At 37.8% G+C, this 529,576-nt stretch overlaps 5 protein-coding genes, 1 long non-coding RNA gene and 5 pseudogenes across 12 annotated transcripts; 7 read left to right on the top strand and 4 right to left on the bottom strand.

Annotated features, from left to right (window-relative positions):
• The first annotated feature begins 16,769 nt into the window (after positions 1–16,769).
• On the top strand, positions 16,770–17,249 carry LOC110221610 (large ribosomal subunit protein eL21 pseudogene; annotated as a pseudogene).
• Positions 17,250–54,811: 37,562 nt separating this feature from the next.
• LOC110221614 (large ribosomal subunit protein eL31 pseudogene) lies at positions 54,812–55,207 on the bottom strand (annotated as a pseudogene).
• CD274 (CD274 molecule) lies at positions 55,118–83,940 on the top strand. The gene is given in 8 exon segments (XM_078152507.1): positions 55,118–55,204; positions 59,931–59,999; positions 61,957–62,234; positions 62,236–62,293; positions 73,295–73,576; positions 76,149–76,256; positions 77,749–77,827; positions 79,475–83,940. Coding segments are annotated over 7 exon segments (861 nt in total). The 5' UTR covers positions 55,118–55,204; positions 59,931–59,944; the 3' UTR covers positions 79,476–83,940.
• A 23,754-nt stretch (positions 83,941–107,694) lies between these two features.
• On the top strand, positions 107,695–108,288 carry LOC110221611 (myosin light polypeptide 6 pseudogene; annotated as a pseudogene).
• A 7,045-nt stretch (positions 108,289–115,333) lies between these two features.
• On the top strand, positions 115,334–172,164 carry PDCD1LG2 (programmed cell death 1 ligand 2). Of its 2 annotated transcripts, XM_021006310.2 has the most exons (6): positions 115,340–115,569; positions 140,783–140,851; positions 147,656–148,003; positions 152,126–152,398; positions 159,860–159,988; positions 171,342–172,164. In XM_021006310.2, the coding sequence occupies exons 2-6, from the start codon at positions 140,797–140,799 to the stop codon at positions 171,404–171,406; spliced, it is 870 nt and encodes a 289-aa protein (XP_020861969.1). In that variant the 5' UTR covers positions 115,340–115,569; positions 140,783–140,796; the 3' UTR covers positions 171,407–172,164. The 2 variants fall into 2 exon arrangements, with proteins under 2 accessions (XP_020861970.1, XP_020861969.1); XM_021006311.2 differs by lacking the exon at positions 159,860–159,988 and having other exon boundaries at positions 115,334–115,569.
• LOC110221636 (metaxin-2 pseudogene) lies at positions 120,689–124,382 on the top strand (annotated as a pseudogene).
• A 2,341-nt stretch (positions 172,165–174,505) lies between the features above and the next one.
• Positions 174,506–219,645, bottom strand: LOC110221615 (uncharacterized). Its single transcript, XR_002328182.2, has 3 exons — positions 219,154–219,645; positions 208,012–208,115; positions 174,506–174,788 (listed from the first exon to the last, which is right to left on the bottom strand). It is a non-coding gene; the product is annotated as an uncharacterized LOC110221615 (long non-coding RNA).
• A 256-nt stretch (positions 219,646–219,901) lies between these two features.
• Positions 219,902–367,983, top strand: RIC1 (RIC1 partner of RAB6A GEF complex). Of its 5 annotated transcripts, none has more exons than XM_021006304.2 (26): positions 219,902–220,139; positions 246,147–246,254; positions 270,666–270,745; positions 294,575–294,682; positions 302,763–302,905; positions 303,639–303,772; positions 321,780–321,871; positions 324,102–324,190; positions 326,074–326,218; positions 328,329–328,377; positions 329,514–329,666; positions 334,564–334,767; positions 339,880–339,918; positions 340,051–340,161; positions 341,334–341,423; positions 343,880–344,040; positions 345,246–345,384; positions 354,915–355,031; positions 355,868–356,596; positions 360,226–360,384; positions 360,498–360,634; positions 362,667–362,953; positions 364,280–364,474; positions 365,208–365,385; positions 365,540–365,728; positions 367,480–367,983. In XM_021006304.2, exons 1-26 carry the CDS (start codon positions 219,996–219,998, stop codon positions 367,763–367,765), a joined length of 4,266 nt encoding a protein of 1,421 aa, XP_020861963.1. In that variant the 5' UTR covers positions 219,902–219,995; the 3' UTR covers positions 367,766–367,983. The 5 variants fall into 5 exon arrangements, with proteins under 5 accessions (XP_020861963.1, XP_020861964.1, XP_020861966.1 ...); XM_021006305.2 differs by having other exon boundaries at positions 303,636–303,772; positions 321,783–321,871; XM_021006307.2 differs by having other exon boundaries at positions 303,636–303,772; positions 329,631–329,666.
• Positions 367,984–373,272: 5,289 nt separating this feature from the next.
• ERMP1 (endoplasmic reticulum metallopeptidase 1) lies at positions 373,273–424,031 on the bottom strand. 2 transcript variants are annotated; one of them, XM_021006308.2, is made up of 15 exons: positions 423,616–424,029; positions 421,595–421,896; positions 411,604–411,731; positions 410,208–410,313; positions 396,605–396,751; positions 393,574–393,666; positions 391,174–391,386; positions 390,013–390,233; positions 385,981–386,155; positions 383,698–383,888; positions 380,592–380,744; positions 379,140–379,342; positions 378,308–378,423; positions 377,495–377,658; positions 373,273–376,678 (listed from the first exon to the last, which is right to left on the bottom strand). In XM_021006308.2, exons 1-15 carry the CDS (start codon positions 423,933–423,935, stop codon positions 376,514–376,516), a joined length of 2,697 nt encoding a protein of 898 aa, XP_020861967.1. In that variant the 5' UTR covers positions 423,936–424,029; the 3' UTR covers positions 373,273–376,513. The 2 variants fall into 2 exon arrangements, with proteins under 2 accessions (XP_020861967.1, XP_020861968.1); XM_021006309.2 differs by lacking the exon at positions 377,495–377,658 and having other exon boundaries at positions 376,566–376,678; positions 423,616–424,031.
• A 43,617-nt stretch (positions 424,032–467,648) lies between these two features.
• LOC110221635 (ceramide glucosyltransferase pseudogene) lies at positions 467,649–469,536 on the bottom strand (annotated as a pseudogene).
• A 27,926-nt stretch (positions 469,537–497,462) lies between these two features.
• Positions 497,463–523,502, top strand: MLANA (melan-A). Its single transcript, XM_021006363.2, has 4 exons — positions 497,463–497,539; positions 509,997–510,093; positions 513,610–513,726; positions 523,288–523,502. Exons 1-4 carry the CDS (start codon positions 497,463–497,465, stop codon positions 523,354–523,356), a joined length of 360 nt encoding a protein of 119 aa, XP_020862022.1. The 3' UTR covers positions 523,357–523,502.
• The last annotated feature ends 6,074 nt before the right edge of the window (positions 523,503–529,576 follow it).

The raw sequence follows: 529,576 nt of genomic DNA, 5'->3' as shown, positions 1-529,576 counted from the left end.
TAAATGTTGGAGAAGATGTGGGAAAATTGGAACACTAACGCATTATTGGTGAAGTTGTGAACTGATCCAACCATTCTGGAGAGCAATTTGAAACTATGCCAAAAGGGTTATAAAACTGTACCTACCCTTTGACCCAGCAATACAATGCTAGGTCTATATTCCAAAGAGATCATAAAAATGGGAAAACAACCCACATGTATAAAAACATTTATAGCAGCTCTTTTTATGGTGACAAAGAATTGGAAATTGAAGGGATGCCCATCTATTGGGGAATGGCTGAACAAGTTGTGGTAGATGAATGTAATGGAATACTACTGTGCTATAAGAATGATGAGCAGGATGACTTCAGAAAAACCTGGAAAGACTTAAATGAACTGATATTGAGTAACATGAGCTGAACTAGAAGAACATTGTACACATTAACAGCCACACTGTGCAATGACTGACCTTGACAGACTTGGCTCTTCTCAGCAATACAAGGATTTAAGACAACTCCAAAAGACTCACAATGGAAAATGCTATCCACATCTAGAGAAAGAACTTTGGAGTCTGAATGCAGATGGAAGCATACCACTTGCTCTCCTTTTCTTTTGTTGTTTTGTTTCTTCTTTCTCGTGGTTCCTCCCATTAGTTCTAATTCTCCTTTACATTATGACTAATGTGAAATATGTTTAATATGAATATATAAGTAGAGCCTATATCAGATTTCATGCTGTCTTGGGGAGGGAGGAGGAGGAGGTGAGGGAGAAAATTCAAAACTCTAAATCTTATGGAAGTGAATGTTAAAAACTAAAATTAATTAATTATAAAAAGATTTAACCAACTGTCGCTCAACAATCATTGATACAAGATCTATATACTAAGCGCTGGCACTACAAGTACAAAGGATGAAACAATCTTTCTTCTCAAGGAGCTTACATTCTAAAGGACAAGACAACAAGCACATGCAGAAGTATAAGTAAATACAAGTATAAATATGTTGTTTGGCCTCCATTTTTGAAGAGGACCAATAATATCATGGAGTGACATCTTGAATCACATGTGAATTGGATTTAAGTGAGGCAGAGTTGTACAAAGTCGCCAGCCTCACTCTCTCTTCCAGAGTCACCAAAGTCCAACGTTAAGACAAAAGTCGAGACAACTGACAATGACTCAGAATGCAGTGGATGTCCTTGGTGTCTTTGATCCCTGATTAAGCTCTAAGCACTCCACAGTGCCTTCTTTGGTCACCTTTATGGCCATTGGAATAAATTGTTCTCATCTGCCCATTCAAAGTGGGAAAGTCTTCATGTGCTTGGGGTATATGTCCCCTAACTCGCAGAAGGGTTTGAGGCTTGTAGATTACCCTCAATCTGTTTTAGTCCATCTGAGATGGTATGCTAAGACCATCTGCTGAGATGGGGTGTTGCCACTTCAGCCACTATAGCTTTTGGAACCTCAGGTGAGAGTTAAGTGCTAGGTGAACACTAAAGGTGAATGAGCAGTCCTGAAAAGGGGTTGGCAAGCCCTCACACAAGTGGGATTAGTCCTCTTTAAACAACCCATGTACCCATAATATATTAATAAGTGTGTACGGAATAAACATTAAGAGAATAAATACAGGTAGTTAAAGTAGGAGGGTGCTAGCAGTTGGAAAGATGAGGAAAGCCTTCATATAAAAGGTTATTTTGAAGGAATACCTAGTATTTGAAGGAAGAAAGGGGCACTATGAGGGAGTGCATTCTGAGTAAGGGAGGGTTGGGGATTGGAGCTTGGAGGTTGGGGGACAGCCAATATAAAAGCAAGGAGATAAGAGATGTAGTGTCCTATGTCAGTAAGAAAGAGAAAGGGGCAGCTAGGTGGCTCAGTGGATAGAGCACCCACCCTGGAGTCAGGAGGACCTGAGTTCAAGTTCGCCTCAGACACATGACACTTGCTAGCTGTGTGACCCTGGGCAAGTCACTTAACCCTGACTGCCTCACCAAAAAAAAAAAAGCAAGAAAAAAAAAGAGAGAAGTCCATTTTGGCTGGATCATAGAGTGCAGAAGGGGGAGTATTATACAATGAAGCTAAAAAATTAGGTTGGGGACAGGTTGTGAAAGGTTTTAAAAGCTTAATGGCTAAATGGAGAAGTTTGCATTTCTAGAGGCAATAGAGAGCACTAGAGTTGATTGAGTAGCGAATTGATGTGGTCAGATTTCTGCTTAAGGAAAATTACTTTGGCAGCAATGTGGAGGACAGATTTGGAGGAGGGGGAAAATATTCGAGGCGGGGAGACTAAGTAGAAGGCCAGTGTAATAATCTAGGCAAAAGTGCTATAGATATGTGAATAGATATGAGAAATGAGATTGGGGCTGTAGAGTTATTATAAACTTAAATACAAAATAAGAAAAGGAAAAAAAGCATTGTCGTGTGCACAGCAGAACATAAGAGACGATTCAAAATACACAGCAATAAATTTCCACTTCAAGAAAGCCTACATAATAAATACTACACATTGTGTTCTGAGCTGTAAATCTCTTTGCTTCCTTGTGTTTTCTTTTGTTCTCTGCTGTGCACTCTTTAACTTTGTTCTTTTTCCCCCATTCGTCATACCCTTCCCCCAAGAAAGCTACAATTAAGCTCAGACACACACACACACATACATAGATACACACAAACATATACATATATATAAAACATACATACACTTACACATACATATACTTAGATATCTATAATCATACTCATATATAGACATATACATTCATATGCATCTATGTAAGACCATACTATACTTGTCTGTCCTCTGTTTCTCTGAGAGTGGATAACATCTTTCCTTCATAGGTCCAAGTCTTTCCATGTTTTTCTAAGCCCACCAACTCATTGTTTCCTATACTACAGCAATATTCCAAACTTATACTATCTACTTATTTTAAATAATCTAAAACAATATTGATTAATATGACTGACATATAGTGTAGTTCCCCTATTTTTCTCTTTTGATTAAATCTATTTTAGTTTTAACTTTGTCTGAGATCATAAGATTACTACCCCTACTTTTTTTCCTCTAATAAATTCTACTCCCTATCTTTATTTTATTTGTGTGTATTGCTTATTTCTTATCCCTCCCGACTCATGTACTTTACTTCTGCCCACTACCTTGCCCCCCTATTATTTAACTTAGCCCTCCACCAAAGATCCCTCCCATATCCTCTCCTTCCTCCCTACCTACTTAGCCTTTTATTTCTTTCTGAATTTAGAAGACTTTTATGCTCTTCTAGACATATATGTATCATTCTCTTTTTAACCCATTCCTGATGAAAGTAGGGTTCTAGAACTACCAGCCCTCCTCCCCTATCTGATACTTCTACATCATTTCTTCTTGTTGCACCTCATTTGTATAAGATAATTACTCTTTTTACCTTTTCCTAGGCAGTTTACTTTTTAGTATCACATCATACTCAGCTCTACCCCAATCTTTTTTTGGACTACCCAATGGCTAATAACAATCTTAGACATACAATTTACATTTCCTCATATAAGAAGTAAATTGTCTGTCCTTATTGAGTCCCTTGTAATTAGTCTTTGATGTTTACCTTATATTTCTCTTGGATCTTTTATGTCAAATTTTCTGTTGATTTCAGGTCTTTTGCAACAAAATCCTGAAAGTCTGGTAATTTGTTGAATGTCATTTTTTTTTCATTCAGAATTATGCTTAACTTTGCTGGATATGATCTTTTTGGGCCACAACCCACTTCTTTTGCTCTTTTTCTATGTATCAAAGAGCTGTGGTCTTTTAGTCTTGTGTGATTCTAATTGTGACTTTGCATATTTGCATTTTTTTTTTCTTATTGCTCATAATATTTTCTCCTTGAGCTGGGGGTTTTGGAATCTAGCTATGATATTCCTGTAGGTTGTTGGTTGTCCTCATAGGTTTCCTTTCAGGTGGTGATCAGTGGATTTTTTCTATTTCTACTTTCCCCTCTGTTGGGGATCTGTAAGGATGTAGAGGGCCACAGGCTGTTCATGAGTCTCACTGATGGGCAGAGGCCCCTCTCAGGTGACTGATCTATGAGCAAAGGTCGCCTGGTTTGGTGCTCCATTCTATGGATCTTTAACAATCTTTAATTCCCCTAGTTATTGTATGGTCATTAGCAGTTTATCTGTGATTGGAGTCAGATAAGTGCACAGGATGTACATGCACTGTCCTTAGTACAGCATGAGCTCTACGTCATTGTAACTTGAGAAGAAGTTCCTGTTACTTTACTACTTAAGTGAATGCTTTGTTTCAATGTAATGGAGTTGCTTCCATCTTGTCTCCCGCCTCATCAGTGAGCATTCGAGATAGAACGTTAAGCTGGCCTTATCCCTTCAGAGTTAGTATAGGATCCTTGCTCTGTGAGCTGAGTTAGCAGTGCACAACAAACTGGCGCCCAACGTGGGGCCCCCTTTGGTAGTCTGAAGATTGAAGGGCAGGTAGCAGAGGAAACTGAGAAAACAACCCACGATCCACAACGTGGGACCCCCTTTAGCCTGAAAAGTGAAGGGCCGGTCCAGAGCAAAGGCAGAGAAATCACCCTACGGTCAGGACACCGAGGTCTTTGGAAAGCCAGACAGCCCCCTTGTGAGAGGTCTCCGAATTGTATCTCATGGCAGAAGACTACAGAGAGGTAAGATAAAGTCTTGTCATGAGGCAAAATCTAGGTAAACTCTCAGATAAGGAACAGAATGTTAGAGTAATATATAAAGTGATTGAGAACAGAAGTGCTCAGTAACTCCTAAGAAAATAAGAGAGTTTCTAGATATTATTGATATAAAATCTCCATGGCACCCCAGGGAAGGGAATTTAGCTTTAGAACAATGGAAAATAGTGGGAGAACAATTGACAGAATTTTATAACACCAAAGACCCGAAATCAGTTCCACTGGGTACTTTTACTATCTGTAATCTTATAAAAATGGGCTTGCAAGCTGAAATACAGGGTGAGAAGAAAATTCCCTGCCTGTACTCAAACAACTTCCTCGTTGTGCTCACCTAATAATAGTAGAGCCGGATCTCCTGAGAGAGAGAACAGATCCAAGATTTATAGGTTATATCCTGATTTAGCTGAATTAAGAATAGAGCAGACAGAGGAATGGTCAGAACCCCCTCCCCCATGGGAGGATATTAGCTGCACAAAGAATGAGGAAGTTTTAGGAGCTGTGAAAACAAAGGAAGCTCCCGCCATGTGCCATGAGGAATTTCAAAAATCCCCAAGGGGAAGTAGAAAAGAAACGTGTAGTCACAGCACCATATTATAGACATTGTGGAGCGTTACAAAGTGAAAAAGTTTCCTTTTATAAAAACCAAAACCTTAAGAAAGATTTTGCCTGGTTTTAGAATACCATGAAAAGAAAAGATAAAATAAAATAAAAATAGTATTATTTCATTTGTGTAGGGAATTTCTGACAAGTTTCTCTCTTTTGGATTCGCCCTGTCATTTTGTTCTATGTTTGTCTGTGTCTGTGTGAATGATGGTCTGTGCTGAAGTGCTGTTAGTGACTTTCTCCCTTTCCCCCTCCCTAATACCAGCCACATTCCCAGGAGCGGGTGGATGGGGGAGAGAATGGGAGAACAAGTACTTCACTATTTAGGTTAATAATTTGATAAAAGGCAAGAAAGTTTAAGCATACAGGAATAAGAAAAGTATGGATAGAAAGAATAATATAATCTGTTTGCATGAATAGCAGAATAGATGATTTGAGAGTAAAAGATTTGGAAACTTTTGGAGAAAAAATTCTCTTTCTTTTTTGCATTCTAAAGCTCTGGCCAAAGCTTTGGGTGTAAGATTGAAAGATTATGTTGAAAAATATTCTCTTCCTTTCTCTCGAATTCCAACCCTGGCCAGGTTGGGGTGGGGGAGAAAGAAGGAGAAGAGGAGGAGTTTTCCTCTTCAAATCAAAAAAAAAGTTTTTAAGTATTGGAACACAATCTAAAGATAATTTAGTTCATTCACATTAGTAATATGCATGTTTCAAGTTTTAAAAATCTAGTCTCATTACAAATTGGTACACTTTTATGTGTTATATCAAGCAATTTTTAATAATTTAGATGTTATTAAAATGAACTAAAAGAAACTGAAAGGTAGTGAGATAACTGTGTAAATCCAGCTAAATTATTTTATCAAGTCCAGTTAATCTTGTTCTATGATGTTTTATAACTATCATTTAGAAGATCAGGTATTTCTATCTTTACCTATGATTAAAAGAACAGCTTAGAGCTAAAACAATTTAACTATCACTCATGAAAATTACCAAATTGTTAACTTAAGTTATTTGAAGTTACTGTTTTAAACCTATGACCTAGAATTCTTAATTACTTCTGAGTGAAAAGGAGGGACACAAGGCAATTCCCTTAACTTTGTAAGCTTGCCAAAAGCTCCTACCAACTGTGTCAAGGTCGTCTGCTCTGAGAGAAGAATTTGTTTATGTTATTGAGTTCCTAAACAATTCATTTAGCTTACTGAGAAATTGCAACTTTATATAAATATTTCTAATAATTGGCTTTTTCACCAAGACAAGTATAAATGTGGGAAAGAAAGGATGTTAAGTAAAATTTCTTATATATGTGAGTCCTAGTAAATCTTTATTGATTATTACACTTCTATGAAAATAATTAACTGTATCTGGCTTTAAGCCATAATCAGTGAAACTTACTGCTTGAGGTAAAAGACTCTTAGAACTATAATTAACTTTGTTTTGAGCTTGAATTTGGTTATGGTTGTCTCATTAAATCAGTATTTCCCATTTTCCCTATTATGATCCTTTAAGGAGGAATGTTTCTTACCATGTGCCAAAATTTTGTTCATAACACTGTTAAACTTGTTCAGAAATATTCCCAGACAAATAATTTATTGTATGGATGATAAACTTTGCAGTTGTCCTACTACTACCATTCCCAAGTTTTAATAAGCCTTTCAGTCTCATAGATCTATAATTACCTCTGAAAGGGTACAGAGGGTGTCACCCTTTGCTTACTTTGGGTGTATTGTTCTGCAGTCTGCAGGTATACCACCAAAATGTTACAAATTAATCAAGATTCCTTGATAATTTTTAATAAGTTTCATATGACTTTTTACGGATATTAATTACTTTTAGCTTGCCTAATAAACCACCACTAATCGATTACTTTAAGGTGAATTTAAACTACTAGGATAACAAACTCAATTCATTTCCCCTTAATTTGTGGGCGCGATATTTTACATTTACTGAGAGCTGTTATTTTCTCCCTCCCATTGTTTGTTCTTTTTCTATCCATAAAACTGACAAAATACAAAATGAAATCCAATGAACTTGTTTGGGTTCCTTAAAATTCACCTGTTTTTATTATTGCAAAGAAGTCAGGAAAATTAACGATGCTTTATGACTTCCTAGCCTTTGATAGTTATTGATTTAAAAGATTGCTTTTTTACTATTCCATTACAAAAAGCTAAAAATGATACATTACATGGATGACATTTTATGTGTTCATCCCAATCCTGAAGTGTTGGAAGAAATCTTGTTAAAAATACAAAATTTGTTGCAAAATCATGGGCTTCAAATAGCCCCAGAAAAAATTCAAAAACATCCTCCATATCAATATTTAGGTCACCAGATACTTCAAGAAAAAATGGTTCTACATCCTCCAAAAATAGACCTACAAAAGTTGAAAACACTTAATGATTTTCAGAAACTTATAGGAGATATACAGTGGCTTCGGTCACAGATAGGCATTCCAAATTATGAATTGATACCTTTATATGATTGCCTTAGAGGTGATCCTCAATTAGATTCACCCCGAATACTGACCCCTGAGGCGAAGCAAACATTGTTGTATATTCAGGAACAAGTAGTTGGAGCACACACAAACAGGATTGATAGGCATGAAAGTGTGGAGGCTTCTATATTTAACACCCCAAATTCTCCAACAGCAGTGATACATCAGAAACAAAGGCTTTTAGAATGGGTATATTTACCATCTCAGTCAAAAAACACTTTAAGTAATTATATGGTCCTATAGGGGACTTAATACATAAAATTGACAACAGATGTTTAACATTATGTGGCACACATCCGAAGTCATATACCTTCCATTTTCTCAACAAATTTGAAAAGGCAATACAAAAATGCCTAACTGGCAAGTAATGTAATTTGAACTTGTTTGGAAAACCCTTAAATATCACACAATCTTTGAGAATTGGCCTTGGATACAACCCACACTTACAGCAGGTGAACCCGTACACGGGATTAATGTCTTTACTGATGCCACAAAGATGAATAAGGCCTCTATCTGGTGCCCTAAAAGAAAGGAGTTACATGTGATTGAAACACCCTTTATATCCACACAACAGAATGAATTATATGCTGTCTATTGTGCATTTCAAAAATATGAGGAGCCAATGAATATTATCACAGATAGTAAATATGTTGAAGGAATTCTAAAACATCTAGAGACTGCTGTAATAAAAAATACTGGTAACAATATATGTCAGCTGCTTAATGATATACAACTTATGATACAGAATAGGACAGAAAAATTTTATGTTTTGCATGTTCGTTCCCACACTCTTGCCCCAGGACCAATTTTTGAAGGTAATGATATTGTTGATAAGTTTTTAACAGTGAATGTGGAAATAGCAAGGAATAGTCATAATAAATTACATTTATCTGCTAGGTCTTTAAGAACTTTATATGGCATAACAAAATCACAAGCACGTGAAATTGCTGTGCTATTTGTGCCTTTTCAGCCCCTTTCCATGTTGATGTCCATAACCCCAAGGGACTTACACCTAACACCTTATGGCAAATGGATGTTACTCATTGTTCTCCTTTTGGAAGACAAAAATATGTTCATGTTTCTATTGATACTTATTCAGGCTTTATTTTTGCTATTGCTCAAGGGTGAGGCTGTTCGCAATGTTGTTAATCATTTGCTTCATTGCTTTTCCTTCGCTGGCCCACCTCAGTGCTTAAAGACTGATAATGGTCCTGCATATATTTCGCAGGGTTTTAAAAAGTTTTGTACTGAGTTCTCTATTAGTCACACTACTGGCCTTCCCTATCATCCTCGTGGTCAGGCCATAGTTGAACTTGAAAATGTACCTTGAAAATGTTGCTCCAAAAACAAAAAGGGGGAACTAAGGGATCCCCTTGGCATCAATTGAACACTGCACTCTACACTATAAATTATTTAAAAGTCGATAGTTGTAACCTCTGTCCTGCAATGAAATATCTGGCAGGAAATGACAACAGTACTAGTGACATCACTAAATCAAACAGATTCCTTTCTCCTAAACATAATATGAAAGTCATGTGGAGAGACGTTGATGGTGTCTGGCAGGGCCCAGGGCAAGTGCTAACCTGGGGGCAAGGGTTTGTTCTTATTTTTACAGGTGATGGAGAACTTTGGGTCAGAACAAAGGATGTAACATATTATCCATTCAGAAGGAACGAGGCAAGCAGAAAAAGAAAACACAGGCTGGCCAGGATTTAAAGGAGCCGAAAGAATAAGAAGGCACTACAAGAACTTTTAACCAAGCTGTGCCTCTTGTTGTTATCATCAGCAGGAATACAGAATACAGCAGCAGCAGAGACAGGAAATACAACACGATGGGCCTTCGTGACAAAACCACCATGTCCCAGACTAGTTACATGGGGAGAGACAATACCTGAGGTCATTCTGCAAGGAAATGCCTCCACAGGTTTTGGCAAGGAATTTCATTTCATATCACCTAAGAACCGTCTCATCACATTGTAAAAATGAACATTACTGGTGTGGCTTTGGTGCCACCTATTTGTTTTACAAAAGGCAATGACACCAGAAACTCCACGTGTTTACAATTATTTACTGTTACCACCCGTTTTGATGGGTATGTGTTTAATAACACGGCACCCCCTCCTTATACTGTTGTCTTTTTTCAATTTTATAAGGTTACTTACACGGGCATCTTGGGGTCACAGTGTGTTAATGACACACCTATCAGACGTCCAAGTAATTCAAAGCCATGCTATCATGTGACACCGATTAGCAAGAGCTTAGGGTATCCTCCTTGGTTATCTTGTCATACTTCAGAACGTCATTGTGTTGTGTTACAAAAGAATTTTACATTACAATCCTGGCACAATTATACTAGGGAGAAAAACAATCATACTTGGGCTTTTGGCGGGTTTCCATTTCCTCAGTGGGTTTCCCTTCATGACAGAGGGGTTGAAAATCAGTTGTGGAAGGCGTGGGCAGCCTTAGGTCCCATAAACATCACGAATTTGCAAGGGACCATCCATGATAATATGACAATGCGAGCTTGTTTGACTGGTAATCATGCATTTATGTGGGGAAGAGCACAGAATGTTAATATAATGGCCGTGGATTCAGGGGAATATAATGTCACTTGTATTAATTGCAGGGTGTCTGAATGTATAGGAACCAAGATTAGAGACCAAATTATTTTTGTTATTACACAACAAAAGTTTGCCTTGGTGCCTGTGAAAAGCAAAGATTGGTATGAGTCATGTTCTGATCATATTTTTGGAATAATAGACCAAAGTAATCAATTAGCAGTTGCTAGGAAAAAGAGATGTATTTCATGTGTAGCATTAGGAATTGTTTCACTTATAGCTATCATAACTGCTTCTGTATCTTTATCTCAATCTATATCTATCGCAAGAAATGAAATGGTTCAAGCTGATTTTATGAATCAATTAGCTCACAATGTTTCAAAGGGTTTTCAAACACAAAAGAGGATAGATAATGAATTTTACCATATACTTGAGGGAATGAAGGAAACCATTATCGAAATAGGTGATGAATTGGATATTTTAGAATATAGAACACATTTGAAATGTGATTATAGGTATGAATTCATTTGCCTTACCAATGTTAAATACAATAAATCCCAATGGGATTGGCAAAGAATACATAGACATTTAAATGGGCTGTTTGGGAATTCTACTATTGCAGTGGATATTGATGACTTATATGAAATTGCTAAAGATATTGCAAGGGCAGCTGATAAAGATTTCATGCCAGATAAAACTGCCCAATATATGCTTGATTAGATAGATAAACTCCATAATCCCTTTAATGACCTTGGACATTGGGTTATATCTCTATTGTCTTCCTTATTGCCATTATATTTGATTTTGCTGGCCATGCTCTGTTTTGGATGGTGTTTGCTCAGGTGCATAGCTAATCAGATAAAGAACTTTGGGACTGAGCTTCATATGCTCCGTCTCCGGCAAAAACAAAAAGGGGGAATTGTTGGGGATCTGTAAGGATGTAGAGGGCCACAGGCTGTTCATGAGGTCTCACTGATGGGCGGAGGCCCCTCTCAGGTGACTGATCTATGAGCAAAGGTCGCCTGGTTTGGTGCTCCATTCTATGGATCTTTAACAATCTTTAATTCCCCTAGTTATTGTATGGTCATTAGCAGTTTATCTGTGATTGGAGTCAGATAAGTGCACAGGATGTACATGCACTGTCCTTAGTACAGCATGAGCTCTACGTCATTGTAACTTGAGAAGAAGTTCCTGTTACTTTACTACTTAAGTGAATGCTTTGTTTCAATGTAATGGAGTTGCTTCCATCTTGTCTCCCGCCTCATCAATGAGCATTTGAGATAGAAGGTTAAGCTGGCCTTATCCCTTCAGAGTTAGTATAGGATCCTCGCTCTTGTAGTGAGCTGAGTTAGCAGTGCACAACACCCCTCTTGTTCTAACACTTTAGGACAATTTTCTTAAATTATTTCTTGTATTATTGTATCAAGATCCTTTTTTTTTTGGTTGTAGCTTTCAGATAATCTGATTTTTCTTTTTTTCTTTTTTCTTTTTTTTTTTTTCGCTAGGCAATGGGGTTAAGCGATTTGCCCAGGGTCACACAGCTAGTGTTATGTGTCTGAGGCCAGGTTTGAACTCAGGTCCTCCTGAATCCAGGGCCAGTGATCTATCCACTGCACCACCTAGCTGCCCCTTAGTCTGATTATTCTCATGTTTTCCTTCTTGATTATTCTACAGATCAGTTGTTTTTGTCTTGAGATGTTTCATTTTCTTTTCTATTTTTTCATTCTTTATATTTGTCTTGTTATTTCTTGGTCTGTTTTAATTTCACTGGCTTCCCCTTGCCCAATTCTAATTTTCAAGGAGTTGCTTTCTTCCTTAAGATTCTGGATCTCCTTTTTTTCAGTTGGTCAACTTTCTTTTCATAATCATCTTGTTTTTCTTGGATTGTTCTTTTTTTAAACATTTTTTCCTCAATCTCTCTCATTTGCCTTTTAAAATCTTTTATAGTTCTTCTATGAATTATTTTTGGGCAGATGACCATTTGACACTACTCTTTGGAGTAGGAGAGGATTTTTTTGCTTCAAGATGAACCCAGGTATTCTCTATTCCCATTGTAACTTTCTATGATTGGGTTCTTTCTCCTTTGCCTGCTTATTTATTTATTTTAATTTATAGTAGCTTGTTATTGTAATCACCTCTAGTCCTGGGGTATGACGGATAGTGCCTCTTGCCTCATATCCTCCTTCAGTTCTCCCCTCTGACCTGGAACTGAAACCAAGAACTCCACCCTCCTATAAGTGCCCACAGCTAGTAGTGTCTTGCACTGCTGCTTCTGTGATCACCTAGTGTGTGCTGGTTCCTTCTCCCCCTACGTGGCATCTCAGTGGTTCCATCAGTATTTCCCTGCTCAGACACCTGACTCCCCACACTATCCAGAAGGCAAACATTCCTGTGCCTAGGGCCAAGGCTATCTCCCAACCCAGCTAGCCCCAGGGCTCACTGCTTGATGTTTTATCTGAACTAGCCTGAAGGTGTTTACACTTCTGTAATGGAAAGGATTACATACTGTGCAGATTCAATTTAGTTTCAGATCTCAAGATGTAATGACACTGTACTCAGGATAAACTTAACGGATAATCACATTTATTTGCAATGATTAATAATGATTAAGAACCACACAAGCAATAAAGGTAAGAATAACGTTCAATGCAATAAGTAATAATCAACATAAAGGAAAGCAGGAATAAGAAAAGAAAGGATACACACTCACTGACCAGGTGAGCTCAAATACCTAATAGACCAGAGAGACTGGAGAACAGCCCAAAAGGTCTGTTCAGGGAGGCAATGTGGAGCATCCGACCCTGGGATACAATGAAAGCCATGCACGCGATCTGCTTCCAGCAAAGAATCAGTGTCCCTATCTTTGCAATCAAAGTCTCCAAAATCTTCCTTTCCAATGACCATTTTTATATCCATGTAAACCAGGGAAAAACAACCTTGATATTTTGTTTTGTGTATGTCTCCTTGGTGAATACTCAGATCCAGGGTACATACAGATTCTAACAATGGTTGGAGCTTGATCAGAGCTCCAACTACCTATTTATTGTGTAATTGTTCAAGGAGTGATCAATTCCTTGGACAATGACATGCTTTTCTGAAGAAAAATGTTCCTTGAGATAGACTGTTTTCCCAGGTAACATTGTTTAGTTGTTACTTAATGTTCCAGTCTCCTTGATCCTGGCCACACTTTGATGACTCCATTTTATCTGTATGTCAGGTCATGAGGCAGTTACACTGTTAGGTCATAAGACAGTTACACAGGGGGCTGGGGAGGATCTATCCTCCTCAGTTTTCCTTACAACTTCACAGGGACTAAACCTCAGATCTTCTCTGGTTGTCCTGAGAAGACTACTGTTCTTTTCCAACTCTTTATTTTTACTGCTCTACACTTATCCTGAGACACTATTTTGTCTTGTTTGTGGAGGAAATCTGGACAGCTTGGAATTATCTGACTTACTCCACCATTTTCTAGAATCCTCTTGATTGGGATGAATTTACCCACAAAATGGAAACAGCAGGATGGATTAAAAATCTGAATTCAACAATATATCACTTTCAGGAAACAATAAAAATGAGAGAAACACACAGAGACAAAATGAAGGGCTGGGATAAAATTTATTATGTAAAAAAAAATCAAGATCTCAGACAAAGTTAAAGCTAAAATAGATTTAATTAAAAAAGAAAAATAGGGAAGCTACACTATGTGTCACCAATATTATTCAATATTGTTTTAGACCATTTAAAATAACTAGACAGTATAAACTACCTGAGAGAATCCCTGCCAAAACAGATACAGGAACTACATGAACATAAATATAAAACACTCTTTATATGAATATAGATTTAAATAACTGGGAAAATATTCATTGTTCATGGGTAGGCAAAGTCAATATAATTAAAAAAAACCAATTTTACCTATTTATTCAATGCCATCCAATTAAATTACTAAAAATTTATTTTCCTGAGTTAGAAAAAATAATAACAAAATTCAGTTGGAAGAACAAAAGGTCAAGAATTTCGAAGAAACTAAGGGGAAAAAATGTAAAGGATGAAGATTCAGCAGTACCAGACCTTAAACAATATTATAATTCTCTCTCTTTCTCTCTCTTTCTCTTTCTCTTTCTCTCTCTCTCTGTTTATAGATATGTTTTTATATGTATACATATGTGCTTTTAGTTGTTGCCTTCTCTAGGCCAGGGGAAGAGAAAGAGGGAGAAAAAGAATATAAAATAAAAAGTGCACAGCAGAGAACAAAAGAAAACCTAGAAGGAAGCACAGAAAAGCTGGGTAACTTTGAAAACAATATGTAGGACTTATTACACAGGTTTTTGTGAAATGGAAATTTATTTTTTATGCTAAATCCTCTCTTACATTCTGCTATATGCATGGAAATTATTTTGAATTTAAACTTAAAATGAATAAAGATAAAACAAAATGAAAGCATTGAGGGATAGATTTTCAAGATATCTCAAAGAGAACAAGATTCCATATGACTATAAAAAATAATGAGTAGGGCACAGTCAAGATGGAGGGAAAGATCTCATGGAGGAACTCAAAAAGGAGCTTAAAAATCATATGAGAGACGTAGAAGAAAAATTGGGAAAAGAAATGAGAGTGATACAAGAGACTTATGAAAACAGTCTGGAAAATTGCTTATAAAGTAGAATTTGCCAAATAACAAAGGAGATACAAAAATCCACTGAAGAACACAACTCCTTAAAGAATACAACTGGCCAAAAGGAAAAGAAAGTACAAAAGCTAATTGAGGAAAACAATACCTTAAAAGTTAGAGTTGGGCAAGTAGAAGCTAATGACTCTATGAGATATTATGAATCAATCAAACAAATTCAAAAGAATGAAAAAATGGAAGAAAATGTAAAATACCTCAAGGGAAAAACAATTGACCTGGAAAATACATGCAGGAGAGATAATATTAGAATCATTAGACTACCTGAAAGCCGTAATCAAAAGGAGGACCTGGACAGCATCTTTCAAGAAATTGTCAAGGAAAACTGCCCTAATGTCCTGGAACCAGAGGGCAAAATAAGCACTGAAAGAATCTACCATTGACTTCAGGAAAAAGATCCTAAAATAAAAAAACCAGAGAACATTATAGCCAAGTTTCAGAAGTATCAGGTCAAGGAAAAAATACTACAAGTGGCCAGAAAGAAACAATTCAAATATTAGATAGTCACATTCAGGATCACACAGGACCCGGCAGCTGCAGCATTAAAAGATCATAGGTTGGGGCAGCTAGGTGGTGCAGTGGATAGAGCACCGGCCCTGGATTCAGGAGGACCTGAGTTCAAATCCGGCCTCAGACACATAACACTTACTAGGCGTGTGACCCTGGGCAAGTCACTTAACCCTATTGCCTAGCCAAAAAAAAAAAAACAGATCATAGGTCATGGAACATGATATTCCAGAAGGCAAAGGAGCTAGGATTACAACCAAGAATCACTTACCCAGCAAAATTAAGCAGAAGAGGAAAGTGGTCATTCAATGAAATAGAAGGATTTCAAGCCTTCATAAAGAGAAGAACAAAACTAAGCCAAAAATTTGACCTCCAATATCAAGACCCAAAAGAAGCATAAACAAGTAAAAAGGGGAAAGACAACAGGGATTCAATAGAGCTAAACCATTTACACACCTACATGGAAAATGATACTTATAACTCTTAAAAAACGTATCAGTAACAGTACAGATAGATGGTATGGGTATAAGGTGAATTTGAGGGAAAGACATAAAAAAATTAAGGGATGGATGAGAAAGAGGAGTACAAAGGGTTCAGAAGAAAGGGAGAGGTAGAATGAGGCAAATTATCTCAAGAAAGACCTTTTACAGTGGAGGGGAAAATGGGAGGGTAGGCAATGGGCATTGCTTGAACCTTACTCTCATCAGTATTGGCTCAAAGAGGGAATAATATACACAATCAGTTGAATATAGAAATCTATCTTACCTGACAGGGAAGTAGGAATGGAGGAGACTAAGTAAAGACAGTGGGGGAGTTGGGAACTGACATAAAGGAGGGCAGATCAGAGGAAGTGGTAGACAGAAGCAAAACTCTGGTGGAGTGGAAAAAGGTGAAAGGAGAGGGTACAAACAGGAGGAAGAATAAGATGGAGGGAAATATACAGGTAGTAGTTATAATGGTGAATATGAATGGGATGAACTCTACCATAAAACCAGAGTAGATCAAAAACCAGAATCCTACAATATGTTGCTTACAAGAAAAGCACTTGAAGCAGAGAGACACACACAGAGTAAAGATAAGGGGCTGGAGAAGAATTTATTATGCTTCAGCTGAAGTAAAAAAAGCAGGAGTAACAAAGCTGATTTTAGACAAAGTAAAAGCAAAAATAGATCTAGTTAAAAGATGTAAGGAAGGAAACCGTATCTTGCTTAAAGGTACCATAGCTTTCCGCCGGCTCCGCCATATTCCAGTGAGTCGTCAAAATGACGAACACAAAAGGAAAAAGGAGAGGGACTCAATACATGTTTTCTAGGCCCTCTGGAAAACATGGTGTTGTCCCTCTGGCTATGTATATGCGAATATACAAGAAAGGTGATATTGTAGATATCAAGGGTAAGGGCACAGTTCAGCATGAAATGCCCCACAAATGTTACCATGGCAAGACTGGACGGGTCTATAACGTTATTCAGCATGCTGTAGGCATTGTTGTAAACAAACAGGTTAAGGGCAAGATTCTAGCCAAGAGAATTAATGTGCATATTGAGCATATTAAGCACTCTAAGAGCAGAGATAGCTTCCTGAAGCGGGTAGAACGATCAGAAGAAGGAAGCCAGAGAAAAAGGCACTTGGGTTCAACTGAAGCACCAGCCTGCTCCACCCAGAGAAGCACACTTTGTGAAAACCAGTGGCAAGGAACCTGAGCTGTTGGAATCAATCCCCTACAAATTCATGGCATAAATGGCTGTAAAATAAAAGCAATAAAAAATTATTGGGTTAAAAAAATAAAATAAAAGGTACCATAGACAATGAAGCAAATCAGGTTAGAAGAGCAAGGAATAGCCCACTTGTCAGATCTATGGGGAGATGAAGGATTCATGACCAAACAAGAAACAGAAAACATTAAGAAATATAGAATAAATAATTTTGATCACATTAAATTGAAAAGCTTTTGTACAAACAAGACCAATGCAAAATTGAATGAGATTAGAAGGAAAGCAGAAAGCTGGGAAACAATTTTTACAGCCAGTGTCTCTGATAAAGGCCTCATTTCTCAAATATATATAGAACGGAGTCAAATTTATGAGAATACAAGCTGTTCCCCAATTGATAAATCATCAAAGGATATGAATAAGCAGTTTTCAGATGATGAAATCAAAGCTATCTATAGGCATACAAAGAAGTGCTCTAAGTCACTTTTGATTAGAGAAGTGCAAATTAAAACAACTCTAAGGTACCACCTCACACCAATCAGACAGGTTAATATGACAAAAGGGAAAATGATAAATGTTGGAGAGGATGTGGGAAAATTGGGACACTAATGCATTGTAGGTGGAGATGTGAACTGATACAACCACTGTTGAGAGCAATTTGGAACTATGCCCAAAGGGCAAACAAACTGTGCATACCCTTTGATCCAACAATACCACTACTGGGTCTGTATCCTAAAGAGATCATAAAAAAGGGAAAAGGACCTACATGTGCAATATATTTATAGCAGCTCTTTTCATGGTGGCAAAATGCTGGAAATTCAGGGGATGCACTCAATGTGGGGAATGGATGAACAAGCTGTGGTATATAAATGTAATGGAATACTATTGTGCAATAAGAGATCGTGAACAGGCACATTTCAGAAAAACTTGGAAAAATTGGTACAAACTGATGCAAAGTGAAATGATCAGAACTAGGAAAACATCATACACAGTATCAGCAACTCAGCTCTTTTCAGCAACTCAAGGAGCCAGGACAAGTACAAAGGATTCATGAAGGAAAATGCTATCCAAATCCAGATAAAGAACTGATGGACTCAGAATGCAGATTGAAGCATATTTTTTCACTTACATTATTTTTCCTCATAGTTTTATTCCCTTTTTTATGTTTCTTCTTCCACAATTGTCATGAACATGATAGCACATGTATAAACTATATCAAACTGCCTGCCATTTTCAGAAGAGGGGAGAGGAAGGAGGGAAGGAGAAAAGTTTGGAACTCAAAATCATATAAAAATGAATGCTAAAAATTGTCTTCATATGTGATTGGGAAAAAGATACTATTTAAATTTAAAAAAAAAAGAAAAATGCAGATTGAATGCAAGCCCACCAAGAATTTCTGGAAGAGTTAAAGAGTTTTAAAAAGAGCAAAAATTATTTTAAAAATCAAATAAGAATGGTAGAGGAAAAATGGGGAAAAAATGAGATTAATGCAATAAAATTATGAAAAGGGAATTAACAGTTTAGTAAAAGAGGTACAAAACTTCACTGAAGAAAATAACTTCCTAAAAATTAGAATTAGTAAAGTAGAAGCTAATGACTCTATCAGATATCAAGAAACAATAAAACAGGGGGCAGTTAGGTGTTGCTGTGGATAGAGCACCGATCCTGAAGCCAGGAGGACCTGAGTTCAAATATGGCTTCAGACCACTTGACACTTAGTAGCTGTGTGACCCTGGGCAAGTCACTTAACCCCAATTGCCTAAAGAAAAAAAAAAGAAACAATAAAACAAAGTCAAAAGACTGGAAAAAGAAAGAGAAGAAAATGTGAGATATCTCATCAGAAAAAGCAACTGACCAGGAAAATGGATTGAGGAAAGATAATTTAAGAATTATTAGACTATCTGAAAATTATGATAAAAAAGGGCCTAGACATCATATTTCAAGAAATTATTAAGGAAAATTGCCCAGATATCATTGAACCAGAAGGCAAAGTAGAAATCAAAAGAATTCACTATTCACCTCCTGAAAGAAACTGCAAAATAAAAACTCCCAGGAATATTATAGCCAGATTCCAGAGCTCCCATGGCAAGGAAAAAATACTGCACATAACCAGAAAAACAATATTTCAGATAACCATGGAGCCACAGTCAGGATCACACAAAATTTAGTAGCTACTATGTTAAAGAAGCAGAGGGCTTAGGATATTATATTATGGAAAGCATAGGAGCTAGGATTACAACCAAGAAAAATTTACTCCACAAAAGTCAATTTAATCGTACAGAGGAAATAATGGATATTTGATGAAATGGAGAACTTTTAAGCATCCCTGATCAAAAGACCAGAGCAGGATAGAAAATTTGACATTAAAGACTCAAGAGAAATATTAAAAGGTAAACATGAAATGATAAAGAACTCAATAAAGTTAAACTGTTTACATTCCTATATAGGAAGATGATATCTGTAACTCCTAAGAACTTTGTAATTATTAAGGAAGTTAGAGGGAATCTACATAGAAAAAAGGCATGAGTATGAACCTATTATATTGGGAAGATTCTTTTTTAAATGAAAGGGTGAGAAAAAAAGATGCATCAGGAGAAAGGGAAAGGGAGAAAAAGAATGGGGAAAATTATCTTACATAAAAGAGGCATGCAAGGAAAGTTTTTACAATGGAAGGGATAATGGGGTGGGGAAGTGGGCAGTGCTTGAGCCTTACTCTCATCTGAACTGGTTAAAAGAGGGAACAATTTACACATACAATTGGGTTTAAAATTCATCTTACCCAACAGGGAATGGTCCAAGAGAGGGTAGTGGTGATAAGATGAAGGATAGATTAAGGGAGACAGTAATCAAAAGCTAAACAGATTTTTGAGGAAGAGACAGGGTAAAAAAGAAGAATAAATAAAAAGAGAATAGGATGCAGGGAAATACAGTTAGCATTCATAACTGTGAATGAAAATGGGATGAACTCACCCATAAAATGGAAGTGGATAACAGAATAAATTAGAAACCAGAATCCAAAATAACTCCTTATAATTGCTTTAATTTCATCTTTGTTAATGGTTTATTCACCCTTTTCATTTTTAATGCTAGTGATTTGATTTTCTTCTCTTTTTAAAAATCAAATTGATCAATAGTTTATCCTTTTTATTGGAATTATGCTCAAAAGGTTATTAAACTGCCCATACCCTTTGACACAAAAATATCACTACTAGGTCTGTACCTCCCATAAGATGAAATAAAAAGAAAAATGATTCAGCTGTACAAAAATATTTATAGTAGCTCTTTTTGTGGTAGCAAAGAATTATAAATTGATATCTATCAATTGGCAAATGGCTGAACAAGTTGTGGTATATGATTGTGACTGAGTACTATTATGCTCTAAGAAATGATGAAGTGGATGGTTTCAGAAAAACCTGGGAAAACCTATATGAGTTGATGCAAAATGAAGTAAGCAGAATTAGAAGAACATTAAACATAGTCACAACAATACTGTAATGGCAAACAACTGTGAAAGACTTAACTACTCTGATCAAGACAATAATCCAAAACAATTCCAAAGTACTCATTATTTAAAAAAAAATGCTATCCACTCCAGAGAGATAACCGATGAACTCTAGGGAAGATTGTAGAATATTTTCTTTCACTTTATATTTCTTGCTTTTTTTTTATAATATGTCTAATATGGAAATATGTCTTACATGACCTCTTCTGTATAATGGTTCATATTTCTTGCTTTTTCAATGAGTGGGGGAAGAGTGGAAGGAAGGGAGACAATTCAGAACTGAATAAAGTCAAAACAAATAATTTTTTAAAAATAAAAAATTTTAAAAGAATCCTTGGACTAGAAAAGAACTTGAGTTTCAGTGAATAATTATATTTCTAAGGATGACTAAGCTGGCAAGCTCTGAACATCATCTGAAAAAATGTTAATACTACCTTTATTCTCTACCTTACGTGTATATTATGGAAATAACCAAGATCACGAATATAAAGTGATTTAAACATATGAGTGAAAAAGGAGCTATGTAATAATTCTGAGTTTTTTTGTCTTTATTAGGAATAAAAATTAGTAATACTAAACTATTTTAATTATTGAAATGAATATTTCAGAATAAGTTATACTGGCTTACCTGAGGGGGAAAAATCATGGGTAGAATTATTTCCAAGGTGACTGAAGGGACATTACTCATCTACCAGGGTACTTTTGCAGTTCTATAAAATCTTCAAGAGAATATTTTGCATATGAGTTGATACCCTTGATCAAAGAACAAGAAAGGCACATGCAAGCTTTCACAGAAAATCTCCTGTATCTTCACGGGTTGAGAGTTAAGCTTTGCAACGTGGATTCCTGATTTTTTTAAATTGACTTGGTTGAACAGAAGGTAGCCTTAAAGGTTCTTCTACAAAAGCAATGTACTTTCTGAGCATAAGCTACAATCATGCAGGATTTCTTGATAGGTCCACCACAGAAATAACTTTGTTCAACCAGTCCTCTGATTATTAGTATCAAACATAACATAAAACAGAGAGACATAAGCTCATTAAGGAGAGTTCAAATGGAAGCAGGAACAGGGGAATGTCTATTTCTTCTCTAGGTCATAAGAAGTTGGATTAGTTTCCTAATATTGAGCTCACATCTCTATAGCTCTTTGAAGTTTACAAAGCACTTTCCTCACCACAGTGGTAGTCCAAGGACGATCATTTACCTTTCTTCCAAATGTCAAAACTGAGGCTCAGAGAGTTGATTTACTCACAGTCATAAAGCTAGGAAATATCCAAGCTGGGAATCAGACTCAGGTCTTTTGACTCCAAGCCAATCATTCTTTCTATGATTTCCTCTATGCCAACGATCTTATATGAATAAACTGAACCGGGCTTGGTTACATAGCAAACAAAAACTCATTTCAGCTCACTACAATGTTTTCTCTACAAGGAACCTGAATTAGGAACCTCAGAAACATCCCCTAGATGGCAGCATTAGCTGTTTAGAAAGACAAATATTCTGCCTATGAGTTTATAACATTCAGAGCTGGAAGGGATTTTAGAGGTCATCTACTCCAACCTCATAATTTTACAGACAAGGAGCGTAGGGCCCAGAAGGGTTTCTCTCAAGCAAACTAGGCTTCTAAAACTTTAAAAATCAGGCACACACTTTCTAACATTTGCATGTTTTAACATGCAGTTAAAAAACGTGCTAGGTTTGGTAAAAGTTACTCAGGAAACAGAGAGGGAGGAGATATACTGTAAAAGTTGGGGAAATTTCCACTTCCTCCCAAACAGAATCAACAGACACCCCCAACTTCCCACTGTTCTTGATTCTCCCATAATTAGGGTATAGTGATAGTGGAAGATTTAAGATGCTCTGGAACATAAAAAGCTAAGGTCAGAAGTCAAAGAACTCAATTCAATCCAACAAATATTTATTACGGCATGCACTGTGCTAGATGGTGTATCTGGAGATACAAAGACAAAAAATTGAAATATTCCCTGCCCTCAAGCAGCTCACATGGTGAGAAGTGGGGAATAACATGGATGCAGATAATTACAAAATACATGTAATGCAGATACAAAGTAATTTCCACAGTAAAGGCAGTAGCAAATGAGAGGATGACAGTAATTTCTTTTTTTGTTCGTTTTGTTTTTTGTTTTTGGTCTAGGCAATGGGGTTAAGTGACTTGCCCAGGGTCACACAGCTAGTCAGTGTCAAGTGTCTGAGGTCACATTTGAACTCAGGTCCTCCTGCCTCCAAGGTCGGAGCTCCATCCACTGCGCCACTAGCTGCCCCCATAAATTTGTTTGTTTATTTTTTAATTTTTTGTTTTAAGGCAATTGGGGTTAAGTGACTTGCCCAGGGTCACATAGCTAGCAAGTATCAAGTGTTTTGGTCTGAGGCCAGATTTGAACTCAGGTCCTCCTGACTTTAGGGCTGGTGCTCTGTCCACTGTGCCACCTAGTTGCCCCTGACAGTAATTTCTTGAAAGAAATGACACTTTAGCTGAGCTTCCAGAGGAAGCTAGGGCTTCTAAGAGACTGAGCTGAGGAGAGAGAGTCATCCTGGGAGCAGCCTGTGCAAAATATATTAAGAGAGGGAAAATGTAGGATCCAAGGAACTGCAAGTAGGCCAGTCTGAATGGCCCTTAAAGTACAAAGCAGGGATAATATGAAATAAGTTCAAGAAGATAGTTTATGAATGTCTTTAAATGCCCAAAGCTGGACATTGAAATTTATTCCATAAAGTTTCTTGGGCAAAGGAGGAGCTCACTTATATTTGTGCTTTGAGAATATCAATTTGTCAGCTCTATGGAAGATGAACTGGAAAGGGGAAAAAAAAGCAATAATCAAAGGTGTTAAGTGGTGTTGGTAGACTGATAACAGACCAGAAACTTTGGTTAAATTTATAACCAAAGAGGATGGAAACAGAGATGGCCACAGGAGAAAGAAACAAATACAACAGCGAGATGAAAGAAACAACAAATAAACACGGGCTGAAAAAGAGTAATGATGACCAAACCAGCTATATTTAGACCACAGTTGGTGCTCATTATCTAAAATGTGACAGAATAGTGTAGTTGCAGTGGTATCAAATTCAAATAGAAACAGGATGCCTGTCACCTTCAAATTGACTTAGAAAACCACAAATTAACATCATCTATGGCATACTGTATTTTTATTTATTCTGTTAAATATTTCCCAATTACATTTTAATCTGATGCAGTGGCACTGGGAGTTTCAAGCTGTGAGTGTGATATCTCTGGAGTAGGGTATAAAATGTTGATCTCCTGGTCAGGAAGACCTGGGTTCAACTGAGTAACACCAGACAAATCAGTTAACTTTTTTCAGTTTTATGCAACTCAGAGATGATTATGATACGCACTAGAGGAGAGAATTCCCATGCTGAAGAAATCATGGGTGCTTAATATATTGATGTATCTAAAATTTATTTTAAAAAATGAAAAAAGGAAGCAGTATTAGCAAAAAGAAGACTCCCTGTCCTTAAGGAGCTTACAATGTAATGGGGGGAAGACAAGACACAAGAACGAGCTGACGAGGGTGGGGTGGAAAGGAAGATGAACCACCTGGTTGGTGTACGCCATGGTCAGGAAGTCAGGAAGAGTGCTAGGAGGGGAATGAAGGCCATTTGGGTCCCTCCACAGAACAGAAGCCTCAGGAGAAACTCAGGGCTGGTTAGATATTGGAAGCACCAAAATGGCATATTCACAAAGACCAAAGAATCTAGGTGCTTCTCTACCCTTCTCCTTGCACTATCCCCATGACTTACACTGCCTGTCTTTTATGAGACTTAGGTAGAATACTTATAGCATCCAGTCTAAGCAGAAGAATATACGCAAGGTAGATAATGTAAGAATAGATGAAACTTTTAAAAACTGATGTCCTTTGTGGGTTTGGTGTTTTTTTTTTACATCACAGTCATTTCCCAACATATCTGACCCATTCCATTGAATCCTCCATTGTAACAAAGAATTACAGTAAAAGAAAACTGTCTGACAAGTCAACTGTGTTGGATAATAAATTTGACCCTCTGCACCTACAGTCTCTTAACACTATACTGAGAGGATGGATTTGGGTTCCCTGGAAGCAATATTATTTAATCTAAGCTAAGCTGCCTTTTAGGCAGTTACATGGCACAGTAGATGGAGTGCTAGGCCTGGACTAAGGAAGATGAGTCTTTCTGAGTACAAATCTGACTTACTAGCTATGTGACCCTGGGCAAGTCACTTCACCCTGTTTGCCTCAGTTTTCTCATCTGTAAAATGAGCTAGAGAAGGAAATAGCAAACTACTCCAGTGTCTTTGCCAAGAAAACCTCAAATGGAATTGGATGACTGAAATGACTGAACAACAAAATGTTATATACCTCTATTCAAAAGCAGCTTCTGAATGTCCTGTCTCATCTGGCAAGGCCAAGGTAGAACTCATGTGAACAGATCTCACTTGTTCATAAAAGGATCGTAGATTCAGAGCAAGAAGAGACCTTAAATTATCTGATCTAGTTCTCTCCAGTTTCCTCCTTTTAAAGATGAGGAAATTGAGGTGCATAGGTTTGAAGTGAGTTGTCTCAGGTCAGAGAGTTGGTAAGTTGAACCTGATATTTGAACCCATTTCTTCTGACTCTATGGCAAGTGTCATCCTTGGCATACATGAGAGGATAGGTGGAGGTGAAATGATTCTCAGCAATTAGAGGCATAATTCAAAAAAGCGAGAGATCAACCATTGTCCTGAGAAATAGGAGAGGGAAGAATCTGATCAGAAGTCAGCAACCATCACTCAATAAGGGCTTAGGTTAAATTAGGGTCCAGATGGAATAGAACAGGTAGCCATAAGGAGATAAGTAGAGCAGAGGATAAAAAGGCAGTGATTGCTGAGCTCAACAGCTTCAAGGACAGCAAGCTTTCGTCATTTATGTGCAAAAGACAAGCATATTTGTGATAAGGAATGTAAGACTATTCAGATTTCTCCATTCCACTCTATCAACTATATCTATTACAGGTAGTTCTGGTATCATATCCTGCTACCCATTGCCAGGTACCCTTTCTCTAGGGATGAGGGTATTAAGTTGAACCAGTAAAATTCAAATAAGTATCTCTACATTAAATCTAGGGAACACTGCTTAGATCCCTTTTCGTACTCTGTGTGCTGGAACAGCATAGGAATAAACTACTGATTGCAACACAACAATCTAAAAAATAGACACACCATTTTGATTATGGACAGACTGTCTCAGGGACATTGGCAGTCAGGCCACACATGAAAGGCACAGAAGGGAGCCATATGGGAACCACAGACCACTGCAGCCAAGTAGCTGCATGGTCAGGCTGGAAGCCTTATCATGTTCTCCAATACTCTCTGATGAATTACATAAAGAATAGTAATAGCAGCAGCAGCAGTAGTAGATTCAAAGTTTGCAAGGTGATTTACGTATATTATCTCATTTGCTCTCTACAATAATCCTGTGAGGTAAGTGCTATTATTATCCTCATTCTACAGATGAAGAAACTGAGGCAGACAGAGGTTAAGTAACTTGCCCAGGGTCACACAATTACTGTCTGAAGCGGGATTTGAACTCAAGTCTTCCTAATTCTAATTCCATAGTAATGAAGTGCCACTACCAGTCTGAACATCTGCATACCAGTGCTGATCTCTAAAAATGACCCAAATTAAGTAACCCATATCCAGGTCTGAGGTGGTAGAGTTCATCTTCAGTGCACAATCCTCACTGAATTCCTCTCCCCACCCAGTCATTACTAGCAGGTAGATACCAAAGGCAATTCCAAAGAGGGATAACATAAAACTTTTAAGGAATTTCCACAGCAATACAATGTGTGGTTTCACAAGGTTGAAGTTTAAAGATGAAATAAGAACAGTTTCTCAAATTTGAAGAAGACAGCCTTTATATGGATGCCTAAGGCTGTGTGTGTGTGTGACTATAACGTTACTTTAGAATTCATTGGTTCACTCTACAACCAGTAAGTGCTGCTTCATGCAAAGCAATGGAGGAAATTCAGTTCCATTTTCCTCCAAAAATATCTATCATTCGCCAGCAGGAGGAGCTCCCAGATACATCAAATGCCAAAATGAACAATCTTTTATTTTTTAAGTGAATAATAGTTTGTGACAGATCCTTTTGGTTGCTAATCATAAAAAAGGGAGCAGGGATACAAAGATTAATAGATACGGTCTCCAAGAGGTGGTAGTGGCAAAGCAAAGAGTAGGCTTGAAATAAGATCTTCATTTGAATCTTGGTGTTAACATTTTATAGTCATGTGACTATGGGCAAGTTACTGAACCTCTTAGAACCTTGGCTTTCTCTTCTGCAAAATGGGGATAACAATCTTTTTCTTTTCTATTTTTCATTCCTTTTTTAAACTTAAATACACAAGAAAAGAAAAAAATTATAAACTTAAATATTAAAACTTAAATGCAAAATAAGAAAAAATGTCATTTGTACAGCAGAACATAAGAGATAATTCAAAATATATAGCAATAAATTTTCATTTCAAGAAAGCCTGTGCAATAAATGCTACATATTATGTTGAGAGCTATCCATCTTTTCTTTGTTTCCTTGTGAGTTTTTTTGTTCTCTGATGTGCACTTTCGACTTACATATACACATATACATATATACACATACATACATATATAAACATATATTTTCCCTAACAAATTCTACACCTGATCTTTGTTTTATGCTTGTGTGTATCTTTTATTTCCTATCTCTCTCGATTCCTCTACTTTACTTCTACCCACTACCTTGTCCTCCTATTACTTAACCTACCCCCTGCAAGGATCCTTCCCTTATCCTCCCATTCCCATAAATCTAAACACTCTTCTATATCTCCCACCTTTAACCCATTCTCTCACCCTCCTCCCTAAAGATTCCCCCCTTATCCTCCCAAGGATCCCTCCCTTATCCTCCCATTCTCTTTAATCTAAACATCCTTCTATACCCCCCCCCTTAACCTATTCACTCACCCTCCCCTCTAATGTTGTATTTCTTTCTCAATTTAGAAGACTTTTATACTCTTCTAGATAAATATATGTATTATGCCCTCTTAAACCCATTCTCGATGAAAGTACATTACCAGAACTAACAGCCCTCCTCCCCCATCTAATTCCTCTGTATGAGTTCTTCCTCTCACACCTCATTTGTATAAGATAATTACTTGTTTTAGCTGTTCCTAAATACTTTTATCTTTTAAGTCATAGCATACTCAGGTTTACTCCAATCTTTCTTAAGAACTACCAAATTACCAATCACAATCTTAGACGTACATTTTACATTTCACATACATAAAAGGTAAACAGTCTGTCCTTATTGAGTTCCTTGTAATTGGTCTTTGGTATGTACCTTATATTTCTCTTGGCTCTTGTATATCAAATCTTCTATTAAGTTCAGGTTTCTTTTTAACAAAGTCCTGAAAGTCTGACAATTCATTAAATATCCATTTTTTTACATTTAGGATTATGCTTAGCTTTGCTAAGCCAGAACTCCAGTTCTTTTGCTTGTCAATATATAGTGTTCCAAGACCTGTAGAGTTTTAGTGTCACCACAACTAGGTCTTGTGTGATTCTAATTGTGGCACCTCCACATTTAAATTGTTGGGTTTTTTTTCTTGATGCTCGTAATATTTTATCTTTGAGGTGGGGGTTTCAGAAGTTGACTATAATATTTCTTTGGGTTTTCCTTATAGGATCTCTTTCAGGTGGTGATCAGTGGATTTTTTCTATTTCTACTTTCCCCTCTTGTTCTAATGCTTCAGGACAATTTAATTATTTCTTTTTTGATCATAGGTTTCAAGTAGTCCAACTATTCTTATGTTCTCTTGTCTTGATCTGTTCTCCAGATCAGTTTTTTTTATGAGATGTTTCATGTTATCTTCTATTTTTTATTCTTTACATTTTTTTTATTATTTCTTGATCTCTTATAACTTTGCTGGCTTCCCCTTGCCCAACGCTGATTTTCAAGAAATCATTTTCTTCCTTAAGATTCTGAATCTCCTTTTCTAATTAGTTGACTTTCTTTTCATAATCTTCTTGTTTTTCTTGGATTGTTTTTTTTTCTTAGTTTTTTTTTTAGTTTTTCTTCAATCTCTCTCATTTGATTTTTAATGTCTTTTTAAAGTTCTTCTATGAATTCTTTTTGGGCAGGTGACCATTTGACATTATCTTTGGGGTAGAAGAGGGTTTCTTTGCTTTAGTATCCTCCTCTGAAGATGAACCCCAGTCTTCTCTATTCCCATAGTAGCTCCCTACGGTTGAATTCTTTCTCCTTTGCCTGTGTATTTTTTTTTAATCTGTAGTAGCTTAGTTTTTATAATCACCTTTAGTTGTGGGATATGGGGTACGGTGCCTCTTGCCTCAGATCCTCCTTCAGTTCTCACCTCTAGCCTGGAACTGGAACCTAGACGAAGACTTCCAACCTCCTGTAAGTGCCCACAGCCAGTGTCATTTCTGCCCCACTGCTTGGCTTTTTGGAATGGCTTCCTAAATACTTTCCCTGTCTTAAATCTCTCACCACGTTGGTCTACTCTGAACCCTGCTACCAAAGTGATTGTCTTTTTATATTATTATTTTTAACATTTTTATCATTTATTTTTAACATTTTTAACATTTTAACATATTATTATTTTTAACATTTTTAAAACCTTTTAGTTCCAAATTCTCTCCCTCCCTCCAACCTCTAACCCACCCACTGAGAAGGCAAGCAATATATCAATTATATATATAAAATCATGTAAAACATATTTCCACATTAGCCATATTGCAAAAATAAAAATAATAATTAAAAAGTAAGAAAAATTGTACTTCAATTTGTACTCAGAGTTTATCAATTCTCTCCCTGGAGGAGGATAGCATTTTTTTTTAATCATGAGTCTTTTGGAATTGTTTTAGATCATTGTCTTGATCAAAGTAGCTATGTTTTTTGCAGTTGTTCATCCTTATAATATTGCTGTGACTATGTTCCATGTTCTCCTGGATTTGCTCATTCATATAGGTCTTCCCAGATTTTTTTTCCTTGAAATCAGCCTGCTTGTCATTTCTTATAGCACAATAATACTCCATTATAATTATATGCCACAATTTGTTTAGCCATTCCTAAATTGATGAGCATCCCCTCAATTCTTTGCCACCACAAAAAGAGCTGCTACAAATATTTTTGTACATATAGGTCCTTTCCCTTTTTCTTTGATCTCTTTAGGGTACAGACCTAGTACTGTATTGCAGTATTACTGGGTCAAAGGGTTTACACAGTTTTATAGTGCTTTGGGCATAGTTCCAAATTGTTCTCCAGAATGGTTAGACTAGTTCACAACTCCACCAACAATGCATTAGATTGCATGTGCTCACTTACTTTTAAAGACCTATGGAGTAGATGAGTACATTTATGAATTAATGGATTTTAAGTAATTCTGTATTCACTAAAATTGTAAAGTATTTAATTTATGTTGAATATTAATAAAACATTATCTTTTGAAGATAAAAAGAAAAGTTCTTACATAAACAAAATCAATATAGTTAGAATTAGAGGGGAAATAGTTAACAGGAAAAAATCTTTGCAGTAAATTTCTCTTACAGAGGTCTGATATCTAAAACTCATGTGTAATTGACACAAATATATGATAGGAACTATTCTCCAATACATATTGGTCAAAGGATATGAACAGGCAATTCACAAAAGAAGAAAAGGCAAGCTATCAACAACCATATAAAATGCTACAAATCATTAATAAATGAGAAACACATAATGAACAATTCTAAGGCTATCTTGAAGGCATAATGGTGATAGTTGACTGAAGCAATGAGGGTGAATGTCTTTGATAGGATGTATTTGAATCCAGAAGAGAAGACTGGACCCAGTAGGAAGGGATGATTAACGATGTTTCAGATGCCAAAGACATCTTGGGAAGGTGATAGGGACAGGGTAGGGGTAGTAATAAAGACTGGAAAAAAGACTATTGAATTTTGTGCTAAGGAAATCTTTAACTTGTGAAAGGGCAGTTTCAAGAGAATAGTCATAGGGATAAACAGCCAGATTACAAGCATTTGTGGAGAAACAGATGCTGGCAAAGAGGAGATGTCAGGTCTGTGCAACTCTTTTAAAAATGTAATTTTTTATTATAATCTTAACAATCATCAACATATATGGACATTTCATTATACAAAGAACAATAAAAAGGGACTGCCTATGAAACTATGGATTTCTTTTATGTAATGTTTGTTTTAAAAGAAAGTATATATGAGACTCAACATGGCAGTAATAAAAAAAATAAAAACAATTCTAAGATTCCACCTTACACCCATTAGAGTGGCAATGACGACAAACTGAAAAACAAAAATTGTTAAAGGGCCTAATTGGTATACTAAGGCACTGTCAGTGGAGTTTGGAAGTGATCCAACCATTCTAGAAAGCATTTTGAAACTATATCAATAAAGTTACCAAACTGTGAATAATACCATTTGATCCAGTAATGCCACTCCTAGGCAAATATTCCAAAGAAATCAACCCTATGTGCAAAAGTACTTATATACAAAATATATAAAAATATTTATGGTAGCATTTTTTTTTTGCTGCAAAAAGCTAGAAACATATCAATTAGAGAATGGCTGAAGAAATTATGGAGCATATGATGGAATATTATTGCACCATAAGAAATTATGAAAGTGGTGTATTTCAGAGATACAAGGGAGGACTTGTATGGACTGCTGTAGAGAGAAATGATCGGAACCAGAACAATGACAAACCTGTATGTTGTGGGAAAAATACCCAGACCATACAAAACAGAAGTATGTAGTTTCATATATAATGCCTACTTTCTGTTTTTTTTAATATAAAAAATTTTCAGATCTGTTAGTGTTTTAAGTTCATAATAGGACAAAATTTTAAAAATCATGTATCATGGCTGGTCAATTTGTCATTTTCCACCAACAATGAAATTCTTTCTTAGAATGTACTTTTCAGAAATAATTGTCCTCTGACCATTTTAATAATAGCTTTTGTTTGTGACTCACAAGTCTGATATTTTAATGACAACATTTAATGCAAAGCTGCCTACTAGTCAGCAAGTGCCAGAAGAACATAAACACAAACACAAGCAGTATCCACTTCTTTATGTAAAAAGCTAATTATGGAATGCACAAAAAGAACATTGCTCCATCTAACTAGAATTTAACAACTAAACAGAGGACAATTTTGCTTTTCTAAGTAAAACGAACATAAAGAGGCTAAAAAGAAAAGTTTCCTCTAGCAGATGTGAAAGTTCTTCAATCATCCTTGATAGAAGTATAAGGCAGCCAGCTATTGATTGGCTGAAGCATCAGACATACCTGTGATGGCCTTTAAATAATGAGCTGGCCAAGTCTCAAATCTGTTGAGATAGGAGGAGCTCTGTGAGATGACAGTCATCCCTCCAGGTAGGGAGAGTACCGGCTATGGAGGAAAAAATCAAACTCCTAAGGGTGAACTGTGTGCCTTTTCCCTTATGTCTCTTCTAGAGTACAGTGGGGAATGGGAAAGGGGACTTCTTTCTCTTAATCCTTTCTGTCAGCAATGGTGGTTTTCAATGGCACACTCATCCAGTAGGATCATCCATAACTCATACAATAGGAAACAGACCTAGAGCACCCAGCTATAGTCAAGCTGAGCTACAAAGAAGGCTGAGGGAATATCGCCCAACATATACCCTGCTCTCGGAAGCACAGTGTAAGAACACCTTAGGAAGAGAAAAGACACAGAGGCCCTAGAGTGCTGGAGTGTGAGTTGTTAGGCCTTGTGTTCCCTTCATATGCGCCTCTCCACCAGTGTACTTCCTTTGTGTGCCCGCCCTTTCCAATAATATTGTGTATATTTGTGGGAGAATGCTCCTCGGGTTTATTAGGAGTGTAACATTTTGTTCATTACAGTTCTTCCTGTGCCATTTCAGTAAGTGCTTTTCTTTTAAATTAATTTTGTCAGCTGGCTGTTGTTAAAGGTGATAGCACCAGTAGGTGCTCACTAGCTTTAGTTTTAGAGTGTGATCCCACAGAGTACCTTGAACCTGGAGTAGTTGCTCCTTGGGGGACTGGCCTAGGAGTTTATTAAACACATATTCTATGTCAGATAGTAGAATTCTTCAGAAGAAGTGGTATACAGACATAAACTTGTTGGCTTGAGCTGTCATCAGAAGTTTGGAAGCATACAACCAGTGAAAAAAAATGGTCATTAGTTATTCAGTGTCTTCACTGATAGACTTCAGATACTATACATCCAAATACAATGAACTGTAAAAAAAGCTTGAAATGTATATCCCAAGGAATACAAGGGGGGGAAGATAGTGGAGAAGGAGACAGTGGGTCTGCTGGTCTTATCTTTTTTTTGTTTGTTTGTTTTTGGCAATTGGGGTTAAGTGACTTGCCCAGGGTCACACATCTAGTAAGTGTCAAGTGTTTGGTCTGAGGCTGGATTTGAACTGAGGTCCTCAGGTTTATTAGGAGCGTAACATTTTGTTCATTACAGTTCTTCGTACACCATTTCAGTAATGGCATCCAGGGCGCTGTACCACCTACTGACCCCTGCTGGTCTCATCTTAAGCATGTATGTTTTAAGAGATGTAACGGTCGGGGAAAATTTCAAAGTAATAATATGTTCTCCTATTCCCCTTATATATCCCCTCTCCCAAAGCCTCTTGGTATGGGAACTCTGTGTCCCAAAGCCTTCTATTTCAGCACTCTACCCACTTCTGCTCTCCACCAAGTGCCTATTAGTCTTTCCTTTTCCCTTCTCTGGCTAACATCCAAAGTCCCATTCACTGGGTGCATGGACTTAGCTTCTTATTATTTCCTTTATTCAGAAAGTAATCTGACTAAACTATTCCAAGTTAAGATTTGAATGAAGATAACTATTTTCCTCACAGCATTTACATTTAGGAAGAGACCACTGGTCTGTGCAAATGGAATTAGGATCTAACTATGGTATGATTATTGCTGATTTCAAACAGGTAAAAAAGTGAAATGAAATAAAGAATTTCACTTATTAGGGGGAAGTTTTCTGAATCAAAGAAGAGCACCTTCTCATAAATCATACAATGTAGGTAGTCACCTACTCTACAGCTATGTATAAAGCCAGTTTTAGAAAAGATCTAAATTGGGGGGTGGTGAAGAACTCATAGTATTTCAGGTATCATTATTTGCTATTCTAATATTCTATCCTCCTTTGTTAAGAATTAAAATATAAAAATGAAGGTATGGTTTAGATGAACTTTCAGGGTTCATCTGAAAGTACTACTGATGTCAAACAAAATCCCTCTATACAGCAGTGAACTGTCTTCATAAGTTGCTATGATTTAAAAATATTTACTTTTTTTACTTTACTTACTTCTCTCATGATTAACTGTCTGCATTTAGCTAGCTTGTTATCCCAAAATATCAACTCCCTCTGAGATGTTGTCTATACCCCATGTTTTTTGATGGGTATTATAGAGGTCCCAAGTGAGTATACACACACACATACACATACACACAAATATAATATATTACATATACGTATATGTGTGTCTATGTATGCTACTTTTACCATGAGACATATTTATATATACTACTTTTGTCAGGGGACACTGTTCCTGGCCATTCACTTTCCATTCAACATTTAAAGTACTTACTATATGCACAATACAGTGCTAGGCAGAGGGAATACAGAGGTGAAGACAGGATTCCCCTCTACAACATCCCTGGTCATTCAGCCTCCACTTGAAGATATCTCAAGAGAGGGAAACCATGACCTCCCTAGGCAGCCCATTTCACTTTTGGGATATAATAATATAACAACAGGATATGGGCAGCACTATACTTCCTTATTCCAGCCAACCTCTGTGAACTCTTAAAACTTTAGTTGCATTGAGGATAATGAAACTCCTGCTTCTTTTAGTGATTCAGTTCTAATGAATGCTTTGGGGATGATGAGGTCACCTTCTTCAATGTCCAGTAAGCAGGAAATACCAACCGTTCTATTACTGGTATCTTCTTCTCCGGACTTTCCATAGGACAAGCAACTCTCTGGTGAGAGGTAGGAGGCAAGAGCCTATCCTTCTTTTGACCTTGGGAGAAACTGCCCCTGAAGGCACATTATATATAAAGCATATGCCCTTCAAGAGCGATCATGGATTTTGTTCTACTTCTGTGTTTGTTCTATCTTGATCTTAGGTGAATGAGTATCAATTCTGAGATGTACATGTCCAAGGTTGGAGGCTACCTCCTGAGTTTGAGAGGTTTGGCAGTCCTGGGTCCTTCAATCAGAGCTAACAGGTGTCAAGGGAAGGAATCCTTGGTAACTTCTCCAGTGCTTTCGGAGAAGAGGATGAACCCAAACATTGACCTGACACCTCAATGAGAGGAACAGTGCAGAACCTAGGTGAAATACAAAATGCCTACTTATCATTCTTACAAAATGACATACATACAAGTTTAAATATAAACCTCTCAGAAGAGTATGCCAGAAGTATTATTACCACTTTTAAAAGTCTTTCTGTTAAGACTTACCTAAAAACCACTGCTCCGTCCAGAGGATTAGGGAACTACCATTCACTCCTTTCTCCACCAAGAGAATTAGCAGTTAATTTTGATGAACTGATTTTTCCATCTTTATTTTTTTATTCTTTAATATGAGATAGCTCACTGAGTAGGGAAGGGTCTATTAGAAATAAAACAGTGCAACAAATACACTAAAGTTCTGATGACCAGAATTGATAAGAAATTGACCTAGCAACGTTAGTGTCATTCTCAGTCCTTAAATTTTATTCACACAACATATCCAATTAGTTGCCAAATCTTAACTCTATCTCTACAATTTCTTTCACAAAAGCTCCTTCTTTCCACTTCTTTCCATTGCCACTACCCTGGTTCATGTCATCATCTTTCACCTAGACTGTAATAATAGCTTCTTAATTAGTCCCCCTGTCCCAAGCCTTTCCTCACTCCAATTCATCCTTTGCACAGCTGCCCAAGTGATTTTCCTAAAATATAAATCAGAACATGTCACCCCATTACTCAAAAAAATTTCAATAGCTCCCTATTATGTCTAGGATCAAACATAAACTCCTCTGTTATTTGAACCTCTTCACAACCTGGTCCCCTCCTTTTTCTCCAGGTTCTTTACATATTACCCTCCAGGCTAGCCATACCAACTTACTTGCTGTTCTTCACACGTAACACTCCATCTCTTGTCTCAACACTTTGCCCTGGCAGTCACCCATGCTTAGAGTGCTATCCCTACTCACATGTACCTCATGGTACTTTGAACCCCACTCAGTCCAAGTGCCACTTTCCTCAGGAGGCCTTTCCTGGTTCCCTTAGCTGCTAGTGTCTTCATACCTGAGATTAGCTTGTATCTGCTTTGTATGTGTTCTGTATATATTCACATATATAAATGTTCTCTTCCCTGACAGAGTGTAAGCTCCTTGAGGGCAGGGACTATTACATTTATGTCTCTGTATTCTCAGCACCTAGCACAGTTCCTGGCACATTATAAGTTCTTACTAAAATTCTTATTGATTATTGGAGAAATGACAAAATGACATGAATAGATGATTTTGGAGGAAAATGTAAATGTTGATAACTACATTGAAATATTATGATTCCCTAATAATCAGAGAAATACAAATCAAAATAACTATAAGATATTGCCTTGGACAAGACCTGAGAAAGAAAATTCCCACTGTAGAAACTCTTTCCATCAATATGGATTAGATAGATAGATAGATAGATAGATAGATAGATAGATAGATAGATAGATAGACACCTAGATATGTAGGCAGATAGTTGGGCAGATAGAAAGATAGATGAGACAGACAGACAGAGAGAGAGAGAGAGTGAGAGAGAGAGAGAGAGAGAGAGAGAGAGACCTAGATAGGCATATAGGTAGGTAGATAGATGATAGATAGATAGATAGGTAGATAGATAGATAGATAGATAGATAGATAGATAGATAGATAGATGGATAGATAGATAGATAGATGATAGATAAATAGACAGATATCTGATAGATGATAGGTAATTTATTAAGCATTTACTATGTCCCAAGCACTGTGCTAAATTCTGGAGATAACAAATACAAGCAAAAAAGATAGTCTTGCCCTGCAAAAACTTGCATTTTATTGGCAGAAGTCAACACATAAAAGGCAGCTAGAAAGGGGGAAAGGGTACCCAGGAAGGTTAGACTGCTGTGGAGAAGGTGACAAAGGTCAGAGAGTGAGAACTGGGAACCTCATAAAATAGCAGGCCCCATCTGCTTTGCAAATTATTAGAGAGTCACCTGGGAAGTACTAAGAGGTTAGTTGACTTGTATAGAGCAACACAGCCAGTACGCAGCAGAAGGTGGCACTTGAACCCAGGTCTTACTGATATGGAGGCAGGATCTCTATCTGAATTAGTAAAAAGAGGAAAGTATGTAAAAGTCAGAGGGGACAGGGCTTTAGGGATAGATACATTCTATTACATTGTTGATGGTATAAACTTTTGGGAAAGCAAGCATCTGTTGATATGGGAAAACAACCATCTCTTATTGTGCAATAGAGATAAGGACTGGTCCAGCAACATCATTTAGGAAAGTCCCAGATGAAGAAGCTTCCTAATCAACACCTTAGAGAGATGCCTAGGATGCTAAAAGTGCCCAGGTGACTGCCAGTTTGTGCCAGAGTTGGGGCTTGAACACAAAATCTTCTTGGCTCTGAGGTACTTTAATGCAACAATACCACTTTGAGTATTATGTCATAAAGATATAATGAAAAGGTAAATGACCTAGCTATAAGCAAATATTCATAGTTACTTCATTTTTAATGGCAAAAAACTCCTGGAAAGTGTATAGTCCCAGAAATTGGAGAAGGGCTAAGTAAATGCTGGTAAATTAATATGTTGCAGGTAGGGGATGAAGAGAAGTGGGGTGGCACTCTCTGTGGTCCAATGGATAGAGTACCAGGCCTGAAGTCAGGAAGACTCATCTCCCTGAGTTCAAATCTGGCCCTGGATACTTACTAGGTATGAGACCCAGGACAAGTCAGTTAACCCTGTTTACTTCAATTTCCTCATCTGTAAAAATGAGCCAGAGAAGGAAAAAAATGGCAAACCACTCTAGTGTCTTTGCCAAGAAATCCCCAAATGGGATCATGAAGAATTGGACATTACTGAAATGATTGTACAACAATGTAAGGGCATGATGTGGTCAACGCCTGGTCCTATCTAATTCATATGGCTATCCCTTAAATGCTCAGTCCCACCTGCTATGTTCACTACCTAGCACCAGAGACTGCTCTGGGGTATCTGCCAAACTTGCTATGCTTCTCTCAGGCTCTGAGAGTGACTGACTGCCACTCACTTCCTTTGGCTAGATCCCTCTGTGGGTGTCAGTATTTTCAAATGAGTTTCGAGGTTGGGTCTTTGGCATGCAATTAAATCTCATGGCTCAGACTCCACTACAACTTAAGATAAAGCTTTCACTTGGTCAAATACCTGCTGTATTTCCCTTAAGGTGATTTACAAAGGCATTCTGGCACACAAACTTTAATCAAATTGGTAGTAATAAAACCAAGTAGATTGACAGCACCTAGTGAACACTTTCCCAGCCTGCTCCACCCAGTTCCCACATCAATGCCCTTGATTAAGGGGGATAAAAGGCGGAAGAAGGATAACAGAGCCTTTAAATTTATAGATGGATTTAAAATGAAGCATGGGTAAAATATATTAGCTTTCATTTTTGTATTTTTTCTTTTGGTCTAGGCAATGGGGTTAAGTGACTTGCCCAGGATCACACAGCTAGTAAGTGTTATGTGTCTGAGGTCATATTTGAACTCAGGTCCTCCTGAATCCAGGGCTGGAGCTCTATCCACTGTGCCATCTAGCTGTCCCTCTTTTTCGTATTTTTTAACTAGATTACCAGATCATATTTCATTTAACTATGTTATAATATTATCCTTTTTACTCTTTATGATCAAATATGAATGGTTCAGGTTTGAGGGCTTGCATTAGACATTTACCTCATAAAAAAGAGAAAAAAGGGAAGCTAGGTAGTGTAGTGGATAGAGTACTGAGCCTGGAATCAAGACTACCTGAATTCAAATCTGGCCTCAGACACTTACTAGCTGTGTGACCCTGGGGTAAGTCACTTAACCCCAACTGCCTCAAAAAAGAAAAAGAAAGAAATTTACCTCATGTTGGAGGTAACTGTTGGTTAATTGGTATTTATTGTAAATAGTGTGTTTATAGTGATTTTTTAAAAAAAATTATTATTCAGTGGAGGTTAGGAGTAGAGATAATGAGGGGAGCAAGTAACATGGTCATTGGGATATCTGGTCAACTAACTTAGGCCTGAACAGTAAGAAAATGGTAACAAATGGTACCAAAAGCTCTAAAAACTATTCTTGACTTCAAGGGACTAAAGGTGAAGCTTTTCTCTCTCCTCATGGCCCAGAAGTTATGATCAAAGTAGGAACGTGCTAGGGCTAGCTCACACTAGCTCTCAAGAGCTGATTGTTAAGTTTTCAGTAAAAGCATTTACTCTTCAGAAATCAGCAAACACTACAGGGCTTGATTTATTATTTTGTTGGTTGTCCTGATTTGAGAAAGTGATGGAGAAAATATTAATAATCCAGATTAAATTTAAAAGTATGTCCAAGATATACATTTTTTCATAGAGCCAACTGTTTGCCAGTACTTCACTAATTATATGTGAGAAATGAGGCAAACATTGTCAGACATGGCAAATGTTTTGATTCATTTTGCTTGAATCACTTTGTTATAAGTAAGAGTTCTCTTAGGGGCTGGAGTGGAGTCAATGGGAAGCAACAAAGATATTTTTTAAAGCATCAGTAAAAAAACACATTTTACCTCCTCCTCTCTTGACCTCAGTTTCCTCATCTGCAGAACTGGTTCTCAATGATCTCTTCATTCTCCTCTCTCACTGTGAATCCTAGGATCAATGACTGATCACTTTTTGCCTCTCTTTACCTCTTCTCCATCCCACCACACCACAGTTCTCACCCTCTAAGAATACTATAACATAGGCCCAACCCTGCCCCTCTTTTCTTGAGAGTGTAGCAGGGGTAGCCCCCACCCTACCGCCGATGCAACATCCTTAGAGTTCCTTTTCCTGGTTCTTGCTGATACTATAGAAGCTTTAGGAGGCTTGCTTCTGGCCAAGTCTGGCTCATCATTGAGGGGTTTATACTTCAAGATGACAAGGAATTCTAATGGACATGCTCAGGCTTCAGGTGATCTAATGAATTCAAGAGTTCAAGCTCCAATGGGTCAGAACTGGCTGGCAACAGAGTCTGATCACTGAGAAGAAATTTGGCCTGGGCCTGGGCATTTTTCCAGCAGAATTGTAAGGACAGTGCTGAGCTGAGGTAAAATTTAAATGCCTAATTAATGGTACTGCAAATTTTCTTATGTTCTGAAGTTAAGTATCAGCCTCTTAACAGATTGTAACCATAGTTATAAGTTGTTGTTGAATCCTGCTTCATTCATTTTATTAATGCATACTTAATGCTTAGCACTCCTTTTGTGTATAGGAATAAATTACCTGTAACACACCAGATTCATCATTCTTTTTTCAGAGATCTAGACACATGACATAACCTAGGCCTTAAATGACAACGTGAAGGGGCATAATGAGCCAATGAACAAAACGACAGGGAGCCTAACCTCTCTCATTAGAGATGGGCTCCTATCGGACAGAACCTGGTCCAAACTGCATGCCTAGGCATAGGACAACGTAAGGACGAGTGCACCAGCTCTTGCAGATTCTAGAAGAGAAACCTTAAATACCACAAATCCTTCCTTCACCTCATCTAGTTCTTCTATTTCTTGAAGATGGCAAAATAATTTTAAAGTGTTTTATCATTTGGATGTATGAGAGAGATCAGAGATGTTCAAGCAGGAGATGGGTGAACATTTGTCAAATATGTTATAGTATGGATTCATTTAGATATAGGTTGCGCTAGATGGTCACTGGGACTCTCCAAAGCTCAAATTCAGTGACTGGGCACTGTGGGAAAACAGGTAGGAGATGTGAGTAATAGCAGCAGCTCTGAGATGACTAATATTCAGATTACTCAGTGGCAAGAACTATAAACCATTTCCATTCCTAGAACTAGCTCAGTAAGGAGGCAAATCTCATCTACTCTCCCCCATTGGCAAAGAAAAGAGAGAAGAAGATCAGTAAGAGTTCAGAGCCATGAATCTGGAGACACAAGAAGAAATCATCAGAGGAGACTTTAGGAGGGACCTTAGAAATTGCCTGTTCTAATTTTTTTTTCATTTTACAGATGAGGAAATGGAGGCTCAGAAAGTCCAGGACTCCCCAGGCTGAGACTGTTAACAACCTAGGTCCTCTGATTCCAAATCTGTCACCAGTTTCCATATCTCAAGATCCTGAGGCCTGGACTAAGTAGGCCATGAGACAAAGAGATATCACTACGATATATCTCTTTATATAGGAGCTAAATAAAAATACAAGAACTATTTTTAAAAATTCTCACTCAATGAAAATATTTTGTGGTTTTTCAAATATTTTTCTTTGTACTAAATTAAGTTACAACTTTTCCATGACCTTCATGGAAACTTGCAGAAATTCTTTTGATGAGTTCAAAGTTGTGTGGGAGTTGGTGAGAAGGAACAAAAAGAAAACATAACTCATTAGGTATGTATTTTCCTAGGCTTTTATTTTCCCTTTGGGGTCTTACAAACCCTTAGGTGAGACTTCCTCTTTAATTAGTAACAGAAGGGGAAAGAATTCTTTAAAGATAATATTTTAAATTAAAATATTTCAAATTAAGTATATTTTATCTACTGAATACTACATTGGTTTTTTTTTATCTTTTTTTTTCTCCCTTCCTCCCTCCCCACCCACCCTCATTGAAAAGGCAAGCAACTCAATATAGGTTGTACATGTGCAGTTATGCAAAACACTTCCTTAGTAGACATGTTGTGAAAAACTAACTCTATTTCCCTTAATCCTATCCTGCCCTCCCATTTATTCTATTCTTTCTTTTGACCCTGTCCCTCCTCAGAAGTATTTGCTTCTGATTACCCTCTTTCTCAATCTGCCCTCCTCTCTATCACCCCCCTGCTCTCTTGTCCCCTTCTCCCGCTATTTTCCTGTAGGGTAAGACAGATTTCCATACCCAATTGAATGTGTATGTTATTCTCTCCTTAAGCCAAATCCTATGAGAATAAGATTCCCTCATTCCCTCTCACCTTCCCCTGCTTCCCCTCCACTGTGAGAGACTTTTCCTTTCTGTGTTTTTTTTGTGAGATAATTTACCCCATTCTACCTGTCCTTTTCTTCTCCGAGTATCATCCTCTCTCATCCCTTAATTTTATTCTCCAGATATGACCCCTTCATCTTCAACTCACCCTGTGCCCTCTATCTATCTATCTATCTATATATACTACATACAATTTTTTTCCTTCAACTACACTAATACTGACAAAGTTCTCATGAGTTACAAATATCATCTTTCCATGCAGGAATGTAAACAGTTCAATCTTAATAAGTCTCTTATGATTTCTCTTTCCTGTTTACCTCTTCATGTTCCACTGGAGTCCTGTATTTGAAAGTCAAATTTTCTGTTTAGCTCTGGTCTTTTCATCAGGAATGCTTGAAAGTCCTCTATTTCACTGAATGACCATTTTTTCCCCTGAAGGATTATACTCAGTTTTGCTGGGTAGGTGATTCTTGGTTGTAATCCTATCTCCTTTGCCCTCCGGAATATTATATTCCATGCCCTGCGGTCCTTTAATGTAGAAGCTGCTAAATCTTGTGTTATCCTGATTGTGTTTCCACAGTACTTGAATTGTTTCCTTCTGGCAGCTTGCAAGATTTTCTCCTTGACCTCGGAACTCTGGAATTTGGCTACAATATTCCTAGGAGTTTTCCTTTGGGGATCTCTTTCAGGAGGAGATCTGTGGATTCTTTCAATTTCTATTTTGCCCTCTGGTTCTAAATATCAGGGCAGTTTTCCTTGATAATTTCTTGAAAGATGATGTCTAGGCTCTTTTTTTGATCATGGCTTTCAGATAGTCCAATAATTTTTAAATTCTCTCTCCTGGATCTATTTTCCAGGTCAGTTGTTTTTCCAATGAGATATTTCACATTGTTTTCTAATTTTTCATTCTTTTGGATTTGTTTTACAGTGTCTTGATTTCTCATAAAGTCACTGTCTTCCAATTGCTCTATTCTAATTTTTAAGGAAGTATTTTCTTCAGTAATCTTTTGGACTTCCTTTTCCATTTGGCCAATTTTTCTTTTTAGGGCATTTTTCTCCTCATTGGCTTTTTGGACCTCTTTTGCCATTTGGGTTAGGCTGTTTTTTAAGGTGTTATTTTCTTCAGTATTTTTTTGGGTCTCCTTTAGCAAGCTGTTGACTTGTTTTTCATGATTTTCTTGCATCACTCTCATTTCTCTTCCCAGTTTTTCCTCTACTTCCCTTACTTGCTTCTCAAAATCCCTTTTGAGCTCTTCCAAGGCCTGGGACTGATTCATATTTTTCTTGGAGGCTTTGGATGTAGGAGCTTTGATTTTGTTGTCTTCTTCTGGTTGTATATTTTGATCTTCTTTTTCACCAAAGTAAGATAATATAGTCTGACTCTTTTTGCGCTGCTTGCTCATGATCCCAGCTAATTACTTGAGTTTTAAACTCTTTGTTAAGGTAAGAGTCTGCTTCCAATGTGGAGAATGTATTGTCCCAAGCTTCAGGGGTTTGTGTAGCTGTTTTCAGAGATACTTGTAGGGACCTATAAATGTTCAGTTCTTCCAAGGTGGTATGATAAGGGGCAAGGTGTTTACTCCTTTCCTGGCCTGTGACCACAAGTAATCCTTTCTGTTCTGTAACTGTGAGGAGGGGTTCCTCTCCACAGCCACTACAAGCTCCACCAGGCCAGCGCTCCTCCTCACCCCAGTACTGCTACCCAGAACTGTGACCCAGGTCCACACACGGGCCAAGCAAGAGATTCCTGCCTCAGCACTGGCAAACAGATCCCTGCAGTCCCTCTCTGATCAGCCACTGGATTCCCCCTCAGTCTGTGGGCCAGAAGCTCGGGAAGGAGCTGCCCCCTACCAGGGCCAGGCTCTTGGGGAATGGAGCTGAGTGAGACCCCACCTTCCTCTCTGACCACTGACAGAAACAGACTTTTCCCACTGACCTTCTAAGTTGTCTTTGGCATTCGTGGATTGAGGAGTCTGGAAACCTCCACAGCTGCCCGCGATTCAGTCCTCTGAGGCCTGCTCCAGGTTTGCCGCGGCCTGTGCACCCATGCTGCGCTGCCCTGCACTCCCAGCCCGGCGTGATACACCTTTCTTATCAATCATCCAGGTTGTTTTGGGCTGGAAATTTGTTTCACTCTGTCTTTTTGTGGGTTCTGCTGCTTCAGAATTTGTTTAGAGCCATTTTTTAAGAGTATTTGGAAGGGTTTGGGGGACAGCTCAAGCAAGTCACTGCTTTCACTCCGCCATCTTGGCTCCACCCCTGAATACTACATTGTTGATCAAAATGGTGACTATCACCTTGGCCCAGGTGTCACGTTTTTCTATGCACTGACTAGTTTCATATGTAAGCTTACTAATTTCTCTTGATTTATAATACAAATGCAATTTTTACTGGATCTTAGAGCTAGAAGGAACCCAAGGGATGATCTGGGCCAATGCACAGAATCACAGGATTTCAGAGCTAGAAGAGACCTCAGACACCATTTATTACAGACCGTTCCTCAAAACTATTTCATTTTCAGACATTTTCAGACATTTCAGACATTTCCTCTGGAAATCCTTCAATTTCTCACTCTCCTTCCTAGAAGGTAGATCTCAGAACTGAACACCATATTCCAAATATGGTCTGACTGGAGCAGAGTACAGTGAGTCAAGCACTTCCTTACTTTTCAGTACTCTGCCTCTTAAAGCAGCATATCTGCCATTGCTCACTGTTGACTTATATTGAGCTAATAATCCATTAAAACCCCCAGATATCTTTTAGACAAACTGCTGTCTAGCCGAGCCCCAACCATCTTGTACTTGTGAAATTGATATTTGAATCCAAGTATAAAGTTTTATATCGACTCATTAAATTTCAATTTATCTAATTTAACCCAATGTCCTAGACTGCTGCTAACTTTAAATCCTAACTGTCTTCCATTAGTAGCTATTCCTCTCAGCTCTGTGCCATCTGTTGTTGTTTGTTCTTTGTTCTCGAAAAGGGCCATGACATCAAAAAGGTGATGCCATGACTTGCGAGTGAATTGGATTTAAGCGAGGGAGGGCTGTGCAAAATCACCAGCCTCACTTTCTCCTCTGGAGCCATTTGAGTCAAGTGACAATATATATAGATTTGTACTACTGGAGATGGCCCCAGATGCATTGGGAGACCTTGGCCTTTTTAAGCTAAGGTCTTTAACTGGTCTCAGTTTGAGTGAAGCAACACCCATTCAGTGACTAAGGCCAGATAAAAAATGAAACAAAGAATGGCCTCTTTTACCTAGTTAAAAAAAAATCTGGGAAGGGAAGAACCTTAGAGTTTCTGGACAAAACAGAAACAATTGCTATTTAAACTACGAGTTTAAATATCTAAACATCTATGAGTTTACCCAACTCATATATTTAGAGTGAGAAGCAATTTCTGACATCATCTAGTACAACCTTCTCTTTGTACAGATGAGAAAATAGAGGTCCAAGGAAGTTCAATGATCTGCCCAAGGTCACATAAGTCGTGATCATCAGAAAGACGTTTTGAACCCGGGTGCTCTGACTCCTGAGACAGGGCTTTCCACACTGTACCACACTGCATCTTCAATAAAAAATACCTGGAAAACAGGACAGGCCCAAGCCCAAATCCATTGAATACTCCACTAGAGCCCTTATTATAAGAATTCTAAATATTAGAGGAAAACAGAGTGACATACTGACCACAGCTGTGAAGAGTATTAAGAATCCCAAAATTTCAGATGTAGAAGAGACCTGAGATGGTATTTCTTTCAAACCACACCAAAATAAGAAGTCACTCACTAATATCCCCAACAAGTAGTCATCCAACTTTTATTTCAAGGTTTCCAGTAAAGAGAAACCTACTACCTCCTCTAATCGTTAAGAATGTTTCCTATTCTATTGTTCTTCAGTCATTTCCAGTCATGGTTTTCTTGGCAACAATACTGGAGTGGTTTGCCATTTCCTTCTCCAGCTCATTTTACAGATGAGGAAACTGAGGTGAACAGTGTTAAGTGACTTGCCCAAAATCACACAGCTAGTAAGTGTCTGAGGCCAGATTTGAATCCAGGAAGATGAGTCTTCCTGACTCCAGGCCTAGCACTCTATCCACTGAGTGACTTAACTGCCTTGACACATTGATTACAACCATGTTAATTATATTAATAACACCAACAGTATGAAAAACATACACAAAAGAAAAATAGGTCAGAAAGGTACATGGGTGCAAATAGTGCTTAGGGGGAGGCTTCTACCACTAAGCTGGTAGATACTCATACCCCCAGTTCCAATTAGCTCACTAGTTTTATACAAACCCCTTATGGTATGACCAAGTCCCTCAACTAATCAAAACAGATTGTCTGTACAACATTGTTCCAGTGTATCCAATGGTTTTTAAAAACACCTAAATTGATTGGAGTTTTTTTCTTTTAATTTTTGTTTTTTACATTTAGAACAACACCTATGATTGATTCAACAGGTTTGAATTAAAATGTATTCTCATTAGGTTAAGGCAGCATTGTAGCAAATGTAAAGTAGTCCATCTTGTCACTTTAAGGATAATGGGGTAATTGTCTTGCCTGATCTCAACCCTTACACATAAAAAAATGAGACCTATTCTTTCCAAATATATTTGTCACCATCATGGAAGAGGGCCAATGCAAAGTACAAATGAAAGAGTGATTTTGATCCCCTGTAAAGGATGGAGTGGTCCAGAAGCATCTGTTTACAGATGACAGTGCTGACTGTACCAAGCCCCTGAACACTCACCCAGGCTCCTCAGTGAAATCCATAACCACACATTTTAAAACTGAAATTGTACAAAACTTGCCTGTGGATTTCTGTTCCATCCCTTTTTTTAAAGGTGTCTTTGTTGAAGCATTTGTTTTTGTTGACGGCTGTTAAATTGGAAAAAGATTTGTTTGATTTAAAAAATCATTAAAGGTCCGGGCTTGATTGATTTAGGAAGACATCACCTGGAATATACTACATCAAATGAAATCATTTAAAGCAGTTGCTGCATCTAACAATGTATACAACATTCTGCCTTGTATTCCTCAATGCCTCTGTCATGAGGAGGGAGGCATGCTCGGCTGTTCTTGGGGCTCATTAGTTTTTCAGGTAGAATTCAGTGTCCCATGATCTTTTCCTTTTAATTGTTTTAATCACTAAATATCTTATTCCTTTCATTCAGTTCATTTGACTCTGTATCAGTTCATATAAATCATTCCATGTTTGCCTGAGTTCCTTATACTCATAATTTCTTAATGAGAAAAAATGTCACATTATATTCAGAAACCATTTTTATAAGTCATTAAGCACTCACTTCCTCCCCCATTTCTTTGCTACTGTGAATCATTTGTGATGTTATTAGGCTTTTGTCTATGTCTTTGATTTCCTTGGTGGGAAACCTCAGTAGTGAGGTTGCTGAGTCAAAGGATATGAATAATTCAGTCTCTTTTCCTGCATTTTTCCAAATTGATATCCAGAATGCTTGAACCACTTCTCAGTTCTACCTAGAGTGCAGTAGGAGGCCTTCCTTGTCACAGTCCCTCTAACAATGACTATTCTCATCCTTTGTCCTCTTTCCCAACTTGTAGGAAATGAGAAAAAAACAGTTGCATTCTTTCACGATTAACAAATTAATGTATCTTTTGAAAACTATTAATATTCTATTAATATTAATATTCTTTCACCAATTATCTGTTGGGGAATGTCAATTCCCTATTTGACAGGATATCGGAGACCAAAAACCCACTGGTATATAGGAAATTCCACATTGTTCTTCTATTTGATGCCAGGGAAGCTGATCTGACTTCATAACAAACTAGCTCTTCCCATTCCTAAGGGAAAGATAATGAGGAGAAGCTGCTAGACGTGAGCACATGTCAAATCATTACGAGCTATGGATATTTAACAACTGACTTTTTTGTTTATTGAAGCTCTTTTTGTGTTGGCAAAGAATTAGAAACTGAAAATACTCATCAATTGGGAATAGCTGAACATGTTATGATATGTGAATGTGATGGAATACTACTGTACTGTAAAAAAAAAATGATGAAAGGAATGGCTTCAGAAAAACCTGGGAAGACTTATATGACCTAATACAAAGTGAAGTGAATGGAAGAACAATTTATACAGTAACAGCAATATTGTCAACATAAGCAACTTTGAAAAACCTAGTAACTCGGATTGACACAATGATCAACCACAATTCCAAAGGATTCATGATAAAACATGACAGAGAGTTGATGGACACAGAATGCAAACTGAAGCACATTTTCTTCTTTTTCTTTCTTTTGCTGTGGCTAAGATGGGAATCTATTTTTCATGATTATATGTATTTGGGTTTTGTTTTTCTTGCCTTCTCAATGAGTGTGGAAGAGAAGAAGAGAATTAGAAGTGAAAATAAAGTAAAACTGAATTTAAAAAAAAAAGACAAAACTGGTTCTCTGAAAAAATATACACATGGCACATTTTTAAAGTTTAATCTATATTATTAACATTCTGTCCATTACCTTCTTAAATCTAGACAATCCAAACAATAAATCAAGCCTTGATTTTTAGTATTTGCCAATTTCTAAAGAGTAATTTACTTACACTGAAATTTTAACAATTGTCTGAGAGGTAGAGATAAGGGAGTAACTAGAAAGTCCTGCCTAAGGGGAAGGACAAAGGAAATGGTTGAGAAATAATGACCCAGTACACATGAAGGTGAGGGCTGGAAAGAGAAAGTAACTAGCCCTCTCTTCACTAATTCTATGCCACCACTTAGTTGGTGCTAGACCTATACATCTTTTTTTTTTTCAGGGATATTGGTATATCTTTCTCTTACTCTACATTTATCTTATTTCATTTGTGCAAAAGCTTTAAAATTTTCCACAGCCAAAATTGTCTATTGTCCTTTTAAAATTTTCTTTATCCATTTAGCTATGAATTCTTTCCTAAGTGAAACTGAGAGCTAAATATGTTGGGTTCATTAGGGTAGGATAATTCCAGTACAGAAGCCGGAACTGTAACAATAAAGATCGATATGAGCTGCTTGGGAGCTCTAAATGGTTAAATGACTTGCCTAGAATTACTTGGCCAGTATCATCAGAGAAAAGATTCCAACCCAGATCTTCTAAACTCTTTATCTCCTGCACCAGAGGTTTCTAACATGATGTGATCGGCCTCTTGATAGCACATAGCACTCCTGAGACTAGCCCAAACTAGATTAAAATGCAATTGGTAAATATTTAACAAAATAAATAAAAACACGATAAAATACAGGTAATATTTATGCATTATAAATATAGATCGATATGCAGTTGGCAGGGAGTCTTATATTGTTTAATGACTTGCGGTTCTACTTGAGTTTGACACCACTGTCCTACACCCCCAACAAAGCTGTCTCTCATCAGATGTGATCTCATTAATCCAATTCCCAACCTCCCGAAATGTCCTGTCATTTAGTCCATACATCATCTTATCCACAAGAACTGTACTGGAGACCCAAAGCAGCTCAGCCTATTTGTCTTTTTTTTTTTTAAATATTCTAGACAGAATGAAGTCTGTGGTGGCCTAGTGATATGAACTCCTTGAGGACAGTTAGATGACCATGATCATCTCTTCATTTATATTGGGTTTCAATTCCTTATGAATCATTTTTATTTTCTCCTTTCTGGTTCAAAGATCATTGGCCTCAGAGGAGAACAAAAGCAAAAATAAGAGGTGGGTCATTCATTCATTCATTAATATATTTATTAATTTAGCATTCAATCAACAAATATTTATTAAGTATCTATTGTGTGTCAGGCACTGTACTTTGTGTTGTAGATAGAAAAACAAATGTGAAAGTCTCTATCCTTAAGGAGCTTATATTCTTTCAGAGCCAAGGTGCACATATATAAGTATATAGCAAATAAATAGGAATAGAGACTAAACTTGTGATTTCTTTCTTTCTTTCTTCCTTTCTTCCTGTCTCCTTCTCTTTTCCTTCCCCTCCCTCCCTCTCCCTCTTTCTCCACCTCTCTCTTTCCTTCTTCCTTTATGTTTCCCTCCTTTCTTCCTCTCCCTTTCCCATCCCTCCCTTCCCCTTCTGTCTCCTTCCCTCTTTCTCTTTGTCTCCCCATCCCCTTCTCTCTCCCTCCCTCCCTCCCTCTCCTCCTCCTTCTCTTCCTCCTTCTCCTCTTCTTCTTCTCTCTCTCACATTACTACATGAAATAAATAAACAGATAAACAAATAATTACAAGGTGATTTTTAGTGAGGGGTTTAGTGGTTGGGGGAATAGAAAGGTAACCTTTGCACTGAGTTTTGAAAGAAACAAGGGATTCTGAGAGGCAGAAATGAGGAAGGACTGCATTTGAGGTATGGGAGATAACCTATGCAAAGATGCAGAGATGGGAGGTAGAGTGTTGTGTGAGCATCAGCCAGAAAGTAGTTTACTCTTCCAACTTCACTGCCTACTGTCCGACCTCCATCTTTACCATTTCATTAAATCTGTTCACTCCAAGGTCTCCAGTGTATTCTTAAAAGGTGAAACTCAAAAAAGAAACTCTTTTAGTTACAAAACAACTTTGGTTTCAACAGAGTAGCAGAATTATTTGGGGAACTTACAAAAGCAATGATTTAAAAATACATTTCCCATTGCTAGCACATGACATTCTAAATAAAAACCAGAAAACATGGGTTTTCTGCAAACCACTATAGTACCTTTGCCAAGAAAACCCCAAATGGGGTCATGAAGAACTGGACATGACTAAAATGACTCAACAATAACAACAACAACAAATATATGTGTGCATATATACATACATGTATATCTCTATACGTAAAATCACATTACACTACATATGCACAATATACTATATGCAGTGTGTATATGATAGAACCCTAAAAAAGTTGCCCCCATCCCCAATATTCTAACTTCCTTATGGGCCTCACAGAACAGGCATGCCCTGGCACACAATCTGGCTTTAACCACATCACAGGCCCCCAGACTCAATACAGCCACTGCCTCTAGCTAGCCTCTGCCCCCAGATCCAATTCTCATGTTTAAACAGGTGTGTCCATGTACTAAGCCACAACCACATCGTCCGTTTAGCCCAAGACAGGACCACAATACCTAACTATCCATCTTGACCAGACAGGACCACAATAGAATCAGAAAGCAGCATGACTAGGATGTTTGACCACTGAACCATAGAAAGGGTTTCCCCTAAGATAACACCTGCACAGTAATAGTAAAGAACTGAGCTAGAGTAAATCTATGATGTAGAGACGCTTATTATAATATCATTTATCCTATATAAATGCCCCCACTTTGGTTTTTCTGTGTGCATTGTGGGTAACCACATGTGCAGTTCTACTGAGGCTGGGACCCCTCCCCAATTACCTAATCTCTTAACAAACCCCTCTCCTATTACCTAAATCCCTTGACAAACTCCTCCTGTCTTTTTAATATACATAATTTCTGTTGTGTAATCAACATCATTACACTGTAAAATTGCCTGTCTTATCTTACCAAGTTGCTGGTCCCCCCTTGAAGCCCAGCCTGCTGGAGAGCGTATCTCTCACTAAAGGCCTTCACTTGGATTGGAGGTAGTTTAAATCTCAATTCTTTAAGACAGTCCTGCCACAACAAATCAGGGAACCACAACATTTATGTATATATAATATGTGTGTGTTTATATATATACATATATACCACATATATTTTATATAGTATATACATATATATATTAGTTTATATACATGGGTTTTATTTTCTTTATAGTTCATTTGGCATGCTAATAACTGAGATCTTTTCTTGAATCATTCTGTAAGGTTGCAAATCTGTTTATTAGGGGAGAAAATGTCCAGTGCCTAAAATTTGTCATTTTTCATTAGGATATGGATGGCTGATGGAGAAATAGTGTAGACTTAGTGGACAGAGAGCTGGCCTTGGGGCCAGCCCCTGCCTCTGCCATACTGGCTGAGTTAATCTCTTAGCATTCTCAGCAACTCTAAAACTATACATTTCAGGGAAGGCACCATTATGTTTTGGTGGAGGCACTTTTCTCCACCAATGAAATCACAGGCCTAAGCCTAAACAAAAAGAAAGAACTATATAGGTCTGAATTAGGATCAAAGATTTAGAGCTAGAATGGACTTCAGAGGTCATTCTTCTGGTCTAACTCTGATTTACAGGTTAGGAAACGGGCCTCGATGGAGCAAGGTCACAAAAACCACATGAAGCAAGAGTCAGAAACTGAACCTGGGATGGCTTTCCACTATATCACACTGCTGATTTACATTAACCATCAATAGAAGGGAAGGAAAGTAGATGTAGGTTAGGTTGCTTTTTTTTTTCCATGGAAGAGGTATGTCATATTTGAGCCATGGTGAAAATCCCTTCATTTATTCCATAGCAGTTAAATGGTCCAAGAGGAGATAGCTCATCTTTATATTGTAATTATGTGTGTATGCATGCCTGTATTCATATATGTGCACATATGCATATGGGTATATATGTATTGTGTATACACACATTCAGGAGTACGCACATACATACATACATACACATATCATCTAGGTGGCACAGTGGATAGAGTGCCAGACCTGGAATCAGGGAGGCGCATCTTCCTAAATTCAGGTCTGGCCTCAGACACTTACTAGTTATGTGACCCTGGGTTAGTCACTTAACCATGTTTACTTCAGTTCCTCATCTGTAAAATGAGCTGGACAAAAAAAATGGCAAACCATTCCAGTAATTTGCCAAGAAAACCCCAAATGGGGTTACCAAGAGTCAGACACAACTGAAATGATTGAACAACAACAAATATGGGCAACAAATACAATATACACAATACATATATACATACACATATATAGGTATAATCACATTAATGTATATATACAAATATGTATGTATGTATGTATGTACATAAACACACACACACACACACACATATAAAACTGATTTAATTACTGGTATAATGCCAATAACACTATTTTTGGAGTAAGAGACCTGGATTTGAATGTTAAGTTTGTTACTTTGCCCCATGACCTTAGGCAAGTCAGTTAACTCTGGGCTTCAGTTTTCTCTTAGGTAAAATTAGAGGAATTGATTTGGTAATTTCTAAGGACTCTTTCAATTGTAAACCCAATGAGCCAACCTGATATGCAAATTAACTTCCTATAAAAACAGCTTCGGTGCGGTTAGACCAGCCTCTTTTCTGAACCTGGGTGGTCTACTTCATAAAACAGCAGCCTCTCCGCCGCCTTGGAACTTTAGCTCTGTCCTCCTTAGTTCCAAGGAATGGCCGAAGTTGTTGCTGACACTGGTCCTCGATTTCCAGAAAAAGGAAAGTGAAAATGGGATTAATTGGACGCCTTTTCAGGGAATTACAAGAAACCGAAAGGATTTCTTCGCAGAACTAGATCACTTTATCGTGACGCTGAAAAGGTGATAAACTCCCCAGTGGGAGGGAACTAGGACCTTTGCCGAGAAGCGATTTGGCTACGTGAAGGAAGGAGGAGGGAGAAACTTGGCTGAAAGTTTAAATTCCATCCGTGCCAGCCGGTGAGCATCTATAAGTCTGTCTGCGTACAGTTTTGTCTGTGAGCCAAAGGCAGCAGAGTGTACTTCTCTCCCAAAAAAGAGGACCAGAATTGGCGTCAGAAGATCTTTGTTCAAATCCCATCTCTGCCACTATTTAACTGAACCTGGGTAAGTAAGTAAGCAAGCTTCTCTGGGTCTCAATTCTCATTAATAAAATGAAAGATTTGTACTGTCTGACCCCAGAGGGTCCCTTTCAACCCTACCTCTACGAATCTAGTGGAGAATGGTCCTTATTAGAGGCATAGTTTGGAATATGAGGAGTTGGGAGCAAGAGCCAGTGAAATGAACTTTAAGGCTGGTGAGCTCTTGGGGTTCCAGAGGACAAAGGGACTTACTTAGTCTCTTTCCCAGGCTATGATTAAGTTTGCTAATTAAGCAACCTGGAGTCTTTTTGTCACACCTGCTTGCCTAAAAACAAATAAAAATAAAAAAATAAAAATAAATTATTAAGCAATAATATTCTTAATATTAAGCATTAAGCAATATTTTTTAGCAATGCTGATAGGCGATGTCAAAGGGGAACCCAACATTGAATCAGAGCTGGAAGGAACCTGGGAGAGCAATTCACCTAACACCCAAGTCCTTCTCTTTCTACTATACCACGCTGCCTTTTTTTTTTTTTAGTTTTGAGGATGGGAAAGGGAAACAGAAGTCAGTGTTTATTTAAAAAAATTTTTTTTGCCAATTTTTAACAGTAACTAACCTTTCTACGGGCAGCTAGATGGCACGGTGGATAGTGTGCCAGGCCTAGAGTCAGGAAGACTCATCTTCCTGAGTTCGAATCTGGCCTCAGACACTTACTAGCTGTATGACTCTGGGAAAGTCACTTAACCCTGTTTGCCTCAGTTTCCTCATCTGAAAAGTGAGCTAGAGAAGGAAATGGCAAACCACTCCGGTATCTTTGCCAGAAAACCCCAAAGGGGGTTACGCAGAGTTGGACGTGACTGAAAAATGACTAAACAACAACGAGCACCTTTCTATAGCACTTAAGGCACTTTTCTCACGACTAGCTTGGGAAGTAGACAGTATACAGATTGTTATTCCCATTTTACAGATTAAAAAACCCGAAGTGAAGTGACTTATTCAAAGTCACATGGCTAGATGGGAACAAATTGAAATCTAGGTCTTTCTTGCCTCCAAGTCCAGTACTCTTTTATAACCTCCTAAATGGTCTCTTTGCTTTTACTCCGTCCCCTCAGTCTAGTCCTTCCTCCACACAGTCACCAAAATATTCTTTTTTTTTTGAGATTTTATAACTTTATTTAAATGAAGTTCAGTTTAGTTTTCATCCACATTGACTGTCTGTAAACTTTTCAAAGTGGTGACAGGTACGTAAGTAACCAATGTATACAGCTTGTTTGGTGAATCTTCATCCTCATTGCGTTTCCTAGACAAATGCACTCAGAGACGGTATGGGACATTCCTTATTCCTTTGGCCTAAACAGCTTTGTTGAGTCTGGTGTCAATGCGTACATCTGGAGTTCCCATTTCTTTCATGGCAAATTTTCAGATTTCCTTTAGAGCCCGAGGAGCTCACTTTTTGAAGACTACCCCATGAATCCTCTTGTGAATGTTGATGGTATACTCTCTGGTCACCACCTCATTGATGGCAGAACGTCCCTTCTTTTTCTCTCCACCTTTCTTTGTGGGAGCCATGCTGTCCGGGACCAGGTAGGAAAGGAAGGGCCCAAAATATTCTTAAGGTACCATTCTGACTATGCCACATCCACAGAGGGGGAAAAAACCCTTTAGTGGTTCACTAATGTCTTTGAGATAAAATACAGAGATACTTATTCCACAAACTGGCTTATGGGACTCTCCACAATCTGGTTTCTCCAGCTTTCAGCCTTGTTTCATGTTATTCCCATTCACACACTCTACGTTCAAATCCTAGCTAAAATCCCACCTTCTTCAAGAAACTTTTCTCTATCCCCCTCAATACTAGTGCCTTCCCCCTATTGAATGTTTCCAATATATCCTGTATATCTCTTGTCTGTACCTCATCTCCCTCATTAGGCTGAGCTCCTTGGAAGCGAGGACTGGATTTTGCCTTTCTTTGCATCCTAGAGTTTACCAAAGTGCCTGGCACATAGTAGGCACTTAATAAATGCTCACTGATTGATTGATCCAGATAAAATAGAATGCTAGTTGTTCCCTATATTTAACGTTCCATCTCCCACCCTTGCACATTCACAGCTCTTCTCCATGGCTGGCATGTATTTTTTCCTCATCTCTATCTTTAAGAATCTTCATTTTTGGAGCAGCTAGATGGCGCAGTGGATGGAGCACCAGCCCTGGAGTCAGGAGGACCTAAGTTCAACTGTGGCCTCAGACACATAACACTCACTAGCTGTGTGATCCTGGGCAAGTCATGTAATCCCAATTGCCCTCACCAAAAAAAAAAATCTTCATTTCCCTTCAAGATTTATCTTGTGTACCATATCCTCCATGAAGTATACATTGACGCCTGAATTGTTAGACCCTCTCCCCCTTCAAATTACCTTATATTTATTTGTGAAAATTCTGTATTTCCCCAGGAAACATAAGCTCCTTGAAGATGGATATTATTTTGTTTTTTTCTTTATATCATAGACATTGACCCAGAATAGAAGTTTATTAAATATTTATTGAATTGAATAATTGAATTTATTGTATCCCTACTGTGTGTGGAGCACTATGCCCTGGTAAGAGATAACAAAATTTAGATAAGATATGGTTCCTGCCCTCAAAGAGGTTACAGTCTAATAGTCTTTCTCTTAAGGGTTACATAAGTTTGAGTTTACTGAATAATTATACAAATAAAAGATGCATTTGAGAAGAGTTGAAAAAAAGCACCTCCTTCCCTTCTTTGCAGAGATGGGGTAAAATGGGTATGGAATAATAATAGCTAACATTTACATACCGTATTAAGGTTTGCAATGTCCTTTACCTATTTTATCCCATTTTATCCTCACAACAATCCTGGGAAGTAGGTGCTATTGTTATCTTCATTTTACAGATGAGAAAATGGCAGCCAATAGAGGTTAAGTGACTTGCCTAGGGCCATACAGCTAGTAAGAGGCCATGTATAAACACGGGTCTTCCTGAATCCAGCACCCTATCTACTGTGCTAACTAGCTGCCTCTACTATCGTATATTAGATTACATATAGTATCAGATGTGATAAATGTCTTGGTGGCTTAAATTTTTTTTCTTTTTTCTTTTTTTCCTTCCGGCTTGCTGAGTAGAGGATGAGGAAGGGATATATTTGAAAATTAAGGTGATGTAAGAAATATGATATGATATGATGAACATTAAATGACATGATAAACAGTGTCAAAGAGATTATGACATAATTTCTCAGATTTCATGACATTATGAGTGAGAAGGTCTAAAGGGAGAGAAGCAGATTTCACTCAGTGCAAGAATGAATTTCCTTACATTTGTATCGTCCAGTGGTCTGCCTAGAAAGGTAATGGGTTCCCCATTTATGGAGATCTCAGGCAGAGGCTGAGTGGCCATTTGTCAGTGCTGTAGTGGAGGAGTTCTTCACCTTTTTTGTGGTCATGTCCCCTTTGTAGGTGTTTATGAAGCTTAAGGACTTCTTCTTAGAATAATATTTTAAAATGCATAAAATAAAATACATAGGATTACAAAGGAAACCAATTCTATTGAGATGTAGTTATCAAACTATTTTTTTAAGTTTGGACCCCCAAGTCAAGAACCTCCACAACAGAGGAAATCCTTTTTTTTTTCATCTTTGTAGCCTCAGCACCTAGAACTGTACCCTGCACATAGCAGGGATTTAATAACATTTTTTTAATTGAAAGTGCCTGGCCATGAACAGTGTCTTAGTTTAACAGCACCTATAGATAAAAACCACAGGGTAGGAATGCCAGTCAGTGACCCAGGCTTAAGACCTCTAAGGTCTTAAAGACATATCTCAAGGGATAGGGTAGGTAAGAGAAGAAAGCATCCCAATGGGAGCTGATGTTTGGGGAGTGCCAACCTAACTAAATGCAAAGACAGTCAATCACAAGAAGCTTGACCACCAAGTGATATATTTTTTTTAAATCCACAGTGACTAATGAAGACAGTTTACTACAGAATAAAGAAGGCTCTTTTTAAAAATCATCAGTGGAGGGTATCCTCTCAGGTGAATTCTTAAAATATTAAAGTATAAATTCTTCACTTTTATGCTTTAAATTCTTAGCAAGGAAGAGCTCATTAGGATAGCAAATAGTAATAAATGAAGCACACTGGGTTCTTTCCAAAGATGTGATTTAAGGGACTGGGAAAGTGCTCGTCCTTGACCCCAAAACACTTTCCCACAATGATTGAAATTATTCACTTCATTTTTTCTGCTGCTTGAAATTCAATTAGTAATCAGCAAGAATCATGCCTCAGTTAAACCTGATTTCACACACTAGAAACTGATTTGCACTAATAAATGGCTGATCTTGGGAGAAAGGTTAGGGAGTAGGTCTGATAAAGGTCTCATTTCCAAAATGTATATAAAAAAATTTATTTAAATTTATAAGAATTAGAGATATCTCCCAATTGATAGTTAAAGGACAGAAACATACACTTTTCTTTTTTTTCTTTTAAAAAAAATTTTTTTAGCATATTATTGTCTTCATTTAACAGATGGAGAAACGGAGGCTCATATATGTTAAGTGGTTTATCCATGCAAACAACAACTATCAAAGCTAATATTTAAACTCAAGTCTCATGACACCTACTTTTTCAGGTGTGAGGTAGTGGATAGAGCATTGGATATGACCCCAGGGGATACCTTCCTTTTGATTTTTACTTCAGACATCTATCAGCTGTGTGATTCTGGGCAAGTCATTGTATCCAAACCTTAGTTTCCTCACCCATAAAACAGGAGTAATAATAGCACCTCCCTTAAAAGCGTGTTGTAGTGATCAAGTAAGATAATGCATTTAAAGCCCCATGCAAACCCCTAGGGTACTAGATAAATGTGAGTTAATGTTATTACTATACCAAACTCTCTCCTATCTCTGATAATGTTAAGTTTTATGAGAATTTAATTCAATAGGCATCTCAAATCTCTCATTGTAGTTGCTGCTTTTTAGTTGTTGCTGACTCTTGGTGACCCCATTTAGGGTTTCTTGGCAAAGACACTGGAGTGTTTTGCCATAGAAACATACACTTTTCAAAGGAAGAAATAAAAGCTATCAACAGCTATATGAAAAAATTCTCAAAATAACTAACAATTATAGAAATGCAAATGAAAGCAACTCTGGGGTTCCATCTCAAACACATCAGTTTGGTAAAACTGTCAAAAAAGGAAAATGACAAATGTTTGTTACAGGGGTTTTTTCTTATTATTTTTTTCAATGGGAGGTTTGGGAGGTGGTGAAAATCGATTTTTGTTAATTGAGAAAATAATAGCTAGAACTGATATAATGATTTAAGTTTTGAAAAGTGGTTTACGTATGTCATCTCATTTGGTCCTCATAACAATCTTGTGAGGTAGACACTATTGTCACCTCCATTTTTCACATGAGGAAACTAAGACTGAGAGAGGTTAAGTGACTTTCACAGGACCATACAGCTAAATAAGTATCTAGAGCAGGATTTGAAATCAGGTCTTCTCAATTCCAAGGCCAGCGTGCTATGCACTGGGCCACCTAGCTGCCTTTAAATAATGTAGATAGATAGATAGATAGATAGATAGATAGATAGATAGATAGATAGATAGATAGATAGATAGATAGATGGATAGACAGATAGATAGGTAGAGAGACACATAAAAAATGCACACAAACAAAGGAAGGGAAAAGGAAAATAAATTATGCCTAACCTTTTATGCTTTCGAAACATATACACTTATAAATAAATTAATCCCGGGCTGGTGAACTCATTGCTTCTTTTCCTTGACCTCCTTAGGATGACCAAGTTTTTCCACAGTGTAATGTATCTGCATGCTAGGTGGCACAATGGATAGAGCACTGGCTTGGAATCAGAAAGACATCTTCATGACAACCTTAGACGCTTACTAGCTTTGTGACCCTGGGCAAGTCACTTAACCCTGTTTGCCTCAGTTTCCTCATCTGTAAAATGAGCTGGAGAAGGAAATGGCAAACCACTCCAGTATCCTTGCCAAGAAAATCTCAAATGGGGTCATGAGGAGTTGGACACAACTGAACTCAACAACAACAAATATATCAATGAAGAGAATAACTAATCAACAACAGACCTTTGTACCTTTCCAAATTTCTGATGAAGGCATTATCCTATTGATATGTCTGTTTCAGTTAGAAAAACCAACCAACCATCAACATTGCTTAAGCACCTAGGCCCTGGAAATACAAATATAAACTAATCCTCCACCTAGTTATGGAATTCTAGTCAGATGAAGCAATGTTTTTTTTGTGTGTCCCATAAATAGGTTGTTGAAAGAAGATGGAGATTTGGCTTGTGTTTGTGTTCATGTTCTCCTGGCACCTGCTGATTAATGGTAAGTAGCTAAATCTTTGCATTAAATACTGGCCTTAAGAAATCGTACTTGGGAACTATATACAAGAGTCATTATTAAAATTCTCAAGATTTTTTTTCCTGAAAAGTACCTTCTAAGAAAAAAATTCAGCGTTGGTGAAAAATCATAGATTGACCTTCAAGGATCATAGAATTTTGAGTAGGAAGAGAACCCTGAGATCATTTAGTCACACACTGTTCGGATTCAAGTGCTCTGATAAAAGAATAAAGACAGGTAGTTGTTATTCTCAGCAAAAATGAAGGGATTTGATTATTTCAAAGGTCATTTCTTCCTTTGAAAAAATATACTATGACTGAGTTAGCTTAATGACAGACTGAATGGGAGTTTGAGATGAGAGCTATTGGAATCTAACATGCAGATTGGTGACATGCATAGAATCAGAGAACACTCTCCTCATTTGGCCCAAGAACAGGATGAAGGTGGGTTAGGGTTAGGGTTAGGGTGAAGCAAACAAGCTTGTGAAGTAAACAACCAGGTAGGCCATGTAATGCAATGGAGATTGCCTTGGATTTGGCATCAAAAGACTTGGGTTTACATTGACCTAGAAGGAATCCCAAATACCAGCTAGTCTGACTCCCTTATTATTCAGAGGAGAAAACTGAGGCCCAAAGAGTCTTGCCCCAATGCCATTGCAATATGTACTCTCCTCCTGACTCTGCTACTTGACATGGTAGCAATAATGCTGGATTTGGAGTCAAAGGGCAGGGAGTTTCAATCTCACTTCTATCACCTTCTACCTGCGTGGCCTTGGGAAAGTAATTTATCCAATCCCGGTCTTAGTTTCCTCATCTATGAAAAAGAGGGAGTTAAATGAGAGTATCTCATAGTCCCTACCAGCTCTAAATCTATGATCTTATCAGCACCAAGTCATCTTTTAATAAATTACAGCATTTCATATTTGCACAGTGCTTGATAATCTTTTTGGGGGGGGGTGTTTTATGATTTTAACACTTGTACAGCAGAGGGTCTTGGAATGTAATAAAATAGGCTGAATGTAATATACATTTTAAAGAATTAGACTTTCAGAAATCATTTGGAGAGAATCATTTCCATTTCTTATCCTTACTGATGGTATGATGCTATATAAGTCACTTTATCTAAGCTTCAGTCTCACCTGTAAATCAGGAGTAATAGCATTTGCATCAAATTTTTTTACAGAATTGTCAAAATATCCCCTATTTCAATCTTTTTCATATAGTTTGAAGGGTAATTAAAATTTCACATGATCTCCCTTCATACACTCTCTTTTCCAGGCAGACTGGCCCGGTAGCTGTTCTGTACATGTGACATTCCTTGCCTTCCTCCCAGCTTTCACCCACATGAAAGGTCGCCAATGTATGGAATGTTCTCCCTCTTTGCTTCTGCCTTACGGAATCCCTGGTTTCCTTCAAATTGCAGGCTCATCTCTTATTTAAGACCTTTCCAGTTATTAGAACTCTCTTCTTCTTAAAATTATTCTTCACTGGGGTAGCTAGGTGGTGCAGTGGATAGAGCACCAGCCCTGAAGTCAGGAGGACCTGAGTTCAAATCCAGCCTCAGACCAAACACTCGACACTAGCTGTGTCACCCTGGGCAAGTCACTTAACCCCAGCTACCTAAAAAAAAATTACTTTTCACTTACTTGTATTTTGTATATTGTATTTTTACTGTCTTCCTACCCCTTACCAAAGAATGTAAGCTCCTTGAAGGTATGGGTGGTTTTATTTTTGTCTTTGTATTTTGTCTTTGCACATAATAGGCACTTGAATGGTTGTTGAATTAAAGCATATAGAAGTGTCAGTTGTGAAATGTCAGTTATGATTAATTGCTCTATAGCATGTTATAAATACAATTAAACATTTGCTGTATACTTTGAAGAGAATGTTTGACTTCTAAAGTCTGTGGTTTGAATTTTCCTCTCTGCCTCTCCTCCCTCCAGCCTTTTCCGTTTCTGTTCCCAAAGAGAAATATAAAGCATGTTATGGCAGCAATGTGACTATGGAATGCAGTTTTCCAGTGGGAGAAAAATTAGACCTGGGAGCCCTGACTGTTTATTGGGACAAGAAAGGAAAGTTTCTTGTGAAATTTGTTCAAGGTGAAGAAGACCTCAAAATACAGAATAGCAATCCAAGATTAAGACATTTGACTGACCAACTATTCAAGGGAAAATCTCTGCTTCACATCACCAACGTGAAAGTAGAAGATGTTGGGGCTTACCCGCTGCCTTATTGGCTATGGGGGAGCTGATTACAAGTGGATTACTTTGACCGTCAATGGTGAGAATGCTCCATAGCTAAAAAAAAAAGGGGGGGGGAGGAATTTGATTTTTCACCAAAAAACAAACATGAAAACCACACAATAATACAGTTAACTTCTACATTGAAATGCAATTGGGAAATGCAGCTGGTAACTTTCAAGACAGCAGTTTCAGTAGAGTTATGGTGGGAAAGGAAACTAGGTTGCAAAGAACTGAGAAGTGAGTTATTGATGAAGTAGAGGCAGTGAGCATAGGTTGCTCTTTCTAGAAGTTTAGCAGTAAAGAGGAGGGGAGAGTTAAGATTATCTCTGGGTGGAAGCTGGTGCAAAGCAAAGGTTTTTTGGGATGGACCATGGAGTTATGCAGGTAAACATTTAACAACTAGCTCTCTGGAAATGCAAGATACATTTCAAAGTTTAATCTTCATTATTAACATTTTTTCCATTGCTTTCTTGTCTAGACAATCAAGAAACTAATAAATCAAGCCCTGATTTGTAGCATTTCACAACTTGAGCTGGCTCCAGGATATCCCTGGACAAAGGAGACTTGATAATGCTTATAAGCAGAGGGAAAGTAGCTAGAGAAAATGGAGAAGGTATATCAGAGAAGAGGGATAACTAATGAAATAAGACCTATAAAGAAGCAGAAGGGGATAGGATCAAGAAGCAACTTGAAGTATAAGGGGAACTAGAGTCAAGAAGCTCCAGTTCAAATATTAGCTCTGACAGTTACTAGCTGTGTGACTCTGGGCAAATCAGATTTCAGTTTTGTTTTGTCTGTAAAAATGAGATGATCTTTAAAGTCCTTTTTAGCTCTAGATTCTGTGATCTTATGACTTTATAGTGAAACTAATCAGCATAATTTGGTGACTTTCTCCAGCAGCCCTCAGTGACTGGAGGGACAATAAGAGCAGAAAAGGTGGGTGGTGGGAGGATTACCTAGAACTGAGGATTAGTAGAATGTGAACATCAAAAGGTTGTGTAGTTGAGGCTTTGTAAAGTGCTTAGCAAGGTGCTTGGCACATAATAATGATAATAATAAATAAATAAGGGGGCAGCTAGGTGGCACAGGGGATAGAGCTCTGGCCTTGGAGTCAGGAGCACCTGAGTTCAAATCCAGCCTCAGACCCTCAACACTTACTAGATGTGTGACCCTAGGCAAGTCTCTTAACCTAGATTGCCTCATCAAAAAAGCAAAAAATAATAATAAAGCTTAAAAAATGCTTATTTCCTTCTTTTCTTCCTTCTTTCTTTCTTTCACCAGAAAGTGAGAGTGGAGTACAAGAAGTACACTGATTCCTCCCTTTTGACTTGTGGGATGAAGAGAATGAGGGGGCAGCAACCATTAGAGAGGGTTTCTAGGAAGGTCATGGCTTTAGAGCAGGGGTTCTTTACATTTTTTGTGTCATGGGCCTCATTGGGTCTAGTGAAGCTAGATTTTGAACTCAGGTTTCCTGATTTGCTCCTCATGGGCAGGGACTATTTCATTTTTGTCTTGCATCTCCAGCACCTAGCAAAGTGCCTTGTACATAATAGTACAAATTGTCATTGATTGATGGACTTGAAATTGACTGCTTTTTCCACAATTCAATGCTTCCAATGTCAGTAATAGAGATCTAACTACTTCTGAAGCAGCCTTTTCCATTGTTGAACAACTTCAAATACTGGAAAGATATTTAGTTGAGCTAAAATATGCTTCCTGTTCCTAGTCTTACTTTTGAGAAACAATTACTCTCCTATATGTTAAGCCTTTCAAACATTTGAACACAGCTGTCTTCTCTTTTTTTCCCATTCATCAAGTTATATACACCAACTTCCTTCTATTACTGATTTGAAAATATATAATGCAAGAGGTGGCACAGTGGACAGAGTGCCAGGCCTAGAATCAGGAAGACTCATCTTTCTGAGTTCAAATCTGGCCTCAGACATTCACTAGCTCTGTGACCCTAGGCAAGTCACTTAACCTTGTTTGCCTCAATTTTCTCATCTGTAAAATGAGCTGGAGAAGGAAATGGCAAACCACTCTAGTATCTTTACCAAGAAAACCTTAAACGGGGTCATGAAGAGTCAGACACCACTAAAAAATGACCGAACAACAAAAAACAATTCAAGAATAGGGAAATTTTGAAATAAAAATATAATTGCCTAAAAGAATAGGATTCCCCAAAGGCCCAGTTCCTAAAACAAAAAGATCCTAGGGTTAGCGGAAGTGAATTTTCTTCATATCATTATGAGTCAGGTCATTGACCTCATGTTCATGAATTGACACAGCTGACTGGTGCATTCGCTTGACCTGTGAAGAGGCAGTTTTAACATTGCTTATAAGGAGTTTCTTTATGGCCATGCTATTCCTTGAAGAAATTTTGGAGCTGGTGGATAACAGATATGCTAAAATTGCATTTCATTCTGTTGTTTTAAAAGTTTTAATTGAACAAGTGTAGGGCTTTATATTTAGCCATGTAAAATTCATCTCATTAGCATCAGCCTCACTCTTATGTGTGCCCAACACGGTTGCAGGTGCCCCAGAACTTCAGCTGTGAGAATAGTTAGGTCCCCTTAAGGTATTTACTATGTGCATGTGAATATTTGGAGACAATGCAATTAAAATGTGGGAAGAAGGGGAGATGACAGAGGGAGAGTCCCAGGGCCACTTTAGGAAAGGTCCTAATTGCCTGACAGGAGAAAAAACTGGTATTTATCCAATACATAGACAAATTACTCGCTCTGCATACATAGCTACTTTTTGATTGGTTCCTCATAAGTTAGATAGCCCTGTTCCTCTTTCCTCTTGATATGTCATCCTGTTGCTTTCTGAACAACAGTTATAGTGTGGCATAGGGCTCAGTTCCTAGCACTGCCACCTATTACCTCTGTGACGTAAGTCTCAGGTCCCACATCTGAAAGGGACAATCTTGAACTATAGGACCTCTACAATCCTTCCAGTTCTAAATCTGTGATCGTATGATCTTAACCCTATGGGAGGAAGAAAAACAAGGTTAACATTTCCATAGTGACTTTGTGACCTTCTGCCATTATCATTCTCTTTTCACGGGTGGAGGAAGGTATTTCTTCATTACAGTCTTACTTAAAAATGTTCCTAATCTATGTGCCCTTTTTGTGATAGAATTATTAGACTAGCAGATTCGGGGAATATTGTAAATGCAATTTACCTAGATTTTAATAAAGCATTTAATAAAGGCTCTCCTGTTTCTGTGGACAAGATGGAGAGATGTAGGCTAGGCAATGGTACTAATGGATTGGAAACTGATTGAATAGTCAGAACAGAGCAGTCTCTAATGGCTTGATGTTGTCTTGAAAAGAAGTCTCTAGTGATGCTGAACATTTGCTTCAGTGATTGGATAAAGGCAACAATGGCCTGATCATCAAGTTGACATATGGCATAAAGTTAGGAGGAACGACTGACACGCTGGATGACTGAATGAAGGATCCAAGAATATCTCAGTATATTGAAAGTTGGGCTGAATCTAATAATATATAATTTAATCAGGATATATGTAAAGTCTTCTATTTGAGTTCAAAAAAATCAACTTTACAAGAACAAGATAGGTGGGGTCAACAATCATACATCTCAAAAAGAACTGGGAGTTTTAGCGGTCTGCTAAGTCAACATGAGATGACAGCCTAAAATGACAGTTAAGAAAGCTAGTGTGATATTGGCCTGCTTTAGGAAAGGCATGATATAATACTTTCTAGGACTAGGGTGGTAATATTACTGTTGTATTCTCCTCTTGTAAGAACACCTCTAAAATACTGTGGTCTGAACCATGGAGTCACATTTTATTAAGGAGACTGATAAATTGGAGAGTGTCCAGGAAATGGGGATTGTGACGGCAAAAGGAGTCCAAGTAATGTCATTTGAGGGATTGAAGGAATTGAGGATGTTTGGGCTGGAGAAAACTTACAGTGGGACAGAGCTTTCTTCAAATATTGAAAGGATTGGTTTTTTGTTTTGTTTCATTTTGGCCTTTCTTTGTATCCTCAGCACTTAGTACATTACCTGGCATACAACAAGTACTTAATAAATGTGTATTAACCGACTGAAGAAAGATTAGGCTTGTTTAGCTAGGCTCCAGAGGATAGGACTGGGAGTACTGGGGAGAAGTTTCAGAAAGGCAGGTTTTGGCCCATCATAAAGAAAAAACAGGGGGAGAGACTGAACCTGTGATTTCTTTGGTATAGGAAACTTCCAGATAAGGAAACTCTTTCTTCCCATGCAGGTTAAAACATTCTTGACAACTTAGCATCTTAGCAAGCTGCCCAGAGTGCTAAGAGATTAAGGGACTTGCTTGGAATAACACAGCATTGTCAGAGGTTGGACTTCTTAAATCCATGTTTTCCTGGCTCTTCATGGTCCTCCTGCCTCCAGGACCGGTGCTCTATCTACTGCGCTACCCAGCTGCCCCTGCCAATATCCCCTTTGAGTAATTACTACCAACCTACGAATGCATGTGTATGCATACTGGCATGTGTGGTCCACAATCCAGCTCTCTACCCACTATGCTATTCAATGCCTCTCAGTTGCAATGCACATATAAAAGAGGTGGCCTCAGGAAAGGGCAGGTAGGTGATGCAGTGGATAGAATGCCAAGCCTGAAGTCAGGAAGAGACTCAAGTTCAAATCTAGCCTCAGCCACTTACTAGCTGTGTGACCCTGGGCAAGTCACTTAAACCTATTTGTCTCTGTTTCCTCATCTGTAAAATGAACAGCAGAAGGAAGTAACCAACCACTCCAGTATCTTTGCCAAGAAAACCCCAAATGGGATCATAAGGAGTAGGACATGACTGAAATAAATGAACAACAACAAAGCCCCAGCAGAAGCAAAAGAGCTTCCTTTGGTGGACGTCTTCAAGAAAAGGCTGGATGACTACCTGTTAGCTAGAGCACAGAGAAGATTCTCATTCAGGTAGGGGTTGGACTAGATGCTTTCTGAGGTCCTGTTTAATTTGGCCAGTCTATGATTCAGGGATGCCTGGGATGCCTCAGAGTTATTTCAAGGGACCCACGAATCCATATGCCCATCAAGAATTGTCATTTTAGGGGCAGCTAGATGGCTCAGTGCATAGAGCCCCGGCGTTGAAATCAGGAGGACCTGAGTTCAATTCTGGTCTCAGACCAAACACTTGACACTTACTAGCTGTGTGACCCTGGGCAAGTCACTTAACCCCAATTGCCTAAAAAAAAAAGAATTGTCATTTTGATCCTTACTCAGCTTTAACAAAATAAAATACCTTCATCTGATTGCCTATGCAACTTTTTGAAATTCAAAAAAGGCTCTCTTCTACTTGAAAAGTTTGGAAGCAAGTGTGGCCCAAGTAAAACCTGAGATAGCATAGTGGGGCTGTTGCTTTCCCATGGACTGATAATTAAGTTTATTTTGGCAGTGATGAAAACAGTATAATGAGGACAGGGAAAGATGAGGAACACAAGTGTGGAAGATGGATAATTTTTCAAAGTGAGGATTTCATAGAATTATAGACTTTATTGCAAAGTCTCTTGTAAATGATCTCATCCAACCCTTTTCCAAAACATTAACAACAACAATACTTGTTTATTGATTGATGAATCCTGCCTACTACAACAATAAACAAATAATCATCAGTTTCTACTTGAAGATGTCCACCCAAGTGGAAAGTCTTCTCCCTCCAAGGCTACCCATTTCCATATTGGAGGCCATTTCTAATTATTAAGAAGTTTTTCCTTATGTTGAAGGAAAATCTACCTCTTTGCAGATTCCACCTATTAGTGTTATCTGTGCCTCTGGAGCCAAGCTGAGCAAATCTAATCTTTTCCACTTGACAATCCTTCACATATTTGAAGACGTTTCTCATGTCCCTCCTCATTCTTTTCTTCTCCAGACTAAATATCCTCGGTTCCTTCTACCAGTCCTCCTTTGGTGTGGTTGCAGATCCTCTCACTGTCCTTGTCATCCTTCTTAGACCATGCCCCAGCTTGTTAGTTTTTTTTTTTTAGGTGGGACTTTTCATTGGTATAGGGAAATTCTAGTGAGGAAACTCCCTCTACCAAAGCAGATTAGTATCTCTTCTGCAACTTGTAGTAGAGAATTGCCTAGGGTGCTCAGAGGTTAAACAAGAACAATAGCAACAATAAAGAATCACACAGTTTTCAGTCTTCCTATAAACTTTATAGGAAGACCTGGTCAGGAGCTTCTCAAGGATAGACACAGATAGGTTATGATCTGCCCTGTTAGAGGGAAGTGGCACATAGTAGGTGCTTAATAAATGCTTGTTGATTAAGCTTGACTTGAAGAACACATAGAGATCACATTTCAGCTTCCAGTTTTCCAATATCCCTTTTTTATTTTTTTGGTGAGGCAATTGGGGTTAAGTGACTTGCCCAGGGTCACACTGCTATTGAGTGTTATGAGTCACACTGCTAGTGAGTGTTATGGGTCTGAGGCCAGATTTGAACTCAGATCCTCCTGACTCCAAGGCCGGCGCTCTATCCACTGCGCCACCCAGCTGCCCCTGCCAATATCCCCTTTGAATAATTACTACCAACCTACGAATGCATGTGTGTGCATACTGGTGTGTGTGGTCCACGATCTATGCATTCCAGTATGTATCTACATATATGATGGTTTCCTTCAGTAGAATATAAACTCCTTGAGAGCTGGGGCTTTTATTTTTCATTTTTGTCTTTGAAATCTAGTGTCTAATACAGTTCCTGCCACAAATTAGTGGGTATTTCAAAGCTTACTGAATAAACAAATGAATAAAATTAAATTCATCATTTAAGTAATTAATATTGCTATGTTACTTGTTCCTGAAGATTTTTTCTTTTTACATGAAGCACTGTCTAGTCACATTGCTTCCAGCCCATATCTATTTGTGTAGAAGGCTTTTGTTTGTTTGCTTGTTTTTTAAGCCAAGAGCAGTGCAGGATAAATCTGAAAAGATAGGGTAGTGCCATATTGTTATGGGATTATGCCAGGTTACGGAATTAGAACTTTACTCAGTATGAAATAATATTAGTTAATAATAGCTGACATTTATATAGCATTTACTGTGTGCCAGGCACTGTGCTAAGTGCTTTACAATTTCTATCTCATTTGATCCCCACAACAACCCTGGGGGGAGGTGCTATTATTCTTCCCCATTTTACAGATGGGAGGCATCAAAAGGTTTTGAGCAGAGGAGAGGTAGGATTAGGTGACCATGCATCTAATGTGCTAACCTGGAAGGCTCTGCATGCTTGGACGCTTTATGATTCAGTTTTACTACTCTAGGAAGTGGAGTTATAACTACCTTTCCTTATGCAAATGATTTTACAGTAATACAGTCAACCTTCTCTTCCCATCACTGCAAATACCTAGTGACACGCCTTTACTCATAAAGGGAAGTTTTACTTACCACGGGATTTTAAGAGTAGATATCTCGAAAGTGATAATGAAATTGGCCTAGTTCTGTATTAACTCAGTTATGGTAATTTCTTTGTTTGCTGAGTACAGGTTCCCTTTGCCTGCTTCCTACCTCAAATCCGTGACACTGAGGGGAGTAGAAAGTGATGGAATTAGGAGAGCTGAGTTCAAATATTAGCCAATACTCACTAGTTGTTTGGCCATGGGCAACTCACTTAACCACTCTGAGTTTCCTCATTTGTAAAATGAGGATAGTAATATCTAAACTGCCTACACCACAGGGTTGTGATGAGGTAAGTGCCTTATAAACCCTGATGTGACATAGAAAAGCAAGTTGTTTATAGTTAAACTGTGGACATAATTATGCCTAATAACTGGACTCCTTGCAAGTTGTCAAAGAAAATAAAATCGTGACCCAATGGAAGAATATTTTAAGATGCCATGTGAGATGTATATGCCTTCCAAGAGTTAATTACTGCTTTATTATTCTGAAGAAGGTAGATTATCCTGAATAACCTAATAAAGTGAATTATCACTTGGCTCTCAAAGAAGTATTCCTTCCCCAAAGAATTAGGCTTAATAAAAGAATGAAGCTTATTTTTATTGTATTTAGAGCTAGTTGTGACTTTGTTCAGTGCCCCTATTTTACAGCAGAGAAATTTGAACTCCAGGGACATGAAGTGACTGGCCTGAGGTCACCCAAGTTGCTTGTAAAATACCACAACTGAGACTGGGCAACTTGGATGGTGATGCAAGACTCTTTTCCGTGTAGGTGCATGCAAATTTAAAGGCCAGCCTCATGCAACATACACCCATAGGATGGTACCATCGAAAGACCACTGGATTTGAAGTCAGAAGACATGGATTGAAATCCTGACTGCTACTTACTTTCAGTATGAACTCTCTGAAGTGGTTTAGACCTAAGGAGTTCTAAGGCCCTTTTCAAGCTCCAAACCCCATGATTCTCTAAGATTTTACCCAAGATTTGTGTAACTCTAGAATGTATCCACAGTTGCTTATTGATCAGAGACCTTGGAGTAGTTTTTCTTTACATTCATAAATCAATATTATTAATACAGTACTATGACAGTAGGCCTTTACATAATAATATTTACATATCTGTGAATCACAGGAATGTGAGATTTTAGGGACCTTAATGTCCATCTAATCCAACTCATATATGTGTAAAATGACCATTCAATTTTGTTTTGTTGTTGTTTCCACTTATATTTTTGTGTCTATTGTTTCATATTTGTGTATATTATGTATATTATTTTCCTGGTTCTGCTTTTTATATCTTGCATCAGTTCATTCAAGCTTCCCATGCTTTCCTGTTTTCATCATATTCGTAGTTTCCTACAACATAGTAATATTCTATTACATTCATGTTCTTGTTTAGCTATTCCACCACTCTGTAGTTATCTACTTTGATTCCAATTCTTCAGAACTACAGAAAGTGCTTTTGTTGTATATAGATAGGGTCTTTCTTTTTTGTCACAAACCTCCTTGGAGTATATGCCTAACAATGGAATTTCTGGGTCAACAGAGATGGATATTTTTTGTTTTCCTGAATTGTGGGACCAATTCATAGCTCAATCAACAGGGCATTAGTGTGCCAGTCTTTCTATCGCCCCTCTAAATTGCTTACTCCTATCTTTTGCCCATTTTCTAGGTATGAGATAAAACCTCAGAATTGTTTTAATTTGCACTCTTATTATAAGTGATTTCAAATGTTCTTTCATATGTTTATTAATAATTTATCATTCTTTTTTATAATTTTTATTTCTATCCTTTGACCTTTGTTCTTACATATTTCTATTAGTTGCTTATATTTCTTCCTGGACATCTCTATGCTATGTCTTATTGATGAGATCACAAGTTGGGTCTTTATCTCCACCTTCTTCCACTGAAACCTTCGATTCCATGTGCAGAAACATTTCAGGCTCTGATGAGAAAATTTTTATATTTTCTTGGTTGGATCCAGGCCTTCCCCTCACTTCCCAGACATTTCTACTCTATGCTATCTCCACTGGGACTTTACTCTATGATATCTGAATGGAATGAGGATTTAGAATTCCCTGTTGGTTGGCTTTTTGTGGTTAGATTACTTACGTGAGGAAGGAAATAAATATTGGAGATGGAGAAACCTGCGCTAAAGTCCTACTCCAGTGCCCCATTTTGGCATGAAAGTGACCCTGGGCTTCCTCTTTTGGCCTATGCCGATGGAATGTAAATTCTGTTGGGCCCTACCAACTTGAGAAGACTTTAAATAAAAACCCAGTGACAGAATGTTTGATGGAATGTCTGCTACATGAGGATAGGCCTCACTAAATAAGGAAAAGTTCATCACCAGAAGGGTTTGCTACTCGGTGATTTTTTCTTTTAATTTGGTAGTCTTCTTACTTAGGCCTCCATCTGTGCTGGTAGAGAGAAAACTCACATATGAAGTCAGGGATGCTAGAAGTCTAAGAACATAAGCAAAAAAACAAATCTCAAGATACTTAATAGAATGTAGTCATTCCAGCTGACATAGTAAAGTTCCCAGAATCTCAGAATTGGAAAGGATTCAGTGGCCATCTATCCCAACTCATAGTCTTATTTTGTGTCTTCAAGTAGAGGCTGGATGATGACCCCTTATCCTCTATGGTATTATGTGAATTCTTTTCAGGTATGGATTCTACTAGGTAGATTCTTAAGTTTCTTCAAACTCTCAAATTCTCTAATTCTGTCCCTACAACATATTAGATGTGTGGTCATCCACCCTTCCCTTGAAGGCTTCCAATGAGAGGGAACCCACTGTCTCTTGAAGGAAAGCTAGCCAAAGGAGGCAGCTAAGTGATGCCATGGGAAGAGCAGTGGACTTGAGTCAGGAAAACCTGATTCACATTCTACCTCAGACATTTACTCTGGGCAAATTGCTTGACGTTTGTCATCTTCAGTTTCCTTATCTGTAAAATGGGGATAATAATAGCACCTACCTCACAGGGTTATTGTGAAGACTAGATAAGATGATATATGTGTAGTGCTTTGCAAAAGCTCTAAAGTGTTATAAAATGCTAATTGTTATTATTCCACTTTTGACTAGCTCTACTTATCAGGAAGTTTTTCAAGTCTAAATTTGGAATCTGCCTATCCAACCTGAGGTCTCAGGGTCTAAAAATTATAAAACTACCTTCCTTTAGGATTATAGTCAACTTAATGATTTTTAAAATAAAACTATACACTAGTCAACACTCTGATGGATTTGTGATCTCATCAATAAGAGTATTCTCTTCAGTGACACAGAATAAAGTCCATAGACATTTGCACATCCCATATAATGCTAGCTTATGTCTTTCCAGAAAGTCACATTCAGGGGAAGGTGGGGCAGTATCCTACATTGTGAGGATGCCAGTGGACCACAGAGACTGACCATTTAGTTTGTCCCTCATTCTTGTTTTATGACTCTGGGCAAGTTAATCAATCAATAAATAGGATAATAAAGCACCTACTTATCTACCAGGCACTGTGATAGACATTACAAATACAAAGACAAAAATAAAAGAGTGACTGCCTTCAAAGAGCTTATATTCTATCAAATGAAAATACTGATTTTTTTTTTTTACTTTGTTCATTCCTTAGCCCCATACAGCAAAATAAACCATAGGGTCAATGTGGATCCAGTCACCTCCGAATACAAAATCACATGTCAGTCAGAAGGTTATCCTAAAGCAAAGGTCATCTGGAAAAATGGGGAGCAGGATCTAAGCAGCAAAGCTACTGTGACATATTCAGTTGGACAGGAAAAATTGTTCAACATAACAAGCACTCTCAGAGTCAATACAACAGCAAATGAAGTTTTCCAATGCTTCTTTCAGGAAAAGGATACTGGGAAAAATACTTCAGCTCAGATTGTCATCCAAGGTATGCTTCAGAATGTGTCCCACTGTCTTCCAACATGAGAGAACGCTTATGTCCAATGCCCTTTTCACTATCCTGTACTGCTTATTTTATGGGTTACTTCCCCTTCCTTTTCCCCAGAGAGTGATAAGTAAGTCTATAGTGAGTTAATGTGTGCAGAAATGCTTTGAAAAGTCATGACTTCTATATGTATGCCAGGCAATTTTATTTCCAGAAGTGGATGACATGGAAGCGTCACCCATTTCTACTGTTTGCCCTGGTAAGTGTTTAAAAAATATGACATAGTAGGAAGAGCACTGAATTTGGAGTCACAGAACCTGTATTAGAATCTTAGCTGTGGTCCTGTGCAACCTTATATAAGTTATTTTGTCTCCCTGGACCTCAGTTTCCTCATCTGTAAAATAAGAGTTTGGACTGGATGCTTCTAAGCTAGCAGTTTTAGCATGGTACTACGTTGCCTCAAGCTATGACTTAGGAAGCATGAATTGTTCAGTATAGGGGATTCAGGACTGAGTTCTTCTGTCACGGTAAGGCCAGAACTGGCAATCTTCAAAAGTTTTTATTCCTTCCTTTTGGCATGTGTGGTAGTTTGGGGATTTAGTATCAAGTTTATACAAATTTTATGTTGTGAACGTTTCAGACAGTTTCTGTGACTCTTCTGATCTTGTTTTCCTATGCTGACACAACCCAAGTGTTCTGATATTTCACTCCCTTGCCAAGATTGGTGAAGCCTTGACATTTTCCTGAATGGCAATGCTCATTTTCTGTGGGGAACATTATCCGGTGAACTGATGTGTTGATACTGAGTTTTAGTGCTCATCCCCTACAAAAAGTGCAGTCTCTTATCAATAAAGAGGCTGCTGGAAAGTGGAGCTTTTCCAAGCCAGAAGTAGGAGCTGAAGGATGGGGAGAAGTGGTAGCAGCACCTTTCTTGCATTGGATAACCTTTGATTCTTGTCCAAGATTAAGCTCTTCCCCCAACCCAGCATCCACCTCTCATCATCCTTCCGTCCTTCTTTCCAAATACACTTCCCATTAATCCCTTTGCTGATATAGGCTTTCAAAATTTCATACCTTTGATTCATTTCTGGGTAACTCCTGCCAGGTCCATTGCCCCACTTGCCCATGGGGCAAATTTATCTCCTGGTTGGTGAATACTCCAGGGACAAACGTGACATTTCATACACCATAGTTCTGGGGGTGGTAGCCCCAAGGGCAACTACATCACAGAAGTAGGGTGGTTGGCTAATGTTCCAGTCTGTTTCTCTTGCCCAACAAACAATTTTATCTGTGCAACATATTCCATCACTCAACTATTACTCCCATCTTCATAACTGATATAGCATTCCAGAAGGAAGTGAAGGGTTGCCAGGTACTGATAATGTGAGGGAAGCAAAGGAGGCTACACATTGAATATCACCTTTTGTTGCAATGGGCAGGGCAAAGGACTCAACAGTAGACAACTCATTATACGTCATGGAAATCAATTAGTTAATCAATCAGCAAGCATTTATTAAGCATCTACTAAATGCCAGAGACTATGCTAGGTGCTGAGATACAGAAAAAAAAAAAAACAGTCCATGCCTCAAGAAGGCTGCAGTCTAGCAATGGGAAATAACATGTGCCTATGGAACATCTTTAGCAGGTACTATCATAGTTTTCTGGTGCCTACATTAAGGAAATATTAACACCATTCTTCACAAAAATCTTAGCAACTACTGTAAAATAAAATATAATTCCCTTAGCCAGGCACTTGATCTCCATGTATGACTCCAACCTAAGTTTCAGTCTTTATTTTTTGTTACTTCCCTTCATGCACTTTGTAGCTCCCCTTTGCTCTTATCACACTCTATCTTCTATCAAGCTTATTGGTAGACATGTCTCTCACTTATTAAATTGCTAATTCCATAAGGGCAGAGACTGTCTCATTGTCTATTTTTGTATCCCCAGAGCTTTATATGTGGTAGGCATTTAATCATTGTCTCTAGAGTTGAATAAAAGACACACAGCCCATCTTAAGGGAATTTTACAATCAAGAACACTTTCCCTGACTAGAAAATACTGAGATGACTTTTGAATGATAATTATTTTCATGATCCCATCTCAAATAACTGTAGCATTGTGTTAATATCTAGTTGCTACACTTTAGGAAAGACAGTGATACTTGGAATATCCAGAGGAGGGTGACTAGGATGGTGAAGGGCTTTGAGTTCATACCATATGAGGATCTGTAGAAACAACTAGGGATATTTAGCTAGAAGAAGAGATTTAATCAAGAGGGAAGGGGGTGAAGGACTATTACATTCAAGAGGTATCAGAATTGTTTTTGCTTAGTCCCAGAGTGGAAGGAAAACTTTCTGACAATTAGAGACGTCCAAAAGCACTTCCCAGAGGTAGTGGTTCACACTCACTGGAGGCTTCAGGCAAAGATTAGATGGCCACGTGGGAAGTGTGTCATAGAGAAGATTCTAGTTCTGGTGCAGGTTGGCCTTAAAGGCCTCTGAAATTCTTTCCAAATCTGAGATGCTGTGATAACTCTGATCTTATGTTTTTGGTTTTTTATATTGATTTTCAGAGAAAACGGAATCATCTAACATAGACCTGAGAACTTACTTTGGGACCCTAGGAGCTGTCATTTTCTTTGGATTGACTCTGATGTTTCTCTGCTGTAGAAAAAAAGATGGTATTACATTTTCAATTCACCTTATCTTCCCCCCTTTTTTAGCCTGTGTCTCTGTGGGGCTCATTTTCTTTGGACCCTCGTTCCTCCTTCTCACTCTGATTTTACCAAGTTTTGCTCACTGATGGAAGTAAACAGCAGAGAGAGGACTCAAACCTAGGTCATCTGTCTGCACATCTGGTGTTCTGTGCTAGAACTGGGTAAGACTCAAGTTTGATATTGAACAAAAGGCAGGCTTGTAGCGGTGTGTGTCTAGAGAATCTAAGAAGGCGACCGTGAAAGACAGATTTTGCCAGCCTCTCAGTTTTGCCCAGGGCTAACCTTGATCATGTAAAATTTATTTGCTAGAGCATAATATTGCACAGATATTCAAAGGAGAAGTAAAATGCTGATCGATTTCTGTTTTGATTTCTAAATTTTGCTTCTAAGATGCATCCTCATGTTGAGTTTTTGGGTGATGTAGAGCCATATTAAAATAACTTCACCATTCAAATAAAACTGTGATATTTTGATTCCAAGAGATTATGTTTTTATTCTGAGGAGGGCAATAGATAGTTTTAAATTTTGTTTTCCTCAGTGTTCAGTTTTATTCTTCCTAATTTCCACAACTTAAACTCAGTAAATGAGTACAGGTAGACAATTTTCCTTGCTCAGAGGATGAGCTGTAGACCAGATTTTTCTCCAATACTCTGAAAATTGAGATTCTGTGAGATACTCTATATGATAGTGTGTACAAAATGATCTGAACACGAACATAGGGAAGTAGAAAATGAGAGGAAAATTTTGGTGGTTTTGTGAGAAATTCCCCTACCTTCCCCTTTGGCCCTAGGCAATATGGCAGAAGAGAAGGAAGAGGAAGATCAAATATTTCCAAACTGGGTCTCATCAGGTTTCCTAGCAAATTACTACACAAAGGAAAAATCTGAATAAAGACCTAGAAGATGTTGTAATTAGCTAGACTTACAAATAGATTTTTGCTAAGAAATATCCATAATTAGAGCCAGTCCTTGTGAAGTTTTTAATTTGTAAAGTACTATTGGGAAGGATATTAGTGGGTCATCCAGTATTCCAGAACATAATACTGGTTGGGAAATAGAGTTATGTACTTAAAGATGCCCCTTAAGAAAATCATAGAGGGCAGCTTAGTGGCACAGTGGATAGAGCACCGGCCCTGGAATCAGGAGAACTTGAGTTCAAATCTGGTCTCAGACACATACCACTTACTTGTTGTGTGACCTTGGGCAAGTCACTTAACCCCATTGCCTAACTCAAAAAAAATTCTTGGCATTTACTCAAAATGACAAATATAGATAGCACCCAAGCAGCCTGTGAAAATTTAGAAAGAAGAGTCCTCAGGAACACAGCCTCTTCCCCTCTCCTATCTCCTTGCCAAATTTTTCTTGGGGACACACAATTTAAACCCAACCTACTGCATAGGATTTATAGCTGTACCACATCAGAGGAGAAAATAATCAAAATGTTTATTTTTTTTAAGTGAGAATGATAGACATAGAGAAAAAGTGTCTTTCCAGACAACAACAACAACAATTTCCCAGACAGCGAACTCCAATATGGTAAGTATAACTGAATTATCAGTGGATTGGGGGAGAGCTGGCCAAAAAAAAAATGCAAAACCCAGATGATTAATAATGATTCATAATTATGACGATAATGATAATGATGATGATGCCAACAACAATAGCAACAGTAAAAATGGACACTTTTGTCAACCAATTATTTTCCCTTCTGCATTTGGTTGGGAGTAGTTAGTGAGTAAAAATTAGAAGGATTTCTCAATTTCAGTAAACCATAGGAGAATACATACATCATTCAAACCTAGTGACCCTTAAAGAACTACCTCTTTCCACCTCTCACACAGTATGAGAAGGAAAAAATGATTCTTTAGATAGTGGTGAATCGAAGGAGGGGTACTGGAGTAGAGGAGGGAGATGGGTTTCTCACTACTGAACCTTAGTTGTTCTGGAGCAGGGTGGGGAACTTGCAGCCTCGAGGCCACATGTGGCCCTCTAGGTTTTCAAGTGAGGCCCTTGATTGAATCTAAACTTCCAAAAGGATTTGTTTTGTGAAGTTTGGATTCAGTCAAAGGGATGCACTTGAGAACTTAGAGGGCCACATGTGGCCTCGAGGTTGCAGGTTCTCCATCCCTGTCCTAGTGGCTGTTCTGTTCTAACAGTCTGCAGCTGAAATCTCCTTGCCTCAATTTCAGCGTCTCAGGGAACCAAGTTTGAGTTATGGATAGAAGGATATTTCTTTCCCCTCTGGAATTTATCCATTTGTAAAGAGAGGGAAAACTACTCATTTGAATAAGAAAAAAAGGATGGCCGTAGGTAAAGAACTAACATGGCTATCTCCCTCCTCTGTGCCTTGGCACACATCAAAAAGCTTTTCCTCTCATCTCTGTCTCTGCCTCTTAGAACACCTAGAAGGGTGTGCTTTTCAAGGCTCATCTCAAATGTTCCTTCTTTCAAGAGGTCTTTCCTGATTACCTAAATTGTTAGTGCATCCCTCAAAAAAAGAATGACTATTTATTGTGTATATATCATATCTTTACCGATTTCCAGATATGTCTTAGCCCTAAGGTAGAACGTAAGCTATCTGAGGGCAAGAGTTATCTCTTTTGTGTTTGCAACATCCATGCCTAGCACTGTGCCTAGAATATAGTGGGCCCTTAATAAATGTTTGGGGATTAATTAACTGACAGTTTGATTTATTTAGAAATGCTGTTCCAAAAACTAATCTTCCAGTCCAAACAAGTCTAGATTAATTGGTTATCTTGGGCCAAACATCCATTCTTTTTTTTTGTGGGCATATACAGTAAGTACTAACAACTTCATTATGCCATTGACACCTGCAAAAGAATATGGGCGGAAATCTTATTGTATTTAAGCCAACATGTTGGATGATGTTGGGAGCTGGAACTAAACGCATGAGCCCAACATTTCAATCCTGCCTCTTGGAAGCTTTGTGAAATGCGGCAAGACAGGGCACTTCTATGAGTCTCAGTTTCCTCATCTGTGAACATGAAGATATTATTTGTTCTAACTTGTGGGAGGAAATATACTTTGTAAACCTTAAAGTGCTATGGAAATGTGAAGTACTATTCTAATGGGGTTTTTAAAGAGGCTAAAAACATTTTTAAGATTAAGAAAGAAATTAATAGATACTCCTATTTCCAATCCTTTTTGTTTGTTCCACTACAGATACAAATACTGAGAAGGCATGAACCCAACATCTTCAGCTTCTGATTTAAGCTTCTGGAGTTCTCAGCCCACCCCCTTTGGAATTCCCTCAGTGCTTAGCAGTTTCATAGAAAAGTGCTCCAAACACCTCAGGCTCCTGGGAAGGAAACAAGGGGAGAGAATGGTGTGATGATGGGGAAACAAGAGAGAAGGAAGACATAGAAAATGAAAAGGAAAGAACCCCCATCTGCTTCAGAGGATAATTGAATAGTTTTTGAGGCAGTACTCAAGAAACATTTCCAGCCTGCTTTGAGGAAACATAGGCTGATACAAGGTGAAAGAGTGAATGGTATCTTTGTTATTGTTATTATTGTTTTTTGGTATTGTTGTTGTTGTGAGGTCTTTTCTATTTTTAAAATTTTTTAATTAATTTATTTTAATTTATTAACAATCACTTCCATAAGCTTTTGAGTTTTAAATTTTTCTCCCCCTCCCTCCCCAAGATGGCATGTAATCTAATATAGGCTCTACATATATATTCCTATTAAACATATTTTCACATTAGTCATGTTGTAAGGAAGAATTAGAACCAATAGAAGGAACCACAAGAAAGAGGAAATAAAACAAAACAGAAAAAAAAATAGCAAATAGCATGCTTCAATCTGCATTCAAACTCTATAGTTCTTTCTTGGGATGTGGATAGCATTTTCCATCATGAGACTTTTGGAGATGTCTTAGATCCTTGTATTGCTGAGAAGGGCTAAGTCTATTAAAGATAGCCAACACATAACATGGCTGTTGCTGTGTACAACATTCTCCTGACTCTGCTCACTTCATTCACCATCAGTGCATATGAGTCTTTCCAGGTTTTTCTGAGGTCTGCCAGCTTATCATTTCTTACAGCACAATGGTATTCCATCACATTCATATACCACAACTTGTTCAGCCATTCCCCAATTGGCAGGCATCCCCTCAATTTCCAATTCTTTGCCACCACAAAAAGAGATGCTGTAAATGTGAATGGTATCTTTGAGTGATGATACTTATAACCATTCATTTCTACAAATCTGTTGTTGCTCCTGAGAGCCTCTGACTTTGAAGTTGTTCCTTGCTCTGTATTACTCCTTCTGTTACCTGCTTAGCCAACCAACACCTATAAGCCAAAGCTCAAGCTCATTTATATAAGATTCTCCTTACTGATGAAGAATGATCATCAAGTAATCATTCTTCATCAACGAGGAGAATTTTAGGCAAATGGACTTGGGCCCTGGGTCACACACTTGATGAAGAATGTTTCTGTGTCAAGTTGAAGGCTTAATTTGTGCTTTGCCTTTAACTCTGGGAAACCTGGTTACATGGTCCTATTTAAGTAAAAAATGTTACTGTGTATTTAAATTTTTGTCATGTGTGAGTGTGGTCTTCAATACTTTCATTCCAAGAATGATTGGGTGGGGTGGTTGGCTTTTTCCCCCTTGTTTAAACTTGCTATTTAAATGGAAGGTTTGCATCCAAAAAGGAAGTGTTGTTATTTGAGGATGTTGGTAAAAATGGGAAGGATGTGGGGAAATTTGTAGGTTTAGTATATGATTTTATAACATTTTAGACTCATTAGCTTCACTCTTCCTCTTAGAATCTCAAACTCTCTTTAAAGCTCAGCTCAAGAGCCACCTACTACATAAAGCCTTTGTTGATTCTCCTCAGCTGCTAGAGCTTCCTCCTCTGCCTCCTGACAACTTCTTTATATTTATTTTGAATATATTTTTATATACGTATATATATGTACAGAGGGAGATACGTGGTAAAGTGGATAGAATACTGGCCCTGGAGTCAGGAAGACCTGAGCTGAAATCCAGCCTCAGACTTTAACTAGCTATGTGGCCACGGGCAAGTTATTTAACCTCTGTCTGCCTCATTCTCCCCAACTGTAAAATGAGGATAATCATGACATTTATCCCCAAAGTTGTAATGAGACTCAAATGATACAATATTTGTAAAGCACTTTGCAAATCTGAGAGCACCATATAAATGCTAGCTATGGTTATTTTTTGTGTTGAAGAATAAGGATGAGGATGATTATGATGATAATGATAATGATGGTATGTTTCCTCCCTCAATAGAATGTAAACCCTTTGAGGGCAGAGACTTTTTTCATGTATCCCCAGTGTCTAACACAGCATCTTACACATGGGGGTATTTTATGAACCAAACTGAATGGAATTGAAACCAAGCCTATTGTGAGATCTTTCCCTTTCAAATGCCTTAGCTTTGAGCTAATTAATCCCTCTTTAAACCTGCTCTCTGTTACCCAAGCATAGAGGCTTCAACTTCTGACTCTGCATAATCTTGTTATGTTTCTGAGGACCACTGCCCTCTGCCAGGTAAAATTAGACCTTCATGCATATTGTAGTGAATTCTTATAGACAACCTCTGGGAATATGTTGCTCAAAAGGGAAGAGAAAAAATCTAGCCTGCTGAGAATTGAATTTATTGGATAATGAACATTCAGTTTATCAAAAACCAGCTATGTGTAGGGCATGGAATTATGTACTCTGGATATAGAGATGGATATGACAGAAGCTGCCCTCTCAAAGAAGCTTACTTAGTTGGAATGTTGTTGTTGTTCTGCCATTTTTCAGTCGTGTCCAACTCTTCATGGCCCCATTTGGAGTTTTCTTGGCAAAGATGCTGGAGTGGTTTGCCATTTCCTTCTCCAACTTACTGTACAGATGAGGAAACTGAGGCAAACAGGGTTAAGTGGCTTGCCCAGGGTCACATAGCCAGGACATATATGAGGCCAAATTTGAACTCAGGAAGATGAGTCTTCCTGACTCCAGTCCTGGCACTCTATCCACTGTGCCATCTGGCTGCCTGGTTGGAAAGACGAGTACCCAAAAAAACTGTTACAAAGGAGAGTGAGATAAGCAATTGAGCTTCAATCCCACATTACCAACCGTCTTTTGGGCATTTTAAACTAGATATACCTTAGGCATCTCAAACTCAGTATATCCAAAAAAGAACTCATTATCTACATTCCATCCTTGGGAACTTCCTTATTACTGTGTAAACTCTTATACAACCAAGTCATCCAGGTTCACAACTTGTTGTCATCCTTGACTTCTCACTCACGCTCGTCCCATATGTCTAGTCTGTTAACAAATCTTGTTTCTGCACTGACAACATCTCTCAAATGTGTGTCCTTTATTTGCACAACCATTACCTCGCTCAAGCCTTTATTACCTCTCACTTGGATTATTACAGTAGCTTCCTAAAAGGTCCTCCTGCTTCATGTCTTTCCCTATTCCAATTCATCCTCCACTTGGTTGCCAAAGTGGCAAGTATAGGTCTTCTCATGTTACTCTCTTACTCTATAAACTCCAATGGTTCCCTATTACTTCCAGGATCAAATATAAAGTTCTCTTGGATATTTAAAGCTCTTCATGACATGCTCTCTTCCTAACATTTTAGTCTTCTCATACTTTACTCCCCTTCATGCACTCTATAATCTAGATATGCTAGATATACTTGCTAGTCTTCATTTATAACGCTCTCTTTTCCCACTCTGTGCCTTTGCATTGGCCATCCCTCATGCCTGGAGTGATCTCCCAACTTACGTTCCCCTCTTAGTTTCTTTGGCTTTCTTTGAAACTCAGCTCAAATGTCACATTTTACAGGAGGTCTTTCCCATCAATCCCCCTGCCACTAGTTGCTAATTCCTTTCTTTCTGAGATTCCCTTCCATCTCTTCTGTGTATTTCATATATGTATATATATGTATGTATGCATGTATGTATATGCACATCTATATGTATAGCCCTAGTTACCTATATGATGTCTCCCTCATTAGAATTAGAATTCTTTAGTACCATTTTTTTTTGCTTTTCTTTGCATCCTTAAATCTTAGAACAATACCTGGCATATAGTAAGTGCTTCATACATCTTTGCCAGCTGCAAGATATGGGCAACCTGTATGAGAAGTGTAAGCAAGGATAGAAAATATCCCTCTCTCTCACTCCAGGTAAAATAGATAATCCCTTTTATAATGAATTTATCACCTCAATTTGCCATACTGCTCCTCCAAATTTAGAACTTATCCAATGAAGCAGCTCTTACTGTACGAATTCTGTCATCTTTTTGCCTTCCCTATCCCTACCCCTTGTATTTCTGTCTCTAACGAGTAGTTTGCAAAAGGTGTCATGGATTTTTTTCTGAATAAAGTGGGTCTATGAACCACTTTTCAAGTATCTGTTTCATTCCAGTATCTGATGACCTGACCTTCTCTGGATTTACCTCTTTTGCTCATCCACTCCCATGCACTGAAAACACTTTTTGATCAGGAAGGCTATTTAAGCACATCAATGAGGTTTTAGAAGCACTTTAATGATTATGTTTATTACATATAAGATGCCTAACAAACCATGGTACATTCTGTGTTTTTTTAAACAATGTTATAAAAGTGATATTTATTAAAGATTATTTTATTCTTTGGCATGTATCAAAGTGTTTATTTTCTGGTTTCCAACACTCTCAGAATACCACTTCAGTAACACAATAAGTGACATGATAAACCATACTAGAAAAGTTTATTCAAAGCTTTTGTTCTCTTGTTTGGACAAGAGTCAGTTTTTTTTAGAATTGCAGCAGAAATAAACTTATAAGAAGCTCAATAAAGATTTATTTTAACCATAAGGGGCTTTTTTTGGGGACTGGGTCTCCCAGTCTTACACAGGCTAAAAGAGCAGAGGCAGCTCATCAGCCTGACCCCACTTCTGATCAACATCAAAGCTTTGACATATTCCATTTCCAACCCAAGACAATTTGCCTTAGGTAGCCTAGTGGCCCACTGCTCTTAGGGGGGCTAAACATATTGGTGCCAGACTTAGGGAGGATACCTGATTGACTTTAGCTCTACTGCAGCTTAGAACTCCTGAACTCAAGCAATCCATCAGTATCAGCCTCCCCATTAGCAAGAACTATATATAAGCATGTTACACCACGTCTAGCTGCAAGGGATTTTTTTTAAAGGAGTAAACTATACAGACCATAAGGGACTTTCCAGCAGAGAATACTGTGGACACATAATTTACATATGAAAATGCAATCCAATATCTATATGGTTGTATATGTATATGATCTTCATATCCTCATAAAGGAGGATCCTAGGACTAAGATAATAGCATGGAGAACTGAAAAAGAATTTTGAAAACATTTGGTCCACCTCTTCCATTTTTTACAGAAGAACTACCTGAGGATGAGAGAGAGAAAGTGAGTTGATTACACATGTGGAATAAAACACACCTGGGATTTGAAACCAGGTCCTTTGAAAATCCAGAACACATACTGCTACAGCATACTGTCTCTCAAGTTGAACATCAGTGTCTTACATGACTATAATGTAATAAAACTTTAAAAAAAACCCTCCAGAACTAAATGCACTAGAACTTACACATCCCAGTGAATTTTGTTCAATGTAGCTACCTTGAAAGGCTATGCAACAATTCCAGTGCTCATTGGCCATTGTTCAAAATAATTTTGGAACTCCAGTGAATTGCCTTCAGAGCTAATTATTAAACTACACAAGGAACTAACCCTCATTAATTTGTAGTCATACTTAGTTTTTTTGTTTTTGTTTTTTTTTAATCCAAGTCATTGTTATGGAGCAAGAATCATCCACTTTATGTACCAGGTGTTACTTCAAATGGCTTTTGATCATTTCTCAGAATCAAGTTTACCTTCAAAGAATGAAAAATTGCCCCATATTGAGGACTGAAGATCATAGAATCTGCAGGAAATTCTAAAAGAACAGTCTCAGAATTTTAGGTGCAAAGGGCACTGGCATGTAAATTTAGAACAGAATTCACCTGAGTGGCATGCAGCAACACTAGTTAGAATGATTTTTTTATATAGTCAAGCACAACATAGGAGAGTATGGACAGATGGACAGCAATTAGCTAGGGATGGGTGAAATGTTTGGGGGTCACCCAGAGGGTGATGGGATATGCTTTGTGGTAAAAGGGCCAGGGCCACTGGTGACCTGGTTTCCATAGGATTTTGAGACAAAGAGTCTGCTCTAGAAGCTGTCATGTTGCTGGTGACAGAGTCAGGGAACATGGACCAGTAGCAAAAAGGAGGATCTCTAAAAATTAGCCAGGAATGCCTACTGAGGATGAGGAAGGTGGACTCTTAACCGCCTCATCAGAAAGCTTGCTGGAGAGGTTTAGGAGTCAGTTCTAACTAGAACTAGGTGAACCTAAACCTCAGATGTACCATAGATGTGCAACAGGGACAGGCCTAGGAGATTGGGTCCACAGACTCCTCAACTTCTGTGAACCTGGACAGGTCACTTGACCCCATTGCCTAGCCAACGACAAAAAAAAAAATCTTAACAAAGTAGGGAGGGATAGAAAATTACATAATTAAGAGACAAGAAAAGTAGCTAAAATGACTAAAATAGTGACATCATCTAATAGATAAGCTTTTGACATCTTTAGGAGGTCTTGCTCATTTCTTATTTTTACATATTTTCCTTGAGTACCAAAAAAATGTAGAATGACATCTTATTTAAGAATATATTATTTACAGCAGGCAGCCAGGTGGTGAAGTGGATAGAGCACTGGCCCTCGAGTCAGGAGGACCTGAGTTCAAATCCAGCTTCAGATACTTGACAATTACTAGCTGTGTGAACCTGGGCAAGTCACTTAACCCCATTGCTTAGCCTCCCCCCCCAAAAAAAAGAATATATTATTTAATAAAATGACTCCCAGAAGTGGCACTTGTTACAGGCTGAGGATACTCTGGGACTGGAGGAAAAGGAAAAAGAGCTGTGTACTTGAGGCTGTAAGACACACAGTTGCTACTTTCTGACCAGCCTCACTGAAGGGCCTCAAGAAATAGCTGTGCCAATGGTGTTCATTATTGGTCAGTAGACACTAAACTTGGTATGGTCAAAAAAGAAGTAGGAATAGAGAAGTTGGTATTTCTAGGAAGGGCATTTGTGTGAAGTAATTCAAAAAAGAGTGAACTTGTATTGAGGTCAGGATATGAAGAGAGTAATGAAATGAGGAAAAGCTTTGTGAGTAGTAAGGAAGGAAGAGAAAGCTAGTTCTTACTGCCTCTCCAATCCTAACCCCACTACAAAGAGTATGGCAAAAAGAAAGGTATTCACATCAGATCTTGTTTCACTTATCTGAACTGGGCATTTTGAGTTCTGTTTGGGGAAGAGATTGTTCAGTGGGGATGGAGAAGCAGAGTGGAATTCATGGCATTGGATATTGGACTCAGTCACGTCATAAACCCTGAGATACACAAACATATCCTCTTCACAGTTTCTTAACTCGCTGGGCAGCTATCAAATATCAGTCCATTCTTACACAGCCTACATATATATCATTTTACTGATTTATATGTTAAAACCACAGTGTCAGGTGGGAAGTTCCCCAGTATTACTTTCAAGGAAATGCCCTCAGGCTTCTACCCAAATGGAGTGATCTTTTTGACACTTTCCTAGCCTCTTCATTTCATTTAGCATCATCTCTCTAGTAAGTATTTTCCTTATAGGAATATCTCAGGGTTATAGTGTACCTATAATAATTATAATAACTCACGTACATGGTACTTTAAGGTTTATAAAACCCTTTCCTTGCAACTGCCCTATGAGCTAGGTAGTACAAAAATTATTTCAATTTTTAGATGAGGAAAATGAAGCTCAGAAAAGTTATACCCACATTCTAAGGATTTGTTTTTGGTGTACAGGGGTAGGGAACTTGCAGCCTCGAGGCCACATGTGGCCCTCTAGTTCCTCAAGTGTGACCCCACTTTGACTGAATCCAAACTTCACAGAATATCTGTTTGGACTCAGTCAGAGGGCTGCACTTGAGGACCTAGAGGGTCATCTGTGGCCTTGAGGCCACAAGTTCCCCACCCTTGGTACAGGACCTTCTTTCACTAATGCAGAGAAAAACCTATTTATATATTAGTAAATAAGTCTTAGAGAGAATAAGCTATTTACCTAGAATTGTGCAGTTTGTAAGCAACAGAGCTGAGAATTGAACCCAGGTATTCCTGACTTAGGATCTGGGGATCTTTCCATTACACCATGTTTTGTTTTGTTTTTTAACTTTTAAACAATATTCATTTTACCTATAATTCAATAATCACAAAATGCTAATAACTAAATAAAACGAGCATTTTCTATGTGTAGTAGGTTATAGCATATTATCAATTATTCAATCATAAACATTGATTAAGGACCTACTCTGTGCCAGGCATTGTCATGTACACTGACATGTATGATGGCTTGCATGCAAGAAGTTGCTTACGAGATTTTATAAGAGAAATATATGATGAGGAAAAAGAAGTAGATCAGTTTGGTGTAGCAGTAGTGGGGTAGGGTGGTGAGCCTGGTGGCTCAGCCACTCTTGTTCAACACCACCCTACTACTGACTCATTGCTTAGATAGGTTTCCCACTATAAACTTCTCTGTTCTGGGAAGTCATAACTAAAGGAATCTATAATTCTCTGTCTTTTTGCTCTGAGTCCCCAGCCAGAGATACTCCTTTGGCAAAATGTCTCAGTATATAATCTACCTCTCCTCTTTTCCTGGGATCTCCCTTTCTTTTGCACTCTCCCAACCATAATCACAATAAGTACATTTTCTGTCACTTTTCAGCTGTGTCCGCAGTTGTGTCTTCATGACTCCATTTAGGGTTTTCTTGCAAAGGTACTAGGGCGGTTAGCCATTTCCTTCTCCAGCTGAGGCAAACAGGGTTAAGTGACTTGCCTAGGGTTACTAACTGTCTGAGACCAGATTTGAACTCAGGAAGATGAGTCTTCCTGACTCCAGACCCAGCCCTCTCTCCACTGTACCACTGTCAGTAGCCGATTCCAAATTCCCCTTCCAATTCTATCAGAGAAACATTTGCACACTGCAGAAGGAAACCTAAGTTTTTTTTATCCATTTTTATAATCAATTTAACCATCTGTTAACATATTACTACCTCATAATCTCTCTTTCATATCCTTAAACTTCTGTACATCAACTAGGGGAGGCAAAAATCAACTAATCAAAGGCCAATTATCCAAACCTACAACCACTCACAGACACCCCACACACCCACACCCACATTTACATACACAAGATTGAAGGATATAACAAGTGGACTGCCTGAGCACTATACTGGTAGCAACTAGATGTTTAAAAGACAAAGAGGAATGTTCTGGTATCATCCATCATATATGGAAGATTTATTGGAAGACATGGAAACAGTGAGAAGGTATACATGGGTTGTAGTCTGCTGAGATAGAAGGAATACCTGTACCAGTGAAAACATGGCTCCATCCAAATATGGAAGTATGCCTATTTTAGGCATAGTGGAAGATAATAGAAATATAGGATACAATTCCAGTATTCTAAGAGTTTACGATCCAGTTAGAAAGACAAGGCATACAGATGTAAAAGCAGCTAGATGGCTCAGTAGCTAGAGTGCTGGACCTGGGGTCAGGAAGACCTGAATTCAAATACAGCCTCAGACATTAGCTCTGGGACTCTGGGCAAGCTACTTACTCTCAGTTTGTATCAGTTTCCTCATCTGTAAAATGGGAGTAATAACAGCATCCTAGTTCCCAGCGTTGTTGTGAACATAAAATAATATTTGTAAAGTGCTTTACAAACCTTAAAACTAATGATGATACTAGCTATTATTATTATTATATGAACAGATAAGCAATATGACAGTCAAATAGTAGCACAACATAAACATATAAGAGATATCACAAGTACATGGTTAATTGGCAAGTGAATATGTGTTAAATGTTCTGTGTTCAGAGAAGATGCAGATCCCTGTGATCAGATCTCAAGTGGTCTGGGAAGACTTCCTGCAGTAGGTGAGACTTACGTTAGGCCTTGAAGGATGGGCACAATTAATATTTCTCCTTTATCTATAAAGGGCAAATTTAACAAATAATAAATAATAAAATTCCAAATGAAATTACTGGTCTGCTTGGGACTTTCATAGATTTTTGAGGAAATGATAGTTCTCATCCTCTTTCTTAGGCCACAAACAAAGCCCAAATCTAAAGTCCAAAGATACAAAAAAGCATAGTCACAGAATGTTGAACTAGAAGGGCCCAACACTCTTATTTAAAAAAAGAGGAAATGCAACTAGAGAGGCTAGGAACTTGCCCAAAGTCGCAAAGCTAGTAAGTGACAGAGCCTCCTCCCATCCTAGCTTCATCCTTACCATTTGGTCTTGTCTTATTCTCAGGTGTCTGTGAGTCTGCTGCTTCTATCTACTATCAGTGAACCTAGGGATGTAGCTGGGCTCCATAAATTCACAAAGCATTTCTCCAAAACAGGGAGGAGTGGGGCAGTTAGGTGGCACAGTGGATAGAACTCTGGCCTTGGAGTCAGGAGGACCTGAATTCAAATCTAGGGCTTAGCACAGCACCTAGCACATATTATGCTTAATAAAAGCTTTATCCTCTATTGTAGGCACTTACATGGTTATTAATGACTATCTATTTATCTCTCCTACCTGTCCCTCCTTTAATATATATTATTGCCAACTGATTGATTGATTGATCAATTGTAGATCATAACTTTAGAGCTTGGAAGCAGCCTCAGGCATCACTTGGTCTAACCCCTCATTTTTCAAGAGGTTGAGTGACTTGCCTAAAGTTATATAGGTAGTAAGTAGCAGAGAAGAGATTTGAACCGCAGATCCCTGGCTCCAAATCCAACATGCTTTCCATTACGCCATACTGTCTCTCTCTTTTTTTTTTTAAATCAGGGACTAGCGTCACTCCCTTCAATACCATACATTTAATACAGGGGTGTGGTGGTAAGCATTTAACAACCAGACCTCTTCTTCCCAACAAAACAATACAAATACAAAACACTTTTAAGGTCAATCTGTCTTATTAATATTTTCTCCATCACTTCCTCAAATCTAGACAATCAACAATGCAATAAATCAATTCCCATTTTGCTGCATTTGCCAATTTCCAAGTTGCAAATGCTCACATTGAAAATTTAACAACTGACTCTTATGAGCTGATGAGAGCCAGTTCCAGCCCACTACTGTATACGAAGTTGATTTTTTTAAACAAAGTGTAGAATTTTACATCTATCCCCATCATTCATCAATATTAATTATAATAGCTAATATTTATATAGCTATGTGCCAGGCACTGTGCTAAGTATTTTACAATTATTCTCTAATTCAATCCTCACAGCAAGTCTTTTTGGTAGGAGTTATTATTATTCCTGTTTTGTAGATGAGGAAACTGAGGCAAACAGAGATTAAGTGACTTGCTCAGGGTCACACAGCTAGTGAGTATCTGAGGCTGGAGTTGAAGTCAGATCTTCTTGACACCAGGCAGGGCACTCTATCTACTGGGCCATCCAGCTGCCTCAATAAGCATTTTAAAAATGCCTTTTAAGTGCCAAACACTGTGCTAGGCATGGCATTGAGCTTCATCATGTCCAATTTGGCCCATTATTTTAGTCTGTTAAGATTTGAAGCAGCTACAAGGCATAATGAATTTCATGAATTTCAGAAGGAATTTGTAGTCAGAAAGACTCAGATTCATATCCTTCCTCACATACTTTGTAGCTGTATGACCCTGGGAAAATAGCTTAACCTCTCTGTGCCTTAAGTTTCCTAATTTGTAAAGTGAGAAGGTTGGACTCCGTGGTCTCCAAGGTCCCTTCTGGCTCAAAATCCATGATGTCAAGACTTTTCAAAACTTCAGATATTGTCTTCTAGAGGGTCAGCCCTTGCACTAAGCTTTCTGGCATCTGCAAATTTTATAAACATGCCACCTTACCTTTACTCAAGATATCAATATAAATGTTGAACCAAATAGGGAAAAGAGAAGATCCTTCCACAACTGATCCTATCAATCAGTACTTTATTTGTCTATTTAACAGGTCTGAATCAACCAAATTGGATTAACATGTAACCCACATCTACCATCTTTTCCATAAGGATTTTGGGAGTCTTTTTTTTTAATTTTTAGGCAATTGGGGTTAAGTGACTTGCCCAGGGTCACACAGCTAGTAAGTGTCAAGTGTTTAGTCTGAGGCTGAATTTGAACTCAGGTACTCCTGACCTCAGGGCCGGTGCTCTATCCAGTGCGCCACCTAGCTGCCCCGGGAAAGATTCTTACAGAAGTTGTATGGCACAGTGGGAGAAACAATGGATTTGGAGGCAGAGGATCTGAATGTGAATGCTGGTTATGCTACAAGCAATAACCTGTACAAAATCAAGCAAGCCATTTAACCTTGCTAGCCCTCAGCTTCTTTGACTATAAAATAATACAGTCAGACTAGACAATCTCTAAGGGCCCTATCAGCTCAAAAATCCCATGACACTTGTCTTATTTAAATCTAGAGAGCCTATCCATGTCATCTTTCCTCTCTACAAGTATCAAGAAAAAGGAAATTAGGTCACTCAAGCATGACTTGCCCTCTCAAATACTCACAAACCATTCCTGTAATATTGTTTTCTAGAATTTTACCAGGAGTTGAAACCGAGCTCATGAATCTGAAAGGCTGCATTGCATAGTTGATACAGAGCTGCCATTGAAGACAGGAAGACCTAGGCTCAAGGCGTGCACATCCTGGCTACGTTACCCTGGACAAGTCACTTAACCTCTCAGTGCTCTAGGGCTAGGCAACTTTCTAAAATTATATAAATGGCCGAGAAATTGACAACCAGCACTGGTAGAGGCAGCTTCCTCACCCAGAGGTTCTCTTTAACAATGAAATTACAGGTCTGGTTTCTGTCCTGACATAATTGTCATGATCAATATATTTTTTTAAAAAGATATTAGGCCAGGCTAGAATGACTTGCCTGCTCAATGCTCACAAACTTTCCCTTTAATAATATTTTCCAGACTTCTTCCAGGAATTGAAATCAAACTCATTAACTCGCAGTCTGAAGAAACCACATTCTTTCCTCTTTTGAAAACCATTGGTAGCCTTTGCCCTTCTCCAGTCTTGACGCACGTCTTCTGTTCTCTTAGATACTTCAAAGATCACTGACAGGGCACCCAGCCAGTTCTTTCTATACCTTGGATGAAGTTCTTTTTCTTGGCCAGCTGGCCTGAGGGCATTAGTTGCTTTAAAACAAAATAAAACAACAAAAACCAAAAACCAAAACCAAACACCTACTATGTCCTGCATTACTCACATTTATCTGTACTGATTATTCAGGTTTAGAAAACCCCGGTGGATATTATGGCATTTTTCTGCCTGAAATTTTAAAAAATACCTGAATCTGAACAGGACTCTTTTTTAACATTTGTTTTTAAGACTTTGAGTTCCAAATTCTTTCCCTTTCTCCCTCCCCATACTCCCTCATTGAGAAGGCAAGCAATTCCATATAGGTTATATATATGAAGTCATGCAAAAATATATCCATAATAGTCATGTTGTGAAAGAAAACACAGACAATAAAAACTCAAGAAAAATAAAGTGAAAAAAAAGTTGCTTCAATCTGTGTTCAGACACCATCAGTTCTTTCTCTGGGGATGGATGGCATTTTTCATCCTAAGTTCTTCAGAGTTGTCATGGATCACTGTATTGCAGAGGATAGGTAAGTCATTCACAACTGACCATCTTACAATATTGCTGTTACTTTGTACCCAATACATTTCACTTTACATCAACCCATGTAAGTCTTTCTAGGTTTTACTCAGAGCATCCTGCTCATCATTTCTTATAGCACAATAGTACTCCCTCATATTTACATACCACAACTTATTCAGCCATTCCCCAATTGATATGCATCCCCTCAATTTCCAATTCTTTACCCCCAGAAAAGATCTCCTATAAATACTTTTGTACATATAGGTCCTTTTCCTTTTTTGGTTTTTTTATCTCTTTTAGGATACAGACCTAGCAGGGGCATTGCTATGTCAAGGGGTATGCATAGTTTCATAGCCCTTCGGGCATAGTTCCAAATTGCTCTATAGAATGGTTTAATCAATTCAAGACTCCAACAATGGTACATTAATGTCTCATTTTTCCCACATCTCCTCCCACATTTGTCATTTACCTCTTCTGTCCTATTATCTAATCTAATAGGTAAGGGTAGTATGTCAGAATTGTTTCAACTCCAATCAATAGTGAGTTAGAATATTTTTTCATAAGGCTACAGGTAGCTTTAATTACTTCTTCTGAAAACTGATTATATCTTTTGATCATTTATCAACTGGGGAATGGCTCTTATTTTTATAAATTTGACACAGTTCTCTATATGTTAGACAAATGAGGTATTTATCAGAAAAACTTGCTTCAAAAAATTTTTTTTCCACAGTTACTATTGCTACCTGTATTTCACTCCATCCTATGTCCTCTACCCCCATTTATTCTATTCTCTCTCTCTCTCTCCTTTCACCCTGTCCCTCCTCAAAAGTGTTTTGTTTCTGATTACCCTTTCCCCTAATCTGCCTTCCTTCTATCACCAGCCCCCCTTCTCTTATCCCCTTCCCCTTCTATTTTCCTGTAGGGTAAGACAGATTTCTATACCCCATTGCCTGTGTATCTTATTTCCCAATTACATGTAAAAACAATTTTTAACATCTTCATTGTTAAAACTTTGAGTTCCAAATTCTTTCCCTTCCTCCCTCCCCATCCACCCTCATTGAGAAGGCAAGCAATTTGATATATGTTATACATGTGCAGTCATGTAAACACTTCCATAATAGTCATGTTGTGAAAGACAAACTATATTTCCCTCTATCCTATCCTGCCCCCCATTTATTCTATTCTCTCCTTTCACCCTGTCCTTCCTCAAAAGTGTTTGCTTCTGATTACCCCCCACCCCAATCTGCCCCCCTTGTATCACCCTTTCTCTTATTGCCTTCCCCCCTAATTTTCTGTAGGGTAAGATAGATTTCCATATTCAATTGAGTGTGTATGTTATTTTCTTCTTAAGCCAAATTCGATGACAGTAAGGTTCACTCATTCCCTCTCACTTCCCTCCTCTTCTCCTCCATTGTAAAAGCTTTTTCTTGCCTCTTTTATGTGAGATAATTTACCCCATTCTACCTCTCCCTTTCTCCTTCTCCCAGTGCATTCCTTTCTCATCCCTTAATTTTATTTTTGAGATATCATTCCTTCATATTCAACTCACCCTGTGCCCTCTGTCTATATATATTCCCTCCAACTACCCTAATAATGAGAAAGGTCTCATGAGTTACAAATATCATCTTTCCATGTAGGAATATAAACAGTTCAACCTTAATAAGTCCCTTATGACTTATCTTTCCTGTTTACCTTTTCATGCTTCTCTTGAGTCTTATTGAAATCTGAAAGTCAATTTTTCTATTTAGCTCCGGTATTTTCTCAAGAATACTTGAAATTTCTCTATCTCATTGAAAATCCATTTTTACCCCTCATAGATTACACTCAGTTTTGCCGGGTAGGTGATTCTTGGTTGTAATCCTAGCTCCTTTGACCTCCAGAATATCATATTCCAAGCCCTCTGATCCCATAATATAGAAGCTGCTAAATCTTGTGTTATGCTGATTGTGGTTCTACAATACTTGAATTGCAATATTTTCTCTTTGACCTGGGAATGCTGAAATTTGTTTATAATATTCCTGGGAGTTTTCCTTTTGGGATCTCTTTCAGGAGGTGATCAGATTTGATTTCTATTTTACCCTCTGGTTTGAGAATATCAGGGCAATTTTCCTTGATAATTTCTTCTTTTTTTGTGGGTTCTTCTTTATTAATTTATTTTTAGTTTTCAACAATCACTTCCATAAGCTTCTGAATTTTAAATATTTCTCTCCCTCCCTCTCTGCCTCCCTCTCCAAGATGGCGTGCAATCTGATGTAGGCTCTACATATACATTCCTATTAAACATATTTTTCACATTAGTCATGTTGTAAGGAAGAATTAGAACCAATAGGAGGGAACCATAAGAAAGAGGAACAAAAAAAAAACCAGAAAAAAAAAAGGAGCAAATAGTATACTTCAATCTGCAATCAAACTCCGTAGTTCTTTCTCTGAATGTGGAGAGCATCATCATGAGACTTTTGGAGATGTCTTAGATCCTGGCCTTGCTAAGAAGAGCTAAGCTTCTCAAAGTTAGTCATCGCACAATGTGGTTATTACCATGTACGATGTTCCCCTCTTGATAATTTCTTGAAAGATGATGTCTAGGTTCTTTTCTTGATCATGGCTTTCAGGTAGCCCAATAATTTTAAAATTATCTCCCCTAGTTCTATTTTCCAGGTCAATTGTTTTTCCAGTGAGATACTTCACATTGTCTTCTATTTATTCATTCATCTGGCCTTGTCACCAAAGTAAGTTTCTATAGTTTGAGGTTTTTCCCCCCATTATTTGCTCATTTTCCCAGCCAGTTACTTGACTTTTTTTAACTCTGCTTCCAGTGTGGAGGGTGTACCAAGCTTCAGTGGTTTTGTGCAGCTATTTTCAGAGATACTTCTAGGGACCTGTAAGGTTTCAGTTCTTCCGAGGTGGTATGATTTAAGAAGAGGTGTTTACTCCTCTCCTGGCCTGTTCTCTGGTCTGTGAGGGACCACAAGCATTCTTTTCTGCCCTGAAACTGTGAGGAGGGTCCCCTATGCCAGTGCTCCTCCTTGCCACAGGACTGCCACCCAGATCCAAGTACAGGCAAAGCAACAGAGTCCTGCCTCAGTGCTAGCAAACAGACCCCTGTAATCTCCTTCTGATCAGCCATGCGATCCCCGTGCCATCTATGGATTAAGAACTCTGAAAGCAGCCACTGCCACTGCCACTACCCCAGGGCTATGCTGGGGCCAGGGCTGGACTATGTTCCTCTCTCACCCAGGTCTGACATACCTTTTCTACTGACCTTCTAATTTGTCTTTAGTGTTTGTGGGTTGAGAAGTCTGGAAACTGCCATAGCTGCCCGTGATTCAGACCCCTGAGGCCTGCTCCAGGTTTGGGGGGGGGGCGCCAGTTAGTGCTGGTGCAGCCTGCACTGGACTACTCCCTCTCTCAACCTAGTGCAACAGACCTTTCCTCTTGATCTTCCAAGTTGTCTTGGGCTAGAAATTTGCTTTACTCTGTCTTTTTGTGGGTTATACTGCTCTAGAATTTGTTTAGAGTCATTTTTACAGATATTTGGAGGGGTCTGAGGGAGAGCTCAAGTGAGTCCCTGCCTTTACTCTGCCATCTTGGCTCTGCTCCTTGAGTAGGACTCTTAAGGTCCATGTGAAATACTTAATAATAAATGATAATATCTAGATAGTGATTTAAGGTTTGCAAAGCACTTTGGATATAGTCTTGCATTTGCTTCTCACAACAACCCATTTTTTATCCCTATTTGACAGATGAGGAAACTGAGGTTAATTAACTTGCCCAAAAGTGGGGGCTAGTAAGCGTGTGATGCTGGGTTTGAACTCAGGTCTTCTTGATTCTAGGCCCTGCGCTCTATCCACTGTGCCATCCAGTTTTCTTGTGTCCTTGATAAAGTCTTTTATCCCTTTTCATGTTCAAGCTATTGTTGGTAATATCAATCTATAAATTAATCAGCAAACATTTGTAAAGCACCTACCACATGGCAGGCACTAGCTAATTTCTAGGAATCCAAAGACAAAAATGAAATAGTTCCTGCTCTCAAGAAGCTTACATTCTATCAGGGGAAATGCCATGTACGTGTACCAGGAGATATAAAATATATTCAAAATAAATATAGGATAATTCTGGGTGGAGAAGGTCGTAGGAACTGTGGAGAAAGCGGAAGATCAAGAAGGGTCTCATGCAGACGACTTGAGCTGAGCTTTGAAGGGGGCAAAGAATTCTACAAGAAAAAAGTGAGGGGAAAAAGAATCCCAGGCATGGGAAGAGGAGATGGAATGTCATATGTGTGGGAGAGCAATTTGGCCAACTAAACTAAATGGTAAAGTTGCTTCTGTTTGTCCTTCATTTTCGAAGAAGACGATAATATCAGGGAGGTGATGCAGTGACATGCTAGTGAATTGGACACAAGTGAGGGAGGGCTGTGCAAAGTCACCAGTCTCACTTTCTCCCCTGGGGCCATCTGGGTCCAGTGGCCAGATCTTGATCAGGAAGACTGGAGATGGCCCAGGATACAGTGGGAGACCTTGGCCTTTCCAAGCTAAAGTCTCTAACCGGCCTCGGTTTGACTGAGGCAGGGCCCATTCAGTGATTAAGACTTCATCAGAAATGAGGCAGAGAAAATGAGGCCTCTTTAAAATAAAACGTATAAAATACACAAGAAAGAGTAACGTGCAATAAAACTGGAAAGATAGATTGGAGACAGATAGAGGAGGGCTTTAAAGGCCAAAGAGGGGAATTTGCACTTGATGCAAGAAACAACAGTGAGAAACAGGAGTCTCTTGAACAGAGTGACAAAGTCAGACTTGATCACTCTGAGGAGTATATACCGAGGCCCGCTTACCTCCAACATGGGCCCTTTCTGTTATCGTTTGTAATATACAAATGGCTTTCCTCTGATAAACATCTGTGCAGTGATGGGGGTTGAATAAGAATGCTCTTTCCTATAGTCCTGTATCTATCACAAACTTTTCAGTGAGAAGGATAGGATTACTTGCTATCTATCAATGAGTATTTACATTCAGAACAATCTTAGACTCAAATTCAGCTTGGGCAAAGCTTGCAATATGATTTTTCATTTCCCCTGTCCTCGCATAAACCAGTATGGGAGGGGATTGTTTCGATTCACTACAGGTTACCTTAAAATTTCTAGATTTAGGAGGCTTTATTTGGACTTTCTCAGACCAGCGGAGATAACAACCCTTCCAAGAAATGTGTTTGTCTTGAGAGCATGGAAAGGAAGTCAGTGATTTCATAGAAAACTGCTGAGGGCACAGAAAGATGACAATTCAAATAGAAGGTGTTTGGTACTTTTTACATTTCTCTAGGGAATAGAGGGGGTAATAATGACCTGCCATGGGTGACTTTTTTTTAAAATTTCTTTACCTCAGTACATCTATGAGCTCATCAAAGTGGGCATTTCCTCCTACCATGCAGATTGCAACACACTTACTTTTTTTTTTTTAATTTACAAGGCTCTTAATGGCCTTTCCCTTGTGGGTCAATAACATTTACTTCTTTTTTTTTTTTAAAGGATCCCCACCCTTGTTCTAAGATTCAATGGGTATTTTGGATTCTGGTAAAAAAATCGCTTTACTCTGGTATTCCAATCACTGTGAACCATGGCTTAAAAGTACATGATACACATTTCAGCATGCCTAGATGAGAATATTGGACACATAATATGTACGTGGGACAGATCAGATGATTTATATTGGTGCTTTCCATTCTTTACATCTCAGTCATTTCCTAATGTGTGTATGCCCTCTCCCAGAATTTATTACGACAGAATCCACTGTTCTAATAAAAGCAGTTTAGCAAAGTCACTGAAGCAATGGTCACATCTGCCAGCCATAGGCTACAGTTAGCTTCTACTGCTCCCTTCCCCCAGAAGGCAAGTATTCTTTATTACTGGCTGGTTCTTTGCTTTTATTCTAGGTTCAACTGCCCTTTAGTGTTGCCTCCACTGACATTATTGTACGCCTCACAAACACTATTCTCCTGGGTCTGCTTTTTTTCCCCTGCAGCTGATCATAGAAGTCTCTTCACATTTCTCTGAATTCCTCATATTCTTATAGCACAATTATATTATATTACATTTATATGCTATGGCGTGATCAGTCATTCCCCCATTAGTAGGAGCCCATTTTGTTCCTAGTCTTTTGCTTTTGCAAGAAATACTGCTATGAATAACCAATTGCTTTTTAACTCATCTTTTATACTCATAGTCACAGCCTCCTGAAGCAGTATTTAAGTTTACACTTTGCCTATTGTACATAGAATGCTGAGGGGAAACAGCTGGTTGACTTATTCTTAGATACAGATTTGCCAGAACCAGAGTGGAGGGCATTATTTATTTCCCTCTTTCTGTTACTGAGAACACAACTCTCCCAGTCATAGTCATTCAGTCTTGAAATCTCCCCCATCACCCTCCCTCACTTTCTAGTTCCCCTTTATGTGTTGTCTACCCATAATAAGTGCTTAGCTTCCCTCCCTCCCAGCCTTCTTCTTCTTCTTCTTCTTCTTCTTCTCCTCCTCCTCCTCCTCCTTTCTTTCTGTCTCTCTCTATGTGTATGTGTGTGTATCTTTTTCTCTTTCTCATTCTCATTTTCTGATGTCTAGTCCCTAGAAGCACAAAAATAAAAAATAAAACAAGCTTATGGGAGGAAATGCATAAAAGTTGCATAGCATGGGCAGGTTGTCAGAAGGAGCAACCAAAATGATAATAGATCAATTTGATTATGCAGTTGTTTAATCTACATTCTTTTAGCATGGTAATAACTGAGTATCTAGACCTGAATGTAAGCTCATCTGCAAACTTGGAGGTCCCCAGTTTCATACTGGGATGGAAGTCCAAACTTTTTTTTTTGCCAAAAAATAACCCCTACAAACATCTATTCAAGTTTATAAGGAAGGGCATGGTGCTGGTTGTTAGTACATGGGCTATACCTATTTATTACTAAATCACAGTTAGATATATCCCTTTGGGTTTACAAAGCACTTTTCCCACAATAGCCATGTACAGAAGTATGATTATCATTTTATGGGTTTACATGCTTCTTGGACACACAGACAGGCTAAACAATCTGCCTGTGATGACACATTTGTTAAGTAATAGAGTCAGAACCAAATCAATTCCAACTGACAACCATTTATTGATGTTAGGCAATGAGGATGCAAAGATAAGACTAAAGAGTTTCTGACCTCAAGAGCATGCAGACTACTGGGGGACATAATATGAATTATTATGTCAGAAAAAGAGAAGGTACTAATGGCTTCAAGGAAAGGTTTTGCACAGGAGATGCTGCTTGAGCTAAGCCCTGAAGAAAGCTAAGGATTTCAAAAGTTTGAGATGAGTAGGAAGTGCATTCTAGGTATAGAAGAAAGTCTGTACAAAAGCACAGTGGTGAAAGAAGGAATGCTAAGATCAGGGAACAGCTGGTAGGTCAGTTTGACTAGGGTGGAGAGAATGAGGAGGGAAATAATATGAAATAAGTCTGAAAGGTCTGAGGGAGTACAAATTTGTATCTTATCCTCATGGTCAATAAGAAGCCACTGAAAATATTTGAGTAAGTGAGTGACATGGGTTGACCTGTGACTTGGGAAATTATTTTGGCAACTCAATGGAAAATAAATTGGAGAAGGGCAAGACCAGAAGGAGGAAAATGAATTGGGAAGCCATGACATTAATTAGAAAACAAGTGATGGGGACCTGTGCTAGGATAATGAAGAGAAGAATAAGGATGCAAGAGATGTGGCAAAGGTAGAATCAACAAGATTTGGCCAACTGATTGGTTACGGGTGGTGAGGGAGAGGGAAGAATCTATGTCTCTGAGGTTGCTGAGTGGTGGTGCCCTCAACAGAAATACAGAAGTTTGGAGGAAGAATAGGTTTTAGAGGGAAGGTAATGAGTTGTGACAGGGAAGCTACTACATTAGGAGGCAGACCATCACTGTTTTGGACAGCTTTAACTGTTGAGCACAAGCGTTCTTTCTGAGGCAGAGTTAAGTTACTTGCCGAGGGTCACACAGCTAATAAGTGTCTGAGGACAGATTGAAACTTAGGTTTTCCTGACTCCAGGTCCAGAGCTTTATCCACTGAGACCAAGCTGCCTCCATATATGTGGAAGTATGTGTATGTACACATACATACATGGTACAAATATAGGACCTAAACAACATATACATACATATTATGTGCATATGTATAACTTATACAAACATATATGTTAAATATAGGTAGGTAAATAGACAGTTATATCTACATACATATACATATCTAAATATGTGTATAGGTATATTTGAAGGAGTATAACAGGAGTGAGAAGGCTCAGTACACCTCTGGACCCTCTGTGGGCCAGATTCTCTGAGCCCCTTGCTAAATAAAGGACATTTGTGACCAGTAGCTCCAGTTTTCTCTCTGTGTGGCCCCCTGAATCGTGTATTGAAGATGACCGGAAACAGAATTAGGAAGCTCTTGCCCACTCAGTAAGCTATACAACGGAAAGGGAGAGATGGCTTCTGGCCTCTTTATTAGGATGCAGTGAATGCCATCTTTCCCTTGGACTTCTAAAGGCAGGGTGGGCAGGTCAGTGAGTGAGGGAATTTCTCTCCCCTCCCCACCCCAACAGTTATGGAAGGTATGTGCACTGTGGCTGTGAGAGCTGCCTAGATGAGCCTGGAATTAGACCTCAAATCCTTGGTAGCTTCTTCTGTTTTGTTTTCTTACTGAGCCTAGGACACCGAACAGTGATCCTGAGAAAAGGATATTTTCTTCCCAATCAGTAACATCCTGAGTTTGAGAGGTTGGGAGTTCTTGAGATGGGAGCCGGTTGCCTCAGGAGGGAATTTCTGCAACAGCTTTTTGGAGGAGGAGGTCACCTTTGCCAGAAGGATTCTGCAGCTAACAGGACAAAAAAGGCATAGCTGTCTGGCCAAGTGATCTAGGCTTTGTGAGTTGTTCAGACAGTACTCATCCAAAGTACATATCCAGCGCATGTGAAATAATATGTTAAGCAGTCCTACAAAGTTGTCTTTACCCTTTGGAAAAGCACAGTGGACTATGGCTTTATGTTTTAAGTATTTACTAATGCACATTTATGTATTTTAATTGTGACTTTTGTGGTAAAGGCAGCTAGGTAGCACAGTGGATAGAGCTTTGGACCTGGAGTCAGAAAGGCATGAGTTCAAATCCAGCCTCAGACACTAGCTGTGTGACTCTGAGTGAGTCACTTCACATCTGCCTGCCTCAGTTTCCACATCTGTAAAATGGGGACTATAATAGCATCTATATCCTAGGGTTGTTGTGAGGATAAAATGGGATAATATTTGTCAAGATCTCTGCAAACCTTGAAGCACTATATAAACACTTGCTAAGAGTGATTTATCCAAGGCCACATAGTCAAGATGAGTAGGCCTAGTGCCTAGGTCTTCCTGGTGTCAAGGACAGCTCTCTATCAGCTATGCAACACTGCCTATCAAATTCATGACCTTGAGTTCAATTAGTAATAAAATTCTTGAAAAATAATGTTATTTTATTTTTTAGGCAATTGGGGTTAAGTGACTTGCTCAGGGTCACACAGCTAGTAAGTGTCAAGTGTTTGGTCTGAGGCTGAAAACAATGAATCCCCCCCATCCCCACCCCCTTGGAGATGCCAGGGATCGAACCCGGGGCCTCACACACTTGAAAAACAATGTTAACAGAAAGTTTATAAGCATTTGATAGTGCAAAGTGTGAGTGACCTAATTTCTTTTATCTTGATATGTGTGTGTGTGTGTGTGTGTGTGCGTGTGTGTGCGTGTAGATCAGGAGGATGATATGGATATATTGTCTACTATTAAAGAGAAATTATTATTCCTGCTTTTCGATAGCTGGAGCTGAGTCAAAAGTAAAATCAGAGAATCATATATTTAGAGCTAGAAGGGAATTCAGAGGCCAGCTAATCAAACCAAGCAACTCCCACCCCCCTTGATTACAAATGAGAAAACTGAGCCCAAGGAGCTTGAAATATTTTTAGTTAGTTATCCTGCAAGTTGAGTAACTTCCCTAGAAAACCAGTTGTTTTCTCTTGTCAAGTCTCTTAGAGCAAGCAGGGTTCTTACCCTAGAGTCCATGAACTTTTTTGGGGGGAGGGGTAAACATTAATAACTGTATTTCTCTATAATTGATCTCCTTGGTAATCCAATGTATTTTATTTATGCATTTAAAAACATTATCCTGATAAAGAGTCTGTAAGTTTCACCAGATTAACAAAAGGGTCCATGACATGAGGTTAAGAGTCCCGGTTTTAGGGATAAGGGCCACAGACCTGATTAAACATCTACCACTATGTGGACAAAATCTATTGAGCAAAACTGTTGGTAAGGCAAAAAGCCAGACAAACATAACTCAAAGTCTGTTTATTTTAACTGGGAAAAACATGAGATGTTCCTGGATCATCCAAATGAGTCACTCTTTTTTGCCCAAATATAATCAAATCTATAACTGTTAGCTGTTACATATAACTGATATAACTGTTAGCTAATAGCACTTATCAAAGGGAGAAAAAGACAGTGATGGGTGGGGGTGGGGGTGAAGTCAAAGATGGCAGAACAGAAGAACTGTCCCACTCATCAATCTCCATAGGATTGTCAGCTTCTTCGTGTGATTTAGGAGGATTTTGTATCGGTTCTGGAGATTTGCCATTCCTTGGGTGTAGATTGTAGACTCAGTGACGGCTAAAGTATCTTTGCCTAACATTATCCAGCCACAAAGAGATAGATTCACTGGTTCTTGAACTTTCCAAACCACCTGTGGCTGCTCTTGAATTTCAAAACCTTCACATTGTCATCCCCTTCTGTATCTTTCTGTGTGTGTGTATGTGTGATGCCTACCATAATGAGTAATTTGACTGTAAGGGCACCAAGCAAACTATATGATGAAAAATAGGTACAATTTTACTATTGACTGTTAAATCAAAGGTGTATGATGTAAGCATTTATTCCCATAGCAAGGGACAGGTTGGCTTACTATGTAACCTCAGACAATTTTATTTCATTTGTCTGGTTCTTAGCTTTCTCAACTATAAAAATAACAGGCTTAGATAGGATAACTTTTGAAGTCCCTCATTTTTTGAACTCTTCTGTTCTTCTTGAGAAGTACTGATGCTTTACAGAATGACTGAAAGTGGTAAGAAAACTATATGCGAGTTTCCTTATTGGCATAAGAAATAAGGAACCATATATAAGAAACAATATATAGGTAAACCATGGACCCAAACCACAATTGTGTTTTTACATACTTGGGTTCAATATTGCGAGTATCTTATAAATCATCCTCTTTGGTTTGTGCCTCTGTCTGGGGATTTCTCATGAGAGCATCAGGGGATTTAACTCATGTATAGGTCTCTAAGGAAAATTATGACAGGGCCCTCAACATTCATGAAAGCACTTAGGCTAACAATACACATAACTTAGGACGGGTTTTATTTAACCAGACAAAAAATACAAAACAAAGACAACTTATACCACAGACCATAAACAGTCAAGATAATGTTCCTTCCAGTACGTTTTCACCATCCCTAGTGACCTCTATAGTCCTCTGGACCAATAACACTTCCCTAAGGGATGCGGTGCTCCTATGAGAGGCAAATCCTCAGGGTCACTAGAGAGTTGACCCTTCTCACTATAGTGATCCCCATTTTCCCAAGAACATATACAAGGAAGGTAATAGAATAGGCACTAGGCTCTGTGCTAAGCACTCATAGATACTATCTCTTTTGATCCTCACAACAATCCTGAGAGGTAAGTACTGTTAAGAACCCCATTTTACAGTTGAGAAAACTGAAACAAAATAAAGTGACTTGCTCAAGGTCACATGGATAGTGTCTGAGGACTGTACCACTTAGCCACCTATGTAGTCACCCAGCCTTGTAGAATCAACCTGGTTGCCCATACACCCAAAGGGGAAATCAGTTGGAGCTGATAAACATTGATCCCTCCCCCCCAAACATATACGGTACTACCTCACAGTACTAATGGTTTGCTTCTTTGCATTATGGTTCTATCCACTGCTGCCCTTTGGTTCTGGCTCCTACTTGGTTCTGGAAGCTCCTCCACTTGGTCCGGGAACTTAGTATTATCAAGGGATTTTTCTTCCTTTTTCTAGGAGCTTTGGTCTAGGATGGACTTAGTCTTTAGGAACACTGGCCCTCAAATCCCTCTACTTTTCTAGGAACCTGTCTGTTCTTGTTGTGCCAAGTCCTCGCATTCTGGGATCTTGACAGCTACTCATGGCTCTGTTGCTACCTTGGCTGCTGCCATCTCACAAACCACATGGTTCCCTCTTACTTTGAGGCCAAGGGGCCTTGCAAATCAGGTTTCTCTTCCAGAGAAGTGATCTTTGCCCAAAATCCCTTTTCTATGGGCATTTCTCTTTATTAGTTCGTATTTGTTCTCTGTGTTTGCTCACCTTTTAAAAAGCCAAATCCAAGGGTGAGGCTCAGATGTCTAGATAGTCATGATTCAATGATTCTTAAGTGGGCATTAATGAGGATGCTTCTACCTAGAGAAACATTTTTAAGGCTTTATCAATTAATGGCAAGGAAGACCCAGGACAAATACCTGGGAGCACATTCCATAATGTGTTAATTGTTTTATTGGCATTTTCTTTTCCCCCTGCAAGCCTGTACCCTGCTCAAAAGGATTCTGATCATCAGAGAATTCACTTGATATTAACGTATCATTTAAGTTAAAGAGAATCTGAACTCTGTCCTATATGATAATAATAAAAGCTAGAACTAGAATTTATACAGAACTTTTAGCTGCAAAGCACTTTACAAATATTCTCATTATATCTTCACAACAACCCTGAAAGGTAGTTATTATTATTACCCTTGTTTTTCAGATGAGGAAACTGAGGCTGAAAGTGATTAAATGACTTATCTAGGACCACACAGCTAGTGTCAGATAGAATTTGAACTTACATCTTTCCTGAAACTAAGTCCAGAATTCTATCCACTGCCCCTGCCCCTAGCTGCCTGTGTTTTGAGTAGGGGGTTAGAATCTGATTTCTTTTTATTTATTTCTTTTTTTTATTTTTGGTAAATAGTATTTTTTTCCCAATTACATGTAAAGATAGTTTTCAACATTCATTTTTATAAGACTTTGAGTTTCAAATTTTTTCTTCTTCCCAACCCACTTCCCCAAGATGGCAATCAATCTAACATAGGTTATACATGTGCAATTATGTAAACATATTTCCACATTAGACATGTTTTGAAAGAAGAAACAAAAAAAAAGGGAAAAGGCACAAAAAAAGAGAGAAAATAGTATGCTTCGATCTGCATTCAGATTCCATAGTTCTTTCTTTGGAAGTGGATAGTATTTTCCATCATGAGTCTTTTGGAGTTGTTGACCATTGTATTGCTGGGAAGAACTAAGTCAATCATAGTTGATTATTGCACAGTGTTACTGTGTTGCAATATTCTCCTGGTTCTGCTCACTTCACTCAGCATCAGTTCATGTAAGTCTTTCCAGGTTTTTCTGAAATCCACCTGCTCATCATTCTTGTAGCACAATAGTATTCCATTACATTCATATACCACAACTTGTTCAGCCATTCCCCAATTGATGGGCATCCCCTCAATTTCCAATTCTTTGTCACTAGAATATGATTTCTAACATCTAATTGCTAGTGTTTTATGGTATTCATTGATTTCCTTACAACAAACCTGTGAGGTAGGTAGTGCCAATATTACTATGTCCCTTTTACAGATGTGGAAACTGAGGTTCAGTAGAACAAAGAATTTTTACAAAGTCTTTCATGGTATACTTTCGGGAAAGATGGAGAAATGTAGGCTAGATGATAGTGCAGTTAGGTGAATTTAAAACTGATTGAATGACTAGACCCAAAGAGTAGCCACTAATGAGTTTCTATCACCTTGGAGGCAGAGCTAGTGATCTGTCCTTGGCCCTGTACTAGTCAGCCTTTTAAATCTAAGACTTGCATGAAGGAATAGATGGCTTAATTAATGAATTTGCAAATGACATGAATCTGGAAGGAATAACTAGCATGTTTGATGACAGAGACAAGATCCAAGAAGATGTAAGCAGGTTCAGAACGGTAGGCCAAATTGAATAACAAAATTTAACCGACATAAATGTAAAGTTTCCACTTGGTTTTAAAGAATCAATTTTACAAGTATAGGATGTGAGAGATGGATAGACAACAGGTGATGCGAAAAAGATGTGAGAGTCTTAGTGAACTGCAAGTTCAATATTCTCCAAAAGGCCTCTCTTCTGTTTTCTTTGTCTTATACCACTCAGACTTCTTCCCCTACTATCTCCTCCTTCACTTCTTACTCACATAAAGAGGTGATCCATTTTCCTTACTAAGGCCGATCCTTCTATATGCAAACTTGATTTCAATTCCTCCCATTTTCTCTGGCCATTTGCCCCCCACCATCTTCCCTTTTTTCCCTCTAATCTTCAATGTCTCTGTATCTACTAGCTCTTTTCCTGCTGCCTACAAACATGCCTATTTCTCCCTCATCCTTAAAAAATCATCACTTAATCAGACCATTCCCTCCAGCTACAACACCATATGTCTCTCTACCCTCTCAGATGAACTCCTTAAGAAAGTCATGTGTGGATACAGCAGCAGCAGTACGAGTGAGCTGCATGGCTAAGATGTGTGACTTCATGTAGGATCAGACAGCAGAGTACAAGGAGGCCTTCCAGCTGTTTTACCAAAGAGGGGATGGAAAGATCTTATACAGTCAGTGTGACAACATGATGTGAGCCCTGGGCCAGAACCCTACGATGCTGAGGTACTCAAGGTCTTAGGGAATCCCAAGAGTGATGAGATGAATGTGAAGGTACTGGACTTTGAACACTTTCTGCCAATGCTGAAGAGCATAACAAAGAGTAAGGACCAGGGCACATATGAAGACTATGTAGAAGGGCTTCAGGTGTTTGATAAGGGAGAGAATGACATAGTCATGGAGGCTAAAATACAACACATCCTCATCACCCTGAGTGAGAAGATGACAGAGGAAGGTGTGGAAGTGTTGGTGGCAGGGCATGAGCCCAGCAATGGTTGTATCAACTATGAAGAGCTAGGCCAGATGGTACTGAATGGCTGAGAACAACTCCTCTTTCCACAAAGAACCATCCTCTTGCCCCTGAAGCAACTAATTACATTTTCAAGGTTACCTACATCCTTACTTCCAACTCTCACCACATGTCCTCTTTGGCCTACTTCCTCTCCGCTTTCATCAAACAAACTTGCTATCTGCTCCTAAAAGAAAGAAAGCCATGTGCATTTAGGGTTTCCATTTCCTTCTCCTCCCTGTCTCTTTTAAATGCTCGGTGATCTGGCATCCGACCTCATTATTCAACAGAAAATGTTCTCTCCAAAGTTACCAGTGATCTCTTTACCAAATCTGATGTCCTTTTTCTCAGTCTTCATCCTTCCTAACCTCTCTGAATCATCATGAAAACCCAGTAAGGAAAGAGTAGTCATGGGAAAGTGATGATCATTTTTATATAGATGATTTCCAAATATATACACATACACATAACATACATATGTATACAGTATAATATACACATGAATACAACATATATACACATCTACCTAATACTTATATACATATATACACACAAATACATATGTATTTTTCCAAACCTAGTCTCTCTGCCAAGTTTTAGTCCTATATCACAAATTGCCTTTTGCACATCTTGAATTAGATGTCTCTAAAGGCAGCTTAAGCTCAACATGTGACTGAAACAAAATTCATTATCTTTCTCCCCCAACTCCCATCTTCAAGTATTTAAAGGGCTGCCAAATGGAGAAGGGTAGACATGTACTGCTTGGTCCCAGAGGCAACAACTAGGTGCACTGGGTAGAAGCTACCGAAGGCAGATTAAGACAGTATAAGAGGAAAAGCAACTAGAAGTTTTGAAATCATTAAAGCTATTTAAAAGTAGGGCTATCTCCAGAGACTGGGTTCCAACCTCACTGGAAGTTTTTAAGCAAATGTTGGCTAACCACTTATCAGAGCTATTGTAGAAGGGATGCTTGGTCATGTACATGTATTAGACTAAATGGCTCCTAACATCCATTCCAACTATTAGATTCCTATGATCTTATATTTCAGACTTGCTCAAGGTCACAGAGCTAGTAAGTGTTGAGTTAGGACTTGAACCCAGGGCCTCCTGATGCCAATTTCTGTATTCATTCCTCTAAACCATACTCTATGACATAGGACAGGTCATTCAATCTGGGTACTTCAGTTTACTCATCTGCAAAATGGGGATAATAATATCAGATCATCTTGCAGGAGAACTGGGGAGGGAAAGCTAATAAGCGGAGTAAGCTCTTGGAGAAATTTCAAAATTGGCAAAGTTGGATAGCATGGCTTTGGTGCATGTTTTCACATCTCTCTTTGTCCTTTTGGCATTTTTTCCCCTATCCATCCCCAGCCCTCCAACTCCTCCAATTTCTTCCAGCCCATTTCCTGTTACCTTAAGAAATGTTATCAGCTAGCATTGAAACTGTTAGCTGATGGCTACCTTAATGAGTTATCCCTAATTAGGCTGTTTGCATTTTAATAGGGAACTCTTAAAGACAAAAAGAAACCTTCTAAGGCCCAAAGAAATCATTCCCTCAAAAGGTGGGATTTTAATCCTGTGTTAGGTGAAGGGAAGTGCAAATTAAGAAACAGATTAAGAGAGATACTTCTACCTTCTCTTTCTATCTTGGCATTTTCCTGTCCTTGTGCAACATTTTTTTTCCTGGCTTAACATCAAGAGAAATTGCTACTGGACCTATACCCTTCCCCTGTAAGGAGAAAACCCCAACATGGTCCAAAATCAGGAATAGCAACCCTGAGGGTGCTCCATGGGACATGGAATGGCCGAGAGGGCAATTTAGCCTTGCCACTCTGGAAAAGGAGGACCTGACAAGGACACATCCCGGGGCAATAGTTAGTGGGGTGGTCTGGGAATCAGGAAGACCTGTTGGTAAGGCTGTGTGCTGTGGAAGAAAGATGGATAGAATCAGAGAACCTGGGTTTAGATCTTTGCTCTGACACTTATTTTCTGGATGTCCTTGAACAAGTCACCTCCTCTGTGGGACTGTTTCCTCATCTATCAACCTCTATGGTTCTTTCCAGCTCTAAATCTAACCTAACCATGATTCTGTGATGATGAATTCATACCTTACCTCTGACACTTCCTGGTTGTGTAACAATGAGTAAATCACTTAACCCCTATCAAGTTGTGCTTTCATATCTGGTACAAAGGCACACTAAATGCTTGATGGTGGATATGATTAATTCCTTTAATAAAACACATTTAGTACACCCAACTCTCCCAGGCAAAAGCAGGAAACTCCCTATGGTTTCAGGACCTCCTCACAAGAGTCTTTGAGCTGTCTTTATATATCCCTCTCCCAAAGGGTCCACAGCTGGGTTTCAGGTCAATCCTCCTGGGGGCAGAATTAACTCAAGCTACTCCAGATCTGCTCTACAACATCCTGACTCACAAAAGCCCAAGGTGATGGTGTGGGAGTTTAGGGGTTCTACTCAATCCAACCCAGTTCCACTAACTCCTTGGCCCACAACATCTCTGAGGCCCAGTAAGTGTCCTCATCTGTAAAACAGAAATAACACGTGTCATATCTATCTCACAAGACTGTTGCGAGGTTCAAATGCACTGAGCAAATTGCAAACTTCAGAGTTTGCCTGGCACATAGTAGGAGCTTAACAGATGCTTGTTGAATGAATAAGACCAGATATTATTGTGCTTTACTATCTTCTCCCACATGCTTCTCCAACCCTGGGGTCAATCCAATACCTGTACAAACATCAGGAATGTGAGTTTAAACTGGGGGATACCAGGTCATGGAATCACTGAATTTAGAACTAAAAAGGACCTTGGAGATCATTTAATCTGATCCATTTTCCCTTATCACTCCCTCCCCCACTACCTCTCTCTCTCTCTCTTTCTATCTGTGTGTGTGTGTGTGTGTGTGTGTATATGGAAATTAAATATATACACATACATACATACATATACATACATATATATACATATATATATATGTATATATATATATATACATATATATACATATATATATATATGTATATATATATACATATATATATATATACATATATATATATATATATATATATATATATATATATATATATATATATATATATATATATATATGTATGGAAATTAAGACTCAAAGATCATTTTGTTTGCACCACAGTTACACCGGCCAAGCAAGAATTTGAATCCCTACACCAAATCCACTTGTGTTTTCCCAGTATCATGGTTCTTTTCTCCACCTTCTTCAATTTGAAATTGTTCTAGGCAGTCTGTCCCTTTCTAGGTCCCGCCTGCTCCAGAGCAGAAGTGTCAAGCGGACTTCATGCAAGCCCTCAACACTCTTCAGTGTGGCAGGAACCAGACTGAAACATAACTGAGAAATGTTTAACAAAATAAATAAAAATGCAGTTAAATATAGCCAATATTACATTTTAAAACTAAGTCAAAATGCAAGCTGCAGGGATCCTTATGTATGTATGGTTTAGGCACCTATCCCGTTTCTATTTGAGTTTGATGTTAAGTAGTCTAGAGAACTCCTGGAAATACAGACTAATTCTGAGGATCCAGCAAATGCTGGGCTCTCTGCCCTTTTCCCTTCCCTCTCCAGTTTGAATAACTTAGAAAAAATTAAGTTTGTTGGCTCAAAGGTCTATGAATAATGATGAGTGGGACTCACAATTGGGAGAAACCAAATAAGCTGGGAAAAGGAGAAAGGTCAACTACAGAAAAAGAGTGGTAAAAAACAATGGGAGAAGAGAACTCTGGAGGGGTTGATTCCCCTCCCCTCCCCAATATGGAACTTGAGGAGAGGATAGAATGATTGGAGTATGCTAAAAGACTGGCCCCAGCCTGGTTTGAGAAATTGATTGGCCGGCTATGCTATGAAACTATTGTTAACTGGCAGGAAGGTTAGGCAAGGGTGTCCGTGTGTGTGTGTGTGTGTGTGTGTGTGTGTGTGTGTGTGTGTGTGGCCATCAAATGAGAGAAATGTTACCCCAAAGGAGCAACAGGGTATTGCCAAGTCTAAGAAAGGACTTACTGAGGAAGAAATTTCCACCAAAAGCAGACCTAATTTTCCAGACTACAAGGGAATCAGAGGATTTACTTACATCCTTGGACTATAATGGTCCTTCTTTTTTGTTCTCCTTATTCTATAACATTCTTAATGTGTACTTAAGAGTAGAGTCAGTCTCAGTGTGCCAGGAAAGATTGGGGTATATAGGGTATTTAGGACACCTCTGGTGTGAGGGCTTGCTGAGCCCTTTTCAGGGCTGTTCATCCACCTTTGGTATCCACCTGTCACCTAACCCTCATTTGTAGCTCCAAGAAGCTATAGCATGCTCAGCAGCCATACACTGGTAAAAAACCATTTTAGTAAATGTACTAAACTAGGTGGAGGGTAACTGAAAGTCCTCAAACCCATCAATGAGTTAGGAGAATGTCTATCCCAAGCATGTAAAGACTTGTCTCAGCAGAATGGTCAGATGAGAACAATGTGTTCCAATGGCCACGAAGGCGGCTGAAGCACACTGGAACTGTGAGAGCTTGGTCAGACTTGAAGCTGCCAAGGTCATCCACTGCATCCCGGGCCATCACCAGTTGTCTTGACTTTTGTCCTGCCACTGGACTTCTTTGACTCTAGAAGAGAGAGTGAGGCTGATGATTTTGCACAACTCTGCCTCACCTAAATACAATTTATGCACATGTCAAGAAGTCACCCCATGGTGTAATTGGTCCTCTTCAAAAACTGAGGACAAATAAGAACACTAGGATAGTATAGTACTGTACAGTATAGGGGTACCATCCAGACAGTGACTCAGGGTTTCTGGGTGGGAGCTATGAGACAAAAGAGGAAGAAAATCCCTCCAAAATGTACCGAGCCATGACATCATTTCATAAAACTAGAGACGGAAGGGACTTTAGAAATTATCTAGTCAAATCCCCCACTTCACAGATGAGGAAACTATGAAGAGAGAAATGAAGTGACTTGGCCATTGTCACTGAGGTGATAAATATATCAGGGATTCAAACACAAGTCCTCTTTCTGTGTTTCTCTGTCTCTGTCTATCTCTGTCTCTCTGTCTCTCTCTCTGACTCTCTCTGTCTCTCTCTCTCTCTCTTACTCTCTGTCTAGGGCTTTTTCTGCCTTCAATGAATACACTGCTTCTCAGGAAGGGAAGAATTGAGGTAAAGCTGGGAACAGGATGTAAGGAAACAGGATTGAGAGAAGAGAAAAGGAATAGGTAGAAGTTGGAGGAGGAGTTTACAAAGAGGAAAGTGAAGAGCAGGGAGGGGAGATAGTGAGTCTTAGAGAGTAATAAGTAAGATGAAAGGCACCATCACTGATGAAGCATACTTGCTTATTTGGGGTCTTACCTCTATATTCTACCCCATCAAGGAGGCAAAGAGCATATAAACTACAATATGAGAAACAATCTGGTGTACTGAAAAGGGTGCTGGGGCAGCTAGGGGGTGCAGTGGATAGAGCACCGGCCCTGAAGTCAGGAGGACCTGAGTTCAAATCCGGCCTCAGACCAAACATTTGACCCTTACTAGCTGTGTGACCCTGGGCAAGTCACTTAACCCCAATTGCCTTAAAAAAAGAAAGAGAAAAGGGTGCTGCATATGAAGTCAGAGGATCTAAATTCACTACCTATTAACTGTGTGACTTGTACCTGCTGCAAGAAGCCTTTTTCAATCACCGTTCATATTAGTGCCTTCCCTCTGCTGATTATCTTTGTGTCATCTGCATTTGACTGTAAGCTCCTGGAGGTCAAGGACTGTGATAATTATAAACTTTCCATTATTTGATGTCTTAATTATAGTCTGATGTCATTATAATTACAAGGTTCCAATATGGAGTTACTTAGGCTAAGTGGTCCTAATGCCCATAAAGGCAAAACAGTTTGTACTTTTCCACTGTTAACTGTTCGAAAGATTTGAAGTTTTTGATGAGACTAATTCTTGACCTGCTGCAGGGGCCTTGAGTCATTCTCTTTCTGCTGCCTTGGTTAATGTTAGATCCTCCCACCAGTTTGCAGTCTTGATAAAGAAATTCCTTCTACCAGAGCTTCACCCAAAACTAGTATCAATAAGGAACCCCAAGAAATTTTCCGCCACATTTGGGTCTGATTAAGGAATGCCCTCTCCTACATCTGACACTGATTGCCTACTGTTAACCAAGTCCATTCTTAAGGTATATAATCTTACCACCTAAACCCCAACTCTGAGTGTGTTCCTTCCCCAACACATATTCCTTCCTTCTGGCTGGGGAGTTTCTTGCATGTGGGGACAAACCTCTGTTTATGTTGCCATAGGATTTATATGCTTTTTTCCTATTTACTGTGTCACATAAAAACGAAGCTCATGAGTGTATCATTTTCCTGAGTACCAATTTTGTAGATGTCTCAAACCCAGGTATTTGCTTTAGCCATGATGGTAAATAAAGCAAGGACCATCTTTTACCTTTCTTTGTGTCCTCACCACTTAGCACAGTGCCTGGCACGCAGTAGGCACTTGATAAAAGCTTATTAACGACTAACTGTAGGTAAGTTACTTCTGAGCTTCAATTTCCTCATTTGCTGGGAGGTATCACAGCAAAATGAAAAGAGTATTCTGGATTTGGAGGCAGTAAGCCTGGGTTCAAATCCCAGTGCTGCCACTTACTACCTGTGTGACCTTGGGAAAATCACTCAGCCTTTCTGAGTCTCAGTTTCCTCAACTGTAAAATGAGAGGGTTGGGTCTAGATAACATCTGTGGTTCCTCCCAGCTTGAAATCTACGATTCTATTGTGTTGAGAGGAGGAGGATCGCCTCCAAAGGTCCATTCAACTTTAAATCTCATCATCCACAGCTGTACCTTGCTTCACCACTGACTGCAGTCAGACATAGCCATCAAGGGAAAAGCAGAGACCTCACGCCAACTCCCTACAAGTGGACAAGCTCCCAAAGGTCCTTCTTAATCAAATTCCCCCAGTTGTTAGTTCTTGATCCTTCTCTAAAATTTCTTTATATACTCTGTATCCCTGCAGTTGAATGCACGCTCCTTAAGGGGCAGGAACTGTTTCTTTTTCTCTTTTTTTTCTTCTTTCCTTCCTTCCTTTTTTTTTTTTTGGTCTTTGCACTCTCAGCACAGTTGCTTTCAGTATGAAAGTGAAATAAAAAGAGGTTGGGTCTGGTGGTAAAGGGGCAGTTCTGAGTTTTAATTTTTTTTTTTTTAGTACATTCTTGTCTCAAGCCTAGTAGGAGTAGGAACACCCACTTGCATGCTATGTGAGAGACCTTAACCTTCATACTTATAAAGGTTTTTGTACCCTTTCCCTCCCTTCCTTCTTCAGCTACAAGTTTTTTAAGAAACTGGATGGTAGCCAGAGAAGAATCTGATGCAGAGGACGGGGTGGTTCTTTTCTTTTCAGAGGAGGCTTGCTGGACTCTGACGTGAGTATTATGTTGTTTGTGGTACTTGGCCTTTGAAACGGTGCAAATGACAAGCAGTTGAGATGATGGAAAAGAGGGGTCTCTGGAGGCTCATCCTGGCAAGATCTTGACAGCTAAAATAATTTCCAGTCATTTGGGATGATTTAAGTGGGGTCCGGGTGATGGCACTGGAAGTAAATGAGATTGTTGCTACCTGCCTCTAGATCTTGTGATTTTCCCTTCCTGTCCCTAAGATTATTGTTTTCATCAGGAGGTTACAACTGAAACAATTCAACAACAAAAAATATACGCTGGAAATGTTCTGTCCAGGAAATCTGAACCACTTTCTAGAGTTCCTGTCAGACAGCTTTCTGAAGTCTAGCAATCACAGATGTGTTTTCCTCCCAGCGGTATCTGCTTTTAATTACGTTCTCTTTGACATGCAGTATCGCTACTCTGGACTAACTCCTCTTTTAAACAAAAATATTGACATCTTTTGGTTTTGCACTGCCTTTGTTTTCCAATTCATCCCTCCTCCCCCTCCCTCCCAGAGACTCTCTACAGCAAAGAAGAACGCTTCAGTAAAACTAACCAACGCCAGCTAAGTCCAACAGTATATGCAGAGTTCCACACTGGTAGTCCCCCACTTCTACAGAGAAAGTAGTGAGGTATAATGCACATTTCTTCCTCAGAGCCAACTTTGAGGCATTCAGTTTCTTTTTGGTGTTGCTTTTCTTTTCATTTGCATTGTTATTGTCATTGTGTGTATTGTTTATCTGGTTCTGGGACTAGCTTCTCTTTTCCTTTTTATAGAGTATTTGAGCAGTTAAGTGTTAGATGAAAGTATTATTTTATGAGAGTGTTCACAAGGCTATCAGATGACAACAGCATTACTGAAGGGAGAAATGAGCCTTTTCCTTCTAGTTTAATTGGGCAAAGAGAGGTTAGCAGGATTAAAAGAAAGCTGAAAAAAAGTAATAAACCATCATTTACTGAGCATCCGCTCTGTGTCCAGATACTGTGATGGGAACAGAAATGAATTAGGCAAGACTATCTCTATTCTGGGACAATATGCAATCTGCTTAGGGAATATAAAAGATGCCTCACCCCCTCCCACCCCACTTTATTTTGAAGATAATTACAGAGCAACATACTTCAGTGAGTAGTGTGGTATAGTGGATAGAGAGAGATGGCCTTGGAGTCAGAATGACTCCTTTGATCCTTACTGGCTGTATGACCCTGGGCAAGTCACTTAACCTCTTAGTGCTCCTAAGGTACCACTCTAAGGCTGTAGGTCACAGAGGTAGTGTTCTGCATCAGCAGAAGCAGCTCCTCACCAGGAATTCCCTACAGGAGTAAAATCACAAGTCTAGTTTGAAAAATAAAGAAGGAAAGAAAGGAAAGAAGGTAAGAAGGAAGAAAAGAGAGAGAAAGAGAGAGAAAGGAAAGAAAGAAAGAAAGAAAGAAAGAAAGAAAGAAAGAAAGAAAGAAAGAAAGAAAGAAAGAAAGAAAGAAAGAAAGAAAGGAAGGAAGGAAGGAAGGAAGGGGAGAGAGGAGAAAGAGAAAAAGAGGCAGAGAGAGAAAAAGAAAAAGAGAGGAAGGAAGGAATGAAGAAAAAGGAAGGAAGGAAAGAAGAAAGAAGGAAGGAAGGAAGGAAGGAAGGAAGGAAGGAAGGAAGGAAGGAAGGAAGGAAGGAAGGAAGGAAGGAAGGAAGAAAAAAAAAGAAAGACTTTAAAAAGTTTGTGACATTGCTGGTCTGGCCACTACACCTTAGGTCATAGTTTCAGCAGTTGCCACAGCCAAAACATTTCGTAACTTGGTAGACAACTGGTTGGTAATAAGCCTCTCCAATCTTAGACTGATACTCAAACTAGAAACAATGTTATGGATGGGCCCAGAGACCCAAAGTCTTTCCAGCTTGTTAGAACCTGCCAGAAATTGCCTTCCACCGACAGAAGCTTTGAGCACACAGTCACTTCCACTTCATGCTGACTTTTCTAAATACAAAATAATAGGATACAAGTGAATAGGAGGCAACATAATGTATGAAAAGAGCAATGGATTTAAAATCAGAAGACCTGAATTTAAATCTCACTTTACCACTTTGGGGCAAGTCATTTCTCTCTGAGGGCTCAGTTTCTTTGTTTTTAACATAAAAAATGACATTTATTTATTTTAAAGGAAGGAAAAATATTGGAAGTTGGATTAAATGGCTTCTAAGTATCCTTCATGCTCTAAAGCCTGTTATCCCATTAGCATTAAATGAAGAGTCAGAAGGCCTGGGTTCCAATCCTGAATGTGACATTTGCTACTAGTAGCTATATGATGTACTAAACTAGTCATTTACTTTCTCTGAAATTCAATTTCACCATTTGTAAAACGAGCACAGTATATCATGTTGTTGTTGTTCACTTGTGTTTGACTCTTTGTGACCCCATTTGGAGTTTTCTTGACAAAGATACTGGAGTAGTTTTCCTATTTCCTCCTGCAGTGCATTTTACAGATGAGGAAACTAAGGCAAACAGGGTTAAGTGACTTGCCCAGGGTCACACAGCTAGTAAGTGTCTGAGGCTAGATTTGAACTCAGGAAGATGAGTCTTCCTGACTCCAGGCCCAGCGCTCTGTCCACTAGCTGCCCTGTATATCAGATTAGTTGCCTCCAAGCTCTAAATCCCATGAATATATAAATGTTGAAGTAATACAGAATAAAAGGGAGCTCAACCAGAGCTCAGCCAGGTCAATCTAGAAACACTTCCTGGAGGAGAGGAATCTTGAGGAACTGATGGGCAAAGATTGTAAAAGAGCATCTGAGGGCCAAAGACAGGAATTAGAAAGTCATGTGTTGGGGAAAGCAGTGGTTTTTCTAATGTATTTTGATGAACTGATAGTTTCACACTAAAAATAAAATGTTTTGTGTAGAGCATCCAGGGTCTATGTCAATTTTAGGAGAGAAGGGCATTTAGAATACTGCAAGAATACCTTAATGATAGTGATCTAGGCACCTTCTTTAGGGACACAGAATGGGGCATTGGATGCCATGTCTTACATTGGACTTCCATTGAAAAGACAGCAGAATATGTGGGAAAGAGTGCTAGATTTAGAGTCAGCAGACTGGGGTTCCAATTCTCCCTTGACTATTTGTGTGACGGTGGGTAAAAGTCACTTATCTTTCACAAACCTCAATTTCCTTCTCTGTAAAATGGAGATAATACTTTCACTGCCTTTTCCCCAGAATAAATCAAGAAAAGCACTTGGCCAAACTTAAAACTCTATGTAAAGGTGAATTATTATTAGTAGCATTGTTATTATTATTATTTCTATTCTCATCATCACAAGACCTGATGTGGGAGTTCAAATGCCTCCTAACTGGGTTGGCTCCATGCTTCTAGTCTCTTCTTGCCTCAAACCATTTTTTATCTCACCAGACTCATCTTTCTGAAACATCACTTTCATCCAGGAGGTAGGGTTGGTATAGTGGAATATGTCGTGGATCTGGGCCTTGGTTCCCTCATCGATAAAATTAGGTGGTTGAACTAGATCAGGGGTGGGTAACCTGCAGCCTTGAGGCTTCAAATCCAAATTTCACAGAACAAATCCTGGATTCAGTCAAAGGGCCATACTTGAGGACCTAGAGGGCTACATGTGGCCTTGAGGCTGCAGGTGCCCCACCCCTGGTCAAGGAATTCACTCACCATCCCTGTGGTTACCCAGACAGGGGTCTCTAAGGTCATTATTCTCATATATGCATTGTCTTCCCTTTTATATTATAATATAAATGCCTTGCGAGCAAGGAGTTGTCTTATTATTCTCAGTGATTATATCCCTAAAGGCAAAGTGCTTACCACATAGTAAGTACCTAATGAATGCTTTTTTCATTTAGTTATCATTCATCCATGATAACATTTTTTTATTTTGATTTATCAACAATCACTTCCATATGCTTTTGAGTTTAAAATTTTTCTCCCCCTTCCTCCCCACCACCCTCCCCAAGACGGCACACAATCTCATATAGGCTATACATTTACATTCCTATTAAACATATTTTCACATTAGTTAAGTTGTAAGTAAAAATTAAAACCAATAGGAGGAACCATTTGAAAGCATGATAACATTTTAAATGGAAATAAATGTAAAGTTCTGTACTGGGGTTAAAAAATCAACTGCAGAAATGATGAGCAGGTAAATTTCAGAAAAACCTGGAAAGATTTACATGAACTGATAATGAATGAAGTGAGCAGAACCAAGGGAACATTGTACACAGTAACAGCAACGTTGTTGAATGATCAGCTGTGATAGATTTACCTCTTCTCAGCAATACAATTGTCAAGACAATTCCAAATGACTCGTGATGGAAAATGCTATTCACATCCAGAGAAAGAACTATGGCTGTAGATTAAAGCATACTATTTTCACTTTTTTTTTTTTGGTGGAGAGGGGGGCTATGGCTTTCCCCTTCTGTTCTGTTTCTTCATTCACAATGTGACTAATGTGGAAATATGTTTACAAGACTGCACATGTGTAACCTATATCAGGTTGCTTTCCATCTTGGTAAGGGAGGAATGGGAGGGAGGGAATAAAAAAACTTGAAACTCAAAATCTTGTAAAAAAAATGAATGTTGAAAACTATCTTTATATGCATTTGGAAAAAAATAAAATACCATCCACCAAAATAAATAAATAAATAAAAAATCAACTGCACAACTACAGGATATATGTGTGTGCACACATGTATGTGATTTGGTAACAGTTCATTTAAAAGAAAAGACCTAGAGGAGAGGGGTGGACTTGGCAGAGAAGAAGTAAAGAAAGGGTAGAGGCAGTAGTGATTTAGGGCAGCTAGGTGGCACAGTGGATAGAGTGCTGGGCCTGGAGTCAGGAAGACTCATCTTCTGAATTGAAGTCCTGCCTCAAATACTTAACTCACCATGTGACCCTAGGCAAGTCACTTAATCCTGTTTGCCTCAGTTTCCTCATGTATAAAATGAACTGGAGAGGAAATGGCAAACCGCTCCAGTATCTTCACCAAGAAAACCCCAAATAGGGTCACGGAGAGTCAGACACAACTAAGTGACCAACTGACAACAACAAAAGCAGTGGCTTACTCGACCCAAATGGCCAGCCTGTGCCTGATGGCTAAAACATTGGCCTCCATTGGCCTGATAAAGCCGCACTGTATCAACAGCTGAGACGAGAGTCAATGAATATTTCTAATAATGTTTCTTCTCTTGTTGTTCAGACCTTTTTGTATTTGTGTAATCCACCCATCAAAATAATTTACGGAGCAAAGATGCCAAACACATTCCTCCATCTGGTAAAGTATCTTTTATTCATGTGGGAAATCGAGTAGTATCAGAACTTGATCTAATAGTTCAATTCATAAAAGCCAAAGGCCATCCTCATCCCATTAGTAGTGGGACAGATAAAGCCAAAAAGCAGAAATGAAAGCTGGATGGAATCAGTCAATAATATGCTATTGACAACAGAGTGGTTTTTACAGTGATGTAATGAAGCTAATAAAAGGGAGAACATTCACTACAGATATGGGTTGTCTTATCTTTGGAATTGGAAACACATTTTGGCCTATCAAAAACAATGGGAAGACAAACAGAAGATGAAAGCCATTGATGAGGTCTTGCAAGCAAGAGACCATTGCTCTTTCTCAGAACCCTTATTTCGTCTTATTCTTATTTTTTCTCCTTGGAAATCTTTACTTCTTCAATAAATACCCAAATGAATTTGATGCCCTAGTATTTAGTCATCATCTCACAATCCTTACCACTCAGTTGACCAATGATGAGTTTTCTGAAAAAGTGAAAAACCACAGCAACTGCCATGCTTTCTATAGGAGAACTGAACAGAACTATTTTGAAGATTGTGGGAAAGAGCATACCTCTCAGGTTGGCGTAGAGATTTGTTCAATTAGACACTTCAAGAAAAAATCTAACTACTGAATACTTTTGAGTTTATGATTGTAACAGTATCAGAATTTTAAAATGGAGTACAAGTTTTAGAAGCATCCAGTTGGTAACAGCTAGATGGCTCAGGGGATAAGAGTGCCAGGCCTAAAGTCAAGATCAGTCTTCTTGAGTTCAAATCTGGCCTCAGACACTTACTAGATGCGTGACCTTGGGCAAGTCAATTAACCCTGTTTTCCTCAGTTTCTTCATCTGTAAAAAGAGCTGGAAAAGGAAATGGCAAAACACTTCAGTATCTTTTGCCAAGAAAACCCCAAATGAAGTCATGAAGAATAGGAGAAGACAAAAGATGGCTGAACAACAACAAAAATGAGCATGCCAGATCAGTAGATTTGAAGGCCTTTAAGTTCCTTTCCATCTCTAGATCCATGATCCAAGGATCCTCCCTATTAATAAGATTTAGAACTGAAAGCATCTTTTAATCTGATAAGAGTTCAACCATGTCATTTTATACATCAGGAAGTTGAGGCCCTGGGACTTGTGGGTGACTTGTCCAATGTCAGAGGCAATAAGTATCAGAATGGAGATTTAAAGATGACTCAAGTTTCCTTGGACACAAGAGGAAGAGGTTGGACTTCTACAGTTCCTTACAGCTCTGGCATCCTCCAAGATGAAGTGCTGTAATAAAATTCAAAATGGCTACCTCTCAATTACTCAGGGCCAGAGTATACAAACTATGAGTTGTGATTTCTCACCCCACCTCTTGTTTCATTTGGAAGAGGGATTAGACTTCTTCTTTTTGGGGAAAGAAATGGGACCAATACATGGAAGTTACAGGGAGACAAGTTTTAGTTCAACACTGGGGGAAAACTTCCAAATAATTCAATGCAATAATTCTAATGCAGAATGACTCCGTTAGAAAGTAGTGAGTTCTTCATCAGTGGAGGTCTCTGAACAAAGATTGTATGATTACTTGAGGATGTGGTACAGGTTTCATTTTTGAGGAGGAGTGTGGAGAGGAGGTTGGGCTAGAAGATTTCTGAGATTCTAAGATTCTGTATTCTCCTTATATTTGTCCCACAGGCCAGACAATCTTAAACTGAAAACCAAAGCTAGTCAATTAGAGATCTTGATTGAGCTAATTTGTAGGCCAAAGTACTCACGAATATTCCTGGATATCAACTGACCCGAATGTTTACTGGCAAACAGATAGGTGCTTCCCTACTTTCTTACAATTATTTGTACTTAAAATTCTTTGAAATCTTCAAAGAAGGTTGTTTTCTTTCTTCAAAGACAGTAGGACAGGGGTAAATTTGGAAACTCATGGCCTTTTGCATGAGGAAACAGACTCTCAGAATCTCAGAGTTGGAATTAACCATAGAGATGAGCTACTCCAGATCACATCTCAGCAGGAATCCCTACAAGAACATACCTGACAAGTAGCTGTCCAACCTCCTTTTCCACTCTTGGAAAGCTTGAATTGTTACAAAATGTTTCCCTATATGAAGCATAAATCTGCCATTTCGCAAGTTCCTCTACCAATGGATCCTACCTCTGATCTCTAGAGTGAAAAAAGAACATATAAAACCGTTCTTCCACATGACATCCCTTCCAAAACTTAGAGACAATGTATAAGCTTCATTTAATACAATTCACTCATTTAGCAGATGAGGAAACTGAGATCAAGAGGAGGGAAGTCACTTGTCCAAAGTTACACAGTAAGGTAGTGGTAGAGTGGGACTAAAATCTGGGTCTTTTAAACCCCAGTCCATTGCTGCCTTCAGTGTGAAGAATTCTGGGAGGAGGAGGCTGTTGTTTGTCCTTCATTCTCAAATATGAACAATGACATCAAGAGGGTGATGTCTTGACTTGCAAGTGAATTAGATTTAAATGAGGCAAGGCTGTGCAAAGTCATCAGCCTCACTGAGTCTGGGAGGAAAAAAGGATGATGACAATGATACTAAATGATCAGGTATGTAACCCATGAGCTTTTTCAGGTAGAAGTAAGTGGAACAGAGAGAGCCATTGAGGGACTAAAAGATGTCTCTAGGAGTTGAACACTAGTAGCAATTACACATGATGGTATATTTCTTCTTTCCTATCCTTTCATCATCACCTATCAAAATCTTACTCTTCTTTTTTGGGGTTCTCCATCACTGGTGGTCTTCAAGAAAAAACCAGATGACCATTTATCAGGGTTTTGTAGGGGCAGCTCCTATTTTTGGTATGGGTTAGAGCCAGTGGTGTGTTTGTAAATGTTTAACAACTAGTTCTCTGAAGAGGAAAAATAAAAGTGCCATGACACACTTTTAATTTTAATCTTCATTGTTAATATTCTCTCCATCATTTTCTTAAGTCTGGACAATCAACAAAACAATATATAAAGCCCTGATCTGTAATGCTTGTTGAGGTCTAAGGTGTAACTGCTTACAATGAAAATTTAATAATCAGTTCTTGTGCTTCTCAGTTCCCATCCAGTTCTGAGACTCCAAAATTCTACCTATTTCATGATGTCTTCTTTACTGTCCTCAAACTAGATATGATCTTCTTCCACCAAACCCCATATCACCACCTTTGTTTGGCACTCTGTAGGTGTTTAATGAATGCATGTTAATTAATAGATTTGTCACGCTTTAGAACTTGTAAATAAATACATTATATTTATTGTATATCCACTTATATATGTACATGTTGTATGTGTCCCTCCCTCTCCCCATAGAATGTAAACTCCTTAAGGGTAGGAACTATTTAATTTTTATTTTTGTTTCCAGCACCCAGCACAATGCCTGGCAGAAAATAAATGTTTAACAAATGCTTATGATGGATGACCATATCCTGCCAAAATTGAAGTTATATGTCTGTCTGATTCAGTCTAATGCAGAATAAACTCATGGAATTTGTCTCTATGTCCCTGGAAAGGCCTACCACAGGGTCTAGCCTGCAATATTTATTGCATTAAATGGATTTGAAGTTAAAAACTGTATCTTACCAGAGAAATCAGGAAACCTAAATTTCTGTAGACAGGTTTGTGAGCAAAAAAAGAAAACAAAACCCCAAAACAAAAGAGGAAAACTTTTCCAGGTAAAAGTTTACAAGAGTCAGAAACCACAGGCTCCACAATGATTCACATATCAAAAACTACAGAATTTCACTTCTTTCTCTTGGCTTTCTAATTTCCCTTTCTTTGTACTGTTGTGTCTGTGAGCAAATGATATGATAGAATCAGTGTCCTCAAGTGCCCGTTTCTTGCCATCTATATCATCTGTTCCCATGCAATCTGGTAAATCTTCAGACGCACAGTCTACATGAAGGCCGATGCATGAAATAAACGCTGGGGTGAAGGTACAGAGGCGCTCATGATAACCAATAACCCTGTGACATAAGCAGTGCGAATGTTATCTCCATTTTACAGATGGGGAAACTGAGGCTCAGAAAGGTGAAGAGACTTGCACAGGGTTCACTCAGTAAGCGTTAGGGACAGGATTTGAATTCAAGTCTCTTTATTCTGAATTTAGAGCTCTTGCTGAGAGAAAATAGTAAATGCTTTCTATAAGATAGCTACTGTCTTAAGTACTAACAACCACAAAGGAGCTCACACAATGGGAAAGACAAGATGTAAATACCTAGGTATATACAAGATATGTAGAGTGGATGGAAGGAAATGCACTTGGGATATCCATTGGGGTCACATTCTAAGACTGTTGTTTTTTCAATTAATTAATTAATTTATTAATAATTCTGATTAATTAATTATGTGATTTGATTGTTATTACAATCTGAGATTATTGTGTTTGGGGGGAAAGAAAATTAGAATATGTTCCCCTGGGCTCCCCAAATTTTTGAAATTTGTCATATTTATCTTTTCAAGCCTGAATTTAAGAATATAAGGAAAGTAATCAAGATCAACATTCTGTCTCTGACAACGGCAGCCATATATATATATATATATATATATGCATATGTGCATATATGTATCTATGTATAAATAGACGTGTGCATATAACATACATGCATATACACATGCACATAAATGCATGCATGCACGCATACATATTCACACAGAGCATTCAGAGGCAGCCAGGTGGCATAATGGATAGCACACCAGACTGGGAGTCAGGAAGATCCGAGTTCAAATTCTACCGCAGCCATTACTAGCTACTATGGAGAAGATATATACTTTCTCACAGCTTTGATTGCCCCATCCATAAAATGAGGATAATGATTATACCTCTGCTTATGGGGTTGTTGAGAGGACTAAATAAAAAAATATGTAAATCACTTTGCAAACTCTAAAGGACCATCTAAATGTTAGCTAGTATTATTCAGACCTACACATTATCTAGCCTGTTGTTCAGTTGTATCTGACTCTTTGTGACTCCATTTGGGGTTTTCTTGGCAGAGACACTAGAGTAGTTTGCCATTTCCTTCTCCAGTTCACTCTACAGATGAGGAAACTGAGGCAAATAGGATTCAGTGACTTGCTCAGGACTATACAGGACCAGATTTGGACTCAGGAAAATGAGTCTTCCTGGCTCCAGGCTCTGTGCTCAGTCTACTGTATCACCTAACTGCCCAGTGGCACAGCAGATGAAGCCTAGCCTAGGGGCTTCAAATTCAAATAGAAATTGATCCTTCCTGTCCATCTTCATAATCACTTAGCAAACCACAAATTAATATTATCTATGTTTTATGGTATTTTTATTTATTTTGTTCAACATTTCCCAATTGCATTTTAATCTGGTCCTCACAGCACTTGGGAGGCTGACTAATCTTACACCACTGATTTAGCCCAACTTCATTATTTTAGAGAAAATTGATATAATGTGTTGACATCCCACAAAATAGTTCCTTTGAGCCTCATAAGTATACTCTGAACCCTCAGAAGTTTAACCAGAATTGTTGTCTTTCCTCTGCACTTCATGCTACCTCTACCTAAAAATTTACAATGGCAGGGAGGGCTCTCACTACCACCTAAAATAGTTCCTTTCACTTACAAAGATCTCTAATTGTTAGAGGGTTTTAAAAAATACCGAACCCAAATAGTGCTTCTATTATACCTATGGGTTGAGTCAGTGCTACTTTAGATCATCCAGGAAGGTTGTTAAATCCCAAGCCAGCTTGCCTAGAATGGTCACTAAACACTGTAGACCAGAAAGAAAGAAAAATGGGGAGAATGTCTTCAACTCAGACTAAGGATTTGTAGGGAGACCACCCCACTTGGGTCAAATCCTAGGAAGGTACTGAATTCAAGCTCTGACACTTAAAGCCGGTATGATCTTAAGCAAGTCACTTCCCCTGTTCAAGCCTCAGTTTCCTCATGTGTAAAATGAAGGCATAGGGTTAGATTATCTCTAAGGGCCAATCCAGCTCACATCTATGTCTATGTCAAGTCTCTTATTTAATAATGACAATAACTAGAATTTATACAGGACTTTTAAGGTTTGCAAAGTACTTTACAAATTTTATCTCATTTAACTTCACAATTACCCTAGGAGGTAGATGTTATTATTATCCTTATTTTTATAGATGAAGAAACTGAGGTGAACAGAGGTTATGTGCCCAGGCTCATATAGTTAGCAAGGGTCTGAGATTAGTAACAAACATTTATTAAGCTATTACTGTGTGTAGAACACTAAGCTATGGGCTGGGGGAGAGATGGAAAGTTTAGACCAGAAGGCACACATCCTCTGTTCTCATGAAGCCTATAGTCTAGTAGGGCACTAAGACATGAACCTGGATAACAGTGGTAGACAATATTATCACATATTACAGTCTATGGTACAAAACAAAGCATTGTGGGGGGTTCTACTGATGTAGATTGCTCAGAAGTAGGAAGGAGGTAAATCCCATATGTATTTGCCTTCTGGTTCTGAAGTCAGTGAAGTCTTGGCATTGATAATGAGGGCATGGGATTGGAGGATGGACGCTAGGGTGCTCAAGAATCCAGGCTCAGCAAAAATTAGGAAGAGCCAAGTAGCAGTAGCAAACAATTCAGATGGAAAGCCCCTGCATGACCAGCTGAAAAGAGGAAGAAAGGAAGTTGCAGACGAGCTACCAGACTTGTGTCTGCATCCAGGGTAGCTGTAGTATTGCAGCTTTAGTTTGCAAAGGGAAGGCTGCCAAGCCCTGGAAAAATAAGACAGGCATGGTGTGCTGTAGACCCTGTTTTGAGTATGCCAGTATGCCTGCCTGCCTGCTTGCCTGCCTGCTTACTGAGCACTCGACTCTAGCCATCTCTCTGCTTTACAAGGCTGGCCCCAGGCAAAAACTGTGAAGTGCATTACAGGAGAGTTGTTCTCTAGTTCCCTTTGTCCCTCCCTTTTTTTAAATTTCCTTTCCCACCTCCTCCACCCAAAGTTCTTTGATATAAAATGAGGAGGTTGGACTAGAAGCAAGGGTTTTTTTAACTTGAGTTCCATGAACTCTTTTTCTTTTTTGGAGGCAATTCAGGCTGTGACTTGCCCAGACTCACATGGCTAGTAAGTGTCTGAACCAGATTTGAACTCAGGTCCTCCTGACTCCAAGGTTGGCAGTCTATTCACTGTGCCATCTAGTTGCCCTGGTTCCATGAACCTATTTTGATCACTATATTTCAATGTACTTGGTTTCCTTTGTAGTCCTATGTATTTTATTTTATGCATTTAAAAACTTTATTCTGAGAAGGTTCACCAGACTGGCAAATGGGTCCAGAACACTGGTTAAGAACCAGCTCTAAATCTTTTCATCCTGTGACTCAACCTCCCTTCAGGTTCCCAGTACCCTCTTGTTCTTTCCTTCTCCAAGATTAGTTATGAGACTCAAATGTGATAAAATATAGGTTAAAATCTTCTGCAAACCCTAAAGTGCCATATAAATGTCAGCTCTTATTATAAAATTATAAAACATTATAATATAAATAAATTATAATTATATTAAAATCTGCTCTTTGGAAAGGATCTGATTGATTGATTCAAATTCAGCTGAAAAGGGCTTTTTGATGTCCAAGGTCAGTTGTATTTTAATGGGACAAAATTCCCATGGCTTTTGAGCCAAAGCAATGAAACTATAAGTTGAATAATTGATGGCATCAGTAAACAGGATGAGGCAGTTGTTTACAACAGGCTAGGACACCTTCCATGGACCCTGAAATCACCAAATGCAGAAGTTGGCCCTGATCTTTATTTTTGTTTTTCCTAAATTTATTCAAAATAATTATATTTTTAAAACTAAGAGAGTCAGGGAAAGGAGAAGAAAGTATAATAATTCTTGTAAAGAGAAGGAATAACTAATTTCCCTTTTCATTGTTGGAAGAGACCTTAGAGGTGATCTAGCTCAATCCCCTCACATGACCAACAAAGGAAACTGAGGCTTAGAAGGCTTAAGTGACTTGCCCTAGGTCAAGTAAATTGTTAGTAGCAGAGCTGGAATTCCATCTGAAGTTTTCCAAATTTTGACTCTTGTTTCAGGGCCTTCTCTCAAAATCATGATTAGCATTTGCCCCACAAAACAAACCCCAGAGCAAGCAGCATGACAGGCACTTTCCATTTCCCCTCCTTTATTTTCTTAGTTACAATGTCAGTTTCAAGTTGTCTCCCTCCCTCTCCCAGCCCCTCATTAAAGAAGGTCAACATTTGATAAAGGTATATACATGGAACCACGCAATACATAATTCCATATATTAGTCCTTTCTATGGGGGTGGATAGCATCTTCCTTCACAAGTCCTTCATAGCTCATATGAACGATCATATCACTCAGAATAGTTGAGTCACTCAGTTACTCTTTGAGCAATATTGCTGTTACTGTATACAATGTTCCCTTGATTCTGATGTTTCGTTGTACAGTATTTCATGCACATCTTTCCATGTTTTTCTAAAACCAACTTGCTTGTCATTTTTCATAGCACAGTAGTATTCCATCACAATCATACACTACAACTTATTCAGTCATTTCCCAATTGATAGACATCCTCTCAATTCCAATTATTTGCCACCACAAAGAGAATAGCTATAAATATTTTAGAACATATAGGCTCTTTTCCTTTTTCCTGATCATCGTGAGAAGATTTAATAGTGGTATTGCTAGGTCAAAGGGTATACACAGTTCTATAACTCTGGGAATAATTCTAGCTTGCTCTCCAAAATGGTTGGATCATTTCACAATTCCACCAATAGTGTATTAGTGTCTCAATTTTTTCCATATCCACCCCAGAATTTGTCATTTGCTTCTATCTATTCAGCCAATCTGATAGGTGTGAGGTGGTACTTCAGAGTTGTTTTAATTTATATTTCTCTAATCAATAAAGATTTATAGCATTTTTCATATGACTATATATAACTTTGACTTTTTCTTCCAAAAACTGCCTATTCATATCCTTTGAGCATTTATCACTTGGGGAATGGCTCATATTCTTATAAATTTGACTCAATTCCCTATATACTTGAGATATGAGGCCTTTGTCCAAAACACTGGCTATAAAATTTTCCCTTAATTTTCTGCTTTCCTTCTAATCTTGTCTACGTTGGTTTTATATATTACATAAAGACTTTTTAATTTAATATAATAAAAATTATCCATTTTACATCCCACAATGTTTTCTGTCTCTTGTTTATTTATAAATTCTTCTCTTATAAATCTGATAGGTAGTATGTTCCATGCTCTTCTAATTTACTTATAATATCTTCCTTTATGTCTAGGTCATGTATCCATTTTGACATTATCTTGGTAAATGGTGTAAGATATTGGTCTATACCTAGTTTCTGCTACATTGCTTTTCAGTTTTCCCAGCAATTTTTACCAAATAGTGAGTTCTTATCTCAAAAGTTTAGATCTTTGCATTAATCAAATATGAGATTATTATAGTCATTTACTACTGTGTATTTTATAGCTACTCTATTTCACTGATCCACCATTCCATTTCTTAGCCAGCACCAGATAGTTTTGATAATTAATACCTTATAATACAGTTTAAGATTTGGTACTGCTAGAACTCCTTCCTTTAAATTTTTTTATTAATTCCTTTGATATTCTTAAACTTTTGTCCTTCTAAGTGAGTGTTGTTATTATTTTTCTAGTTCAAAATAATTTTTGGGATGGCACTGGATAAGTAGATTAGTTTGGGTAGAATTATCATTTTTATTACATTGGATCAGCCTACCCATGAACAATTAATATTTCTCTAATTATTTGAATCTGACTTTATTTGTATAAAAAGCGTTTTGTAATTATGTTCATATAATTCCTGGGTTTGTCTTGGTAGGTATACTCTCAGGTATTTTATATTGTCTATGAATATTTGAAATGAAATTATCTCTTACTATCTCTTCTTGCAAGGCTTTGTTGGTGATATATAGAAATACTGATGATTTACATGGGTTTATTTTATATCCTCCTGCTTTGCTTAAATTATGAATTGCTGGAGAGCAGCTAGGTGCTACAGTGGATAGAGCACCGGCCCTGGATTCAGGAGGAACTGAATTCAAATCCAGCCTCAGACACATAACACTTACTAGCTGTGTGATGCTGGGCAAGTCACTTACCTCCCATTGCCTCCCCCCCAAAAATTGTTTCAACTAATTTTTAATTGAATCTTTATGCTTTTCCAAGTATACTATCTTATGGTCTGCAAAAAGAGATAGCTTTATTTCCTCATTGCCCATTCTGACTCCTTCAGTTTCTTTTTCCTTCTCTTATTGCTATTGCTAGCATTTCTAGTACAATACTGAATAACATGCAATAATACTATTGGGCATTCATCCTTCACTCCTGATCTTATCAGGAAAGCTCCTATCTTATCCCCTTACAGGTAATGCTTGCTGATGGTTTTAGCCAGATTATTTCTTATCATTTTATGGAAAAATCCATTTATACCTATGCTTTCTAGTGTTTTAACAGGAATGAGCATTGTATTTTATTAAACACTTTTTCTGCATCTATTGCTATAATCATATAATTTTTGTTACTTCTATTATGGATATAATCAATTATGTTGATAATTTTTGTTATGTAAACCATCCTGGCATTCCTGGTATAAATCTCATTTGGCCACAAGGTATAATCTTTGTGATATGTTGCTGTAGTCTCTTAGCTGGTATTTTATGTAGGATTTTTGCATCAACATTTATTAGTGAAATTGGTTTATAATTTTCTTTCTCTGTTTTTGCTCTTTCTGGTTTAAGTATCAGCACCATATTTGTTTCATAAAAGGAGTTCAGTAGGACTCCTTCTTTGCCTATTATTCCAAATAATTTATTTAAGCTTGAGATTAGCTGATTGTTAAATTTTGTTGATCTTTTAAATTAGTTGATCTTTAAAGTTGAGTAAAAATCCTTTTTAAATCCATCTGGTCCTAATGCTTTTCTCATAGGAAACTGATTGATAGCCTGTCTAATTTCTTTTTCTAAAATAGATTTATTTAGATATTTTATTTCCTCTTCTGTTAATATGGGCAGTTTATATTTTTGTAAGTATTTTTCCATTTCACTTAGATTGTTAAATTTATTGGCATATAATTGGGCAAACTAATTCTTAATTGCTTTAATCTTCATTAGTAGTGTATTCGCCTTTTTCATTTTTAATACTAGTGATTTGGTTTTCTTCTCTCTTTTTAAAAAAATCATATCAACCAATGATTAGTCTATCTTATTGGGTTTTTTTAAAATAAGACCAGCTCCTGGTTTTACTTATTAATTTGATGGTTTTCTTACATTAAATTTCATTAATCTCACCTTTCATTTTCAGGATTTCCAATTTGGTGTTTAATCGAGGACTTTTAATTTGTCATTTCCCTTTTTTTAAAATTGCATACCTAAGTCGTTGATTTGCTTTTTCTCTGTCTTATTTATGTAAATATTTAAAGATACAAATTTTCCTTTTTGCTTCATCCCATAAGTTTTGGTATGGTGTTTCATTATTATCATTCTCTTTAATAAAATTATTTGTTGTTTCTATGATTTGTTCTTTGATCCACTCAGTCTTTTGATTAATTAATTGATTAGTTTTCAATTAATTTTAACTCTGTTTCCATGGTCTTTTATTAACTGTAATTTTTATTGCATTATGATCTGGAAAAGGTGCGTTTAATATTTCTGCTTTTCTACATTTAAACTATAAAGTTTTTATGGTCTAATATATGGTCAATTTTTGTAAAGGTGCCATGTACTGTTGAGAAAAAGGTATATTCCTTTCTGTTCCACTGAATTTTCTCCAGATGTCTATCATCTGTAGCTTATCTAAGATTCTGTTCATCTCCTTGATTTCTTCTTCTTCATTTGTTGTTGTTGTTAGATTTATCTAGTTCTGAGAGGGGAAAGTTGAAATCCCCCACTATTACAGTTTTCCTATCTATTTCTACCTTTAATTCATTTATCTTTTCCTTTATAAATTTGGATGCTATAGCATTTGGTGCATATATGCTTAGTATTAATATTGCTTCATTATATATGGTATCCTTTAATGTGTTTAATCTGAGATCATGATTGCTACCCTTGCTTTTTTTTTTTATATCAGCTGAGGCATAATAAATTCTGCTCCAGTCCTTTATGTGTGTCTCTCATTTTTAATGTGTTTCTTGTAAACACCATGTTGTTGGGTTCTGGTTTTTGATCTATTCAGCTATCTGTTTCCATTTTGTGGGTGAGTTCACCCCATTTACATTCAAAGTTATGATTACTAGTTATGTATTTCCCTCATCTCCCATTCTCTCTTCTCTCTCTCCTCTCTCTCTCCCCCTTTCTCCTTTGACCACTGCCTCCCTAATCTGTACACCCTTCTTAACTCTTTTATCCTATCCCCATGCCCTCTTATTTCTCTGTAAGTTAAGGAGACTTTTATACCCAATTACACACACACACACATATATATATAATTCCTTCTTTAACCCAGTTCCAAGGAGAATAAGGTCCCCATGCTGCCCATGGCAGGCTCTCCCCTTTTTAAGTCAAATTTACTTAGGTGGGGAATGGGGGAAGAAATCTTTTATCTTGCAAACAAATGCCCCAGTGTTGGAAACAATCCAGGGTACTATCCTACCTGAGGGAGAAAAAGTCCCTAGGATGCTATAAGCAAAAAGAGACAAAGACTTCTGCAGTAGAGGCTATCCCTGGAGGGATCAAGCAGGGTTTAGGGCTGGACAAAAAGGGTCTATTGAGGGATTCAAGAGACACCATAGGGTAGCTTCCAGTGTTAACTAATTATTGCTAAGTAGGGGCTAAGCTCAGTTGACTGTTTGAAGTTGCACAAGTGTTGTTGGCATCCATTAAATTTTAGTGGGCAAAATCCCAATCGTCCCACACTAGTTAAGGCTTGACTGTCCACTCCAACACAAGGTTGTTTTCCACAGGCCTGGCCTGCCTAGAATTCAGGGTTGAGATTTTCATCATCAGCCATCTAACATGGGCTACGTAAATGTACCAACTATGGTAAATTGTACATGGTATAGGACTCATGAAGATTCACAAAAAGCTTCCCCCATAGTGCTCTGTGGGCATGATGGCTTGATAACAGCTAAGGAGAAAGTGGCTTTCTTCCAGAAAAAGTTTTTGGGAAAATTGTTGTTGAACAAGGTTTTGGTTGTAAGTTTTAGCTGATATGTGAAATAGGTTATTTCTAGCTGTCTTCCCATTTGTCAGAAACATTTATTCATTCCTTCATTCCTGTATGTATGTATGGTATCTATTGTTTGCTCCTAGTTATTTAAATTCATATTTTCTTCTAGGACACTAACCAAGTCATAGCCAAGGTGAATGATTAAGATTACCATGATTCTTACAAGTGGTCACAGTAGCTTTGGCTTCTCTGTTCATTTTTTTTAACCTCCTCTCAGTCACACAATTAGGATCACAGAACCTTAGTTTTAGAACAGGAAAGGAACATAGAAGCCATCAAGTCCAACACCCTCATTTTACAGAGGAGGAAACTGATGTCCAGAGAGTTTAAGTGATTTGCCGAGGGTCACACAGCTAGGAAGTATCTCAGTCAAGATTTTTAAACTCAAATCTTTTTTATTCTGTCCAATGTGCTACTTACTATGTCACCTAGCTAAGAGGTAAAGAAAATAATTACAGTGACAATAACTCACATTTGTATAGTGCTTTAAGGTTTATAAAGACTGAAAGAGCTTTCCTCATACCAATCCTGTAAGGGAAGTATTACACGTCCCCATTTTATTATATCATACATGAGAAAACTGAGGTTCAGAAAGAAGTCATTTGCCCAGGATCACAGAGCTTGGAAGTGTCAGATCCCTAAGATCTCCTAAAAGAACACCTTACTTTGTCTATTATTTGTTGATTATTTAAAAAATGATAACAATAATTTGACTGAAACTGAAGCTTAAATACTTTGGCCACATAATGAGAAGATAGGACTCACTGGAAAAGACCTTGATGAAGGGAAAGATTGAAGGCAAAAGGAGAAAAGAACAGCAGAAGCTGAGATGGAAAGATAGCATCATGGAAATAATGCACATGAACTTGGACAGACTCTGAAAGACAGTGGAGGACAGAAGGGTTTGGCGTGCTATGGTTCACGGGGTCACAAGGAGTCTGACAAGTCTGTGCAACTGAACAGCAACAACAACAAAAAAGCAAAACAGCATTAAAAGCTCTCCTTGAGCAACTTGGAACTCTGCCCAAAGGGCTATATAAATGTGCATGCCCTTTGGCCCAGCAATAGCACTTCTAGGGCTGTATCCCAAAGAGATCATAAAAACAGAAAAAGGACCCACACGTACAAAAATATTCATAGCAGCTCTTTTTGTGGTGGCAAAGAATTGGAAATTGAGGGGATGCCCATCAACTGGGGAATGGCTAAACAAACTGGGGTATATGAATGTAATGAAATACTACCGTGCTATAAGAAATGATGAGCAGGCAGACTTCAGAAAAACCTGGAAAAACTTATATGAATGGATGCTGAGTGAAATGAACAGAACCAGGAGAACATTATACACTGTGTGATGATTGACTTTGATAGACTTGGCTCTTCTCAGCAATGCAAGGATCTAAGACAACTCCAAAAAACTCATGATGGAAAATGCTATCCACATGTGGAGAAAGAACTATGGAGTCTGAATGCAGATCAAAGCATACTATTTGCTCTCCTTTTCTTTTGTTGTTTTGTTTTATTGCTTCATTCTCATGGTTCCTCCCATCAGTTCTAATTCTTCTTTACATCATGACTAATGTGAAAATATGCTTAATATGAATGTATAAGTAGAACCTGTATCAGATCGCACACCATATTGCAGAGGAGGGAGGAGAGGGAGGGGAAAATTTAAAACTCAAAATCTAATAGAAGTGAGTGTTGAAAACTAAGAATAAATTTTTTACCCCCTCCCCAAAAAAAACTCTACTCCCAATGACATGCCTCTCACACATGTGCTGAGATCATACAAGATTCTTTGGTGCATATTAACACCAGAGATAACTTTGTTCAATGATTCTCTGAGCATCACATCAACTAAACCAGGGGAAAAGCACACTTGTCAAAAGTGCCCATCACCAAGGTTATAGAGGATATCATAAAGTTCAAATGGAATCAAGAAATCCCCATTATACACAGAGGTCCTCCAAATGCTCCTGTTTGCCAATGATATTGTTCTGATTACACTGAGCTCCAGAACCCTATAGGCTTCCTCAACAAAACACTGATTTTGCAAGGTGGAAGAGAACTTAGTAACTAACCATTTGATCAATCCCAGGAATGAAAGGAACCCCGCCATTACATATCTGATAAACAGTCATCCAGCATCTCCTCAAAGACCCCTGAGGAAGAGGAACTCCTCCCCGCCTCCAAGCAGTCTGTTCCACTTTTGGATAGCTCTAATTGTTAGAAATTTTCTTCTGAACAGAAAGCCCAAATTGCTTCTTTGTAACTTCCTCTTACCACTTGAGGTCTTGCCCAAGTAGAACAATCTCTCCTCCAAATGACAACCCTTTGAATATGGATACCTAAATGTCTCCCTCGAGCTTTCTTTTCTCTGGGCTAAACATGCCAACTTCTTTCAACCATTCTGTATGACATAGACTCAAGGCCCTTTTCCATCCTGGTTATATTCCTCAGAACATTCTCCAGTTTATCAGTGACTTTCTTAAACTATGGTGCCCAGGATTAAATATGAAAGTCTGCCAAGGGCAGAATACAATGGGACTATCACTTCCCCATTCCTAAGAGATAATATGTCTCTTTATACAGACCAAAATCATGTTAATTCCTTTGACTGTCACATTGTACTACTCACTCATACTGAGCTTGTAAAACCTACAGATCTTTTTCAGAATAACTCTCTAACCATGCCTCCCCAATCTTGTACTTGTGAAGTTGATTTGTTTTGTACCCAAGGGCAAAATTTTACTTTTATCCCTATTGCATTTCATTTTATTAGACTCAGACCACTGTTTTGACCTGTTACGAACTATTTGGATCCTAGCTCTGTCCCCGAAAATATCAGCTTGGTCATTCATGCCAGAAAATTTGAGAGTATAAAGACTTCATTCTGCCAAGACCGTGACAGGCAGTTGAGTTTATTTCTTGGTAACCTGTCCTGTTAGTTTTGTTTTGACAGAACCTTGTTTGTGTGTTTCTGTTCCATTAGCAGAAAAGTTTATTTCACACCATTAAACAATTTTGTAGTACTGTATATCATACCTTCCTACATCATTCATTACTCAGAACAGTTTTTTCCCATGAATAGAAGGTGTAAAGAAAGTATGCTGACTCATCGTTGTCAGTTTCACTTCAATTGGGGGCAGAGGCATCTCTAAAGAAAAGAGAAGTAATAGAACTCTCCATATTTATTTATAAATTATATATGTGTACTACTATACTAACATATTATGTACATTACCAAACACACACAAAAAGAACTTTCAAAAAGATGAGATAAAGATGAAATAAATGATATTTTAAAATAATTGTATTTTTATTAACAATATAAAAACTTTTATGTTCACTAAAATTTATAACACTTTTCAGTGAGGACAATTTGAATATTCTGTCTCATTTTTGAAAACTGCTTAATATTGTATGATACAAAGATTCAATGGTCTGATTTTTTTTTTTTTGCAATTGGGGTTAAGTGACTTGCCCACAGTTACACAGTTGGTAAGGGTCAAGTGTTTGGTCTGACGCCGGATTGGAACTCAGGTCCTCCTGACTTCAGGGCTCGTGCTCTATCCACTGCACCACCTAGCTCCCCTCAATGATCTGATTCTAAGCTCCATTTATTTCAGTACTTGGTTTCAATGGCTACTTTAGGCAAAAAAGATGCATAGATTCAAATGGATAAAGTATAACATTGTCTGCCCTTATTAAATTGAAATATTCCATTTTTCAACTCCATCCACAATTGTGCTAAGGTTTTCCTTGAAATTTGGCTAGTGTATTTCTATCTTCCTTGATGTTGGGGTGAGAACATGGAGAACAGTCCAGGCAGTCATCCAGAAGCTTGATTGAGGAACTGATGGCTTGGGACACAGTGGGCGTATGTTGCTGCCCCAGATGGGGTGGGGAGGCTCCAAGGACAGGTTCCTCATAAGGGGCCAGGCAGGAATGACTCCCTCCCCTCTTATATGTACCTGGGAAGGAGCATGTAAGAAGACTGTCCAACAGCCCATACTGGCACAGGCAGGTAGAAAGGGAACCCCAAAGGCAAGCAAGGACTGACTAGGTGTGCTATTCTCCTCAGTTGTCATATTTTTTATTTACCCATTGGTGTGTATGACCCCACTTTGGAGAAAACAGCAACAGCTTGAGGGTCACCGGATTTCAGTTTGGAGGCCTGCGTGCAGCCCTCATTTCTGATACTTTACTAGCTGTGTGACCACAAGCAAGTCACTCCATGTTTCAAGTTTTTAAAAATGTTTTATCGATGCACTTTTCCTTCTTCTTTTTTCTTTAACATCTCTGTCACTAGGCACTATCATCTCTGACCAACAAATAGAAGTCCTCCCTCATAACAAACAAGTATAGTCAAGGAAAATAAACTAAAACATTGGCCATATCTGAAAACCTTCTGTGGCCTCATCTGTAAAATGGAACATTTTACAATCAGGGATATTGTCCAAAAAGTGACTTATCTTAAAACTACAGAAATGTGAGTTATTTTTTTTAGCATGACTATTACTCACAACCTCTGCTTAAGTGAAATAGTCTCCAGGCTTTCTTTTCCAATGCTTCCTCCTTCCAATCTCTCAAATTTGAAAAGAAAAAACACTGTTATTAGCTCCTTCACACTAAGATTTAAATGCCTACTATTATCTGTCTTGGATAAGTGGGAAAAGTCACACAGCTACTAAGTATCTGAGGCCAGATTTGAACTCAGGAAAGATGAATCCTCTTGACTCCAGGCCTGACACTCTATGCACTATGCCACCTAGTCAGGAAAACCTGAGTTCAAATCTAGACTGAGACACTTCAAGCTGTGTGACCCCAGGCAAATCACTAACTTCTGTCTGCCTCAGTTCTCTCTCTCTCTCTCTCTCTCTCTCTCTCTCTCTCTCTCTCTCTTTAATAATAAGACTAATTTCCTATTTATTTATTTAGTTAATTTATTTTGATTTATCAACAATCACTTCCATATGTTTTTGAGTTTAAAATTTTTCTCCCCCTTCCTCCCCACCACCCTCCCCAAGACGGCGCACAATCTGACATAGGCTATACATTTACATTCCTATTAAACGTGTTTTCACATTAGTGATGTTGTAAGTAAAAATTAAAACCAATAGGAGGAATCATCAGAAAGAGGAAACAAAACTCAACAGAAGAGAAAAAAATAGCAATTCAACTTTCATAGTTCTTTCTTTGGATATGGATAGTATTTTCCATCACGAGGCCTCTGGAGATGTCTTAGATCCTTGTATTGCTGAGAAGGGTTAAGATTATCAATCTCAGTTTTCTCTTTTGTAAAATGGGGTTGATAATAGCAGTTACCTCCTAGGGTTGTAGTGATGACCAAATAACATTTATTTATAAAGTACTTTGCTAATCTTAAAAGGATTGTATAGGGGAAGGTGGTATAGAGGAAAGTTACTGGCTTTAGAATCAAGAGGACCTAGGTTCAAGGCCTAACTCTGGCGTTTTAGGTCATGTGTGACATTGGGCAAGTCATTTCTTTTCTTGGGTCCTCTGTTTTCTCATCTGTCAAACGAGAGGTAATTTATAAAGTGTTTAATCTACTTAATAAATGAATTTGAATGACTCAGATAGGAAAGATGCCATGCTGTGGAGATAGGGGAATGGGAGGAAATAGGAAAAGTGTAACCGTCAGGGTATGGTACGGGGAAATTACATTATGTCTGCTTCATATTTGTTAATCTGTGTCCGCTTGCCTTGCCCACTGTCCAAACTTACACAAGAAAGGCAACAGCTGGAGAGCCCGAGGAATCCTGACGGTCAGGAATACCTGAGTTTATATTTTGCTTCTGTCAGATTGGCTTATTTGCTGCGTTACCGGGGTCAAATCGTTTTAACTTCCAGGTTCTCCAAATTGCCAAGCATTGATAGATGGAGTTCCCCATGACTCTATGATGTGCATGTTCCTTGTCTCCCACCCAACTTAGACATTTTAAGGGCAGGGACTGATTTATTTTAGTCTATTTCAAGCACCCAACATAACACCTTATGACATTGTGTGTTTGATCTCATCAGTATAAGGAATTACCCACAATAATGCAATTGTCAGAATTGGCAACCTCTCTGTAATTTAGCAATTCTCTAAAAGCACTTAGAGGTTACTGAGTCAGCATATTCATATTTGTGTGATTTGCCCAAGGTCAGACAACCAGTATGTGTCAGGCAGAATTTCCACTTCCAAGGTTGACCCTCAATTCACTAAACTATACTGCCTTTGGCTTTGTACAGAGTGGGTGCTTAATGCTTCCTAAATGGAGGGCAGCTAGGTGGCACAGTGGATAGAACACTGGGCCTGGATTCAGGAGGACCCGAGTTCAAATCTGGCCTCAGACACATAACACTTACTAGCTGTGTGACTCTGGGCAAGTCACTGAACTCCAATTGCCTCACCAAAAAACAAAAATGCTTCCTAAATGGAATTGAATTACTCTAGTTCAGCAAAGTATTCTGGGAAATAGGAGCCTCTCATTTGGATTGGAAAGGAAAACCTTCAGTATCACCCTCCACTCTTCCCACAGTGAATCAATAATAAATCTCTCATCTGCCCCCTCTTTACCTTCCCCAAGTGATTTGTTTAAGAGTCATTCCTCTGCTTCTGCGACTGGGAAAATCATTGACTCACAAGGTATAATGATTCACAGTCAGAGCGAGCAGCACAAAAAAACGACAGCGATTGATGGTGATTTTTCTGTGCTTGTCTCTCTTTCAGACCCAAGAAGCAAAATGTTCTTCCTTCTCTCATTTCTGATTGTGGGAATGAAGCTCCGCCTGATAACAGGTAACAATAACAACACCAACACCATCTCTGTGAAGCAGGTAGCACAAGTGTTATTGTCCAGGTTAGCTAGAGCACATGGTCAGGAGTCCCAAACCACTGGTGAGCCCAGGATCTTTGCATGATGAAGGTGAGCACAAGGATAGTGGAACACTTCCACTATCCAGGCCATCAAGGAACATATGAATGAATCAGGGACTCTTCCACTCAACAAAGGTCCTGAAAGCCTCCATAGAGAGTTGCTCTCTCTCCCCCTCCTTCTACAAAGAGCCTCATATTTAGGATTAGATACTGCAGTTCAAGCTAAATTTTTCCAAAGGGATTTTTTTTTATTTGCAAATGTTAATTTATCTCACTGACATGTGCATTTGAATTAAAAACATTTTGTTTTAATACCATGATAGAGTTATTAGCAAGGCAGCTGGATGATATAGTAGATAGAGTGCTGGTCCTGCAATCAGAAAGACCTAAATTAAAATCTAGCCTCAGACACTTGCTAGCTCTAAGTCACTTGACACTGCCTGACTCAGTTTCTCCATCTGTAAAATGGGGATAATAATACCACCTACCTCCAGGATTGTTGTGATGCTCAAATGTGGAAATGTACATAAATCACTTCATAAACCTTAAAGTAATGTTAGCTTTTGTTATTATTATTAATATTCTCCCCCCTAATCTTTTTTCAAAAAAGTTCATAGAATGTTAGAGTTGCAAAGTACTTCGGAGAGCTAGTCCAACCACCTGATTTTACAAATGAGAAAACTGAGGCCCAGAAAAGGGAAGTGAGTTGCCGATGGGTTTGCTGTCTCTTCTCTCTCTCCAAGAGAAGGTGGGATTTCCAGGCAGTGTACTGAGTTAGGTGACCTGAGCACTCCTGAAATCATGTTGAGGTTGGGATGCCCAGTCTGAATCACCTTGCTTAGTATGAAGGTCTCAACCCTTCACTCTACAACCATTGCCCTCTTCTTTCTTCAAAGTCAATTTGATTGTGTATTGATTTAGCTGACATGCTTCTCAGGGGCCCAGGGCAAGTTAAGAAATTATTGCCACATTGCTACTAAAGGATGACATCAGTATGAGCATTGGGCAATGAACAGATAATAATAACAACAATAATATCCAGCTAACATTATGTAAAATGCTATTAATACGGCATTTTTCAAATATCTCATTTTATCTTCACAACAACCCTGGTGCTATTATTATTATCATCCCCATTTTAGAGATGAGAAAACTGAGGCAGGCAGAGGTTAAGTTACTTACCTTCAGTTGCAAAGTAGGTGTCAGAGGCTGGATTCAAATTCAGGTCTTTTTGACTCCAGGTTCAGCACTCTATTTACTGTGCCATCTAGCTGTCCCTATATGCAGGAATATGTTTCATCTGCCATGTAGACATTCCCAAGTCCCAGAACTCCTGAACCCTAGGCTACATGGAGTTCATCAGAATTTTCACCAATCTTGGAGCCCTTGGCTGAAGTGACCCAAGGAATTATTGTCCGTCACTATAGGATTTTTATTCAATAAGCTGCATAATTCAGTGATTTGTTTGTAGTTTCCTGAAATTGTTATAACTGCTAACTCAGAGCTATGCCACACTGCAAAAATGCAAAACTTCACACTTCTCAGAAAGCCTTTAGTGGCATTCCTCAAGCCCCTGGCTCTGCTAACAGAAGAATACATAGGGATAAGTTTTCTTTGCACAAAATCAAAGGCAAGGTCTGATGTGAGAGGAAAATCCACATTAAATCTGAGTAAAGAGATTCTGGATTTTTTCTATTCCAATCTGTAACAGACAGTGCAACACGGCTGTATCCATCAATGGGCATTTAGTAGGAATATTTGAATAAAGCTTCCTTTCATAACTACTTGGCACTCAGAAGTGATATCAAAATAGCTAGCTTCTCTTCAAACAAAGCATAAGACAGTCAGTCAACAACTGTTTATTAAGTGTCTATTATGTTATGGTGACCATGTTAAGTGCTGGGGATTCAAAGAAAGGCAGATGTATGTACATTCATATATACATTCGTGTGTGTGTATATGAGAAAGAGAGAGAGCACACACATAGCATAGCACAGCAGAATTCTTGGCACAAAGCAGGTACTTAATAAATATTTGCTGATTCATTAATAGATATGCACAATAGAATCTCAGTACTTCCATTTCTCTAACACTGAGTAGTTTACAAAATACTTTTCACATATCATTCCTATGAGATTGATGGTGCAAATATTATTATTTCCATAATACAGATGAAGTTGAAGTGATTAATCTATGCTCACACAGGCAGTAAGTATCAGTAGTGGCATTTGAACCTGGAGTATTTCTTACTGGAATTTCTGATGCCCTTTCACATACACGCGTACGTATACACACACAGAGACACACAGACACACACACACATATAATTGAGTATGCTGTTCATACCAATAGGGGCAGCTAGGGGCCACATGGACAGAGAGCACTGGGCTTGGAATCAGGAAGAGTCATTTTCATGAGTTCAAACCCAATGCCTTCAGACACTTACTAGCTATGTGACCCTTCATTTGTAAAGTGAGCTAGAGAAGGCAATGGCAAACCACTCCAGTATCTTTGTCAAGAAAACCCCAAATGGGGTCATGGAGAGTTGGATGCAACTGAAAAAAACTGAACAACAACATTCATACCAATGCATATTAACAGCTTTGTGACATTTGCATTTGAATATGTTTGTATATTTATACATAATGGTATGATCCTAATCTCTAAAATAAAGATTATAGTTGCACACTTACCTTACAACACAGAGTTGTTGTGAGAAAAGTGGTTTCTAGGCTACAAAGCACTACAGAAATGGGAGTTATAATTATGTTTTTGGTTAATAACTTCATGTATTTCATTTCTACCAAGGCTTCTATCAACCAGGTTAACTGTTTGTATGAGGCTCTTTGCTTTAATGCATAACCAGGAGTAAATTTAACTGTATTTGGAGTTCCCCAGTGTATTTTTAGTTCACATAAGGGAGCTAAGTTCATAAATCACTTTTATTTGCAAGCAGCTTTTACCACTTCAATAATTCAATTCAAAAAACATCAAAGAAGAACCAAAAATGTTCCAATACTGTGCTAGATTCTTTTATTACAAAGATATAAATATTGGCAGCCATTGCCCTCAACAAGGTTACATTTTGGTGGGATATAAGGGTACACATTTAAATAAATACAGAGCAATTTGGGAAGGAAGAGAGCACTAACAAATGCAGAGAATTAGAAAGGTTTTATTGAGGAGGTAAAACTGAGCTGAGCCTACAGGAAGAAGATTCCGAGAGTCAGGTCTCAGGAAGTAGTGTATTCCAGGTATAATGGACAGTTTGTGAAAATGGATTGCAGGGAAAGATGGCATGTCAAGTTTGAGTTTGATAGTCCAGTTTGATTATTACATACTGGGGGAAGGGGAAGAGTGAAGGGGCATAATGTGAAATAAGGCTGGAAAGGTAGGACAGCCAGATTTTGATGAACTTTTTATGCCAGACTGAGAAGTTTGCATTTTATCTTAAAGGCAATAGTGAGCCAATGAAAGTTTTGGAGAAGTGGAATTTGATAACTGAACCCTAATCACTCCAACAAATCTTTAGCCTTCATTCATTTAGCCAATCACTCTGCATTCAATCAAAAACCCTTAATGAACACTTACTAAGTACATCCTCCCAATCAACCAGTCTAGTAATCAATGTAGGTGTCATTATGGACTCCTCACTCTCTTTCACATTCACTTTGGGAAATGTGGTGGTATCTTGGGAAGATGATTTTGGCAGTTGTGTGGAAGAAGGTTGGGAAAAGGATGAGTTTGGAAGCAGAGAGATCAATTGAAAGGTTATTGCCATAGTCCAAGAAAGAGATGAAAACTTGAATTAATTGGTGGTCCTGTGAATAGAGAAAAGGCAACAATGGTGAGAAATGTTATGTTTAACAGGAATTTGCAATGAATTAGATAGGTGAAGTAAAAGAGAGAGGAAAATCAAAGATAAGACTGAAGTTATAAAATGAGGTAAGTGGGAGGATTGTAGTGCCTTAAACAGAAATAGGGAAGTTCAGAGAAGGTTCAGGTTTATGGGAGAAGATAATGAGAAGAGTTTTGGATATACTGAGTTTTAGATGATGATGAGACATCCAGATATTCACCAGGCAGGACTGGAGAGATAAGGACTGAGTATATTAGGATTTGGGAGTCATCTGCATTGAAATAATAATTGCATCTAGCTGACTGATATCTACTTTCTAAGATATTTATTAATATGCCATTATATCTGTGAAAAATAATTCATTTATACCCTTATTCTATTTCAGTCAGTTATCAATCAATTTGACATGATTCTATAGAAATAGTGATTATAAATTCTATATATCAGGTCCCCAAGCTGTGAGCTACAGATTATAAGATCACTTGTGTAATTATAGGAAGCTAGCTAGAGGGGCTCCATCCTTGTTTTAGCTTGTCATGGTGACCAAGCCCAGTGTGATGGAGGTGACTCAATTACATGGAAAGTCCTCCAACTTATTTTTGGACTTATGCACCATTCTCTTTTGTCCAAATTGAGCAAGTGACCATCTTACGACCATTTAGTCAGTGGAGATGCCCCATGCTTCACCTAATCTGTGGAACCCCCTCCCCTGCTGATATGTTATTTTTATCCCTCAAGAGCAAAGTCTACCAGCCAATGAGATTCTGTATTTTACCACACCTTTTTTTTTTTTTTTGCATATTGGGGTATCAAACTCTATAAATACAAAGTCCTGGAAGAAGGGGGCATCTCAGATCATGTGAAAGATCTGAGGTCCACTTCATTAGAGGGGACCATGGACAACTTAATAAAGTGCCATTGACTAAAAACAAAAAAAGAAATAATAACTGAATCCATGGACAGGATGACATCACTAGTGGAAGGAACAAGTATAGAATAACAGGAGAAGAAAACCTAGGACAGAGCTTCAGGAAACACACATACTTGAAAAGGGGAGGGCTTTAGTTTAAAAACTTTTTTCTAGACTTGCAACTCAATATCTGGTAAAGTCAGTCAATCGGCTAGCATTTATTAGGCACTTACTATTTTCCAGGAACTGTGCTAAGCAATGGGGATACAAAAAAAAAAGGCAAAAGACAGTCCCTGCTTATAGTCTAATGGGGGAGACCAACATCCAAACAATTATGTACAAACTATACGTGTGTGTGTACACACACACACACACACACACACGTTATACAGGGGGAAAGCACTAGAATTAAGGGGTGGTCAGGAAGGGCTAATTGCAGACTGTGGGAATTTATCCAAGACTCAAAAGAATCCAGAAAAGCTAGGAGGTAGAGATGAAGAGGGAGAGAGTTCCAGGCGTGGGGGACAGCCAGCACAAATGCGCAGTCTGGAAATGAAGTGACACTGGATCACAGCTTACCTGCTGGGGTGTAAGGTGTAAGAAGACTGCAGAGGCAGGAACGGGGCAGGTTATAGAGATCTTTATAAACTAAACAGAGGATTTCATATTTGATCCAGAAGGCAATAATAAGCCACTGGAAATAATTGAATGGGGTATGGGTGTGGGTGGGGACTATGACATAGTCATACTTGCACTTTTGAAAGATCAATTTGACAACTTAGTGGAAGATGGACTGGAGTGAGGGGAAACTTGAGGCAGGGAAAACTAACAACAGGTTATTAAAATAATCCAGGTGCAAGTGGATGGAGGCCTGCACTAGGGTTAGCACTGCCCTGGTAGCAGCATCACAGAAAAAGAGAAGACAGTGTATATGGGAGATGTTAAGAAGATAGAAATGAGAGGACTTGGCCACTCATTGGATATGGAGGGTGACAGAGAGTGAAGTATCCTGAGAAACACTAACATTACTAACCTGGGTGACTGGGAAGGTGGTGCACCTCGCCCCAACCAGATGTTCACAGAGGGTTTTTTGATTGAATGAATAAATGATTGGGGTAATGGATGAAGACTAAAGACTGCTGAAATGATTAGCATTCAGTTATTAGAGCTTCATGGAAAGCCTCCCAACAAGGACCATGGGTCCACACATCTACAGCTGTGAGGGAAATAGGAAGTCATCTAGTCCAAACACTCATTTTATAGATGAGGAAACTTAGAGCAAAGGAGGTTAAATAATTTGCCCGAAGTCCCACAGGTAGGAAGTATAAGAGGTAAGATTTTAACCAGATCCTCTTATTTAAAAAGCAGTGTTTTTTCCACAATTCTATAGGAGGTTTAATTTGACATGAGACATAATTAGGAAAGAGCCCCACTACAGGATCTTAAAAAGGAGGTAGCTTGATAAATAGTGTTTGATGAAGATGATTTTTGATTGACTGTACTGAAAAGGAAGTGGAAACAAGGATAGTTGTGTTAGCCCAGGTGTAGAATGTTTAGGGACATAAGAAAGGGCACTGATAGTGTATCCAAGAAATAATGCAAAAGGAAGAGTTGCTGATACATGGAATGAGAGGAGGCAAAAGAAAGAGGAGCCTCAGATGAAGTTATGAGGCCACAGATTACACATTTAAAGACTGTAACACTCAGAAGCATCCTTAGAGACCATCTAGCCCAAACCTTTCATTTTACAGAAACATCTGAGGTAGGGGAAGAGACAATCATTAATGTTATACCAATAGTGACAGAGTCTCTTGATTTCTATTCAAGTGATCTGTTCACTGTACCAGGCAATCCATGGGGATGATATAGGGCTAGCCTTTTTTGTCCCAACTAAGACAAAATTGGGGTCTGTGGGCAGGTAATGCCATGGTAATTTTGTTTTGTTTTCCCCCCATAGGTTTATTTACAGTGACTGTTCCCAAGGAACTGTATATAGCAGACTTTGGAAGCAATGTGACAATGGAGTGTAACTTTGACGCTGGTAGACAAGTGGAAATTGACGCATTAAGAGTCACTTGGGCAAAGGATGAAAGGAAAATTGTGAATTTTTCTAGTAAAAAGGAAGACCTGGAAATTCTCAGTGAGCACAGTGGAAGAAGAATGACGTTGTTAGAGGACCAGCTGTCCCTCAGGAAAGCCTTGCTTCACATTAGGGATGTCCAAATAATGGATGCTGGCCAGTACCACTGCCTGATTCTCTATAGGGATGCCGCTGACTACAAGTACGTCACTCTGCAAGTAAAAGGTTGGTTATCTTGTAAGGGTGCGTGAACATATATGAAGGTGGGTGACAACGTGTAAGGATAAAAGGGTGAATAAAGGTATCTTCCAGAATGTGTGAGATCCATTGAATCTTGGACACAAAGGATTCCAGTTCTGGGCTTGATCAGACTTGGTTCCATTCCTGAGGAGACCTGACCCCAAACAGAGGGAGGCAGACATTTTCTTTGTATTTTCTGGTTCGTCCTCCTAGAAGAGGTAATCTTTTTCTCCACAAAGGCTATAGTTACAGGGAACACTTTCCAATGTTAAGCAGGCAGCATCCAAACCAATGACTATACCTCTGGAGCTCATGAGGCAGCTACCAAATCTGAAAGCAGTAATCTCTTGGAATCATTGTTTGATGACCTGTGTTCAAGGAAAGAAACACAAAGCAAAAGAGGCATCCAAGAATTTGAGGTCTCATCTCAGGCTCACCTAAGCAAGCATCTCTTCTCATGACCATGCATGCGGCTGCCATAGCTACTGCTGGGGTGAGAGATGAGAAAAAGACTCTTCCCCATCTCCTCCATGAGGCCTTTCCTGGTCCTCCCAATTATTTAGTGCCCTCATCCCCAAATGACACTGAATTTACCTTACATATATATATATTTTGTATTGATTTATCTGTGTTTATTTTGCTCCCCCCAGGAGACCCTAAACTTCTTAATGGAAAAAACTCTTTTGTCTTTGTACCTCCAGTGCCTAACACAATGACAGGCACTTACTAGGTCTTTGGTAAATGTTTCTGATTCACTTAAGCTGTCCAACAGTGAAAGAGGCTACCCCCAAAGAACATGGTCTCCCATTCTTTCAGAACACCACATTAGTAAAAGCTGAGTGGTCACTTACTATGACTGATATAGAAAAGATTACTCCCTGAGTATGAGGCTAGATCCAGTGACTCCTAACATCCCACCTCTTAAGATTCTATAATATATGATTCCATGAAAATTGCTCATCTTTTCTTAAGAAACTTGCCCTCAACCTAACTTCCACATTCTGTGGGAGGTAGGTGAGTAACACTTCCATCTCACTTCTCAAACAAGGAGTAAATGTCATTTTTGATATGGCTGTATATACTTAGATGTGTACATGCTGTTCCCCTGGATAGAAGGTAAACTTGAGGGCAGAGGTTGCTTCATTTTTGTTTTTGTAACCCTCTGCACTTAATATAACACCCAGCACATAGTAGGTCCTTAATGTTAGATGACTGTTTCCAAAATTCTGATGATTTTTTCTACCAAACTTCACTCTTTTATGTTCTTTCCTTTCAGCCTCCAATTCAAATCTCTAATCCACCCACTAGTCATTTTCTGACTAGGTTTGTTGTTTCCTCATTTCTGTCATGTCCAACAACACTTCATGATCTCAATTGGGGTTTTCTTGGCAAAGATATTGGAATGGTTTGCCATTTCCTTCTCCAGCTCCTTTTACAGATGAGGAAACCAAGGCCAACCAGGTTAAGTGCCTTGCCCAGGGTCACAAAGCTACTAAGTGTCTGAGGCTGCATTTGAACTCAGGTCTTACAGAGTCTAGGCCCAGTGCTCTATCCACTGCTCAATCTAGCTGACAAGTTTATTCTATTCAGTTAAAAAAGCAAACAAGCCTTTATGGCAACCTTGTAGGTCCCAGCTTTTCTACTTTTATCCTCTTTCCTGAAAATGGATACCAAAGTCACCATTTCATATGGTGCTATGTACACAGTGAAAACTCTCTGTAGATGAGGATGAGGATGATGATGATGATGACAATGTTTGCCTAATGTTCCATTCATGTTTCTCATTAGTCGGTAGTATTTCTCTATATATCAGGATCAATGATTTTCACCCTTAACTAGTGAGTGGTCTGAGAATTATATAAACTAAGCTGCCTTTCAGTCCTACCCAGGTAAGTAAAACTATCACCACTCTTGTTTATTGCTTCCATTCCCAGCTTTCTAGTTTCCCCAATTATCCCTATGCCTGAATAGGCTTTTACAAAAAGTATTAATTATTCATTGATTCATTCAACAAACATGGCATATCTACTGTGTGTAGAACACTGCTGTGGGTTCTAGAAGCAATCAGGGTTAGGGAAGGTTGGGCCCCAAGCTTTTGTGAAATTTACACAATAGTAAGTTACAATATTAATTTACATATAGTAATAGTAGGGAGAAAAGACACAAACACCGACAACCATAACACATGCTACTACATAATTTAGTGTGTTAGCAAGTTGCAAACCTCATAAAATTCTACTTCCTTCCAAAAAGCCTTCTCTGTCTGCTTGGAAGTCTGGTAATGATTTTCTCCACTTCTCACCCAGTGCCAACAAGCAACTCATATTTTCCACAGCTTACTGATGTCCGCAAATTAAGTCAATATTTACTGAATTAATTTTAGTTTGGTCCCTTGCTATATCATTTTCTCTGTGTTGTACAATTTATCTTTGTACAAAATAGCTAACATTTATCTAGTGTTTTAAGATTTGCACAGCACTTTGTAAATATTCTCTAATTTTATCCTCACAATAACCATGGGAGGTAACTGCTTTTATTATCCCCATTTACAACTGAGGAAACTGAGGTAGGCAGAGGTTAAGTGACTTGCCCAGGGTCATATAGCTAGTAAGTGTCTGAGGCAAGATTTGTACTCAGGTTTTCCTGACTCCACGTCCAGCATTCTAATCACGGAGCAGCTAACATTACCAACGCCTGTTTTAGGTCTTCAGTGTCTAACTTTTTTGGGGTAACAATACACAGAGAACAATTAAGTGTGTGAACGCTAAGTAAATACCATCAGCTCATGATTATTTGAGGGTATCTAGTCCCTGTTTCTCACTTCTCCAGCAGAAGAAATGAAAGAATCCTTGCCCTCATAGAGCTTACATTTTCTTGCTAGCTACTCCCACACAAAGCTTTAGTTGAAACAGTTAAAAAGGTATTCTCAGAGTTTTAATTAATTTTTCAATTCAATTAACACTATCAACCTCTCATAGAGTTTGTTTTAAGAAAAACAAATGAAATTAGGCTGTGTCCATGTTTTTATTTCTCTCAAGCTGGCTTAACATGTATTGCATGGGAGTTACAGTCCAAAACTGGGCCCCCCTAATGGGGTCAATTCAGAACTGGCTCAATTTGGGGCTTGGGTATACAAGGTTATATGCCCTTCGAAAAGTAGGTGTTCTCAAGGGGTGCCCATCAACTCTGATTGGTCAACACACTGGGAGGTGGGCTATATTAAAATGAAGGTCTTGAGTATGGATTTAAGTCACCTAATCCTGGTACAATACCTTTTCAACAGAAACTGGTATCTCCAGCCCATCATTCTACCTCCAGACAAAGGAAATACCTGTTCTATCAGACCACACTCCTCTCCCTGCCCTGCTCCCCGCCCCTTCTCTCCCACCCCATACCAGACCACTCCCAGTCTTGACCTATCTAGGCAGAAGAATCTGTCTCCACCCAAACCTGGGCAGCTTCCAATGCAATCTCATTATCAGTAATGTCCTGAAGAACTTTCCAGAAGGGGGCTGGCTGGGACTGAAGCTCTGATAATCATTTTTCACAACACTTGTTAGTCATCTGCTGAAATACAAATATGAAAAGTGACATAGTTCCTGCTCTCAAGGAGCTTATGGTCTATGGGGAGAAAGGGAGGTCTATCACCTGTAATTTAGTATTAATAGGTAGTATATGATAAGGGCAAAGGAAAGATGTAGCTAAAGTGCTCTAGGAACGTTAATGTAATTATATTTCCTCTCTTGGACATGATATCATTTGAGACCTATGATGATGATCACAGTTTCCTTTATTTTTAATAGCAAGAGAGAAGACTTCTTGCCTCCTAGTAGATCATAAGTTCCTTGAGGGCAGGAACTGGCTCATTTCTCTTATTTATATTTCATATATATATTTCTGCCTAGCAGAGCCCTGTACACAGTAGGTGATTAATAAGTATTTACTGAATTGAAAGATCAATTAAACCCTTAGATTATCTTTTTAACTGTTTCAACTAAAGCTTTTCCTGGGGGCAACTAGCAAGAAAATGTAAGCTCTATGAGGATAAGGAAGCAAGGAATAAAAGAAGTAGAGAAGGAAAACTTACGCCATTTTCATTTTTCCTAGCTTCCTACAAGACAATAAATACTCAAGTCATCAGGGTCCCAGGAAGCAATGAAATAGAGCTTACCTGTCAGTCTAAAGGCTATCCTCTGGCAGTGGTATCCTGGCTAAACATCAGTGAATCTGTGAATACCACCCACTCGAAGACCCCTGAGGGTCTCTATAACATCACCAGTGTCCTGCGGCTAAAGGAAAACACCCATAGGAACGTCAGCTGTGAGTTCTGGAATGAAGCTATCCAAGAAAGGACGTCTGCTATCATGAACCCTATTTTAGGTAACCATTGACTCCCCTTTCAAACACTGGTGGCTGCCAGTGAAAGGAGGGTGGCTTATCAAATGCCTTTTTTGGCAACAACATGTAATTGAGGCAAGTTCAGTAACTCATTTCCAGAGACTGCAATATCATCTTGCCTTTTCCCTGAGAAACCTAGACCCTTACTGGTGATAACCCACATTTTGATGTCTCTTAGGAGTTCCAAAGCTTTGTTCTCACAACAACCCCGTGAATATTTTTATTCCCTTTTTACAGATGAGGAAACTGAAGCAAAGTAACTGACTCATAATTGCACAACAAGTAAAGGTCAAAGTTGGCGTATTCAAACTCAAGCTTCCTGAATCTGAAACCAGAGCTCTTTCCACAATACCTCTCAGACTCTTAAAAAAGGGCTTCACAGTTGGGTTGGCTGGTTTTCTTTACAAGAGCCCTTGGCTCCAGGCAAAATGGCTTATTGTCCTTCAAATACTTCATGACTTTTCCACATCCTCTCCTCTCTGCCTAAATCTTACATGCCCTTCAAGAACCAGCTGGTATGGCTCTTTCATAAAAGTTTTCCAGATGACTCAGTCTTCCCTCCTCTACTGACCAAGTTGGCACTTGCTGTCTTGCCTCTTCCTCAGGATGTCTTGCTGCTGGTTGGCATCTTCCTGCCTATAATCTCAGCTCGGTTATTTACCAACTCTATAATTTTGGGCCAATAACTTAATCTTCTGGGCTTCAGTTTCCTGATCTGTAAATTCAGGGTGTAGGTCAGATGATCTCTAAGGTCCTTTCCAGTTTTAAATGCTTTGTTCTAAAGAGACTTCTTTGGTACTCTTCCAGCTGTGTGACTATAGGAGTCAGTCTTTGTAAGCCTCTGTTTTCTCATCTGTAAATGGGAATAGTTAGATGGTGTGGCGGATAGAGTGCTGGGACTGGAATCAGGAGGATCAGAGTCCAAACCCAGCCTCAGACACATACTACCTGTGTGACCCTAGGCAAGTCACTTATCCTTTGCCTCAATTTCTCCAACTGTAAAACGGGGACCTGGAGAAGGAAATGGTAAACCATTCCAGTATATCTGTAAAGAAAAGCTCACTGGGGTCACACACAGTTGGACCCTATTAAAAATGACTTAACAACAACAAAAATGGGAATAGTAATGCGTACAGAAAGCTTTAGAAAGCAGAGTAATAACAATTACAATCATTACCCTTATTTCTACCCATTGGGCTTACTCCAGGTTCCTGTAGCTGTGCAAAAACCTAATCTCTCTTCCAGATGACATCCCTCAAAGATCTGAAGACAGTAGCTTTGTCACTCCTTAGGTCTTCTCTTCTCCAGGATAAACTTTTCTAATTCCTTCAACCATTCTTATATAACATGGCAATAGGAATGGGTATGGCTCTTTCCCAGAAAAGCCCAGGGCTCTTCTCCCTCTTCATACTGTCAAGGTTGCATCAGTGACTTTGATAGTGTGTTCAGTATTTCCCTCTTTGGCTATTATAAATTTTTTACCTGGTCACTTTCTCCCAAGGTTTCCAACATTTCCATGTCACCAACCAGCTCTTCCTTGTTGGTGAGAATTAGATCTAGAATAGTAACATCTCATCACTTCCTCTATTTTCTGAGTAATGAAACTATTAGCAGGTGAAGCATTTGTTAGATTTTCTGCTTTTCAGCAGATATACAAATCATTCCTATTCTATCTTGTTTCTGTGCTAGTTTGAAATTCTTTTTTTTTGTAACTTTCACTTTTTTGTTATTCTTAATTTGGCAAACACTTCAACAAACATTTCCATCTACAAAGGATAGAAAAGTGGGGTTTTATATGAAACTGTGAATCTGTTATATACTGATTAGTTTTTAAAAGTATATAATAAATGCAACACATTAATTGCAAAGCTGTCTTTGTTGATTATGTCTTCCACTGAACCTCCTTATGTTCTCTTTTGTGCATTTTAATAAGTGCTATACTAGCACTTTTTTCTTTCCTTTCTTCTTTTTTTTTGGCATCTTTATTACTAATCTCTCTCTTCCCCCAAATTCTCCCTCCACCATCCCCAACCCTGGACAAAAAAAAAGGGTTTTTAAAATTTTACCTTCTAACAAATAAGCATAGTCAATCAAAACAAATCCACAAACATTGGCTATGTCCAAAAATGTAAATCTCATTCTGTATCTCTAAATCATCACCCCTCTGTTGGGAGGTAGGAAACACGTTTTATCACTGGTCTTCTGAAATCTTGGCTGGTCATTGTACTGATCAGAATTCTTAAGTTTTTCAGAGTTGTTTTTCTTTATAATATAATGGTCAATGTATAAACCGATCTCCTAAGTCTATTCATTTTGCTTAGCATCAGTTCATATAAGTTTTCCTGGGCTTCTATGACTTCATCCCTTTTGCTGTTTCTTACAACACAATGATATGATTGCATTCATATTCCATGATTTGTTTAGCCATTCTCCAGTTGATGGGCACTCCCTTATTTTCCAGGTCTTTGCTACAACACACACACCACACACACACACACACACACACACACACAGCTGCTCTGGATATTTATGAGCTTATGGGTCTATGCTTTCTTTTTTTTTTAAATCTCTTTGGGTTTTTGTAATATCTCTCAAGAGAAATTTGTGTATATGCTCCTTTTGGCAAGATAGCCAATAGTATACACCCACAATATTTTCCCCTTTGTTTACACTCACCCAGATGCTCTGCTTTGTGTATCCATCCTCAGGTTCATGGATTTCCATATCTTTTCTGACATAATCTAATCTTTTTTTCTTTTGAGAAAGGCATAAGCTTCAGTGATTCAATTCAACTCAGGAAGCATTTATTAAGTATCTACCCTGTGTGGCACTGCTCTATGTGCTGGGATACAAAGACAAAAATTAAATAGTCCTTGCCCTCAAATAGTTTACCGTCTGTGAATATCTTAGGTGCTCAATGCATATCTATTGATTGGATGTTACTGCTCTTGGGTCATTCCACTCCCAACACCCTCCCACAATGGATTGTGTTGACATCTATGCAAGGGCAGGAAAACTCTTTAGTAGCTGATAGTGCCCCTATGGTTCTATGGTTTCCTGATGTTGATACTATCAATGACTTCCCTGCAGTCACATTATCTTCAAGTCTCTTAATTTCTGTTTCCTAAAATGTTTCATGTGTTCCACTCCACTGCACTTAGGCTTGTTTGCCTCTTTTCTACCATCCATATTCTCATCAGACATCTGTTCTTGGCTTCTTAGGGTGACCACACTCTTCTCATAATTGGAGTGGTTGACAGCCCTTCTCAATGTATCATCAAGGCAAGCATGAGTGGAAATTGTGAACAAATGTACCGCAGCAGCTTATGGAATGACTTAAGATATATCCAAATTCTACCTAGAACTTACCATTAGCCACTTAGTGATATTTGACTCTTTGGGTTATTTTTTTTGTTTGCTTAAAACAGAATTTCTTCCTTGCGAGTTCATTTTTTTAAAGTACATGGCAGGGGGGATTTTTCAAATTTATTTTAAATTTAAATACAAAACAAGAAAAGAAAAAAAATTGTCATATACACAGCTGAACACAAGAAAGGATTCAATATAAAACAAATTTCTGTTTGAAGAAAACCTATATAATAAATATTACACATTATTTTCAATGCTGCCCAGCTTTTCTTTGCTTCCCCAAAGGTATTCTTTCGTTCTCTGTTGTACATTTTTTACTTTATTTTTTCCCCTCCTTCCCCACTCCCCTCCCCAAAGAAGGCTATATGTGTATATATATATATATATATATATATATATATATATATATATATATATATATATATATATATATATATATATACACACACACACACACACACACACACACACACACACACACACACACACACACACACACACACACATATACACTCATACACATATACGTAAGACTGTACTATGCTTATTTCTACCTGTCGTCTGTTTCTCCAAAGGTGGATAACATCTTCCTTCATAAGTCCAAGTCTTTCCATGTTTTTAAATCAACCAGCTCATCATTTCTTACATCACAACATTATTCCAACACAATCACATCCTATCTGAAAGTTTATCTATGAAAGTTTCCCCCCAATTTTCTGCATTCCTTCCATTCTTGGCTGCATAGATTTTATTTTATATAAAAAAACTTTAAAATAATCAAAATTATCCATTTTACACTTCAACAATGCTCTCACCTTATAATATAATTTAAAGTCTGATACTGCTGAATCTACTTCCTTTACATCTTTTTTCCAGTTTCTTTGAAGTTCCTGACCTTTTGTTCTTCTAAATTGACTTTGTCATTTTTTTCCAACTTAGTAAGATAACTTTTTAGTGATTTAATTGGGATGACATTGATTAGTTAGGTAAAACTGTCATTTTTCAAAATTATATTGGTTTTACCTACCATTAACAATAAATATTACTTCAATTATTTAGATCTGACTTTATTTGTATAAAAAGTATTTTATATTTATGTTCATATAGTTCCTGTGTCTCTTTTGGGAGGTATACTCTCAGGTATTTTATATTGTCTAATTATTTTAAATTATCTAAAATAATATTGCTGACACATAGTGTGGTTTCCCTAATTTTTTTTTATTAAATCTATTTTAGCTTTAACTTTGTCTGAGGTCATGACTACTACCCTTGCTTTTTTTAACCTAATAATTTCTATTCCTGCCCTTTATTTTATCTTCGTATCTCCTATATAATTTTATAGCATTTCCTGAAAGTAACATTTTGTTGAATTCAAATTTTTTAATCTGCTATCAGTTTCCATTTTATGGATAAATTCATTCCATTCATATTCTAAGCTATAATTACTTGTGTTATTTTTCTCCTTTTTTTCCTTTACTATTTTTCTTGTTTTTTGTTGGTTTTTTGTTTGTTTGGGTTTTTTTTTTGGTGAGGCAATCGGGGTTAAGTGACTTGCCCAAGGTCACACAGCTAGTAAGTGTCAAGTGTCTGAGGCCCAATTTGAACTCAGGTCCTCCTGACTCCAAGGCTGGAGCTTTATCCACTGCGGCACCTAGACGCCCCTCTTCATTATTTTTCTCACCCTATTCCTATCCCTCTTCTGCTTTACTTCTACCTACTAGTTTGTCCTCCTATTCCTTAACCTACCTACCCCTCCCAGAATCCATCCCTTATCCTCTCCTCCCACCCTATCCCCTTGCCCTCATTTCTTTCTGAATTTAGAAGAGTAAGGTTCCAGTACTACTCACCCTCCCCCACTAGCTTCTTCTGTATCAGTTTTTCCTTTTACACATTTGTGTAAGATATGAGATTTGTATGATATAATTACTCCTTTTTATCTCTCCCTACACAGTTTTATTTTTAGAATGCCCCATTATACTCAGCTCAGCCTGAGACTTTCTTTCAAACTACTCAAATAATAATGACAGTCATAAGAGTATTGATAATATTTTCACACATAAGAAGCAAACTATTTGACCTTATTGAGTCCCTTATATAAATGGTATTTAATGTTTACCTTATATTTCTCCTGGATAGTATATGTCAAAATTTCCCTTAAGTTCTACTGTTTTTGTCACAATACCTGAAAGTCTTTCAGTTTGTTAAATGTCTATTATTTTTCATGCAGGAGTATATTTAACTTTGATGGGTAAGTTACCCTTAGTTGTAACTACAGATCTTTTGCTTTATGAAATACAGTATTCCAAGACCTATGGTCCTTCAATGTAGTAGCTGCTAGGTCTTGTGTAATCCTTATTGTAGCTCCATGACATTTAAATTGTTTTTTTGTTTGTTTTTTTCATGTTGCTTCCAATACTTTCTCCTTAACCTGGGAGCTTTGGAACTTGGCTATGATATTGCCATAACTTTTACTCCTGGGAACTCTTTCAGATAGTGATCAGTGGATTTTTTCTATTTCTGCTTTGCCTTCTTCTTGTAACAGTATATCAAGATTTTTTTTCTTTTCAATCATAACTTTCAGGTAGTCTGACTATTCTTATATTATTTCTCCTCAATCTATTCTCTAGATCAGTTGTTTTTCTGATGAGATGTTTCACATTCTCTTCTATTTTTTCATTCTTTAGATTTCGTTTTATTATTTCTTGGTGTCTTAGAATGCCATTGACTTCTACTGGCCCAATTGTAGTTTTCAAGGAATTATTTTCTTCCTTAAGTTTCTGATTCTCTTTTTCACAATGGTTGACTTTCTTTTCATAATTTTCTTGATTTTCTTGGATTACTCTTATTATTTTTTTCCCCTGATTTTTCCTTGATCTCTCCTATTTGATTTTTAAAGTCCTTTTTAAGTTTTTCCAAGAACTCTTTTTGTGATTGGGGCCATTTGATGTTTCTCACTGAAAAACAAGTAGCTTTTTAAAGCTCCATTATCTTCCTCTGAATATGAACCCAGATCTTCTCTATCCCCATAGTAGCTATCTATGCTTGGGTTCTTTCTCCTTTGCTTACTCATTTTTATTTACTTATTTTTATTTCATTTTGTTTCTGGCAACTATTAGTGTAATCAAGTTCTCATCCTGAGGTGTGGGGAATGATATCCCAAACCTCAGGTCCTTCTTACTGTTATTTTCTGAGATCTGTCCCAGGCCTCAACCTTGGGCTCTAGGGCCCCCAGCCACACGGTCGGTCCCGCAAATGATCTTGCTCCCTGTGTGGTCCCTCCAGTGGCTGTAAACTATAGCTGTCCTCTCTCTACCCTGGAACTGAAACCAGGGACTCTGCTCTCCTGCAGGTGCCCACAGCTAGCCAGGTCTCTGCCCCACTGCTACTGCATTCACCAGGCCTGTGCTAGCTCCTTCTCGCCCACAGCAGCAGCCCAGCGCAGAACACATCAGGTCAGTACAGCTATGCTTGGCTTCCCTCAACAATGGAAGGTCCTTCGAACTTCTACTCAGCAGTCAGACCTCCACACTGTCAGTGAGACGAAAGTTTCTAAGGCTGAGGCTGCCTCCCAATCCCAGCTGCCCCCAGAACTTTTTTGTTGATTTGGCAGAGGTGGCCTAGAGGTGTTTATACTTCCTTAAGGCCAAACCTCCACCTTTGGAGGTCAGATCTTTCCTGGGGTCTTCTCAAATTGTCTTAGGAGAACAACTGCCTTACCCTGGTGTTTATTTCTGCTGCTCTGAGGTCAATGTACTGTCTTTTTTGTGGAGGAAATTTGGAGAGCCAAAAGTTTTCTGACCTACTCCGCCATCTTCCCAGAACCCCTCCCCCAAAAGTACATTTCACTAGAGCAGCTCAAAAATCTTTGCAGATGATAAACTCGAGTGGGCAAGAACCAACTTTGTTTAACCCGATTCAATCCAACTGGTAATTCCTTAGTACCTGATAAAAACTTATCCGCACGGTAGGTGGCATTAGGCAGGCAGCTCAGTGTAGCTGTTGATGGTGTGTATCCGAATCCCTGTTGAAACTGGCCATCTATTAACAGTATTCTGATGTAACTTATTTCTGCAGATGAAATTCCAGATGAAAAAATACCCCTGACTTATATTTTCATTCCCACCTGCATCATCATCTTGATTTCTGTGGCAGCCCTGATATTTCTCAGAAGACAATTCTGCCCAAAGGTCTCACACAGAATGGGTAAGCTCCATTGCCTATATGGCCTATATGCTTATGTTGCTTTGACTCATAATGAAAAAAGGGCTGAACTTTGTTGGAGTCAGGAAATCAGGCATTCAAATCTTGGCTCTGATCATTAACACCTGAGCAAGTCGCTTCATCTCCTTGGGCTCAGCATCTTCATCAAACTCATTAATTGAGTTTGAACTTTACAATCCGTAGGGACCTTTTTTAGCTCTCCGTTCTAGGTCTCCATGATACTTCTTTGATCTGTTGATTTTGATTTGATGTTCTCATAGTCTTTCCCCTAAACCAGTTGGTGCTGATCTTTGGTAAGCAGACACTTGTTTTCCTTTTTAAAATTTTTCTTTAATTGGGGGTTTGTGGGAAGAATGTTCTGTTCTTTCAAGCATGATTTCCTTGTTTTGCTCACTGTCTGATCCAAGGGTATGTTAGTGTTCATGAGATCCAGATGTTAACAGAGTAATTCTGCTGGCTCTGAGGACCACATTGGTCAGGGTCAGCCTTTCAGAGTGCATAGAAGCATACAGTCTCAGCATGGAAGGGACCTCAGTTGCTATCTCCTCTAACCCTTACTAGCCTCCCCTTGAAGACCTCCAGTAACAAAGAACTCGCTGTTTCCTGAAGCAGTCCATTCACATTTATAGACAACTCTGATTCTTAAGAAGTTTTTTTCTTATTCTGTGCTAAAATCTACTTACGTGCAATGGCCACACATTATTCCCAGTTCTGCTGCTCTGAGGCCAAGCAAAAATGTCAAATCCCTTTTCCAAGCATCAGAACTTAGGTCATTCAACTCTTGGTATGGAGCTCCTTTGACAGAGATAAGATCAAGCATTCTACAGAATCCTCAGGGGTGACTCAGCCTGTTTGATTTTAATTTCACTGCAGATTCATCTTTGACTCTCACCACTGTTAAGATTTCCTAGAAAATCCTTATAGATATCTCCCACCATAATTTGGGTCAAGTGTTTGGACAGGAATAGAAATAAAAATGAAGGGGCACCCTGCATGGTCTTTCTTTTCTTTCATCCTGCTGGCCCCCTCACTTAACCCTGTCCCCAGACTCTTGGACAAGACAGGAAAAGAAAGTTCCTTTGACTAAAACCCTGCAAAATGGAAAACCAGCTATGATGTCAAAAGTATTCAATTCTGGAATTAGAGCAAGAGAACCTAGTTTCCAATTCCAGCTCTGCTGTGTACCACCTTCGTGACCCTGGGCAAATAATTTCCCCTTCTTAGGACTCATTGCCCTTATCTCTAAGACTAAGTGCTTAGCCTAATGGTTCAATTCTAGCTCTTTTTATTTCCCGATTAGTAGATTTGGGTCCTGGATATTTGCCACTGGCTTTCATGAGAGGCCCCTGTCTGCAAATACAACAGAAGAGTTGGTAGGGTATGTCTGGTACTTTCCTAAACAATCTGTTTATCAGAACCAAGCTGGTCCCTCAAAAGGACCACAGTCCTGGTTCCCCATTCCAAAATAAGGAGGGAAAACAATCTGTACTACCATATGATACTCCAATTGAGGAATTGTCTCTTTTTTTTCGGCTTCTTTTTGTTTTATTAGCCTAGTTGCTGTTTTTATATTCATGTTCATCATGAGATAAAATCCTATCCTTTGTCCATTAGTTTACTAATGACTGTACTTACAAGGCTTTGGGGCAATGCACTAAGATCCACAGAACTGAGAACTGGAAGAGACCTTCAGTCCCCACGACTTACTGTATGAAGTACCGAGAACTGGGAGGGGCTAGGGAGGAGGAGAGGGGAAAAAAAGGGCAAGAGAAATCTTTGTCTCAAAGAGGAAGAATTACAGGACAGCCCTACAGAGACCATACAGAGCTTGCTTCCTCTTGGCCCAGTTACATATCACTAGCTCTGCTCGTCCTCCAAATTCTACCTCCACCACCACCACCACCAAAGATCTCAAAAACTCTACCTTACAATAAACAAGCACAGTCAAGCGCAACAAATCCACACACTGACCATGTCCAAGAACACACACTGTCCTTCCGCCAATTTTACCCATGATGAACTCTACTCCCTCATCTCTGGCTCAAGACCGTAAGAGTTACTCTTCAATTTAGGAAGAAGCAACATAGGCTTTCCTCCCTGCAGTCTTTGAGAAATAGAACAGTAATGACAACAATGATAATTACTACAGCAGCTAATATGTATATGAGCACTGTAAGTTTTGCAAAGTGCTTTCTATGTACACAGAATAGCCATGCAATGTTTCCACTCCCTTTTCTCTCACCTATCCCCAAATTATCCATCATATGTAAGACATATGTATCTATGTAAGGTATCTATGTCTTCATCAATTGCCTAAATATAGAGATGCAGTTCATGGGAAGCATGGCTAGATCTCTCTAGAATCTGGCCCATCCCTCTCCAATGGACTGTGATTTCTGTCTGAGAGAATCAGGAGAAAGAACGTGGCTGCAGGCTTGTTTCTTCCCTTACTTATCTTCTAGAGTGGAATCAAGTTAGAATTATATTTCTCTTTCTCCCTCCCCCTCCCCACCCTGCCCAATATCTCTAGTGGTACCGTGTTTAAAGGTTCAGAAAAAGAAATTTCTTTTCTTCTGCAGGATGGATAGCTCTCAGTTTATACTTGCCAGGTTAGTTCCTTCCCACCAAACTCTGGTTACACAAAGACGACCAGAAACAGCAAAACCAGCAAGCAGAAACTAGAGAAATTCTACAGATTAGAATATACCAGAAAATACACGAATGAATGAGATCTTCTGCAGGGAGTGAGAAAAGATCTCAGCTCAAACCATGAGAGATCCCAAACTTGTTTTTCACAAATAGAGCTGTGTACAAGTAGGAAAGGCTGCCTTGGGAGGTAGCAAGTTCCCCCTATCTCAAGGTCTTCGAGCAAAGGTTGTATGGCCACTTACTTGATGGGTAACCTGTACAGCGATTCTTCTTCCGGGCATGGTCGGATTAGACACCTTTCTGAGGTCCCTTCTGTGATTCTGCTCATTTGTCTTTGTATCCCCAAAGCCTGGTACTGTCAGTGCCTGGAACATAGTGATCAATTAATAAGTGCTTATTAGATTGGATTGGCAGGGTTGGTCTTATGCTCCTCAAAAGAGTCAGAGTAGATTGGTACCTACAAGTATGGTTTCCGAAGGGCTAGGAATATCTCCTTTTATACCATCTGTCACATTGAACACCAGAATTCTGGGAACCATAATTTGGGAAGTGTTGGACAAGACAATCTCTAAGATACTTTCCAATGCTAACATTATTCCATCATTATCATTATTATTATCATGTTTTGATTCTATATTTTTGTAAAATTCTGCTATTAGTAAATCTCTCTTTAGGGTTAGTAAGAATTCTTTTTACAAATGCAAATAACCTTGAGATATAAACACATTGCTATCTATTATTAGTTAATTTGTTGAATTAACTTAGTCATATTTTCTTTTGTGACAAATGAAAGGATTATGGTATAAGGAGTAGAACTCTGGACTTGGAATCAGGAAATCCAACTTCAAATCCTGCCTCAAACACTTACTTAGCTATGTGACCCTGGACAAATCGTTTAACCTCTCTGTGCCTCAGTTTTGTTATCTATAAAATGAAGAGGTTGGACTCCATAACATGTAGTAAGGTCCTTTGCAGTTCTAAATTTATGATCTAATACCAGACAGAAGGGAAATTTTAAAGAGAGAGAAAGAGGGAGGGATGCTACTGGAGAACGGGCAGTACCTAAGGAAATCATTCTACATGGAGTATCACAACAATTAACATTAAGACACTGGGAGAAGAAGGATACATGGAGAAAAGGACACATGAAAGGGAATTGAGAAAGAAGCAAAGGAAGCCCTATCTGACAATACTGCATAGGACTAGCTTTGAGAGGTGGGCTCAATCTGTGATCCCAAATCAGTGTGGATATTTTAAACTTTATTTATAAGCACTTCTTTTCTGGTACTGTCACAGAATTATGGAAAATAGCACTGGGAGGGATCTTAACAGTTATTTACTCCAGCTCCATAATTTTTAAACAAGGAAGCTGAAGCCCAAAAAGTTCTTGCTCTAAATTCCATTGGTAGCAAAGTCAGGATTGGACCCTGAGACTCCAAATCCATTCTTTCCACTATACCCTACTACCCAGCTCTTTTATTTCTTTTCCTGAAATTAAAATACTTTCTCTTCTTAGTAAGAGTATAACCTTGACTCTTTCTTTCTCCCAGACACAACAGATATATACATTGCCATGCTATAGAGGGAAGTGAACTTAACTATTTAAGTGGACACAATCTGTTTTTTCTTTTTTCACATCTTTTTCTCTGTCAACACAAATAGGGAAATATGCCACTGTTCTAATAATAGACAATGGGAAATTAAACAGTTTTATACTGTAAATTGGACTTTCCTGATATATAGAGCTGTTTGTTAGCCAGCACACTTCATATCATAGAAGACCAGCTGTGGTTTAGTAGAGTCAACGGTGGATTTGGAGTCAGGACATTGTCCCAGGCCCAGTCCAGCCATTTACTAGCTATGTGACCTTGGGCAAGTGAGTTAACTTTTCTACTTCTGGGTTGGCTACATAGGGGTAGCCTCATAGGCTACCTCATAGGGTTGTGTGTGTGTATGCATGTGTGACTCAAATGAGATAAAGTGCAAACTCTAAAATGCCATAGAAATGTCATGTCGGCTCTTGTTATCATTACACAATCGCTCTAAGAGCAACAAGCAGTTACTGTCCAGCTCTAGGGGATTCATAAAAAGTCTTCCCTAGATAGCAAGGATGGCATCTGTAGCAGAGTAGCATCGATGTCACTCAATAGTTGGAATTTTAGAGGTAGAAGGTGCCATAGAGACCTCTACTCCACATCCCTCCAGCCCCATCACAAGATTATGGGACAGTTTGAGCCAGATTGTGGAGGGCCTTGAATACTAGAATTGGTTGGGAATATATAGTTTATTCAATAAACTGAGGCCATCACTTCATACCTTTTATTTTAAAGTGCTCTAATGCATTTTCTCATTTGATCTTCATCACAACCCTCTGAGGCAGGTGTGGTTATAATCTTCAGGTACAGACTATCACTTCATTTCAAGGAAGATGCTCAGCATTGTCTACCAAGGCTTCCTTCAAACCCAAGGATGTGAGGATCATTCAGCACTGCCTCTGAACCGTGCCAGTTACCAGAAGGCACTTGCTTATTGCCCTTCTAAGACATTTCAGACTGGTTTTACAAAAGTGGGTGCTCACATTCTGGTTGGTCTCCCTGCCTTAAATCCCTTCTCTCTCCATTCCATCCTCCACCCAGCTGCCTATGATCTTTCTCAAACAAAATCTGACCCAATCCCAAAGGACTCATGAGAAAGAAGTGATATTGTCTGAATACAGACTGAATGAAGCATACTATTTTTCACTTTCTATCTCTCTCTTTCCCTTTCTTCCTTTCTCCTTTTTCTTTCTCTTTTCTTTCTTTTTCAAGTTTTCTTGTACAAAATGACTAATATGGAAATGTTTTCCACGATTGCACACATACAACCTATATCAGATTGCTTACCATCTCACGGAAGGGGGAAGGCAGGGAGAGTGGGGTAGAATTTGGAATTCAAAACTTTAAAAAAAAAAAGCAAAAAATGTTTAAAAACGTTTTTACATGTAATTGAGGGGAAAGTAAAATATTTTTTTAAAAGTCTGACCATTTCACCCCTCCCTTTACTCAACAAACTCTAGAGGCTCCTCTTACCAACAGGATCAAACATAGAATCTTCTGTTTGGCTTTTAAAGCCCTTTCTGATCTGACCCATCCCTACCTTTGCAGTTACCTTAGGTTTTACTCTCCTACACGTACTTTACAATCCAATGACACTGGCCTCCTTGTTATTCCCCCCCCCACAAGACACTTATCCCCACTCCCCAATTTTTTACAGGCTGTATCCCATTCCTGGAATTTTCTCCCTCCTACCCTCCCCTTCCTGGCTTCTCCGGCTTACTTTAAGATTCAGCTCAAGTTCCACCCTCTTCAGGAGACCTCCTGGTCTCCCCAGCCGCTAGCACTTTTCCCTCTGAGATCAACTCCCACTAGATCGTATACATCTTGCATTCACTTAGTTAATTACACGTCTCCCCCTTTAGACTGTGAGCTCCTTGAGAGCAGGGCATATTTTTGCCTTCCTTTGTATTTGCAGCACTTAATGTGGTGCTTGGTACACAGTAAATACTTAACAGATGCTTGTTGACCGACTAACTGTAGAGGTTAAAGGACTTGCTGAAAGGCATATAGGTAGTAAGAGAGGAAGGATTGGAACCCAGGTCCTTTGAATCTTTGAGTCAATGCTCTTTCCACTGTCTTTTGGTACTGGAGAACTTGACCAAAGGCCAGAATCACTGAGAGGATGTAAATGTGACTCTTCAGATGCTCTTTCCCCCCTATTGCAAGATAAGCAGCTCTAGTCTTCCTAAGAAAGTGGTATTTCCTTTACCAGTCATTTCTGGACCAGTCATTTGGTACTGCATGACTTTAGAATTTATTCAAAATTCATTTTAAAAGTCATACATAATTTCCACATAACTTGAGATCATATTAGAATTAGGACTGGAAAGGACCTAGTCTAACCATGTCCAGAATCCCTACACATGCCTCCACTATACAGACAAAGAAACTAATGCAGCGATTTGGCAAGAGTCTCACAGGTCTTAAGTAACAGGGCCAGCATTTCAATCCAAATCCTCTGACTCAAAGCCCATATGCTACAAATCCAGCAAGCATTTTTTTTTAGGCAATTGGGGTTGTGACTTGCCCAGAGTCACACAGCTAGTCAGTGTCAAGAGTTTGGTCTGAGGCCGAATTCGAACTCAGATCCTCCTGACTCCAGGGCCGATGCTCTATCCACTGTGCCATCTAGCAAGCATTTATTAAGCACCTTCTTCTGTGCAATGACTACACTAGCTGCTGGGGACACAAAGGCAAAATGCAAACTAATATTCTGTCCCTTCAAGGAGTTAGGAAGATACAGGAAGCAAAAAGAGGCAGCTTGGATGGCTCAGTGTTCAGAGTGGTGAACTTGGAAGCTGGGAGATCTGAATTCTAGTCCTGCCTCAGATACTTATCTATGTAATCATGGACAAGTCCTGTAACCTGCCTCAGTTTCCTTATCTGTAAAATGGGAATGATAACAGCACCTACTTCACCAGGCTCTTGTGAGGTTCAAATGACACGTTACATAAATTTCTTTGTAAACCTTAAAGTGCTACATAAATGCTAGCTATTGTTACTAAACAAATATGGAGATATAATCGAGGTGGGAGAGAGTGCCAAGAAGGGTGAGGTGAAATAAAGTTTGGGGATTCAGAGCCCTTTCTCCTAAACTACTCTGCTGTGAACTTGGAGATTCCAAGTTCGCATGCAAGGCTGATTTGGGGCTTTTTTGCTTATTTCTGCAGATTTCTTTCTCACCTCACTGCCTCCTCCTTTTTCAAGCTGTATGTAACTATATGTAAATGTATGTAAAGCATCTGCTCCCCTGAAAGAATGTAGGTACCAGAGACCAAAGACCACGTGTAGCCTGATAACCATTCTTCTAGACATAGATCGAAATCATGAACTTTTAAGTAAAGCTGGAAAGAACCAGCAGCCAGAATGACTAGAAACTTGAAATGATCAAAAATGTTTAATCAAATATTGAACTGGAAATGACTTTTCAAGAGGATTATGATAAGAATCATGAGATTAGTTCCCAGCCCAGTGGGGTCTGATATAATACACTGTTTTCTTGGCCACTGCCTAATGAGGAATTGAAATATTTTACCCAGTGATCTTGACCTTCAGATTTAGATAGATGTGGAAATGCCCCAAAATATTATAGGTCATAAACGCTGCACCTCACTGGAAATAAATGAAGGAATTAATACATTTACCTAACCCTGGTTGTATGACATTCTCAGATTTGATTATTTTTCTTAAGTCATTAGATGAGGCCCTGATGTGTTCGACAGACAGAATATATGTAACTATATGTAATAAATAAACATAAAAACAGTACTGACTTATAATGGATATTCCCAGCCCTACCCTGACAAATCCTCCAAGCTTATAGCTTTGGAGTGATTTTTAAGATCTCTAAAATTCTATGATCCTCTCCAGTTCTATGGTTCTTACTCTGAATTGCCTCAGGGCTTACAAATAATACCTGGAGCTCACTCTTATGCATGGCTCTCACAAAATAGGTCAGCTTGACACCATTCTCTGGATGGTTATATGTACATATCTCCTCCAGTAGCTGCCTGCCCCACAAAGCATCTCACGGTATCACTTCTCTGCTCAAAAAACTGCAGTGGCTCCAGATTGCCTATGAAATAAAATACCAATTCCTTTAAGTATAATTTAAAGCCTTCTACAATCAGCTCAAACCTACCTTTCCAGTTTCATTCTATGGACTCTCTTCCATGCAGCCCACGTTTAACTAACATTCAACAATTTCTAGGCCCCGCACTGCGCCACGCATTGTGGTAGGCACTGGAGATATAAAGATATGACACAAGTCCTCCCTTTGGAACCATTTGGGCCCTTTCTCTCCTGTAGCAGTCCTTCTTTAAAGAACAAATATTCTTTGGGAATGATCACTCCTTTGTCATCAGTTAAAGACAGCCTGCCAAGAGGATAGAATGGGCTGACCTAGATGAGAGAGGTGGGAAATACTGATTTCACAGTTTTGCCTGGGCACAGGACTGGGAAAGGGTGGGAAAACAGGTTCCCCACTGACCGCCCTACATTCTCAGAGCATTCAATGCTTATCCAGTTCCTCATTCTTCATCTCAACAGCTACCTACCTAACATTGTCAGGAAGTTGAATTACTCATTCTGTTCCTAACATATTCTAGGAAAGGCAATACCACAGTCCCCTTTCAGGACATTCTAGTTTCTTTAAAACATTTCCATTTGGAAAGCTTTTCCTTGTGTCTAACCTCATTCCTTTGGGTATTGCCATTTAGGCCCATTCCCTCTTAGGCTTATGTAGATAGATATGAAGTCAATCAGTTGGTCAGTCAACAAATATGTATTAAATGCTTACTATGTGCCAGATACTGCACTGGAGATACAAAATAAAGGTAAAACCCATCCCTGCCCTCAAGGGGCTTACATTCAAATAGGTGAATCAATGTGTAGCATAACTAGGTAGATGCAACAGAGTAGATGGAAGGTAATCTGAGAGGGGAAGGCACTGGTAACTGGGAAGATTGAGAAAGTTCTCTTGCTGAAGGTGGAATTCGAGCTGAATCTAAAAGGAAACCAGGAAAGCTAAGAGACATAAGGTAGGGGTAGCAGAGCTTTTTAGGCATGGAGGATAGTCAGTGAAAAGACAGGGAACGTGGAATGGACTGTTGTGTAGGAGAAGCAACAAACAGACAAGTAGAGTAAAGTCTAAGGTGTCTATGCAGAGCTTTACATGACAAAGAGAGGACTTTGTATTGAATTCTGGAGATAATAGGGAACCACAGGAGTTTATTAAGTAGAGGGGGGTTAATATGATCAGACTTGCTCTTTAGAAAAATCACTTTGGCAGCTAAGTGGAGAGCTGACTGGAGTGGGGAGAAATTTGAAGTAGGGAAATGTACTGCAACGTATCTGTTGCACTGAGGGCCTGAACCAGAGGGGTAGCTATGAGAGTGGAGAAAAATGGATGTATACAAGAGGCATTGTAAAGGGAGAAATGACAAGATTTGGTTGAGTGGGAGTGAGAAGTCAAAGATGACTCTGAAGCTGCCATGTTGGGTGGCTGAAAGGATGTGGGTACCTTCAACGGGACATCCCGTTTACAGTGACCAAAAGCTGGTGATGTGAAACCATAGCTGAGGAAAGACTACAGCTAGATAGAGAGACAGACAGATCTGGCAATCATCTGAACCCATGGGAGTGACTGAGATCACCAACTAAGATACAGTAAAGAAAAAAGAAAAGAGAATCCAGGATAATGCCTTGGGGGATTACCTACCACTAGGAGATATGACATGGACAGAGATGAGATATGTGAACAATAGGTGTTCTGCCAAAACATTATTCTGGATCTTCTTTTCGTTTTCCTCTATCCTACCTCAGAATGGAGAAGTAGAAAGGCAGGATGAAGAGAGATCAGACATGTAGGAGGAGAATGAGGAAAGAGTAGTGTCATGAAAACCTGGAAAAAAGAGAGAGAGAATCAAGGAGGGGGTGACCAACAGTGTGAAATGCTGCAGAAAGGTCAAGAAGCATGAGACTGAAGAAGATCTGACAATTATGAGATCACTGGCAACTTAGGAGAGTCTAAATTTTGGTACCATTCTTATTTATCATCTTTTATTCTTTCCATGAAAAGGAAAACAAAACTTCTGAAAGGAGCTATTTTCTAGGATCACAGAATGTCAGAGTTGAAGAGAACCTTAGAGATTATTTTCTCAGTGAGAAAACTGAGGTTTAGAGATGTGAGGTGATTTGCCCAAGGTCACAAAGTAAATTAGAAATTAAATTAAACTCTGAAATGCTAGACTAGTTGTTAACAAAAATCAGGGAGGAAGGGCAGTTGATCTGTAGATGGATTTAGAAAGGGAGCAGCAATGGCTCCAAGGACCCCAACTTCTATCACACTCTGAGGCTACCTTCAGGCAGAGAATAAAAGCAGTGAAAGCCCAAGTTCTTGGCTATCCCTGCTAAATTGATCCTTATAAAATGATTCTGGTCCTGATTCTGTTGATAGGAGGGAAAGTGAGAATCAAATGATACTTCATCGTGGCAGAACAGTTTTGCTTTAAGGGAGTCTGTTAGTATAGTTGCCTGGATGGCTTTCCTTTGTCTCTGTGTTGCATATCTACCTGGAAAAATTAAATGTATTGGGCCATATCATGAGCAGTTTTTTCATCAAAGCAGAAAGCCACACAGTTGTGTAATGGTGGCTCTGTTTCAGAAAGCTGGCAATAGCTGTGTCCTTGACAACACATTCTGTGACCTCTTCTGTTCTCTCAGGTGTGTATTTGCCACAGATCACAGAACTCTTAAAGTCAGAAATCAAAGGACCCCTAACATTAGTGTGCTTTCCATGACACTATGCTGCCCCCAAATACTAAAATGGATGGAGTTAATTTTTTTTATTTTGCCAAAGATTAGGGTTTTCATTCAAATAAATGAATAAATAAATTTAATGATATTTTTAAAAAAATTTTTATCTTTAGGAATGTAAATGTATAGCCTATATCAGATTATATGCCGTCTTGGAGAGGGTGGTGAGGAGGAAGGGGGAGGAAAATTTTAAACTCAAAAGCATATGGAAGTGATTGTTGATAAATCAAAATAAATTAATAAAATTTTAAAAAATTTTATTTTTTATTTTTCAGGTCTGCACCCACACCTCAAGAGCTCGAAATTTTCTGATTTGACAGACTCAAGAGACATGAATTAAGGACCAAGGAATAACGCAGTTTGCTACACCTGCAGCTTGCACTTTTCAAAAAAAATTTTGAACAACACAGCACTTTAGATTTAAACCCACAAAAAATTAACTAAACCCTGGATAATGGCAAAAGCATAGCACTAAACCTCTCCAAATTCTTGTGATACATAGCCTGGTCATGATGTTTCTTAAGTTTATTGATACCAACTGTCACAAAGGTGCTAAATACTGCTGGACAGTCAATAGCAATGGTATCCTGGGTATTGCCCTTTTTGTTCAATTAATGTTTGTTTGGGTTTCTGTACTTTGTATGAAAAGCCTACTGGAAGCACTTCTTGATTACTGGTTGATTTCTCTTCTGGAATGAGTTAGGCTCTGGAGGCCCCTGGTCCCAGTCTGAGGTTCTTTTCTATCACTACTGGATTGAAAGAAGAGAACCATTTCCCCCAAATGTATTGGAAAGAACAGATTTCAAGAAGAAGAGAGAAGAAGAGTTGGCATTTGCTCTTGTATGACTGACAGAAAGCCAAAGAGATTTCCTCTGCTGGGGAAAGGGTAATATTTGGTCTCTCCCCCATAATCTAAGAATTACTTGGATGGTCTAATTCGGGCTAGGGCAGGGAACCAACAAGCACGAGGACACGATGTACATCTAGTAACTACAGACCTCCTGGGAGCCCTCTAAAGGTATTTTACTAAAGAGGAAGTATGGAAATATGCAATAGTCCTATAAACTATATAATAAAATGGACTTAAATTCAAAAATATCTACAGCAACTTGGGTCTATCATTATTCAGTGTTGAAATCACGTATTTATGATTGTAATTTCTCCAAGGACAATTCTCATTTTCCACACAATGCTGAATACTGACTGAAAATATGGAAGTGTTAATGTGGCAGCCATGTCTAATTTGCCCTCAGGGGAGGGTTTGAGTGAAAAGATGAATTCTATTGTAGTCACTTTGAGTTTGAGATGTCTATTCTATAACTCATTCAAAATATCCAAAAGGCAACTGGTGATTTTTGGCCTGGAATTCAAGAGACAGACTAAGACAGGATATGTAGATCTGGAAATCATCTCCACAGAATTGATAACTGAACCCAAGGGTGCTTATGACATCACCAAGTGAGAGAGAAGAGAATGGGGGCCTGAGGTACAGTCTTGATGCATACCTATATAGATGAGTGGTGGATCTGGATGATGACCCAACACAGAAGATTGAAAAGGGTGGTCAGACAAGTCAGAAGAGAATCAGGAGAGAGCAGTGTCACAAAAGCCCAGAGAGAAGAGAGCATCCAGCCAGGAAGACTAGGTAGTCAGCAATATTAGATGGGTAAGAGAGGTCAAGAAGGGTGAGGATTGAGAAAAGAACATTGCTTTGGACAAAGTTGTGACAAGGTTGAAGGCCCGATTGCAAAGAAGTAGAGGAAATGGAAGTAATGACCATTAGATAGAGATTTCTAGGAGTTTGACTAAGAAAAGGAGGAAAGATATAAGATGATATCTTGAAGGGATGATAGGGTCTAGAAGAGTTATTTGTTTGTTGTTTGTAGTTGCTTTGAGGCTGGAGATACACAGGCTGGAGATATGGTTTGTTTGGGGTAATATTTGTAGGCAGTGAGGAAGGAACCAATTAAGAAGGAGAAACTGAAGATTACTGAGAGACAGGATGATTGTGGGTTCAATCTGCTGAAGAAGACAGAAGAGGAGGGGACCAAGGGAACATTTAGAGGAGTCAGTCTTAGTGAGGAGAAGAGTCACTTTGTCATCAAAGGCTGGACTAAAGGAGCAGAAAATAGGGAATTGTCACAGGATTGTGGGATAGAGAGAACAGGAGAACAGGGACCTCACTGTAAGGGTAGTTGGAGAGGCTGTCTTTCAGGGAATTTCCACAAGCCCGCCTGGGACAACAGAGCTACACAAGCATTTATCATCATTTTACAAATGAGCAAACTAAAACATACAGTGTTTAAATGACTTGTCCTCTGTTGCATAGCTAGTAAGTATTAAAAGGCCATATATGAACCTGGGTCCTCCACTGGTAAAAGCCATATATATTTATATATATACGTGTGTGTGTGTGTGTGTGTGTGTGTGTGTGTGTGTGTGTGCCCCTATTATATATATGTGTGTGTTTACCAAGAAACAATAAAACAAAGTCAAAAGAATGAAAAAAGAAAACAATGTGAAATATCTCATAAGAAAAACAAATGACCTGGAAAATAGACAGAGGAGAGGTGATTTAAGAATTTCTGGACTACCTGAAAGCCATGATCCCAAAAAAGGGCCTAAACATCATATTTCAAGAAATTATCAAGGAAAACTGGCCAATATCTTGGATCTAGAAGATACAACAGAAATTGAAAAAATCCATCAATCACCTCCTGAAAGAGATCCCAATATGAAAACTCCTAAGATAGACAAATAAATTCCAGAGCTCTGAGGTCAAGAAGAAAATATCAACAAGCAGCCAGAAAGAACAATTCAAATATCATGGAGATACAGTCAAGATCATACAATATTTAACACCTTCCACATTAAAGGAGCAGAGGGCTTGGAATATGATATTCTGGAAGGCAAAGAAGCTAGGACTATAACCAAGAATAACCTACCCAACAAAACTGAGCATAATCCTTCAGAGGAAAAAATAGATATTTAATGAAATAGAAGACTTTCAAGGATTCCTGATGAAAAGATCAGAGCTTGATAGAAAACCTGACATTCAAACAAAAGGCTCAAGAGAAGCATAAAAAGGTAAACATGAAAGAGAAATCATTCCTATATGGGAAGATGATACATGTAATTCCTAAGAACTTTATCATTATTAGGTCAATTAGAAGGCTACTTAGAAGGCATGGGTGTGAGTGAATTATGTTGGGATGATCTCAAAAATAAAAGGAGTGAGAAAGAGGAATGCACTGGAAGGAGGAAGGGAGGGGAAGAATGGGGGAAATTATCTCACATAGAAGAGGAATGCAAGGAAGAGTTTTTATAGTGGAAGAGGAAATTGAAGGAAGGGCAATGCTTTAACTTTACACTTGTCAGAATCGGTTCAAAGAGGAAGAATATAAATATATAAATATTCAATTGGACATAGAAATCTATCTTATTCAACAGAGAAATGGGAAAGGGAGGAAATACAGTGAAAAAATACAGTGATAAAAAAGAGAGTGAATTAAAGGAAGCAGTGGTCAGACACAAAACAATGAAGAGAGACAGGGTAAAAAGAGGGAAGATATACAGAAGAAAATAGCATGAAGGGATATATACAGTTAGCAATCATAACTATGAATATGAACGGGATGAACTCACCTTTAAAACAGAAGTGGATCGCAGAACGTATTAGGAACCAGAATCCAACAACATGTTTACAAGAGACTGAGTTGAAACTGAAAGACATACACACAGAGTTAAAATAAAGGGCTGAAGTAGAATCTATTATGCTTCAGCTGAAGTAAAAAAAAAAAGGCATGGGTAGCAATCATGATCTGAGACAAAGCAAAAGCAAAAATTGACCTGACTTTAAAAGATAATCAGGGAAATCATATTTTACTAAAAAGGTACCATAGATGATGAGGTAATATGAAAAAATTTTATAGTAGGTTTCTCTGATAAATTCTTCATTCCTCAAATATACAGGGAAATGAGTCAAATTTATAAAAATAAGAGCCATTCCTCAATTGATAAATGGTCAAAGGATATGAACAGGCAGTTTTCAGAAGAAGAAATCAAAGTTATCTATAGTCATAATAAAAAATGTCTAAATCATTATTGATTAGAATAATGCAAATTAAAATAACTCTGAAGTACCATTTCATACCTATCATATTGGCTAATATGACAGAAAAGGAAAATGACAAATGCTAACGTTGAAAAATAGGGACACTAATGCATTGTTGGTGGAGTTATGAACTAGTCTAGCCATTCTGGAGAATAATTTGGAACTATGCCCAAACGGCTACAAAACTGTGCATACCCTTTGTGCATACCAACACGAGGCCTGTATTCCAAAGAGATGAAAAAGAAAAAGAAAAGGACCTATATGTACAAAAATATTTGTAGCAGCTCTTTTTGTGCTGGCAAAGAATTGGAAATTAAGGAGATGTGAATCAACTGGGAATGGATTGAACAAGTTGTGGTATATGATTGTGATGAGACACTGTTGTGTTATAAGAAATGACGAGGAAAAATGGGAAGTCCTATATGAAGTGATATAGAGTGAAGTGAGTAGAATCAGTAGATCATTGTACACAGTAACAGCAATATTTTAATGATGCTCAACTGTGAAAGACTTAGCTACTCTGATCAATACAATGATCCAAGATAATTCCCAAAGACTCCTGAAGAAAAATGCTAGCCACCTCCATGGAGAGAACTGATGAACTCTGAGTACAGATTGAAGTATAATTTTTTTCATTTTTTTTGCTCTTTTTTTTTTTTTGCAACATGGCTAATATGGAAATATGTTTAGTATGATTTCACATGTATACTTGATATCATATTGCTTGCCTTCTTAATGGGTGAAGGAGGAAAGGAGAGAATTGAAACTCAAACATTTTTAAATATTAAAAATAAATATTTTTTTAAATTGAGTCAGAGCAGGAAATGTTTAGTTTTGTATTTATATCCCCAGCAACCTAGCACAGTACCTGGCACATAATCAGGCCTTAATGAATGTTTGTCAAATGAATGAATGAAATAATGTATGTAAAGTGCTTTGTATACCTTTATACCTGTAAATAAATGCCAGCCATTCTAAAAAGAAGGAGGAGGAGGAGGAGAAGGAAAAAAGAAAAGAAAAAAGAAAAATATTTGTTCATATCCTTTAACTACTTACATCTATTTGGGAATGTCTCTTGATCCACAAAAAAGCCTCCAATACATTCATATATTCTAATTTTTTCATCTAATCATTCATCATTTTCAATTTTGTTCTAAAGATCTTCTTTCTGGGACTGCATATAATTAAAGATCAGAAAACTATATCCCTCTCTATCACCACGCCTAAATATAAAGCTTTGACACCTCCGCTTGGCCCCTAGTTAGCTTCTTTTAATTAATTAATTAATATTTAGTTTTCAACATTCACTTCCATAAGCTTTTGAGTTTTAATTTTTTCCACTTCCTTCCCTTCTCCCCTCCCCAAGACAGCATGCAGTCTGATACAGGCTCCATATACACATTCTTATTAAATGTATTTTCACATGAGTCATGATGTAAAGAAGAATTAGAATGAATGGGAAGAACCATGAAAAAGAAAAAGCAAAACAAAACAAAAAGGAGAGCAAATAGTTTGCTTGGATCTGCATTCAAGCTCCACAGTTCTTTCTCTGGATGTAGATAGCATTTTCCATCATGAGTCTTTTGGAGTTGTCTTAGATCCTTGCATTTCTAAGAAGAGCTAAGTCTATCAAAGTTAGTCGTCTCAGTGTGGATGTTACTGTGTACAATATTCTCCTGGTTCTGCTCCCTAGTTAGTTTTTAAAAAGTGATAAAGGTTGTCTCAGTCTGCTTTTGATTCATATTGAAAAGTACTCCCTAAAAGTATATTAGAGTTGGTCTAGTCTCATGTGCTACGGTGAGAACAGACAGTTCAAGAAAAATCATTAGCCCTGCTGGATCCAAATCTTCAAACACTGACATTTTTCAATGGTAACAGTTCTGAATGGGCCTTAGTTCCTTTATGCATAGAATGTGGGTATTGGACTAGCTGATCTCTAATTACTCTTTCAGCTCTACATGCAGTTCCTTTCAAGCCAACAAACATTTATTACTGTCTCCTACGTGCAAGACACCCTGTTAGGCACCACTGATGACACAAAGATGAAAAAATGACACAGTGCCTTCCATCAAGGAAATCAGTGTAAGAGGAGAGGCATATGAAATATATACAAATATATATGACAAGATAGAATACAATAAGACTAAAATTAACTCAAATTTCTTTCTTTAAAGAAATTTGAAGGGGCAGCTAGGTGGTGCAATGGATAGAGCACTGGCCCTGAATTCAGGAGGACCTGAGTTCAAATCCAGCCTCAGACACATAACACTTACTAGCTGTGTGACCCTGGGCAAGTCACTTAACCCCATTGCCTAGCCAAAAAAAAAAAAAAGAAGAAGAAATTTGAAGAGTAAAAGTAACCTTCACTTTAGGGGTGGGAAAAGTGGGGCAGGAGGATAGTCAGGGATGGCTTTTGTGCCTTGCAAACAGGCTGAGTGCACAAAAAAAGGACTATACAAACATAGAGGAAGCAGGTTCCCACTTTCATCTGAGCTAGACAAAGGACAGTTAAAAACACAGAGAGAGATTAGTGTAGGAAAACATTAACCTCAACTAGGAAAAAGATATGAACAGGAAGAGGGAAGGGAGAGTTTAAGAAATAAGGAAGGAATTAGTAACAAGCAAAACAAATTCCATTTTTGGAGGGTGAAATTGTGAAGGTGGGATTAAAGAGAAATGAAGGAAGGAAGGAAGGAAGGAAGGAAGGAAGGAAGGAAGGAAGGAAGGAAGGAAGGAAGGAAGGAAGGAAGGAAGGAAGGAAGGAAGGAAGGAAGAAAAATAAAAGTCATTCCACTCAGTGCACTGGTTGAGGCAGGGGTGTTAGAATACTCCTTGCTCCCCACCGCCAGTGCCAGGTTCTCCCCCTACCTCCATCACTCAGTAACCTCTCTTCCTTTGAGGTTTGTCCTATTCATATCTACCACCCAATCAAAATCCTGGTAGCCGCTGTCTATAGACTACCCCACCCCCACGTCACTCTCTTTCTTTATTTAATGAGTTTGTTAGCTGGCTCACAACTTTTCTCTCCTCCCCAATTCCTGCCCTCATACTAGGGAACTTCCAACATACATTTTTTTTTTTCTTTTTTGGTCAGGCAATCAGGGTTAAGTGACTTGCCCAGGGTCACTACACAGCTAGTAAAAGTCATGTGTCTGAGGCCAGATATGAACTCAGGTCCTCTTGACTCCAGGGACGGTGCTCTATCCACTGCACCACCTAGCTGCCTCCCAACATATATATTGATTCTCCTTCAAACACCCTAACCATTCATTTGCTCTGAGAACCTACACCTTCTCATCTGCTATTTCTGTAACCTACCTCAGCCAAATACACACAAAAAAATGGCCATATCTTTGATCTTGTCATCACCCATAAATGTGCCATCTCTATATTCAAGAATTCCAAAATCCCTTTATCCAACCATAATCTATTGGCTTTTCACCTCTCTCTCTGCCTTCTCTTACAAAACCTACTATTCATTTATACCATGATCTCCAATCTCTTGGCTCTCTCCTAGGCCATCTCATCTGCACTAACCACTCTCTCTTTTTTTCCCCATCTTGAACCCTTGGTCAATCAATTCAACTCTAATAAGTTATATACCTTGACCTGCTTGTCTCCTACTAAAGAATGGAATTTCTGCTTGTTAACACAGGTCTAGGTATTCAGTGACTCTTTATATTAATACAGCCAGCCAAAGAATAGCTATGAAATGGTAAACAATGAATCAGGGCAGAGCATAATAATGCAAAGAAAATACTATCAGAACCCATTCCTGAACTGGAATGGGATCCTGTTCCCCTCCCCCCATTAGTAATCTGGGAGACAAGGTCCTTCAAAAGACTCAGAGCTCTTCCACATGGATGCCTACATCGTGGGTGATCTGGGCATGCTACAAAGCACACATGAACACATATAGAGTGAAGTGAAAAGAACCAGAAAAATTTATACTGCATCAGCAACCCTATAACAATTTTGAAAGACTTAAGAATTCTGATGAATGCGATGACTAGCCCTGACTCCAAAAGACTAACAAAGCACGCTACTCACTTCCTAAGAGCAGAGTGATGGATTTGAGATAGATTGATAGATAGATAGACAGACAGACAGATATTTTGGGCATAACAAATATATGGATTTGTTTTACTTGACTATGCTTATTTGTTACAAGGACTGTTTTTTATTTGAGGTGTGGGGGATGAGAGGGGAAATTAGCAAATATGTAAATTTGTAGTGAAATGAAATACATTTTTAAATAATTTTTTAAAGAACTCAGCAGAATCTCTAGTAAGTTAGCATACTCTGTCAGGGCCTGTTATTTCACTTTGCCTTCACTTAATGTCTGACCTACAAAGAGTATCAAACAAATTCTCAATGGATTTGCATACTTGGCAGATTCTTCAGTCTTCATACCCTCTGTTTCCATCTTATTTTAGGTTGTAGTTACTCTCCATCCGGTGTTTTGAAAGGGAAGTGAAGAGAAACCAAAATACCAACTCTACACTATCCTCTCTGGAATCCTTGCCACCTCATCATATTACTGATTATGTCCAGCCAAGCCTCAGCCTTACATCACTTCCACCGTTTGCCACTTACACTTCTATATACAGGCTTCTGAACGAAGATGAAGAAAACACACAATTGTTATGACTTGGTCAACTACAAATTTATGTGACACAACCTCAACTGAGACCCCATTGTTGCTAGGCAATGCCACTATACCTCCCTTATCAATTCACTATCCCACTCTCCATAGCTGCTTTTCCAAATCTTTTCATCTCTGTTCAAATCCCCCATGGCTCAGGCTTCAGTAAGCGGAAGTTTGCAAAAGGACAAGGCTTGATTCATCAGCAAGTTTTGAATTTGCCTGTGTACTCCACGCATGGCTTGGTTGTGACAAAGTGTATGAGAAGCATGTGACCTTGAGCAGCTGCTAGTCAGGTTCTGGTCATCATCTGTGTGAGCTGGTCTTGTGAGCTCTTTGCCTTCATCAGTTTAAATCGAAATATTTTCACGTGTGCAAATTTCCAGACAGCAAGAAATTTTTATGAGGTTTGTTTTGGTTTTTTTTAACTTAGCAAAACACTTCTGGGGAATCTACACGTGAAAAGGGAAAAAAAAGTTTTTGAATGGCAAGAACAGAATAGTTCGTTGTACAAGGGCTGGTAGGCACTGGAGTGTAACACTTGAAAGTTTTGTGGTACTATAGCTACTCCTTGTCTCTCAAGAGGTAGTAGTGAGGAGATACTCTGTAAACCTGGAGAGCAAGCAGAGAGTTTAGTAATGCCTTTCTCTTCAATCCCTCCTCAGATGAAGGTAGATGGAATATATGAGATAAAAGAAGAGTAAAAGGTAAAAGGAATCCTCTTCACTATTATAATGCTTCTTCCACATATTTCAAATAGCAACAAAAGAGAAAATAAGAGCTTTTCCTCCCAAAAGAAGATATTCCACAAATATCAGTTCCCCCATCCCAAAAATATTTATTAGTTTCCTACTATGTGTAACTATGTATTATAGAGGGTACAAATGTAGCTTTCCTTTCCAGAGTCACCCTGGAGAGGAAATATTTTCAAAATTCTACCAACCACAGACATGGAACTGGAGCTATCGTGGATTCTTTGCAAGGAAGACATAGAGAGGAAGACAGATCAAAAGGAAGAAGCCACACATAACCTAGCCCCAACCTGTCTTCCAGCCTCACTGGACATGGCTCCTCCTCCTACAGTTTGCAATCCAGCCAAACAATGTCTTCTCTCTGTTCTTCATTCATACAACACTCCATATCCAGGCTCTCTTCCTTTGTACTGACCACACCACATACCTGCAATATACTCTCCTCACCTTTGCCTTACAGTGTCACTCTTTCCCTTTAAGTCTCAGCTCAAGCACCACCTTCTTCATGAAGCGTTTCCTGACTCCCTCAACTGCTAGTGCCCTCCTTCCCAAACTACCTTGTATTAATCTACTTTGTATATATTTGTATTTATTCACTTTATATTTTGGCCAGCAACTCTGAGGGTCTTCCCCTCCTGTTTGTTTTTTTTTTCAAAATTAAAAGGGCCATCCTTTGACTCACTTCTTAAAGAGGCCTATTCACTGAATGGGTGTTGCTTCACTTAAAATGAGAACCTGGAAAGACCTTAGCTTAAAAGGGCCAAGGTCTCCCACTGCATTCTGGGCCATTTCCAGTCATCTGGATTGATATCGGGCTACTGGATCCAGATAGCTCTGGAGGATAAAGTGAGGCTGGTGACTTTGCACAGCCCTCCCGTCACTCAAATCAAAGTCAACTGCAAGTCACATCATGATCTCCCTGATGTCATGGTCCTCTTTGAGAATGAAGAACAAACCATACAACCACAACCACAATTGATATTGTACATATTTATGTAAGTACATATTGTCTCTCTCATCAGAATATACAATCCTCATAAAATATAGACTGATCCATTTTTTGGTACTTTTATCTCCAGTCACTAGCACAGTGTCTGGCATATTAACAGGTGCTTAGTAAACACTTGTTGATTGATTCATTGATTGAAGATGAAGGGATAACAAGCAGACAGCTCAAGTGTTAAATTAAAATAATGCTGAGAAAAGCCTCCAGGATAATGATTGGGCCTTCTATGGAAGACTATGGAAGGACATGAATCAAAGCCATTGTAGAATCAGAAGTTTTAAACTGGTTAGGATCTGAATTCTTGGAGGAAGGACCTACATCAAGAATTCAAAGATACACTGAAATATTTAAGTAATTAATAACTCACATTTCTATTAGTACTTGAAAAGTGAGGTTAATATTGTTTTAGTATAAACCTACCAGGGCTGCATGCCTACATTAGCAGAGTTTTCTCATCTGAGAGTTCCCTCTATTGATGTTGAGGGCAGGGATTGTCTTTTGTCTCTTTTTGTATACTCCACCCCTCAACACAGTGCCTGGCACATAGCAGGTGCTGAATAAATGTTTGTTGATTAATTGATGAAATAATATATCTAGTCCCCATCATCTATACAGCAATGGAAAATAAGTTGTGTTGTTCAGTTGTTTTCAGTCCTGTCTAAGTCTTCACGACCCTATTTAGGGTTTTCTTGGCAAAGACACTGGAATGGTTTGCTATTTCCTTCTACAGCTCATTTTATAGATGAGGAAACTAAGGCAACAGGGTTAAGTGACTTGCCTAGGGTCACACAACTAGTTAAGTGTCTGAGGCTAGATTTGAACTTGGGTCTTCCTGACTCCAGGCCTGGTACTCAAACCACTGTGCTACACGGCCTAATATAAAATAAAGGAAACACTAAAAAGCAACCAAACTCAGGTGAAATGGAGTGGATAATGCTGCTACCAAATTTATTAAAGTTAAAGCACACATCATGTCTTTCTGTTAACAAATGTTAAACTACAAAAAATGGAAAGCAATATGTGCTATCAATAATAATTGCTCTATTAGATGGTTTCACTGAACTGTTTTAAGGGGATGTCCTTTGTGGGGGACTTTTCCTGGGAATATAGAATCATAGATTTAGACTCAGCAGAGATCTTAGAAGCTATAAAGTCAACCTCTTCATTTTACAGATGAGGTAACTGAGCCACAGAGTTCAAGCAGCCTACCCAGGATCACAGAGAACTAGTAGGTTGTATATATGTTGTATCTGAGCTGGAATTTAAACCTAGGTCTTCAGGAGTCCAGGTTCAGTGCTCTATCCAATACAACACACTCACTGTCAGCTGTTCCAAAACGATAGTAATGACAGTCTGACCTATGGAAATAGCAGTGAAAATGGGTAAGAAAGGAGAGATTTGAGAAACATTATATGACTGAGTGGATTTTAGTATGACTCTGAGGTTTCGATCTTGGTTAACTGGAAGCACGGATGACATTGTTGATAGAAATAGGGAAGTCAAGACTGGGAACTAGTTTTGGGGGAGTTCAGTTTTGAATACTAATTTGAAGTGATACTGGAAAATCCAAATGTTAACGTTCAGTAAAGAGCTGAAGATATATGACTTGACATTGGGAGAAAGCAAGCTTTGGATGAACACAGTTGGTTTAGTTTGAGGAGAAATTTGATTTTTAAAAGTTATTTTAATGCCAACTATTTGTAAACCATCCTACTATGTTATAGAGATACAAGAATAGATAAGATAATCAATCCTTGCCCTCAAAAATCTTATAGTATGAAGGATAAAACAATGACACAAATCATTACAAAACAAATTATAATGTTCTAAACATATAGGAAGGGCAGCTATGCAGATAGAGTGCTGGGCCTGAAGTCAGGACAACTCATCTTGATGAGTTCAAATCTGGCCTCAGACATTTACTAGCTGTGTGACCTTGGGTAAGTCACTTAGCTCTGCCTCAGTTTCCTCATCTGTAAAATGAGCTGGAGAAGGAAATGGCAAAGCATTCCAGTATCTCTCCCATAAAAATCTCAAATGGGGTCATGAAACATTGAATATGACTGGACAACAATAAAAATGTATAGGAAAGTTCTAAAGTTTTATGACAGATTTGAAAATGGAAAGATTCCCTTGAGCTAAGCTGATCAGGGAAGGCTTCTTAAAGAAAGATGGTATCTGAGTTGAGTCTGGAAGTTGGAACGCATTTCAATATGTAAGCAACGGGGAGAGAAGCAAAAGGAATGGAATCCAGATACTGGGACATTGTTAAAAAAAAAAAGGCATACAGGGAGCACAGTTTGGCTGAAACAGAGACCATATGAAAAGGGGTTGTGAAAAATAAGGTTAAAGCTAGATTATGGAGTATCCTGAATGTGAAATGAAGGTTTTATTTAACAGAGAGTGGAGGTGAGGGGAGAGATATCTTTTTGAGCAAAGAAATGACATGGTCAGACCTATGTATTGGAAAGACTAATCTGGCAGTGATGTATAGGATGGGATGGAGTAAAAATGAGACTGGAAGCAGAGAGACCAGTTAGGAGGCTCTAATAGTGAGAGTTTAAAAGGATCCAAAATAAGGTAATAAGAATCAGATAGAAAGGAAAAGATAAATTTGATAGATATTCCAGAAGAAGTGACAGAATTTGGCAACTGATTTGCTATGGGAGGTGAGGGAAAAGAAGGTATCAGTGATGGCTCCTAGAAGTACGGACTGTCTAGACTGGCAATGACCTTAGAAGTCACTGAGTCCAACCCAGGCCTACCCAAGAATCCTTCCTATTGTGTCCCCAGCAAGTGATCATTCAGACATGTCTTCATGACCTCAAGTGAGGGAGAACTCACTATCTCCTAAGGTAACCCATTCCACATTAGGGTAACTATTGGTAGGAAATATTTCCTTACATTAAGCCTACGTTTGCTGTTCTACATCTTGGACCTACTGCTTCTAGTTTTGTCCCTAGTTCAAGCAAAACAAGTCTAATTGTCTTCCAACGATAGAACTGATGCCAGAGAATGAGTCAGAAAAGGAGTGATTAGGTTTGTAGTACCTTCCTCATGTGGTGGTTTTGAGGGTAAAATGAGATGAAATACTCTGAAAGACTTTAGCCTTATCAATGCAAAGACAAACCACAAGTCCAGAAGCCTGAAGATGAAATATACCAATCCCATCCTTCAAGAGAGGTGATGAACTTAAACTCAGACAGAGATATTCTGGAGCATGGTCAAATGTGGAAATTCATTTTTCTGTATTATGCATATTTATGATGAGAGTTTAATTTTTTGTTGTTGTTGTTCAATGGAGGGGGCAGTAGAAGAGACAGATTATAAATGAATACATTTTAAAATAAAATTTAAAAACAATTGAGATGATGTATGTGAAACTTTGTAAACCTTAAAACACTACTAATTTCAACACTTATGTTTATCAGTATATGGCAGGAGAATAGAAGCTCAGGGTAGAGTTCCAAGAAGCAGGGCCATATTAAATGCGGCAAAGGAGCTATAGATTGAAGTCTGAGAAAAGACCCTGGGTTGGCTAATCAGGAAATCCTGTATGACCTTTGGGGGAGCGGCTTGAACAGGATAGTGAAAACAGAAGCAAAATCTGGGGCACTGAGCTGAACTAAGGAAACCCAAGTAGCATCTATAACACTGAAAGCTGAAACCTGGTTTACTTATGATGCCGCCTGTGCTACACTTACATTTAAATAGAGATTTCTTAGTACAGGAATGCACAAAGTAAAAGGCTTAGTGCTGAATTAGGGGAACGTGATATAACTATATGCTAGTACTAGAAGAAAGCTCTGATTAGCATTTAAATTTGTTTTCTGGAGTCTCAATGTAGGGCCTGATTTTAAAGTCAAATAAGGCATTTTTGTTATCATCTCTACCACAAATATTTTCAGATGGTTCACTGTTAATCTAGAAGGTATTTCGTCATTGAATACCTTATCATATCAGGAAGAATTAATTGCCTTCTTTCATGGAGCTTCAGATTGCAAAGTCTTCTTGTAGTGCTTCTTCCCCAACTCAGCAGTTTGGGAAACAATATATTTCACTTTTGCTCTTCAGTTTCATGCACTTCCAACTTATTTATGCAAAACTAACTTCTGGATTACCCCTATTTTTTAAGTGCCAGTTAAGATAGCATTGCTTCCCATATCTATCTAGACTAGCTCTTCCCCACCCTCCCCTATTAATCAGATTGCCCTACAAATAAGGAGGGGAAGGTAGTATGAATCGAGAGATTCTGTAAATATTTTATACGATTTAAGCTGTGGATTTATCTACTGAGTTTTTCACCAGCAAAATGAAACATGGAATTGCTGCCTGGATCTGAGGGATCAGGGCAGAGAAAAAGATATTCTTAGCAAAAAAAAAAAAAAAGGCAGAGACTTTGGGGGGCAGGATGAGAAACAGTTCAAGTTTGCTGTTGCTGCTGTTTCTGTGTTCTCTGTCTGTGTCCTTCTGTCTCCCCATCAGTTGTCATGGGCTTTTCTTTCCCCTCTCCCTTTCAATATCCTCCTGCCCTCTACCAGTTATTCCTTCTTGCAAGAGAAAGTACCAACTCTCAATTATCTAGCTAGAAAGGAAAGGGCTGCTAACATTCCAACTCTTTAAAAATGAAATATCTAGGGCCAGTCTGCCCCTGAACTATAGATATTTTCTAGCTGTTTCATAACTCTGGGACCAGAATGCCTCTAAACTATTCAAAACCTACTTTTTCACTCTGTTCCCACAGCATTCACCTTCTACACTAAGAGTCACTTTAAATAGCTGTGGGAATCTCACTGAGTCTTCATTTGTCAGTCCTTTCTGAATTAAAGTGAGTCTTTCCTTATATAACTTCTATTTCCATCTCTCAGACTAGGTACCTCCCACTCACCTTTGTAAGTAAGGTGAATTTTAGTGCATGTAAAGTGGACTTTTTGTTACTCTTTCTTAGAGTTTTCTTCCCAGGATCCATAGTCATAACAATCTCTACTTCCCAGGTATTAGATATGAGTTCTCACTATCATGGTTCAAAAGTTTCTACTGTGCAGTCGCAGTAGATATTGGGATGAAGTGATGTGAAATTGTGAGGCTATGGCTGGCAATATGCCTTCTTTGTCTGTTACCCTATGAAACAAGTGGGCACTGGTCAGCGACTGGGAACCCCCTTAAGGGTGAATGTGCAAGCTGGAATGCTATGTGTGCCTTGATCGGCCCCCATCAAAGCTTGGGAGGGGGAACCTGTGTGTTTGCCTCAACCGGCCCCCACTGAGGCTTGAGGGGATTTAGAGGAGAGTACAAGCTGTGCTTATCTTATTGACCCCAACGAGACGATGGGGTAGTTGCCTCTCCTTCGCACCAGTCCTTGTGAGAAGAGTTGTTAGGGAATGCTGCAGGAGTTTGTGCTCCCATTATCAGCAAACGCCCTTTGAGAAGACTAGACTAGAATAAAGTAAGCTTATTTAACCCCTTATTATGACTCCATTCCTGTCTTCCTGTCTGACCGGATCAAAAGCCAACCTGCTAGTGAGAGAGGTGCTGGAAGCCCTCCTGTGTCTCTTTCCTAAGAAATGGCATAGTTGGTGTGTTTACTTATCCAACAACCTCCCACTGAGTACTCCAGTTATGAGGGAATCCCTTCACTCCCTCTGCACACTTGGCTTCCCATTCTATGTCTTTCTCTTATGTGAGCCATGGGAATTAGCCCTGAAAAAAAGAACCATGCAGAGAGCTATCCTGATGGCTGCTTCTCACATTGGCACCTTTGATATAAGTTGTGGATAGAGAGAAGGGCAGCACTGCCAAAAGGTCAAAGTTTCATGTTCCCAATACATTGCTATCTTTGTGGTGTCTTCTGCTACTACGCTGTGAGCAGAGAAACTTTTGCCCAGAAGATTCAGACACTTCCCAAAATAACTTGATTTCTCAGCAGCACAAAGTGCAAGCAGCACAAGTGGCTAGGCTAAAAGGCTTTATTTGTTTCCCTAGGAAGGAGGGAATACTGATTTGGTGGGGTCAGGTGGTGAAGGTTAGCTGATATTCTCACCATCTTTTGTTGACGGTGTTGTTGAGGCTCGTAGCCCAGTGCAGACAAGGATCACAGAGCATGGTATTAATTCGTAATTTTAAAAAATGTAGCCCCATAAGTGTAAGGAGACAAACAGGTGAGTCTCCCCCATTTATGGGACCCTGGGCCACCCCAGATTTGCTGCATCATTCCAAATCACCAAAAACTTCAGCCCTGAGTTAACACTACCCCATGGTCCTCCAGAAGTGGTCCAGTGCCCTGAAGATCAGTGGGATCACCTGTTTGCCCCCAGTATGTATCAGGTTGTTTTCAGGTCAGTAACTGCTGTTATTCCAATTTAACTATCAGCTCTTCAGTGGTAAAGGGAAAATCATCTATTTCTATTGAATCTTTCATTTTGATTCCTCTCCCCCTTATACTCTATGCTTAATAATAAATACTAATCATTATTCCTATAGGGCTTTAAAGTGAACAAAGTACTCTCTTCACAACAACGTTGTGAAAGAGGAAGTACAGTATTATTACCCTTATTTAACATATGTGAAATTGAGGCTCAGCCATGTGAAGTGATTTGCCCAGGGACACTCATGCATTAAGTAAGTCCTGACGCTAGGACTAGCAGCCAGGTATTCTGACTCCAAGTCTATCACATTCATCATGCTGTTTTTCTGTATGGTATGATCCAATGTACAACTGCAGAATATTATTAACTAACATGGAGTGAAACAGAAGTACCAAGAAGCACAGAATAAAAAAATCAGACCCTCAAGATTTTCACCTTGGAACTATAAAGACTGCCAAACAGATATTTAAACAAACCTTAACAAGATAAACACAGAGGCCTTCCACACATTTAACCCAACATTTATAGTCCTCTATTTCCTTCTTTTACTAGAAGAGTTGGTGATTCCTTTGAGCCTTTCACTGTTCATAGTTTTGCAACTGAGGGGATGGAGAATCTTGACCTATTGTAGTGTGTTATATGGCATGAGACTAAAGTGTTATCAAAAAATTTAACCTGGGGAATGGCCAACGGGGGCCCAGCCTTTGGAGCATGCCCAGAATGCTCTACCTGGTTATCAATTAATAGGGAAGGCATAATGAGTCTGCTTCTAGAAGTGATTGACTGAAAGAGAGCCCTTTACCTCCTTACACAAGGTACCTAACTTGCTTCTGTCCCTGTTGCATTTATTTTTTTCCCCCTAATTTGAGGTGATGAAGTATCAAACACATCAGGTTTTGACCTTATGACCAGACCATCAAAAGTCAAATTAAAAAGTATTTATTAAACATCTACTATATGCCAGGCACTGGGTTTTACTGACCTTTAAGAAGTCAGAAGAGCCAACAGAAGGTCCAGCACTAGGTATCTATAGCAATATGTGCTGGTAGCCATAGTAGCTAACCCTGATGAGGAGCCAGCCTGAAAGGCCAACCTAATAGGGGATTAACCCAGTAGCCAAGACACCTTATGCTATAAGCAAGAAAGAAGCTCATTTATCAGTTATGTTACACTCAGAAGCACATTTGAGGAAAAATTTTGGAAAAGTCACCACTTTAAGTTTGACTTCACTCTCCAGGGACTAAGAGGGTTGAAAAGATGGGTTTCCTTTTGGTTTTTGTTTGTTTATTTTGCACATCATGTCTTGCTTTATCTTTTCAGCAAATAACCTGTGCCTCGAATAGAAAGTGTTTGCTGACTTGACTGTTTTTAAAAGCTAACTAAGTCTGGCTCACTACTTGATATAAACTGGTAATCAGTGTTAGAAATAGCCTTACTCCTTTGACCCAACTTGCTAGTCCAAGAGTGCGTTGGAAGAGTAGCTCTAGACCCTATTTGCACCACAAAAACAAGGCCTTTGAATTAAAAGAGAGATTAAAGTGAAGCCATGGAATATAGTTATCTTTAGCCCATATCCAGGATTTAAATCCTGACCACCAAAGTCAAACTGCTATGGCAGGAGAGACAGTGGGAGGGCTGTTCTTGAAATTATAAAACCTTGCAGTGTTCTATCCTGCACAACTAGCCAACATTTCAAAGTTAAAATAGTTCTGAAACTTCCCCTCACCTATGGACCCCAAACATAACACCCTCTAGAAAATTCTGGCCTGACCTCACTAGGACCCAGAGAGCTGTAAGTATTCTAACCTAATAATCATAGCTCACACTTCTCACTTTAGGGCTTACAAAGAGCCTTTCTCAAAACTACCTGCTATGATAAGTAGTACAAATTAAGTATCTCCATTTTACAAATGAGGACTGAGGCTGAGAGAGGTTTCAATTTACCTACAAATACACAGCTCATTAACTTCAGAGCTAGGATTTGAACCCACATCTTCTTACTCCAAGTCTAGAGCTCTTTCTCCAATGTCATACTAATTCCACCATGACAAATTAGAAACAGGAAAGAAGCTGTTAGGTCACTTTGAAGTTTTCAGTCACTAAGTAAGAGGAATTCAGGAACTAGAAATGCTAGCGTCATATATTTCAGTCCCTGTGTAATTCCTAGAAAGTGGGTAAGCAGGTTAATTCCAAAATTTCCATTACTTCTCCCTCTTTTAAAAGGGTAAGTAAGCCAAAGATGACATTAACCCATGCAAAGACCTGTTGGCCTGATGAAACATGTTCATCAAAGCAAGGACTACCAAGACCAAAATTCAGAGGCCTCTTAACTTCTTGGAAACACAAAAAACAAAATCAACTTTTTTTTTTCTATTTCAAAAATCCATGATTTCACTGATGTGGGTTCTCCCTCCACTGATGCTTATCATACCCCTTGGCAGACATGCCTTGGTAGACAAGCTTTAATAGATGCTGTGGCCAAAAAGTCCATTCCTTCCTGGCCAACCTTTAGATGAGCTTCTCCAAACTAGGGTGGCTGGATGTCAGATGATAAGAATACAGGCCACTACCAGGTCAGTACCAGAAGTTTGGTAGATCCTGCCAGCACCCATGCTTGACTGACACCTCTGTGTGTAAGGGTCACCTCTATGCTACAATGACACATAAGAAGAAAATTTCAGTGGAGGAATAAAATACAGGGAGTTTCTCCCTTTACTCTCCCTCCTGAAAACATTCCGGGGGGGGGAGTATGCAGCTTCTCCTCTCAATCTATTTATCCTAAATATGGTTGGCTAACTTGAATAACTTTGCCAAGCTGCGTAAGAAATTTCTGGGGTCTTGAGAAATAGCTGGGAGGAAAGGAAGAATTAGGATGTTTTGTTAAACATCTAGACTTACAAGAAACACTTACAATGGCAGGAGGCATACCAGCTAGGAACCTGAAGAAAAGAGAAAATCAGGCTTTAGGGTCACTATGTCTAAATTTGGTGTGAATGATTGAGATCCTTTAGCGATGAAAAGGGTAATGTGTTCTTAATGCTGGGGCAAATTTTGGAGAGGTCAGCAGGAACTGCAGTATGGTAGAGAGACTACAGAAGAGAGCATTGTCTGGATGAGATAGAACTGTGAAACGGGGAAACTCTGGAGTCTTCCTCTCCCCAGTTCTGGGATGGGGCCCAAGGCAGAGAAGGCATTTACTTTCCTCTGGCAAAGGGATAGTAACACCTGGGGAGCTAATAAACACACACGCACACACACGTGTGTGTGTGTATATTATATGTGTGTGTGCGTGTGTGTGTGTGTGTGTGTGTGTGTATGTATGTGTGTGTGTGTGTGTGTGTGTGTGTGTATGGATATATGTATACAGACTATAACTAGAGGAAGTGAAAAGGGGAGGCATGGAGCCATTGATGGGCACAGATAATTAGGGGTTTTGACACAGACCATCATCATGGCGGGAGGGGGAGCAGCATACTTCCTCACCATGGGCATTCTTTGGTTTACCAAGGCAGAATTACATTGTGTCTCCAGGATCTTGCCTCTGTCTCTGCGGGATGGGGGAGAGTAAGGTCAGAATCACTATCCATGAGGCAGGTGATGGAGTTGGATTCTCTTGAGGATAAACCACCCCATCTCCCAGCATGACTCTATCCAACCAGAATGGACTTATTCCCCTGGACTGAATTTGTGCAAGCTGGGTGACAAAATTCCTAGTTAGGGTTCTGCGGAAGAATACCAATGCCATCTGCTGGAATCAATGCAAAACTGCAGAAGAAACAATCTGCACAAGTACTTTGAGAGGCAATGCCTCCTTAGACCCCTACTTTGTGCATAACTATATATAGTTATAACCATAACTACATATATATATGTAGTTATAACCATAACTACGTATATATACACATATATATATGTATATATATAAATAAATAAAATCATAACTATAATTATATACAGGCCATCTACAGGTGACAATTACTAATTGGTATAGATATTTTCCATGGGTTCTCTTTTGAATTCTATTATTTTCTTCAACCTGTAATTTTTTTTCTTTGAGTTTTAAGTTCTATTATTCTCTTCAACCTGTAAGTAAAACTTGTTTTTTTCTTTGAGATTTATTAACTGTGTGTTTGGGAGGGGAACTGGTGGCTACACATTATTTAGTGATGTAAATATAATGAGTTTCTCAAATTTCCTGGGTAGAATAAAGTGTTAGAGAATTGAGAAATCCCAAAGTATACCTGGGTCATCTGTGTCATATGAGAGCTTCTGGGGAGCAGCTAGGTGGCTCAGTGTATAGAGCACTGGCCCTGGATTCAGGAGGACCTGAGTTCAAATCCAGCCTCAAGACATGTAGCACTTACTAGCTCTGTGACCCTGGGTAAGTCACTTAACCCCACTGCCTAGCCAAAAAAAAAAAAAAATATATATATATATATATATATATATATATATATATATATACATGTATATATATATATATATATTAGAGCTTCTGATGAAAATATCACATAAAAATACTTTTAAATTTGAACAGTGAGCAAAACTTTAGAAAAGGCAGCAAGTAAGATTGTTACTAATAGACAACCATTCCAGTTTCATGATTTTTAAATTTTTTAAATTATTTTTTATTTTTCATGATTTGTCACATTTTTCTAGCTTTTCAAGTAGACGGGATATTCCTTTAATGTTCTTATTATTTCACTTTATCTGTGATACCGAACAGTTCAGAATTTTCATACTGGAAGTTTATAGAAAGAAAATGCTGCTTATTAAGAAATTCAAATTCATCTTTCTCAACAGGCCTGGTCTAAGGCAAAATTGTGAAATACACCAAGTTTATCTTGAGTGCCCCAATATCCATTTCTTCAACAACCTTTCCCCTCTCACCCCATCAAATTCCCCCTGTAAAGAAAGACCTTGTAATTTGTGAACTTTGAGGGCAATGTGAGAAGACACCTCCTCCTACTCTTTGCAGAGGTAAGAAGACCACAGATATAGAACAGTGCACGATTATTTTCTGTGTTCTTGTTTTCTTTTTTTAAAAGACATTTTTTGTCATATAGGATGGCTCTCTGAGGGGAGAAAGGGGATAGGATACAGGGAGAAATTTAGGTAATGTAAAAAACCAAAAATATCAATTTTTTAAAAAAAATTATACGTTCATAAGATATATAGCTTTTTAAGGTTTGGAAATCACCTTACATGTTTTCTCATTTGGTCCTCACAACCTTGTAAGGTAGGTGCTTTTACTACTGTAATTTTACAGATTTAGAAATTAAGGCAGAAGAGATTAAGTGCAAAGAGTGCCTGGGGTCACATAGTGTGTATCTGAGGCAAGATTTGAACTCATATCTATCTAACTCCAATTCCACCACTCTATCCATTGTGCCATTCCCACTAGTGTGTATCAAAATACCTCCATAATGCGTTACTAAGGATCTACCTAATACGTTGGAGGCTTTCTATGGTTCTTTAATATCTCAGAGGTAACATTATTGTACTCAACTACTCATCTCTCCTTTTTCATTCTTACTACATGACAGGATCACTTTCTTTTCTGGTGGTACATGTCTCTGGAAATGTCTTTTATGCCACTTCTATTGCAGCTTATACCCACAATGTGTCTGCTCACTGCTCTTTATAAATTTATTATGATAATCCTTTATTATAGTTAATATCAATAATACTTTCATTCCAAAATGTCTTAAAGACGGTTATTAAAGGATTTTCTTTTAAAGTTGCAAGGGGTCTCTGGTACTTAGTGAAGATTATTTTCATGCTCTAAGTAATGCCTTTTCCTTGGCTTCCTTGGAAATCCACAGCACAAAATGTCTATTTCTAGAAACTCTAGAATGTATGCTGTTAAGAATGTTACTGAGATTCATTCGAACAAACTCCTGACCTTAGGGAGAGTGCAAGGGAACAGCCTTAATTCAGCACTGAAAGAATATGTCTGAACCTGTATGACCTGGAGCTGGTCAGTTTCATTTTCCCTAGGCACAAAATGAAGATAATTTCTTCCCTTTCTGGCCCTTCCCATCTCTCCACTTCAGCCAATGGGCACAATAATGAAGCTTTCCACAAAGTATTGACAACACAGGTGTCCTGAAAAGAGCTGACTGAATGTTCCCAGAATCTCAGAATTGAAAGGGGTCCCCAAGGCCCTCTAATCCAGTCCATACCTAAGACTCCATTCTATAGCATAACTGATTACTGGTCATCTATTGTGCTTTGCCTTGAGGACCTCCAGTGTGGGGGATCCCACTACTAGCCAATTTAAAAAGGCTCTGTTAGGATACAAAGCCAAGAATATACAAATTTCAAAGGGACTTGGAAAGGAGCATAGCAAACAAATTTTTGGTTGTGTTCTGTCTTTTCATTTATTTGGTTTTAATTTATTAAATGCGAAGGATCCCCATGTGAAAGGAAAGCAGAGAAAGAAAGGGTTCTGTCATTGTTGCCAAGTGAAGTCTGGGGCTTTCACAGTAGGTTAATGGCCCAAGTCCCTTCCTGGCAGGTGTTTCCTCCTGCACCAACTCTTTAGCTCAAAGGGAACAGCTGAGAACTCTCAGCTGCATCATCCATGTCCGGTGACCTGACATTGACGGTGGGAGTTCGTGTGGCTCTGATACATCTACCCCTCCTCTCTCAAGATTACAAATTTCAGATCAATCTCTGTGTGAAATTGATACTATATATGATTTGTACTTTATTGAGGGCTAACTCAGCACAACCTAAGGACTTTCAGCAAAAGGATAGAGAATGCTTTCCATGAAATAAGAAAATTCTCCTAGAATTCAAAGTTGGAAAGGGCCTTAGAAACCATCCTGTCCAACTTCTTCATTTTACAGTTGAGGAAACTAAACTCTGGAAAAGTTTGAGAATTTGTCCAAAGTCACACAGCTAGTAAGTACTGCAGTCAGGATTCAAAACCAGATCCTCTAACTTAAAACTCAGTAGGGGAGGGAGGGGTTTCCTACAAAAAGAATTTGTCCGCTATTTGGGGGACAAAATGCTGTTGTTGTTTGTCCTTCATTTTTGAAAAGGACCAATGATATCACTAGCGACATCTTGACTCTTGTGTGAATTGGATGTAAGCGAGGCAGAGTTGTACAAAGTCATCAGCCTCACTCTAGTTTCCAGAGGCATCAAACTCCAATGGCAAGACAAAAGTCAGGATGATTGGCAATAGCCTGGGATTCAGTGAATGACCTTGACCTCTTCAATGTCTGGCCAAGCTCTAAGTACTCCACAGCACCTGCTTTAGCCAACTTTGTGGTCACTGGAAAAAATTATTCTCATCTGCCCATTCCGCTAGAAGATGTCTTCACCTGCTTGGAGTAGATACCTCCCTAACTCACTGAAGGGTTTGAGGAGAATGTTAGAGTTGAAAGCAAATCATCTTATCCAATTCCCTCATCAGATAGATGAGAAAACTGAAGGTCCAGAGAGGTTAAGTAATTTATTCAAGGTCACACAGCTAGATATAGCAGATTTAGAACTAAGACCCAGGTCTCTTGACAACCAATCCAATATAGCTTATATTTACAAATACTGCTTAGTGTAGTGGGTAAATTAGTAAGGAGATAACCACGGGTGTACTAAAGTCTGCTTAAACCAGCTCCAGAAAGCTAGTTGTTAAATTTCCAGCAAGAGCATTTAGACCTTGGAAATCAACAAAAGGTATGAATTATGGCTTGATTTATTGTTCTGTTGATTGTTAAGATTTAAGAAAGTAATGGAGAAAATGTTAATAATGCAGACTAAATGTAAAAAAAAAAGTATGTCCTACAGTCCTTCTCTACCCCTTCCCCAGAGCCAGGTGTTAAATATTTATGGGGGGAACTGATGAGGTCGAGGATTTCAGAAAGGGACCTTAAAGATCACGAGCTCCCCCATTCTGCAGCTCAGGAAACTGAGCAGCTGAAGGAGGAAGTGGCTTGCCCTAGGACACACAGAAAGGAAACAGAAGCACAGGGATCCAACCATCTGGTTGTCTGACACCAGACCCAGTTCTCTCTTCTCTACAATTGCTCTTTCTGAGAGCATGGTTATGAATCCAAACTAGCCAGGTTAGCCTCACACAGAAAAGATCATCTCACATCTCTGATGCCCATTAGTAGACTATATCCTTAACCCAAACCAATCATCTTGCAAACATAAACCTTGAATAAAAAGCAGAACCAGGTGAGAGAATAAATTTAATCTGCCAAAGTTATGCATGAGACAAACATTTGTAAAAAGGCTCATTATCAAGCTGGTCATAGGACAATGAACTTGCAGAAATCTCAAACTCCCTCATTTCACAGCTGATGAAACTGAGCTCTGGAGAAATGTGACACACATCTCTCAAAGAATATTTGTATCAGTGGAGTAGGTATACAATGATTAAGTCATAGATCCTTGAAGTACTGGAATAAGCATATATTAAATACCTACTATGTCTAAGACATAGGGCAGCTAGGTGGCACATTGGATAGAACTCTGGGGCTGGAGTCACCAAAGACTCATCTTCTTGAGTTCAAATCTGGCCTCTGACTCTTATTAGCTGTGTGACCTGGGCAAGTCACTTAACCCTGTTGGCCTCAGTTCCTCATCTGTAAAATGAGCTGGAAAAGGAAATGGCAAACCATTCTAATAGTATCCTTGCCAAGAAAACCCAAATGAGTCACGGAGAGTAGGACATAACAAACAATTGAACAACAACAAAATGTCTAAGATGGCAGCAGGTTGAACTTGGAGATTTGAGTTTAAAGCTTGCCAGAGACACTTAATAGCTGTGTAACCCTAGGTGAACCATTTAATCCCTCTTTGACTTGATTTCTTAGTTTGAATTTTCCAGACAACTCTGTTTTCCATCAGCAGCTATGCTTGGTTTCTACTCCACAGAATATCATGCCTCACATAATATAAACTGATCACCTGAAATCTCATCACCATATGGATTGACTCATTTTTGATACTCAACACCTTGTCAAATCCCTCAATTGACCTTCCCCTCTGATTGGAGGGCCAGAGGCTTCTAGCTTATCCCCATTACACATAGTGCTTGATGATGGTCTTAGCTAGAGACTACATATCATCTTAAGGAAAGCTCCATTTATTCCTATGCTTTCTAGTGTTTTCAATAAGAAAGGGTGCTGTATTTTGTCAAAAGCTTTTACTGCCTCTTTTGAGATAATACGATCTTTTTTGGTTTTGTTACTGTTACAGTCAATTATGCTGATAGCTTTCCTAACACTGAATCAGCCCTGCATTCCTGGTATAAATCCCACCTGGTCATAGGGTAAAATCCAGCAGCAGGGAACCTGCAGCCTCAAGGCCACATGTGCCTTCCTAGGTCCTCAGGTGCAACCTTTTGACTGAGTCCAAGTTTTACTGAACAAATCCTTTTAAGGGGATTTGTTCTGTGAAGTTTGGATTTAGTCAAAAGATCACACTTGAGGACCCAGAGAGCCACATGTGGCCTCAAGGCTGCAGGTTCCCCACTCCTGGATGATCTTTGTGATCTATTGCTAAAATCTCCTTGCTAGTATTTTATTTAAAATTTTGCATCAATATTCATTAGGGAAACTGGTCTACAGTTTTCTTTCTCTGTTTCTGCTCTTCCTGTTTTTGCTTTCTGGTATCAACACTATATTTGTATTGTCAACAGAATTTGGTAGGACCCCTCCTTTGCCCATTTTTCCAAATGGTTTATCTAGTATTGGAATTAATTGTTCTTGAAATGTTTAGTAGAATTCATTTTTGAATTCATATGGTCCTGGTGATTTTTCTTAGAGATTTCATTGATGGCTTTTTCAATTTCTTTTTCTAAAAAGAGGTTATTTAAATATTCTATTTCCTCATCAGTCAATTTGGGAAGTTTCTATTTTTGTAAAACATTCATCCATTTCACTTAAATTGTTAGGTTTATTAACATATAGTTGGGCAGAACAGCTCCTAATAATTGCTTTAATTACATCTTCATTGGTGATGAATTCATTCTTTTCATTTCCGATACTGGTAATTTGGTTTTCTTTTTTCATTCAAATTAACCAATGGTTTATCTATCTTTTTTTTTCCCAATAAAATCAGCTCCTACTTCAATTTTTTTTTCTTTTTGGTGAGGCAATTGGAGTTAAGTGACTTGTGCACGGTCACACAGCTTGTAAGTGTTAAGTGTCTGAGGTCGCATTTGAACTCAGGTCCTCCTGACTCCAAGGCCAGAGCTCTGTCCACTGCGCCACCTAGCTGTCCCTTCAATTTTTTTTTAACTTTCAATTTTATTAATCTCTCCTTTGGTTTTGAGAATTTCCAATTTGGTGTTTAATTAGGGACTTCTAATTTGTTCCTTACCTAGTTTTTTTTTTTTAGTTGCATGCCCAATTCATTGATCTGCTTTTCTCTCTATTTTATTGATATAAGCTTTTAGGGATCTAAATTTTCTCCTAAGAGCTGCTTTGGCTGCATCCCATAAATTTTGGCATGTTGTCTCATTGTTATCATTTTCTTTAATGAAATTATTTATTATTTCTATAATTTATTCTTTGATTCACTCATTCTTTAGGATTATTTAGTTTCTAATTAATTTTAATCTATCTTTCCATGGTATTATTGCCATGGAATTACTGAATATAATTTTTATCACATTGTGGTCTAAAATGAGGCAGCTAATATTTGTGCTTTTCTGCATTTGGTTGTGAGGTTTATATGCTCTAATATATGATCAATTTTGGGGAAGGTGCCATATACAGCTGAGAAAAAGGTATACTCCTTTCCATTCTCATTCAATTTTCTCCAAAGGTCTGTCATATCTAACTTTTCTAAAGTTCTATTCATCTCCTTAACATCTTTCTTGTTTATTTTATGGTTAGATTTACCTAGTTCTAAGAGGGGAAAGTTGAAACCCCCCACTAGTATAGTTTTACTGTCTATTTCCTCCATAACAGCTCCTTATGGTGAGTTGTTTGGCCAAGCTTCCAGCCTACTTCTTGACTTCTAACTTTGTTAGAGCTCAGTTCTGCACACTTCAGGGAGTGGAGTAGGGAGGGATGTCTGGCCTAATCTTCTGTCCTCTTAGATCCTTCTGCTGCTTTCACAACGCAGGCTGAAAGCTTAGGTGCTCTGAAAGAAGTGTGATCTGGGAGGAAGTCTGTTCATTATCCTCTTGATCTGAGTTCTACAAGGTCCTGACCCAGGTTTGAATCTTTTGATTGTCCCTGGTTGAGAATTTTAGCAATCTGGTGCTGGACTCAGCTACTATTAACCCATTGGGAGGTTCTGCAAGATTCAGAGCAATTGAACTGCCATTTCCCTTTGGTCTGGGACACTGAGCATTGCTCCTAGAATCAGAGCTTTCTACAATGACATTTCTAGAACCTGTTCCTTGCTCAGTGTGCAGCTAGGGCCAACACTCACAAAAAACGCTCTCTCCCTGTGAACTGGGTAGTGGGCAACAGAGCTTCCAGACAACTATACCTGCCCCTGACACTAGTGCAGGGATGCCCTGCGATTCCTTTCTGGCTTCGTGCTTCTTGCTTTGGTGGCCTGTCTTGGCTGTCTTTCAGTCCCGAAGCACGAGAATGCTCCACAGGTGGCCAGACTCAGACTGCAGATCTCAGTGTCCACAGACCCTCCTGTCTGCCCCCTAAGCTGCCCTCAGCTGGGAAAAAAAATGTACACTGCAGTTTTAGCTTGGCTTTCCTGATCAGAATTCAGGTGGGTGCTTTTTCTAGATCTTTGTCAAGGTGGTAAGGCAGGTGAGCTAAGGCTTTCTTTTATTCTGCCATCTTGATTCCATCCCAGTGGACTTAGAATCAGGAGACAGTGTTACTTGAATCCTCAAATTTACTAGCTGTAGGAAAAGTCTTACAATAAAACTCTCTGAGCCTTAACTTTCTCATCTGTAAAATAAGGATAATAATGCCTTTAGTTCCTATCTCAAAGGATTGCTGTGAGGATTAAATGAATTAATATATGCAGAGTGCTTTGTAATAATAGTTAATAACAGCTAACATTTACATAGCAGTACTATTTCCAGGTGCTTGCTAAGCATTTTACCAATATTATCTCATTTTATCCTCACAATAATTATGGGAGGTAGGTGATATAATTATCTTCAATTTACAGATGAGGAAAATAGAAGTTAAATGACTTGCCTAAGGTCACAGAGCTAGTAAGTGTCTGGGGATGGATTTGAACTCAGATCTTCTTGATTCCAGGCCCAGCCCTTTATCCACCGTACCACCTACTTGCCCCTGTAAAACTTAAAGCATCGTTATGTCAACTATTATTATTAACTAGCCACAAGTCTAAATTCTCTGAACTTATGATTTCTCTGAGTGTCCATTTTCTCATTTTTAAAATAAGGAGGTTACATTGAAAAAAAACACCTAATAGTTCACATTTTATATACAATTCCCTTTTTCTGTTTATATGGAAATGTTCTTATTTATTGATGTTCGTTAAATTCCTAATAAAAAAACCAAAGCAAAATGAGATCAGACAAAATGATCTCATACTTTCCTTCTAGCTCTAACGTTCTAAAATTCTTATTGAAAGGCCATCACAAAATAAAATAATTATTTTAAGAAAAGGACATCACATTTCTATCCAGAACAGTTCCTTATAATATCATAATACATAGCTCCACCTAGTGTCTAGGTGCATATTTGAAAATTTCTTCAGAAAGAATCATAGTTCAGATAATCATAGATGTAGCGCTTAAACAGATATCAGAATCTACCTAATCCCATCCTCTCATTTTATAGCTGAGAAACTGTAAGGGATGTAAAGTGTCTTACCCAAATTCACACAAGCAATAATCAAAATGAGGATCTGAATTCTGGCTTTCTTACTACAGAACTCTACAGTATTAGAAGAAACTTCAGTATTCTTCCACTAAAAGCTTTGCACATAGATCCATCCCATTATACCTGGAGTCTAACACATTTAAAGCCACCACTTGGCTCTGAAGTACTCTAACCCCGAAAGTTGTCACTATGAATTACGTGCTTTGAAATATATTCACTAATGTGAATTCACCATCTCAAATGACAAAAACCATTATTTTCAATTCCAATCAATTAACTTTGATTCAAGGTCTACTGTGTACCAGGCACTAGGCATGGGGGACACAAATATATCTCTTGAGGAGTTTACATTCTATTGGGGGAAAACAAAATGTAAACATAGAAGTAGATGCAAAATATTTGAGGACAGAAGAACACTAACAACAGGAGGAATCAGGAAATGCCTCTTGTAGGAGGTGACATTTCAGTTAAGCCTTGAAGAGAGTTAAGGATTTTTCAGAAATAGAGGTTAAAAGGGAGAGCATTCCCAGCCTGGGTGCATAGGAATAGGGCTGACTACTTTGTTTATCATTAGATGTGTTTTTAATCTTAGTGGAAACAAATTGTCAAAAGGCTTGGGGCCTTAAATTCGTTTTGTTTTTGGTTTCACTAAAAATGCTCACACATATTTAGTGTTGAGGGGCACATGATCTAGCAGACAGGGCCCTAAATACTGCTAGTGGATAGTACTAGGTTTCAATCCCTAGACTTGCGGGTAATCTTTTTTTGGTTTTGTTTTAAATTTTTAACAATATCTTTTTTATGTCACCAAATTTTCTCCCACTGTTCCCCTTTTCCCTTCCCAGAGGGCCAACTCATATTTTTAAGTAAAATTTTTTTTAAAAATCAGCAAAACTGACCAATACATTGAAAAAGTATGAAAATATCTACAGTGTACCACACCTGTGGACCTCCAGCCTCTTGCAAATGTTCTCTGACTTTTGATAAGCAACTTCAACCTGTCTGTTTCAGTCATCTCCACTTTGAAATATCACTTGCTTCCCATGTAACAGACAGCACAACAGGTGAAGTAGAAAAATTTAAGAGTCAGAAGGTATAGCTTTGGTTCCCAGCTCTTTCACCAACTACAAGGGGGTCACAGAGTGGGCTTGGACAAGTCCCTACTCTGGAACTAAGCTTTTGGCTTTTTAAAAAAAATCTATAAAATGAGGGCATTGGTCTAGATGACTTTTAAGTCCCTTCCAGCTCCAAATCTATGATCCTAACAATAGGGTTCTAAATTTGATAAATCTGTTAAGAATTTCTGTTCAAAGAAAAACCTGGTGAATAACTCCAGAACTATCAAAAAAGTATATGCAAACATAATCATTTCAGGAAGCTTAGGTAGCAAAGCCATGAGAACTCCAACTTAAACCCATTTTTAATTTTTTTATTCTAAATATTTGTTACCTTGTCTTTATTTTAAAAAACTAAACCCATTATTTCATTAGTGTTGAAAGGTCCTGTAAGAACTTGTTGTGCCAGTAGAGATGGGACTTGCTGTGTAATTTATGACCTTAGAAAGTTGCCTGGGGTCACATAGCTAATGTGGTCCACAAAGTCCCAGAGGCGGACTTTCTGACCCTAAGGGACTTCCAGGTCTTCTCCTAAGGGATATAAGACAAGGGCAGCCTGGTATAAACCAGTCTTAGGAACCAGGAAGACATGGAAGTCCCTCTTATTCTTCTTTGTATTCTCCAGAGCACCTGGCTCAGGAACTTGCACTTACCAGGTGCTCAATAAATATTTGCTGAATTGGAACCTTCTCACAGGGGAGATCTATGTAACTCTCTGGAAATCAGATTAATCCAGAATTTACCTTCCAGACTGATCAATATAATAATGAAATTTTAAACAAACACACAAGACCAGTTCCCCATGTTTATCTGAAATGTGCCCTTGACCCTGAGCAACAAAGTGCTCTTGCTTCAAACTGCTTCTTTCCCCATTCTAAGCACCACAAGGTCTGGCACCATATTGGCTCTTTCTAGGTCCAATGGAATGAGACCTTAAGCTAAATATCTGATCATGGAAAAGTATTTCTCTTAGTCTCTAAATTAAAGGTCTTCTGACTCATTCTTGCAACCATCACTAGCCACAGACACTGCCCTCAAATTTCAGACCATTTCAAACCCTTCTTTAGGCAAACCATAAGAAGCTGGGGTCCAGGTTTTTACTATAAGAGATTTTAGACTAGATGGGACCTTAGAGATCATTTGATCCAACCTGTTCATCTTACAGAAGAGAAAACTGAGCCACAAGCAGATCAAGTGACTTTCCATAGGTAATAAATTAATAAGAATAAGGAGCAGAACTAAAATTCAAGTCCTCATTCTCTCACCCCTAATCTAATGCTCTTTCTAATACTCTACAGTAGAACTTGGTCAATCTTCCAGCAACTGATTTGAATGGGTCTATTTTTGCGTCCTCGTATGGCTGACACCCTTTTGTCAGTTTTCCATGCCCGTTTTGGATGTGGGTATGGACTATTCCCCTCCAGGGACATTCCTGATCCCTGTACTGAATGCTTAGTTCCCCTATTTTATTACCAGAATTAGTTTATTTTGACAGCTTAGCAAGAACTGTTCTGCTTTTTATTCTTAGCTATAATAGGGAAATATGTTTTTCTCTTACAAATAGAAGAGATAGTCTGAAGAAGAGATATTCCTCAGAATCATCACAATGTAGTCATCTAACTAGATTTGGACTCTGCAAACAACAGGCCATTTCTACAATTTAATAATCCTATTATTCTATGATTTTTTACTTTGGGGAAATTACCAGGGTATCAAAAGCAAGACCAACAAAGGTCAGTTCAAAATTATGCCTGGCTGAACTTCCAAATATGATTTGTGAAAAATCACGTTTTAAAGATAAGGAGCAATTGGTTCCTAGCTTACCATCCATTCATCTTGAGCCTCTTTACAATAACAGATGTCAAAACATTACAAGTCAAATTTCTTTAGGATGAACATCTAAGTCCTAGCCAATGGCCACTCACTTTGAGTTGATGATTCACTAAGTGGCAGTTTGGCATAAACAGACTGAACAGTGGAGCTGGAGTCAGGAGATCAGAGTTCAGATCCTTGTTCTGGCATTTTCTAGCTATGTGGCCACATATCCTGGGTTTTCTGGTCTATAAAATGGGGATAACACATTTCCTATTGTACAGGGTTGATGTGAAGAAAGTACTTTGTAAACCTTGAAGTACTGTAAAAATGTGAAAGATAAAGTCATTTGAAAGGCAGCATGCACAGTATAGTAGATGGAAAGCTAACTTTGGTTCAGGCCTTGCCTCTGACTCATATTAGTCAAGTGACCTTGGGAAAATCATTTGACTTCTAAGGTCTTTAGGTATCTTTTTAATACTGTTGTAGAGCAGGTGCTAATCTTCACTGATAGAGGAAGTTCCTTCCCAGGAATTCCCTACACAGAACTAATAAAAAAAAAAAATTACTCAACAACCATGTAATAAGTGCCTGCTTATTAGGCTTTGTGGGAGATACAGTGGTAATTAAGGCACAGGCCCTATTTCATAGAGCCTAGAGAAGAAGCAAAGGGTACAACATATGGATTATAGTATACAACAGCTACCCCGAAGAATAGAATATAAAAGAGGTACAGAGTGCTATACAAAATTAGAAGAAGGAAAAATTATAACCTACTGAAGGGATCAGTAAAAGCTTCATGGATGAGTTGGCCTTTGAGGTGGGCCTAAAAGTGTGAATAAAACTTTAAAAGGCAGTGAGAGAAATGATTATTGATAACCAATGATTTGAGGAGATCCAGAGTCCCTCCCCGCCCCCCTTTTTCTAAAGCCTTGATTTTAAAAGTCCAGTCTGTTGAAGAACATTACTGATAATGTGATCGGCTTCAGACCTCACCCACGTGGGGAAGCCATTATGCTCTACTCAGGTTTGTGTAGGGATAAATTCTTTTAATAGATTGACCAAGATTGACCAATTCTTTTAATAGATTGGGGGTAACTTAGAAATAAATGACATAATTAAAGTTCATTAGAATAGGTTCAGCCTCTCATTGTTAAAACCAGAGTTTATTGACACCCTCAGGAACACTCCTCTTCCAAAGGACATATAAGCCATAAGCCTGCTGCCATGACTGTCTTTGGTCTAAGAAAGAGACAGCCAAATGACCATCCTTTTATTAATAAACATGCTGATGTTATTAATAAAATTATTAAATTACCCAGAAATTCTGTCTCCTGAACTTTTTAAACATCACAGCAGAGATAGCCAGGAAGGCACAAGACATGACACGGTGTGAGCAAAGGCATGGTAGCAGAAAAGTACTTGGAAGTATATGTACATAAGTAGTCTCAGCTTGATTGGCATAGAGAGAGCACTTGTAATGGAGAATAATGTGTTCTGTAACTATTTTCTCAAAAAAAAAATTTTGGGGTAATATGGGCAAGGGAGCCTCAAACAAGTTCTGTGGATCAGACATGATCATCATCTCTGAAAGGTCCTCTCATACTCAGTCCTTACTGGAATACTGATCCTTGGCCATATAGGGATGTAATCAAATGCTGCCATAAGTCAGCAGATACACACAATGAAGGGACATAAAAATGTATACATTATCCCTTGAGCACTTCCTTGTTGGTTTGGTCACTGGGGAAGAGATTAACCCCTACTAGAGAAGTTTCTCCTCAATTAGTACAGAAAATGCAGCAGGGCCCTTCTTATATACTTTGGCCCACCTTGGCACTCTCCTCTGCTAAAAATCCAATCTAAACAAAGTCCCAAACATTAGCCAGACTAACTAAATCTACTATGGTGTCACTAGTTACAGCTCTTTCTCCTCTTTAAAAATCTTCATTAATACAGGTTCCTACATACTACAGGAGTTGACACAATACAGCCCAGCTACAGTGGTTTTGCTGCTATTTGTCACCTCAATGCTAAATCAGCAAGATGCTCTCAGGTTCACTGTTGATCATGATGACCACTTATGTGATCATTTATCTGGTAACTTTTAGAAGTAGGAGATAAGATTTAATAGATAAGAAGGTATCAGCTTGTGGGAGATCTTGAATGCCAAGAAGACAAGTCTGCACTCTATTTGGAGTCACTTATAAGAGTTTTGAGTAGAGGAGTGGAATGATGAGATCTATATATACTACAAAAAATTTATGATTTTGTCAGTACACTCCCTCACAGTCTCTCTATGCCTTAATAAATGGCTTATTAAGTTGTTGCAATCTGAGAATTTCTGAGAATTCCATTACCTGATGGCTAGTTATTGGCTTCCGAAGTGTGACTTCAAAAAGGGCCAAGGAATGGTCCATATGGTGTTTGCTGCCTGACAACTCCAGGAGAAATGCCAGGAGCAGAACAGAGGTCTGTACAAAACATTTGTGGATCTGACCAAGGCCTCTGATACTGTCAGTCGTGAGGGAGGGCTTACGGAAGATTATGTCAAAATTTGGTTGCGTGGAGAAGTTCATCAGCATTGTACATCAATTTCATGATGGCATGCTTGCCCAGGTTCTGGATAATGGACAATGCTCTTGTGCTTTCCCAGTCACCAGTGGAGTGAAACAAGGTTGTATGCTTACTCCCATGCTTTTTAGCATGTTGTTTTCAGCCATGTTGTCAAACACTTTTAATGAGGATGAATATGGCATCAAGGTCAGCTGCTGCACTGATGGTAAATTCTTCAACCTGAGAAGACTACAAGCCAAGACCAAAGTGGAAGGAGTGTTGGTGCATGATATCCTGTTTGCAGATGATTATGCACTCGATGCAGCCTCTGAAGCTGAGATGCAACAAAGTATGGATCAATTCTCTGCTGTTTGCGCTAATTTTGGCCTAACAATTAACACCAAGAAAACACAGGTGCTTCATCAGTTACCATCACATCATCTATATGTGGAACTATTGGTTACAGCAAATGGAGAAGTTTTGAACGCTGTTGATAAGTTTACTTACCTTGGTAGTGTACTTTCCAGGGATGTTCATATTGATAATGAAGTTGACACACTCAATGCCAGAGCTAGCTGTATTTGGAAGGCTCCTAAGGAAAGTATGGGAGAAAAGAGGTACTGGACTGACTACCAAACTGAAGGTCCTCAGAGCCGCTGTGCTGACCTCATTGTTATTTGATTGTGAAACCTGGACAGTATACCAGCACCATGCCAGAAAACTGAATTGCTTCCATTTGAATTGTCTCAGGAAGATTCTAAAGACCACCTGGCTAGATAAGATACCAGACACTGAGGTCCTTTCTCAAACTAAACTACTAAGCATTCAAACTCTGCTTCAGAGAGCACAACTCTGATGGGCTGGACACATTGTTCAAATGTAAAACATAGGCTTGCCAAAAAGACAGTTTTATGGAGAACTCACACAGGGCAAGCATTCACATGGTGGTCAGAAGAAGTGATGTATAGCATCCAAATTCTTAGAGGGAAGTTCAGGGATTTACAGGAAGAAATTGAGAGCAAAACTATACTAGTGGGGGACCTCAACCTCTCCCTCTCTGAACTAGATAAATCCAACCACAAAATAAACAAGAAAGAAGTTAAGGAAGTGAACAGAATTTTGTAAAAGTCAGATATAGTAGACTTCTGGAGAAAACTGACTGGGGACAGAAAAGAATATACCTTTTTCTCAGTGGTACATAGCACCTACACAAAAAATTGACTATGTACTATGGCATTAAAAACCTCACAATCCAATGCAGATAGGTAGAAATATTAAATGCATCCATGAGCAAAGCAGAATTGAAACAGCTCAAGAGAAACACAAACTTAGAGAATCCACTCCAAAGGTTCACACAGACTATTTGTGCCCGACCTGGGGTAGAACATTCTGAGCTCCTATTAGTCTGATTAGCCACAGTCAGACAGCCTAAAACTTGACTCTAGCATAGTGATGTCATTTTGTTCTTCAAAAATGAAGGACAACCGCCACTCATTGGTTGATGAGCCTCTCCAAACTTAGCAAGGCTTAGGCTGGTCCTTGGATAAGGCCATCACTGAAGTCATACTCAAAGCTTGGCAGGCTTTACTGAAGCTCAAATTCTGCTGGCACAGGCTTACAACAGTCCAAGATAATTTCCGTTCTATTATGGAACTTCAGAGGAAGACTTGTGGAAGAGATTTGTGTATCTGGAATATTAATTCGGCAGCAGAACGGAGTCTAAACTGGAGGACATAGAAACTGAACACAAGGAAATACAATAAAATTAAAGAACAGGCATTACCTTATAGTAGGGTTCACTATATCAGAATTTAATCTGGAGTAGAATTTTTTTCTTCTGATGATCACTATTCATCCAGAAGTAGGCCAAAGTCACCAATTTCTTTCCTGTCATAGAATCAAAAAGACTATTACAATAGTTAATTTGATTACAAATAAATAAACAAACAAAATAGCCTTAGGCATCCTTCAAAGGTATCTTACTTTAAGCAACACTAATACATGAGAATCCACATTAACAGAAAAGATAAACTGGGAATTATTATTCACTTAAAAGGGTAACTTTTTATACAAAAGAATTTTCAGAAGGATTCTTTTGGATAGTGAGTTCCATCAGGCATCATCACGCCTGTAATCCCTGCTACTGGGAAGGCTGAGGCTGGTGAATCACTTGAGTTTAAGAGTTTTGAGCTGAAGTACGGATAAAACCAATCAGGTTCCTCATTAAGTCTAGCTCCAGTGTGATAAGCCTCAGGAGCAGGGATCATTAGGCCGTCAAATAAGGGGAAAACTAGCTCAGGTCAGAAGTAGAACAGGTCAAAACTTCTATGCTGATCAGTAGTGACTGGCTCATGGATGACCACTGAATTTCCATCCATAGTAAGATAGGAAAACACAGTCTCAAAAAAAAAAGCCTTACTTGTACATGTATAACATAAAATCATGATTCAATTTATTAGTATTTCATGAACACAGATCACATCAGAGAAAAGTACCACTGAGAAACAAAGTGGGGAAAGTGCTTAGACTGGTAGCTAGATCTGAATTTTACTTAAGGCTCTTTTATTAACTAGTTACATTATGTACGGTGAGTCATTTTCCTTCTCTATACCTGTTTCTTCATTTACCAAAAAGGAATTGATTTGGATTAACCTCTAAGATCTCTTCCAGTTCCAGAGTCCTAAGAGTAACTTGCTGAACTGTGAGATACTGCTTAAAGAGACTGCATCAATACTTACAAAAAATTCATTTTTATTTAAGGTTATTAAGGCAAACTCCCTCCCAAATTGTTTCTTTTTACTTTAAGCTATTCTGTTCTCTTTTCCTAAGACAAGTTTTGGTAAATTCCTAGCTAAAAGAGATAGTATTCATTTTGAAGTTTGTTTCAACTATTTCATCTGTATAATGAAGTGTATGGAGTAGATGATCTCCATGGTCCCTTCTTACTCCACCACTGTATGACTTTATGGCTCTGATAATTAAGCTTTCTTAATTATTGATAAATTCAGGAGAAAAAAAAATCATCATATCCAGAGAGAGTCTAATCCACGCCTTCCATAGGCAAAAATGATTTGGGGACAATTAACTATCCTAGAGGAAAGAACTCCACCCCATAGAGAAATAGGTCATGGTTTAAGTCTTGGACAAAGAGAATAAACAGGATGCCCTGTGGAGTTAAGCCAAAGCTCAAAAGGTAAACAAATCTAAGGTCTGGGAAACAGATAGGAAAAGAAGTTCATAGCCTTGGCCCCGAGCTGGAGAAGTCTGCATGTAGCTAGGGAGAACATCTTAAAAAGAGAAGTGGCAGGCATCACCAAGATGCCTATTTGTATCATGAACTTCTCTGCTCATTTAAAAAAATATATTTTATTTTTTCCCAATTAAATATAAATTATATTACCTAATTTACATGTAAAAATAATTTTTAACATTCTTTTTTTCAAAGTTTTGAGTTCCAAATTCTATCCTTCCTTCCCTCCCTTCCCCTCTCCCTGAAATGGTAAGCAATCTGACACAGGTTATAGGTGTTCTTCCCATTTTTTAAAAAATGGCATTGGTATGCTAGCCACACCAGCTCTTTTATCTGCTATAGTGCCATCACCATGGTTTGTAACGTGACATAAATTCTCCCAAAATATCATTATTTATTTTGTGGGAGATGTAAGACCCATAGGATTTCAAACACTATCCTGAGTTGAAAAATGTGTTTTCTGTTTCAGAGAAGGTCAGATATTACTTTACAGCACCATTCCAGAGGGTACAGAGATTTTTTAGTGACACAGGAAAAGCCGAACAGGATCCACCCAGTGTTTACATGCTATATGGCTGGGTTTTAATGACCCCTTGAGATTTTCCAAAAGTCTTAGTCCTTACCAAACGTCTCTTTTGGATAATTCTGAGAAAGAGAAAGAAAAGTTGGAAAATAAGAAAATATGTCTGGGAACATACGAACCATATAATTTCACTAAGATTTAGGAATTCCAAAAATACTTATTGATATCAATGGAGCTTGAGTTCTAGCATTTTCTTGTGAGGACCTAAAAGTCCCCTTCCTCTACTAACTTTTTCTTTAAACCCAAAAGATAAAATGAAAGGTTGAGTGGGGAGATTAAGAGTAGAAACTATATATACATTCATAAAATCCTTTCCTTCTACCTTTAGCAAACTGCTAGAGCAAAAAGCATACCAGATCTGGAGTCAGGGCTGGGGGTAGAGGAGTGGGTTCAATGTTAGCCTTGGTACTTATTACCTGTGTGATTCTGACCAAGCCACCTCCCTTTTTTGGACCTCAGCTTCCTGTGTATACCTCCCCACTTTCTACATATTTTCATTCCATCTTCTAAGCCTTTAAGACTATAAATAAGTTGGCTACAGAATAGAAATTTTAACACAAGGAAAGAGGAAATCTATAGCCTTTAGTAACCTTCCATCTGGCATTTTTTGTACACATGCTATATAAAGGCCAGGGATTCATTTTGATAAGACAATGAACAGAGACTTAGAAGTAAGCAAAACATTTGCCTTTTTTTTCCCCTAGGATTTTCTGATTTTTTTTCCTTTATAATCACAGCAGTGGTTATAATATAGTTATACAAAACTCAAAAAAATTGCTTCACTGTTTAAAATGGGCCTCATGCAATGAAGAACCATGGTGTATAAATCAATATTTTATATATGACCTGAATAAAAGTGTGCCTGTATACACAGATGGGTTATATGGCTAGGTTTTACATGACCTCCTTGAGACTTTCCAAAAGTCTTATCTTTATCCAGAGTCTCCTTTTGATAATTCCGAAAAAAAGAAAGAAAAGTTGAAAATTAAAAAAAAATATATCTGGGATCATATGGAACCATGTAATTTCACTAGATTAAGAAATTCCAAAACACTTATTAATCTCAAGGTAGCTCTAAGTTCTAGCATCTTCTTGCAGAGACCTGCAAATCCCTTTCTCTTGGGACCAGGATGACCAGCCAAGGTTGAAGATGACAGCTGGAGAATAAATAAAAATCCTGGTTTTAGTCTCTTCAGTTACGTTTGCTTCTTTATCATTAAAAAGGAATTAGAGTAAACACGAACATGCCTCTCGTGTGCTTCTGTAAACATGTGTCGTGTGAAAAATGTAATCTCTTTTTTCCTTTGGACATATGCTCTATTAGTCCAAACATAGGCTTTTCTGCCTTATCAGGTCTGCACAAAGCTTGAGTTTGGCCTATAATCAGTGTTATTTTTCAGTGTATACTTACAATTTTTTTCCCTTTTAAATAGGGCTCACTTTAGAGGTGTGGTCTGCATGCCTAATATACAGTTTTAAGCATGTCACTCCTCTGCTCAATAAATTTTAGTGGCTCACTATTGACTGTAGGATAAAATATAAACCGCTCAGTTTGATATTTATACTCTTTCACAATCTAGCTCTTTTAACTTTCTTTCTAAACTGCTTTCACATTACTCCCTCTCATTTACTCTACATTCTAAGGAAATTGGCTCCCTTGATGTCTATGCTACATGGCATCACAACTCCTACCTCCATGCCTTTGTATAGGATATCCTCCATACCTGAAATGGTCCCATTCCATCCTTTCTTTTGGAATGCCTAGATCCCTTTAAGGTTCAGCCATCTCCTACAAAAGGGCTTTACTAATTCCTCTACTTGTTACTGCATGTCTGCCCCTTCTTATATTACAAAAATACTCTGTATCGATTTTCTATATGTTTTATATTTGCATATTTGTATATACATTGTTTCACCCCAGTAGGAGCAAAGTATCATAGATCTAGGGCTAAAATGGACCTTCAAGGTCATCTAATCCAATTCTCTCTATTTACAGATGGGAAAACTAAGGCCAGAAGAAGTAAAGTGACTTGCCCATGGTCACACAGGTAAGTAGAAGAGCCAGGATTTGAACTCAGATCCCGTGACACCAAGTTCAAGACTCTCTTCATTGCGCCATGTTATAATGTAAGCTTCTTAGGGACCGTATCTGTCTTGCTTTTATTCTACCTATCTTGTTCCTTTTGGATAAGGTACACCCTTCTAACTCCCAACATAGTGCCATATATATAACTACTAAATGAAAATGAATTAACTTTAGACCAATATGGTCATTTCCACTGTCTACTCTGTGGGCTGATGAAAACTCTGGGATCAACTTTTGTCATAATAATGAAAAAAAGTTCCTTACTTTTATTAAGTCAGTCCTACTCACTGAGACTTGTCCAAAAGTTGTATGAACTTCAAGACTAGGACATTTGGCTACCTGTTAGGTAACCTGACTCTACAATTTTTTTTTTAGTGTAATTGAGTTTGCCTGTAGTCATAATAACAATACATATCTCTATAGTACTTTAACGTTTGGAAAGTAAACCTTTCCTCCTGACAACCTTCTGAGTCATGGCTGAAAATATTAATATTACTATTTTACAAAGGAGGAAACTGAAGCATTAGCTGACATTGACAACAGAGAAGTTGGCTGCTTTCTCAGGACATTCATCCAGGACATCACAAAAAGACTTCAATGACATGTCAAGACCTGATAATAACTACCCATTTCTAGTAATTCAAATGAAAACCAATTACACTGCTGGAAGAAATCTAGAAAGCACTGCCACTGTGGGAATGGATATAATGCAGTTGCACAAAATTCAAGAAAACTGTTTTACTCTTTTAAAGAGAGTTGCATGCAATAAAGTACCCTGGTGTGAATTTTTAATTCTTGAGCTAAAAACTGAAGACCTGAGGGTTAGGTTTCATGTCTGTTGCTGCTTGCTAGTTGACAAGAGCTTAAGAAGACAAATAAAGATTTGGGAAATAAAATGCTAGTTACTATGTTATAGGCACTGGGCTAAGTAATGGGGCTATAAATAAAGGCCAAAACATGATTCCTATCAATCTATCAATCAATATACATTTATTAAGTAATGACAATATGCCAAGCACTGGCACTGGGGATATAAAAAAAGCAAAAGACATTATCTGCATTCAAGGAGCTCCCATTGTAATGAGACAACAAGTAAACAATTATAAACATATGATACATACATCTTTATTTTCAACATAATCGGTTTCCTTTGTAATACTTTTTTAATCTTTTTTGCTTTTCCTTTGCAATCTTATATGTTTGATCTTATTAATTTTTAGGCAGGGAGGCAATGGGGGTTAAGTGACTAGCCCAAGGTCACACAGCTAGGAAGTGTTTTAAGGCTTGTCCTCCTGACTCCAGGGCCAGTACTCTATCCACTGCACCACCTAGCTACCCCTATTTTATACATTTAAAAACACTGTTTGAAGAAGGGGTCCACAGGCTTCACCAGATTGCCAAAAGGGTCTATAATATACAAAAAAAGATTAAGAACCCTTGCCATAATGAAACATCTGAGAAAGACTTTAGGGGAAGAACTTACCCATATTTGTACATCTTAAAATCTATGTATTCAGCACTTCCCCTCTCCCTGCCCCTTATATTAATAACCTGGAAATTTGGGGAATCTTTCTTAACTTATTTAGATTACATTTAGCTCAATGAAGAGGTAATTTACCAAACGGCACTCTAAAATCTTAAGAGGACTTATTAGCTTCCAGGGGTATCTGATTTTATTTTTAACATGTTAACTGGTCAGTGGGATAACAGTACATTGTCATATAACGTATGATGTGTATAAGCATGATGTATACAATGGAAATAAAGCAGCTTGGTTTATTACAGAGAGCACTGGACTTAAAGCCCAGGAGACTTTGGTTTTAATTCTGCAGCTGACACTTAGCAGCCATGTGACCCTGGGCAAGCTAAAGAACCTCTTGCCATTTCTATTTCTTTGTCTGTAGTAATAATAATATTATTATTAATATATCATCACCATAGTGATTGCCTTACAGGATTGTTGTAGGTCTCAAATGCGATAATTACATCAAGTACTTTGCACATTTTAAAGCACTCTGTCAGTTTTTATTATGAATTAATATTATTATGAATTGCTATCATGCTACGAAATTTTGAATTCCCCGATTTTTAAAAATCTTTATAGCCAAAACAAATTATCATACCTAGTAACTGACTTTATGCTTGTCACTAATAATAGCTTACATTTATCAGTAATTTACAGTTATAAAGAACTATACTATACATCATTTTGTTTGGGCTTCTTTATAAAACTATAAGATGGGTAGCTTAAGTTACATTGTCTCCATTTTAAAGATACAGAAAATAAAGCTTAGACAGATTAAGTGATTTGCCTGAGGTCATATAACTAGAAAGGGGGTTGAGCCCAGACTTGAACTCTGGTCTTCTGTCGCTAAGTCCAGTGGAATTTCTATGGTCTACATGTTGCTTTCAACATACCATGCACAAAACAGGACTTCAGCTTTTTTCTTTCTTCTTTCTTTTTTCTTTCCTTCCTCCATCCATCTTTCCTTCCCTCCTTCCTTTAACCCTCCCTCCCTCCCTCCCTCCCTCTCTTGCTCCAGTGAGAAGTGCAGTGGCCATTCACAGAACACCAGATCCCTTTGCTGATTACAAGAGCTCTTTGACATTCTTCTAACCTGAGCTGCTTTGCAGCCTAGCAGTCTCACACTTTGGGGCTCACCACATTGGTGCTGAGCTTACTTTGACACCTGATTCAGCTCAGAACTCTCAAACTCAAGTGATTCACCAGGCCCAGGCTCATGCCCAGCTTCAATTTCCTTATGTCTATTATGATGACCTATGTGTAAAATGGTGTTATTTAAGTATGTACTCCCAAGAATTCTCATTAAAGAATCCACAATGGAAAAAGCTGCAAAAGCAAATTATTTCAATAAATTCTTAGGAATCATAAGGCAATGAATGTTTAAGTATCTATTTCTGCCACTAAATGGCTTGGCCACCAGAGGGAAGTATTTGAACAGTGGTAGAACATTCAAAAACAGTACTATTTAATCCTTTAAGTGTTGGAGGCATCCTAAGATGTTTGCCATCTCTTAGAAAAAACAAAATATGTGTGTGTGTGTGTGTGTGTGTGTGTGTGTGTGTGTGTGTGTGTGGCATTTACACCTATGATCTGTGCCAGGGAAGGGAGCTTCGCAGCCTGTACCGGTTTTTAACAAGCAACTGAGAATTAATTGGTTATTAACCACAGGGCTTGGTGACAAAGTGTATATAATGATTAGCTCTGCCAAAAATGTCTGGCATCTGAGGTAATGAGACTCTGTTTATTTTCAAGGCTCACCTGAACATTCTGGGGCTTAGCTATTTGCCTATCACATATAATGCATTTTCTCTAGATATAAATAAAAGTGCCTAATTCATTTATAAAAGTTCATAATTCATTTTATCAACCAATTAACAAATACTGATAAAGCACCTATTTTTTCGAGGAACTGCACTAGGTGCTGGGCATAAAAATACAAAAACATAATAGTTTTTGACCTCAAGGAATTTACATTCTACAGGGAGACGTTACATGTCCACAGAGGAAAAAACAGAATATATACAAAATGAATATATAAATTACCATGCATAAAAATTCATAGTAACTGGGAAAGAGAGACGAGGGAAGGGAAAAGTGCTAACAACTTGTAGAAATCAGGAGATGGCACCTGAGTTAATCTTTAAAGGGAGACAGGTGTTCCAAGAGGTAGAGATAAGGAAAAAATCCAGGCATAGAAAACAATGTGCAGAGTGATAAAGGTGGGAGATGAGATGTTGTACATAGAGTACAGTAAGTAGACCAGTTTGACAGGAGCACAGAGTAAGTGATGAAGAATAATGAGCCTGGAAAAAGTCTGGACTCAAAAGGTGAAAGGCTTTAAATGCCAAACAGTAGATTTTGTATTTTATCCTCAAGGCAATAGAAAAATATTGAAGCTTCTTGAGCAGGGGAGTGATTTATTCAGTGCTTTAGGGGTATCAATTCAGGAGCTGAGTGGAGGATGGACTGGAGAGAGGAGATGATGGAGACAAGAGGACCAATTAGGAAACTATAAGAGTAGTCTCAATAGAGATGATGAGGTCCTGGACTAGGGTGATGGTGGGGTAAAAAGAAGGCAATGTATGCAAGAAAAGTTAAGGAGGGGGAACAGAAAAGACATGGCAACTGATTGGATACAGGAGGTAAGTGAGAGGGGATTACGTAGGGAAAGAAGTGAAAAAGACTCAGAGAAAAGCTTGAAAGACCCAGAGGCAGAGGAGGTAGAGCAAGGGTAACAGTCGTGCAAGGGGGACTAAGAAAGATATGTCAGATAGGGAAAGAAAGCAAGCTCAAGAAAAATCCTACCACTAAGGTGCTTTTTAATGACATGAGGGAAATGAAACAGTTTTACATAATCACAGAAAAGGTGAATTCACCAGGATGAAAGGGAATCTGTTGACTAACTTGAGAGCAATCTGAAGTCTCTGTATGAAGAGGCCATTTCTTCAGTAGAGGCCTCTACAGGTACAAAACTTGGTATCACTTCCTTACTAAGAATCTCAGGGAGGGTGTGGTTTTTGTGATGGGTTAGAAAGGATGAGTGAGTTAATCTCAGTGTCAATTTAGATCCCAGGACACATTGTAAGCAAAAAGCTTATGACCTTTTACTTAACTTGCTAAAATTGACCCTGACCTGTGATGAGATTTGGAGATGGTGTCAGAGAAAGTGTCATTAATTCTGTGGTCCTGTTATTCCTTATGCTGCTCCTTGTCATTTTATATGGGGATAACTTTCATGAATTAGCCCTGATATCACCTCTATTGTATGGATTATACTTTTTAAAGGATCTTTTGTAGCATTTTATGTTTTTATCATTTGTACTACACTCCTCTTTTATGCTAGGCTTCTTCCTGAGGTCAAAAACGCTTTAAAAATCATTTTAGTGGTGGAAGGTTCCTTAGAAAATTTTGGAGCATTGCAATCAAGGGGGGAGGTATAGTAGGAGAAGCATTAATTTTATGTAGACTGGGCTGGTTTTCCTCAAATGGTAAAGGGAGGGTGTTCTTAGATTTTTGGTTGGCCTGATGGATTAGGGCTTGAATCACTGGCTTGGCTCCTTGCTGTTTGAAGGATAAAAGACCCAGCCTATGAGAATGTGGTGCTAAAGAGGTTTGATAGAATTTCTGCTGCCCAGAGGGGACATCTTTCTGGCTTACCTTAGTCACTGCTATGGGGAATATGGAGGCAGAGGAGAGTAACAGTTTATCTTTGCTTATTAACTAAAAATTGAGAAGGCAGCCTGAAATGATGAAAAGTACATTAAATTAAGACTCACTAGACATGCCTTTGAATTTTTGTCTCTACCACTTCTTACTGGCTGAGTGACTTTAAGAAAAGTAATTTCTCTCCTCTGAGCCTCAATTTCCTCAAGCCTAAACTGAGAGGATTGGCCTAGATGATTGCTCATGCACCTTTCAAATCCAAATCTTACGACTGTGACTTTCCCATGGACACCCTGCTCTCCCAATCACAAATCTAGTGTTATTCTCTATAGACACTGCCTCTCAAAGGGCTTTTGCAGTTCTAACATTCTGTGCTTCTGTAAATATAGTGTCTGTGAATGTTTCGGTGAATGCTAGTGTTTAAAGATTCCCTCCCTGGGATACTGTGTCACTCAATTTCTCTCAGTCTCGGTTTGCTTATCTGTAAAATGGGCATAACACAGCCTTATCACAGGATTGTTGTGAGAATCAAATGAGATAATATGTGGAAAGTTCCATGGTAATCTTAAAGAGCAATACAAATGTCATTATTATTATACATTACACCTACCAGTTACTTCTAAGCTTGAATCAATCCCCTGACTTGACTGAAGCTACCCTCTTCTGTTTTCTCCACTCTCCTCTTGATCTCATCAGCGCACATGGATTTCATTACCATGTCCCAGATCTGCATTTCCAATCTTAGTGTCTCTCTTGAGCTCCAGTTCTGTAACACTGGATTCAGACTCAACATGTCCAAAATAGAATTCATTATCTTTCTACCTCAAATCCACCCCTTTTGAATTTTCCTGTTTCTAAGACGCAACCACCATCCTTCCAGTCACCAGGTTCACAATCTCAGTGTCATCCTTAACTACTTACTTTCATTCAACCCTCTGAAATTATTTTCAATTTATTCTGTATATGTTTGTACATAGCTATTTGTGCATCATCTCCCTCCTCAGATTGTGAGCCCCTAGTCAGGGATTGTTTCCATCTTTCTTTGTATCTCCAATACTAACTACGACACTTGGCACATAGCAGGTATTTATTGATTTGACTTGACCCTACATATCCAGTCACTTGCCAAAATTTGTTTTCACTTCCACAACACCTTTCCCCTTCCCCCTCTTCTCTCCACTGACAGCGACCACCCAATTCAGGGCCTCATCGTTTTTCATCTGGTTGCTATTGCAATAGTCTTCTATTTGGACTCTGCCTCAAATCTTTCACTTTTACAATCCGTTCTTCACACTTCACGCTGCAGTGTGGCCATACTGACCTTTTGGCTGATCCTCACACATGGCACTCTACTTCCAGTGGCTGGAATGAACCCCCTTCTCTCTGCTCTTAGAACCCCCATTTTCCCTCAAGTTTCAGCTCATGCTCCATCTTCTACAGACCTTTCGTGAATTCCCTGCCCTATCCCATCACCTTGCATTTATTTTGGAAATATCTACACCCACACAAGTCCTTTCTCTAGACAGACTGTAAGCTCCACGAGAGCAAAGGATTCTTTCACGGGGGTTTTTGTATTCTCAGTGTCAGGTACATAAGAGGAACTTGATAAATTTGCCTGGTTTGATACGGATTCCCCAAGTTTCCGCTCCCAACTCTTATCTCAGTTCTCCACGTGATAGAATTCGCGCAGAGATTCTTCCTACCAGTGTGAGTCAAGCACAGACCAGATCCCGCCCTCTCTTTCTTTCCCGGGTGCACACCTGAGGATCCCACCAATGGAAATGCGGGAATCACGAAAGAAGCCACGCTCTGACTCACCTGAGCTTCCTAATTGCATTGTCGGATACATACACCACCTCGATCTTGTAGTAGTGATGCTTTGAGCTTTCTCAAGTTTTTTCTCTTATAATCCGCACTCTTGTTTCCCACACAACACACCTAACCCCATTTTACAGATAAAGAAACTGATGTTAGAAAGCAATCATTTATTGAGCGCCTGCTACTGTGGTAAGCGCTGGGGAAACAAAAAAGGAAAAGTGATCGATACGACAACTTGCTACGACAGAGAGCGCCCAGAACTCCCGGGAAATGGCGCATGCGCATTGAGGCCACCAGGTTGAGGGGGCCTACTCGTAAGACAAGTAGGCGTAACTTGGAGGGGCGGGCACACGAGAGAGCGCACGCACTCACCTGCTTCCCCCCACGTCGTCACTCCCTCCTCGCCACTACGCCGCTTGGGGCGTGCTGACGCACCGTGCGGCCGAAGGAAAGGGCGGGGAAAGAGGCGGGGCTACAGCACCCCCCCTCCACCCTCGGCCACCCTCCCTTCTTCCCTCCCTCCTCCCCATCCCCTTTCCTCTCCTCCCTCTCCCCCTTCCCTCCCTCCCTCAGTCAGCCCCGTCAGCTCCGGGCAGCGAGCGTCGCGCAGCGTCGCGTCGGCCTGGCCCGACCCGGCCAGCGGGCAGATGTCCCGAGCAGCCACCGTCGCCGGTGCCGCTACCGGTGTGGGAGGCGGGGGTCCGGTCCGGAGGGGCTGCGTGTGAGAGGGGGGGGTGGGTGGGGGTGGGGAAGGGTCCGGGGAAGCAGGGCCGGCGACCCGGCGGCGCAGAGGCGGCGGCGGCAGCGGCAGCGAAACAGCGGGGGCCGGTTCGGGGTGGACCATGTATTTCCTGAGCGGCTGGCCCAAGAGGCTGCTGTGCCCCGTGGGGAGCCCGGCGGAGCCTCCCTTTCACATCCAGACCGACTCCCAGAGAATCTTCTTCGCCGTGCTGGCCCCGGCCCACCTCAGCATCTGGTACAGCCGAGTAAGTCCAGGAGGATACCCCGCCGCCTGCCCGGCTCCCTCCCCTCCCCCATTGTCTCCTCCCCCTTCCCAAATCCCTCCGCGGCTGGGACCCCTGCCCCCGAATTTCTGAGCCCTCCCCTCCTGCTCCTCCTCCGCCTCCCGGGGATCTTCCCTCCACCAACCCCCCCACGCCCGTGCCGTGACATTCCCGAAGCCCACGCATCTTGCCCTCCCCGCGTCGTAATTCTCCCCGCGCACCCCTTGCTGTCATGTACCTGTTTAAAGGAGTCAGGGAAACTCCCCGTTGCGTGTTCCCCTTCCCTGTCTACCTCCTCCAGCCAGGGGATGGAGGCGAGGGGGAGGGGGGCCAGAGAGGACTGTCCTAGGCTGGAGCTTTAAAAAAAAAAAAAAGTGGTGGTTCTTTACAGTCCCTGAGCATGTCCGCTTTTAGGAAGGCTCTTCGGTGCCAACTCAAGTTGCACCCGTGCTTGGGCTCCGTCTCTGTGGTACAGAAAACATTGGCAAAATCCGTCTGAACTTTTTTTTTTTAATTACGGTTTAAAATAAATGTCTGGGGAGCGTACATCCCCAGCTTTGCCCTGCAGTGGAATTGGAGTTGGGTTAGCCTAGATGGATGATGGAATGTCAAATAACAAGCATTTTCTGTCTGGCATAACTTTGGTGACGGAAAATTGTAGCTGATCTTCCCCCCCCCCCTTAAAGGGCTGGTTGATAAATTTGAGAATGTTTGAAGTTCCCTTTTTTTCTGCATCCACTTCTCTCCCCCTCCCCCATATATATTTTTGACCTTTATCCTTGTAGATTCTTTTCCTAGAGGAGAGACGAGTAGGGACCGAGTTACACCAATCATTGTTATATTCCTTAGTACTAAGAATAGACTTTTTTAAGGGAAAAGACTTTATAAAGAAAGGCGATGTTCAAGTTATTTTTCCCATTTGCTGTGAATTTTAATCATGTTTTACTTATAGCTTATTGTCATGGACAAATGAGAGTTAAGTTTGAAAATAAATCGTGCAAGAGATTTTCCTCCCCCAATCTCCCAAGCTGCTATAGGCCCATTTTTTGAAATCTACAGAATGCAGAGTACTAAGAAACGTACCTTCTTTTTGTTTATAAAGAAGGTACTAACCTGTGTTGGGGGTGGTGTTTAGATGTTAAACATTCTTTTTTCTTTCTGAAGATAACTGGACCCTGTGGAGATAGCCTGTAACTTCATGTCATGTGACCATGTGAACCAACTGGCCCAATTAAGTTAATACCAGAAATCCCTCAATGTTACCATCTAAGTGTTTATAATGCCCTTGACTGTCCTCACAGTTGGGATTTTGGTAATGCTGATACATTTCATGATTTGTTACATTAAATATATGTCTGATTAGTTTTTCAATGAAATAACAGGATGAAGAATAGTAAGTTTTTGAGATAGGACTATTCTGAGCTTAATTGTGTTTGTGAATACGTATTTTTTGGGACATTTTGTTTTGATTGAGATACACTAACCAGAGTTTACATTGTAAACATCAGTTTAAGTAGTTATATAGTTCATAGCACTTTGATTAACAGTGATCTTTTGAGCAGGAAGGGAAATTAGAATTTATCCATTCCAATACTCTCATTAAACTCAGGAGGAAACTGAGGCCCAGAGAGGTCAATGACATAGCCAAAGTCACTTAGCTTTGGCACAATGGCAGAACAAATATTTGAAGCAGATTTTTAGACTCAAAATCGAACTCAGCCTCTATATCTTACCAACCATAGGCAGAAATAATAATTTAGATTCAATTTAAAAAACAAACTTTTTGTCTAGAATTTTGCCAGAATATGATATATATTGCTTTTGTAATATCTGGACTACACTAGTTTTGTTTCTTCTTCCTGTTAAAATACATGTCTAATTGACTATTACATAAAACTAATATGAGGAGAGTACTGAACTGAAAGCCACTTTATCACACTCTACAATGGATAACATTCTAAGACTGTGGTCAGGATAATTCATTCCAACAGTACTTTTCATTATATATTTCAATAGTAATGCATAGTTAATTAGTTTGGAAGAAAGGTGCTATATAAACTCAGTAATCTAATACAGGCAAGAAAATAGATCCCTTACAAACAAATCTCAGTCTCCTTCAGTAGTGGAGTCCCCAGATTGCTGCTATGAGAGTCACTGTGAAAAATTTTGAAGATATTATAGACTTTGAGGATTTAAAGTGGAGGAAAAGAAGAAACCAAAAAGTTTAGAAAAGGTGACTTACAGTCAAGTCTTCCAGGTGGCACTGGACAGACTTGCCTGTGTATTTGCCATCTTGCCCCACTGTTCTTTCTTTTCCTTTGTTATGCTGTTTGAAATCATAAAGTAGAGTTTTATTTGGTTTGTATTTTACTTTAATCTGATGGTTTAAAAATCATGGTTTCATTTTACATTTAAATGGGATTTTTTGTATGTATTTGTGCATCATACTTCACTGAGAAAATGAGATCTTTGATTGAAAGGGGAAAGGAGGTAAATAATTATGGAGCAAAAAAGAAAAAAATTGGGGAGGTAGTGGATGGAAGGTATGAAGGGCAGGGTTAGACCTACTTTAACCTCCCAAGTGAGAATCTTACTCGGTAGATTTAAGGCAACTTGAGGTCTGTGGTTAAGGGGATAAGGAGGTATTAAAAAAAGGAGATGGGAGGGTACCAAAGACAAATATGGGCTCTTTGAAATCTAGGCTTGGTTACGCACAGAAAAGAGGTTTCTTTCTCCTTTTTTCCTGGGCCGTATTACTCATTCCTCTCAGGACCCAGAACTTTTGCTAGTACTGTATGTAGTTCAGGTACATCTGCCTTCTTGGACAAGTTGTGAAGCTAACTATGATTTATAATGTTGTTTCTATGGAAGAATTTGTTCTAGGTCAAACCTCATCTGGACCCTCCTTGCTACCTGGAAATCCTATTCTACTTTTACTGACTGCTTCTCTCGTTCCCAACAGCAAATGTTCCAGATCTTTTCCTTATCAGTTCCTCAACCCCTAGATTTATAACAGATGATTTAACCTCCTACTCCCTGAGAAAATTAATCCATCACCTCCTCAGATTATCTCAGTGACATCACTTCTTTCATGTATCAGGGGAATCGTTATCCTTACTTTTTTTCAGAGGCTTGTCCCTCAACCTGTGTTCTTGATCCCAGTTCCTTCCTGTTTTGTTCCTAGGAATCATTTCTTGTGTGTATTCTTCTCTGCTGGCTTTTTTCCCTTTCCCTATAAAAACATATTTAGGTATCCGCGATCCTTCAAAACCTTTCCCTCATCTCTTCTACCCCATCTAAACTATGACTATAGCTGCTCATTCTCTTATCTCATTACTCTTTATGCAGCCATGTTATCAACTTGAACTTTCCTTAGTAGTTTGTAATCTGACAACTTGAGCTGCTGTACAGAAGGTATTTTCACAAAGCTCACCATGATTGCTGTGACTAGTGGCCTTTCTCAGCCGTCATCTGCCTTGACTCTTCTGCAGCATTTGACAGTGGTGATTGCCCCTTTCTTCTTCCTTGGTTTCATGATTATGATTTAGTAAGTACAGTCAAATAATGCACAATAGTGAACAGCTACCACGCTTTCCTTGTTCTGTTACACTTTTGATTGTTCCTTCTTTTTCTTCTTCCTTGTCCATTTCCTAGTGCCTTGTATTCAGTATTCTGCACTTGGCTCTCCTCTCTATAATCTTTCCCTTGGTAATCTTACTTGCATGAGTTCATGGCTTTGGTTAGCACCTCTGTGTAGTTGCCTCTCAAATCTACAGCCCTGACCTCTCTCCTGAGCTCTAGAACTGTGTTTCCAGTCACCTTCAGGAGTTTCCCCTCTGGATGTTCCACTAGTATTTCAAACTCAAAAAATAGAAAATTGAACTTATGATCTCTGTTCCAAAACCTGCGCGGCTTTCTAATTTCATGTTATTTCTGTCATTGGTGTCACCATTTCCCTAGACTCCCATATTTTAAAACATTGATTTTTTTTAATACTTCTTTCTCCCTTTTTCTTCTTATTTGTTATTGAATCTTGTTAGTTTTAACTCCAGTATTACTAAGTCTTGAATTCTCTTCACACTGCCACTATCCTAGCTAGCACAAAGCCTCACTATTACATTGCTTAAACTATTGGAGTAGCTTGTTATGGGCTCCATGTCTCTTTATTGTTTCTCCTATTAATTCTTCATTAGTAGTACCATCAGATTAATTTTACTTATAGTCATGTCATTCTTTCCTGAAAACCCTTCAATGGTACTCTATTGCATACTGAGTAGTTTAATTCCTTATCCTAGCATTCAAGACTTTCCACATTCTTGGATCCTTCTACCTATCTAGCTCTTCTTGTTTTCCCTTCCATATATACTTTATGACCCAACCAAAGTAGACTATGCCATTGCTAAATACCCTTATTTTACAAGCCTCTGTGTCCTTGTTCATGCTGTTCCTTACTTCAATTACTATTTACTATTAAATTCTTCCCATCCAGTCATTTAAAGTCCAGCTTTAAAGTTGTTTAGTCTGTGTTCCCTTAAGTCACTAATGACCTTTCCTCCTTTGAATCTCTTTACTTATATCTCTTGTGGATTTCCATATTATGGTTGCATGCATATGTATTTTTTCCCCAACTTAAGTTCCATTAGATTAGAAGTTATTCAAATCAATTTAGGTATTTATTGAATGCCTACTTTATGCCAGGCACTGTGCAGTTCTTCTGACTCCAATTTCTGTGCTGTTCCCATCATAAGACTTTTTAAAAAAAGTTTTTTGTTGATATCTTTTGTTTCTTCTTTGATTATAGTTATCTCAAGTATCATTCCCTCACTCTGTCCCAGAGAGTCCTTCCATATAATAGTAATTTTTTTGAGAGGGAGAAAAATCAGCATAACTGATCAATGCATTGAAAAAGTCAGAAAACATGTGCAATGTGTAACCACGGCTTCCCACTTTCACAAAGGGGTGTGTTGGGAATGTCCTCTCATATCTCTTTGATTGAGTCTTACTTGATTTTTATAGTTTTGTTACCTTTACTTTTGATTTTTTTGATGTGTAGTTTATTTACATTTTGCCATTACTGTGTTATTTTCTTGATTCTGCTTAATTCACTCTGCATCAATTCATATAGATCTTTCCATGCTTATCTGTATTTCTTATACACACTGCAACTCTGATGGGTTTACCACATTGTTCGAATTAAAACAGGGCAGGTGCTCACATGCTGGTCAAAAGAAGTAATACAAGGACACTCTCAAAGTCTCTCTTAATAACTTTGGAATTGATTGTGTGACATGAGAGACACTGGCACAGGACTGCTCAGCATGGCATTTCCACTGTTTGAGAAACAAATAATCTCTTCAGTTCTGGTTTTCTTTTTAAAAAAATGTTTCAAATGCCTTTTTATTATTAAAGGTCCATCTTTTTTTCATGTATGTCTAAGCTCAGATTTGTAAGGTAGGTCACCCTAGGCTGCATCCTGAGCTCCATTGCTCCTTGGAATGCATTATTTCATTTCCTCTTGAGTTTTCTGGTGGGTGCAGAATAACCTTGCATTTATTTCCTTTCCTTTGTATTTATTGCTTTTGATTACTTACAGAGTGAAATTTTTTAAAAATTTATTTTATGGTGAGCAGTGAGGGTTAAGTGACTTGCCCAGGGTCACACAGCTAGTAAGTGTCAAGTGTCTGAGGCCAGATTTGAACTCAGATCCTCCTGACTCCAGGGCTGGTGCTCTATCCACTGCACTATGTAGCTGCCCCTGTTGTTAAATTTGAGCACTATGTTTTTTATTTTTTTTCTGGAGGTGATATGTGAATTTCATTTTCTGTATATTTTGTTTTCTTTGTCTAGAAGTTCTAGGCAGTTCTGTTTTATTTCCTCAATTATATGGTGTTAAGGTTTTTTGTTCTGTCACGTTCTCCTTGAAGACCTATAATCCTTCTATTGTCTCTGTGCATCTTGTCTTTAAGATCAATATGTTTTGTTTGCATAGTAAGCCTGTTTTCTTTTAATGTTATTGTTTTTTGCTTCTCTTTTAGATTGTCCTCTTCTGCATGTTTACATTCTCATTCTATTGTTTTCTCTTTATTTATTTAGTGGGACTTGTCTTTGCAAATTCCAGTTTTTCTATTCTGCCCATTTTTGCTGTGAAGGCCATAAATTCTACTCTGATAATTCCCATTCTCTTTTGAACCACTCAGAAGCAGTGTGTTGTGGTTCCATGTTCTCCTTAAATTCTACTGAGTCTTCTGTCTTATCAAGTGCTGGATAATTTTCCTTTGTTTTGCTATGTTTATTCATAGATACCTGAACTCCTTTACTAGATCTGGAGGCTATATTTCCTTCTGTTAGTATTTCCCTTCTTGATTTATCTGTTTATGTCCAAGGTCTTAGAGTTTTCATCTTCCTGAGATCTTTGACTATCCTTTGGTACTCTTCTCTTTCTGACTCTGTCTTCTCTAATGGTTATTTCTTTGGAGACTAGATCTCAAAGCATCTCATCCTCCTCCTATGGTTTGCAATTCTTAGTTCACCAGTGCAGATCTCTACCACAAGTGACTTTTGGGTGGTTAGAGCTGGCCCCAGGTGGATGCTGTGCCCTTTCCCTCAGGGTTAATGGAATGCTGCATAACACCTTCACCTTCTACCCTCACCCCCACACACAGTGCTCTCTTCTGTCGTGTTTTCCCTGGGAGAATCAGAAAGCTGCTGTGCTGGTATGACAGGGTTGTCTGCCCCAGCATGGGCATTTCAGACCTTTGTTTCAGTGGTCCTGCAGGGTTTTGGCTCTTAGCAGGCTTTTGCTCCTGAAAAGCTGTTACCAGCCCCACTGGTTAGCTGTCTCCGCCTGAGCAAAATTCCATAACTTGGAGCCCAGGTGACAGTGTAAGGAAGGAGTGGAGATGGAGTAGGGTTTGTTTTTGTTGCAAATCCTGACCTGTATGTAGAGTTCTGGATCTGCTGGTGCAGACTTGCTGCCTGTAGTGTGGGAGGTGGGAAAGAAGTCAGTGAGGGTCGTTTTATGTTGTTTGTTTTTTTAGACCTTTTGTATTCTCAGTGTCCTAGACCATGGAGTCAACTGAAGTTGATTTATCTTTGGCACATCAGTTATGTTTTGAGCGGTTTGAGAAGTTGTGAGGAATCAAAGAAAATGTGTATCCTCCATCTTATTGGCCATATCACCCCTTATCACCTTTATCAATCTTTATCATTTGCCTATCATAGGTACAGATGAAGTATAAGATATGCCCTTTTTGCTTAGGGATATTATTATTCTTTTTGAGAGGACAAGATTTACACAGAGAATATGACTTAAAAGTAAGTGCTAAATGTATGTATGCTTATTTATAAATTTATATACATTATATACTTTTATGTAAGTATAGTTCTATGAATACTTAAACATTATAAAACTTACACAAAAGGTATGAGAAAGATAAAATGTTTAAAATATTTACTTATCAATGGCACAAAAGCTTTTTGCTCTCACTAAAATGTAACAAATGATATTTTTAATGAGAGAATTTAAATTTGCTTGAATATTTTTGAAAGGCTTAGTTTAACACTGTGGTAGAGGGACTCAAAGGTCTGATTCTAAGTTCAGTTTATTTCAGTGTTTGGTTTTAATCGTTGTCATAGCTAATTTCACAAACATATTCAGATCCACACTTTTCTATATCAATTATGCCAAAATTATTGTTGGTATTTGTCTAATATAAATTTTCATCTTTCCTGATAATAATTTTTTGCAGTTTTTCATTAGTTCTTGCAAACTAATAGGAAGATTTAGCATCTTGATCATTTTAACAAATTTGGAAGATTTTTAAACAGGCAGTTTTGCTTCCAAGTTTTTTAACTTTACGTATGTGAGAGTTTTTATCAGTGACACGTATCATTTTCAGCAAGAGATGAAAGATCAAGTGTCCAGGAGGAAAAGGTGATCAGCAGTGTGAAATGATACAGAAGAGACAAGAAAGATGAAGATTGAGAAAAGACCATAAGCTTTGGCATTTGGGATCACTGGTCACTTGGAAGAAAACAGTTTTGGTTAAGTGAAGAGTCAAAGTTAAGAAGGTTTAGAACTCAGAAGAGATGTAAAGGAGCATGATGTCCTTGATAGAATCAAGGAAGTTGGAAGAGGATTGGATCTGTGGGAAGCATTATGTAATGAGTTCCACCGCGTAGACAATAACCCATCCATGTTTTTTCATCCAGATTAGTTTATTCAGTCCCACAGGGGAACAACAACAACAAAATAAAAAATGAAAAGTAGAGGGGGAATATGACTCTAATTTACGCACTGGCTGCCTGAGAACACAGAACCTGCCCCACTGAGGGGTGACTTTGACAGCCATGAAGTAATTTGGAGATAGGATGTGAGTACATTGGGAAGTGGAGATTTTTCAAAAGGGTCCTGCAAAGAGGCTGCATGGAATGGGAGGGTTGAGAGTTTGCATAGCTATTGAGAGCAGGTCAGGTGCAAGAGGGAGCTAAGTAGGGAATATTGCCGTATGATGAATAAGGGGGTGGTGTAACTGTGTTAGAGGAAGCCCAGTGAATGTACTCCAGCTGAGAGGGTGGACTGAGACCCATCTTTCCACTATTGATTGGTTACCCTTTGTGTTTATGCCATTGTCCATTGGGGTTATGCAGTCCCCACGTTGGAGTCCACTGCCACAGACTTGCAGTACTATAGTAATTCAGGGATAGGAGAGATTATGGTAGTTGTCAGGAAAGGTTTCTTGAAGGAAGGCCTTAGTCTGAGCCTTCCAGTGATAGATAGGATTTAGATAGAGAAAAGTAGAGAGGACATTCCAGGAAGTAGAAAGTACATGAACAAAGATATTAGGTAGTTAATGGCTGGAGAGTGAATAGAAAACAGTGAGATGTTGGCATGAGTGTGGCAGAGGGTCTGTATTGTGGAGTTGTGAGATAAGATTGAATAGATAGCATAGGGCCTAAAAGTTAAAGAGAGTTTAGACTTAATATAAGCACTAAGAAGCCACTAAAAGTTCTTGATTCTGGAAGTGACATGATGAAAGTTTTGATTTGAACACTGTGGTTTTTTGAAAGTTTACACTCGGTTTCATATGTAGAATAGGTTCATAGAATGGACCTGGCATTTAAGATCCACCCCAATCAGTTTCAGTCTGCCTTTCCAGCCTTATTTCACATTGCTACCTCTCAGCATTCTGTGTTCCAGCCAAAATAGACTGCTAAATGTTTCCCAAATTTGACATGCCATCCTTCTGTATCCATATGTTTTTTAGGCCATTCTCCCGTGTTTGGGATTCAGTGCATTCTCACATCTACCTTATAGAATCCTTTTCTTCCTTCAAAGCTCAGCTTCTGTGGCCTCTTGTCTAGAAAGCCCTCTCTGATCATCCTGGATGAAAGTGTTCTTTCTCTTCTCAAATTTTTAGTATCTTACCTAAATTTGTCCTTTGCTCCACTCATACTCTAAGTCATATATATATCATCCTTATTTCTAGATATACATGTCTTAATCCTTTCTTCCTCCAAGTATATTGAAAGCTCCTTGAAGGCAGGGATTGTCATTTTTTAAAGAGTGGTAGTTACTACTTAATCATTTAGTAAATGTTTGTTGAATTGAATGAAATTGAAGCCAGGAAGACAATAAAAGCTATTCTAGTAGGTTATATATTAGGTGACCTGGGGAGAGGGAGTGAAAGATATTTTTAAGGATAACAGATTGGGTGTATGGGATGAACAGGAGGAAAGAGTCAGACAACCTTGGCATTCTAACTAGACACCAAAAAAAATGTGGCATTACTGACAAAAATGGGGGGAAATGCCAAAACAGTGGAACAGGAAGGTGCCATCAAAAAGCAGAAGTTCTATCCTTTGTCTTACAGAGACCTCTGTTAGCAAGCAGCTATTAAAACTGTAGATTTGATAGCATTTCAACAGACGCTAAAGCTAAGTGATAATCCAGCCTATTCACTTATGCCAGGCTGCTCTTTGGAGCCCTCTACTTTCAAAAACTTTGAGATTATCTAAGAATCCTCTCATACTAGTATAGAGATAGTATATGTTTATGAATAGAAAAGTGAGAAACATTTATTTTGCCTTTTGGTAGATGAATTCTTAAAATGGATAGCTATCTTATAAAGTATGAGGTCTTTTACTTTTTTCAATGGCATATTTTGATACAATGTGGAACTTGTTTCCTTTATCTACTTTTGTCCTAGCTTTATTAGTTGTACAAGAGAACTATACAGTGTCTGTAGCAGGGAACATTTTGATTCTTTGTCAGGAAAGGCAAAATATTAATCTATTAGGACAGCATTTATTCATTCAAGAAACAATTATTAAGTTCTTACTATGTGCCAGGCACATCATGGTCTGTATTGAAGAGTGAATATTGGTAAGCTGGAGACTTAGGTAATGTGGAATGACAAGAACAGCTCAGAGGTGAAGTTTGGAGATGTTACTGCTATGCATAGGTACTCAGAATGGCTTATAATTGGCAATGGTGTTGTATGGGGTGACTTTTGAGTTCTTTGCTCTGCCATGGATGCCAGGGACTGCCAACTCCTTGAGCTATTATAGTTAAGCTGAAAACATGAAACTTTTTAATAAAAGATGTATATTCAAGGTCTTGAGAGTAATCATTTTGAATATCATAAATCCATAGAATTAGGTATATGTTGTTTTATCATTTTTTTCAGCTCCTAATTACCTGTAGAGTTGAAAGGGTCCGTAGAGTGATATATTGGAAAGCCTATAGCTCAAATAGGAGTCCTGGGCTCTGCCATTTACTGGCTCTGTGACTGTCTGGAAACGGTTTTACTGCTTTGAATCCAAGTGTCTTTTATCTTGTAAAATAGTCAAGTTATTGTTGTCATTATGCCTCATTACACAGGATTGTTTTGAGAATCAAAACAATGAGATAAACTGCATAGAAAAGTTCTGTATGCTATAAAGGGATATTAATATATCCGCTGTTCTTATGTGATACAACTTTCCTGTTACCCAGTGTTGGTAACATCCCCATTTATAACATCCTCAGGGTGAAATTGGTGTAGTTTGGGCTGGAATACTAACAGTGATGGAGAGCTGACTATGCAAAGAAGCCCATTTCAGGTTAGACGGCTATACTTGAAAGAAGTTCCTATATCAAAGTGAGATTTGCTGCCCTATCACTTATATCTGTTGGTTCTTCTTTCTGGAGCTACGCAGATTAAATCTAATATGATAGCTTTTCAAACATTTTGAATAGTAAGCATACCCTTAGCTATCCTTTTTTTTTTCATGTAAAAAATGCATAGTTCCTCAAACTGTGCATCATGTAGCATAGTTTCAATATTTCTTACCATCCTGGTCACTCTTTTCTGGATGTACTCTAGTTTGCCAGTATTCCTCTTAAAATTCCATTCAGAAGTGAACATTGCACTTGAGATATGGTCCGACCAGGTCAAAGTACAGTAGGACTATTCTTTGTTTTGGGCACTATACTTTGTTAAGGCAGACCAAGTTTACATTAACTTTTTGGCAGCCACTTCACATCTTGATATAGTTCTGAGTTCCTAGATATTGACTTAAAATGGTCACAGGGGTGAATGAGGAGGAAGGAAGAAAGGGAGGAAATAATATGACAGGTGAAAGAAAACTAAGAAAACAAAGGTTTGAGATTTCGAGCATATCAGTTTATTAAGCAGTACATGCCAGTTGCTCAACAAACCAAGACCAGGCCTCCTCATCTTTGGCACTGGACCCCAGCACAGGGGGAGACAGATTTTTATGCATCAAAAACAATCAAATAGGACCAGCTAATTAAAAGAAAACAATTAACTGGGATATGAAATTGGGTAATCTGATTTCCATTTGGAGGAAAGATCTCCAAGTTGGGAGGGGGAGAGTGAACAAGTGCAACTTCCTGAAATCAGAAAAAGAGGTGCCCCACTCCCTCCGCACGTGACCATCTTCAGTCAAAGGAACATAGAAACAATAATTGATTGACCAGTATGGGATCAGTTTTCAGATAGAAAATGAGTTGCTTGAGATGTATAACTGTGAGAAAACTCCTTGCATCAATCTTTGGATCTGATTGGGTTTCTGATCAACATAGTCTAGGTCCTTAGTTAAGGGGTTATCTATTTATTTATTTATGTTTAGTTTTCAGCATTCACTTTTATAAGATTTTTGAGTTTTAAATTTTCTCCCCCTCCTTCCTCTTCCCCTTCCCAAGATGACATGCACTCTACTATAGGCCATACATGTACAATCATATTAATCATATTTCCACATTAATCATGTTGTAAAGAAGAATTAGAACCAAAGGGAAAAACCACAAGAAAGAAAGAAAAAAAAATGAAAAATAGTATGCTTTGGTCTGCACTCAGACTTCACAGTTCTTTATCTGGATGTGGATAGCATTTTCCATCATAAGTCTTTTGGAATTATCTTAGATCATTGCATTGCTGAGAAGAGCTAAGTCTATCAGACTTGGTCATGATACAGTGTTGCTGTTAACTGTGTACAGTGTTTTGCTGGTTCTGCTTATTTCACTCAACATCAGTTCATGCAAGTCTAGTTAAGGGTTTCTAAACAGCAGGTGAAGGTGGGTGCAGCCACACAGAACTAGGTTCAGATAATGCAATAAGATTTTCTCACAGTTCCCACAGTTGAATAAAGTTTTCTTACAAGACAGAAATTGGACTAGACCCGTAATTGAATGGAAAGGGAACTGAGCTAGCTCCAGAAATGAGTCCCAAGATGGAGTCAGTGTAGTACACTCAGTTCCCCCACCACTTGCTGTTATAGTCCCCTTAGTTTCTTCAGTAAGCATTTCTAAAGCACCTACTATGTGCTGGGTACTGTGTTTAAAGATTTTACAAATATGATCTCATTTGGTCCTCACAACAACCTTGAGATGTAGGTGCTGTTTTTCAGTTGAGAAAACTGAGGCAAAGAGATTAAGTGACTCACACAGAGTCACACAGCTGGTAAGTATCTAAGGCCTTATTGACCCATTGAACTGCTTTTGATAGAAATCTCTGAAAAATAAAATTGACAGTACAATAAGTAATCCTGATGTGGACTAAAAGACAGGGGCATCTAAAGAAACATTGTATTACAAAGATATATAATAAACTCAGACCTCAAAGGACATGCCCTGCCAAAAAGTTAGAAGGAATAACAAAAGACAAATGCATAAGAACTACTTGACGCAGGAGTAGTGCCAGAAATTCAATAACTATTGAGTACCTGCCAGGAGCTCAGCAGTATGTTAGGTAACATGGTGGGTGTGAAGACATAATCTATGTCCTCAATATTTTTTTCGAAATTAAATTTATTGATACTTTTTAAATATAAGACACTTCCCACCAAATTGTTCCTGCCACACACATACATTCCGTGAAAACAATTTGTTTATTATTAAAAGAAAACAGAAATGTATTCTGTTGCCTGAATAGAGTTTTGTGGCCTCTCAAATTTGACTTTATTCACATTATCATAGGCATTGTCTGTATTGGTCTAGTTTAAAAAAAACTGGTTCTACTTTCTTTGTACTACGTTACTTCAGTTACATTAATAATGACTAGTGTGTCGTTCTCTGAATCTTTTATTTTCCATTTTGTACAGTGTTGTAATATTGTTATATTAACATATCAGTTTATCCATTCCCTGATTATCTGGTGGGTATATTACTGCCATCTTTTCATTATAACAATTAATGCTGTTAGGATTTTTTATACATATTGATCTTTATTTCTGTTGGTATGTTTTGCAGGGGATACATTTTCAGTAGTGGAATGTTTGTGTCAAAGGGCATGAACAATTTAATAACTAATTTGAGAGTGCTTTCCAGAAATTATTTCAATGTACTTTAATTTTTGGTAAGCCTCGACTCATTCTGGGCATTAGTTGTCTTGGCACTATTCTTACATGTTCATTACTGCTTTTCTCTATGTTATGTTGATTTAGGTTTGCTGTCTTACAGTTTTTGTGGGTATCTTTTTAAAATCTGAGTCACTTAGAGAACTGTCTCCTCTCCCAAAGAACAGTTCCTTCTCCAGGGCTCCAGAATGGGGAGTTTTCCATTGCTGGACTGGCCCACTGCTTATTTATTGCTATTTTTGTATGTAGACTCAGGAGTATGTGTGATTCTTTTAGCTAGTTAGAAGGTGTTTCTTTTGGGGCACCATCCACCTTCATCCAAACCCTACAGTTTTTTCTAAGCAGTTGACATAAGCACACATTATAGTGGAGTAGATTGAATTGTTTTAGATATCTAAGCCTTTTGTGATTATTTTAATTGAGATGATGGAGAGTCATCCACCCTTACTCATGAAAAGTGGTTCTCTTGTGTCTTGTTCTCTTTTAGTCTGTCTTTCGATTGTCTTATCATAGAGGTGACCTTGGGTTATCAGATACTGTGCTACCACAGTGCAAGAGATGGCAAGTCCTTCCAAGATGGGAAAAGGCAGGAGTTTGGGCCCAGTGATAGACTGTTCCTCAGATGAAAGTCTAAACTCTGGCTAAGACATAGCTAGTTTTTGGAGAGACATTACTGGTGAGTTGTCTACCAGATGGTGTTGGATTTTGGCCTCAACAACTCACAAAACCTCAGTTTGTTTCATTCCACTTTAACAGCCATGTTTTATACTATTTCTTTACACAATTTATTATGCTTCTTGTTTGAATCTCATTAATCCTTTATGGCCCAACCTTCATGAAGCATTCCATGAATAACCCAACCAGAAGTGATGTTTTCCTTTTCTGACTTTTTGTACATTCTTGTTTATTTCCCCCCTCCCCATGTGGTACTTAACATATTTCAGTACTTAAGTGGGTTGCGATTTTATCAGATTGAGGACTTCAGTGTAGATATCTAGCCCCCTATAGTAATTAGATGGTTATTGTGAATTTGTTGTAGACAGGCAAAATGCTATGTGAAATTTGAGGAGATTGGGAGTGGGAAAGTGTCAAGGAAGACTTCAGTAGGGAGTAGGGGTTTGTATTTTACTTAGCAAGCTATGGGGAGTCACTGAAGGTTTTAGGGTTTGTTTGTTTTTTTGAGTAGAAAAGTGTATTAGGAAGATTACTCAGGCAACAGTGTAAAGGATATTTTGGAAAAACATTGATGGGATGCAGGATCACCTGTTCGTGTTTCTATGGTGCTTTTGTGTGCTCTCTCATAATTAGTATAACAACAATATGAGGCAGATGCTACAATTAGTATTATACACATGTTATAGGAAAGAAAATGAGCCTTAGAGAGTCTTGTCAAGAGTTAAACATCTACTGAGTGGCAGAGGTAGGGAATGGTTTCTGTTACGTTCTGACTTGGAGGTTCTAAACCTAAGTGACTGTGAGAAAGGTATTATTACCATTAACAGAAATAGGGAAATTAGGAGGGAAACTGTTGTTGTTGTTGTTGTTGTTGTTGTTTTTGGAACAGTCTTGCTCTTCAAATTTCTTATGGTACGTTTATCTGGATTTCTTCTTTGTTTTATTATATTCCAACTGTTACTTCTGTATGTGCTTTATGGCCTTTCTGCATAATAAATATTTGATAAAATGTTTCAAGGTTATGAATTTGGTTTTAGACAAGTTGAGCTTGAGTTAACAAACATCAGTAATTATGTATGGGCTTGGCAAGTAAAAGGTAGTTCAGGTCTGGAGATAAAGATTTGGGAATGATTTTTGTAGAAATGATAGCTGAAGCCATTGGAATGGATAGGATTTCTGAAAGGGAGAGTTAGGGGAACTTAGGAAGATACTGCATATTCAGATTGTTTTAAATCTTTCCCTAGTCACCATTTGATCTCTGTACCTTATAATCAACCATGCTGATAATATACTTAGTTTCATATATAGTAAACATTAATTAGGAAACCATTAATTCCAAATTTGTGAAAGTTTAGGTAGGGGCTTAGCAGAAGTTTACATTAACAATATTTGGAGAACAGTAATTTAATAGTATGATTGCAAGCAGTGTCTGATGATGCATAAGAAAATGCTTCTAAAACATCTACATTTGTTTCAGAAATATTTACTTGAGCCACTGATATACTAATTATTTACTTATGAACCACTGATAAGGTAATTACCAGTAGTTTTCATAAAATTAAGACCTTCATTTAACTGTGCTGTTTACTACATTAGTCTGTTTCTAATTATTGTATGTACTTTGAAGTAATAAAATTGCCCTTCAGTGGATTCATGGTCTTATTGGTATAGGTACTCCCTCTACTAGTGCAGATCCCAGCCCACCTATACCTTCTCATTCTATGCTGTTCTTCTCCAGGTATCTTCCATAGCAGATCTACCTAATGCACTGGAGGTCTACCTCTGTTTCTTTTGTTAGTTTATGGATGCCAGTTTAATTGTTGGGACATCTATCTCTTTTTTCTTACTATAGCTTCCTAACTCATGTACAACCTACCTCCTGCTCCCCCTTCAAATCATACATATCCTGAATGTTGTGTTCGTAAGTCTTCTTTTGTGCAAGTCATCCTTGATAATATGCAGTGGATTACTTCTTGTTGTTCCATCGTTTCAGTCATGTCCAACTCTTTGTGACCCCATTTGGGGTTTTCTTGGCAAAGATGGTGGAGCCAGCTCATTTTATATATGAGGAAACTGAGGCATACAGGGTTAAGTGATTTGCCCAGGGTCACATAACTAATAAGTGTCTGAGGCTGGATTTGAACTCAGCTCTTTTGTGCGCTAAGCCCAGGTACTCTATCCCCTCTGCCACCTAGCTACGCTACTGTCCCCCCTATAACATTTTACAAATGAGTTTGTAGTCTAAATTTATGTTGCCGTGACTTTCTGTTTGGCAAGTATATCAAATTATGACAATTGTTTTGCATTTTATCTTTGATATTTAAAATATCTAATTTTGTGTTCAGTTGGTGTTTTCTGTTTTACTTTTCTTTTGTTTTTTAGCTATATGCCCTATTCATCGATCTGTTCTTGCCCTCTTCTGTTGACAGAAGTGTTTAGAAAGAGAAAATTTTTTGTAAGAATTGGCTTTTATATCCCCAGAGTTTTGATTATGTTCTCTCATTCTCATTTTCTTTCATATAATTCTTTATTATTTCAATAATTTGTTCTTTGATTCATGTATTCTTTCGGATTGTATCATCTCATCATCCTTCAGGATCTAATCAGTCCTGGTACTCATACCTCATCACTACCCTCTGCCACTCTGTTTGGAGGGTTGAGCCACATACTGCAAAGTCTCCATTGAAGGAGAGAACTGAGGACAAACATCACATTTCCCATGTGACTGTGTTACTTTTGGTCTTCTCTGATATCTCTGCCCCAGGAAATTCATCATTGGGAAAACCTCATTATTCTGAAAGATCAGATCAGTCTTGGTGCTCTACCTTGTCTCTATTCTCTGCCCTTTTGATTAGAGTGTGGTGCTATGAACTGCAAAAACCTCCTTAAAAGAACTTAAGGAAGAAATGGAAGATAAGCATATTATTTTCCAACTGGTTGTATTTCTCTGAGACTTCTCTGATTTCTCCACCATGTTTTCATTTGATTGTTGATAGCTTGAATTTCTTCCTTTTAAAAGCTGCTTATTCATATCCTTTGGCTATTTATGGAGAAATAGCTTTTATTCTTTTAAATTTGAATGAGCTTCTTATATCTTGGAAATGAGGCTTTTTTTCCCCCAAAAAAACTTGCTACAGAGATTTTTCCTCCCAGTTACCTCTTTTCTATTTCTAATTGTATTGGTCTTATTTGTGCAAAAATTTGTAAATTTTATATAATGAAAATTGTCCATTTTATCTTATATAATCTTCTCTGTCCCTTGTTTGGCTATGATCTCTTCCTTTATCCATAGATATGAAAAATATTTCATTGCTCCTCAAATTTATAATGTGATCTTTTATGTGTAAATCATGTATCTGTTTGGAGCTTATCTTAGTATATGGTATGAGATAGTTATCTAAACCTAATTTTATACTTAACTATAGTTTGTCAACAGTTTTTGTCCAGTATTGAGTCTTTACCTCTGTAGCTGGGGTCTTTGGGTTTATTGAACACTAAAAACCCAGCCTTTATTTGCTTTTGTGCCATTTAAAAAGTTTCAAGAGACATAATTTGTGGGTAATTTAATCATGTCAGCATTTTAATATAAAGATGGATGGTCATTTGGCCATCACTCTCTTAGGCCAAAGACAATCATGGTGGTGGGATTAAGGTTTATATGCCCATCAGAAGAGGGATGTTCTGGATAGCAATCAACTATGATTGGTTAACGATTGAGAATGACTATTACAGTTAAGGGGCTGGACCTGAACTTTGATTATTGTCATTAATTCCTAAGTCCCCTCTCTCCTTGAGCAGTCTATTCAAAGAATTTATCCCCACCCAAACCTGAGGAAAACACAGTAGCTGACCCTGGGTGGCGTCTAGACAGAGGAACCTAGAGACTAAAGTCTTGAAAGAAAAAGAGTGAAATCTGAGTCTCCTCAAATTATTGGTTATTAATAATCATTTCTCTCACTTTCATATGTTGCATATCTAATCCATTCCACAAATTAACCTCTCTCTTTTTTAGCCATCATTCTGATGACTGCTGCTTTGAAGTATAGTTTGAGATCTGGTTCCTTGCCCAAATTAGTATGAGTGTCACTATCTGGCTTTACAGATCTTGCAGTAATATTTTGTCAGCCTTCTTGTTTGAATTGCTACCTCAGATTCTTCAGTCTTGCCAAACAACTTTGTCTTAACCATAAAGCATTCTTAATTTATGTATGAGATTTTGGCTCGAATGATGTGGGTAAGATCCCTCTTTAATAATAATTGGCTATTGGGCAAATTTCTTCCTCCCAGATTGTATTATATCTTCTCATAGTATATAAGTTTGATCATCATTCTGACCAATTTCCTTATACGCATAGTCCCTTAGTTTTTCCATCTGCTATGTAAATCGTTGATACTTATTGTTGTCCTATTATTATTATGTGGTCAGCTGATTTGAAGGGGGCTTCATTAAATGTTTGGTATTAACATCCTGCTAGGTTTGTATTGTTATGCTATTTAGGGATGGAAAGATGGTGATACATGTAAGTGGGGCCACAACTTTAAAAAAAAAATTGGTTTATAAATTTGTCTGCAAAGATGCTTCTGAAAGACAGCTTGAAAAAAAAATTCATACCTAGACCTGGTTTGAATAAAGTTGAATATAGACTGCTGTAAAATGGAAGTGGGAAGATAAGTTGTAGGAAGAAATGGGGACATAAATATGAATGGAGCATCTTTTTTTAAGTCTCATGTTCTTTAGTATATTACACTATTTCTAGATAAAGTAATATCTCATTTCCCTTGGCAGTGTTGGTAAATAAAAATTTCGTGTAAATTAATTTTCCAAATAAGCTTACTCCTTTAAACAACATTTTTTTCCTTATCATCTTTTTGGAAGTATTTTGAAGTATGAATTACATACTTGTGCCTTTTTGAACAGAGTATTTGTTTTGGTTTGCATCTGTGACTTCATCAGTGTGGAAACTTGGCAGTTTTCCTGTAACTTACAGTCCTAGAGAGTTGCCTTGGATAGTGAGGTTAAGTTATTTGACCATAGCTACATGCATAACTAGTATGTGCAAAGGCAGTACTCAAACCCAGGTCTTAACACCAAGGCCAGTTCTTTACACTACATCATGTTGCCTCCCTCGAACAGAGTATCTTGAAGATAGTCAAACTTTCTTGATGATTTAGGGTCATTATTGAATATCAGTTACTGTACTATGTTGGGATATAATGACTTCAGGATTTTTAAAATGTCTTGGGCTATTTCCTTCTACCTAAAATGGGCACCATACTATTATGTTTAACATGGTTTTCCAGTCTTTTTGTAGTTCCTTTATTTCCTCCTACTTTCATTAGTATCTCACAGGTCTCTACTTCTTTACTGTTCATTTTCAGCTGCTACAATTTTTATACACAGTTGTTTGGGTGAAAATCTAGAGGTCATGGAACTTTTATGGAGTACGTGGGCTTGTGGTAGCTGGTCTTTTTTTTTTTCTTCTTCAATTCAGAGACTTTTTCAGGGGCTTATTCTGATTGTGAATAAGTATAAGACTTTAAATGGTTTTATGCTTGGTTACTGTGGCTACTAAATTTGACCTCCAGATAAAAATTAAAAGAAAAGGGAAAATGTGACTTCTAGATAAGCAGATGAGGCATTAATATAACTCGCTTTTTGCCATTAAAAACTCTAATTTCTGAACTGAGTAACTTAGATCGTTCCTGTATTTGTTCCTCCATTTTATTGAACTCTCTGATAGCTTTTACACACTTAAAAATTTATCTTTTTTCATATTATAAAGTATATTCTTATAGAGTTATTCTATTCATTCAGATTTGGAATTATGTCTACTTTGCCTTTGGAATAAATGTCACTCATACTGAACTGCCACTTGAACGGACTCTGTTTAGGTACTCTGCATCTCTGTTAATCATTTTGCGTGCAATAGGTAGGTAGATACAAAGTAAATTGTATTTTAATTCCTTGCAACTGATTGTATCCTCAGAGTATTTGTCATCTGATTCACTTATATCAATTTTGGTCTTGAATAAGTATATTTTTAGTATATATCATTGATACAAAAAACATCACATGATACTTTGAGTCTGAATGCTTTTTTGACATGTGTCTTAACATGACTAGTATACTTTAAGCAGTTTATATGGTATACCTCTTGTGTTCCTATTCTGTACTACTATTCTTTAATTGTATATTTTATTTTTGTGTATATAACACCATGGCAAATAAGAATACTGAAGTAAGACAGAGTTAAGTTGTAGGAACAAGTATTTAATACTGATTGAAAACATTGAGTGGTATAATGCTGCAGACTGTTAATTTGTAAGTAAATATTTAAATTAGTAAATAAGTAGAGATCATTTATTGAAGATGTTAAGTTCCCATTCATGTCTACAGGCTTTATTGACTTTGAACCTTTCTTCACTTAGTGTCAGTATCTAGCCTTTTAAGGAAAGTATTCAAATTTTATACATTTAAACTTTTTATTTTCAAACTAAGATCCCTTCTCTTCCTCCCACCTCCCTTCCCTTTCCTAACTGAGAAAGCAAGAAGAATAAAATCCTCTGTTAAAAACATGTATAATAAAGCAAAACAAAATCCTGCATTGGACACATCTAAAAAAATGTCTCAGTCTGAACTCGTGAATCCATCACCTCTTATAAGGAGGTAGTTGGCCTTTTTCATATTAGTCCTCTGAAATTGTGGTTGGTCATTGTGTTGATTGGAGTTCCTAAGACTTTCATAGTTTATTGTTATTATCATATTGTCATTATTATATAAATTGTTCTTATTGTTCTGCTTATTTTGCTCTGCATCAGTAGATACAAGTCTTCCCAGGTTTCTTTGTTGTGGTTTTTAAAAATTCGGTTTTATTTCCAGTTCTGAATTCTTCCTTCCCTTTCCCCCTCCTCCACCCAAGAAAAATAAAACCTGTTACCAGTATGTATAGTCATTCAAAACAAATTTCTGTATTAGCCATGTTGGGGTGGGGGCAGAGTAGAGGGGGGAGAGAAGAGAAGAAAAAGAAAATAAAGAAAATATGCTTCTGTCTATACTCTTGAGTCCATCAGCTATCTGGAGGTGAATAGCATGTTTTATCATGAATTTTGATATTATGACTGGCAGTTGTTAATCAGAGTTTGCGAACTCTTTCAAAGTGGTTTTTTTTTTAACAGTTTTGCTGTTTTTATATAAATTATTCTATTGGTTCTGTTCAGTTCACTTTGCATCAGTTCATACAAGTGTTCCCAGGTTTTTCCTGACACCATTTCCTTCATCATTTCTTATAGCACAATAATATTACATCACATTCATATACCATTGTTTGTTCACCCTTTTCCCAGATGGGCACCCTCTCAGTGCCCATAACTTCTTTGCCATTATAAAAAGATGTGCTATAATTTTTTTTTTACATATGCTTCCTTTTCCTCTTTCTTTCATCTCTTTAGCTTATAGATTTATTGGTGGTATCATTAGGTCAAAGGGTATGCACATCTTAATAACTTTTTGGAAATTGAAAGGCAGATTTATTTCAAGAACCATGGCAACAGTTCACAGTTCCATCATCAGTGCATAAGGTGCCTATTTTCTTACAGCCCCCTCCAGCATTTGTCATTTTCCTTTTTTGTCATCTTAGTCAATCAAGTGGGTATGAGGTACCTCAGAGTTGTTTTAGTTTGGATTTCTCAAATCATTTGTGATTTAGAGCATCTCTTTTTTTTTCCAGGCAATTGGGGTTAAGTGACTTGCCCAGGGTCACACAGCTAGTAAGTGACAAGTGTTTGGTCTGAGGCCATATTTGAACTCAGGTCCTCCTGACTTCAAGGCCGGTGCTGTATCCTCTGGGCCACCTAGCTGCCACTAATGTAAACTCCTTTGTTGATTTTTTTTTTCTTTTGGCAATTGGGGTTAAGTAACTTGCCCAGAGTCACACAGCTAGTAAGCATCAAGTGTTTGGTCAGAGGCCAAATTTGAACTCAGGTCAGTGCTCTATCCACTGTGCCACCTAGCTGCCCCGAGAGCATCTTTTTATTATGGCAATTGATAGCTCGAATTTCTTCTTCTGAAAACTCTGTACATATATTTTGACCATTTATCAATTGAGGAATGACTCATAAATTTCATACAATTCCCTTTTCTGTTACCAGATACCTAACTTATTAAAGGTTTCAACTTGCTGCAAAGATTTTTTCCCCAGTTTCTTGCTTCTCTTCAAATTTTAGCTGAATGGTTTTTGGATGGCAAAACTTTTTTAATTTTATGTAATCAGAATTGTCTATTTTACCTCCTGTGAACCTCTCCACCTCTTGTTTGGTCATGAACCTTTCTTTCCCCTCTGCTCCTCTTTTTTGTTTATGTTATCATCCTTTTGGTTTAAATCATTTGGAGCTTGGCTTGTCATATGATATGAGATGTTGATTTATACCTAGTTTCTGCCAGCCTGCTTTCCAGTTTTTCCAGCAGCTTTTGTTGAATAGTGATGGCTAGGTACTGTGATAAGTTCTGGGGATGCAAAAAAAGGCAAAAACATGGTCGCTTGGTACTTGAACTCTTTTTGGCTTTTGCAGCATTTTTCCTTCGACCTTGGAGCTTTAGATTTTGCAAATGACTATATGTACATACAAGAATATATGTGTGTGTATGTATGTATGTATGTATGCATGCATGTATGTGTACACACTCACAGAGGAGGAAATCTCAGTGAGAAGGTAGAGTGGTAGGAGCAGGAAAGGCCTCTTGTGAGTGGGATTTGCTCTTGAAGGAAGCCAGGAAGCCTGGAGGTGGAGGAGGTGAAGAAAGAAGTGTTCTAGGCATGGAGGACAACTTGTGAAAAGACAGTTGAGAGTTGGAGGATAGTGTCTGAAATAGCAAGAAAGGCTGGTATTGTGTGATTATAGAGTATATGGAGGGTAGAAGGGAATAAGGTGTAAGAGTCTGAAAAAGTAGGAAAGGTTCAGGCTGTGAAGAGCTTTAAAAGCCAAAGGGAGGATTTTATATTTGATCCTGGAGATAATAGGGAGCCACTGAGGTTTACTGAATTAGGAAGTGTCATGGTCAGACTTGGGCTTTAAGATTACTTTGGGCAATGAGTGCAGGTAGACTGGGGTGGGGAGAGACTTGAAGCAGGGAGACCAAGCAGAAACCTATTACAGTAGTCTAGGTGTGAGGGGATAAGGGCCTGTACACCAGAGTGTGGCTGAGAGAAGGCAAAGACATATACATGAGGATGGATGGAAGGGAACAAATATTTATTAAGCCCCCTCACTGTGCTAAATGCTTTACAAATACCTCATTTGATTGTATTTGAGAAAGAGGACATTTGGTTTAGATTTGTGAGGTAGAATGAGCGGAGTCATTTCAGTGCACAAAGAATGAATGTTTGCATATACACAGAATAGAAAAAGAGGATTGCATATGAAACTGCAAATCACCACTGGGTCTAGCTTGTTATGTTTTCATTGACAGAGAGATTATTGTGGAAAGGGAGTTTACTTACTTATCACTTTAAGCAACAATTGCCAACCAACTGCCCCCAATAAGAGAGTCAGGTGCAGGAGCCCTTGGAATGGCAGCACCTCCCCAGACCATCAGTCCTGCTTCCAGGACAGCCGTCATCCAGGGAAGCAACTCCTTTGGAGAAGGGACCAATGGTCATCACTGTTAGCTACCAGCTGCCACCTACAGGGAAGAAACCTGCCAGGGAAAGCCCTCATCACCACCTTGGGCCACTGTCTTCCTTCAAGTCCTGATGAAGATATCCTAGTGCCCTAAGCCCCAAAACTTTGGGAACAGCACAACTTCCAGCCCAGTGCCCTCAGCCATCATCCTGGGAAGCAGTCCCTGTGGATGTACACTGATGTTAGGCGTAGAGCGATAGGTTTCTCCAGAGGCTAAGCTGTTATTTTCTCTGATGGTTTGGTGACACAAGGCCAAGTAGCAGAAGGTCCTACTGTGCAAAGACATCCAAACCTGGTCCCTAAGAGGGCCCTAGGGCCTAAGTCCTACTTTGTAGATCCAGTGATAGAGAGGGAGTAGTAGGTAGCCCCCACCTACCTAGGTGCTTAGTACTAATGTACTGTGTTGTTATTATCATTGTTATTTTTAACAATTTGGTGATATAAGGCACAGTAGGTAGTATATTAGCATTGTAGGTTATAGGTGCTAAATTTCAGGAGACCCAGGTGAGTTGTCTGTGAATCAGTTGCATATAGGCATTTTAAGTTCCTGTGGGAAAGGTTTTGGGCCAGAGATTTAGAGTTCATCTGTCTAGAGATAATAGTTGAAGCTATAGGAATGAATGAAATCACCAGTTGGGAGTAGATGCTAAAGAGAAGGTAGGTGGAACCTTGAAGAAATATGTCTATTAAAGATTTGGGAAGAAAGGGAGCCAGTGATTTAGAAAATAAGAGAGCTGTGGGAAAACCAGGAGACCGCAGTATAACAGAAGCCAAAGAAGAGAAGAATTGTAAGAAGGAGGAGCTAGTCGGTACTATCATGTTTTAGAGAGGTCAAAGAGAATGAAGACCGAGAGAATAACTTTTGAATTGATTAGGAAATCCCTAGAAAGACCTTGGAATATTTTTAACTGATTGGTGGGGATAGAAACTTAATGAAATTTGATTTGAGAAATAAATGTGTTAACAAGTGATGGAATCATTGGCCTAAAAACTCATAGGCTGAAATTTGGGGTTATTACTAGTTGCCTTAGCATATCATGAAAACTTTACTGTTTTGTGAAAGTTCTGAAATTATTTTTTAAACTGCAACTTCAGAAACTATGAAACTCCAACCCTATTTATTGCACAGTGCATTAAGTTTGCACTCATGCTGGCATTCTAATGCTCTTATATTTCAGTCATTGTAAGTCATTCAACAAACATTTTTTCAGAGCTTATTTTCTGGGCAGTGTGGATACAAAGGCACTACCACTACATGGACCTCCAGACCCCTTAATAAAGTTTATTTTCTTATTATCCTCTATACACTCAAATTCAAGCCTGTCTCTCTCTTCCTTTGCTTTTCCTTTCACCTAAAATGCCCTCCCCTTTCCTCTTCTCTTATTCCAAACTTTTCAAGACACAAACAAATCACATTTCTTGTGGAGACTTCCAACTAATCCAATTCACACAGATTTATGACCTCTTATAGCACTAAAAAGTTCTGTCCTACATTTTAGTGCTCAATTATATACTACATTGTTTCTAAGGGTATTATTTTTTCTCCTCGTCCAGATTGCAAACCCATTAGAACAACTCCATCATACATGTTTTATCCCTCTTAAGACTCAGCTGAGCACATCATAGTAAGCACTTAGTTGAATATTGGCTATGTTGCCTTCTCAGAATCCTTTAGAATATTTGATGAGAATTGCCTGAGATTACTTATCTAGTTGAAATTATTCTGTGCATTGTTTTGATGTCAATAAAAATGCAACTTTTTTTTTTCTTGGCCAGCCTAGCGTGTTAATCGTAACCTACAAGGAACTGGCAAAATCATCTACTCAATTTGGATCCTACAAGCAAGTTGAATGGAGGCCAGATAGTACCATGATAGCTGTATCAGTAAGTAGGGGATTTTCTAGCTTTGATAGTACCTTCTTATAAAATAATTGTTTTATGCTGTTAAAAAAAATTATCTTTGATAAACGGCCTTCCTGTAGCATTGTACATTGTTTTTAATCCATTTCTTCTTGAAAAAAAAATTTCTCCCCTTTTCAAATTTCCCTGGCTTCTGTGGTACTATATTTTCTAGGTTCTTTCCTTATCTATCAAGTCACTTATTTGTTTCCTTCACTAATTTAACCTTTTCTTCCCACTCTGTACTCTTTTCTTTGAAAATCCAATTTCTTATTATATCAGATATTATTTTTATAGAGATAACTAAGAAATCTGCATTTCTAGCCCTGACTGCTCCTCTTGGCTTTTAGTCATAATGTCATCATTCTTCCAAACATCTCTACTTGAATATCTTGTCATTACCCAATGCATTAAATGTCTAAAACCAATGTAATTATCTTTATGCCCAAGTGAACTCCATTTCTAGACTTCTCCAATTTTTGTCATTGGTACCATATCCTACCAGTAATTCAGACTTAGAATCTTAGATTTGGAAAGGAACTCAGTGGTCATCTAATTCAAACTGTAACTGAACATGTGTCCTCTCTGCAGTATACCTATCAAATGGTTTTTTGGCAGTCATTTGAAGATCTCTAGCATAGATGAATTCGCTGCTTCCTGAGACAACCTATTTTACTTTTAGATATCTCTAATTGTTAGAAAGTTTTTCTCTATATCAAGCTTAAATCTGCTTCTCTGCACCATCAACCCATGGCTTCTAGTTCTTTCCTTTGGAACCAAATGGAACAAATTGAATTCTTCTACAGTATAACCTTTCAGATACTTGAAGACACCTACCTTTTCTCCCCCTGAGTATTCTGTTTTCTAGACTAATCAGATCCAGTTTCTTCAAATAATCCTTTGAGACTATACTCAAGGCTTTTTCTCTGTCCTGGTCTCTGGATGTTCTCTAACTTATCAATCATCCCTAAAATGGGCCCAGAATTGAACACGGTAGTTCAGGTGTTGTCTGACTAGTGCAGAATACAGTGAGACTATTAACTTCCTTGCTCTGAATGCTGTTTTAAAAATATAGGTCACATTAACTTTTGTGGCTATTATATTGTACCATTGATTGGTACTGAGTTTGAATTTCACTGAAGTCCCAGATGTTTTTCATATGAGTTGCTTTTTAGCCGTGCCATCCTGATCTTATATTTGTGATGTTGGGTTTTTGAGCCCAAGTACAAGACTTTATATTTATCCCTATTAAATGTAATATAATTAGATTAGGTCCAGTTTTCTAGCCTGTGAGATAACTTTTGGATCGTGACTATGTCATCCATTATGTAGCTATACTCCTAGCACTTTGTCATCTGTACTCCCTCTCTTTTCTCAAGAGTTTAGAACCTGTGACTCACAGTCTTCCTGTCCAGCACAGTCCTTGCGTTTATGTTTAGGGACTTCATTGAACCTGTTGATATCTCCATGAAAACCTGACCTCCCAAATCATAAACCTAATTAATTCCCATGACCTAAATCTTTACTTCATTGACATGAACATAGAGGTTTCTATCACTGTCGCTTATAACTGCCATTTACATAATCTTCGTTTCTGAAATCCCTTTCTTATCACAATTTCCTGTCCTTTCATTTCTGCCTCATCTTTACTTGTCCTAAATATCTTTTTCCTTACTTTGACCTCTAGTCTTTCCATCTTTATCTGTTCTCTGCTGTAATTATCTATTTTTTTTCCCTTTACAGTTCAACTATTCACCCTTGCCCTATTGTCCTAATTCATTCCTCAACCTCGGGTCATCCCCACCATCTACTTTTTCTGTGCCTACTCTGATTATGCTCTTGGAGTAAGTGATGCAACTGTGCTCATTGGATCCCATGAAATTCCTGTTATTTAAGCTTAGTTGGGCCCTTACTGTCACATTGCAAACCATTTGTTCTTCCATGTTTAAGCAATCACATTCCCCAGATTGACTTTTCCAAACCCTTCACTCAAGCTTTTATGCCTTCCTTATCCTGTTTCTCAGTAGGTGACTTTTCATCCTAGTCTATTTTAGGAGTTCATTAATTTCTCCTGCTTCACATATTAGAACCCTCACACATTTTCATCTCTTTTTCTTCTTTGTCTCTGAGGAAGGGATGACCAAGGATGGTCAAGGAATGAAGGAAGGAAATAACCATTTATTAAGGGCCTTCATTATGTCAGGTACTATGCTAAGCACTTTACAAATATTATTTCATTTGAGCTTCACAACACCCCTGTGACATAGGTACTATTGTTATCCCCATTTTACAGTTGTCTAGTGTCACATAGCTAGTAAGTGTCTGGGGCAGGATTTAAACTCAGGTCTTCCTGACTCCGAGGCCAGCATGCTGTCCACTGTGCTGTCTCCTATCCATTCCTCCAACTTCATCTTCCACTGCTTTTCTATATGAATCCTTCAATCTAGCCAAACCCATCAGTTCACTATTCTCTTAACTTGATGTTTGCATGCTCAATTCTATGACTTTCATCATTCTTATTCTCTTCACTTAGAATTCCTCCAACTCTGTATTCTTCTACTTGTTGAAATCTTCCTCCCTGGCTCCTCTCAAGTCCCCTTTTCACTTCCCTAACCACCCAGCTCTTTGTAATCACTTCCTTCTATAAATTTCAATAATTTTTATTGTCTGTATCACTCGTTTTGGTTGATCAACAAGCATTTATTAGTGATTACAGTGTGCTTGGCACTGTACTAAATGCTGGAATTAAAAAGAAAGGCAAAAGCAGTCCCTGCCCTCAAGCATTTTCTAATGAGGGAAGCAACATTTTAATGATCAGGTAAATACAAGATATACACAGAGTAGAAAGAAGATAATATGAGAGGAGAAGGTACTGCTGGGTGGGAGACTGAGAAAGGCCTTCTGCTGAAGGTGGTACTTAGCTGAATTTTGAAGGAGGCCAGCAACACCAAGAGCTGGAGGTGAGGGGATAGAACATTTTAATGATTAGTATATGCTATCTAATACCATTATTTTTTAATCTATATACACAAATATACACATACATATATGTGTGTATGTCTCTCTCTTTCTCTCTCTCTCTCTCTCTCTCTCTCTCTCTCTCTCTCTCTCTCTCTCTCTCTCTCTCTCTCTCTCTCTCTCTCTCTCTCTCGCTAGATTATTAGCTGCTTGAGACCAGGGGCTGTGTTATATTCCTTTCGTTATCCATAAGGCTTAGCATAATGTCTTCCTTACACATAATAGTTTTTTAATAAATATTTGCTGCTGCTGAATTGGCTTTTTATAATAGAATGGATACTGAATCTCTTTTATAAACTATAAGTAAAAATGATAGGCACAGGGGGTTAAATAATATTTTCTGAGATAATCCCATGGTTCTAATAGAGATCTAAAAATAACTGACAAACACTCTAAAGGGGGAAAATGTTTACCTTTGTCATCTAATAATAAATACAGTATAACTTAATATTAACCCCAAATAAATAATGAAACTTAATCAGAATTTGTTGGCTACTGCAGGATCTCCTACTGCCTTAAATAAATCAGTGATTATCGATCAGTAAGAACTCTTAAGTTACTTTTACCATTATGAAGTGTCTTAAATAAAAAGTTAGCGTAACTAAAAATAAATTAATCACAAAATAATTTTTCTTTCCATTGCTTTTAATTTTAATGAGAGAGTGAAGTTCTTTTTAATTCCAGCATTTAGTTCATTTTTCCTTGTCTGATTAGTACTCTGTCTTTTGTTGTTCATTCATTTTAGTTGTGTCTGACTCTTTGTGGCCCCATTTGGGGTTTTCTTGGCAAAGATTCTGAAGTGGTTTGTCATTTCCTTTACAGATGAGGAAACTGAGGGTTAAGTGACTTATCCAGGGTCACACAGCTAGTGAATTCAGGAAGACTCATCTACTACTATCCACTACACCACCTAGTTGCCCTTCCCTCTGTAGATGTGCTGTTTATATTGTGTCTATTTTTCTTAGATGGGAGGAAGGGAGAAAGATGAGATGGATTGTAGATAGATGTGAATAAGTACAGAATGGCTTTTTTTTTTTTAGTTTTTTGTAGAAAAAAAGTGGAACCTAATAATTGATAAAAACATTTGTTATATAAAAATGTAAACTTGGGAAGATAACTGAATTCAGATCTATTATGTAGGCACTCACATCCCCTTTTAAGTTCAGTTCAATTAAATGAACATTGTTTAATGACTTTTAGGGCTGAGCATAGAAGTTATACAAGTTTGACTGGGTGGAAGAGCCATTCTAGGTGAGGGCATGGTGATGAGTTTGGGAAATAATGAGTTTGCAAATGTGGAGCATTGGGTTTATGAAAAGGAATGTTGTGAGGTGTTAATGGCAGAAATAAATACATTTCAGAAATATAACTTACCGGTTGAATGTTATCTGCGAGACTGTAGGCAGTGGACTGAAGATACAATGTATAAGACTTGGCCCTTGACTCCATGGACCCTTGTATTGTGGTTGAGGAGATTATATGAAAAGACAACTAGCAATAAAATTTAAAATTTAGGGTTTCTAAGAATCAAGCTTTATCTTAACTACATATTATCCATTTCCCATTTATAGAATTCTTACTTCAGTTACCATGAAAGTGTTTTAGCCATATTGTTCTTGCTTGATTAAAATTGCTTAGGAAGTATTTTGTTCAAATCACTTTGATTAGTTTACCTCCATCTGAAGGGTCTTAAAGATGCATTACAACTCCTTAGATACTGTTTAATTGAACAATTCATAAATCACCCACAAAGTTATGTAAATAGATTTTAAAGTCTGGGCATGTGCACTTTAGAGAGTCTATTGACTGGCAAATTAAAAATCTTTGAAAGATGATTGCTTAATACAAATTAATTTACTTAGATTCATTAGTGTTATAGTGCTATTGATAGGATCGTAGATTTAGAGCTGAAAATGATCCTACAGGTCATTTAAGTCCAACCTTCTCATTTTTACAAATGGAGAAAATTGAAGTTCATTGAAGTAGAGTGACTTGTCCAAGGCCCCTCTGATAGTAAGTGGTAAATCTGGTTCTCATACTCCAAGTCCAGCACTCTTTCCCCTGTACTACATTGTCTCTATAGTATTTTTTTTTAAATCATTGATACATTTTGTTTTGATACGGTCATTTCCCAATAGACAGCCTTTCAATTAAAAACATACAGAAGTTTAGCAAAATTCTAATAAAGTGATTTTAACTAACAGTATTATAATTTTCTATTTTCATTGTTTGCTATTAATAGAAAGGTATACATTTTCACTTTAGCAAAAAAAAAAATTGTCCATTGCATTTGACCTAAGTTTTGTTGCTTTTTATGTGTAGTCAGTGGATATATTGTTTGGTTCTGCTTTGCCTGTACCAGTTCCTACACATTATTCCATGTTTGTTTGAATCCGTTCCTTTTGATGTCATACTGTACCATTACATGAATGCATGCTGCAGGTTGTTCAGCTACTTCCTACTTGCTACTACTATTTGTTTCTAACTTCTTGCTATAATAAATAATGCTGCTAGGAATAATTTAAAGCTCTTCATAACCTGGCCCCTTCCTTCCTTTCCAGCCTTTTTATACTGTACTCCCCTCCATACACTCTGGTCTACTTGTACTTCCTCAGATGTGACACTCAGTTTTCCATCTCTGTTGCTCTCGCACTGGCTGTTCTCCCTGTCTGGGATGCTCTTCCCCCTCACATCTGCCTCTTGGCATCTTTGGCTTCCTATAATGATGGTGATGATAGCTAGAATTTATATAGCACTTTAAGTTTTGCAAAGTATGAGGCAAATATTATCTCATTTATCCTCACAGAAACCCTGGAAAGTAGGTGCTATTATTATCCCTATTTTGTAGATGAGAAAATAGAGGCAGACAGGTTAAGTGACTTACCCAGGGTCACACAGCTGATAAGTGTCTGAGGTCACATTTTAACTCAGAGCTTCCTGACTCAAGGTCGTATCACTCAGGTAGCTCAAGTTCTCTCTGTCAGCCACCTTCTGAGGCCTTACCCATTCCCTCCCATCTGACAGTGACTTCTCTCAGATTACATTCTATCTGCTCTGCATGTATCTTGTATATACCTAGTCATTTACATGTTATTTCCCTCATTAAAATAATATGCTTTTTAGGCCAAGGATTGTTGTTTGCATTTCTTTTTATCTCTAGTATTTAGCGTAGTGTCAGACACATAATAAGCATTTTAAAAATACTTGCTAACTGACTGCCTTATATTAGCTCCAGTTGTGGTATTAAAGAACGTGAATAGTTCACTAACTTTTCTCAGACAATTCCGTATTATTTTCCAGAATAGTTAGACCAGGTCATTGCTCTGCTAGCATATTTTCCCTTAGCTACGAAAACACTGACTTTTTTCATCTTTGTTGGTTTAATAAGTGTGAGATATCTGCTATTTTAATTTGCATTCTTTTATTACTGATTTTATATATTTTTTTATTGTTGTTGATGGTGTTTGTCTTCCAGGTCTTAAATGTCTTAAGTGAAAATCTGCTAAAGAGCTTAATAAGGGCTAATCTTGATTTTATTTTTGCAATAAAATTTTCTTGATTTTTGAATATGCTAGAATTAATGTCTCCAACAAGTTAAACTAGGCATTAACTCTGAAAAATTAATTTCTTTAATAACTTTTGTTATTTTTAAATGGTATAAGCATAGGCTTTAAATATTAATTTGTCTGGCATTTTTTCTTCCTCTCACTCTCTCTACCCTCCCCCCCAAAAAAAAAGAGAGAAAGGAAAGAAAAAGCCTTTGTAAAAATAAGCATAGGGAAGCAAAACAAACTCCTACATTGGCCACAGCCAAAATTGCATGCCTCATTCTGCATATGAGTCCATCCTGTCTATCAGGAGGTGGGTACATGCTTCAGCGTTAGCCTTCAAAGTCGTGGTTGGTCATTGTGTTGATCTTTAAGTCTTTCAGAATGGCTCATTTTTGCCAGTACACATAGACTTTTCATATGACCCCTTACTTGAAGATGTAGCCCTCACTTTGAAATGTCTTATTTTTAATTTGCATATTTGAGACTATCCCTTTTGTAATCTGTTTCATTTTATGATAGCATATAGCAAAATACAAGTGAAAGATAGTAAGTTCCTTTGTGTTGGTTGATGTGTCCTCCTCCTCCCAGAATGAAGAGCTTTATTGTTTCCTCCTAGGTAACTGCTCTACTTTTTATTTTTATATCTTTTTTTCTCTCTTCTCCCTCAGTCCCCCATTCGTTCATGCTTTTTTTTTTCCTTGAGCATCTTTGCTTTTATAGCTATTCTCACCCAATAATGATGTTCTTTTCTTTCATTTCATTTCAGCAAGCACTTAAGAATGACTGGATTGGTAAGATGCTAGAGATTTAAAACACACACACACACACACACACACACACACACACACACACACACACACACACACACACACACACACACCCACACACCCCCATCCGTGGTGCCACTCCCAGCATTCTTTTAAATCTGGTGGCTTACCACTTAGCATAGGAATGAGATGTACACAATTAACATTAAGTTTAAAATGGTCGAGGGCGAAGTACAGGCAAATGGTAGCATAAGGTGTTCAAGAAGCAATAGTTTAGTTCCACCTGGGGGAGTTAGGGAAAGGATCAAAGAGGAGGTGGCTTTTTAACTCAGCCCTGTGGGAACACCAAGATTTTACTAGGAAGATAGGCTGAGCTGGAGAGACAGGCATAAGAAAGCCACAAAGGTGAGAAAGATCAGGGTTACAAGGGAAAGAGCAACAAGGGCTCTCACACATCACCTGGGTTCAGATCCTACATGTGAGTTGTTACCTGTATGAGCTTTGGTAATTCACTTAGCCTTCCTGGGCTGCAGTTTCCTCATCTGTAAAATGAGGGTTTTGACTAGATAGCCTCAGGTTTAGATTAGGATCCTAAGCGCTACATTTATGATCCTATTATTTTAAGATGAAGGAACCTGGAGTAGATAGCTCACTTCTACTTTAGTGGAATGAAGAGGACTGCTAAGAAATAAGGCTGGAGAGTTGGGTTGGCTCTGGACTATAGAGGACCTTGAATTCCAGTCTGAAAAGCTCTTTATTTGACTGCCAATAGGATGTCATTGAAAGTTTTGGAACTGAGTAGTGTGATGTCATTAGATCTGGGAATTATTAGGAAGATGGTTTTGACAGCTGTGTAAAGGACGGACTACAGAAAAGTGACTAGAGGCAAAGAAAAGTTAGGTGACCATTATAATAGCTCAGATCACAGGTGTTAAGAGTGTGGTAAATTTGAGGGCTCCCCTTCCCCTTCCGCTTCCCTTGCCCCTGCCCCTTCCCCTTCCTTGCCTTGCCTTGAGGAGGTAGACAGGAAAATGGTTCTTTTGGGTGCCTGCTGGACAGGGACAGTTACTTCCCTGCCAAAAAAAAAAACTAGTTTGTTTTAAAATTTTATCTGTGCCTTCCAGTTCTGGCAGTTGTCCATGTGTTTGTGTTTGCTGAAAGACTAACCTTTTTATTGCTGTATTATTCTTTTGAGAACTAACTCAGCTGTTTCCTTAGTTTATATACTGTAACTGAGAGTTATTTACAGCTTTGAGAAGAAAGATTGCTTGGTCTGTAGCCAATTAACTTGCAATGTAGAATAGGTTTAACAATGTGTTGTTTTTGTCTAGGCATAGATTATATCTTAGATGTGACATATTAGTAACTAAAGTGCAGGAAGTAGACATATAATTTATGGACCCATGAAGATATTTGCATGAACAGTAGAGCCTTTCACTTACAGACATTTTTCCCAAGATATTTTAGTAATACCATAGGACTTACCTCATTTGTCATTTGCAGGTGATTTGGATTAACAATGTTGCCAGTGTCCATTTTTTTGAAGATGAATATTGTAGGGGAAGCCAGGTGACTCAATGGATAGAGCACCAGATCTGGATTCAGGAGGACCTGAGTTCAAATGCTGCCTCAGACACATAATACTTATTAGCTGTGTGACCCTGGGCAAGTCATTTAACCCCATTACCTAGCCAAAAAAAAAAGATGAATCTTGCTTCCAAAAATAAGTTTAAAAGTTATAAAGAGCCTTTTTTGTACTATGTACTGGTTAGCAGTTTTAACATTCAGTATTACCTCTGTTTTGTTGGTCATATACCTGAAGTAATTAAACTGAGTTACTACAATGATTAAGTGCCATGTTGTAGGCTTATGGATGAAATCGAAAAATTGAAACGTCTGTATATTTCCAAATATAGAGATGCTCAAATGTCACGTTGGCATATTTTGATATTTCAGTCATCAAAAACTAACATATAGTTGAATACATCAGTTTTTGTCTTGATATTTAGCATTTTGTAGCCAGAGTGCATAGCCTATTTAAGTACATAAAGAAAAAGCTTAGATGTTTGTCAAATTGTTGAATTGAGTTTAAAAAACTAATGCTTTTACAAAACTTGTAAGTTTTACAAAACTTTTACAAAATGTAAGATTTTAAGTGTAAATGTTATATTATGAAGTCTGTTTTAGCCAGTTTCCCATTTAATGTATTTCAGTTTTCTGTCTAAACTGGGTAGGCTGCTGGGTGATGTTGTGTTAGAACTGGAGCCAGAAAGACCTAAATTAAGATCCTGCCTCAGATACTTACCAGTTGTGTAACCTTGGAGAAGTTACTTAACCTCTCTCAGCCTCAGTTCCCTCATCTATAAGATGGAGATAATATTAGAACCTTTCTCACAGGAATGTTTTGAGGGTCATATGAGTTAATATATGGAAAATGCTTTACAAACATTAAAGTGCTAAATAAATGCTAGCTGTTATCATCATCATTATTAACTGTTTCTCTTTCTCCCCCTTCATTTTTGTCAGTTTTCTAATTTCCATATCTGGTACTATATTCAGAATTTCAGTATTACTATTCTACTCCTGTTCCCTGCCCTCCATTTCTGGCAGCATTGTACCCAAGTTCCTGGTTCTGTTTTGATTATAGGGACATCACTGCTGAGTCACCATCTTGGTGCTGCTTTGGTCCTCCATTTACGTTTTCTGTCCTGTGTCCTTTCTGGTAGTCATTCTGACTTTGTGGCTTTAAGCAACATTGGCCTTTTAAGTACCCTTGGAACTATAAACAGCCCCTGTGTGTGAGGCGCACTCAATCACAGAATCTCAAGAGTTAAAAGGGACCCCAATGGCCATCTAGTCCAATCCTGCCTCTATAGAAATCTCCTTTCTAGAATTTTGACAAGTGCTCATTCAGTCTTTGCTTAAAGACTTCCAATGATGGAGAACTCAGTATTTCCTGAAGCAGTTGATAATCCATTCACCAGCTAAAGTAGTTAGCCTTATTCACTTTAGGACAGCTTTAATTGTAAGGATGTGTTTTCTTATAATAAGCTAAAAATCTTCCTCTGTGCTTACTATTCCTGGTTCCTGGCTCTGCCCAAACCTGGCAGAATAATCTAATCCCTTTTCGCATATTAGCTCTTTAAATATTTAAAGACTGTGTTTATCTCCCCCACCCACCCACCCAATTTGCCAGATCTTCTCTTCTCTAGCCTAATTATCCCTAGTTCCAGTCCCAAGTTGCTTGCTCTCCTTTCAACATATGCCAGTCTTGTCATACCACTATAACTATTATTACTTCTAGCATTTATATAGTACTTTTAAGGTTTGCAAAGTGCTTTATAAATATCCCATTTTATCCACACAACAACCTGGGAGGTAGGTGATATCATTATCCCAAATTTTTATATGAGGGAACTGAGGTAGACAGAGATTAAGCGACTTGTCCAGGTTCACACAGCTAGTAAATGCCTGGGGTCAGATTTGAACTCAGGTCTTCTTGATTCCAAGTATAGCACTCCATCCACTGCACCACCTAGCTGCATTCTTGAATAATCCTCTTGACCATTAATTTTTTAACAACTATGAAACCATCAAGATAATTCTCCCAATGCCTTCTAGCCTCTAATAACTTTCATTTGAATTTTTCTATGAAATTTTCTACACTCTTTTACACACACAGTCTTACTTTATTCCCATAGTAACCCTGTGAGTCGTATAGGTGAAGAATTAACCAACCAGTTTTACCTATGTTGGACCTGAGGCACAAAGACATTCAGTCACTTCGCAAGGTTCCACATACTGAGTTAAAGCAAGCTAGTGGTTGAGCTAGAAGTAGAATTCAGATTTTCTAGTATCCTAGACTAGTACCTCTCTACTTTACCATACCATGCTACTCTACCATTTTCAATAAGCTTTCAACAAAAAAGCTTGTCTGCAGGCTATGTAAAACTCAATAACTGTAGTAGTTTCACTAGGCTCTTCTAATGAACCAGCTACTTCAAATAAATACGTAACCGATCTTGACATTACCAACTAACAACAGCCCGTATTATGACCTTCTTTACTCACCGCACAAAGCCCATTAGTTATTTATTCAATCTAGCCACTTTTGGTTATGGCAGAGATAAATTGGGCCCAGAATATGGATTCTATTTTAAATTTCTTCAAAATAAGTAATTTGGAATTGAAATTAGAATTTTGAGTTAATTTGCTTAGGGTTTTTTATATGTTCTTATTCTATTTGTACAGTAAAACATATTTTCAATGTTATTCCTCTTCTTCATAAGTGATGAAGAAGACATCTTTGGAACAAACTATAGAGTTTTAGAGGAGAATCAGGATTGCTAAAATGAGTGTCTAAATGTTTTGGTGGTAGTGATAAGAAATTTAAGGACTATAGTATCTGAACTCAGGAAAAGTAATTCTCATAGTCCCAGGAAAGAGATACATCTTTGACCAAATACACTGACAGTAAAAAGGAGAACGATGAATAAGTGTGGGAAATATAGTGAAAGAATCAACAAAGATAGTATAAAAGTGAGTTAAATCACCCAAGAACATTCTAGTTTAGGAGAATTGATTGATGTTACTGTTGGTAATGTGGAAGTTCTTTATTGTAAACTCGACTTAAAAGCAGAGAGTAGAATATACAGTCTAGAATGTCTTAAAGCAATAAGTGGAACTAAACCTTTGGGAATAATTAGAATGTAGTCATAGTGGTATGATTTGGAGGGAATTAATGAGGCTCCTTTGCCCTTAAATATCTCCTCCAAACAATTTACTAATGCTACAGTTCCTCTATCGGTTTACTAGTGGTAAATTCACATAGAAGAGATTGGAATCAGTAAATGTCATAGCAAATTCCTTTATCAGGTTTCTGAGAGCAAGACTGTTGAGAGAATGGAAATTTTGATCATGGAGGGAGGAGGGAAGGAATGTGGGAGCTTAAATATAAGTAGTGTATTTAAGCAGGTGTCCCTAAAGGTAGAAAGATGGCTCAGAGAAGGCAGAGCTAGAAATGGAAGAAAAAACCACTGTATTTTATTGTTATGCATAGGTGCTGCTATATAACCTGTAATAATTACCTTCTCTTGATTCTCCTATCTTAATTTATATAGGTAGTATTCTTCATAATCCTGAAGATTAGAGTGTTCTGTATGTTTTCTTTATGACATTATTAGGCTTCAGCTTCTATGTTAAATCACATTCTGGCTATTTTAAAATCCTGTGGATTTTGTAACTTCTTTCATTGTAGTAGTACTCATGACTCATAGCATGGTCTTATGGTTCTAAGGTTACAAATTATTTTCATATGTAATGCAGTATTTTGTTTTTCACATATTTTAGATGCAGAGCCCAGAAGTAAGTTCTTGTCATAGTAGAGGTTCAGCCCCAAAAGTTTTTATTTGAAAGCTAATAGGATATCACTGAAGGTTTTGACCAGAGGCATGTGATATGAGTAACTTGTGCATTAGGAACGTTATTTTAGCAACTGTGTGAAGGATGGACTAAGAAGAGAAGCAGAAACTAAGGTTGCTGAACTTGGATAAGACAAGAGTTATAAGGGATCAGCATACTAAGTCTTCTAAGTGTTTGAAGAGTTTGTGTGTGGAAAAGGTATTAGAATTGTTCAGTATGGTCCAAGAGAGCAAAACTAGGACTAGTGGTTTAGAAGCTGCAAAGAAGTAAATTTGATTTTGGTATCAGGAAAAATGCCTTTTTGCTTTTTGGCTAGGCAATGGGGTTAAGTGACTTGCCCAGGGTTACACAGCTAGTAAGTCTCAAGTGTCTGAGGGCAGATTTGAACTCAGGTCCTCCCGACTCCAAGGCTGGAGCTCTATCCACTGCACCACCTAGCTGCCCTGGAAAAATGTCTTAACACTTAGAGCAATCCAAAGGTGAAATGGACTGTTTTAGAACATACTTAGTTTCCCCTTGTTGGAGGTCTTTAAGCAAAGGCTGGGTAGCCATTTGTTGAGGATGTTTGAGATGGGCTGTGGGTTCAGATATGGTTTGAATTTGATATCTCTTTTTCAACGCTGAAATTCTCTGATTATATATGGAGTTTCTCAGTGGTATAGTAATTTGTAAATTTGAAATACTAAAATAGGCCGGTGTAATGAAGTGTTTTTTATCTTATTTTATTTTATTTTTTAATTAAATGGTAGTGTGAAATATCCAAACATTATGCAGAGAACTGTAGGGAAGATCTGGAGTCAAGTTGCAAGGTGAAACTGGATGTGTAGGTTTCCTTAGATAATTGTATTTAATTGTGTCCTTGAATTCTGCGGACTGTTTTTCTGCTAAATAAGTTAAACCATACTCTCTAGGTTGGATCAGATGTTATCTGTCCTTCATTTTCATGACTCAAATGGGGTTGCAAAGAGTCAGACACAACTGAACAACTGAAATTGGTAAATAAGCTATCACCATAAGAATTGAAACACAGAGAGGCCAAGACCATGTACGAAAGAAGTGAATAAAAGACTCCTACCTGAGTAGAAGACTGGCCTAGGAGATCCTTCCTAGGGAGGCTAAGATATTTTTATTCTATTTGTTGACTCATGACTTTTAATGGGTACTTTAAACTATGTTATTGTTCATCCTTTGTTTTTGAAGAGGACCCCACATCGTGGGGTGATGTCTTGACTCGAAGGTGAGTTGGATTTAAGTGAGGCAGAGAGTTGCACAAAGTCCTCAGCCTCATTCCCTCTTCCAGAGTCATCAAACTCCAGTGGCAAGAAAAAAGTCAGGACGACTGACAATGTTCTGGGATGCAGTGGATGCCTTTAACGTCTGACCAAGCTCTAAGTGTTCCACAGTGCCTGCTTCAGCTGCCTTCATGGCTGTTGGAACAAACTGTTCTCATTCACCCATTCCAACTGGGGAAGTCTTCACACGGTTGGAGTAGACATGCCCTCTAACTCCGTGATGGGTTTGGGACCTGTCAGTTACTCTGGTCCTGGTTTAGCCTGTCTGCAGAGATGGTTTTACTGGGATATAGCTACTGCACGTAGCAACATGAAGGTAGACACCAAAGGTGGATGAGCAGCCCTGAAAGAGCTCAGAAAGCCCTCACACCAGAAGTGCTAGTGCTCCCTGAACACCCTGGAAGCCCCAGACCAGATGGCCTACAGTCCAGGAAAAGTACCTGGAGATCAGTAGCACAGGGAAATGAGGTGAGTGGATTTCATTTTAGTCATATTTCATGCCTCCCAATTAGGCAGTTAACCACAGTAGTTTAACCAAGACAGCTACTAATAGAAGAGAAAGTACTGTGGAAATTTTCTATAATGGTATTAAGAGATTAATCCTCAAGGTATATGAAGGGAGACAAGATAGTAATTCAATTTCAACAAGCATTTTGTAAGCATCTACAACCATGGAAAAAGCAACTGAATGAGATCAGTTATATCCAGAGAAGGTGACAAAAATTGTGTGGATCTTTAGAGATAAATTCTCCAAGTTTTCTGAAGGAAGAAAAAAAAACGAAAAAAAAAAACTTGGACCTTATTAATATCATTATCACCAAGCAACATTCCTAGTTTCCCATCTAAATAACATTTTTTATGAGAATAATCTACATCAGCACTTCTGAAACTGTGGTCCTTGGACTCCTGGGAGTTCCTGAGACTCTTTTAGGGGGTCCTGGAGACTCTTTCAAGAAGTCCTTAGGGTCAAAACTTTTCATACTGATACTAAAACTTTTTTGCCTCTTAAAATTATTCCTCTGTTTTCCAAATACATGTCTTTGTGAAACCAGATTTTCTTCATATATATTAACCAGAACAATATATTAGAACATATTATATTTGGAATCGAATATGAAGATCCAGCTTTTATTAATAAACTAGATATTAAAGTTATTTGCAAAAATATGTAAAACAATGTCATTCTCCTGACTAATTTTTTGTTTTGGGAAAATAGCATTATTTCTTATAACTTTATTTTGGGAAAATAGTTATTTTTCATAAAAATGTTATTTATTAAAATATAATGTTTTTGGTGGACTATTTTTTAAAAATTAGATTTTTGTTCATAATGCAGTAAATACCAGTAGATATAAACAAAAGCTCTTTGGGGTCCTCAGTAATTTTTTAATGTAAAGGGATTCTGATATCAAAAAGTTTGAGAACTGCTGTTCTGCATATACATAAAGAACATTATTGGTGGTATTCAAAAGAAATAGACAAGTGATATTCCATAGTAGACAATATCCTTAGTATTACACAATTGTTTGAAAGATCTCCAGAATAGAAGAAAGATTTCGCTCTCTTTATTGTTCATCAGCTATATAAAAGTACTCTCTAAAAAGGATGATAGGATCCAAAAAGATCTTGACAGATTAGAATTGATCTGACCCTAATAGATGAATAGGAACAAATCATGAGTTTAAAAAAATCATCTTCACAAGTACGGAATAGAGGAGTCATAGTAAGGAGTTTGAAAAAGATCTGGGAGTTTGAATAGACTATAAGTTTGATTTGAATCAGCAATGAGAACAATCAGAAATGATAATGCAGTCTTGGACTGAATTAAACGTCATGGATTCTAGAAATAAGGAGATAATGAGTTCTACTTGGAGTATTACATTTAATTTTGGACATCACAGTTTATAAAGGACACTGATTACCTGGATCTAGAAAATGGGTAGCCAGAAGAGTTTTGAGTTTATATCACAGGATAATCAGGTGAAGGAACTGAGAATGTTTAGCCTGGAGAAGATTCAGGTGTGATCATGAACTGTGTTCAAATACTTCATGGGCTATCACATGCAGTAAGGATTAGACTTGTTCTTTTTGGCCCCAGAAAGCAGATCGAGGAGCAATAGGTACAAGTTTCAAAGAGGCAAAATTTGGGTTTAATAATTTAGATTTTAAGAAAAATGTCTTAATAGTTAGAGCTATCTATCCATAGGTAGAGTAAGTTGTCTTGGGAGATGGTGGGTTCCCCCTCATTGTAAGTCATCAAGCAGACCTGGATGGCCACTCATTGTAATGTGGATTCTTTTTATGTAATAGCTTGGAAGGGATGGTCCCTGAGGTCCCTTTCAACACAAAATTATGTGATTCTGTGGTTCCCTGCCTCTTCTTCCTCTACAACAGATGCTGGTGTATGGATAGTAATTATTTTCATGATGGCCTTTTTTAAATGGTTATATACCACAACCTGTTTCTTATTGACTTTGGATGCATATAACCAACTCCATCAATTCCTTTATTTGCCTTTTCAGTTTGTCTCCCTATGAGCTATCTTTCTACAAAGCTATAACTTCCTTTTGGAAGTTAGAAGGTCAGGTTTGATGCGTTTTAAGTACTTCAGTACTCTGTTAACTTGTTCACTGGAGAAAGATCTTAAATTTGGAATACCAGCAACTAAGTTAGTATTTATAGGCAGTCTGTAAATTGTGCGCTTTCTCCATAGCCACTTCTGAATCAGAATGGTGTCTCACTCATCTGAAGATAATTTTTTTTCCATTGTTTTGTGAGTTGCCAAGAATTCATCACCAAATGACTGACCAAGCAACCTAATGATAAGCGTGTTATCAGCTAAGCTGGTGTTCAGATAGCAGATAGTCCATGACTGGGCCTGTATTCAAATACTTTCCAGCCTAGTAGAATATTCCACACAGCTTGCTCTCTGCTGGCATAGTCTTTGAGAATCCAGGGTCCCCTCAGTGCCAGCAGGAGGCATTAGCATGTATTTTTCTGAAGTTTCCTATCTATGAAGTGTGTTCTTAATCACAAACATCAATTTATATCCCTTTATTTAGAATGAGAACTGGGAATATGCCATTAATCCCTTCCTTAGTTTTCAGTTGAATAAATCAATATGCTAATTTTTTATTTTAATTTTTATTTACTTTAAATTTTATTGATAGAAGACACTAATGCAGGGCCACAGGTTCCCCACCCCTCCACTAATGCCTTCCCTCTGTTGATTATTTCCACTTTATCCTATATATAGCTTATTTGTACATGATTTTACCTTACTTTAGCTATTTATGTATTATCTCTGCCACTAGATTACTGTCTCACCAGAGCTTATCACAGTACCTAGAAAATAAATGTTTATTAACTGATAATATAAATAATTAATAATTATACAGGCATATAATTAACTGATAATATATTGTAAGAGTATTTGTCAGGGTAGTAGTCAGTTAATAACTAATACCCTGATAAACCCTCTTACAATATATATTCCCTGAAAATACCATTAGGCAATTAATGTCAGAGAAAGGAGGGATATGCCCTTTATTTAAAAATTTTTATTGATATATTGTGTTTTTACATCATTTTCATCTCCAAATATCCTTTCCATCCTTTTGCTGGTAGTTTTTTTTTGTTTGTTTTTGTTTTTTGTAACAAAGAATAAAAAAGGAGAGAGAAGGCAGATGAACCCAAGGGATGCAACCTTTAACTTTGTGTGGTGCTGGCTTTTTTCGGAATAAATTTTGATTGATAGCTTTTGTTTCTAAATCACCTCCATTTTCCAGTATATCCTTCCCAGAGAGCCGTCTCCCATGACAAAGAATAAAAAAGAGAAAAAAAACTAGTTTAGTAAAAGCAACCAAACACATAAAAACATGTGACGTTTACATGCGGTGTTCCATGCATGTGACCCCTCACTGCTACAGAGAAGGTGAGGGGGTATCTCCTTACTGTTAGCTGCCATATTTGAGAAGAGTTTTGTTGCCTTTCCATTTTGACCGTATTTGTACTTACTTAATTTGACTTTATACTTATTTATACTATATTTGTATTTATATATACATTTTGTATATTGTAATATATCATTTGGGTTCTATTTTCTTCCCTCTGTATCACAGACATGTTTTTCTATGTTTCTCCGAATTCCTTGTTGATTCCTGAACCTTGGTAATGTTCAGTTACATCTATGTACTATAATTTGTTTAGTAATTCACAAATTATTAGGTGGTATTTTGTTTCCAGCCTTTTGTTATTACAAGTAATTCTCTATTAATGTTTTTTTATATATCTTTTTTTTCTATTATCTGCTTGCTGTCTTAGTGGAATTTCTGGGTGAAAAGGTATGAATAATTCAGGAACTTCTCTTGCTATGATTAATTTTTTAAATGTTTTGTTTATTCTTTTTTGATGAATCATTTTTCGATACTGTCCCCCCTGCCACCGTACCATGTTCTCCCTGATAACAAAAAAAACTGTTAAACAAAACCAAATGACACCAAAAGCTAAATTTTTGAAGATTTATACTAGTTATTTTTGTTAGTGAAAATCTTTATACTAAATAAGCTGGATACACTATACTACTTTTATATAGAATACAGACTTTCTATATATAAAATACTCTTTAATAATTTGAATCTGTTCTGTGCACAGAATATGATAAACACAAAAGTTTAATTAAAAATTATCTTTTGTTTAAGAATGTTCCTTTTTAGATCTGTATTAGAAAACCTTAAATAGCAAAGAAAGTTTGTGGGTTACTTTTTAGTATATATAATATAACTTAAAGTGAGCATTAAAAGTATTGCTTTCAAGCGTACGGGGTGTTCACAGAAGACTGGCACTTTTGGTGTGAGGGCTTTCTGAGCTCTTCAGGACTGCTCATCCACCTTTGGTGTCTACCTTCAACCTGTGTCCACTCTTTACCTGTGGTTCCAAGAAGCTGTAGCCATGTGCAGCAGCCATACCCTGGTAAAACCATCTCTGCAGACAGGCTAAACCAGGACCAGAGTAACTGACAGGTCCCAAACCCATCACGGAGTTAGAGGGCATGTCTACTCCAACCGTGTGAAGACTTCCCCAGTTGGAATGGGTGAATGAGAACAGTTTGTTCCAACAGCCATGAAGGCAGCTGAAGCAGGCACTGTGGAACACTTAGAGCTTGGTCAGACGTTAAAGGCATCCACTGCATCCCAGAACATTGTCAGTCGTCCTGACTTTTTTCTTGCCACTGGAGTTTGATGACTCTGGAAGAGGGAATGAGGCTGAGGACTTTGTGCAACTCTCTGCCTCACTTAAATCCAACTCACCTTCGAGTCAAGACATCACCCCACGATGTGGGGTCCTCTTCAAAAACAAAGGATGAACAATAACATAGTTTAAAGTACCGTTAAAAGTCATGAGTCAATAAATAGAATAAAAATATCTTAGCCTCCCTAGGAAGGATCTCCTAGGCCAGTCTTCTACTCAGGTAGGAGTCTTTTATTCACTTCTTTCGTACATGGTCTTGGCCTCTCTGTGTTTCAATTCTTATGGTGACACTTATTTACTGATTTTAGTCGCTCAGTCATTTTCAGTTATGTCTGACTCTTTATGACCCCATTTGGAGTTTTCTTGGCAAAGATACTAGAGTGGTTTGCCCTTTCCGTCTCCAGCTCATTTTGCAGATAAGGAAACTGAGGGAAACAGGGTGAAGTGACGTGTCTAGCATCACATATCGTCTGAGGTCAAATGTGAACTCAGGAAGATGAGTCTTTCTACTCCAAGCCTGACACTCTATCCACTGTGCCGCTTACTGTCCCTATTTACGGATAAGCATTGTATGTAATTAGTTTGAAATTGAAGCATCTAATATTGGATGTCTCGTAGGCATCTCGCAGACATCATAGGCATTTGGATGTCCACATGTCCAAAACAGAATTCATCATCTTTACCCCAAAACCCAACCCTTCTAAATTTGCCTGTTTCTGTTGAGAACATCACCATCCTCACAATCACCTAGGTTTACAACTTTGTTGTCAACCTGACTTGTCACTCACCCGCATATACAGTCAGTGCCTAATCTTGTCATTTCTATCTCCTCGACATTTTTTGATTACTGTTTCCTTCTGTCCACTCACTGCCCACTGTCCTAGTTCAGACCCTTCTTCCCTGGCTGTGGCAGTGGTCTCCTAATTGGTATCCCTATTCATGTCTTTCCCAATTCATTCTCACACAAGTGCCAAAATTATTTTCTCAAAGCACAGGTCTGACTGTCACTCTCATTCTAAATACACTTCAATGGCTGCGTGTTATCAAATATAAACTCCTGTGTTTGGCATTTGTAACCTGGCCCCAACTTACCCTTTTCACTTTATTACTTATATTCTTCATAGTGTTAAATTGTCCTCTGTATTGTTCCTCTTAAATGGCAGGTCATCTCTTTTCTTCATACTTTGTCTGTTTCCCATGTGTGAAATTCACTCTCTCCTCATTGCTACATTAGAATTTCTAGCTTTCTTCAAAGCTCAGCTCAAGTGCCACTTTCTAAAGAAAGCCTTTCTTGATCCCCTCAGCTACTGGCATCTACTTCCTAAAATTAGCTCAAGTCTGTTTTGTGTGAATATGTGTTTGTATGTATGTGTATACACATATATATTTGTATATATGTATGTTTATGTACCCCCAGTGCCTAACCATGTCCTGCATATTTGTAGAAGCTTTGTTTAATTGAATTCTGTGGATATAGATCAACCTCATTCATACATGTTCAAATATACGTTTTGTTGACTGTTGCTGATGTTTGGAAATACTATCAAAATAATGTGTTATGTCTTCATTTGACTTTTTATCTTTATTTTAAATGGACATACACACATTTTTAGCTTATCTCTTATTTCTAAGATAATTGTTCCCTTTTTCCTTTTCATTTTCCTGCCTGCCTTTTTCCTGTGATATTAATTTAAGTCCTCCCTCCCTTTGTCCTCTTGACTTAAAACACTTCCTCAAGGTTTCTAGTACATATTTCTCTCTAGTATGCAATGTCTTAGATAATCAAGAATCATTACATTTAAAATGTAGTTGGGCCATAGGGAAAACAAGCTCTTAGTTTATTATCAAAGTTGACCGCTGGTATTAAATAACTTGGTATATCTAGAATAAGCATATTGGACCAGAGCTGGAAGAGATCTTTGGGATTGTCTAACTGTGCTCTTATAGTTCTGTGTAACTAGTAAACGAAGCAATAAATTTCAGTTTCAGCTAGTGTGCTCGATATAAAGCAGTCTGGCTAGTTACTGCATTCAGAAAGATAACCTAGCCTTGTGCTCTTTACTCCTTTTAAAAATTAAATTCTGAGTTCATTGTTGGCATTTGATACCCTTTTAAGTGGTGAACACTTGGCCTGAGTGAATGGAATTTAGGAAAGCTTTTGTATGTTAATGTCATCACTGAAGATACTTTACAGTATTATTTTACTTTTCCTTTCCATATAAGATTAAAGAAGAGTTCTAAAAATTTAAATAGTTGTCAAACTGTATATTAGCAACTGATAAGTATATTCTGAATGACTTTGATAAGTGGTTTGAAGCTAGTTTATATAATGTAATCATTAATACCACATGAACATTGATAAATTAGAAAGGAACCTTTTCTCTAAAGTGATATTCCCCGTTTTTTGTTTTGTTTTTATAATCCTGCTTTCAGTGTATGGTATGAGATGCTTTAAAAAGGAACAAGGTTCATGACACTCCCCCTTCCCCCACCCCTCACAAAAAAAGACTGCTTTTGCTGAGAAGTTAAGTGTGTTTCCTGTCATTCCTTAAATGAAAAACAGGAAGCTAATGCTGGAGAGGAATTTGGAACCCTGAATTGTTTTGCTTTTTTAGTCATGCCCATTTAGCATTAATATGATAGGAATTTTGAATTGGCATAAAGTATCTTAATAAATTCATACTTCTATCTTTTCACTAAATTGATGTGACAAATATTTAGTTAGAAACTTAAATTTAGGAAGGTCTTGATATTTACTATGTTTCATATTTGTACACATATTGAACGGTTTGTTCAAGGCTATATAATCATGACATATGTCTTGACCAGTTAAATAGAACAGATCATTATTTTGGGCTTACGCTTACAGACTTAATATTCAAGCACATCTTTCAAACATTTTAGTAACTTGGAAAAATAAGCTACTTTTTGCTTTAATTTTAGATATTCAAACTTGGTTCTGTTCCTTCAGTGCCTTCTCAAGAGATATGGCGTTAACTTGGTTCCTTTCAATGGTAGAAAATTTTTATATATTCTGGACCGTATTTAACAATACTTTAAAGTGAAAAAAAGCCTAGAATTATTTTTCTTACTGTTTTTCTGCATATCAGTAATAATTCATGTCATTCTTGATTTGAAAATAACAGTTTTTTGGTTAATGGATTATTGTTTAGTTAGGCAGCCTTTGAAAGGCAACATGGCATAGTACACAGATGGGGTTCTTAACTTGGAGTCTGTGAAGGTGATTTTTTAAAGATTTTGATAACTAAATATAATAGGTTTCCTTTTTTTCTATGCATTTGAAAGCATTATTCTGGGAAAGGGTCCACAGACTTCATAAGACTGCCAAAGGGATTCATGATTCAAAATAATTAAGAACTTTTAGAATAGCAGGTTGGCTTTAGAATTGGAAAAACCTGGGTTCCCTCTCTATGTTAGGAGTTATTTATAACCATTTTGTGTAAAGAACCCCATTGCCAGTCTGGTGAAAATTGTGGACACCTCAGAATATAATGTAAATAATTAAAGGACATAACAAATTTCAGTTAGAGGTTAATAGAAATAAAGATGCACTTTTTTTCTTCAAGTTTATCTTCTCTAAGTTTATGGAACTTCTGAAATGGACATCAGCTTAAGAACTCCTGCTCTAGACTATAGGCTGCAGATGAGCTATAAAGCTGCACCTGTAGAGAGAATTTCCATGAGAATTCTGTAATAGGTTAAAACAGTCAATCAGGATAAGAAACAAGCATTCAGAAAAAGTGTTCAGAGTATAAGATCCAGTTATTTTAAAATACAGATTGTACATGTTTATAAAATCTTTTTTATTGATAGCTTCAAAGAAGCAAAGGTGAGTTTTCTTGGGAAAAAATTTAGCATCCATGGGCAAAAATTTTACCACCTAAGCTTTGACAAGTTGATAACTTTTTTTTTTTTGGCTAGGCAGTGGGGTTACACCCAAGCTCACACAGCTAGTAAGTGTTATGTGTCTGAAGCTGGATTTGAATTCAGGTCCTCCTGACTCCAAGGCCGGAGCTGTATCCACTGCGCTGTGTAGCTGCCCCAAGTTGATAACTTTTTAAAAAATAAATTTTATTGCTACCTTTTGTTTTTATGTAAACTACATTTCCCAATGTATCCTCCCATTTCCCCCCTCCTAGAGAGCCGTCTCTTATGGGGATAGCCATCTCTTATAACAAAAAATAAAACAAGGAAAAGAAACCCATTACAGCAGAATTAACTAACATGATGAAAAAGTCTTGCATTTTGTAGTGTTGCACATCCAAAGCCTCTCATCTCTCCAAAGAAAATTCCTCTTTGGGGCCAAGCTTCATCATTATGATTTTACAGCATTTAGTTTAACTATTATTTTATTGTTATTTCTGTAGTGATTATATCATTTTCTTCATTCTGCTTACTTCATGTTGCATCAGTCCATGTAATTCTTCCCAGACTTCTCTGTATTCATCATATTCATCATTTCTTAATAGCACAGTAATATTATATTACTTTTGTATACAACAATTCGTTTTACCATTTCCACAGTTGATGAGCATCTACTTTATTTCTAGTTATTTATTACTACAAAGAAATTCTATTATAAATGTTTTGGTCAACACAAGCTCTTTCTTTTTATCACTGACTTCCTTGGAGTATGTTCCTAGTAGTGGGTCAGTTATAGACATTTTAGTCACTTTATTCACATAATTCCAAATTGCTTTCCCAAATCGTTGGACCAGTTTACTATTCCACCAACAGTGCATTAACATGCCCATCTTTGCACAGCCTCTGTGACAGAGTGTGTGTGTGTGTGTGTGTGTGTGTGTGTGTGTGTGTGTGTGTAGAGAGAGCGATCCCCAAAGTTCTTCTGATTTGCCTTTTTTTTTTTTTAAACTGGTGACTTGGAACCGGCTTTTTCATATATTTGCTAATAGCTTACACTTCTTTTGAAGACTTCATCAGGATGGTATCTTTCAAAAGGCTTGTTTTTTAAAGGTGAAATTAATGATTAGCAAATGTGAAGATATAATTCGCCTTTGTTAAGGTGACAGGAAAAAAGTATTTTACTCTATAATTAATAAAATTTATCTCTTTCAGACAGCAAATGGCTACATCTTATTTTTTCATATTGTATCAGCAAGAGGAGAAAAGTACCTTTATGAGCCTGTATATCCCAAGTAAGTTTTTATTTTTTATTCTTTATTTGTATATTATGCCCTTGAAAAAACATTACAGTTTTGTGAATTTAAAAGTAGATTCAAACAAGGGTAGGCTCTTGGAGTTGAATATGTATTAGATTCCTTTGCCAAGAGACCATCCAAATTATTTTGTTAGTCCTGTCATTTGTGTGTGTATGTGGAATGAAATATAAGTTAAAATAAGTTAGTTACTAACTGAGTCTTGGAAATATTTTAAATAGTACAGAGATTGTTGTTATTATGCTATACCTTGTGCTTTTATGCTTTTATTTTTTTTTCCAGTAAAGTTTAGACAGAAGCTTATTGGAATATAAATGACTATTGAATTAAGAGAGCATAGAATACTCTATAATATTTATAGGAAATCAGTGTGCTAATTATACATTTTTATTTAATGCACTATAACTCCGGATATTTTAGTAAGTTTTATTGTATTGTCTTTTTTGGAAACTGTAGTGACCAGAGCTGCTTAAATTTCACCTCCTTGTTAATCCTAATTGAAATTAATTGGCTCCATAGTTATGTTTATCATAAAACTTGTGTTTAATTTTTTATGATTACTACTATTCTGGTTTCTCGATGAGAGATTTGGCAAACATTTGTTGTTCTTCATGGGAGATGGGGTGTGAGGTGAGGGGTAACTTGACTTAGAGGATAGAGAGGTATCCTGATTAGAGAATCCAGAAGGACCTGGATTCAACTGCTATGTAACCTTGGTCAAGTCACATGACCCTTCATTGCTCCCTCAGAAATTCTTTGAATATGTACATTTTATTACAGTTGCATATTTACTTTGATAGTGGGAGTTTCCTCTTAGTAAGCTCCTTATATTTATAGAATCACTGGTCTGCCCTCTACTTTCTACACCCTTACCCCATCAGTATAATAAAACTCAGATATGTACAAGCTACAGTATTTCAAATCTAGTTTTACATAGCGGAAATTGTGATGTCTAAAAAATACAGTTAAACTGTGTTTTCTAGCTTTTCTTAGCATAGATTGTTTCTATTTTTGTAATCACTGGGGAATATTAGAAAATGCTTTATTTCAGTCACTGAACAATTGTTTTTAAAGAAACTAATGGGAGAAATTGACTAAGCATGGAAGGGAGTTATATTAAGAAAATTTCACTTGTAAGCTATACTTAGTTGGATGTGATGGTTATTGATCTAGAACAGTTTGTTAATGTTAGCAGATTATCTCAATTAGAGCCAAATCCTGTCACTTGTTTTTCTGTAGCCCAGGAACTAAGAATGTTTTTTTTATATTTTTAAATGCAGTTAAATTTTAGTTTAAAATGTGAAAACCATGCTTTTAAAAGCAGTAACATTTTATTTTAAATACTAAAATAAAAACTATTCTTAGCATGAAGACCATACAAAAAAAGACAACAGACAGGTGGCAGGAATTTGGTCTGCAGACTGAAGATGTAGACCGCTGGTGTAGAACAAAGATTGTCAGTGAGTAGATAGTCATTGTTATATATGTTATGGAAAAAAATGAAGTAGAAGAGAAAATGAAACAAAATGCTGAATTGTAAAGGAACTTTTTATATAAAGAGATTGCCTATTTATGCTATAAGTTTTAATTTTATTGCTTTTATGATACAACCTTTTTCTGAAACTCCAGGCCAACCTGGTGCCCCTTTTTATGGTTGCCTGTGGAATATGATGATGTTGTTGTACATTAATTTCAGTCGTGTCCGACTCTTCATGACCCCATTTGGGGTTTTCCTGGCAAAGATACTGGAGTAGTTTGCCATTTTCTTCTCCAGTTCATTTTACAGATGAGGAAACTAAGGCATAGGTTAAGTGACTTGTCCATGGTCTCACAGCTAGTAAATATTTGAGGCCAAATTTCAACTGGGGAAGATGAGTCTTCTGATTCCAGATTCAGCACTTTATCCACTGTGCCACTGTGCCATTTCCACTTGCTAATTATAAGTGGAAATACTAAAGTTATGAGAAGTGATGGGTTGTCAGTCAGTGTTGACACTGGACTCTCTGTAGTTGGTGTGGAAGTATGGAAGTTACAGGAGGTTACATTAGGACACAATTTAGAGGAGAGTTTACTAATTCATTTTGACAAACATTTATCAAACGGCTATGCCATACAAAGGCACTGTGATAGACACTGGGAATACAAAGACAAAAAAATGAACCATTTCCTGTTCTCACAGACCTTACATTTATATGGGATACATCATGTGTACTGACAAGTAGCAAGATAGCTTGAGGAGGGAGAGCACTAACAACTGGGGGAAACAAGAAAGGACCAAAAATCCCATAGGAAGTGGTAGCTGAGTGTTCTGAGAGACAGAGATGGTGAGCAGGCATGGTGAGCAGCCTTGCAGAGACACAGAGATGGGGGCTAGAATGGGAACTTCAGGGATAGTTACTTAAGGGTCCAAGAGCGAGATTTTTATAATTCAAGTTCTCCCAGAATGGAATGGACTGTATTTAAAAGAAGTGAGGTCACTACTTTTGAGGTTATTAACAGGACTATTACTAAGCGGAGGCTAGATGATTACTTGTCAAAGATGTTATAGAGGGTTTTTATGTTTTATTTAGGGGTTGGAAATAGGATTATTGATGTCCTTCACAATTATATTCAACAAAAGGTACCTTTTTGTTCATAGGATCCTGGATTTAGAGCTGAAAGGAAACTTAGAAGGCATCAAATCCAACCTTTACTTATTTTACAAATGAGGAAACTGAGGCTGAGAGAAATTAATGACCTGGCCAAGGTCACGTAGCTATTAAATGTATGAGGAAAGATCAGAACTTAAGTCTTCCAGACCCTAGGTCCAATGCTTTTATCCATCTCGTTATTTATTATATGAATGAACATTATACTCTTAGTCAACATATATTAATAAATCATAGAACTTTAGAGCTAGAAGGAACCTGAGAGATTAAGTCTGACACCCTCATTTTATAGGTGAGAAAAATGAAGTTGAATGAGGTTGTGCCTTCCTTGTAATCCGTTATACATTGCTTAAAGCCCCTTGCCTTTATCAAAAGGCCATCTATTCTAAATCAGGCTGAGTAAAATGTATGTCTGCTCTGCTGACAACAAAAAGAAGGAAAGTAATTTCAGCTGGGCTTTATGTCAGGGCTTAGGTGAGTAAGGAAACAAATTAATTGATTTGGGTCATGGACCTCTCAACTCTGATTGTGACTCCTGTCTATTACTTTGGGTCTTGTTGAGAAAAAAAAGAGAGAGAGAGAGAGAGAAGGCAGAAAAAGAAAAAAAGAAAGGGAAATTAGAAGTAGCTTATGACTTTTTAAAATGGAAGGGACAGCATCAGTTGGGGAATGGCCTCACAAATTGTCATAGGTGAATGTAATGGACTGTTATTACTGTGCTATAAGAAATGATAGCTATAAATATAAGGAAACATGGAAACAGATTACATGAACTGATACACAATGAAGTGGGCAGAGCCAAGAAAACAGAATACACGATGACTACAACAGTGTAAATGGGAAGAATATAATAAAAAAAAACATAGAAACTAAATGCCACAAAAGTGTAATGACTCAGCTTAGCCCCAGAGAAGAGGTATAAGAAGATACTTCCCCCTTACTCCTTTGCAGGGAATGGGGAAACGGTGATACATGTGTGTGGAACGTTACATATATTGTCAGGTTTTGGTTTGGTTTTTTTTAAACATATCGATCAGTTTTGCTTTTTTTAAAAAAATATTTGTTTATATGGAATAGCTTTCTGGAAAAGGGAGAATAATAGTGGGGGACATTTAGTTTATATAAAGAAGAAAAAAGTTTATACAAATTTACATTTTTTTCAAACAGAGAGGTAGAATTAAAATGTCTCGCAAGGAATAGACAATTCCTCTTCCTTGACTCATGTATGGGACAGTTTTCTCTTGAGCCTCTTTTCTAAACCTTATGAGTACATCAACTTCTTTTATCCTCTTACTTTATCAGACGCCCTGTATTGTGTGACAGTACGCTTCACCTTAGAAGTACATATCTTTTCCATGTTATATCACATCTGAGATAACAGGTCAGATGTCCATATTCATTAATAGTTTCCAACAAGATGTCGTTTCACATCTGCTTTTAGTTCAGCCTTGGGTGACTTAACATTCTTTCCTTACTTTCCCTTCTTCTCCCTCTCCCTAACTTTGTAGATTTTATATTTCTTATGTGATTTTTTAAAAACCTTTTTAGACCAGTTTATTAAATACATCTGATGAAAAGGTAGAAAAACAATAGGATTTAAAGCTAGAAAGCTTCAGGATCCATCACTACAGTGTCTTTTTCTATCAGAGTCTTTAACAATTATATTCCCTGAACATATAGGATGTTGTTGTTTTTTTTTAAAGGAGCTGTGCTACAAATAATCCAAAAATAATTTCTATTTAGCTTCAGAATATATTTTTTTATTTATACTTGAATGTACTTCTCTTACATTAGAATTTTCATTAAACATTTAGTCCCTTGACAACAAAACATTTGAACAAAATTTTGTATAATAATTTCCTCATTTATGAAGTATGTTAAGGTTTTCAAAGCTCTTTTGTTATATCAGTCTTGTGAAGTAGACTAGGTAATATAAATATCATCCCTGATTTATAGATGACGAAGTGGAAGAACAGAGAGGTAGATAGACTTGCCTAGGGTTGCACAAGTTACAAGTGTCAGAGTCTGGACTTGAATTCTGATCTTTTGACTACAAGATTAATATTCTTTATTCTATACTGTGCTGCCCATGCTAATCTAAACAGTCAGTTCTCAGCCCATAGCCTGTAGTGACATTAGTTTACTGACCAAGTTATAATAAAACATTTTATAGTTAATAGTCAAATATTATAATGTGTTCTTCTTCCACATATCTGCTGTACATACTTTTTACCAAAAAAATATGCAAAGCACTTGGTTTAAATGTCATTTGTAAGTATGTTGTAAGCACTCTGTCCTTTTATGAGATGCTCCTCATTAGGTAATTTACTATAAAAGAGAAATAGATTTTGAAAAGAAAAGGAAGAACTAAGCTTTTCCTAGCTTTTAAATTTGTTTTTGGCCAGTGAACAGCATTTGCCATTTAATTCTAACTACTGTACTCCATTTTAACCACCTATCAGAAAGAAAGGGATAATTTAAATACCAATATTCTGTAATGAAAGAAAGAGACAAGAGAGAACAAGAATTTATTCAGCACCTATTGTACCTCAGACTCTGGGCTAAGAAAGAGCTGTCGATAACAAAGAAAGGCAGAAACAGTCCATGCTCTCCAGGAGTTTACAGTCTAGTAGGGGAGACAGCATATAAACAACCACATACAAACCAGATTATCTCAGAGGAAAGGCATTAAAGGGGACCAGGAAAGGACTGGTAGACCATGTAGACTTCTTGTATAAGGGGGTATCTTAGCTGAAAATTAAAGGAGGCCAGGAGACAAAGATGAGGAGAGAGGGCATTCCAACCAAGTGGAACAGCTGTTGACCATGCATGGAGTGGGGAGGTGGAATGTCTTGTGAAAGGAATGGCAAGGAGGTCATTGTCATTGGATCATAGAATATATGTAAGAAAGGTAGGAAGGGACCAGATTATGAAAGGCTTTAAAAGACAAACAGGAATTTATGTTTAATCCTGGAGGTAATAGGGAGCTACTGAAATTTTATTGAATAGAAGGGGTGACAGGGTCGGGATTGATTGTGGAGTTACAAAAGATTGGGTTCAAGTCCTGCCTCTGACACATAGTAGATGTGTGACCATGGATGGATAAATCATTTAATCTCTCCATACCCCAAGCCCTAGGACTCTTTTACAGAAGAGTCTATTGCTCTAATTAAATCACATTGACTGGACCCCCAAAAAATTGTGTTCACAAGTACAGAAGTAAATTATGGGTCATATAAGCATGTTGAATGAACTGGAATATGAATAATGGAAGATAATACTAACAAAGATAACTGCCAAAAATTATAAGTAACTTGTGTCAGAAGTAAATATTGCACTCAATTTAGTCACACAGTTACACACAAACTCCTTAATATTCCTGAGAACTTTGACAGCAATGTTAAGTTGCAGTAGCACTTGAAAATTACAAGTAACCACAAAAATAACTTCTTAAGGATCATGGCAAACTATTTAATTCTTTGGTCATTTTTCATTAACCAATATTTTTACCCAATGTAAAAACATTTTTTCAGTTAGCAGTAAAAATGTATATGTGTGTGTGTGTGTGTGTGTGTGTGTGTGTGTGTGTATACATATATATACATTAAAAAGGGAATCAAAAAGAGACAAAAATAAAGTAAGGGTACAATATGCCAGTAGTTTCAAGGACATCTAGTCTGAAGCTGTTTTGTTTCATATTTAAAAGTAAACTATTTGTAAATAAAGACAGATGGCTTTGGGTTTTTTTTTTAATCTTGATCTTTATAGTTATATTAGGTTTCGAACTGCTTCTATTGTTTGCTCACTTTCCAATTCATTCAGTATCTGAAACCTAACTATGTTTCCTGTATTCTCTGTGCTTAAATTGATATAATGATTTAATAAAGGTGATTTTAAAGCCTCTTATTGGAATTTTAGATCAGTTTATCAATGAGCAGAACCATGTACGGAAGTATTTCTCGAGAGTTTACTTTAAGACACCACGCTGTAAACGCAGTTTCTTTCAGAGAATAATCATAGCTCACTTCCTGCCTTTCCCTCTACCTCATTACACTGTTAGCTGATAAACATCAAGACTCCCTTCTACTCGTTATATATTTACCAAGCCCAAAGAAAAAACTCATAACTATATGTAATTTTCAAGTAAAATATGTGAATAAGAAAGTTTTAGTCTTCAAATTGTTTGTTACCATTCCTTCCTACCCTTATGTTTCTTTTAGGAAAATTTGGTCAAAGGAAAAGGTAGAGCTTTTTAATAAGAACTGAACTGAATGTTATGATGGATTATCTACTCTTTGTCCGGCTGATGAAGCAGAACATTTTTTTAGAAATTTTATGTTCCTGGCTGGAAGTAGTAAAGCATGTGTTAGTAGTAAAGCTTATGTTTAAATATAAATACTGTGTCTTTTAAAGAAAATATTTTGCTTTTTTTTTTTAAGTTTGATTTTAGGCATGAATGCTTTCTTGAATCTCCATGACTTGTAGATACACATAAAGGAAGAGATGAAGAGATTCAATCATTCAACAAGAAATATTCATTGAACATTTGTTGAGTGCCTACTTGGTGTGATTTACGATAATAGACACTGGGAGAGAGATAAATATAAATAAGACACTATCTCAGACCTCAAATTTGGAGTCTATTGGGGATGTAAAGAATGGTGCAGATAAATAGGATACATTTTAAAATGTGATAAGAACATAAAGACCTCTGGCAGAGATGGCAATGTGAAAAGTACCAGCCAAAGCCATTTCCTCTGAGAATCACCTCAGGAATGATAAAGAAAAGTTGCAGATGAAACAGATTCAGCAAAACCAAAGAGAACGACCACTGAGCTCTTCTGTCTTTTCCAAGGCTGTGCCAGGAGATAAGGACTGAATCTTGTGGACTTCTAGTTTAGGGGGTGGAGGTGGGGAGACTGTGCTTTGCCAGAAGATTGGGCCTGGCCAATATGATTTCCTAGTCAGGGAATTCCAGGAGATAGGGAAAGAAAGCAGATACCATGGCAGTGGGTAAGGCCCACAACAGGCCCTATGTAGTTTTTCAAGCAGGGCACTATGGTAGAGGAGATGGGACTAAGACCAAGCCACTCCATCTAGAACTGTGGCCGGGCAGCAGCACGTGGACTGCAGTAAGGAAATTACCTCATCTTGGTATAGTGTCATCCCTCTTCAGGCCATAGGCATAGAGAGGATTTGTCCTATCCACCCTATCCAGGGTCAGATGAGGGGACAAAATTGACCTCTGGCTCAAAGACCCAATCCAGAAGCTGAGGCAAAAATCGTAAGTAAACAGAAAAAATTCCTAAGAGAATGGGGAACAAAAACCACCCACTATGTGTTAAGAGACTCTCAAGAAAAGATATCTCAGGAGAAAATAACTACAATAATTAGAGGCAAGATTACAAACAAATGAATTGATTCACAAGGACTCCAGGAGTAGGTGGAAGAGATGAAGGAGGAAGAGCTTGGAAAAAGAGATAAGGAATGAAATTAAGTCACTTGATAGGAGAATAAACAACTTAGATTAGACTAGGAGGTTTTAATCTTTTTTTTTTATGTCATGGATCCTTTCTCAGAGTAATGGTTTTAAATTCATAAAAATAAAATAAATAGGATTGTAAAGGAAGCAAATTATATTGAAATAGTTATCAAAATATTTGTTAAAAACAAACTTACAAACCCTTTGAGGGGGGGCTCTTTGGACTCTTATAAGAATCCTTGGATTAGATGATGGAAAGCATTACCTAAGAAGTGGATACTCTGAAAAATAGAATGTTGCAAACATTTTCCAAAGTGCAGTCATTAAATGAGAATGTTAGAATAAAATCAAAACACTGAAAAATTGTAAAAATCATATGAGATAACAGTTATCAAAAATGGCCTGGAGAACAGGATTGAAGAGACAGTTAAAGAATTTTTGGACTCCATGAATACCATGACTGGAAAAAAAAAATCCTGGATGCCATATTTCAAATGATCATAAAAGAAAACTGCCCAGGAGTAACCAAAGGGCAGAGTGAAAATTGCAAGAAAACATGAATTGATCACACCCAGAAATGTCATAGCCAAAATTCAGAGCTTCCAGGTCAAAGAAAAATACTGCAAACAGGAAGAAAGTGATGAAATACCAAGCAACTTCAGTGTAGATTGTGCACGCGCGTGCACACACACACACACACACAGAGGACACATTAGATTAAGATCAGTATATGTTAATATACTATAATTAGCTTCAAGTAGTTGCATGACCTAAACAGAAAAGATTATATCAGAAAAAAACATTAGAAGATAGATGTTACCTTTTATAAGTAGGGCCAAGAGAAGAATTCTTAAATAAGGTATAGAGTGATCATCAAGGATAAGATGGTCAGTTTTAATTATACAAACTTTTAAAACTTTTTTTTTTGCATGTTAGAAGTGAAGCTGTTAACTAGGGGAAAAAATCTTCATAGCAATCATCCCTGAAAAAGTCTGATATCTAAGATATGTAGGTAATAAATACTCATATGTAAGAAAAGCCATATTTGATAGAAAAAGCTGGAAACAAAGTGAGTGCTAATCAACCTGGAAATGACTGAACAAATTCTGGTATTTGAATATAATAGAATATTATTATGCTATAAGAAATGTCATATCAGGATTCTGAGGAGCCTGGGAAGATTTATATGAACTGGTATAGAGTAAAATGAGCAGAACCGGGACAATAATTTAAATGATGACTACAGTAATAAAAAGAACAAAATTTTGAAAGACTTCAGAAACATAGTCAGCCAATCATGATTTTAGCAAACTGAAGCATTCTTCCCATCTCAGGACAGAAAGATGCTAAACCAGAAGTATAAAAGAAGTCTCATATTTTCAGATATGACTAGTGTGTTATGTTTTGCGTGACTATATTTATTTGTAATTCTGGAGGAGGGCTTCTTGAGTGGGTGGGGAGAGGGAGTGGTGAATTACCAGGTAGTTTAAAAATGCTCCCCCCAACCAAAAAAAAAAAGCACCAATAAAACCTTTAAAATATATAGAAGGGAAAAATAGTTTTACAAAAGGCAAACAATGGCAATTTTGTTTTTAAATTCAGTGTGTACTTTTAAAAACTTTAATAATAGAAGTTCAACTACAATCCTATTTTTTTTAAGTGAGCCAGTGAAAACTGATTTGACTGGTACAGCCCAGCCCCCAAAATGCATGTATGCTAAAGTTCAGCCAACCTGGAGACTGGACATTGTCCCCCTGCCCGGCCATTTGCTTGCTATGGCGTAATTAAAAGTTAAGTTTCCCGAATCCCTGCCTTTCATTTCTTATTCTTTATTAGGCATTTCAGAAAATACCTGATTTTAGTGGTTCAGACTATCCTGACTGCTTTCCCCACAGAGGATATACAGTTTCCTATTAGTATCTTATCAGCTTTTTGTCTAAAACTCTATATAAGGTTTAAGCCTGAGTGGCTTTGGAGTCTGGGGTTTTAGTGTGCCATGCCAGCCCCCTTCTACCATTGCAAAGTTCCATTATGGGCAGAAGTTCAATCTGGCCAGCCTTCATTCCCCTCTAGGCTCTAGACTGAATGTACTTCAACATAATACCTCAAATGCAGTATTCCCCTGGAACCAGCCTCACTTCCTGGGGCTTCTTCACCCTGGAACATCCATCCGTCCCTGCAGATTTTCCATACTTCAACACCGTCTGCCCCATTGTGGATACCTTCATTCCATCTCCAGCCCCTGTTCATTTCCCTTTTGTGCGTTGCCTTTCTCCATCTGAAAGCTCTTTGGAAGTAGGGGCTGTCTTTTAGCTTGTCTTTTGAAATGATTGGAAGGTGGCGTGATGTGGCTTAAGGCTAGATAGGGTAAAACCTCATCATTCAGGGTTTGCTTCAGGAGATTTAGATGACTCGAAGTTAGGAGGGATAGTTACCACAACGAATAACAGTCATGATATGAAAGGTTTTTGGCAGGCCTCAAAGGTATTGGGCTGAATTAAATAAGATTAAATTTAATAGGGATAATGTCAAGTCCAGGGCATAGATATAAAAAATCAGCTCCACCAATATATGGAGGAGGATCAGTGCTCTGCAAATAGGGGGATCTTAGTAGACTGCAAACTCCATGAGTCAGCAATGTGATACAACAGGAATATCCGTTTGATACCCTCCTTGCTCAGTTCCTGAAGAAGACCTATTGTCAGAGACTGCAGTAAAGTCGTACGTAGTGGAAGATGTAAAAAGGTTCTAGTGTGTAAAATCAAGGAGAAGGAGGATATCACCATCAGTGATTTTAAATTTGTCAATAAAGAATGAGGCAAAGGCCTCAGCTAAAAGGATGTCAAGTGGGGTGTGTGGAAAGGTTGAGGAGAGAAGAGAAGGCTTGGAAGAGCTGCAGGGAGAGATAAAGAATCAATATTACCAAATATTCTTTTTTTTTTTAAAGGCAATTGGGGTTAAGTGACTTGCCCAGGGTCACACAGCTAGTAAGTGTCAAGTGTTTGGTCTGAGGTCATATTTGAACTCGGGTCCTCCTGACTTCAGGGCCAGTGTGCTATCCACTGCGCCACCTACCTGCCCCCAAATATTCTTGATTTAGGCATGATGTAGCATGTGTTGAAAAATGTTAATACGTTATTTCCAACCTAAGAATTGAGCAACCATCTGATTGTCTATTAATCATTCTGTTTTCTGTTGCTTATTTAGTAAAAGGCATTAACCTTAAAAACAAAAACAGAAGGCATTAACCTAGAAAGCTTTTGTTTTCTAACTTCATTTTTATTGCATTCTATATCATCAGCTCAAAAGGTCACCATCAGTTTTAACACCTCATCAGTTTGATTTCAGGTTTTATTGAACAGTTGATTACTTTTTATTTTTGTGTTGTGCGAGTATAATACACCTGCATTCGTTTTCATTATGTTAAAGAACTCTATAAATGAGTTATGATGATGATTAGGACATTGTTTTATAATATCTCTAACCATTTAATAATTGCTGACATTTATATAGTACTTTGTCATTTGCAACATGTTTCTTATTATTTATTTTTGTGTTTCATGTGTATTCTCTCAATTTGATCATCATAACTTTGTGGGGTAGGTAGTACCCCCAATATATATTGTCCTCATTTTGCAGGCAGAAACTAGCTACTTATAGCTAGTAAGTGGCAGAACTTATATTAAAATTTAGATTTTCTGATTCTGATAGTCTTCTTTCTACCATTTTGTATTCTGAAATGAGGATGAAGGATGGAAGTGGTAGTAATTAAGAAATAATATGCAGATTCAATGAAATGCAAATTTTTGTAATTCTTCTACACAACGAGAATGTTTGTAGGAGCTCTGGAATCCTTGAAGACAGAATCTAGTCTGCTAAAAATTTTAAACAGTAATTTCAGTTTGTGCCATAATTATGTTATGATAACAATAATATTAGATACATGACTCTTGGAACCGTCCCTCTGAATTTGCCTCACAATTATTTATCCCTAGCAGACTTCATTGTTTCTTGTTTTTGGTTTTCCAGTGTTTAACAAGCATTGTAGGGATAATAAAGTAGCTATAGTATTGATTACTGCCTTGTTTTTTTATTATGCTCGAAACATGTCCAAAGCAGTTTACTTAACTGAAGTAGCCAAAATATAATGTTGTTGTAAGGTGTGGGCCATAAGGACAGTATTACAGCAGTTATCTAACGATAGCGTAGGAACTGAATTACTTGGAAAGTGGTCAAAGGGGCTTAATTGATGAGATGTTGATCCTAAAACAAATGATTATTGAGGGGAGACCAGCCAAAATGTAATAGGGAAAAGCAGTTTAGTGCAACTCTGCTCCACAACTACTCTAAAAAGATGTTTAAAAAAAAAAAAGGTACCAGACTGAGTCCTGATCAGGAAATCTGAGGAAAAGTCAGAGTGAACTATTTTTCCAGCCCAGGTTCGCATAGGGAGAAAAATTTTTTAGAGGTGTCCAGATACTGTAGATGAGATCTGTCCGATAGGGTCCCTACATGTGGAGGCTGAATTGCAAGAGAGGAGGAGCCTGTGGCTGTGCATTTGGACAAGAAAAGGTCTAGGATGAAACGTTTGGGTTACAAAGTGCAGACTGAGGAAGGGATCTGTACCTGGGGATAGCAGATCAGGGCAGGGAGAGGTCATTTGACTTTGGGAAGCAGTGTCCAAGCTCTGTGTACTGAGAAAGGAGCAGTAACGGAATCAAGCAGCAGCTGTGTGGTTCTGACTCTGTAGGAGAGCCTTGAATCCAATACCCCTGGTCTGAAGCATGCAGCTGAATTATGAGTCTACTGGAATTCCAACCAGAGGCTAGCCCATAGTTATTTTGCACAGGCCCAGACTAGGGTTAAGAGCTAGAACAGGAGGGCATTGATCAGACTTTACCCGGATCAGTCAAATTAAGAGTACCAAAAGCTAGCAAGTCCCCAGCTTGATCAGCCCCTTAAAGAACACAGCATGCAGTAAACTGAGAAAGCAGCAGCAAGATCGATGACAATACGTTACAGATCCAAGCAAGGCCCAGACATTCCCTCCAGAAGTGCATAGATCCTGACGCCAACTTAAGGTTTCTCTTTTGAAAGTAAGGTTGAAAAAATAAATTGGACAAAGAATCCCACCACAAAAAGATATCATGGTAACAGGGATGCCCAAGACATAAAACCAGAAAAAGACAATGATTCCAGAACATCTACAAGTAAAGCAAACAACAGCAACAATCCACACAATGAACAAGAGTTCAGTTAGAATTTCTGGAAGAAATTAAGAATAAACAATTTTTTAAATGATTTTATAGATGAAATGAGAATGCTAGAGGAAAAAATTAGGGGAAAAATAAGAGCTATAGAGGAAGGAGAATTAACAATTTAGCACAAGAAGTAAAAAGCCTTACCAGAGCAACAGATCCTTTAAATTAAAATGGACTGAATAGAAGTTAATGAATCCTAAAGTGTTTCATGAGACCTTATATATTCTTCAATTTTCTTCAGTCTTTTAACTATGTTTTGATATTTTTATTGTCTCATGGAGTTATAAATATACTTACATATATATATATATATATATATACATTGTGCATAAAAATTGTGTGTGTATATGTGTATATGTACGTATGTATAACTGGCCTGGAAAATAGATGGAGAGAGAGTAAAAGAATCATTTTTAAAAGTCTGGATATATTTCAAGAAATCATGAAAGAAAACTGACCAGATCTCTTGGAAACAAAGTGAAAAATAAAAATAGAATCTTCCAGGCAACTCTTAAAAAGAAACTTAAAAATGAAAATGCCCAAGAATGTAATAGTACAAATTCAAAGCTTTCAGGTCAAAGACAAAATACTGTAAGCAGCCAGAAAGAAGAATTGCAGTACTGAGGCATCACAGTCAGAATCATACTCTTTATCAGCCCCAGTGTAAAGGAGCAGAGAGCTTAGAATACAGTATTCCATAATGCAAAAGTTCTAGGCTAACATCTAAGAATAATTTACCCAATAAAACTGAGTATACAATCCTACAGGGGAATAAATGACTTTTTAATGAAATGGAGTTCTTCTAAGCATTCTTGATGAAAAGGCTTCAGCTGAATAGAAACTTTGTAAACCTAGGCATAGGAGGCAAGAGAAATATAAAATGATAAATCGAAATCACCATTAGAAAGGCACTAAATAAGGACAACATGTAAATTTGAATTACATTTGAATGTAAATTCAAATGGGGGAGCCAAACCAACAAGTATTCATTTGGTACCTACTGTGTGCCATTAACTGTGCTAAGTATTCAGGATACAAAGAAAAGTATAAAGTTATTTAGTCTCCAATTTAAATCATTTTGTCGGTGGTCCTTTATTGAATATAATTTTATTCAAGTGTGGTCAGTGAAAGATTTGTTTAAAATTTCTACTTTTACACTTCTTTGTAAGGTTCTTAGTGTCCTAGTGGCATGGTGAGTTTTCATACAGGTAACATATATAGCTGAGAAATATGTATACTTTCAGTTGTTGCCAGAGGTGTAGCATATCTAACTTTTCTAAAGTTCTATTTAGGTCTCTTAACTTCTCTATTGTTAACTTTTTATTAGATTTGTCTTGGGCTGAAAGAGATATGTTGTAGTCCATAACTAGTATAGTTTTATTGTATATTTCTCATTGTTACTCATTTAACTTTGTCCTTTTAAGTATTTCAGTGTTATGCCATTCATTGCATATGTGTTTATTGTTGATATTATTTGTCTATGTCTACAGCATAAATTAATTTCCCTGTTTATCTCTTTTAACCAGGTGTGTTTTTATTGTTTCTGTATCTGCGATCATTATTGATACCCTTGAATTTTTTACTTCAGCTGAAGCATAACAGATTTTGCTGTAAAATCCCCCTCCCTTTTTAAACAATGTTTAAAAGTAATTGATGGCAACAAATTTTTAAAAATCCAGTTAAACACCAGAATAGACATTTCAAAAACCAGAGAGTTTAACAAAACTTAAAGTTAAAAAAAAAGTAATTTTTGAAAAAAAACAATAATATAGCCATACTATTAGCTAATTTGACCAAAGAAGAGGAAAACCAAATTACCATTATCAAAAATGAAAAAGGAATGTCCCCAAAATAATAACAACAGATATCATTTAAGGTTTTCAAAGCTTTACATTATTATCTCATTTTATCCTCAACCCTGGGAGGTATGTGCTATTATTATCCCCATTTCACAGATGTGGAAATTAAGGCAGAGATTAAGTGACTTCCCAGGGTTATATGGCTATTAAGTCTCTGAGACTGTATTTGAACTCTATCTAGTTGGACTTTAGGTCCAACCTGTTACTCATAGTGCCACCAAAATGAAGTACAAATAAAAGATGTTATTAGAAACTATTTTATCCAGTCATATGCAGATAGAAACTAAGAATCTAAAAGAAATAGATAAATATTTACAAAAATATGAAGCACACAAATAGAATAAGAAATAGAGAATTTAAATAACCCAATCTTAGAAAAGGAAATTGAGTCATAAATGAACTTGTAAAGCAAAAACTTCAGATGATGGATTTTCAAGTGAATTCAATCAAAATTCAAAGAACATTTTATTCCAGTATTACATAAACTAATTTGGGGGAAAAATGAGTCTGAACAAATTTCTTCTATGAAACAAACCATGGTCTTGCTACCTTACCCAAGGAAAATCAAAACAGAGAAAGAAAACTGGAGAACTAATATCCCTAACGAATGTTGATGCAGAGATTTTTAATAAAATATCAGCAAGGAATGTATAAAAACATCACAATGATTATACAGTATGACCAAGTTGGATTTATACCAAGAATCTGAACCAAGACTGCAGAGTATGAAAAAATAACAACAGCAATATAGCTTGGCTCAATCTCACCATTAAACAACCTGATTACTAAACAGTTCACCCCTCAAACAGTAAATATGATACATATCTTCTTAGGGAAGGTACTGGCTTTAGACCTTAACTATAAGTCCCTTGTGGAAGGAAAATAAAAGTGAAAGACCAAAGTGCTGAGCTGTATCAACAGGAGGTAATCATTCCTTGAGGGACTGACTGAGGTGTTCAAGACTTAGATGCTGGAGCAGCTAGGTGGCACAGTGGATAGAGCACCGGCCTTGAAGTCAGGAGGACCTGAGTTCATATCCAGCCTCAGACCAAACACTTGACACTTACTAGCTGTGTGACCCTGGGCAAGTCACATAACCCCAATTGCCTTAAAAAAAAAAAGACTTAGGTGCTAAGGTCGAAGAAAGAAGCAAAAAAACGCACATTGTAGGGTGGTAGTGGGGGGACCACTTGTCTTGAAAGGGAAAAGCCTTCTCTGAGGCTGATGATAGCTTATGTTTCTTTAATTGTTTAAGAAAAGAACTTTAAACCCTCTCTCTTCTCCTTCAGAGAAAAGTCCTCAAGTAGGTCTTTCGCATCAGAGGAAGGTATTCTGGGATTTAACTGAGAATTAAAGAAAAAGTCTCTCTCCTTATCCAAAAGGATGATCACAAGAGAGGAGAACTTTGGCATCAAAAGTGAAGAGAGAGGGCCTAAAGAAAGACTGCTTGGGCAAAGGAAAGGTCCTTAACTTGATTTGGTCCTCTGAGTAGAGGAGACCTAGAACTATTAGTGAGACCTCAGCAATAAAAATTAATAAATAGGAGAAACCTTTTGTGATGTCAGGGATGATCAGTGCACAAACCCAGAAGAGGAGAATAACTCAATGAGAATTCTTTGAAGAATGATGCAAAAGTTTAAAAAAGATATTCTAAAAGAAATGAGAGCTGTAGGGGGAAAAAATTGGAATCGATCAAAAGCTTAACAGAAGAGGTACAAAACCTTTCCCTCGTAACAAAGTCCCCTAAAAATCAGAATCAACCATGGAAATTAATGACTCTAACTGGCAACAGAGATTCTTGAAACAAAGTCAAAAGAATGTGGAAATAAAGGAAAATGTAAGCTATATCATATTAAAAACTATTGTTGTGGAAAACAGAAAATGGAAAGATGATTTAAGAATCAGAGGATTACCTAACATTCATGGCCCTCCCCAAAAAAACCCCCAAAACCTGATTATCATGTTTTAAGAAATCATTAAAATAGTCAGACATATTAGAACAAGAAGGCAATGTGAAAATAGAAAAAAACCTACCAATTCTCAAAAAGAAATCCCCAAATGAAAACTCCCATGGATGTCATTGCCAAAATCTAGAGCATCTTGACAAAAGAAACAAATACTACCTGCAGCCAGAAAGAATTCAAATATTGAAGAGCCACAATCCACACCACACAGCAGAAATGGAGAGAATGAAATAAAATATTCCAAAAGGTAAAAGAGAAAAGTATATATCGAAGAATAACTTATCCAGAAAAATTGTATCATCCAACAAGGAAAAACTATATATTCAGTGAAAAGAGAGGATTTTCAGATATTTCTGATGAAAAAATGAGAGCTAAAAAGGAACTTTGAAATATAAACATGGAAGTTGAGAAAAATAAAAAAGGTTAATAACTACAAGAGTACATTCAGAAGGGATTTTACAAGGGTAAACTGTTTACATTTTAATGGAGGAGGGTATATGTTAAAAGTGTTCATTTAGAATCCCATTGCCATAAGAAGTCATTTGAGTAATCATTTGAGATAAAAGACCTAGAAATAGTTTTGTTATACTTTGAAAATGTGGTAAGAAAAAAGAAAAGGGGTGTGTGTACAGGATAGATTAAAGAGAAAATGGAAGAAAAAATGGAGAACCTGTTAAGACATAATCAAATTATGTAAATTAGAACTAACTGTATGCAAACATGGCAGAATTAAGGGGAGTGACCATCGCTTGAACTTCACTTTCATTTAAACCTATAAAAAAGGGCAAAACACACATTGGCATAGAACTACATTCAGCTCAACAAAGATAGAGTTAGGAACAGAAAGAGAAGAAAAGTGCCTATGAGGAGAATAGATTAAGGAAGGGATTAGTCATAGGCATAATAAACCTTAAATTTCAAGAGGGTTGAAGAAAAGAAGGTTAGAAGGAAATGAAATAATAATTTGAGATAAGCAGAGAGAGGATTGTTGAGAATAAAAATTATAAGAGAATAGAACTGAAGAAAATAAACTATCATAATTGGGAATACAAATGGGATAAATTCATTAATATAGTGGAAGAAGTGAGCAGACTGTATTAGAAAGCAAAATCCAACAATATGTTGTTTACAAGAAATGCTCATATAGAGTCATACAGAGTTAAATAATGGGTTGGAGCAAAATCTGTTATGCCTTATCTGAATACACACACACAAAAACAAGAATAATACTTATTTATTTATTTTAGGCAATTTTAGCCTCCTAGCTGCCCCAATAATAGTTATTATTTCAGAAAAGACAGTAGCCTGTAGTGATTATTGAATGGAAAAAGAAAGGAGTATACATATATCTCAGCTTTATTTAGCATGTTTACAAAAATTGATGGTGTCCTAGGATATTAAAAACAAAAAGGCAGAAGTATCTCATGCAGGAAGATTTATATTTAAGTGTGACTGAAAAAAAAAGTTATAAAGATGAATTGGAGACAAGTTAACTTAATCCTAAAGAATTGTTGGGTTAAAGAGCATGTCATAGAAATGGTAAATAATTTCATTAAAGATAATGACAACAATGAAACAGCATTCAAAATTGGGGGGGGGGGGCGGGGAAGGGGAGAATACAGCTAAATCAGTCCTTAGGGGAAAACTTGTATTTCTAAACACTTATTAATCAGAAGGGAAAAAAAAAAAACTGACCAATGAATTAGGAATGCAATTAAAAATACCAGAAAGCTAACAAATTAAAAACTCCAATTAAACACCAAAACAGAAATCCTGATAACTGAAGAAGAAATTAACAAAATTGAAAAGAAAAATTTTATTAATAAATAAAATGAAGTTGTTTTTAACAAAAAATAGACAAACCATTAACTGCTTTGATTTTTTAAATTGAGAATTACCAAATTTTACCAGTATCTAAAATGAAAAGGAGAATTCAAAATAAGTGAATAGCAAAAAACAATGGAAAGTTTTACCCAGCCATATGCCAATTAAACCAACAACTTAAATGAAATAAAAGTATATTTATAAAAATATAAAATTCTCAAGTTAACAGAACAAGAAATAGATAATTTAAACCTAATATCAGAGTAAGAAATTGAACAAGCAATAAGTGAGCTTCCAAAAAAAAATTATAGAACCAGATGATTTAACAAGTAACTTATATCAAATATTCAAAGAACAATGAATTCTAATTCTACATAAATTGTTTTCAAAAATAGCAAAAATACCAGATTCTTTCTTGACACAGATACAGTCTTGATGCATAAACCAAATGGAATCAAAACAGAAAAACAAAACTGTAGACCAGTATCTTTAATGAATATAAATGCAAAACTTTTAAATAAAATATTAGCACAGAGACAAAAACAGAGTATCACAAAGATTAGACACTATTACCAGGTAGGTTTACACAAAAAGTGCAGGGTTGGTTAAATGTTAGGAAAATTATACATTCAATAAACCATATTAATAACAATCCCCAAAGGTCTTGGTTGTATCAATAGATGGAGAAAAAGCTTTTAATAAAATCTAGCACTATTTGTTAAAAATACTAGAAATCATAGGAATAAATGGGCTTTTCTTCAAAATAGTAAATAGCATATACCTAAAATCAAGATCTGCTATTTGTAATAGAGATAAACTAGAATTCTTTCCAGTAAATTCAAGGGTGAAACAGAGGATATCTATTGTTACCACTTCTAGTTGATAACATGACTAGAAATTTACTAGCTGTTTTAAGCAGACTAGACAGAGACACTCAGGGAATAACTAAAAATAAAGTGCTCATAATATGATGGTATACTTAAAGAGGTCTAAAGCATCAACTAATGTATTAATTGAAACAAGAATTTTGGTAAACCTGGAGGACATAAAATAAATCCACACAAATCATCATCATCATTTCTTTATAATGTCAGTAAAACCAAGCAGGAAGAGAAAGAAATTTCATTTAAAATGACCACAAAATGTATAAAATACTTGGAAGTCTACCTTCTGAGAAATACATGAGAACTATATAAATACAGTTACAAGCATCTATTTACCAAAATGATGACAGACTAAATAACTGGGGAAAATACTATTTCTTTGTGGGTCAGATGGGCCAATATAATAAAAATGAAAATACTACATAAATTAATTTACTTTTCCAGGTTACTCCAATCAAGATACCAAAGGATTACTTTCTATATTACTGTATAGATTAATTTACAAATTATAGTTATAGAACTAGAAAAAATAACATTCATATGGAGAAAAAAGTTCAAGAATCTCAAGAAATTTAACAAAAAGAGATAGGAATAAGGAGTCCTAGAGATGCCAGATCTAAAAAACAGTGTCTTACAACTTAAGCAAATAAAGAGATTGACCAGTGAAACAGATTTGTTATGCAACATACAGAAGCAAATGTATCTAACAACCTAATATTTGAAAAATACACAGATACTAGTTAGGGCAGCTAGGTGGCATAGTGGTTGCAGTGCCAGGCTTAGAGTCTGAAAGTCATCTTCCTGAGTTCAAATTTGGACTCAGCTAGCTGTCTGACCCTGGGCCTCAGTTTCCTCATCTCTAAAATGAGCTGAAGGACATGGCAAACCACTCCAATATCTTTGCCAAGAAAATCCCATAAAGAGTCGGATACCACTGAGAAAAGACTGAACACCATGCTTTGTAGAACCAATTAGTGATGTTAAGTGGAGTCTGCCTGGACTTGCCCCCAGCATAATTTTGTTCTTGCTAGGTGGTTCAGTGAATAGAGTGGCCAGCCCAGGAGTTCATGAGTTCAAATATGGCCTCAGACACTTATTAGCTGTATGACCCTGGGCCAAGTCAGTTAACTCTGTTTGCGTCAGTTTCCTCATCTGTAAAATGAGCTGAGGTAGGAAATGGCAAACCATTTCAGTATCTTTGCCAAGAAAACCCCATATGGGGTCAGGAAGAGTCAGTCAAGACTGAAAACAATTGGACAACAATAGCGTAAGGAAGCCTAGAAAACCAGTGGGTGGAGTTGAGGAAAGAGAGTTTTCTAGGCATGGGGCTAGCCAGAAAAATGCCCAGAGCTGAAAGATGCAGTGTCTTGTTCACGGAACAGCAAAGAGAGCAGTGTCACTGGATTGAAGATTGTGTGGTGGGGGAATAAGGTGTAAGAAGACTGGAAAGGAAGGGAAAGAGATGTTAGATTATAAAAGACTTTGAATAACAGAAGATTTTGTATTTGATCCTGGAGGTAGTAGGGCATGACATGATTAGATATGTGCTTTAAGAAAATCACTTGAGTAGCTGAATGGAGAGATTTGAGGCAGGCAGACCACCCAATAGGCTATTCCAATAGTCTAGGGGTGAGGTGATGAGGGTCTGTACCAGGATGGTGGCAGTGTCAGAGGAGAAAAGGAAACGTGTTAGAGAGATGTTGCAAAGGTGAAATCAGTTGGTCTTGGTGACAGATTGGCTATGGAAGGTGATAGATAATAAGCTTAGGTTGTGAGTCTGAGGCTGTCAGAGGAAATTGTAAGAGACATGATCGAACAAAGACCATTTATGAGTCAAGAGCTCTGGTGATGCAGCCCATTATATAATTCAAAATGGTGATGGATTTCAGGTGCAAAAATGAGACATATATTTTATATACAACCATTTAGGGGATTTGTTTTACTTGACTGTGACAAAGTAGAGAGTTGAACCTGGAGTCAGGAAAATCTGAGTTCAAATCAGCTTCAGACATTGGGCAAGTCATTTAACTTCTGTTTGCCTCTGTTTCCTCAATTGTAAAATAGCGATAATGATAGTTCCTGCCTTGCAGGGTTTTTGTGAGGATGAAATGAGATAATATGTGTATTTGTTTAAAAAAGAAATGCTTATGGTACTTGGAACATAGTAGGTGCTATATAAATTCTTAATCTTTTCCCATTCCTTATCGCTCTTCTATGCCTACTTGTTATAAGCAATTTCTTTTTTTTTTTCCCCAATGGAATGGGAGGTGAGAGGGAGAGCAAATAGTTTCTCTTAATTTTTTAAAAATAGAGAGGTGGGGATTACAAGTAAAGTTAACAAGCATTTACTAAGGCTTATTATGTTTCAGACCTGTGCTAAGTGCTGGGAATAAAAATACAAAGAGAAAAAGATACACTCCCTGCCTTAATGGAGCTTACTTTCTGTTGCAAGATAACACTTAAAAAGAAGCTGAAAAAGGAGGGGTGGAGATGAAGGTAACCGTCAGGGAGGCATGGTAGAGAAAGCTTAGAGAGTCAGGAGTTGCAACCCACAGGAAGAAGATGGATAGGAAAAGATTTCATGATACAAGGAATAGAAAGTGATCGCCCAAGATACAATGAATACTTTAAAGCCAGTGCAGCTAAAATTTAGAAGACAGTTAACTTGGAAAAAGTCTTTGTAGCAAGTTTCTCTGGTAAGGGTTCTCATATCCAAGACAAATAAAAAAGGGTTGATCCAGTGATACCAATACTAAGCCTGTATCCTTGAAGCAGAAATATTTATGGTAGCTTTTTTTGTTTAAAAAAAAAAACCCAAACTGAAAGCTAAAGGGTTTTGATTAAGTGGGGGAATGACTGAACAAATTATGGTATGTACTGGGGCACTGTGACATAAGAATTGTAAGGGGGAAAGGTTTCAGAGAAACATGGAAAAACTTGTTTGAGCTGATGCAGACTGAGGTGAGCCAGAACCAGAGGAACAATTTATACCAAAAAAAAAACCCCACTATAAAAGCAACTTTGAAAGATTTAAGCTCAATAAAATGACCAACCATTCTTCTGGAGGACCTATGATGAAGGATGCTGTGCCCACCTCTAAAGAAACGCTATAGACTGAGGATACAGATTGAGACTATTTTTCCATTATGAACAATGATGAAATTTGCTCTCATTAACTATGATTTTCTTTACAAGGGTATAGTTAGGAAAGATAGAAAAATATTTTTTTAATTGAAAATAAATTAAAATATTAAAAATAAAGATTTTTGAATATACCACAAGATTGGACAAACATCAGAAGGTAAATTTTTGGCATATACATATCCCAAACTCACCAGCATTTCAAATTTAAGAACTTACTGAATAATTATAATTTCATGTTCATGAATGCAGCTTTCAGATATAAAGTATTTTGGGATCATTTGTCATCGTATTCACACTGTTAACATTTTTTTTTTGTTACTTTGCACAATTTTGATGTAATGACAGTACCTGAATAAACGTTCAGTTAAATGTTGGTTGGTTTACAGTATTGTCAGCACTGGCACTGTCTACATATTTTCTGATTGTCAGTATGAATTAGTCTGACAACAGTTAGTTGTCTGGTTCAATGGATGCACATTTATGTAGGGCATAGAAATGCCAAGATGGTAAGTAAGATTGCCAAGGGAGAGGGTTTAAAGCGAAAAGAAGACCACGGACAAAACTTTTTTGTAAGTTCATATTTTTTAATATATTGTATCAAAATGTGTGAGATTGTATTTGGAGCATTTTTAGGTTTTAAAATTATGAAGCGGAGAGGAAGAGGAGGTTGAGGTGGGGAAGAGAGAGAGAATGTGTAAAATAAGAGATTATTCTCATCATATGTCTTTACTGTTTCTTTTAGAGGAAGTCCACAAGTAAAGGGAACACCTCATTTTAAGGAAGAACAATATGCTCCATCATTGCATTTGGAGATGAAAAAAGTACTGGATTTACAAGCACCTATTATTAGGTATGCCATATCTCTGTTAGGTTCAACATTTTGTTATCTCCTGGGCCCTTTATTACAGCACAGAGTGGTTGGCTACTCACAGATATAAAATGGGCATATGAAAGGACAGGTCAGAGAATTGAACCAGCAAAACTTGTATTTATTATTTTTGGTGGGGGAAATCCTATAATCTTATCACAGCTTTGTTTTTATGCCTTTAAATAAGTTGACTAAGATATCACAGTCACACACTTGATTAATGCTTTTATGTTTTACCAGTGGTGTCTTTGTACAATATAAATTATTTGAAGAGAGTCTTTTGAGTTTACCTTAGAATCTACATTAAGTAAGTCATATCCACATAGTTTTCATCAAATCCTTAAATAATTGAGTTGTGGTTTTCATTTAGGCATTTAAAGATATTTAAATTTTCCAGATGCTACTTTGGCCAATTATAAGATTTTGATTTGGTAGGTACTATCCAATTGTATTTGGCAAACCATAAAGTGACAATTTCTCTCATTTTGTGAAGTCAGAGCTATTGTGGAATGGACAAAAGCCAGAACTTATTCCCATATATTCTATCTACATAATGAAACAACAGGTTATAATACCAATGTTGTGTATCATTTATTACTTGCTGCTTTAGTTGTCCAGAAGAAAAAATGGGGAATTGAGGAGAAAACGTTGTGGTGCTTTGATTTTATCCTTTTCTCAGGGGGAAAAAATTAAAAGAAAGAAAAAGAAATCAAGAGGAATGAGAACACCAAGTCATAGCAGTAGGGGGAGGAAAGTGGAGATGGGTGTGGAGAAATCCTTCACTTACACAGGAATATGGATAGGAAGGAATGGCTGGTGGATTGAAGAGAGTACAGCATGCTGCTTCCCATTAAAAGGGCTAATGGATTTTCTCTATGAAAGAATACTTGAGTTAGAATGGATTTCCAGTGAACTCAAGCTAAACTCACTTTTACTGAACCTGGTAAGGAAAAGATCTAAGTTTTAGACCTCTGTTTTTATTGCACTTCAGCTACATAAAGGGTGGTCGTACCATTGATCTTGCCATTACCTACAAGTGGTTCATTCTGTGTGCTGTTAAATTCCTTTATCTGCTTGTAATCTTTTATCATATCTTTTCCTAATATATATACATATGCATACATATGTGTATATATGTATGTATACACCCACATATATACACATACTCTCTTCCTCCTCTCCCAATCTTCACCCTTTCTTTGATGAGCTAGTTCAGTTGTATATATCCCCAGTGTTCAGATTCCTTTTCTGCTTGTCCAGTCATCTGATTGTGTTTTGCCAAACTTGAGTGCTAGATTACTCTCACCATCTGCCTCCTTCACTTTTACTCACTTGCTGCTGAATGGAGCTGGAGAAAGTCATGAAACTGCTGGTTGTGGTCTGCTAGAAATATGTTATCTGGTCTCAACTGGATTCTCCCTACAGCAAGGCAGGTCTTCTATTTCTCTCATGTATTCTCTATCCCACTTACCCGTACTATCCTAGCTGATTTCCCTCACTATTATCCCTGCTTCTCTCAAAGCTTCAAGCTCTCCCTGTCTTCTGGCTCCTTCCTTTTTGCCTACATTCATATGTCTGTCTCTTTTCCCTCACTTGATCTACAATCTTCATTAACTATCCTTCCAACTCTCATTCCAATTTTTGCTAAGCTGCTTGGGAAAAACCACCATATACTCAGTACTTCTGCTTTTTCTCTCACTTCTAAACTTTCTGTTTTCTGACTTCCAACTTCATCATTCAATTAAGTTTGCTCTTTCCAAAGTTATCAGTGATTTCTTAATTGACAAACTGAATGGCCATTTCTTCATTTTCATCCTTCTTGACTTCTCTGTAGCATTTTGACTTCTCCCTCTGTATACTTTCTCTTCTTTGACTATTTGTGACTACTTTCTCTTTGTTAACCTCCTACCTGTCTTACCACTCCTTCTAAGTTTCTTCTGAACTTCCATTTTACTATGAAGGGCACCACTGTCCTACTTACCCGTATTCACAACCTTTGTGTCATTCTTAACTCCTTAACCTCACTCCACATATCCAATCAGTTGCCCAAGCTTGTTTCTATCTTTGTAGCATCTGTCATGCATGTCCCTTCTTCCGTACTCACACACCCACCACCCCAATTTTTAGATTTTCATTGTCTCTTACCTGGACTATTGCATTAATCTTCTGATTGGTCTCCCTGTCTCATCTCTCCCCACTCCAGTATATTTTCCATCCTTCTGCCAAAGTGATTTTCCCAAAGCATAGGTCTGATCACCCTACTTAGTAAACTTCAGCAGCTCTCTCTTACCTCCAGGAGCAAATATAAAATCTTTTGTTTGACATTTAAAGCTCTTCCCATCCTGGCCCCTTTGTTTCTTTCCAGTCTTCTTATATCACATACCCCTCCACACACTGTATGTTCCAACCATATTGGACTACTTGCTGATCTTCTGACACAAGATTCCATCTCCCACCTGTGTCTTTGTAGTGACCATTCCCTACATCTGTAATATTGGCCTTCCTTACCTCTGCCTCTTATAATCTCTGACTTCCTTCAAGACTTAGCTCAACTAATCAATCAATAAGCATTTATTAAGTGCTTACTATTTGCCAGTAATAGCTTCCTCCTGGAGGCTGTACCTATTTATATCTGCTCCATTAGAATGTAACTTCCTTGAAGGCAGGGATTATTTTTGCTTTTCCTCTATGGCTTAGCACAGTGCTGGGTAGTAAGCTAATAAATTAATCCTTAATTAAATACTTGTTTGGTTGGTTGATTGTTGAGTGGAATATGATAGAGATGTACTTTATGGTATCTGTACTTTTAGTTTTTCTCTGCATGTATTATTTCTTATGACATTGATTTGTTGTTTATATTTACATATTATATATGCTTACATTTGTAATAGATTTTTAGGATATTATTAACAGATTTTTAAAAATTCCTTTAAGAAATAGCATTAGTTTTTTCTACTATTTTTATATTTTCTTTCTCTTCACTGGACTTGTCATAATATGGATCCACAGTACCTGCCACAATACCTTATCTATCTCATTTCCCATATTATACATTCAGCTACTTTCTATTATCTTGACACCTTTCCCATTTTTGTCCTCTTTCCTCATGCCTTTGAGCATGACTCTACACTTGGCAGTAGACTTTCCCCTCTATTTCCATCTGTCAAAGTCTCTCCCATCTTACAAAGTGCAGCTTAGGTGCTACTTCCTACTTAAAGCCTTTCCTAATCATCCCAGATAAAAGTCATTTCTAAATCTTCAAATTTCTCATAACACTTTGCTTCTTCTTTTGGGCTATCGTTTTCTTCCTTACCATATATATTTGTGTATGTATCCAGTTCTTCCTTTTAGAATATATGCTTCTCCCCTTTTGTCATTGTATTCCTAGCACTTTACTTTGTGACATTTGGATACTTAAGATAATGTTGAATTTGTCAGCCTCATACCTACTGCCACTTGGTGGCAGCAAAATATGTTGCTAAGGAAGGAAGAAATAGGGATCAAGAATTAAACTTGGGGCAGTGAGGTGGCACAGTGAATTCAGCCCTGGATTCAGGAGGACCTCAGTTCAAATCCACCCTCAGACACATAATGCTTACTAGCTGTGTGATCTGGGTGAGTCACTTAACCCCATTGCCTAGCCAAAAATGAAAGAATTAACCTTTCCCAATTCACTAGAACACCATTCCAGTGTTATAGTGAGATGGGGAGGTAGAGATAGGGAGGACAAAAGCCTGTCTTCATCATGGTAAAGATTGCATGAGCTCGTTACTTGCCACTGAAATACTGAGAATGTTAGAAATAATAGTGGTAGGGACTAGAGCTGTGATTTTATTAGGATATAGAACTCTGTTAAAAGCACCTTTGCAACTGCAGTATTAGAAAGTTCCCTAGTGCACTGAACAGTTCACTGCCTTCCCCAGAGTCACACATTGAGCATGGGGCAGAATGTGAACTCAGGTCTTTCTAGCTTCAAGACTACCTTTCTATCCATTTTTATCATGCTGCCTCTATTAGAAATAATAGTGATGTTAGTAATGTAGACTACTGCTCATTTTGTTGCTTAACTATCTTGGAAGAGTTCATTTTTCGTTTTACTTTAATTGTTAGTTTTATGACATTAAATAACTGATAATATGCGTTGTGCATAGATAGCCATCCATGAGTCAGGGAGTTCATGTCCCACTTCTGGCACATGTTGGCTGTGTGACCCTGCATCAGTCTCTTATTTTCTCAGTGCCCCTAACAACTCTCTAAAACTACATGTTGCAAAACAATTTCTGATCTACTTATTACAGTTTCCTTACCAGGAGTTGGCCAGAACAATGAAATCCAAATTAGAACTTGACCCTCTACCCACCTCTTCCCTGACCCCACCTCCCATAAATCAGTAGTGCATAAATCAGCAGTGCTGCTTTAAAAAAAAATTTACAATGCTTAGCAATCGTATGTGATGCTATAAGAGCAAAATGTGTAATGAAGGAAAAGGGAATAATTATTATTTCATATCCTAATGACACAGTGTAAATAGTCTGTACTGCCACAAACATATTTGAGATTCTAGCAGAACACATACTTTCCATAGAGAATCATTTTGTTTGTTGGCTTGTATTTCATTCTTTGTTGAAAACCAGTGCTTAATTGTAGATGAGAAGAATAGTGACTCTGTATATTTTAAAGAAAACATACTAGCAATTAACTATTACCCATGTGTACTCTTAAAATAGAAAATGGAATTGAAAAATTATATAATACACTGATATGACTATAATTTCCCAGTCTGGCAACAGAAACATTTGTTCTGTGGCACAAATTATTCCTACTGTTTTCCTAAGATAGCAAGACCCAGGGGAAGCTAAGTGGTACAATGGTTAGAGCACTGGCTCTGGAATCAGGAGGACTTGAGTTCAAATGTTTTCTTAGACACTTGACTGTGTGACCCTGAGCAAGTCACTTAAACCCAGTTGCCTCGCCAAAAAAAAAAAGCAAGATCTACTTTTGTGCTAATTAATTTGCTGACTCTTTTAAAACCATGATTAAGTTAAATGAGTTGTCCATCTACCAGAATCTTTAAGTAACTGCCATGGAAGTTGCATTTACATCTTAACATCTGTATGACCATTTTTAGGAGAGAAAATACAGCTTAATAAATCCACAGTATATGGAGGTTTGCCAAACTGTTAAAAGTGATAGCACTTATTAGGGAAAGGTATAGCTTTATGCCATAGCCAATTTTAGGTATGTATATACAAAATTTATTGCAAGAAAGTAGTGTAAGCTTTGTTCTGCAAATAATGCCAACTGCACTCTATTGGTTTAGAGACCAAGAAAAAGTATTTGTTACACACACACACACACACACACACACACACACACACACACACACACACGAGAGACTATTTATTGTCTCACTGTGTCTCAGAAGTTCTTATTTTCTTATTTCCACAGCACCTTTTTCAAACCTTTTATCTTCTCACCTTCAACCAGACCCTCGCCCCCGCACTTTTGGCATGGTAGACATTTAGGAAATGCCTATTGACTGACATACACACACAAACCCAGTGCTTTTCTGAAGGCCGAATCTTTATACAAAGACAGTTGTCTCTGTTTAGTTTTCTTTCAAGGAAATTGGGAGTTGATTCAGACAACTTTGAAAAAAAAATTAGGTAAGTTTAACTTGTAGATTCATGAACTACTATTCTATATTCCATACTACAAAGAATAATAACAAACAAATAAAATGAAAGCCAAAGGCACTTAATGAACTCTAAGTGAATCAAACTGAGTGAGCACAGTTTTCATTCTACTTGGAAGGCTAATTGATGTTCTCTTTTAGGTTAAGGTAACAAACATTCTTTCATTCAACAAGTAGTCTGCTATGTGCCGGTGACTGTGTTAAGTACTAGGAATGCAGAAGACAAAAACTGCAGTAGCCACTTCTTTCAAGTAGCTCACATTCTACTGAGGAAAACATGTATACATACAAAACAGAAAATCTTTTCAAAACAAATAGGCACATTAGACTCTACATACCTTAACAGTAAAAGAGATTCTCACAGCTTCCAGGCTTAAAGGTCCCCAAAATTCCATTTTGCATTATAATCACCTGGGTTCAAATCCTGAATGATGTGTGTGACTTCCAGCCCTCTTCTCAGTTTCCTCAAATTTAAAATGGTTTAGATGAGGGTTTCTTAACCCTTTTATGTGTTAACAGATAATTTGGTAGTCTGATTGAAGCCTGTCCCTTCTCAGTATTATATTTTTAAATACAAAGGATCACGAAGGAAATCAAATACTAGTGAGATAAAGATATAGTTTGTTTTTTCCTCGTCTAAGTTCATAGACCACAGCTGTGGATCCTATGGATCCTGATCAAAATCTGTGAGATCACTAATCCATTGTAATAGCCATTTTAGATGGAAATCTTCTTAAAAGGTACTGCATACTTCCTTGACTTCTTTAACAAACAGCACTGGAAAAAATTAAACTTTTTCTTAATGATTCAGGCATTATTATGAATGTCATTGATTATGTTATGATACAGTGATGCTATCAGTGATTGTTGAGGTTAATAAGCTAATAAGATTTACAGTTGGACTATACTTTTAAAAAAAAAGATCTGATTTTTTTTTATCATCCCAAATTTTAATACTTGTCCATATCATGCTTGAATGTATGCGTTTGTGTGTGTATATACAGAGAGAGAGAGAGAGAGAATCCATATAAAATAGCAAAGGGCCACTATTCAAAATAGTGCATTAAAAAGAGGCTTTTTTGTCTATGTTGGACTGATAAGTAGGTAGAACCAGTGGCTCGTTTTTATGAGGGGGACTTTTAAATACTCAGATATACAGATTCTTCTTCACCAGCATGAATTGTAATAAAGTAGTTTGTGCTGGTGACCATTTGAATTTTAAATTACACAGTCTTAAAGCCTGAAGACTTCGTATTTTCTTTCTTTTCAAGTTGTGACTTTCCCTCCTCTGCAATACGCAGCGGTTCAGCGGTTCAGTTGCCACCGGCTTCTCTGTTGAAACTCCCCCAATACCATCCTTGTGAGTTCTGGGCGGAGCGAGGGAAGGCAACTAGATGGAATCTTTGGAACTGAACTTGGAGTCATAGGACTTGAGTTTGAATCCCAGCTTTGTCTTTTACTATCTGTGTGACTTTAGACAGTTTACTTAACTTTTCTGGACCTCAGTTTCCTCAACTGTAAAATGAGAAAGTTGGGGTAAATGACTTTTTAGGTCCCTCCCTTTTAGCTCTAGATCTCAGTCTGTCAGTAAACGTGTATTGATCACCCACTACATGCCAGACACTGTGTTAAGCAGTGGTGATACAAAGAAAGGCAAAAGACAGCCCCTGCCCTTGAGGAGCGCACATCTAGGAAGGGCAGATCTGTGCTCGTATTCTGGTCTAGCTTCATCATTTTATAGATAGGGAAACTGAGGGAAGTGATTTGTCCAACCCAACCACAGAAGAGCTGGAGTTTGAACCCTGCTGTCTCTTTCCATTGCATTGCACTGTAGCTAAGGACTATTTGCCTTTATGTTAGACTGTAGTATTTTTTAAGTAACTTCTTCTGCTATCAGTTGTGGCTTTTTTGGGTCTCTTTATTACCCTTTATGCAGCCAGTCCTCATTTTTGCCTCTGTACTTGCCTCTAGCAATGCATCTTTATTTGCTATGTCTGAATTTGCCACAGGCTTGGAAAGCAGATAAACTTGTTAGAACTATAGATATGAATGGGTATCATATTTTTTACCTTCTTAATGGGTGGGGAAGGAAATGGAGGGAAGGACAGAATTTAGAACTAAAAATAAAAATTAAATTAAAATTTTTTTAAAAACCTGTATATACATAAGAGTAAATGAGCTAGTCTTTGGACACTGTAACATTTATTTTGGCTACTCTGGTTCTTGGCTATGTTCCAGATAGGTGAGCTATGACTGTAAATTGCTTTATGAAATTGAAAGCTTATGAAAATTTTTGAAGTCCTGTACATTATCTCAGTGAGCTAACAATTTTTAAAGCATTGATCTAAATTATTATTTCCCTTATAGTTTGCAGTCAATGCTAGAGGATCTTCTGGTTGCTACATCTGATGGGCTGCTTCATCTTATTCACTGGGAAGGGATGACAAATGGAAGGAAAGCCATCAATCTCTGTACAGTACCATTTTCGGTAGACTTGCAGTCATCTCGAGGTAGTTATACCTTTCTCTGTTTGAAGTAGAAGAACCTGCTTTTAAAAATTGTTGATTTTTAAAAAAAAAAATTTAATTGTAATAAAACAACCCCTACAAATAACAGATTGTAAAATGTTTTCCTTATGATTTCATAAATATATTTTTACATAACTAATCAAATATGTTTCAAGGTGGGGTTTTTCTTTTAATTCTTTTTTTCATAGATCTACCCAGTGTCATCCTTTGTAACAAATAATAAAAAAGAGGCAGAAAAAGCAGTATGGCAAAAATAACACTGCACTAGACATGTAATGTTCCATACCCATAGTTTATTTCTACAAAGAAGAGAGAGTGGTGTATTTTCTACTTTTTCTTCAAGGCATTTGGTCATTATAATTAGAAAACACACAGTTTCATTATTTGTTCTTTCCATTAAGATGGTTGCAGTTACTATTTGTACTGTTTTCCTGGTTCTGCTTACTTTTTGCATTAGTTCATGTAAGTCTTCCTAGGCATCTCTGAATTCTTCCTGTTCATCATTTGTTATGGCACAGTTATATTTCGTTATAACCAATACCGCAGTTTGTTTAGCCACTTCCCCATCATTTGGTTCTTTAAAATGAAGTTAGTTAATTTTATTACATTATTAAATATGCAATTGCATATAAGAAACTAGTGATCTTCCGAATAATACTATGAGAGCATTGTTTAACCATTATGAATACTCATTTCCATATTTTTTCATCAGCAGGTTCATTCTTGGGCTTTGAAGATGTGCACGTCAAAGATATGGAATATTGTGCTACACTTGATGGATTTGCTGTTGTGTTTAATGATGGTAGAGTTGGATTCATTACACCAATGTCGAGCAAATTTACTGCCGAGGTATGGCTTATTTATTACATGAAGTCTGAACTTCATTTTCTTTTTATTAATTTTTCCCTTTTGGATGAAATGTCTACTCTTTTTTCTCCTAATATTTAAATGAAGTTTTTGTTTCTTTGTGTATGATTTTAGGCTCAGTGAACCTAGTAAGCATTTTAGTTATAATTAGAACTCTACAAATAGAATATCAAATTATCCACTTATGATTAGTTACTTCTTCCAATAAATCATAATGGAAAAGGATGATTTTTTCTGGCCTCAGCTATTGGAAAGAATAGCAGAAAACTAGAAATTATGAATTTTTATTAAAGTATTTATAGAAAAATAAAGCCTTGGTTAAAATACTTCTACAAAGTACTATTGTTTCAGTGAATTTTTTTTCTGATCGCTATACAGTTAAGTTCATATTTATGTGAAGTAGATATTTAATATCTCTGAATATTTATGAGTGAAGAAATTATGAGCTATTTTCCAATTACTACTCAAGCTTAAAAATATAAAGGTAAGAGTGGCACCACATAAAACTGTGGTTATAAATTATTAAGAAAAAGAATATCTTATATTTTACTGAGTACCAAATATATCAAACTGTATTGTACTTAATGAATGCTTGTTGAATGAATGAACATTTTTAAAGCATGTAGAACTTTATAGTTATCAGCACTCTCAAAAATGTTTTAAAATATGTTCAGCAGATTCAATTCTAAACTGTTGACCAAAAGGATGATTTTAGATGTTATTTCATCTTCTCTCATCAGTTAAAATAATACATTTTTATCATTAAAATGCTTATTGAATATGATATGTACTCAGCATTTTTTATAAAGTATATTACTATCATTAGGATTACATAAACTCTGGAAATCTATCTTCCAGTGCCTCATTATAATTAAATCAGATATACTTACATTTTTCATAACTGTTTAAAAAATTAAGCACTTTTTTCAATGTAGTGTTGTCCTAGCCTCTATAAATTGTTATTTAGATGTGGTTTGTGTCCTAGGTGGGGTTAATATAAGAAAGATCCAAGGTAGATAGATATATATTTTTTTAAACTGGGGGGGAGGGAGAAGGGAACATGTGTTTATTAAACACCTACTATGTACCAGACAGTGTGCTGAATCCTTTACAGATATCTCATTTGTTCTTTACAACAACTCTGGGAAGTAAGTGCTATTATTATCCCTATTTGATAGATGGAAAAACTGAGACAAGCAGAGGTTAGGTGACTTGTACAGAGTCACACAGCTTGGAAATGTCTGAGGTAATATTTGAGCTCAGGTTTTCCTGACTCCGGTGCTTTATCTGTTGTATCACCTAACTGCCTCTAACAAACAATTGAGCTACCTAATATATTTATATGTATAAGAAAAAGGGATAATTATATAGCTTTGTAAATGAAGATGAACATCCCTTAAGAAAGAATGGGACAAGGAAAATTCATTACCTGTTTTCTAGTTAGAAAAACCTTCACTGAGGGAGTGAGGTTTCAGAATCTGTCTAAAGGAAGATAATTTATTAGATTGGGGAGGAGAACAAAGATGGACAGTTTAGACCCAAGTCATCAAATAAACATGATAACTGGAATAAAAGGAATATTAGCCCATTTGTCTCTATAAGTAGAGGAATGAATTAAGGCATAGGAAGGAATAACAGTGCATGTGTGATGGCCAGTAAGGGACGCAAGGTCTGGTAGAGGATACTGGTCCTGGCCAGAGCTACTCTAGGACTTTTCTGTAAAGGAAGAGTAACAGTCAGTGTGATAGGTGGAGAAGGTAGGAGTGTGGGAGTCATTTGGAACAGGGATCATAGGGAACTGTATTTGAGCTGGAACACTGGAGAGGAAAATCTTGTAATAATTCTAATGAGACAAATGGCCCTTTAGAAATAAGTGAATGTCATTCAGAAGATGAAATGAAAAAATAAAGGAGGCAGAGTGTGGGTCACTGACTTTGCAAGCAAGGAATACTGCTAATTTGAAAATTACTCAGAAGTAATCTGTTTGGGAGGTCACTGGATGGCATTGACTCTTAACAGAGGCTACATGATTAGCTAATTCTCTTATGGGACCATAGTTAATTGCTTGGAAGGGCCCTTTAGACATTTTTGAGATTAAGCCCCTCATTTTACAGTTAAGAAAACCAGTTCTCAGAGATGTTAAGTGATTTATCCAAGATTATATCTTATTAGAAACAAACCCCAGGCCTCTTGCCGTCATAGCACAGTGCACTTGAACACTCCACTTTGAAATGCCTTATAGTCAAGGGTTATGCAGAACTAAACTAGGAAAAATTTTAAGACATAATTAATTTTATCATTTGCACACAATTGAACTTGTACAGTTCAGTCTTCAATTCAACAAACATTTATTGAGTACCTATCACATGCAGCACATTGTGCTCCAGTGCAGGGAACAAAGAGGAAAAATGAAAGTCCTTATCCTCTAAATGTATAGCCTGGCCCAGAGTTCTTTGGGCAGATGTCATTCGATACTTCTTTTTTTTTTGTTATGAAAAAGAATTATGTATTTGAATACAAACTAATTTTTTAAAATAAAATAAATGTAATGTTATGTACAAAGACGTAGCAAAATAAACATTAAAATATTAATGCGTTAGATGGGCTTGTTTTTTCGTGCTAAGTTTCTCAAAATGTGGTGACTTTAATGACATTGTTACTCTTACCTCCTTTTCAGCTACTTATCTTTTTTTCATTAATAATTTGTCCTTCCCAACAAATAACACTCTCTATTTTTTCTTCTCAAAATTAGAGGGGAAAAAATGAAAAATAAAGCTTTCAATACATACATACGTAGTCTGGTAAAAACAAATTCCTACATTGGCCACATCAGAAAATGTGTTGCTTTTTCTGCATTTTAAGTTTAGCACTTCACTGTCAGAAGGCCAAGTGGGTTGTTTCATTCATTATAATTATGTTGAACAGAGTTCTAATAAAGTCTTTATAGTCATTGTTCTCTATAATGTTATTATTGTATAGATTATTCTCCTAGTTCTGATTTTAGTTGTCATCAGTTCATAAGAGTTTACTGGTTAGCTCTAAAACTGGCCATCTTACCATTTCTTATGACATGATAATATTTTGTTATATCATATGCCACATTTTTCTAACCTTTCACCACCTAAGTTTCTGGTTTTGAGCTACCATGAAAATAGCTGCTATAAATATTTTTGCTTTATTATATTATACTATACTATTGCTCTGTCCTCTTCCTCTTTCTTTGATTTCTTTGGAACATAGACCTAATAATAGTATAGCTGGGTCAGAGTATATACACAGTTTAGTGACTTTGGGAGCATAATTTCAAATTGTTTTCCAGAATGGTTGTGCCAGTTTACAGCTCTGTTAATAGTATACAAGCGTACCTGTTTTCCCACAGCCCCTTAAGCATTTCACATTTTCCTCTTTTGTTATCTTTGCCAGTCTGATGGGTGTGAGCTAGAACTTCTCTAATATTTGTGATTAGGAGAATTTTTACATATGAATGTTGATGCTATAGATGTCTTCCTTTGAGTACAACCTATTCATATCCTTTGACCTTTTCTCCATTGAGGAATGGTTCTGAGCCTTATAAATTTGAATTAGTTCTTTAAATATCTTGTTTTATGAGACCACCTTTATCAGAGAAATTTGATACTATATTTTTTCTAGTTACCTGTTTCCCTTCTAATTTTAATATCAAATTTATTTATTAAACAAAACTTTAGTTTTGTATAATCAGAATTCCCCATTTTATCTTAAGTGATCCTCTATTGCTTGTTTAGCCATTAGTTCCACTATCCAAGATCTGGAAAGCACTACATAAATGTTAGCTATTATTGTTGAGAGAGTTCAGTCAGATTAGGTATACAAGGAAGGGGGAAAAAACATTAAGTGCCTCATATGTGCTAGTTACTATATGCTAAGGCATTATTATCTCATTTGAACTTTATAGCAACCTGAGAGGTAGATTTTTCCTTGCTTATAATTTGTTTATGTGACCTTTTATTTCTAAATCACATATCCATTTTTTTTGGTGTATGGTGTGGGGTTTTGGTCTAAATGTAATTTTTGTCAGACTACTGTCCAATTTTTGCAGCAGTTTTTGTCAAATAATGAATTTTTCACCTTAATAATTTGGGGTTTGGGATTTATCAAAAAAAAGGCTACTGTAAAATAGGGATAATAATAGCACCTGTCTTCCAGGTTGTTGTGAAGATCAAATGAAAAATATTTGTAAAGGGTTTAACAGTGTGTGGCACATAGTAGGTACTTAATAAATGCTTCTTTCCTTCCTTCCTTGTATATCTAATATGATCAGACTCTCTTTTTTTTAATAATAGCTGACATTTGTGTACATCGTAATGTTTGCAGAGCACTTTAAAACTATTATTTTATCATCACAACAGTCTTGAGAGGTAGGTGCTAATATCATCCCTATTTTACAAATCAGGAAACTCAGAGACAGAAATTAAGTGACTTGCTCAAAGAAATTTAGTTATTAAATACCTGAGGCTGAATTTGAATTCATATCTTCATTCCAGGTTCAGTACTTTATTTAAGATTAATACTGATAAACTCCCTTCCTTTGCTTTCTCCCCGCCCCATTCTTGAGATTTTCTGTTTTTCAATTTTTCCATGTGAATTTCATCATTATTATTATTTTTCTTGCCTTAATAAAATGTTCTTTTGGTAGTTTGGTACAGCACTGAACAAGTAAATTGATTTAGAGAATGTTGTCATTTTTATTATATCAACTCAGCCTATGCATGAGCAGTTAATGTTTCTCTATTTAGATCTGTCTTAATTCTACAGAAGAGTGTTTGATAGTTGCATTTACATATACTTCCTGGGTGAATCTTGGTAGATACACTTCCAGATATTTTATAGTGTCAGTAGTTATTTTGAACAGAATTTCTCTTTCTAACTCTTCTGAATGTTGTTGTTTTTGTTTTTCGGTAATATGCAGGAATGTTAATAATTTATATGAATTTATTTTAAATCCTGCAACTTTGTTGAAGTTATTGCTTCAGTTAATTTTAGTTGACTCTATAGGATTTGCTAAGTATACCATTATATCATCTGCAAAAAGTGGAAATTTTGTTTCCTCTTTCCCTGTGCTTGTTACCTCATTCCTTGTGTTATTGCTACAGCTACCAATATGTTAAATAGCAATGATGATAATGGGCATCCTTGCTTTACCCTTGGTCTTATAAAAAGGCCTGAAGCTCTTCTCTATTACGTATAATGTTTGCTTTTAAACTTAGATATTACTTACTAAGGAAAGATCCATTGGAGTTTTAAGATGAAAATATGTGTTGGATTTTGTCAAGAGACTTTTCAGCATCTATTCATATGGTTTTAAAATTATTTATATTATTAACATGGTTTATTATACTTACATTATTTCTTACTGAACAAACACTGTATGACTGGTGTAAGTCCAACATAGTGTACAATCTTTCTACATGTTGTTGCAATTTACTTGCCAATATTTTATTTTAAAATTTTGTGTTGATGTTCATTAGGGATAATGGTCTATACTTTTCTTTTTCTGCGTTGTCTCTCCCTAGTTTAATTATCAAGACCATAGTTGTATCATGTAAAGAGATTAGAAGGTTGTCTTTTCATATTTCTTGTAAAAGGTTTATATAGTATTAGAATTAATTTTTCTTTAAATATTTGATAGAATTCAGTTATGAATCCATCTGGTCTTGGAGTTATGTTTTGTTTTCCATTTAGGAATTCATTTGTGGCTTATTCAATTCCTTTTTCTGATGGTGAGTTATTTAAATGTCCTATTTCTTCTTTTTTTAAAAAAATTGAGTACCTTCTATTTTTCTAAGTATTCATCTGTTTTCGCAGACTTATGAGTTTTGTTAACACAAAACAGAGCAAAATTATTTCTGATAATTTCCTTTATTTCCTTTTCAGTTGTTTTGAGGGTTTTTTCCCTATTTTTTATATGAACAGCTTGGTTTTCCTCTGTCTTTTCAGAACATTCCAAACTGTTTAAAACTATTTGAAGTTTTTTTAAAAAGTTCCTTGTTTCATCATTCGAATGGTCTTTTTCTGTTTTCATTTTTATTAATCTTAATTTTCAGAGTTTCTACTTTGTTACTTGGTTGGATATTTTTTAGGTTTTTTTTAGTTGCATACAGAATTTATTGATTTGTTCTTTTTCTGTTTTATTGACAAAAGTATTTAGAGCTAAAAATTTTCCCCCAGATCTATTTTAGTCAACATCCATAAGTCTTAATATTATCATTTTCTTTCATGAAATTTCTATTGTTTATATAGTTTATTCTTTAACAGAACAGTTTGTTTGAGGTTGCTTTTGTTTTTGTTTGTTTGTTTTGACTGAATCTCCCTATCTTATCCAGGCTGGAATTATAGCAGCCACTCATGGGCCCAAACCAATTACTAATAAATACAGAAATTTTGACTTGTAGCATTTCTCACCTGGCCTGATTTGCTTCCAGCCTGTTTGCTCTATATTGCCAGTGGAAGAGGGCTCACCATATAGGTGCCAGACTTTGAACACTGGTCAGCTTTAGTCCTACAGCAGCTCAGAACTCCCAACCTCAATTAATCTACCAGCCTCAGCCTCTTTAGTAGCAGGGATTACAGGTGTGTACCACCATGACCAGCTGAACCACCTGTTCTTTAGGATTACATTATTTTCTACTTACTTTTTAATTATTTGGAGTAGCTAGGTAGCACAGTGGATAGATTGCTGGGCCTGAAGTCAGGAAGACAACTTTAGGAGTTCAGATCTGGTCTCAGACACTTACTAGCTGTGTGACCCTGGGCAAGTCAATTAACCCTATTTGCCTCAGTTTCTCATTTGTCAAATGAGCTGAAGAAGGAAATGGCAAACCACTTCAGTATTTATGCCAAAGAAAAAAAATCCAAATGGGGTCACAGTCAAACACAACTCAAAAATGACTTTTTAATTCTTTAAGTGCCCAGTATTGAGTATGATTTATATCGCATTGTGATCAGTAAATGATGCATTTAGTATTTCTACTTTTCATCATTTTTGATGAGGTCTTTATGATCTAATACATGGTCAGTTTTTGCAAAGGTGCTGTATACAGCACAGATGTAAACAATTCCTTGACAAAGATACAGCTTTTCTAATTTTTCCAAAATTATGTTCAGTTCCTTACCTTTTTTCTTGTTTATCTTGTTTTGGTCTAAAAAGGGTACATGAAGGTTCCCTTCTGTGGTAGTTTTACTATTTCTCCCTCCAATTAAATTAACTTTTCCTCTAAGTAAATAAATTTTTAAGAAGAAAAAATATGTGCATATACATACAGACATGCATATATAGATACATATATATGGAAAGAAAAAAGAAAATTGATATTCATTATCTCTGACGCTTTTATGTATAATATAATATCCCTGCTTATCTTTTTATCATGCCTATATTTACTGTAGCCTTATCTGAAATTATGATTCCTACCCCTTCTTTTTTGAGTTCAGCAGAAGCATAATAGATTGTGCTCCAGCTCTTCATTTTACATCTGTTTATTTTTATAAACAATATATTATCAAAATTTGTTTTCTAATCCATTTGTCAATAGACTGTTCCATTTTATGGATGAGTTCATCCCATTCATAGTGTTAGTTACAGTTGTTAATTCTGTGTCTTCCTCATCTTGGCCCTCTTGTAACTTTTCCTCTCTTTGCTGTTTCTCTTTACAGATAAGGAGGTGATAAAAGAGGGAGTTTGCCTGATACTAGTGACCTTATAAGTGAAACAACCTGCTTTCTGTCTCTTTGCAACGTTTTTCTTTTGGTTACCTTGCTTTTGATCCCAGGATTTACTCTTAGTTTCCTTTTAATCTCCTACTCACATTCTTCTTTCCAACATTTGTTCTTATGGTGATGATTCCCTTATTTATGCCACCCTCTCTGTTACAGCCCTCTTCAATTGTCCCTTATCTTTGTTCTCTATTTCCCCTTTAGTTTAATTAAATTTAATTTAATGCATTTCTATACCCAAATCTTTTTGAATTATTTACGTTCAATCTTCCTTTACCCATTTTAGATAAAGTGAAGTTTATGAGATTCTGGTCCCCCCTGATCTTTCTTCCATGACTATATACTCTTCTTATAAACTTCTGTGATTCCATAGTGATTTTCTTTCCTCTTTTCCTTCTTACCTGGTTGTCCTCTGTCCTAAAAGAATTTTCCTAAAAGAATTGAAACAACAAAACTTTTCAGTCTTTCCATCATTTTTATCTTTTTCTTATGATCCTTAAAGATATTAAGCTCTGAGAAGATACTGTTTCTTATTCCTCTGTTAACATGTAAATGGTTCATCCCCACCTATATGTTTTCAATTGAATGTGTTTGCCTTTCTATGTTTCTCTTGGTGCCTATGTTTCCATTTCTAAATACCTACTTTAGTTCTGACTTTTTTATCAGGAATGCTTAGGAATTATCCTTTCTATTAAAGCTCTCCTGCCTTTTTTTTAAACCCCCTCCTTTTGGATTATACTTAGTTTTGGTATAGATAGGTTGTCTTAGATTGAACCTTCATAGCTCTTGCTTTTTGGAATGTTGTATTCCAAGCTCTCCTGCTTGTGTGATCCTTGTTGTGGTTCCTTGGTGCTTAAACTTCTTTTTGGCTGCTTATAGTGGTGTTTTTTTCTTTTGCAGTTTCTTTTCAAGAGGCAGTGGATAAATTCTCTTTTCACTTAGCCCTCTTTTTAAGAATTCTGGTAAGCTTTCATAAAAATTTCTTGAAATATGTGATTCAGACTTTAAAAAAAATCATATCAGTTGTTTTTGATAAAAATATTTTTTAAATTTCCTTCTGTGTTTTTCCCCCTGATCTTTTGAAATATTTCTTGTTTTATTAAGTTATTTTCTGTTTGGCACATTCTGATTTTCAGGGCATTCAGTTCTTGTATGAGGTTTGTCACCATATCTTACAAGGTGACAACTTTCCTTGCCATTCCTTAGCTTTTACACTCTGTCTCTTGTTCCATTTCTTCCAAGTGCTCCTGTAGTCTCTGTGGCCAAGACATTTTTTTCCTTTACATGAGTAAGTTGAGATCACTCCTTAGGCGTTTGCCCCTGGGTATCTCTCCAGTGGTATTTCTTAATGGTATTCAGTTTTTCTTAGTTTGCTTATCTCATCTCATCTGCCTCATGTAAATTTCACATCCTGAGCTTGGGTCAGTCTCACAACTGAGTAGCCTGCCTGGTCCAATGTATGGTGGCCAGCTGTGTACACCCCTCCTACAGATTCTGATTTACTCTGTCAGAGGGTTCCTTTTTGACACAGGGCTGTGGGACTTCCCCTTTATGTAAGTTCGGCTTTGGGTCCTTCCCTTTACTAACCCCTAAGCCTCTGGGACTACATCTGTGCTAGGTTCTTGCCCCAGGTTTCTAGGACTTTTGCCTAGAGCCTTTCTCCAGTAGCTGGACTTAGGCAGCCATACCCCGCTGGGCTAGACTGGCCTGGAACACAGGAAGGTAGGCACCTAATGTCAAGGGGCCTTTGCTTTCTACCTATCTGGAATGTTTTGATGCTGCCTGCCTACTGCTTTCCACCTGCCCTAGCCTGCCTAAGCCAGGATAGTCACAGAATTCTGGTGAATATCTGCTTTGGATTCCTAGACTAGGTGGGAGATCCACAAATAACTTCTTTTTAGAGCAATGTTTCTAAGACCCAGTGGAGTGTTTTCTAGAGACTTGGGCTGCTCTATATCTTTGCACAGCGCCATCTTCCTACAATATGATATTTCCTTACAACAAAGATTTATTAAAAAGTTAGTGTAGAGAACTCACCGCTTAGATACTTGGAGAAATATAAAGTTTAAATAAGACATGACCCTTTGCATAAGAAGCTTACAGTCTAGTAGGGGGATAAACTACTAAAACAGGTATAATATACAAATATCATCATACATTATATATTATATCAATATCTTTTACAAGGCAGTTTAAGTGGTACAGTGGTTAGAGCAGATAGTTATTATTTCTGTAACCCTGAACAAGTAACTTATTCCTCATCTGTAAAATGGAAATAGTAATAGCACTACTTCCTAGGTTATTATGAGAATAAAATGAAATATTTGTAAAGTACTTTGCAAACCTTAGAGTGCCATATAACTGCAAGATGTTGGCTTAAACTGTATGTGCATTGTGAACATATTTTGCTTCTTGACCCAGATTTTACTTGACCCTTTAAAAGAAAAGATGGGTTCCAAATTTATGCCATAAGTCATTCTGAAGGTAGAATCCTTTCAAAGATGATAGGGATATAAAAATGCTGAGAAGAGAAGCTTTTATTTAAGACACCCACTCTTTTCACTTCTTTAGTAGATTCCAGTTGTTTTTTAAGCTAGGGTTTCTTAAACTTTTTCCACTCATGACCCCTCTTTACCTAAGGAATTTTTATGTGACCCCAGGTATATAGGTATGTAAAATAGGTATACAAATCAAACATTTACTGGTAATGGTAATAGGTCATAAAGAAATTTATTTTAAAACAATTCTTTGGGGGCAGCTAGGTGGCACAGTGGATAGAGGACTGGCCCTGAAGTCAGGAGGACCTGAGTTCAGATCTGGCCTTGGACACATAACACTTACTAGCTGTGTGACCCTGGGCAAGTCACTTAACCCCGTTGCCTAGCCCCCCCAAAAAAAACCCAGAAAAACAATTTTTTGGTATACCTATAATTTTACCTTTTATTAAAGAGGAAAACAAATTTGCATAATGATGAGGTGGATGTGCTAGTTTATTTTTACGTAAAGATTTAAATCTTGGCAGAATATTTGGTACTGCAGGACATAGAGTTGATAAATATTTCGATTTTATAATTGTCAATGCTGAGAACACCACTTTGCATGAATGCATAGTATAAAATGGCAGAAGTATGTTTGGGGCCATTTCAGAAATTGTTGGAAATTCTGCCCTAATCCCAAGCCAAAATATATTTAACAATTTTGTATGTACAGTAAAAACACTGCAATTCATAACATACCATAGTCTCGAATTTGAGTCGAGTTGTTTATGGCAATGTTCATTAGCATTGCGTGGCATGGCAGCATGCAAAGTGTGCATGTTGCATGTTCAGAGTCCAGGCTGCAGTGAAGTTGCTCGATGTAACATGGGCAAGTGCTGGCAGAAACACCTCAGATTCATTATATGTTTGATTTTGAATTAATTTTTGGTCACAAGTCACAGTTTAAGAAGTTCTGGTTTAGGCAATACTTTATGTCCTTCATATAACCAATCTTTTTATTTCCCAATCTTAAGTGACATTCTAAGGTAACCTGACTATGCCAGTCACTCAAAGTGCTATTATATACACCAAGGGAAACAATTTCTTGAATTCTTAGTAGCAAAAAGACCTTAAAGTGAAAATTGTTCTCCTTCCCCTTGACCTTTAAGTTGCAGATACATCCTGGCAGTGGTCTCACCTTAAGCTAGTATCAGTTATGTTCAATATATACTGTGTCCCATATTAAGCAAACCAAGTATACTTTTTAAAAATTGTATTCACCTCTGACTTCATTCGTGTAGTAATTTTTTGATGAGTGACTTCCTCTGGCAGTGCAGATCAGTGTCTAACAAAACTTGGAGTCCTAATAGAGTTAACTGGAGCACCAAGATGGGAGAAGTTAAGTATTTTCCCATGTTCATAGTCAGGATGTGGTAGGATTTTAAACCCAGGATGGAAGTCATCATAAATATATGTGTACATTTTAAATAAATAAATATTTTATTTGTTTTGTTTATTTTGTTTAAATAAATACATGTATTTAATCACATCGCTGCAGTCAGTTCTCTAGCCACTTTGCCATACTGCCTTATAAAAATCATGATTACTCTATTTTTAAGAAGTTTCTTGCCCTAACAAAGTCTACAAAAATAAAATTGTGCCGCTTATCTGTAACACTAAACTAAAAGCTTTTATTAGTTTTTATGTAGCTTTATGAAGCTTTCAGTTTCTTATTTTTCTTCCTTACAACCAAAGTAAATTTATTTTCTAGTCTTCCTGCAATGTATTATAAGGAACTAAAGAATTTCTGAAATAGCTGTTTTAGTTTTTTTCCTACATATATGGACAATGAAATCTCTACTTTTATATATGTGTGTGTGTGTGTGTGTGTGTGTGTGTGTGTGTGTGTGTGTGTGTATGTATTTGGCAGGGGGGGGGAGAGGCGCTAGACAGTGGGGTTAAGTGACTTGCCCAGGGTCACACACCTAGTAAGTGTTATGTGTCTGAGGCTGGATTTCAGCTCAGGTCGTCCTGACTCCACAGCTGGTGCTCTATCCACTGCGCCACCTAGCTGCCCCCAAAATCTCTACTTTTAATGGTGCTTCAGTTCTAGAAAAGTCTGCATCTCTTATATTTGCAGAATTTCTCTAACCTTTTTTTTATGATATGAGATTATAAGGAAGTTCTGAGTACATTGTGTGGGTAGTCATGAATAGTATACTTTCTGCCACTCTAATATTATCATTACTTCCTCCAAACTTAGATGATCACATATTAACATTATCTTTGTCCTCTTGGATTTATATTGACTTTGTTAAATATATCCCCATCACATTTTAATCTTGTCTGCCCTAGGCAACTCTGTAGAGTTATGAATTGGAGGGAAGGTGTTGACTCGCATTGGTAGTTGGAGTGTCCTTACCTAGGAGTTTTATGTATCAGTGAAATCACAGGTCTCAACCTTATCCATATATATAGATGTACATACATGCATATATTTGTGTGCTTGTCCAGGTCTCACCACATTTATTTATGTTTTCTGTGAGCCCTAGGCAGGAGAATAGTACTAATTTATCTTTGCCACTGACTAAATAGTGTGTGACCTTGATTAAGTGGACATTTGTATCATCTCTCCCTATTAGAATATAAATAACTTCATTCTTCTATTGTTTCCTTCCACTTTCTCTTCACTCTTATGTTTGTATTTCAAAATATTCGGCTCTAGCCTTTTCATCAGGAATATTAAAAGTCATCTTTCATTGAAGGGTCTATTTTTTATCATTGTAGGATTATACTCAGTTCTTCTGGTTAAGTTATTCTTAGATATGAAAGCATATATAGATAGAAAAGTCCACATCTTTTGCCTTTTGGAATATATTGTTCAAAGCTATCTCCTTCCGTATAGTGGTGGCAGCTAAGTCTTGTAAAATCCTTGCAGGGACTCCTTGATAAATGAATTCTTCCTTTCTGCCTACTTGTATTTTTTTCTTTGGCCTGGAGCTATGGATTTGGTCCATGACATTCTTGTAAGTTTACATTTTGGGGTTTCAGGAGGTGACAAGTCAAGTCTGTATTTTCACCTTGCTTTCTGGTTCTAGGTGATCTGGGCAGTTTTCTTTAATGATTCAGGTTGTTGGGGTTTTTTCCCCTCCATGGTTTTCAGACAGTCCAGCAGACAATGATGTCTTACCGTCATTTGTTTTTGACAGTGTATCTTATATTTCTTATTATTTTTTCAGTCTTTTGTCTTTCTCTTCTTATGGAGTCATTAACTTCTTTTTGGCTCATTCTAATTTTCAAGGTGTTTATTTCTTGAATAAGGTTTCATACCTCTTGTGCTATGCGATTCTTTTTCCTGTTCTTTCTTCTGTAGCTCTCATTTCTTTTTATTTTTTTTCCTTTAGAGCTTTCATTTCATTTACAAAATTATTTTAGCTTAAAATTTCTTTTTAAACTCTTCCTTCATTTCTCCTGGAAAATCTAGTTGTCTTTGTAGCCATGCTTTGGGGGTTTTTTGGGTTTTTTTTTTAAGTTTTGTTTGTTGATATTTTAGACTTATTCTCTTCTCCTGGGTTTGTGTCTTGGACGTTCCTGGCATTTTAATGGCTGTATTTCATGGGAATCTTTTTTTTTTATCTGTTCTTAGAGCCTTACTTACAAAATTAAGACCTTTTGTAATGGTCAGGCTCTGTATAGGTCTGGAAGAAAGGTTGGGACTTTGTTGGTCATGATTTGTTTTCTCTGGGGTCTTGCTGCTGCTTTCTCCAGTTAGGGAGTTCTGGGTTCTTCAGGAATCTCAATGGTGCTCAGGCTGGGGATCTGCCAGTTTTTCAGTACAGCTAAGGGGGTCACTGCCCCTTTTAGGCTAAGCTCTGCAAGTCCCTGACTCTAGTTTGACCTGGTTGCTCCTCCAGTAGCTTGCCCCTGGCCCTAGTTCCCTTTATCTAGCTGGAAAGCTCTCTAGGTTCAGAGAGACATAACTGCAGTCTTCCCTTTGGTCTAAACTCCCTGCCCTGGTCACTGTCACAGACCACAGCCTGAATCTGTAGGATCCATGTCTTCAAGCCTAACCAGTGTCACATAACTGCTTCTCACTTCTGTTCTTGCACCTTTTCTAGTACATAGCTTCAGGCCAAATCTGAGCTAGATCCGTGATCCTCATTGCCACTGTATTTAGCAACTCCTTGACCTTGTACACAACCACAGGTGGAGCCCTGCTTAACTTCAAGTCCTTTCCTCAGTCCACTCAGTTCTGGGGTCTAAGTGACAAGGCTATTATTTGCCTCCTCTTGCTGCTTCTTATACAGTACACAGGATGCATGGATCTGTGACTATTCTTTGATACACAATCTCAAGGCTGAGATTAATCCCTATTCTTGGGCCTTCTTCTTTCTCTATACTGCTGAGCTCCAGTCTCTCTGCTGACTTCCATTCTCAAATCTCTAACTACCTGTTTCAGACATCCCAAACTTGATGCCCAGAAGACATCTTAAATTTACCATGTCCAAACAGAGCTCGTTATCGTTTCCCCTAAACTCTTCCCTCCATCTTGACTTCCCTGTTACTGTGGAGGACAATACCTTTTCATCAGGCTCACTACTACAGAGTTATCCTCAGCTCCTCACAATCTTTCACACATACACATCACCTCCCTCCCAGTATTCAAGATGTTGTCAAGGCCTGTTGATTTCACCTCTGCAACATCTCTCAAATAAGTCCCCTTTTCTACTGTGACACTGCCACCTCTCTAGTGCAGGTCCTCATCACATTATACCTTGATTATTGTAATAGCCTGCTTGTGGGTCTGCCTGCCTCAGATCTCCCAATTCATTGTCTTCAGCCACAAAAGTGATCTTCCTAAAGGGCAGGTCCCACCATTTCACTCCCCTACTCATTAAACTCCAGTTACTCCCTATTTCCTCCAAGAGCAAATACAAAAATGCTCTCTTTGGCATTCGAAGCCCGTTCATAACCTAGCTTCCTCCTACTGCAGTGGGAGAGCTAGTTCAGAGTTGGTAAAAATACCAAGGCCAGAGTCCTTCCATGCAGGACTTTATTGTAGTGAAAGCAAGCAGAACCATGCAGCTCAAGATACTGTTTGGTTGAGTGGAAGAGGAATGGGGACTTGCTTATATCAGAGCGGAAAGGGGAGTAATTTATGGAAATTTGCTATGGCATTATCTTTATGCTATGCAAGCAGAAAAAGACTTGCACCTGGGTTGTACTGCGCCTTCCAGTACATTCACTCTTGAGTACTTTCATTATCATATTTATGAAGTGTTAATAGGGGTTTTAACATCACATAAGTTACTATCTGGCATTGAAGAATCTCATTGCGTGGTCTTGGGAAAGTCCCTTTACTACAAGATCGCTGATGATAGGGTGGGCTACAAAGTGGTGAGGTTGCCTATTCAGCATATGGGAGAAGTAGTTGTCTGCAGCATATGGGGGAAAGAGCTAAGATTATAGGGGAAAGGGTTGCCTAATCAATATATAGGGAAAAGATGGGGAAATAGGACTTTGCTGTTCCTACTCCACTACCTTTCCAGTCTTCTTATGCCTTATTCCCAACCATGTTCTCTTTGATCCAGTGACACTAGCCTCCTGGCTGTTCTGTGGAAAAGAAACTCCAACTCTTGGTTCTGGGCATTTTCTCTGGCTGTCACTCATGCCTGGAATGCTCTCTTTCCTCAACTCCATTTATTCCCTTTCCTGGCTTCATTTAAATCCCAACTAAAATCCCATTTTTAACAAGAAGATTTTTCTAACCTCTCTCAATTCTATTGCCTTCTATTAATTTATTTCCTCTTTATCCTGTATATAGCATGTTTTGTATATATTTGCTTGTTGGTTATCTCCCTCATTAGACCACCAGCTCATTTAGGCAGAGACTGTTTTTTGCTGCTTTCCTATCCCCAGCGCTTAGCTCAGTGCTGGCACATAGTGCTGGCATTTAATGTTTATTGATTGGTTGTGCTGAAGGGCTCTCTTTTGGGCTGTCTTAGTTGGACCCCCTACCTATTTCCTGAAGACCTCTGGTTTTGTCTGTATTCTGAACTGACATAGGCTGGGAAAATAACTCATTGTAATTTCTCCATCCCTACTCAATCTGGTCCTCTTCCTAGAACTTTGTTGGAATCAGTGTGGAAGAGAACTGGGACATTCTGCTGCTTCTTACTCTGCCATCTTTGCCATCAGGAGCCTGCTCTTTCCAATCTCCCTGGTTTTGCTCATGTTACCCTTCATGGCTAGAATTATCTCTTCCCATCCCCTATCAGCTCCATTTTTTGGAAGTCCCAAACTATTTTTAAGGTCTGATTAAAATGTCACTTCCTCCATGTAGTCTTCACTGACAACCTTCTCAAAACCTTCCCCCACCCACTAACAATGATCTCACCCTCCTCAAATTTCTCGTAGCATTTTGTTGGGACCTCTTTTCATTTCTACGTTATAGTTATTTGTGGCATATGTCTTTTTTCCTTTTAGATTATAAGCTTCTTGAGAGCAGGTTCTCAATTCAATTTAATTCACCAAGATTTAAATACCTATTATGTATTAGATGTAATACATTGAGTCATAGGAATGCAAAGACAAAAACTGAGTAGTTCTTTTCCTCAAGGAGCTTACATTTCATTGAGTATGTGGAGTGGGTGTGGAGGTGGTTTTGAGATATACAGCATGTTCCCAGGTAAGTATTTATGGGAAATAAATGGAGGAGAGAGAGAGTACACTTACAACATACAGGAAAGCACAGGAGGTGGCATCTAGCCTGGAACTTGAGGGAACCTAAGCATTCTAAGAAACATGTGAAGAAGAAGTACTTTTCATGAATGTGGGGTGGACCGCTCCCCAGCATGGAGAAGGGAAATAGAATGCCAACTTTAGTTGCAACATAGAGTGCATGAGGGGGGGTGATAAGAAATTAATCTGGAAAGGTATTTGGAAAGCCAGATGGTGGAAGGTTTATATTGAGGAGCTTGCATTTTGTCCTAGAGGTAATAAAGACCCACTGAAAGTTTTTGAGCCAGGACAGTGACATGGCCAGAACTTTATTTTAGGGATATTATTTGGGGAGCTATGGAAAGGATGGATTAGAAGAAGGGAGAGACTGAAGGATGGGAGACCAATTAGGAGGCCCCTATAACAGTCCAGATAAAAGGTGATGAGGAACTGAACTAAGATAGTCACACACACACACACACACACACACACACACACACACACAGAGTTCTGTGTTATATATTGCCCCCACACTATCCCCCTTTTAAATACGTCTCTTATCCTTGCGTGGCTCACCCAAGCAATCATCTCCCTCTGCTCCATGTACTTGATGACCTGCCTGGTCAGCTTCATGAATAGGATGTTTCTATTTTCTGGTTTTTACTGCTGGCACTTGAAGCTATAGTAATTGCTGAGTCCCAGGACTCTCCTCTCTTCTTGGATGTATATAAATTTGTATATAGAGTGCTTTACATAAAATAGACACTTAACCACTGTTGAATAAATATGTGGGGTTGACTTAAATCCCTCAAATATTAGAGCACCTTAGGAGATTGCATCAGTGTGATTACTCCATCAGTACAGGTTATTACTTCTCTGATATCTTGCCATCCTATGTGATTCTATACTCTGGAATAAGCCATAGAATTTGTTCAAAACAAGTGTGATTTGAAGACATTGAATACCTAATGAGATAGAATCATTGTTGATGTGAAATCTTTGGGAAAACATTTTAATTCCAAACTGTTTCTCTATTGTAGCAGCTCCGTGGTGTTTGGGCACAAGATGTTTTGGATGGAACTTGCGTAGCAGTAAATAACAAATACAGACTCATGGCGTTTGGTTGTGCTAGGTAAGTGCTATGTTTGTGTCAAGAACAATTGCCAAAATTTTTATCTTTTTAATTGAATGAATATACCATATACAAAGTTGTATTTAGTACAGTCTTTTTTATTGGTAAATCTTTCTCTTAAAATAATTATAGTTACAATGTGCTTTTGCTGTTTTAAAATAACAATTTTATTACAATGTATTAATATTAAGGCTGTTTTGTTGATACTGTAGTTAGGTTTGTATTAATTTGTTAAATTTTAAAATTCCAAATGGAAGCTTTCTTCTACAACTTAAATGTAGCACACTGATGCACAGATTTAGATATTTAGATATATTAACACATAGTTACGTATGCATCAAATATATTAAACCACTTGAATTTTTAAATTCCTAAAAGTGCTCTTCCACACTTTTATTTATATATTTTTATTTTGATTTGAACCACTAAGAAAGTTATTCCGGTAATCTCTGACTAGTGCTGCCATGCTAGAAAGGTTAGGGAGTTTTAGTCTGGGGAGTCCCAGAGGTTGTGAGCTGTTGTGTAGCACAGTCAGTTGGTATGTCTTTTCCAGAAGGCAGTGATGCTATTGATTTTATTACAGTGCCTAGAGTAAGAGAGGGAAAGCAAGGATGGCAGATGGGAGTGGATGAGAGAGAAGTACTCACAAGGCCGCAAGAGAGTTGGCTGGGAGTCTGGGTGGAGAGCACGTGAAGGTGACACAGGCTGAGCTGTGTCTTTGGAGGGAGCACATCTGGAAGTATTTGGTCTAATGGAAGATAGGGAATTCACTACCTAACCTTTGTCACTCACTTTAGCTCTCTGGGCCTCTGTTTACTTATCTGTAAAAGAAGAATCTGGCCTGGATTTAATTTATCAGAGGAATGCTAAGCCCTTTTTATGTGAAAAGTGGTCTCTGTTCTCAAGCAGCTCTTCTACTTGTGGAAGGATGCAACAATATCCCAGAAATCAATACAAGAAAACCTACAAAGAAAGAGAGTGTTAACAATCAGGGGTATCGGGAAAGGCTTCCCTTGGGAAGCAGCATCTGAAGCTAACCTTAAAGGACACTAATGATTCCAGGAGATGAAGTTAAGGAATGCATTCCAGGCATCTAAGACAAAACCTGAGCTTCGGCCTGAAGGCAAGAGATGGAATGAGGGAGTTTGGGGAGTAGCAGATAGGTCACTTTGCCTTTATCATAGAGTATGTGTAAAGAATTAATATGAAATAAGTCTCAATAAGTAAACTAGAGCCAATGAGAGACTTCAGATGTCAAAATGAGTAGTTTCTATTTTTGTGCTTTGGGTTATAGGGGGCCAGAAGAGATTGCAGGTAGGTTTAGAGGTAAAGGTAATGAGTAGTACTATTGTGAACATGTTGAATTAAAGATTATAATCAGACATCCCAGTAAAAACGTTGGTAATGCAGGGCTAGAGTTCGGAAGGTATTATGTCTAGGTGTATAATTTTGGGAGTCTTTTGCATAGGGATGGTAATTAACCTATGCTAAGTCTCTGGGCACATTCTTATTTTCTTTTTTTTCTCTCATTTGGTGACTTATCAGGTCCCATGGATTTAATGATCATCTCTGTGTAGATGATTCTCAAGTCTTTATATCTAAGACTAGCCTCTCTACTAAGTTCCAGTTTTGCATCTTGAAATTCCTATTTAATATTTCAAACTGAATGGCCTATAGTCTCATTCTTTCAAACAGATTTTACCATGAAAAATGCAGTTATCTTCATCTTAGTCTTTTTCTTTTGCTCATCATGAGCATTGCAGGGCAAGATGATCAGTGTTCCATGAAATTGAAGTGTTTTGTTGCCTTTGGGTACATTTTTAAAGTTCACCAATTCCTTAATTTACCTTTCTAATGAGAATTTGTGATACATCCCTCCATTCGTCTGCAACTTCCTTATATCTTCTCATTTCATTTATAATGATAATGCCAATATTGAAGTATGTATGGATGTAATGCCTAGCTACCCTATAATATGAGAATGAAAATAATCATAGTTTAAAATCCTTTCTAAGATATATTTCAGTCTATTTTTGTGTTGATTATAGAAAAATGAAGCAAGATAAGTGTAAAGTAGCTGAAGTTAAGGACCTTATTTTTAAGTATGCATGTTTCTTGTGTGCTAGAAAGTTACTTTTCTGAGCAGTGATAATGTCATTTTTTATATTTGAGTTTGTGTAGTTTTTCAGAAGTAGTTCCCCTCTCAAAGGCTGTGTGATTTACTTTCCAGTGGATCTGTGCAAGTTTACACAGTAGATAACACCACCGGAGCCATGCAACTGTCTCACAAATTGGAGCTAACACCAAAACAATATCCTGGTGAGTTATTTTTTTATGCCATTTGTAGAACTTACTGGTTTTGATTTTTGTAGGGTGCTAAATTTGTGATGTAAGTTGAAATGCATTTATTGGAAGTAAAGTATTTGAAAATTTGATAGATCTGAGATCTCATTAGTATTCCTAGTTTCTAACTGGAACTGATTTCAACCCCCACCGTGGTTTCCCATGATGTCCAGTTCATATCCATATTCATATCCTATTCATATCCACAGACAATCCATCCAATGACTAGAGGACTTCTTCTGGTTCTTTTATTATATTGTGACTTCCACTGTGGCACCCAGCTGTCTATCTGTAATCCCTTACTCTCATTATATGAGTAGCCCACCTTCTTTTCTAATCATACATATTCTTGATGAGGTCCATTAATACTATTGTGACAAAATTCTTTAATTTAAAAAAAAAGGAGATTTTCTTATCTCTCACTGGTGATGTATTCAAAATAATACCTGATATTCAGTAGAACTCTAAAGCATGGCTTGTGGATTTGAACATTTCTCTTCACACAGTCACATCTGTATGTCATAAAAGCCTAACCTTAAACTGAGTGTTAAGCCTGTCCTAACCCCAGTGTTAGTAACAGATGCCAAAGTAACCAAATTGCAGCTTAAAAAAATTCATTAGCCATACAATTTATTGAAATAAAATTTTACCCATGGAGTAGTGTATATAATGACTATGGGGTGTACATTTTTAAATTGTGGATATAACTTAGGAATTTTGAATAATTTGATAAGTCTCTATTAGATATTCAGTGCTCCATTTATCTATGAGATTTTTAAATGAACTTTGATTTGCGATATTTAGGTAATTTTTGTCTGCTGGATGGTTGTGTAGTAGAATTTATTAGGAGTTATATAATAAAAAGAAAGGGTTGATTTCAGTGATCTTCGAGATCCCTTTCTAGTTCTAATTCATTTGAAACCCATGAAATAGATATATTATAGATTATTAAAAGTATGCAAATCATATGTTTCTCTTTGCTACTTCATCTTGTTGCTTGAATTAGTTACACATTAAACTTAAAGTTTTACTCAAAAGTTTTGTTTGTTTCTGTCTTGGTTCAGTTTAAGTCCCTGTACTAGACAAGTAGAGACCAGCACCAATGATTCTGGGGTTTTGAACTCTAGGTTACTCTGGGTTTTGCTTATGCCCACATGGATCTTATATGCAGAGACCCTGGATATTTATCTGCATGTCTATATGTTGTGGGAAAGATGTATTTTATAGCAAACCATTGAGTATTAGCAGAATTGGACATGTTTTTCTCCTCATCTAACTGTAGTACTTATATTATAGCATTTGTATACATATGAACTGAAGCAATGTGTATAAAGTGCTTACCTACCTTAAAGTGGTAATAAGTAAATGACAATTACCATTGTTGTTATAATTAATGTGAGGAAGCCTCCCCTTTTAGAACAAAACCAATTTTAGCTAAAATGATTAAAAATAAAAATTAAAGAAGGGAATTTTTAGGCAATTATGATTCTAAAATCCCTCCCCCCCTTTTTTTTGTGAAAGGAAGAGGCTGGTATTTTTAAATCTGAATTTACTATAGGAATAATTTGATATTACTATTACTAGAACTTTTCCCTCATAGTAACTAACCATAGGAACTATAGAGGAGTACTACTAGACTCACAAAAAAAAGAAAAGGCAACCCTCAAGAAACATCAATTAATTACATCTTGCTGAAGGTTACGTGGATAATAAACTGCAGAGTCAGAACTAGAACCCAGGTCTTTTAACTCCAGTTTCAGTACTTGTTTTATTCTGCTGAACCCCTCTGCATATGGAATCTAAAGTGTAAAGTATGTTTATGAAACATCCTTTCCCCTTTCTTTAACATTTTTTAATAGATATTTGGAACAAAACGGGAGCTGTTAAATTGATCAGGTGGTCTCCTGATAACAGTGTTGTGATGGTGACTTGGGAATATGGAGGCCTTTCTTTATGGAGTGTGTTTGGTGCCCAGCTGATTTGTACTCTTGGAGGAGATTTCGCGTGAGTGAATGAATTATAACTATTATTAGAGAAAATAACTTTCTTAAAAAAGACAAATAAACAAACTTTATATCCTGGGACTGTCTCTCTTGTTTTCCCCCTTTTCTAAACAGTAATTTCTAAGGAATTGTTTTAGAGCTTTTCATTGCTTTGTCACCTAAAAAGACATTTTTAATGTATCTCTGGAAACCTGTCTTCATAATAAGCAAGATATCCTGAAAATTGTCTTATTTTACCCCCACCAGAGGGTAAAGTAAATATCATAGTTGCCTTTGCCAAATTAAGTCCTGACAGAGAGTGTCTACCCCCTGAAATTGTCTAACTTCTCACTGGTGTAAAGGATGGATTAGAGCAGGGAGCGACTGAAGGTGGGGAGAAGAATTAGGAGACCTGCAGTAGTCCAGGCAAGAGGTGATGAAAGCCTGAACTAAGATGGTGACTGTTTGAGTAAAGAGAAGAGGATATTTTCAAGAGATGCTATGGTAGTAAAATTAAAAAGAGTTGGCAGCTGATCAATATGTGAGGAAGATTAAGGGGTTGAGGAACACTGTAAGCTTCTGAAACCTGAGTTACTTGGGCAGGTGATAATGCCCCTAATAGAAATAGGAAATTTTAGAACAAAAGTGGGTTTAGGAGTTAAGATAATGAACTTTGTTTTAGACATACTGAGTTTGACCTGTCTTGTTGTTCAGTTGTTTTTCAGTCATGTCCAACTCTCCATGACCCCATTTGGGGTTTTCTTAATAAAGATACCGGAGTGGTTTGCTATTTCCTTCTCCAGCTTATTTTTATAGATGAGGGTTAAGTGACTTGTCTAGGGTCACACAGCTAGTAAGTGTCTGAGACCAAATTTGAACTCATAAAGGTGAGTCTTCCTGACGTTAGGTCAAGCATTCTGTCAATTGCACCACCTAGCAGCCCCTTTGACATATCTTTAGGACAACTATTGTTGATACCCGTTAGCCAGTTGATGGAATACCAGAGCAATCTTCATAAAGATGATAATTGAATCCATGAGAACTGATGAGGTTACCAAGAGAGTATAGAGAGAGAGAATAAAAGAGGGCCCATAACAGCTTTAGAATCTTCCACATTTAGAAGATATGCATTATGATTTAGCAAAAGAGACTGAGAAGGAGTTGTCAGGCGGGAAGAGAGTTGAGGAAAGAATATCTCAGGAAGAAAATGTTGTCAGCTGCTACAGAGATGTCAAGAAGGCTCATCGTGAGAACTTTTGAAAGGCTATTGGATTTGAGAAGAAAAAGGTAACTTTGGAGAAAACAGTTTTTCAGGGGAGTGAGAGCAGAATAATGTCAAAAAAGTATAAGCATCTTTTTTTTCTCTAGGAGTTTAGCTGTGAGGGAGAGAACTATAGAATCATGTATAGGATGATAGTTTTGAGTGCATGAAAGGATCAAATAAGGATTTTTAAAGGATGAGGAGGCTTAGTTGTGTTTTTAGGCAACAAAGAATGAATTGGTTGATAAGGAAAGAAGAAAATTTAGGGAGAGGGGGTGGATAATTGAGGGAGCAGTCTGCTGGAAGAAGTTGGAATAGGGTATGGAATAGGGTAACAAGACGAACTTGGCTTTTTTTCTACCCCCAATATGCTTGGTTAGGTAGCAAGTTCACTGTGCATAATCCTTCCAGTTGCCATTCCTAGAGCCTCTTGGCAAGAGCCTTCTCATCCTGCTGTGCACTCGATAGCATGATCAGGATTGCTATATGATTGAGGAATTCTGTGCTATTCTGTTGTACAGATCTGTAAAAAGTAACCAAATAGAATTAATATTGTAGTGGTGAGTTTTTTTAATCAATTCTTTTCTTTTTCTTAGATGGGCAAAAGAATTATGCAGTTTTAAATTGTTAAAAATAATTTAAGCTAACTTAAAGCTTATATTTAAAAAAACATGAATTGTATACATTGTATAAATTCTTTTTTTAAAAAAAGAGCCAACTTCTCGTCAGAGACTGGAGGGGAAAAATGAGACTGGAAAAAGATGTCAGGGGCTTTAGAGATGAAAAGTGAAAGTAGGGACTTCATGGTGGATGGCTCTATTTTCTCCATAAGTTAAAATCCTATACTAAGAATATCTTTTTTTTCTTTCAGTTACCGGTCAGATGGTACTAAGAAAGAACCTCTTAAGATCAACTCTATGGTAAGTATTCCTTTAAGAATTAGCACTGTATAAGAAGTCTAGATTATGTTTTGTCATGTGCGGTGTTTCTTGTTTATGTGATTTAATGTTCTCCCAGAATACGAAAAAGTTCTTTAGTATGTAATTTTTGATTGCCTGAAACAGTTTTTAAAAGTAAAGGGGGAAAGCGTAGTCAGTCTTAGTATTTATTTTTTTTTATTCTTTTTGGTGACAGTAACTCATGTAGAGCAGAGTTTGTTGTATAGAAGGTATATCTTTTTCACTTGAAAATAACCTCCATTTCTTTTGTGATTCCTTTGCAGCTATTTTTTCATTCCTGTCTTTCATATAAACAGGCACAAAATTAAATATATGTTGGACATGTTGCTTTTAAGGTCTTGCTAACAATTTACCACTAAACGTTTCTTGGGAATTACTGTTCTGTTATTTTCAAATATATTGAACACCATTCTGGGTTTTACAGAAATCAGTTGGATAAACCTTTCTATAGATAGTGTCAAATATAATCTTACAGGGTCCCACCATTTGCAAATATGTTTGTGAATAATCCCATAAGAATTATGGAAGCATTTCTTCTAGGAATAAAAAGGGAGGCTTTTCTCTGTCATCTTTTTCTGGATCTTGAACCATTCTAGACAGTGCTTCCATAGTTATGTTTTCTCTATCATTCAGTGAGGTGGGGAGTATATTTGTGTATGGGGGGAGAATAAAAGAAAACATGTAGCAGAAAGGTTTTGATATTTATTTGATTATTTGTGCCTTGGGCTCTTTTTTACTGATCTAGGCTAATTAGGTCAGAAATGGTGATTTTGTATTCTCTTATCCCCTTTTCCCATAATCCAATTAAAGTAATTTAAATTAAAAAGTAGTGAGAAAATTTTCCTGAGAATAAAGGCCTAGGTTTGGTGATACCAGAGTTGTCTATATTTTGTTCCACTATCCCAGGAATGTGACATTCAGAAAAACTGAATTTTAATGTGATTCTAAACCATGTTGAGTTCAGCAACATTTTGTAATCCTCCAGCAGTTATGAACAATTCTGGCATGCAAGGGTATGGGAACGTATGCCCTTAAGATGAGATGGAAGAAGTTTTTTTGCCATTTGGGAGTAATTTTTTGTTTCTTTTTCATACAAGAGTTGGGGTGCAGAAGGTTATCACCTGTGGGTAATTAGTGGATTTGGTTCTCAAAATGTCGATGTTGAGTCTGACATCAAGAGTTCAGCTAATCAGCCTGGCATTCTACAATTTCAGTTCATCAAGAGTGCACTCACTGTTAACCCTTGTATGGTAAGTAAGTATTTATGACCTATATCATTTTTTAAGGCTTCTTTTTAATTATCTTTTGGGGTTCTTACTGTTTAAAAAAGATGTCATTTTATACTGTTAAAATCTTGAACCACTCTTATAGGTTATGGTTTCTGGTTTTGTTTTCTGTCTTCATTTATTTTATGCCAGATGTTTTCTTTCTGGGTCCATTATGTCCTTTTATGTATTTGTAGGTTCAGTAAAAATAAGGTTGAGTTCAGTAAGAATGAAGTGTGGGAGAGGAAGAAGTCTCAAAAAAATGAGGTAGCTAGACTAGCACTCTGTCCTGTTTGTATTTTTGCTTCTATAGGTTATAGCCCTATTCTAACCCCAAGGAGCTATAAAAGAAACTTTTTATAATATTTTGTCCATCCTGGTCAAGCCCAAGTATTTATTATTTGCAAATTTGCACCTGAAAATAATTTCTTTTCACTTTCTAGAATTTTAAAGTTTCTATCAAAATCATTCCTTTGCATCAAAAACAATCAAAAAAATTTCATCTTCAGAATTTTGTGGATTTTTAAAATGCTATTTGACAGTTAACGCATAGCCATCTGCCTTTTAAAATTCACTCAGTTTCTTCCTTTGCCTCAGGTATTTTTAAATATTTGGTGCATTTCAGATTGAAGCAAAGTATGAAAATGGCCTCTTCTCAAAGTCTTTCCTACAATTTCAGCTCAGTGGTCCCCAGAAAAACAGAAACACTCAGAAAAAAATAGCATTGACTTTTATGTAAATGAAACATTCATATCAAAGTGACAGTAACTAGGATTTCTTCTTATAGTAGAAAGAATAACTAGTTTTGAAAGGCAGGGCTCTAATTAGCTGATTTATACTTCTCTAAAATTGAAAAACATAGGTAGCCTTAAAAAATTATGTTCTTTTTTTTGTATTTTCAACTAATTTTTTTTTCAATTAACAAGTATTTATCTCTTTCCTATGTTCCCCTCCCTTCTGAAAAAAAAAAAGAAAATCAAGAACTCGTGTAACAAATTGCATAGTCAAGCAAAAGAAACATGTTAAAATAATGTATACAAAGGGATATGGGTAGATCATTTACTTTGAATTTAATTAACCATTTAATTTTTATTTTAAAAGTTTTACTTATGCTTTTTGTTTTTATATCACATATATTTTCTGATAAGCCCTTCCCCCATTGAATCTTCCCTTGTGTAAAATCAATCAATCGATCATTTATTAAGCATAAACCATATACTGAAAAAGTTAAGTAAAACTAATTAACACAGTTAGAACCATCAGATAGCATATGCAATATTTTGGATCCCTAGGCTTCTACCTCCCTACTGAGGGGAGGGAAGTATATTTCATCATCTATTCTCCAGTGGCCAAGATTGTTCATTATACTTTATCAAGATTCAGCTGCCTTACAGTGTTCTTTTTATTTACAGTATTGAAATGGTTGTATATATTTTTCTTCTAGTTCTGCTCTCTTTACTTGGCTTAGTTCACTTAGTTTTACATAGGTCCTTTTTTTTTAAATCTTATAGTTGGTATCACTGTCATGAGTCTCTCCCTACTCCAACCCATGTTCTCCTGAAATGTCAAAGAATCTTCCTAAAATGCAAGTCTGACTCTGTCATACCCTTCCTCTTCTTCTCTGCTTCTCTCCAGTCCCTTATTAAACTATGATGGCTCCTTAGGATCAAATATAAAATTCTCTGTTTGGCTTTTAAAGCCCTTTATAACTTGACCTCTCTTTGCTATTCCTTTCACAAGGACATTCCATCTTCTTATTCCATACATTTTTACTGGCTGTCCCTAGGAATGCCCTCCTCCCTTATTTTTACCTCCTCCTTCTCAGACTTCCTCCAACTCTCAAATAAAATCTCACATTCTACAAGAAGCCCTTCTCAGTCCCTTTTTGTGCTCATGCCGTTCGTCTTCACTTACCTACAGTTTATCCTGTATGTCTGTGTGTATATATACACATATATATTATTTGTTCATAGTTATTTGTATGTTGTCTTCCCCTTTAAATTGTGAGGTCCTTGAGGGCAGGAACATTTTTGCTTTTATTGGTATCCCCAGTGCTTAAAACAGTGTATAGCACATGTTGTTGAGTAGTTTCAGTCATGTCTAACTTTTCATAACCTCTTCTAGAGTTTTCTTGGCAAAGGTACTGGAGTAGGTTGCCATTTTCTTCATTTTACAGGTGAGGGATTGAGGCAGACAGGGTTAAGTGACTTGCCCAGAGTCACACAGCTAGTAAGTGTCTGAGTCCAAATTTGCACTCAGGAAGACGAGTCTTCCTGACTTTAGGCCTGACACTCTAGCCACTGTGCTACCTAGCTGCCCAACTGGACAGATAGTAGGCATTTAATAAATGCCTGTTGAATTATGGTGCAATATTATCTCATCACATTAACATGCCACAATTTGTTCAGCCATTTTTCAGGTGATAGGCACCACTTTGTTCGCAGTTTTTTGCTACCACAAAAAGTAGTATTGTGAATATTAAGATCTTTCTTTCTGTTTTTGACCTCCTTGGAATGTATACCTAGTAGTGCCATCATTAGTTCAAAGGCTATGCAATTTAGTGATTTTGCTTGCATAATTCCAAATCATTTTCCAAAATGGTTGTAATAATTCACAGCTGTTCCAACACTATTAGTGTACTTTTACATTCCATTTTGAAAACCACTTTTTGATCTTTTCGATATAATAAATGAGGACCATGAGGCAATGAGATATACTCCATGTTGTCCATGTTTTCAGCCCTGGAAAATTCCTTTGGGGGTCTCTTGTACTTGAGCTGGAGCTATTACTGCTCATCCCAAAGCTGTGCATTCTGTGACCTTAATCCACTAACAGTAGTCCATAGCCTTGCCAATATTACCAGCACCTAAGAAATCATTACCTTTCACTGCAACCACTAAAAGCTCCTTATTTTTACACTTGGAAATTTGGTTCATTCTTAACAAAAGTCTTCCATGAAATTACATTGCCATCTATTGGCAGTTGTGAAAATAGCTCTAAGTTTGGGTGTGCTTTTGGACTTTTTAAATAAAATACATTTAAACAAAAATTTCATTTATGGTGAGAATTTATAATGAAGCTTATCTACCAAATAATCTCATTTATATAAATCATCATGTATTTTACATTCTCTTAGAAGGTGACTAAAGAATCTAGGAGTTCAAATTTACTTCAAGGGTCATTTAGTCTAACCTGAACCTTACTAAGAATTGCTTGTATAGCATCCATAACAAATCATCATTAATCCCTTGTTTGAACATTTCCAATGAGGGAAACATAGTAACATCTGGCACTTTTGAAAAGAGTAATTATTAGAAAAATTTTGCTTAAATTAAGCCTAAATCTGTCTCTCTGGAACTTCTATTCATTACTTCTAGCTCTAGCCTCTGAGACTAAACAAAATCAGTTTAAATTCCTCTTTCAAATACAGCTATCATGCTCTTCCTTCACACTCTTAAAGTCAATCTCATTCCTAGGTCTTTCAGCTTCTCCTCATCTAACATATTTGCCAATATTCTGACTATCTTTCTCACCCTCTTCTGGAAACATATCATATCATCTATAAAGTTCCTAAAATGGAATGTTTAGAACCGAATATAATAATCCAGACATGACCTTATCAGAGCAGAGTAAAATGTATAAATATACTTCACTTGTCCCAAATACTGTGTTTCTCTTAATGTAACTTAGAATAGCATTAGTTTTTTCCAGTTGTCTTCTCACCCTGTTGACTGATACTAAACTTGAAATCAACTAAAAACCCTAGACCTTTTTCACAACAATGGTGGTTTAGCTATGGTTTCTCTTTTCTGGTTGCATAAAGTTGATTTTTTTTAACCCAAGTGTAGAACTTTACATTTATCCTTTATAAATTTTACCGTATTTGATTGGACCCATTCTATCAAAACAACTCTCTCTAAAGTCACTAAAGATCTTATCACTAGATACAGTGTTCTTTATTTTCTCCTCTTAAAACCTCGTTGACTTCTCTGTGGTATTTGACAATACTGTAGTCCAAAATGGTTGGGACTGAATCCAGATTGCCACTGGCAGAGAAGAAAGTGGATGGTGAAATGAAGATGGCACATAGAATCTACTTTTTCTTAAAGTTTGGCAGTGAAGATGAGGAGAGAGAAAAAATGCTTTCTCCCTTGTGAAGCTTTCCCTGGTCTCTCTAAATGAAAATGTTCTCTCAGCCTCTATTTTCACTAAATCTGTCCTTTGCCTATATCACTCCCTAATCTGTACTGTATTTGTTTAAGTGCCTGTCATATCCTTCCTCCCTCAGGGCAGGGACTGCGCCTTTTTAAAAAATTTTTATTTTCTTATTCTGGAGCAGTATCTTGCACATTTAATGAGTGTTGGATAAATGAGGGATATGTTAAGGGGTAGCAGGATTAAGGAAAGAATTGTTTTTCATTTTCTTTTTGGATGTGAGCGTATTTATAGTCTAGGGGGAAAGAACCAGTAGACAGGGAAAGATTGAAGTTGTAGGAGAGGTAAAAAGCAAGATTCCAGAGGCAACTGGAGGTGATATGAGGTTAAGGGTAAATATGTGGTAGCTTTGGTTTCCTTCTCGGAGACCTAGAAGGAGGATGAAAGGATGGGTAAGAGTATTGGAAGGCTTCCCATTAAGAGAAACCAGGTGGGGCAGGGGTCAAGAGGAAGTAGAATTGAGGGTTTAAGAAGTTTCGAACTGCCATTCCAAATAATGCAGGATAGTCATCAAGGGATGAATAAACGGATTGCTGTGTGTAGTGAGGGCCTTGCAAAGATTAGCCATAACACAACACTTATTGTTTAGCTTCCATTTTATTCTGCCTAATAACTGGAGTATTAATTTTTAAAATTGTTTATTTCTTCTTTGTCTCCTCTTGCACAGAGTAACCAGGAGCAGGTGCTACTTCAGGGAGAGGATCGCTTGTATTTGAATTGTGGAGATGCCTCACAAGCCCAGAATCCCAGAAACTCATCAGCACACTCTGAACATAAGCCCATTCGGGAAAAGAGTCCATTTTCAGATGGAAGTTTAGATTCTCAGGGTTTAAGCACTTTACTTGGACACCGACATTGGCACGTTGTGCAGGTAACTTCATTTCATGCTACCCTTTTGTACTTGGTGAGAGTTCTCCCGAGACTAGTTTTCAAAATATTTTTCTGTTGCTGCAGAAAAGGAGTGGCTTTTGCCTTCTTGTGTTATGTCTTTTCTCTACCTTTTTATGTTTTACCCTTTTTGGTTTCTTCTCTGTTCTTGCCACTTAATGCAGAGTGTATGATTCTCTGCTTTAAATCTTTTATCAGTGTGCAGTGTCTTCAAGGGCAGGAAGTCTTACCTGTCACTCTTCCATCATAACTATGTGAAATGCTTATTTACTCTTGTCATATTTTTCCAGAAATATAAATCCAGCCGTGTTGTAAGCAAAGGTATGGTCATACAAATTATCACTGGAGATTAATTTTACCCAGCCCAGTTCTGTGCAGCTGACATTAACTCAAATGGAAGAACTGAGTCTACTGCATTGACTTACAGTCTCCATCCCATACTCTTCTGTCCATTATAGAGTCTCTGCTGTCAGTTCTGCTTATTACAAGATATTTAGCTCTTCAAACATTTTAAAAAAATCCTTTTCAGTAATATCAGTATATTGGCATTCAGAAAGGAAAGAAATACCATAGTTTAGTACAAAACAGACATTTCAGAAATTCACTTTTTGGGAAAAAAGCTAAGTTAAAGTGAATTAATGAAAGTAACCATCCACTTGTAGCTTCACCACCCTGAATCTTCTTTTCCACTACAATACCAAACTCTGTACCTCTTCCTCATAAATAGTCTAGGCTCAGCTATCTATGGTCAGAAACTATTTCTCCACAGTGAAAAGGAGGCTTGTTGCTCAACTTCCTGATCCTAACCAATCTCTGTATGTACACATATACTTCACTCCCTCAGTTCCTACTTTCCCAGGGCTACTTTTTTCAGGAATGGAATATTTCCAAAAAGAATTGAACAAGAAGATAATTATCTTAGTGTTTTAAAATCTACTGTCTGTGAATATAATATGAAATTATATTGATGCTGCCATAAAATTGGCCAATGCTCATTATGCCATTTTATAATTAGTAAGTTATTAAATAAAACTGAATCAAGTATTTCCTTTATTAAAGTTTTCCACTGCTCCCTTCTTTCTTAGAGCCACTTCTGTGCTATTTTCATTTCCCCATACTATGAACTATTCATTCTATACTGACCTAGCATCAGTGCCAATTCTACCTAGCCAGGTCTGTGTTACCAGAGAACCAAGTAGAGCAGAGGATTAAAGCAAGTAGGTCTGGAATTCAGAAGATAATCAAGAAATAAAACAAAAGTAATTCCCTTCCAGCTCTAACATTCCATGATTCCAAAAATCCATTAAACTACCCAAACAAGCATTTGATAGCACTGATTTAATTTAGAACAATAAAGAAAGGTGTTTTGTCTATTGATTACCAACAATAACACTGTCATTATGCCGTCTGTGAATGAGATTCTAACGTTTTTCTGTGTCAAAACCGATTTCATTTTCTGAGTTTTTCAGTTTTTCCCAGAATTGATAAGATTATATCAGAGTTAGAAATCCACTGACAATTATATTAGAATAGAAGCATGGAATTTTTAGAGCTGGAAGGAACCATACAGATTATTTAGTCCAAGCAGCTCTTTTATAGATAAAGAGACTGAGCCCCAAAGAGTTGTTTAAGATTTGCACAAGATCACAAAGCTAGTTATTGGTGGGCCTATCATTATTCTTATCTAATTAAAATAATACTGGAACCAAAAAACTTAAGTCCAGTAGACACTATTTCTATTTTTTAGTATTAGCCAAGGACTAAAAACTGGAATTTACTAATTCAGGTCTTTAATTCCAATTATCTTTTGTTTCCTTTAGTTGTAACTCCACCTGAATGATTAAATGCATTGTTTTCCCAATGTGGTTTGTATAAAATGGCTTTAAATGCCCTCAAACTGCAGATTTTTAACCTGAGCATTTTTTCATAAACAGTGATGTCTTCTGTTACACCCTTTAAGCTTAACACAGATACTTAGTCTGAATTTCCTGTTCAACATAAGATTCTGTTTGGATCTCCACTTCTGAAAGATTTTGTATTTTATGTGCTTCATGGTTTTCTTATTCTTAAGCAAGTAAGCAGAGAGTTAATTCTGCCTTCTATTTTCCTCCTTTTCCTTGGCTTTACCTATTTTTCCCTACATTATTAAATTTAAATTATCTTCAGTTTTCCTTTCCCTAATCTCCACCCAAATCCCTGCTCTTCACTTCAAAAGATTTAGTTGTTAGTGTTTGCCATAAGTTCAAGAGTAAGGAAAAAAGTGTCTACCTTTTGGAAACAGGGCTACTCACAGCTATTGAAGAAAACGTTTTATTCTTAACAGTGTTTTGTTCTTTCTGCATCCTATTTTCCTGGTTACAAATTTCAAACTGTAAAGTTTTAAGAGCCGATGGCCAATACACAGTTTACACTTGTGGTTTGTACTTGTGTCATCTGTCCTTCGTTCTCGAAGAGGACCATAACATCAGGAAGATGATGCCATGACTTGCAAATGAATTAGATTTGAGTGATGGAGGGCTATGCAGAGTCACCAGCCTCACCCTCTCCTCCAGAGCCATCTGGGTCCAGTGGCCAGATATAGATCAGGACAACTAGAGATGGCCCAGCACAGTTTATATAGCTGGATCCTAAATAATGTAACATTTTCTAAATTACTCCTTCTTCTTGGCAAAGTCCATTTAATTCTTGAAAGGTGCATAGTCATATTGACCAGTATTCTAAAAAGTTGACTTTATAAGAAAGTCTATACTTATGCTATTAAATGCAAAAAAAAAAATTATTGCTGGTTATTCTATAGCCTGCCAAATTTTCTTATTGGTTCTGCTTTTTTTATAGAGGGTAATTCTAAATAACCTATTTATTGAAAAGATATAATTCACATGTTTTCCTGTCTTTGAAAAGGGTTAATAGGTACTCACTGATCTCTCCATTTAAAGGTAAATTGCTGCTGTACTATAGGACAAGGTGGCAGTGATGGGGCAGTTGTAGACTGACATTCCACAGGCTAACTCACTTTGGTATACTATTTCTCCACTAGTGTGTGTGTGTGTGTGTGTGTGTGTGTGTGTATTTTATATATATATATATGTGTATATATATATGTGTATATATATGTATATATATGTGTACATATATATATGTATATATGTATATATATATGTTTGGGGGTGGGGGGCTAGGCAGTGGGGTTAAGTGACTTGCCCAGGGTCACGCAGCTAGCAAGTGTTATGTGTCTGAGGCCACATTTGAACTTGGGTCCTCCTGAATCCAGGGCCAGTGCTCTATCCACTGTACCACCTAGCTGCCCCAACTAGTATATTTTTAATGATTGTGGCTTAATGTCCTGGATTTATTTTATTATCAATTGGCTACTGACCTTCCATAATCCAGGCTTCCAGGAGTTGTTAAAAATATTCAGAAGTCTCTCAGATGGCCAATGTACAAATTAGTAGTTGTAACCAAAATTATAGTGACTGCTTAGGAAAGTAAGCTACTTCATGCTCCCATATGAATTTTTCAAGCGTGAAAGGCATTATATGAGAAGGAAAAATTAATTTAAAGAATAAGTCATTTACCTTTGCTATTTATAAGGCACCATTGTTTGTAAAAATGGGATGGAAATTTTGCAGATAAAGAGAATGTACTGCCCTTCAGCCCTTTCTTAAGGGTACTTAGAAAAACATGATGGGACAGTGATTACATATTTAAGGATGTAAGTAAATCTCTATTTAAATTTATTTTCATTTGAAGATTAATGTTTAAACTTCTAAAAATAGATAATAAAACCTCACCACCAGAAAACTGTATGTTCAGTCCTGTTTGTTCACTCATTTTAGCTCCCACTCTCCACATTGCAGCCCCTTCTGCCAAATGAGTTAAAAAATGTATCGTTTTGAATAAGTGTAGTAAGCACTACCATAGGGGGGCTAGATGTTATTGATTCAAACAGTGGTAATGTTGAAGGAGGTTGGAGCCTGAGAACTTGTGCCTAATCACAGGTTGAACGCACGCACAGCTCAGTTCTAGACAGCAATTTTTTGTTATTTCAAGGCGTCATCACATCTCACTTAAATTATTGCAGCAACCTCTTAATTAAAGTCTCCCTGCCTCAGTTCTCTCATCACTCCAGTCTATCCTGCACATTACTGCCAAAGTAATTTTTCTTAAGCACAGATATGACCATCTGATTCTTTTACTCTTTGTTGAACTTTTAAAGCATGACATAACCTGGCCTCAACCTCGTCTTTCAAGCTTTATTGTTCATTATTCTCCCTCCTGCAATCTTCAGTCTATGCCTTTGCCTTGGCCGCACACAGGCCTGAAATGCATTCCCTCCTTACATCTGCCCCATAGTCAGTCTTCTCTTCCTTTAAAACATGACCCAAGCATCATCTTCTACATGAAGCTTTTCCTGACTGCCCCATCACCCAAAACTGTTAATGCCTTCCTTACCAAATTACCTTATATTTAATTGCTTTGTATATATTTGTATTTATTTTCTTTATGTATTATTGTATGTATTTGTAGATGTTCTTGCCTTCTCCATCAGAATCCAGACTCCTTGTGATTAGGGATTATTTCCTTCTTTGCTCTTGTATTGCCTTGTATTTCTATCCCTGGAACACTGTAGGTGTTTAACAAATGTTTGTTTGATAAAATGTTCAACATTTATTGACTGTTCCCTGTGTATCCAGAAACTACTTAGGAAGATAGAAGAAATTATGGTAAACATAGACTTTGCTCTTAGGAAACTTATAATAAATTGGCATAGATAGGAAGAACACATTTGAAACCTGTAAGAATAGCTACAACAGAAACAAACAAATCTAATTATAGAGCTATATGAATATTGAGCTGTTGCTATAATGGTGGAAATGATTTTACAGAAATAAGATTAGTCTTAAATTCAAGATCTCTGCCAATAAATAAACAAGAAATTTAGATTTCTCTGAGATTTGCATACTTATGGACAAAATATTAAATGTTTTCTATAGTATGGTTTTGACAATTGCATAGGAAAATGAATACCATTGTATAAGTAGTAAGTAGCGATTTGACTCCAAGTCTTATACAACTGCTCTGTTGTTTTCGCTAGATTTCCAGCACTTATCTGGAGAGCAATTGGCCTATAAGGGTGAGTTACTTTATTTTTTAGTTCATTTGTTTTTAAATGCTTCTTTTAGTGGCTTTATATCTTTATGCAAGTGACATTTATAAAGTATGTTGGTTTCCAGAGAATTCTCTTAACTTTATTTTATTCAAACAGTTTTCAGCGATTGACAAGCTGGGACAAAATGTTGCTGTCGTTGGCAAGTTTGGTTTTGCACATTATTCATTACTCACCAAAAAATGGAAGCTCTTTGGAAACATTACCCAGGTCAGTTCTTTTACAAAGTAGGGAGAGACTTGAGCCATCAAGTACAAAATCATGCTTCCTTAAAAACAAGTTATGAAATTAAACATGAGTGATGGAAAAAAAATGTAAAAGAATAGTTATAGTAAAGGAGCTTGAATTTTCTTTTTGTTAAGAGAAAAATTCTATAACACTATATGCAGTATTCCATACCAGTAATCTTGTTACTGAAAGCAAGAGAGAGAGAGAGATGTATTCTCATAAACATCGAGAGAGTCGTTTCTGTCCTAGGTTAAATGCATCGAATGTGTTCCAAGTGAACTGATGTAAAGTAGGGGGTTCTCAGTGGCCTAGAAAAGCCTGTGCTATTTACAGCTTTTGAGGTAGAGAGCCATAATTTTTTTTAAAGTGAAGATACAAGAAAAGAAAGGCACTAAAAACAAGTGTTTTTTCTAGATTCATCCTATGTAATTACACTGATTATTTGAGGATAATCTAGCTTTCACACCTTGTGACAGCTGATCTCAAGTAGGATAAGACTGTTCAGATACTCATCAGCCAAATCTGAAGCTCCACTACTCGCTTTGAGCTTAAGGGCCAAGTCTTCCTCACCTTTTCCTTTCTGGAGCTACATATTTCTTTGTCATTTGCTGCTAATGAAAGTATTATGGAATTATGTGATTTTGTGATTGAAGAGTACAGCAGAAACACTGGGATGGTTCTTTCACTTGCCTGGGAATATTTCACGAGTATATCAGCTTCTTGAGAGTCACTGTGGTGGCGCAGTGGATAGAGCACTGGCCCTGGAGTCAGGAGGACCTGAGTTCAAATCCAGCCTCAGACGCATAATACTCATTAGCCGTGTGACTCTGGACTAGTCACTTAACCACAATAGCCTCACCAAAAAAAAAAAAGTTGGGGAGAAGTGGATTCAGGTCTTGCCTCTCAAATATACAGGCATGTGATGCTGGGCAAGTTGCCTTTTACTCTTCACTGCCCCAGGCTACTCAAAAACTATAAATTACAAAAGAATGAGCTAATCTATGTTGCTAGAGGAAGAGTTCCAGTGGGTGCTCCCTATACTAGTGAAATTACAGGCCTTATCAAAAACAAATATAGGGGTCTTAGAGCTTGGGGTATCTGTATAACCGAGTCATGAAACTAATGTATGGTTTTTTTTTCTCTTGTATTTTAAGGAGCAAAATATGATTGTGACAGGTGGCTTAGCCTGGTGGAATGACTTTATTGTCCTGGCATGTTATAATTTAAATGACCACCAAGAAGAGGTAAAAAGAAATTCTTAAAAGTAACAGTTTTCCATATTTTAATCATAAGCAGTCTTACTTTTTTGCTTGAAAACAACAAATCCAAAATATTTTCCCAGAGCACTTTACCTTGATCTCTCCTTTTCCCTCCATCTTTCATTTTTATATCCCCATAATCTCCAAATATATTCCTTGCCTTTGCTCTTCAAAGAGCCATACTTTATAACAAAATAAAGGGAAGAAAATAAGTTCAGCAGAATTAACCAACACATCAACCGAGACTGGAAATGCACGCAGGATTTCACACTTCTAATCCTCAGCCTTTGCAAAGAAGGAAGCAGAGGTGCATTCGCATATCTCTTCTTTGGAATTGAGCATGGTCATTGTCATTTCAGACAATACAGTTTCAGGTTTTTGGTGGTCAAAAAGGCAGTGTGGCAGAATGGTTAGAGAACTGGCCTTGGAGTGAGCAAGCCCCCCCTCTGAAATATAGTAGCTTTATGACCCAACTTAAACTCTCAAAGACTTTTAAGTTGTGCAAAGAAGGTGCCAACCTGATTTCTCATCCAGGAGTTCCTTGTATTAATGAAATCTCCAGTCCAAATCTTCTCTTTACTTATTTGATATGTAATTATATGGGTCTGTCTCTATTCCTAGTCTTTTTTGGTGGTGGTTTTTTTTTTCCATTTACATTGTTGTAGTCATGAATATAATTTTCATGGTTCTTATTATCTAATTTTGATTCAGTTTCTATAAATTTTCCCATACTTTTCTATATTCTTTATATTTTTTGTTTCTTACTATAAAAAAATACAGTATTCTATTGTATCCATGTATCACAGTTTGTTTAACCATTCCCCAGTTGGTGGGTATTTTACTTTGTGCCAGTTTTTTGCTGCCACAGTAAGTGCTAATAAGAATACTTTGGTGTATTGTGGGATTTTCTCTCTTTCATCTCCTTGGATTAAATACCTGGTATTGAGATATCTTAGTCTAATGGTACAAATATTTTAGTCACTTTCTTTGCTAATTCTGTACTGTTTTCCAGAATGGTTGGCCAAATTCACAGCTTTACTAGCGGTGAATTAGTGTGTCTGCCTTTCCATATTATCCTCAATACTGACACTATTCCTGTCTTTTGTCATATTTTCTATGTGTGAAATCTGCCTTCTTTAAGAAGGCTTTCCGAATCCACCTTAATGCTAGTGGCTTTTCTCAGACATTACCTCCAATTTATTTTTATATATGTATATATATTTATGTGTGTGTATGTATGTGTTTACATATACACAGATAAAAATATGTATAAAATCTTGTTCATACACAATTATGCCAGTTTGCATTTCTTCTTTAAGAACAGTTGATTCATATCCTCTTACCACTTACCCATTGGGAATGGCTTTTTGTCATATATTTCCATTGTATTGATAGAAAGAATTTACTCTCCTGGGAGTTCCCTATACCACTGAAATTACAACCATGTCTAGAACCTATCCTTATATTCCCTATATGTCTTATGTGTCAGACCCTTATCAGAGATATTTAATGAAAGAATTTTTTCCCAATTACTTTTTCTTCTTTAACTAGTTGCATTGATTTTGTTCATGCTTCTTTATCACCACCACTCCAGTCACACTCTGCATTTTATTAAACTATATATGTGCCTTTTTAATTGCAAGATTTTGTGCAAAAAAATCTTTGTATGCATCAAATCAAGCACATATATTGAACATAATAGACAATAAATATTTGTTGAATTGAATTAAAAATTTAAACAAAATATTTCACTTACTAAGACAAGTATTTTGAAGCAGGTTTCAGTTCTACTTACAGAATCTAAATTCTGGGGTTTCTTTTACTGAGCACTAGTAACTTTCCATATTTGAAATGATATAAAATCTAGACTTAGATGAGTTCTCTAAAAATTGGAAGATGTGGGTGTAAAGACTGAAAGATTCATTCCACAGACTTTTCAAGCACCAGCTGTGTGCAGGCTATTAGGCACTATGGCAGTGATGGAAGTGAATGATAGAAGATGAATGATAGAAGTCTCTGCCCTCACAGAGCTTATAAGCTAGTAGGAGAAAATAGACAAATGCACCTATAACTGTAATGTCAAATAGTTGGTGACAAATGTACAGGAGAGATACAAACAAATGAGAGGCAGCATATGGGCTCATTTTGAGAATGGTCCTCCTCTTACCTGAAGATAAACCTAGTTCAGCATGACAGCCCAAAGCAAATAACCCTATGGATTGCAGCTCAGATTTTCCACACCTTAGTGGGGTTTTTTGTGTGTGTGATAAACATAGCCTTCTGAACATCATTAGTTTGTGTCTGTTAACCAGTCATTGATATAGCTTTTCATTTCCTATTACTAGAAAAAGATCAAAGAAAATTCACATCTGAAATAGTCATTAACTGTGACAAAAGACTGAATTGCTTGCTTTTTGTTTTCTTTTTTGTGGGGTCTGCAGCTAAGAGTTTACTTGCGAACATCCAATCTGGACAACGCTTTTGCTCATGTCACCAAAGTTCAGGCAGAAACATTACTGCTTAGTGTTTTCCGGGACATGGTAATATTATTTAGAGCTGACTGTTCTATATGTCTTTACAGTATTGAAAGAAAAACTGATGGGTGAGTATAGCATGAAAGAAATTGATTTAATTTATTATTTATCATGTGCCTTCAATTTAGCTTTTATTTTCTCAGAAAATGATTTGATTTTATGTAAGCATTAAAGAAAGATTTAATCAGTGGAATTGAAATTATAATCACCTCTTTTAAGCTATAGATGATAGAAATTAAAACCAACCTCTACACTAACTTGTTTAGCTAATCAACATACTTGAGGCTCTTTGGGAGGTGATATGATGTCAAAGAAGAGGACTAGATTTGGAGCCAAAGGACCTGAGTTTGAATCCTAACCTTTCCCTGTGTGACCTTCAGGAAATCACTCAGTCTCTCTGGTCCTCAGGGCCTTTATCTGTGAAATGAGGGGGTTGTACCTAAGGAGTCCTAAAATACAGAATTGCATTTCAATTCAGCAAGCTTAATTAAGCATCTTCTAAGTTCCAGACATTGTGCTCATATCATACCTAAGATTCTAAATCATTTTTATACTTTTGAAAAAAATTTTGAAATACATGGCCATATGTGGTGTTCAGGACAGGTGCTCTAATTAGTTTGGTATTCAAGATGGTTGATAATGTTTGTTTGGAGTTTCTAGAGTGATAAATCTTTGGGTAGCACGTATATTATTCGCTACCACTTTACCTCACACCCTAAAGCACAGTGCTTTCACAGGCTCCCTCTGTTCATTTGATGAAAAGTTAATAGAGTGACTGAATAGTATTTAGAAGATACTGCTTGACCAAAAATCTGTAGAATTTTACTTTGTTAATGTTTTCCTTGAATAACAGTTGGGAGCTATTCATGTTTAATTAAGGTTATAGTAAAGATAAAGGTTGGAGAAATAAGTGAGACTACCCAGTGAAATCCATCCCTTTACTAAGTTAAGATAAAATCAGAGAACCTACCTTCTTGTTCTTACTGTTAAACTTCCTTCCTCTCAACCATCTATCACTGCTATCTTCTGATTTCCACAATTTTTCCTCTTTTTGCCATTATCTCCCCTAAGGATGGGAAGTGAGGGAGAAGATGTAGATTATAGGTAGGAAACAGCTCCATTTCTTCTGTAGTTGGTAGATGGAATAGATAATGTATATGGCCCATAGGAAGGGAGGGCTGTAATCATGAAATTCTAGTAAATGATATTACTGAAAGGGGTAAAAAAAAACTTGGGAGTAATGATTTTTTGAAATGTGTGTTTGTTTTTATAGTCTAAATACTACTGCCAGTATTCAGGTTCTCCAGGAGGTCTCCATGTCCCGCTACATCCCTCATCCTTTCCTCGTAGTATCTGTGACTCTGACATCAGTGAGAACAGAAACTGGGATCACTTTGAAAATGCCACATCAGGTACTATTCATGTTTTGACTTTTGTCAACTGGAGTGGTTTGAATGAGAGGTTTTTAAGGAATGGTCAAGTTGCCAGGTGTTTGAGAGGGCACAGTGATTATAGAGAATATAGGTTTTAACATTAAATTTAAATTGGGAAAAGTTGTTAACTTGAACAGGTTAAGCACATTTTTTTCCATCCTTACATTCTAGAATATTTTGATGCCATTCAATTTCTTTATTGTAAAAGTGAAACATTGAAAATAATGCAAAAAATACCTTATGTATGAGTTTGTGTTCAAAATAAACTTTTAAAAAACATTTCTTTTGTGAAGAATTTGAGTTAAAGGCAGGGGGAAAAAATCAGAAGAGTTTGAAATTCTTATTCCATTGCCCCGTAGTTTTTTTTTACTTAGTTCTAGCCAGAAAAACTAGATGCTACATATTAGAATTGTGATTAAAGACATTCTAGTAATACTACTTTATATTTGTATAGTACTTTTTGCCTTTTCCAAATGCTTTTATATACATTATCTGAGTTGACCTTTAACCAACCAGGTGAGGTATATTGTGTAGTGTTCCTGTTACTGCTTGTCACATGAGAAAACTGAGGCATAGGTTACTTACCTAAGATCACACAGGATATTAGTGATAGAGCTGAGTCTACAAGTATACCGTAGTGCCACTGTAAACAAATAGAATTCTAGAGGAGTAAGAGTGAGAAAAGTATTGCTTTCTCCTTTATTGTTGTTATTGTTGTCTGTTTTTATAATGTGTTTACTGACTTTTTTAATTGGTACAAATTTCCTGACCCTCAGAAATCTGTTTCCAGCCTGTTCTTCTAGACATGCCTCATACTGTTTTCACTAGCCCTAAGTTCCCTTCCAGATAGATCATTCCCTAAATACATTCTATACTTGCCTCCCTTTGTACTTCTGTAGTGCTCTTTCCCCTGTGTCTTTGGCACTTGCAATCTTAACCATCTTCTAAGGCCTAGCTAAAAGATCAAATTGTCCACATTGTTTTCTCTGTTCCTCCCACTCCCATTTCCCACAGTGAGACATGATCCCCTCCCAGCTGTGAACTCTCACAGCACTTTGTAGTTCTCCTTATGTATTTATACTTCATTGTATTATCTTTTATTTGAGTAGTCCTAGCCTCATAAGGCCAGTAACTTCCTGATGTGTAATGAAGGGTCTTGGACAGTTTAGAATACTTATCTGCTAGAAGAAGCAGTAATAAGATAGTATTTAGGTATTTGGCAGGAGTGATCTTGTGTAACTCTCATGTTACTCTAAATTCATGTGCAAAAAGCTAATTCAAGGGAAATCTTTTGGACTGAAAGTAGCTAGACTGAAATTTTTTAACATGTTTAAAGTTCCTCCAAAAGGTGGATTGGCGTGGGGAGAAGCCTGAGGCAGAGAGACCATTTAGGAGACTGTTGTTGTAGCACAGACAAGAGGTGAGGAAGGTTTAACCTAGGGTGGTAGTCATGTGAGTGAAAAGAGGAGATGGATAGATGCTAGAGATGTTGTAGAAATGGAATTGATAAGACTTAGCAGATGATTAGCGGTGTGCATTAAGAGAAAATGAAATGTTGAGGATGATTCTGAGGTGACTGGAAGAATATAAATGTCCTCAAAAGAAAAAACAGAATAGTTGGGAAGGGGAGGAGGTGGCTTTGGGGGTGGATGGGAGAAAAATTATTTCCTTATATTGTAATTTTGAAATGCTTTTAGAACATCCAGTTGAAATTTTCCCCAAAAAAAAGCAGTTGGTGATACAGGACTAGAGCTGAAGAGAGAGACTAGGGCTGGATATATAGATCTGATAGTCATTTACCAAAAGAGAATAATTGAACCCTTGGGAACGCTTCTATTTGTAACCTTGGTGCTTAGCGTGGTACTCTACACGTCATAAATACTCAAATGCTTCTTCATTCATTCGGTCAGCTGATTAAGCTCACAGAGAAAGAGTGGAGAAAGAGAAGAAAAGAGGACCAAAGACACAGCCTCTGTGGATTTATGGCCTGGATAATGATATAGCAAAGCAGATTGAGAAGGAGCAGTCAGACAATATGGAAGAGAAGCCAGAGAGAGCAGTGTCACAAAGCCTAGTGAGGAGAAGGTGGTCAGTTTTGTCAGATGGTGCAGGGAGGTCAAGAAGGACAATGATTAAGTAAAGAGCTATCAGATTTAGCAAGTAAGAAGTCATCTGGTAACCTGGAAGCAGCAGTGAGGTGAGAAGTCAGATTACAGGGATTGAGAAGCAGAAAAAACAAATATAGCCAACTTTTTCTAAGAGTTTGGCTGTGAAAGGGAGCAAAGATATAGTTTGGGGGAATGGTGGAGTCAAATGAATATTTTTTCAGGATGAGAAAGGCTTTTCAAAAATAAAATTTTAGCTTCTTTTTTTTAATTTTTCTCTCCTTCCCCCACTCCCTGTTGAAATATAAAATATGCATAGTCAAGCAAAATACATTTCCGTATTGACTATTTCCAAAAATTGTGTCTCATTCTTCATCTTGATTTTATCATTCCTCCCTGTCTTTCATCATCAGTCCTTGTGTTTTGGTCATTGCATTAATTAGAGTTCTTGAGTCTTTCAAAGGTGTTTTTCTTTGCAGTGTTGCTGTCAGTTGTTCTAGTTCTGCTCACTTCATTCTACATAATATCACCCAAAGGGAAGGTGTATTTTGTAGGCATCAGGGAAGTGACCAGTAGATAGGCAAAGAATGAAGATTAATAAGAGGTGGCGAATGATTGAGTGGAAAGTTGCTGAAGGAGATGAGAAGGATGAGATCAAGGGGCATAGGTAGAATGGTTTGCCCAAGTAAGAAGGCCCACCTCTTCATCAGAGACTAGAACAAAGGAGGAGAGATTGGGAAATGCAAGGAGTTTTAAGATGCACAAGAAGGACTTCATGACAAATGGCTTCTGTTTTTCATTAAGGTATAAATTAAGGTCTTCTGTCAAGGAGGATTGAGGAGGAGTTAGCATGAGAGGTTTGAGAAAAAGTTTGGGATAGTTTCATGTAAGTCAGCCAGTAAACATTTATTAAATGCCTTCTCTCTACTGGGCACCGTGCCAGGCTCTGAGCATACAAAGAAAGTCAAAAATGGTCCTGGCTTTAAAGGAGCTAGCAAGCAGACCAATGAGGGAGGCAATATGCAAATAACTATGTTATAAACACATTATATACAGGACAAGTTGGAAGTAATCAACAGAGGGAAGTCCCTAGAATTAAGAAAGCTTCTGTAGAAGATGGGATTTTAGCTGGAGCTTGAAGGAAACCAGTGAATCCAGGAGGAGAAAGAGAATTTTATTGAAAAATGATCTGGAATGAGAACATGGAGTTTCTTGCTCAAAAATAGCAAGGAGACAGTGTCACTGGATTGAAAAGTTCTTGGGAGTGGGAGTTGTAAGGTATAAGAAGACTAGAAAGGCTTTTTAAAAATCTTTTTTTGGTGTTGCTAAAATGTAACCATGTCCTAAGGTGTCTCTTTAACATAGTTTTAGCATATCTTGATGCTGGCAGTAGAAGCCGTTCACCTACTGAGCACAGTATCGCTGAAACTTATTTTTAAGCACTAAAGCTTTGTAAAATACAGTGTATACTTCCCTACCTTAACATACACATTATTTAGATGAAGTAGAGAAAACTTTTACTATTATTATTATTTTTTTAGGCAATTGGGGTTTAAGTGACCTGCCCAGGGTCACACAGCTAGTAAGTGTCAAGTGTTTGGTCTGAGGCCGGATTTGAACTCAGGTCCTCCTGATCTCAGGGCTGGTGCTTTATCCACTGTGCCACCTACCTGCCCCAAGAAAACTTTATTATCAGATTTTTAGATGCATGAAATAGGGGGAAAAAGCTATTGTGATAGATAGCTGATAAACTGGAATATTGGTCCAAGACTAACAACAATTTAATGGGAATAAATGTAAGAATGTAAGTTGAAGCTCACATAAATCCTGTCATCATCATTGTTTTTTAAAAAAAAGTTTGTTCTTATAGTGAATCAAAATCTGACCTCAGACACTTATTAGTTGTGTGACCCTGGACAAATCACTTCACCTGTTTGCCTCTACTTCCTCATCTGTAAAATGGAACATATATATATATATATATATATATATATATATATATATATATATATATATATATCACATCTACCTCCCAGGATTGTTGGGAGAATCAAATGAGAAAATATTGATAGAGCCCTTAGCACAGTGCCTGGCACATAGTTGGTGCTTAATAAATGCTTGTTCCTTTTCACTGCTTGTTAAAAAAAGGTCTTTTCCTTCTTCCATATGACACTTTGCATATTATGAATAGTCAGATGAGCAGCCTTTTTAGAATTGTGTTATTAGAAATTATGGCTAGCCCATCAAACACCCTGTCACTTCCTGGTTCATCAACCTATTCAACTCTCATGACCCACAGTTTTATTTTATAGCAGCCACTCACCGGGATAGTCATATCTTAGATCCCACTAAAGCAATAATGCTTTCATTATGCACTAGTACTATATAATAACAGAATTGAGCAAGGACTCGTATTGTTTTTAGTCAGTGAGTACCCTCAGCTACTTCTCACAACAGTATACTGCTGACCAAAGTAGGACAATCATAAAAAATAACTTAATCTGTAGACCTCAGTTAGCCAGAATAAGATGAAAGTGAGGAAGCTACCTAACAATCTGAAGAAGGAAAAATTGGAAGAACCTGAAGTCATTGAAACTTTTCACTTATTACAAACTCTAGACATTATACCTAATAACAAAATGGATGACAAACACAGTGCCAATATCCCAAATGATTTTGAAAAGTAGGTGTGCATACTTACGCTGTATTCTGAAAAGCCTTTTTGAGTTTGACAGCATGAATTCAACTAACAGACCGATTATACCAAGAGAAAGTAGTTCAAAAGCTGGTAACTACTGTAACCATCATGAGTGAAACTCGTTCTTCCACAGTACTTAAGAGAAAATATAAAAACATTTCTGGACCAAGGCATATGGTATAGGAAATGGCCACTGCTATGCTGGGAACTACAGAAAGAAAAGTAGAGCTATCAATGAATTTTTTTTCTTAACTGAAGCAGTCAGGGTTAGGTGACTCACCCAGGGTCACACAGCTAGTAAGTGTCAAGTGTCTGAGGCCAGATTTGAACTCGGGTCCTCCTGACTTTAAAGGCTGGAGCTCTGTCCACTGTGCCACCTAGCTGCCCCTTTGTCAATGAATCTTCCCAAGGACTGGAGTCAGAGACGACCATGGAGGAAATTGCAAGAGAGAGTTCTCACAAGTCTGCAGAAAGGCATTAGAAGAGGACCTCACTATATAGCTGATGTGTGCGGTGGATGGCTTGCAGGCCTAATTAAAGGCAACAAAAAAGAAATATGTAGGAAGGAATACAGGGGAAAAAATTCTACATAACCCGTTCCCCATAACGAGCAATTGAAAGTGAAAATCAAAAGGTGAAGTGATGCAAGGCATGAGAGTAGCACAGAAGCCAAAGTATAAATTCAACAGCAACTAGAAACTTTACTGCCGCAGATTAATGGATAAAGAAATTACAGGTAAGAGAGAACCTGAAAAAAAGGACGATGTGAAAAAGTTGTGGTTGTCTAATATGGTAAAAAGAAGTCCATAATTTTTGAAAATACAAGTTAAATCAAACAAAAATGTAATGCATGTCTACCGTTAATATAGTAAATGATAGAAGAGGTAAATCTCAAATGAAGGTCAGTCTTGCTCCTTTGCAAAACTGAAAACTGGTGGATCCTGACAAGGTCGATAATTATTGGCTCAAATGTTGTACATTGGCACGTGAATTACTGGCAGAGCACCTCCCCAGCTTCCGTTCACACAGAAGCTTTGTCTCTTGATAGACATTCTCAGGGCATGTAACAAGCAGGCCAGAAAACTACAGACATACTTTTGGTACCAGTAGATACCACCTAACTAAGCAATGGTAAAGGTTGCTAACAGGCAACAAAAAAAACATACAACCAATGGAGTTATAAGTGTCTGTGAAAACGGAGGAGTTTTTGATGGCAATTTAGGACTAGGCCATTGCCACTGGTTACAGAAGGGGTCTTCTTTAAGGAGTCCAGACAATGAACAATATCGATTTTGAAGGGGGAAAAAAACTGTAGCTCATCACTATAGGCTATAAAAAATTAATACCTAATAACTAACTAGTAAGACATAACCTGGTAGGTAGAATTAATACATCAGAAGTTTGCTGCCTTTGGTGGAATGACAGTGGATAAATCTTTGAACTACAAAGACCTGAGAGTGCAAGCCTATAGAAAATAAGCTTACATTATCTTAATATTTTCATAATGCTACAAGGAGCAGTTATTTCGTCTATGTAATAGTCCATAGAACATTAAATATGAAGGAATATCAGGATACCAGCTTCTCCCAGGAAGTCTTTTTGAAACCCATCAAAATGATAAGAACCAAAGATAGAAAAAATAATAGTAACTCACATATATATAGTGTTGCAAGGTCTGTGAAATGTTTTGTATACGTTATCTAATTTGAGACTCAAAACAACCTTATGAAGCAGGTGATATATTATCCCCATTTATAAATGAGAAAAACTGAAGCCCAGGCTCACAGAGCTATTAATTATCAGAGGAAGGATTTAAACCCAGGTTTGTCTGACCCCAGGTCTAGCACTTTATCCCCCACAAAGTACACCTCAATCATAATTATGCCATGAGCTTGAACTTGGAATTTTTTTGCTTTCATAAGCTTCTGAACTTCCATCTCTCCCTCTTCCTCATTCCTCCTAAACCAGTTCATCATCCTCACCACTTTGTCCACACTCTCCTATAATCTCTGTTCATCACCTATGCTGTGATCTTACTGTCTCATGGTTTACTACCTGTGGTTTGACCAGTTCAGCGTGAACTTAATATAGTAGTTTTCAGGATCAAATAAATTAACATATATAAAGTGTGTTGTAAACCTTCAAGTATTATATTATTGCTAGCTTTTAACCATTAATAGTAGCTTTCAGTCTGCTAAAAAAAAAAGATCCTTAAGCCCTTTCAACATAAATTACTGTTTAGACATATCTAATAATAATAACTATAATTAGCATTTATACAGCATTTTAAGATTGCAAAGTGCTTTACATATGTTAATTCATTTGATCTTCACAGCAACCCTGTGGGGTAAGTTACTCTTATCCCCATTTTACGAAAGAGGAAACTGAAGCTGAGAGAGAGTAAGTGGTTTGCCCAGAGTCACAGACAACTTAGTAAGTCTCTGAGACAGGATTTGAACTTAGGTCTCCCTGAAGTCCTTTGATCTACCTACTGTTCATGCTGTACCTATGTAGTTCATTTTATAATCTAAGTTCAAGCCTTTACGTTTATCTCTATTAAAGTTCATCTTGTTAGAATCAGCCCATCACTCCAGTCTCAAGATCTTTTGTTCTGTGATAGAAAGAGAAATAGCATAAATCCCACAGATCACTGGAATAGTCCCCTCAGTTTTGATGCTTCATATTAGAGAAAGTTATTCCCCCTCAAACTGGTTCATAATCATGTGGATTCCTCCAAAACACTGCTTTTAAAAAGCCAATCTTTTCATAAAGCCAATTTTTTCATACCCTTCTCCCTGTCTCTCACAAGTAAATTGCCAGATGAGTCTAGCTGTTCAGGTATAACTGATTTGTAATTCACACCAGGATGACAGCTACTATTTGGTCAATTTCCCAGGTTCCTTAATCAGTCACTAGATAATCAGTGGAGGAGGTTGTAATCAAATGAAGACAAGTCTGTCATCACTTTCCATGTCTTCTATTTTTTGTTTGCTAGGCCTGATCTGTTGCTTCTGGGTTGTGTAGTGTTTATCATATTCACTTAAGCAAGATTATGTATCTACTATGCATGCAAAATATAGGTATGACATAGGAGGAATTTAAAATCTAATGAAGAGGACAGGAATGAAAATAACTGTGGTGTGATTGGAAAATCTAGGCAGAATTCCATGAGAAATTTCAAGAGATAGAGAACACATTCATTTCAGGGGGGCAGCGCCTTCAGGGGAGGCCTTTTAGAAGAAGTGCTATGTGAGCTGAACCTTAAAGGTAGGGACTTTAACATAAGTGGGAGTGGAGGGGAGAATGACATGAGCAAAGGCCCAGATAGAGGAAGGGGTAGAAGGAGTTTTGCTGTCATGTAGAAGATGAGATAAAACTGGTCAAGTAGAACAAAGGTGTCAGACATGTGGCCTGTGAGCCACATGCAATCCATAACACTTCTAAGTGAAGCCTAAACCAGATTAAGATGTAATTGGGAAATATTTAACAAAATAAAAATACAATAAAACTTGGGTGATACTAGTATGTGATTTTTCTATGTCAATACACAGCTCATAGAGATCCTTATTTCAGTTTGACACCATTGGGCTAGAGCCATAATGGATGGTCTTGTAAGCCAAGAGATAAAAAGTTTTTCATTAAGTACTGGGGAGTTGCTCTGTGTGTGTGTGTGTGTGTGTGTGTGTGTGTGTGTGTGTGTGTATTTTCTAAGGGTAATGACATGAATTTAACCTTAACATTAAGGACGTTAATTAATTAGTAGCATAGGGGATAAGTTGACAAAGGGTGAGACTGGAGGCAACCATGCCAGTCAGGAGGATGCTCCAGTACCCCAAGTACCATTCTAAACAAGAATGGTACCATTAGAAATGAAAAAGAGAGACTGAGTATGAAAATTACTGAAGCATTGAAATGATAGGGCTTGCCAACTGATTAGATCTGTGGGGTGAGGAAGGAGTCAAAGATGGCTGCAAAGTTTTGAAGCTGGAAGGTTGGTGATATTATCAATAGAAATAGATAAGCTTGGAGGAGGGGGAAGATGAGATAGGTTTTGTGGACACCATTTGAGGTGCTCTCGGGATATACAGGAGATCTATCTTGCAGATAACTGGAAACCTAGGACCTTAGCTCTGGGGAGAATGTGGGGGGCAGAGATGATAACTGAACCCTGAGAAAGTAGCATGATGGGATGAAAGTATAAAGAGAGAAGAAAAGAGCCACGAACACAACTTCAGAGAATACTTACATTTAAGAGGAATTAGTCAAGTATAAAACAAGGAAGAGAAACACAGGTTCATGGATAGAAGGAGATACTAAGGAGCAGTGTCATGGAAACCAGTAAAGGAACATTATAGCAAAGGAAAGAGTTGGTCATCCATTATATCAGAGGGTACAGAGAAACAAATGTGGTAATAATGAATAAAGTCACAACACATTCACTTATGACCTGGGTTGTCTCGTTAATTTGTGGTATCACACATATTAGTTTTATATCTTTATCTTTAAATAGTAAAGCTCTTTCAAGGGCAGATGCCCACTAGAGTGCTGAATACCTGAGTAAATGTTTGTTCATTGACTTAATAGCTACAGATAGGAAAATCAGCACCTTTGGTTTTGAAATGTATGCATAATGTGCTAGAATGGATGGTAAACTTGAGAAAACTTCTCAAACTTAATGACAAAGCAGAGCAATTTATCTTCCTCAGGCCTGTGATGCAGAAAGCATCATGCTAAATTTGGCAGGACAGCTCATCATGATGCAGAGGGATCGATCGGGCCCTCAAATCCGGGAGAAGGATAATAGCCCTAACCAAAGGAAACTTGTGAGTAAAGTAGAGAGTTCTTCCTAAGGGTTGAAGAAGTGTGGTATAGTAAAAATAAACAAAAAATCTCACTGTATTTGGGATCAGAATATCTTGGTTCATATTGTGATTTGGACACATTAGGTGTGTGATCTTGAGCAAGTTATTTAACTTGTATGGACCTCATTTGTCTCTACTCTAAAGGGAAGGGAGTTGGACGAGATGATCTCCATGATCACCTCTGGCCCCAATATCTGTGACTGTAATGTTCCTTGAATTTGATTCTATTATCACCATTTCTTCTGCAATGTAAAGAGTCTGAGAAAATGAACAAAAGTCTTCCAGCTAAGAGAGTGTGACAGTTTTTGAGTGGTGAAAGATGGTGAGTTTATGTAATTCCTTAATCCACATCCTGTGAGTCCAAAGCATTGATGGTTCAGGCCATTTCTGACTAAAAATTACCCATTTTTAAGTGGAAAAGGATAAGTGGCTGAGGAGAGAAAACTGGTCAACAGATACAGCAGATGTCAGTTGAGAATCCTTTTAAGTGTCATTAAAAGTGGTTTTCCAGATATCCTTTCTACATGGTAAGTATTTTCAAATAGTGGAATTAATTTGCCAGTTTTCAGAGCATTTGACACAGAAGCAAGAGACCTTTTTTGAGACTTGAACTGTGAAAGGATCCTCTGTATTCTTTAGTAAATCCACCTTACATTTCATAGCAAATTGCTGTGCTGCACTTTAAACAAGAGAACACTAGTTATTTATTAGTGGCAAAAAGTGAAAGATACAGTCCTCTCGATTTTCTTTTTTAATATTTTAATAAAATCTGATGTTTTACATCTCTCATTCTCCAGCTGCCATTCTGTCCTCCTGTTGTACTAGCCCAATCTGTTGAAAATGTCTGGACAACCTGTCGAGCCAATAAACAAAAACGCCATCTTCTGGAGGCGCTCTGGCTGAGCTGTGGTGGGGCAGGGATGAAAGTATGGCTTCCTCTTTTTCCTCGAGATCATCGAAAACCACATTCCTTCCTGTCCCGACGAATCATGCTGCCTTTCCACATCAACATTTATCCCCTGGCTGTCCTGTTTGAAGATGCATTGGTCCTTGGTGCTGTCAATGACACTTTGCTCTATGACTGTTTGTATACCCGTGGCAATGCTAAGGAACAGTTAGAGGTACTTTTTCCTTTCTGTGTTGTGGAGAGGACCTCCCAGATCTACCTCCATCACATTCTGCGCCAGCTTTTGGTCAGGAACCTTGGTGAACAAGCCTTGCTTTTGGCCCAGTCTTGTGCCGCATTACCTTACTTCCCTCACGTGCTGGAATTGATGCTCCATGAAGTGTTGGAAGAAGAAGCTACCTCACGGGAGCCTATTCCCGACCCTTTGCTTCCCACTGTAGCAAAGTTCATCACGGAGTTCCCTCTCTTCCTGCAGACAGTTGTTCATTGTGCCAGGAAGACTGAGTATGCCCTGTGGAATTATCTTTTTGCAGCCGTTGGGAACCCTAAGGATTTGTTTGAGGAATGTTTGATGGCACAGGATTTGGATACAGCTGCCTCATACCTAATTATCTTACAGGTAACGGTAGTTTCTGAAGTCATTGCAAGAATCAGCAAGCACAAAGTCTGGGCACTCTGTGTTTAATGCAGTCTCAGTATAGTCTGTCTGTTACATTTACAATTGTGCTTTTCCTGAAAAGAACCCCACTGTCACTTGAAGATATGAACAGTATATTCGAGTGTTGTAAAGCAAGCCATTGAGTTTTTCAGCCCTTTATACAGCACTAGTGCAGTAAATTAACAGGTGCAGCAAATACCATTTTGCAAAATTACAGCGGACATAGCTGAGCTTCCCCCAATTGTGTTATTTCAAACTAAAATTGTCTAATAGAAGAGAGGTTAGAATAGGTGACCTTTAAAGTCCTTTACAATTCAAAATTCTATAATTCTAAGATAGTTTTATCTTCTGAACTGATGAGAGGTACACAATATATACTTGGATACCTATAATAAACAAGGCCCTGTGGGTAGACCTAGGAGATAAACCATGGAATTGCAGACATGTGATTTTAGTTACATATAATAACAGTGAAAACATTGCTGGTAAAAGCATATGTTGGTTGACAAGTTTTACCTCTATCTGCATAATATGAATGCTCCAGCCAATCCTCTTAATCGTGGTCCCAGTTCTGAAAACCAATAAAATAAAACCAGGGTCCTATTCCATTATTACTAGCTGGAGTATCTCAGTGACCCAAATAATTTTAAATTAAAATGAAGATGAACTTCTAATTTTCCAAAGTAAAATCTTGGAGTTTATGGGGACACTAAGTTAAGAATGTCAAAGTGGGAGGAAAAGAGCCTGGGGAAACTGGTAGCTCACCTTCCAGAAAACCACTAGCTCAATTCCAGTATCCAGCTACAAGCTTTTTAACTGCAGCAACTTGAATAATATACATGATTATAACTGGAGTTACGGGCATGCTGGCACCAGACTTGTCCTTCAATGAAAAGAATCATGGTGGAGTGGAATGGATAGAAAGCTGGCCTTGTAGTTAGTCTAGCGTGCCTTTGCCACATAATAGTTGTGTGAGCCAGGGCAAGGGATTTCACCTCTCAGTTCCCCACTCTCTTAGTCTGTGAGCTGCCAAAGTGGTTCTTATCTGCACTTGGAGAACTCTAAGGTGCTCACCAGGAGCTCCTGTAACCACACTATAGGCGGTACAGGCCCAGTGTGTGTGTGTGAGGGGGGGGATTAATTTTTGCATAACAAAGAACTTTCTACATAGTAAGATAGATAAGGTATTATGATCCTTCTTTTAGAGATGAAAGAAACTGAAGTGTTTTAAAAAGACTAGTCAGCTTCCCCCAGTCAGAGGCCCAGTGAGTGAGAAGCCTCAGGTCTTCCAGCAGCAAGGCCCAGGAATGATCTTTCCACTTCATCACCAGGTCCTATATAATGACCCTTTTTAGCATGATCCTCCCCATCATTTCGTTCCCCTTTTTCCCTAAAAAATGATAGGGCTTTTTATATTACTGAAAAAGTTAAATTCTGTTTGACAAAAAATTCCATTTACAAGTTCTATCTTGAAACCTATTCTCCAGATATCATCCACTATGAGGGGGAAAAAATGTGCTCTTGAAGATATGATTAGTGGTGAAATTTCACATCATTTGACTATACTACAAGATGCCTAAAAACAGAGAATTAATTATCTTATTTTAAATAATAATTAGATAAAAATAAAAGCATGGTATAAGTGAAAAGAACACTGAATTGGAATCAGAGGAACTGAGCACAGACCTGACTCATTGCTTGCTTTGTCACTTAACTGCTCTGGGCCTCAATTTCATCATGTGTAAACTGAAAGGGTGGGTACAGAATGGTAGTTCTCAGACTTTTTGGTTCTAGGACTCCCCTTTACACTTATGAAAATTGAGGAACCCCCAAAAGACCTTTTATATGGGGTCATATCTATCAATATCTGCTGTATTAGAAATTAAAAGTCTTAGTATTTTCTGAAAATAGTCTTGACCACTGCCCTTTTAGTCTCAGGGATCCCTTGGGATCACCTCCAGACCATACTTTGAAAACTGGTAGACTAGAAGATCTTCATGATCCCTCCTAGTTAGTTATCCTGAATTAGCCACCTTATGATAAATTTGTAATTTATTCCCAGTTCTTCAGCCACCTATCAGAAAGTGGGTTGTTGGTTCTTTCTTTAGTAGACTTTGAAACATTAATGAGCATTTATTTATTAAGCAGTTACGATGTGTCAGGTCATATGCTAAATGCTGGGGATATAGTCTCTGCCCTCAAGGAGCTCACATTCTGATGGGGGGAAACAACATGTAATTAACTGTCTATGTGCAAGATGTATAGTGTAAATGGGAGGTCATCTCAGAAGGAAGGAAGCAGTTAGGGGTACCAAGAAAGGCCTTCAGCAGAAGTTGGAATTTGAACCAAGTCTTGAAGGGAGCTAAGGAGACTAAGACATGGAGGTGAGAGGGGATCTCATTCCAGTCCTAGAAGATGCCCAGGCATGGAAGCACAGGGACAGATGAAGATGTTGTGTGCAAGGAGCAAAGCATCCTTGCACACATCCAGGGGAGTAAAGTAGAAAAAGACAAGAAAGGTAGGAAGGTTTAGTAAGGGTTTTAAGTGCCAGAGCACTTTGTATTTGAACCTGGAGGTAGCAGGGAGCCTATATAATTTGAGTAGGTGGATGGCAGTCAAACCTGTGGTTTAGAAAAATTACTCTGGCACCTGAGTGAAGGGTGAATTGGAGTGAAGAGAGAGACTGATGGAAGGGATATCATTTAGAAGGTGATTGCAATAGACCAACTGAGAGGTGATTGGGGTGATGGTTATGTGAATGGAGAACAGATGTATGCTAGAAATGTAAAGGTAGAAACAAGATTTAGCAACAGATTGAATAGGTGAATCGACATGGAGGAGTCTAAAATGATTGAAATTAAATTTGTCCTCTTGGCACCCTACCGGAAGAGTGTGAACAAAGTCAGGCAGTAAGCCTGTGTTTGTACAATATGTACAGTAATTGGGGACGTATGCATGTAAATGAATGGATGGATTCACTCTACTTCTAAGTACCAGTTATTTCATAAAAACCATAGAAGGTTACTAGAAGATTACCTTATGCTAGTGGAGTAATTCCCTCACCTTCCCATGGGATTAAGAAGTTTTTACTATTTGTATACCTGAATTTTAATTCCACTAATAAACCAGTCCTCTAGAACTGCTTATTCTAGAAAACCCATGGGAAAAATAGACTGGTCATATTGTTTGCTCCTCAGTGGTGCATATGGCAACCCATTCTTGACTTCCTGAGTACTTCCTACCTTGTACTCCCATAAACCTTCTGTAGTGGATCTACCTGCCACCCTGGAAGTTTTCCTCTGGGTCTTTTAACCAGTTTAGCATTCAGGCTCTTCCGTATCCTTAGCTCATGCTCTTACTACATGCTCAACCTTTCTCCTTTTCTGATCTTAGATTCTCTGATGATCACTTCTGGTGTGTGTGTCATCATTTATAATTTGCTGTAATCTACTTAGACCCATGGTGGGTTTCCATTGCCCTTTTTTGTCTTCACTGTTACGACTGGGAATAGGAAACTCATTTTCAAAGGGCAATGGTATCTGAGTGACCCTGTTTTTTTCTTTATTTTTGGCCATCATTGTTGTTTCTAGAATATGGAAGTCCCAGCGGTGAGCAGGCAGCACGCCACTCTTCTCTTCAACACTGCTTTGGAACAAGGAAAGTGGGACCTCTGTCGACACATGATTCGATTTCTTAAAGCCATTGGCTCTGGAGAATCCGAGACACCTCCACCAACACCTACTACTCAGGTTTGGAATAAAAATGGTACCATTTCAGGTCATCCTTCAGCACTTGTCTTTTGTCCATTGGCATTGCACCTTACAAGCTCCCTTTTCTTTCTCTTGTGGACATTTCCCTTTAGGAACCCAGTTCAGGTGGTGGATTTGAGTTCTTCAGGAACCGAAGCATCAGTTTGTCACAGTCAGCTGAAACCTTGCCTGCTAGCAAGCTGAACTTGCAGAAAACCCTCAGTATGCCTTCTGGTCCTTCTGGGAAAAGGTAAGATGAAGAGGAGGAAAGTCAGAAAGGAAAAGAAGGAAACAGAACATTGATCAAGTGCCTGTTTTGTGTCAGACTCTATGCTAAGCGCTTTACAAATATTATTTGATCCTCACAAGAAGCTTGTGAGGGAGCTGCTGTTATGATCCCCATTTTATAGTCAAGGAAACTGAGGCAGAAAGAAGTTAAGTCACTTGCCCAAGGTCTCACAGCTAGTAAATATCTGAGACTAGATTTAAACACAGGTCTTCTTGATTCCAGGCCCAGCTTCCTATCCACTGCAACTCCTCAGAATATTCCAGTATTTATATTACCCAGTAATCCTGTGCAGTTACTCTCATATATGATAGGTAGGTAGTCTTAAGGATTTGAATAACTGAGTATCATCTGAGGAAATGTTTTGACTCATTTTAATTTCCCTTTTCTAGATCCACCCCAAAATAACACACAATTAGAATTCCTTTCTCTTTCCCCATTTTCCTCCTCACCTAATATTTTTGCCCCTTAGCGCTCAAGACTGGTCCTGTTTGTTGAAGGATGAGAATAACAGGTGAGGAAACTGAGAAGAGAAAAGAGTGCTGGTGATAGCAATTATTTTTCTTTGGAGGGGGAGAGTATGGACAGAGATAAAATGGATAGTTAAAATAATCTCCATACTTTTTCTTGGCTAGTAGTTTCACATCTCCCCCTCCCCACCAACACCTTCTTTACACCTCTTACCTTGACTGCCCTTGGGTGGAGTCATCAGGAAGAGGAGGAAACCATCACCTCTCCCTTCCTGCCCCAAAGGCCAGCCACAGAATAAAGAAGCAGAGAGCCAGACAGCGTCCAGAAGTGCTAGGGTATCCCTTTTACTACTCTGTGAAATCCACCTTGTGTTTTCTGTACTGTATAATATCTTGATCATCTTTTTTTTTTCCTTTAATCTTGTCAAAACACTTTCAACTCATACTACCTCCTACCTCCCTTCTACTTTTTCAGTGTTTACTGTAGCATCTCACTAATACCTTTACACTTAGGAAACACTCAGGATTTTGGATTTGTTTTTTGTTTTTTTCTAAATAGTAAGAAAGGTATAGTGAAAAGAGAGCTGAACTCAGGTCAGAAGACCTGAGTTTGAATTCCAGGTTTGTCACTAAACTGTGGGATCCTGGACAGGTCAGGTTTATTTGGGCCTAGGTAATTTCTAAGGCTCCTTCCAGCTCTCAAGTAACTCTGTGTGTATATAATGCTTGGCACATAGTAGGAACTTTTAAAAAAAAAAGAATGAAAACATTTATTAAGTCAAGTACTAGTTTTATAGTCTCATTGTTAAATCTTTGGCTGTATTTGCCATACTTTGACCCCCTAGTACAGTCATGTCTATTGTCATCTTCCTCTTTTTCACCTGTAAAGGGTCTGTGAACTTTGTTTTGGCATTTATTCTGAACTTAAAGCACATGGTTACTAATGCTAACTTCAAACACCAAATAACATCAGTGGCCAAAGTGTCATTCAGCCTCAGTATTTTGTATTTACAAACAGTGTGTACAATCAGGAAAGAATACCTAGCAAAATCAGTACCTTGGACCAGGTGTGTGGCATGTGCTGGTAACCCCAGCTGCCAGAGAAGCACAGGCTGACAGATCTCTCAGGCTCAGAAGTTCTTGAGCCATAGTGAGATCCCCCTCCCCCCCCACAGTAGGGAGCTGCCAGGCTGCCAGAGGAAGAGAGAACTCGGGCCCAGGATGGAAAGAAGTCAAAACCCCCATGGCAGTCAGTGGGATGAGACCCAGGAGCAGCACATTTGCAACCTGGCAGAGATGGAAAGATCCAGCTTCTCAACAGACAGGAGAGATTCATTACGTGTTTGACTAGTTCTAACACTGAGCCATCAAGGAAATCATTGACCCTTGTTTCTTATCTTCAGACTTGAGCTGTCTTGATGCTGTCTGTCCATTGCTCATTTCCCTGGATGTGCTAATAGCATTTTATCTCTGGTACAAACATTCTGTAGAATTGTGCCATGCTTTTCTTGTCTACCCATTCTCAGGTGGAGCAAAGACAGTGACTCTGCTGAAAATATGTACATTGACATGATGCTCTGGAGACATGCTCGGCGCCTCTTGGAAGAAGTTCGGCTAAAAGACCTCGGCTGCTTTGCTGCCCAGTTAGGCTTTGAACTGATTGGCTGGCTGTGTAAGGAGCGCACCAGAGCTGCTCGAGTGGAAGATTTCGTGATTGCTCTGAAGAGACTTCACAAGGATTTCCTGTGGCCATTCCCAGTCATCCCCATTTCTTCCATCAGTTCACCATTCAAGAATGGAAAATATCGAATAGGTATAATGTGTTGTTAGTTATAGTTGTACTACTATAAACGGGTGTGCTGGTGGATGTTTAGGAAAATTTGTTCATTCTGAGGCCTTGTCCACACTCTTATAAGAGTGATAATACTTTAGGCCTCTTGTATACACATCATCTAGGGCAGCCATGACTTCCCCAGAATATGTCTGACTTAGAAGCCATGACTGACCACCAGTTTCCTGCATACCCTCCCTCCTTCATGCGGTCTACTCTATACCACATCAGTTAAGAAGAGAGATGGCTGACTATACTTAGCAAACAGGTCAGCACCTCTGACATGCAGTGTCTTGTGCTGGGTGTTAGGGGTTGCCCTTGAGGAGCAAGGTCTGTACTCTAGTTAGAAGTGTAAGACATACACAGCTGTATATGACATAATATGGAAAAGTTCATGAGAGGGCTAAAATATTGGGAGAATTTTGAGGAGGAATTACTTTACATTAGGGGGTAGCAGTATTATAACTTAAACTATTTTAAGATTTCTTATTCAGAAGAATTATTCTGTGGGAACAGTGATTGGAGCAGCCAAGCTCTGTAATCTAATACATTTGTGTCAACTGATGAAGAAACAAAGGGCTAAAGTTTTTTTTTAATTTCTGCTATTTTTCATAAAGTCTGTGTTCCTAATTCCCCTTTATGAGACTGTAAATCTATATCCCTGCCATATGTCATTAAGGAAAGCTTCTTATGATGTCCATATTGGATTATCTCAAAAATCATTGTCATCTCATTTATTCCAGAGGCTCCAGTATATGACCAGAAAAAAAGTTGTTCCTTATGTAAAATAACTATGGCCAGTTCTCTGTTAACAGTAATGGACCATTCTGCAGACCTTCTTCCCCTCTGTGTGGCCCCACCCTTCTGCTGCCCTGCCAGGGATTTGAATTTGCATAATATGAATGTACATGAAGTAGGAACTATCTGTAGTCTTTTGTTTACTTTCATCGATGACATCATGTGTTCTGATATTTTGGCCACACAGTCATTGTTAATATTCCCTAGTGTTGCCTTAATATGATTAACTGTTTTGGTTGTGAGGCACCGGGTTGTCAACTGGGGGAAGATGGGGCATCTAGGGGTCAATATACACCTTTTATACTGACCTTACATATATTCACATAAAAATTTGCTATGAGCTTTCAATATTTTGAGGGTTTTCAATTCAGCAAAACTTTTGTGTGTGAGGCATTATGAGGTACTGAGATGAAATTGAAAGAGTAATAGTGTTATTCTGTAACACAGTCTAAGCATTTGTTCTGGAAGAAAACAATGTGAGTCCTCCTTTTTTTGTTTGTTTCTACCCAGGAGGGGGAGAACAGTTATTAAAGTCTCAGTCAGCTGACCCTTTTTTAAATCTTGAAACGGATCCTGGAGTGCCTAGTGTCCCAAGAAGTCAGAGTTGGCTTGGCAGCATTGGTCCCACCCACCAGGAGATAGATACAGCCTCATCCCATGGACCACAAACACAAGATGCCTTCCTGTCACCTTTATTAAATAAAGGTACATACCATACCATTTTACATCAAATCTTTCTCTGGGAAAAAACAGTTAAGAGTATGTAACCCCTTTTGCCTTCATTGGCAGAGGATGAAAAAGATTTTGAGGAAGCAATGAAAATAGATTTATAATTAGAATTTTTGATAGGAATGATTTACCTATGAGCTTCTTAAAACGTGTTTAGGTTGCATTTCCAAATGAGCAGTCTTTATCAGACAAATGCATTGACCTAGACTCTTCTTTCTAGTATTTCCAACAGAAAATGCTGCTATACAGCCCTAAAAAAGGGCATGGGAAACAGTAAAGAGAAAACTAGAAATCAAAGTTAAACTTTAAGTTGGAAATCTAAGTATTAATAATACATACCAGACTCTTCACATTGTTATTTTTGTCAGTTATTTGTATCATACAAAGTTGTAAGTGAATTCTAGCCTAAAGCAATTTCAAAATAATTTATACATTGAGATATATACTTACAAGATATGTTTAGAAGACCTTAACTAGTTGTAAAAGGTATATAATTATACTTGCACTACCTACTTTTACAGTGTTGTGTAGAAAGTAAGTCTTAAAAGTCCTGTAGAAACATGAATTATTCCTTTTTTTTTGCCCTGCTTTTAATCTATTAGTGTTTGAGAATATTAATCTTCCATTAAGTGATTTAATGTCAGCCTCAAAATCCCTGAGGTATCATCTTAGTGGGGCCGATTGATAACTATTGTAAATTCCTTATTAGGGGATGAATGCAGTATTGGTTCAGCCACAGACCTAACTGAAACCAGCTCTATGGTGGATGGTGACTGGATGATGGTGGATGAAAATTTCTCTACTCTAAGCTTAACACAATCAGAGCTAGAACACATCTCTATGGAGTTGGCCAGTAAAGGGCCACACAAATCCCAGGTCCAGCTCCGGTGAGTCTCATTGTCCTACTTGAGAGCAAAGAAAAATTTTAATTATACTGGTGACGACAGATGACACGAATAGCTCTTTCTCTTATGTCATTTGTTTTTCATTGTTTCCATATCATCCCTGCTTTAACACACTGATTATTTTAATTTTGTTCAGGTATTTGCTGCATATCTTCATGGAAGCAGGATGTCTAGACTGGTGCGTTGTCATAGGCCTTATTCTTCGAGAACCTTCTGTAATTAATCAGGTGTTTGGTCTGACACAATCTTCAGAAGTAGATGGAGAGATGTTACAGAACATAAAAACTGGGCTACATGCTATAGACAGATGGGCTTCTACAGATTGGTAAGCGACAACTTCCATTGAGCTTTCCTATCTATGAAATCTCTCGCAGAGTTCTATATTTTTATTGTAAAAGCTAAAAAGTTTCATTTTCTGGTTTTTCTCAGTTAATACAGCATCACCATGATCTTACATGGGAAATCTTCATACTAGAGAAAATTACCGATTACTAACTTCTGGGGTAATGTTACGTAAAACTGAGACTGACTCTAGTTCTTGTTAATGTGTTTTTTGGTTTGTTTGTTTTTTAATGGAGAACCTCAAAGAAAAGCTGTAATTATATTCCACAGAAAGGGACTGAAATTAAGAACTTCCATTTTAAAATGGGGGAAAAAATACTCCAACACAGATTTCATAGCAATCGCATGTTCAGAATGTTGGTCAGCATTACCACTAGCAATTTTCAAAGGGTGTGCATAACTGGGGCTGTAAGAATAAGATAAGAACCACTACTTTTTAAAAATGTTTTTATTTTGTTAAATATTTACCAATCATATGTCAAAAAAATTTTACCAGGCTTTTTTTTTATTTTTGAGTTCTAACTTCTCTCCCTCCCTTCTGCCCCTTACCCTTGAGAAGGCAAACAATTTTATATGGATTATACATTTGAAGTCATGTAAAACATGTTTCCATATTAGCCGTGTTGCAAAAGAAAACAGACAAAAAAGGAGAAAAATATTTTTTACAAGTTCAAAGTATGTTTCAGTCTGCACTCAGAGTTCATCAGTACTGTATAAGAGTATAGCATTTTTCATAATGGGTCCTTTGGAACTGTCTTGGATCATTGTGTTGCTGAGAATAGCTAAGTCTTTCACAGTGGATCATCCTTAGAATGTTGTTAGTGTGTACAATGTTTTCCTGGTTCTGCTTACTTCACTTTGCATCAGTTCGTGTAAGTCTTTCCAGGTTTTTCTGAACTCCCCTCCCCCTTTGGCATTTCTTTCAATCATTTCTACAACTTGTTCAGCCATTCATCAGTTGATGAGCATCTCCTCAATTTCCAATTCTTTCCCACCACAAAAAGAGCTCCTTTAAATATTTTTGTACAAAGAAGTCCAATTCCATGTTCCTTTTTGTGATACAAACCTGGTAATGGTATTGGAGAGTCAAAAAGTATGTAGTTTTATCGCCCTTTGGGCATAGTTCCAAATTGTTCTCCAAAGTGGTTAGAACAGTTCACAACTCTACCAGCAGTGTATTATTGTACTTATTTTTCACATCCCTTCCAGAATTTGTCATTTTCCTTTTCTGTAATGTTAGCCAAATCTGATAGGTATGAGGTAGCACCTCAGAGTTGTTTTAATTTCATTTTTCTAATCAGTAGTGAGAGTAATTTTTCATGTAACTATTGCTAGCTTTGATTTCTTCTGAAAACTGCCTGTTCACATCCTTTGACCACTTATCAACTAGAACCACTATTTATTAATAAAATTAACATCAGTTCAGCATTTTCTAAAAAGTCTATATATTCAAGTCACTATCCTAGAAATAGTGATAGACAACAGGCCTTTCTCTGAAGGAGCTTACATCTAATGTGAGGAAGCACAAGCACAGAATGTGGTGTGTGGATGTCTTTAATACATATGTGTGTGCTTCGTGTCCTAAATTTTAGTACTGTGGTCCAAAAGACACACACAAAACCAAACCCTCCTGTAAAGGAAACAAGAAGGTGTTATTTAGGAGCCTCAGAACATGGCACTGTATTATATACATACTTGTTGGTTTGCTCATTGAATTCCCTTTTCTCCCTTTAGCCCTGGATACAAGCCATTTTTAAATGTCATTAAACCACAACTCCAGAGACTAAGCGACATCACAGAAGAGCAGATCCAGCCTGAAGCCTTTCAGCCAGCAAACAAGGTTCCTGAACAGGCTGCCAGCACCAGAGCTGAGGAGAGCAGAAGTTCTGCTTGCCACAGCAGCAGTCCTCCAGGTGAGGCTGGCAACAGCAGTGCTGCAAGCTGGACCGAAGGCCCCATGGCTGGATCCCAGGAAGAAGAACCTTGTCAGGACGGGACCTACGACTGTACAGTCTCCTAACAGAAGTGGTCTTCTGTCACCATGGGCAGTATTAACAGAGTGCACCTGAGTACACTGTGAACAGGTCAGATGATTTAAAGGGGAGAGATCTGTTTAAACTACTTTTTAACTCAAAAGAAATTTGTTTGAATCCATGAACAATGTGATTTCAAATAAATGTTCTTTCATAAAAAATGTTTTTTAAGCTGCAAAGTAATAAAGATTATTGTACAGATGTACATGAGAATATCTGGTTTTATTTTTAAGAATTTAGAACTATTAAGAAACCATAGGGATGGTTCTCCATCAGCCTGAACTTGTTCTCTCTGTTCTTGCAGCAGGTGGTTGTTTCCAAAACCACTCAGTGTCCTCTATTACATCAGCTGTCTGTATTTGGCTACCTAATACACTTTGTGTAGGACCACACTCAAGTGAATTGTGTGCCACAGCTCATGGAGACACCACAAATGGCTTGAAACTAGTATATTCAACCCAAGAACTGGAACTGACTGAAGTTCCTTCTTAAAAGTTTTACACCTGTTTTGCCTAGTTGCAGGCTGACAAGTTGGGGTCTAAAGAGTACTGATGAATTATGCCGTTGGATACCACAAAAATATTTTGTACTAAAAAAGTGTATCTTTCTCTTTGTGAATAGTCTTATTTGTAAATATTCTCAAAGGAGTTGCTTCTCTGCTTGAGGCTTTGTATCATAGTTTGTACGGTTTTAATTACTCTGTACTCATGACATGCAGAAAGGATACTCTGCTTTGGATTAAACAGTCTCTCTCTAATGGACATAGCAATACAAGATAGAGCCTGGAAACCTTGATCATGAAGACAGACAATGAGGAAAGGCTTTATGCAAATTCATGGGGGTTCTTATTTATTGCTTTTGTAAATGGATTTTCTTTTTGTAAATATACATGCTAATCCTGTATCGTAGCTACTAAGCATCAGTAATGTAAACAATGCTTGCTTCACTGTCACTTTACAAGCATTTTATAATGTATTTCTGGATAAGGAAACAGTCTTTCTTTTCATATAATACTATGGAAACACGTCTACATAATCCTTAGTTGCTTTATGGTACTTTCATCCCACCCTACTATATTTACCACAATGTATGTAATACTAAATATCTTACAACAGTATTAATTTAGGTAGCTTGTTTGTACTGTGCAATTTGAACAAAGGAATGCAACATTATTTTATAAAAAAACAAAAACATTTATTTTTGTAATGACAATGTATTTGATTGATGTGGACCAAATTCCTTCCACCCAGTAATACACTCTTCTTGTAGTGTGGTTATAAGCATACATCTTACTCTCAGAAAAACAGAGCTGTCCTGTCTTTACTTGCTTTTAGAGCAAACACAAACTAGCAGGGTTGGGTTTTCTTGTAGTTTTCTCTTAAGGGGAAAGCTTAAGACCATTTAGGATACTTTTAGACCAAGTCATCAAATATATTTGAAATTATTTTAGAGTCTGGTAATTTGCTGTTGCTTTACTTTTTATATCACAAGTGCAATAATATCAAATAATAAAATTCCTGGCTGGGTGGAATTTAAGTGATTATTGGTACTTGGGTCCTGTGGTGCTAGTTTTGAGTTTCAAACACCTTTCATTATTTTGCTCTACCCTCAAAAGCAGGCAGAACCTTGCACATGAGTAACAAAGTAAGTATTTAAAACATTGAGAAAATTCTTCAGTTTTGCTACAAAGGGCAATTTACTGTAGTCTGGGATGGAAGAGCTGGGCATCACGACACACCTTGAAAGCAGTAACAATCCTTATTCCATGAAATGATCTTTCCCAATGCCCTGGGAAAAGATAAGCTTAATAGTTTATAGAATTTTTAAGCTCATATGGTCTTTTAGAATGTGCAATAATAATTTAAGTCCCACATCTCTACATAGTAAAAGATGCAAATTTATTTCTGATGAATTACAATTAGGAGGCCTTGAAGAAAAGATTCTGCAAAGTTTACAGGTTTATTTTCTCTCTCCAGTAATAAATTTGTTATATATACTTTAATAAAAAAATTCAAATTATCCTTTTGACTGACTTATTGTACAGAAAACAGATCCACTGTTTAAGCCACATCTTAAATATAAATATACATGTTGTAATTTGTCAATTCCTAAGGTGACTACTATACAACAATATATAAAGGCAAGAAAATATTTGGGATAGATTCAATCTTTATTACAATTTAATATGTATTTTCTAATTGGTGTACATAAGAGCAAAAATAAAACCATCCTAGGAACCTGACCTTATCTTACAATTGATAACAGAAATTATACTCTCTATTCCTGTACTACATGTGTTTCTAGAAGTAACTAATAAGCAGATGTATTCTGAGGATCCCCTTCAGCAGTTCCATGCTACAAATGAAGCAGCATTGCCTGTTGGATCTGGAGTCAAGAAAATCTGGATTCAAATCCTTCCTATGACATGCTGTCTTGATGTCAACCTGGGGCGAGTTACATAAAGTCTTGGTTTCTTCCAAGAAACCATTACTGCCAGGTATTTAGTGTGTTCCCTCAGGATGTCTAAATTAGACCTGAGCAAACAAGACTAAATAGCAAAATCGTTCTAACAGTTTGCACACTAAGCTTAAATTCAAGAATGCAGCAGAAAACGCAGCTAAATGAAAAACACACCTATCTAAGCACTTTAAAAGAACGGAAAGACTTTTGAAGGGAAGAATCAAAAAGGCCTACACCATGATGATGATCTACACACATGATGCATGTACTTATTGCAAATGTGCCCCTCAGAGCTACTCAGGACTAAAACAAGTATTAATGCAATAAGCTACAGTGACCTCCCTGAGCTTGAAAAATGATCAAATTTAAAGATTTTTTTTTCTGCAGCAAGAATAGCATTTGCTAATCATACAACTGTGACAGCTAAATGCTAAGGCCCTTAATACTATGCCTCTGGCCTTCTCACCAGTTTTCTACTTCTAAAAAGCCTACAACACTGCCAGTGGGGACTATGGCTACTAGAGAAATTAAATGAAACTTGTGTTTTTAGCTTTAAGGCCTTCTGCTCTTCATTCTGACAAAACGAGCACCCCAAAATAAAAAGACACCTTTCCAGAACCCCCCCAAGTCCATTCAAAAATGGCACACTACTTCTAAATTTGTGCTGAAGATTAATGATTCTAGAAATTAATATACCCTAAATATACAGAATATTTTAATGAACAAGGAAACCCTACCTAGATTGGGAGTAGGGAAGAGGGTCATAAACCTTTTCAACAAATGTAAAGAGTATTATATCTCTAGCTAAGTCTCTTACCCATAATTTGATGCTAGAAAATCTAACAGGTTGGTCTAAAGCCCCTTCCAAGTTTTAAATGTACTGAAACTGGAACGGGGGACAGTTAGCCAAATAAAAAAAATTTAGGAATGATAGTGGTTAGTCTTCAAATACTTGAAGAGATGTCATGTAAAAGAGGAATATTTAATCTGACTGAAGACCTATGGATAAACGTTAGAAAAACAAAAGCAAAATAAGGAAAAATTTCTAACTTAAAAGATACTGAGTTCCCAGATACTGGAAGACTTCAAGCAACAAAAGCCTGGTGATCTCTTTTGGGATAAGATTATCCCCGAGTTCCCTTCCACCAACTCAAATTCTTATTAAGAGGGGCAGCTAGGTGGCGCAGTGGATAGAGCACCAGCCCTGGATTCAGAAGGACCTGAGTTCAAATCCAGCCTCTGACACATAACACTTACTAGCTGTGTGACCCTGGGCAAGTCACTTAACCCCATTGCCTCGCCAAAAAAAAAAGAAGTGAGATATTACTAATAAGATTTACTTGAGATATTTAATCTAAAGATGATATAGAAGAAATAATGACCATTCTGCTGACAAGGCCTCAGCTGGGAGTTATATGAACACTGTTCCTGATCTACTGACCTCCCCTCTTCAAATATATAGCTGTCCAAATAATCTTCCTAACATTTGCGTCTGACCATGACGTTAGAATATGCAGCATGGCATTTAAGGCTTTTCACAACAGTTCTGGTGTATCTTCCCAATCTTGGTTCATGTTATTCTTTTTTTTTGCATACCATGTTCCTGCTCAACCAGACTACTCTTCTCTTATTCAGTACTCTGCCATTTCATGCACTCATGAGTCATCCCCATTAGCAGAAACTTAGTCCTTCCCTTTCCCTACAGAAGTTCCTCAAAGCCCACGTTGGACCACGTGCCAACTACATGCCAAACAGAATGCTAAACACTGCTACCTCTTCAGTGAAACCTTCCCTATAGTGCAGACACTGAAGTTAAGAGTTAAAAGACCTGGGTACAATTCCCAAACTCCGCCACCCCCTACCTACCTGCATGACCTTGACCCCTGGGGCTGTCTGATAAAATGAATGCATTCAACAAGGTGTTCTCTAAGGTCTGCTCTATAGCTATCACAGAACATAAACAAAAATGAATACTCCCTTGCTTCAAATTTTTCTAGGGTGCTTTTGAAATTTATATTCCTAATATACTCCATCTTATAACCTACCAAATCTATTGTAGTATTTATTTGCATCCCATCTCATGGTGGTGTTATGAGGATCAAATGACATAAGGTAAAGCATTTGGCAAACCTTAAAGTGATAATGCTATTATTGTATATCAAGCACCATATTATATAAACTGTAGGCACTTAATCGTACATAATTCCTAGAAAGGTGGTACCACACACTTTTTAAATCTTGCCCTCATTCTTACTGTCTCTTAGAGAATATGATCAAATAGCCCAACCATTATCTGAACCTACACAATTCCTATGGAGAGTGTACAGAAATTCCGAGACAGCACAAAGACTTTCATATTTTTTTTTCCGAGGGGTCCTCACTCTACTGAGCTCAAAATCATTTTGGTTGCAGACGTGTGATTATTTTAAAATCAATTAGCCAGCTCATAGTCAGTTACATGTTACAAACATGTAAGATCAACAAAACATAGCTTTCACTTTTTTAATGTGGTTTCAAAATGTTAAAGGCTAAAAGCATGAAATTGGCTATGAATAATGTAATCTTTTTGAGAGCACCCACTTAACACAAAATACATTTTGCATCATGTGGAAACAAAAACCAAGTGGTATTTTGAGTGTTTTATGTAACTTTAAATCAGACTTGGAGGGAAAATTGTTATGGCACCCTATTTTGTCCTCAGTAAAGCACAAGGAAATAGTAAAAATGACTCCTTAAAATATCAACCTGGCAGTCTTTCCAAAGATTTAACAAATCATATCCCCCAAAATACAGACAAAGCCAAGCAATATGTGTATGTGTATGCATTTGTGCTTTGCTGTTGTTACTAAAGGTGAAGATGCATAATTAATACAGGCCCTTAATTGTTTCAACTTTTAGTGACAGATTGAGGTTGAAAGCCACATAAACTAAGAAAAAGCCTGCAGGGAGAGTTTCTAGACTAAAAGTGGATGGCAGAAGGTAAGACGATAAGAGAGAAAAGGAATAAAACATGGTTAACTAGTTGAGCCTCAACTCATTTTACTATCCCTTTATTTTAAAAAATTTTATTAACACTTCAAATTTAACAGTAGCAATCCCTCCAATCCACTGCAGATGAGCAACTAGCAACTCCCAAATAACTTGTCTTTAATTTCTATGAGGTTGAGATATACAGTTTCAATCAAAGGTAAAAGTCCTACCATAATACACATTTCAGTTAAAATGTTATGTTCTTTGGTCACATCATCCACCTTATAGAACAACCATAATTATATTTTCATTACAATTTTACAAACAAAGCAGATTTTTAAAAACTTACGCAACCCTTGAAAGGAGGGGAAAGGGAGTAGAAGGAAGAGGGGAGAATTTCAGAGGCTGAATAATATTTCTCTATAAAAAGAAAGCAGGATGTTAAAAAGTTTAAGTAACATAAGGCAGCAAGTAAATCTTCAATAATCCAAAACAAACCAGGCAACTCAAATCAACAACTCTGTGTGTGTGTGCACGCGTGTGCGTGTGCGTGTGCATGTACATACACACAATCTGTATATTTATTTTTATAAAGAAGGCTTCCTGAGTCAGCAAGCTGGCTATCTATTCCTCAAATATGCACACAATTATTGCTTCAGTGGTAACATTTTAAGGATTCATAGCATGCTTATTTACATTTGTTAAACTGTGACAACAGGAAACTGCATGTGACAATCATTCTTAAAGTCAGAGGCACAATGTAAAATTCAGAAATAACTAAGTCATCCTTCCTCACACTTTTTCCCAAACATTGTGCTACTTACAGCTAAAGTGCTGTGTAAAATAGAGCATTTGTTATGATTTTAAAAGACCTTTTTCAAAATGAGTCAGTGAAATGATCTTGTCAGAGGCTCTAAAAAAATATGAATGAGTTCATTTATTCCAGATGCCACTGATCTGACAAGAACAGCTCAATGTGCTTATTATTAAATAGCTCTGAATGTTTAATTTATTTGAACGTTTCTGGCATATAACGCATAAAGGGAATCTTTGCATTAACATTCTAACAGACTAATGGGTACCTCTGTACTAACCACCTGGAAAGCCCAACTCCTGTGTCAGCTAAACTTCATAATGATCAACCCAATTAAATGAAGACTTTTTTTAGAATTTTTTAGAAGGACAAATATTCCAAAAAGTAAAGAAGAAAATCATGATTACCATCAAAAGTGAGTAGCAGCATCCCTCCTCATCCAGGAAAAACTTATAGGAGGAATATTGTTTTGCTTTCTAGGACAGTTATATCTATTCCTATAATACATCTAATCATTTATTTCAGATTTCAGGTTAAGCACAAGAACAGAAAATCTGCACCTATTTAGCAATTTCTAGAGAGTCTCTTCTTTTTATCTCACTTTCATAACTATGCAATAGAATTATTTCCAACAGCTGTTCCCAAATACCTCAAACTTCAGCAGCACAAAATCAGAAATGAACTATCATCAAAAGGCCTGGTAGTAGCTAGACACAGACTCTGCAGCCCTTTGAAGTGGGTTGTGAATGGAAAGTATGGTGTCTCAGAAATAGCTACGCCTCCAGAAAGGAATGCTGCAACAAGCCAGGCCTTGTGGCACCTAGCATTCAGGTGTCTACTGTCTATAGGACTCACTTCAGTTTGAATGAGTCACAAATCAGGTAGGCAACTTACAGAGAAGGTTTAAGCAAACTATCCTATTCTGTGGTCCCCAGCTTGTGAAAATTGACCACCTTTTCTCTCCACCTTACTCCCACTTCAATGCGATGTGCTCATTTCAGAGAGGTAGACATTTATAGTTTTTCATCTCTAATCAAGGGGCCTCATCTACTTTATCTTCATAAAACAAATGAATTTTTAGTTTGTAGTACTGTGTACTTGTTGAAGCTCAACAAGTATGTCTGTGTGCCCTCTTTTTTATTTTTAATTAAGGAAAATCTAGTAGAGTTTACTAGCCATCTGCTTAAATCTGTCTGCTATAGGGACTCAATACACACCAAGGCATTTCTACCGCTGGAGAGCTACCTACAAGCTGTATAAAAAAATTTTCAAAATGAAAAAGCACATCACAAACCAAATATCAAATTCTTAGGCACTATCACATTTTCATAGTATGTTCAGGTGTACAATCTCACTAAAAGACATCTTCAAACTCAAGGAAAACTAGTCATGGTAGACAATAAAGAAACAGGTTTATAGAACTAATCATACAACAGAAGGTGACATGAACCCAGTGCAGTGTCTTCTGCATAAACATCTAAAAGATGCAAAAACCCAGAAAAATAATGAATCCTAAATAATAAAGAAATCAGAATAAATATTTATAAAATATTCAACCACATTAAAAAAAAAAAAGGCCGAAGGGGCAGCTCAGTGCTCTGATGCAGGAAGTCATCGTCTTGCATCTATCTTTGTCTGGACCCAGTACTAACAGTAGTGTGAAAAGAAAGACCTACAAGAACCCAAGGGAAAATCTGGCTTCTCCACTCCCTTAAGTGGTATATTCAAGAGCAAGTACACAGATTTCTAGAATATAAGGCATTGAAAACACCAAGGCCAAGACGTGCAATGGTGATCCAAGACACTACAGCAATTCCCAACATTGGTGAATATTCCAAGTGCAGTAATGCATGAGCACTCTTCAGTTCCTTTAAGAATTAGTTTGTTAGAGCTGGAAAGAGACTTTGAGAGATCATCTGTTCAGTTTCAAACCTTCACACAAGCGTATTATCTCCTACACAGCTCAGTTCTAGTTAGAATCACCACTTCATATGTTGTTCTACCCACTGAACAACACAAAAATGCTCTACAGCTTTAAATCAGAAATGCTTTTTCTCTCCATAACACTAATTCGACATCACTTAATTCATTATCCTAAAGGGAAAGTTTATAGTGTTTTTTCCCTTTTTTTTTTTAAAGGTTACATAAAATGAGACACCCTTGCAAATGACAATATCCATGTGGGCTTCACTCCCTGGTATTTTCAAGAATCAGAAAGGCCACACCCCAACATACCATCTAGTTCTGCTTCTTGAAGCTTTTTCCCAGCCTCTCTCCTAGCTGAAGCAAGAAAGAGCAAAACTATTAGTTGTCAAGAGGGGCTTTCCCCCCAGTTTTTAAGAAGTTCAGCTTCCATACCACACTTGAAAGCAACAGAGAGCATCTAATAATAACTGCTGAATTTGGCCAACTATCTTCCTCAGGTTATATTCCAGGTTGCACAGGAATGGAGTATGGCACAAGCCATGTTCCTACAACCTGACAGAGAAGATTAAAATACATATAGGTCGTAGGTGCAAACCCATCCAGAAGGAAATGTCCAATCTGGGAGCCTATCCTTCAAGGTAACCAGCTGGGGAGACATCTTGTCCTCTCCAGAAAAGTAGTGGGCAGCTATGGCCACAGTCACCATTCCTTCAGGATGTTCTTCTGAGACCTGGCAGAAAGAAAGGAGTAGATTTCATTTAGCGTTTAGTCCCTCTTATCCTGACCCAGTCAATATCATTTCATTCCAAATATAATTTAAATCTGCCCAAATGGGAGGCACAAGGGAGAATATAATGCATATATCTGTACCCCTGAGCTACTTATTGGTCAAAGCGCCTCAAGGAGCAGAATGATGATGAGTGAGAGAACCAGTAAATGGGCAGTTTACATGCCAGAATAAAAAGAAAAATAGAATTTTGTTATCAAGCGTGTGCCAGCAGCCCACTTAAATAACTATTCTCTTGGAGAAATTAATACTTTCAATGATGTCTTGCTGCAAAACTTTTTAAAATAATTTTTAAATAAATTTTTTAACCAAATAAGGTAAAGTCTACAACCAAACTACTCTATCTTGTGCTAGTCATGTTCCCCCACAAGGCAGAGAGAAAATCCACTATCATGAAGCTCTTCAACCTAGGTCAAAGTCAGAGTTCAAACAAAACGAATCACCCAAGGCACCTAACATGTATGTTAGGTACAAAGTTAAGTGCTGGGTGAGTTGATGTTGCTTTAAATTAATTCCACTCTAGCAGTCCATTTAACAGAGTCACCCTGGTGCATACATTCTTTAAACATCATGCCTAATCACAGGGAGGTATCACTTTCCTCCTGGAACCATCTCTCACCTGAACCATCACTCCATTTTATCTCCAGTGTGGTGATTCTAACCTACACAGTCTAGCTGAGTTCCATGACAAGTTCAATGTTAGAGAAATTTCTAAAGTAAAAAGTGCTGGGAAATCAAAATCAATTTTCTTCTCCCCACCTGCACATCTATCCAGAATTGCCAGGGAGAAGCCTGTAGTCCATGAGAATAAAATACAAAATAATCTCCTCCTTTACTGGTAATTGGTATACCATTGCCAAGAGACCATCGGGAAAGTGTTGACCCTTCATGTGTTCGGACATAGAATGACATGTGACTAGGACCTATATAATAAAAAGTTAGAATAATTTAAATTGACTAAGGAAAATTATAATGGTTGTTAAAAAGTCAGCACTCTCCTGCTGACACCCATCCGTGAGTGTTCAAGTCCCAAATATTTTTTGACTCACATCAAAAGTCTAGTTCATGTTTATATAGTTCACAACAGTCAATGAGAATGAGTTTCAGTTTCTAGGAAGACTGATATGTACAACCATCAGCACAGCCCCCAAAACATGTCATTGGCTCTGATAAGGAGAGGCATCACCTATGATCTGGCATTTGTGCTCACTTTCAAAGAACAACTCCACCACATTACAGAAATAAAAAATATTCCCACATTAGGTACTGCCCTGTAAATAAAGCTACCAAAGGAATCAAAGAACCATGAGATGGCTTTAGGCCATGGAAAGAGCAGCAAAAGAGGATGAGATCAATAAAACAAGTCTACTTATGCCAAATGAAAGGCTGAATTTAAGACCAGTCCCCAAATGAAGGTAGCAAATGTTAACCTGAAGTATGATAATCCTAACTAGGCTCAACTATTTTTAGAGAAATCACAAACCTTTCCAAATTTGCTCATCGTAACACCAAATTAGAAAAACACAAAGTAAAAGCAAAAGAGTAAAAAGAAGAGAGATTAATCTTACTTACCTGTTACTTCAAAGGTTAACTTTGTAGACTCCCAGGGTGTTTGCTCTTTGGATATAAGCCTAAAGTGAGTAGGGTTTCTGGGAGAAACTTCCGGTGCAGGAAGATACCAGTTTTTCCTTATTTTTTTTTAAAAAAAAAAAAGGATATTTAGAGCTTTAGAAATGCTTTTCATATATTATGGAATCTTAAGTGAAGAAGCAATAATGTACACTTTTTTCAGCACACCATCTGAAGCACTGAAGATGTCTAGTGCACATTAAGGTAGTAGTTTCCATGGCAATAAACTGTGATTTCAAAAATCAACTTGCTAACTCTCTCTGTGGGGAGAGAATCTAAGCAGCACCTCCCAAAAGACCAAGGGAATTAGTTAACAGTCAAAAATATATCACCAAAAGTTGAGGTTTATAAAAAAAAAAGACTTCAATCCCTGTTATCACTGCCTTCTTTGTCTCTTCTTGCCTTGAGCCAGGCTTTCCTTCCCAAAACATAAAGGTTTTCTAGGAAAATTTTCTGATTTTTCTAAAATACCTAAACAAGCTAAATGAAATTGAAGCTTCCTGCTCGATTGCTATCTCATGACAGAGGCTGCTGAGCAAGCCCACCCTTTCCAAAGTTCCCTAAGAAAGAATCCCTGAGGGTGACAACTAAATCACCCCAGGAAGAGAATTTATCCCACAAAACAAGCAGAATTCTGAATGACATAAATACAGTACAAAGGGTTTATGATTCTTCATCAGCATAAATATTTAATAATGGAACACTGAGTCATTCATAGGTATTAGAAAAATCTCCATCCACAAAGGGCCCTAAAAATAACAACGTTCCTACCAACCTGATTAGAAAATGCACTGGAAGATACCAAGGGAAACCACAGAGGGGAGCTGCCTCCTCACAGGGGGCTCTGATGGTGTCATTGATCTCAGGAATGTAAGGAGTGATGTGAGACATTCCAGTGTAATCAAACCCATTAATCCATATTCCAGAGTCTCTCTTCACTACAATTCCATCCAAGCCATGAAATGTTCTAGTTATATGCTTTAGAGAAAAATTAAGAACACTGATTAATAAAAAATAAACAAAAAACAAAAAAGGATAAAGAATCATACCAGAAGGCAACCTAAAAAGATTTTTTTTTGAATGCAGTTCTCCCTAAACAATGATGTAAACTTTACAGTTAGTTAAGTACTAAGAAAACTTGAGTCACTGAAACCAAACTGAACCTCTCATAAATGGTTCTTTAATGTGGTAATGATAAAACAAGATTTCTCCATACTACATGTATTCATTGGTTCCCCAAGCCTATTTCCTAAGACAATTAATCTCTATTCAGAAACCTCCTACTTTTAGTTCTTCTCTCCTATTTTGTTTCAAAATAAGATATATCCAACTGTCAATAATCTAGGAGCCATTTAAACAACGGGAATTATCCAGGATTCCTAATTCCCTTCCATTTTTCTTTAACAACCTGTCAGTATTTATTTCTATCAAAAATAAGAGCATGAGAACAAGGAGGCTGAATGTAATCCAGTACTAGTATTACTCTACGGCAGCTCAGAGTGGTGGATTCCAACTATCCAAAAGAATGTACAATGATCATGTTATTCATCAGCTTCCATTTTCATGTGATGCTACATGAGTCAGCCCTTTCTTCAATTTCACCACCAGCATTCTTCAAAACAAAACAGCATGTATTTTGCCAAAGTTTAGGGGAGTTCAGATTTGTTGTCAGTCTAGAGAAATACAACTTTAAATTTATCATACTTTATAAACATATTGATCGCAATTATGTATTAAAACCTAATTATCTGTTTCTCACATGTTTTCCCCATATAGTGACTTTGAAAATATACCATTTTATTTCTGCTTGTCTGGTTTGGCTAAGTGAACATTAACTCTCTAGAAAACTAATGTTTAATGCTCTTCTTGATGAGCATGCCACTACTCAGCTTTTTCCTCACTGCTCTATACCAAAAAGGCCAAGATCATCCCAGAAAGTTCAGACCAAGAATGGGAGTCTGACTTCCTGATGACTAATTGCGCTCAAAATCTTCCTATACGTGTGTGTGTGACGTACGTGTGTGTGTGTGTGTGTTTGTGTGTGTGTGTGTTGTGTGTGTGTGTGTGTGTGTGGGGGGGAGAGGGAGAGAGAGAGAGAGAGAGAGAGAGAGAGAGAGAGAGAGAGAGAGAGAGAGAGAGAGAGAGACAGAGAGAGAGAGAGAGAGAGAGAGAGAGAGAGAGAGAGAGAGAGAGAGTAAGTGAGAGAGAGTGTGTGTTCGGTTTTTACCTGAAGAAAGACTCTCTTGGGCTTTGGATTAGCAGGATCAGCACTATATGGAAAGAAGATACCACTGCAAACAAGAAGGAATGTAATTGCACATACTGAAGCCAGAGCAAATATCGTCACCTTTGTGTTTTTGGCAAGATAAATGAAGGTAATCTGAAGCACAAAACACAAAAACAGGCATCAATAACAGATAACATTGGTTAAAAGATACTGTTAAAAGCACTCATGTTGACTTGAATCATTATAATGTATGCTTTTTCTACCATTTAACAAAAATGAAGTCATGAGGAGTTTCCTACATAGCACTAATCAACACTTCTTTGCCGCAAGAGGATACTGATTTTGTGAGGGGATCCCAGCAGAGTGGATGTTGTTATACACAGAGCTGTGCACACCACCACATCAGCTACAATATTGTCTGATTTTACATGCTGCTAGTCAGGAATTGGGGAAAACAAAGTAGGGGGTGAATTTTCTATATGCTCTCAAATGACTGTGCACTCCTTTCACACCCATTCATTCTTTTAACATAACACTGTAATACTACCTTGGCATAGCACTAAAAAAGAATAATAGCCAATTGTACAGACAAGTAAAAAACATCAGCAGCAGTATTAAATTACAAGAATGGTATCTCTAAATCTCTTCAAGGCTGGTAATGTGTTTAAAAACAATGAATCAATAAGTACCTACTGCATGCCTAGTATTGTGTGAAGCAATGGGGATGTAAAGTGAGATGGTAGACTTCCCTCATAGAGCTTATTTTCTACATACAACTTCTAAATTCAATACAACCTAAAACATATCTAAATTCAATACAACCTAAAACATACTGACTACATGATACGGCTTTATGGCATTCTGTCAATGACTGACTGAAATTAGCTCTAAATAGGTGTTTGAAAGATCATCCTGGCCTAAGACATAATGCTGGACTTGGAGTCAAGAAGACCATGATACAAATTCCATCTCAGACACTTACTAGCTGTGTGACCACAAACAAGTCCCTTAACCTCTCTGCCTCCGTTTCTGTATCTATAGAATGGTGCTAATAATAATACCTGTAATACATATTTCACTAAGTTGGGAGGACAAAAATGTATACAAAAGACTTTGCAAGGTTTAAAGCATTATATAAATGTCAGCTATCATCACTATTATCATCACATTAAGAACTAAAAGGACCTGAGAGAACAATCAGAAAATGAGGCCTAAAGAAGTGACTCACTTAAGACCACATAACCATTAAGGTTATCAACATCCAATCAATAAGTAAGAGAAATAAAAATAAACAAAATAAAAACTAAGCCAGCTGATTTGGAACCTCATGTGTCAAGGGGAGTAATGTGGAAGCAGACTGGAGCTGTAACACTTTAAATGACCAACAGAAGAGTCTGCCTTTTGCTCTATGGGTAAGAGCTGACCACGCACTATATTGCTAACAGCCTGTCTTTGCTACTGGAGGACTCGCAGCGAAGCAGAAAAGCTCATTACCAGAATTTGATCGCAGAGCCTCCTGATATATAAAACCTAGGAAATGTCAATCCTAGGAAGTAGATGCCACACAGTGTGGTGGAAAGAACACTTCCTTAGCACTGTACCTGGCACACAATAGGCAGCTAATAAATGCTTGTTGACCAACAACAGGATTTGGAGGCAAAAGGCCCTAGGTTGATGCCCTGGCTGTGCAATTTTATCTCTCTGTCCTCAGGCAGGGCACTCAATCCTTCTAGAGGCTGGAAGGGGCCTTGGAGATTTCTAGTCTAACTCCCTCATGTTTGTTATATATCTGTTGTGAATAGAAGTTAGAGAAGAGAAATGTCGGAACCTAAGTAGACCCAGTCTTAGCAATTCTGTGCACACTTAAACCATATAAATAACAAGTAAAGAAAATAAAGTACTTGGTTATTCCAACATTTGTTTTCAGAGCAGGGGTTCTATTTTCCTATTTGCATGCCCAACACTTAGCACAGTTCTTAGAACATAAGAAGAGCTTTAATCTATGCTCATTTGTTCATCTGATTTTGATCTTCACAACAGTCAGAGTTTTGTAAAAGCAAGTATACTCCCCACTTTACAAAGAGGAAAAGTGAGGCCCAGAGATATTAAAGTAGTAGAATCAGGATTCAAATATAAATCTTTTGACTCAGTGGTAACCCTAAAGTTTTAATTAATATGTTCCTTAAACAGATTTTAGTAAGGTTCAAGAAAATAACTTTAATAAATTCACAAGAATTCCAAGAAAAGATCACTGAAGGAGATAGTAGGTTTCAAATGGCATTATTCAGAGAAGTTTCTTTGTTAACAAGAAACTAACTTTGATGTTGCTAGAATATAGAAAAATTATAAAAAATAATTTAGAAAAATTATAAAAAATAATTACAATTTACATCAAGAAGTTACATAGTTATTTCATTATAAGAAGTCTTCCAAGGGGCACTTTTCTATCTTAAAAAACTTAATGAATTATGGCATATTTGATTATTCTTTCCTCTAGTTTCTTCCCATCAATAAAAGAACAGTTTCACGACATAACAGGTAATATAATTATAGGATCACAGATTCGGAACTAGAAGGAATTTTAAGAGGCCATACAGTTCAACCCTCTCATTTTAATAATTGCTTACTGACTAATTACTCAGATCAATAATTCATTTTGAATAAGATATTACTACTAAATCATTACTAGATCCATGAATTATTATTTCCCCTGCCCTTAGTTGTGATATGTGACTTAAATGCTATGTGTTTACTCCTAAAGGTTCATAAAAAACATCAATAACCATTCAGAGAGGTTCTGTACCAAGTGAACTCCACTAATGGAGCTCAATTGTCATCTGCAATAGCTTCCACAAACTCAAAGCAGAATATAACAGAATATAAAATTAGAAAGAATTTTAAGTACAGACCAAGGTCAAAATTAAATACTAGCTTAGGTCAGTAACCCACAAATTTTTTATTCAATCATACTTATGTTGCTATTTGTCCCTTTATTATATCCTCCCCAACTACTAAAATATAAACATGACCTAGCACTGCTACATCTACCACAAATCGGCACTTGAAAAGATTTGCTATTAAAAAGAAAAATTAAAATCGTTCTTACAAAATAGGAAGACAAAATCATTGCACAGAGAGCCAGAATGGAAGCCAACACAACATCAGGTGGGATTTCTGAACCACTTCTTCCTAAGATAGGTGTAAACATTTCAAACACTGCCCAAATAAGGTACAGTGCATAAAGATATGGGACAAACATGCCCAGAAGGTAAATCATGATAAATCTTCCTTTAGCACCTGTAAGACAGAGAGAAGAAAAAAAATTACAATCTATCTTGAAATCACATCTAGATTTTAAATCATCACCATACATTTGAAGAACAATTATAAGATATCTGCTAGTCTGCTAGTTACTTAAACATTTAGAGAAAAAATGTTCAGTATCATTGTCACCCTTGTGAAACTTTAAATAGAGAGTAAGAAGGCAGGCCAATTCAGATATAGTAGCATATAAAAAATATATGTGTACGTATGTAATACATGAGTGTGTTTGCTGATGATAAACAAAGTAGTCCCTGATCCTGAGAACTTACATTGTATTGGGTACAGGGCTACAACATGTATGCAAGCTCAGGACAATGAAAACTGAGGATGTAGGGATTATCTACAATGTGGGAAAGCATGAAGGGGATAGTATTAAGGAAGGCTTCATAGAAAAGATAGTATCTGAACTGAGCCTTGAAAGACAAGGAATTGGAGATGTGAAGAAGAGAAAGTCTGGATTTATATCAGGATGCTATAGTGGTAACAGATATCAAATCTAAGAGGACAAAAATGACCCAGGTCAGCAGATAGGAAGAATCCAAGGGACAGAAGCCAAGATGAATAAGATACTAAAAAGTACAACTAGAGGAGCAAAGGTAGACAAAGGCCATAGTCACCAAAAAAAAAAAAAAGAAAAAAAAGAAAGAAAAAAAAAGGAACAGACTTCCTTCCCAGGGCTCAGTTCATGTGCCATCCGTTTACTAGAAGAGGTCCTCCTAATTTCCTGCTCTCTCTTTAAATTACCATGGAAAGACAGTACTTGTTCATATTTTGCATCTCCCTAAAAGAATGCAAGCACCTGAAGGACAGGTAGTTATTTTCCCTTTCTTCAACTAGCTATTCAATAATGTATACTGGATTAAGATGGAGAAAAGCCTAGGAGCACATTTTAGTAGGATAACCGGGGCCTTTGAACTCACACATAAGCAACTTTCCAAGTTTTGAATCATTCTTAGATATTCTTTTTGTTTGTGATCTATATTAAAGGGGTTGAGAAGAAAGAATAGCATAGGGGCAGCTGGGTGGCACAGTGGATAGAGTACCAGCCCTGAAGTCAGGAGGACCTGAGTTCAAATCCGGCCTCAGACACATAACACTTACTAGCTGTGTAACCCTGTGCAAGTCACTTAACCCCATCACCTAGCCCCCCCCCAAAAAAGAAAAAGAAATGAAAAGAATAGTATAGGAGATTTCAAAGGGTGCTCTTCTACCCACTGTCTAATCATTAACTTCAGACTTAGGCTGGGAATACCACCTACTCATAATATCTGCAACCTAACTATGGCTCTCTGGAAACTAAAAACACAGTTGCAGCAAAGTCCCTAAAATTTAAATATTTTTACTGTTTTACAAAAACTCAAGTGAAGACAACAACCAGGTCATGGAAACTAATGAGACTACTGCTTGACAAATTAACCAGAACCCCATATCAACAGCCAGAATAGGGGAACCTTGAAGCAATTCCTGAAAATTAAAGAAACTCCCAACTGAGCTAAATCAGACACTATTGTAATCTATAAGAGAAGGTAAATTACTTATTCATCTTTCCCATTTTGAAAGGAAAAGTAGAGGGGAAGACAACTTGCTAATGGTAATTACCATGTCCTTAGTTAAAGAAAAAACAGACACTACCCTGTGAAAGGGATAATGAGGCACTATTCTAGAAAGCTCATCCCCAAAGCAAGATGAGCCTAATCTTCCCTCAAAGCTCTCACTTCTGAGCCTAGGTATTTCAATTTTTAATATTAGAAGTCGCTCATCTACATCTGCTAGAAATTCAGGTATATTTTTATCATTTTTTTTATTTAGATTATTGTAAAAGTCTAACAGAATAAGAAATAGCAAAATAAATAGAATTATCTCCTACTTTAGATATAAGATCCCTATCAACACTAGCCTAGAGAACTGAAAGGAAAGGGAACTATCATGATAAAGTAGGCTGGCACTTAAAACAAAAACACCCCACACAGCACAGATCAAGGTGAAAAAAACATGCCCAAGAAACATATTTGGAGTATAATTAAGGGAAATTTCTCCCCTACATCTGTATGAAACAATTTCCTACCATTTTGCTTGAAATCCTTATTGACAAGCAGCTTCGTGAGCAAAGGAAACACCACCCAGATAGCACTAATAAATGCAGAACACAGTCCTTGGGAGGTGAGCAGAAGAAGAGAGCCACAATGCACGAACAGCGAGATGTCAAAAAACACCTCTCCCAGGTATTGTTCACTTGTATGCTGAAAGAAAAACAGAAATTTTCATGGGACAGTTTTTTTTTTCAATTTAATGTAATCACTTCAGTATCCTTTTAAGTTAACACTGACAAAGCAACCTCCTCCCATACCGGCATACCCTAGCAAAGGATTTCTAAATATAACTGTTTGGCAGTATCATTAATACCTTATAACCAAATCAAAGTTGTGAAACCCTACAGAAACTCTGTTGAGCTGATAGACTATTATGACTTTTTTTCCTATAGTACTGTGCCCTAAAACATTATTCCACCTAAAACCATGCTTCTTCTGGAACTAATAATACTCTAAAAAAATAGTTCACATTTATATAGTGCATTTATAAAGTAAAATTACATTTTACAAAATGCTTCCCCTACAATCACCTTGTGAAGTAATATTAGTCTACCCATTTTACAGATGAGGTAACTGAGGCAGCAGACAGACTAAATGATTTGCCTGGGGACATGCAGTTAATAAATTATCAGAGACAAGGACTGAACCCAGGACTCCCAACTCTGCGCCCACTAGGTCACAGTGCCTCCATGCTAATCTGTTATTTTGGTTTTTTTGTTTTGTTTTGTTTAATGCCTTTTGTTTTTACTAACTATAATACTTAGACATGTCTTCCAACTGCCTCTCACTACCTTGGAACTGAACTCTTTCTTATAAAAAAAAAAAACAAATATGTACACTACATCTGACAACGTAGTTTCTGAATCTGACTACATTTGCCCTCATAGTTTCCTCCCCTGTGCTAAGAGGGACCATTACTCTTGCTGTTGTTCAGAGTTGCAGTAGTAGCAGCACCAGTACTAGAATAGTAACAATACGCATTTAAAATGGGTGCCTAAGTCTCACCAGAAAAAAGAACACTTTTATTATTTCTCTTTTCATCTAGCTTTCCGGAATGAAGCACCATGATAAGAAAGCTCACCACCCAAAATCCCTGCTCTTATTCTGGCTCCACATCTCTCTGCCCTGGGAACTACTGTGAGACATTTAAGCAACAGGAAGGTAAGAGAGGAGTGGAAAGGAGTAGGAAAGTGTAATTCTTCTAGACACGGAGACAACTCAGATAAAAGTACTGCTCCAATCATCACTATAATATGTACCTTAGGTTCCGTGGATCCTGCTCCCCAAAATAGATCTTTCTGACACTAACTGAAAATGACAATTAATTACTAATACCAAAGGCATTCTGCTCCCCTAGCAGTTTCAATTAGTCTCCCATTTCTTTATTCAAGTGTTTGAAAAGTTGGCAAGCCATTCAATAATTCAATAATCCAATTCAACAAGTACTTATTAAGCACTTACTATATACAAGGCAGTGTTCCTTATCCTATATCATTTATTTGTTGGTAGGTAGGCACACGTGTGAGAACACATATACACACACACCCAAAAAAACTAAAGAAATTCACAATGGAGGAAATAAACTAAGACTGATTGTCATTCTAGAAGTTCAAAGGACACAGCTCTGTACTTCACTATAAATTATTTCCATCCAATTTGCATACTGACTCCTAATTTCATCTTCACCAAATCTAACTCACACAGGTGAAACTATACAGTGAAGTAATTATTATCCAAACTGTGACCAAAGAACAAGCACTTCTGAAGCCCTTACCATCTCCCTTCACCCTCTCCTTAATTGTGTGGCTGTCTCTGTCACACATTCCTGAATAGGGAATCTGGACCAATAAAAACAGATAGAAAAAAAAAGGAACAGAAAAAAGTCAAAAAATAATTTTATAAGTAACAATAATAAAATTCCAATTGGAAATTTCCTGAGAATGAACTGTGTACAATCTATATAAGTGTAATTTTAAAACATAACACTTTACATTAATACCACTGGGGCCTTTCTAATTCTATCATAAAGTTGAATACAGCTCTTTGAGAAAACTCTTAGTGTACATGACACCAAAAATGAATGCCAAAGTAGGACCACGTCAGCAAACTCAAGAAGAACAGAAATTTGAGTGATCACAGATCACGACCCCAGACTTTCTCTCACTGTGTAGGAAGACTTGATTTCAAATTCTGGATCTCCTATTTACTTCCTGGTTCCATGAACTCAGACAAGTTTTCCAGCTTCACCGTTTTTCACTGAACTCAATGAAACTCACAGTGAGTTTCCTCACTGGTGAAATGATAGGGCTGGGTAAAATAGCTTTAAAGTCCCATTCTGTTTTAAGTTCTTTGAGAGTAAGCATACAACCAAAATTAGGTAGAACTTTTGAAAATTTTCCAAATTTAAAATTTGGCTCAAGTTATAGAGTCAACTTCCAAGCTCTTTTTTTTTTAATTAAGCTATATTTAAAAATTTTCAAGTTAATAAATTAATTCTATTAGTGTGCAAAGAGGATTTTCTTACAGGAAATTTTCTACATGAGAGACAGTAAGACATTCTGCTGCCTCTAATAACTAAAGATGGTTTCCTGTAAAGACCCAGAATGTACAAATACTCTGCACTCTTATAAACGCACAGCACAATAAAAGTTTATAAAGGGAAAATTCAAAAGCATTAATGAAATTAACACAAAGGCAAAAGGAAAAGAACACAGGAAGCAAAAAAGTCTAACAAAAGTCCAGAACTCTGTTATCTGAGTTCTTTATCATCCTGTAATTGACATTATTTTCAATAGCACACAAGTATCTTTAAAATTAGTCAATGGAGAAAAGTCACATGGTATAAAAAGAAAAAAAGTCAGAGATGTAATACAAAATTCATTTGTTTAAAGTTTTTAAAAGAAGAAAAACTGATAGTCTGAGATACAAAAGGAGTTCTTATGAAAGTTGATTTACTTAGAATTTTAACTAACTACAACTGAAAAACTTCAAAGGTCTCTGTAACTTTCCAAAGAACTTAGAATCAGCAACATAAGCACCATGACAAGACAGGGCGGAAAACCTCTCTGAAGTTGGCTTGGACAGAAAGCTGAATGGATCGAGTAAACAAAGCTGTATGACTTGAATTTTTGAGCAATTCTCTTCTGCGGTACCTGCTTATATAAAACATTTACGGTTCCCACATTTTTTGAAGCATCCATGAAAAATATTGTTAAGCAGCCTATCCAGTTTTATCTAAAAAAGTATATTCGATTAAAATCTATCCCAAACAAAAATAAGATAAAAAAAAAAGAAATCTAACTAACAATAGTGTCAATTTTTGGAATCTAATTACCACTAAATGTTTCCATCAATTGCCTTGAATCTACAGAGAGCATAAATAGACACATAAATAGACACATATGTCAAATACTGGATTCTAGTATTTTTCAACCTATACTTTTCTGGCTAAATGGCTGACTTAAATAAGTTCACCTCTCTCAGGACAAGGATTCTTCATTATAGGGTTGTTGGTTTGTTTTTTTTTGTTAATATTCATGCATTAAAACCAAAAACTGCTTGAAAAAATGTAACTTAAATCTTCTTCTAAGACAACTGTTCTAAAAATGTTTCACTGTGTAACTCTAACTAAATATAAAAAAGCTTGGCAACATTTCTGTTCCACTGATAATAAAATCTTTTCTTGGTAAACAAAGTAAAAGGCTAACAGGGAGGAGCTGATGGGAAGTGCATTATATGTACAAATAGGAGGACAAAACTAAGAGATGAAAAGAGCCTATCCTAACAAGCCTTACCATAATGCAGTTCAGCATACTACAAGTTTCCTGACCTATTTATCATAACTCCTGATTTGAGACACACTTCCAGTACAGCAACTGAGATCTGAGATAGTATTTGTCAAATGAAATTCTTATGTTTAAACCTTCTCCTTCATCGCAGTTATGATGTCAGTTTTTCTTCCCTTCTAAGAAGAAAGCAACAAGCAATCACATATCTACAGCACTTACCACATAATAGAATCTTTTTGCAAGTGTATGCACAAGTGTTATCTTAGCCACAGCTGCAGTCCCATATAGACAGACTGAGACATAAAAGTGGTTATACCATGAAAGAGACTGTCCAATAAGAGAAATAAACACTGCTATAATAAGAACAGTAACTAAGCTGGTAAACCAACTTATCAGTGTGATGCCAAGCCCACAGAAGAAATCCTTTGTGTAGTTAGCAGCTAAAGAAAAGAAAAATAAAAGTTTAGATTACAAATTACAAACTATAACAAACTCACTACATAATCAACTGGTAAAATTATTGCAGTAAAAGTTAAGAGAGTAAAGTTTTCAATGTCATAAATAATAAAGTGATTTACTGACAATAACATTTGTTAAACACTCATACAATTAATTCAACTTATTAAAACTTTCCCTAAAGATAACTAAGAATAATTAATCAACTAATGGTCATTGGGTACCTATGAAATTGTGTCATTATGCTTGGCATTCAAATAGGTCAGTCCAAAATTGTTTATGTACAGTCCTGTGTACATGGAATGAATATAGATAGCTTCTGGAGTCTCTTCTAGTATATCTGATTGATTCCATGGTAAAAGATTCACTCAACATGAAAATCTAAGTCAAAAGGTACATACATACATGTATGCATGTGTATATATGTAAAGTTTGTGACACACATTAATTAAAGGCAGCTATGAGGCACAACGGATAGAGTGCTGAGCCTCGATTTAGCAAGACCTGAGTTCAAATACGGATTCAGATATTTACTAGCTAGCAAATATAGCTGTATGATCTTGGGCAAGACACCTAACCTCCCTTTGCCTCAATTTCCCCAACTGTTAAACGATAATAACAGCACATGGTTGTTGTGAGGATAAATAAAATATTACCTGTAAAGTGTTTATTGTAAAGTGCTTAATACAGTGCCTAGCACAAAGTAGGCTATATGCAAACACTTATTCCCTTGCCCTTCCCCACCAAATAGATATACAGATATGTGAACGCTGTAATGAAACGGGTGTGTAGAACAGACTATTTGTGGGAGTCTTTCTTAGGACCACACATAATATAGAGTTTTCCCACAACTTAATGCAAAGAAAAAGATTTGCCTCATAAAAATTCTATTGCCTTGTATTTATATTGAAGATACATACTTACCCTTCTGTTTGGGCTTCAAGAATTTTTTGCCCAAATATAGGACAACAGCTACTACCACCATGTAGTTAATTACTGAGCCAACACGAGCTGGATAGGCTATGACAAACAAGCCAAGCACATCAAAAAAGACCATGTTTCCATGTCGATACTCAAAGGAAGAAGCCAGGCTATCAGATGTAGCTAAATATTTAAGCACAGCCAAAATGTTGTCACCTACAGGAAAAAGCAGACATAAATAACACATCATTTTAACATACTATATACAATTATTCTATACATATTTTGAAATAGAAATAATTAAGCTATGGGAGTCAACTGATCTTCAATCAGTTTTAAGTAAAAAAAACAAATATTTCTCTTCTCTTCTTCCTATTTTTCTTTTTCCTTTCACAATCATATTTACTGAAATAGACTAAGTCCCCTGCTTCCATTTCCTGTCCATTCATTCTGTCCTTGATTTCATTCCTGCCAGTCTCTTGAACTACAACTTCAAAAAGTTTCCATGAACCACTATCTGGGCAAGTCATATCATTTAACACTAGAAAAGAATAGTTCACCCATCGTCTATTTTATGGATGACTCTACTTGCTTCACTTTACTCACTGGTCACCCCTTTCCTCCAAAGTTACACCTCCCATGAAATCTGTCACAGCAGTCTACCATCCCACTTCAACCAAAGTTGATACTGCAAAAAACATACACTGACTGTGCCCACCTCACTTGGCTTCACCAAATGGCAGAATTACTCATCCCTAATTCTATCTATAATATCTAACTATCCACGGGCCACCACTAGGAATAAACTTTAGTTGTATCTGGATGGCCTCATAACTCTTAGGCAATCATGTGACTCTTCCCTTACAGTTTCTGGTATAACCTAGCTAGGCCTTGCATCTCACCATGGACCATCCAGTCTTATTCTAAGGAGAGTCCAATTCCCTGGTGGGACCCACAAGGAAATAAATCTCCCTGGTTTCTGAATCAGTTATGTCCACTACCATCTTACACCAACAAAACTGCCTAGAATGAGCATGATAAAGCTCATACTATGGTGGGCAGCCATGTGGCATGACAGATAGAACACTGGACTGAAGAGTCAGGAACACCTTAACTGAAATACTACCTTAGACACTAACTGTGTGAAACTGAGCATGTCACTTGTCCTCTCTAAGCCTCGGTGTCCTCATCTGTAAAATGGGGATAATGACATCACTTACTTCATAGGGTTGTTGTAAGGATCAAAAGAGATAATGTATAGAACACATTAAAGTGCTATGTAAATGCTGGCTACCATCATTATTATTCCTAACCACTGCCTAATACCTTAGCTGCTGACTCCATCTATCTCTGGAAGTAAAGATCAAGTCAATAAGTGACCCAAATGTGTCTCTCCTCTCTCTCCTTAGGGCACTATGGAATAAAACTGTTATGAAGAATCTTTTTAAAGTTTTTAATTGTTAGGAAACAAAAGCAAAACATAAAAGGAATAAAAAGGTTCGCTTTTATTCTCACTGGAACAGACTGCCCTTTGTTTACCAGTTCAGAAAACAACAGGACTGAAAAAGGTTCAATTCGTCTTGGGCAAATGAAGTTCTTTCTCTTACACAAATGTATAAACAACTGGTATTCAAGAGTTGCTCCTACAAACCCCAAGAGAAGGCTTCATTGCCAAAATCATAAAAAGTATCTGCTCCCAGGTGAAAAGGCATTCTTATACTTATCAGCAATAACTCAGAATTTTTTCTCAAAGAAAAAGGTGTTTCAATCATGGTTAGATAGAGCTGAAATAGTACCATTTGTACAACCTTCAGCTACATTGTGGGGTTAGGCTTTATAGGCTGCCCAAGCACCTAGTCACCATTGATAATGTTCTTTCTATTAGAAAATATATTCTGCAGTCCAAAAAACCAACTAACAGAAGTAGAACATGCCTGGTTAGTGAGTAGAAGAAACTACCTGTGTAGATAAAAAGTGCATACTTGGATATACTGTTCTATTTGTTTTCATCTGGCATGATTCCTGCTCAGTCAGCTCCCTGAACATAATAAGCCCAGATGAGCTATGCATGAGACATTACTGCTACCATATAAAACAAATATATTTTTAATTTGATAATTTTAAGTAAAAGCTGAAAAAGTTACAAAAATTCTAAAAGTCAGAAATTATAGTTCCTAAGAAACATAATGGACAATACTAACCCAGACAGATGGAAGTTTCTGAGTAGAGATCAGCATTAACAATGGTCTTAGAAGCAAATAGCCTGTGGCCTCATTAGATACACTCGAGTTCAAGAAGCACATAAATAGTGACTCCAGAAGAAATTACTCTGATATTAAAAAGTACACAACTTTGGGAAACAAATATATCTATACATATTGCTCATGAAAATTTAATACTAACCTGCTCTCTGAATCGAATCAGTGAGAATTCTGTCTGATGTATCATACCTGGTATGGTAAATATAGCCATTCTCGATAAAAGCCAAATCTATTCCTAAGAAATGAAAAGGAAAACATAAACACAGCAATTTATAGGTTAATATTATTTTTATTAAGTACATAAAAGTTCAATCTTCTAAAGAACAGCCTCACTTATATCTGTTCATTTCACACATTTTTTTTTAGTTCCACAAAATTGTACCTTTCTGGCCAGAACCAAAAAGCAAGTTTCAAACAGTTTATAAAAGGGGCTGCTCATTTAGGCACAGAAGAAATAAACAAAATTTCAAAGACCCTTGCAGAACTAGCTATCATCTATATTATGACCTGGTAGATTTGTCATTTGAGGTAGAGAAAAATTAGCTAAAGTAAGCAAAATATACCTGGTTGTCTGACTCAAAAAAATCATAATTATCTTCACACAATTTGAGATTTATTTACTTTTACTCATTTGAAAAGCAAAACCATTAAAGGATAAAGCCTACTCTCACTTCAGTCTAAATTACTTTAAATAATTGCATCATAAAATTGTCCTCCTCCTGACAAGCTGATGATTATTTCCAAAATAAAAGAAGTCCATAATTTAATGTGCCAATTATTAAGCTTGAAAATAGTTTGATTTCTTTTCACCATCACTCTCTTGGTTCTCCCTCTGACCTAACCTCTCCTGGCTGTCCTACTGTTCCTCACATATCTTTGTCTAGATTGTCTGTCCTAAAAGTCATTCCTGCTTTACCTCATTTTTTAAGAAATCCTATTTTCCTTTAAAACTTAGCTCAAGAACCAGCCACCTCAATCCTCTCCCCCACCTAGCTCCCTCACGTCCAAATTTACTTAATTTTGTCTAGATTTATGTGTGTTAGATGCAGTGGACAGTGCTGGACCTTTAATCAGGAAGACCCAAGTTCAAAACCAGTCCCAGACACATACTAACTATGTGACCCTTATAAGCTGCCTGCCTCAGTTTCCTCAAATGTAAAATGACTATAACAGTAGCAACTGTCTCCTAGGATTGATGTGAGGATCAAATCAGATAAGGTTTCTTGTTTGTAAGGCATTTTGCAAACCTTAAAGTGCTGCATAAATTTGCTACCTATCATTGTTAACTTATTGTAACTCCAGACAGCAAGTATTTCTCATTTTTGTCTGTGAACCCCTTCCTCTCGGTCCAGTGCCTTCTACATAAGTAGGCCTTATGCTTGAATGGCTGATGCTGATTGATGAGTATTTTATAATGATTAAATCTCAACAATTTGGTTAATCAGGCAGTTGATTTGCATTGCTGCACTATTTATATATAAGGGAAATCTGAGAGTCTATGATCTAATCACAAGAGAACAGTTATGACTAAAATTCATATACTGAAGTATAAAATCTCTCAGGAAATATTAGTTAAAAACCTAAACATGCACATTTTTATAATTAGACAATCAATTCTAAAAGGAACTGTAGACATCATCTAGGCACAAGAGTGACCATCCAATGATTTACCAAGAGAAGGAGACAAACTTATAACATACAAAGAGGAGGGATTTGGAATGTCCATTCTCCAACCTCTAGTTAAGACACTATTCCAGAATGAGTTCCCTAGCAAAGAACACAATTTGGGAGAAAGGACACTGGATTGCCTAGGACCTAGGTTTGCATCTTAGATTCATATAAAATAACAACAATAACATTCATATAGTGCCTACTATGTGCCAGGCACTGTGCTAAGTGCTTTATAAATCATTATCTCTTTTGATCCTCACAACAACTCTGAAAGGTAGATGCTATTTTTACAGATGAAGAAAATGAAAAACAGAGGTGAAATGACTAGATCAGAGTCACACAGCTTCTAAGTGCCTCATAAGAGATCACATTTGAACTCAGATCTTCCTGACACCAACCCAGAGCTCTATTCACTGTGCCACCAGCCTGCCCCTATGTGCAACCTTGGAAAAACTGCTTCACCTGGCTGGGATCCAATTCATTTGTCTCTAATGTCCTCTTTTAGCTCTAAATCCCAATCTCATTTCTTGACATTAATGTGTCCGAAGGCTGCCTAATTTCCCACTATTTTGTTATAGAAATAAAATAACATGGAAGTAAGCAATGCATTTTCAATAATGACAATTTTTTTTACCCTTAAATAATAGTCTAGAAAACAATAAATGTTAATGGAAGAGTATGATTCACTTAAATAACTAATTTTACAAACAGCTTTGAGGAATCTCTCTTTCACCAATATACACTTAGACAAACCATTATCATTTAACATACACAAATTTTAAAGGCCAGATGATCTCTTAAGTTTCCCTCTAAACAATTTCTCACAGACTAAAAATGGTAAAAAAAAATGCTGCAGTTTTAATAAAAACTCAAAACAAAAATAAAATAAATTACAGCCTCAGGTAACTTTCATTCACACTAAGATTATTTTGCCCTCCCAAGGACATAAAGACAAAATAGTAAATTAAGTGTCAAATTGTCTTAGAGGATCAATGGTAAGTGCCACTGTTACTTGGAGCTGTGATGCCCTCATAGAACAGAAAACAAACACAAAGGGCTAGACTTGATGATCTCTTCAGTTTACTTCCAACCCTGATTGTGATTGGATTCAATGTGGCAAATATTACAGCTTTCATTCATGCAAAAGTCTGGCACAAGAATTTACAATCACAGGCTACAAGACTTAAGTTCAAATTTTGAGCCTGTTTCCTTAGCTACAAAATGGAGATAATAATAGCACCTATCTCACAGGAGTGCTACAAGGATAAAATGAGGTAATATTTGTAGAGCACTTTGCAAATCTTAAATCCTAATATAAGTGCTAGCTATTATCAAAAGTTTGCAAAAGACTGCCAAAGACATAAAAAAATAGAACAATTATTTAAGAAGTTATGAGGAACTATTGAAATTTTGTATTCTTATAACATTTACACAAAATTGTTGATAACATAACACAACACAACATAACATAATACATAGTAACATAATATAACATAACATACCTGGAATGCTGCCAAAATCTCTGTAGATACGAAAGTCTGTATCTGAAGGAATAATTCCACTTTGAAAAACCTCCTGAGCTACCACTGAGGCAAAAGGATGCTTTGCTGCTAAAACATATGCTTGGACCAACCAAGGATTTTCAGGACCTGCAAGGAAACATCAGAATGTAATTAACAAGATCCAGTCAGCATTATCTTCCATAAAATGAGACAAAAGACTACTGAACTTCATAGGAAACAAAAAAACTTGGTTTTTGCTTTTGATTTTTTTTGTTTTGTTTTTTTAGTTTTTAGGCAATTGGGGTTAAGTGACTTGCCCAGGGTCACACAGCTAGAAAGTGTCAAGTGTTTGGTCTGAGGGCAAATTTGAACTCAGGTCCTCCTGACCTCTGGGCCGGTACTCTATCCACTGCATCACTTAGCTGCCCAAAAAACTTGGGTAAGAAAAGAAAAACTAGGGGCAGTGGATAGAGCACCAGCCTTGGATTCAGGAAGACCTGAGTTCAAATCCGGCCTCAGACACTTAACACTTACTGGCTGTGTAACCCTGGGCAAGTCACTTAACGCCATTTGCCTAGCCAAAAAAAAAGAAAGAAAGAAAGAAAAGAAAAAAACTGAGCTCACTGGACTTGATTTATGGAAGCATTTTATTCAGTTGCACGGTGCTTCTGTTAAGCACCAATCTCTATGGCTAATACTCAAGCTATGGTATGATAATATTAGAACTGGAATGCTGATAGGTAGAGAATTACTACAGATAGTCCCCAGTGGACAACACATTATGAATGACCTATACATATAAACAGAGTGCCAAGGAGTCTCAGTCCAATGCTCCAGTTCCTGCCTTTTTTTAATGTCCAAGTCAGAATGGGAGAAAATTATCTATAGAGACACTTTTTCTTATAGAAATGTAGACTATTAAACTGAGATGCCCAGGATCATCTACTTCTGCCCACTGAGGCTATTCTCAATAACCTTGCCAGGAAAACTACATTGAGAGGATGGGGGAAGAGGAAGGAATGGAAAAGGGAAAGGAATTCCTAACATCCTAATTAGCATTTCTGAATGTACTTTCCTACAAAAACAATGCTATAAATAAATAGCAATTAGATACAAGTGAAACAGTACTATAAGTATTATACTTCTTGCTCAAGAGAAGGTTTAACAGATTTTTATGCATTATACTCAGAATGCTAACTGCCACTTTTTTTTTAAAGATTGGATCTGAAAATCCAGGGGCTATACACAGGCCCAGTTCATAATCTGGTAGACCTGAGAGCTCTAACCTATTATGTTTCTGACCTGGTTTTTTTCATCCCTTCTTATGAGAAGTTACTACTTTGAAACCTGGTGGTCTCTGGTTCCCAGGGGCTCACCATATTAATAACAAACTAAGTGTAGACCCCTAACTGGTTTAACTCATTGCAGCTCAGAATTCTCAAGCTGAAGAGATCCACCAGCCTTGGCCTCTTCAGTAGCTAGGATTTCAGGCATGCATCAACACACCAGGTCTTGTAACCACCATTTATAATAATATTTTTATAACAACACTTTTAAAATGTGTTCCAAATTACAATTTTCAAAAAAAAACCTATGGAATATAACCAGTAAGTTTGAGATGAAACGAATGCTACTAAGCTGCAACGTGTTATCTTATCTGATATGGTGTTATGTAAATAATTTAAGATAAGAGTAACAAAGTAAGTTTAATAATCATTGCTGACAGTTAAATTTAAACTAATACTGAGCCAGGAAACTGAAAAATTCAAGTTCCTACTTTTATAGTGCCATTTCCAGGCTTCTCTAAAGGAAAACAAATGAAACATTTAAGATTGAAGATCTAACAAGAGAGAAAGAGTAATAAATAAAATACTAAACTGGGAAAAGGAAAGAGCAGATACACAAAGTAGCAAAATGCTGATATGCCTCTCCTCTCCAGATTTATAGAGATATAAAAATAAAGAAACAAAAAAAACTAGACCAGCTACATATCACTCTGTTCTCCATCTAATGTATCACCAGGCAATCTCCCAATAACATATCAGAATTCCCTCTACATCTGTTCTGACATACACCTAATCATTTTTATAGTAGAGAAAGCGAGCTGTCTACAATTGCATAGGTCATAGACTAGAGTTTAGCATTTCTTTCCATGAAAAGGAATAATATGAATAACTGACATTTATAAGCTACAAGAGATTTAACTCATAAAATCCCATTTAATGTTAAATTTTATAGTTATTATCCCCATTTTACAAATGAGAAAACTAAAGCTCAAGGAGGTTAGCAGCTCACATCTATACAGAACTTCAAAGATTAAAAACAAAGCACTTTCCTCACCATCTGATGAGGTAGGACAGGAATAGGGAAAGGTCCTGTGATTCACTAGTACAGGGAACTCTCAGAAGAAGAAACTCTCCCAATGCAGATTCTCCAAGCCATCTATATAGCCTTAAGCAGTTGCCTAGAGCAGGGAGTGATTCCACTCCCTGTACCTGGAAACTAGGAAGGTCTCGCTTTGAGATGTGTTCTTCATCTACAATGCTGCACTCCTCCACAAGTATAAATAAGTTCAGAGGTATAAACAAGTTCAGAGAGATAAACTGTAACTTGGGCAAGGTAAGAGGACCATGGATCAAGAGCTAGAAGGGACCTTGGTGTCATCCAATTCAAACCCTCCCCATTTTACAGATTAGGAAACTCAGAATTAGAAGGGTTCAGAAACTTGCCCATAACCTCAAGGTCAAACAGCAAAGCTAAAATTTACAACCAAATGCTGCCATCTTTCCACTGCCCCCAATGCCTCTAGCACAGCAAAAAAAAAGACACAGAAAGCCAGGAGTCAAATCCAGGCTTATTTGTTTTTCTGCTCTATGATGCTCTTTTCACCAATGCAGCCTTGAAGGTGGGAGCCAGAGGGGGGTAGGAGGTCAAGTGAATTCCTTCTCTTCCTCCTCTCTATGCTTAGGAACTTGCTATTTGTTTTACAAATAATTTTGATCATCTAATCTATTATTAATTCACTTATGTTTTCTTTCTGTACTTCACATAATTCTTACATGATCATTTTTTATTTTATAAATTTAGGGTAAATATGAAAAAGCCATCAAATTTTTAATTTTAATTTAAAATAAAATATTTTAATACTTTAAGAATATTTAAAGTACTCCTTTCCTCAATACAGATTACAAATTCTTTTATACTTTATTAGATTGTTTCCCAGAGCCAATATGGTGATGAGCCCTTCTGAAATCAGCCAGGCTGATCCTCAGAATACAGACAGTCTGTCAGCACACTTACACTCCAGGCCTCACTGGTATAGTCTTTGAGAACCCAGAGTCATCTTTACATAAATAAGGCATTGGAGGAAAGCCCTAGTGGAAAAAGACTTAAAGACAAAAGATTCCTTGGATTCCCAATACTATGTATCAGTTTCACAACCTGTTTTTTTTTTTAATTCAGTAACACTATTTTTAATGCAATAATCTAGCACATCTATAAGTATTGGCACCCAAGGAGTCTTTCTGGCCCACACAGGCTCTATATAATGTTAATTCCATCAATAATTTATGACCACCACCCACTGGATCTAACCAACATATGTACAGGTACTTGACAAGGGAAACCTATCCAGTCACATAACCCTGAACAAGCGACTTTACTATTCCAGGTATCAGTTTCCTTACCAGTAAAACGAGAGGGCTGGAACAGATCACTGCTAAGGTCCTACTCATCTCTAATGTACAATGATCTCTGATTCTTCACCTAAGAGGTTTTAAATATTTGCCTTGAGACAACCCTTTAGAGTCCCCTAGTATACCCATCACAGGAAAAAGCCAAGACACAGCTCCTCGTAAAAGGCAAGAATAGTGTTATACTTTTTCCCAAATGTTAAGCTGGATTGAATCACTGATGAAAAAAAGGAAATATTTGGAGAGATTAAGACAGTCTTCAGATAGTTTGTGTTGAAAACAAATACTTTTTACATTCAAGAGTATCTCCTAAAAAATCTATTCCCTGCAAATGACAATGGAGGTATGCTGAGAAATTATTCCATCTTAGAAATATTTCTATTTCATAATGCTTCCTTTCCTTTCCTACTCATCACTCAATCCTATAATTGCTTTTACTTCTTGGCTTTCCACTTCTTCCTGTCTCTAATAATGCCTCTTTTCTCATCATACCCAAAAATACTTTACAGAAGTTAAGTAAGGGGTAATGTGGTCAAAAACTCTTCTTATGGGAAGCTATGTGGCAGGTTCAAAGAACCAAAACGTTGGAGATATCTTCCTCAACACTAAGTTACACATATATTTCTTTTAGGGGCAGTACTACTCTAACCACTGGCTTTTGAAATGAGAGAAAAAGAAATTGACAACTAAGACAACCATCTGAACAAAATAGGAGGAGCCTAAGGAACTATCTCTAGCTTTCCACTTTCTGTTTCTTCAGATACACTATGCAGATATAACACCTTCAAAGCATATAATACATTTCTTTAGAGCTAAAAGGAGATAAAAAATACTTCCTTACTTTGTGTTTAAAGTTAAATTTTTACTTTTTTTATAGCTCAGATAGTACAGTAATTAAGCTTATACACATTTTTATAGATAATCTTTGCCATATGTGAAATTGCTCTTTGAAAAAAAATTTATTCCTGCCTTTGGAAATTTAATTTTTAACATCTAAAAAACCATGGCTTTCACATTTTACTAACTGTGGCCATTTACTACAGTTTTCATTTATTCAAATGTATCTACATATAAAAGTCCCAAGCCTACTGCTCTATATAGTCAGGAAGACCACCACTTTGGCCACCAAGTTCTATAAGAAATTTAATCTGCCAGATGCTTACTTAATTCATTATAACAAAAGATTGGCACCATTTCTATTTTATTGGCAGAAATTCTGAATTAGAGATTTTATGACACTAGTGATTTTTAAGTAGTTCCAAGAATAACAAATATTTCTAAGGCTTGTTTGGTTGGCTACTAGACTACATATAGAGTATTTTAGTAAAAGTACTTCAATAACAAACTATGGGAGGGGCAGCTAGTTGGCGCAGTGCATAGAGCACTGGCCCTGGATTCAGGAGGACCTGAGTTCAAATTCGGCCTCAGACACGTAACACTTACTAGCTGTGTGACCCTGGAGAAGTCACTTAACCCCACTGCCTACCCAAGAAACAAAAAAAAACAAAAACAAAAAAAAATTTTAAAAATAATAATGATAAACTATGGGAAATTACCATTGATAATTTGAAAACTTTACTACTTAAAGTGTATTTAAAACACCTGTGTTGTGTCCTTTTTTATCTGGCTGCTGCTTCAAAAGTCTATGAAAAATTACTTGGCAGTTCTCTCCACAATCAATATTTCAATTACGAGCGCCTGCAAAGTCTTGTTTTGTAATTCACTTTGCATATGGCCTCACACAGCATCACGCACAGGGTAGTGTCAAAAAAAAATCACACACATCAGATCTTATCATATTTTAAAGTGGTTTTGTAAAAAACACTATGTTATAATATTGAACTTTAAAGATCAGAATTTTAATTAAAGATTGTACTGCTCTAACATATTCATAGTGAATGGGATGTCCCAGTGAAGACTTCTCAGTGTAATTAAGGTAATGAGTTCAGAAGGTAAGATAGCGTTAAGAATAGATTTCAGTGAGGTTTTTTTTTTTTAGTGACATATATCAGTAGTTAAAATTTGTCTAGTGGTTAAGTCTTAACTTACTTTTTAATCTTATTCAAATGCATCTTACTCCCTAAAGGAATCTGGCTCCAGAAAACCCTTAAAAGGTTTCTTATCTACTCCCCTTATCTCCCTTTGACAGGATCTTATTCAGATGTCTTCCAGTTCCCAGCATTGTCTGTTCAATCCCTAAGATCTTCCAAAACAATTGTAAATTATCTTCCTAACTGCACATTTTTTTTTATTGCTTCTTTGACATTATCTCAACAAACTAAGAAATATGTTGTCTTTTGTCCTATGTTAGAGTCTGGCTCGTGAGATGAGTTAATGGACAGCTGTGAGGGAGGGGGAATTGAACCTTCAGGGTTATATAAGCTGAGGGACACCCAAATCTTGAGATCTGAAATAATAATAATTATAGCTATAATAAATTAACTTTCTGTTTCTCCTTGTACACCTCTCTGTTTTGTTTTTTTTTTAATATGAGTGGCATCCCACACAATAGAATAAGAAACTGTATTTATACAACATTTTTAGAAAAAGATTTACAAATATGACACAATAAGCAAAGATAAGGGTTGTAAACATTGAGGAGATCCTAGGAGCTCCAAATCATAGTCCAAGATTTTTTAAATCATGCTATCCAGTGACACTATGACCTGTAAAACTCTCAGATCCCATTAAGCACCTGTTAATTTCAGTCCATTAACTACAGAATTATGTCTCTAAGGACATGTATTGTCTATCAGAAATAAATAAAAATGAAACAAAACAAGAGTGTCCAGCATTACAGTGTCCCTGCGAGAGCCTGCAAACAAAATGCAGCCTTTATTTCTCTCTAAAATTGCAAAGTTTCAAGAATTAAATGAATGGAAACTGTCAGAAATGGAGAAGATCTGAGCAAGAATTTTCCAGACGAAATTTGCTTTATGAAAGAATAATGCAACACTGAAGAACATGACAGGAAAGGTTAAGAGGTATTGGACAACTGCTACAAATGCAGGGACTAGCAATAGCAGCTAAAAGGACACATAAGACTTGTCACTGGCTACTCCACCCCCTCCATTTACTTCTTTCATTGAAGATGAAAGATACTCCTTAAAACCAATGGTAAAGGGCAAGGTAATAAGCTGATCAGAAAGCACTGTTATCTCTTAACGTTGTTACAATTTTAAAGATAGCAGAATTTAGCCGACAGGGGGAAAAATAACTGGAAAACTCTTAGAATCCCTATCCCAGTAACTCTTGGAGTGCAGGATAGGGGAAGGGGAAGTAGGAAGTTTCTCCCTTTCAAAATGGAAATCACTCTTTAAATTACCATAAATTTATGGGGGGAAAAAAGTTAAGATTTTTTTTTTTGTCCAGACCTGTGATTTCACTCACGTAGGGTATGCCCAATGAGGAAATTGCCACTGCCAACGTATGTAGGTCAGCAACATTTCTACAACTTCTAAGCTCAGAGCTGCCTTAGGCACTGAGAGGTTCAGTGACTTGCCCAGATCCACAGAGCCTCGGTCAGAGGCAGATCTTGAACCCTGTCCTCTTCAATTTGAGATCAGCTCTGTCCATTATACCGTGCTGCCTCTCCTTCAGGGCAAGTTGCTCAAGTCTGCACATAAGGATTCCTAAATGAATCATGGGATAAAAAGATCATATAAAATTATCTACAGTATCTGTAATTATACACCATTCCTGAATACCAAAACAACTAATACAACAGAACTTTCAAATGCAAACTCAGAGTTTTAGAGGGCAATGCCCTTGTAGCAAAAGAAGGAAGGATTCTGGGCTTCCTTTCCTTGGGGGGTTTCTTCTTGTTACCTTTTGACCTAACATGGGGTATACCTATTCTATGAATGGACATCCCTCAAAAGATCACTAGTCAAAAAGACACCATCACTTAGGCCTTTAGAGACTAGAAACTTGCCGAGCAAGTAAAAAAAGTATTTTGTATTTGGAAGAAGTTAGGGCCAGACTGCTCTTGGGTCTCTGACCTTGAGATAAACAAATGATACAACTACAAGATAAAATTGTATACTGACTTTGAGTTAAATTTACCTAAATTCAAATCACTAAAACTCTTAAGCTCCATGAATCTAAGTAATTTCTTAGGCTTCGTCTTCCACAAACATCCTAACTCTGATGCTTCATCATGACATGGAGATGACTCTCAAAGGCTATGCCAGGAGACCTTAGGGTAAAGTCACACACATGCAAAAGGCTTTTAGTATGGTCCCAAAAACTATATATTTGCTCTCTTAGTACCATTTTAAGTACAATACTCATCATCAACAGGCTTGCCACAAGGTGAATTTTCATCCATGGCAACCGTGAAACTATGAAAAATACAAAGTGGAAAAAAAAAGTCATGAAGTTTTAAAATATTTTATAAACATTAATTTAATTGTTGCCAATCTAAACATGAGATTCTTGCCTAACATCCAACAAGGAGGCAATGTGTGGAAATCAAATCCACCAGGCCTGGAATTCACTTCCTTCCTCACCTCTGCCTCAGAGAATTCCTCTCTACTTCAAATAAAGCTCAAACAACCCCCCTCTATATGAAGCCTTTCTCCTTATCTCCAAACAGCTAGTGCCCTCCTTCCCAAACTACCTTGTATTTAACTACTTTCTACTTATTTCTATTCAATCTGTATGTATTTCTATATGTACTTGCTGTCTTTCCCATTAGACTATAACCTCCTTGCAATTAGGAATTGTTTCCTTCTTTGTACTTGTATCCCCAGCATCTAGCACATATTAGGTGCTTAATAAATTCATACTGAGTGGATGCGGAGTCAAAAGATATGGGTTCAAATCCTCTTCTACTACTTAATATCTGTGACACCTTGGATAAGTCACTTCCATCTCTTACAGGCCTCAGTTTCCTTATCTATAAAATTAGAAGTTAGGACTAGTTGTCTTCTAAGATCTTTCCCAGCTTTAAATCTATGATTTTATGCCACTGGAAGAAATAAATTAAACAGTGTTGACATTTTTACTGTAAGTGAAAATAGAATATATAAAAAAATCACAGCCTAATAGGATGAATGACAGATTGTTTTAGAAGAGGCAAGGCAGAACTAGTGTCATCACTATGCACTCAAAGATGTCAAGGAATAACGTTTCATGAAAAACTCGTTACTCTCATTTTGCAGTATTTATAAGGAATATAAGCAAAAAGATTACAATGAAGATAACTGATGTACCAAAACTGTGCAGGATGAGAAACTAGCAGAAGCTACAAAGCACAATACTCCAAATTAAATCGTCATATATTCTAATACATAATGATTTCAATATAAAATTAGAATAATAGGAAAAAACAATTAGAAAAGATAATTTAAGATTATGAAATATAAGAGATACACGTTTGCCAAATTATGGAAAAGATACTTTACAAAAAGAGACCATTCATGTGGAGAAGCCCAGAGACTGGGAAAGGAGAGAGAGAGAGAGAGAGAGAATGAATATATATGTATGTGCACACCCACAGAAATAGAGAGAAAGACAAGAGGAGTGGCGGGGGAGGGAGGGAACATACCATTACTAGACCTCAAACTATGTTAGGAAGCAGTAGTCATCAAAATTATCTGATAATGGTTAAAAGACAGAGAAGTAAATCAGTGGGATAGACTTGATAAAGAAATAACAAAAACAGCCCCAAAAGGCCTAGTATTTGATAACTCAAAGAATATAAATTACTACGGAAAGAGCTTCCTTTCAGTCAACAGCTGCTGGATAAACTAGAAAGCACTTTGAAAGAAATTAGATTCAGACCAATGGCTTATACATTAAGCTCAAAATTGAGACACAATCTAATAAAAAGGTCACATCATTAAAAAAGTTAGAAGACAACAAGATCAAGTACCTTTCACAACTATGGGTGGGGGAAAAGAAATCTTAATCAAACAGTCTATAGAGGTCATAAAAGATAAAATTAAAATGTTTTTGCAGGAATAAAATACATGACTGAATTAGGAGAGAAACTGTCAAGTGGGAAAATATTTTTATCAAATATCACTGATAAAAGTTTGATACCTAAAACATACAGAAATTGACACAAATATCTAATAAAAGCCACTCCCCATGAAATGAGTGGTCAAATGACAGGAATGAACAGTTTTCAAAAGAATCACAAATTATATGAAAAGAAACGCTAGGGAAGGTAGCCTCACCGTTCCAGATCTTAAATTGTATTATAAAACAGCAATAATTAAAACTACTTAGTACTGGCTAAGAAATAGAGTGGTGGATCAGTGCAATAGGTTAGGTATGCAAGACATAACAGTCAATGACTACAGTAATCTACTATTTGATAAACCCAAAGACTCCAGTTTCTGGGATAAGAACTCACTATTTGACAAAAACTGCTGGGAAAACTGGAAAAGAATATGGCAGAAGTTAGGCACAGACCAAAATCTTACACCCTATACCAAAAAAAGTCAAAATGTGTACATGATTTAGATATAAAGACTGACACCAAGCAAACTAGGACAGCAAGGGTCTGTCAGATTTATGGAGAACAAAAGAAGTTATGACCAAACAAGAGACAGAGATAACATTATAAAATGTAAAACAGGTAATTTTGATTACATTAAACTGAAAAGTTTTTGCACAAATAAAGCCAATGCAACCAAGATTAAGAGGGAAGCAGAAAACTGAGAATTTTTACAACCAGTATCTCTGATAAGGGCCTCATTTCTAATATATGGAGAACTAAGTCAAATTTATAAGAATACAAGTTATTCCCCAATTGATAAATGGTCAAACGATATGAACAGGCAAATTTCAGATGAAAAAAATTAAAGCTATCTATAGTCATATGAAAAAATGCTCTAAATCACTACTGATTAGAGAAATGCAAATCAAAACAACTCTGAGGTACCACATCACACCTATTAGATTGGCCAACATGACTAAATAGGACAATGATAAATGTTGGAGAAGATGTGGGAAAAAATGGAACATTGATGCATTGCTGGTGGAGTTATGAAATGATCCAACAATTCTGGAGAGCAATTTGGAACTATGCACAAAGGGCTATCAAAATGTGCATACCCTTTGACCTGGCAATACCACTTCTAGGGCTGTATCCCAAAGAGATCATAAAAATGGGAAAAGGACCCATATGTGCAAAAATATTTATAGCAGCTCTTTCTGTGCTGGTAAAGAATTGGAAATTGAGGGGATGCCTATCAATTGGGGAATGGCTGAACAAGCTGTGGTATATGAATGTCATCGAATACTATTGTGCTGTAAGAAATGATGAGCCAGCAGACTTCAAAAAAATATAGAAAGACTTGTAGGGACTGATGCTAAGTGAAGTGAGAAGAACCAGGAGAACACTGTATACAGTAACAGCCACATTGTGCAATGACCAACTTTATTAGACTTAGCTCTTCTCAACATTGCAAGGATCTAAGACATCTCCAAAAATCTCATGATGGGAAATGCTATCCACATCCAGAGAAAGAACTATGGAGTTTGAATGCAATCAAAGCATACTATTTGCTCTTTTTTCTTCTTCTCTGTTTTGTTTTGTTTCCTCTTTCTGGTGGTTCCTCCTATTGGTTTGAATTCTTCTTTACAACATGACTAATGTGAAAATATGTTTAACAGGAATGCACATGTAGAGCCTATAACAAATTGCACACCATCTCGGGAAGTAATGCAGGGAGGGAGGGGGAGAAAATTTAAGCCTTTGGAAGTGACTGTTAAAAACTAAAAATAAATTAATTTTTAAAAGTTTTTAAAATTAAAAATAAATAATAAATAAAAAAGAATGATAAACTACCAATGACCACATGAAAACGTGCTCTAAATCTCTCATAAAAGAAATGCCAATTAAAATAACTGAGGTTTCACCTCACACTCTCGAATTGGCAAGGATAAAAATAAAAGTGAAACATCAATGTTTCAGGAGCTAGGGGAAGGCAGGCACATTGAAGGGCTGTTGGTGCTTAGTGCCACCATTCAGGGTTTCGAATTGTGTGATATACATACGTAACAAGACGAGCCTTAATAAAAATAAAAAGAAAGGGTTTGACAAATGATATTCCAGAGAATATCACTTCTTTACAGTCACACAACTGAATAAAACAAACAAAAACGTCCCACTGTGTTTATTTAGAGCCAGAAGGGTTCTCATAAGTCATCCAATCGAGCCCCTTCATTTTACAGAAAGCATTTAGGGTCCAGAGAAGGAAGAAAAGAGGCTTAAGTACCTACTACGTGTCAGGTAATCTGCTAAGCATTTTACAAATATTACCTCATTTGATCCTTAAAATAACCCTGGAATTAAGTGCTCTTATTATCCCATCTTCTAGTTGAGGAAAACTCAGGTACAGAGGTTAAGTGACCTGCCCAGGACAGTGAATTCATGGTGTTCACTTAAGAGAATTCACACGGCATTTTGGCATCTAGGTGGCACAGTGGAGAGAATATGGGTATGGAATCAGTGAAGACTTATGGGCAAGATTTAAATTTAGTTCTTCCTGACTCTAGGCCCACCACACTACCCACTGTGTCATCTGTCTATCAAAATACCATGGTAAAAAGCTGTGATTCTTAGAGTACCACAACCTTTAGAGAATTAAAACATAAGGTTTCCAAAGAACAATGAAGAGATAATGGACAGGCATAAATAAACCAAAGCAAAAAACACTTGTACACAAGTAGTGACATAAAAGTTGCCTTCAGAGATTTATGATTCAAAAAAGAAGACGCCAATTTTAGAAAAGAGAACTGAACAATTTATTGATCAGATCCCAAAGGTAAAAAATTCCAGGACCAGAGAGAGACTTACAAGTAATTCTATCATACATTCAAATAACAATTAATTCAAATATTACATAAACTATAAAAACAGAAAAGAAGGCATCTTACCAAACTCCTAAAATAAATATAGTCCTTCTGCTCAAACCCAGGAGAGGTAGAGAAAAAAATAATAGACCAGTATCTCTAATGAATACTGACACAATAATATTAAATATTAGCAAAGAGGTTACAACAACATATTCAATCCACTACGATCAAGAAAATGAAGTGGGATGGTTATGCAGCAAAACAAGAGATAACAGTTTGATACCCAATCTACTACACTGGTCCACATAATGTTCAAAGAGGCATTGGAAGGACTTCAGCATGTTGCATGACCACACCATGAAAGAATTAGGGAAAACATTGATAAGCATTTCACAAAATGAGATGGTATGGGTCAATTGTTATCTATACCACTAAAGTAGCTAATTTCAATGAGATTGTTAGACTCACTGAAGTATTAAAATGTGATTTTAATCAATGGTGTTTTTTTAAGTACACATTTCCAAGTTTTCGCAAAATCAAATAATCCTCACAATATAAATGACCTAACCCTTCCTTTCCTTTTTCAAGATTTCCAGAAATGTAAAATCTCTAGTCACAAGCCATTATGGAAACTGGTAACAACGGACAAATTAAGACAAGATTACAATATCTGAAATATACAATACTGGGACAGTTAGGTGGCAGAGTAGATAGAGCACTGGCCCTGAAGTCAGGAGGACCTGAGTTCAAATCCAGCCTCAGACACTTGATACTTACTAGCTGTGTGACCCTAGGCAAGTCACTTAACTCTACTGCCTAGGCCCCCCCCCAAAAAAATACAGCACTGAATAAATTCAACTATAAAATTAAATTCCTAAATATCTGTGTAGATGCCAATTTTTAAAATTCATAACATTTTTTATAATCTAAATCTCGTACACACGAATTCTTAATCTTTTTACAGCAGTAGTATGCTTTCAGGAGACACCCTATACATAATTTTCAAACTCTAAAGAAAAACATTTATTTCCACATACGGATTTAAATTCAAAAGAAACAGTCCAACTAAAATGCAAAATGCCTGATCATATACATACCTGTCTGGAATACAAGCTCTTTTCCTCCAACACCAGCTGCTTCCAGGTTAATAAATGCTCGAATCAAGTTAGCCCAGGGGTGCTGGGTAATGAAGCCATGACTGGCCTTAATGAAAAATATGGAAAAAATAAATAAATTAAGTTGTGTTCTAAGACACCATCACATCTAATCACTATAAGGAAAGAACTTCCCTAATGAAGAACTGGAAACACAAAACACATTTTCTCAAAAGTAATAACTAACAAAGAACAAATTTATCTGGGATTCAGTGTGCTACAGTTGAAAAAACAGTAAGTGATTAGGAGTCTTTAGTTCAAGGCTCTAGTCTACTCCCTATCATCTAACAAATAACATGAACATTAGCAAGTCACCTTAATGTGAGAGCTTCAATTTTCTCATCTATGAAATGGGAATATCTAATTGTCTGCCTCATATAATTACTGTAAGGATGTGTGACTCTGACTCTTAAATTCTGGGAAAGATAAACTGAGTGAAAGCATACCAATAACCCAATTCATCAACCTCTTTAGGTCTCAGTACCACCAGTGAAGCTAGGGGGGTTACCTCTCTCCCACTCCTATCCCAGGAGAAAGAACAATGGGAGATAAAAAGAAATAGATGCTAAAATAAAGAAGTGGAGGAAGAAAGAAGAAATAGGGAGGTGCATATGTTAGGAAGTTATCATCAATTTTTGGAGGGCACTACTATCACAAGTTGTCTACAGCCTGACCTGTTAACTTTAAAAAAAAAATCTGCTACAAGAATAACTATGACCGGTGAGAATGGAAAAAATATTAAGCAACTCTTCAAATCAAGAGCTATAGAGAAACTATTATGTCATGAACTTTATAACACATTTAATAACAAAAATTAGTATCTAAGACCAGTTTTTAAAAATCAATAAAAAAACCTAAGAGTTGAATGGGACCTTAGATATTTAATCCAACCCCCTCATTTCACAGAGAAACTGGAGCTGAGATACAGTCCTATTTTAAAATCACTATTTAAAGAAATATTGCAGTAATTTGTTTCTTAAATCAAATCATTTTCATGTCAAATGAAACACTCTAATCCCTACTTTCTGTTTTAAAAGTTTATATTTTCATGAATTGCTTTTGTAAAAAGGAACAAATGTTATTTTTAGAATTTATTTTTAAACCTTTCTCTGTCCATCATTCCCCTATATGTATCCACCTATTAAAATGTTAAGAAATTTGAGGGTAAAAACTTTTCTCTTTTGTGCCTGTATTCCCAGTTTAGCACTTTTTCATTTACTCATAGTGCTGCCAGAAAATAGGCAAAAACATTCCATCTATCATTTGTACACAATACAACTTTTTTCTCTCAAATAAAAGACATTTCATCAAGCTTAGTATTCAAAACAGTGATAACTACTTGCAAGACATTTTCTTCAGCTCCATTAAAGAGGAATATGAGAGCATGTTGTAAGGCTTCTGACGATGTTGACAAAACTCGTAAGATTTCGAGCATCACTGAACAGCTAACTGCATCATCACTGGCACCTTTGGAAAAGAAATGATAGATCTGCAACATGAAATGTGTTTCTAAATTGCTGTTTTTATAGCTTTCATAACCTAATTTTACATGACTACAAATGAAGTTTAACTAGTCATTTCTCTCACTATTTAGTCTACTGGGACCATCACATTTAAAACACACTTTTAATTTCTTCCCATTCCCAATGCCACTACCCTGGTTCAGGCTCTCGTTATCAAACCCATAGTTTCTAATCCATCTCCCCACCCAACACAGCTTTGTATGATACTACTTCTCTTCTGTATCCTATATTCCATCCAAACTTAACTACTTGATATTTCCCTAGTCTTAGAATGTCCTCCATCCCCTTCCCCTCTATCCCTATTTCTACCAGTTAATAATTCTTATCATTCAAGACTCAATTAAAAAACTAAGTCTGCCATGTTAAAATTCCTGATCTGTGGACCTCTCCCTTCCCCCAGCTTAAAATGATCACCTATCGATTCACTCAGGTACTTCTTAGACACTTCTCTCCTGAATTAGTCATTAACATTGCATCTTATTCTCCCCCTCATAGATTTTAAGTTCCCTGAGGGTATAGACTCCTCTTATTTTGAAACTTCCTAAATGGTTACAAAAGTACTTTGTACATAGCATAACCCAGAGGTGAGGAACCTGTGACCTTCTAGGTCCTTGACTGAATCCAAGTTTTACAAAACAAATCCTTTTATTAAGGGGATTTGTTCTGTGAAGTTTGGATTCAGTTATATGGCCACATTTGAGGATCTAAAGGCCACAGGTTGCCCACTCTGGAATAACCTAATTAAATTGCTCTGTTAAATTTATAGGTGCTATATGCTTTCCTAATAGATAACTCATAAAAACATCATAAGATTTAAAGCTTGCAAGGACCTTTGGGATCATTTAGGTCTAATAGTTCTCAACCTGTAAATCACAGCATTACTGTCAGGAATCCAATAATTCACATATATATCAAGCACTGTCACTGTGATTTCCATTTAGCTCCCATAAAATAGTTTTAAAACGCTACTGAATTCATAGTTGCTTTTGGTGATCACATATTTTCTCTATCAACAAATGCTAACTACTGTCACATGGGAGCCCATAGTTTTTTATATTGAAAATGAATCTTTATACTAGATAAGACCAATGCTCTCCTCTAGTCATTTTACAAACGGTAAACCAGAGCCCACAGGGGTGGTAAACACAGAGGCAGAAAAGCTGAACTTAGGGATTTCAGCAAACTGTTTTTTTCTGGCTTTGAATCCAATGCTTTCAACTAACTCTACCACACTGAAAACGAGAAGCAAGGAACTGTAGATATTCTCCAAAAAAATGAACTGTCTAACCAAGAAGGGACCCTCCCTTCAAGGTTTCAATATTAATAACACAGAGAAAACTCTACTTTAAAAAGCCCTAAACTAGGGCTTCATAACCTAGAGTCTATAGATTCATTTCTTTGCGGGAGGTTTTTTTAAATTTGGATAACTGCATTTTCCTATATTTTCCTTTGCAATCCTTGGTACATTATGCCTTTAAAAACATCATTCCAAAGAGTCCATAGGCTTCATCAGACACTGTCAATGGGGTCTAGGACACAAAAAAGGTGAATTCCTGCCCATAAGTAAAATTAGTTCTCTTGGACCCAGTACAATCTCAGACAACAAAGTTATCTCACAGACTCAGACTGTCAGAGCTAGAAAAGAGTTTAAATCATCTAAACCAATCTCCTCCTTTTCACAAATGAGTAGTGAAGCATATGTATATGAGTGGATATAGTCATGATAACAGAGGCAGCAAACAGCAGAGATGGGACAAATTCAGATTTGAATCTAATAAAACAGGCTTACTAATGCCATTATTTTAGTTGTTGTTGTTGTTCAGCTATGCCTGATTCTTTGTGACCCCATTTGGTGTTTTTTTGGGCAAAAATACTGGAGTAGTTTGCCATTTCCTTCTCCAGCTCATTTTACAAATGAGGAAACTGAGGCAAACAGAGTTAAGTGACTTGCCCAGGGTCACACAGCTAGTAAGTGTCTGAGGCCAAATTTGAACTCATGAAGCCAAGTCTTCCTAACTTCAGGCCTGGCACTCTATCCACCGTGCCACATAGCTACCCAAATGCATTGATTAGCAGACCTTGAAAAAAAAGAACAAGATTTCTTAGAAAGCAAATACAATTTCCAGATAAATCTGGAAATGACTGTGATTAAAAAAAAAGGCACTAACATAACCTTTAAAAAAAAATGCTGTCACTAACAAACTGAAAAGCCCAAGAAAACTTTAATCATCAGAATCAACATGTTGCAAATGACCAAAATGTGGGGTTTTTCTCAACACACTGATTTATAGTGATTTACATGATGAATTTTTTAAACTCTTTAATCAGAGGAATAATAATCTTTTAAATAGGCTCAAGAAGCTAAGCAGTATAGCTATTCTCAGCAATACAATGATCTAATACAATTCTAAAGGAGTTATGATGAAAAATGCTACCCACCTCCAGAGAAAGAACTGGTAAGAGTCTGAATGCATATCAAAGCATACTATTTTTACTTTGCTTATTTTTCTTGTTTTTTTTTTGTTTGTGTATTCTTTTGCTATATAGCTAACATGGAAATGTTTTGCACGACTGCATATGTATAATCAGTATCAAACTGCTTGCCCTCTCAAGCACAGGGGAGGTATAAAAGGGAGAGAATTTGGAGCCCAAAAATTTTTTTTTAAATATCAAAAATTGTTTTCACATGTAATGGAAACAAAATTTATTGTAAAAAAGGGCAGCTAAGCCCTAATACAACATTTCTCAAACTATGGATCATGACAATAATGGGATTATAGGAAAAAGGTCTAAAGCAGGTGTGGGGAACCTACAACTTCGAGGCCACATGTGGCCCTCTAGGTCCTCAAGTGCAGCCCTTTGACTAAATCCAAACTTCACAGAACAAATCCCCTTAATAAAAGGATCTGTTCTATAAAATTATAACTTCAGCTCCTTCCAAACAGTGCTAGGCCCTCTCTTTGAACCGTCTCAGCATCTTAAGAGAGTTGTCCTTAACTTCTACTACTTGTCCTGCCACTAGAACTCTACCTCTGCCACCTTTGAAGCTTCCCCAAAATTTTTGGTTTTCATTACAATGGAGGGAATTTTGATAGTGATGGGTAGCTATCATCTTTCCTATGGAAGGTATTTTTGAATGCTTACCTCCAAGGAATTGATGAAATGAAAACATTTGAGAACTCTTAATCTAAAGCATAGCATGTTGATGAAATAGTTAACTAGAAGAGTAGAAAGGGATATGCGTTATTAGTCAGAATCAGCCATTAGGTTTAAATATTTTCAAGAAACTGAGGAAGGATCCTCTCCCCTCAACCCAAACCATAGTAAGTGAGGAGGAGCACTGATGGAAAATGTTACAACATAAAAAGGTATTCATTTTTATAAGTTAATATATTAAGTCAAGAGGCTCTGAATATCATTCCCTGCCCTGACACTGACAGTTTGATTTCACTTCATCAAGACTATAAAATGAGCCTAACCATAAGATTTAAATGAGCCTTTAGTTTCTTAAACAACATAAAAAGTAATAATAACTATCATGCTAGAATAGAATTTTATATACATTCTAAATTAGCAGAAGCTCCTAATATCTACCTAAGCTACCAATTTTAGCTGTTAAAATCCATGCTACAGTTTTAGAGTCAACAGCAATTTAACTACAACTCAAGAAGAAACAGTTTATTAAACTATACTTGCTTCAGTAATGATGGCACTCTATGGCAACAGAGTCCAAGGTATTTATAAGGCATTACTGGACTGGATTATAACTAAATTAAGCTAAAAGCAATAATGAAGGAATTATCTTATTTGTATAAGTAGCTCTCATAAAAACCTGAAACCATCAAATACCAGATCAAGTTGTAACAAACACTAAGCTCAAACTTTGTAAAAGCTGCTGTAAGCAATGTTTTGCAATTTAAAAAAATCAAATAAAAAAGCAAACAACTAATTATTTAAAAGGATGAGAGAAAAGGAAATTTTAGAAAGGTTATACATTGTGAAGGGACGCTCAAAGTAAAATGGTTTGATTTTTTTTTAAATAAAGCTTCAACTGATTCCTTTTTATACTAACAGTCCCACTGTCTTACATGCAGCCTGAGATAGCTCAAATATCTTTTCAAGACTCAAAGAAAACAGGATAGTATAGAGACAGCTGTCGTAATGGACAGAGGTCCAGCCATGGAGTCAATAAATACAGGGTTCAATTTCTACCTGATATATGTTGGCTTTTGGAACATAGGCAAGTCACTAACACTATCAGTGCCCCAGGCAACTGTCCAAAGACTTCAAGTTATAACTAATGTGCTGAGAGAGTGTCCATACTTTGAATTACTCTATGGAGGGGGCAGCTAGGTGGTACAGTAGAGAAGCACCGGCCCTAGAGGACCCGAGTTCAAATCCTACCTCAGTCACACCATACTCACTAGCTGTGTGACCCTGGGCAAGTCACTTAACCCCGATTGCCTTACAAAAAAAAAAAAAGAATTACTACATGGAGATAAAGTCAAAGGACCAAACAGAAAAAAAAAAGTTTGTGTATGTGTATGTGTGTATGTATGTATGTGTAAAAGAACTTGGTATTTAGTAGATGTCACTTTTCCTTTAACCTTAAATTTGAAGTACTCCCACAAACATTGTCCCTTACACCAACAACCTGGAACCATAAGGCAGATATACATATATAAGTAACTGCTTTCTGTAACATTATTTTTAGCAGTTATTTCATTTAGTAGGTATTTAGGAAGTATTGAGAAGCACTTTAGAAATACATACCAGCAGGTCTTTTCTAGGGCAGCTAGGTGGCCCAGTGGATAGCATACCAGGCCTGTTGTGAGGAAGATTTGAGTCCAACTATGACCTCAGACAACTGCTAGCTGTGTGACCCTGGGCAAGTCATTTAAACCCTATTTGCTTAAGTTCCTCATCTGTAAAATGGGGACACACTTGAAAAGGAAATGGCAAACCACTCTAGTACCTTTGCCAAGGAAACCTCATGGATTTTGAGTCATGCAGAGTCTGACATGACTGAAAAACAAGGTGTTGTCTATCTAAAGTTTCCATATTACAAATGCCTACTATATTATGCTAATATAATTTTTGAAGATGGTATATTTTGGAGAATTTGTGACACTTACCTTGGTAATTTATGACTACTGAAAGTCACATTTTTGATTCTTTTGCACTTTCCACATAAGAATTTAATAAAAATTTGTTGAATAAATGATCCTTTAAACAGCATAAACATGCTGAGTGAAGTGAGCAGAACCCAGAGGACTTTGTATACAATAGCAGCCACGTTATACAATGACTAAGAATGTTAAACTGAACCCTTCTCAGCATTACAAGGATTTAAGACATCTCCAGAGGCCTCGGGATGGAAAATGCTGTCCACATCCAAAGAAAGAACTATGGAAGTCGAATCGCTCTCACTTATTTTACCTTAAGTTGAGTTTGTTTCATCTTTCTGATGGTTCCTCCTATTGGTTTTAATTTTTACTTACAACTTCACTAATGTGAAAATATGTTTAATGGGTATGTAAATGTAAAGCCTATGTCAGATTGTGTGCCGTCTTGGGGCGGGGGAGAAAAGGGAGAAAAAATTTTCAACTCAAAAGCATACGGAAAAAAAAATTTAAAAATAAAATAAAATAAAATAAATTAAAAAAATAAACAGCATGAACAAATAGAATACAGCAGTATAAAAAAAAGAACAGGAACGCAAGGACAGTAAAATGCTATAAAATCAAAATTTTAAAGTAATTAAAATTGTACCTATATATATGTCAAAAACTAAAAAGTAATGGAAAGATTTTTCCTGAATACAGTATTACTAGAAAACAAGAGCTAAAATTATATATGATGGAGAAACAGAGATACTCATTTAGAAATTATTTGAAAGTTGATCAGACCCATGGATTTGGAAAAAATAGGGTCAGATCCCAGCAATGTTACTTACTACCAGCGGTTTCTTCATCTAAGGAAATGAAAGGGTTAGACTAAATGACGTCTAAGGACCAGCTCTCATTCTATGATACTATGACTACAATCGACATCTATTTGACAGAGTTATAGACACAGTAACAAGCATAAAAAAAAAACACTAAGAGAATACGCACTAGCAACAAAAAAGGCTAAAAAATAACTCTACTTAAGGGCCACATAATTGTATGTGCAGAAAGCCCAAAAGACTACAAAAAATTAATAGATGTACTAGGTTAATTTAGTAACACAGTAAGATACAATATAAGCCCACAAAAGTAACTTACATTTTTATATATACTTAACAAAAATCAGAAAAAATCAAACAAATGCGATTTATGTTAATGGGGGGAAAATGAATCAAATAATTGGGTACCAAAATATGCTCAAAACCTATATAAAAACAACTCTGAATACCAATGAACACCTGACAAAATTACATTAAGTAATTAAATTTGTTTGGAAAAACAAAGACAAAAGCAAAGGAAAACTACAAAAAAATCAAAAAGACTTGCTTTGCCAGATTTTCTAATGATAATTTTATCACTACCTGATTTTTTTTAAAGCTACATCAATGAGAAAACCTAAAAATAAAATTAAATGTATAAAAAGATTAAGAATAGAGACTGGACCTGTGATTTCACTGATAAAGGCAACTTCCAAATGGGAAAACTCCTATCAAAGCTGCTTAGTTTCGTAGGTTTCCTAGGGCACTGAGAGGTTTAGGGACTTCTATGCTTACACAGCCATGTGTCTGTCAGAGGCAGGCCTTGAATCCACTCAGATTAAAATGTAATTGGGAAATATTTATCAAAATAAATGAAAATCAATAGAACATAATATTAATATATGGTCAACATGTGGCCAGCAGGGATCTTTATATATGATTTAGTGGGCCACCATTTCTATTTGATTTGACACCACTGATCTACAACATTCTGCCTCGCCTAAAAATGATTAGTATTTTAAAACTCCAAAGCTACAAAACCACTAGGAAAAAAAAATTCAATAAAAATTGTTCCAAAAATTACATAGCTATATAGTAAAAGATTATGTGAGACTCAAAACTTACCACATATTCTATGGTAAAGTCAAATTCAATCAGTATTCTAAATGTTTACACATATAAAAATTTCTATTGAACAACTGGAAGAAATTATTTAATATATAATCTACAGATTTGATTAAATAAAAATAACTTCATTTGCAAAATGAAAAGCAATTTATCCAAAATAAAAAAGCAAATGAGGTACCTCTGCAGTAAGCATTTCTGATAAAAATATGACATCCAGACTCCATGAGGGAATGATACAGATTTACAAGAGTAATATCAAATCACCAATGAATAAACAGCCAAAGGATTTGGAATGACAATTCTTTTAACACAAAAACTGTTAATGTCATTATTTTAAAAATCCTCTAATCATCAGAGAAGTGAAAATTAAAACAAGTCAGGGATAAAATCTGACACCTAAAATAGCAAAGGTAAGTAAAACTGATCAAATTCAGAGTTGGCAGGGCTGCAGGGAAATAAGTATGCTATCACATTGCTAGTAAAGCCATAAAATGGTACAATCTTTTTAGAAAACAACCAGGCAACACACAATAAAAGTTACAAAACTGATCACACCCTTTGACCAAGTGATTTCACTTGTAGGGCTATAGTCTAGGGATATTACTAAAGATTTGAAAAAAATAACCTATCTGCACAAAAATAGGCAGACCTGTTTTATTTGTGGGAACAAAGAAATGGAAATAATCTACATATCCAGTAATTGAGGAATGGCTAAAAAAAAAAGTAAAGAAACATTATTGTACCATAAAAGTGACAATTAACTGATGTAATAATTTAGTAACACAGCAAAGATACAAAAACAAATACATAAAAATATAGCAAGATTTCTACAAAGTAATACAGATGGGAAAAAAAGAGAATTACACACTAATACCATCACCTTATTTAAAAAGGATGGCAGGAACAAAACTTTTTAAGTACCCCGACAAAGGGAAATCAGAAAGGTATATAAAGAAATTATAAACAATTTTTTTAAATTTTTTTAATCAAAATATAAAGTTTTGAGTTTTAAGATTCTATTAGACATTTTATTTTTTTTTGGTTGTTGATATTTTCTCAATTTCTTTTTAAGCTTATAACTTTTCAAAACATACACATAATAGGGTATCAGTACAGAAATCCTAACTAAATTTTAGACTGGGGAAAAAAATTTAAACTAGTGTCTAATTAAAACCTGGTTGCAAAATAGGCACCATTCCATTTTTTTTAAGTGACTAAATATATGGTACTACGAGCAAATATAACATGCTTTGTACCACTCTAGCAATTAAGCATTTCAAGAAAGCAACCGAGACTATGATTTCAAATGGAGACAGAAGACCACTTGTGACCTTGGGCACTTACATGCTTCAAACCTATTTCCACTTTAGTCAAGTGAGGAAGTTGGGTATGATGATTCTCAGATTCCTTCCAGCTCACTATATTACTTACAAAAAATGCATCAACATGTACTTTCACTGTTCACCTCTTTAAATATCACCTAACTTTTACTTCTCAAGCTATTCTTATCAAGGATATTAGACCCAAGGAATGTTTAAAGATGTCTTTTATTATTTTGTCAAAGTATTTTCTGGGTAAAAATTACTAATTTGGCACTTAAAACAACATAGTACACCCAAGTGGAACTAAAGTCCCCAAGTGGAGGTCAGTGGCAACATGTCAAGTGAAATCAAAGCTGACAAAGTTTCTGGAACAAAAATGACACTCAATGCCTGACAGCACCAATGGACAATGGTGCTGCTATAGCTATCACAGTGAAAAACAGGGTACTCGTATCTGGTGCACAATCAAAGAGCAAATCCTCAGTTAATGCACAACTTTCTAATCCTCTTATCTTCTAAAACAGCAAATACTTCAACAGAGAAAATCTAAATTGATGTCATTTTCAGGACATCAGCAAGTCAATTTATTGTTCAACACATTACTAATGTTATCAAAATAAGAATACCCATGGCCATGAGTGCTAGTACAAGCCTAGAATCTCTGCTTCTGGTTGGCATATCACTAAAGATTGGGAGTTCTGAGCTACAGTAGGCTAAAGCAGAACAGGTAAATACACTAACAATGGGACTAATACGGGAAGTCCCTGGGAGTCCTTCTCCCTCAGACAGTCCCAGGCTGCCTATAGGAATGGGCAAAAAGCCCAAGTGCGGAAAAAGCAGGTTAAAACTTCTTTATCAGGGGCAGCTAGGTGGCACAGTGAATAGAGCACTGGCCCTGGAGTCAGGAGGACCTTAGTTCAAATCCAGCCTCACGGACATAACACTCACTATCTGTGTGACTCTGGGCAAGTCACTTAACCCCAACTGCCTCACCAAAAAAAAGAAAAAAATTCTGTATCAATCAGTACTGGGATTAACCTCTAAGTGGCACTTTGAGATAGGGAGATTCAATCTCACCATCACTTCCCTGGACCTCAGCAATAAAGAAGAAATTAAAACTATCCATGAAATGGTGAGCCATTACCACACAAACCGGGTTTTAGACCAAATATTCTTTACCTTTTTTGTGTGTGTCATGGACCCTCTCTATCTTAGCAGTCTCGTGAAACCTATAGAACCCCTTTTCTCAGAATAAATGATTGAAGGAAATGATAAACATCAGATAGATGTTAGTGAAAATGAATATGCATTTTTTTTCTCATACAAGTTCATGGACTCCTGAAATCTATCCATAGACTCCAGGTTAAGAACCCCTGGTTTAGACAAGTGATATTCCCTAGTTTAAAATAATTAATAACAGCATGAGCATACCTGGAGAATTTGCTACTGAGTCAAAATGACAATTGGACAGTACTGCATGCTGTGCTCCACTGCTAGGTTCCAGCTTTACTACAACATTGGTTATGTTATCATAATAGCTAGTAAATCCTCCTAAGAAGTCAATGCTGAAGGACCCTGTTGGTCGTTGCACATCTACTGAAATCTTGTGAATGCTGCTGCTTTCAGCTTTGATCAGTTTAATCTGCTCCAAGAGGTAGTTAACTGTGAGAACTTCATTTTCTAGGCTTCCTGTAGTTCTGGGACCAATAGAAGTTATATGTTCAAGATAATTCCTACAAAAAACCAAAAAGAGTAAAATGATAAAAGATTTGCTAAGCTAAAAGCACCACAGTACTACAGAAAAAGCCACATCTACCTATACAGCTTAAATAAGTATTTATCAGTAGTAAGGGATCATCACTTTATTAAGCATATTTTGAAATAATCTATAAATTCCTATTAACATTTCATTTTTGGTCCTCATCACCTGACAGTAGGGTTTGGAATCTAAAAAATTATTTTTAAAAATTCCAATATAATCAATCGTTTACAGTATGAATAAGTCAAGCAATCAAAAGCAATAAAAAGTGTGTCCAAAAGTCATGCCTACTAAGAGCTAGATAGTAACACAATACAACTTTACACAGAGGGTGCAAATTCAGGTGGTTAAAAGTCAGAATGACCTCCTCCTAGTGCACACAAATAACCACCCTACAGATAAAGTTGTACTTGGGCCAAAACTAAACTTATGCAAAAAGATAATTAGCTAAAGCATGCAGTTACACTCCCTTCCAAAAGATCATGACAGATAAACCACTTAAGAAAACAAGCTTTTTCTGCTTGGTGTCCAAAGCACTTTTTAGTAAGGTAGTCTAGTGAAATGTTTTTCACATAGAATTTTTGACCTTTGTAATACATAGATTACTATACTTTTAATTTCAGTTTACAACAGGATGCATGAGGAACTTTAGACCAACCAAGCCTATCTTAGCTCACTACCCCCTTTTCATCTCAAAATGAGCACAAAAAACCATGATTTTATAAAGGAGTATACAAAACCATCCTTCTTCAATCCTCAATCTGACAAGATTATGCTTTTTTAAAGAACCCAGTCACTTATATATAAATAGAAGTAACTCCAAAAAGGAGAGAGAATGAAAGTCATGCCTCTGAAGGACTAAAAAAACATAAATGGCACATGTCCCCAATTCCTCCACTTATTTGCAGTATCAAAAGTTGGATGGGAACTAGATAATCATTTAGTACAGAAGAGCAAAGTGCAGTCCGGTGGTTTAAAAACACGCCCAGAGTTACACAGATAGTAAATAGAGTAAGTACTAGAACTCGGGAGCTCAAAAGGTCTAACCTTCTCAAAAAGGTCCGCAAGTCCACAAGCATTTATCAAGTGATTGCTATGTGCCAGGCACAGTGCTAAACGCCCGGGATACAAAAGGAAGAGCGGTCCTTACTTTAGAAGATCACAATCCTACCAGAAAGACAGCATAAAAACAACCATGCATACATCCCACTCCCACGTGCTAGCTGTCACTAATAAGAAACTACTCTTGCAGCAGAGTACAGGATGCAAAGCTAGCCCCCAAAGGCACCACATTAGACTAAGCTTTCTTTCGCTCCCCAGCGCTTAGCACGGTGTCTGGTAGGTATAGAGTAAAAGCTTAATAAATGCTCCTTGGCGTGACTTCTAAATTGTAAATGGGAGACTCGGATAATTTAGCGCCAAAAGGTACCTCATTTGGTCCAAACCTGCTCATTTTACGGAGGAAACTGAGGCCCAAGTCTGTTAAGTGACTTGTCCAAGGTCACCGAAAGAGAAAGCACAAGTGGGATCCGAACCCAGGTCCCCTTCTCCTTCCAGATCCGACACCTCAGTTCCACTGCAAGGACAGCTTAGGAGCACTTATTAAACGCTTGCTGTCTGCTCGGCAGCGCGCGGAGATTTGTGCACGTGTGGGGGAGGACAGGAGAAGGAAGGGGGGGGAGGCGGCACCTACCGGGCTCGGAGAGCGCTGAACTCCGGGCGGGGCCCCGAGGAGCCGGGCAACACGAGCTGCCGCAGGGAGAGCTGCACGAGCAGCCGGAGCCCGAGCAGGTAGAGAAGGAGCGCGAGCCCGGCGCGCGCCTCCGACAGCCCGGAACCCGCGGCCCGGCCGCCGTCGCTCCCCTTCCGCGCCCAGTCCCGGGCGCTCGCCCCGACGAGCGGCCCCTGCTCCGAGGCCTCCCGCTCCTCCTGCCCTGGGGCAGCGGGGATCCCTCGGCGCTCCCCTCCGACGCGGAGCCGTCTCACGGCCGCAGAGTGCGAGCCCCACTCCATGGCCGCGAGCCTCGAGCCGCCAGCCCCGAGACCCCGCTGCGGCCACCCGCCCAACCGCCACTGCCCGCCCGCGCCCCGGCAGCCCGGACAGCGCCTCCTGAGAAGCGGACGGAAACTGCACTGGGACAAACTTGTGCTGATTGGTCCTCTCCCGCCGGCCGCCCTGAGCCCGCCCCCTTGGGCGGAGGGAGGCCCTCGGGCGGGAGGGGCGGGGCGGACCGCCGGGCGGGTTCGAGGAGTACGCTCAGGTGGACCGCGGAAATTTCCAGAATGGAAAGTCAAGTCACAGGACCTTCTTTGGAACCGAAAGGAAACTTTAGAAGGCATCCGGGTAGTGGACAGAGCTGAATGAACTATTAAAAGTAAAAACGAAAATCCAGTCCTCCCCAACCGCGCCCCCGGCTGCCCCGTGCAGATTGAGTAGGCTTGGCTCCCTACAGGCCTGTGGGCCGGAGTGAAAATGGAAAGTGGGACAAAGCCTGGTAGCCCCAGGCATCACCCGCCCTGCTGAATCCGATCCCTGGGCTCTCTACGCTCCAGCATCAAACACAAAATTCTGCCTGGTTTTTAAAGCCTTTAGTTACGTAGCCCCTTCCTAGCTTTACTCCCGACCCCCGATCTTAAGATCCAGGACAGTGGCCCCCTTGCCCTTCCTAGCAAACAAAAAGACTCCAAACTCCCAGTTCTGTACATTGTCACTTGAATGCCCTCCCTCCTCACCTGGCCCTCCTGGGTCCTTTCCTTCCTTTAAGTCCTAGCTAAAATTCTATATTCTGCAAGAAGACTGTCTGCAACTCCTTAATGCTAGTGTCTTCCCTCTGAGATTATCTCCAATTTAATAACCATGAGGAGCTTTTGTAGTTGTTCAGTCATTTTAGACTTCACAACCCCTTTTGGGGTTTTCATAGAAAGACACTGGAGTGGTTTGCCATTTCCCTTTCCAGCTCATTTACAGATGAAGAACTTGGGCAAACAGGATTAAGTGATTTGCCCAGGGTCACACATCCAGTGTCTGATACTGGATTTGGACTCAGGTCTTCCTGACTCCAGGCCTGTCTCTATCGTTTACCCCTCTAGCTGCCCTCTATCTATCTATCTACCTCTATATATCTACTACTAGATATCTATTTATATCAATATGTATTTCTAGATATAAACACACATATAGGTATGTACACATATACATATGTGTGTATATATATACATATGCACCTCTGCTTCTGTCTAAAAGCAGGAAGAGATGGCACATGAGTCAACAAGCTTATATGGCACTATGTGCCTGCCAGGCAGTGCACAGTCTCTGCCTATATCTATTTATCTATCTATCTGTGTACATATACAAAGATATATAGATATATATTGTTTTTATGAAGTTGTTTCCCCTTTTAGAATGTGAATTCCTTGAGGTCAGGGATTGTTTTTTGCCCTTCTCTATCCACTAGGGTTTAGCACTGTTTGGCCACACCTGTGTCTCCAAGAAGATTTAGACTATGCTGTGGCCACACCCCCATGAACTGACTAAACCAGGCTAAAGCTGGTCGAAGGTAACCAACTGACCTCAAATCTGTCAGTTAGATGGATGTCTGCCCCAAGCATGTGAAGACTTCCCCTGGTGAAATGGGCAGAGAGAAAAGTTTGTTATGAGGAGAACGAAGGCAGTTGAAGCAGGCACCCCTGAAGATCTTAGAGCTGGTCATCCACTTTGTCCCAGGTATCCACTTCGTCCTACATCATTACCAGTCAATTTTCATCCTGCCACTGGACATCAGTGACTCAGGAAGAGAGACTGAGGCTGATGAGCTTGTGCAAATTTGCTTCAAATCAATTCAAGAGTAAGTCAAGACATCAGCCATATCACTGGTCCTCTTCAAAAACAAAAAACAAACAATAGAATATGAATTTCATGATGTCAGGGACCATTTTTACCCTTCTCGGGTAACCCCCAGGGCTTAGTATGTTTGGTATGTAGTAGACATTTAATATATACTTATTCACTGACTGATATACCATCCTTTCTTGCTTTTAGATAGAAACAAAAGTTTTGTGGATTGTTGGCTGTTTTAAGTGGTCAAGCACTAGTAGAGAACTTGCTAGTTACCTAAGTACTTTCTTAGTTCAGCCTTCTAACAACCTTATGGAGCAGGAAGGATGGATAGGCATTCTTGTGCTCATTTTAGATATGAGAAGAAAGAGGCTTAGGTCAGAGGTCAGAGCCAGAACTAGAATCCAGGTCTTCAAGGGAAAATTCTATCCCCTTTTTTTCTCCCTTGCTGTCTGGCTGCTTGAATTCCCATCCATCTTTTAAAGCCCAACTCATAAAGCTTCCTCCTAAACCTTTAAGGCCCCCTCTTACACAGTACTTTGGTTTGCAACTCTCTAATGTACTTGTCCAGTGATCTGTGTGTTAATTACCTGTGTTTGTTTCCCATCTTTCCACAAGACTGTAAACTAGGTTAGAAGAAAGACCATGTCTTGCCTAAACTCTGAATCCACATAGATTAGGTATTTAATAAATTTTAGTTGAATTTGTGGTTTGCCTCTCCTACATGTCCATAGCTACTTTGGACACCTTTGCTATAGAACTAGATCAACTGTAGGCTTTGATATAGTGACACTGGCTTCCTTGCTGTCCCCAGAATAAGATACTTCATCTCTAGACTCCCAGAATTTTCTCTGGCTGTCCCCTATTCCCAGAATGCTTTCCCTTCTCATCTCTGCCTCCTGGCTTCCCCTGGCTTTCTTCAAGTCTTAACTAAAACCTCACCTTCTACAGGAAACCTTTCCCAAGCCCTCTTAATTTCAGTGCCTTCCTGTTAATTATTTCCTATTCATCCTTATATAGCATTTTCGTATATATTTGTTTGCTTGCTGTCCCTTCCCCACTAAATTTTCTCCTTGAGGTGAAGGCCTGTCTTTTGCTTTTCTCTATGACTAAGTTAGAGATGGGTTTTAATATGTGTTGAAAGAGGGAGTTCTCACACCAACAAAATCACAGATAACCTCACTTTTTTCTCTAAACTTGTATCTTGTCTATCACAGTCTCACACTGACACATGCAATAAACATCCCTAAAGCTTAGCACAGTGCGTGGTACTTGGTAGGTGCTTAATAAATGCTTATTGACAGACATGTGGCCTGTAAGGGTGATTTAGGAGACTTTCCCCCTACTTTTCTCTCTTTTCCTACTCTCTAGAGGAACCTCTATCCTTTTCCATAACTATGGAAAGAACTGAAGCATTCTGTATCAGTCTTGTCTTTTCAGTTAATCACACTTTTCTGTGTGGATACTAATGCCTTGGAAAACAGCATCTCCAAGTATAATGGGCAACAATAGATATCTACACTTGTAAGAATTTACCAGACAGCTACCCTCTTTCCTTTAAACCTAATCCATTTGCATTTGAGGGAGGAAGTAGGAAGCTAAGAGAGTACATTGATAAGGACTATGGTTCTCAGATTTTTTGGCTGAAGTACACATAACTTGGAGACAGCTTTGTCTCTTTTATTATGTTATTCCTTTATGCCACTGTTTTGCTTGCTATTTCATACTTAATAATAATGATAGCTAGAAATTATATTATACTTTCAGGTTTATAAAGCACTTTACATATGTTACCTCACTTCATCCTCACAACAACCCTGTGAGGTAAATACTGTTATTATCCCCAATTTTACAGATGAGGAAACTGAGGCCGGAAGAGTGTGAGTGACGTGCCCAGGGTTACACAGCTAGTTAGTTCATATAATTTTGTACCTGTATATTGGCACTACTTCCACTTTAAAAGCTTCCTCCAGTGATTCATCTGGCATAGAGGTGACCCCAGATTCTTGAAGGCTATGCCAGCTCTTTCAGCCCCCTAACAAGCTGGAAAAACTTATGAGTATAGAGAGACAACTGACTGCATATCAGTGGGCCACTAAACAATATTTTTCAGCCCCAGATCATCTATTAAAACCTGTGGTTAGCATCTGCATTCATGGAGCACTCACCACAGTAAAATCTGTTGCAACTTATCACCAATATATTTTTCCCTCATGGTGTTCATGACTTTAGACCTGGGGTTCTTAACCTAAGGTAGGCAAATTAAAAAGTATATATTTTTTGATAACTATATTTTAATGGAATGAGTTTCTTTTTTGATCATTTGAATCTTTTTTATGCATTTAAGAGCATTATTCTCAGAAGGGTGTGTCCATGATACACACACAACACACACACACACAAAGGAATGAAAAATTGCTTTAAATATAAATAATGAAATAAAATAAAAAAATAAAAACCCTACTATAAAAAGGCCACTATAGAAGTGGTACAGTGTAATGCATAATGTGCTGTTCTTGATGTCAAGAAGACGTAGGGTCCCATCTTACCTCCGATACTTACTAATCATGTTACCAAAGACAAGTCCATCTTGTAGTTCCTGGCATTTTCTCTGGCAGTCCTCCACACCTGAAATGCTTTCCTTCCTCCAGGGTCCTCTATGGGCTTCCAGAGCTTCCTTTAAGTCTCAACTAAAATCCCTTCTTTTACTGGAAGCCTTCCCCACCCCCTCTTAATTCTAGGGCCTTCCCTGTGTAAATTGTTGTTCAGTTTTGGCTGATTCTGGGCAAATATACTGGAGTAGACTGCCATTTTCTTCTCCAGCTCATTTTACATATGAGGAAACTGAGGCAAACAGAATTAAGTGACTTGCCCAGGGTCACACAGTAAGTATCTGCTGGATCTGAAATCACAAAGATGAGTATTCTGACTCAGGGCCCAGTATCAACTGGACCACCTCTGTAAATTACTTCTTATTTGTCCTGTTAAACAAAACTTGCTTTGTTTATATTTGTTTAGATATTGTATCTCCCATTAGATTGTAAACTTCTTGAAGGTAGGGAGTATCTTTTGCCTCTTTATCATCAGAAGTTAGCACAGTGCCTGTTCTGTACTAGGCAATTAACAAATGTTTATTGACTGATTGATTAAAGTCACAACCATTCTGAGACTCTATGTCTAAATTATAGATGGGTTTCAATATATGTTGAAGGAGGAACTTTTCGCACCAACAAAACCACAGATAACCTACTTTTTCTCTAAATAGGTATCCTTCCTAGCACAGCCTCACAGCCACACATCCAGTAAGCATTCAGCAAATTGGACAGTGATGGTGAATATGGTTTTTAGAGAGGTTTTTTGTTTTGTTTTGTTTTTTAAAGCCAGTTCAATTATAATTTTACTTGTGAGAATCTAAACCACTGCGGAGGGAAATGACAAGCCTGAGATCCAATGCAAATTAGCCATAAAGATGGGATGAAACCCCAGGGCCCTTCCTAAAACTACTACTTGTCAGCTCTCCAGGGTTGCCTAAATAAATACACATTTCAACAGCAAGCTCCATCTCCCTTGAGGTGTCTGCTTTATAGGTGAAGGTGGATTACCACTGCTAAATCATACAGGCTACTTATGAAGACCCCAGGGTGCAGGAGAAGTCCCAGCCTTTTAGTTTCAGATATTAAAGCTGAGACATAGAAAAGTGAAGTCTAACTGGGCTTTTCTTGTTTATGTTTAGACTCTAACCATTTTTTAGCCTGAGACTTGTGATTATAGGAGCTTGCCCTATGCTGGAGAGCATCACCAATTGCTCAGTCTGAGAAGGTGCCAAAAGCCATGGGACAGAATAGATACATATAGCCCAGGGGATTCTTAACATTTTTGTGAGTCCTTGACCCCTTTGGCAAGGCTGGTAAAGCCTATGCACCCCTTCTCAGAATCATGTTTTTAAATACATAAAATAAACTAGGCAGGATTGCAAAGGAAGCCAATTATATTGAAATAGTCATCAATTTTTTTTTAAAGCAAGATCACACACACCAGGTTAAGAACCCCCGAGGCACATAAATTTGAGCTGAGTCACTACTTTTCCTTCCTAACACTTTTATACTCAGAGGCTCTTATTAATAAGTTGGTGGAACAAATGAGCAGTATACCATTTTCATAATCCTTGAAGCATCCACACACTTCCTCCCCTGTTCTTTAACCTCCCCCCTGGTCGGACCACTGAACAAACAAGTCCAGCTGGATGGCTAGAATTCTCCCAGTGAGACACTTACCTTTCTACACAGTTGCCTGGAATGGAACTTTTACATCTGATTGCTCGCCAGTTCTTAAGATTTAGACATAACTATTTCTGTGTTGTGACCTTGTAAAGATAGTGACTGCAGGGCTTGAGACACTGGGGTACGGGTTATGTATCCTTACTCTCCTATCTCAAATGGGCAGCCTAATTCAGAACTCAGTTTTCCTTTAAAGAAATGAAAGGATGTGAAGTCAGGTAGAAAGGAGCTAAATGGGGAGAGGTGAGGGAAGAGGACAAGGCAGCATACCTAGAGTTAATTAGCAAGGAGATTGTTCAGTACTATAATTTTAATCCTTAGGAGAACATTTTACAAACTGATTCCAGCATGGAAATGTGCCAACAGAAACTTAGTGTCAGAAATCCAATCCTTGGTCCAGGTTTCTAAAGGAGATAATTAAAGAGAACTAGGTTAGGAATAAATTCCGGTTAGGAATAATTCCAATTAATAAATTCAACAGTCATTTATTACACATCCATTATGTGCAAGGCACTATCCTAGAAACTGGAGATACAAAGTTAAAAACAAAAGAGCTCCTGCCTCAAGGATGTTACTTTGGGGGGTGGGGAGCATACAGTATGTACACAGTGGCAAAGAAATAAGACAGAGAGAGAGAGAGAGAGAGAGAGAGAGAGAGAGAGAGAGAGAGAGAGAGAGAGAGAGAGAGAGAGAGAGACAGAGAGAGAGAGAGAGAGACAGAGAGAGAGACAGAGAGAGAGAGAGAGACAGAGAGAGAGAGAAACACTAACCACAGGGAAGATCAGAGAAGGCTTCACAGAGGAGGTAGCCCCTGAGCTGAGCCTTGAAGGAAACTCAAGATTCAGAGAGGCAGAGGTCAATAAGGAATGAATTTCAGGCACGCCACACAGAGGCACAAAGATAGGAGATGGAATAACGAATTTGGAGAACTCAGGTCAGAGGACTTAAGTTCAAATCCTAACTATACTACTTTCCAACTGTTACCTCAGCTGTTGTTTTTTAGTTGTTAGCTGTGTCTGACTCTTCATTACCCTGTGGACCATAGCACACCAGGCCCTTTTATCCTCCACCATCTCCTGAAGTCTGTCCAAGTCCATGTTCAGTTGTTTCTATGGCACTATCTATCAATCTCATCCTCTGCCATCCCCTTTTCTTTTTACATTCAATCTTTCCCAACATCTTGAATTAATTTTTTTTTTTAAGTATTGACTGATTTGAGTTCCTTGCTATCCAAGGGACTTTCAAAAATCTTCTCCAGCACTACAATTTGAAAGTGTCTATTCTGCAGCACCCAGAGTCCAACTCTCACAGCGTACATTGCTGCTGGGAAAACCATATGTTTGACTGTATGGACTTTTGTCAGCCAGGTGATGTCTCTGCTTTTTAGTATGCTGTCCTTGCACAGCTTTCCTCCTAAGGAGCAAGTGTCTTTTAATTTCATGGTTGCAGTCATCATCTGCAGTGATCTTTGAACCCAAGAATGTAAAATCTGACACTGTTTCCATTTCTGCTCCCTTTATTTGACAAGAAGTGATGGGACAAATTGCCAAGATTTTAGTTTATTTGATATTAAGCTTCAAGTCAGCTTTTACACTCTCTTCTTTCACCCTCATCACTCTTTTCTCTCCTTTTCACTCTCTGCCATCAGAGGGGTATTGTCTACATATCTGAGATTGTTTATAATTCTCTCAGCAACCTTAATTCCAGTTTTTAATTCATCCAAGGCATTTCACATGATTGTACTCTGCATATAAGTCAAACAAATAAGGTGACAATATATAGCCTTGTTTAATCTTTTCTAATCTTAAACCAATCACATGTTCCATATTCTAGTCTAACTGTTGCTTCTTGACCTGCATACAGGTTGCTCAGGAGACAAGTAAGGTGATCTTGCTATTCCCACCTCTGAGGACTTGCCACATTTTGTTGTAATCTACACAGTTAAAGGCTTTAGTGTAGTCAATGAAGCAGAAGTAGACATTTTTCTGGAACTCCTTTGTTTTCCTCATACTTGGGTGAATATTGGCAAATTGGTCTCTAGTTCCTCTGCCTCTTCAAAAACTAACCTGCTCATCTGGTAATTCTTGGTTCACATATTGGTTAAGCCTAGCTTGCAGAATCTTTTTTTTCCCTTTTCCAGCTCATTTTATTTTTTTCCCTTGATAATTAATTATTTATTTTTAATTTTTAACATTTACTTCCATAAGATTTTGAGTTTTAAATTTTCTCCCCTTCCCACTCCTCTCCCCTGCCCAAGATGGCATGCAATCTAATATAGGCTCTACTTATACATTCATATTATGCATATTTTCCCATTAGTCATTATATAAAGAACAATTTGAATTAATGGGAGGAACCACAAGAATGAAGCAATAAAACAAAACAAGAAAGGAAAAGGTGAGCAGATAGTATGCTTCCATCTGCATTCAGCCTCCATACTTCTTTCTCTGGATGTGGATAGCAATTTCCATCATGAGTCTTTTGGAGTTGTCTTAGATTCTTGCATTGCTGTGAAGAGCCAAGTCTATCAAAGTCAGTCATGGAACAGTGTGGCTGTTACTGTGTACAATGTTCCCTTGGCTCAGCTTATTTCATTCTGCAACAATTCATGTAAGTCTTTCCAGGTTTGTTTGTTTTTTTAAGTCTGCCTGCTCATCATTTCTTATAGCACAATAGTATTCCATTACATTCATATACCACAACTTGCTCAGCCATTCCCCAATTGATGGGCATCCTCTCAATTTCCAATTCTTTGCCACCACAAAAAGAGCTGCTATAAATATTTTTGTACATGTAGGTCTTTTTTCCATTTTATGTTCTCTTTGGGATACAGACCTAGAAGTGGTATTGCTGGGTCAAAGTGTACGCACAGTTTTATAGCCCTTTGTGCATAGTTCCAAATTGCTCTCCAAAATGTTTGGATCAGTTCACAACTCCACCAACAATGTATTAATGTTCCAATTTTCCCACATCTTCTCCAACATTTATCATTGTCCTGTTTTGTCATGTTGGCCAATCTGATAGGTGTGATGTGGTACCTCAGAGTTGTTTTGATTTACATTTCTCTAATCAATAGTGATTTAGAACATTTTTTCATATGACTATAGATGGCTTTAGTTTTTTCCTCTGAAAACTACCTGTTCATATCCTTTGACCATTTATCAATTGGGGAATGACATGTATTCTTATAATTTGACTCAGTTCTGTATATATTTTAGAAATGAGGCCTTTATCAGAGACATTGGTAAAAATTCTTTCACATTTTTCTGCTTCCCTCCTAATCTTAGATGCATTGGCTTTGTTTGCGCAAAAACCTTTCAATTTAATGTAATCAAAATGATCCATTTTGCATTTCATGATGTTCTTTATCTCTTGTCTGGTCATAAATTCTTCCCTTCTCCATTGATCTGAAAGGTAAACTATTCTCTGCTCTTCTAGTCTGCTTATAGCATCAGTCTTTATATCTAAATCCAGTACCCATTTTGACTTTATCTTGGTATAGGGTATAAGATGTTGGTCTGTGCCCAGTTTCTGCCATACATTTTTCCAGTTTTTCGAGCAGTTTTTGTTAAATAGTGATTTCTTATCCCAGACACTAGAGTCTTTGGATTTATCAAATAGAAGATTAGTGTAGTCATTGACTGTTGTGTCTTCCATACCTAACCTATTCCACTGATCCACTATTACACTCTATTTCTTAGCCAATACCAAGTAGTTTTGATGATTTCTGCTTTATAATACAATTTAAGATCTGATATAGCTAGGCCACCTTCCCTTGCATTTCTTTTCATTAGTTCCCTTGATATTCTGGACATTTTGTTCTTCCAGATGAATTCTGTTATTATGTTTTCTAGCTCTATAAAATAAAATTTTGGTAGTTTGATTGGTATGGCACTGAATAGGTAAATAAACTTAGGTAGAATTGTCATTTTTATTATATTAAGCTTGGCCTACCCATGAGCAATATTGATATTTTTCCAATTATTTAGATCTGACTTTACAGAATCTTAAGCATAACCTGGCTTGTGTGTGAAATGAGCACAATTGTTTAGTAATGTGAACATTCCTTGGCATTGACATTCTTTAGGACTGGGACATAAACAGACCTTTTCCAATCCAGTGGCCACTGTTGAGTTTCCAAATTTGCTGACATAGTGAGTGCAACACTTTAACAGCATCATCTCTTAAGATTTTAAACAGCTCAGCTGGAATTCCATCACCTCCACTAGCCTTATTGTTAACAAAGATTTCTAATGGAGCAGCCAGGTGGCACAGTGAATAGAGCACTGGTCCTGCAGTCAAGAGGACCTGAGTTCAAATCTGGCCTCAGACATTTAACATTCACTAGCTGTGTGACTCTGGGCAAGTCACTTAACCCCATTGCCTAGCAAAATACAAAAAAAAAAAAACCCAACAACAATAACAATGCTTCCTAAGGCCCATTTGACTTCATTTTCTAGGATGTCTGGCTCTAAATCAGTAACCACACCATTGTGGTTATTATTGATGTTGTTAAAATCTTTCTTGTATAGTTCTTTTGTGTATTCTTGCCACCTCTTCTTAACCTCTTCTGCTTCTGTTAAATCTCTACTATTTTGTCTTTTATCATGCCCTTTTACACATGAAACATTTCCTTGATATCTCTGATTTTCTTGAAGAGATCTCATCTTTCCCATTCTATTGTTTCTTTCTCTCTTTTTTTTTTTTGCATTCCTTATTTAAGAAAACCTTATCTCTCCTTGCTATTCTCTGGAATTCCACATTCATTGGGTATATCTTTCTCTTTCTCCTTTACCTTTTACTTTCCTTCTTTCCTCAGCTATTTGTAAAGCCTCATCAGACCGCCATTTTGCTTTCTTATTCTTCTTTTTCTTTGGAATGTTTTTGTTGCTGTCTCCTGTACAATATTGCAAAGCTCTGCCCATTGTTCTTCAGGCATTCCATCTCCACATCTAATCTCTTAAATCTATTCATTACCTCCTCTTCATATTCCTAATGGATGTTGTTTAGATCATACCTATATGGTATGATGATTTTCCCTACTTTATTCAGTTTAAGTCTAAATTTTGCAATAACAAGCTCATGATCTGAGCCACAGTCAGCTTTAGATCTTGTTTTAACTGACTATATAGAGCTTTCCCACCTTTGGCTGCAATTGATTTGACTTTAGTAATGCTTTTCTTTTTTTCTTTGTTTGTTTGCTTTTGTTAGGCAATGAGGTTAAGTGACTTGCCCAGGGTCACCCAACTAGTGAGTGTTATGTGTCTGAGGCTGGATTTGAACTCAGGTCCTCCTGACTCCAGGACTTGTGCTCTATCCACTGTGCCACCTAGCTGCCCCCTCCAGTAATGTATTTTTAATCTTTTTTTAAATTTACTGAACTTAAAAATACTGTTAACTTAGTATTATCTAAATCGCTGACTCTCTCTGTATTCTGTTTTGTTATCTGAACCTGAAACCCAGTTTATAAGTAAAAATAAATTATACTGCAAGAACAGAATGTATGATCCTCAGACAAGTCCCTTGAAATTGGCAAACCCTTGCATTCTTTTCCTTTAGTAGGGGAATTTCCTTTAAAAAAAAAAGGTAATGAAAGTCTAAATCAATGTTATGACCAAGAAAGGGTATATTGAACCATTCTTTTCTTGAATAATAGGCTGTATTTTACAGGTGGTACTGCATTTAAGAACAAAGTCATTTGACAGAAATTAAATTGATGTTTTTTTTAATTGTTCAGTGATATAGAATCATGACATTTAGATTTAGAGATCATCTAGACCAACCATATCCTTTTACAGATGAGGAAACTGAAGCCCAGAGTTTAAGTAATTTGTAGTTACTTAAACTTGTGGTTACTTATAGTTATTTAAACTCTCCTCTAGTTTAAGTAATTTGTAGTTACTTTAAACTTGTGGTTACTTATAGTTATTTAAACTGTCCTGTGGGTTTCAGTTTCCTCATCTGTAAAAGGATATGGTTGGTCTAGATGATCTCTAAATCTAAATGTCATGATTCTATATCACTGAACAATTTAAAAAACATCAATTTAACTTCCGTCAAATGACTTTGTTCTTAAACACAGTACCACCTTTTAAAATACACCCTATTATCCAAGAAAAGAACAGTTCAATATACCCTTTCTTGGTCATAACATTGATTTAGACTTTCATTACTTTTTTTTTCTTGAAAGGAAATTATCCTACTAAAGGAAAAGAATGCAAGAGTTTGCCAATTTCAAGGGACTTGTTTGAGGATCATACATTCTGTTCTTGCAGTATAATTTATTTTTACTTATAAACTGGGTTCCAGGTTCAGATAACAAAACAGAATACAGAGAGAGTGAGTTAGCAATTTAGATAATACTAAGTTAACAGTATTTTTTAAGTTCAGTAAACTTTAAAAAAGAAAAAGATTAAAAATACATTAGTAGAGTCAAATCAATGAGTATAGACTCACGTGACATTATCAATAATAATTCTTACTTCAGACCCAGTTCTAAATCTGTAAATTTTTCCTGAATACCTCTTGGAGCCTGATCTCAGGAAGGTTTTCATTTATTGAATCAGTTGACCTTCTTCTGACTATAGAGTCCTTGTAACCCAAAACAGCTTCTGCAGCTGATAGTTTTCCTTAATACCCCAAGAGAAAAAACAAACAACTATTTGACCTGTATGAGATAGACTAGATATTTACAACCTAGACACTCCTGCCAAAAGGGAGCAGGGTATACTGGAAGAGACTGATTTTGCCATTAAAGGTCCCGTGTTTGAATCAGTCCTCCATTGTTTACTACCTGTGTGACTTGGGACTAGTCACATGTTCTCTTCATATCTTTTCATCACCAGTAAAATGAGAGTTTGGACTAAATGATTTCTAAGGTTACTTACAGCTTTTAATCGTATGATCTTATGGCATGTGGCTTCTTGTCAGTGTTATGTGGATTGGCCAACATCTCACCAGAAGAGCAGGGATCAGCAAGTTGACACATTTGAAAAATGTCTGAAGGCAAAGGGCTGGAGTAGAAGATGTCCTGTGGATCCTGTCAGTGCCCTCATTCTAAAAGTCTATGAACTATGACCTCTGAAGTCTCTCATCAATCCAAAAGCTGATTCCATGAATTCAACTGTGGAAACATCACATCCTTCCATAGCCCTGAGAACTGGGATCACAATGGATCTCCCTATGGCAAACTAGTCTAGAGAACAACATTAAGGACCTATGTATGCTAAGGTGGCAACAGGAGAGATGTTTAATCTCAGGAGCTAAAGGATGAATTCAGAGAAACCTGGGAAGACTTGTATGAACAGATGCAGAATAGAGAAGAACCAGGAGAACAATTACTGCAATGATTGTAATAATTTAAAAGAAAACAATTTTGAAAGACTTAAAAACTCTGGTCAATGCAATAACTAATCATACTCCAGAAGACAGATGATGAAACATACTTCCCACATCTTGTCAGAGAAGTGATTGACTAGAGAGACAGAATCAGACATATATTTTCAGACACTCCAATGTGTGGATTTGTTATGCTTATCCGTACTTATTTTTTTTTAAGCTAGGCAATGGGGTTAGGTGACTTGCCCAGGGTCACACAGCTAGTAAGTGTCAAGTGTCTGAGGTTGGATTTGAACTCAGGTCCTCCTAGCTCCAGGGCCAGTGCTCTATCCACTGCACCACCTACCTGCCCTATATAAATATATATATGTATATACATATAAATATATATATATTTTTATATATATATATGTATATACATATAAATATATATATATATATATATATATATATATTTATATGTATATATATTATATATATATATATATATATTTATATATACATATATATTTTGCTTTTTGGTGAGGCAGTTGGGGTTAAGTGACTTCTCCAAGGTCACACAGCTAGTCAGTGTAATGTGTCTGAAGCCAGATTTGAACTCAGGTCCTCCTGACGCCAAGGCTGGTGCTCTATCTACTGTGCCACCTAGCTGCCTACACTTATTCTAAGAGAAGACTTCTAAGGGAATGGGGGAAATTATGAGGCAAGGAGTTGGTGGATGGTAATGGTAATCACTTTTTTTCCCCTGGACATGATCTTTGATTTCCTTGATGCAGGGAAATCTGGAAGAAGAAGTTCCTCTGCCAATAATGATGGGTACCTTCTCTGCAATTTATAGACATAGACAGTTGCCAGGGACACCAAGACATTGTCACTTGTCCAAGGTCACGAAGAAAGCATGTGTAAGAGACTTAACTTGAACCCAACAGAAGAAAAAAAAAGGAGTGGCAATAAAACATTAAATAAATATGCACAAGACAGCAGAACGAAATTCAGAAGGGGGCAAAGACAAGCCAATAACATTTTGTTACTACTGTGTTCAACAATATACGTTTTGTTAAAAAACTATGATAGAGTTCACAGTTCCATTAGCAATCCTCTGTTATGCTCTACTTTGTATATTGAAATGTTCATTGATTTTTTGTTTTGTTTTGTTTTGGTTTGGTTTGTTTTTTTGCAGGCTGGATAATTTTTTTAAATTATTTTTTCTTTTTTAGGTTAACATATACATTTTGAAAACAAGCACGTGATTGGTGCTTACATATTTCTGCCTAATTATTTTTATGCTGCTTGTTTTTCTTGGATGCTTATTCGATAATGTTCATTGTTTTAATGTTTGACAAATCAGTCAACAGTAAGTCAATATATGTTTTTTAAGGACCTACTATATGCCAAGCAATGTGCTAAGCATTGGGGATACAAAGAAAGGTAAGATACAGTCTTCAACTCTCAAGGAGCTCACAGTCTAATGGGGGGGGGATTAAATGCAAACAATTATGTAAAAATAAACTGTACTTGGAAATAATTAATGCAGAGAATGCACTAGAATTAAAAGGAGATCAAGAAAGGCTTCCAGTAGAAAGTGTCATTTTAGCTGGGACTTCGAGTTCATTTTTTAAAAAGTTTTTTAATTCAATAATAGTAAAAACTTAGAACATTGCAATATTTTATCAAATCAGTTGAACCTTCACAGCATGACTTCATCAAGAGCAGATTAGGGGGGCAGCTAAGTGGCGCAGTGGATAAAGCACCGGCCCTGGAGTCATGAGGAGCTGAGTTCAAATGCGGCCTCAGACACATAACACTCACTAGCTGTGTGACCCTGGGCATGTCATTTAACCCCAACTGCCTCACCAAAAAAAAAAGAGCAGATCACGCAGGTTAGTTATGCCCAAGACTTGAAGTCAGGGAAAAAGGAAGTGTGAAGGAGAGAATAGCACATCTATATAGATTGTGTGTCAGGGTTTGCGGAACACTTTATATACACTATTATCAAATTCATTTTACTGACTAGGAGGCTAGGGATTAGAAGAATCAAGGGGCTTGTTTGCAGTCTATCCTCTAGTAGATGTGCTTAATAAGAGCAAATCACTGTGCTAATTGCTAGGGATACTAATAGAAAGGTAAAATAATCTCTGCACCTAAGGAGCTCACATTCTAACATGGCAAACAAAACATATGGAAGACTCCAGCTGCAAGTTAGATGGAAAAGTCCCATGGATCTTAGGGTACAGCAGCAAGGCAGATTTTGATGCCTCTTATTTAATGTATTTTTTACTAATAAAATCATGTCATTATCTTATGTGGAACCGTTTGACAGTGCCAAAGACCTTTGGTGGCAAGAACTCTATTTTCTGGGTTATTAGTAGCTGTGGCACCTGCAAAGGCAGTGGCCAAGCTCATCTCCCACAGAGGTTGCTTCCCAAGATGATGAATGAGGGCACTAGGCAGGAGTCAATGCTACTCCCAAGGCTCTTGGGTTTGGGGTCCTGGACCATGTCCATCAGGGTTTAAGGAGATATGGTGGTTAAGTTGGTGGCGATAAGTTGATTTGTTGCTTCCTATTTTTCTCTCTGGGCACTTTGCTTAGCTTACCTGCCTTGTGCGGGGCAATTGGTTGGTAGCTGTCAGGCATGGCTGGCCCCTTCTCCACAGGAGTTGCTTCTATAATAACTTAGATAAAGACTTAAATGGAAAGCTTATCAGATTTATAGATGGTGCAAGGCTAGGTGGCATAGCTAAGTTGTCAGGATCAAAGTCAGGATCTAAAAAGACCTCGACAAACTAGAACATTCATCTGACTCTAATGCGATACAATTAAGTATAAAATTTTAAATTTGAACTTGAGTTTAAAAAAATCAGCTCCATAGAATGTTTCTGTGGAAGAAAAGTGTGGCTATCTAGCAATCTGCCTATGAGAGATCTGGAGGTTGTAATGGCTGTGTTAAGAGAGGCCCAGTGTTCAGGAAGAAAGAAGTTCTAGTCTCGACTCTGCCAGATCAGACTATAACTGGAATATTGTGTTCAGTTCTATGTGTTACATCACTGGATGACTTCCAGTATGGAAAGAAGGATGACCAGGTTGGAAGGACTTCAAGGTCATGCCATATGAAGATATGAAGAAAGAACTGCGGATGCTCAGGCTGGAACAGACAAGACTTAGCATGGGACTTCAGATGCTTAGTTATCTTCAAGCAATTAAAGAGCTGTCGTTTGGAAATAGGATTGGCTCTGTTCTGCTGGGCTCCAGAGGTCAGAATTAGATGTGGAGTGGAAATGCAAAAAGGCAATTTAAAGTTGCTATAAAGTAAAACTTTCTAACAATTACAGCGATCCCAAGGTAGAATGGGACACCTTAAATTGTAGTGGGTCCTGCCAGAGGTTTTTAGGCAAAGGCTGGATGACCATGTATCCAGTATGTATAAAGAGAATTGTTGCTTAGGTATGGGTAAGTTGAGGCTTCTAAAGTTCTTTCTTAACTCGGAAATTTTGTTGTGTTATTTTAATAATATTCACAGCTCTCTTATGATGGAGATAGATATCAGGTAGAGACCTGCTAAGCTCTCTAGCCTCATCATTATAAGGAATTTACAAATATGTGTAGCAATGGCAAGGTTTCCTTTTGATAATTGAATTTAGAGATTCAAGAAACCATAAATCATCTATTCTAACCTCTTTATTTTATAGATGGGAAACTGAAGTCAAGAGAGGGAAATTGACTTGCCCATGAGTATATATGGGTAGAACAAAAGGATAGCTGAGATGTGAACCTATCTAAATTCTCAACTCTATCCATTATATCATATAATATTACTAATATTGTAAGTAGACATATTAGAAATTGTTAGCAACAAGAAATACCAAAAAGAGATGCTGTTCCAAAAAATCACATTCCCAGGCATATTTTCATTACTTATGGGACAGTGTGGCTAATAATACAAGAGTTAAGAGAATGATTGGTTCCAATGAATAGCACTGTAGGAAGTTTAGAATTTTGATAAAGTCAAGGCAATCTATTTATTTCTTTACATTGTTACTACCTAATAACAGAACAAGGGAAGAAACTATTCATAGCCTTTAGAGCTGTAATGAATATTAGATGTCATCTTCATTTTACAAATAAAGAAACTGGGGCCCAGAGAAATTATGTGCCTAAGATCACATAGGTAGTAAGCAGCAGAATCAAACTTAGGTTCCCTCACTTCTATGATTAAGCTTTTATTGGCTAGTTTCCCCATTACATAGTTTCATAATCATATACATATATATATATATATATATATACATATATATATACATATATATATATATACACACACACACACACACACACACACAAACATACACACAAACATCTATGTGTGTATACATATGTCTGTGTGTATCTATATCTGCTCACTGTAGACTGGTATTTGTGGGCAAATATAAAACTCTTCATACTTGTCTAAATAAGGCAGGGAACCATAGAAGCTGTGTGACTGTGTCTTGAAGAGATGGTGTTGCCTCTTGCAAGAGGCAGGATGTCTATAGAGGTGAGTTTTGAAGAGACTGCAGAGATATTGGAATGAGAATAGAGACTGGTTTTTGAACAATCACTGGGGCCCAGCCACTGCCTCCACCTACCATGACCAAGCAAGAGACAGAAAGCATAGGGTGGACTGATCATTCAAAGGAGAGAGCCCTCTTTAGCACATTTCAGATGAATGAGGCTCAGATGATGCCCCCTTTCCCTCCCCTCCATGCTTCTACAGCCTCTGGTCACACTGCTGGGCTTGTTTGCCAGCACTGGCCCTGGATTTAATGGTAGCATCATTTCATATTGTCTCCAGGTTTCTGCCTGACTCCTTGTGTAGTTCTGGGGTGGAAAAATTAGTTTATTGTAGTTTCTCATTGTATATCTTTATTATTATTTGGTCTGGTGTGAACTTAAGGGTTTTGCCGTAGATATGCGGGAGCTGAATGATGTGCCTCTCTTTCAGGTAGTCAACTTGGCTGGAAAGATACCAATGGCCTCTTTTTTAAAAAAAAGTCTTCCTCCCCCCTACCCCTCTCCACCCCCACTTCCACCCCCCACCCCTGCCAATTACATGTGAAAACAATTTTTAACATTAATCGGTTTTTTTTCCCTAAGGTTTTGAGTTACAAATTCTATTCCTCCCTCTCCTCTCCTCTCCTACCCTCCCCTCCCTCCTCCCTGAGACAGTGAGCAATCTGTTATAGTTATACATGTACAATCACGTAAAACATTTCCATATTAGTCATTTTGTGCAAGGAGACTCAAAAAGAAAGAGGAAAGAAGGAAGGAAGGAAGGAAGGAAGGAAGGAAGGAAGGAAGGAAGGAAGGAAGGAAGGAAGGAAGGAAGGAAGGAAGGAAGGAAGGAAGGAAGGAAGGAAGGAAAAGACAAATAGTATGCTTCAGTCTGTATCCAGATAACATCAGTTCTTTCTCTGGAGATGGATGGTATTTTTTCATTATGAGTCCTTTGGGGTTGTCTTGGATCATTGTGCTGCTGAGAATAGCTGAGTCTTTCACAGCTGATCATCCTTACAATATTGTTACTGCGTACAATGTTCTCCTGATTCTGCTCACTTCACTTTGCATCAGTTCATGTAAGTTTTTCCAGGTTTTTCTGAAACCACCTCCTTCGTCATTTCTTATAACACATTAAATCACATTATTAAATCACAATCATTTCCACAACTTGTTTAGCCATTCCCCAGTTGATGAGCATCCTCTCTATTTCCAATTCTTAACTACCGCAGAAAGAGCTACTGTACATATTTTTATACAAATAGGTCCTTCTCTCTCCCCACCCCCATTTTTAAAGTCACATTGGGACACGGACCTAGCAGTGGTATTGCTAGATCAAAAGGTATGCACGGTTTTATAGCCCTTTGGGCATAGTTTCAAATTGTTCTCTACAAAGGTTGAATCAGTTCACAAGTCCATCAACAATGCATTAGTGCCCCAGTTTTCCTACGTCCCCTCCAACCCAATGGCCTCTTGATTGCCAAATGCGATGGTCTTTTTTAGCCCTCATCTTTCTTGACCTGTCTGCTGGATTAGACATTGCAGACCACCCTCTCCTCTGTGGGGTTCCACTGTACTATTCTCTGCTGCTTCTCCCCTAGCTATCTGGCCAGTCCTGTTCAATCTCCTTTGCTGAATCATCATCCATATCACTGCCCCTAACTGTGGGTGTCCCCCAGGACTCTGTCCTGGTCCCTCTTCTTTTTCCTCTCTTTGTGACTTCATCATGGATTTAATTAGCATCTCTGCGAAGACAGTTCATGAATCGGTGCAGTTCCAGTCTCTCTCTTTAGCTCTGGTGCCGCTGCCTAGCGGTCATTTCAGACTAGATCGCTCACAGGCATCCATTTCAAACTCAATATATCCAAAACAGAAGTCATTGTCTTTTCCCCAAAACCTACCCTCTACTAACCGACCTTATTTCTGTCAAAGGTTCCAGTGGACTTCTAGTCTCCCAAGTTGAAAACTTCAGTCTTCTCAACTCCTCCCCTCCTGCTATATATTCAGCGAGTAGCCAAATTTTGTCACTTGTGCCTCTGCAAGTGCTCTCACAACCAACTCCTTCTCTCTTCACAAAGCAATCTTCTTAATTCAGATCCTTATAACCCCCTGCCTAAATTGTAATGACTTCCTAATTGGTCTCCCTAACTCGCATCTCCCCTAGCCTATCCATCATCCACAAAGCTGCCAAACTGATTTTCCTTAAGTGTAAATCTCACCAATCATTCCCCTACTAAATACATTCCTATTGCCCTGCTAATTTGTTTAAGGAAGAACTTCACCTTAATGGGGTAACATTCATTTATCACATTAATACTTGCTTATCTCTATTACCTGACCCTCTTCATCAACTGGGATGGAGGTGGGAAGGAGGGTAGAAACCGAGTGACTAAGGGTGTCCTGAACAATTTCTCCCCCACCCCCAATATATATACAACTACCTTGTATTTGTTATGTATTTAATCTGATATGTTTGTATAGGTACATTGCATTGCCCCCATTGGACTAGACGCTTCTTAAGCTTGGCACATAGAAGGTGGTTAATAAATGCTTGTCGATTGATTGATAGCAACTGCTCCATTTTTTTTTTATATTTATACAGTGCCTGGTACATTGTAGGTACTTGGTAAATGCTGAGTGATTGAATGATTAATTGGTCTGTTGAACTCTAAGGTGGTTTCTAGCTCTAAATCTTATAATTCAAATGCAGAAGAAAAAAGAGGTACCCAAATAGCACAATGCCCAATTAAAGATGTAACATTAAATAATCTTTTTTTTTACAATTCAAATAATTCTGAGTTTTTACCTCACACCTAGAAAATTGGCAATGTTGACAAAACATTGAAATAGGCAATATTGGAAGGACTACAAAAAGACAGGCACACTAATCCATAGTTGGTAGAGCCATGAATTTGTCTAGGCAATTCTAGAAAGCAATTTTAGTTTTGCTTAAAAAAAGGGGGGGGAATAAAATGTTTATGCCTTTTGACCCAGAGATCTTACTACAAGGTCGAACCCCCAAGGACGTTAAAGACAGACAGGTTCTATATATGCCAAAATATTCATGAGGCATTTTTTTGTGGTAGCAAAGACATGGAAACAAAATAGATGCCTATTTATTGGGAAATAGCTAAACAAATTATAGTGTAAGGATGTAATGGAATATTACTGTGCCTTAAGAAAGATTATGAAGAATTCAGAAAAGCATGCAAGATTTATATGATATGAAGTAAACAGAACCAGAAAAAATATACATATATATGCAATGACTGTAACAATGTAAATAGCAAAACTGAATGCTGAATGATTATAATGACCAAGCTTTGAGAAGACATTTTAAAATGCACCTTCCTCCCTTTCCTTTTTCTACAGGGCTGGGGAACTACAGGTGTGAATATGCTGTCAGACTCAGTTAATGTGTTGGTTAACTGCTTCCCCTCTTCCCCCTCTTTTTTCTTATTTTTAACTCTTTGGTAAAAGGGAAGGCATTCTGGGAAAGAGAGGTGGGAGAGATATTCAGAAATAAGGGTGATATAAAAACAAAATATGTTAATAATTAAATATTTTAAAGAACATTTCAGATTTCAACCAAAATAATGGCATTAAAGCAACAAAGCAACTTCTTAAAATTTGGTGCTGCTATTAGTAACTTCCATTTCTATAGTGCTGTGGTTTACAAAGCTAAGTGGAAAGTAGGCAAAAGACCTGAGTTCAAATCCCAGCTCTGCCACTTACTATGTGATCTTGGATAAGTCAGTTAAATGTCTGGTCCTCGATTTTCTCATTTGTCAAATGAAGGGATTGGGCTAAATGACCTGTGAGGTTCCACCTAGTTCTAAATTTATGCCCCCTGTGAAGTTAAAGAAAGATACATTCATCTTAAAATCTCATCTTGAAACAGCTGTCTTAGAAAAACAATCAACAAATTCCAGTCTAGAGGGTCCCTTCAAGTAATCTTTCAACTGCATCTGCCCAGTGTTCTCAGGGTAGTAACCCTAAACCAAAGGGCATATTAAAGGTTAAATCTAGTCCTCTAAAGTAACAGGGAAAACTTAAACAACCTCATTCAAGTCTGCTGTTGGATCTTGCGAATAACAGATAAAGTAGAATCCAACTAGTTCAGACTAGAAGGGTCTTTTAAAAAGGATGTCTGTTAATAGAAACCTGTTTGCCTATGTTTATAAGAGAAGTTTCTGGGGTTTTTCAAGTTCATCAAACTTGTAGGAAAACTTTTAAAGATATTCCCAGCCCTCCACCCTATGTCCTAATTATTCCTGCGTCTCCCAACCCTAGCTACTCCTCCACAGGTTGCATAATTGATTTGTGCTGGTAATAAAATAAGCAAACTATTCATTCTTCATAATGTTTTGGATGCAACCCAATTTTTGTCTGCCTTAACCAACTTCTTAAATTGGGAGTGTCCAACTTCTTAAAAATACTAAACAAGGAAACATCCCCACCCATTATTTCTTCTAGCACCTCCCCTGGAATAGGATGGTGCCTTTGAAAGTTGAAAAGATGATTGTTATGTCTAGGAGCCTAGATTTTGCTGTTAGCCTTTGTGTTCTTTAAATAAAACAGGATCATCGTTTGTTTTTAAGCTTCTTAAAACTTTCACATTTCTAATGGAGACTAATCCAAAGAAATGACACCACTTTCACACTGAAAGATTTGTGCCTAATGATATTAAATATTTTTCAATTAACTATTGATCAATGAACATTTATTAAGTGCCTACCATGTGCCAGGCACTGTGCTAACTGCTGGGGATATAAAGAGAGGCAAAAGACAGTCCCTGCCTTCAAGGAACTTACCATCTAATGGATAAGGCAACATGCAAATAAATATATACAAAGTAAGGTACATATAGAATAAATAGGAAATAATTAACAGAGGGAAGTAAGAAGGTATGGGGAAGGCTTTCTGTAGAAGGTAGGATTTTAGTTGGGACTTGAAGCCAAAGAGGTTAGTGGTCAGAACAGAGGAGGTAGAACATTCCAAGCATGAGGGATAGATAGCCAGAGAAAATACCCAGGGCAGAGAGATGGTGTCTTATTTGTACATTAGTGAACATAGGATAATCAAAGAGAAAATGGAGCCAAACAACTGAATCCAAATCCCTAATCTGTTTCTTGATACCTTGGTGTCTATCAAATAGTGATAAAACTAGGAGGGATCCTTGTAGGGAAAGAATTTTGTTAAATTTAAAGCACTCCACACGTATGAGCTATAACTGATTACTTGAAAACTAATTATCAGGTCATATGTCATTGCTTCTTCAAGTGTTTGAAGGCCCTCATGGTGGAAGAGATATTGGGATTGTTCTACTTAACTTCAGAGAGCAGAATGAGTAGTCATGAATTTAAATTGCAGAGATGTTGTGAAAATAAAAACTTCCAACTAGATCAATCTCAGAGTGAAATTTGCTGCCCCAATAGGTAACATATTCCTCCTCACTAGAGGTTTTCCAGCAAAGGCTGGATGACCACTTGTGGTTTTTAAAGAAGCCATTCATGTTCATGTATAGATTAGACTGAATGAGTTACCTGTCAACTCTTCCATTCTATCATCTTGTCCTTTTTCCTTTCTCCCTGTCTAAAAAGACATTTTGCTCTTATTGTTCTCTAGACCTGTGAAAGGAATGGAAGAAGAGGGAAAACTGAAATTGGCTCAGATCCTGCTATAGCTAGTAATAGTATGAAGAAAACATTTAGTAGAACAATGCTAAGAATATCTAAAATGAGGTTCAATGATTTATGTACAAATTTCATTTTTTATTCCTTTCTTAGACCTTCTTGACACATGTAACCCCTGGCTCAGAATTGAAACTCTGGGCTCTTACAAACTGGTTCAATCTTGAAGGTATTTCAAAAGTAACTCAGTAATTTTGGGGCCCTGGAAGGATCTGCATGTGCCTTGTTCCTGTCCCTCTGTCTGGGGTTTTAACTTCCCTGGAAATCATTGAGCTAACAAGCATTAAAGAACAGAGAAAAGAAATCATATCCAAGTCTCGTTAGCAAAGAAATAGTTATAGCCTACCTTCTGGTGACTACCATTTCTTTTCTCCTCCAACTCCAGGGGTTCATTTATAATTCCTACATAGCAAAATATCTGTAAGGGATGTTTAAATGAGGCAGATAGATCTCCTTTTGAACTGTTGTAGAAGGGAGGGTTAGGAATCTTATCCCTTTTCCTCTGGCTCCCACCTTTGGAATGAAGGTACCACCAATCTTTTCCAGCCATTCTTCTCTGTCTACCAGGTATGACCTATTGTCCAGTGGCTTCTGTCAGCTCCACCTGTAGACAGGGACTTCTTTGAGCATGCATGGAGGGAATAATGGAGAAGAACGCCTGGACCCCACCACATAGGCAAAAGTTATTTTTTAGCCCATCTCTCACTAGGGGAAGATGACTGGATCCATTTCTTTATCCCACTTTAGGAAGTTTACAAATTGTTCTAAATTGGTAAAAAAAAAAAAAAAAAGAAATGTGACAGCTAGGTGGTACAGTGGATAGAGCATGGGGCTTGGAATCAGGAAGACTCATCTTCGTCAATTCAAATTTAGCCTGAGACACTTACTAACCATGTGACATGGGGCAAGTCACTTAATGCTGTTTGCCTAAGTACTTCATCTATAAAGTGAGCTGGAGAAGGAAATGGGAAACCGCTTCAGTATCTCTGCCAAGAAAACCCCAAATGGGGTCAAGAAGAGTTGGACATGACTGAACAACAACAAAAAAGTAACAATCAATACGATTTTCTCATATAGGTCAGGAGCCCCAGCTGAGGTTAAATCCTGACAATTCAGACAGATATATCCTCTGTCCCTTTGACTTTTGTCTGTATACATTGCTTTCACTTCTTCCTTTCTCTTGTGTGGCTCTCTATTCACAAATAATGAAATAAACATATCGGAAGCAATTATGATTGGTCAAACCTTAGCTAGCAATCACACTAATGAGATAGAAGTCATTAAAATAACTTTAAAGATGAGTTAAGTTTTGGAATAAGATCTCACATTTCCTGAAGCCTGGGGGAGAGACAGAGATGCAGAAAGAAAGACAGCATGAGTAGCATCCTCAAATAACTGGAGCAGACATTCTGTCTCATCTGAGCCACAGGTGGTTTCAGCATGATTTTAGCCTTCTGATCAAAATAGTGAGTGGCAGGAGCTATGGCAGCAGTAAGCCCTTCCTCTTGCTCTCTCACTCCCCATCTGAATCACTCACACAACAACTTGGCTTACTCTTATGTCCCTATGCACATCTTGTTTCTTTCCAGAGTCTCTTCATCAGGATGAGAGAGAAGTTATACTATCTCTTTAAGACACAACCCCTCTTTAGTCCATGGACCATAATAGATTGATGAAATTCCAGTTTGTCCAGCATAATTTTATTCCTACCTGTATAAGTCCTTGGTAGGGTAGGGGTACTGGGGATTACAGGGGTTACACCTACATAAAAATATGGCGCCAACTAATCACTGCCTTATACAATGCTATCATGGGGCCTGGAACAAGTCCAGGAATAAGAGATTCCAAGGAAAAATGGATAGGTGCCTATGGATTAAACTGCTACAGGAGAAAGTCAATCCAGGAGAGATGGAAAACTTTCAAGAGTAAAATTCTGAAAATGGCAAAAGAACTATTTCCAATGGGGCAGAGAAGGGCGGGGGGGTGAGTTGTCTGAAATGACTAATGTAGGTGCATGGAGAACTCATCAAAGACATATACAAATGGTGAAAACAAGGGTGAATAATAGAGGATGTATACAAAAAGCATGGTATACTACAGTAAGAATAGTGTCTGGAGTGAGAAAGCTCTGAATAAATTGAGACTGATGGAGAATGCTAAGCTCAGCTGAAAGATTTCTTTGTTATAGAGAAAGAAGAAGATCAAAGAGGGGGTAGACCATCGATCAGAGTGCATAGGACGTTGATAACTGTGAAGATATAGAAGACAGAGCTGCTCAAGTCTTATTTTGATTCTATTTTCTCTGCCTAAGAGAACATTTTTAGGACTAGAACAAAAGCTGGTAGTTGATACTCAAGATTACTAAGGAAATGACAAGAGATCATCTAATCACTCATGATAAATTTAAGTTACCAGGCCCAGGTGAACTGTATTCATGGGTACTGAAAAACTGGCAGATGCATTTACTGAGCCATCATCAATGATATTTGAAAGATGGTATAGAATAGAAGGACTGGACTGGAAAAGGGCACATGGAAAAGAAGAGAATTGATGGCAAACTATAGAGTGGTTAGTTTGACTTAGATTCCTAGTACAATTCTAGAATATGTTACTAAAAAGATGGTTAGTCAACATCTGGTCAAGGATTTTCAGAGAGCCGGCTTGGCTTCATAAAGAATAGCTTATAGCAGACTAACCTTATTTCTTTTTTCCACAGGGTTACCAAAGTTATAAAATGCTGTACATAAAGTTTGTTAGATTTTATCAAAACATTTGACAAAGTAATAAATGTTATCCTTAAGAAAAAGAAGGAGAATTGTGAGGTAGATCATAGTACGTAGATGGATTCAGAATAGGCTGATTCAAATAGTAGTCTGTGATGAGTTGTATCATAGATCACCTTCTTCCCTGAAAATCTCACACTGTACATTCTCTACATGGGGTTGGCAAGACCTAACACTCTGCAAGGTGCCTCCTACTTCCAGTATGAAGCCACCTTCAGTAGGAAAGGAGTTGGGCCCCATTCTATATCTAGTGATTCATGGAAGGCCCTGTGGTCTTACGCCAAGAACACTCAGTGAGAGGTCAAAGGACCTCAGTTCAAGGCCTGGCTCTGTCCCTTACTAGTCTTGTGACCTTGGGTGTCACACTGTATCTCAGCCTAAATTTTCTTTTCTGTCAAATAGGCATCATGATACTTGTTCTGTCTTGCTCAGCAGGTTGTTGTAAAGAAAGTACTTGAAATAGTATAGAAATAAGAACTATTAGAATTAAAGCCTGTAATTCAGTCTTCCTTTGTGATTCTTTTTTCAAAGTAAACTTCCCAGTTCCTAGCCTTGGTTACATCTTTTTTTTCTCTTGTATCTGTGCTCCACAGGTTTCCCTGGCAAAGTGTGAAGGGGTCCAGCCAGTGCTACCTATAGTATGTTGAATTTCTGCTCACTGGGTGTTTTTTTAAAATAATATTTTATTCTCCCCCAGTTACACGTAAAGACAATTTTAAACATTCATTTTTGAAAAAAATTTTGAGTTCCAAATGTTTTCTTTCCCTCCTTTACCTTCTACCTCCCTAGGACTGTAAGCAATTTAATACGTTATACTTGTTCAATCATGCTACACATATTACAATACTATTAGTCATGTTGTGAAAGAAGCAGACCCAAAGGGGGGGGAAGCTATGAGCAAATACAGAAATGAAAAATGGTATGCTTTGATCTATATTCAGATTCCATCAGTTCTTTCTCTGGGAGTGGATAGCATTTTTTATCATGAGTCCTTTGGAATTGTCTTGGATCACTGCATTGCTGAGAATAGCCAAGTCATTCATTCACAGTTGATCATCATACAATATTGCTGTTTCTGTGTACAGTGTTCTTCTGGTTCTGCTCAATTCACTTTGTATCAGTTCATATAAGTTTTTCCAGGTTTTTCTGAAATCTGTCTGCTAATCAATTCTCATAGCACAATAATATCCATTTCAATCATATACCATACCTTGTTTAGCCATTCCCCAATTGATGAGCATCCCTTCAATTTCCAATTCTTTGCCACCACAAAAAGAGCTGATATAAATATTTTTGTACAAGTAGGTCCTTTCCCCTTCAGAACCAGAGTTTTTAACCTGGAGTCCACAATCTTAGATGGGAAAAAAATTTACATCTTTATTTTCACTAACTTCTAACTGAAATTTAGCATTTCCTTCAGTTATCCAAAAACATTATTCCAAGGAAAGATCTATAGGCTTTACCATATTGCCCAAGGGGTCCTTGTCACAACAGACATTAAGAGCCCCTGATTTAGCAAGTCAACAATTAATATTTACAACCTTAAAACTGTTTAATTCTTAGTATTTAGCTCTCCCTTTTCCACCATTCTCCCAGTCACTCTGACAGCTAGCATTTATGTAGCACATTAAAGTTTGCGTGGAACTTTATACATGCTATCTCATTCATTTCCCACAACAATTCAGTTAGGTGGGTGCTATTATTAGCATTTTACTGTTTTACCAAAATTCATAAAACTAGTAAGTGGCAGAGGCAAGATTCAAACTCAGATCTTCTTGATTCCAAGTTTTATACTCTATCCCACTGTGCTACAGAAAAGAGGGTCACACAGAACTAAAGGATATGTTTAAATTTTTTTTGTTTCCTCAGTTGTCATGCCCAAAAAGTTCATCACTTCATAGCCAGCCCAGGCTGTTCCTAAGATAGCAGACAGTCTATTGCCAGGAGCGTATAAACAATCTTTCCAGCGTGATAAAATCTGCCTGAGCTTGTGGCATAGTCTTCAAAAACCAAGGGTCACCTCCCCAATGTTATGATAAAGCAGAGGAAGTCTTCCATGGAATGAAACACCTTAGTATTAGGAAAAGAGAGTAGTAACATTAAACCAAAAGGGGTTTTGCTGTATTCACTGAACCAAACAACAAAACAAGCTGTTATGTGGGAAAAGGTAAGTCTCACTACATAAGCGTGTAGTTTACAACAATTTGAATCTGATCAAGCCGGTCTGTGGTCTGTGTTTTTGTTTAACAGGGGTGAATTCTCCAAATAACAAAATACCAGTGTTGAAAGGGATTACAACTGGTGGCTCTATTCTACCTTTTGGTACCACCCATTACCTTTTAAATACCAGATAAAACCTGCTACATGCAGCAGAATGTTATCAGAAGGACATGTTATGGGATCTACTATATGTGGCGTCCCTCCAGCTTGGCAGAACCTGCCAGAGCTTGTCCTCTGCTGGCACAATCCAGGGTTGCCGCCATACCAAGATAAGGCACTGCAGCAGGGCTTTTGTCAACCAATCCATGCACAAGCACTTAGGAAGAGCTTTTCAGGCATTGTGCTAGACACCAGTGATACCAAGCAAAAACAGAAACAGTTCCTGCCTCCCAGAAGCTTTTGTGTTCATATAAGAGACATATTCATAAACGGGAAGACACAAGGCAGAGTAGATGCATAGTCACCTTTAAGGAGAATGCTGAAAGGACTGGGAAATGCTCTTTGGACAAACTGAGTCTTGAAGGGAACCAGGGATTCTCAGAAAGGGGAACATTCCATGCATGGGAGGCAGCCAGGAAATGGCTCATAATATGGAGTACAGTGTGGAGCAGCAAATAGGCCAGCCTGCAGAGTTGTGTGTGGACTACAGTAATGTGTAAGAAACCTGAAAAGGTAAAAAGGGGCCAGGCTATAAAGAGATATTAAATGCCCAAGTGCATTATTGACCCTGGTGAGGTCTGACCAGTACATAGCATGGTGTAAGTATTACCTCCCTTGTTCTAAATGCTATATTTCTAGGATTGTAGTCTGAGTGGTATTGAGAGAAATATCATACACACATATATTTAATAATAGCTCATATCTCTTTGCAGCTTTAAGTTTCAGCCTTGTCAGGTAGGGAGTAGTAGTAATAATAACAGTAGGTAGCATTAGTATAGCATTTTAAAGTTTGCAAAGCACTTTACAAATACTTATCTCCCTTTATCCTCACAAAAACTCAGGAAAGTAGGTGATGTTATTATATCCATTTTACAGATGATGAAACTGAGGCAAATAGAGGCTAAGTGACTTGCTCAGAGTCATATACCTAGTATCTGAGGCAAGATTCAAATTCAGGTCTTCCTGATGCCATACCTCAAGCTCCATCCACTTTGTCACCTAGTTGCCCTTACTACAAATATTAGTTACTCTGATTATATATGAGGGAACAGAGACTCAGAAAGATTACATGACTTACCAATAGTAAATTTCTGAGGTAGAAATTAAACTCCACATTCAGCCCTCTTTTGCCATAACTGTCATTTCATTTCTTTGTACAAAATTAAATGAAAACATTGACAAAGTCCAGGTAAGGAAGAATAGAGCAAATCATATCATATGAGAATAATTAAAGGAAATAGTTATCCTGACAAAGAGAAAACACAGGAACATAGAGGTTGGGGAGCCATGATAGCTACTTTCAAACAGTGGAAAGATAGAAGAGAGATTATATCTTTTCTGTATGCTTCCAGGGGGCAAAAGTGGGGAATTATAAGGAAAGTCAGTCCTCAAATGGAAGGTGGGAGTTGGGGGAAGGGCTAGTGAGTTCCCTGTGACTAGAAGTGTTTAAGGGATGACCAGTTGTCAGGGATGTCCTAGAGAGGTTCTAGCAGCACATTGCAGATTCCACTATTTCACCTCCCTTGGAAGGTCTTTTCTTATTCTAAGATTCTCTAGAATATGCATTCTGTAGAAATTCAAAGGAAATATAGTTCCACTCTACCTTTTCCTACCAAGTTATGTTAAGGTCCTTTGTACTGTGTGCCAGGTAACATTGGACTATTACCTGTTGCCTGATTTTACCCAGCTTTCTTGAATTCATTAATCCAAGTATGAATAAGGCAAAGTATCTGCCTTCCTTAAAAGAAATCTTGATTCAGGCCCCACCATAATCACTAAGGCAAATTCAAGAAATAAGACCAAGAAATTTATTAGCACACTAAAGCAGCTTGCAGTTGGAGTTCCAGAGTCCCAGAATTCAAATTGATCACTGGCTTTATAGACAGAAGTAGACTTCCATAGAAAGGAAAGACAATATTCATTGCTATATGCTTTCAAGGAGAAGACAATGAGGAAGTGGGGTTAGTTTGCCTCAGCTCCTCTGCCATTATAATATCATAGCGGATATGGAATTAGTGTGCATGCCTAGGGACATTTTCCAGATGACCATCTCACGCAGGCTGGTTGTACGTGTACCCAAAGTCTAAAAGGTCATGAAGTCACCCAGACTGACTCTGTACCAGAGACTGACTTTGTACAACCTCATAGAGCTTACAGTCTAGTAAAGGGATAAGGCCCATACACTGATAACTGCACATACCATATTATGTGATAAATGGATTAGAAAAGCAATATGAGATTCTTTGTAACAGAGGTGTCAAACACATGTCCCATGGATCACATGTGCATCCTGAAATACTCCCTGGTGTGGCCTAAACCACATTAAAATGTTAATTGGAAAATATTTAATGAAACAAATAAAAATACAATAAAACACAGAGAACATTCCATTTTAAAACTAATATTCAACAGCAGGGAAACTTATATACAGATTAGCGGCCCCTTTTCTATCTGAGTTTGACACCACTGCTTTGGAAGACAGTCATTACCAATAGCGGTGGGAGGATTTCAGGAGAACAGGGAAGTCTTCCTAGAGGAGGTAGCATTTGAATTTAAAGTCGAGGTAGGAATTCAACAGGTTTTGGGGGACAGTCTGTGCAATAGGAAAAGCACCAAAAACAAAGAGGGAGGAGGATCGAAGGAGAGCAAGCAGGTGTGTTCTAGAGCCAGCTCTGAGAGAGACAGAGAAAGACACAGACAGAGACAGATAGAGACAGAGAGACAGATAGAGATAGAAAGAGATGGAGATGGGGAGGGCAAGGGAAACAGAGACAGGGAGAGAGGGAGTGGGGGAGAGGGAGAAAGAGAGAGAGAGAGAGAGAGAGAGAGAGAGAGAGAGAGAGAGAGAGAGGAGAGAGAGAGAGGAGAGAGAGAGAGAGAAGAGAGAGAGAGAGAGAGAGAGAGAGCGAGAGAGAGCTGGTTGTTAAATTTTCAGTGCATTTATATCTCAGAAGTCAACCAGTGGTATCAATCAAGGCTTGACTTATTGTTTTGTTGATTGTCTAGACTTAAGCAAGTGATGGAGAAAATGTTAACCATGCAGATTAAATGTAAACGTGTATCATGTGTACCTCCCCCCCGCCCTAGAATGCCAGTTAAACATTTACCCTCACACCCCTGGGTGCAGGGCAGAAGGTAAATCTTTCCAGCTAGAGCTAAGGGACTCTGACCAGATGACCTCTAAGGTCCCTTCCAACTCTAAATCTATGATCCTATGATCTTCAAGGTTCCCAATTTCAGCCCTAAATCTGATGACCCTAAATGCTGCTCCTGAATGAAGATGGATGTGGTATGTTACATGACTTCCCTCTAGTGGCCATGAAAGTTGCTAGGAAACTTGGTACTCTTTTGGTCCACAAATTCATAACTGCTTTTTTTTTTCCGAATAAAAAAACTGTTCTTTGTATTCTAAAACTGCATCACTGGCATGTGTTACCATTACTTGTCTTGTTATCTGAGATCAGTGGGAGCCCAAGCCTACGGGTAATAGGCACCTGGCAGGTAGTAAGTGTTCAATTAGTTATTAGCTATTCTAGTGAAAGTAAGACAGTCTGGGTTATCAGGGCCTCACTTGAACTATGTGAGAAAAACAACGTCTGACCTGGGGAAAGAGAGTGTCTGTTAATGTGTGATGCAGAGTCACAGATGATTAGAAACGGATGAGATCTTTATACTTCCTAAAGTTTAACTTCCTCATTTTTACTTTTAGAGAAATAATCCCAGAAAGAGAAAGTGACTTACCATGTGGCAGTAGTGGAAACAGCTCTACCGTCAGAGTCAGACAAATCTAGAATTGAATCTTGACTCCAACACCAGTGGGAAAAAGTCACCAATGGTCAACTGCTGGGCCTCGACTTCCTATACTGTAATTATGTTACCCAATTCACAGCGTTGCTGAGAGAAAAGAATGGGTTAAACTTTAAAGCACCATGGAAATATTAAAGGAAGAGGGGTGATGAGTGGAAAGCCTGCCTGGGTTTAAGTCTATATTGGGAATGGGATTTTCCCCATATGGCAATTCCTTATACCAGTAGGATCAAACTCAAATAGAAATGGGGGGAAGAGGTACTAAACATAAGGATCCCTGTGAATGTTAAAATGTGATAATATCTATGTTCTACTTCATTTTTATTTAATTTCTTAAATATTTCCCAATTACATTTTAATCTAGTTCAAGCTACGCTCCAGTATTGTGGGCCACCTGCAGCCCTTAATCCAGGCTTAGCACCTCTGCTCCACACCAGTGAAATCATAGGTCTAGTGCCTCTTTCTATGTAATATGAATTATTGCTGCCTGGAAGTGATGTGAGTTTATTTTCATACCATTTTTTAGATCCACATGCATCCACTGATGTATAAAATTCAATGTATCCAAAACAAAACTTAACATCCCCACTCCTTCCTTATTTCTGTGTAAGGCAAGAATATCTTTCCATTTGCCCAGGTTTGAAACTTCAGCATTATATTTGACTTTTTCTCCTCCTTCATCTCACACAGCCACATCAATCATCAAGTCTTATCACTGCTACATTCATAGTGTCTCCTGCATCTATCCTCTTCTCTTTTCTCTTGCTGCCACATTATTCAGGACCTTGTCACTTCTCGTTTGAATTATTACAATAGCCTCTTAATTGGTTTTCCCAGCTCCGGTCTGTCCCTTCCAATCCATACTTCTCACAACAGACAAAATAATCTTACCTTGTTATTCTTCTACTCTGAAATCTTCAATGGCTCTTTATTGCTCCAAGGAAAAAATGAAAAACTCATAAGCCTGGTATTTAAGGTTCTTTGCAATCTGGTTCCAATCTACCTTTCCAGCCTTACTTCACGTTATTCATATTCACACACTCTACATTCTGACTGTTCTTTGTCGTTAGCATTCCATTTCCTGCCTTTCTTTATGCATTTGTCCTGTCTCTTCCCTAGAACTGGAACACGCTCCTCACGCTGAGGTCAGATTTGAACTCTTCCTCATTCCAGGCTGGCATTCTATCCACTGTACCACCTAATTGCATAAAAATTTCAGTTACTTTTTTAAAAATCACGATTTCCAATTTCTTTCCAGAATGGTTGGACCAATTCAAAGCAATACCAACAGTGTATTTAGTGTGTCTTTGTTTCCACAGCCTTCAAATAGTTATTATTTTTATCATCTTTGTAAATTCTTTATGTATGAGATAAAACATCAGAGCTGTTTTGATTTGCATTTCTCTATTAGTGATCTGGATCAGTCAACAAGCATTTATTAAGCACTTACTTTATGTATTAAATGCCAGGCACTGTGCTAAGCACTGGGTTTGTAAAGAAAGGCAAAAGACAGTCCCTGCTCTCCAGGAGCTTGTGGTCAGATGGGAGCAGACAATATATAAACAACCAGGTGCAGAAAAGCTATCTACAGAGCAATTGAAAAATAATCGCATAGGGAAGGCTCTAGGCCAGGGGTAGGGAACGGTAGCCTCGAGGCCACATGTGGCCCTCTAGGTCCTCAAGTGTGGCCCTTTGAATACAAACTTCACAGAACAGATCCCCCTTAATGAAAGGACTTGTTCTCTAAAACTTGGACTCAGTCAAAAGGCTGTACCCAAAGACCTAGAAGTCCACATGTGGCCTCCAGGCTGCAGGTTCCCCACCCTTGCTCTAGGATAAAGGTGAACCAGTAAAGCCTTATTGAAGAATGTGGAGTTTGAGCTGAGATGAGCTGAGACTTGACAGATGCCTCGGATGCCAAGAGGTGGAGGTGAGAAGTGAGAACATTTCAGACATGGAAGACAGCCAGTGAAAATACCCAAGAAACAGAGGGTGTTGTTTGAGAAACAACTTGGAAGTCAGTGTCTCTGGGATTGCAGAGTATGTGGAGGGGAATAAAGTATGAGAAGGCTGTGAAGGTAGAAAGGGACCAGGTTATGAAAGGCCAAATAGAGAATTTTGCATTTGACCTTGGGGGTGATAGGGAGCTACTGAAAGAGACAGATTACATAATCAGACCTACACTTTAGGAAGATCACTTACTGAAAGAAGGAGAGACTGGAGTAGGGAAAGACTGTTGCAATACTCTGGGCATGAGGTGATGAGGGTGTGTACCAGGATTGTAGCAGTGTCAGCGAAGAGAGGCATGTAGGAGTGATGTTGTGAAAGTAGAACTAACAGGCCTTGGCAAAAGATCGGATATGGTGGTGAGAGAGAGAGGGAGGAGTCAAGGATCACATCTAGGCTGCAAGCCTGGGTAACTGGTAAGGAAGGTTGGTGGTGCCCTCAACAGTAGTATGGAAGCTTGGAAAGGCGAAAGGTTTGGGTAGGACCATAATGAGTTCAATTCTAGGTATGCTGAGTTTAAGATATCTGTATTTAAGATGTAATCTTTTATGTTTATTAAATATTTTATAATTCTTTCTATAACTGTTCATTTCCTTTGAATATATACACATCACCTGCCTCCTCTACCTCCCCCTTCTGTCTAGGTGTTCTGTCTACGGCATATACCTCATGACAAACTTGATTCTGTTTCTGCCTCCACTGAACTTCATGGAAATGCTCTTCATCATGGATTTCCTTAGATGTAAAATGTCTTAACATGCAATGCTATTCCATTCCCCTTTTATCTAATTTATTGCCTTTGAAAAAATATTCCTTCCCAGAGTAATTTTCTACTCTTAGGTCTTATCCTACCAAGGCTCAGCAGGAGATCATAATTAAATACTGGAATTAGGCTCTCTAGTTCACTTTGTTTGCTTCCCACGTTTTATACTTTTGTATAAAGATACTTGCTGGGCTCTTTCTTGGAATTTTTGTCTCCTATTCATATATATGTGTCCTTACGGCTATTCTTCCTGCACTGTTCCTGCTCTCTAGATTTTTGTTGTGGTTGAGTAATTTCCATCTTGTCTGATTCTTTGTAATTACATTGGGGTTTTCTTGGCAGAGATACTGGAGTGGTTTGCCATTTCCTTCTCCAGCTCATTCTACAGATGAGGAAACTGAGACAAACAGGGTTAAGCGACTTTCCCAGAGACACACAGATAGTAAGTGTTTGAGGCTAGGTTTGAATCATGAAGATGAGTCTTCCTGACTCCAGACCCAACACTATCCATGCACGACATCACCTAGCTGCCCCATTTTCTAGATTTAACTATTATTTAATTTGTATTGCTTCATCTTTTACATAAGAATAAATATGACCTTATCAAAAACTTTGCTAAAATGTAGGAAACCTATATTCATAACAGGGCCCTCATCTACTATTTTAGCAGTCACTCCTATTAAAAAAAAAAGGAAATGAGGTTAGTGTGGTATGACCTGTCCTTGATAAAACCATGTTCGTTCTTTTACTACTTCCCTTCCTAGGTGACCACTTACCAGCACTTTAAGAATCTGTTTTTGAATGTTTCCAGAAAATTGAGCTCACTGGCCTACAGTTTTCCAACTCTGTTCTCTTCGATTAAAAAACAAATTGGGAAAACATTTGCCCTTCTCTAGTTATGTGGAGAATCTTCTATTTCTATGATCTTTCCAGTATCGCTGACAATGGCTTAGCAATGTGAGCTCTTTGACTATGTAGGGAGATGGAGCTCATCTGGGCTGGGTTACTTGAATTTCACCAGAGAAGTTAGGTTACCTCTTACTGCCTCCTTACCTATCTCAGGTATCAATTCCCTGTTAGTCATTTTTGTTCTTTCAGTTCCTGGGTAAAGGTCAAACCAGAAACAAAAAACATCGGTCCAGGAATCAGGATCTCATATCCTGATTCTCTTACTCAGTATGTGATCTTGGGAGATAATATCATTTGTGCAACTTGTAATAATAACAATAATAATAGCTAACATGGGCAGCTAGGTGGTACAATGGATAGAGTGCTGGGCCTGCAGTCAGGAAGACTCATCTTCCTGAGTTCACATCTGGTCTCAGACGCTTTCTAGCTGTATGACCCTGGGCAAGTCACTTAGCCCTGTTTGCCGCAATTCTTCATCTATAAAATGAGTTGGAAAAGTAAATGGTGAACCTCTTAAGTATATTTGCCAAGAAAATCCCAAGTGGGGTCACGAAGAGTCAGATTCAACTGAAACCACTGAAGAACAGCAACATTTACCTAGTTCTTTAAGGTCTGCAAAGAGTTTTGTGCAATTATCTCATTTGTTTCTCAAAACAACCCTGTGAATGAAGTATTACTAGTGTCTCTATTTTATGGATGAGGAGACTGAGGCTGTTAGAGGTTGTAGCTTGCCCAGGACCACACAGCTAGTCAATATCTGAGGTCAAATTTGGACTCAACACTGTGACTACAAATCTGACACTTTATCATCTAGCTGCCTCATCCCTTTAAAAAATGTAAAGCATTGGGGCAGCTAGGTGGTGAAGTGGATAGAGCACTGACCCTGGATTAAGAGGACCTGAGTTCAAATCTGGCCTCAGACACATAACACTTACTAGCTGTGTGACCCTGGGCAAGTCTCCTAACCCCATTGCCTAGCCAAAAAAAAAAATGTAAAGCATTATACAAATATAGGATAGTATCAACCCCATTTAGCTTCAGAAAGAGTCTATTTTCTGAAGTAGAAAGATTGTTCACCAAAACCAGACTGCAGTGATTTTTCTTAAAAATTATAATCTAGTGGGGCAGCTATGTGGCAGCCCTGAAGTCAGGAAGACCCGAGTTCAAATCTGGTCTCAGACCAAACACTTGACATTTATTAGCTGTGTGACCCTGGGCAAATCACTTAACCCCAATTGTCTAAAAAAACCCAAACAAACAAACAAAAATTATAATCAAGAATGGAGATTATTTCTGTGGTTACAATGCATTCCAAGAAACTACATCCTGTGCCACCACTCCAATGCAAAGATACACCATCAGCAAACAATCCTGTAATTTTTACTGCATTTATAAAACTTGAAAGCCAGTCAGACAGTGGCTGTTCTCACTCACGCTCAGGTTCTGTGGAAAAGGCTTCAAATCATAGGGTAATTCTTCAACTTGAAAGTGGGACTGAATGCTTAGGCCTTGCTCTGGCTGGAACTGGATGCTGAGGCCTTGCCTGGCTCTGGCTGGAACTGAGTTCTCCTGCCAGGAGTATCTGGGTAGCTGCTTGGCTTGTCTGCTGGGCCCCTACTCTCTGACTATACATTATGTCTGGTAATAGATGTTGAACGGCTAGGGGGAAGTACTTTTCTTTCTCATTAGTTGTTCCTAAAGTTCTTTTTTAAATATCACAAATCTCTTTCTCCACACCTTTAGTACCTGTCAACTCTAATGTTTACATGGGATCTCTTTCCAAATCAGATCAGAGTTAGACTAGTCTTAGGCAAAATTTTGAAATAGCACAAGTCTACCTTGTCTCTATAGCCACCTTCTGATCCCGGTGTCCTCATGGCTCATTCATTGGAAAATAGACTTTAGAGCTAGAGGAAATATGAGAGACCTTATCCAGCCTCTCATTGCACAGAATGGGTAAAAGAGCCTTAGAGAGGGCAAATGATTTGCTTAAATCCACATTAGAAATAAGTAGCAGAAATGGGTTTCTCTGACCAGTCCTTTTGACTCCAAATTCAGTCGTCTTTCCATTACATTGCTCTGCCTCAATCAAAATCCGATTTTAGGAATGGATGACATAAATCATTAAGGAATCAAGCTTTACGGTTGAATTTCAAATATCGGTCCTTAGGGCTTTCCTTGAAATCAAACTATTGCAGATCTATGAGTAAATTTACTTCTATATAAGAGTATGACATCTGACTAAAGGGTGAGATTCATCTTCTTATTTTGGAGTTACAGTTCCTACTTTTTTGCATATTCATTCATTGATTTATCAAATATTTTAAAGCACCTATTCTCTGTACAGAATTCCATTTTAGGTGCAATGAGAAACACAAAGTTTAGATAAATCATAGACCCTGTCCTCATGGAACTTATAGTAAGGGGATATGGTCCATACCCAGATAAATATAATACAATGTTCCATAAGACAATTATAAAACAAAGGATTGAGTGAGGCTTGACTAGAGAATCAGGGAAGACTCCCCAGAGGAGGTAGAATTTGAGTCAGGTGAGTAGGAATTAAACAGATGAGGGGAGGAAGGGAAGGATGAGAATTCTAGGGATGGGAAATATGAACAAACAAAATGAGGTGAGAGAGTGCTGCCGCCAGTCCTTTTTTGGAGGGTTCAAAGAGATAGTAAAGGGAAGTGGGAAAGGGGAAGAGGAGGTAAGTTTGGCAAGATCCCGTGGATATGGAAAGCAGGTCAAATGGATGGAGCACCCTTGCTCTACCTTCTTTTCTTCCATGCCTGAAGGAACAGAGGAAGCAGGGAGATATAAGCAGAATGGAAAAGACGGAGAAGAAAATTAAGTAAGGCATGGTAGACTGGGTTTTTCCTAAAGCACAGGTCTAATAATGTCGTTTCTCTGATCCAGAAGATTCAATGGCTCCCTATTACCTCATGGATAAAAAAGTAACCTCTGTGCTTGGCATTTAAAACTATTCGTAATCTGGCTTCAGATTTCTCCAGGCGATCGCAAATGAATCCTCCTCATGCACTTTGTGTTCCAGCCAAACTGATTTACTTGCTTTTCATTGTATTCGATACTTCAATTTCCTGGCTATGTGCATTTGCATAGGCTTCCTCTATGTCTGAAATGCTTGCTCCCTTCCGGTCTTAGATGCTATGCTCCCTTCAGGGCTCAGCTGGAGCTGAGCTACTTGCTCCAAGAAGTCTTTCCTGATTTCCCATTATCAGAGGCCCTCTCCACACACTGCTCTGCATTTATTTTAAATATACTTTGTATTTACATCTGTGTGCATGTCTCATAAGCTCCTTGAGTACAAACACAGGCCTGTATTTGTCCTCACTCCCACCCAGCAGCTAGCGTGTAATAGGAGTTTAATAATGGATTGTTGAAATGAATTCAAGATCACTGAAGTGGACACAAAGGGAGAGAAGGTAGGCTATGGTCGCTGCTGGAAGAGTTTCGATCTACACCTGGCCTGTCCTTGACTGTGCTGCCTCTATTAGAGACGAAACCACCAACAAAGAGGCAGTCTGATAAAACCTAGCCAATGAGCAATTAAGTCCAAGAAACAATCAAAAAGCAGGATTCCAGGTTGCTGCCAGCGATGGAGCTGTGAATGAAACACAGCTTTAGACGCCATCTAGTTCCCCAAATGACTTGACTGAGATCTTCTGGGAGGACATTTAGGCTGTGATGTGAAAGTTTAGGGGACATTCACTAAGCCCACATTGGAGAGACTTGTACCTCTGGGTGGAAGCAGCCAACTCCAGACTCCCAGACTTCTGGGTTGTGTCTATCAAATGGTCAGGCGTGGCCTAGGTTGAGAGAAGCTTTTGGGAGTAGTCTGGGGAGTAGTTGTTTTGATATATTTTCATCATATTCCTTTTTTACTTTTTAGTGCTCGAGTTGGAAGGTCTGGGTCAAACCCTTGCTGTTTCTTACTACCTATGTCACTTTGGGCAAGTAACTTGACCTCTCTGGTCCTCAGTTCCTTATCTGTAAAATGAAGTAACTGGACTAATTGACCTCTCCAGTCCCTTCCAGCTCCCAATCTATGACCCTTTGATCCTAGTATATCATAGTAGACAGGGAGCTGGCCTTGAAGCCAGAAAGACCTCGGTTCAAATGCTGCCTGATATGTACTGGCTTTGTGACCTTGGGCAAGTGTTTGAACCTCCCAGTATAATCTAGATAATTCTCTAAGACAATAATTTGTTGAGAAGCTGTTGGCCTTCATTGGCAGAGGGAATTTCCTTACCTGAGATTTTCCTATGCCAATGAAATCACGTGTCCAGCCCACTGCAAAACAAAATTAAGGAAGGATCATCATAGACTGATGGGAGAAAAACAAACCAAGAAGTGGGTAGGGGAAAGTGTTGAGAATTAATTTACTGTCAATCAGCCCCTCCCCCCTCAGAGACCAGATAAATACCTCATGTTTCTATAGCTCTCTTCAGCTGATAAAGTGAAGTTTTATGCCTATTTTAACGATGAAAAACCTCAGGTTGAGAGAACTTAACACGATTTGTACTGAGCCACAGAACTAATGATACAGATAAGGCCACAAACCAAGGCTCCTTGTGTGTACACGTCTAGAAATCCGCTGTGGAGCCGTTGTAGGCAGCTAGTGGTTTCTGTTTATTTTTGAGGTCACAGTCAAAGGGGTTTGCAGTTTTTCTACTTGGGTAGGAATAAGTAGAGGAGAGGTAGGCACAGGGAAGAGTTGCCTCAGGCTCCCCTCGTGATATGTCTGGGAAATGCAAGGCCATGGGTTTAGTTGGAGGGTAGTCCTGACCAAGGCAAGGCTGGTTGCTAATGGCTGGTAGCAAAATCAAACCAAACAAAACAAAACAAAACCCAGAAAGGGGAAAAAAAAACCCAACAACAATATGACAACACCATTCAGAATTCTATCAACTCCTTCCTTTCAGTTTAGACAGGCAAGCAGGCCTGGTCTTTCAAAGGTGCAATTGGTCTGTTAGTTGTCTCTTTTTAGGGAAAGTAGCATGGGCAGAAGCTGATGATGATGGTTTGGAAAATAAGAAGAAGACGTGGATTCTAACATGGACTCTTCTAGTTCAAGGCCAGGATTAGAAAATTCTGGTTTTGTATTATCATGAACCCCTTTGGCAGTCTGGGTGAAATCTATGGATCTCTTCTTAGAATGATGTTTTCAAATGCACAAAATCAAACATAAGATGACAAAGAAAATCAGTTATAGTGAAATAGTTATCAATTTTTAAAAAATTTCATAGGCCCCCAGGTTATTAAGAATGTCTGATGGGAATTTTTTTATTTCCTTCATTCTTTGGGACTTAGGGTCATTCCTTCTGCAAATTTTGATTAGCTAAAAGTCTGTTATTAATATTAACTAGTTAATTAATATTAACTTCACCTGACCAGAACCTATCACATGGAATGTGAAAATTTAACTTAAGGTCTTCCTTAGATAAGAAGTCACAGGAAGAATCTCAGCTGTCCCTGAATCCTTGGTGATATGTACATCCTCTTCTCAATCAGCCTATTTGTGACTCCTCTAAATGTAATTTAATCTATAACCTGACTTAGTTTACATATAGAGTTTGATGAGGTTTGTGTCCTGAGGAGGTATATGAAATTATGACTGTTTAACTAAGTTCAACTTTTATGACATTGAAGGAAGTATGGGATTCTGTATCTACTCTTTAACATTTATGGTCAAAGAGGAATGTACAAGATTGCAATATGTAAAAGAATTATTTCTCTGTCACTCCTAATTTTGCCTGTAAGAGGATTTGGGAGACTCCTAATAGGAGTTCAGGTTTTCTCTAAGGCCTGAATATATGCTTGAGCACACTAATAAAACCTAGTTTCCACCTTTATAATTTCCGTGTTGTGGTAAATATCTATTTGGCAGTAGTTACCCACCACATGAATCAGAGAGGAAATATTTTTCTAATAACAAATCCTTGGCCTAGCTCTCTCTAGCTGTGTGATCTTGGGCAAATTACCCAAACCTATCTGAGCCTCAGTTTTCTCTTGATAATAAACACAGCAGTTGACATTTATATAAATCAAAGACAGGGATTCTTAACCTAGTCTGGCAAACTTTTTTTTGTGAATGTATTCAAAATTTAATTATTTTTGACAAAAACTCAAGATAATGATTTTAAATAATAAAACATGGTAAAGTCTATTCTAGACATTAGTTGGTATCTTTAAAGATACCTTATTAAATTAAATTTGGACTCCTGTAGTTCTGTTGTGATGCTCTCTATGGTACTTGTATTAATTCTTTCCATATTAATATTTAATAAGATTTTGAAAAACTGAGCCTCACAGGTAGGGGATTCTTAAATTTTGTGGAATTGAATTGACCATACTGCTTTATTCAAGGGAAAAATAATTTTCAAGTGCTTTTCAATCCTTCATTTACTTTTCGAGTATGTGATTTTTACCTAGAATCTTAAAGAGCATAATACAAATACTTTCCACAGTTTAAGTGTCCTCATGTCAAACTTTCCAGTAAGTAAATAAAGGAATTCTTGAAGAAAAAAAAAACAAACCTAAATTCAGTCCACTCTGGTTCATTGCAGTGAGACAGGAAAAAAAAAATCTCTCTCATATATACATATCAATACAAGACTCCAGCTCTTTTTTTAGAAGTTTTTTTTTTCTTGTTTGTTTTTGCAAGGCCTGGTTACCTAATACAATTTAATTTGCTCTGCTTCAACTACAACAGGCAGTCATAAAGCATGAAAAAATTTCTCCACTAGTCCCTCACTATGAACTATTGTACAATTGTATTAGACACTCTATGTAGGCATAAAATTACTATTTACTCTTTTGCTAACCAGTGGGACAAAGATTATGTCATCCCATAAGTTTACCAGACTATTCTACGGCCAAATCTGAAATTTACTTTCTCTACTGAAGGATACCATCATAGTGTTTGCTGCAGAGCAACTGCATGTTCCTTCATTCTTTGGGACTTAGGGTCATTCCTTCTGCAAATTTTGATTAGCTAAAAGTCTGTTATTAATATTAACTAGTTAATTAATATTAACTTCACCTGACCAGAACCTATCACATGGAATGTGAAAATTTAACTTAAGTTCTTCCTTAACTGAATAGTTCTTGATTCTCTATTTGTCCAAAACAAGGTACCAGTTGGCCAAGATGACACATGTATTTTTCTTTTCCTTTTTCACAGATGTAAATGCCATGCAAAATAAAGAACAGATACCAAAACATACAAGTAATAAAACTGTTAGCATTTATATAAACATAATTTATAATACTTCTCCCTCTTTTTGTCTTTTTATTTTCTTAAATACAGTCACAAAGCTGTGGTTATATGTCAAAGATTTCCTGCCCTGTGACTCCACGGTATTATCTGTAGTGTCCTGTTCACCTTCTCATAGTAGGATCTCACAACACCAATAGCAAAATATGTTTTGCCATGGATTCTCAGACAAACCAAGCTACTGCATAAACATAGAGCTCCACCTGGACACTCCTGAGTTGAATATAGTCAAATGTCAACCAGGCTAGGCAATGACACATGAAAATACCATGATATCCCATCTAAACACAAGGTGAGCAGCCCAACCAATAATTAAACTGGTAACAAAGCATTCAGAAGTTGGTTCACAAATTATTGTTGCAGGCAGCATATTGATGTATAATTTGGTCCACCTGATCATTCTGGATTGACACTGAGAAACTGAATAGGACCCAGAATTTTTTTTTTTGGCTGGGCAATGGGGGTTAAGTGACTTGCCCAGGGTCACACAGCTAGTAAGTGTTATGTGTCTGAGGCTGCATTTGAACTCAGGTCCTCCTGAATCCAGGGCCAGTGCTCTTCACTTCAACACCTAGTTGTCCCAGACTCATAATTTTGCATTGCAACTTGAGTGGGCATTGCAAATCTCCCAGCTATTGCTTTAATCATAAAGCAAACTTCAGCAATGTATTAGGCAAAAGTTATAAGCCCTCCAGCTTGCTCTAATACAACCTTCCTCATCAAACACCACATTCTTGTCACACAACTGAACCCAGTAACATTAGCTGAGATGTGAAGTTCCAAACATACCTGTTCTAATGTAGCAGCAAAACCCTGTCTGTCTGTAACATGTGGTAGACAATGAATGAAGCCCATTTCTGTCATTTGATTAACCCTGTCGATAAGTGTGTCTGGAATTACTTTGATTTTACTATCACAAATCCATATAAGGTCATATTTCACAAATTCCTATTCTGGCATTAAATTATTAATTTTATGATTAATCCCAACCTTCTTGCCACCTATAAACAGTCTAGCATTTGATGGGGTGCTTGGGTGCTTGTACTAGGACCTCAATTCCATATTTCCCTCAAAATACTATCTCTGACAGTCCCCCCCCCTTAAAGATCATATCTCTGGCAGTAGCTCATAAGTGGGCCCAGTGAGGCAAACTGTCTCTCCCTGTGACAAGAACAAGCTGACCTCTGTAGAACTGCCCATGTATGAACAAGACTATCTTGTATCAACAAAACTGTCATGTGCTGATTCCCACAGTCATTGTGTATGATCCAGAGGTCAAGTTATAGACATCAACTCCTAAAGCTATCTTGTTACAGACATAACAGACCAAAAATACACCCCTTAGGACCCACCCTCTCCCCAGGTTTCCAGTGTTAAATAATACCTAGGACTAAGGTTGCTTGTTACCACCTAATTAGCATTACTTGGCACACAATCCATTACTTTTCCTATATAAGCTTAAGCACCATTCCTGTTAGTTTTCAAGTTCCCTAAGGAGCTCTGCCCACCAATGCAGAACTCCTTAAGGAGCTTTGCCCACCATATTAGCTTTATAATAAACTTTTGCTAACTTGACTTAAAGAATGCTTGAGTTTGGGAATTCATTCCAGAAGACCCTGTCCTGTATTTCATTCCTTGGGGAGGGTCCCTGAACCTCCTAAACCTCATCACATCCACACTTGGTTATTTGCCAAGAAGCTTTTTACATACATGAATGGCTGGATCATCATGATCTTGTACACAAAGGAGTACTTTGTATTTGGGATAATCCAATTCAAAGAATGTTTCTCAATTGTTGATTAAATGAGGACCCACACCTTTCAGTGGTTTTAGGAGTATAACGCCAAGGAGTTTGCTATATGGCTGTTTGTCTATTGCCTTCTTGTTAAGATGTAAATGTGTGTAGATAATGTACGGGAAATGCTTGAACCACAGGAAGAGGGTCAATTCCAAAACGACTGTTCCCTCCTGGGCCAAGTCCAACACCGCCATTACCGGGACGGCCTGGCCCGAGCCACCACTCCGGCCCCTTCTCCCTTCTCCAGCAGCCACAGCCTCAGACCTCGGCTCGTGCAGCCCTGAGCCCGGCTCATTCCCCAGCTCCCCGCCCTGCGGCTGGAGCCTGTGCAGCAGTGGCGGGAGCTCTGGGGTCCTTTTTGTTCCCGCCCCGCCCCGAGCTGGAGGCTGAGTGCTCCGCTCCCGGTCCAGCTCTCCCTCCTTCTCCTTCTTTCTCCTTCTCCTCCTCCCCCGTTTTTTTCTGGCTCTGCGTAGCGCGGAACCTCTCCGTGCTCTCCCTCTGTCGCTTCTCGCACTAACCAAAAGCGGCTGCTGTCGTAGAAGAGAGCCCAGTGCGCCCCCCATACTTACTTTTTTGAAAAAATATTTTGCTACCTGCATTACAATATAATTGGCCTCCTTTTGTAAGGTCGGTTAGCCTTTATTAAGCACTTATAATGTGTCATGCATTCTATAAAGCATGAAAGCTACAAAGAAAGGTGCAAACATGGTCTTTGCTCCCAAGGGACACATATTCTAAAGGAAAATGGTGGGTTACACTTGGAAAACTGGCTATATGTATCTTATTTTAAGTATTTGAGAGCATTATTCTGAGGCAACAATAAGCTTCACCAGACTGCCAAAGGGGTCATGACCCAAGAAGGGTTACACACTTCCGCTTTAAATTTTGCAATTTATTTTATGTGCATTTTCTCAATTGATCAAAATTAATAATGCTTGCTCTATCTCACAACATTATTGTGAGAATCATGTTAATGTATGCAAAAGTTTCTAGTAAACTATAAATTGTTACACAAACCAAAGGTATTTTTAAATATCCGTAATAGTCAGGTACTTTATGTTATGGTTGAATACCTAATGTCAGCAAAGAAGATTGACTAATTGTGTGGAAGCCTGAATGCAAAGTCCAGAGGCATGGGTTCAAATTGTAACTCTACCTCCAATTTATCCTGTATTTGCATCTTGTTTGCAAATAGTTGTTTTCATGTTGTCTCCCCCATTAGACTGTGAATTCCTTGAGAGCAAGGACTGTCTTTTGCCTTTCTTTGTATCCCCAGTGTCTGGTACATAGTAGGAGCTTAATAATTGTTTCTGACTGACTATGTACCTTGGAGAAGTTCCTTGACTTCTACAGACCCTAGTTTCTTCATCAGTAAAATGTTAGTGTGGGATAGAGTAGATAACCTCTAAATTCCTTCCCAGTTCTAACACCCTATCATTCTAGCAGGAAAGATAATTGTTAGTTAAAGTAGGAACCTGTGCTTTGATGAAAATGAAAGATCATTGTGTCCAATATTCAAAGATATGTTAAAAATATTCAGTGAAACTGCATTGTTTTCAAGGACAAGGACACTCACATTTGAGAAATCCGAGTATGTTATCTCTTGGTAATAAGCAGGTCAGGGCAGAGCAGGCCTAAGTTCAAACAAATGATAACAGCTAACAATTGAAGAGTAAACATGAAACAGAGGAAGGGTTTTATTGATAGTTGTTCTTTGGTTATGGACCTGGGTTGCTCAGAAGTTACATTTTTCTTACTTAAGCTGTTTGAGCTCTTTGGAAGACTGATATATAGACAGCCTATAAATATCACTTTTGAAGTTGAGTCGAGTTAAAACCTGGGCCTTGTTACTTGCTAGTAAGTAATAGGGAGCAAATCATTTAACCTGTTTCTTCATCTGGAAAAAAAAAGTGAGGGAGAGATACTCTCAGATCCCTCCCAGCTCTAAATCTGTGACCATATGATTTCTAATTTGCCCCCCAAAAAAACCAGAGGCATACTTGGGAAGAGACATATGCTCCAGTTAGTAACAAGTAAAGGGTTTATCATCCTACCTCTTATGGGAGGATAATCCTATGGAAAGCATTAGCTAGCTGCTGTGTGTAGTTGTGGCTGATCTATAACTCAGGGTGTTTTCACTATTAATTTTCCACTGTTAGCATTTGTCATTATTGTTCTGTTGTTCATCCTTCATTTTCAAAGAAGATTAATGACATCAGTGAGTGATGTCTTGACTAGTAAATGAGTTGGATTTAAATGAGGCAGAGTCGCACAAAGTCGACAGCCTCACTCTGTCTTCTAGATTCATCAAACCCCAGTGGCAAGACAAAAGTCAGGACAACTGGTGATGGTCCAGAATGCAGTGGATACCTTGGCATCCTCAATGTCTGACCAAGCTCTAAGCATTCCACAGGGCCTGCTTCAGCCATCTTCATGGCCACTGGAATAAATTGTTCTCATTCACCCATTCCACCAGGGGAAGTCTTGACATGCCTGGGGTAGACATCCCCCTAACTCACCAAAAGGTTTGAAGTCTATCAGTTACCCTCAACCTGGTTTAGCCTATCTGCTGAGACAGTTTTACTGGGTTGTGGAGCATTTACACTCCCAGAAAATAACAATTGCTATACATTAAGGCTTGATTTATTGTTTTATGGATTGTCTAGACTTTAAAAAATATTAATAATGCAGATTAAACCTAAAAATGTGTATTATTCTCCGTTTTTCCAATATTGTTCCAATATTTATTCTAAATATTCTCCATGCCTCCCCCAAACCAGTTGTTATTTCAAGCACACCCCTGAATTGTTCTATAGATATTTCTTGAGCTCAGCAGGAGTGCAGTAGAAGGCTCAGGGAATAAGTCATCACCAGGCTGGAGGGACATGAAAGGCCTATTACAGTGAAGAGAAAGATGGAGGGTGGTGGGCATTGCTTGAACCTTATTCTCATCAGAATTGGTTTGAAGAGGGAGGCAGAGCCAAGATGGCAGAGTGAAAGCAGTGACTTGCTTGAGTTCTCCCCCAAACCCCTCCACATACCTATAAAAATGGCTTTAAACAAATTCTGAAAGCAGCAGAACCCACAAAAAGACAGTGAAACAAATTTCCAGCCCAAGACAACCTGGATGATTGATCAGAAAGGTATATCATGCTGGACTGGGAGAGAAGTGCAGTTTGGCGTGGGCGCGCAGGCCACAGCGAACCTGGAGCAGGCCTGAGGACTGAATTGCAGGCAGCTGTGGCGGCTTCCAGACTTCTCAACCCATGAACGTCTAAGACAACTTAGAAGGTCAGTAGGAAAAGTCTGTTTCTGCGGTGCTGAGACAGGAAGGTGGGGGTCTCAGCTCCGTTCCCCAAAAGCATGGCGGGGGGGGCAGCTGCTTCCTGACCTTCTGGCCCATAGACTGAGGGGGAATCCAGTGGCTGATCAGAGAGGGATTGCAGGGATCTCTTTGCCAGTGGTGAGGCAGGAATCTCTTGCTTTGCCTGCCCTTGGATCTGGGTCAGAGTTCTGGGTGGTGGTCCTGGGGTGAGGAGGAGCATTGGCGTGGTGGAGCTTGTAGCAGCTGTGGAGAGAAAACCCTCCTCACAGTTCCAAGACAGAAAAGAGAGCTTGCGGTCACTTATAGACCAGAGCACAGGCCAGGAAAGGAGTAAACACCTCACCTCTTATCATACCACCTTGGAAGAACTGAAAATTTACAAGTTCCTAGAAGTATCTCTAAAAATAGCTGTACAAACCACTGAAGCTTGGGACAGTACATTCTCCACATTGGAAGCAGACCTCTACCTTAACAAAGAGTTTATAACTCAAGTAATTAGCCCAGATCATGAGCAAACCTCGCAAGAAGTGTCAGACCATAGAATCTTTTTATTGGTAACAAAGAAGATCAAAACAATACAACCAGAAGAAGACAACAAAGTCAAAGCTCCTACATCCAAAGGCTGCAAGAAAAATATGAATCAGTCCCAGGCCTTGGAAGTGCTCAAAAAGGATTTTGAGAAGCAAGTAAGAGAAGTAGAGGAAAACCTGGGAAGAGAAATGAGAGTGATGCAAGAAAATCATGAAAAACAAGTCAACAGCTTGCTAAAGGAGACCCAAAAAAACACTGAAGAAAATGACACCTTAAAAAATAGCCTAACCCAAATGGCAAAACAGGTCCAAAAAGCCAATGAGGAGAAGAATGCCCTAAAAAGCAAAATTGGCCAAATGGAAAAAAAAGTCCAAAAGCTTACTGAAGAAAATACTTTCTTAAAAATTAGAACAGAATTGGTTTGAAGAGGGAATAATAAACACTCAGTTGAGTATAGAAATTTATGTTACCCTATAGGGAAGTAGGAGAGGAGAGTGATGGGGGGAGGACTGATAGAAGGGAGGGCGAATTTGAGGAGTCAGTGGTCAGAAGCAAAATACTGGTGAGGAGGGACAGGAGAAAAGGAGAGAGAGAGAGAGAGAGAAGATAAACAGAGGAAAAATAGGATGGAGGGAAGTGCACAGTTATCAGTAATCATACCTGTGAATGTGAATGGGATGAACTCACTCATACAATGGAAACAAATAGAGTGAATTAAAAACCAGAATCCAACAATATGTTGTGTACAAGAAATACATTTGAGGTAGAAAGACACACATAAAGGTAAGGGGCTAGAGCGGAATCTATTATGCTTCAGCTGAAGTAAAAAAAAAAGCAGGAGCAGCTTCAAGGAAACTATATCTTGCTTAAAGATACCATAGACAGTGAAATAATATCAATACATATTGTCCAAATGGTATAGCACCCAAATATTTATAGAAATTAAATCAGTTACAAGAGGAAATAGACAGTAAAACTATATTAGTGGGGGGACCTCAACTTTCTCCTCTCAGAAATAAATAAATCAAACAAAAAAAATTTTTTTTAAAGACCTTAAAGAGATGAATAGAATTTTAGAAAAGTTAGATAAGATAGACCTCTGGAGAAAACTGAATGTGAATGGAAAGGAATGTACCTTTTTCTCAGCAGTACATGGCACCTACACAAAAACTGACCATGTATTAGGGCATAAAAACCTCACAATCAAATTCAGAAAAGCAGAAATATTACATTTATCCTTTTCAGATCATAATGCAATTACATTCAATAAAGAGCTATGGAAAGATAGAGTAAACATTAATTGGAGACTAAATAATCTAATAAACTAATAATCTAAAGAATAAGTAGGTCAAAGAACAAATTATAGAAACAATAATTTCACTGAAGAGAATGACAATAATGAGACAACATACTAAAATTTATGGGATGCAGCCAAAGCAGTACTTAGGGGAAATTTATATCTTTAAATGCTTATATCAATAAAATAAAGAGAAGATTAGTGAATTAGGCATGCAACTAAAATAGAAAAAAAATTAAAATCTCCAATTAAACACAAATTGGAAATCCTGAAAATCAAAGAAAGGTTAATAAAATTGAAAGTAAGAAAAGCATTGAACTAATAAATAAAACTAGGAGTTGGTTTTGTGAAAAAATAGATAAACCGTTGGTTAATGTTACTAAGAGAAAAAAGAGGAAAATCAAATTAATGGTATTACAAATAAAAAGGGTGAATTCACCACTAATGAAGAGGAAATTAAAACAGTTATTAAGAGTTATTTTGCCTAATTAGATGCCAATAAATCTGACAATCTAAATGAAATGGATGAATATTTACAAAAATATAAATTGTGCAAATTAATAGAAGAGGAAATAGAATACTTGACCCCATCAAAGAAAAAGAAATTGAACAAATCATCAATGAACTCCCTAAGAAGAAATTCTCAGGGCCAGAGAGATTCACAAGTGAATTCTACTAAACATTTAAATAATAACTAATTCCAATCCTATATAAACTATTTTTAAAAATAGGTGAAGAAGGAGTTCTACCAAATTCCTTTTATGACACAAATATGGTGTTGATAACTAAACCAGGAAGAGCCAAAACAAAGAAAGAAAACTATAGACCAATTTCCCTAATAAATATTGATGCAAAATTTTAAAATAAAATTAATATTAGCAAGGCGATTACAGCAATATGTCACAAGGATCACACACTATGACTGGTGGGATTTATGCCAGGAATGCAAGGCTGGTTCAATATTCGGAAAACTATCAGCATAATTGACCATATCAATGACAAAATCAACAGAAATCATAAGATTACCTCAATAGATGCAGAAAAAGGCTTTTGACAAAATGCAACACCAATTCCCATTAAAAACACTAGAAAACATAGGAATAAATGGAGCTTTCCTTAAAATGATAAGTAGTATCTATCTAAAACCATCAGGAAGCATTATCCGTAATGGGGATAAGCCTCCCAATAAGTTTGGGGTGAAGCAAGGATGCCCATTATCACCACTATTATTCAGTATTGTGCTAGAAATGTTAGCTGTAGTAATAAGAGAAGAAAAAGAAATTGAAAGAATTAAAAAAAAGGCAATGAGAAAACAAAACTATCATTCTTTGCAGATGATATAATGGTATACATGGAGAATCCTAGAGAATCAACTGAAAAATTAGTTGAAATAATTAACTACTTTAGCAAAGTTGCAAGATATAAAATAAATCTACACAAATTATCAGCATTTCCATATATTACCAACAAAGTTCAGCAGCAAGTGAAAGAAATAGAAATTCCATTAAAATAGCTGAAGATGATATAAAATATTTTGGTATCTACCTGCCAAGACAAACTCAGGAACTCTATGAACACAACTACAAAACACTTTTCACACAAAAAAAGTTAGATCTAGACAATTGGAAAAATATCAATTGCTCATGGGTAGGCTAAACCAATATAATACAAATGAAAATAAATTAATTTATTTATCCAGTACCATGCCAACTAAACTAATAAAAATTATCTTATAGAGGTAGAAAAAATAATAACAAAATTCATCTAGAAGAACGAAAGTTCAAGAATATCAAGGGAATTCATGAAAAAAGTGAGGGAAGATGGTCTGGTCATACCAGATCTCAAACTATATTATAAAGTAGCAATCATCAAAACAATCTGGTTACTGACTAATAAAAAGAGTGATAGATCATGGAAGAGATAGGTACACAATTCACAATAGTAAACGACCATACTAATCTAGTGTCTGATAAACCCAAAGAGCCAAGCTTTTGGCATAAGAACTCACTATTTGACAAAAACTGCTGAAAAAATTGGAAAACAGTTTGGCAGAAACTAGTTATAGACCAACATCTCATACCATATAGCAAGATAAGGTCAAAATGAACGTGTAATTTAAACATAAAAGGTGATAGCATAAGCAAATTAGGAAAGCATGGAATAGTTTACCTGTCAGATCTATGAATAAGGGAAAAATTTAAGACCAAACAAGGGAAAGAAGGCATCCCGAGATGTAAAATGGATGATTTTAATTATATGAAATATAAAAGGTTTTTGCACAAACAAAACCAATACAGCCAAGATTAGAAAGAAAGCAGACAGCTATGAAACAATTTTTGCAGCAAGTGTCTCTGATAAAGGCCTCATTTCTTAAATATGTAGAGAAACTGAGTAAAATGTAGAAGAATATAAGTGATTCCCCAATTGATAAATGGTCAAGTTTGTGGGGAGGCACATACAAGGTTTGGGGGACACCTTAGACTAGTTTGACTGGGTATAGAGGGTATCCTGGGGAATATAGTATCAGATCAGATATCAAAAGTAGGAAAGCATCAGATTATGGAAGGTATCGAATGACTGGCAAAGGAGCAGAAACTTTACTTAGGAGGCAATAAGAGGACTAGAGATTTTTGAACAGAAGGATGACATCAAAAAAAATTATTCTGGCTTGGAGGAAGAATGGATTGGGTTGGTAGTGGGGAAATAATGGAGGGGGAAATGCAACCCTGTGCCCACTGGTGAATTTTGGTGACTATTTTTAGGGGCTATGTCCTAATTGGGAAACAGGATAATTAATGCTTTATGATCACCATTCACAGGATATTTTTGGTTTCTATTGCTCTTCCCTTCAAAAGACCCTAAGCACCAAAGGCATCCTCTTCAGAAGATCCTGAAGGCTGGACCAGGCAGGTATTAAGCCATCCTTTTATTCTTGATTACAACACTGACTTAGAATATAATAATCTTGGACAAGTCATTTCATCTATTTATAATTTAGATTTATTTGCCTTATAAAATATAAGGTGTGTAATTATTTTCCCCTCCTACCTCTTTCCTAGGTGTCTGGAGTAACTTACGGAAATAATGCTGGTATAAAATATGACAGATGCCCCAGATGCTAGGCCTTGTGGGGCATATATGCTGCAAACAACAATTCTTCACTGTGTGTTTTTAAATTTATTATAGGCTTCTCCTTGATAATGATTGTAAGCCGCTTGGATGGCATTAAAAAGAGGCACGCTCTTAAACACAAGATATTATGTGAGTTCCTTTCTCATTAAATTCAAACAAAACAAATGACTCTGCACATGGTATGCTGCCTTGGAGGCCTTTTGTATGAAAGAATGCAGTTCTCCAAGGACATTCGTGCAGTCCCAAACTGTAGGTCCACATGTAGCCACATTCCATTTTTCATTAGAGTGTGGCAGACCTTGAACTTGGAAAAACAAAACCTTTTGAAGTCTCTCCAGCCATTAAAAAATAGACTCCCACCTTTTCATGAGTCTTTAATGTTTCAAAAAAAAAAAAAAGGAATTAGATTCTGTCTTGTTCTGGGCAGCAGGGAATTGTGGGGAGGGAGGATATTTCCTAGACCTTCTCCCTACTCTAACCCCCACCCATGTAAAAGAATATGTCCCAGATCTGCTGATGCTGTGATATTGCTAAAGTTTCAATAGTCAATACTTCAGGATTCATGATTTTGTCACTGTAGCTATTCCCTCCACCATTTCTGATTGCAGCCCTTCCCGTGCTGCAGGAGATGGATATGCTTGAGTCCTTGCAGCCAAAGTATTCATCACTTCATGCCCAACCATCTATCTAGTGCTGAGCCTGGCCACACTCCACAAGGCTGGCACTTCTTGCCTGAATCTGAAATCTTTCCAGATTGGTAAACCTATCAGTTTGTACTCCAATGGGCATAGCCTTTGGAAACCCAGGGGCATCTGCACCTCCAAACCACAGAGAACAGCTTTCGGGGATGAAGGTTTAAGGATTGTTTTTTGAAAAGACTAAATCAAGTTATCATTTTTTTCCTTGCTTTTTGTAGCAGTCTCAGTCAATTAGACCTTAATAGCCTTGAGCCTTAAGCTCTCACCTCTCTTCCCCCTCTTAACTTAAACCAAGTATCGTTTCAAACAAGTAAGACTTTAAAAAGCAGAAGCCTAATCAATGCGTTTCTTAGGTCAGCTGAATTTCTATGGTCTAGGCACAGACATATTAGATTTCCACAGTAAAAGCGGTAATTCTCAGGATGTACCACATTGGCAGGAAGGATTTGTACATATGCTCCATTTCCCCCTCAAACCCAACTGTCTTCCCAACTTCCTTATTCCTGTTGATGACTCAATTATCCTCCCAGCCAACAGGCTTAAAACCTCCAAGTCATCTTCCCTAATGCTTCCCTGTCCCCCATCTTTCAGATCTAATGAACTGTCAACAACCTATGAATTCTTGACAATAGTCCCCAAATCCATTTCCTATCATTAATAGAACCCTATGAGTCAAAATTGCAGATGATTCTTCTAGCTATAGAAAGACCCATGAAAGGATAAGTAGGCTGTCACATTTTAACAATGGTGAGTCGTACGAGGCAAGTGGTATAAAATATTATTAAAGACTTTCATGATCTAAAAAATGAGTAGGATGGTAAGATATTGAGAATAAGAGTAAATATATTGACTATGTTGGGATCTCTGAGCTAGTAATATAACTAAAGGCAGACCTCTAGGATGTGAGATATGTATATATTATATGTATACATATATATGTGTGTGTGTGTATATATATATATATATATATAATATATATATGTATGTATGTATGTATGTATTTGCAGAAGATTTTACAGGAAGTCTTGGATTTTACAGGAAGGCTTGGCTGAGAATATATGGAAGGGATATGATGTGCACCCACACTACCAATCAGTCCACAAGCTAAGTGTCTACTATGTGGCAGATACTGTGCTAAGCCCTAGGTATATAAAGAAGGGCAAAACCAGTATAGGGCGGGGAGACACTAATGAGTTCATAGTTGAGTCAAAGTATTTAAGTGTCAGTATAGTTATATAGCATGCAATATGTTATTAGAATATCCATGTTAGAGTACATTTAAGATGTGTTCTAAAGATTGCAAACAAAATCAAAGTTGTATACTAGCTTTTTTTTAAAAAAAAAAAAGTCAGAAATTAAGCCCTTAACTATAGAGTAAGTCTGAACTCAGGCACCAAATTTAATTTGTTGGTGCTGTCAGTTGGTATGGATTCTCTAATACCACACAAATACTGGGTAAGAATATTACGTAGTTAGACTGTTTCTTACCTTGGGCACTTCTAATTGCAACCTTGCCTTCCTTTTCTCCAATTTCACCCTTCAAATCACAAGATCTCACTCAGATAGATGAAGCAACCTATGCATCAAACAATGAGTTTTCTGTTAAAAGGTCAGTCATGTTCTTTCCAAACACATAGAAACCATTCATTCTCTGTCTAGAGATGGTTGGCATTTTATCTGTTAGACTCTAAAGAATGAGTTAGTTACCAGGGGCTACAGGGTACCAGCAAGATTTCTGAATGTTCCTTTGTGTTTTTACTGAACCATGGTCAAAAGCCAAGTATATAAATGGCCATTCCTTTTCACCCTAAAGACAGAAGCTGTTAAGATATTATTCCTTCAGAAGAAGGCTTACAATAGTTCTTATGAGAGCTCAGATTTGATAGGCACAAGTTGAGCTGGGCTGGCAAAGGATTTTACACTAATAGAGAGCTGGAAGAGGAAGATAAATCGATAAATGACCTTTCACTCTTATTTTATTTTATCTTTATTTATTTACACAATCTTCTATAGCCTTTAGTATTTTATTATTTAGAGGTTGGGTGATGCTAGAAGACTATAGACAAATTACTACCAGTTGGTGCTGTGGGAAGAGAGGTAAATCTTAAGGCTTGCAATAAATCAACAAGCATTTATTGAGTGCCTCTTATGTGCCAGGCACTCTGTTAGGTTCAAAGGATACAAAGACAAAAAGAAGGAGTCATTGCCTTCAAGGAGCTTGCAACCATATAAAAGTATGCTCTAAATCACTTATAATAAGAGAAATGCAAATCAAAACAATCCTGAGGCTTTACTTTACATCCTGCAAACTGGCAAAGATGACCAAAAAAAATGGGAATAGTCAATGTTGGAGGCATTGCGGAAAAGTAAGCACAGTAGTGCATTGTTGGTGAAGCTGTGAATTAGTGATACCATTTTGGAAAGCAATTTGGAATTGTGCAAATGCTAAAATGTCCATACCCTGTGACCCAGAGATTCTACTACTTATTCTACTAAGCTTATACCTCAAGGAGGTCACTGATAAAAGCAAAGTCTCCATATATAACAACATATATTTTTCTTTTTAAATATTTTATTTTTTCCAATTACGTACAAAACAATTTTTAACATTCATTTTTGAAAATTCTGAGTTCCAAATTCTCTCCCTTCTTCCCCTCCTCCCTCACTGAGAAGTCAAGCAATTTGATATAGGTTATACATGTGTAGTCATGCAAACCATATTTTCATATTAGTCATGTTGTGAAAGAAAACACAGACCAGAAAAAAAAAAGAAAGCAAAAAAAAATTATGCTTCTAACTGATTCCATCAGTTTTTCTCTCTGGAGGTGGGTAGCATTTTTCACCATAAGTCCTTCTGAATTGTCTTAAATCATTGTATTGCTGAAAAAAGCTAAGTCATTTAGAGTAGATCATCATATAATATTGCTATTACTGTGTATGATATTATCCTGGTTCTGTTCATTTCACTTTGCATCAGTTCATGTAAGCTTCTCCAGGTTTTTTTTTTAAAGCATCCTGCTTGTCATTTCTTATAGCACAGTAGCACTCCATTACAATCATAAACTGCAACTTGCTCAGCCATTCTCCAATTTATGGACATCCCCTCAATTGCTAATTCTTTGCCACCACAAAAAAGAGCTGCTATGAATATTTTTGTATATATATAGGTTCTTTTCCTTTTTTTCCCCCAATATCTCTGGGATACAGATCTAGCAGTGGTATTGCTGGGTCAAAGTGTATGCACAGTTTTATAGGCCTTTGGCCATGGTTCCAAATAACTCTCCAGAATGTATATCAACATATTTAAGGCAGTACTTTTTGTGGTAATAAAGAATAAAATAGATGCCCATCAAGTGAGAAATGTTAAACACATTATCCATGAATGTAACAGACTGCTACTGGGCTGTAAGAAACTATGAATATGATAAATCTGTCTGATGCAGAATGAAGTAAACAGACCCAAAAAGCAAAATAAAAAAATAGACACCATGACTACAACAATATAAACGGAAAGAACAACTATGAAAAAGTCAAAAGGGAATGTTGTAAAATGAAAAGAACTAGTATGACACCAAAGAAGAGATATGAGAAGACAACTCTACCCCACTCCTTTGCAAAGGTGGGAGGTCCACAAATATGGAACATTCAGATTTTTTCAATGATTTTTTTTGGTTGATATTTCAGCTTTTCTTTCTCTCTTTTTTTCCCTTGAAAAATATTCTTTGTTATATGGTATGGCTTTCTAAGAGGGGAAGGGAGAGAGGAAAGGATAATGGGAGACATTTTGGTGATATAAAAAAACAAAAATTATAAATAAAATGCATTTTTTTAAAATGTCAAATAAGAGTTTCTGTTTGATTCTAGAGATGATAATTGTGTGACTAGATAAGCACCATTCTGGCAGCTCAGTTGAGAAAAGATTGTAGAAGGGAGACTAATTAGGAGGATGTCACAATTGGTAAGAGGTGATCAAGGATTCTGGTGGTAGTTATGTGAATGGAGATAAGCAGAAGGTTGCAAGAGATATTGTTCAAGTAAAAACAACACAATTAGGCAATTTACATTTCATTTAATATGGGGTGAAGGAAAGTAATGAGCAAAGGATCATGTTGAGGTTGTGAAATTGGGTGATTTGGATAGATGGAAATATCCTTGACTAAAAGAGGAAAGTTTGTGAGATAGGAAGAATGGGATGGGTTTGGAGGGGAGGAGGAGATCAGTTTAGGAAATGTTGCCTACAGGACATGCTGTTTGAAGTATCCACTATGCAGCTCACAGTGCAGAGCTGGAGCTCAGGAGAGAGACTAAGGCTGAATACATAGATTCGGCAGATATTCCTAGTGATGATAATTAAACTCATGGGAGCTATGGTGGAAGAAAGAATGAGAAAAGGTATTGAAAGCTTCTTCTAGACTTATTGGCTAAGAGGGCTACAGACTCAGGCTACTGACATCCCTTCCTGGTTGCCAGAGCACAAATCGTGGTAAGGAGATCAGGTGAACACTAATACCTGGCTGACAAGACACCGAGGCCTCTCAGGCAAGGGAGCTTTGTTTAACTGAATCGACTTGGAGTGTCCTCGATGCACATTCCTGTTGAATATCTTTTGCCTATTTTTTTTTTGTTGACTGTTGAATGACCTATGAGCGTCTCATTTCATTCCAATTTGGAACATAAAGTACCAAGGGCTAGGCCTAAGTCAGGGCTAGTCCAGAATTTTTTGATGATGTTATCAAGTGAGAGAGTGTACAAAAGAGAGCCAGTACAGAGCCCACAATTGAGATGCATCATATATATGTCATATATATGATCATCATTATAATGATGAACCAGCAAAAAAGTTAGTCAGACCTGCAGCCAAATGGCATAGTTACAGAGAACTGGACTTTAAATTAGGAAGACCTCTGGTAGAATTCTGCCTCAGACACTTATTATCTGTGAGAGCCTGGGTAAAATATTTAACCTGTCATAGCTTCCTCATCTGTAAAATGGGAAAGCACTGTATAAACGTTGTCTGTTATAGAAATGCTAGCCATTAGTTATTATTATTATCTGTGTGCCTTGGGACAAATATCACATCATCCCTCTAAGCCTGAGTTTCTTAATCTGCTAAATGAGGCCAATAACACTTGCATAAGGACCAAATGAGATAATGTGTAGAAGGCGCTTTGTTAAGGTTTCTATAAAACATGAACTATCACTTAGTTATTTGATTGGAGAACCCGGCATCCTAACCAATAAGAGAGATAACTAAATCATTTCCCCAACAACCCTGCTGATTAAAGGTCAGACAAATTCACAAGCATTTATTCAGCACCTATAGCATGTGAAGTGCTAATAAGCTACCACACACTTTTTTTTCGTTTGTTTGTTATAGGCAATGGGGTCAAGTGACATGCCCAGGGACTCACAGCTAGTACATGTCAAACGTCTGAGGCCGGATTTGAACTCAGGTCCTCCTGACTCCAGGACCAGTGCTCTGTCCACCTAGCTGCCCCATCTGAACACTTTTAATAGAGGTATTTAGAAAAGGAGTCTAATCAAATGACAGCATAGAAGACAAGGAGCTGCCCAGAGAGGCGTTCAAATCCTTCCCCAGACACTCAGTTGTGTGATCCTGGGTAAGTCAACTCCCTTCTCTCAGACTCAGTTTCCTTATCTATAAAATGGGGATAATAATAGTACCCACCTGACAAGGTTGTGGGGAGGATCAAAAGAGATAACATGTGAACATGTTGTGATGTGTGTAGATATATGTGAAGTACTTAAAATGCTATGTAAATGCTAACTACAATAATAGTAGTCAATATTTGTAGAACATTTTAAGGTTTGCAGACTACTTTACATCTGTTATCCCAGATCCTGACAACAGCCTGTGAGGCAGGTGCTATTATTGATTCCACTTTAGAAATGAGGAAACAGAATCTGAGAGAGGTTAAATGACTTGTCCAGGGCCACTCTGCTAATGAGCAGCTGAGGCAGGACTTGAATTCAGATCTTCCTGTCTTTTGAGTCCAGCAATCCCTCTAGTGGGCTACCTCAGAGGTTTGTTCTTTTTTCCTTTTTTTGTTTTGTTTGTTACATTAGACTATGGAAATTTGTTAAAATTTGTTTATGGGACCTAAGAATGACTTCCACTGGATGGTTTCCTGTTATTTTATAAAATGTTTCACTTAAATGCTTTACTGATTGATTTGTGGTTCCTCTGTGGACTTTGAGAAAAGTCAACATTGGATCAGGACTGTAATTCTTTCCCTGATGGTAAACCTAAGTAATATGGCAGCGCAGAGTAGGAAATGAATTACATCTCCAACTCTATATCCCACTCCAATGGATCTGTGATATTGATGTAGGCATTCCCTTCAACATGCCTGCCTGCGCATATGACTCTTTCCCCACGTCCTTCCATAGGACAGGTCTGCTCAATATCCTGGGAGGGCCTTCCTTTTCTTAACATGGCATCATGTTAAGCACATAGACTATCCATGAGTTATACACTGCTCTTGATATATGACTGGCCAGTCTTTTTAGGGTCATACATTTCCCTAGTAACTTGAAACAATCTTTAACAAAATGAGGGTTGGCCCATTCTTTTTACCAAGAATACCAGCTTCTGATGCCTCCTTATTCTGGTTCCCATCTGCTATTTGTTCATAGATAGAGATTTTCCAAGAGCTTATGGATACACATTATTAGCAGTATAGTGTGGTGAAAAGAACACTAGATTTGGAGTTGGAGGAACTTGGTTGTATGATATTGGGCAAGTCACTCCCCATCTCTGAATCCCAGTTTCCTCATCTCATGAAAGGGTTAGACTGGATCTCTCAAGTCCTGACAAGTTCTAAATCCCATGATCTGGTTCTTCTCTTTCACGATCCTTTCTTTGTCAACCTTGTCCCTATAACTCGAGAGGCTATTTTTTTTTCACACATCACTCCTCCTCCACACCCCACCCTCACTTACTATTGCTTCTCTTTTCTTGTTTTCTATCATTCTTACCCAATACAAAGTTATATTTACAAAGCAACCAAATTCACATGAATAGTTCTTGCCTGCAGTCAGAATTATTAGGCTGCCTGATCATGACATTCCCCTGCTGGAAAAGCTTCAGTGGCTTCCCATTGCCCCAAGGAGAGATTAGAAATTCCCCAACCTGACCTTTAAGGCCCTCCACAATCAGGGTCTCTCTCACCTACCTTTCCAAGTTTATATCATATTATTCCCCTTCACAGACTCTGCATTCTAGCCAACAGTACTAACTGTTCCCAAAACTTGGCATTCGACCTCCTGTCTACATGCTTCGTAGGCAGAGACTGTCCTCCATGTCTGGAATGTACTTCCTCATCACCTTTCAATTTTTAATGTTTTACGTTTTAATCTTTAGTTTTCCCTTTGAGGCTTAGGTCTGGAGTAACCTCCTATGAAGCCTTTGCTGATCTCTCCCATCCTCAGTTCTTAATGTTCTCACTCTCTTTCTACCTCCACCCTCTTCCTCTCTCTCCCTCCCTCCTTCTCTCTCTCTGTGTCTCCCCCACTCCTAAATTACCTTGTATTTATTTTTTGCATGCTTTATCTCTCCTATAAAATTAAGCTCCTTAAGGGCTGAGATTGTTTCATTTTTGTCTTTGAATCTCCAGTGCCCAGCATGTCTTCCATATAAATCGTTGTTGAGTTGAGTTGGAAAGAAAGAGTGAGATTGTAGGTAGAGAGACTAGTAGGGACAAAGGCTTAAAGGTAATAATGAACATAGTCTAGTCAATTAACATTTATTAAGCACCTATTATGTGCCAAGGGACTATGCTAATTCCTGGGGATACAAAGAAAGGTGAAAGACAGCCCTTCCTTAAGGGGTTCACATTTTTATTTTTAGGCAATTGGGGTTAAGTGACTTGCCCAGGGTCACACAGCTAGTGTCAAGTGTTTGGTCTGAGGCTGGATTTGAACTCAGGGCTCCTGACTTCAGGGCCGGTGCTCTATCCACTGTGCCACCTAGCTGCCCCAAGGGGTTCACATTGTAATGGAGGAGACAACATGTAGATAAGAATGTACAAACAAGTACTATACAGGTTAAATTGTAGGTAATCCACAGAGGGAAGGTGCTAGAGATAAAATACTTTGGAAACTTTAAATCACAATATCAATATAATTTATCATTATTTTTATTGATCCTAATGCCATGACTGATTGGATGGAAGGGATAAAGGATAGGAGAGAAGAATGAAAGAGAATTCTGGTTTGTTAGTTTAAAACGCTGGGAGAATAATGGTCCTTATTGTAAAGAAAGTATTGTTGCAAACCATAAAACACCATATACATGTGAGTTATCATGCTATCGATAAAGATGGATCAGGCAGTCTGGCCAATCAGGCCCCAGGGCACATACAAAGTCCTTGAATCATGCTCCATGTGAGAAGCAAGAGAAGTTGAACCCCACCTGGTGGTCACATGCCTTAATTACTTTTGCTGTTCCTTTGAATGGAAAGAACCTCAAACATTGACAGCAAACCCAATATGGCTGGAGATATCACCAGTCATAATACCCAATTACAAACTGCCTAAAAACTCAAGATGGCTCCAGACATCACTAGTTGTAATGCCCATTTTCCAACAGTGCAGACTGTGACCCACTCACATTTTCTCTTCTTATGCAACTTTTGTGCATGTTTTTTCCCGAATTTCTCCACAGGGATTCTACCCGATGTTCCCTTACCTATTTTGACATTGCATTTGGTACCAACAAAGCACAAGGACTTTCCAAATAATGCCCACTGATTATATTTTCATTGATTATATTTATAATGAGGTTAGCTGCTTCCTGATGACCTATATGAGGCACTTTAATCTAATTAATAATAGTTTCAGTTTTCATTATTCCTTACAGTTTATATGGCTCTTTCCCACAACAACCCTATGGACTAGATAACGCACCTATTATTAACTCTGTTTTACAGATGAGATTAAATGAATTGTCCAAGGACATACAGCTGCTCAATGGCAAGGTCATAACTCAAACCCAAGTCTTTTTTTTTTTTCTGTGAGGCAATTGGGGTTAAGTGACTTGCCCAGGGTCACACAGCTAGTGAGTGTTATGTGTCTGAGGCCAGATTTGAACTCAGGTCCTCCTGAATGTAGAGCTGGTGCTCTATCCACTGCGCCACCTACCTTCCCCAAAACCCAAGTCTTCTGAGTAGCAGTGGGGTGGAATGGAAAGGGTACTGGATGTGGACTCAGAGCAGTTTAGTTCAAACCCTGCTTCTGTTAGTTACTATCTCTGTGACCTTGGGCAAGCAGTTTAACTTTCATGGATCTCAGTTTCCTCAACTGTAAAATAAGGAGGTGGACTAAGTGATCTCTGAGGTCCCTTTCAGTTCTATGATACTATTGATGTGGATATAAAGGGTGCCCTAGGATTAAAAATAATATTACTAAGTTCAGTGCTCAATCTCCCACGCCTAGGTGATGGTTGCCGCTATTTGTCCTTAATTCTTGAAAAGGACCATGAGGTTGGTGATGCCATGACATGCAAGTGAATTAGATTTAAAATGGGGGGGGGGTGCAAAGTCCCTTTCTCCTCCTCAGTCATCTAGGTGGCCAGATATGGATTAGGACAACTGGAGATGACCAGGTTGCAGTGGGGAGTTTGGCCTTTTCAAGCCAAGGTCTTTAACAGGTCTCAGTGATTAAGGCTTAATAAGAAAAGAGGCAAAGAATGGACTCTAAAAAAAATAGATAGGGGAAGGAAAGATCCTCAGGGTTTCTGGGCAAAACAGAAACGATTGTTATTTCTTTTCATTCTGAGCCAATCAGGGCCCAAATAATGACCAAGTAGGGTTTGGCTTGGGACCTACTGTTGGTCAACCAATGAGAGCTAGAGTGATTTGGGGGTTAAGACTGGCCTTTAAGAGAAAAAAACAAAACCAAAAAGTTTCAGAGATTAAAATTTACATTCCCTTTGGGCAGAGCACCTGCAGATAAGGGTGTGATACCCTACATGAAGAGAGGGAAAGAAAGGAAGGAAGAAAATAGAAAGAAAGAAGGAAGGAAGGAAGGAAGGAAGGAAGGAAGGAAGGAAGGAAGGAAGGAAGGAAGGAAGGAAGGAAGGAAGGAAGGAAGGAAGGAAAAGAAAGAGCTATGTCACATACCCTATAGAAGAGAGGTGCTTCTGGGAAGGCTTCTGTTGGCAGCTAATCTAAACAAAAAGCAAAACTTAATAGAAATATAGACAAGGGAGCAGTTTGTATGGCTAATATTTTCTTTCCCTAAGAAAGAAGAAAAATATTAGTTTCAAATACTAAAACTTGATCTTGTCCCTAGATTCAGCTTTCCTTCTTTACTTCGGTACCATAGCCCTTTTCCCAGATTGCCAATGATTGAAGTAGGGAAGGTGTGAAAGGCACTTCATGTAGTGCTATCAGCTCAGTTGCTTAGGGCCATGATTCTGAAAGAATGAGACTGGGTAATGAGAGCTCTTTCTGGACCAGGAAAACTACATTATGAGTAATTGTGCTTTCATTTCCACAGCAAAGGGTCGGGGGAGACAACAAGGGACATTTAAGGAGCAGGAAGGACTTTTTCTGAAGACTGGCAGACTGTTAGGATGGATACCTATTAGCTTGATATCTTTAGGCAATTTTCACTATTTTCAGAGTGAGAGGTAGATCAAGGGAAGCCTTTAGAACTTTGCTGCAATATCTAGGGGTCTTGGAAGTTTTCTTGATATAGACCATGGACATGTCTCTGTATTCCTTCCACAATATGATGATGTAATAGGAAGGCTGAGTGTCTGTTCACCTTTCTCCACGTCACAATTGATATGCCATTCCCTATCCCCTACCCTGATGGGCTTGTTTTGTGGTCAGGGCTTAGTCTATGATAAGACCTTTCAGAGGCAGACCAGGCTATGTGTCTGTTACTGTTCCATCATCCTAAGGATATACTTAAGAATCCCAAACCTAACATTTGGGCCACAAAGAATCCACAAAGGTTGCATTTCTCATAGCATCCATGTTTATAACATAATTTTTATTTCCATCATAAATAATTGACTCATGTTATTTAATACAAAATCAAAACAGACAATATACCACTGGCATTTAATCAAAAGCAGCTCCAGTCTTTTACATTAATTTTTCCTCCTCTACCTAATATAGCACTTTGTCTTGCATCTAATATACTTCCATGCATTATTCTGTATCTTCTAAATAATGTCTTCTTATACACACACTCACACACATACACACACACACACACACACACACACACACACCCTCCCTTCTAGACTATAAGCTCCATGAGAGCAGGGATCATGTCAATCTATACTTTCGTATCTCACTTAGTGCCTAACATACTATTCTACATATAGTAAGTACTTAATAAATGCTCTCTCTTTCCCTCTATCTGTCTCTTTCTCTCTGTTCCTCTCTCAAAGATAAGTGAAAACCACTGAGAATGGTGGTCAGTGAAGTCTTTTTGTCCCATTGCTGTGGTTTCATGGTTTATTGTGGGGGTTGTTGCCTCAAAGAATTCAGAGTCAGACCACCTCTAATCAAAGTATAGGCGTTCATTGGGAACGATGCCTCCAACGGGCTAAGTTCCAAGAGGAAACAGCAACTTAGTAAGACAAGACAGGCAATTTTATAGTGTGATGATGCCGATGAAAACAAAAATTGTGAATATTAAAAAGGCAGGAGGGATTCGTTAAGGCATTAGGTAACGGGGAGGGGTCCCAGTCTCAGTGGAACTACATGTGCAAGTAATCACAATGTATACAGAAAAACCCATGGGGGGCCTTGTATGTATGATAAGGATATTATAATAAGCCTCTCTGAGTCATAAGTTCACCTAAAGGACAGCTTTTGCTATTTCTGCGCAGGAGCCTACTTAGGGAAAGTCCCTTCTATTGTTTTGGGGTCCACATCCTACTCAGGCAACCTAGTGGTGCTGCTTTCTGATTGGCTGAGTATTGTGGTCCTGTCTGAGATTATTAGATGGATGTGGTTGTGGTTGAGCGCAGGGACACACCTGCTGTTTCTATGGGAAATATGAGGAATGGGCCCGGGGGCAGTGGCTAGCTAGAGGCAGTGGTTGGGATCCCATCACATGGACATGCCTGCTGTTTTGTGAGAACTATGATTGAGTTTGGGGGCTTGTGGCATGGTTAAAGCCAGATTGTGTGGTTAAATCAGGACATGCCTGCTGTTCAGTGGGGCTCATAAGGAAATTAGAATATTGGGGCTGGGGGCAGCTTTATTAGGATTCCATCACCATTGAAGTTGTCCTTAGGCTAAAGAAGTTTGAGGACAATTGGTTTTAATCATGGTATGAGTGAGGCTGAAGTGTCTTCATGCATTTATTTCCCATGTGAGCCAGTTAACTTTTCATAGAGAAAAATCTCTTAGAGTGCTGGCCTGAACTGAGGGAGACACAAAGATAAGACAACCCATCTCCTCATACCTTTTTTTTGTATCACCAGCACTTAGCACAGTCTGGCACACAGTATGCACTTAATAATTGCTTAACAAATGACTTGGCTCATGAAAACTACTAAAAAGAGCAATTTGGCCCATACACATGGATAACTTACTCTGATAGATCTGAGATATGGCCAGTGGGGGTAATCTCTCTGACTAGACAGTTGGCAACCCAGCTGTGCTTGTCCATATTCTTGTGTCAATCAATGCTTCACAGGAAGTCCAGGATTGCTTGTGGACTTTGAAGGTGAAAGATAGGATTAGGAGAGGTACAATGAAGGCTAAGGCTCATCTGTCCCCTTGCTGCTTTCTGTTGGGTTTGTGACAGCCATGCAGTGACATAAAAGCATTCATTTTTGAGCGAGTTGATCAGCACCCAATTTCAGGGCTGAGGTTATAAGGACAGACAAGGGCTCAAGCAGACCCCAGGACAGAGACTCGAAATGAATGAGCCTGTGTTCCTGGTTGTCCATATAACTATTATAATGAAACCACTGAAGTTTCTATGGTACAATGTCTAATCCATTTATGAGTTAACTTCTATTCATATCTGGTTTCAAGAGAGAAGGAAGTTCTACAATAAAACACTTCTAGGCTAACTGTCCTTACCATTCCCATGCTGTGGCTGGGAGACTGAAGGGGATAGAGGGAGAGCTTAACCTAAAAGGTGTTCCTACTTTTGGAGAGGCATGATTCAAGGAGTGAAAAGAATATACAGTCTGTTGCATGCGGTTAATGCTTCTGCTTTTACTATGCAATTACTGATCTAATTAAACAACGTGCTTAAATGATAACTCTGAGTGAAGGTCAATAAAATGAAGCCACATGAAGGGAAGGCAAAGGAAAGGGTGTGGTCAAGTAAGTAGGAACTGAGTCAGAAACTCAGTGGGCCATACTCCTAGCTAAGAATCTGTAACATAATAGTGATGTAGCTATGGTGATGGAGGTGGTTGATAGATTTATGTTCTCTAGTCCGTACTATTGTAACTTCTAGACTCTTGGTTACACTTGTTTACAGATATAGATACCAATGGTGCATGGGGATGTCTATTGGTAAACTTTTACTCTGACTATACGACCATATCATCTTTTTTTTTTCCTAGTCACACATCTTTCTGATGGCATCCTTCACAGCATTCCTCTTTCACAATTCTTTGTTTATAATATATTGCTATCTGATTATGTCCGTTATGTATATCTCCATTATCTTTTTAGGTAATCTTGAACTTTAATTTTTCAGAGACTGTGGCACACAGATGTTAAATAATGTTATATATTATATATGCATATTATCATATCATAGTGTGTTATTATTATGTGTATTATATCATAATATATTATGAGGTATGCATGAGTATATGTATGAGTATAATATGTATTATGATGTATACATGAGGTCTGAAGAACAGACTTGTTGCCAGGAAAAGATTTTTTCTTTGGAGATATTATCTGGGTTGGACTTTTAAAAATGGATTAGAATTTGACAGATAAAGAGGGGGCAGGAGGACATTCTGGGCTTGGGGAATAGCCAAAGCAAAAACATAGAGGTGGGAGAACACAGGGCATGTTCAAAGAGAAAGAGAGGAGCTTAATTTTGTATCTGGAGGGGAATACTCTGAGTTGTGCCGGAAAAGTGGAATTGTATAAAACTGTGGAGGGCTTTGAATGCCAGGGAAGGATTTTGGATCTTTGTTGGCAAACCGTAAAGAATCACTGAAGATTTTTGAGCAGAAGAGTGATTTGATCAAATCTATATGATAAAGATAACCCCCATAGTGTTTGGGAAAAGATTGGACCATAGGGAGAGTGGTGATGGAAGAACATGTTAAGAAGTCATGGCCAAAAGCTAAAACCCCAAACCTGAGTTGGCTGCGTCTGAAAATGCATACTGGGTAATAGCAGGGACCAGCAGTAGGGTGTGTCCAGAGCAGCAGAAATCCACCTCTGTCTTTCCAGCCTTATTATGTATTACTCTACTTACTATTAAGAAGACACCTTAAAGTGGATGGGCCAGAGGGCCTTCCTCCACACCAAGACTTGGCACAGAGTACATAGGGTTGCATGGAACTCTCTTTCCTAGCCAGTTAAGGACATGGAGTTTCAAACTGATTTCAGCTGGTTATGTGCCCAGCATGATGCTGCCAGGGATAAAAGAGAAACATTGAGCGCTGCACATTAGTCCCTCGACGAGCAGGGACTTCAAAGCCTGGTTTGGAAATAAGATATGCACACATTAAACAATTAAGAAGCAATAATAGACAGCAGAGAATTAAATTAAGGGAGGCAGTCTGGGAGAGAAGAAAGAACACTGAAGTAGGAGCCTGTGTGGTAGTCCAGGCTTGGCAGCTAACCAGCTGTGAGGGGCCATGAACAGTCTCAGTTTCCTTCTCTGTAAAATGGAGGGGTTGGATTAGATTATCTCTAAGGTTCTTCTCAGTCCTAAAACTCTATGATCCAGAAGTGAGAGGGGAAGGGAAGAGAATAAACATTGACATAATGTTTATTATATAATAAACAGGCCAGGCACTGTGCTTAGAGCTTTACAAATATTACCTTATTTGATCCTCTCGACATCTCTGGGAGGAAACTGAGGAAAACAGAGGTGAAAGGCCTTTCCCACAGTTACATAACTAGTAAGTGTCAGAGAATGGATTTGAACTCAGTTCTTCCTGACTCAAGGCCCAGCATTCTACCTACTGTACCACCTTACTGACACAAATTTTCTGAGACTCAGTTTCTTTATGCACTAGATCATCTTTAAGTTTCCTTCTAGCCCTAGAAATGTATGAATCTTAGTCCATTTCAAGTGGAGATATAGTTTCCTTGTACTTCTAACATATGCCACGGATTCATAGCGTGTGTATGTGTGTGGTAGTGGTGGGGGGAGGGTCAGCCTAGACAATAACCCCATCCCATGTAAAATGAATGATACGACACTATACCCTGATATTTGGTAAGAAGGTATATTGATTGAATGAATCAATCAGAGCTTTGAGCCCGCTGTGATAGAAAGCCTGTTCAGATTGGTCAAGGGCTCACATCGTGTCCTTTGAGGCTTGTACAGAAATTTGAAGCTTGTTTGGAATTGAAATTTCAAGTGTCTGGTGGTAGAGAGGAAAGAGAGCCACTCTTGAGAAGGAATATCTTAGAGGGGAAGAGAATATCTTGGCCTTCTTCACCTCCAATTCCCCTTGACCAGAAGACCTAGTGAAATTTGGAGGACCAGAGGATTTGGTTTTTCCATTGGAGTCCTAGTAGCATCCCTAGGCCATCTGAGGCTAGTGGTGATACCTACATCAGAGGCTAAGGATGGATAGGATTGTTGTTGTTTGTCCTTCATTCTTGAAGAGGACCAATGTCATCAGGAGGGTGATATCTTGACTTGTAAATAATTAGATTTGAGAGAGGAAGGGCTATGTGAAATCATCGGCCTCACTCTCTCCTCCAGAATCATCAGAGTCCAGTGGCAAGACAGGTCAGGACTGGCAATGGCGCTCAGATTGGATGTAATGACTACAGTGTAGTGTAGGACTCCAGCAGAAGCACTTTCAGGCACTGCCTCTCTTGTCTCACATGATTTTTAGGTGTCAGCCCCAATTCCCCTAGACACTGTATGTACTTGTGAGTGAATGTGTCCCAGACTGTAGGCGAAAATGCTTTGTGCCAACTGTTCTATGATATTGTCTTAGTAAATATCCTTTTCTAAAAGCTAAAAGTCTGATTGATTAATTGATATAAACAGTAGTGGAGGAAGGAAGCACATGGGGGGTGGAGGGCAGGTCTTGTGAGTTTAAAATCCTGTTCCAACTACTCAGGATTAATCCTGGAACCCAGAGTGGTAAATATAGCAGCTATGCTCAGGGGACCTCATAAGCCTGTTCAAGTGTGGGTTTATTGTTCCAGAACTTGTGCTACAATAACATCATAGATGTCAAACTGAAAGACGTCAAGATTAGATTCAAGCTTAGAAATCATTGGGTCTAATGTCCCCATTTTTCTGATGGGAAAACTGAGGCCCAGAAAGGTTGAGTGATTTGCACACAGTTGCATGGCTGAGGTAAAATTCAAACCCAAGTCTTCCTGATTCCTTGTCCAATGTCCCGCTCTCTCACCTCATTCAGACTCTGTGGCTCATCCTAGAAATAGACCAGGCTAACATACTTTTTATTATGAAGATGAAGAGGCAGGGACCAGTGTTTCAATTGAGTTTTCCTATCATTGGGAATTAGAGAACCATCCAAGTTCTCTGGAATCTAGAGGAGACCTTTATTGTGAGAGTCATTGGGTAACAACAAGCAGGAGCATGAGGGGGAATTAATCTGGTGTAGAAATCAGGAAGCAAATGTTTATGTATTAAGGGGCAGTTGTCAAGATGAGGAATGAGGTTGGGAAGAGGTCCCTCTCAGTTTGCTCCTTTCATGCCAATTAAATAAATTCCATAGGCTGCAGTCTCAGGAATCTTAACCCGTGACCATCATGGGAGCAAAACTCAGAAACCAAGAGATTAAGAAAAAGGAGACTAATCATCACATGTCTTACCAGCTACAGAGCAGAAGGCAGATCTACAAGGAAGGTAAGGGCTCCACTTCTCCAGGTTTTTCTTCCTTTAATTTTGATACTCATTTTGGGAAACCCTATGTGAGCTCTGCTGACCATTCATCTTTTTTCACATAGGTTTTGACCTTCAGTGCAGTTTCTTTCCTGAGTTTGTTCTGCAGAAAAACGTAGACATTGAAGATAGTTCTCATTAGGTCTACAATTATGGAAATGTTTCTTTTCCCTCCTAGGCTTTTTCTTCCTCATCTCTCCTTGAAAAGGAGATCAGAGAATTGAGAGAATTATTTAGGTACCTTCTTGGAACGTTAGATGCTTTGCTCAATTTGACCCTCTTTTTTGCCACCCCACCTCTAACACATACTCCAGTTATTTAAATAATATTGAATAATGTAATTAAAATATAAATATTAATTAATAATGAGAATATTTAGAAGTTCTTTGAAAAACCTTAAAGTGTATCGTTACAAAGTCCCAAGGCCAAAGCACTCTCCTCTCTGCTAAGCTGTTCCTTCCTAGTGGTATCTCTCCTGTCCTTAAGCCTTAACCACAAGTACATGCTAGTAATTATCATTATTATAACATTACTATTGTTAATGTTACTATTATTAAGTTTTTAGTTGCTCATTGGTACAAACTATGCTGCTTACTTCCTAGGAGGTCTCAGGCAAAGATATGTACCCCTCTGTGGGCTCCTCATCTCCTCTGTAAGGGCGTAGACCAGATGATCTCTAAGGGCCTGCACAGGCAGTTTTAAGAGCTTCTCACAGTATAAGCGTGCCCTCCCCGGGCATGAGCACAACGCTTTTTGATTTCTTATCTAGTATGATGGTTGTTTATGACCTTCCATAAAATTCCCTGCAGCACACAACTCTTATTTAAGGTTAAAATCTTCTTACGTTTCAGTTTTATTAGAATCTGAGCATAAGGTATGGGTTTACAAGTACAAATTAATTTAATAGTAATTGATTTGAGATTATACAATTTAGAACAATGATATATAAGACCTGTCATTACATTATTCAGCTAAATATGGAAGTTTGGCTGTCATTTTTTTTGGGGGGGCAGGGAGACTAAGATATGTAAATTACCTTCATATACTTCATGGAATCGATCATTTTGTACAGTTAAGCCTCTTCCTTTTCTAGACCATTAGCTTCCTATTTAATGGCCATTAATAAATCTCCCCGTGGGGAGTGAATGATAGAAAATTACTAGAATTGTCAAAAGGGAAGATAAGCAAATGTTGTAGGGGGAAAAAAAATTCCACCTGCTATTCTGCTTTGATTTGGGGCTTTAAAGACTACTAAAAGTATAGCCCCTTAAAGTAGCAACAAAACCCATTCTTGGATCTGACTTATCTTGTCAGCTAGGTAGAACAGTGGACAAGAGCATTGTACCTGCAAGACCTGGGTTTGAATTCTGCCTCAGTCACCTCTTAGCTGTGTGATTCTAGGCACGTCATTTAACCTTTCTCAGGCTCGTTTTCTCATCTCTAAAATGGTGATAATCAAAGCACCTACCTCCCAGGGTTGTTGTGAGGATCAAATAAGATAATATTTGTACTGTGCTTTGCAAACCTTAAAATGCTAGTAAATGTTAGCTATTATTTTTAATAATTAAAATTCTCTCCTCTCCTCTATTATTTTTTAATAATTAAAAAATCCTCTCTTCTCTTTTCCTTTCCTTTTCTTCACCTACCTCCTTATTTCATTTACCAAATGTTTCCTCACAGTGCTCATGTGAGGCCGGGCACAAATTTTTCCCCCCATTTTCTTTTATTTTTAAAAGTTGACACATGTTGTTTTGCTACAGCAGAAGCTTCCCAACAACCATCCAAACAAACCCTGCTAAAAGTACATTTCTCAAAAACACAGTGAAGCAAAACCCCTAAAAGAATATCATCCACATGTTACAGACGAGGAAATGTAGACTCAGGGAGGTTAAGAGATTTTCCAAGAATGACGCAGCAACTAAATGTTGGGGCTACCACTTGAACGAAGGTTTTCTGATACTAAGACCATAGGGATTGACTCTTGAGTTAGTTCTGGTTTCAATAAATGATCTTGGTGTCATTCTTCCTGTTAGGTAACTTTTATTCTGCCTTCACAAGATGCCAAAAGAAAATGCCCACTTTATACATGCCTACCTCAAGAAAAAGAAGTCTCCTTCTCACATTACGGCAGAAGAGTAAGTCTAAAGCCCAACTCACACTTCCAGTGTGTAGTTTGTGGATGGGGGCTTATCCATCCCAGAATGGGTCTGCCTGTCCATAAATATGCTTTGTGTCTATTCCCACAGAACATGTGACACAAGGGGAAGAAACTTTCTGCTTAATTAAGTTAGGCAGACAGCCAGGTTCAGGATTGTTTGAGGTCAGATGCCGCCATCTAGGGTGAAAAAAGGTGGGCTTTGCATTTTTGTCTGAATTCCGTTTTATTGGAACTGAGTTCAAAGCTCCCAACATGGATGCTGTCTGGCTTTCTGATCTTGCCCACAACACGTGCTCTGAAAATCATTCCGCTCTGTCTAATGTAGTTAGGGTTTTGAAGGTGGCTTGGAGATGGAAGATAAGTGGTGCAGTATAGTGGAAAGAGCCTGGAATGAGAGTCAGGCTTCCTGGCTCCGCCACTTATCACCTGTATGACCTTGGGTAAATCATTCAACCTCTCTCTGCTTTAATTTCCTTATCTAGAAAATGAGCGGGGTCTCTTCTAATGCTACATACTATGAATTGCCCAAACCCAGAAATTCCAGAAATAGACTTATTTGGTGGTGGAATGGGGCAATGGTAAGGGTAAGAAATGGTGTCCACAAGAACAAAAGGGCAGATAGACTTTCCTTAGATGCATGTTGTTGGACATGGATTGAAACTAATGTATTAATTCAGGGTGAATAAAACAAGTATAATCTTCAAATGAACAGTAACCTTTCAGTAAGGGAAGAGCATCTTATGATAAAGAGAAACATCCGGGTGAGGGTGGAGATGGGGGAGTAGCAGAGAGGAACAAAACAATGTAGTACAATGAAGTCAACATTTATTCAAGGTCTGCTATGTATGAACTTACTTCTGCTCCTCTTATTGGAGGGCTAGTGGGCAGAGCAAAAAACTCCTGCCAAGCCCCCACTTAAAAGAAGTCTCAGAAGCCCAGCCAACTCTTGATTTCCCACCAGATGCACTGTTTGGAACCGACTCTACCATCTTCATGCCCCTACCAGGGTATACTCCTCATCCCAATCAGCTTTTCAGCTTCCTTATTTTTGCATTGTTTTCCCCCATTAGATTATAAGCTCTTTGAGGGAAGGATTATGTTTCTTTTTCCTATTTGTATCTTAGCACACCGTAGGGACTTAAATGTTTGTTGCATTATATTGTAAAGCACTGCGCTAGACATTGGGAAGTTACAGTTTGAATTAAGACATAGCCTTCCTAGAGTTTCTAGTCTAGTAGGGGGATAAGACAAAATATTTCCTTATAAGCATATTAGACAATTAGAAGAGAAAATGTTCTGTGAGGTCTAAAGAGGAAAGGAGCTGACAGCCAGGCAGGATTAGGCAAGGCTTCTACAGGAGGTGGCTTCTGAGTTGGGCCTTAAAGATCAATAGGATTTCCATAAGGGAAGAAGTTGAATGAGGGTAATTCTAGGCATTGAGAAGGAGGAGAGCAAAAATATTCAAGGTGAGAAGACATGAAGCATGTCTGGTAGGGGGGTGGTGGTGCAGAAAATAATAGGGTTGGCTGCACCATAAAGTATATGGTGGGATTTGAGATAAGGCAAGAAAGGTCAGGTGGCATCTGACTATAGAAGGCTTGAATGCCAGTCAGAGAAGGTTGAACTCTACTAGGTAAATAACAGGCAGTCACTGAAGATTGTTGAACAGAGAAATGACATGATCTAATAGAAGTTTTTGTACAGGATGTTCCAAAGTCTTAGAGCAGTTTTAAACAGTTGAAATTAAAACTGCCCTAAGACTTTTGGGATAATTTCAATATTCAGTTCTCTCTGGTAGATGGCCAACTTCAAGCTTCCAGGCCAGGCCAGCCTCCCTTAGGAGCTGAAAAGCATAGGATGTAACAGGCTGGTTTGGGGAATCAGTGAAAAGTCCTTAGAATAGAACAAATCCAGAAATAGGCAGACTGTGAAAATTGTTTAACATAACAGTAACCAGATGGAATTTACTCCCTTCATCTGGTTATTAGTAACAAGTGGGTGAGCTTTCTAAATGAAAATCCTGAAGATGAAATTTCTTCATTCATGACAAGCCTTTCTGTAAACTCATGATGGAAGATATTGGTCCTTTGAAGAGTTTGATACAGTTTTTTAAAATACTTAAGAGGATGAAGTTATAAATGCAAATGTTTGTTATAGGCCTAGGTCAGGAGTTCCCAATCTTTTCCTAATGAGAAGTTATTTCTGATTTTCTTCAAAGTCTGATGATCATTGAAGTGGCAGGTGGACCACTGAGCAGACAAGCAGTTAACAAGGGGAGGCTCCCCTCCCTTTATACTGGAAATCCCAGCAAGCCAGGTTTTCAGGTTGAGGAGTATAAAACCTATATGCAGGGACCAATTTCTTTCTACTCCTGGCCTATGAAAATGCAGTTTTTTGGCCCTGGAATTGAAGAAATTCATCTAATTCTTAGATTAACCACATAGCTTCAAATGAGATTTCATTTCATGGAAAAGTTCTTTTGTCCCATATTGTGTAGGGCTATTTTTTGGTCTGCCTTGACAGTGGTTTGGCTCAGGGTAGATTTTGATTGAGTAGGACATAGCAAGACCCTTCTATGTGTGCCTTACCTTTGTGGAAAGAGTGTAGAGGGACAGTGTGTTACCCTAGAAATTATACTAGACCTGAAGTGTGCTGATCTGGGTCCAATTGCCAGCTATATACTTTAGGCCCTTAGGCAAGTAATTTAACCTTTCTTAGTACAGTTTCATTTGCAAGGTGAGAAGGTGTTGCTGTGTAATCTTTTAAGGTCTCTTTAAGCTCTCACACTCTATGATCTATGAAAGAGGGTAGTTGCTGGTAACAACCCACTGAGAGAACAATTAGGAAAGGCCTCTAAAGGTAGGTTACAATTTGGGGGTCAGTGATCTAAAAGATGGAATTGGTGTAATTTTGATGCCAGGAAATGACCCAAATCTAGAAATACTCCTTTAGGGAATTTTGTGTAGGTGCTAATATTAAGGTTAGAGAATTTTTAGATAAGAAGTATTCATATCTTAGTATATAATCCTTGTGTCAGAAATTCTCTTGTAATATGATGGGCTTGGGTCACTTTGGGAACCTCTGCTTCTCACACTTGTTTATATCTACTCAGGTAGTATCTAGGAATGTCAGTAGCCATGACAAGCTGACAGTTTCCCTCTAAAAGTCCTCAGGTTCACAAGGCATCAGATATAGAACAATTTTTATTTACAGAGTGAAGAGTGTAGAAAGGACTCACCCTAGAGCCCAGAGAGGATCCTTTTCATCATCTGTGTGACTCACAGTACTGCCCTGATTGCTGATTTATCAGGCAGCAGGGTTAGGGACTTACCAACCCAGCTTTGTGTCCCAGTTACTCCCTATCATTGACTTTCTGTCTATAGATGCAGTTGTTCTTTTTCCCAGGAGATGGTGCTAGCTGTCCAACATCTGGACCAGGAGAGACTAACTGTTATAATACCTTTATCCCAAGGGTCAGGGTGGCTCTAGTTATTTACTCTCTGCTGTTGAAGTTTTTAGGCAGTTGCTCCTTTTCAGGAATTTGGCTTAAGTTTCTTAGGGGATTCTGAACCAGGGGAGGTACTGACAATGTCCTAACTCCTCATGGGCAGGATGACACCAAAATACTTAAATCTTTCTTGTTCTTTGATGTGTTCTATAGAAGACCCTTTTCCCCTCCCAGAAATGAGAACAATCACCTTCCCTTGTCAGTGATTTGCACAATCAGAGCCTGTATCTTTTCCTTCTTCCCCAGACCACAAAGGACTTGCTCAGATGCTGTGAGAACCATTTTCTTTTTGCCCTGCTCAAATGAGTCACCATTTTCTACTCTTGCACACATTTGAGTGAATTTTCACTTATGTGCCCCGTCCCCTTGCTCTTAGGTAGGGTACTTCCCACCTGCTCAGTATCTCTCACTGAGTTTTGACATTCAAAGAGGTCTTTCTTTACCCCCACTCCCTACTTGTCTTTCCATTTCCTGTCTTCCTTAGTGGTAATTGAGCCTGAACATGCAAATTACTCTGAACTCAATGAGCCTTGAGAAATCACTGAAGGCAAAACAAGAGCAGGAAGGTCACATGGGAAGTTCATACGACGCCCAATAGGGGTAGGAAGCAAAGGAGGAAAGCAGTTATTTATTTCATATGCACAGGAACATACTAGCCCAAATCCAAGCAGATAACATTGACCAAAGTTGCCTAGGTGTTCACATCAACCCTGGCTAATCTTTGTCCACAGTTTAGGAGCTGCTTTCCTATTACTCTGGAAGCCTCTACTTTGGATTGTGATTCTAAAGGACCCTCACTCAGACACTTTAATGCTGTAATCTTATCTCCCTTCAACTCCCAATGACATAGTAAGAGATATACTAATATGGAATTGCTACCAATACTTAGACAAAGTTTCATTCTTGGCATATCTATGCTGGCAAGCTAAATGGATCCGGAAAAAAAGATTTCCATCTCTGGTTATCTCCGATTCTATCTTTTGACCTAGGGCTCTCCAAACAACAGATTATGATTCAGTAGATCAGAGCCTTCCTAGAAAGGAGGGGGTATCACTTCGCTTTGTCAGTAATTTGCACTCTCAGTGCCTATATCTTTTCCCTCTTCCATTCCTATGCCTAGAGAGCAAGTCAAGTCAACAAGCAATTATTAAAAGCCTACTTTGTGCCAAGCACTGTACTGATCAGACTTTGGGGAAAACAAAAGTAGCTCCTCATTAGGAAGAAGCTAGGGAACCCAATTATAATTGGGTTGATAATTGACCTTCATAATTAATTACACAGAAACAGACTTCAACTCAACATCTGTGAAGTTCAACTCAACAGCATGTTAAGGGAAATCTCCTTAACAAAATTTGAATGGGCAGAAAATATCACTAAGTTCTTCATCCATGAAAATCTCTCAGTAGAAGTTAAATGACCAGTTAGGAATGTTGTTAACAGGATTTATATTTTGGATGTACCTTGGACTAGACAACCTTAGAGGTGCCTCCTATCCTCTGAATTTGTGGTTCCTAAGTACTCACTACTACAAAATGCCTAAGAAATGGAGATAAATAGAATTTTAACTGGATGTTTTTTAAGATTTAGCAACATTTCAAACAATTCAACAAGCATATGCCTACTAAGGCCTGCTAGGCCCTACGGATCAAATGACGGAAATGAAAAACAATCTCTGCTGTCATTGAAGTATATTAGATGGGAGGGTGGGGAAGAGGGGAGAATGGGAAGGGATATAATATATACACAGAAAAATAAATTCAAGGTAATTTGAGGAGGGAGAGAACACCAACAACTTAGAGCTAACAAACTCTGAAGAAAGCTAAGGATTCTAAGAAGTGGAGGAGAGGAAAAAGTAGATTCCAGACATGAAGGACAGCCTATACAAAATCATGAAGGCAGGAGATGGAATGTCACGTGTGAAGAAGAAAGAGCCAATTTGGATGGACCAAAGAGAGTGTAAAAATGAATACTGTAGAATAAGCCTGGAAAAATAAGGAGGAAGAAAGGCACAATATTGTGGTAGAACACTAGAAGTGGTCCCACAGGCTGCTCAGAGCTGGCAGGCCAGAGGACTATGTGGAGAAAGAATATTCTCTGGGATGCCGGTCGTCAGGAGAACGCCCCAGTCATCCCACTCTAGCTATAGCTCTGATAAGAGGCTGAATTCACTTGGTGAAAACCATTTGGTAGTTTCTCAAGGGCCCATTTAACTGTGCCTTGTATATCAGTGTGAATAAATTGTCCTTCTTCAGTCTTATACTTTCCCTGAGGGAGAATTCAGTGTTTGGTGCTTTGTTCTCTTGGAAGCTGGAAGAGGGAATAACTATGTTATTTATAGCAGAATTTAGAGAAAAGTCTATAAAGGCTGGTATGGAACATTTGATCCAATCCCTTTAATTTAAAAATATTTTATCTCTTGTTTTCAATCACCATTGATGAATACAGTTCTATCTCCTCCTCTACCAGGCAGTTACTCCGTAAGCACTCCAGGTGTGGGGAACGATGAGTCAGTTAGTCAACTAACATTTATTGAGCACCTGTTAGGTGCCAGGCACTGCGCTAAGTGCTGGGGATGCAAAGAAAGGCAAAAGACAGTCTGTGCCTTCAAGGAGCTCCCAGTTTAATGGAAGAGACAGCATGCAAGCAACTATGTATGAAGCTGTTGACTTCCAAACCTAGGTTATACCCACCAAGTGCTTTGTCTGATCCTCTGAAGGAGAAAGAAGTCACACAACCAGTTAAGCTGGATTCACTACAAATTTGTTGCCTCACATTAACAAGGTGCTCTTTCTAGTCTTCCCTTCTTGGTTTCATTGTTGCACTCCTCATGGTGGTTGTTTTACATCTTCTCTTCTCTTTTTGAGTCTCCAGTACCACCTTGCTATATATTCAGTTGGTGCTAAATTTTGACAACCTGTTGTGATGTGCTGCACAGTTGTTACTCTGTCCTTGATCATGAAGGCTGGGGTTCCGTAAAGATAATCTTCTTTTAAAATAAAAAAATCAATAAGCATTTTATTTATATAATCTTATTTTCCTTTTTGGTTACATTTTGAGTTTCCACCTGGCTCCCTCCCTACCTCCCAACCCTGCATTAGAGAAGGCCAACATTTCACATGCGTGTGTGTGCATATGTGTGTGTGTGTGTGTGTGTGTGTGTGTGAGAGAGAGAAACCATACCACACATGCTTCCATAAATCAGCATTTTCCTTCATAAGTCCTTTAAGTTGATTTAAATGTTCATCTTACTCAGAATAGCTTGGTCATTCACAGTTAACTCTTTGAACAATTTTGCTCTTTCTATGTACAACATCTCTTGGTTCTGCTCATTTTATTCTGCAAAGATAGCCTCCTATAATTTAGGGTAATGGCAACCCGAACCCTGAATTGCCATCATAAACTCTTCCATTCCTCTAAACAAATTTGTAGGACTTTACCATTTGCTTAATACTTCTTTGTCAACATATTATATTATCATTATTATTATATTAAGCAGAAAATCAAATGCCAGTATTTCAGGACAGTCAAAGATCACAGAATGTAGAATTGGAAGGAATCTTAGTGGTCATTTAATCTAAGGCCTTCGTTTTATAGGAGACGAACCTGAGGTGTAGAGCCACCTACCCTTGTCCCCTTCCCCCAGAACATTTTGACTTAAATAAAAATGGCCCTGTGGTTAAAAAAAGGCACTCCACCATAGCAACAGCAGTCTAGGGTATGTAAGTATAGGAAGAAAGGAAAGCATTTATTAAGCACTGACCACGTGCCAGGTACTATGTTAAGTGCTTTAGAAATAAGATCTCATCTGATCCTCAAGAGAGGTAAGAGCTATTATCACTCCCATTTTACAGTTGAGGAAATTTATGATGGAAGAACAGGGGATAGAAAATAATCTAATTTGTATAGAAAATAGAATGTGGGAAGGGGAGTAGTATGGAATTAAACCTGGAGAGTGCACATTGGAGCCAGATTATGGAAGACAGAGGTTAAGAGATTTGCCCAGGGTCACACACCTAGTAAGTGTCTGAGACAAGATTTGAAGTTAGAAAGATGAATCTTCCTTACTTAAGGCCTGGCACTCTATGCACTTTGGTGCCACCTAGCTGCCCATGCTTGGCATATAGTAAATTGTTTGTCCTTCCTTCTCAAAGAGGACCAATGTCATCAAGAAGGTGATGTCTTGACTTGCAAGTGAATTGGATTTGAATGAGGTTTAATAATAACTTTGAATGAATGCTTAATAAATGCTAGTTGATTTGACATATATCACAACTTCCTGATTGTATCAGAACCTATCACTGAGTATTTTAGGATTCAGAGAGTCATTGTCAGTTTTTTACCATTTTTTTGTTTTCCTCCCATTTTCCTCTAGGGCAGCTGGGCTAGGTTATATAAATTATTTCTTAGAAATTTCCAAAACAGGGCAAAGAGCAAGGGAATTGGGGGCTATTCCCATTCAGAGCACTTGTGACTCAAGTAGATAGGGGGCCCTCACTATGTAAGTTGTGACTATAAAGGAAAAGATTTGTTCACTCATTCGTTGAGGTTGGTAAAAGGTGGCAGGTCTGCTATAAATTTTCATAGATTGCTTCTGTTATGACACCATTGAAACAAGTTATGTTAGATAGGCTGTGGTATCCTCAGTGATATGGTGTTTTGGACATCCATCAGGAAGGTATGAGGGAGTTGTCTTTATGATCCAGAAATAGAGTGACAGACTGACACCTCACATTCATTTAGACAGTTCTGTTGATTGTTGAAATACAGGGCATGTCTATAATTTTCAACTATGCAAAAGTAAGCCAGCATATATTTACTTGAAACTAAATTCCAAGATCTGAGGAGGCAAATATTGGAGCAAATGGAATGATTAATTCTTCCCTAAGGCAGTGGAATAAGAGGTCAATTTGAAAAAGCAATATAAAATACTACTAGTATCTCCCAAATATCAGGATCAATGTATTTTACCAACGGCCTAGTTCAGAAGAACTTACAGAATGACAAAATTCTCACTTACCTTGTCTAGAGAAAAAAAAATAGGGATATTTTCGCCAGAGATTTTATATTCCCTAACAGCGCATCTTTGAAAGTTGACTAAAAATCATACTCTTTATGGTGTAAAGGGGGTAAATAAAATGGGCAAATAATGAAATATACATAGTAGGCATTAACTCACTTTCTTCAGACTTTCCAGAGCTGTCTCTTCACATCCTTAGATGTTATAGTATGTTTCTATATGGCCCATGAAGATCTTGATTTCCATTTTTCTGTTCCCTACCATAGAATGTTGATGATGCCAATGCTCCTATGCCAGAGAATTGTATATTCAGGGAAAATAGGGTTCCTAAAGATACCTTTCAGGAAAAACTTCAGTCCTGCTTCCCAGTGATCCCATATCTAATTCAGTTTATTTGTTGATTTATTTAATTAATGTTTATTTTGATAGAATGATTCCCTAACAAATAGTGTCCTACAACCAAAATTCTTTTCTCTAAAAAAGCCCCACTTAAACAAAACATCCTCTGGTACATGTTTTATTCTTTTTTCTTTGGTAGTTTATAGTTTACTAACAGAAAAGATGTATATTTTTATCTAGGGCCAACATTGTCCATAGTATTTAAGCAGAGTTTTGTTCATTTACATTTCTTGTATTCATTATGTATATTATTCCTAAATATTTACTTTCTTTACATTAATTCATATAAGCCCCCCCATGTTCCTCTGAAATCCTTGTATTTGTCATTTCCAATCTAATTGAGCATAAACATTTATAAAAAGCAAGTTACTATGGTCAGTGCTGGGAATACAATAATAGATAAAGACCATATAGATACAGTAGTAGGTAGGCACTACTCTTGATATGCTTACAATTTCATTTGATTGCATAAATAACTATGACACATGAGAGAGTGAGATGAATACAAAGGAGAGGAAGAGTCTATGCAAGGTGTCACAAAAATTTTAGGAGGAAGAGATCACTTCCAGCTAGGGGAGGAGGAAAGGAAGTGGGGAAAGCTTCAAGGAGGGAGCCCCTAACTTAGACCTTGAAAGAGGGGAGTTCAACAAAGGAAGATGGTTGGGATGAAGAAAGTCTATTTCAGCCATGAGAGATGTAAGCTAAAGCACAGAGATGGGAAGAAGTAGGATGAGAACAGGGGACAGAAAATAGTCCAGTTTGGATAGAACATGGAATAGGTGAAGAGGAGTAGTATGTGCTAAACCTGGTAAGGTATGTTGGAATCAGATTGTGGAAGACCTTTAATACCAAGATTAGGAATCTGTACTTTGTTCCCAGGACCAGAGGTGCTGGCCCACAACACTCTGGGAGCATTGCCAAATAAGATTACAATGTAATTGAAATATTTAACAAATTAATTAAAAATACAATAAAACATATGTAATATCATATTTTAAAACTAAGTCAATATGCTGCTAGCATGAATCCTTACATATGTATTAGCGGTCCTGGTTTCCATCTGAGTTTAACACCATTGCCCTAGACGATGGGAAACCACTGATGGGTTTTAAGTGGAATCTTTGGCATGAAACTTACTGAGCTTCCCAGTTCTCTGAGAAATTATCTGTATCCCATTTAGCCTCTTTTTTAGGTAATTGGCTAGGATTATTAATGGCAAAATAAAAAATAGGATCAGATGAGAACATAAGCTTTTCAATGCCTTTGATTTATGCCAGGTTGCAATATCTAAAACCAGGCAACCATTAACTAATTGAATAAAAATTGCATAAGCAGCTTAGGCTTATTAACTGTTACCAGAAGATTGTGCAGTAACTAATCTTTGGTAACCACAGTTTATGTAACAAAACAACTTATATTTATATAGCACTTTATATATTTCACGAAGAACTTTTTCATCAACAGTAGGATGTAAGCTCATTGAGGGCTAAGACTATTTTTCGGGTTTCCCTCTGTATCCACAGAGCTTCTAAAGGCAGTGTTGCATTATGGACGGAGAACTGTGGAGACTTGGATTCAAGTCCCATCTCTGACATATAATGGCTTTGTGACTTCTAAGACCATAAGTTACAGAGAAGGTGCCAATTTACATTGTTAGAGGGAGTTTCCTTATCTGGGAATTCCCTGGATCAGTGAAATCACAGGTCTAATTCCTAGCCCGTTAATCTTGCATGCACCTTCTACAGAGGTAGGCACTTAATAAATGTTCGCTTGTTGAACCAACCAACTGACCATATCGAGGAATATTGCCCTCCCTTCCCCCTCCCTCCTTTTACAGAACCCAGGCCTTTTGTCTCTCTAGAGCTCTTTCCATTACACACTACACTACAGGCTAGCCCCACCCTCCCCTCTATCTCATAAGGCGGAAAATTTGTGATAAGCATTTTCTAACTTTACTCACAAAGTTGTATCTCCCTTAATAATTATTAGATTATATGTCATTTAGGGGCAAAGTCACTTGGTGTGCTGGAGCCAGCTCTTATGGGCTCCTGCAGATTGTTCAATTTTTCAGCCTGAGCATTTATACCTAGAGCAAACACTATAAATTTGAATTTGATATATTGTTTTGTTGATTGTCTAGACTTAAGAAAGTGTTAATAACATAGAATAAATTTGAAAGAAAATACTGCGTGTGGGTTTTTTGTGTGTTTCTGTGGGTTTGGTTTTTTTTTTTGGAGAGACAGTTGTTAAACATTTACCCTGGTAGACCCAAATCTAATTTTTTTTAATATCAACAGTCAAACAATAAGCAATTATTACGTTCTTACTATGTGCTAGCCACTGGAACATAAAACACGCTAAATATTTGTTGAATGAGTAAATTCAAATTCTGTATGAATCTTAATGTACTTGGCAACTTTTGCAAGAAAAATGAAGTCTCATTATCTCAGACTGACCTTTGTCAACTCCACCCTAAGATGCTGTCAGCATCGGCTCTCACTCTTAACCCCAGTCCCTGCATCAACCCTGCATCTGCACATTGCAAGGCTATACCTGAGAAGGGCTACAAGCTGCACCATGACTTCTGCTAGGAGGAACGTACTTCATGTTCACTTTCATGACCATGCTACTGATTCAGAAGCAAAGACATCAAAAGAAGAGCAGACATTTGGAGGAAAGGGGCAGAAATATTGCACAGGAGGATTGACTAGGAGGCAGCTGGGTGGCACAATGGATGGGAGATAGGACAAGGGGAGCTTGGAGTTAGGAAGACTTGAATTTTGGACAAATTAACATGCTTCAGCCTCAGTTTTCTCAGCTGTGAAATGGGGATAACAACAGGACCTCTCAGGGTTGTTTTGAGGCTCAAATGATATAACCTATGTAAAGCTTTTTGCGAACCTTAAAGTACTATATAAATGCTAGTTATCATTATCACATAGTAGTAGTAGTGCTGGTGGTGGTGGTGGTGGTGGTAGTGGTGGTGGTGGTGGTGGTGGTGGTGGTGGTAGTAGTAGTAGTAGTAGTAGTAGTAGTAGTAGCAGTAGTAGAAGTAAAAGTAGTAGTAGTAGTAAAATGTCTAAGGCTGAATTTGAACTCAGGTCTTCCCGATTCCAGGTCTAACACACTTCTGTGTTACCTAGCTGCCTCTTTATTATTTTCATAATCATCATCAGTAGTTATAGTAGTAGTATTACTAAGGCTGGAATCTGTCTTCTCTTTGCACATACTAATTTGCATTGCTCATCTAAGACACACTCTTGATAGACTTTTAGAAAACACCCCTGACCTTTGCAGATCTGTAGGATTCTGAAAAGGGCAGTTGAGGAAGGGCTGGAGAATGTGAGAATGGACTCTGCCGTGGAGTATGGAGTGAAAGGGAAGGATGGAGAACTGCTTGGGTATGTGTGTGGAGAGAAAGCCCCTGTGAATAGACACTTGCATTTCTTTGTAATAAGTAAGACTAATATTCACATGTGGCGAGATGGATTGATCTGTCTTCTGGGACAGGGCTGCAGGAATTGGCATCCTGGCTGTGATCCTGGGGGTCTTGCTGCTCCTCAGCTGCTGGTATTGCAAGAGACGCAGTGGCTACAAAACCCTGAAGGTTAGTACCGCTCACATGCTCCCTTTGCACCACACTGGGTACGTCAGGAAATGTTCACCTGGGACCCTAACACAAGGATTTTCTGAAGGACTGGAGAACAAATCAAAATGTCTTTTTCTGCAACTCTGCCGCACATCCTAGGTAGTAGCTGTTAAACAGCTGAAGACATTTGCACAGGGTGTAAAAAATAAAAAAGAGAATCAAGTCAAGATGTTCTTATTTTTACATGTCGTGTGACTAAATGCTTTCTGGGTCACTAAAGAAAGCAGAAATTTCACACATTTTGGAATTGATATGTATGTGTGCTGGGGGTGGGGATGGGGCAGTGTAGGACTCTAACATCAACCATCTCATTTCATGCTAAGCAATCATTCCCTTCTCTTTACCATTTCCTCTGAATTGCTGAAGAACCTATTGGAAAAAAAATCATTGGATGGAAAGATTGCAGTGAGGCTGCAGAGGCTGTGTGATAGAGAGACTGGGGAGATGGAGAGGATTTGCAAGTGACTGAAGGATGCTCTATCTTTTTCAGTCTAGGGACTCGGGGCAGAGTCCTTTCAGACTCTTTCAGAGTGGGAAAGGCTTCTTGCAAAAGATGGGATTTGGGTTGAGTCTTGAAGGAAACCAGGAAGTAGAAACTGATCAGGCAAAAAACAGAGAAGGTGGTTTTGCTTTGTTGTTGTTCAATTGTATCCAACTCTTTGTGATCCCATTTGGGGTTTTCTTGGCAAAGATACTGGAATAGTTTGCCATTGCCTTCTCCAATTCATTTTACAGATGAAGAAGCTGAGGTAAACAAGATTAAGTGACTTGCCCAGGGTCACACAGCTAGTAAGCGTCTAAGGCCAGATTTGAACTTAGGAAGATGAGTCTTCTTGACTCCAGGCCTGGTGGTCTATCTGCTGTGCCCCCTAGGTGCCCCTGCACCTTAACCTTTCACCTTATTAAAACAAAACAAAAGAAACAAAATAAAAGCAACCAACAGAACATTAATAACTACTTATCCTATCAATTGGCCAATAACCATTTATTAAATACTTACTACGTATAAAGCATAGCCCTAAGCACTACTTTATTATCTACAGAAAAATTTTATGAGAATCAATTACACATACATTTAAAACATTCTCAGTGAGAGTGTTAGTACAGAACAAGCAGATATTCACAAATGGTATTCCACAGTAACCACAACTGACTGAAAAATATAGTGAATGTGAAATCCCACTGTGATTATTGTGTTGTCTGTAAAAAAGCATTCTCTTTGATAGAGCAAAAAAGGCTTTCCTCAAAAAAGGTATCTCCCATGTCTATGTCAAAGTTAAAAGTATCTTCTATGTCTATATCAAATGTAAGATACCTTGAAAGACCTTGTCAGCCCAGAAAAACAATTCACCAGGACAGAAAGGTGAAGATCCTGGGGGCTTGAACTTGTGCCAGCGGGGCATTAGCTCTTGCAAATTCTACATCATGCTGGAAAGCATGGCCAGTAATAGACTGCTTACTGTCTGGGAGCCAACCTAGCTTAATGCAGAGGTTCATCCCCAGTGGGCTGGCCACAAGACGATGAATTCTTTGATTGTGGGCAACCCATGAAACAAAGGAAAACACAAAACTAGATAGTTCTGGGGATGAATGATAACTGTATAGGCATTCTTATTATAATAAATGAAATCAGAAGGTATAAAAAAGTTGCAGCTAAATGGATAGCTCACAAATTTTCTTATCTCTGCAAAATCTTTATGATAACAATCTATATACATACAAAGAGCATCTTGGATGAAAATATGAGAAAGGGATAGGCAGGCTTTGGCAGACAAATTTCTAGAGCATCCCATGGCTTTTCTGCCACATATTCTCCCTTGTGTGGAAAAAGAAGATCCCATTTGTTTTTATTGTTTGTTGACTATTTAAAAAGCATTTATTTCACTTGGTTGAGCAAAATGTAACCTTAAGGCTTCTTCCAACAAGATATTTGTTCTGCATATGTTAAGATTATCTAAGTTTCTCTGATACAACACAACAGAGGCAACTTTGTTCAATGATATCTGGTGATTGGTATCAAACAAACATAAAACAGAGAGATGTGTATTAACCAAGCCACTGTCATGGGGGGATACCGAGCCTGTAGTCTGAATGGAAGATGGAATCCTTATGGATGTTGAAGTCCCCCAGATGCTCCTATTTATAGAGGACACGCTGAATGCATCAAGCCCCAGAATATTACTGAGACTTCTAAATGAGATTTGCAATTGCTTAGCAGTTTATTGTAACAATTTACAAAATCAAGTAGACAGAGAATCCCCAATGTTCTAACAATGACGGATGACACACAACACAGGTGTTTTACTAATACACGTGCTGCAGGCAGATACTAAAGGTGAACATCAAACTAGACCCAGGACTGAATTAGAGAAGGAAAATAAGCTGGATAGAATTTGGGAAAATTGGCCCTACTTTCAATGCCCTCAAGTTTCTCTTGGAAACAAAAACCTGTCTTTTAAATAATATTGTTCTTCTGGTGATTCTATAGAGCTTAGAATACCATAATCTCTGGGGGGAAAGAGTCATTCAAAGGACAATTAAGAAATATGTGATGGGCATAAATCAGCTGAGATATATTATCAACAATGAATTATGCACCAAAAAATTCTGTCAAAGACATCAGACATCAAAGAGATGTATGACCATTAAAGAAAAAGGATTTTATATATGGAGTCTATGTGTAATATTGGTATCTGTCTAATGTTAAGAACTAGTGGAAGGTTCAGGTATGTAGGGCAGCTAGATGATGCAGTGGAAAGAGTACTGGGCCTAGAGTCAGCAAGACTTGAGTTCAAATGTGGCCACAGATACTTACTAGCTGTGTGACCCTGGGCAAGTCACTTAACCCTGTTTGCCTCAGTTTCTTCATCTGTAAAATCTGGAGAAGGAAATGGAAAACCACTCTAGTATCTTTGCCAAGAAAACCCCAAATGGAGTCCCATAGAGTCAGACATGACTGAAATGAGTAAACCACAACAGCAAACCAGATATGTTGCTTGGACCCCGTAGATAGTAGTTCTAGAAGGGCATGGACAAGAGCACTCCAAGGTGAGGAAGAATGGAATAGGATGTGATAGGGTGTGTGACCTGTACCATTGGGGGGAGTACCTATGTGGACAGAAACAGAAATCCACCGAGCTAGGTTTTTTTATAATTATGGGCCACCATTTATTCAAAGCATTCATGGAATTCATATCAAACTTCAGCTAGTGATTTATTAATATTGTACTCATTTTAGGCACAAAGAAATTTCCCACAAAAGGATTAAATTCCAAGGTCATTTGGGGAGAGAAATGGGCAAAGAGCCTCCATTCTAAGTCCGGTCAGCTATGCCATATAGTTTCTTTGGTAAAGATGTTACCATTAGGTCCAGGGCCTATGGGTAGGGATGTGGCACATCTTTTTCATTAATTTAAATTGCTCTCCATTTTCTTCTTGCTTCTCCCACTAACCACCAATGAATTTACATTTCAGGACAAAAACCTTTGTGCTGGTACTGGAAAAGCCCTGATGGGGAATTACTACAGGGATGAAGGTGCCCTCCCTGTCAACAAAGGGCCCTTTCCAGAGAGCAGCAACTATAACTCTGTGGTATGTTAATGCCCTGGAATCATGTTTGTTTACTTGTTTTCTTCCTGTGTAGCTATGTTCAAATCAAATAAGTGAAAACACTCACAACAAACATCCAGGAAAACTATCAGTACAGTCGCCAGTTTTGTCCTGCTCACATAGGTTTTCCAGCATCAATAATGACAAAGTCCCATACTTTAGATGCAGGGAAATAATCGGACCTGGATTCCATTGTAATTGGTTTCCTTTATCATCCTGTGTATTTTATTTTATGCATTTTAAAACATTCTGAGAAGGGGGCTGTGACACAGAAAGGATTAGGAACATTTATTCTAAAGCATTGGGTTGATCGTTGGGTTGATCATGGCACTCTTTCTCAAATTGCTCCAGTGGCTTCCTGGCCTCTCCAGGATCAAATAGAAGGAACTCTGGCATTTAAAGTTCTTTATAACCTGGCTCCCTCCTACTTTTCTAGACTCCTTACACCTTACTCCCACCCATGCACTTTACAATCCAATGACATCAGCCTGCATTTTTTCTGTGTAATTTGTTTATATTTGTTTATCTTGGCTGCTTATTCATCTGTGATCTTAGCACCATATTTAAAGAATTGTGGCAATTCTTTGCATATTTTGACTAGTAAGTTTTTACCAGTTACGTTTTCACATGCATATTTTTCCCATTCTTCCCTTTTTTTTGAAGCATGGTATTTCTAAACAAAATATATCAGAGCTGATGTCCTTGAAGCTAATTAAGTAAAGGAATACCCTAAAGATCTTGAAGTAAACATTCTCTCCCCTATTTCTCCTCAAGTCAATCAGTTCATAAGCATTTATTCGATGTTTACTGAATACCAACACTGTGGTAAGCTCTGTGGATACAAAGAGGGGCAAAAACAGTCAAAGTCTTCAGAGAGCTTACATTCTAGTGGGGTGGGGAGGGGAAAGACAACAAGTAAACAACTGTGTATAGATTAGATATATACAATAAATCTGGAAGATAATATAAACTTAGGGACATAATTGAGAACAGGAAGACATCAGAAACTGATCAGTAGTATTCAAATTCAGTTGATAGACAACACTTACCTAGTATGCTCTTAGTACATAACTAAAAAAATTTTGTGGAATGATTATTTTATGTAACTTAAGCTACATTAAGTCAGGTAAAATACTGTTATTAATAGTGAAATTTATTTTATGTGGGGGATAAATTAAAGATTTTAAAATACTTTGTCAAACATGCAAAAGTCATGGGGAGTTAATATACAATGAAGAAAATGCTAATTCATCATCTCTAGTTCAGGATAGAGTTCTCTTTAATGAGTATTATGGCCATGAGATACAGCTGCCATACAAACCACAGTCTGAAGGCTTGGCGATGACTAAATTGCCTTGGTTTTCCTTCAGACATGAAGTTTTAATGTTAAGTATGTCACTAGTGCACATGTTGTGATAAAGATTAAACTTGAGTTAGTGTCTCTAAAAGGGGAAAAATAATTCATTATTACACTTCTATAGTTCTATTATAAAGGTAATTTGTTATCTTAAGTAAACTAAGTGATAAATAATTCTATGGAAAACATCATAAACGTTCCTCTCCCACATATGCAATTTATGTGTACTTTTGAAATTCAGTTTCTTGGAAGGGTTGTGTGGTGGAGTAAAGTAGTATAGAGAAAAGAAAATTGGGTCTGGAGATGAAGGACCTAGATTGCAGTTTCAGCCAGTCATTAACTGTAAGCCATTCAGTCAATAAGCATTTACTAAGGGCTTATTATGTGTCAGGCACTACACTAGGTACTGGGGATACAAAGAAAGGCAAAAAACAGTCCCTGTCTTCAAGGAGTATGTTACTGTGGTTGTGTTTAGTGTTTTCAGTCATGTCTGACTCTTTTTTAAAATATTTTATTACTTTATTTTGATTTATCAACAATCACTTCTATATGCTTTTGAGTTTAAAATTTTTCTCCCCTTTCCTCCCCACCACCGTCCCCAAGACAGTGCACAATCTGATATAGGCTATACATTTACATTCCTATTAAACATATTTTCACATTACTGAAGTTGTAAGTAAAAATTAAAACCAATAGGAGGAACCATCAGAAAGAGGAAACAAAACTCAACAGAAGAGAAAAAAAAAGATACGATTCAACTTTCACAGTTATGATTACTATCTGTGTCTTTTTCTCCATCCTTTTTTCCCCATTTATGCTTTTCTTTCTCCTTTCTCCTTTTCCCTCACTAGTGTTTTGCTTTTGACCACCACCTCCTTCAGTCTCCTCCTCCTTCTATTATCCCTTTCCTTTTCTTCCCCTTTGCCCTTACTGCTTCTTCCCTCCTTCTATCCCCCTCCTTTTTCCTTCCCCTTCCTCCACTGCCCATAGGTCAAGTTAGATTTCTATATCCAACTGACTATGTTATTCCCTTCTTGAGCCAAATCTGATGAGAATAAGGTTCAAACAATGCTCACCCCCCTCCTTTCTTTCCCTCTGTTGCAATAGGATTTTCTGTCTTTTCTGTAATGTAATTTACCCTTGTCTGCCTCCTCCTTTCTCAATACATTGTCTAAGATCAGACTAATCCACTTTCTTGGATCCATTTAACCCACTTGATTAGATTTTTTTTTATCATTACATCAAAGTCAACTAATATCCACCCCTTTATATATACTCCTTTAACATGGTGTAATAACAATACAGTTCTCAAGAGTTGCAAGTGTCATCCCTTGTAGGGATGTAAACAGTCCCTTATTAACAACATTTTGTATCTTTCTGTCCCATTTACCTTTTTATGTCTTTCTTGAATCTTGTACTTGAAGATCAAATTTTTTGTTGAGCTCTGGTCTTTTTATCAGGAAGGTTTGGAAGTCCCTATTTCGTTGAATATCCATCTCCTCCCTTGAAAAATCATGCTCATTTTTGCGGGGTTGATCCTTGGCTGCAATCCAAGCTCCTTTGCCTTATGGAATATCATGTTCCACTCCCTGCAGTCTTTTAATGTAGAAGCTGCAAGGTCCTGTGTAATCCTGACTGTGGTTCCATGATATTTAAATTGTTTCTTTCTGGCTGCTTGCAGCACCTTCTCTTTCATCTGGTAATTTTGGAATTTTGCTATTATATTCCTTGGTGTTGTCAATTTGGGATCTCTTTCAGGTGGTGAGCAGGTATTCTTTCTATGGTTATTTTCCCTTCTGGTTCTAGGACTTCAGCAGTTTTCCTTTATGATTTCCTGAAAGATACTGTCCAGGCTTTTTTTTCATCATGATTTTCAGGTAGTCCAATTTTTTAAATTGTCTCTCCTGAATCGATTTTCCAGGTCGGTTGTTTTACCGATGAGGTATTTTATGTTTTCATCTATTTTTTCATTTTTTTGTTTCTGTTTGACTGATTCTTGCTCTCTCATAGAGTCATTAGTTTCCATTTGTCCAATTCTAGTTTTTAACAGATTGTTTTCTTCTGTTAGTTTTTGTACTTCCTTCTTCAATTGGCCAACTCTGTTTTTTAGGGACTTGTTTTCTTCAGTATACTTTTTTCCAATTGGCCAATTGTATTTTTTAAGGACTCTTCTACCTCTCTCATTGACTTTTAAAATCCTTCTTGAGCTCTTCTAAGAAGGCTTTTTGGGCTTCAGACCAGTTCATATTCCCTTTTGATGTTGCAGATGTGGGTTTGTTGACAATGTTGTCCTCTTCAGAATTTCTGTCTTGATCTTCACTCTTCTCATAATATGAATCTATGGTACGTTTCTTTTTACTCATGGTGTTTCTTTATTCCCTGGCCTTTAAAGAGATTGAGCTCTCCTGCTGGGGAACAGAGGGCACTGACCCAAGCTTCTTGTGTTGGGAGCCTAGGTCTTGGTCACTGGCTTTGTGTGCTGGGGCCTCTTATGTTGGCAATTGGAGGTTGTAAGATTTTGGCAGCTTACCTCATGTTGGGCTGGAATCAGCAAGGCTGGAACTTTCAGGCAATTCTAGGTTGCCTGCTTTTCCTTTCCTTTAGCTTTCTTCAGCTCCTTTTAGATGGTGCTGCAGGGTGTTTATCTGCCTGGGGCCCCTTGCAATGCTGCCTCCCTTTTCTGCTAATGCACTGGGAGATTCCTTTGTGGTAGAGTGCTGAGGCACCTGGTGGTTTTCTGAGCTGGTTTCCACCAGTTCCCCTGTCCTCACTGAGGCACTCAGAGGTCCAGGTGTTGGTGTTTGCCTGCTCTACCACCTGGGCTTCAGGATCATTTCCTGGGGTTCTGACAGCTTACCTGGTGTTGGGTTGGAATCAGCAAGGCTGGGGCTTTATGAAGACTTTAGGTTGCTTTCTTTGGCTCCTTTCAGATGAATGCTGCAGGGTGCTTATCTGCCTGGGGCCCTTTGTAGTGCTGCTTCCCTTATTTTTGCTGAGGCACTGGGAGACCCATTTGCTGGGCTGCTACACTGCTGCTCCCCGTCTTTCTTCTAGTTCAACTGTTCCAGGGTTTTGTTTTTTTCTGGGGTGATATTTTCTGGGTTTTCAGAGGTTGATAGGGGAGGGTAAGAGCGACTACCTTTTTTACTTCACCGTCTTCGTGTTTGACTCTTTGTGACCCCTTTTGGGGGTTTTCTTTACAAAGATACTGGAGTGGTTTGCCATTTCCTTCTCCAGTTCATTTTATAAATATGGAACTGAGGCAAACAGGTGCATAGGGTCATACAACTAGGAAGTATCTGAGGCTGGATTTGAACTTGGGTCCTTCTGACTCCAGACCTGGTGCTCTATCCACTGTGCTACCTAGCTAGTATATACACATGTTCTAATGGGGGAGACAACATCTAAACAATTAGGTACATACAAGATAATAGAAGTAGATGTAAGGTACAAGCATATATACTAGTAGAGGAAACAACATGAAAACAACAAAGTACATACAAAATAGACAGCAGATGAAAAGAATCTGAAAGATGAAAGCATTGATAGCTGGAAGTCCAGGAAAGGATTCCTATAGAAGGTGGGATTTGAATTGAGTCTTGAAGTAAGGCAAAGAAACTAAATGGGGGGGGGAGTGTAAGGGGACTGACCATTCCAGACATAGGGGTCAGTCAATACAAAGGCACTGAGATAGGAGATGAGGTGTTGCATTTGAAGAAATACAAATAGACTTGTGTAGCTGGATTATAGAATTAATGGAGGAGAATAAGGTGTAAGAAGGCTACAAAGGTAGGAAGGGACAAGGTTATAATGAGCTTTATATGCCAAACAGAAGGCTTTTTTATTTTATCCTAGGTATGATTTTAAACACATAAAATAAAATACATAGGATTATAAAGCAAACCAATTACATTGAAATACACTTAGTAACACTTTTTTAAAAAAGTAAGTTCATGAAAACCTGGAAAGACTTACATGAACTGATACAAAGTGAATTGAGCAGAACAGGAGGACATTGTACATAATAACAGCAACATTATATGATGATCAAATGTGAATGACTTAGATATATTCAGCAACACAATGATCTAAGACAATTCCAAAGGACTTATGATGAAAAATGCTATCCACTTGCAGAGAAAGAACTGACGGAGTATAAATATAGATCAAAGCATATTTTTTTTTACTCTTTCTTGTGCTTTTTTTTTATTTTGAGAGGGGTCTGTGTTTTCTTTTACAACATGACTAATACAGAAATATGTTTTGCATGACTGCACATATATAACCTATATCTCTTCTCCCTTTCTTGACCAAAGGAACTTTCCTTCAAAAATCAGTACCTCCATTTCCTCCCTCCCTCACTTCTAAAACATTTGCAATCTGGCTTCCAACCACATAATACATCTGAAATTGCTCTCTCCAAAGTTACTAATGATCTTTTAATTGGCAAATCTTTTTTTTCCATGCAAAACGTATTTCTATGTTAGCCATGTTGCATAAGAAAGCACTCACAAAAACACACAAGAAAAATAAAGAAAGTTAAAAAAAATATGCTTCAATTTGCACTAAGAGTTCATCAATACTCTCACTGGAAGTGGAGGGCATTTTTCATCATGGGTCCTTTGGAGCTGTCTTGGATCATTATCCTGATCAGAAGTAGCAAAGTCTTTCACAGTTGAGCGTCGTACAATAATGCTGTTAATGTGTACAGTATTCTTCTGGTTCTGCTCACTTCACTTTGCATGAGTCCATGTAAATCTTCCCAGTCTTTCTTTTTCTGAAACTATCCCACTCATCATCTCTTATAGCACAATAGCATTCCATCACAATCATATACCTTGTTCAGCCATTCCCCAAATGGGGAAATTCCCTCCATTCCTAATTCTTTGCTCCCACAAAAAGAGCTGCTATAAACTTAATTAACAAAGCTAATGGCCTTTTCTCAATCCTAATTCTTCTTGAATTTTCTAAAATCTTTGATATTGTCATTTACCTTCTTCTCATGAATGTTCTCTCCTTAGGTTTTTATGACACTGCTGTTCAGTTTTCCTCCTATTTGTCTGACTACCCCTTTTTCAGCCTCCTTTGTTGCATCTACTTCCAGATCATACTCATTAGCCTTCAGTGTCCTTCAAGGGCCTTCTCTTGTCCCCCTACCCTTTCTCATTTGGTGATCTCATCACCTTCCATTGGTTCAATTATCATCTCTAAGCAGATGATAGGGGCAGTTAGGTGGTACAGCAGATAGAGTGCCACTCCTGGAGTTAGGAAGACTCATCTTCCTGAATTCAAATCTGGCCTTAGACACTTACAAGCTGTGTGACCCTGGGTAAGTCATTTAACCCTGTTTGCCTCAGTTTCCTCATCTATAAAATGAGCTTGAGAAGGAAGTGACAGACCATTCCAGTGTCTTTGCCACACCCCAAATGGGGTCACAAAAGAGTCAGATAAGGCTGAAATGACTGAATGACAACAAAGCAGATGAGTCTCAGATCAAATTATCTAGCCCTAAGCTTTCTCCTGGCTTTCCATCTCATATTAACAACTGATTATTAGACATCTTGAAATGGGTTTCCCATAGACATCTCAAACTCAACATGTCCAAAACCGAATTCATTATTTTTCTCCTTTAACCCTTTCCCTTTCCAAAGCTCCCTATTATTGTCAAAAATACCACCATTCTATCAATAGCCCAGGCTCACACCTTCAGTGTCATTCTCAGCTCCTCACTTGTGTTTATTCCACATATCTAAAATGTAGCAAGTCTCGTGATTTCACAGTATCTCTTGTACATGTCCTCTTCTCTTTACTCACACAATCACTACTATGGTGTAATCCCTCATCACATCATGCCATTACTATCGCAATATCCTACTGGCTGGTCTCCCTGCCTCAAGAATATCTCTATTACAGTCCATATTACACTCAGCTGCCAAAGTGATCTTCCTTAAAAAGCAAAAAAAAGGAAAAAGACAAAATACAAAAATATTTATAGCAGCTCTTTTCTCGTGGCAAAGAAATGGAAATTGAGGGGGTGCCCATCAATTCGGGAGTGGCTGAACAAGTTGTGGTGCATGATTGTGATGGAATCTATTGCACTATGGGAAATGATAAGTGGAATGGTATCAGAAAAGACTGGAGAAAGTTGCATGAGCTGATGCAAAGTGAAATTGTGTACTGTGTACAAGTAACAGCAATATTGTAAGATGATCAGCTATGAACGACTAAGCTATTCTCAGCAATACAATGATCCAAGACAATTCTGAAGGACTTATGCTGAAAAATGCTATCTATCCCCAGAGAAAGAACTGATGGTGTCTGAATACAGATTGAAGCATACTTCTGAAAAACTTTCTTTATTGTTCTTGAGGAGCTTTTTTGTTTGTTTTTTGGTCTATGTTTTCTTTCACAGCCATGACTTATGGAAATGTTTTGCATGACTACACATGTATAACCTACATCAAAATGCTTCTCAATGTGGGGGTGGGGAGGGAAGAAGGGAAAGAATTTGGAACTCAAAAGTTTTAAAAATGAATGTTAAAAATTGTTTTTACATGTAACTGGGGAAAAATAAAATACTAAATAAATTTTTTTTAAAAAGTGATCTTCCTAAAGCCCAAGTCAGACCGTGTCTCTCTTTCTTCTCCAATAAATTCCAGTGACTCTCTGTTACCTCCAGGATCAAATATAGAATCTTCTTTGACTTTTAAAGTCTTCCATATCCTGGTCTCTTCCCACCTTTGCAGTCTTCTTATACTTTGCTCCTTCCATACGTGCTATAGTCCAGTGACAATGGACTTTTTGCTGTTGCTTATACATGACATTCTATCTCCCAACTCTGCCTCTTCACTGGCTGTCCCTCATGCTCGGAATGTTCTTCCTCACCTCTGCCTCTTTGACTTCCTTGGTTTCCTTTGATACCTAGCTCAAATCACCATTCAGCAAGAGGCCTTTCCTGGTCCTCCCCATTCTGAGGTTACCTTCTATTTATACTGTATATATTTTATAGGTACATAGTTGTTTGCGTGTTCTCTCCTCACGTTAGAATGTGAGCTCCTTGCAGAGAAGGACAGTGTTACCTTTCTCTGGATCCCTTCCTAGAACACTGTAAGCACCTAATAAATGCTTGTTGTCTGACTTACTGACTGCCTGAATGATAAGATCACCGAGTAAGATAGAGTAGAAAAGGTGACTAAGGACAGAGCTTTGAGGGATACCCCTTTTGAAACACATATGTGACATGGATAATGAATCAGCAAAGTAGAATGAGGAGGAGTTGAAGAGACAGAAGGGAAACCTGGAGAGAACCCGGTCACAAAAACAGAGAAAAGAGAAAGCATCCAGATGTCTCTCTCTTTATACCTCTCTTTCTTCATCTGTGAAACAAGATCTGAACAGATGACCTTTAAGATTCCTTCTAGCTCTAAATCTGATCATTCATTCAACTTTTCCTCTCAGGCTATAATTATCATGGAGACCTTGGTTTTCAACAACAACAACAAAACTTTGTTTTTTTCCTAATCACAGAATGTTATAAGTGGAAGCAGTCTTACTGGTCATCTTGTACAACCACCCTATTTTTACAGATGAGGAAATAAACAATAATAATACTTATATACACACATACACATATATTATAGTATATACCATAGTATGTATACTATAGTGTATACACACACACACACACACACACACACACACACACACATATATATATATATATATATATATATATATATACTTTCAGGTTTGCCAAGTACTTTACAAACACTAGTTCATTTTATCATCACAACAACCCTGGGATGTAGGTGCTATTTTTATCCTCATTTTATAATCGAGGAAACTGAGGCAGACAGAGGTTAAGTGACTTGCCTAGGGTCACACAGCTAAGTAAGTACCTGAAACTGGATTTGAACTCAGATCTTTCCTACTCCATATCTAATACCCTATCTATTGCACCACCTTTAATGAGGTGCATAGAGGCTAATTAACATACTTGCCATGACCATGATTATTAGTGGAAGAGCTAGGACTAGAACCCAGGTCTCTTCCCAGTTCAGTTCTATATTCCTTAGAAACTAAGAAAAATGTGAACATGACCTAAATGGATGAATTTGTGAATATTTATTTCATTGCATCGAAGTTCATAGGTCTGATAAACACATTCTCTTTTTTCATTCCCACAGGTACCTGATGCTCCCCCAGCTTATGAGAACTTCCCTGTAGAACAATCCCTACCACCTTATGTTCCTTAATGCTCAGCAAGAAATGTTAGAGGCCTTAAAAAGATCCTCTTTATGCTTTTGCTTCAATTCATATGAAAGGCTAATGTTCCATAGTAGTACACTACAGGAATAAAATTAGTTGTCAGATTATTCGTAGTACAGCTATTGGTACTAACTAAATGGCAAAATTAAATGCAATGTTACAATGAGTAATATTTTACGTATCAATAAACCATTGATTCTGGTTGATTTCGACTCCAACTTAATACGACTACACTACATTGGTATGGCCTGGGAGAGTATACAACAAGTGGCTTTTGACCTTTGGTTCTTTCTATTCAGTTGGCTAAAAATTTTGGCTAAAAATGCTAACACTACAATGGAGTTGAGAAAAGAGAAGTTTAGCTCCTCATCAGCATGAAGTTTGCACAGACTTATTAGTTATAAACTTTCATTATGCAAATATCACAAAAGATATATTTATGAGTGTGAGAAAACCAGCTAATTTATCCTATTTGCTTCCCTGCTAATTGCTGCACACCTTCCTTCCCAAAATTAAGTGACAATTAAATTGACCTAAATTGAAGATTAAACTCTAAGGTCCTCTGTACTTTCTAGCACCAAAATTCTGTACCTAATCTATATTATTAATCATAGGATTATAGGTTTAGAGTTAGAAGGGATCATTAGATGTAGGGGTATGCTGCATCCTGTTTGAACTGGCTCACAAGAGCCGATTGTTAATCATGTCTTGTGCACAGGGTCCACCTCACCCCATGCAGATCAGGTTGTTAAATATTTACTGGCACACTTCTCTTAGCTGTCATCTAGTCCAAGCTTATCATCTTACAGATGAGAAACCTGCGGCACAAAAAGGTGAAATCGTTTGTATTCTTGCTGATTCTGTGCTATCACAAGATTTCTGCTTAAATAATACTTAAAACACAAGGCACACATAATCGTTTGCCACATGAGAGGTCAACTTTCTAAGTTACTGTATCAATGGAACTGGGAACAGAAAAGAAATAGAGTAATAACTTCAAAAATATAAAATATTAAAATGAATAGAAAATCAAATGGAGATATTCAATAATCCAGACTCAGAAAACGAAACTGAATTAGCTGTAAAGGAACTACCAAAGTGGGAGGATGGGGGAGAACTTTTTTTGAAGGATTTACAGGAGAATTCTATCAAACTTTAAAGAACAATTAATACTTATGCTATACAAATTATTCTCAAATATTGAGAAAGAAAGCACTCTACCAAACAAAACTCTTTATAAGACAAATATAGTCCTAATACCTAAATCACGGAAGAATAAGGCCAAGATAGATAACTATAAACCAATATCATTATGGAGTATTGATTCAAAAAGGTAAAAGACCAGGGGAGGTAGGTGGCGCAGTGGATAGAGCACCAGCCCTGAATTCAAGAGGACCTGAGTTCAAATCTGGCCTCAGACACATAACACTTAACTAGCTGTGTGACTTTGGGCAAGTCACTTAACCCCACTGCCTAGCCAAAAAAAGAAAAGAAACAAAAAGGTAAAAGGCAGTCCTTGCTCTCAAGGAGTTAACAGTTTAATAGGCAATGTGCAAACAACTATTCACAAACAAGAGAAATACAGGATAAATTAGAGATAATCAGTGGAGGGAAGACACTAGCATTAAGGGGGAATCAGGAAAGGCTTCTCGTAGAAGGTGGGATGTTTATTTGGGCCTTGAAAAAAGCCAGTGAAGCCAGGAAATGGTGGATGGAGAGGGAGAAAATTCTGGGCGCGGAAGAGAGCAAATGAAAATGAAGAGCCAGGAGATAAAGTGTCCTATTCTGGGAAGAACAAAGAGGACAGTGTCATGAGATTGTAACGTACTGGGTTTAAGTAAGGTTTAAGGAGACTAGAAAGGCAGGTGGAGGGCAGCTTATAAAAGCCTTGGAATGCTGAGCACGATATTTTATATTTTACCCTGGAGATAATACAGGGAGCCACCAAAGTTTGTAGAATAGAAGGGCGACATGGTCAGACCTGTGCTTAGGGAAGATTCATTTGAAAGTTGAGTGGAGGATGGTCTGAAGTGGGGAGAAAACTGAGGCAGGCTATCATTTGAGTCCAGGTACAAAATGCTGAGAACCTGCCCCAGAGTGGTGGCAGTGTCAAAGGAAGGAAGGGGTAATATTTGGGAGATATTATGAAGGTAGAAATGACAGAGCTTGACCACTGATGGGATATGGGGGATGAGAGTAAAGAATTAAGGATGATAGCTAAGTTGTGAGCTTTGGTGACATGGATCCTCTATGCCATGATGTCTTATTGGATTTCAGTAGAGGATTGAACTTGGAGTCAGAAACACCTGGATTTAAATCCTATTTCTGACAATGTGCACCTTGGGCAAGTCACAATTGTTTTGAACCTCAGTAGATCTACTGTGACTTATTACGACTAATAAGAACGAGTAACTCAAGCACACACTCTGTGATTCAGCCTCAACTAGGTCAAAAACAATCTGGTTTCTCTTTCTGATATGGGAAAAAATATAATCTAGAACAGTGATTTTTCTTTATTTTTCTTCTACCTAGATTCAAATGAAACTGTCTTTTAAACCTTTTTTTTTGGAGTCTGTATCTTTTAGATTGCCCTAGTTTGGTCACGTTCATTCCTTGGTTTAAGAAGAGTAATCTGATTTAGGGTTTTTTCTATTTTGCTCCTCAAACTGATGTTGGAGCTGATTATACTGCGTTTTCTTCTCTCTATAGTCTGAACTAAATGAATGTCCTTCTGCATTAATGCTTCTTCTCCTTCAATCAGAATGTCAGAGTAACTGGCTTGATGAGGAACATGCTTGAACTCTTCACCATCATGTTCCTCTTCATGTCAGAGCTCTAGGAGTCTTCTGACTTTTATGAGAAATGTATCATTCAAGAAGAATTGGGATGTAATAAAGTTGATATAAACAGTCTAAAATCCATCATTGTACTGATAGTAGGAGGGCTAATCCTATTAGTCTGAGTTCTGTTGCTGCAGATGTAACGCACAGGCTACTGGCTGGGTCACTTTGAGGAAGGTAGCTTTTTGCTGAAGTTTAGAGCATCTTTACTGCCACCAGCTCCAAGACCACCTCATAAAATGAGGATAGCCATGCATATAGTGTATGCCTCACATGGTTATTGTGAAGTTCAAATGAATAAAGTGATTTGCAAACTTTTAATGGCTATATGACATGTTATTATCTCTAAAGAAACTTTCGCTTCTAAATCTTTTGATCCTACATACTATAATGCATACATAACTTAATATCACAACTCCTTCAAAAATCTTACAACCTTAACTAGATCTATTTTCCCAGGCTATTACCATTGTCTACTCCATCCCCTGACCTCTAAGTGACTCAGGAAAAGACTGGGACAGGTTTGGGAAAGACTTGCCATGGTCATTAGTTGTTCACTTTTTTTCTAAGACAGCTTTTCAGACACTCTTTTCTGATTCTTTCTTCCCTGCATATCTCTGTAGTAAGTTCTTTGAGAATAGGGACTATTTCATTTTTTTGATATTGAGATATACACATACATACACGCACACGTGTGTTTGCGTGTATGTGTATACACGTACACAGGGTGTCCCAAAAGTCTTAGGACAGTTTAAAGCATTAGTAGTTTATTTTATGTGCACATAGATGTATATACACACATACATATATACATACACACATACGTGCATTTCAATACTTCAAGGATGTATTTTCATTGATATGGGTACTTCCTCCACTGAGACAAAATGAAACCCTACTAGGACTTAATAGGTTGTCTTCAAGAGTTACTGTGGCCAAAAAAATCCATCAAACTGTGGCCAACTTAGTAATGGATCTCTTTGAATTTAGCTAGACTGATCAACAAGTCAATCAGCGTTTATTAAGCACTTACTATTTACCAGGCACTGTGCTGAGTGAGGATAGAAAGAAAGGTAAAAATAGCTCTCAAGGAGCTTAGTCCAATGTAGGAAACAAGATACGAACAAAGAAGATACATGCCAGACACATTGGAGATGATAATCTCAGAGGGAAGGCACTAGCATTAAGGGGGATCAGGAAAAGGTTTCATACAGAAGGTGGGAATTTAACTTGAAGGAAGCCAGCAGGTAGAGATGAGAAGGGAGAGAATTTCAGTCGGGGAGGACAGCAAGTAAAAATGTCTGGCTGGGAAACGGGATCATCTTGTGGGAGGAACAGCAAGGAGGTTAGCATCACTGAATCATAGAATATGTGGAGGTAAGTAAAGTAGAAGAAGACTGGAAAGGCAGGAGGCCAGGACAATGAGCATACTGGACCATGCATCACTGGAGCTGCCAGAGCTTTGGCTCTGCTGGCAGCCTTCGTGAACCAAGCTACCTCCACAACAGGATTTGGCATGTATACCCTACACCCACACCCATACTTTCTGTCTTTAGGGTACAACATTTCCTTTTGCTAAGGGACTGTCGGCCCGGTGATCTCAGGCCCTCTGAAGGCCACTGGCCAACACTTGGGGGCTACCTTGTTAGGCTATGGCTGTCAAGCGAAAAAGAAACTGGGACCCTGGAAAGGAGAAGGGCTGTTGAGAGGACAAGCATCGTAGCAGTTGATAGGTAGCATGGAATGCATAAAAGGGATGTCCTCAGTCAGGAAGATCTGTTCCAGCCCTGCTTCTGACACATTTTAGGTTGTGATGCTTATGGGCAAGTCCATTAACATTTACATGATCAGGCAATTCACTAAAACTCTAAGTTACAAATAAATTGCTGACCTGCACTTGTAGGAGTTTTCCAAAACAAATGAAATCACAGGTCCAGGCCTACACACACACACACACACACACACACACACACACACACACACACACAGCATAAATCAGCATCAACTGATTATTTAGCAATTCATCTATTACTTTGCAATTGTTCTTTATACTGGTTTAATATATGTATAGTTTCCATAACTAAAACCCAAGAACCATACTAAAGAGAGAGCATCTAATACTTCAAATTTTCCTCCAAAGCATCTAGTAACTATTATTTACATGACAAATAATTGGGGAATGAATCATTGATGAAGAAAGATGAGGGAGGTGGCTGCATCAGACACAATGAAGGATTTAATTGCAGGAGATTAATTCTAAATTGTACATGGAGAAGGAAGGTGCCATTTTTGGTTACAACTAAAGAAAACTGAATTTCCTAAGAGTTGTTTATGTACTATTACTGTTCCCATCCGTCTTCCCTGATTTTACTTGTACAAAACCTGAACAAGAAAACATTTTAATTATTTTGAGAATATACATACATTACTATCTCTATGTAAAATGACAAAAATCTTACCTGGCAATTTCAATTATTTAATACCCAGCAAAACTGGTATCTTGGTGTGGGATAAGACCTAAACACCATTTGACAAATAAAATTCAATGTTTTTATGTCTATTTTTATTTATTATTATTATCTTTTTTTTTAAGGCAAGGGGGTTAAATGACTTGCGAGGCCAAATTTGAACTCAGGTCCTCCTGAATCCAGGGCTAGTGCTCTATCCACTGCGCCACCTAGGTGCCCTGATGTTTTTATGTCTAAATGATATAACTTTAGGTTTGCTAAAGGCAACACTCAAATTAACCCAATTAGATGAAAAACATAGTAAGTATCCTTCAAGAGAAAGAACATTGGGAAGAGGCACATTAATTCAATGTATTTAATCTAACTTTAATTTTTTATAGTCTGGCCATCAAAAATAGGTTCAATTTTATATAAATCTTAGAAACAAAACCACTCTGATACACAGGGATCTTTCTTCTCACTTCAATACCATATTGAGATTAATTTTTCCAGATAATTGACCTTTTAAGAATGTTATTATGTACCATAAAAATAGAACTAAAAAACTCAACCTGTATTCTTCCTCCAAGATATCAGAAATCTACATTGTCCTTTTAAACCTGAAATGGAGGAAAGGATCTTGTTGCTTATTTTCCCCCTTGCATGATACTAACATACTGCTTATAAATCTGGCAAAGTGTGAAGAATGCCATTTTAAAAAGAAACCTCAATCTTAGGAAGTGTAATAAGTCATCTACTATCTGATATGTTAACAATAACACTGATAAATATTCACTCTGAAGTCCAGGATCTTTTAATATCAATAATGAATAGTAAAAATCTTGAGTGATTGGAAACTCATTTTCACAATTGCTTTTCAGGAAGTTCTTGAATTTCTATGTTGTAGGAGGTAAGGGATC

Source organism: Phascolarctos cinereus, unplaced genomic scaffold, assembly GCF_003287225.1.
Source record: "Phascolarctos cinereus isolate Bilbo 61053 unplaced genomic scaffold, phaCin_HiC Scaffold_4;HRSCAF=312, whole genome shotgun sequence".
Taxonomy (NCBI): Eukaryota; Metazoa; Chordata; class Mammalia; order Diprotodontia; family Phascolarctidae; genus Phascolarctos; species Phascolarctos cinereus.
Note: the sequence above shows the minus strand (reverse complement) of the source record. Positions and strands in the feature narration are given on the sequence as shown.

Excerpts from the sequence above, each read along its gene's own strand:
- ERMP1 (XM_021006308.2), bottom strand. The coding sequence starts at position 423,935 with ATGGAGTGGGGCTCGCACTCTGCGGCCGTGAGACGGCTCCGCGTCGGA. Across the intron at positions 421,897-423,615 it reads TTCAGCGCTCTCCGAGCCCG|GAATTATCTTGAACATATAA; the intron begins GTAGGTGCCGCC and ends GGTTTTTTGTAG. Across the intron at positions 391,387-393,573 it reads TGATTCGATTCAGAGAGCAG|GTGACAACATTTTGGCTGTG; the intron begins GTTAGTATTAAA and ends TTTTTCCTGTAG.
- MLANA (XM_021006363.2), top strand. The coding sequence starts at position 497,463 with ATGCCAAAAGAAAATGCCCACTTTATACATGCCTACCTCAAGAAAAAG. Across the intron at positions 510,094-513,609 it reads GTGGCTACAAAACCCTGAAG|GACAAAAACCTTTGTGCTGG; the intron begins GTTAGTACCGCT and ends TTTACATTTCAG. Across the intron at positions 513,727-523,287 it reads GCAGCAACTATAACTCTGTG|GTACCTGATGCTCCCCCAGC; the intron begins GTATGTTAATGC and ends TCATTCCCACAG.
- RIC1 (XM_021006303.2), top strand. The coding sequence starts at position 219,996 with ATGTATTTCCTGAGCGGCTGGCCCAAGAGGCTGCTGTGCCCCGTGGGG. Across the intron at positions 344,041-345,245 it reads ATTGAAAGAAAAACTGATGG|TCTAAATACTACTGCCAGTA; the intron begins GTGAGTATAGCA and ends TTGTTTTTATAG. Across the intron at positions 355,032-355,867 it reads GCCCTAACCAAAGGAAACTT|CTGCCATTCTGTCCTCCTGT; the intron begins GTGAGTAAAGTA and ends CTCATTCTCCAG.
- PDCD1LG2 (XM_021006310.2), top strand. The coding sequence starts at position 140,797 with ATGTTCTTCCTTCTCTCATTTCTGATTGTGGGAATGAAGCTCCGCCTG. Across the intron at positions 140,852-147,655 it reads GAAGCTCCGCCTGATAACAG|GTTTATTTACAGTGACTGTT; the intron begins GTAACAATAACA and ends TTCCCCCCATAG. Across the intron at positions 159,989-171,341 it reads AAAGGTCTCACACAGAATGG|GTCTGCACCCACACCTCAAG; the intron begins GTAAGCTCCATT and ends TTTATTTTTCAG.